Here is a 576716-nt window from a genome sequence, read left to right on the forward strand (position 1 = left end):
AAACTGTGAAGCGCCAGAAGATAATTCCCACTGCTTTATTACATTCCACAACAAGGACCTTAAAAGTTATGAAAGCAGCCCAAGAGCGCGTTAAATTACAAACGAATGACACTCTCAAGGCTATTCTGCAAGTGGTGTCGCGCAGAATACAACACCAGGCAGAGCGCGGTAGTGGAGGAGAAGCAACAGAAGATAAACTTTTCAGTCGCTGTGCCGTCTTTACTCGAGTCTATTGTTCCCGAAGGTGTTTCATTGAGATGTTGACTTCCCACTTCTCCTTCATTTCGGTGTAGTGTAGTGGTAGAGTGAGTATTTGCACTTTGTTTTGTTCGTAAATATTTTTAGAGAGTTTTTGTCTCATTCGCTGCTAATTTGGTGGGCTTTGCTACTGTCAACGCATTAAATTGGCCGTTAAGATGCTAATTCGCCATTTTTTCTTTTGTCTTTTCTAAGGAAGGAAATTTACTTAACAATACTCGGTGCTTGGTATACAGTTGAACAGTTTGTAAGCATAGTTTTGTGAGATTGAGCGCTTGGGTTGAGATAGAAGTGAACTGAGAAGAAACAAACAGAATTCACTTTAAATTAAAAAAAAAATTGAGAAAAAGTTTCATGTGAAAAAATGAAGCAAATTTTGATCTGCATGTATGTAAGTACATAAAGCGTTTTTCAGTAAGAGCGCTTCAACTTTTTTTTAATAAAACACAAACGGTTTAACTTTTTTAACTAATTTTTTTTTCATTATCCAGTTTGAACATATACATTTAAGTATGAAATTCGATTTCTTTTGCATGACCACCGCGTGCACGTTTTACGAAGTCCAATCGTTGAACCCAATTTTCGACCACTCTTTTGCATAAATCGCCCGAAATTCCAGGAATTTCGCGTTCAATATTGCCTCTGAGCTCACAAATCGTCGCCGGCTTGTTACTGTAGACCAATGACTTCACATAACCCCAAAGAAAATAGTCTAGAGGCGTCAAATCACACGAACGCGGCGGCCATTCGACCGGTCCATTTCTGGAAATAATGCGCTCATCGAACTTACTCTTCAACAAATCAATTGTAGCGTGTGCTGTGTGGCTTGTGGCCCCGTCCTGTTGAAACCATATGTCGTCTAAGTACATACCATTCAATTGCGGCCAAAAATAATCGTTTATCATGTCGCGGTATCGATTTCCATTCACAGTAACGTGGCGATCGTTCTCGTCAACGAAAAAATATGGGCCAATTACGCCGCCGGCATGTAAACCGCACCAAACAGTGATTTTTTCGAGATGCAACGGTGCCTCATGAATCACGTGTGGATTGCTTTCTGCCCAGTAACGCATATTTTGCTTGTTGACAAAGCCATTGAGCCAAAAGTGAGCTTCATCACTGAAGATCCGTAAAATGGGTGTAATGCTCTTAAAGTAGCAGCAACAGAACGATTATTTTCATAAAAAATTTGCACGATTTGCAATCGTTGCTCAAGTGTGTAGCGTTCCATGATGAAATGTATACTAATGAAGTTTACAAATGACAAGCGAAAAATAAAAAATATTGCGTCGTTCGCCCTCCCTATCGGAAAAAAGTTGAAGCGCACCTATTGAAAAACGCCTTACAAGGTTAAGACCAAAATAAACAAGACTGGCGTCATAAAAATGGTTTTGATGGCGCCATATTTTTAATTAGGTAGTGGGTTCGAAGTGACATCCCTAGCTGACTTCCGGTAAAAGCTTGGTGACATTCGGTTCAGTGGAAGCGAAGTTATTGCGTCTAAAGTGTCAGTATGTTTGTGTCATGGGTACAAAAATGAGTTTCGAACAAAGAGCTAATATCAAATTTTGTTTTAAAATCGGTCAAACGTTAACTGAAACATTTGAATTGCAGAAAAAAGTTTATGGCGATGATTGTCTATCTCGTGCCAGAGTTCATGAGTGGCTTACGCGTTTCCGAGATGGTTGTGAGGACATAAATGACAATAAACATACCGGCCGCCCAAAATCAGTCATCACCGAAAACTCCATCAAAATTGTTCGTAAATTTACCAAAAATGAACCGAAATCACGGTTGAAATTCATGGAATCGGATCGGAAAACATCGATTTATCGTATTTTAACTGATCATTTGGGCTTACGAAAGGTCTGTGCACGTTTCATTCTCCACAAGTTAACTGAGGATAAAAATCAGAATCAATATTCGAAAGACCTCATTAAAGAGGCGAGAAAAGACGAGAACTTCTTTTACCACATTGTAACTGGTAACGAAGCATGGTGTTTCCAACATGAACCTGAAACTAAGCGTCAAAGTGCCGAATGGAAGGCCCCAAACGAGCTACCACACAAAAAATCGCGTTTGGAGTCAAAAATCAAGTCTATGCTCATTCGTTTTTACGATCCCAAGGGAATTGTCCACAAGGAGTTCGTGCCAACGGGCCAAAACGTCAATGCAATTCTCTATTTTGAAGCGTTTTTGCATCGCATTCGTGCACGATAATGCACAATCTCATCGATCCACTCTTGTGACTAATTTTTTGACTAGAACTCGCATTTCAACCGTATTCGCCTGATATGGCTGCCTGTGACTTCCACACATTCGGAAAATTGCATTTGGTCGTGAAAGGAAAATGTTTTGCTTCCGTAGAGGCCATCCACAAGGCTTGTACCGATATTCTGAAGGAAATTGTAGTCAGTGACCTGAAACACTCTTTCGAAAAGATTTTAGATCGCGCAAAACAGTGTATCGGGGCCAGAGGGGATTATTTTAAATAAATAAACTCGAAGTTATCAGAGCAAAGCTCCTGTCGTTTCTATTTTAGCTCAGTCTCGTTTATTTCGGACTTCACCTTGTATATACATATATTTAATTGACCCTTTTTGGGTATTTGGTCGAGCTCCTCCTCCTATTTGTAGTGTGCATCTTGATGCTGTTCCAAAACGGCAAATAATTTTTTATGAGGATCTTTTTCATGGCAGAAATACACTCAAAGGTTTGCCATTGCCTGCCGAGGGACGACCGCTATTAGAAAAAACTGTTTCTTAATTTTAATGTTTCAGCGAGATTCGAACCTACGTTCTCTCTGAATTCCGAATGGTAGTCACGCCCTAACACATTCGGCTACGGCTACATGTAGGTTGGTAGGTAGGTTGGGGGATTGTCGTAACGACACACTTAGACCTTTCGCAGGTCCATTGTGATGCCACTCTAGCAATAGGTGGGCACACTGCATTATAAATTTACTGCATTACAAATAGCAGTAATCAGTGAAATTTTACTGATAATGAAGTTTAATTTGCATTACCAGTAAACTTTTACTGATTACTGAAAAAAATTTGCGGAAAAAATATTTTTTAACTGATTACTGAAAAAAAATTGCAGTCAAAATATTTGTTTACTGATTACTGAAAAAAATTGCAATAAAAATGTTTTTTTACTGATTACTGAAAAAAAATTGCAGTAAAAATACTGATAATATAATTTGATTTGCATTATCAGTAGAGTAGAATGGGTTAAGATAGGTCATTTTTTTTTGGAGAGCTCTTGCTACGGTGTTTTTGCATTGATTTTGAAAAATAAGCAAGATTTTGAAAGGTTATTTATCTGCTAACATTTTGGTTATAATGACTTATGTTTGGCTAAATATTTTGGAAGCTGCATTCAATAAGACAAAGGTACTTTTTTTCGATATTTTCAAAATCGGGGGGCACGATAGGTCACTATATGTGAGGGGAAAAGAACAATGTACATGGCTTGGAAATTAACGTTTTAACTTTTATTTATAGAGTATGAACACTGCACATGTTATAAAAGTTAGGAATTTTTCTTTAATTCATCACGCGAGCACGCAATGTTTCGAACAGAATTTTAAATTGTTTAGAGGCTGATCGAACACTAGCGCCATCTCGGACTGCCGCGATTGCGTTTTTTACGTCTTCTTCACTTCGTTTCGGCGTTTTTCGCACATAATTACTCACCATTTCACTGCAAAAACAATTAAAATTTATTTTATTCAATTAAAAGTAGTGACCTATAATGCCCCCAGACGGCTGACCTATAGTGCCCCCAAGCACATGTTTTATGTTAGTGTCGATAGTTTTTTTAAAAACAAAAATGTCAAAAAACTAACACATTATTCGTGTTCAGCATTATTTTCTACGTAAAATAAAACTCACCTGACAAATATTTATATTACATACATTAAATGCACTGCACCGTAGAATAAAAAAAATGCTATGTCGGAGAAAACCTCACAAAAAACTACACGACGCCAGAACTAGGATAACTAATCAATGGTGACGGCCGAAATGACAGTCGCGAACGTTGTTCCCCACCACGTATTCAATTCACATAAGACGAGTGACCTCTGGAAAAACAGTGCGACGAAAACCCCACCTACCTATTGTGCCCCCATACCTATCTTACCCCATTCTACTCTATAATATTTACTGTTTATGGGAAGTCAAAATGTAATACACTCTCATCACGAAATTCAATCATTTATGTACTAAATAATTCTTTCTTTTTTTGGTTTCTCTTATTTTCCTAAATAACAAAATAATAACCCCATAACTGTAACTGTCGTACAATCCAAACAAAAGAATTGGATGAAGATGCAAAGAAAAAAACAGGCCAATAAATATTTATTGCACGCTTCACATATCTATACAACATAGAAGGAGTAGAGGTTATAAGATTATTATTTTTACATAAATTATTAGCTGCTTTGTCAGAATCGATTAACCTACGTTCTTTCGTTTGTCAAATCAAGTGTATATATATATATATATAATTGACGCGTACACCCTTTTTGGGTGTTTGGCCGAGCTCCTCCTCCTATTTGTGGTGTGCGTCTTGATGTTGTTCCACAAATGGAGGGACCTACAGTTTCAAGCCGACTCCGAACGGCAGATATTTTTTATGAGGAGGTTTTTCATAGCAGAACTACACTCGGAGGTTTTCCATTGCCTGCCGAGGGGCGACCGCTATTAGAAAAAACTTTTTCTTAATTTTTTGATCTTTCACCGAGATTCGAACCGACGTTCTCTCTCTGAATTCCGAATGGTGGTCACGCACCAACCCATTCGGCCACGGCGGCCAAGTTTACTTCAATATAATAATAAGTACACTTTAAATTAAGAAGAATGAATAATTTGCAAATATTTTGCAGGGTATCAACAAGTCAGGTTCGCTAGACTTAACCCTAGAAAACTAAACCCCGCCTCTGAGGCGCAAAGATTGTCATTTTTACGTATTTCACTATGATTGAATGCAAGTGGCAGCACGAGCTTTCAAACCACCATTATAGTAGTATCTTGTGTGAGTTTGTGGGCGAACGTTCATTGCACAAAGTTTTTTTGTTACGGAGATATATTAATTCGTGTTGCCTGAGAGGCGAGGTTTAGTATTAAAGGTATTTTTCTGACTACATATTATTTTTAAATATTTCCTTGTTTTGCGACAGTAGCTATAATGTTAATGGCTTTTTCGTTTAGAGATGTGTACTTCTGACTCCCAAATAGAAAAATTGCTGGAGGAGCTGTCGCTAAATGGAAGCGAAATAGAGGACAATTTAGAAAAGGATTTCGATTCAGACGATAGTCTAATTGATCCAAACTTTCAAATTGAATCTGAAGATGAAGTTGAAAATATAATTGTAGGCAATCAAGAATTGACTCCTGTTGCAGTTTCCCCTATAGACGTACCACAAAGTAATGACCAACCTAATGACTCTTTAATAATCAAGCCTTCCGAAGCTATTGTAAGAGGTAAGAACAATTTCATTTGGTCGACTGAACCGTCTTCTACAAAACGAAGCTGAAGTAGAACTCCAGCGAGGAATATTGTTCATATTTTACCGGGATCAAAGAGAGAATTTAGGGACGTTACAAAACCTTTAGATTGTTTTGAAAAATTTTTCACACCAAATAATAGGACTATGAATAAGTTCGTGCGGTTTTACAACAGATGGCGTAACTTGATTATTATTCCATCGATCCACATTTCCAAACATTCATTGGAGAGCTACTGTCGTAAGGCACAAACGTCAGTATAAGTTTTTTATTTGAAGCGTAAACAACAATATTTTTACCACACTTGAAAATGTCGAATTTCGTGCCAAATAATGTGTTTTTGCGGGGAATTCTTCTTCATTATTTTAATATGAAGAAAAAAGCAGCCGAAAGTCATCGTATCTTGGTGGAAGTTTATGGTGAGCATGCTCTATCTGAGCGAACGTGCCAGAAGTGGTTTGCACGCTTTAAAAGTGGTGATTTTGGCTTGGAAGACGAAGAACGCGAGGGTGCGCCGCCAAAGTTCATGGATACCGAATTGGAGGAATTGCTCGATCAAGATCCGGCTCAAACGCAAGAAGAGGTTGCAAAAACTTTGGGAGTTGATCAATCAACCATTTCCAAACGTTTAAAAGCCATGGGAATGATCCGAAAGGTAGGCCATTGGGTGCCGTATGAATTGAAGCCAAGAGACGTTGAACGCCGTTTTATGGCATGCGAACAACTGCTTCAACGGCAAAAAAGAAAGGGTTTTTTGCATCGAATTGTGACTGGCGATGAAAAGTGGGTCCATTACGACAATCCAAAACGTCGGGCAACGTATGGATACCCTGGCCATGCTTCAACATCGACGTCGGCGCAGAATATTCATGGCCTGAAGGTTATGCTGTGTATCTGGAGGGACCAGCTGGGTGTTGTGTATTATGAGCTACTGAAACCGAATGAAACGATTACGGGGGATGTCTACCGACGACAATTGATGCGTTTGAGCCGAGCACTGCGAGAAAAACGGCCGCAATACGCCGATAGACACGACAAAGTTATTTTGCAACATGACAATGCTCGGCCACATGTTGCACAAGTGGTCAAAACATACTTAGAAACGCTCAAATGGGATGTCCTACCCCACCCGCCGTATAGTCCAGACCTTGCGCCATCCGATTACTATCTCTTCCGATCGATGCAACATGGCCTGGCTGACCAGCACTTCCGTAATTACGATGAAGTCAAAAAATGGATCGATTCGTGGATTGCGGCAAAACCGACCGAATTTTTCACAAAGGGAATCCGTGAATTGCCAGAAAGATGGGAAAAAGTAGTAGTAAGCGATGGACAATATTTTGAATATTAAATTTGTAACCATTTTACGTCAATAAAGTTTCAAATTTCGAAAAAAAACCGCACGAACTTATTCATAGTCCTATATAATTGAAGAAATTCTTCTTTATACCAACGAAGACATTAAAGTTAAATCCAATAATTACAAAAAACAAACCACAACCACATCATTAACTAGAACAGAAGAACTTCGCGCTCTCCTTGGAATTTTGGTTTTAAGTGGTGCGCTAAAGAACAACCATTTGTCAACTAAAGAGCTTTTTGATCCTTTGCTCTGCGGATCTAAAAATGTTGCTACAATGAGTATGGAACGTTTCACATTTCTTATAAATTGCCTTCATTTTGATGATCGGAACACACGAGAAAATAGAAGAAAGACCGATAAATTTGCTCCCATTAGAAACATATGGGAGATTTTTATTCAGCAATGTAGAGATAACTTTAAACCGGGGTCATATGTGACAATAGACGAACAGCTACTAGCATTTAGAGGTCGATGTCCATTCCGAATGTACATACCAAACAAACCAGCTAAATACGGAATAAAAATTGTGTTAGTCTGCGATGTCAGAACTAAATATATGTTTGATGCTTCACCATACTTGGGAAAAAATTTTAATACAGTAGCTGGCGAACCGTTAGGTTCTTATTATTATAAGCTTCTCACTAGAACTATACATGGAACAAATAGAAACATAACTGTAGACAATTGGTTCACTTCCATACCATTGGCAGAACAGCTATTAGCGGATCCTTATAAGTTAACTTTAATTGGAACAATCAAAACTAACAAAAAAGAAATTCCAGATGAGTTCAAGCATAATACATCCCGTCGTATTGGAACATCCATGTTCGGTTTCCATGATAAGTTAAGTCTTGTTAGCTATAAAGCAAAGCCTCTTAAAACTGTTTTTTTAATATCAACTATGCACGACGAACCCACACTCAACTCACTATCAAAAAAACCTGTTATTATTGAATCCTATAATGCAACAAAAGGTGCTGTTGACACTTTTGATCAGATGTGTTGTCATGCCAGCTGCAGCCGCAAAACCAGGCGTTGGCCATTATGTATGTTTTACGGTATGATAAATATGGCAGTATTGAATAGTTATATTCTCTATGTTTCAAACTGTGACCAAAAACAAATAAAGCCAATGAGCAGAATGGATTTCATGAAGGATCTTAGTAAGGATTTGTGCTGTGACTGGCTCTGAAATGAGACTTCAAGAAAGACCATCTATGCAAAAATGAGTTCGTGAAGCAATAACCGACTCCATTCATAGCTCCGAAGAGCAGCAAGAAAACTCTGAACCACAAATAAAGAAAGGGAAAATATCAATGTGCAATTACTGTCCATCAAGCAAGAAACGTATGAGTGTTTATTATTGTGCAAAATGCAATAGAAAATACTGCCTGGAACATAGATCCCCAAATTGCTATACATGTGATATAAGAAAAAAGGTCTGAATTAATTTTTATGTACAATATAAAACAAAATGTTAATAATATATTTGAAACTCTTTATTTTTATGAAACTTAGTACAAATAGCTATAAGAAAAATATGAATTTTATGTTTTTGTTTTAAAGAAAAAAAAATTATAAATTTTTTTCTAAATGATATCCTTGCAAAAAAAAAAATTTAAGTGTTAATTTAGTAAGTATTGTACATAATTGGCTTATAAAAACAATTTGATGAAATATTTTTTTTATATTATAGTTAAATACTCCAACTCTCAACAAATAAAATGTTTTTCAATACAAAAACTTAACAAAAATTAGAGAAGAATTTTGTTTTTTTAAAAAGTAGCCTGATAGGCGAGCTTTTGTTCTAAGCGTTTAAAAAAAAGGTTTAGTTTTCTAGGGTTAAAGTCTTTTGTAATATTTTCCATGTGCGCAATCAATGAATAAAACAGGTGATTATTCTATTCGGTCATAAGTTTGCGAGCGTAATCGTAATAATTATTTGAATCGTTTAAAGTGCTATATTGGTTCAAACGGTCGGAGCATAGAAACAAGTCACGATATTGGATGTGAAAATTTAAGTGAAACTTCAAGTACACCAGATTCGGTGATAAACAAAGAATTGGTTGGTGTCAGTAAAATTCTCTTTAGTGAAAAATTTTTCAAAATTGTGGAGACGGTAAGTTTAAAAAGATACAAAAGAAGAACACTGTATATGTTATACTCTTACTAAGGCTTAATTAATTCTGCACCTGTAGAACGGTTGTTTTCATTCGCTGGAATTGTAAATCGGTCCAGAAGGCAAAAACTCAGCGATGCAAATTTTGAAATGCTTGTGTTAAGAAAGGCTAATAGCAAATCAAATTATATTAACAGTATTTTTACTGCAATTTTTTTCAGTAATCAGTAAAAAAATATGTTTACTGCAAATTTTTTTCAGTAATCAGTAAAAGTTTACTGGTAATGAAAATTAAATTGCAATATCAGTAAAATATTATATTTACTGCATTTTTACTGTTACTGCAAAGTGCCCACCTGTCTGGAGCTTATGCTTACCCTGCGTGTTCCTTTTCAAACCATCCGGTAGCTTTAATAAACGAGTAGAGCTTCGTTAGTTTTAGATGTACTAAGCGCGCTACATCGATTAAAAATGCTGTATCAAGAGTGCGCTGCCTTCTTATAGCTAAGCTTTCACATTCACATAAAAGGTGTCTGACTGTTTCCTCTTCTTCTGTATTAAGACACCTTCTACAGAAATCGAAGTACGGGAGTTCTAACCTGACGCGTAAAATATGCACTAAATTTTGTTTTTGTCTTACAACTTTTGTTGTTGTAATTTTTTTTTGTTGTTTTCTAGCATTAGTTGATAATCAAATACTAATACAAAAGACATGAAATTAAAATTTATTGTTTTGTTATTAAAGACTGAAATAAAATCCATATTATAACAAAATGCTTTGTACACTTTATTTTGACGCTCACAGTATGTTTTTAGTATAAAAAGGAGGCAACGTTTTACCAAAATGTGATTTCTGTCCGCTTCAAAGCAACGGTCTCTGTCCTTGGTAATAAAGAACATAATTTACGTTGTTGTAACCTTACGTTCTCAGCTTATACGATAATCTCACATTCAGTGCTTACAGCGCCATCTGTACGTCAATTTTTGAAATCAGGTTCTTAACCATACTAAGTAGTAAATTATAACAGCAGTAGGTTGTAACAGAAAATTTTCTTGCAACGCTTCAGTTGATGTAAATGAATAAAATTATATTTAAATTTTTGGCCATTTACATTCTTGGGCCGAACCAATTTGAAGACATTGCGGGGACATCTATGAGCAAAATTGCCTTAAATTTTAGTTGCACTACTGCGCCACCAAACGTTTTCTTAATTCAGTGAAAATTCATAATATGAGTTGTACGGTACCTTGCGAACTCCATAAATATATATATAAATAGATAAGTATAATACATTTTTAGATATCATATCCAAAAAAATTCCTATTTTGCCTACGCTCAAATACTTTTTTCCCTACAACCATTTTTCCCAACAAAAGTCTACCTGTAGAGATTTTTTCCGATGTCTAACTACACTGGTCTGAAGACAGTTAAAGTTAATGGAATTGTTATGGAACTATGAACCACAACTCCATTGCATGCGACCCTTCGTTTTTAACTTGAAATCTGATGAATTGTTTATAATGACTATTGCTAAAATTTTTAAAACTATACTTATCAAGATTAATATTGTAAGCCTAAAAAGATTACGTTTACGAAAAGAAATTACTGTAGCGGACAGAAAAATAATTATAAAATAGTAGAAAGATGGAAATAATATCCGAAATATTAGCAAAGCTATTGGGATAATGTGTTCCTCCCTTGAACACGTAGTAAACAAATGCAAACAAACCGGGATTTTAACATCTAACCTGTGACGGCTTCAGTCAACAAGTCAACTTCATTGTATAGGACGTATGCAGGATTTATTGACGTCTTTTCTTTAAATAGTTTATCTATTTCGCTATAGTTGCTCTTAACAAATGTTTTATATTACTTATTATACTTATGTATTATTACTTATGTATATTTCAAAAAGACAAACCTGTAGCTCTCTTCCTGCTTTGGAGTTGTGAAGCTTCACAATTTTGTATTCTCATTTCAAAGTAAGAAATTTGGTTTCTACTTGCATAGCATAAAAAATAGCGTTTTTGCGGAGTTTGTTGCTGATGCTCTCCCACATTTCATTTACTTTCCTCTTGAGGCTAGCACTCTTCCCAACTTTGCACCGCAAATCCTTAGCCAACGAAATTAAAAATTTAGTTGGCGCTTCAAGTCATGAAATATAATATTATCATTTTTAGTTGCAACGGCGACTATGTCGGGATAATTTTGAGAGAACACAATTTCCATATACATACATAAGCCTCTTTCAGCCCTGCAAAAAGTGCCTGGAAAACACTTTACATCCAGCTTTAAATTTTGCATCTTTCTTTTTCTGCTTTTGAAACATTTTTAAATGTAACCAATGCGAATCGTAACCAAACTTACAGGTGTTCGTGAAACCTGAAACTGTTTACTGATTTTCTATTTGTTACTATTTTCAATATTTTCTCTTTACGCCAGAATTTCGCTGCTGGATAATATTTACTGGAAAACTAGGCGAACAAATCTTATATTATTTGTACAACTTTGCTTCACCTATTTTTCATAAGATAAAAATATTAAAAAATAAGTTTGGACGACTGCGAACATAACTAGAATACTGCACTAGGGAATTTGGTTTTTTTCGTAAATTTATTCTCAGTCAAAGATGTCAGTTTTTGTGTCAAATTCTTGTACTTATAATTTTCGGGAAGTTTTGATTTTCTACAACCATTTGAAAAAATCTGAGGTTGAGGCTCATCGGACTCTTTAACATAGAGTTTAAATCGTATACACTGACAAAGAGGCAGTGATTAGTGAAAGAGGGTTCCGTGAGTGCTATAAGTGCTTCAAGTGAGGCTATTTTGATGTCGCCGAACGGCGACGCTCCATTTGATAATACCAACTCGGTATAAACTAATATAAAAAGGCAATTTCCTGCTCCTTACCACATATCCCACAAGCTGTTATGTATGTATGTATGTAATTACAATGATTTGCATTGGTTTGTAGTCCTGCCTGAAAGTATCATACATACATATACAAGAATGAAACATCAAAACATAATTGATCAATCACAACGACAGGTATCGGTAAACCCATGATTCAATAATAAAAGGTTTGCTCAGTAAGCAGCTTTCTCGTTCCCTCTTGACAAATCAGCTCCCTTAGCAATACACTGGGTTGGTAGCTTTAGAAATGTTTAGTAAAAGTGGAGGAAAAGTAAAATTTGTAGAAAAAACATTTCATTTTCAAAATGGTCTGCTTACGAGCAACAACCCGCTTAAGACTTTTTATCGGTATGTCCAGGACTATGGTAGTATGACATGGAATACATACCGCTTAAGTCAGGACATGATAGAGTAATTGAGGTAATCCGAGATCGATAAAAGGAGAATTTAAAAAGCTTTATTTCTTATGATGTGGTGATTTAGAAGAAATTCATGTTTTGAAAAAAGCATTTCCCAAAGAGTTATGACAGGGAGAATAATTGGATAGTGCCGACGCAATCGATAACATTGCAGACCTCATTATAGGAAAGTTGGTATTAACGGAACTTGTTTCCAATGGATGGATGAAGTGTCCAGAGGAGGCTTAGCGAAGTACAGTACCAGCATGAAAAAGCTCCTCATAAAAACCATTCGCCTTTCGGATTCAGCCTAAAACTGTAGGTCCCTCCATTTGTGGAACAACAAGGCGCATGTCACAAATAGGAGGAGGATCTCGGCTAAGCACCTAACAGAATTGTAGGCGCCAATTATTTATTTATTTTTAACGAAATAGTTTCATATTGGCGAAACTTTGCAACTTCGTGATCGGTTTTAAATTTAAACATTAATTCACAAAATAAAATCTTGGCTTAAGTGAAATGATTTCTTGTTTTAATATCAGACTTGGTAACTTCCGCTAATAACTTGTATTTGTACCACTATTTAAAATCAAATATTAATTAAAATTTGTTTTTTAAACCGTTCGTTGTTTGCTTCCATTTAAGTAAAAAAATACTTTTTTGCTACCATTTTTACCAAAAAGGATTCAATTTGTTCCCCTTTATTCACCTTCTTAAATACAACCTTTTGTAAGGGAGTGTCAAAAATCGAATGTCACTAGTGAGCAAACCTTTAATAATTGAATCATGCGGTAAACCTACAAGTTAATTCTGCCATGAAAAAGTTTTTCATGCCTTCTGCCATTCAGAACCCATGATTCAATTATTAAAGGTTTGCTCAATAGTGACATTCGATTTTTGACACTCCCTTACAAAAGGTTGTATTTAAGAAGGTGCATAAAATGGAAAAATTAAATCCTTTTTGGTAAAAATAGTAGCAAAAAAGTATTTTGTTACTTAAGTGGAAACAAAATGCGAACGGTTTAAAAAATAAATTTTAATTAATATTTGAATGTAAATAATGGTACAAATAGAAGTTATTAGCGGAAATTGCTAAGTCTAATAGTAAAACAAGAAATTATTTCACTTAATCCAAGATTTTATTTTGCGAATTTATTATTAAATTAAAACCGATTGCGAAGTTTCGCCAATATGAAACTATTTTGTTAAAAAAAAATAAATAATTGGCTCGTACAATTCTCTTAGGTGTTTCGCCGAGATTTTTTTATAATGAGCTCTGCAATGTTATCGATCGCGTCGGGACTATCCAATTATTCTCCCTGCTGTAAATCTAGCTCTTTGCAAAACATGAATTCTGTCTAAATCACCACAGAAATGAAGCTTTGTAAATTCTCCACTCATCGATCTTGGATTGCGTCAATTACTCTATTATGTTCTGACTTAAGCGGTATGTGCCTGTATTTCATGTCATACTACCATAGTCCTGAACATACCGATGAAAACTCTTTAGCGAGTTGTTGCTAGTAAGCAGACCATTTTGAAAATGAAATGTTTTTCCAAAATTTTTACTTTTCGTCCACTTTTACTCAAAATTTCTAGAGCTAGCAACCCAGTGTCTTGCTAAGGGAGCTGATTTGTCAAGAGAGAACGAGAAAGCTGCCTACTGAGCAAACCTTTTCTCATTGAATCATGTTCAGAACCTATGTATGTACAAAAAGCTATAGATGTCTCCATTTATAGAACTGCCCATAAGGGAGTACTCTATGAATATATGTACATATGTAGATATATATGCATATGAAAAATTTGACTTCTAGTTATTTCGTTCGCTCCAGAAGTCAAAAATATCCAAAGACTGGTACTCTATTAAAAATCCTACTTCTTGAATCGATATTTTGGATTTTTTGATAGGAGACTCAAACTCGCCTCCCCATCTGCAATGGGGCTCCATTGTAAGAGATTGCAGACAACAACGTAAATATTTCAGACAATCGAAAATAGGACGTAAATAGGATAAAATTGATATATAGTATATATGTATATATATTGGTATATTGAATTATATAAAAGCCATGAAGTCGTAAACTGGGGGACTCAACCGATACTCTCAGTAATGCGAATTCATGGCATTTTCCACTGGCACTAGAATAGTCTCTTTGAGGTTATATAGCAGCCATCTTGGTAAAGCTAGCGACTATCAAATATATTTCTTACGATACAAATATACCTCTTACAATAAAAGCTATTTCTTCTAACATTGTAGAAATCTGTAAAATTTTAATTTTGATAGAAATGAAACAAGAACGAAAGATAAAAATGTAATTACCTTTAATTTGATGTACCTAATACCTGTTTTGATCGGTTAACGGATTCTCCAGATTTATACATTTTTATGTTCTACCGTTATTTGCCGATGCCCTGAAAACTACATGGCAGAAAAAAAAGTTAGGTACATTTTCGGACACAGCGATCGATTTTACATAGGAATTCTGTGGACTATTTCCTGAATAAAAAAAATCATTAATTATAACAATAATTATTACTGATTTCGTTTTTTTTGCTAAGAAGTCGCGCTAATTTATTAGAAAGAAAAAGAACTAAAGCACAGTTCAGCGTTGGATAACATTTACGTATGTATGTATGTATACGATACTCAGCCACACGAAAAATTAATTTGGGGAGTTTTGTCACGTAAATATTTTCGTATTTAAATTCAATGTACGAACGCAAAGATATACACACCCATACATGTGCACATATGTAAGTATATGTATATATGTAGGTAAAGGAATTCAAAGCCAATAAATATGCGTTTGATATCACAAAAAATAGGCTTAAATAGTGCATCAAGCGTCCATTAACTATTCAAATTTAAGAACCCAATTACGAATTCATTAAAGAACTGTTTCGAATGTCATCTAGGCAAGCTTTTATGTTGGTTTAGAGAGAAAGTGAAACTCTCAGGTGCAGTCGGACAATGCATCAGGTGTTCAATTGCATCCCAATGGGACGCCAAAAAAATACAAACAACACCTGTAGATGCCGATGGCGTTGTTGTAAAAGCGTTAAATGTATGTGTATATGTATATTTATTATCACTAATAGAATCGCCATTAAAGCCATGCCGATCGCTCGGCAACAAACGGCCGCTTGATCGATAAATCGTAATGCTAGAACGGTAATGGCGTCGATTTATTGAATTTCATGCTTTGTGAACACCTGAACAGAAATTACGAGTGTAATAGTTATTTGAGTTCTTAGCCACACACGCGCAATTGCAAACACATACACACACATATGCACATATTTATGAGTTTTTGTTGAAGCGTTTGGATGAATGTTGTGATTTTTTAACACACGTTTATATCTGCGAGTACGCAATTGATGAGTTTTATTTACCTTCAGTTGGCCCGTTTCGGCAAATCGTTTTATGAATGAATTTCTTGTTGTTGTACTACTGCTTTATTCACACTTTTAATGCTACTCGTGCTTTTGTTTTATTGCACTGTAGCTGAGATTTTTTATTACCAAACGTAATTTGCTGCGCAATTGTTGGCGAATAGTCGTAAACATTTGCTTAGTGAATAAATGTGCCGTGCAGGTGTATTGTATAATTTTCTGAACAAACAAGATATAATGAATGGAAAAAAATCTGGAAATAATAATATTAAAATCAAAATAAAGTGGAATATTTTTTCTTCTTTGGTGTGTCAAAAATTATTCCTACCATGAATTTAATAAGTATTCGATTGGCAATGAGCCTTAATCTGTAGTGCAATGCTGAAGCTAAGCTAAATTAAATTCCTCCGATTTGCGCAAAATGCATAGCAGTACACTACTCAACAACACCTTTTATTATATATAATTGGAGCATACACTATATTTTGGGTGTTTTCCGTCCTTCTCCCCCGTCTTGATGTTGTTCCACAAATGGAGGGACCTACAGTTTTAAACCGATTCCGAACGGCAGATATTTTTTTAGAAGCTTTTTCATAGCCGAAATACATAGTTTTGCCATCGCCTGCCGAGGGGCGACCGCTAATAGAAAAAACGTTTTCTTTATTTTGGTGTTTCACGGAGATTCGAACCTACGTATTTGGCATTCCGAATGGTAGTCACGCACCAATCCATTCGACTACGGCGGCCGCCAACAAGAATTAACACACATTGATACATATGACTCTATAATACGAGGGTCGTTTGAAAAGTCCGTGCTAAAGTAAAAACTACTTAATTGTTTGGGGTAAACCTTTTTCATTTTCCGACATAGTCTCGTTGAAGCTTATACCCTTCATCAAATGCTCTTCTAATTTGTGGATCCCTTCCGAATGATAGGATTTGTCCAAGTCTCATAAATGTCAATATCGTTTCCGCAATGACCTCCTCGTTTTAATACAATTTTTTTCCCGTCAGCCATTTCTTCAAATTAGAGAACAAATAGTAGTCCGAGGAATCCGAGGGAGCGACCACAACTGCTGAGGTGTGAGCTGTTGCGTTGTCGTGTTGGAAAAGTAAAATCACTCGACTACCTCGATTAGAACGAATGCTAAGGAGATGTTACTAACTATAGGCCCACGCCTCATTTGAAATTGTGTTTTTGGGTGTTTATTTAAAAGCGATCAAAACGGAAATGAAAAAAATATTTTTTATTTTTGTTTCCAGTATTTCATTTTTTGATTCATTGTTAAAAAATAAATTTTTTTTGCCCCTACCGGGGTTCGTTCAAAAGGTTGTCACCCTTCAAAAATGGTTTTCACATGGGCAATGGACACAGATATAGCCGGTTCTACTGAACCAATTTTAATGAAATAAAATTTAAATGACGTAAACTTGATATCATTGGTATCGTGTGAATTATGATCATTCGAAAAAAAATTTTGTAGGATTTAAAATTTAAATACCTGGGGATAGAAATATCCAGTAATCGCGATATTATTAAGGAAGTCAGAGAGAGATGTATGCAGGGCGTACGTATTGCAGGTTGCATTAGGGATGTTGTATGGTGGAACAAATATATGACCACTGAAAGCAAGACGCGTATATACAAGACTGTAATAAGACCAATTCTGACCTATGGAGCCGAAGCACGAGCTGAAAACGCAAAAATAAAACAGCTACCGCGTACAGCTGAAATGCAAATTCTACGATCCATCGTAGGAAAAACACGTCTTGACTGCATTAGAAACGAGGTCATTCATGACGAAACTGGCGTTAATGACGTAGTGAAGTTTATAAGAACAAGAAGACGAGCTTGGAATAATCACGTTTCTAGAGCTAGTGACGACAGAATTATCCGAATAGCGAAGGACTATATACCATATGGAAAGCGCGGACCTGGAAGACCACCAAAGAGATGGCGCGAAAGCTGGATTTGGACATCAGCGGAAGGACAATAATATTTCGTCATTTTGAATTTTAATACTACTTTGTAATTTATAACTATATAATTGTGTGAAGAAAAACAGGTGAAAACCTATAATAAAAGAATAAGAAGAAGAAGATTTTTTTCTGACCTTTAATGTAAAAACAAGGCCAAAAAACGATTTTTCATCGGTTCAACAAAAACTTTTTTATCTGTTCGATTTCAGACACCTGTGAGTCCCGAAATCCGTGTCGCCAGCGACATACCTATAAAATACTGAAAACAAAAATAAAAAATCTTATTTCATTTCCGTTTTAATCGCTTTTAAACAAGCATCGAAAAACACCATTTCAAATGAAGCGAGAGCCTAACATAACCTCGATAGGCGCCAGTAGTGCCATCTCTCTGATTTTGCACGGACTTTTCAAACGACCGTTCATATAGAGATGATATAAAATAAAAAGATTCTTGCGTTTTAATTGTAGTTTAGTTATTTATTAAAAAATACTTATACTAACACATACATTTGTATTTAATTAAAAAAGAGTTATATGAGATATATAAAAATATTTGTGTATGATAAACTGGAGAACATTTTTAGCGTGAAACAATGTTGCATATTTCGTATTTGATGGTAGAGCGGCAGAGTTTATTAATTTATTACTTACGATCAGTATTCCCACTAACTAGATTTCATTTGTAGCCAAAAATGTAGCTAAATTTTGTTGAAACCAAATAGTATTTTCTACCTTTATTTGTTTTGTTTTGGTTTAGTTTGTTTATTAACAAAAAAATTATTTGTTTGAATTTGAATTTGAAAAGGTCGAGCCAAGGAGCTTTGGAGATTTGGTGGCTCCTAAAACACTCAGGCTAAAAAGCCCATTGTATTTAAAGCTCTGGAAAGGGGGTAGATAGTCAAGGAGGGAGGGAGAAAAGTATCAGAGAAAGAGATAGGAAAGAATAGAGACAGAGATAGAGATAGTTAGTCCTGTGAGAATTTTCCAGATTATTTGGCAAATCTGTAAATATCCTCCAGTTTTAGAGAACGAATATTACTCATTCTCATGACATCGGAACCCAATACTCGTAGTCGCGCTCTAGCAAAGGCAGGACACTCACAGAGAAAGTGCTCAGTGCTACCCGCCTTCTCCAAGCATGACAGGCATACCGGGTCCTCGATGATTCCAATGGTGGTCATATGCACACCCATGGGTTGTGTCCGGTAATGATGCCGACCATCAACCGAATGTCTTTCCTTCTAAGTTTTAGTAGAAAGTTGGACAGTTTTCTGTTCGGACTTGTCACAAAGCACTTTGCAGTTCTGCAGCGTTCTAGACCGGACCATCGCTCTTTATGTAGATTGCCTACATAATCGCTGATCCAATTCTAGATTCCTTCGGGACTGATTCCGATTATTGGCTCTGGCCCCTGTGGGGGCGCCGCTGATCCACGGTTGGCCAATTCGTCGGCAATTTCGTTTCCTTGAACACCGGAGTGTCCCGGAACCCATGTAAGTACAAGCCTGTTTTGTCTTGCGACAGAATTAAGCTTCTTCTTACATTCTTGAACAGTATTTGAGGTTTGCTTCGCGTTCTCCAGGGCCTTCAATGCAGCCTGACTGTCACTGAAGGCTCCAATCTGTTTCCCGCTCCATCTCCTCTCGATTATCCATTCGGCTACTTTTAGGATGGCAAAAACTTCTGTTTGGAAAACAGTTGCCATTCCTCCCATAGCATAGTGATACTTATTACTATCGTTTAAGTACCATCCGGCTCCAGACCCTATTTCAGTCTTGGACCCATCGGTAAAGAAAATATCCGTCAAACCTCCCTGCATGCATTCTGGATTGCTCCATTGCTCACGCAATGGAAATCTGACATCAAATTTCCTTCCGAATGAAACTGTGGGTATCAGGTCATCTTTAGGTGCCAAAAACAGTGGATACTGCTCCGACAGCAACTTAAAGATTTCTCTGTGTCCCGAAGTTCCATCTTCGTGCCGGAAACCATATTTATGGAGTCTACATATTGCTTTTATTGCTTCCTGTTGTATCTTAAGATCCAGGAGGAGCAAATCAAGCATAGCATTTAGGGCATCACCAGAGGTTGTACTCATGGCACCCGTGATGCATAAACATACACTTCTTTGCAGCCTATATAGTTCCCGGATTGGGGACTTAACCATGCTCCGTCGCCACCAGACCACAGAAGCGTAAGTGATGATTGGTCTGATAAGTGCTGTGTATATCCATAGGACCACAGCAGGTTTCAGACCCCAAGTTTTGCCAAAGGCTCTACGGCATTGCTGAAAAATCTTCAATGCACGATTCACCTTCAGGGAAACGTGTGTCTCCCAAGTCAGCTTCTTATCCAAGATTACTCCTAGATATTTAACTTCGTTGGAAAGACGTAGTGTCACACCTTTCAGTGTTGGAAGACTGAGTCCATCCAATTTCCGTTTTCTCGTAAACAAGACTATGGTTGTTTTGTTCGGATTAACGGAAAGACCTATTTGGTTACTTATTAAATATATATATTAATATTCAGTAAAATTTTTTAATATATATACATACGAGTTGCGTCCAAACCATAAGGGGACTTTTCATTTTTCTCGAAAAATATTTATTTATTCATCAATCTATTTTTTTCCCTTCAAAGTAACCCCCGCCAATATAATACCCTTAAGCCATCGCTTTTCCAATCCTCAAACCAACCATCCTCTGACCAAGACACGCTTTTGTATGGCACGGGCTCTTCAAACGATGCGAAATTTATCTCCATGAGTGTGGCAAATCTACGTCTATCCACAAGCATTTTCTGTTTTGGGAAAATTCAAAAGTCACCAAAGTCACTACATATGCAGTGCCTCACAAAAGTATACGGAGATCTAATCTTCCTAGTAGAAAGTCCAAGAAAACATTATTTTAACTCGGGTTCACATTCAAGAAACTAATTTTTTAATACATATAAACATTAGGTTTTTTGTAAAAAAAAATAATTCAACATTTCAGTGGTATAAAATTGCCACCAAAGCTTAGTTTTAAAAGACACGTTGATAACAGGAATTGCCTAGCAAAACAACTTGGGGGACTTTTCTAACCAAAAATAAAATAAAGCTAACTGCGAAGGAAAAATTGCTTTTAGCTGAAAAGAAAATTTTGTAATTTACATAGCTTTCGTCAGTTCTGTTCCGTTTGTATTGACACCATAAGCTTTTCCTTGCATTACTAAGTGTTGACTTTACGCATTTTTGTGTGGGTTTGTGGTACCGCAAGGTGAGCAGCTGATCGAATCATCGATTTAATGGCAGGTGCCTCTTATTTGTCATTAGACAGATGCATAAAGAACAGCAGAATTTTGGGGAATTTTATTTTTCTGCTATAAATTTGGAAACAGATTTGACTTAGGTTTGAGGTAGGAAGAAGGGATTGCAAGAGAAGATATGATAGGGCAGTTTAGGGACTATGGATGCTGAAAATAGGATGATATCAGGGTGGGAAGAGATTTCATAGGTGGAAAAACTGGTGGGAGATCAATCATTTAGTAAAAATAGATTTTTTGAGAGGATTAAGTCCTCTATTATGGTTCCACTTTTGTTGGCCGAAGCGGAACCCCGAAGGGAACTCGACGCATTAAAGTCTTCTAATAATATGATTGGAGTTGAAACAGGGCTTAGAATATTTGTTAAATTTCTGTTATTAAAACTTTGATTTGGAGGAATGTAGCACTTAATTATTGTTACTTTAAAACCATTGGACACTTCTAGAGCTAACGATTGGATCTTTGAGGTGATGGGTATTTAGTTATGAGTAACTGCTTTCTTTACAACTACGGCAATGCCCTGAGGAGGTATTTTGAGGACTATTATGGAAATAACTAACATATTTATTAGAGGAACATTACCATTTCATACCATACCATTCAGAATAGGTAAAAAAGATGATATCGAAACTTCCTTCTCTCAAATTACAAAATGCCTAAGTCTTGGCCAGTAGAACTCAACCTCTTTCTGTCATTACCGGCTTCTAAATGCTTGGATACTAATTATCGCTTCATTCAAATAATTTTCAAAGAACACAATCGACTTTAGCCGCTGCAAAGTATATTACGAGGGTGGATTGATAAGTCTTTAGAATTGCGACATCTATCGGTCATTAATTTACTTAATTATTGTGATCGTTAAAAGTGAACTGTCAAAAGCGAGCTGTCAAAGTTTCATAACATATGGTCAAACGGTACTTTTTTGTATTTTTATTAAAAATGGAAAAAAGTGAACTTCGTGCTGTTATAAAGTACTTTCATTTGAAAGGCTTAAACCAGAAACAAATTATTGAGGAGTTGCAGACAGTATTAGGGGAACATGCACCCTCAAATGCAACAGTTTACAATTGGGTAAACGAGTTTAAACGTGGTCGGATAAGCACCAAAGATGAGTCACGCTCTGGGAGGCCAAAAGAGGTAACGACTCCAGAAACGGTGGAAAAAGTGTACAAAATTGTCACACAAGATCGAAGAATTAAATTGAGAGAGATTGCGGACATTGTGAACATTAGTTGTGAATGTGTGCATAACATAATACATGATGAATTGGGTATGAAAATACTTTCAGCAAGATGGGTGCCGCGTTTGCTAACTCCTCAGCAAAAAAAGGACCGAATGTCGACTTCAAAAGTTGGTTTAGACATGTTTAACAGAAATCCACCGAAATTTTTGCGTCGTTTCATAACGATGGATGAAACGTGGATTCACCACTATACACCAGAGTCTAAAGAACAGTCCAAACAATGGGTAGAACGTGGCTCAAGTGCTGTAAAAATGGCAAAGGTCGTTGCATCAGCTGGTAAGGCATCTATTTTTTGGGATGCACAAGGTATAGTTTTCATAGATTATCTTGAAAAGGGTAAAACCATCACAGCTGAATATTATTCATCTTTGTTGGATACATTGGACCGAAATATTAAGCAAAAACGGCCACATTTGAAGAAGAAGAAAATCCTCTTTCATCATGATAACGCTCCTTCACATTCATCTTGGAAAACGCAGGAAAAAATAAATGAGTTAGGCTATGAATTGCTCCCTCATCCACCATATTCGCCAGATTTAGCTCCCAGTGACTTTTTCCTTTTTCCAAATATGAAAAAATGGCTCGGCGGAAAAAGATTTGTGTCAAATAGTGAACTTATTTTAGAGAAGGAATAAATATGTTAGAAAAGCTTTGGAAAAAATGTATTGATTTTAAGGAGATTATGTTGAAAAATAAATCAATTTTTTGTTAAAAAACCAATGTCTAGTTTTTCATTCTAAAGACTTATCAATCCACCCTAGTATTATGACTAAATTTTACAGTTATGGTGGCAAAAAATTGTTTAGTTCTCATTTAACAACAGCCAGTACTGCAATGAAGCGAAATGCGAATGAGTGTTGCAACCACATCCGCTTTTCAAACATTCCATTTCCACCTTCGTCACACTTCCTAACTTCCGCTTATTTACGATCTGATTACCCTAGAAAGGGTAACCCCGCGCACTACTACGGCCATAATTGGTTACTTAAAACCACTCGTGCGAGTTTACAATTAATGAATTTCATATACGAAAATTCAAATACGCAAACTTCCCCTGCACTGCATTACTCATAAATTTCAGGCAAAATATTGTTTCGATGGCCATAAAGCCATTTCCACTTCCGCTCTCTAAAACAAGATCGCAAAAACGATATGTAAACAAAAAATTACTAGCTCAAAAATAAATAACGATCATAAAATAGAAAATAACAACATTCGTTTTAATCACCAGGCATCCAGTGGGCTCCTCTACGAACATACATACATTCATAATACACAAATAAATAAGTAAATACTTATAAAGCGGTCAGAAAAACCGAATACCGTGTGACCTCGAAATATGCCGAAATAAGAGAAATTTTCAAAGTAGAAACGTTCACCCTTATTAAAAAAAAAATATTGAAAACAAAAAAATTCAATGAAAAATTAAAAATTAAAAAACGCTCAAGTCATAAATAAGCGCCTTCAACGTATCGATTTGGTTATGCCTGAATGGTTTGGTGAGGTGAGGTGTAGTGTGGCGAATGAGCCTCATAATATAGGTTCCCATTTTTATACACATTGCGGGTACGTATGCAAGTATGTATGTATATATGTAAATGTGTTATAAATGTGGCCACGATTTCTGCAGTAGTGGATCGCCGCTAGCTCTGACAAGGTGGTAATGAGCAGAAGATTCGAGACGCGTGGGGCTGCGATGGCGGTGACGACAATTTGAATAGCTTCATTCACTGTTTATATAAGTATGCATGTATGTATGTATGTATGTATGTATGTATGTATGTATGTATAAACGATTTGCGATTTGATTTCTAATTCCAAATGGTGCGCGTACATTTCCGTTAAAATCGAAAAAAATAGTAGCGTGTGAGCGTATTAGTGATTATGAAAAATTTGCGCGCCTATAGCAAAACAGGGGAAGTCAAAGAGAAGCGTGCACATGCAGCAAAAAATACGTAAATAATATGGCGAAAACCAAGCAACAGCAATGAATTGCAATGACAGCGAACAAATTGTTGGTAGCTAAGTGAGTGCGCGTCGAGAAAACCGCGCTGTCGTCGCCATCATCATGACTCTCTGACGGAAATTCAAATCCATATTCAAAAAACGTGGCTGGGAGTGGCCTTTCGCATTTGACTTGAAGAGAATTTTGCAAATTATGAATCAACAAAATTTATAGATTACATTTTGGTATTGGAACTAAAATAGCAGCATTTAAATTTAATGAAATTTCAGATCGAAAAGGCCGCGCAAAAATGCCGCCATTTCGGCAAAAATGCCGCGCTACACAAAAATGTATGTGCATATGTATGTATAAATCTAATTTCAAACGCGGCGAAGAGATTTCAAAATAGCTAAAGTATTTAAAATTTTAAAAAATTATATGTAAGAGATGTTACCATATTTCAGTAGCTATTGTGCGTCAATGATCATGAATGAGGCTTACTCCGGAAGTCTCTACTTAATTTTGAAAACTTGGAATGATACATCCTTTATTATTTTTACAATTATGAGGCGATTTAGCACTGTGACCTGAAAGATCTAATATGCCCCCTCATAGGTTCAGAGTATTTCTCTAAGCCCAACTTCCTCAATAAATTTTAGTATTTCTCCTATACTGATGGTACAGCCCAGCCCTTCATAGATGTACGCCAGCTCAACCAATCGCCAAGGATTAGGCACCAAGTGAAGTACCAAGGATATATCAGAAAGTATAAGTAATATAAACTAATAAGTATCCAAAAATGCTGGAAATTCTGGAGTTATTTGTTCCTCGGCGAACAAAAGTTATCAAATAGAAAGTAAGGCTGGTTTATTATGATTATTATCTTACTTCCTATTTAAATCGCTTGCAGTTGACGTAGTAAGGCTTCACGTAATTCGACGAGTTGTAGAAACAGTGTTGTAAGTCTTTTTCTAACAGTTTCTTCATGAAAAAGCAGATTTATCTCGCAGATAGAAGTCACACGGCGTGAGATCCAACGAATAAGGCGAATGGTCAATACTGCAAGCCTGAACTCGCATTCCAGGATAAGACGTGACTTTATGTAGTTTTTCTTATTATTTCTTGAAGTTTGGCAAGAACCTGATACTTGGTTCTTGAACACAATACTTTGATCTTCAGGAGATCAATGAAGGTGCCGAATTGAATCAAATTCTCTAATTTTCGATATTCTCATCTATCCCACATGTGTGGTCCCATGTGCAACATTCATTTCCAAACACTTATTTTAATAAATTTTAAATTTAAATTTTTTGTATTTCACAATAATTCTTTGCTATCTTAATACACTTAATATTTCTGCGGCGAATCAAAACTCAAAAAAGTTCGAGCCGAAGAATATGGGTATACCGATTATATTTGCCGAGGCGAGAGGTAATGCAGAGCGATACCAAGTCGATTTTCTAAAAATATTTTATTTCTATTTACTCAACGTATTGTATAAACTGAAAAAACTTTGGAAAAATTTGAATAATTTCGAGATATATTCAAAAGTAAAAATTTTTCCACATACGTTTTTAAAGTGCAATAAATACCTTTGATTATTTTTAACATTTATAAAACATATTTTTTTTCAATAATGTAATTTTTGAAAAACATTCAAAAATACTATTTATTTACTTAGTAATGTTCGTAGCGGCATTTCGACCGAATTCCAAACGGATGTAATATACGAATACGTATACCAAGCTTCCCTAAAACAGTACTGGATCGCTGCACGTATTTGAATATAACCCAAAACGTTATGAGAATCCCTTTAAAAGAAAAATAGAGGAGTGTTTTCCACAAATAAAAAAACATTTTTAAAATATAATTTTTTCTCCAAGCATTAATTTTCAAAAGAAAATATAAAACTGTTAAAAAGAACTAAATATATTTCCAAAACCATTAATCCTTTTCCAAAATTTGTTCAGTTCGCCTTTTATACTTTTTTATACTCAAACTTACAAACAATCCAATTTTTAGAAAAAGTTACGACAATGTCCCAAATACTCTGATTACTTGGCATAGAACCGCTCTGCATTCAAAAGACCTGGCGGATGTTGGCGTTTCGTGTATCCACACTTTTCTTATTAATCACATCTCTCAATCCATGTGCTATCTATGGTAATAATTTTAAAGATTCATATTTTTTTTAATAAAATAATATGAATTAATCAGTTATTATTAGCCAAAATTTACAGCACATTCATTTAATTTCTTCATCAGTTTTTGAATAAAAGTTACAAAGTGAAAAAACAATAGTTCATAGAACGGATGGTTCATCACGAGGGATGTATAGTATAATTTACTATCTATACCAAAGCTCAATCGTCGAAAAAGATCAAATCATAGAAATCATGGTGTTGGACCAAGACACATTTATTCTTTTGTTCAGGCACTGCAAACTGTTTGATCTCAAAAGAGGATTGTAAAAAGAAACTGGCTGAATTTTCATTGCCAATAGAAACGAGGACTTTTTCAATCGCAGAATTATGAAACTGACTTCAAATATCGAAAAAAGTGGCGCATATTGGATCAAAATCGGATAATCTTAACTACAGGGCGGCGCAAAATTAATTATTCAATTCGCTTTTGAACAAGAAATAAAATAAATAAAAAAATATTTGTGAATATTTGAAATACTACATAAAAAAAATATAGTTATGAAAACTTTTATTTTGACCTTTATGTGCTCTATTTCTAAAACTATAAATATTTTAATAATAATAATAATTCTGCGCCGCCTTGTATGTTAATTTTTCAACGACATAAAACAAGAAAATAAGCAGAATTTTTTACTTTATTTTATACCACCTTTTTCAAAAAGCTCCAGGACACTCTAAGTCACCTGATTTGAGTTCTATCTTTTTTTGTAAGGTTGCCACATCTGTAATTAACATTTCAACCAAAATTGTATCTCCATTGTTCACATTAAGTAATCTCTGCACCTCGGTAAAAATAGATTCAATGGCGGGGAAAACCTTAGAAATATTGGGAAACTTTCTAAAGAAAACAACCCTTTACGAGTGGCTTGAACGATTCAGAAGGGATAGTGAGTCCATCGAGGATGTCGTAGAAAAAACGTAATGGCAGGCCATCGTCATCGAAAACTGATGAAAACATCAATAAAGTTGATCAATAACCGCAAATTAACCATCAAAGAGCTGGCAGAGGACTTGAACATTGCTTATGGGGGCTGCGTTCATATTGCCAAATACACGATATCCAATACTGAATCCGACCCAACATTCATCAAACGCATCATTACTGGAGACGAGACGAGGTTGTATGAGTAGGAAACGCAATCCAGACATCAGGCGAGTGAATAAAGAGCTTTGAAAGACCGAATGAACCAATACCAAAAAAAAAAACTATATCGTTTTAGGTCAAAAAAGAAAGGGATGCTCCCGGTTTTTATGGATTACAACGGTATTGTATACCACGAATTTTGCCAGAAGGTCCGGCAAATAAAAAGGACTATTATTAGGGCGTTATTAGATGTTTACGTGAAACAAGTCGCCAAAAATGAAAGGATTTGTGGGAAAACCACTCGTGGATTATGCAACGTGAAAGCGCACCGCCGCATAGTACCATCATTATCTATGAATTTTTGACCAAGAACGAAACGAATACCTTCGAAAAGCCTTCCAAAAGTATATCACAACATTATTCTATGAATGCGCTTGCAGCTTATTTTTCTGTGGACTGATACTTCAATATTTGTAGTTAGTTAATTTCGATTTGGCCAAAATCAAACGGTAAAAGGACAAAAACCAAATGTGTAAATTCCTCCAAAAAAAATATCTCTTCCACATTTTAATACAAAAATTTTAATAATCTTCCTAATCCACACTTCTTTCTTCAAATGAAGCTCATTTTCATTGGCATAAAACCAAAAAAACTTAATTTCATTTATTTAGGTCAACATTCATTTAGCCCATCTCAGCTCATTATTCACACTATAAATGCCAAGAACAGCATGGACAAGCTGAAGTTGGAATTTCGCAAAAGAAATTCGATTTCAGACAACTTAGATGAATCACAATGCCTCCAAATGTGGTGCCACAAAAGCAAAGCCAAATCTAATCGCATTAGTCGGCAAATTAAAGAATTTTTTAACAAAACGCAACAATTTGCAATAGTGCTATTAAAACTATGTATAAGTTTGTATGTACATACCTAACAATTACCTAAAAACATTTGAACGATTAAAAAGTAATAAAAATTGTGCGTTTTATAATTGAACCATTACGGAACACGAGCTGATCGTTTTTCGATTATAAAGATGGTACATTTGTGCAATGTACACATACAGGAACACACCAACTACATATACCCACCCATACATATGTACAATAGTTACAAGCCTGAAGTATCCATTAGTTTTGGCGCACTACCATTTGAAGCACTTTGAAGTGCTTTGCAACATTTTGATTGGTTGAATAAAAATCAGTTTGCTGGGTTTTTCGTTGACCATCTTTGGTTGCCACAATGGACAGTGTGTCGAAATGTGCTATTGGCGCATGAGCGCACACACACCTGCACCCATGCAAATGGTAGATGAGCAGTTTTTGGGAAGAGGCTCGTATAAGGTGCGCTGCCACATTCCAACAGCAATCAAATAGAAATTTTCAATGAATTTTTCATATGTGGCGAGCGCTGACCAAATTTCACATAAAGCCACTTACGTTTGTGTATATGTACGTAAGTATGTATGCGAGTGCAATACGTGTAATCAGCGAGACACAAAGTATCAGTCAGTAAGCACGTAGCTATAATGCATTTATTATTTTCTATGTGTATTTTAATGTCAAATCAAATTCAAATTCTACAAATTAGCAATTTAGAAAAAATTAAGATATCAACGAAATACGCGTAGTGGTAACCCTATTTGATTGATTTTTATACCCTCACACTTGTGCTCAAGGGTATTCTATTTTTTTTTAACATAACATAACCTACATATATCCCACAACGCTCAGAATGATAAGCGGAGTTGATTTGGCAATGCCCGTCCATCCGCCTGATCATCCGAACGCACGATAACTGGAACCAAAATTTAAATATTTTAATGAAATCCGGTACGCATATTGCTTATTTTCAATGAAAAGTTGATACATAAAAATGGGTGAAATCGGTCAACAATCACGCCTATCTTTATTGAAACGATAATTTAAAAAAACAGAAAAAATATTATTTCCCCTGCGGTTTCTCTAGGAGTTAGAATATACTCGCTTTACTCAAGGAGACTAAGGGTCTGGTCGTAGAATTCTTCTCCAGCCTCTGCCATCCTCTTGAGGAAATCAGTGGAGTTAGTGAAGGCAATACGCATCATATAATACCTAACCCTGGCATTTTGTGGATGCCAAATCTCGCCAAACACTTCCTAAATTTCACAAAAAAAAAACAGAAAAAAACATGATATCTGAAGCGAATATTACTAAAATTTGGCACAAATAATGAATCTCAAAATATTAATATGATGCACGACAGCGTTTGACGGTGTAATGCCCACTACTGGATAAAAGGTGTATCTCGATAACGACTTAATCAAATTCCCTCAAATTTGGACACGTGTTGGGCCCCACCTCTTTTGGATGCGACTTAATTCTTATGTGTGTTGCTGAACTACCTTCAACATCGATATCTCGACGTTCGGAACAATTAGGCAATTGACTGTTTGGCACCTGTAGAGATGCTCATGGTGGACATTTTAAGGGGGGAGCCTGGTTTATAAGGTCAAAAAAATCAATTTTTTTTTTTTTTCGTTTTAAGCGATTCCTAATATATTTCAGAATATTCACACAAAGTTACAGAGCCTAATCCTCAATATTTCCGTAGATACAAAGCCAAAGGTAGGCGAGCGTCAGGTAGTTACGCTGTGACCGGACAGCTATAGTACAAACTTTATCTTCTTTTCTCGACTTTTCATTTTTATGATTTCTTTGAATTGGCGTACATGAATGAAAAAAAAATAATGAGCCTTTTGAAATGAATCATAGCTTGTTCCCTTCAGTATTAAATTCTCTTCTATTTGAACTAACAAAATAGATAAAAAAATGTTTTCAAGATTTTTATACCAAGTTGAAGTGAATTTTTTTTTATAGAAAGGCATTTTTTTCTTTAAAACCTCCAAAAAGTTGAAATTTTGGAATTTTTCTCAGTTTTCTTAGTTCATCTAGAATAAAAAATCACGATAATTAGAAATCCATTTGAATTTTTTGCTTTAGATAATAATTACGAGCTGTATCTTGTACACCAGTTGGAAACTCCAGCGTTGCAGCGCTCTACTAATTTCTATGTTAAACATTTTTTTCAACTTATTTTAACCAGTACAAACATTTTTTATACTTTTTAAATGTTCATTGAAAAATAGAAAAAACTTTGCAGTGCTAAATTAATTTTTTCCTTAAAAAAAATCGCAAAGAGATGCAATTTTTAGACCTCATAAACCAGGCTCCCCCCTTAATGATGGCATTTTTCACATGTAGTTTCATAATTGTTAAGGGCCGTAGTTTGGATGAAAATATTGAAATTTAAAAGAATCTACATTTTTATTTGTTTTATTTTGAAATAATATCTAGCCGCGTATTTTGAAAGACCCTTTACTATATGTGCTACTTAAAAAACCAAACAAATATTCATCATTAATGGTTCATTTTTTATTGTTCACTTTTTATTTCATTTGCGCGATTTGAATTTATTACAGTTGCCAAATGCGACCACCCCGAATGTCGCACACACTCAACCGAATGTCGCACACACTCAAACAATTTTATACTGCGCACACAGAAGCAATTCGATTATTGCACGTTGTCGTACAACTGGGTGAAAATTTTGAGGTTGGCGTCAGTGAAGTTATTATTTTTCATAATTTAATGTAAGACTTTTGTATAATTGTATTTCATGTGAAGATGTGAAAAGATTCACAATTATGCAGATTCCCTTATTCAATATTCCTTTCAACGTCCACTGCTTTAAAGCTTCTGGAGCATACTAGCATCGTCTAAAGTAATATTATTTTGCTTCAACTATTCCAAGTAAATGTTGAATACTTGCATGCTATTAAAATCATCACCTACAGTTTGGTAAATAGTTGTCAGTGCTGCAGTATTATTTATTTGAACAATACTCGAGTTCAGGACTGTAATAGATACATACTTGCTGTAATGGCAATAGAGATAGTTACCGTAGAATGGAACGAATCGAATATTGAATGCTTAAGAACATATGCATACTCGTATACTGTGGGCAAAAAATAAGGTGAATTTATTTGTCAAACTTCGCGGGATTAAAATTTCGCTCTAGTTATTTTTTTCATGAGTTGGCAGCACTGTTGATAACATCTGGGCCAACTTTCATGTGAATGTCATTATCAGTAATATATTTATGCTTGTGTTTAACAAACGACCAAGAGTGCATTTTTCGATTTTTAGAATGTCTGATTTGATTGAGCAGAGAAGTGCCATCAAATTTTGTTTGCGGAATGAAATTTCGGCTGCGGAAACGTTTAGCATGTTGCAGAAGGCATTTGGTGATTCGACCATGTCGCAGAAAAATGTTTAAAAGATGTACAAAGATTTCAAAGAGGGTCGAGAACGTGTTGATGACTTGGAGCGCTCCGGACGACCATCGACGTCAACAGATGACCAACACGTCAATAAAGTGAAGGAGTTAGTGCTCAAAAATCGTCGGTTGACTGTTAAAGACCTTGCTGATATGATCGGAATATCAGAAGGATCTGTGAAAACCATTTTGAAAGACCAAATCTCGTTTGGAACCGAAAACTCTCAATTTCTTGGAAAAAAGTCGTCGCGTTGATGTGTGTGAAACAATGCTTTCAGACTATCAGGACAAGCTCAAATGCATCATTACGGGAGATAAGACTTGGATTTATGCTTACGACCCTGAAACAACCAACCAACGACCAATCAAGCGAATATCGTGCTAAAGGTGAGGCCAGACCGAAAAGAGCACGTCAAAGTCGTTCAAAAATAAAGGTCATGATGACAGTTTTTTTCGATTTTCGTGGTGTGGTGCACTATGAATTCCTTCCACCTGGCCAAACTGTTAATAAGGAATATAATTTGAGCGTCATGCGTCGTTTACGTGAAGCAATTCGTCTAAACGGACCAGAATTATGGGCCAACAACTCTTGGTTTTTGCATCACGATAATGGACCGTCTCACACTGCACTCGTTCTTCGTGACCATTTCGTCAAAAATTCCACGCATATCGTTCCGCAACCACCGTATTCGCCTGATTTGGCTCCGTGTGACTTCTGGCTATGCCCAAAACTCAAGAGACCACTCCGGGGAACGCGTTTCGAGTCGATTGAGGAGATAAAAGCTGAATCGAAGAAGGGGCTGATGGCTATACCGGAAATGGACTACTTGGCATGTTTCAGGGATTGGAAAAATCGTTGGCATCGAGGGGGGATTATTTTGAAGGGGATGAAATTGACTTACAAGAATAAATAAAGATTTTTCATTTTACAACCAAATCCACCTTACTTTTTGCCCACAGTAGTACGTTACTTAGGAAAAAGTTGATATTTTTAATATCCAAAACAGATGCTTTCTCAATCTCAAACCAAATTAATGACAATAAACTTACCGATTACTAAAAACGAGCCCAAAAGCAGAAATATGTAATACCTCGAAAAAATTCAGACGTACTATAAACAGAATGAGAATATACACAAGAATTGTTATAGCTTTGAGCTCAGCCACAGTCGACTAGAAATCTTTCAGCAAATGTTGAAAAATAATTTAGGTCTAGTGGCAAGTCCATGCTGATTTGGCGAAATTAAACTCTTAGTCGCAAAGTACATCTCTTCTTTTACAATTCCTTCGAAAAGTTTGGATCTAGTAAAGGGTCTTTAAAAAGTGACACCTAGATGCCAGTAGTAAATATCTCATTTTTTACAATATGGGCATTTCTCCAATGTCGAATGCGACATTCGTACGCATTCAAAGTGAAAAAAAGATATACCAAAACATATATTTGAAAATAAAATATTTGACAAAAAGCGAAAGCTATAGCACTTGATTAGCACTATGATTGGTGCTAAGGTTGATTTTGGGAAATTGTTCGTTTTCAAGATAATTACAAAAAATCAAGCCATTCGCATGCGAAGTCGCTTTCAAAGCAAAAAAATCAAACACTTTTTTCAGCGAAACCTGAAGAAATATATTAATGCGACTAATTTTTAAATGTTATGCATTGATGTATCTTAATAATGCTTGCGACATTTTGTTCCATCTTACTTTTTATGTTTATTTTTTTACTTTTTATGTAATTAGACATGCAAAAGATGATTATAAATGATTTTTAATATATTCAATATATTTATTTTCACAACCAAAATTATAAACTTAACAAAATATCTTCAATAAAGAAAAACTAAAATAAGTATATTAATCTTATATACTATGCAAAAACAAAGAACGGAAACTAACTTAACTGAGAATAGTATTACTAATGTCAAATAAAGTTCTTTTAATGGAATATGCAGTCCTAGCTGCTTCTAACTGTTGGCCATCGCAACAAAACGAATGCAACTGGGATATACCTGGAATATTTTTCACTTCCTTCCATTTTTCTTCCAACTTATAATGAAGAGACAAATTTTCAATTTGAGCAGATGGCATAAAATACATTTTAATTCCATTTGTGTTGTTTTGTGCACATTGATAAAACGATAGTGCATCTGGGTTAAACAACGTTTTTAGATTTTGTTATTTGCCACACTTTTCTTTTAATGACGGCTCCAACTCCATCAACGGCTCCCTTTCCGTGAGAACAGGCATTACTAGTCATTAACATAAAGCGCTTAGCTAATAATTTGCCTTGAATTATAATGGCGTCTTTCTTTCCGGAAGCTTGCACACTAATATTATCTTTCTGATAAAAAGCATTGATGGCATTAATTAGGCTTTCTGGTACGGTTCTGTTGGATTGGTTAACGTTTTTCTTTTCTTCAAACTGCTTATATTTTTTTACCAGGACTTCAAGAACTTTTAGCCTTCTGTGCATGTCTTTTGGCATCGCTTTCTCCACTTTTTTAACAGCTTTCGCCAATGTTTGTCTACATTCGTAAGATGCGTTTCGGCTTTGACGTGCATATGACATTCCATTTTCTAAGAGTTTTTGGCGCCTCTCTCGTTGTCGTATGCGATTATATTTCCGTTTTTCTTGAATTAGGTATATCTTCTTTGCCTTCAGCCAGTGCTCTTCACGTCTGTCTAGCTTTCCGCATTCTTTCCTTGTTTCTTAATTTATAGTTTTGTAATTTTGTTTCATCATCCTTTAACCTTTCTCTCCACCGTTTACAGTTCGCTTTATTTTTCTCGCCGCTGTTTTTACTCATCTACATTCAAAAATTTTATATTTTGTATTTACATATACTAATAAAGATATTTTCGAACGAAAATTTATTTTGAATCTGTACATTTTACACTTACGATGTCGCACGCTACAAACTTTAAATAAGTAAAAAAAACAAAGCGCTGATTATTGTCCAGCAAAGTTTTGTTTATTTAATTAGCAATAAAAATATCTATTTGCTACTAATATTTGATGCAAATTGTACAAATACCTTCAACTCACTGATAACAAATGTTCTTTTTCAATGTCGCACGCGACATCGAGTTATACGGTAAATCAAAGAAAAAATTTACCGTAATTGGCAATCGCATCGTTGCTTTTACATTTTTCTTACATTCTTTATATATAAACCGAGCTTTAAAAAAGCAAATGTCACGGCATAATATATCTCATCAAGATCATTAATCAAAACAAAACATGCAACAGAAACGTTTAAAATGGAACTTTTGCACTGGTTCGACTTTGCATTCGAATATTTCAAAATGTGGTTTGTACAAATGTAAAATTTGTTTACATTAGTTACATTTGATAGATTCCCTATAAAAATATGTTAAAACAACATAATTTTATAGACTTTGAATTTTTTGGCTTCGGTTGACATTTCTGTGGAAATGCTCATATGTCCTATTTGACATTTGTCAAGTAGACAGATGTACAATTTTATAGAGCGACGCGTTAAAATTATATGAACTTATTATGAAAATGGTCGTTCTTTTTAAGAATAACATATCTGAAAATTAGTAATTTTTTCGGTGGAAATAATCGTCCAAACGAATCGGTATATAATTTTTCACATTCGTTTCTAAACAGTTAAGAGCCGTATTTTGAAAAAAAAAAAAACGTAAACTTGAAAGAATCTAAATGTTTACATGATTTATTTTAAAACAATACCTAAAGCTTCGAGATCGGCCTACAAATCAGGGTAATAGTTGTGATTTTCCAATTATAAATTATCAATCGAAAAAATCAGAATGCAAAGCTTTATTAAAAAAGAGTTTGAGACGTATTAAACTGGCTGGACAATTTTTGAGAAAAATTACTTCAGCAGCACTTTTTTGAGTCGAGGACAAAAAACAAGACTACCCACAACTGCTGTTGTTTTGCACGTACACTTACATGCTTGAATGTGAATAAGATTAGTTTCTGCCCAACCGCTAGTATAGGGTGGGCCATGTAAAATTTGCTTTTTGAATCGACTAATCAATATTTTTTCAAACTTTTTTTTTTTATTTTGAAGACTGAGCATTGTCATTTATGAATGAAAAATGATACTCGTATCGTTCAAATGACTGCCACGACTGGCTTTACAGTAGGCCATTCGATCAGCCCAATTTATAAGCACATTTTCGATTGTTTGGGCTCCAATTTCATGAATGGCAACTTCGATTTCGTGTTTTTAAGCATCAATCGTCTCTGGATGGTTCGCATAGCATTTGTCCTTAACGGTTCCCCACAAAAAATTGTCCAACGGGCTTAAATCACAGCTCCGAGACGGCCAATTGATATCGGAATTCCGGCTGATTATTCGGTTTTCAAAAACGGTAGCCAAAAGTTCGAGTGTAACTTTGGCAATGTGACAAGTTGCACCATCCTGTTGAAACCAAATTTCGTCCATGTCATCCTCTTCAATTTTTGGAAACAACTCGTTGAGCATGTCACGGTAACGCTCGCCATTTACTGTAACCGCGGCTCCTCTCTCATTTTCGAAAAAAAAATGGTCCGATGATGCCGCCAGACCAAAAGCCGCACCAAACAGTGACTCGTTGTGGATGCATTTGCTTCTCTACAGTAACGTGTGGATTTTCTGAGCCCCAATCCGACAATTTTGCTTATTGACGTAGCCACCGATGTGAAAATCAGAAAAGAAGAAGAAGACTCACCGCTTTGGAAATAGGTTTTCAATACTTCCTAATTTTGTTCAGGCGTATAGCGTCCTATTTCGTAAATGTCAAACTTTAAGTAAATTATGAACACATTTGGCATGTCATTTGTGATACCATTCTCAAAAAAATAGGTGGTGCAAAAAGCAAACGCTATATGGCCCACCCTGTACTAACTTCACACCCGTGAAATTTCGCTGGCAACATGCATTTGGCTTCTCGTGAAATGTTGCTAACAACATTGATTTCAAATGAGAAGAAACATAAAAATTATGAGCATCGCCCCAGAAGTAATTGGCCAATTTTGGTAGGAAAAGTGTGTTTAAACAAATTATTACACATGTATTGGCGCAAAAAAATCTTAGGAATATTTACGTACACTCTTTGCGAAGACGTTTCTCTTAAAACTGTCAGTTTTCGCTCAATTTTAAATGAAGTATACATTCTAAATTGATGTGAAAAATGTTGCTGGCATATTGCATGATGTTTTCACGGCGTGAACTGAGCACTGCTTCGCTGTGAGATACATACAAAATTCCACGCATCATTCACGGCAATGCAATATGTATGGATTTTGACAACCTTTCCACGTGAAGCGCGAGCTAAGTACTATGCATAAGCTAAAATATTAATAAAAAAGTGTTAGCTTCCAAACAAATACCAAAAACAAAACAGTGTTTCAGTACTAAGGCTTGGTAGCATGCACAGGGTATTCACCATTTCTAAAAAGAATTTTTATGCATAAAAATATTTGAGTTTAGGAGAGAATGTTCAGTACATTTACATATACATATGTAACTGCCGCAATAGTTGCAGGTTTCGTAAAACAAAAGCCTTTCCACTAAACTCCAGTCACAAATCTATACTTAAAGGAAAACTAAATAACACTTGCACTTCCTTCCGGTTTCGAAAACAAACGTGCAACACATACAACATTTGCGTCCCTCAGCGTATGCATATACGTACAAAAACACCCACACATCTGCCTGACCCTCTTCAAATCTATATTCCAAACACAGCCGCGACAAGCGATCTATGATTTCCTTTGCCACCAGACGGACGTTCATGCGAACGCTTGCTACTGGTGCTGGTGCTCGTGCTGGTGCTGGTGCTGCCCCAAGTGCTATCGTCACTATCAGCAATCTGGAGCAGACGTGAGACGAGTCCACGGCAATGGCAACGAATATGGCTACCACGATGTCGAGATCTTCAGTGTCATCTGCCCCTTTCGATTTCGATTTCGATTTCCCATTGAGCGCGTCTCAAGCGCAGCCGCGGTGAACATGTGCTTCCTGTAAATGGTTGCCCTATTACATTTGTGCTTGTGTGTGTGTATACCATCATGAGTATGTGAGCACGTGTCAATTGCATTTGGAAAATGTGCCATTTACATTGGTGCCACAGCAGTACAGCAATAACAAAATGTGAAAAAATCACTAGAAAAACAGAAGGAAATGGGAAAAATCGAGCGCATCCATTAAAAAAAAGAGTATTGAAAAAAATAGAATAGGAAAAAAGAACGAACTAAAAAAAGCAAGATGTTAAAAATAGTTTAAATGACTTTGGCATGTGGCAGCAACTGCAACGACAGCAGACGCATCAGGAAAAGTCGCCAATGCCACAGCCACGCTGTGCTTACGGCGACTGTGGCTCAGCATCAGGCAGACATGCAATGGTGCCAGTATCAGTGGCTGCAATCGCTATGTGAGCGAAGGCGTCACCGGCGCAGTCGAGAACGGATGGCACTGGAGACGGCAGTGAAATATTTAAAATGCAACTGCATATCATTTGGTAAATATTTTTTTAATTTACTTTTTTCTTTCCTCACTGAACTGAAGCCAAGGCAAGTCAACTACACTCTGCGCCAACGTCAGTAGTCAGCATCTGTTGAATGCAACTCAGCCAAATGCATTTGCAAGCATTTACTCCTTGTTTATTAACGTACACATACACACATACCACTCACGCACATGTGCACACTCTGCTCCAATACATCATTTGCAATGTGACAGCGCACAATTACCATTGGCAGCAACAATATGGAGCAAAATTTAGCGATTTTGCACGCCCATTGCCAATTTCAGGCGGCTGACGAATAAAAATAAGCTATTGCAAATCTTTCCCTAAAGTGTCAGTTGCATCAGTTGTTTAACTGGTAGGTGGTGTAGATGGTAGAATCTCATACTCGAAACTGGTTAAATGTTTACAACAAGGGTCTTGAGCGATTCCATATGTTTTGAACATTGTCGTCATCATCATCAGCATCATCATTAACATTACAATCTTGTGCAGACCATTGCTTCTGCAACTACAGCTCTCCACTTCGATCAATCCTCCACTACGTCTCTCCAGTTTGTGATTCGCAATATACGAAGGTCAGCCGTGACCTTATCAATCCTGCGTTGACTTGGCCTCCCTCGCCCTTTGCGTCCGATCGGTAGTAACGGGTGGGTCATATAGCGTTTGCTCTTTGAACCACCTTTTTTTTGAGAATGGTAACACAAATGACATGTCAAATGTGTTCATAATTTACTTAAAGGTTTGACATTAACGAAATGGGACGCTATACGCTTGAACAAAATTGGGATATATTGAAAACCTATTTCCAAAAGGGTGAGTCTTCTTTTTCTTCCGCGGTTACGGTAAATGGCGAGCGTTACCGTGACATGCTCAACCAGTTTTTGTTTCCAAAAATTGAAGAGGATGGCATGGACGACATTTGGTTTCAACAGGACGGTTGTCCAACTTGTCACACTGCCAAAGTTACACTCGAACTTTTGGCTACCGTTTTTGAATTCCGATATCAATTGGCCGCCTCGGAGCTGTGATTTAATCCCGTTGGACTATTTTTTGTGGGAAGCCGTTAAGGACAAATGCTATGCGAACCATCCAGAGACGATTGATGCTTTAAAGCACGAAATCGAAGTTGCCATTCACGAAATTCGAGCTCAAACAATCGAAAATGTGCTTAAAAATTGGGTTGATCGAATGGCCTACTGTAAAGCCAGTCGTCGCAGTCATTTTTCATTCATAAATGACAATGTTCAATCTTCAAAATAAAAAATAAAATTTGAAAAAATATTGATTGGTGTTTTTTTTTATAGCGGATTCAAAAAGCAAATTTTACATGGCCCACCTTATATATGGACAGCTCTGTTTTTGGGCATACTGACAGCTTTGTTTTTGGGCATTCTGTACATATTGAGTCTGTGTCCGAAAAAAGGAACCGCGATTATTCATGAAGTACAAAAGATATATATTTAAATTTACATGAAAGTATGTACAAAACTACGAGTCGCAATTACTCAATAAGCCGTGTAGTCTCCATCGTTGTCGAGTATAGCCTGGCATCTTCTCGGCATGCTTTGAACCAGCTTTTCTGCGTAGCTCATCGACAAAGAGAACCAGATTTTACGAACTTGACGCATGAGCTGCTTTAAATTGTTGACTGGCTTTCTGGCAAGATGCGTTTTCATAGTTACCCACATATTTTCAATGCGGTTAGCGTCTGCGGACTGGAAAGATCAGTCCAATATTGTGATGCCATTTTCTTGTTTTGTTGTTTCTCAATGTGTTTTTCTAAGAGCAGTGGTTTTGATCAAGGATATGTTCACTTCCTTCAGTCGGCGTTCGATGGTGTTGTTACTCACATCTATTCCCGTTTTAGCAAGAATTGTGCGTGCTTGGCGTAGTCGCAAAGAGAGGCCCGCTTAAAAAGTGGGACAAGAAGTTTATCCGCTTTATATCGCTGATTCCACATCACAAGAAACTGTTTTGATTTTTTAATCACTTTTGCAGCCGCGACGTAAGATAATTTCGGCCCTTTCGAATAAGTGTATAAAAATACCACCTCGAAACGCTTCGCGTACCTCACTCATTTTTGTTTGGTTGCGTTTATGGGAAAGTTTCGAACGACACTGACCTGAGTTAGCACTGGCGTCGTAGACCTTGACTGGGACTATTACGCAGCAAAAAGCAGAACGAAATATATCTTGAAGTTACCAGAAAACCGGTTCTTTTCTTCTGACACAGACTGTACCTTAACCATCTAATTATTTGACTATAATGAAACGTATCGCGTTTTCGTGTTTTATGAATGTGCTTTTCTTTCAAATTTCAGTATTTGGGGGGTGGTCTAGAATTTTCAAAAATAATTTTTTTTGATATTTCGAAAGTATAGGCTTTTAAGAATATACTAATATAGTATTTTCGATTCTACAGGCGTTTTAGCAGATAGAGTCAGATTCGGCACGCGGCGGCATCAATGGTCGCATTGTTCGTCTGTCAAAACTTTAAACTCAATTATCTCAGAACTACTTTTTTCGACCTGGTGTTGTCTCAAAAAAAAAACTATTTAACTATTGAAACATCCCAACATCAATGGCTATCGTCCGTACTTGAATCATATTATTATTTCGTATGTTTTGATTAAAAACCCGATTTTTAGAGTGTCAAATTCAAAACCGCGCCATTTCGAAATTTTTTTTTATTCTAGTACGGGACATAGCTATGGTCATACTGATTAATAATTTTTGTAGTTTTTGTGTTTCAGATAAATAGAAAAGCAAAAATGGACAACGGACCAATTTTTCGGGAGGGTTCACTTCAGCGCTATTTTAAAAATTCAAAAAAAACGTTGTTTTTTCATTTTTGTATGTAACAGAAGTTAAATAAAAGGCCTAAAAAATGTAAATATCGTTTTTCATTTTGTTTTTATTGTGAAAAAGCTGCTGAAAATACCCTAAATTTTCGAACTCTACACCACCGGGATCTCTTAAGTATCTACACCTCGCTGCTGTATGTTGGTATGAGCCCCTCAAGTGCTTTATTTATTTTCACCTTTTGATCTCGTGATAGTACAGGGCCCGCCATCTATCGTTACGGATTTGAACTAGGTATTATTTGAAGAATGGTAACACTTAGCTGTCATCTGATTTGACAGAAAATTTGTTTTATTCTTCCGCTGAACGAAAATGGTTGTGTATACACTCAGAGGACCGACCACCCAATGCGTTTTCGCTTCGCTTCATGGGCTTGGGATCGACTTGAAGAAGATGAAGACTTTTACCGAAAAATCATCTTTTCGGATGAAGCTCATTTCCATCTCGGCGGGTATGTTAACAAGCAAAATTGCCGCATTTGGGGCTCAGAAAACCCGCACGCACTCGAAGAAAAGCCGATGCATTCACAACGAGTCACTGTTTGGTGCGGATTTTGGTCGAGAGGCATCATTGGTCCATTTTTCTTCGAAAATGAGCGAGGAGTGGCCGTAACCGTCAATGGAGAGCGTTACCGGGCCATGTTGAACGAATTTTTGTTCCGAGAAATTGAAGAGGAGGATATTGGTGGCATTTGGTTCCAACAAGATGGCGCTACTTGCCACACAGCCAATGCTACGATCAATCTTTTGCGCACTGTCTTCGAAGATCGCATTATCAGCCGAAATTCTGATATCGTTTGGCCGCCTCGGAGCTGCGATTTGACGCCGTTGAATTATTATCTTTGGGGTGCCGTCAAAGATCAGTGTTATGCCAACAAACCAGCAACAATTTATGCACTGAAGAGCAACATACGCGATGTCATAGCTGAAATACAGCCGCATACAATCGAAAATTTGTTGAAAAATTGGACCGATCGTATGGGATGATGCAGGCAGCCATATGAATGAAGTTGTGTTCCATCATTAACCGGAAGGATTGTACTTCAAAATAAAAAAAAAACAATTTGGAAAAATATTGATTAGTTTCTTTTTTATAGCATTTTTAATTCCGTAAAGTTATATGGCGGACCCTTTACATAATTGAGATTTGAATAGTTTTGATAGCGCGTTTACTCGCACGTTTATTGCTACAGATATGTCAGTATTATTACTGATATATAGGGCTAAGTATTTAAACTTGTCAACAAAAAATTTAGTACTTTTCAGATTTATGCAAAGTTGAAAGTTTTGCTATTGTAGACTTTGAAGTTTTTTTTTCGGTTCTTTTAATTTAATTTTATTGTTTTAATTTTAAGGTTCAAAAAAATTAAAGACATATTCTCGGTAAGAATTGTTGGTCTAGCTGCGATTTTGCTCAGTAATCTCTAAAAGTTTCAACGTCATATTCAAAAATGTACAGCGAACCAGCGACAAACACCATGTGTCTCCTCGTATACTCGTATGCACGTAGCGACTTTTATATACCAGCGCTTCACCAGAGCAGAATTTTGAACCGATTTTCTTCTAGTCCGCTTATCATTAGAATATAACTCGAAAAGTTATGAGTATTCCATTATGAAACTTTCCGTGAGTACTGAGCATAGTCTAATTGATAAAAAATAAGAAAAATATCTAATAGAGGGCTTTTTCGAAAAGGAAAATATTTTCCTAAACATTTTCAACAAACAAATTTTTCCAAACTTTTTGTTAAGTATATTTTTTTAAGCAAATATTTTTTTGTTTAATTATAGTTTTTTCTCCAGATTTTTTTAAGTATATTTTTTCCTAAGAAACTAAAAATAATTATGAAAATGTTCAAATAAACCATAGATATGTATTCACTTTAATGAACTGTATATTAAAATTTTAAAGTTCAATAAATCTAATTAAATTAATTTTTTTTTTTAATTTTTTCTGTTTACTTCTTATTATACTCAAGCCAATCAATAAATCAATTTTTAGAAAAATATACCACAATGTCCAATATTTCTCAGGTCTTTTAAAAGTCACTTCTGAATAATTCTTAGCCGGAAATTTTTTTTATGTCATCTTTGACATTTTTCAAGTAGACAGATATACAATTTTACACGATAGAATAACGTTTGAAATTTTTAAACCTTAAAGTTGGACAAAAAATTGCAATAAACTGGTTCTGTCGAGGATAGAAAAAGGATTGACATATCAGACTGGGTTTTTTGAAAAGCAAAGTCTATGTGAATAAGCTAACAGCAAGCTGAAACACAACATTCGGATCGAGACTACTGAACTCAATGCGGTCATGTGTGAGCGAGTCCTTGAAAATTTTAATTATCGTATGACCGTCAATAGATGAGCTGATGATGAACATTAATATGATGTAATTTTTCACACATAATTGTTAGGACCCGTATTGTGAATAAAAATAGTTAAACCTAAAATAATCTAAATTTTGACGTGTTTGTTTAAAACAACATCTAGGCGCGTCTCTTGAATTACCCTTTAGTTGGATCACTTGACATAGAACCGCTCTCTGCCCTCTTCTCTTTTAATGTGCTATACTTTTTCGATACAACGATAATTTTCAAAGTTATAGCTGTCAACAGTGATGTGTTCGATAACTGGAAATACTTTCATCTTGTACACCAGCAATTCCTTTCTTCTTTGTCAAATATTTGTGCTTTACTTGTAGATACTATGAACGCCAAGCCCACATTAACGATAGACGCTTGATTCTACTAATCCTAGTTTCCCGAAATGATAACTGAGACTGCAAAGTTCCGTATAGTACCCAATATGAGTTTGTACGGCTTGGCCCTTCTCTAGAACGAAGTATAGATTGGTTTTGTCTGCCTCTGTTGCGTACTTTCCATCTGTGTCGTATGAATTCCGTGCTCTCCCTATGTTTGGTCTACACACACTTTGGAGCTAAGATAAAATTGCACGCGGTTGTTTTACAAACATTTTCAAGGGCCAACAAAAAATGTACACTACGAGTACATTAACTCCGGTATAGTCCCCTGATCAGCTAACAAGACGACGATAACTGGCAACTATTTATTAAATGACGCGATTCATGAATGTCTATTTAAGCGAATTTCGAGGTCAAGTGAGAGAATAAAACCAATGCTTTGTTGTTTAATCAGGCAAATGCATTCAAATATTTAAGATGCAAATTTTTTGTATCAAGAATATGAAAAACACTGAAAATTCACCAACCTCAATGAAAAAAATTTCAATGTTAAGTGCAAGCCTGCAATATCCAAACGCCGAGCGGCATGAATGGCAACCAAATGTGTCCTCTAGAAAATCCACCAACACATATGTATGTATGTATATAATATGTGTAACAGCACCAGCCAAAGAGGAGGCGGTGGCGCACCAACAGATGCTGCTCGCTTTCAAGTGCTTTAGCGCTGCTTCGACAGCACCAAGTCTCGCATCGGAGACACTTTGGAGGCAATTCGCGTTTTTGTCATGCAAAATGTGCCATACAAATTAGGTATGCAGCAGACGTTGATGCCAACAGGCGGACAAATGCACAGACGAACATAAGTAAGCACATGCATATGGGTGTATGTATGTGGTTGTGCATGCAGATGTTCGATGCAACCGCATTCAAGATTCGAATTTTTTTTTTCGTTCATTTGCTATTATTTTTTCCTCAAATTCAATTTCCTCACCATTGAAGTGCTTTTAATTTGCGAATACCCGTCAAAGCACACTTTTGAAATTTTAATTTCTTCAACTTTGGTACGCTGCACAACAGTATCAACACAAATAAGCAACAACAATACGCAAAGCCAACTGTTGTTGTTTGTACGTAGTTTGTCGTCATGGCTGTTGGTTTATTATTGCGATCGCTAGTCATTTCTCTGTCATTTTTCTCATTAATGTTGTTTTTGTTGTTAGCATCTTCTCCTGTGGAGACTATCCGGTGCCATTTGTGGCAGCTGTAACGGTGCAGTGATTTGTTACTTCATCGAATTCTATGAGATGCGTATTCGCGATTGCATGTAAATGTGTGTTGGCAATTGAATGCCAATTGACTGCTTGTCTTGTTGCGCCGGTCGGAATGACTGGTGCCTGTCGTTGTCACACAATGCACACGATTGACTAAGTATTGAATAGCAATGGGAAGGGCGATAATAACACGTTTCTTCGATATCAATGGAGTGAAATACATAAATTTGCGATTTCTAGAAAATGTGAGGTAGGTATTTATTCTAACATAAATGTTGTTTTAATGGTGTGACAATAAGTTATTGCATTGTAAATAAGGAAAAGCATGCCACTCGTGTAAAATATACAATTACAAAACTTAGACATGAATACTAGCGCTCCCTTAATACAGATGAATATGAATACGTGTACTCATACATATGCATGTGAGATTATTTTTCTCTGGCTGCACTAAGCTCAATATCGAGCCTTTTGACCATTTGTGGCGTGCGTCTTGCTGTTGATTCACAAATGGAGGGGTATACAGTTTTAATCCGACTCCGAACGGCAGATATTTTGTATGAGGTCATGGCAGAAATGCACTCGGAGGTTTGTCAATGACTGCCGAGGGACGTCCGCTATTAGAAAAAAACTTTTTCTATCATTTTGATGTTTCATGTGCGTAGCTTCGAACCTACGCACTTCCGAATGGTAGTCACGCGCCAACTAAGTCTGCTACGGCGGCCACCTCTTTCAATAGGGTGATTAATTTTGCGCCACTTTGTATTAGCGAAGGTGTTTTTGAAGTAATCCCGAGATGCCGGTTTCATCTTGGGATAAAATATCAATAAATTTAAGAATTTGAAAATGAAGACTGTTTTTAAAAAGATTTCTAATATTATATAGGATTTTTTAATAGGTGCGCTTCAACTTTTTTCCGATAGGGAGGGCGAACGACGCAATATTTTTTATTTTTCGCTTGACGTGCTTGCAAATCGTGCAAATTTTTTATGAAAATAATCGTTCTGTTGCTGCTACTTTAAGAGCATTACGGCCATTTTACGGTCCATTTAACAAGCCGTCCCGTTTTGGAGTTATGTGAAGTCATTGGTCTACAGTAACAAGCCGGCGACGATTTGTGAGCTCAGACCCAATATTGAACTCGAAATTGCTGGAATCTCGACCGATTTATGCAAAAGAGTGGTCGAAAATTGGGTTCAACGATTGGACTTCGTAAAACGTGCACGCGGTGGTCATGCAAAAGAAATCGAATTTCATACTTAAATGTATATGATCAAACTCGATAATAAAAAAAAAATTAGTTAAAAAAGTCAAACCGTTTGTGTTTTATTCAAAAAAGTTCAAAAGTTGAAGCGCTCTTACTGAAAAACCCTATATTAATGAATTGCATTTGAAAAAACGTATGATTTAGGAACTCATGCAACACAAATAAGAATACAAATATAAGGTACTTTTAAAAATATTTTTAATATAAGAAAACATTAAACCAAAAAAAAAACACGATTAAACATTAAATAAAAAGCAAAACCTTTAAAGATATTCACTCTACCCCGATAAAAGTATCATAAATAATCGTATGTATATGCATAGCAAAAGACCTTTTCAAAAAAGGGGGCAAAAACAAAATAAATTATTATTGCATTTAGAGTGTCTAAATAACTGGAAAGCATTTAAAGATTACTACGGCACTAGATGCTCTAATTGGTTTACCACCACTTGATGCTTTCATCCAAGGAGAGGCCTTGAAGGCCATCTGCAGACTGAAACACAATGGGAACTGGTACGGCCCTTGTCCGGCATTGGAACACAGAGAAAGCATGGACATCGATCCAACGATTCTCTCCATGCACCTTGACTCCATGCCATCAAGAGTCGTACTTGGAAAGAGATACAGTGTAGTGCTACCAGAGGCTCAGTTGTGGGAAGACTCAGAAAATGAGCCCGGCAAACACTGTTTTCGCATTTTTACGGATGGCTCCAGGACCGAGCATGGCTCCGGCTCTGGGGTCTAATGCATGCATCTGTGTTTCAAGCGGAGGTGTATGCAGTTCAAGAAGCCATGAACTTTGTTGTGGAAAAACGATGGAGAGGCAGATCCATATGTGTCTGCAGCGACAGCCAAGCTGCGCTTATGGCCTTAGACAGCCCTCCAACCACATCAGGGGTAGTCAAGTCCTGTAAATCCAGGCTGAACTATGTCGGTAGACATAATAGCCTGTTGCTAACATGGGTCCCGGGACACGTGGGTATCGCGGGTAACGAGACCTCTGACTCCTTAGCTAAGATGGGCTCCGAGGCCAACTTCTTTGGCCCAGAGCCCGTTTTGCCACTCCCTTCTGCGGCCATCACAGCCACGGTTAGCAAATGGGTAACTACCACCCACAAGCGAGCTTGGCAGGCTGCAGGGAGGCTGCAGATGGACTAAACTGATGTTACCTGTCATGTCCGATCGACTGTCGCAAACCCTTCTGTCATTAAGCAGAGGGGAGTGCAGACGGCTGGTTGGATTGTTGGCGGGTAACTTTCTGTGAGCAAAGCACATGGAAAGGTTGGGCATCTCAGACAGTGTACTCTGCCCAGCTTGTGAAGAGGAGGATAAGACGGCGGACCACTTCCTGTGTGTCTGCCCCGCCTTCGCTCGAATCAGGTTTGAGGCCTTTGGCACTGATGTGTTAAGAAGCGACCATCTTGGCTCGTTGGCACCACAAGATCTACTCAGATTTCTTAGTAGATCGGGTAGATTTAAAGAAAATTAAAAGGGAATCCAAGTGTAGTATAATGGACTTAATTAATATCTGAGTGCTGCACTTGCTAGTTGTCCCGACAAAAAAAAAAAAAAAAAATTCTATGCTTGACTTAAATCTGTTAGGTACATACAAAGCCTGCCGAACTGTCAAAAGCCAGTCATAAGCCATTTGAAGATAAAAGTCCTTACCTTCGCGTTGAAAATATTTCAACTTCTTTTATCAACGCGTCGAATAATTTATAATATTTTCGCTTTAAGGGAGTTTGCGTAGATTTGTTTAAAAAATTAAGCAAACTTTCCTTAAAAAACTGTCTGTGTCGTTTACATTAGTGGGTCTACGAGTATTATTACATTCATTTAAAGTTCAGAAGAATTGGTAATTTAATATAAAATTGCGCATAACTTATATGAAATGTTATGTGTGGTCCGTATTACTAGACGGAGTAGAAGCATGGGCACTTAACCATCAAATGCCTGATTTTTCTGGTAAAAAAATTATTTTAGACTAATTTTTGCTCAAAATGAGCGAATTTCAAGTCCGTTTTTTTTTTATTAGACTCTTACTTTATCTTGTACCCCGATTTTTTGTGGGATTGGGCATTTGTGCTTAAATTTTTCAAATGAATAATTTTCTTGTATTGGATACTAATTCTTATTTTATTCTTTACTTTTGATTGTGGTACTCAAAAAAGCTTGTACTTGAATTGCATAAATGAAAGTTACATTTTGTTATTAAAAACTGTGTCATTTGCAGCCTCTTCATCGGCATCATCGGAATCGCATTCACTTCACTTGCTGGTGTAAAAAAATACGAAATCTTAAAAACACATAATGACCACAAATTTTGTGCGTAATGCCCAGCTCCACCTTTAGGGAGTTTCACTTTTGGAGCGACTTCAATGCACTTAATTTACTAGATGCGAGTATATTTTTAATTTCCTAATAAATATTTTAAATTTCCTACTCACCAGTACTTTTTGAGCTCTTTACGATGAAAATCACTTTTGCAATAAATTAATTTTTTATGTCCAAGCATTGTCAAATTTGGTTTTCAAATGAATTTTCTGCTTTAAACAAAACCATGGAAAGTAGTTTTGGTAATCCCCTCTTTATAAACTTTTTATTTTTGTAGTTTTTAGAGGATTTTTTTTGGCCGCGCCAAAAGGCGGAACAGAGTATTAAAGGGTTAAAACTGCAATGATGAATAAAATACAGGGTGGCGCACGAATCGTGCTACAAAAACAAAACGTAATAACTTTTTTTCTGTGTGAGTAATCGGCTTTTTTTTTTTTTATTTTGCAGATTAGTATTTAGATTTACAAAAAATGGAGGCTTGGGATACCGAAAAGAGGATTTGGATAGTGCAGCGGTACCATGCTTTGCAGTCCATCATTTCCGTCCAAAGGGAATTTAGGCGGGAGTTTGGCGGCACTCCCCCGAGCAGATGGACCATTATGAGGCTGGTGAACATGTTTGCTGAATCTGGAAGCATCGCACGCAGACCGTACCATCGAGATCCCCATGTTCGGGTCGAAGCCACAATCGCGGCTGTAGCATCGTCAATTCAGGCAAATCCAAGAGTTTCGACTCGTAACTTGTCGGCGCAAATTGGAGTTAGCAGACGGTCATTGCAGCGGATAGTTCATGATGACTTAAACTTGTTTCCGTACAAAGTTCAAATCACAAGCAAATTAAACCCTCTGGATTTGCCTATTCGCCTGGAATTTTGCCAAAAAATTATTGAAATGGCCGAAGAAGACAACAACTTCATAAATTGCTTGTTTATGTCTGATGAGGCCCATTTTGATCTAAACGGCAATGTAAACAAGCAAAATTGCCGTATATGGAGTCAATCAAATCCGCAAATACTCCATGAGATGGAACTGCACCCAGAACGAGTCACAGTGTGGTGCGCAGTTTCATCAAGGTGCATTGTCGGGTCATACTTCTTCGAAGAAAACGGTGTAACAGCGACTGTAAATGGGGACCGTTATTTAAACATGTTGAAGGAGTTTTTTTATCCAGAACTGCGGCGAAGACGTATCCCTTTTAACAGCATTTGGTTCCAGCAAGATGGAGCAACTGCACATATAGCCAGACCGGTTATGGAGGAGCTCCAACGAAAATTTAGAAATAAATTGATATCCAGAAATTCCACTTTCCGCTGGCCCCCAAGGTCACCTGACCTCACTGCACCAGATTTTTTTTTATGGGGTTATCTCAAACAAGAGGTGTATAAAGCAAAACCAAGTAATTTTACTGAATTGAAGCAGTCCATCACAACAATAATTGAGGCGATCCCGACTTCAACCCTTCAGTGCGCAATGAACAATTTTCTCATCAGGTGTCGCATATGCGTGAATGAGCATGGAGGTCATTTACGTTCTATTATTTTCAAAACTAATTAGTTACATAAAATAAAATTGAATTATCTATACAATAAAAAAACAAAAAGTTAAATACATTGATTAGAAAAAAAGTTATTACGTTTTGTTTTTGTAGCACGATTCGTGCGCCACCCTGTAGAAACATTTGGAATGTGTTGCTACTTAACAAAGACTATTGCTTGGGTGTTATGAGACGTTTACGTGAAATCGCCATAAAATAAAGGATTTTTGGGGAAACAACTCGTAGATTCTGCACCATGAAAACGCACAGTCGCACGGTGCCATCATTATCCGTTAATTTTTGACCAAGAACGATACGAATACCATCCAAGAGCTATCGAATTCACCTGATATGGCTCCCTGCGATTGCTTTCTGTTTTATCTAGCCTTAAAGCCACTACAAGGAACCGCTTCGGCAATTTAACAGCCGAAAGGAAGTAATGGAAAAATCGAAGACGGCTCTGCGAATAGAGATATATTGCAGTTGATGGGGAGTACTTTGAAACCGATAATATCATTTTTGAGGAACGAACTTGTGTTTTGAATTTTCTGAATATATTCCGGGAAATTTTTGAACTTTGCGTAAGTAACCTCTTTTGTAAACTTAACTATAAGTTTCGTTTATACAAATTATAAAAGGTGATCAATTTAGAGGCATTTAAATTGAAATAAAACCACAAACTTCTAATTGATAGGGAGAATCATTCATGACATTTATTTTTCGAGGATGTTGACCGCAACTGCGCCACCCGTAAGCACCAATTTTGAATGACTCGCTGGATGACTTCGGTCGATATCTCGTCTTTAGTAATGTTGGCTTCCAATTCCTCAATCGAAGTTGGTTTATCTACAAAGCATTTAGACTTTACATACCCCCACAAATACAAGTCCAAAGGTGTGATATTGCACAATCTTGGTGTCCAATCCACTGATCCGACGCGAAGGATAAATTGCTCACCGAAACGGGTGCAAGTGGCGCTATGTGTTGTTGGAACCAATTGTTATGGAGATCACGTGCTTCAATTTTCGGCATCAAAAAGTCGTTTATCATGGCGCGATAGCGTTCGCCATTGACTATTATTAAGCCCAAAAAGGGCCTCATGGTTGAACACCATAAGTTGGCCTGACGGCGCACTGAACACTTCGTTGAGGCATAAGTACGAGGGGTGCCTTTTATATGTCGGGATTTGGCAACCCTGGTGTTGCAACCTGGCAACTGACAGCTGTATCGCAAAGTTTGACATTTTTTGGCTTTTACGTACTCAGAACGTTTTAAAATACCAGCGCTATTTGTGTTGTTTACAGTAACTTAAAAGTTTCGTCTCGGTCCAAAAATGGAATTAAATCGTGAGCATTTTCGTGCGATTATTTTTTACAACTTTCGACGTGGATTAACTCAGCAACATTGCATGGATGAACTTAATTCATTTCTTGGCGATGAAGCTCCATCAAGGACCAGTGTTTATCGATGGTATGGTGAATTCAATCGTCGTCGTAGTTCACTCCAAGACGAATTTCGTGAAGGTCGTCCAAAATCAGTTGTTGTTCCGAAAACCATTGATGCTGTGCGCGAACTGATATTGCAAGATCGTCATGTGACCTATCGTGAGATTGAGACAATCTTAGGCATTAGTGGGACCAGCATACATTCAATATTGCATAAACATTTGACTGTCAAAAAAATTTGTTCGCGTTGGATCCCACACAATTTGTCAATCGCTCGAAAAAAGGCTCGTATCGATTGGTCGAAGGAAATGCTCAAAAAATACAATCGCGGGGCATCGAAACACGTCTATGACATCGTGACAGGTGATGAATCATGGATTTACGCGTATGAGCCCGAAAGTAAACAGCAGGCGACTGTATGGGTGTTTCAAGATGAGCCAAATCCAACAGTTGTTCGCGCTCGAAGCATTTCCAAGAAAATGGTCGCCTGTTTTTTCGGAAAAACTGGACATGTCGCAACCGTACCACTAGAACAACGCAGAACAGTAAATTCTGAGTGGTACACAACCATTTGTTTGCCAGTTGTCTTCCAAGAAATTAGGAAAACCAATCGCCAAAGACGGGTCACTCTTCACCAGGACAATGCGAGCTCTCACACATCGGCTCAAACAACTGCATTTTTGAGCACCCAAAACGTCGAATTTATGGGTCATCCGCCATATAGTCCTGACTTGGCACCGAATGACTTCTTTTTATTCCCGTACGTAAAAAACAAACTGAGAGGTCAACGTTTTTCGACACCTGAAGAAGCGGTTGCGGCATTCAGAATGCATGTTTTGGAGGTACCTCATTCAGAGTGGCAAAAGTGCTTCGACAATTGGTTCAAACGCATGCAAAAGTGTATAGATCTTCATGGAGAATATTTTGAAAAACAATAAAGTGATTTTCGATGATTAAAATTTGTTTCTGTTCTCTAATCCCGACATATAAAAGACACCCCTCGTATTTCCATTTTGAAATGTCAATGAATACTTAATTTGAAAGTAGTCACGCGTGATCTGACAAAGAAACCCTATTGGAAAAAGTGCCTCCATTCTGATCACTCTTTACCACCGAGTTTCTATGAAAATTTAAGTCTTGCCTAACAGACTCTTAGGTTAGTTCAGAGGTGGCAAAGCAAAAAGTAATTGCTTGATCAGAGGTACATTGTGCCACTACCTGGTGCAAACTTTGTGCGACGGAGCGAAAAAATAATTCAATTTGACTACCAAATAAAACGCGTAGAGTTTTTTTTTTGTTTCGAAATAAATTTTATTACATACTTTATACCTTTGACCATTATACCCACTCTTATCCTACCACTACTCCTTACACATTTACATACCCATACATATACAAATATATTTAGTACTTATACATAAAATTAGCCGAACGAATATGAGTACGAATATACATACATATATAGAGCAACAACAATATCTATGTAAATAAGTGTTTGTAGACACGATTTCAAAAATACACAAAATATGCGATGGAAATGGTTATCCCACAAAATTATTTTTGGCCAAAAATCGTTTAACGATTAATTCAATATAAACTTAAGACTACAATAATTTAAAAGATTTTTAAGAAATTTTCGTTTATTTATGTTGTTGTTATGCAATACAAACAAATGCAGGAGTACGAGCACGAGTATACATACATACACGTATAAGTATGTGGAAAACTAGCTTCTATCTAAAGGAAAGGACAAGTAATTAGAATCAAGCTATGCATTTTTCGCAAATGCTGCTATAAAATTATTGGTACTGGATATGTTTCTGATATACTTAGTTTCATTATGCCACACATTAATCAATACAAACAATTACATATACATAGGTAGTATTTATATTAAGTAAAATTTATGTGATAATAAATTTTCAAATACATAAATGAAGTATGTATGCGTGTACGTAAGTAGTAATTTAAATATTAATAATTGATTAAGGTTAGTGTAACATACATTTATTACTTAATATTAAGCCTATTTACAATATTTAATATTTTGCAAGCTAACTTTTTAACTTTTTTACTATTTTTTTCTTTCAAAGTGAATTTCCACTTCATTAATTGACTCAATTTTTTTATTGGATATAAAGAGTATTATCCTGATTACTTTTGTTTTCGCATAATTTAGAAACAATAAGTGTTTAAGAGTATTCATTACAAAACAAAAATAATTGTACAACAAGTCAACAACAAAGTAAATATACGTAAGTATGTATATGGTAGGCAAATGCTCTATCCATAATTATATTTATATGTATATAGGCATGTATATTACATACATAAATATGTATACCTACAGTACAGTTATGCATAAACGAGTGCATAGTTCCGTTACATAAGCCAAAAAATTCATGCTCACACACATTAATACATAGTAATTTTACAATTTGATTCATGTAACTGCATTCACAGATACTCGTACACCTAAATGCCCTGCAGGAAAATATACCTTCTGCTCAAATATGAACGAGACGTTATCAATAAAACGGTCCGCGGATGACATATGGGAAAAATAAATTTTTTGTTTTTTTTGTAGGACTGTTATAAGCTTACATGGCAAATTTCAGCGTGATATGTCACATAGTTTGTTTTCTGTGCTACTGTAAACAAGTCAAGCTCGAGAGTGTTCTTCGAATTTAACGATGGAAATTCAAGTTGAACAAAGAATTTGTTATTCCAACAAAATTTCGGCTTCAGATGCCTTAAAAATGTTGCAGTCAACCTATGGGGACTCTGCTCTATCGCGTGCACGTGTTTTCCAGTGGTACAAATCGTTCAAAGAGGGCCGTACATCAACCCAAAAAACCACGCCAAAGTTGCTCAAAAATTAAGGTTATGCTTGACTGTTTTTTTCGATTACGAAGGTGTGGTGCACTCGGAGTTCCTTCCGCAAGGCCGATCGGTTAACGCTGAATATTATTTAGACGTTTTAAAGCGTTTGCGCGAGAACATTCGTCTTAAAAGGAAGGAATTGTGGGACAACAAGTCATGGTTCTTGCATCACGATAATGCACCAGCTCACACATCACGTCTTGTTCGCGATTATTTGAACAAAAATAATGTTAATATCGTTCCGCAAGCACCGTATTCGCCTGATATGGCTCCATGTGACTTTTTCCTTTTTCCAAAGGTCAAGTTGCCGCTCCGTGGAAAACATTTTGAGACAATTGAAGTCATAAAAGAGAATTCGAAGAACACACTCGAGCGTGACTTGTTTACAGTAGCACAGAAAACAAACTATGTGACATATCACGCTGAAATTTGCCATGTAAGCTTATAACAGTCCTACCAAAAAAACAAAAAAATTATTTTTCCCATATGTCATCCCCGGACCGTTTTATTGATAACGTCTCGTTCATATTTGAGCAGAAGGTACTATTTCAAAATTGCAAACTGACCACAAATAAACCATGAATATTTACACAATAGCTGAAAGGTGAGTTTAAACACGGAACCATGGGCTGGTTGTTTAGGTTTAGGGCAATTCGGGTATCGGTCGCAAAGTGGTGAAGTAGAGTTATTGCGTTGTGGAGAGTTAATACATAGTTTTTTTAGATAAGAATGCAGAAATAACCACAAGCACTTATTTTATGCTAAGTAAAAAATGCATGGTGATATCTATTGATAGTACCTCATTAATGAAAATAAATATTTGCTTTTACACAGGTATGCATAGTAAATTGGAAACATCGCAGCCGTTTTTTTTTCAACATTTGAATTTTTTGAGTTATGAGACTAATGAAATAAATGAACGATTTAGTAAATTCGTGAGCTTACAAAAGAGAAGGAGGTTAGTGAAAATCGCATTTCAACTTTTTTATTCAGAGAATGGACAAACGTACATTATATAAGATATTAAAAACCGACCCTTCTGCGGTCTTTGTTTTATTTTGGATAATACTGGTCATCCCGTCAAAGATGATAGGCTGGACCAGCTGCACTAGGAGAATTTATGTACTTATAGAAACGTCTGTTGAGCGACTTTCCCCAGGACAGAAATACAAGAGAATATACAAACGTAAACTATATAACTGATTAAAAGGAGGGACCTTCTGTCTATAATTGCAGAGCACAAAATGTTCAAAGATAAGTTAACATAACCGTAACTAGCGATCAAATAACTGCCAACCTAAAATATTTCGAAAATTATACAACAATGGATCTACAACTTCAACTTTTAATTTTTGAGTTATGAGACTATTAAAATAAATGAGTTATTTAGTAAATTCGTGAGCTCACAAAAGTGAATATACATGGTTAATCGTTAATTTTTTACCACTACAATTTTTCCCGCAGGGCTTTTACGTACGGATATGTATGAGTATTTAATATACGAATATTTGTACATTTGCATATAAAAGTTTTGAAAATTATTATGAACGCCCTCATGTGACTACATACATTTTCCTTTTTTCATTTTTTTCCTACTAAGTTTCTTTTACTATTTTTAACGCATGCGATGATACATGACTTCCATTTATAGCAGCTAAAGTCATAATTTTATGGTTTGCTTGTTGCCTTAATAACTTGTCAAACATCGTTTTGTATTATATTACTTCTTATTTAAGTAGTAGTTACTTTCACTCAACATCAAATTTATTTCGGAATTAATTTCGTCGATAATTTTTTTATAGAAATCGTTCCTCTGACTTCATAATTCCAAATATAAGTGTTTTCAAGTTTTGTTTGTTTCTCAGCCCTTTGAACCATTTTCCTCAATGTAAACATTACCGGGTTGTAATGTTTTTAAAATACGCCGTTCATGATGTTTTGCCGGTTTTTCTGCAAAGAGATTTGAAGAGAAAGTTTAGATAGAATTTTTCAAAAACAAGCAAAAGCAAAAAAGTAGAAGGAAATAACTTAGGCTTTTTTTAAATCAGATATTTGTTTCATGAAGCTAGTGTTCTTCGAACCCCCGATTTATATAATATTTTTCGTCAGGAAGTGAACTATCTCTATATTCACCTGAAATATTTATTCAAGTTGCTAACTAATTGTCTTCGCCGATAGTTTATTTTTCCTTCTTCTAACTGTCTTTCAATTGCGGTTTTTCACTCTTCTGCTATGGAGCTAGTGGAGATTTTCGAATGTGTAACCAAACTTTCAGTCTAGAGCCAAGATTTTTGCCCACTATAATTCAAATTTCCATAGCATCTCCACCTCTCTGACAGACGATTCACGGTAAGATTAAACGATTTTATTTCCGATTTCGGCAGGTGTGCCTCAGTATGGCGTTCTTGGCCTAAATTACCTTTTGCTTATATTTGTGTTAGCCTCAACATTCGCGGATGTTACCGCAGTTATGTACCGAAGTAAATGCGAAATAACGGTATGAAAAATCTTACAAAACTACTAAACGGCTGTAGAGGATTTGGTGGAAAACTGACGAATTAAAGTGACATTTACACTCAGGACAAACTTCCAGCTGTTGTTTTGAACAACACAATTATTCCCCAATATAACAAAGTTGTGTACCTTAGTTCCTGGAAAGGGCAAATTCTTGGCAAAAATTGTTGCATTAATTTATGAAGCGAAAATCTACATAAAAAAATCTAATATGGTAGAGATCTTCAAATACCGATGATAGATGACGAAATTAAAAACAGCAGAGAAAAGTATCTCAAAATATCTGGGCCCACCCGAACCTTCTTGCTACTGCTCTCGCACACATAATCAGCATAACACTTCTACAACAAAAACATATTTGGAGAAATGTACATAGGTAAAAATGGGGCCACCCAGTAAGAAACGAGTCCATCGCTAAGTAATACAAGTTTATTTTTATACGAGAAAAAGAGAGATCAAGCCAATGAAATTTTATTTCAAAAAATGTTTAAAAACACTTAACAGTCGGTAAATCAAATGTTTGGTTTCTGGAAGAAATACCGCCGCACCTCAAGTAAAAGTATTTGGACTGTCTCTAGCTTCCGTACGACTTTTTTATATTATACAGGTATTGATTGAAAAGTAATGAGCCTTCCCGCGCGTAATCGGCTGGTGGGGGCAAATGATCGTTGGACCTTCCCCTTCCACTAGAAACCGATCCCAGTTCGCTGGCAACAGCGGTGCAGTCAACATCGCTCCGTGCGTGAAAGCTGTTTTAAAAGTGTGTTAGGATTTTGCAGTGGCGAAAATGCTGCGATCGTTGGAGCAACGTTACTCGATCAAATTTTGCGTAAAGCTAAACAAAACGAGTACCGAAACCATTGGGTTACTCAAGGAGGCTTACGGGGACCAATCTCTGTCCAGTGCCCAGGTAAAACGGTGGCAGCACAAGTCGTTCAAGGAAAACCGCGTCGCCCGGGTTCGGCCCGACCTGGTCAACAATTGGACCCTTTATCACGACAATGCGCCGGCGCACACCGCCTTCCTCTGCATTGGCCAAGATGGGAGTTCAGGTGTTTCCCCACACTCCCTACAGCCCAGACCTGTCCCCTCCGGACTTCTTCTTGTTCCCGCGCCCGAAAAGAAAGCTGAAGGGGAGGCGTTTCGACTCCATCGAGGCGATCCAAAAAACTGTGACAGCCGAATTGAACGCGATTCCGGCGGACGAGTTTAAAAAATGTTTCCTGCAGTGGAAGGATCGCTACCAGCGGTGTATTGACGCTCAAGGGTCCTATTTTGAAGAATATTAGTTGTATTATATAAGCCAAAAGGTTTAATAAAACTGCTTAAAAAAATAAGGCTCATTACTTTTCATTGCAGCTTAATTTTTAGGTTGACGAAAGGTAGACGCACTCGCTCGATCTAGCTCGATGTCTCTTCTAACCCTGGGCTGCTACAAGTGATATATGTATGTATATTGACAATATAATTAGTACGGGCGACTTTCTTACATGTAGTAGGCAAATCGGCTAAGCAAAGTTGCTACTGAACCTGAGAAAGCGTATGTATGTAATCTAAGGTATAAAGTCTAGGTAAGATTCCTAAGCGTACAGAAGTTGGAATACCCCAAATATTTACATATTTTTTGCCCTCGATATTTTCTCTACATCCTGGTAACATGCCTCAAGTGGTATTTAAACTTATGTCTCTGAGTATTTATTAAAGTTGTGGTACAGGGTTTTCACCAGTGTGGAACAATAACAGAGGAACCGTCCTCGTATCTGTAGCTGCAACAGAATTTAAAAATCCATTCTTGAGACTACTAAGCGGCAGGCAATGGCCAACCTCCAATTGCATTTGAAAGTCATTAAGAAGCTTCTCATAAAAACCATCTGCCGTTCGAAGGTGGCATGAAACTTTAGGTCCTTACATTTGTGGAACAATATCAAGATGCACAGGACAAGGACCAGCTCGGTCAAATACCCAATTAGGATGTGCGCGCCAATTATATATTTCTAAAACATATATACATATATAAGCTTATGGAGAAGCGATGAAGGCAGGTAGGCTCCCCAGCCTTTCTGCTAGTTGCCTTTAGATGAAAATCAAAGCTCTTGCACATTTGAAAGCTATCTTCTAAGTAGTACTATTACGATGCTACAGTAGTGTGGTTGTCAGAGTGAAGCGCGAAATATGGATTAGTACAGTAAAAAGTATGAGCCAATTTATTAATGAGAGATCCTATTTATTGCTGTTAATTTAATCTGAACTACAGTGAACGGGAAGCCGAAGGCTTAGGTTTGGTGAGAGAATTTACTACACAGGTCACAGTCAGACCAACGCCATTTCCGTGTAAAAATAGTCACGGATTTTGATTCCACATTTGTGACGTTTCCCTTTTCAATCTTCTTTGCGATTCTTAAAAACGTTTATTGAAAAGAGAAACTGCTTAGTCCAGCAGTCGCCAGTATCCCGCCATGTTATCTGGAATTTTTGCATGCTTAAGGTCTCCTCAAGGCTGTGTTGTGTTCAGGATGGTTGCTTTCCAGCTGCCTAAAGTTTGTCAATCTTCAAAATCAAAAACATTTGTCATTCTGGGCAACAACTGTTATTTTATACAGTTCCAATGCTCAAAATACCGGCACAACTTAACAAATTAACAACTACAAATTTCACTGCCACACAATTGTCAAACACAAGTGACATATGACTGGCATAAATGTTACTGCAAAAAGGACCAACACAGAATTTTAATGCTAAACTGCATGGCGTGCCAGGAAGACCCCGAGCTGCAGAGCAGCTGGGTGCTTAAAAGCATAAAATACATCAAAAAGTAATAAAAAATTTGGTTACAAATAAAAAAATAAAAATAAAACTTCATTACTTTGCGACTGATATTTGTTGCACGTCTGTCACAATGGGTCGAACGTGATTGGGAAACGAAAATTGGCGATTGACCAAAATAAATTTTGAGGGGTACAAAGAACAAAATAAGGAAATGCAAGGCAATGTGCTTACAATTAACAGAGACGAGTATTTACCAGGGAATTTGTGCGCAGCTTGGCTTTGTGCGATGAGAAGAATGCAACGCATGTCTGTATGTACATATAAATATAAGAATACGCGTTATAAAAGTTATTAAATGCCAGCACGAGCACGCAAAAGCTTTTGTTTTTCACTTTAATCTGTGATATTCTTACTTTACCTTTTTCACTTGAGAATCAAAAATATTATTAACATGTTGGCGCGTCAACAGTTCAATAAATCACACGAAAGAGCTATTCAAATTCACACTCGAGTTTTAAAAGGGGTTCGCATTTATTTGCGGGCGTTGAAAATAAATTATGAAACACTTTACAAAGTTGTCAGAAATGAAGTTCACTCATGGCTTTTATACATATATTATATTTAAATACCTCGTTTCAATTACTGTGGCTCCACAGCACTGGGAGTAAGCAAACAAAATGAGATAAAAAATGCATACCTATGAGGCTCCTGCTGATCGCCGAACTAGGCAGTTGAGACATGAGTCTGGCGCGTACAAATGGAAATGTCTGGCGGCGCGTCTCGTATGGCAGCCACACATCATAATTGTCACTTAATACCTCATCGATGCTTATTTATAGAATTCTCAAATAAATTTGTGAAGTAAAGTTTCTTGAGTTTTGAGTGTTCGAATCTTTTTATGCATTTCTTTATTCTGATCATTCGACAAACTCTTGTCTATGCAAATTTTAACACTTTCTATACCCCATTCCTCTCGAGTTGCATGCGTGACTCGTGCAAGGGCTTAACTTAATACGTGCATACATAGAAGACACTCACACTTCAACGCATCAATAACACTTTAAGGCAATAACCAAAAATGGATTTTCGGCGCAGAACAGCGGGAGTTCTGTAACTAATGCCACTCATAAAATAAACACCAAAAACAATTAATCTCGACATTCGATTCTAAATACGAGTATGCGCATCATATGTTCGAGTATGTATGTATGTACGTAAATCTGCACATTTCTATGTAGGAATGTATGGGTGTGCAGTGAGTGTGCACACTCATCTCGCATATGTGTGGCACTTAAAGGGCCCGAGAGCCATACATTTATCGATAGAGTCTTAGCACAATATGAGCCGCATTAGATGAACCAAATACTAGGGGATAGCCGAGAGAGAAGAATCCAACTCTTCAATTGTTTCTCATTGTCAAACTCAAGTGGCGTGTAAATTACTTTCGATACTCACTTTGTAAGGCACTAAAGGATGAAGGGAAAGAAGTTACGCAGTGCACATGAACCGCAAGCTGCCAGTGTTCCAATTGCAACCCCCTGGCACTCTGTTCTCTGTAAAAAACTTTTCACCATAGAACTGGAAAACAACCATTATCTACTAATATCGATAGTAATGAGTATTATCGTTTCGGCCAAATATAGGGTTTTGGAAGTTAAATGTCTTTTATTACATTATCATACATAAAACATAGGCTGAAAAGTTCCCGGTCTAACACATAAATGGGTACTAGTTTTATTGCATTCAACTCTTTTTCAGTTAGTACCAACCTGAAAGCAGATATTCTATTCATTAGTTCGTGAGTTATTGTGCTAAGAGTGGTGCTACTTTTGTTATTTTCAAAACAATGGATCAAAAAGAATTTCGTGTTTTAATTTTACACTGATTCTTGATGGGGAAAAATATCGTTCAAGCGAAGCAATGGCTTGAAAAGTAGAGACCCTGATGATGCACAACGCAGTGGACGTCCAAATGAGGCGGTAACAGCAGAAAACATCAAATAAATCCACAAAATTGTTTTGGATTACAGAAAAGTGAAATTGCGTGAGTTGACTGACATCGCGAAGATATCAGATATCAAAATTGGCTTTGTATCGCATGAGCATTTGACTATGAGAAAGCTCTGTTCAAAGTGGGTGCCGCGTTTGCTTACTGTTGACCAACAATAAGAACATGTTGATGATGGCAAGACAATGGCAAACCTACATGAATGGAGCTTCGAATTGCTCCCACATGCACCGTATTCATCAGATTTGGCTCCAAGCGACTACTGGCTGTTCGCAGACATAGAAGAAATGCTCGCCGGTAAGAAATTTCCCTCGCTGAGACTGAGGCCTATTGTGAGCCAAAAGATAAATCGTTCTACAAAAGTGGTATTGAAATGTTTGAGCGGCGGTGGAATGATTGCGTTGTTCGTGTTTTCCTTGTTAGGCCCGGGACTTTCCAGCCAATGTGTAATGTATTATATATACAGCTCGCTAAAAAATACAGCACCTTAACATTTTTACCACTTTTAACTATTTTTCTTCGTTTTTGAAGGTTCATTGTTTCTTTTATAAAAGTATAACTTATTGCCTAACCAAAACTATATACATTCAAATTCTTCTTCTTCTTTCATAGCGTTACAACGCGGGGTGCGTTAAAGCTTCCTTCAAAATGTTCCTCCAAAGCGGTCTATTTTGAGCTGTTCTTAAGATCGTGTTCCAGTGCGTCTATCCAACAGTTCCTAGGTCTGCCTTTGGCCTTCATGCCCATTAGCTTTCCTGTCAAGGCTTTCTTCACTGTACAGTCAACAGGCATACGGATCACATGACCTAGCCATCTTATGCGCTGCGCTTTAACAAAACGCACAGCTGTCTCGTTCTGAATTAGATCGTTCAGTTCCGAGTTCAATCGGATTCTATAGGTACCATCATCCATTCTTATTGGGCCAAAGATCTTTCTTAAAATTTTTCTTTCCATGCGAGCAATCTGAGCACAATCATCAACTTTAAGAGTCCATCACAACCATATGTTAGGATTGGTCGAATAAGAGTCTTGTACATAGTGAACTTTGTAGCTTTAGACAGAAGTCGGGACTTGAACAAGTTAAGGTGGGCGTAATACGCTTTGTTGGCGGCGTTGATGCGATCCCTGACGGCGGAAGTTGAATCACCACTACATGCGAACATAACTCCTAGGTACTTAAAATGCTGCACTGCTTCAAAAGTATAGGTTCCCACATGGAAATTTGGCATCTGTGCAGGCCGCCTCGATTTCAACAGATATTTGGTTTTGCCCTCGTTTACAAAAAGGCCAATATCGTTCGCAATTTTGTTAATTTTTAAGAAAATTTATTTTAAGTCATTCCTATTTCTTTAGAGAATACCGATGTCATCTGCATAAGCACATATTTGGGTTGTTTTAGTCAGCAAGGTACCACCTTTGTTGACTTCCCTTACGACAAAGTGCAGCATCAAATTGAATATGACTGTTGATAAGGCATCACCTTGTTTTACACCTGTCTCAATAGGGAACGATTCTGTGAGCTTCCCTTGAATGATCACTTTTGCTTGTGTATTTGTGAGCGTTGCGCTAACGAGCCTTATTAGTTTGGCAGGTATTCCAAGAATAAGCAATATGAGCTGGATCCTATCTCTTTTAACAATGTCGAAGGCTTGTTTGAAATCAATGATCAGGCAGTGAACATCTAGCCCGTATTCATAGTGTTTTTCAAACATTTGGCTAAGAACGAAACATTGGTCGATTGTAGACTTGCCTCTACGAAATCCGCATTGGTAGTCTTCAATTATTCTTTCAGCATATTCGTTGATTCGTTCACAGAGAACATTTGTAAAGAGCTTGTAGGCCGTGTTAAGCAGTGAGATACCAGGATGATTATCGCATACTCTCTTATCACCTTTTTTGTGTACTGGGAAGATTATGCATCCTAGCCAATCAGATGGTATGGATTCTTTTTCCCATATGTCTATTATTGAATGGTGGAGGCACTTATGTAACTCCTCACCACCTTCTTTCAGGAGTTCAGCCGCTATAAAGTCTTCGCCGCTTGCCTTTCCATTTCGAAGCTTTTTAAGAGCCACGATACATTCAAATTACAAACTTAAAAAATTTAACAAATTTCACCAAACTTTTACATTTTAGCATAACAGAGTATCAAACTTAATACAAAATTTATAAAAAATCAACAAATTTTAACCCTATTTAATCAGAACTAAAAAAAAAAATTTAGGTACGCAGATTTATAATCTGTTAAATTATAGTATAATAAAGTGCAGGTGGATCAAAATTCAAGCTGGTGTTTGAAGAATTTATCCTTGACGCTGTTGTGCATTTCCTTCATATTAAGAAAGATATCGCATAATAATTACCAAAAATCAACAACAATTTTAAGCCACTTTAAGCTTACACTTCATTAGACTAAAATTTAATGGGTTCTAAATTGCGTACCCAAAAAAATTTGTTTAAATTGTGATTAAAAAGTATGAAAATTTGTTGAAGTTTTATAAATTTCGTACAGAGTTTGAAACTTTGATTTACATGACATTTATTTGCAAATAAACTATACATTTTTTAAAAATCCATGATAATCAAAAACAACAAAAGAAATTACTCAAAACTGGTGCAATAATTTTTCGCAGGCTGTAGATGTACTATCGGCAAGCCGATATGGCAGTGGAGACCTTTGAAATTTAATTAGAAAACTAAAAAGTTTCCACCTGCTATAACGATATAGAGACAGTTTCACCATTCGCGACATGTGCATGTATATACAGGGTCATTATTAATTGTACAGGTCTGCAAAAAAATGGGTTCGGAATGTTCTATAAAAGTGTAGTGTCATTTCCGAAGTAATTTTTTGCGTGGAATCCGAATCCGGGATTTAAATTGCTCTATCACGCAAGGACTTTGAGATATCCTAACCTAAAAGTGCAAAAAAAGCTGTTTTTCCCCATTTTTGAGGTTATGTAGCTACGAAGATTTTGCTCTTCATAAAAAAGTAGACGTGGTATTTTAAATTATAAGTCTTCCTTTTTTAAATGCCGTTGAGTTTGCTCAAATATCTTAATTGTTCACTGAGATATCGCATTTAGAGCAATTTAAGCCCCGGATTCGGATTCTACGCAAAAAATTACTTCGAAAATGACCCTACACTTTCCTAGAACAAAACGTTGTTGACCTGTGTTACTACCTTTTTAGATATCTAAACGCTCAAATGTTATAATCGCTGTCCAATAAGGCTTCATAGGTCAGAAATATGAATTGAATTAGAAGCAAGTCTGCTATCAGATTTTTATGTTCATAATACAAATTTCTATAAACTTTGATATTCCTATCGATTCTATGGTTACTTCTAGGCATCAATCTAAAAAATATCTCCTTAAAGGCTATCGATTTCTATGGTTACTTCGAGGCATCAATCTAAAAAATATCTTCTAAAAAATATCACTAGGCTATACTCTCATACTCTCCCGCTGTTTAACAGCATCTCATAAAGCGCATATGCCACAAGACGGGTAATTGTCAATGGCGATGGATATGGGTAAACCAACTATTTCGAAACCGAGCTGCACTTCGTAAGTATTCGACTATCAAATCATTTTTCAAAAAAGAGGCACCTCATTCAACTTCTGTAACTACTCACCCGGTAATAGCACATGCTGCGGCTGGAAAGTCGTTGGCACTCCTAATGCATCGGCATTGCCAATGAAGAATGTTCCACCTTCCATACTCTGTACTTCGGCTAATTTTGCCATCAATTTCGTTGACAATTCTTCAACATCTAAAAATTAAAAGAAAAGTTCACATTAAAATTAAGAAAACAATTCGCAATTTAATGAAACGGAATTGTGAATGAATAGAAACAAAACCGGACTACATGGTAGTGCCTTTGGAATTTTCTACTACAAATATACCAAATATTCTACTGAATTTGTTTGGGGGGTCGCAACCTTTCTAACCAATGCATCAGCTGTCTATTTTTCTGGTATCCCCATATGCCCTGAGACCCATATGACCTTGATGCGATTATGCAATCCCTGAGTTAAGTTGAGCTCCTCTATGTACTCAAGGACAAGTGAGGACTTAACTTGGAAAGAAGTGGAGTTGTCACTCAATCCGAAGACTCCTTTCTAGATTGATCTCTGCTCATGGACAGATGCATACACTTTCACTTGGCATCGGCACAGCCTTCCGGTGTCTATGAGCCATCTGTATCGAAGTACAGAGATACTAATGGAAACAAAAGCCGCTGAACCGATCATAATTTGTTATTTCAAATGAAATCCGTTCCGATCCTCTACTTGGAGTTGAAGTTGTGGTGTTTCTAAAAGTTCTATTGTCGATCCGGTTTGACTTATATTCAGAATATTTATTATGCAGAATCGGATCTAAGAGCAAAATGGTGATTCTAACGATTACAAACTGGAAGGCCAATATTGATAAAGTCATGGGGGTCGATAGACCACGATTTGAAGGTGAGTCAGAAAACTGTTTGCAATTATTTTGATGAGAATAATTAAGAAATGAAGCAAGCACTTTATATATACAAGAACGTGAGTTAGTACAGACAAGTTTAAGCAAATATAATCTCAGTGGGATGATTTCGCTTAACAGAGTTTCAACAAGCCAGCTTCAACCTTTCTCAAACCTAAAATGTGTCCTATTGAAATACGTAGATAAATGAGGGTTGGAACTTCAATACTTGAATAATTTAGTGATGCTAACAATAATCATAAAACTCTGATCCTTTGGTACGAACCAAATAATGCGTTGCAAGTTTGGAAGCATTTATATAAATAAAAAAATTCCAATTAAAGTTTTATTATGGTTAAAGCTTCGAAAAATATTCGACAAAGCATTGAAAACATTGCGAAAATGAGTGAGCACAAAATAAAAAATTGTTCGCGCTTTACTTAGGGGCGTAAAAATGAAACCAAATAAAAATTAAAGCGAACGAATGCAAAGCAAAGAGAATAGTTATTGTTTTTTTGGTTGACAGAAACTAAAAAACTTTATTCCAAAAAATTAAAACAGATTTTCGGCTTTACGCTGAACTTCATGTTGCCCATTCCTGTACTTAATTTGCAACACGTGGCGGCATAAGGAAAAAACAACAATTTTAATAAGTTTTCCTGCCTTTCAAAACAGATGAAATGTGGGAAGAACATCCATGTGTATGTATCTGATTCTGAAGGCAAGCGAAGCGTTTCTACCAACATGTGTTCCTAAAACTGCGTACTTTTCTAAATGTTTTTGATTTTGTTGCTCTCAGAGCTTTGCGTTAAGTTACTTAATTTTTTTGCTGATGTATATTTCACTTGGTTTTTTTCTGTGGCTAACGCAGTAAAATGTAAACAATTCTCCGAAGTTTAGTACATAAAAACAACACGAAACCAGACGGAACAAATTATTTAAAAGAATTCATTGTTTTTCGGCTTTTTTGTGCTTGTTGTTGAGCAACAATTTGTTTATGCACGCGGCAAATAGCACAGAATTTCTTTGTGAGGTGAAAAGTGAAATGAAACAGCAGCTAAGTGTCTGAGGAAATCGCCAGGTAGGTGGGTAGCCATTGGGTGCAGCGATTGGCGTATTGCTTGAGATAACTAACTACTATGTATGTATGTATGTAAATACTAGCAAACCCGGCCCCCTTCGCTGGGCACACTAAAATAGAATAGATATGGTTTAGAACAGAAAATATATGGTTTTCATATTATTTATTTATTTATTCTTTATTCAAGCGCTTTGGCATAAACAATATTTTTTGTTTTTCTATTTGTTTTTGAGTAAATATAAAATATAAATTGAAAATCAGGAAAAAAGAAGATTGTTTTTAAATTTCAAATCAACGCACATGAATAAACAATCGTTTTTTTTCCTGAACATCCATGAATTTTTCTTTTCAATTTATATGTTTTATTAAGCATTGGAGCTTTTTTAACCATTATCCATTTATATTTTTCAAAAAAAAAAAAACGAAAAAAATTGTTTTTTCCACGAACACATAATTTCATTCGGATTTCACATTAAATTCTCAAATTTCGTAAGAAATTATTCACTGTTCCAAAATCCACTCCAAAAAAATTCACAAACAATTTTTACATGTTGCACTTACGTTTTTTCCTTATGGCATCCAAATCAGAAAGAAATATTGACACATTGTAACTCACACTGTCAATTTGACAGTTCAGTTCCGCCCCAAGCGTTAAAAAAGTAAGCGACATTATGGCTGGCTCAAAAGAACGCTGTACCCGTTGCCACTGCTCCGAATTACATCCAAACTTTACGAAACCCATTTTCAATACTTACTTAACAATGTGCATAAGTTTGGTTTAATTCGGTGCAAAGACACGGCGGGTCCACGTTTTGGCATATATTTCGAGACCCTAGACATCAATAGGTATGAAAATTACCCCGTATTAAAGCACTTATCAACAGCTTTCATTTGATACCCATATTGTACATACACAACCAAAGGTTACCCGGGTCCACGTTTTGACCTATATCTCGAGACCCCAGTCACGGAGAGGCATGAAAAATACTCTGTACTAAAGCATTCACCAACAGCTTCCATTTGATACCCATATTGTACATACACGTCCGAAGGTTACCCGGGGCCACGTTTTGACCTATATCTCGAGACGCTATCTACCAATAGGTATTCACACTATACGGAAACCATCTTCAATACCTTCTTAACAATGTGTGTAAGTTTGGTTTAATTCGGTGCAGACACGGCCGGTTAGCGAACACACACAAAAAGTTGACTTTATTTTATATATAAGATTTTTTTCAGTTTGTGTCCGAAAAATCCGAAAAAATAAAATGTAATCCATGTTACTCGTGGATAATCTAGTTTTCGAATGGTGAAAGAATTTTTAAAATCGGTCCAGTAGTTTTTGAGCCTATTCGTTACAAACAAACAAAGTTTTCCTCTTTATAATATTAGTATAGATAATACATTATCAATTGGAGCGATGTGTGGTAAGAAATAGTGAAAAAAATATTAATTTGCTGGCCATACATATGAAAGCGATTTATGAAATATTCTGTAAAGTACTCACTACTACTGTAAGCTCAAAGAAGTGATTGCTGCTTACTTACTTCCATACAAGTTATAAGTGATTAAGAAGTTTCTCGTCAAATATTTTTATCACAACTTCGAATGTTAGGAAATGTCTGATGTTTATGGCAGAAAAGCTCTCAGAGGCTTAGCATCTCCCGTTTTGATTTTTAGAAAAGAAAAGTAGGGATCGCTCCCACACATTTTGGCCTATTCTATGCACAAGTTTTCTCTGTTACAGTAATCGTGAGAGGCATATGGAACTGTACACAAGTTTTCCTCGAAGATATTACTACTGGGTTCATTCGATTGGAATTACTAATATACTAACATCTCAACAAAACACAAAATTGCGCACAGTTTACGTATAAGTATAAAAACAAATACTATCATATATTTTGGTGTAAACACTGAATGAAAGTTCGTTGTTATTTGTATTGCTGTAGCTGTGGGCCGTCAGTGTAAATTTCAAATTGCTATTTTTCTTAGATTTTGAGCAAATTTTTTTTAATGAACTGCAAAGCGAAACATCTAAATAGCATAAAGCACACACAATTGCGCTGGAAATATATGTAAATAAAATACATACATGCATACAGGCATTGTTTGTTCTTTTCTTCTTGAATATAATGACTCCTATCCAAAAATGTTGCCGCAGTCGAATAAATATGTAGTTGAAGTACAGGGGCTGAGTCTTCCAACAACTTTCTTTTACCACCCATGAATTCAAATTTCGAATTTTCGAACGTAACTATTCTTAATAAAGGCAATAAGAACTATTTTATGCATCTAATTTGATCTGCACAACACTATAATACAAAAAAAAACTTTATTCAAAAGTTTTTCAACGCAAAGTTAAGAATGTGCCACATTTTACATGTATGTGGAAAAAATTTTTATTTTAAAGTGGTAGGGAGGCCCACACCTGTATTTCCTCTTAGCGGATCTGACCATATTCTACGAATAGCCCAACTAGCAACCTTAATAACAATTCCTTAAAATCCCTAAATCTTTCTGATTCAAACTCTTTTTATGCTTAATTAAATTTATGAAAGCACAATTCACACGAAAGGAAAGGTTAACTGGCCGGTTAATAGGTCTACAGTGTCGTCAATCAAGTATATAAATGATTGGAAGCAATTTAATGGAGTTTAATGCAAGTAAGTAATCCCTTGCTGTAATGTCAACACTAGTCAGTGAAGTAATGAGCCGTTTTCTTTGAAAGAGGTGCAAGGCCATTTCCAAAAAAAAAAAAGTTAATGATTAATATTAATACAATTTATTTACATTTATAAACATTTTCCAATAAAAAAAAAAACATTGTATTTATCATTACATTCATAGTTAATAGTTTATGCTGAAATCATCATGGCAAGTTACACGATTGAACAGCACGTTCAAATGATACAACTTTATAACGTTGCGCGCATTGCGCCCATTTTTCGGTAGACGTGGTGGCCCTTCAAAGTCGACTCTTCAACGTTTGGTGGCCAAATTTGAGACGACCGGGTCAGTAAACAATCAGCCAACACCCTTACGTTCAAGGAACGCAAGATCAGCCGAGAACATTGCCGCGGTCCGTGAAAGTGTACAGCAGAACCCGAGGCAGTCTATTCCTCGCCGTGCACAAGAACTTGGCCTTTCGCAGACTTCAACTTGGCGAATTTTGCGTCGGGACTTGGACCTACACCCGTACAAGATCCAACTGACCCAGGAACTCAAAGTTGATGACCATAGACAACGCCGTTTGTTCGCTGACTGGGCTTCGAATCGTTTGGAAGAGAACCCCAGTTTTGGGCGAAAAATCATCTTTAGTGACGAGGCGCATTTTTGGATGAATGGCTGTGTTAACAAACAAAATTAACGTATATGGGACGACACCAATCCACACGAGGTTCACTAGGTGATAATGCATCCTCAAAAAGTTACCGTTTGGTGTGGATTTTTGGTCGGCGGCGTCATTGGTCCGTACTTTTTTGAAAACGACGTTGGTGAGGCGGTCACCGTCAACAGCGAGCGCTACACAACGATGATAACCAATTTCTTATGGCCCATATTGAACCATATGGACCTAGACGACATGTGGTTCCAGCAGGATGGCGCTACGTGCCACATAGCAAACGCCAGGATTGACATTCTGCATGAACGATTTGAGGGTAAGGTTATCTCTTGCAGGGGTGATGTGAATTGGCCACCAAGGTCATGCGATTTGACCCCGCTAGACTTTTTCCTGTGGGGGTTCTTGAAGTCTCAGGTCTATGCAAATAAACCACAATCGACCGATGCTCTAAAGGTGAACATAACACAGGCCATCGCTCAAATTCAGCCGGATCTATGCGGAAGAGTCATTGAAAATTGGACCTCTCGGATCCGTTCCACCGTAAGAAGCTGAGGTGGGCATTTGAATGATGTCATATTCCACACTTAATGGCATATATGCGCCTTTCAAATAAAAAAATTATTTTGTCAATAGTGTGAGTCAGCTGTTTTATTCCATTTCAACATCTATCCGCCCTTATTGAAAAACCCTTTATTTTGTAAATGTAAGGATTTTACTTTTTGCTGACTTTGTGGTGTAAGTCCTTTTGAAGTCATTACAAGCACACCTAACTCCCTTGTTCGTTGACAACAATCCTTAAAAAATCTTTATTTCGTGCTCACACATTTTAATTTATTAAATAATATATATTATAAGTAATAAATTACTAAATGGTGAGTACAAAATTTACCGAGTCTCAGATACTTTTCCTGTGACTAATTTAACCTCTATGAGGTTCAAGAAAAATTCATAAAATATTGAAACTCGTGCTATAACAAAACAATTCGTGTGAAAAGAGAATTAGGTGTATAAATTTTTGTTGATCCACATTAAAAAAATGATTACATTATACACTTAAATAAATGTTATGTCGAAAAAATACAAAACTAATGAAATAACATTTATCCACATTTTTAAAATTATTCTAATGCAAAAATAATATCTCCATATAAAATATAATACACTAACACCTATTTCAAAGAAAGCGGCTCAAATAACCATAAGCAAAATGCAACCCTGACTAATTGCCAGATATTCACTTTCGCTACGAATACATAAATTTACAATTTCTGATTTCTTTTATTTAAAATGCTTTTCAAGAAGAATTAATTAAAACATTTTGTAGAAAAATGTTCATGCGCACTAATTTTTTTAGAATGAAGCAGGTGATAACATTTCACCTGTATGCAATTGTTTACCCAGTTGCTTACTTGCAAGAAAGCGGAAAAACTGATCAATTTAAGCAATTCAGCTCTTTATCTGATTCGTTAAATAGCACTTTTGGCCAAAGAAGACATTTTCCGGCTGGCATCCTCAAGAACCGGCACCCAAAATAATACAAGTGCACATTTTTATATACGGATTTATATGCTTATTTACTTACACACACCCATACATACATATATGTATGCCATAGAAATCGTGCGCGTGCTACAGCTGCTTCCTATTCACAAACACATTAAACCTAGCGCTTCTCTACACCGCTGGGCAATGTTTTCTTTTAAAGTTTAGCCGTAGAGGAAGGCGTTGGTGCAACCTTCAAGAAAAACATCCCGTCTGTGGTTACTTCAAGAACATTTAACTAAAATATTGTAAACAAAGTGCACCTACATACATATGTACAGACATGCGTACATACAAATGTGTTTATTATTTGTAGAGGATTTGTTTAAATGATTTTGAAAATTTCGCAATTTTCCTTTTTTGAAAATAGTGCAATAAAATAATTTTGGCAAAATTCCAAAGTTGTTTGTTGTAAATAAATGAAATGATCTCCAATAACTGGCATCCAACAAATCCCAGTGGTCGGCATGAGACCAGAAAAGAATTTCAAAAAACAAGCTCGTTTTATGTTTGGGCTCTGCTCGCTTAAAGAGAAGTTCGCTTGTGAAAGCAACAGCAAAGGTATCGAGCAAATTCGACACTAGCATACTTCATAAAACTGGTATAACTGACTACATTCAGTGCTGCCAATTCTCCTTTCTGATGTTACGTTGTTTTCATTACAAACTGAACCAAAAAAGATGAATCCCCAAATTATCAAATCTACCCAATATCAATTAACAAAGTTCTAAATTTATGTTTAAAAATAAATCTGTTCTTCACCAATTTCGTCGGACTAACTTCGACAATCCCTTTGGAGTCCCCATTCTCCCATTGGGCGCATCCCCAGGTGATAGATAGTGGAACGCTCGGCAGATATAGGGGGAAATAAAATACATCTCTCGGACCGAAAACTGGGATACCGCAACATGTGACACGCAATAGACGGTTGCAAAAGCATCTGACTCGGGTCGAGGGCTTCAAAATATAGAGCTGTTCCCGCTGACTGTAAGAAAGATGGCAATCTCACCGCGTGGATAGTAATTCTAGGCTAACAACCTATTACTTCCAAATATCATACTGTTACTGAAACCAATAAGGTAGTATGCGACTTCGATAATTCCGTCTTCCAATATTTTAACCACAAAATATTCTTTTCATTGGGTAATTCATCATCAGAAACCAAATCATATAACATTTTCATTGCATTGATGGCATAATTTGATTCACAAGTATTTCGCTGTGAAGAACTAGAATAAGTCAGGCTGACGCAAATTTCTAGCAGGGTTATTGAGAGGCATCCTACTTAGAATGTCAAAGCTCCTAACTAGTTAGTACTTTTAGAATTAATGAACAGAATTTTTCCTTATATTCTGAAGTGATTCTAAACTTATTGTAATCATCGAGAGTTATAAATGGCAAAGGCTGTAAAAAATTCAAAGATCGCAATGTAAAACTTATAAAACTCTTTTGGATGCGCTCTATTATATTTATGTACATACATATAACACCTGGGTAGGTCGTCAGATAATAGAAACATATTCACAAGGAGACCTAACAAAATAATAAAAACAAATAATTTCTTATGTGTGTACGGATCCAAAAAAATAGATATTTTGAAGTCCAGAAATATAATTTCCGTCAAGTGATGCAATTATTTTGCTCATTGGCGTAAATTTTGTAGGTTTTAGTGTAATAAGAGGTAAACTGCAAGAATTTTAAAACACAAAAAAAAACCTTTATAATTTTTAAGTTTATTCAATGTGGAAAATTTTCCGTTCTTTTATCAAGGTCCGGTATTTTTTACTGGTTCACTGTGAAATATAATTCGAATATGTCGAAAAGTTATAAGGACCCCACTATGACACTTTTGGGGGATACTATTAATAAAAAATAAATAAAATAAGGCGGTTTTTCAAGAATGCCAAAAAAACACATTAACAAAATTTTTTTATAATTTAAAAAAAAAAGAAGATATTTTGAAGTCCAGAAATATTATTCCCGTCAAGTGATGCAATTATTTTGCTCATTGGCGTAAATTTTGTAAGTTTTAGTGTAAAAAGAGGTAAACTGGAAGAATTTAAAAAAAAAAAAAAAAAACATTTATAAGTTTGAAGTTTATTCAATGTGGAAAATTTTATGTTCTTTATTATCAAGGTCCGGTATTTTTTACTGGTTCACTGTGAAATACAATTGGAATATATCGAAAAGTTATAAGGATTCCACTATGACACTTTTGGAGGATACTATTAATAAAAAAATAAAATAAGGCTGTTTTTCAAGAATGCCAAAAAATAACTTTAACAAAATTGTTATATAATTAAACAAAAAATAATTTTTAACAAATTTTTCTAAAATGTATATTTTATTCTAAAAACTTAAAACAATATAATTTATAAAAATATTACAATAAAAAGAATGAACTTTAAAGTTATAAATTTCTTTCCTTATCCTATTAGCCTAAAATTAAACCAATTTTTAGAAAAATTGATCGCATCGTCGAAAATACTTGGATCACTTGACACCATGAAAAGCACTTTGGCCAACATACCGCATTTGCCGGATAGTGGTCTCGACGACAGCGATATTGAGGCAGAGGAAAACTTAAATAAAGCACCCAACTTCCCCTACTTTCATGAGCTACGGGCAAGCAATGCTTATCAGTATTGCATATTCTCTCCACAAAGTGGTATGGGTTACATGCATACCCATACATGTACCTATAGCTATTTAGTATTTATACGCAAAATATTATGAATGTATGTGTGTACAAAACTTTGGTATTTAATTGAGGCCTTGCCTTGTGAATTTAAAAATATTTTGCACTTCAATATTCACTTGCTGATATTTTTATACATTTTTCCCATCCAGTGTAGCTGCGAGGAAATGACGATCAAAAATATGCCAAGTGTGAGCATTGGACAGTAAACATTCCGACAAAATACGCATATATGTAAATAGGATAGGATATGCCAAAGTAGCTAGTGCGGTGCATGTATGCTTGTATGGAGGCGCATGTGTGGTTGTGTTGACGGAGTGGTTCAAAAAAGTAGCTCACTTTTTTCAGAGAACAACACAGAAGTTTCGGACTTATCTTTTCATTTGGTGTTTAATTATTTATGTATAACTGGCGCTTACACCTTTTCGGGTGTTTGGCCAAGCTCCTCCTTCTACTTGTGGCCTGCGTCATGATGTTGTTCCACAAATGTTGGGATCTACAGTTTTCATGGCAAAATTACACTCGGAGGTTTGTCATTACTTGCCGAGGGGTGACCGCCATTAGAAAATACTTTTTTCCCGAATGGTAGTCACGCACTAACCCATTCGGCTACGGCGGCCGCCGATTTTTAATTACTAAACCAATATTTTCCATTAAGCAGAGGTCAATAATGCAATGTGATTTTGGTGATATGCGAAATAGAATTTGAATGGTTCAGAAGTATCCACTTTCAAAGTGTACTTCCTACACCCGGCGATGCATGTTTGTCAAAACTTTTAAAGAATCACCTTTACTTATATAGCAACTTTGCATAATAATTCTTCACTGATATATGAAATATTCTGCGTGATATTAAACGAATTTAATGCAGAAGCGCAGCTCATCATCAACGTAAATTCCTAGCATTCCAAGTTGGAGCATAGGGCCGAACGAATTTCTTCCATTTGGGACTGTTTTGCGCCAATTCCTTAACTTCATTCTAAGGCGAAAGTCACGGGCTTCTGCCTCTAGCAATAGTCTCCAGATGTGCGCTAGTCTTCCTCGTTACCGTCAATTGGACGGGGTTGCTGCACTATTTCAGTGATTTGTATTATTGACCCAAATGCAACTTGTGTACAGGGTTGAAAGAGTTTGATAAAAGGGATTCAGAGATTTTTCAAATTCTCCATTTTCCAAAATGCGTTTACCAAATTCGAGCAATTTTGGTTTTGTTGACATTACAGTGAAAGTTGGCAAGATCATTTTTAATGTCGGCCACTTCAAGATCCGTCGAGATATATGTATGTTATTTTCTCACATATGGGTGTGATTTTTGTTTGATAGCGCTGATTCTCGAAATAACGCTTCGTGGAATCAAATGCGATGTGTATATGAAATTCGTTAGTGTTTCGTATAGCAGTTTTAGAGCTATGTCTGTAGGAGTAATCATTTAAAATAATTTGGCAATATTTTGTGATAGTCGTACTATATAAATTTGTTCTAGATATCAGTAAAGCCGAGACTACAACTCTAAGGCTAGTCGATCAACTCGATTCAATTTGTTCATCAGCTTAATTGTCAATGTGTGTCCCCGAGCCTAACAGTGATCTTAGTAATGAAAGAGTTTGAAAGGGAACTTGATGGATCAGTTCCAACCAAAGAAGTGATTCTGCAACGTGTGAACGAAGAACAGGTACCTATCTGAAGATTTTAAAATCGAGCACATGACTTCTTCGGGAACAATTAACCTTCTTGCTATGTTAGATTCAGGGATGGGAGGAAGAGTTTTTTCAAAGAGTTATAGAGACAAACAGGAGGCAAAGTCTTTTAAACTTTATTTAAGTTTTCTACATTGATAAAGCACCCGCCTCATATTTCTGCTAGATTACTATTCTGAGCACCTGAACAATTAAAGTGTCGTCTTGCTAGAGAGAATTACGTTTAGGATAGCTAGACTTCAGCCTAACCTAACTTATTTATATTATGTCCAATCATTAAAGAATTGCACTTCTAATGGAAGTGTATTTTTAGTTACCTCTTTCACCAATAAGCAATTTGGCGTGAAATTCATTTCGCAGAAATATTATACACATACACATATAGCTCCATTCAGTATAGTATAGTATATGCATGTATGTATATTGGTATTTTAAGTGCAGGCAGGCATTACAATGGTATTTTCCAAGTTGAGGGAAACCATTTGTGGCATCATGAAACTGCCGCCAGCAGATTGTTGGCATCCACATTGCGTGCACTTATTAACTATTTGCAATTCCAACAGCAATTTTTGAATGAAAAAAATATACAGTGAAAAATTTCATGATTGCTAAATTGAGAACAGAGAAAAAATGCAAAAAATGTAAGCCATATATTTACTTTCGAAATCGAGATTTCATTCACAAAATTACGCAGCGACAAACAATTCCTTCACAGCAGAATGTTAAGGAGCGCTATTTTTGTTATATCTAAGACACCCACCTTCCGATGCATTCGGGCAAAATGTTGTCATATGATTTCCTCAATGCCCAGATACAAATTTATATATTGTGTGTATACAAGTAAACACTGTCATCTGTTAGGTGCCTTAAAATGCGTGTGTGTTGTTGGATGTAATAAGCATTTCCTTAATTGCTTGCACTCAAGTGGTTTACTTGTGTTGGAACAATCAAGCTGACAATATTTTCATCAGCACCTCATTGGCGCAACGACATCATTAACGTCAACGTCATCGTTCGCGCATCGGCGGCATTACCATGATGATGCTCACTTTATGACAAGCGTAAATTCCATGCCTCCGAATGGGATTACAACTTCCGCAAACGCCTTACAATAGACTACATAAGCGCATATGGGTATGTACAGGTATGTGTGTATGAACAAATATTCCTGAAGTGAGGCTGAGGTGCGTATTTTAGGTTTGAAAATATTTTACTGTTGTTGTTGTGTATGTTTTTCGAAACTGTTTCCAAAGTGGCACATGATGTATGATCATCAGGCGTATCGCTGATGCGCCACTTGATCGAATACCGCAACACTACTATTAACGCCTACGCTTTCACCCATCTGCCCCCGCTACTCTGCAGTGGAAATACTCGTAGTATAGGAAAGTGTTTGAACAATGCATTTGTGGCATTCTTGAAATTTTCTACACATACATATACAATATTTTTTATATTTTTGTGTGTGGTTTCGATGCACACTTCAGCAGTGAGTATTTTTTTAGTGTTCTTTCTTTGTCATTCTTATTGATCCGGCCTTTAACCGGAAGCCGCGTGTTTTTATATTCCCTTGTGGTTTCAGTAGTTCCGTTTGTCGGTTTCCTTTCGAGTTTATAAACACTTAGTTGCATACGTTTGTCCTTGAAACTTATTTTTTTTTTTGTGTTTTTATTTCCACTGCTAATTTTCCTACTTCAGTTTCATTGCAGTTTCTCGGTGACATTTTTTTGAAATGTTTGGAATTTCTTTGATTCTAAAACCACATTGAGGACAGACCACAAACGTCCGTTTGACATTTGTTTAGGAATTCCTTTCTATTTTTTTATGTTTGGCTATGCGACCGCTATTCTTATACTACTCTTGTCCCTCTCTTGCTTTAAGGGGTTATACGCAGTTATGACTTTCAAAAAAATCGATTTTTTATTGCATTTTTGTAATTTACATATATTCAAAAGTATACGCACGAAATTTGAAGTAGATCTAAGCAATACTTTCGGAGTTATACCTAAATATGCAGAGATGCCTCGGCACGTTTTAAGGTAGGTATTGAAACTTTAAACGTGTTTTTTTCAAAACGGCATTTTTCAAGTCGGTGTACACGATATCTCGAAAACGGCTTGTTTGATCGGTCAACCGTTTTAACTCAATCTTTAAAGATACATTTTCTAGTAATTTTCTAGTAATTAAATATGATACTTATTTTCCATTTTATAATCAATTTACGGCCAAATTTTAACGTAAAAATCGAAATCATTTCTTTTAAAAGCTGCCATTTTGTGAAAATTCACTATTTTGATTAGCCGAACGATTAATTACTAGATAATCTAATATATTAACAAAATTTGTTTGGTTTTTTGATTTCAGATAATCCAATCCTGAGTTACGATGTACACCGTAAATCGTCTTTTTTTAAAGGAGGTTCCAGAAATCGCCTGCAGCGCGCTATATAATCAACATTTTCATAAATAAAAAATTTTGTTACGTTCTTGAAGGATGCTTTTATAACCGCCAAAAATTTTCAAATTAAAATATTCTGAAGTTTCTTCAGGATAAATCCTTGACAACCCGTCTTTTATTTGCTTCATAACTGCGTATAACCCCTTAATTGAGCAGTAGGAAATTACTGGTGCGCTCGATTGTTTGGCACTTTCAGTTGTTACTTTTTTCACTTGCATGCACATATAGACTTATATACACACGTATGCACGTAAATCAGCCTTGATTTCCGGTAGTTGCCTCAATAAACATTTTCTGTCTGTAGTTATGTTTTTTATGTAAATATTTACAAATTATACGCATACTTTTTAGTCACGGTCACAAGAGGTCGACGGGGTTAAGATATTTGCCTGTTATGGCTAAGTTGTATAGTGTGCACACATACACATGTACATATTTATTTTGTCAAAATTGTATGATTTCTAATTTTCAAAGTTTATGGTCAAAGAGGAAACTCGAAAATGCTAAGATTTGTAGGAGCATAGGTATTTTTCTTCCAACGTACTTGTGTATGTGTATATGCCCTTCCATTTGCAGTATTTTCTCTTCTCGAAAAAAATTGCATCTTATTATAGTCGACATTACGAAAATATTGTCATACGTGCTGTGAAAATGTGTAGTACTTCATATCAGATGCGATACTTCCACAAATTATATATTTAGCACGGCGTCCGCCGTGGCCGAACGGGTTAGTGCGTGACTACCATTCGGGATTCGGAGAGAGAACGTCGGCTCGAATCTCGGTGAAAGATCAAAATTAAGAAAAAGTTGTTTCTAATAGCGGTCGCCCCTCGGCAAGCAATGGCAAACCTCCGAGTGTATTTCTGCCATAGAAAAGCTCCTCATAAAAAATATCTGCCGTTCGGAGTCGGCTTGAAACTGTAGGTCCCTCCATTTGTGGACAACATCAAGACGCATACCACAAATTAGGAGGAGGAGCTCGGCCAAACACCCAAAGAGGGTGTACGCGCCAATTATGTACATATATGGATTATATATATAACGGGTGATCAATTAAGAGGAGTTTTTTTCATTTGCGTTTTTTTTACAGATCGCGCGCGAGTTGTGGCAAACTGTCATCGTGGATTTGTTGAACAGCGTTTGGCATTTCATCATGGAAAGACTCACACCGCAACAACGTCTACAAATTGTTTAACTGTATTATGAAAATCAGCGTTCTGTGACAAATGTTTTTCGTGCGCTTAGACCGCATTATGGTCAACATAATCGGCCTGCCTTAAACACTATTCGACATACCATCAACAAATTTGAATCCGAATATTCATTGGTGGATAATTCTCGACCGAATAGACCACGTCCAGCAAGAAGCATTGAGAATATAGCGGCAGTAGCAGAGAGTGTACGTGAAAACCGCGATGAATCGATTCGGCACCGTTCTCAGCAACTTGGACTGTCGTATGGAACAACTTGGTCAATTTTACCGAAGGATCTTCATTTAAAAGCATACAAAATACAGCTCGTACAAGAACTAAAGCCAAATGACCTTCCTGCACGTCACCGTTTTGCTGATTGGGCTCTTGAAAAGATTGAAGAAAATCCGCTGTTTTCGAGTAAAATTTTGTTCAGCGATGAGGAGGATGGTTCCATGTGTAGAAGTCCACGCAAGTGGGGAAAGTTACTGATCGCCATTCACTTGGGAATGGCCAGGACGATTCTTCTGCATATGGTTCAAGCAGCTCACAACGGCCGGGATTAGCCCACGTATCCTCTGGGTAGCTTCCGAACACCCGTTCGGGAGTGAGCTAACGTGAGAAGGCGAAACATTCCAGGATAGCTGGTTGTGCGCTGGGTTTGGGACCCACCACTTAAAAATTCCCCCCCAATGAAAAATTTGAAAAAGCCTCGGATGAGACCTCCCTATGCTGATGACGACCCCTGCAAACGAAATAAGGAATATGATTTGAGGGCATGCACCTGGAATGTCCGGTCCCTTAATGGGGAAGGTGCCTCTGCCCGGCTGGTTGATGTCCTCGTGAGAGTAAAGGCTGACATCACTGCCATCCAAGAGATGCGATGGACGGGGCAAGGTAAGAAAACCATAGGACCTTGCGACGTCTACTACAGCTGCCATGTAAAGGAGCGCAAATTCGGTGTCGGATTTGTTGTGGGAGAGAGACTTCGTCGCCAAGTACTGTCGTTCACTCCGGTGGACGAGCGTCTCGCAACAATCCGCATCAAAGCCCGTTTTTTTAACATATCGCTAATTTGCGCCCACGCCCCGCCGGAAGAGAAGGACGATGCGACCAAAGATTCTTTCTATGAGCGCCTGGAACGCTCCTATGAGCGCTGCCCCCGCCACGACATAAAAATCGTGCTTGGCGACTTCAACGCCAGGGTGGGCAAGGAGGGAATTTTTGGTCCCACAGTCGGAAGATTCAGCCTGCACAACGAAACATCCGGTAACGGACAGAGGCTGATCGACTTCGCCGGGGCCCCGAAACATGGTAGTCTGCAGCACCAGATTCCAGCATAAGAAGATTCACCAAGCCACCTGGCTGTCTCCTGATCGAAAAACACGAAACCAGATCGATCATGTTGTGATAGATGGAAGACACGCTTCTAGTGTATTAGATGTACGTACAATCCGAGGACCCAACATCGACTCGGATCACTACCTTGTTGCGGCCAAACTGCGCACACGCCTCTGTGCAGCAAAAAACGTGCATCTACCTACGCAAAGAATGTTCGACATCGAAAAGCTGCAATCACAACAGACAGCCAGAAGATTCGCCACTCGACTCTCACTCCTGCTCTCAGAGAGTACTGCCCAACAAACCGGCATCCACGAACAATGGAGCAACATTTCTCGTTCTCTACGTACCGCCGCCGAAGAAGAAATCGGATTCCGGCGAGCCCGAAAAAACAATTGGTACGACGAGGAATGTCATGCTGCCGCAGAAAGAAAGGATGCCGCCTATAGAGCCACGCTGCGATCGGGCGCAACGCGAGCCATGTGGGATCGCTACAGAGAGCTGAAAAAGGAAGAGAGACGTATTATCCGAAAGAAGAAACGAGAGGCCGAAATACGTGAGTGCGAAGAGCTTGAGATGCTGGCCAACAGGAACAACGCCCGAAAATTCTACCAGAAAGTTCGGCGGCTTACAGAAGGTTTTAAGACCGGGGCGTTTTCCTGTAAGAACAAAAACGGCGAACTGGTGACTGACGTACAGAGCAATCTTAAATTATGGAGGGAACACTTCTCGAACTTATTAAACAGTGACAGCTGCGCATGTCACCGAGAAAGTGAAGATCCCGATACCCCAATCGTTGACGACGGAATTGTCGTTCCGCTGCCCGATCATGACGAGGTGAGAATAGCGATAACGCGGCTAAAGAACAACAAAGCCGCGGGCGCCGACGGACTGCCGGGTGAGCTATTCAAACATGGCGGCGAGGAGCTGGTAAGGTGCATGCATCAGCTTCTATGCAAAATATGGTCAGATGAAAGCATGCCTGCCGATTGGAATTTAAGTGTGCTCTGCCCAATCCATAAGAAGGGCGATCCTGCAATTTGTGCCAATTACCGCGGGATTAGTCTTCTAAATATCGCCTATAAGGTTCTAGCGAGCGTATTGTGTGAAAGGCTGAAGCCCACCGTCAACCAACTGATTGGGCCTTATCAGTGTGGCTTCAGACCTGGAAGGTCTACCATCGACCAAATATTCTCAGTACGCCAAATCTTGTAAAAGACCCATGAAAGGAGAATCGACACACACCATCTTTTCGTCGACTTCAAAGCTGCATTCGACAGTACGGAAAGGAGTTACCTGTATGCCGCGATGTCTGAATTTGGTATCCCCGCAAAACTAATACGGCTATGTAAGATGACGTTGCTCAACACCAGCAGCGCCGTCAGAATTGGGAAGGACCTCTCCGAGCCGTTTGATACCAAACGAGGTTTCAGACAGGGTGACTCGCTGTCGTGTGACTTTTTTAACCTGATGTTGGAGAGCATCGTACGAGCCGCAGAACTTAATCGCTCAGGCACAATTTTTTATAAGAGCGTACAATTGTTGGCGTATGCCGATGATATTGACATCATCGGCCTTAACAACCGCGCTGTTAGTTCTGCCTTCTCCAAACTGGACAAAGAGGCAAAGCGAATGGGTTTGGTGGTGAACGAGGACAAAACGAAGTACCTCCTGTCTTCAAACAAACAGTCGGCGCACTCGCCTATCGGCACCCACGTCACTGTAGACAGTTATAATTTCGAGGTTGTAAAAGACTTCGTTTATTTAGGAACCAGCATTAACACCGATAACAATGTCAGCCTTGAAATCCAACGTAGAATTTCTCTTGCCAACAAGTGCTACTTTGGACTAAGTAGGCAACTGAGCAGTAAAGTCCTCTCTCGACGAACAAAACTAACACTCTACAAGACTCTCATCATGCCCGTTCTAACGTATGGCGCAGAAGCGTGGACGATGACAACATTCGATGAAGCGTCGCTTGGAGTGTTCGAGAGGAAGATTCTGCGTAAGGTTTTTGGTCCTTTGCACGTTGGCAATGGCGAATATCGCAGACGATGGAACGATGAGCTGTATGAGCTTTACGACGACATAGACATAGCGCAGCGAATAAAGATCCAGCGGCTACGTCGGCTGGGTCATGTCATCCGAATGGATACAAACGCTCCGGCTTTGAAAGTATTCGATGCGGTACCAGCTGGTGGTAGCAGAGGAAGGGGGCGGCCTCCTCTGCGTTGGAAAGATCAGGTGGAGAAGGACTTGGCTTCACTTGGTGTGTCCAACTGGCGCCGGTTAGCACGAGAAAGAAACGACTGGCGCGCTTTGCTAAACTCGGCCAAAATCGCGTAAGCGGTTATAGCGCCAATTAAGAAGAAGAGAAGAAGATGAGGCGCATTTCTGGCTCAATGGTTACGTCAATAAGCAAAATTGCCGTATTTGGGATGAAGAGCAACCAGAACAGGTTCAAGAGCTACCTTTACACCCAGAGAAAACAACGGTCTGGTGTGGTTTATGGGCTGGTGGAATCATCGGTCCATATTTTTTCAAAAATGATGATGGCCGCAACGTAACTGTGAATGGTGCTCGCTACCGTACCATGATATCGGACTTTTTGCTACCTGAAATTGAATCTAATGATCTCTACGACATTTGGTTTCAACAAGACGGAGCCACTTGCCATACAGCTCGTGAAACAATGACTTTATTGAGAAGTCATTTCGGAGAGCAGCTGATTTCACGTTTAGGACCTGTGAGTTGGCCACCAAGATCTTGTGATATCACACCTTTGGACTTTTTTCTTTGGGGATTCGTGAAGTCCAAGGTCTATGCTGATAAACCAGCTACGATTGAAGCTCTGGAAGCCAACATTACGCGTGTTAGTCACGACATACCAGTCGAAATGCTCGAACGAGTGATTGAAAATTGGACCTTCAGAATGGACCACCTTAAGCGTAGTTGCGGCCAACATTTGAATGAAGTCATATTCAAAAAGTAAATGTCAAAGAATGTCCTTTCAAATGATAAATAAAGGTTTTGAACATAATTTACATTTTTTTTTTTTTTTTAACTATTGAAAAAAGCACCTCATGATTGATCACCCGTTATATACTCGTACATACATACATTTTTTTCTGTTTGAAGCAATAGTCTGATTTACTATTTGAAACTATTTGGACTAACTTTTGTAGACAGCGAAACAAAAGTCAGTTGAACTACAACGTTTAGGCTCACTTTTTGTCGTGGATGGGAAATGCCACGCCTGGTCATAGCATAACAGTTTGAGAAAAGAAAATAAAAATTTTACAGCTCCGGCATAGGGCCGAGTGAATGTGACATTATTTGGAAAAAAGAAAACACTATAAGTTATTGGTTCAAATTGAAAGTTAAGCTTAACTTTTTCAGCAAGCTCTCAGCCTTCAGTAGGACAAAACCTTTAAGTCACAAAAAAACTTATAACTATCCTTATTCTAACTCATCAACGAAAAAGAGCACTATATAATATGTTCGACAGTTCTCGTTGAAAGAATTTTCTCCATATACATAAAAGTGCATGCATTTTCGTGCATTTCGAGAAAATACGCAACTTCGTGGAGGAAAAAAATTATCAAAAATCAAGGAGAATTTGGAGTCACTTCACCTATGCATTTTATTATACTAAAATTTAATAAGTAACAAAGTCGCGTAGCCATGATTTAAAAATAAGTCGAATTTAAAATTTTGATTAATATGTTCGTTATGGTAGAATGAACTATATTTTTATAAAACAAAATTATTGAAATTAATTTCAAAATTTGGTAACGTAGCTTATAACCACGATGGAGAGAATAATGAGATGGCGCCTATCGTGGTTCCGTTACTTTGCTCTCAACGAATTTGACAACGAGTTACGTGATTTTAGCTCCAGTATGGTCAGATTACCATTTTCGTAACTTGATTTAGCATTTTTTTTTTTGTTATTTAGTCTCGGAGTTTTAGTTCTTTCTTCATGACATTTTTCTAGCTGTTCTAATTAAAATGTAATGTTTATAATTTTGTAAAATATAAATTTTTTAAGAATTAGTTAAATAATTCACTCAGTTTTATTTAGCTTTACTTTTTTTTAACATCTGGTGGCATTGCCCGCGATTGCCGGTGTTGTTGGTGTTCTTCTGCTTTCGGCAGTCAAATCTCTCTCTCGCTACTGCAGAGTTGCCTAGCTTTGGATATAAAAACGCACTAAAATGCCCATTTAAAGAAAATAAAATATAAATTTTTTGTTAAATTACTTCAAGAAATTTGAATGCGTGACAAATTGTCTTTAGAATGTGCGTTCTTTTTAAATAAATGTGTTATGCTATATACAATTTAATTTATGAGTTTTTTTTTTGTTAAGCGAGACTCTTTTGGTAAGGGAACGACTTATTTGCTATATTTGAGGTTATGTAACTAGATAAGTTACTCTTTTTGTAAAAATGTCATTTCTGGTATTTTGTTGCTTATTTTTACAATAAATACACCTCTTGATGCCCTATGCCCCACTAAGGATTGATGGCCGAAAGAAACGATTCGCATTCCGTACTCAGTAAATTCAAACGCCTTTTAAAGTGTGTAAAAAGTTTTTCAATCTTAAGAAGAGTTCAGAGAGGGACATTTAATATTCTTGCATAACCGTAAATGGAGCAAACAATTAAATTCACACTTTCAAAATATCTAATTTAATAAGAACCAACTAATTTTCATTAGCATTAAAGTCTTCTCAGAGTGGCATTTTTTAACCTTCTTTTGTATAATAATACCTTCTTTTGTATAATACAAAAAGAAACAAACACGAAACTTGAAAATTTTCGCATTTTCGGTATGAAAAAGCACTAAATTTATTGCGAAGAGTAAATGGTTGGCAATGCTGCACAACTTGGAAAAACTTGACGTCACGCACTCTTGATGGGCGCAATCTTCTTTCTATCATTCTTGGCTTATAACTGTATTGTAAAATCCATACACAATGCACTCATCGCCTAGACCAACAATAAAATAAAAGAGAAAAAATGTCTGCCATATCTGCAAAATATGCAACAGCGATACTAATATTTTCCACTCACAAATTGCATCATGAAAAATGCAGGTTTAGGGCATATATTTGTTGTTACTCGTTACTCGTACTCTTGCATAACATATTTCAGTTTCGCATTCAATGCTGCCGTAGCCGAATGAGTTGGTGCGTGACTACCATTCGGAAGTGCACAGGTTCGAAACGCCGAGCACGAAACACCTATTGGTGCAAAAAGTTCTTTCTAATACTGGTTGACCCTCGGCATGCATTGGCAAACCTCCGAGAGTAATTCTGCCACGAATAAGCTCCTCAAACACCTGGCAACATTAAGACGCACACCACAAATAAAAGGAGGAGCTGGCCCAAACACCCAACAAAATGGTGTAAGCGCCAGTTATATACGAGTATAAGTATGTATATACATAATTATGCATACGTTTAAGGTGAAATGGCACGGAAAATAGCAATCACTAATGAGGCGGCTCTTTTGGGCTTAGTAAAGAGTAAGGTTCCACATTCCGCTCTCAACATGTAAAATGCTCATTGATCGAGAATTTCACAGCATTGCTGATCGGAGGTGGCGAATGGAAACTACTTGCGTTACGACCAGACAAATCTGGCCATCCTACAATCTGAAACAGACAAAACCCCTTATAAGTCTTTCGAAACACATATAATATCTCTTATCACCGGTCACTGCCTTTTGGGCACTCACGCACGTCGGCTCGGGGTTCCTCAAAACGATCTGTGCAGATACTGCGAGGACGAAGATGAGGAAGTATCGAGCAGACATTTGCTGTGCAGTTGTCCCGGTCTAGCCAGAAGTCGACTCGCTCTTCTAGGCTCTCCAACAATTGACAATCTTTCAGTACTTTCGAACCTGAAAATCGAATCTCTCATCAAATTCTCGAACGAATTAATATCTTTGACCAAAATCTACAATAAAAATCTCGGTTAGGTGGGGAAATCATATAACATAATGAGCTCTAGGGCAACACAACGGACCCAACTAGCGGTCTATGTGGCACTCCGATGCGGAGTCACCCTTAAACCAACCAACCAAGGTTCTTGGAAGGATTTATAGACCATATACGTTAGTATTACTCATAACAGAAAGGTATGGTTGTTCTACAATATGAATCGCAAATGATCGACCAATGACTGCTCTGGTTATGTAATTTCACATGAATAAATTTGAATACTGCAGTTACTAAGAGATTTATTACCATGCGTGGCAATGAAATAAACGAAAGAAAAGGGGGTGGAGAACCATCTGCGTGGAAAGTATTGCCGAGAGCAGCAATTGACGAAAGAGTTTTGTATAACAGAGGAATATATGGTATTTAACCGTTTGAGTGCTAAGCGATTTTCTTTAATACATACGAAAATTGCGAAGATATAGAGTAGTAAATATGTTATTTTCAAGGTCATCCCCCATGTTATTCTCGTCTTCGTCGGAACTATCACTAAAAATGCGCATCCTCCGGGTAGTAAACACTCTAATTTCACTTAAACTCGAATCACTATCATAGTCCATTTCATTGTCGGAATCCGGTATCGTATCTTCCACGTCAGTAAATTCTTCACTACTAGACATGGTCAGGAATTATTTTCAAAATATCGATATTGAACGAAAAATAAAAATTGTTTTTAACGGTCTCAACTAATTTATACTTTTATATGACATAAATTTTTGATAATGCACAGTGATGCAATCGTCGCTATAGCGACGCGCCGCAAATTTGGAGTAATTAGTTATCGTCGCTATATCGACGAATCGCACTCAAACGGTTAAAAAAAAAAAATATAATATATATAAAATGAATTGTTGAAATTTAATATATTTATAAGTTTTATGGGATGATACTTGTAAATTTGAATGCATAGAAGATTTTTGGAACGTGGAATCGTTCATATTAAAATACATACCAATGTTTGTAAGTCAACAACTGTGCCGGTACACATCTTCGACAGCGACTTATTTGGGTTTGTGAATGACTATCATTCAGTTGCCATGTATTCAAAATTCAATATGACCATAAAACATCAAACATCAAATAATAAAAAAGCATTTTCTAATCGCAGTCGCTCTTCAACATGATTCAATTATTAAAGGTTTGCTCACTTGTGACATTAGAATTTTGACACTCCCTTACAAAAGGTCGCATTTAAAAAGGGCGTAGAAAGTGGAAAAGTTAAACACCTTCTTGGTAAAAATGGTAGCAAAAATACTTTTTTTTTTTACTTAAATTATAACAGGTACAAACAGAAATTGCTAGGAATGATATTAAAAAAAATGTTATTAAGTTAAACCCAGATTGATATTTTGTGAATTAATTTTTAAATTGAAAACTGATCACGAAGTTGCGAAATTTTACCAATATGAAGCTATTATATTACCTAAGCAGTATGGCTCTAATGAATTCCTTGCGCCTTGCTTTACTATGCTATGCCCACGCAAGTTTGGAATTTTGACCCCCAAGTCGCGATTATTCATTCCTAACTACTTGACAAACTACCACGGACATGAAACACCAAATGATAGAAAATGTTGTTTGTAATAGCAGAGGCTCCTCGGCAGGCAATGGCACACCTCCAAGTGTATTTCTACCATCAAAAAACTCCTCATAAAAAGCCATCTGCCATCAGGAGGCTATGATTAGTTACATATTGCTAAATGAGCTCTTGTTGGTAACTTATGTATCTTTAAAGTAACGTAGTAAGTACTTTCAACACCTGTATTTGAAAGGCATTGGACTCAAATTGTCAAAACGTCCATCTTTCACGTTCATTGCCCCAAAAAGATGCTTTGTGATATCCTGATTTAAGCTGTATGTCAGTATGTTTTCCATATCGTCTTGGTTATTCACATACCGAGCAAGTGCTTATATACGCTTTTGTTTTTCCTACAAATTTTACATTTCTTCCACTTTTGCTAAAAATTTCTAGAGTTAACAACCCGGTGTCTTGCTAAGGGAGCCGATTTGTCAAGAGGGAATGAGAAAGCTGCTTACTGAGCAAACCTTTCATTATTGAATCATGCTCTTCAAGAAGAAATGGCAAACCTGTAAATATATTTCGGCCTAGAAAAATCTTCCCATAACAATCATCTGCCGTTCGAAGGAAGTGTAAAACATCCAGACGTACACCCCAATTTTGAGTTGTAGCTCGTCCGAACTTCCAATAAAGGATGTACTCATCAATTATATATGGTTTCTCGCTGCAGATATAAATAGCAGACTTCATAAATTTTGAGAGCAATGCATCTGAAAAGTTCCCAAATTAAAACCTCTTCATCATTTTTCCCCACCACCTACATGATGATATCAATCACTATCAATAACTTCCACTTGCTGGGAATGAAAGAGGAAGTGAAAAACAAAATCTAATTTATGCAGTCTTCAACGCCATGCTTTAGCGCCTATGGTGTGAAATATGACCTCCGACTTGCTGAGCACTGGGTGAGATGCCTGACGCACGTACAGTATCATGAAAATGAGGGCACACGTGTTTGTTTTCGAATTTTGGTAATTAATTAAAATTTTTCAAAACTTTAATTCACAATTCTGTACATTGTTGAGTGAACAAATATTAAAATTAAAAAAGGAAATATAGACTAAGTTCTATCCTTGTTTTTGAGAGCAAAAGCACCGGTGCGTACAAATAAACTACAAGCACACACATACACACAAACATAAGCCCGGTGAGCGTTCAGCAGATGATCTTGTTAAATCCAAAATGAACAAACTACAAATCAAAACAGCACATAAATTTAAAAACAGATAAAATGTTCAAAAAATGAGCCATAGAAGCGGCAAAAATGTGCTCCAATGGTAAAATAAAGAAAAATTGCACCACAGAAGCAGCAAATGAGTCTGTATGTACACTCGTATGTGCACTGCCCATAAAAATCCGAAAGTTTGTTTTTCTAAAGTGATGCGTTTTTTCTGGTACACTTTTTTCCCAATTGTTTTTCGTTTTTTTTTTCAGCTTTTTCCACTTGTAAAAATCTTTGCTGAATAAGAATTATTAGTTTTAGTGGGTGGAAATGGTGCGCACCATTCATCTTTTAGCTGCCAACAGCTAACGCATAGGCCGTACGTATTCTCCATGGGCCATGTGATGTGGCCCAGCACAAGAAATTTTGTGGCAAGTGTGTGGGAGCAGTAGAGAGCAAATCAAGTTGTTTTCAAAAACACAAAATACAAAAAACAGAAAACAAATTTTACTGCACAAATACACCCGCGCGCATTCTCTCGTACTTCGTAAATTCAGGCAAATGGATTCACACCATGGCCACAGAGGCGATCAATGATCGCGGCAGTTTAGAAACAGCAGCAAAAGTAGAAGCTACTGTGCGGGAGGAGAAGAGAAAGCAACCTCAACGAGGTTAAGCAAAATCATTTTACAATTTTAATGAACTACCTCAGGCAAACAAAAGGAAAGGCCCACATACGTGCATACATACATATATGATATATGTCCGTATATACACAAAACATGGTGAGGCTTGTGGCCGCTTGATTGCAAGTTTTCAACAAAAAATCAACAACTTTTCTCGCTTTGTAACCGATCATCGCTCGAAAGCATAAGAGTTCATATTTATTTATGAACTGCTAGTGGAAGCTGTGGAAGTGCCAAAGGCTATTTGTTGAAGCTCATAGCGGGGATGTGGCTGCCTAGGAACACACAAGCACATATCCACACAGATTTGTTTATATGTACACGAAGTTCCTTAGTGAAGCTGCTTTCTATCTTTTGCTTATTTTTGCGAGTCATTTAGGTGGGCTGTGGTCGTGCGCAAATACTTATGTTTGTACAAGTATATGCGCCTATGTACATATGTATGTATTTTAGGATGTTTAGAAGCGCAGACAACTTTAGCCAGAAAATATATTATTTGTTTGCAGTTGAAGTTAAGCAGCTGCCGTATCTCGCTGGCAAAAAGTGGTGGTGTTGATTTGCTGCTTCCTCGGTAGTGGATCAGGTAAACACCACATTTGTTAATTGTTGATTGCACGCTGTTGGTTTTTGCGTTTGTTCCATACATATTTACAATTGTATAAAGGAGTGCGCATCAATAAAAAATAATGTGCGCACAATAATAGAATATGAACTGCTACGGAAGGAAAGTCGACGTCTAGCTGACAAATATAGAGAAAGTGGCTATTGCACAGATATAATGGCATTTCAAAGCTAAAGTCTCTAACTCCAAGCTGAGCCAAACTTTTTATAACTTTTATCCCATTCAAATACGAGTAGCCTTTTACAACTTGATGTTCATTTTCGTATTGACTTTTTCTTGCAAAGAAAGGGAACCAAGAAAGGCTTTTCGACATTCAAGAAATGGCCTGATCAATGGAAATAAAAATAAACCTATTTTATGTAAAATGTTCTTCTAAAGCAGATTCCTCGTTCAACGCAATATTGTTTGTTTTTAAGAAAATTTGCGCTCAGAAAAAATAGTTCGATAATTTCATTTTCACATTTTTAATAAACAAGCAATCCAAAATATGTTCCAGCAAGTTTTTGTCACGCTCGCTGTGCTAAAATGTGCACATGTTTAAAAAAAATGTAACATTTGAGCTATTTTTCTTAGCGCATATTCCAGCATATTTTACAATCGAAAACGAAATCAATGGCAAAGCATACGTTCTACGTGAGAAAGAGAATACATGTTTTTTCCGCCAGAAAAAAAAAAGTTGATTCGATTGGAGCTACTTCAAACTTGAACTTTATTATACCAAAATTGAATGAGCTTATAGCATAAGCTGCATAGCCTGCATAATCAAAATTTTTCTAAAACTTCCAATTAAAAAGTTTGTACTCTTAATGAAAATTTTTTAATTTGCAGCAAATTTGAAACTTGAATTTATATGGTTTTAGTAGTTTTTTCATAAAAATAAAATTAAATAAGATACAAATAAATTGTCAAAACTTGTTAATAAGTTCTATAGTTATTATATTAAGCTCATTGTATAGAAAATTGAAAAGCATTTCTTAAGGCTTATAAGGATTTTAGAAAAACTCAGACGTGGGCAAGAAAACTTGACAAGAAATTCTGCAACAGAGATCAGACGAAAATTATTAATATACATTTACGAGTATTACATGTGACCTCTCTTCTTTTTCTTGATTACGAAGCTAATATTTAATTATTAATTAAAAATTATATTAATTAAAAATTAATTTATTACAGTCTTGAAAAATACAAATCACAACCTAACATGCTTTAGAGTTTTTAATTACAACTTTGTTTAAGACGAAGTAAAATTAATCGCATTTTTTCTCTCCCGGGAAAAAGTTAAAACTAAAATCGGCGATATCGCAATACTGTTTTATATGCTGAAGATTTAAAAGTCTGAATAAGAGTGCACGATTCGAAGAATATGCTTCGCTTACAGAGAGATTTCGATAACGTTTAGAGTTGCTGCAACAAAAACCGTTTATTCTGCAATCTTACTAAATACTCGATTTTTTCTTTTTCAAAACTTCGTTCTTATTTTTTTGTCGCATTATCCAGTATTGACGAAATCATAGATTCAAATGCTATTTCCGATTCCATTGGTCCCTTAAACTATATAAAACCTTTTCAGCTTTTTTTCAACGTAGTGGTGCAAAATTAATCACTCCATCGGAAGATTTATCATTTTTGAAAATGGCGTTGTGTGGCAGAAAAATTTATTTTAATGTGGCAACACTGTGTGAAAATGAAATCTCTATGGCCCTGCATTTGTATGTATGCTAGTATGCGTATTTATTTGCTCCAATATATGCCGCATGTACCCCTACATTACATACATTCACATTTTACACATATACGCGTGTACTTAGCACCGAGTTGCTCAGCTTGACTCTCTACTTGGAATGCATCTTCTTCTATTGCGGCACACATTCCTATTCATAGGCAACGCTGCGTTTGTGATTTATGCAAGACGTCCCTTTTCAGTTGCCTTAATTTCGTTGCTCAACTTATGTATTTCTATCCTTTTTTGTAAAAATAATTTTTTACTACTACAATATGTCTCTTATGAAAGCTGCGAACCTGCATGATGCTTTGTTAAACTTTGAAAGATTAGGCGGAGGCGTAGAGTTGCTGCGAGGTGCGTTTCTAATAACACTGAATGATAAAATCAAACATTTTCCAAAGTAACTAGGTTTCACCTATGGATTCTGGTAGAGGAGACAAATAATATACATATGTACGCGTATAGGAGATTTGAAATTTTATATTCTTGCGGAAAATTTTAACCCTCTAGCTGCTCAGTAGATTGATCTTTTTGCTGCTTTCCTGGGAAAAAGCAAAAAAGAATCTTAATAGAGTGATAAAAGGCGTTAAAATGTAGCACATAAATATTTCCCAAAAATTGTATTACATCTCACTTAATACATCCACGCTCAATATTACTTTTAAGAAATAAGTCAATACAGAAAATACGGTAACTCATATACTTATTTTTAATTTTTTTTTTAATTTCGTTAACATGTAGGTATTGGAAAAAGTTGTTTTTTGTGTTATGATATATGGGGTAGTCAAAAAAATCTTTTTGTATTTTGTCAATAGATGTCGTTGGAGTCATCTATCCCCAGTGCTACCGAATCACATTGTGTCATATCATTTGGTGTTAGAAAGGTGACATTTTAAGCTTCATTTAACCAAAAAAAAATTAAATTCGGAGAAGTTGAAGAAAAGTTATAGCTGTTCAAAAATGAGTGAAAATAATGAAGAAATTCGCTATATTTTGAAATTTTTGTATAAAAAAGGGAAGAATGCCACGCAAACCACCAATGAAATTTGTGAAGTTTACGGAGACGATGCTGTATCAGTTCGTGTAGTACAACAATGGTTCGCTCGCTTCCGTTCTGGAAATTTCGATGTGAAAGATGCACCTCGCTTCGGTCGACCTATCGTTGAAAAAGTCGATGAAATTATGGAAAAGATTGACCAGGACCGTCACAAAAGCTGCCATGACATCGCCAAGGCACCAAACATTCATTATCAAACGGTTTTGAACCATTTAAAAAAGGCTAGTTACAAAAAGAAGCTCGATGTTTGGGTACCACATGAATTGTCTGTGAAAAATTTAATAGACCGAATTAACATCTGCGATTCTTTGCTGAAACGAAATGAAATCGAACCATTTCTGAAGCGAATGGTAACAGGAGACAGAAAGTGGATCAAATACGACAATAATTTGCGAAAAAGGTCATAGTGCAAGGGTGGTGAAGCTCAACAAATGGTCGCAAAGCCAGGATTGACGCCTCGAAAGGTTATGCTGTGTGTTTGGTGGGATTGGAAAGGAATCGTCCACTATGAGCTGCTCTAGCCTGCTGGAACGATTGATTCTACACTTTACTGTCAACAACTGATGAAATTGAAGCAAGCAATCGAAAGAAAACGGCCAGAACTGATCAGCAGAAAGGTCGTCGCCTTCCATCAGGGCAACGCTAGGCCACACACAACTTTGATGACTCGGCAAAAACTGAGCTTGGCTGGGAAGTTTTGATGCATCCACCATATAGCCCTGACCTTGCACCATCGGACTACCATTTGTTTCGGTCAATGCAGAACTCCCTTAATGGAGTAAAGTTGGCTTCAAGAGAAGCCTGTGAAAATTACTTGTCGCAGTTTTTCGCCGAGAAACCACAAAAGTTTTACACTGATGGAATAATGTCTCTAGAAGAAAAATGGCAAAAGGTGGTCGACCAAAATGGTACAAATTTGGTTTAATAAAGTTCATTATAAATATAAAAAAATGAGTTGAAGTTTGATTAGAAATACGAAAAGACTTTTTCGACTACCCAATATATGTATATGTACTTTCACCTTTAAAATATTGAAAAGTAATCTATTGTACATAAGTTTTTCGCATAATCATTAAGTTTGAGTTTTTGAAAATTCAGAAAAGCTTAAATTTATAAGCCGAATATCAAGTGGTGGCCATTCAGGTATGAATCTCCATGCATGGAACTCCAAAAGATAGAAACAGATTTTTCTAATAATCTCCCGAAATATCGATTCGTCGTCGTTCTCAACTTGTTGGCCTTTGTCCTTCGACTACGTGGAAAATTGTATGCAAGGAACTTGGCTTACGTGCCTATAAAATAAAACTCGAGCCAGAATTGAAGCCAACGGGTCATCGTTTGCGTCGCACTTTTGCTAATTGGGCTCATTTAGATTTAATATTCAAAATTATTTGAAAAAGTGGTCAAAATTTGTACTGACCGAATGAACCACGTAACTCCTACGGCTGACATATGCCGAATATCATATTAAAAAAATAAATGCCATGAAATTATCTACTAGATTATAATAAGAATATAATTTCAACAATATTTTGGTTTTGTAATATTATTTTAATTTTTAAAGTCTTGAAAAAACACCCGTTATAAAATTTCGAAATACTGTGCGTGTATTAAAAATAATTATGCACGATGCGCGTTTTCATTGGAGGTGCATTTTCACCAGAAAACACACACACCTGATTTTTAATATTGCCAAGCATTCGCCGGTAGCAAAAGCTTAATGCCGCTTTTCGAGAACTAACATCAATTGCCTTTTTCGATTATGAAGGCACACAGACTTTTCCTGGGCTTGTTTACATACAGCTCATCAAGCAATTGCGCCTTTCGTGGAATGGAGCCAGAAGGGGCGAGACAAGTTTTTGAAAACCGGGCTGGCAGAATACGTTACTGCGGAGTCATGCGCGTCATCCACTTAAAAGAGGTTATATTCCACATTTATTCGAAAGGGTTACATACATAAACATATGCAGTGGGCACGTACAACCTAAGCTGGGTGTTTAGCCGAGCACCTCCTCCAAATTGTGAGGTACGTCTTGGTGGATTCTTTTCATGGCAGAAAAACTCACGGAAGTTTGCCATTGAATGACGAGAGGCGATCGCTATTAGAAAAAACGTTTTCTATCATTACCTTATCAGGTAAAACTTAATGAAAAGTGTAACAGTTTTTTTTGTTTGTTTTTTGAAGAAAACGACCGCATTCCTAGGTGCAAGTAACTAGTACTGTGTGAATGCATTTGAAAGAGTTATGAGAAAATGTGTGAAAATGTACTTATATACATATTATGGCACGAGTGTACTAGTTAACTTAAAATATTTGCCTTGAAAATACTTTCAAAATTCTTTTTTTTATGTTAATACAACACAAAATAGCTAAACAGTCGCTCAATGAAAAATGAATCCTATGCCGCTTTACAAAACAGCTGAGAGCAAATATGTTCAACCTCTCAAAAATCTACGAAACATGGCAATCCTTTCACTAAACAAATTTCATATTTTTTATTACTGCAATTGCGCTTGTCTGGTTTATTTTTAAATTTTTTATGACCAAAATTTTTTTCACGGCCCCCTATGTGGGATAAGTGGGATAAGCCTTTTTGCGTTTTCGAGGAAAAGCAAATGTTGAAAACTTGCAGACAACGTCTATGATATATTCGTCCAAGGCGAACAAGATGCTTATTTCAGCCATGCGAACCAGTTCAACTTGGTGCTATGGACGCCGAAGACACTGCCAAGTTGCAAGGCTCATTGAAAGTCACTAAATATTATTTAGTGGCGGCTAGGGTGGCAACAGACCGCGACCACGAAATTTATGTGCACAAATACAACTACAAATGCATAATGACATATAACTACATATTCGTGATGGTTAGCTTGAATTTTCAAGCAGAAATCATTGCCAAGGACAATTGGTGTTGGGGGATCATAAATAAGCGAACACTTTACAGACAGACGAGTTAGCAGCTTTAAATAAATTAATTTGAATTGGAAATTGAAAAAGTTTCGAACTACTCTTATGTGCATATGTATGTATACACGTAGAAAGCTTTGTAGTTTTCCCCAAAATACACATTGCGGTTGTGAATTTGACGCCAGAAAGAGAATAACTGTACATTTTGAGGTTATGTATATTACCCATTTTAGAGCGCAACGCGCTACGATCACGAGCGATATTAACCACAATCGCTTATAAAAAGTCTTGTAAAACATTGTTTGTTGCCCAACTTTTTCACTGCCGCACTGGAGGTGGAAGTTGACCGCAAAAGTTGACGACTCCTTAACCAATTAAGGAGTAATGGACAACTGCTGTAACGAAAAGTAACAAGTGGTAGAGCAACCACGTCGTAGAATGTATAAATCTATAAAAGAGTGTATGAGTGTATACTTGTATTTATAAAAAAAAAGTAATGAGACATTTCCTCGCCCATAAATTTTTTGGCAAAAAGCAATTTCAGTAAAGAACGGTAATGCGTAATTAACGTAACCGAACATTCAATTTCCAGCTAAAAAACACACCCAAAAATTTATTTCCAAACCACAAATACACGCTTGCTCTAACCAATACATTCCTCATTCACAACAGTTCAATTTCTTTTACTACCATTTCGGCAGAAATTTCTGTAGTCTCTTCCAAGTCACGTGCTTTCTTTACAACAACTTTAGCTTGTAAGTCGGCACAATTCGAGTTCGAGCTGATCGTTTTGTTGTCACAAATTGTTTGCGGAATTTCAAAGACGTATTTTGAACAAAACAAAAAAAACTTAAACCGTAGGACCCATTTAGTGGCAGTTATTTACTATCTGTGTATGTGTAAATGTATGCATGTGTGGACTCTTCAGTTCTGCGTAACTAATTTATTATGCTGAGCAAACAATGCGCTGTCAACCAAGGGCGCGTCAATGTGGGGCCAAGGAAGAACGTGAGAAACTGAGCCGAGACGCATGGAGGAGAATATTTGTTATAAATTTTCCTTGCTGATGGATATACATACATATGTATGTATATGTATATGTAAAGTATACTGTTGGCATTGAAGTCGCCGCCCACGTGGAGTTATGCATTTTCGAAGGAATTTTTGGCTTATCCTATAGTTTTTCTCGGAAAAAGCCGTTTGTGGAATTTGAAGAGAACTTGTCGCGGATTTTTGAGGGCAAGTGAAGGAATAAAAAATAAGCATTTGAGAGAACGAAGTTCGAAATAAAATTATTAAATTAAATACATTTTTTTTCCAGAATGTAAGCACTAGTCTATTGATTTGGTTCAATATGAACTGAGCATTTTTTACATCATTTGAAATTTTGCTATATTTTTTTGTTTCATGGTAATTGCGAATATGGATTTTAACCAAGAATGATAGAAAGAAGATTATGCCCATCAGAGCGTACGTGAATACGCAATAAATTTAGTGCTTTTTTATACCCAAAATGCAAAAATTTTTAAGTTTCGTGTTTGTTTCTTTTTTTTAATTTAAAGCTACCGAAACTTTAAGTTAAAAAATAAACTATATTATTAAACAAAAAAAAGGTTAAAAAAGGTCACTCTGAGAAGACTTTAGTGCTAATGAAAATTTTTTTACTCTTATAAAATTTGATAATTTGAAAGTGCAAATTTAATTTTTGGCTCCCTTTAAGGTTATGCAAAAATATTAAATGCCCCTCTCTCAACTCTTCTTAAGATTGAAAACCTTTTTACACATTTTAAAAAGCCTTTGAAGTTATTGAATGCGGATTAAAACCATAGAGGTGTAATCGTTTCTTCCGGTCATCAATCCTTAGTGAGACATAGGACATTAAGAGTTATATTCATTGTAAAAATAAACAACAAAATACCAGAAAATACTAAAGAAACCATACTGACATTTTTACAAAAAGAGTACCTTATCTAGTTACATAACTTCAAATATAGCAAAAAAGTCGTTCTCTTAACAAAAGAGTCTTGCTTAAAAAAAAAAAAACTCATAAATTAAATTATACATAAGCATAACACATTTATTTAAGAAAACGCACATTTTAAAGACAATTTGTCACGCATACAAAGTTCTTTAAGTGATTCAATAAAAATTTGTTGGGTTATTTTCTTTGAATGGGCATTTTAGTGCGTTTTTATATCCAAAGCTAGGCAACACTGCAATAGCGAGAGAGAGATTTGACTGCCGAAATCAGAAGAACACCAACAACACCTGCAATCGCGGGCAATGCCACCAGATGTTAAAAAAAGTTAAGCTAAATAAAACTGAGTGTATTGTTTAAATAATTATTAAAAAATGTGTATTTTACAAAATTATAAACATGACATTTTAATTAGAACAGCTAGAAAAATGTCACGAAGAAAGAACTAAAACTCCGAGACTAAATAACAAAAAAAAAAATTCTAAATCAAGTTACGAAAATGGTAATCTGGCCATACTGGAGCTAAAATCACGTAACTAGTTGTCAAATTAGCTGAGCGCAAAGTAACGGGACAACGATAGGCGCCATCTCATTATTCTTTCCATCATGGATTTTAACTGTATGTTTGTCACTTTCATAATGCATCCATTTCAATTTAAAAAAGCTGCCCCAATTAGTAGAAAAAATGTCGGCATGTTGAAATATAACGATTTTATTATTATACCTAACGATCGTACTTTTGGGGTTAAAACGACCCGCGTTTGCGATTTCGACACCTGGGCACTTTGTTAACACTTAATTTTGAATTAAATTTTCAAAGTTTTCATATTTTTCCTAATGGAAATTCCTTACACACGTTTTCCATTTATAGGGCAACGTTCCAATTTTCATAGCATCACCGTTTCTGGACAATATCATTAGATCGACAATTATATATATATATATATTTGGGTGTTTGGCCGAGCGTCTTGATGTTGTTCCACAAATGGAGGGACCTACAGTTTCAAGCCGACTCCGAATGGCAGATATTTTTATGAGGAGCTTTTTCATAGCAGAAATACACTCGGAGGTTTGCCATTGCCTGTGGAGGGGCGACCGCTATTAGAAAAATGTTTTTAAAAGTTTTGGTTTCACCGAGATTCGAACCAACGTTCGCTCTGTGAATTCCCAGTGGTAATCACGCACCAACCCATTCGGCTACGGCCATCGACAATTACTTTCATTAAAATGTATAAGACTTGCAGTTGGTGATCGCATTCCGGTCTGCAAAACTTTTTCTGACAACTACAATAGACTACATTTTTTTACTGCACCTTTACTACATTTGAACGAGATTTTGGTAAGAAACTTGAATAAATCGAATCAAGGCTTAGTAAACCTTTTGCGGCTTACTAAATCTCTGTTGCTGTGAACTAGGCTAAATTGCTTTATATCTTTCAAAACAATCGCTCCCACTTCCTAATTAGAAAAACTTACGCCGAACGTTCAGTTGAAGAGTTTACGTTGGCTGCTGGCTTGCCTAACTTTTCAAAATGTTTCAATCCTTTTTGAGTACAATGGAAAAATTCACAATAAACATCAATTCTTTAGAACACAGTACAACATGCGAGCCCGACCCGGATTGCGCACAGACTACTGTAGTCCTTATAGATATGAATGATCTCTTTAAAGATTCATAAATATGCCTTAGAGACATTTATAGTAGTGAACCTCGTTTATCGAGATAGATGATATTTGAATGAAGAAGGGTATTCTTTAATTGCGATTAGAATGGATCAAAGAGAAGATCAAACTGCCTCGCACATAAATGTGTAAAGGTGATTCGATTTTTTCGAAATCAAACTCGTATTGCACATTTACTGCGAATAATTATTTACACCAAAAGACTATCTGTGTAAATAATCCCAAACGGTCTGCTGAATAAAATAAGTCATCTTCAGCAAGTCTTTTAATGATATCGTGCCCAGCTTGTTGTCGTTGTAACAGAATTAAAATTCCACATAGGTTAGGTTAGGATATATGGCTGCCCTTGAGAGGGGCCCACTTGGACAAATATTCAAAATTCGTCCGCTGGGAAAAATCCACATAAATGTTTGGCGAATACTGCTGGGGAGCGCTCCGCTAACGTAAAACCAACTGTCGTGTTATCTTTGTGAGATCAGAACCATTGCTTAGTCATGATGTCGCTGAAACTACTGAAAAAGTTGCTCTGTAGTAACTTTTTCACTCATTTCAAGCAAGAATCAAAGCTTCCTCCTCGAAGCAGAGAACATTATTTTGTTGTGTGGCGCCCTACTTTAGTTGATCTCATGTAGTACACTCACGAAATCTTATTATTGACCACATTGAAAACAGAAAATAAAACGTTTTTCAATTGGCGCGGGTCGATTATGGCGCCCCGTGGCAGCCATTTTGTTTTGGTGACATCTGTCAAATCTTTTGTTTATTATTCAGTTGTTTATGCCAAATCATCATGGCAAGATACAGATACAAGATTGAACAGCACGTTCAAATGATAAAACTTTATTATCAAAATGTTAGTGTTCATTAACGCAAACGTTGCGCGCATTGCGCCCATTTTTCGGTAGACGTGGTGGCCCTTCCAATTTCTTATGGCCCATATTGAACCATAGGGACCTAGACGACATGTGGTTCCAGCAGGACGGCGCTACGTGCCACACAGCAAACGCCATTTTATTTCATTTCAACATCTACTCGCCCTTATTGAAAAACCCTTTAGAAAAATGTTGACATTCGTTGATGATTCCGATGAGCTATGGAAATTCAAACCTTTTGAGCTCGTTTAAGCAATGTGCAATACCACTTTTGTAGAACGATTTATGTTTTGCGTCTTCATTCCGTCATTCCATTTATTTCGTGCTCTTCGTTCGAGCGAAATTTCTTACTGGCGAGCATTTTTTCGTCGTTTTTTTGTTGTTTCTGATGGAGCGGAGTACCCTTAACACTTTTCAAGCCATGCTTCGCTTGAACGGTATTTTTCCGCAGTGTACCATTAAAACACGAAATTCTCCTGGATCCATTGTTTCAAAAATAGCAAAAGTAGCGTCACTCTTAACACAATAAGGCACGAACTTATGAATAGAATACCATCAAATTTTAGCAGCTGTCTTTTCAAGGTTAGTACTAACAGAAAAAGAGGTGAATTGAATAAAACTAGTCCATCTATGTGTTAGGCTCAGCCCATGTGTTATATGTGTACACATTTATATAAACCAAAGCGACAAATGCTTGTAGAAAATTGAAAACTTATCGGTTCTGTGTTCTCATTGTTTCTTTCTCGCTTTCGTAGTTTAAAGATTAACGTCGATAAACGTAATAAACTTGTAAGCAATTCTTTAAATTCCCAACAGGCGATAAACTCACCAACTGTATTTCATATTCATGATCGCACCGAAAAGCTCTCCTTAGCTGATATGGATACATACGCACAGGTATCTAAGTACATTTCTTTTCTCGCCTGGCTTAAGTTGGTGTGCGTCCAACCCCTCCTTAGAGATAACATCTTCCACACCTCTGTGTGCAAACGAACGTAAATACGGAAAATATTTTTTATTGTTTACTAGTTTTGCTCGCGTGCAGTAACTTTACGCTAACCTCAAAGGCTTCTTCGAACGATCCACAAAGATCATTTGAACGGACCTTTGAGGGAATAAGTCAAAAAACAAGCAAAATGTTACATAGGTAAACAAACAACTGCAGAAACACCTAAGCAGCAGGATGTGAAAGGAATTTTAAATACTCAGTCCGTATAGGAAAAGAGGAATATACAACTATATGTGTAGGTATATATGTATATGTATCTATGACTGTGCGTACATATGAATGCTAACAAACGAGTTTTTGATATGCTGACATTAGCAGCTACTGTATTATTTATTCCACTATATCGTAAGTAAAATGAGTACGAGTAGTAAGTGGTTCTTTTCCAAAGATCAATGCAAAGATCGTTGTTTGTTTAGAGCTAAGCAGAACAAGATCTTGGACAAATAAAGTAACGTCGCACGTGAGTGGAATAAATGACCACTGAATGCAGAAGGGACAATAGTTAGGAAGTTACAAAGTATAGTTTCACTTATAGTATGGCGGGAAGTTGAAAATGGGCAGACATGAGGAGGAAAGGCAAGAAACTAACAAAGTGCTGCACGCGCGTAGAGGTCATTGTCTAAGGATACTTGCTGTGGGTGTATATACTATGTTGTACGAGTGTGTGTGATAACACAAAGTGACTTTATGCATAATTTTATGATTTTAAATTATTAGCCTCTTCTGTGCAAAGAAGTTTCAAAGCTTGCTTGCCACAAAGCCATAAAAATCTTTCATGCGAAGTTATTATTGTACTTTTTTAATACCAATAAATAATTTTTTAATTTTTACGATAGGCTCCCCAGAGAGCAGGAAATACGCATTAGATGGTGCTAATTTATAGCCAACCTCAAATCAGCCAAACTTTTATGGACGCAGGTGCGTAAGATACAATGATGATGTATTTACACAATGAATGTGTGTGTAAGAATCATGAATTAACAACGGATAGTTGACTAAAATTGAGAGAGTTTTATGCGCTTACTATACAGATCATAAATCGATTTAAAGATATTAATTGCTCGTAATGATATGCACCCCTCCAACACAAAAGAACAAAAATGCATCCATTTTGCAGCACGGAATTGCACTGTTGTTGTTGTAGCAGCATACGCATACATGTACGGGAGTGCTGCTGGAGTGGCCATCCTTAGCCCGCTATAATTCCGGGTCGTTGCGGTAAAGTAGAACCAACCGACTGTCGTGAGAGCGACGGCTTTGCACTCTTTAGCATTAATGAAGACCATAAATACCATATGCTCTCAATAGCCTCATAGTCTTTTAATTACTCGCATTAATATTTTTGTTGTTCACTCTTAACCTGCAAACAATTACTCACCTTGATCAAGTCGACGCTCCATACGCCGCCATTGCCGCATGTGATGCACCAAAATCCCCGCGGCTACAATGAAGAAGAGCAAGCAGGCTAGCACGGCCAAGAAGAGCGCTGTTGTTTGCCAATCCATCGCCAGCGATTCATCTTGCAATTGCTGCAACTCCTCGTGTGACAGCTGTTGCTCGAATTCTATGTTAGCGTCATCCTTTCGGCGCTGCGCGAATAAAAAGAAACAGGATATATAACAGACATTGCAAACAAACAGGATAAATTATAATAAAAGAAAATGAAATGGGATGCTGTTAACTTTTTGAAGTTAATCTAACCTTTAACTATTCTTAAATTTATACCCGTATGCGGCATGAATATACAGATATTAGCCGTTTCCTCGAAAAGGTCATAACCCAAATATCTGCATACTATACCCGTGCACTTGTATGCAAGGGTATTATAATATCGTTCATATAATGATTGATTTTAACAGAGTAAAGGAAGTGATATACAGACGTCAGATCGCTTAATGGCATACCGCGTTGGAAGCGTCAGTCCAAGCAGATTTTTACCATGGAACAGTACACACCACGCGAGCGCTCCCAAATTGTTGAAATTTACATTCAACAAAAGAAGTCAATTGTGAAAACTCAACGTGCGTATAAAAAATTAAGTAATGTGAAAAGTGCGCCTTCTAAGAACACCATTAAACGTTTGTACGAAAGGTTTTCGACTGGTGATGCTCTTTCTAATCCAAAGAGGCCAAATCAAAACCGACCAAGGCGTCACCAAGGACATCCCAAAATCGCCGTTCTCAGCAGTAGCGCATTGCTCGGACCGCTTTACAACGAATTATCTTCATTGATTTGCATTTATTCCCGTATACGATTCAATTGACGCAAAGATTGTTGCCTGCGGACAAGCCTCGTCGATTGGAATGGGCCCAAAGAGTCATCGAATGGCACATGGGTCCGTCAAATATGGGCAACCCTGTAGATAAACACATATATAAGTATATCTTACAAGCTATAACTCCCATTGATTTCAAAAATTATAAGCCAGCCCAAATTAAATTTTACTAAAATATGCGCGAATTTAGACTTCGTTACTTATTTTTACTTGAAGATGGATAGAAAATTGAAAACTTTTAAGACCCATGACGGAGAATAAGCCGCAGGTTGTCCAACAAAATCATGTATCCATTTTTAAGGATGGACAAAAAGTGGGGAATATCAGATCACGGATTTGCACTTTAGCCATAAATTCAATGCCCTCTTTCCCTGGAAGTGAACGAAACGATAATATGCGCTGTATTCATGAAAGAATATTGAAACAACCTAAACTATGCGGTAAATATTGTAGAAGTTTACAAATTCTTCACGGAACTATATTAGGTCAGGGATTATAGTGTCATTCTTGGCCGGACCTAGTCGATAAGAATAACATAGTTGCTTTGGGTTTCGAAAAAGCCAAGAGAAAAAACATTGAACATAAATTTTAAAATCCGCAATTTTTTCGTTAAATTTTATTAAATACTAGTGGGCCCGACAGACTTCGTTCTGTCAAATAGATTTTGAATGTGGCAGTTTATATTTCGACCTTAAGACGTTTTTACTCTGCTGACCCTCACACACCGCCCTATCATCATGGTGACGGTTCTTTTCAGGAGAATTAAAGAAAAGGGTCAGCTCAGTGACCTAAGTATCTTCGCTTCCACGAACTTTGGCCACCCTTTTGGGACCCACTAAAAACCCCGACTGGGGTGACAAATATTTATAAAGTGGGTGCTTCAATGACAAACCATAGAGATAATTAATTATTTATTATTATTATTATTAACTTAGTGCTAGTAACCGTTATAATAAAAAATACTGAAGTAAAACGTATATAATAAAATCTGTTTTATTTTTTTTTTTTTTAGTGCTTTATGATATAAAATGTTTTTTGTTTGATTACCTGGTGAATATACAAACAAATCTGATGGTTTTTCAACACGGGAACAGGCAACATACAATTGACCATGTGAGAAACATGGGTTTTCTAGATTAATTCATAATGTTTGTCTTTTGTTATTCTTAAAATATGTTTGGATTTGTTCAGCCCTGCACGGTTATTCTTAGAATTTACTTAACTATTTTTATTTATTATTTGTGAATGAAATTATTCCTTAACTCTTTCTGAAACTAAAACAAAAGAAAGAATATTGCGAGGCCAATCAAATCTACAGCTCTTACATTTTTTAACTTTTCAATTTGCTCGCGTCCACGATTTTATCACTTTTGTGTGAACGCATTAGATCCTCTAAAGCGAACACGCACACACACGAACGCGCAATATTTGTATGGGAAAAAGAAAAGGGCTGTTTTAAGGTTTTCATGGAAATTATTCGAATTTTACTCGCCGTACAAACCATCCTTAGATTTCGAGGAACATTTTAAAAAAAGAATTGTTAAGATTGGTCCATGCGTTGTTGAGTTATGCGCTTACCAACACATTTTGCGATTCATTTTTATATTATAGACTAGAATACCAGATTCACGATTGTGAGTGAGTCAAATAAGGACTTCGCTACATTAAAATGTTATCCACTCACCTCCTTCCAGTTGGGCTCTGTTTTCGCCAGCACAACCCAATCGATCTTCAAATCATAGATGGAGCCACATATCGTGTCACGATGCAACTGGCATGGGCGCAATGGTATTAAATCACCCTCGCACACAGTACAAGTAATACATTTGTCCTTGAGCGGATCCCACCAGCTATGCAGGTCGCACGGCGAGGCAGCACAGAAGGAACAAAGCGTGGTGAGAACGAGTAGGGCTGCAATGTAGCTAGCCGCTTTCGACGAGCTACTCAAGGCACGGACTGCGGTGTTCAAAAGTTGTATTGCAGGTGAACTTGTTGCTGTTGTAGTTTTACTTAAGTTACTATTGCTGCCCCTCCTGCTGAATATGCTATTATTATTGTTATTGTTACTCGTATAGCTGTTGCTGTTGTTGTTGTGGTCATAGTAGTGCTCAGCTTCAGGCAACGCCGCACACGAGGGCGTGCTGCACGCAAAGCTGTTGTTATTGTTGCTATTGCTCTGGTTGCAGTTACTGCTATTGCAGTTCGTTATATTGTTGTTGTTGTTATTATCATTAATATCATCACGCCTTCTTCTTCTCCGTCTGCTGCTCGCTGCTATGGCTTGTGTGCAATACTGGCGCAGTCGCCAACTGATACTTTGCGCCTGTGTGTGCATTGTGTGGAGGAGGGTGTGTGCGACGGGTGTTGGGCGACTATCATTAGCATTGTCACTTGCGCTCGCATTAGAGAGTGGGTTTGTTGTAGTTGTTGTTGTTGCTAAGTGTGTGTGTAACGTGGTAGGTGCAGGGGTAGGAGTAGTGGGCGTGGTCGTCATTGGAAAGGTGCGTGTCGTCATGGTTCGAGTCGACATTATCTGAAAAATGAGAAGTTTAAAATTATTGGCAACTTATTGAGACAATTAAATACATATATGAATATAAAGGCATGAATGAAATGCTATAACCAATTTAGATAAGTTTGAAAATAAAAAACTTTCAGGGTGAAAATTTCCCATGAGAACTAAACACTTTTTCTGTTTTGCCGCCGCTTCAATGTCAACGGAATTTTCTCCAATTGATGCTACTTCACATACATATGTACGTACACATGCGCGCGTAAATACATGCATACGTTCATGCAAATATAAATATCTAAACAGACATACATCTACGTACGAGCATTTTTTCATGTTTATATCCATTAACCACCAGCAATTTTAACTTCAATTCCTCCATTACTTACAACACAGAGGGTTGTCAATTGCTATGCGTTTAGGATGCGCTGAAAATGGATTTTCCCAGAAGCATTAGGCACATTAATGATGGAATGATAGAGTTGCCAGGCCAAGTAAGTCTTAAATGAAATTTGTAATGTAATGATAATATTTATTTTAAAGTCACTTTTTTTAATGTGTCGCAGCGGTGCATGGCTCTCCATACTCGCTTTAAACAAATGATGATAAATACACCTTTCCTTAACAGTCTGGCATCCATAGATCAAAAGAGAGGAAAGCGAAAGAAAAATATTTCCAGCAGCTTAAAACAGGGTCACAACGAGCTTTGATTGCATTTTCACGGATACATAACTATGTCAACTTTAGCGGCTATAGTAGCGCGTAGGATTGTGCGTGACCATAAGTAATACCGATTTCGGAGCCCAATGTAAGCATGAAACATCAAATGATGGAAAGTTTTTGAAGTGAAAACTTCTTTAGAATCGTTGGGAGTGATTTGAGACTCGATGAAACGAAAAAGCGACACTAAAAAGAGATATACATATAGATCTTATACTATATAGCCTGCGAGAGAATGAGATAGAACACAGTTATACAGCGTTCCCTATTCTCCGTCTCCTCTTTGTGCGGTGCTTCGTAGCCTCCCCACTCTTGGCTACGAAGCGTTATATGTTGATATACGTATATGTGTGTGGCTGCGTACTGCTGAGCCACGCTAGTATAGTGAGTATTGTAGTATGTATACTACACTGCCTATTACTTGCTTTGGTGTTTAGTTCAAGCGTCATACGTATGTATGTTTGTATGTATGCTAGTACGTATGTGTGCGCGCCTGTTTGTTTTACGGAAGGTTTCACTTCTATCGCGTCTAACCGTTAGCCTGGTATTTTTTTCTCATGAAGGTCTCCTCTTTGCAGGCAATGGCAAACACCTAATGTATTTTTGCCATGCATATGAAAAAGTTCTCAAGTAAGAACATCATTAGTCGCCTGGAGTTGGCATTAAACTGTAAGTCACTCCAACAAACAGATCCGGATTTCCTGTTAAAAATTTATTCTGCCATTTGATCTTCAAATTTGCCACACATTTCGAAAGGATGGTTTATTAACAACAAACTGTAAAAATTTTAGACTGAATTATGAAATAACTACAAAATTGTCTGACGTACTTTCTCGAAACAACATTTTTTTTAACTATACCCAACTGATTGCTTTCCCATTTGCACATGTTATTCTGAACGTCATTCTGGTGTCATTCCACCATCCGGTACTGGAATAACCGACTTACAATAATAATTTTTTTTTCCACATACTTTCACCTAAAATTATTTTTCAAATATAATATTTGAAAGTCTATCTAATATTATAATAAATAAAGTTTATATCTAACACGCAATGCAGCTACGAGAATGCAGATCAATAACGATGTTCATCACTTTGTTTCAGATGGCAATAGGAGTAGTAGCTATACGCGCCATCCATTTAACTCCAAAAGAATGAATTTCGAAATAAGAAGAAAGTTGTAAAATTTGTAAAACCTACCTAAAGGCATTGTATATATATATTTTTTTAATTTACATTTAAAAACCTGAAATGATTTTATTTTGTATTGTCACTTAAAAAATTTTGAAATAAATTTTCTGTACGGAAACCATTCATTTAACGCTGAAAACAAGTGCTTGGTGAAAAGAATTCAGAAAGTGTAGTTACCATTAGCCCGTTAACTGACTCTCAGCGAGGAATCAGCTGATTTGCTGACGCAAGCGGGGTTGTGACAGCGGTTAGTTTACGACAGAGGTCAGCAAAAACTGAGATTGTGTTGGTGATATACGAAAAAATAAAAAAGCCCACAACCACCACTCAGGTTACTTCGTTGCCGTTTAAACTGCGCGAGCGTAAGAGTACGTGTAATATTAGCGGCCAGAAGTCCGCTGTCGTTATCCTTGAATAAAATTTGTTAACATGGATAATAATCGAATATTTTTATTATTTTGCTACAACATCTCCTTTTCATGTCCACAAAAGTTAAATCATTTACGATAAATACTGCACACATACACATAACTGTGTGTAAAATAGCAAAGCCTAAAGATAGGCAGTAAAACACTGTAATTAAACCATGACGCTCGACAACTCTATGACACACAGTTAAGCGGCTGCAAAGCGTCGACATTTGAGATCATTCTTTTATTGCTCGCTTAATAAGTTTGCTGTGTTTGGAATGACCGTGGGTCAGCACAGATTTGAACTACAAACTAATAAAATTTTGCTCATGTACATCGGATTCAATGTCCGCGTAAGCACTCATACATATGTATGTATGTACATACATGTAGCTGCACAAACCTTTTCGTATCCCTGCATTGTATGAGTAAGAACACAACATTTACAACAATAAAGAGAAATGTGCCACGTACTTTTTGCTTATTCTAAATTGAGATCATTTTAATTTCTGTGAACTATGTAAAAATTTAATCGTTGCTTGTGTATGACCAATGAAATCTGTCAGTCAAATGACAACTCAAACCGCCAAGGGTACGTACTATACATATATATTAGGCCGGGTCGATTTGTGGGGAGGCAAAAAAATCGTCTATTGCTCTGTGAAAATCATATTCTGGGGATCAAAATAAGAGACTTTGCCGAAGGAACCATACCTCTAAAACGAATTCTGATGTCCCCCAATTTGGGTCGAACTTTTTAGTTTCTTTTCTCATGTAAAGGCCAAATATGGTGATATTTTGAAATGATTGTATGGGGAACCCCCCAGGGGAGTCCCACGGGGGTGTGCCACTGGCATGGGTGGATCGGCCGTCCAAAGTTAGTGGGGTCGGTCATACATTTGGACTCGATTGGAGCACTCTAAATGGGTCAAAGTGAGATTTTTCGTTCGACCCAAATTGGGGGACATCAGAATTCGTTTTAGAGGTATGGTTCCTTCGGCAAAGTTTCTTATTTTGTTCCCTAGAATACGATTTTCACAGAACAATGGGCGATTTTTAAATCGACCAGCCCTAATATATACGTATGTGGATATGTGCCTGCATATGTCTGTATGTATATATAAAATTCAGTGAGCAGAATTTCTCCTAGAAAGTACGCTATCAAATAATATTCGCGTCAGGATAGTCATTTACGAGAAACACTTCACTAACGTGATTTATCTATATGTATGTATACATATATGTACATATGTGCATGTGCGAGTATATACAAATCTACTTATTTTATGGTCGTATGAAAAGAAGCAATTACATTTGTATTTTATGCATCCACAAGCACTTTTATATGGAAATTTTATATTTATATGCATATTTTCACACAAAACCGTGTCTGCCTTTTGAAAACCAAAATAAAATTTAAGATCATACGAGTATGGTGATTCGATAATTATAAATTATAAACAATTTTTTTTTGCGAAGAAATTGAATTGTAAAAAATTATAGCTACGTGATGCATGTAGGTATGCGAGCCCCTTAAAAGATTTTTAAATATTGAGAAACTTATAAAGTTAAAAAATTTTAAATGAAAATCGCTTTCCAGGACTGAATTTTTCACTCTGAATGAAGTTTTCAACATACGAGAGGTATTAGATTCACTTCGACCTCATGGTCTTTGGTACTCGAAAGTAGATATTCACATACTCGATGCCACTTTATCGACAAAAAGAGTGGTCAAATACATATAGTACATAGGAGTACAATTAGACACAAGGCTAACTTACTGGGCGCACATAAATCAAGCTGCCATTAGAGCTGCCAAAGTAAACGGCAAGTTAAGTAAGCTCATGGCAAACCTTGGAGGTCCAACGCAGAACAAGCGAAAACTTCTAGTGGACACGACGAACTCGATTCTTTTATACGGATGCGAAATATGGGCCCATTCACTAAAAGTGCAGTGCCGCCGGCGGAAAACTCTGTAATCTGTGTAACGCACCTGCACTCTCAGAGTGGCTTCTTCACACAGAACAGTATCTGAAGCAGCAGTTGTTAGTTATCAGCGGAACCATCCCTATAGATATTCTACCACAAGAGCGCAAACAGAGATGGGAGGCAAAAATATCAGGAATCCCACTACCACGCTTCTCCCATATTAGAATTCAAACGCAAGTATTTTGTGGCGAATGAGAAAGGTGAGCCTACCAAACTGCATATATGAAGATACTGAGTATGGTGATGCGGAGCACACCTTTTTTGAATGCGAGAGGTAGAACATAGGGAGAACAGCTCCGCAACGAGCTATTGGTGAATTTACACCTGAAGAAATAATCGAGAAAATGATGATAGGCGAAGAAAAATGGAATTCCGTCAAAAATTTCGTGGAAGATATTATGCGAAAAAAGAAGCGTAAAATGGAAACTTATGTTGAAGAGCACTGAGCATGGGTTTCTCAAAGCAAGCAACCATGGACGCAGGCTGAGTAAGTAAGTGTCCTTTTTAGGACACCGTCTTGGCACTCTACCTCGAAGCAATGCGGAAGCAGTCCCGGGGTGGAGGGGAAAATCCAAGAGAAGAGGACGGATATTTTTAGTGGAATCACCACACACGTAGTAGCGACGGTTACTATATGGTGCGAAGGCATTTTTAACACAACCTCACTGCCAAAAAAAAGGTCTTTTGTACCCTTTGAGAGATATAACATTAATGTCACTTTATAAAAATTCACATTCAGTAGCTTGTTTGACTTATATAAGGTAAAGTTAAAGATGTTGAAAGATATTTAATCAAGGATACAATATCTCTTTCAGGTCGTAGTGCTAAATTCACTCATATTAAAAACGGCAAAAATAAATATTCCATTGAAACATATCTAGTGAGGTTTTTAGATAGAATAATCTTTTCCAAAATTTATAAAAAAAACATTTTTTTAATAGCGGTCGCCCCTCGGTAGGCAATGGCAAACCTCCGAGTGTATTTTTGCCATGAAAAAGCTCCTCACAAAATATTTGCCGTTCGGAGTCGGCTTGAAACTGTAGGTCCCTCCATTTGTGGAACAACATCAAGACGCACACCACAAATAGGAGGAGGAGCTCGCCCAAACACCTAACAGAAGTGTACGCGCCAATTATATATTTTTTTTTAATCTTTTCCAAAAGTATGTTGAGTTTCTACACCAAACATAATACCATTTTTTGCTTTTTGGATGCTCATTACTTAACAAAATCAGACCGATAACCGGCTCTCGGCGAATTTTACGGAATCAGCTGATTTGCTGACGTAATAAGGAATGTGACGGCAGCTTGTTTCCGAAAAAACTAAGATTGCATTGGTTAAATAGAAAAAATCAATGCTTCCAATAAATAAAAAATAAGCAATTGGCGTGTATACTTCTGTTAGGTGTTTGGCCGAGCTCCTCCTCCTACTTGTGGCATGCGTCTTGATGTTGTTCCACAAATAAAAAAAAGAAGGACCTACAGTTATAAGTCGACTCCGAGCGGCAAATGGTTTTTAGGAGCTGTTTTTTTCATGGCAGAAATACACTCGGAGGTTTGCCATTTCCTAACGAGGGGGACCAATATACAAAAAAATTAATCCATTTATTCATTAATTCATTGCCATCTGAACCACAAATGACTAGATGAAAAACTCCCTCATTTTATGCGAGGGTGAGGCCAGAAACTCGTTTGAGTACTGCCAATCCATGGGGTGATGAACAGGTAATAGACGAAATGAAGGGCTGCCAGAAGTAAGGCAAAATAACTGACGAAAACATTTCGTTTTTGAGTTAATGCCGCGATAAACATATTTTACAGGAATTTATATTTAAATAGTAGCGAAAAATAAATATAAGGAAGGTAAATGTTGAAGTTAGTGCAAGTTTGATGATCTATGCTTATAAACGAAAATCATTTAATAAATTATGGTGTAATACAAATTTTTCAGCAAAGAAAACGTCCAAGGTAGAGAATAAGGGGGTTCGAGGATGCGTTGTGGGACAATGAGTTTTCAACTGGCCAATTCAGGAGAAGTAGATAATTGAATAATTTCCTAAATTTCCCACACTCAATTGGTGAACATTTTCCTTGGACTGTTAGTGTTTTTTTTTTTGATGGTTTTCGCTTTCAATATTTGATAATTTTATTATAATCTTAATTTTGGAATTTTTGCTCATTTGTGTAATTTATATACATATGAGAAAAAACACAACCCACAAGAACTCACAATAGCTTTTGGTTGGTTGGTTAAAGTGGTGATTCTTCCAGAATCCAACTAGCGCTTCCGCACCATTTTGTTACATCCCCGTTACCAACTTGTTTAGCGGTTATTTACAGCATGACTATATCCAGTTTGTGCAATTTAAGAACCTTATTAGGTTGTTGACGTCTAAGCCAGACAGTTGTTCGATATTGCCGAACAGCGGTTGGCCCAGGGTTAACATTCTGTCCGTCCATAGGGCATGGCATTCACAGAGGAAATAGAACTCAATAAATAAATAGTAATGAAAAATTTAAAACTCAAACTAATAAAATAAATAAATAATAAATAAAAATAAATCATGATTATTGTTTATCAAAAACTAACAACTTTATTTATTTCCGAGCGAAAAATAGCACTCAAAAATGAATTTTATTTTGTATCAAAACAAAAAATCTCCACTTATATTCCGTCAAGGGAAGAGTAGACGGAGGGCTACACTTGGGGGCAGGGCCTGGTGAACTTGTTCACGGATGGATCGAAGTTGGAAGGAAAGGTTAGTGGAGGAGTCTTATGCAAGGAGCTCCCCATCAGACTCAAATTCAGGCTACCGGACCACTGCAGTGTGTTCCAGGCAGAGGTAGCCGCAATCAAGGAGGCACCCGATTGGCTGCTCAAATGTGTATTAACGGTCAAGAAAGTAAATATTTACTCCGACAGCCAAGCGGCAATAAGGGCCCTCGGGTCTATGACGGTGCATTCGGAATTGGTCAAGGAATGCTTGACCTCGCTTTCGACTGCGTCCGAATTCTTTAACATCAGCCTCATCTGGGTTCCTGATCACAGGGACATTGCGGGAAACTGTGAGGCGGATGAGCTGGCTAGACAAGGGACAGGTGAGGTGATTTCCCCGTGAAGGGAGAGAATTGGGATCCCCCTGACTACCTGCGCTCTGCTCCTGGAAAGATGGGCATCGCACCAACTCAGCGAGGCTGGGCAAGTACACAAACGTGTAAGGTCGCGAAATCCTTCTGGTCACGCGTGGACCGAAGGCGCTCGGGCGAGCTTCTGAGGCTGACAAAATATTAGCTCTCTAATCTCGTGGGCTCTCTCACAGGACACAATGCGCGAGGAATGCATGCTATGAGACTTGTAATCGCCTCGAGTCTTTTCTGCGCTGGATGTATAGAGGATGAGGTGGAATCATCTCAGCACCTTCTCCTTAGCTGCCCTGCTCTCGAGGGGCTAAGATCTAGGCATCTTGGCTCCCACTTTTTTGCCACGCCTGCTGATATAGCTGGTGCTGACATCAAAAATCTGATGAATTTCATCAGCAGCATTAAGCGGTCGACGCAAACATAGTCATCGTTCGTAATCCGCACGCTCCTAACCATCCCAGCACCATCTCTCCGCGCCCTTTCCCTGTATCCCATCGGTCTCTCCCGCCTCACCCCTCCATAATGGCATCACAAAGGACGAATCCTTCTTCGTCCAATTGTGGCCATTCCCTGGGCAACCATATCAACCTAACCTAACCTATGAGTGTATTTTCTGAGCGCTTAATTAAAAATCTAAATGTGAATCTTAATGATTTATTTTGCAGATGTGGGATTGGCAGACGAACGAAGAACTACCAGAAGTGGGCATACCTTTTAGATTATAATAAAAAAGGATTTCTGCTCATTTTACGAATTTCATTAACGGTGCATCACCGACCGAACGAAAAGAGCTGTGAACTATAAATAGCATAAAAAATTAAAAGTTGTTTATTGAAAATTTGAAAATAATGTGTCGATTGTGCTGAAATTTTCACACTTTTCTTCGAAAATTGGTTATCTAATCATTTCAGGTTAAAACTTAGAATTTTTACATGGGTATTAGCTACTAAATAAATAATTTCTCCACAAATACCAGGAAAAATATATCAATATAAGTATAAAAAATTATTGATTTTTGCTCAATTGCAGGAACATGCAAACATACGCGTATGTAGATACGCATTTTGTACTATCCCAAATATGCACTTCAAGATAAGCAGACACCCCTGCCACAAAGTATTATATCTTCAGTGATAATTCAACTGCAATCGGCGCACAAATTTACATAAATACCCACTCTATTTGCTAAAACCGCCTAAGACTGATAAATGCGCAAACCCGAGCACTCAAACAATCATGCAAACAAAGGCCAACCGACAAACTGCAAGCACAAATAAACAAGAAAAAAAAAAACAGCGCTACATCCATACATATCAATCATACGCAATCGAAATTACATATTTGCATATTTATTTGTTTAACCTCCTGCATTTTTCCAACATTTTCACTTGTTGTTTTTCTTCTTCCTTTATTGCCATTTCCACTGGTCATTGCCGGTCATACAAGTTGAGCATTACTACGACCGATCGAGCTTTAAATTGTACAATTCATATTTCCATGTGCGCAACGTGCGCGATCAAACGTACACACAACCTCACCCACACATGCATTCATATACACATGTATGATATATGAAAAGGCATTGGTATTGGTAACTTTGTGGCTATGCTTGTGTTTATGCTCACTCTGTCCACTTGCTGTCTGTCGTCAATATGACAGCATATCATACTTCCGTTTTACAAAATGTGCACACAGTGGCGTTGTCGATAAATAAACAAATAGGTACCGCTTACATTAAATTGTAAATATTGCACAATCGGAAAGAAAAGATGTTTGTAAATAAATAAATATTTTGAAACGTATAGTACACATACGCTCTGGCATGCGTTGAGGGCGCTTAGATGGCACCTTAAAACAAATGCCACTTAAGCTGAATTCTTGTGGCTCTAGCGGTGCCGTAGTATTTTTAATTTCTTGAACTTAATTGCTTAGAAAGTCTTTGTGAAGGCGGACAGGAGTTCTTAATTGAATATTTTTTAAACCGTATCAGAGAATATTTACTTAACGTTGTGTATTTAAATTGATTTTGCTTTCTTGTATCAAACGGACACTAATCACTTTATCTGAGCATTGCTTAAGGGGGTAGTATGGTTAATTCGGTGTAAAACAAGCATATTTTTCGAAATTTTTTTTGTCGAGACAGTTGATTTATTCAAAATTTTAAAATTACTTCATTATAAAGTCATATTTAAAGAATATTGTGTGAAATTTTCATTGATTTTTATGAAGAAATGAGTTGGTGGCAGCGAATCTTCGCGGACGTCTCATAAAAAAGTTTGTCCCTCAGAACTCATTACTGGATCAACTAAAATCAAAAAACCAAATTGATTTCATCAGCTAATAAAGTTTCGCAGGTAACAACGTCGAATTTTTTTTTTTTTTTTTAATTTTTTAAAGCGCTTTGAAGTCAAAACACCGATTTTTCATAAAAAAAACTTGAAAACTTTGTTGTTTTAAAATATGACAAAATTTAAAAAAAAAAAAAACTCGACGTCATTACCTCGTGAATAAAGTAAAGAAACAAAAAAACCAAATTTGAAAAGAATCGGTGCAGTAGATATGAATCTACAGTGGACACCGACCGTAAAAAAGGCAAGTGTGAGAAAAACGCGTTTAAAGATTTTCGGCAGCGTGAAATCCGGTTGGAGAGGTAGATACTTAATCTTTTGTGTCTTTGTCAATTTTACTCTAATGCACTTCAAACTTTCACACAATAATCTTAAGATGTTATAGAATAATTAAAAAAAAAAAAAAAAAAATGAAAAAAAAAAAAAATACCATACTACCCCCTTAAAATAGAATAGACTAGAATTATTGGAGGTTTGCACTTCGACCTAAAGGTCTTTTGAGCATATCACAATACTTCATACAAACCCAGCTCCCTAAGTAAACTTAAGATGCAACTGGGTTGGGCTGAGTGTTGGTCCTTTCTTCTAGCCGTACCAAGCCGAGATGTGTATTACTTATTCGCGAAAAACAACAGTAGTCGGCGAACCACATCCCGAGCCTATGTAAATGGCTGCGTAAACTGCGGTGTCCTATGAAAATGATAGTTAGCATTCATAGTTTATCCCTAGGGAGGTTTAATCTCAATAGTTTCAATCTCTTTTGATTGCATATCCCCATTTTTTAGTGCCAACTTATCATTCTTAGCCTTGGCTCTTCGCTTCTAAGCTCCTTGATGGTATGTTACCTCAAGGCAAGGAATGGTTCTGGTCCTATTACTAGCGAAACCATAACCTTTCTAGCCAATCCATCAGCTCAGTCATTTCCAGATATTCCATTATCCGCTTTCTTGAGTGAGCCGATTGAGTTTCTCTTTGAGCTCGAGAACTAGTGTGGACTTAACTTCGAAGGAAGATAAGGCCTTGAGTGCAGCTTGACTGTTTTCTTTATAAATTGATCTCTGCACATAGACAGATGGCATGCACTTCCGTATAGAAAATGGTGAGGAAACTACAAATGTTTCTGATTTCGATTTAGTTGAAACTCGTTCAAATTAAAATTATATGCACGTGTGTACTGAATGTTACCATAAACAAACCGAAAAGATTTTTCCATGCCTTCTGGCAGCATGCCAAAAATTAATCAGACATTTCATAAATTTATTTCGAATTTTACCTCCCTCCCTGTTGTGGACTTGAAGCATTACACTTTCAATTGCTTTATATTCTCATTTTTACATCTGTTTACATTCAATACGTATCGTTTTTAAATTCCTTTCGCATGAAACACTGAATAAATTTACGTATCTTTTAATTTAAAGTGAACGAGAAAAATAGCCGCGAACTTGCTTTCTGAGAGCAAAAAGCTTGACATGGCTTGGCAAGTCAAATATTCTATGCCAATAAATAAACTATTCCATGAAAGAAAATAAAGCGCCCTGACTTGATTGCTAATTGAGCCTGTCCAGAAATCTAAGACCTTGCACGTATTTGATGGCTACAAAGGAAATGGGAGGCAGCCAAAAGTTACTTTTCTAGTGAGACAAATCGCGGAATCGACAAAGTTCTTTGTGAGGCGAGAACCATTCTGCGACCATAGCTGGCCACCTTCCAGATCTACAATTACTGGGCGCGTAAACTAAGAGCGATGAGCGATGGAATGATGGAACGATAAGCTGCAGGAGCTTTACTACGTTGGCTGGGTCATGTCGTCCGAATAGATACAAACGCTCTGGCTCTGAAAGTATTCAATGCGGTACCCGCTGGTGGTGGCAGAGGAAGAGGAAGGCCTATTGTCGGCACTAAATTTTCTTTATTATAATTTGCTCTATGAACATCGTGAACAGATTTTTTTTTTATTTCAAAGTAAATTTCCACAATTTGCAAGCGTTGTTCTGACGTTAAAAGATTCATGATGACTTGCCAAAGCTTACTCCCATACATAGAGCCCCCTTAAGTTGTGTTGACATTATATTGTTCAAAGCTGCCTAACTAGTCACAACCGCGTTTTCACATGCGCCGGTTAGGCCTATTGTTTCAGATATAATGCCGGATTTCACTTGAAGATATCACCCTTGAAGAGAAATTAAAACATTTCAACTCGGGTATGATCGACCAGTTTGGTGTTAGAAATTGAAATTCGAGAGAGAAATTTTTCACCCCAGTAGAATCGAACTGGGTTGTTCGAAATCAGCCTACTAAGGGTCTTGTAGCATTAGAAAAGTTTTTCACTGATCCAATCACGTTTATTATTAAAATGGAATTTGAATAGAATATTTTCTGACATCAATCGACTTTCGGCAGACAATAGCGAGCATTAGAAAAATTGTCTATACCTTTTGTGAAATAATTGAAATAAGATATTCTACATGAAACTACACTTATGTAAGTCTGCTAAGGCAGAACGCATAATTAGCCTTCTTCGGTCTTAACCCTGCGCGCATAATCTTCAGCGATTCGTCGAAAAAATTAACTGTAGCCATTTGCTTTAAAATGTATAGAAAAAGCTTCAGAATAGTTTTTAAGCTTTTCTATTATTAAAAGAAGTATAGCAAATGTGTACGCTACATTTTTCATAGAAAAAATTTAACTGTCATTTTTGTTGTTTGACAGCCATTTTCCCATTCCGTAGCATCTTTTATTGTGCCGGTGTTATTGTGGCGTCACCTCGCACTACAATTACGCGCAGTCCAAGAACCTCCTTGCTAGACGATATGTTGCAAAGCAAAAAGTGTGATTTTAAATGCCCAGTTAACAAAACAAACAAACGAGACTTTGAAGCAGCTGAAGACACCCAGTAAAATAGTTGAAATAATGTTACTCCTTAAGGGTTAATTGCGACGTCTGTCTAGTAATTAGCTGCTACAGAGTCCTCTGTCAACCAACCACTTATGTATCTAGCTAATTCAGGCTCAAAGTATATATGGGACGTTCCACGTCAACCGTAAATAAATAACGTTATAAAATAAAAAAAATAAAAAATAAAATAAAATAATTTTTGGCCGCCATATTGGATCCGCTATTTTAAATTCTTGAAATATGACTCCAGAATCGCAATCAGCGACCATAAAAACCCTTTTAAAAGAGGTTTCAAAAAAATCGAAATAATTTCTTTATTTTTGACCGCCATATTGGATCCGCCATTTTGAATTTAAAAAATCTGACTTCAGATTCGTAATCAGCGACCCCAAAAACCCCTTAGAAATACATTTTAAACAAATCGAAATAAATTAATATTTTCGGCCGCCATATTGGATCCGCCATTTTGAATTTTGGAAATCTGCTTCCGAAATCGTAATCTGCGACCCTAAGAACATAAAGAATCAATATTACTTTTTTTTCATTGCTCCTGGTTTTTTAGGAGCACACAAGATTTTAAATAAACTCTAATTTTTAGTCAGCTTAGACGCCATAATTTGGACGCCATATTGAATTTCTCAATGGGCCAGACGGCTTTCAATAGTGGACATTTAGACGATCATTTTGAGACCTTGGACTTCAAAATCGGTCCCATAGAATTTTGGACCGGCTAGTGTACCGGTTGACGTGGAACGTCCCATATGCACATTCATATTAAGAAATTGCTTTTTAAACATTTAAATATTTTTAGAAAATATCCGGCACTTAGAAGACCCTCTCCATCACAACTACAGACACCGCCACTGCCTTTGCGTTTCCTAAACGAACTTAACTAAATTTTCCCGCAATTTGAAGTTCCCCAATGGCCGGCCAAACGACAGGCCATCAACGTCAACGTCATCCCATCAAAAACATTAGAGCTAAAGCAAAAGCATTAGTTTCAACCTTAGTGACAAAAGGGAAAATATAGAAATAAGTATACATACATATATACGTACGTATATGTATGCAAGCCTGTAAGTGGTCAGTAGCTCATGAATATACATACATACATGCATATGTACAAATAAATGTACTTTCATATGTATGTAAATTGTGTAGAGTTCCTCAAAATTCAAATTCAAACCCAGCACAACACTAAAAATACAAGTAAATATGGCGCGTTTCATTGTTGTTATTACTTTTGTGCTGTTGATGTTATTTGTTAGTGCGAAATGGAAAAATATGATTGAAAACAACAGGAAGAAATATTTAATTAAAATTAGCTGCAATGGCCACCGGCACTGTAAATTGATGCGATCCGACGCAAACGCAAACGTAATCGTGGTTGAGCGATGACAAAGAGAATTGAGTGGTTGCTTTCGTTGCTCTGTAGCAATCGGTATGGTTATCGTTGAATAACCTGCAGTTGAAAACTAAAAGTGAACGTTATTATGAGTAACATAAATTTTGAAGCTTATTATACTTCTCTAACTTACTTCCTTAAGAATTTCTTTATCTAAAAAAAATGTTTGTGTATTTGCGGGATTTAAATTTTCTTCGCCGCAGAAAATATATATTATATTATTAAATACATCTCTTTTTTCACTCCGCCTTCTATTCCGCCAAAGCGCACGTTACGATTATCTGCATGCGCTAAGTTTTGCACACGACTGTAGCTGTAGCTGGCCTCATGCAACTTATCGTCAATTGCAGCCAAAAAGTCGATCGCCAATCAATTGACAGTTTAACAATTCATTTAAATAATCAACCTATGACAATCCACTTGTCGAATAACGGCGAAAAGTGCAGCAATTCCACATTCAGTCGTCTACCCACCCTGCGCTCTCTTTCCCCCTGCCAGTGCACGCACAACTTGTCGGCCAGTGGAAGAGGCAAAGCATAACAATAGAAAACTGAGGCACTTGTTGTCCACCATCGCCACTTGTTTGTCATTGCGCACTTGTTGTTGGTGCTTTAGCTTTCCTTTCTTTCTTACTTTTGAAGTTGTTGTTGTTTTTGTTTCATATTCATTAGTTTAAGTTATTCGTTGTATGTATTATTGCTACATACCAACAGACATATTTACATTCTTGCACTTGTGCGTACCTCGCCAATGCTTTGCGTAATGCATAATTTATTCCAATCGGAAATCGGAATTATGGTTTTACCCGTTCATTGGACACTTTGTTTGTATGCGCGCGCCGTTATTATGCTAACTTCCTTTCCGGGTCAACTACGATGGGCTTGGGCAAGTGAGCAAGTGCACTCGTGCATTATGTGCCTATGCGCATATGTTTTAGTGTTTATGTGAAGTATCGCGTACTTCGGTATCGATTCTTTTAAGAATCGGGTATTTTCAAAAGCAGCGGCTACTTATTTACAAACTGCCAGTTCACTTACATTTCCGCACACAATGTGACTATCTACCTTCGAAATACGAGTTGTTAGTATGTGGAGCGATGAAGAAGAATTTATTTTATATATTATCTTCTTCATCGGAGGAGAAATAAAAGAAAAGGCACTCAGTACATTAGGAATAACTGGAACAGCAGTTTCTACATTGACACGAGGGAGTTACAAGATCAGTATAACAAATTTCAGACATTTTACAGGATGTCCAAAAATGCTTTTAAGGAGCTTGTAGAGATTATGAAGCCGTAAAATAGTAACATGCATAATGTTGACATTAGTAAAGCTCCAAAAATCTCATTCTACTCGGGAATCCGCTCTATTTATCAAATTTTTAATTCGAGTGAATTATGTCAACCTTTTAGACTTTTACTTATAATATTAAATGTATGTATAAGTATATGAAAAATATTTTCATACCATTCTACACATTGCCGTATTAAATAACCTGAAACGATGATCAGAAGAAGAAAGAAGCTTGTGCAATTAATAGTTTTTTTCTTGAAAAGCTTATTTAATGCTGCATTCAAACTCTCCTCCTCGAATATATTTTTTTATAAAATTATCCTTCAAAGTATATAAGAAAATAACAAAGTTTATAGCTTTTGATGTTCCCACCAGACGACTGTTTATTTTCCCACACTATGCTTGAAGGTAAAGCCGCTGGAGCAAGGACAATATTTACATGCCATGTCGGTTCGCTGAACCCCTAGTCCTTGTTCCAAACATACTAATATTTCCTACTAGTATTTTCCTTACTACCTGGCTTTTAATTCTACCCTACCGAAACAATAATTATGAAAATCGGTTGAGTTGTCATAGAAAGTCGTTTGTAGGTACACAAAATTTTTTATTAAAAACCAACTAAATAAATGCCGAATTTGAATGAATAGAACTTGGTGAAATATCATAGACACACGAAGATAATCAATAATTAATTCATGAAGATATTGACTGGTTGACGGACGAAAATCAAAATTTCTTCTAAATGGGTGACATGAGTGATATAGAGAATCATATAAAGATACAACGAAGTGCAATGGATTTATAAAGTTTGTGAATTAAATTAATCTACCTGAAATAGACGGCGTAACACTGTTCTTTCAAAAATTTCCGTTAACGAATTATTGTACCTAAGATCATCCCTTACACGAAATTTACATAAGTTTTCTTTATAAGTTATACTTACTTACTTAATTTTCTATATATTTTAAATTTAATGTTTTCTTGTCCAAACTATATTAAGTTAAAGAAAATTACCAATATTTATTTGTTCGAAATTTAATTAGTAGATATTTTTAAAAATAAACCTTTAAGAGCGGCCGCCGTAGACGAATTGGTTGGTGCGTGACTACCAGTGCACAAGTGCGATACCCTGGGCACGAAACTCGGCTTGATAGAAAAATAGCCATCGCCCCTCGTCAGGCAATGGCAAACCTCCGGTGTATTTCTACCATGAAAAAAGTCTTCATAAAAAATATCTGCCCTTGGAGGTCCCTCCCTTTGTGTAGCAAAACGACGCGCGCCACAAATTGGAGGAGGAGCCAAACACCCAAAACGGGTGTAAGCGCCAATTATATACATATATGTATATATATAACGCAACTTGTTGTTTTGTGTGCGCCAAATGTGTTTTTTTTTTTATTGTTCTAATAATTTCGTCTTAATCATAAAAAGAGTAAATTTAGGTATTAAAGAAGAAAATCTATACATATATTATAAAAAATAGTTTAAAAAACTAAAAAACACGCTTTTATTGCTAATCGAACTAAAAAGTAGAAAATAAATTTTAATGACAAAGAGACCTATAATGAAGTAATAGCAAATCGAACGATCAGTCATAGTCAACTACCTCAGAACAGAATTATAACAAAAATTAAGATACAAATAGAGTAATTCAAATTAGAGTTAAAAGCGTGAGATGCATTTTGCTTCACTTTCATAACCCTCTGTACATAGGTAGTTGCCAATAGAGTGATTGCCAATATAATGATTGTAATATTTACTATATCAAGCATCCCACTCTTTTAACTCTAATTTGAATTACTCTATTTGTATCTTAATTTTTGTTATAATTCTGTTCTGAGGTAGTTGACTATGACTGATCGTTCGATTTGCTATTACTTCATTATAGGTCTCTTTGTCATTAAAATTTATTTTCTACTTTTTAGTTCGATTAGCAATAAAAGCGTGTTTTTTAGTTTTTTTAAACTATTTTTTATTTTCTACTTTTTAGTTCGATTAGCAAAAAAGCGTTTTTTAGTTTCTTTAAACTATTTTTTGTTTATTATGAATGAAAATTATTGTTATCATTGCAGTCAGTGAATAAATGATTCGATATATTCGTGTTATATTTAATTCCTTTCTTATCGACTGTGAGTCTAAAGCTATGCAGTTATCGGCCGTGATAAAGAAGTAATCGGGATGAAGAACTTATTTCGTGGAGGGAGCCTTAGAAACTGATTTACAAGAATAAAAACAGATGTTTCATTTTACAACCAAATTCACCTTACTTTTTGCCCACAGGTAAAAAAAAGAAAATATTAATCCTGGCAATCCTAATAAGGATAATGGAAAACTTTTATCAAATTATTGCATTATCATCGGTCCTTGATAGGTGTGCAAAATTTCAAGTCGATCAGAGTTTTAGAAGCCAGTGAAAATTAAGCTCAAAGATTCCGTTACATGCATACATACATACATACATACATACTACATACATACATACATACATACAACCCGACCTAATAAAAGAGTGTTAATAAAAAAAGAAAGGGGGTTGACGTAGTTTGCCGAGCCAAAAAGGGAAACAAAACCTTTTTTCAACTTATGTTCCTAGTATTCAATATTTAGATTAAGCCTTTAATCAAATTATAGAAAAACGGCACTAAGACTTTTACGGTACTCATAACAGTCTTCCCAGTTGATAGGCTCCGGGTAGAACCTCTTAATGCTATAGAGGGTAAATTCAAGCCGAAATACTAAAAATACCTCTTCTTAGGTTCAAAATGAATCAAATCCGTCGATCTCATGCAGTGAATAAGTGCCAAATGTGGTAAAGAATTTGACCCACACTCTTACAAGATCAAATGAATTCAAGAAATAAAGCCTATTGCTCATTTGAAGCGCAGAAATTTTTCATTTAGCTTTCAAATTCAATATAAACTTTCACATATAATCAGTTATTCTTACGTACATAATTTTGAATGCAAATATTTGAAAACCCCAATAACAAGGAGTCTGTAAGAAAATATCTTAGTATTTTTGTTTTTTTTTTTTGTCTTCAATCATTGCCCCAGAAACTGTTCATTGACACCACAGCCGGTTTTTTCTTAGTCGGTATTCATCCTTGAAATATCACCTAAAATTATTAAAATTGTCCGGTTAAAAATATAAACAGAAGCGCTAAATGCTGGCGCCTACTTTTGTTTTGATGGACATAAATGCCGATTGAACGAATTAATTTATTTAATGAAGCTTCGCATTTTATTGGCAATTGACCAACACTCAAACAATTTACTTTTGTAACAATTAACAAAACACACAGCGTTATTATAAATTCACAAATCATATGTCTTGACAAATTGCCAAGAAAAAATACTGAGTATAAATATTTAGCCAGAAAAGTTAAGAAGCACAAAAAAACCTAAAGGAAAAAAAACAATAAAATTAACTTTTAGAGAGACAACAAATTTAAATTTAAGCCCAAATATTTATTTTCCGAAACAAACAGTCTTCAATTGCGACAGCCAGATATTTAAATGCGTCCGCAGTTGAATACACAGTTGTCTGGCCGTAAATATATCTGCATACAGATGACACGTGTCAGCGAAGAGAACAGAACATATTTAACATGTCTTTAGTGTGAAGAGTAATGCTAAGATTAGCATAACGATGTCTGTCTTATGTTATTTATACTAGAAAAAGTGAAAATGTCAGCTGAGAACTGTTTATTTTAGCATACATTATGCGCATAAGAGCATATGTGTGTGTGTATATGAGGGAGGACAAAAGTGCAGCAAATTTTGCAAAACAGACAGTGATAGCAACGCGCCGGCATAAACATATCGTACATTGAGTCATATGTGCGTATACACATCTATTCATGTGTATATTTGTCAGTAGGTACAATCCCTACAAGACACTGCTATGAACAACTTTTTAGTTGGTAGTAATTATATGCTATAAGGGGAAAGGAGATATAATAACACTCTGTTTTTTCCCGAGACTAGAACACAAATGAGTAGTTCGCTGAGCACTTTTGTAATTATTCCTAATGATAATGTGAGCACTTATTTGATACTTAGCTCTCTTTCAATTTGCCTCTGTTAGTGAGAGAGTGAGACGTGCGCCTAGGTTAATTGCAACGAATGTATGTATGTATAGTATGTATGTAAGTTTGTGCTTGCTGCCTTGGGTGGTCCATTACTTACAGCAATAAAACAGTACTGCCATAGTGGATCGGTAAACGCCCATTCAAACACAATTAATTCCTTAGTTTATGTAGAAAATTCAGTGGAATAATTATGTAAACAAATTGAAATATATTCGAGTATATTTTCAATTAAAAAAAAACTAAAGAAATATTGAAATGTAGAACGCTTTGGTACATACATATGTACATATGTCATTCTCTGACTGGTAAACTTTTGGAGAATTAAAAATCCGTATAGGTGTGTAAGTATTTCAAGCAAACAAATATGAAGAGAAACTACATACATACATACATAAGTACCACAAATTGTATGACGTTGATGATTCGGTAAAGCTGGGATAATCAGATTCATTCTTGTAAGTAAACAACTCAAAGATATAGAAAATTTCTTAAAAAATAGACACCGAAAAATTAGAATGGAGCAAAACTAAGTTCACTTCGGCAAAAATGATAAAAAAAACGTTACATTTTCCTTTGCGGAAAGTCGAAAAAGCTGTACCGACCTCTCCCTTTTGTAGGCAGTGACAATGAGGACTTAATTACAGAAAATCTTTACTTTGCCTAATTTTTTCGGGTAATTTCGGTTTATGAATTCAACGGCCCTTTTTTTGACAATCTAAGGCAAATTGTGCATGGCATGCGGACTATGAGTTCGAGATCATGCAAGAAAACAATTCGTAGGCTTCGACCTATACAGGGGGTCAATAAAAAGCCGTCGAATGCATCCTTAAGATGTTCCCCAAATAATGGAAGAATAACACGGCCTAAACTGGCCCAGGCTGCGTGTTATACAAAATTATTAGGAGTAAACTGTGCAATCCAAAACAACAAAAAATTTTCAGGGTATTACTATTTGGCAACAGCCGACAACACGAAAACTCGCTTGTCAACTCTTTTACTTACATCTACCGATACAGAATTGACTGTAGAATAGAAGCGCGCAGTTTATAAGTCGCTCCTCGATAAACAGAATGCAAATGTGTGGCAACATAATATCAAACCATTAGTCGGCTCTCAGCAGCTTTGAAGGAATCAGCTGATTTGCTGCCGTAACAGGGCATGTGACCTAGGTTTTTTTACAACAGAGGTCGGCAAAAACTGAAATTGTGTTGGCGGTATACGAAAAAATCAATGCAGCTAGTGCTTAGTTCGTTGCTCTCAGAACCACGGCTGATTAGACGAGTGTGTGTCTACAACTGAACTGAGCGGGCAGAATTCTGCTGCTGAGTCTCCGATAACGTGGCAATTGAATTTACTCTCACAATTTTGCTTCGGATGGCCGATCTATAACCCATGATTCTTGTATCATCGTTCAACTGAAACCAAGTACACTAAAGGCTGAGGCAGTTGTCTAAAATATTGATATAAATGGTGGTTAAGTTTTAAGGACCGGTGTTGATTTTGCATAAAATACAATTTTTTTTAAGATATTATTGCCATTTCTCTTTATTATGGTAATATTGGTATGGCTCAATTACGTATAGAACAAAATATTGGCCAAATGGCCGCCGCGACCTCGGCAGCACACCTCCATCCGATGGTCCAAATTTTCGATGACGCTGAGGCATAATTGAGGTTCTATGCTGTAAATGTACCGAGTTTTCTCATCCTTTAGCTATTGAATTGTTGCTGGCTTATCGACGTACACCCTTTCTTTCAAATAACCCCAAAGAAAGAAGCCCAACGGTGTCAAATCACATGATCTTGGCGGCCAATTGACATCGCCGCGACGTGAGTTTATTCGGCAATAATTCGGGTACTTTTTCCCCCGGGCCCGGAGTTTTCAGAGGGGCCCGAACTCGAGATTATACGTATTTATATGAATTAGACATCATTGGAAAGGGCCCGCATTTGCAATTTTCCCCCGGGGCCCGGATCTGCTCTCTACGGCCATGCTCTCTACGGCCCTGCTCTCTACGGCCCGGTAAATTATTTCAATGGAAAAGTTCGCCAGCATACCATAAGTTCAAAGGACGGCATGAAGAGCGCCCTTCAAGACGAATAGTAAACAATTGAGCCCAGCTTTTTTCAAAAGCTTGTTAAAAGTATGCCAAATATAAAGAGTATTTCTAAAAATAAATATTTTTATTCAATCTTCACAATTACATATGTACATATATGTGAAAAATGGCATCATTCGTCGAGATATCGATTATGTGAAGGTTGCGGTACAGCAGCAATATTCTCAACAGAACCTTGAATTTTTGGAATGTCAGTCCTTTTTCTATCCTCGACAGAACTAGTTTCTGGAAATTTTTTCATGAACCTTTGAATTGTCGACTCTTTCGGACGATTATTTCTACCAAAATAATCACTATTTTTGCGATATGTTATCCATAAAGATCGACTATTTTGATAATAAGTTTCAATTGTTCGCGTTGGCTATCGTATAAAATTGTACATCTGTCTACTTGAGAAATGTCAAATATGACATATACTAAAAAGTTACAGTCTAGGAACTTTTCACTACTGACATCACTTTTGAATGAACCTTCATCACAAATGGTTATCAAAAACAAAGGCATGTAAACTATATTAAATACAGTAGGTTCTGTTTTTATGCGGCTTTTTTTTTATGCGGTTTTGAAATAGTGCGGTTTTTTTTTTAATTACAAAATGCATGTCGACCTATCGGGAATTGTACATATAAACAAGATTCTAAACCAGCTAAGCAAAAACTCATCACAGATTACATCAGAAATGCTAACCCTACAAGTATGGAACCGCCTGCATAACTATCTAGATCAGACGTGTACATTTCCTCAAGTGATTTTACGCCAAATCCTAAACGAACGCGCAACATGTGGGTATTGTCTGATTCTATTTCTGACTTACATTTATTTTTCGATTCTGACGTTTCTTAAATAAAGATATAATTTTCAAAAATACAATATTTTGTTTATGCGATTTTATTTAATTATTTCAGACTCATGCGGTCTATGGAACGTATCTATAGTTATAATATGGGACTAGTGCCCTTTTTTATGCGATTTTATTACATTATTTCAGATTTATGCGGTTTTAGCACTTTTGAAACGTATCTATAGTTTTGCTATAGAACTAGTAGCTTTTTTTATGCTGTTTTTTTTATGCTGTTTCTTGCGGAACGTATCTACCGCATAAAAACAGAACCTACTGTATTAATATTAACGTTAATTTAATTTTTATTAAATGTACGAGTTTTTGTTGGCACTGAACTAAATGAAATGTAATGTAATTAAACGTTCTGTTTGATATTAATTTACTAATAAAATATGCACTAACTTTTTTGAACCTTGTTTTATATTTTGAACTGTTATCTGAACTATAGGAGTTTTGCTTGGGGCTACTGTATGCATGCATGTATGTATGTATATGTAAGTGTGTACATATAAACTTTTAGATAGAAATCTGTGGTATAAGTGTTTGCATAAACATTTTATGTTGTAAGTAATAACTACAAATGGGCACTTATAGGCCTACCAAGTTCGCGTAAGGAACTGCAGGAAAATAAAATCACTTACTCAGGCAGTCGCTCAGTCATGCGGCCCCGAAGGCAAAACACACACATACTCGTATCTGTCAGCGAAGACGAGCGGTACAAGCGAGCGAGCAGTTGACAGTGACAGCAATTTACTGCTTGTTGCCAAAGTAAAAATAAGCAAAGACAAAAAAAAAACAACAAATAATAAAAGAGCGAACATAAAATGAGGCAAAAAGTCATGTCAGGCAGCCTCACGCCACTGACGTCTTTGGCAATCAAGCTAAGGCACGATTTGATGAACACTACAATAACATTTGCACTGCAACTGAGCAACAATTGAAAAAAGAACTAGAAAATATATACAAACAAACAAACAGGTATGCGTGTATGTGTACTTAAATACATATACAGCACTCGCGTGGATGCTGCAGCAGGAATATCCAGCTGGCCAGACGAGGCGCTTCCACAAATATATGTTCATGCATACAAATATACCCAACTAGGAACATCCTACTGTATTCTATGTATATAAAATTATTATTTTTGATAAAAGTGATTTTTCCGATCGATGCATGGGATGGAGTTACCGAAGTTAAAACTTGTACTGTCTGCTACACGAGACTTAATATTGGTACCACGGAGAATAAGAGTCCTCGGAGTTCACTCCGACCTATTCTTGTTCTGTGGCTTAATACCCAAATTCGGGTAGAATGCTTTTGGTTCAATGTAGAGTTGTTGTGCAATCGGGTGCCGGGACCCAGAGAACCACAGAGCTTTGGATGGATCTTGAATCCTACCAAGGCGGCTAGTGTGTCATTGCCACACTACCAATGGCTACCACAAATACTTTGGTTCTGATCAATATAATTGATCCATTTTGAGCACCGTGAGGTTAGGCCGTCACCGGCAGGTACGCACGTTAAACACATCGGACGTTGTCCGCTATACGACTGAAACCAAAAGACAGTAATGCCACAAGTTTTCACCAACAGCTAAAATATCCAAAGCTCAAATTTCAAACATGGCAAATTATGGCATCCGTGTTATAGGGCCATAAGACATAATTTAAAATTAATATCTGACTCAAAGGGAGCCCTTTAACGTGGCCAGGCAAAGGAAGTCTTCCTGCTATAAGACATAATTTAAAATTAATATCTGACTCAAAGGGAGCCCTTCAACGTGGCCAGACAAGGGAAGTCTTCCTGCTAAACGTCAGCGCAAGACCTCGCACAGCCGCGAATAGGTCATTGGCATTGATAGGTCATCCTAACCTCCCGCTTTCAGATTACCGTCTGTTCACTTCCCTGAAAAGTAGAGGGTAATAATGATTAATTGACAGTAATGAGGATCCATCATATATTAGATCCATGATACATGTGTTTAATTTCTATGACTCTTACTCTTTGCGTCTTCAAAGAAATGTATATGGAAATCAGAAAAATTTATGCGGAATTTCCCTTCTAATAAAGGTTGAATGAAAGATGGCGTAACAAATTACCTGCAAAATCATTACCATATGCTAAGGCTATGAGCACACTGATTTCCGTTATAATCGGGCAGACACGTACAGAATATGGTCGTGTAAACACATGACTTCTGCAGAAGTTATCTGGATAAGGAAGGGAAAGATACGATCTCGCACCTCCTATTATATTGCCATTATCCTGCTCTATTCAGACACAGACTTACCATTTTATATAATTTAAAAGAACTTTGCAATTCTAAATAAAATATTTGGTAAATATATTTATTATGTTTTGAAATATAAACCAAATATTATTGGATATTTTTATAAAAAAAAAAAAAATTGGGACGCCCATTACTCCATTTTATTTAGCCTTATTCAGTTTGATGTTTATGTGAAGTTTCACTGGTACTTTTCAGGTGCGCATACACAACACTATCTTTTTTTATTTTGAAAGCTATTGATCAGGTTGCATATATATTATTATTTTTATTATTAGAAGGCCATTACGCACCGCGACCAGAGCTGATCTATTGTGAAAGGCCTGTTTTGTAACTCTAGAGTTTTAGGCTTTTTAAAAATTTTAGCACAATTTTGGGTTTATTGTTCCAAAGATTACATGGAGATACTACGATACCACCAAGGTGATGAAGTCTCTGTTTGCCCAACGCAGGACATTCACAAAGCACATGTTGTGAGCTTTCTATGTCCATTTCGCAAAAGCGGCAGACATTGGTCTCAGATAGACCAATATTATTTAGATGATACCTCAGCCTGAAGTGACCTGTAAGGTATCCTGTTAAAAGACGCAGATCTGCTCTGTTTTGTGAGAGAAGTTTGTCAGATATTCCTTTGTTGAGACTTAGGAATAGTTTGGCTTGACGCTGACCGGCACAGTTTAGCCAGTGTGCGGCAAGTTTTCTTTCTTCCCATTTCCTAATGAATTCATTAATGTGGCCTTTTGTGAGTCCACAGAAAGGCTCAGGACCAGTAAGTTGCATATTTGCTACTTGTTTTGCAAGGTCATCAGCCATTTCATTTCCCTCATGTCCTTCATGTCCCGGAATACAGCATAGTGTTACTATGTTGAGGTTCCCTAACATGTTGAGAAGGCTTAGGCAATCATTTACCAATTTGGAGGTGATAGTTGTTGATAGAAGGGCTTTGAGAGCCGCTTGGCTATCTGAAAGTATGTAGGTGTGAGTACCTCTCATTTTCCTGCTCAGGCATTCTCTCACACATATTTCGATGGCATGTATTTCTGCCTGGAATATTGTTCGGTAGAATCCCCTCGGAATCGATTTTTTGAATATAGGCCCATTAATTCCGCCCCTGTTCTACCATTTTCCAATTTGGACCCATCAGTAAAGCATAGCTGAGAGCCAGGTTTGAAAGTGATAGAGTTAGTTCTCCAGTCTGTTCGTTCATTAATTATAACTTGGAAGTTCCTGAAGAGTATTGATTTGGGTGATAGTATATCATCCCTATGAAGAATGGGACTATGTAGGAAGTCTTCTAAGATCTTTAAATGTCCTTTCATATCCACACTTTTAAGTTCAGATATACCTTTTAGTCTTAAGGCACTCGAGCGAGCTTACCTTTCAATTAGAATTGGAAGCGATAGTATGTTCAGGAGCACACCCAATGCATCCGTGGGACATGTTTTCATAGCCCCTGTAATACCAATACATATCAGGCGATGTAGTTTGTTTAATTCGTTTGCTGCCTTTCTTTGCTTGACCATGGGCCACCATACTAAGGATGCATAAGTGACTATGGGTTTCACAACTGTGATGAATGTCCAGAAGGTCATTCTAGGGTTTAGTCCCCATGTCTTACCAAAAAGCCTTGTCCATATACATACATAGTTAATCACTTTCAACTCAAACCGGTTAATTTCCAAAGGGGTATTTGTATACATACTGCATACATAGAAAAAAAGCCAGCGTAGAGGCATTGCGCCTGAATTGAAATTAAAACAAATATGGTAAAACCTCTAGCAAAGAAAACGTGAAATAAAAGTGATTTTCATTAATGTTTACAAAAGTGTTTTATCCAACGTCTTTCCTCCGAGTTTTAGTACTTTTTTTCATATATGCCTTTGTTTGTATGCATGTATGCGTGTGACTATGTATGTTTGCACATTTGTATCTGCATCTGCACATGTTTGCTTAGACGAGCATTTAAGTTTTTGTTTACAAATCTGTTTTACAATGAAAATAATCAACATCTGGGACATGTGCGCTATTTTTGTTTTTGTACATAGATCAGATAGCGCACACATATGTATGCACATGCAGTGGGAAAACAACAAGTCGGAGTAAATAGTGCAACAACAAATGTTCCTGCGTCCTTCGCTGCATGCCACATATGCTTGCCACAAACATACATACATAAATCATACAATCATCCGCATATACAAAAATTACCGCATTTGTGTATCTCTACCTGCCTTGAGAGGAGAGTCAAGTAAATTGCAGGAAAACTGACTGCATTTGCAACTCAAGCGCGTTACTGCGAAATGAGCGCAACAAACTATTTCTATCCATTAAAGGGCTCACACGGTAATGCCATTCAATTTGACTTTTGGCAAAGTGATGTTGGCTGAGGGCCCAATTTACCTATCCATATGTGTTTATAACATTCGTGCATACATACATACATTTGTCCAAAAAATACAAAAATAAATCAGTTGCAGTTTTCTAAATTCGCTTGCCAAATTTCGCTACGCTAGATTAAAATTAGAATTGTGCCGCTGACAACCAAAGCGCATTACTGTTGCAACTGTTGCCTCTACTCTTTCTGTTGCAATGCCAACTCTAAATGTCACTCACTTACTTAGCCGCTAACTCTTGCATAGCTCGCATAAAATTTAGTTCAAGCGTTCGGCCAATTTGATGAAGATCGCTGTTGATGCACTTATACGCGACCTCTTTCCTGTCGCCCCCATTTGTCATGTAATCGTTCACTCGATCGTTCGCTTCCAATTAGCATCAAAGTCACCGCCGAATAAAAGCCAATCAATAGCCATTACAGTTCTTTCCAGACTTCTTGCCTTTGATTAATGATCGGTAGCTAAGCGCACAAATGTATGTGTGTATGTGTGTAGTTCGGTGTATCGATCGCGCTTCTCCAGACCATTTTCTTTCATTATGCACTTTGTGTATTTGCTCTATCGTAGCATTCTAATTACGAAGCGAGAGTTGGTAGCTATGATATCGCCTGACCCAAATTATTGTTGACAGCTGAGACAGTCGACTATGAAAAGCTTTCACGAATTTAGTGGGACACTTGGAACGGTGTTGGAAAGTAGCGAATACGATGGTAATAAATTTCAATCAGCACTCAAATGAGATATAACGGGTATAATATACGAGGTGCGGCTATTAACTAACGAGACTGACGCTGCAGTTCAAAAACTGCGCATGCACTGAATGCCCACGACCGCCGTCTGTTTAATGGCAAGCTTTCCCTTTTGAATGCAATACCTCTCGCCTAAGTAAACAAATCAGTAGAGCTGGAGCCTTTGTTTGTTCGAAGTAAGGCTGTAAAACTTTCTTAAGGATTATTAAGCTATGACTCAACACTAGAAGGAATAAGACAAGCACTTTCCGAATTGTAAAAGGACTATGGTCTATCTACAAAAACAAGTCAAGCACAGCAGCGTTGAACCATCCGTCTTATCGGCCAGAGCTCGCGTCTTACGAGTACTATCCGATTGAAGTAATTGAAAAGAACAATGGCTTGAGTTAGGGTGTTTTTTTCTTAGATGCATGAGAACTATCGATATCGATAACTATGGTTTGACAGCTGAGAATGACAAACTGTGTTGGCATTTCTGTTCAGAACAGTTAGGCAAATTATTTATTATGAATCATTTAACGTCAGAAGAACGCTTCCAAATTGTGGAAATTTACTCTGATGACTGAATTTTTGTTTCCAAAAATTAATCAGCTAAACATTAAGGTAATAGTCTGGTAACTTATTTTGAAAATTTCGAATTTCGGTTTTTTACATATTTTGAAAGTGCGATAATATACTGCGGTAATATACTGTACAAATTTTAGACCGAAATTCGAAATATTGACGAAATTATAGCACATACATGAGAGCGGCTCGTACTTGCGCGCGCTAAGCCGCTAAAACTTTAAACGCGTTTTTCTCAAAACAACGTTTTTCCGGTTGGCCGTCGTGAAAACAAATTTTCTATCTAACGGATTGAGCTGAAATTTAGATATGTTTTTCTACACGTCAATAGTTCTGGCGGGTAGTAGATTTAATTTATTTCGTCCCTAACTTTCCATTTCTTAGTTCGATTTCCACTTTAAAAAAAGGCAATTTTCTTACGAAGTCCGCCATTTTGTTATTTTTTGTCAAAATCATTTGATCTTACTACCCGCCAGAACGACAAGCACACTGATTAATAAGCAGATGACCACAAGTGACGAAATCACGTCGGCCAGCCACTGTACCTCTTTTTTTTTGCAGCTTGCTGCAGTGTACAAAAATAGTATCAAAACATTAAAAAAAAAAATTTTTTTTGTACACCTTCTGATACCTTTAATAACATATCAAAAAATCAAACCGATTGAATTTTATTTTCCCTTCCAAAAAATGTCCCAAATATGGCCTCAAAAAACGTGTAAGTTACCAGACTACTACCTTAATGGCATTTGGTTCCAGTTGGACAAATTCCTTCACTTTGCCAACATTTTCGACAACTCGCATACCAGAACGAAATTTACTATTGCATTCGGTACACAACAGCACAATTTTTTGTTTTGGTCGCATGCTCTAATTTCTCACCTTAGCCGTAATGATATTGAAAAAGGAATTTGATCGAATACGAATGACATCGATTTTTTTTTGCTTTTACTTTTATTTTTGAACGCTGGCATTACTAAACACAAAGCTGTCAAAAAATACTGGTAATGTCACATCTAAATTGCCATAAAGTAGAACCTGAAGCAGAGCACACATCATCAGATATGGCGCTCTAAAAGCAATTTTCCTTCTTCTTAATTGGCGCGATAACCGCTTACGCGATTTTTAACAAAGCGCGCCAGCTGTTTTTTTCTTGTGCTAACCGGTGCCAGTTGGGCACACCAAGTGAAGCCAAGTCCTTCTCCACCTGATCTTTCCAACGCAGAGGAGGTCTTCCTCTTCCTCTGCTACCACCAGCTGGTACCGCATCGAATACTTTCAAAGCCGGAGCGTTTGTATCCATTCGGACGACATGACCCAGCCAACGTAGCCACTGGATCTTTATTCGCTGCGCTATGTCTATGTCGTCGTAAAGCTCATACAGCTCATAGTTCCATCGTCTGCGATATTTGCCGTCTCCAACGTGCTGCCAAACGTGCAACGTCAAAAAATCTTACGCAATATCTTTCTCTCGAACACTCCAAGCGTCGCTTCATGGTCATCGTCCAAGCTTCTGCGCCATACGTTAGGACGGGCATGATGAGAGTCTTGTAGAGTGTTTGTTTTGTTCGTCGAGAGAGGACTTTACTGCTCAGTTGCCTACATAGTCCAAAGTAGCACTTGTTGGCAAGAAAGATTCTACGTTGGATTTCAAGGCTAACATTGTTATCGGTGTTAATGCTGGTTCCTAAATAAACTAAGTCTTTTACAACCTCGAAATTATAACTGTCTACAGTGACGTGGGTGCCGATGCGCGAGTGCGCCGACTGTTTGTTTGAAGACAGGAGGTACTTCGTTTTGTCCTCGTTCACCACCAAACCCATTCGCTTTGCCTCTTTATCCAGTTTAGAGAAGGCAGAACTAACAGCGCGGTTGGCATACGCCAACAATTGTACGCTCTTAAAAAATATTGTTCCTGAGGGATTAAGTTCTGCAGCTCTAAAAGCAATTAGCGTAAAATATTCAGAACTATTGAATTCACCTAGTAACATTTAGCTATATGTATGCATACATATGTACACCTATATTCAACATTTTGCAAAGTTTTCACTATTTTTTTAGTTTTTTATAAAAATATGATACACACTACAACAAAAACCGTACAACTTAAAGTTTCGAGTTTGATAAAAAAATTAATTAAAGTTTTTAGTCGGAATTTTTAGTAAATTGTTGGGTATGCAAGTTTGTAGCCCTTTTAATTTTGGTACAATATTGTGCCAGTTGAAAGTGGCAAAAAATTTACGTTGATTTTGATACTTTTTTTGTTGCGGTGTTATGCATTTTCTTCCATATAACGAAAGCTTGATTTTTATTTTTATGGAAAAAATGTACAAGACCGCTAGCAACAAAAAGCTTGTCAAAAATCGACAGGATTTTTGAGCAACTTCAAGTTTGCATTTACAATGGCTATAAACCGGCATACTCCACATTTTTCTGCAAATTTTGATGACTATTAGTATTATTTTAAATTTTGTGCAAAGTTTGAAACTTTGATTTGCATGGTTTTTGTTGTAGTACGAACTATATTTTTATAAAAATAAAGAAGTTAAAGAAAAATAAATAAATATTCAAAACTTTGCAATATATCGCGATGGAATTATTGTGAACCCAGGTGCATATGTATTTGTTGGTTTTCTCATTTTGCTCAAAACAATATATTATTTTGCAATTATTATTATTTTTAGTCTGTTTAGAGTCGACAAATACTACGAGTTCTTTCATTTGGTCTACAATTTTCAGTTTATACCACGAAATATTACATATAGGTATAATCTATGTTACTTAATTTTCTTGAAAAACCGACATGAAAGCATTTGTCAGTCCTCAAATATATATATATGTGACCTGGTCTATGAAAAGGTACCTTACGTGTCAAAAATTCATTTTTCACTTTTTTGTTGATTCGAATAGTGTGTGAAAGGCTCTTTAAAATGGTGAAAACCAGAAAGTCATAATTTGTTTAAAAGTTTGTTAAAAGTAAAAAAAAAGAAAAGTACAAATACGAAAAAGACTGATTTTTTTAGGAGTTTAAACTTTAACTGCTGTTTTCTCGAAAACTTGTTTTCTCACGTAAGGTACCTTTTCGTAGACCAGGTCACATGTACCCTCGCACCAAGAATAAACTTTGCCTTTGCCAAATTGCAATAAAACTGAAGCTTTAACATGGCGGAGTAAATTTTAAGAAGAAATTTCGAAAAGTGAAAACATAAACTTATATCGTTAACAAAAATTACAAATAGAAATTTGCCGAATATACTACCTTGAGGAACACCAGATGATACCTGGAACGGACGGGAAGTTATGTTTTCCAGCGCAACTGCGCAGGACCTACTCGATAAATATGTTAGGAAGGTGGAACGGAATCCGAAATACACTAATTTACTCAGCAAAACTTTATAAGCCTTCAAAAAGTCAGTATAGACCGCATCTACTTGATAGTTAACCTTAAAGCTATCGGTAAAGTCCTCAGAAAAAATTGCACAGTTTGAAATTATAAACCTTCCACTAATTAAGCCACGTTTATTCGGGCTCATGAGGCTAAACACAGCAAAAACCAGCTTTGTCTTAACGACAGTCTCAAACAATTTCGAAATTTGTTAATAAGTCTATACATTTTGAGAAGCTTTAGCGTATATGACTTTTTTATACTCTTCAGTAAATTTACCTTTTTGAGTAAAAACCTCCAAAGAAAAATACTAAAATATGATTTTTTTTAATATTAATGTTTTACTTTTTTTTAAATACCGGCTTAAGAGCACTTTTTTTCGATTATTAAATACCGCTTTAGAAAGACCTTCTATGCAGTACTCATTTGGCTTTGCATTTATTTGCTTAATATTTAACCAACCGCCAGCCGGCAACTCAAAGAGCAGTAATGGGCACTAACGCATGGCAACATAACAAAGCTATGCATTAACTTCACAGAGTTAAAACTACATACATACATATGTAGAAACTGTATAACTGTATACATAGGTATATGTATGAATGTGGGTGAATATGTTGCAAATAAAATGATGCATTGTTGGTAATAAAAGTGCACTTTTTGCACGCTAAACGACTAAACATAAAAAATAGGCATAAAATTATTACAAAAGCGGCACAGATACGCCACTAAAATCGTTGCCGCTATCGCCTATTTGGCTCGTAAAAATGCGTACAACGTGCTGTGTCTCAACCTCGTCCTCTCTGCCTACATTATAAGTGTATATATGTATGTTCATATGTGTATATACTCCGCTATATGTGCATATGTATGTGCTTATTATTGCCGGCACTATTTATTATAGTCAGTCGTCTGTTGTCATTGCAGCTTTCCTTGTAAGTATTTTTATACAAATTTTTATTATAATTTCAAATGATCACAATAACAACAATTGTTGCGATACGTAAAGAATTTGTAGTATTCGTATTTTTTTTCAATTACTACAACAACAACAACAAGAGTCAAAGCAACCCATAACAATTAGAATGTTGCGTTTTGCAAAAACAGATGAGCTTCATTGCTGCTGTTGCTGCTGCTGCTGCTGCTGCTGCTGCTGCTCATTCATTCATTAAAGCAATGCAATTGCAATAAAATGCGGCAATGCGCCACGATTAGCTATTAGCTCTGTAGGAAGTGGGACTTGGGGGGCACTTGATATTGTGCAGCCAGTAGTGGGTAATCAGACATTCAGTAGATGTGACATTTAATGCTGTCTGTTGTGTTTTCATTTGTATGCGCATATATGTAGTATGTATGTATGCTTGTATGTATGTATTGTGTAGCTGTTATTTGTGGAACTCATGACATAATTGTTGAGCGTCGCTGTGATTCTTCCAAGTGTTCGTTAAGGCGAACCATTCGTTGTTTTTGTGAATATTTTCCTTACGATCATATTTCTACTCGAATTTTAGTAAATCATACGTACATAGGTATGTATGATTTACAGACAGACAATAAATCACACGATCTAAAGAGGGGAATCTGCTGCTTATCAATCATTGCATTCACTATTTCCATAATAACTGAGATCTACAGATATTTAGACTTCATGTATCAAACACCAGTTACCAGGGGCGTTTGACTTTGAGTAGTGATTTCAAATATGTAGAAGTATCTAAAACTTTGACCGCCATAACAATTTTCCTCCATTGCGGAACTTTCCACGCTGATGAGTTCCTTTGAAAGCTTATACATATAAAATGGCAAGGAAACCTCTTCACATACACAGTATGTTCAATAAATAATAGAACTTTTTATTTAAATCATGGAACACGTGGAGCTATCTATTAAACTTTGATCATATTGAAATGGTATAAGCGTCAGCTTTCAACCGCAGCCAACTTCATGTAAATCGTTTGACAGGTTAAAAAGTTACGCGCCTTTTATTTACAGTATGTTTCGTGCTTGCGTCGTAGAAATACAATGGAGCAAAGAGCAAATATCAAATTCTGTGTTAAACTTGGAAAAACAATTAGTGAGACGTGCGAATTGATGCAAAAAGTTTATGGTGATGATTGTTTAGCTCATTCAAATGTATATAATTGGTTTAAACGATTTAAAAATGGTCGTGGAGATTTGAATGATGATGAAAGACCTGGTCGTCCAGAAGCAAGTAATCGTGCTGAATTGGTGGAAAAAGTCCGCGAAATCATTGCTGTTGACAGAAATTTCACTGTAAGAATGTTGGCTGAAGAATTAAATTCATCTACTGGTACTATTTGGAAAATTTTAACTGACGATTTGGGTAAAAGAAAGGTTTGTGCACGTTTTGTTCGCTCGTGTAGAGTATTGTAAAGACATCATTTCAACAGCTGAAAACGATCCAAATTTTCTTGATTCGATCATAAATGGTGACGAAACATGGTGCTTCAAATATGACCCTGAAACTCAGCGTCAATCTGCAAAATGGAACACGAAAGGGGAGCCAAAAGCAAAGAAATTGCGTTTTCAGAAGTCAAGAATCAAAACAATGTTAATCACGTTCTACGATTCCAAGGGTATTGTACAAAAGGAATTTGTTGCAGAAGGTCAAACTATTAATGGAGAATACTATTTACAAGTTTTACATCGTTTGTGGTCAAGAATTGTTCGTGTAAGCCCTGAATATCCAGAGGGGAAACAGCTGTTTTTATTGCATGATAATGCACCACCTCACAAATCCAAAAATGTTCGTGAATTTTTGATGCAAAAACATATTCGTGTCATCGACCACCCTCCGTATTCTCCGGATCTATCACCATGCGACTATTTTCTGTTCCCTAAATTAAAAACTGCCATGAAAGTTGCGTTTTATGATGATATTCCAGCCATTCAAGCAGCCGTGACACAGGTCTTAAAGAACATTCCCTTAGATGACATAAAAAAGTCCATACAGAAATTGGTTGATCGTTCTGAGCGTTGTATCGAGTTAAATGGAGACTATTTTGAATAAAAAATAACTTTCAAACACAGGAGGATACGTGTTTTATTCTACATCTGAAAAGTTATGTTATTTATTCAACATACTGTGTACATTCATATTTTGACAAGGTGTGTTACTAAAATAATACGTTCAAAGTGTATAGTGAACTAGTTTTAGGGTGTAGGAAACCTCTTCCAATAGCATTTATTTGGTACATTTTAACGGAATAGACGTAAGAGCCAATTCTATATTTGTTTGGGAAAAAGAAATCCATTATTTTCTCTGTAGATGGATGTAGTGATCGATATCTCCTAAAGTATCCACACAATAATTTAAAGTTGTCGAGGTGACATTGGCACCGGTTAACACGAGAAAGAAACGGCTGACTCGAAGAAGAAGAAAAGGTAAGTCAATAGGTAGAAGTGACAGTTGGTATCTAAACCAACTCGCTTACACGATTGCTGATCCATTGTGTTACCACAGTAATAGTTAACCTGCTACTCCTCGTTAAACCATTTTGTTTTTAAGTACAAACCATCTGATCTGGCACTGACACTTACTATATAGGTCATCAGTATCATTCAAGAACGATGCGCCGAAATATGTAAACCTAGTGGCATGCCACAACGGTCAGTGACAGAGAAGATGTCTGGCAGCTTTGAGACGTTTTTCCTCATTCACACCTCCGGGCGACCAGACAATTGAAACAAAGATGGTTGCTTCATGCTTTTAGAGTGGAGCGTGTGCTTCTCAACTTAATGATTTGAACGTCTCGTTAAGTAATGATAGTATTTTCGTGAACATCGATTAGCTTTAACGACTTTTCCAAACCGCAAAACAAGAATATATCTATATCATAACATTAAATCAGAATGAGATTTGGCAGTCTACGAGGATGTTTCGTGCTCGATAAACTCCTGAATGAAAGGATAGATTAACGGTCAGACTCCACAAACTGGAGTGAGGAGTTCGGCTGAACTTTGTTGGCCTTATTCGGGCAACAGTTTCGTTAACTCTGCCATGCAATTTTCAATAGTACTCACACAATTTTACCCCATGAATCACTAAAGTAAGTTCCTACTGATTTTCCAATAATTTAAAAACCATTTGTTATGCTCAGAAAAATTGAGGAATATAAAGAAGAACGAGTTCAAGTGCTGCTCATCTCAACTCATTTAATTTTTTAATTTGAACAACATTCTTGTGTGAAGCACAATTTCCATTTAGTTATTAAGTCAGATGCTGTCAGTTGAGCAATCTGAACATACATACCTACATATTTTAACACTCTTGTTTGTTTGAAAGATTATCGTTGGTGATTTTTTAATTTTTCCCATTGAGAAATTTCGTTTGTTTGTCTTGTCATCTATTTATTTACATTACATGCAGATATAACTCGAAAATTTTCCATGCACATTTTCTGCCATAGTGTCGATCAGTTCACACTTGCTCCACTTGTCAATATTAGTGTCACTTTTCAGTTTTGGAATATTATTGGTGAAAAGTGGCAGGCAGAAATGTTTTCCTATGATACATACTTACATATCGTGGGAGATGTACATAAGTACAAATATATTTATAGTATTCCTATATGAAATACCGTGCTTGCTACATATTTATATAGATACATACGTACACACATACATATGTAAATAAGGAAGCATTGCTTCACTGACTGCATATAGAGACGCACAGCAATAATCGGCAACGATCGATGCGATCACTCAACAGTTCACTGGGCAACGACAAGACGCGAGTGATCAGTATCATTTGCTCTGGCTGCTGCGCGCATAAACGTCAATCAAATGCAGGGTGACATAAAAGTCAACCGAAAGGTTTCTTAAAATATTTTTGTTTTAGTGCGGCCACATATCCAGTATTCACAGCTTTACATACTCAGAAACGTTTGATCGTTCATACTTACATATACATATTTACATACTCGTACATACAGACATAGGTATGTATGTATGAAGGAAGGGGTGTAGGATACTGGATTCTTGGGCTGTAAAACACATGCTGTATGTGTGTATGTATGGGCAGCAAAAACACCTTCATACATATCCATATAGAGTACGTACTCGCATGCCCCTGCAACACAGCGCAACTAAAGTCATCTTTCATCTCACCAAACGATTGATGGATGTGTTTCAATCATATTTCTTTAAGGAAGCATTACGTTATGAAGTTTTGTACACATTAACGTTACAGCAACTTCTATAATACATATGCACATATTTTCAAAATCACAAAAACAACAAGTGATATGTTGAAAATGTTGCTATAATATTTGCTTCAACATTTTCCGTGACTACCCCGCAATATTGGAGAGAGGCAATAATATTCAGTTATGTTTTTATACTTGTTGTTTTTATTGTTAATCGTCATTGCCGACGTCGTAGCCGTCGTGGTCGTCATGGCGGCAACAGCAACAGTGGCATTCACTGTTTAAACGCGCTCAGCCGCGAACCCTTATGCACATGTTGCAATACGCCCCTGTTTCCGCCACATACAAAATGCCTATATACCCATTTATTAGCGCGCGCACACACATACCAAAACACAACGCACATGTACGTATTGCTAGGTTTACCCATATTACACTAATAACGAACCTGCGCTCCGCTATGCACTGACTCTGGAACTCACCGCTAGAGCGGCGTGGCGGCGTACACTTTGTACATAAGTTTGTTAATTTAAATCGGCCGCTATGCAGTATGTGCATATATGTGTGTACACTTTGAGGTATATGGTGATATGTTGGTATATGTAGTTGTGTGCGTGCGTTATGAATGTTGAATATTTTCACTTGTTTTTATTAGATTTAATTTAATTCCATTCCATTTCATTTCACTGCCCTCTGGTACTATGAAAGTCACAGGCGGGTCTTCCGCTGACCGCGCAACTGCCAGCCGAAACTCATGCAACGCGTTTAAACCAACAACCCCAAGCCGAAAATTTTTAAATATACAATACGTTGTACTGTTTTACGAGTATTTAATAAATCCATACGTACATATGTATGTTTGTATGTGTGAATGTGTATGCCCAAATTCGTGCAAATCGCCCCTACATTTCACAAAAACAAATTTCACTACACTGTATGTAGATCGAGCTGGAACAATGACAGCGGTGGCCATCGTCATCATATCGCATAATTGGCAGCCATGATGTGGCGCGGCCTGGATGCTGAGTTGGATGGACGGATAGATGGATGAATGACTGGCCGGCTGGTTGACTGACTGATTCTGACTCTGCTTGATAGCTTGTCTGAGCGGTTAAGTGATGAAGTGTATATGGAAATGCCACATAAAGACATACATATACCTATACATATGAACATACGTGTATATGTATATGTGTGTGTGTGCATTTCTGCAAAGTGACAGCGGCGTCAACCGCGACGGCTTCCGAAACAGTTTTAAATCAGAGCGAAAATAAATCACCTTAATTATACAAACTGCAGATAAAGTAAAATAAACACACACATAAATCATTTTTCATGCGTGTTTATCCATTTGTTGCAAAAAATAAAATCCCAACTAACTATTATCGGGCTGTTGACGATAATAAAAAAGCTTTTAATGTCCCGCGTTGTCGCTGAAAGGGCGGCATTTGTATTTGCGACGGCAACGTTTCTTGATTTCGGAGTAGTTATTGGCAAAATAAACGAATATGAAAAAAAAAGTTTTTTAAAGCTGCCGCAATGCTCGTCAAGAAATATTTTTTTGAGAACTATTAAAATTTGGGACGTTTTAAAAAGTTAACATTTTTTTAAACAAATATTTTCGGAAGAATATACGTATACATACGTACATACATATGTGCTTACATATAAAATAGTCCGATGTTTTTATATGTATAAATCGCTATTATTTTTTATGAAAAAAAAAATCTTTCAAGTTAAAATTTCCATGCCGAAATTATGGCAAAAAATTATTCGATTCGATTTGATTTCTCATTGTCAGGTGTAGTTGTAAAAAATAAATATATATAAATATCCGCCTTATTTTGGCATTTACTATTTCTATACAGTGTTAATATTACATTTATTTTACAGTTACTTTTAATTACAATTTACTACAATTTATTTTCTATTTACTTAGGTTAAAATTACGACACCATTACCGTTTATAATAAAAAAACCCAATTTTCTTTTTACATTTTTTAATTTGGGTACTCTCAAGTTGTCGTAAGAGTCATACTTTTCTATGCGCTGAAGTTTTTAAGGGTTAAATAAATATTTAGAAGACTCGAAACCACAACCAACTATTTTGTAACGCTGTAAAAGTTCCTAATATGACTTGAACGGGTATTTTGAAAACTCCCTAAATATAGTTTTAGCCGTTTAAAATTTATGATACAACAACAAATGACACTGACGACACCCTTCTAAATGACCTAAACTAAAATACAAATGTATTTAGTTTTTTCTGCAAGTCCCCGGAAACAAATTATTTATTCGCATTTCTGATGCCATACAAATCCTTTTATTAATGCGATTTTCTAAAATTTTTTTTTGTTAATAAAACAGATTGAGCAGCGCTTTTTGTATACAAATGCGTCTAAATTTTTACAATTGCCACTTAGCTTATACATACCTACGTCCTCAGTTTCTGGAGCGTAATTAACTGTTTTATCATTCCAATAAAATTTTGTTTGCAAGTTCAATAATTTATTTTACAATTTCCATTATTTTTCTTTACACTGCCACCTTTTTTTTTAACAAATAATTCTTAAATCTGCTCAAACGCTACATAAAACCAAACAAATTTGTACAGTAAACTTTAAGTGTGTATGTACATGTGTAGGTACTCATCCCACTCTAATTGCAATAGGATCACAACTAGAAAAATCGATATTTGCTGGACACACTTTTGAAAATTTTGAATGGTGAAACGTTATGCTTGTCCAAAAACGTCCATCGTTTGGTTTTTGTTTATACGAGTACATATAAAGCCCCAGAAAAGGTATGGCCAAAAATATCAAAATTTCGACTTGTGACCCTTTTGCATTGTAGTTGCGATATGTATTAATTTTTTCCCAGAACAATAATTTCCCGCTTTTCTTTATACATAAAAATTTTGAATATTTTTTTTTTTTTTTTTTGGTTTTTTCCACTTTCAAGTTTTTTACTCAAACATTTCACATAGTCGTTTTGTGGTATAAAAGTTTTGACTTTTTACATCAATAATTTTCGTAAGGTGTTTAATATTTTATCATTTCGTCGTACTGCAATTTACATATTTTTTATTTTATTTCTTTTTTTAGCAATGTAGCTTTTTGGAAACTAATCGTTTATATGTACATGTTTATAATATTGTATTATTTACTTGTGTGCATATTTTATAAGGACTTTCCATATATATTTGTTATCTTCAATCGTCAAAAATTTGTTATAATTCTTTTGCATTTTAATAAAATTAAGTTTTAGTCAATTAACAGCCATTTTAGTTATCCAAAACACACACTCTCACACACCAGCGGTTGCCAAAATACTTAAAAAAACACAACAAAATAGTTTTATTTTGTCTTATTATTTATTTTTTATTCACCATCAACTTACTTTATCAAACAACTTAAAAAATATACGTTTTTAAAACATTTTCAAAATTTAACATAAAACGTTTTGTTCGCTTAAGTTCTACTGTATTAACTTAGGGAAAAAGCTTAAAAAAGTTTCTTTCTATTTAAAAATATTTTTTTTCTTGTATTGCCGCTGCCGCCGCGTTAGAAACTAGCGCGCGTTCGATACTTATGTGAATTTTGTCGAGTTTGTGTTAAGACTGAAGCGCTGCGGATCGTGCAATCACTGTTTAAAGTCAAACGAACAAAACGAACGAACTTGTGTGAAGATCGTGGCTTGTCGGCTCACTACGTGCCGATCTTCGAATCTATTCAGCGATGGCACGCTGAAAGAGAGGGTATACAGTAGAGCTTGCAAAAATGGAATCTATTAGAAGTATACAAATTACTTGCCGGTTATCAAGCGAGATTGTTGATATATTTTATTTGTAGACACAGTTTTTGGGTAACTAAATATTTTCTACAGTTTTTAGCTTGTAAATAGTGAATTGATGCCATTTTAAAAAGGAAATGTTAAGACAGCAAAGTGCCCACATGAGAGAACGGGACGGGAAATATTTTTTATACATTTATTTATTAAGCCAAGGAATATAATAAATTCTTACATATATGCGAAGAAGAACCATTTTAAGGATCATAGGCATTAAACAATGAAGAGACAAATAAACTACAGGGTGCGCCATCCTTTGCGTCAGCACGTAAACGCTGAATAACTTTGTCATTTACCAACCGATCGACTTCAACATACATGTTTTCGATACGTCAATTCAGTACAATTTCAACCATGGATCGCTTTACACCGAAACAACCGAAATCGACGCTATAAAACCCGAAATGCTTGACAAGGTGATGACAAACGCAGAAAAAAAAATCGCAGTTTGTAATTGCTAACCTCACTTAAAGAAATCAGTTTTTTTTCAAATTTATTCAATTTATTCAATGATTTCCTACCGACATAAAAAATGGCGCACCCTGTATTTATAAGAAGTATTCAAGGACTTCCATAGCGGACTATTGCACATAAAAAATCTATCTCAATATATTTAAAGATTTTATTAGCGATCCAGTAATGGGAGCATTTCGAGCATAAAGAGATTTTGAGCGAACAATACAGAAAAACTCGAAACTACGAAATACTCTGAACAAGAAGCATGAAACAATCAACAGCACCACGATCAAATCGGAAATGAAAGAAAAAGTTTTTCCAAATAGCTGTCACCCGACAAATAATGATAAACTCTTGATTGTGTTAGGAGGCGGCATAAAACTGTAGGTCCCTCCATTTGTGGAATACCACAAATAGGAAGAGGAGCTCGGCTAAACAGTAGGCTAAACGTAATGTTCTGCTTTTCTTTTAATAACTATCCACTAATAGTCGGTACTATGAAGTCATCTCAAATTCCACGAAAATGATTCTGCTTCTAATTCTGAAAATTTTGCTTCGTTTTGACACTTACATTTGCTTATTGATATATTTGCTGATCACTGCTTTTCCATGTTTTCATGACTATCGTACTAAACTAAACGGTAACAACTTTTTTTAATTTTTTCTTATATCCTTGTTCAATCCGCTCGAGGGCATTGGGCCTCAACAAGACTCTTCCATCGTATACGGTTTTGTTGCGCTGATGTTTTTGCGCCATCCCTTGTGATGTCAGCATCTGCTAGTTCGCGCAACATTGGTCTTCGCCAAATGATCTTTGGCCGACCGCGACCTCTGCTCCCTTTCCAGTCCAGTGCCATTCTCGTGATGATATATGTATGGTGGTATGATACATCCATCGCCTCTTTATGCGTTTGATTTGCCATAGGATAGGCTCCTCATTCGTTGCTCCCCATAGCGGGTCGTTGCTGAGGGTGTTCGACCAGAATATTCTACAAATGATGCGGAAGCATTTGTTGCCAACAAATTGTAGCCTCTGTGTGATGGTGTGGGAGACCAGCCATCCGTACAACAATACAGACTTCACACTTGAGCTGAATATTCGCAGCTTAGTGCGTCTGGAGATTTGCGAACTCGCATATACTACATGCATTCGCCCGAACACCGCCCTTGCTTTGTTTAGCTTGCAATTGACGTCTTCATCTACTCCGCCGTCTGTCGTGATAGTGCAACAGAGGTAGTAGAAGCTTTCGAAAAATTCCATAGCCAACGGTAAAAATTAGCGCTGCTATTAAACCTTAATGTCTCTATTGTCTGTCAACTAGAAGTTAAAGAAGGTGTTTGTCAATCTTTGTTTTAAAAAAGTACGAGCAATGAAAGCGATCGAAATACATGCACTCCTTCCGTTTATAGAGATTTCGGCGTTATTGGAAATATATATAGGGGTTCTGTATGTAAATTAGTAATTTAAAATTACTCACTCGTGGTACTCATTTAAATTATTAGAAACAACTTTAAATGTGTTTCAGTAGAGAATTTAGGTTTACATAAATTTTCTAAATATCCAATGCAAAGTATTAATTTAAAGTCTTTCTTCATTTTTCCGACTCCATTTATCCAAGCTCTACTGTACACATTGCCTTCACGTGAGTATGCAACAAGGGGAACAGCTAATGAACTACTGCTGCTGGCAATGCCGCCATCGACATTACCCGCTCATTATCTCGCTGGCCTGTCGGTTGATTCGTTCTTCATAGAGTAACAAATCGCTGCACAATGAAAAATTCTGTGTGATCAGTCATTGCAGGAGCTGCGATATGCTCTTAAAAAGCAGCAAGATAATAAGAGCGAATCGAATCAATGAAGAGAGCAGAGGTTCAGTGTTGGTAAATATTAAGCGTTAAGAAATTTTAATGGGAACTTAAAATATAAGCAAACAAATATAAGAAGTCCCATCAGACAATTTGGTTGAGAGGAAATTGATGAATTCGGAAGTGATGATGCGATACTGTCTTCCTTCAGTTTTCATATACTTACATAAGTAAAAATAAATTTTGTTTTGTCCGTTTATGCATGGATCTTGGCTTCTTAGCTACTTTGTGCTTCCTTTATATGCAAACTTTAAAAATAATGAATTTAATGCAGGTTTTTCATTTAAATAGGCATAAATAAATTATGTTCAAAAAATCGTCTTAGAGGTGTGTGAAGCTGCTTTTGGAAGCTGATTTTCTCTTGACTACCGAAGAGCCTGACAACAATCAAGACCGTATTAAATGAAAAATGTCTGCTCTGCTTCTTTCTTCAAAAACATGGAAAAAGATACCTTACGTCACCAATTGCTCGCCACTTTTTATACAATATTGTTCATAAGTGTGGTTTTAGCTCCATTGGTGAACTACCGGATGTGAAATATAGATAATATTTTGATACAGAAATGTAGCCCATGTTCAGGCGCAGGATAGTGCAACATATTTCCGGTGCAATTTGTGGCCTAATTTGGTTGGCTGGCAGAATTGCCCAAAGTTGACCTCTGAATTTATTTTTGTTGGCTTCAGAGAAGATTTGTGGATGTAAAATATTATTAATAAACTGGTAAAAATAGTGAGAAAAAGATTTGCTGTCGCTTACAACTGATTTCTGAGAGGGAAAACAAAAAAATAATATTGTAATAATTCAAGGGCATACATATAGGCGTATCCCGATGATTTCGAGCTGAATGTTATCTTCAAATGCTTTGATTAATACTAATTTATTTGCCCGAACTATCTTGGAGAATACCCAAAACATAGTCCAAAAACGTTAGTTCTATTGGCGAAAAATCGAAAATTTGTTCTTGGTAAAAATATTGTTTGCGATAAATTGATTGTTTCGTTGAATGCCACGCAGCCCGTCGTACCGTGCTGTTGACACATTATTAACCCTTTAGGTGCACATTTATTCGAATAATTTTTTGCATTTGGAGCACATTTAATTTTTTGGGGTAAAGAGTAAGAACAGCATATTTTATGCAAGAACTCATTTATTTCATGATGTACTAAAATATGTATGATATTGGGATAACTTTAAATATTTAGTATTGAAAAAAACATACCCATTGTAAGAGGTCACATACAATAGATAAAAGAACATTTCCTCATTACGGGGAAGCACGCTAGTTGTTGATCATGCTTATCAATCCCATTTGTTGTTGTTGTTTTAATAATAATAGAAGCCCCGTCAGTGTAGGGTATATCACCGGTCGTCTTCGTCTAGCTCATCTAAAGGTAGCCCCAGGAAACATGATGTTTCGACGGGTTGGGTCCAGAAGGAAAGGGGTGTTAGATGAGTAGGTTTTAAAGGGAATGTGAAAAGGTGGTTAGTGTCGTGCGGCGTACCTTCACATGTCGGACTTATCAGTCCCTCTCATACTTTTATTATATTCAATAACCCATGATGGTTTTATAATATATCTCACATCACCATCTTTTGTTTTTTGCCTTTTCCCAGTGTCTACTAAATTAGCATTTGAATGTTTCGTGCTAAGTACATATGTATATACACATCTTTTCTATCTCTCCATTCTCCTGCATTAATTTGGCTAAAGTCGCACATGCCGTTCTGATACGTCAAATGCGGTCAAATGGTTAACATATCTCGATATATTGACGCTTAGAAAATTTTTAGCTGCATTTTCGGAGAGAAATGTGCTAATGACACCACCAGACCACAATGAGCATCAAATGGTAAATAGCAAGATATTTTACCAAATTACATAGCCACTCAATTGGAACTTTCCTTCGGCAGAGAACCGCAACCATCCGGTTTGGCTTTTAATTGATCGAATTGCCGCAACTGTCAAGACAAAACATTGTCGAAAAATTAAATCGTCAGTTGCAATTTTTTCAATGAAGGTTATAGGTATGTTTTTATGATGGAACTCACTTCCCACAGCCCCCAGGCCGCGCCACCACTCTCATTCGTCACTAATAATCGAATATTTGCTTAAATTTAATCTAAAAAAACTTAGTTTTTCCTATTTCCCACTATTTATAGCACATTCTAGACTTCATAATCCGCATAAGCTGTTCAACTATGACCCAAATGCAAAGTTCAAAAACGGTTTGAGATAGAAAATTAATAAAAATAATTTTGCTTGATATTTTTCTGATTGGTTGTTTTGATTTTATTCAACGAGGCATAGCAACGGATGCCGGGTATTGTAATATTATGGTTATTAATAAACAATTATTTTCTATGAAATTATTGTTTGTAATTCTTTTATATACATATCCTAAATCCCTCAAAACTACTCCTACGCGAGCGGGGCCGCGGGTCAAAGCTAGTTTATTATATGCACCTATTATCATTATTGTTCGCGTGACGGTCCGGGTTGAACCTTAGCATCCCTCAATAACTTCGATCAAGAATCTCGATCCTTTGTTAAAAATGGGTATAACGAAGTAGTGGAAAAAGTTCTTGGTCCTCAAAGAGTACAAAAAAAATATGCAAAGTCAATGCGATTTTTGAGCCACTTGAAACTTGCACTTTAATATGAAATTAATATGCAAATTCACTGGAAATACATTGGACTATAAAATTCACACTCAAAATTTTTCAAGAAACAGTGTTTAAAAATATTGTTGATTTTTTTTTTTTTATTTACACAGAGTTTAAAACATGGATTATTATGGTCTTTGTTATGGAATGAACTAATATATTTTTATATATTAAAAAAAAACATTTTTTTTTTAATTTGCATAAAGTTTGAGACATGGATGGATTATTATGGTATTTGTTTATTCTATACTAAAACAAAACTGTCAAAATTTGTCAATAAGTAAGTGTGCTATGCTGATGGTGGAGGTGTTTTCTGAGTGACACAGCCCAGGCCCAGTTAGCACAAAAGATGTATTTTTGCTATTTTGATACACCACTTGTAGAACCACTGCTTCTTATTAGTGCAACCATCTTGGTTTGACTGAGAATTTGCCTATGTTGTCTACTTTTTTCCTCAAATTCTTTCAAATTAACCACCGAGATTTCTTCCAGCATTCTATGTCGTAATGTAAGAAGAAGCTTAATTCTGTCGCAAGACAAAACAGATTTGTACTTATATGGGTTCCGGGACACACGAAATTGCCGACGAATTGGCCAACCGTGGATGAGAGGTGCCCCCACAGCGCCCTGAGCCAATAATCGGAATCAGTTCCGCAGGAATCAAGAATTGGATCAGCGATTATGTAGGCAATCTACATAAAGAGCGATGGTCCGGTCTGGAACGCTGCAGAACTGCAAAGTGTTTTGTGACAAGTCCGAACAGAAAGCTGTCAAACTTTCTACTAAAACTTAGAATGTAAGATATTCGGTTGATGGTCGGCATCATTACAGGACACAACCCATGGGATCAGCATATGACCACCATTGGAATCATCGAGAACCCGGTATGCCTGTCATGCCTGGAGGAGGCGGATAGCACTGAGCACTTTCTCTGTGAGTGTCCTGCCTTGCTAGAGCAAGGCTACGAGTATTGGGTTCCGATCTCATGAGAATGAGTAATATTCGTTCTCTAAAACTGGAGAATATTTACAGATTTGCCAAAGAATCTGGAAAATACTCACAGGACTAACTATCTCTATCTCTGTCTCTATTCCTTCCTATCTCTTTCTCTGATACTTTTCTCCTTCCCTCCTTGACTATCTACCCCCTTTCTAGAGTTTTAAATACAATGGGCTCTTTAGCCTGAGTGTTTTAGGAGCCACCAAATCTCCTGGTGCTCCTTGGCTCGACCTTTTCAAATTCAAATTCAAATTCTATGTCGTAGGGCACTCACAAAGATAGTAAAATACTGTTTCCTTATATTTCTCTTAATTGCAGCTTCTGCATCTATCGTTGTACGCCCAAGCCATCTTCCTAGTATGGTCTCCCAAAAGGCCTATGGCCGGTTATTGCTGACGTAATTCCGAATATGTCTGCTCGTGGACTTCTTATTAACTCGTCAGTTCTAGCTTTGTTGACATTGGGCCACGTTTGTTTAGTTATTTTGCAGGTATTCGTGTTAGTTCATTTGTCAACGGCCTACTTCCTCAAGGACATCGAAAATGTTTATCTACAAGAATATTTTTTATTTTTGAAAACGGACAACCGGCTCAATGGTAAGGAACTGTACTCAATCCTACCTCAAGAAAGGGGGAAACAATCCAATTCAAACGTCTCCTACCACACTAGCGAATAACGAGGCTGCTAAAGTATCAACTAGGTCTGCTTGCATAAAAATCTATAAAAAATATAAAAGAACTGTTCATCGTTCCTCAAAATAATTTCGATTAGCGTAGATATTAAGTCCCACATAAGACTATTAATAAGAAATTTTAATTTCATAAAACTTTCAGATCCTTCCATATTGGGTCTCAACATGAGCTGAGATCTCTACTGATGATAGGGTAATTTCAACAATTCTTGTTAGCTTTTTCTTCTTGTTCTGATAATTGCCAAGTATGTAAGAATACTTTCTTTATAATTTTTTCTCATGTAGCTTTGTCAATGACCGGTAGATATTTTCTGAGGATGTTTTATCTTATCTTGAAATCTTAAAGCTCTCATTTAAGAGTGGCAGGGCAGCTCCTCCCGACAACAAGTTTTTCAATCATTTTTAGCGAAAAACTGGAAGTTTTATTTCCTTAAAATAAATAACATATTAATATTAAGCATGAATGTACAAAACTTACCTTACCTATTTTTAACGAAAATAAGAAACATGAAAATTTGAAGTGAAAAAGGAAAAAATACACTTCGTTTTTAAAAAACAAAGTGATTCAAACAATAATTTTAGTGATAATTAATATTATATACAATTTGAAGTGCATGCAAAGGTCAATATGTTAAAGAATATCCCTGTAAAATTTTAAGTTGACATAGTTGAATAGCAACCAAGATCTATTTAAATTATTTTCGACAGCGCGGAAAACACATTTCGAGAAGAACGCGATTACTCATCTTTCGTTCGACGCTCATCACTTCACTGACTTTATAGGGACTTTTTATACCTTCTATTGAACTAAAAACATTGAAAAGATATTCTTTAGATTGTGAATGAATTTTTAAAGCAAAAAAATTGAATATTTGAAAGTGCTGGATGAGCTGCCCCCTTAAATTAAGTCCGGATTGTATTTGCTCGGCCATTAACTTGCCTTTGCAAGGAAGAGAGAGTTAGGACATGTTCGCCGCCCTAAATAGAAATGTTGCGACTCTGCCATTTTTTTGATAAGCTGTTGCTGATCACTTGAATAGCTGCCGCAATATTGCAGAAGTTATTTCGCGCCGAACGTATTGTTTGAAAACATGGAGATTTGGACCAATAACTTCGTGTGGTTTCAGTAAACCAAATTTAACTTCAAAGTGGTATTTATTAAATATTATTATTATTATAATTTATTAGGAAAAATATATAGATATTAAACCTAATTGCATATAAGAGTGCTAGCTACAATAGGCATCGACTCCGAAAATATGAGTAAGTTCTTAGTAATAAAATTATATTAGATTACGCAAGTTACATTCTACTAAAAAATTAAAAATTCTCAAAATATTTACAATACATAGGATGGTGTTCTTAGCAATTTTTAGTAATTAAATGTTTTTGCCTAATACTCTCTAAAACCGGATAAGTGTTGAATATATGATCGACGGACATAATATTGCTGCAAAAAGGGCATGTTGGATTTGGACTTCCGGTGAGAAGATGTTGGTGAGTTATTTGCGTATGCCCGGCCCTTAGACGTGTGAAAATGGTTGCTTGTAGACGAGTGATATTGCTGGGATAGAGAAGTTTATGGCGAGTCGGGTTAAGGTTGGAGTATCGATGTTGGTAATTTTCCTATTCTGTGAGTCGCTTTTGGTGGGAGTGTTGACGTAACATTTTCTTCAGGTCATTATAATCGTTTGTCTCATACTGAAAGGTAGGTGCTAATCCAAAGTATTTCGCTGCACTATCCGCTTGTTCATTCCCAGGAATGCCGACAAGGCCAGGTACCCAGAGCAAAGCAATTTTTTTCCTATATTTAATACAAAGGTCACGTATCTCGACTATTATTGTTGAGCTGTTGCGTACGTTTTGAACTGCATTTAAGCAGAAAAAACTATCGGAACATATAACGAATTTGCCCTTTAGATGAATGACATGTTCTAGAGCTTTGTGGATAGCAAAAGCCTCGGCTGTAAATACAGATGTATGTGGAGGAAGCGTACCACCTCTGATGGTACTGCCAATCGATGAGGTAACTGCAAAGGCAGTGTTTATTGCTTTAGAGCCGTCAGTAAAAATAGTTACAAAGTTTTCTTGTTTGTAGTTATTGACGATTTCCAAAAAAAATTGTAAGAAACTTTCATTACTGGTGTTGGATTTATTTAAAGCATGGAGAGATGCATCAATTTTGAATTCACTTATCAGCCACTCGGGCTCCATATTGATTTTATGACATTTAGGCGGTATATTTATATCAAAAAACTTGCAGTAGCGTACACAGCGTCGAAGTGTAGACTTAAGTTTATAGTTTCTTCTGTGTTTAGAAGCACTAATTACGATTTTATGGAGACTAGAGTTCGGCGAATATAGTAGTTTGGGTATCAGTTGGATCGTTGTGTCGTATATTCTTTCCCTTAATGAAGGTAAACCAGTTTATTAAATAAAAACTTACTTTTCCATACTAATTTCAAATCGTTGTTCTTTCATGTGAAATTGTACACCTGTCTACTTGACAAATGTCAAATATGACATAAAAAAAGGTACCGTCTAGGAATTATTCACACTGACATCTAGACGTCGCATTTAAAGACGCTTTACATACCAATGAAGTTCTGGAGTGTCTTCTGGAACAAATCGCTAACTTTCCCGACTCAAGCATTATGATGAATACTAAACTTAATTTTGATTACGCATAAATACTTGTGTCAATAGAGGGAGAGCCGTATTGGTGTGTATAAGAAATACAGGGTTCACACAGAGTTCAAATTTATTTGTGGTTTCCGTGTTTGCATGATGTTCTGGGTTTTGGTATAGCATAGAACACCTGAAAGTTAATCAAATCAACACATTAACTCAAAATTGAAAAATTAGCCCATTCATGTTTCCGGCATAAGGGGGACGATATGGTGTGGATCGCGTTGTAACATATGGGCATTTTCACAAAAAGGTCAACCACGAGTGCAAAACTCAAACTGTTCCTGAAAACTTTTTGTTGATGAATAATAAATCTCAAATGTGTTTACTTTATAAATATAAAAGAATTTTTCTTTTCTTTTAATTTTGAGCCGAAATATACAACGAATATACAAAATTTACAAAAATCTAACTCTTTTGACCGAATATACTAACTTTTTTCCTTGTAATATTCCCTTATTCAAAGCAATACTATGATGTTTTTATAATTTAAAAATCTTCTACTGATAGTAACGTAATGTTTAACAAGCAGAGAGACTTAGTGGAGATCGATTAACGGTAGTTTTTTTTTGATTACTTCTGCTTATATTCGTATGTCGCGTCCGTTACCGAAAAATAGCATTTATTGTTCTCATTAGTGCAAAAAGTGTTGAAGTATAAAATGCTTTCAGACTTTAAGCAAATAACTTATTTCACTTAAGAAAAGTAGCCATTGACTCTCGATAAAAACGATTAATAAAATTTATTGGTGTTTGAAATTTGTCGCGCCCGTTACCGCGAACCTTAAATTTTAAATAAAGTCGTAGAAATTGCACAAGATTAAAATTTTATAGATGGCAGAAACGGCAAAAGAAACAAGAAAAGCAATAACAACGAAATATAGAGAGAAAATGAAAGAAGACGTCGAGAAATGGCAGGAATACAAGAAGAAAGAAGCTAAACGAAAGCAAGAGTATCGAAAAAGATTATCGCAAAAAATGAAAAGTGATAGCAATTTATTAGAAAAGAAGAAAGAAAAGGACCGTGTTAGGCAGCAAGTTTTGCGTCAAAAAAAGAGCGTAAATAATATTGATAGTTTGAATTGCGATATTTACAGCTGTAAGCAAACGATGGGAAAAGCAATAAAAAAAGTTGAGCGTGCGTTACCTAAAAACCTGAATAGCTATCCTCAAATCTTTATGCAATAAATATCTTAGGCCAACAGAAACGATGGATGAAAATACTACCAAGTCATCAAAAAGAATGATGCGTGAAAAATTAATTGAAAAATTCTTTTTGCAAGATGGAATCAGCGTTCAAGCTCCTGGGAGAAAGGATACAATGCTAATCAAAGGAAAGTAGTCTCAAAACGTTTTATGCTTATGACCTTAGCAGAAGCATATCAACTCTTCAAAGCCGAATATACCGAGAAAAAAGTCTGCAAAACTATTTTTATTCGTTCTAAGCCGACTTACATTCAGTTAATCAATAATTTACGACACAATATGTGTATCTGTAAGTACCATGCAAATTTTATTTTCTTACTAGAAGGCTGTGCAAAGATTATACCGCAGATTCCTGCCAAAGCTGATTTATTTCTTACAAGAGTTTGCTGCGACGTTATGAATGAAAAGTGCATGGCTAATACTTGTGACAGCTGTGTACGCGATATTAAAGACGATCTAGTTCCAATACAGTTTATTAATCAATTTGATACGCAAATCAAATGGAAACAGTGGAGAAAAGTAGACGATCGCATAACTTTAAACTACACTATAGGTCCTTTAAGCGACTTAATTCATGATGTAGAGATTCAGCTACCAGCTTTTAAAATGCATTGTTTTATCAAACGTCACCAACAAAATTACTTTGAAATTAAAAAGAAAAATTTACCAGCTAATGAAATTGTTATTCAAGTTGATTTTGCTGAAAATTATCGCTTGACATGCCAAAACGAAATTCAAGACGCCCACTTTAGTTATAACCAAGTAACAGTGTTTACGTGCGTAGCTTGGGTTCTTGGTGAAACCAAGCCCTATGCTGTTATCAGTGATAGATTGACTCACAGTAAATTCGACATTTACTGCTTTATTTCCAAAATTATCAATATCTTACAAAACCAGTACAAAGGAGTTACCAGCATTTATATTTTCTCTGATGGAAGCACTTCCCAATTCAAAAATAAATTTATTCTTTCTAGTATTCCAAGACTAGCAGCTGAATTTCATTGCGGAATCTTAGAGTGGAATTTTTCCCCCACTTCACATGGCAGAGGTGCTGTAGACGGAATAGGTGCCGTAGTTAAACGAAAAGTCTGGCAAATCGTTAAAAAAGCAAGAAATATCATTCTCGGTGATGCCTTATGCTTCTATGAATGTGCTAAGAACAACATTGATGGAGTTAAAATTTTGTATATCTCTGGAACACAAATTGATAGTTTTTCTAATCAACTGTCAGAGTTATGGCAAAATGTTCCAAATATCAAAGGAGTTAAAAGTATGCATTGGTTTTCATATTTCGACAGTAAATGTATTGAAGTTGCTCGGACGGCCTATTCATTAAAGAAAATAATTAAAATAGACCATCCTAAAAACTAATAACTTTCTTCTTAATTTTTTAAGCCGTTTTTACTGTAATATTACTTAAGTTTTTATTTTCAATAAAATTGAAGTGTTATAAAGAAAAAAATTTTATTTCCTAGCTCATGGAAAATTTTGTCGCGTCCGCTATGTCGCGTCCGTATTTCTTCTATACTCAATTAAAAAAAACGAAGAGAAAATTATCATACTTCATAAACCTACGAATAACAGTCAACTGTTCGCATTTATTAACATATATATTGTATATATATAAAAATCCTTAATTTGCTGAATTTTATATATTTCTGAATGCACCTTAAAAAAACTTCTATTTTTTGTCGCGTCCGTATCCCTTTATAATTGCTTATAACTACGTACTTATTTGTAAAAGATCTTTCCCGTATATACTAAAATCTAGCACTCCGTCAGCCCTTTAAAACAATATCTATATATATAAACTTTTACTTTGCCTTCATTGTTTTGGACGCACTTAAAAGCGTACAAATGTCGCGTCCGTTACCGTGAAAATGCCCATATGTTCGTAAAACTCAAAACCTGTTTTTTCCACTTATGTAGCTATAATAATTGCTATTATAGGGTGGCCGTGTAAAATTTGCTTTTTGATTTGGCTTTAAAAAAAAAACTAATCAATATTTTTTCAAACTTTTCTTTTTATTTTGAAGATTGAACATTGTCATTTATGAATGAAAAATAATATTGTTCAAATGACTGCCACGACTGGCTTTACAGTAGGTCATTCGATCAACCCAATTTTTAAGCACATTTTCGATTGTTTGGGCTCCAATTTCATGAATGACAACTTTGATTTCGTGTTTTAAAGCATCAATCGCCTCTGGATGATGCGCATAGCATTTGTCCTTAACGGCTCCCCACATAAAATAGTCCAACGGGCTTAAATCACAGCTTCGCGGGGGCAATTGATATCGGAATTCAAAAACGGTAGCCAAAAGTTCGAGTGTAACTTTGGTAGTGTGACAAGTTGCACCGTCCTGTTGAAACCAAATGTCGTCCTTGTCACCCTCTTCAATTTTTGGAAAGAAAAACTCGTTGAACATCTCACGGTAACGCTCGCCATTTACTGTAACCGCGGAATAAGAAGAAGACTCACCACTTTGGAAATAGGTTTTCAATATTTCCCGATTTTGTTCAAGCGGATAGCGTCCCATTTCATAAATGTCGAACTTTAAGTAAATTAGGAACACATTTGACATGACATTTGTGTTACCATTCTCAAAAAATATTGTAGGTGGTTCAAAAAGCACAACGCTATATGGCCCACCCTGTATAAATAAATTGGAGAAAATTCTTAAAGTACAATATAATAATGAACAAAAAATATGGAAGATCAACCCATAGGAAGATTTATAAATTTTTGAGAACTAGACAACTGCAGCATACAAACATACAATGGAGCGCGCAAAGGTCAAAGTAAAGATTTCCATCACTTAAAATTAGTTTTTTATTTACTAAAAAAGGTATTCACAAACAAAATTGGATGACTCTTGCGTTGTTTTGTTAAGAAGTTTGGCAAACAAAAACTACAAATATTTTGTTTATCGGTTCCAAGTAAGGCAGCAACAAAAACGTTCTGCTGATAAAAACACGGTATTGCGCAGAATGCGTTTTTGCTCGACATGTGACTGATACAAATAATAAAACCAAATTTTATAGTACAAATAGTTTAATAATATTTATTTAATGATATTTTTAATTAAGCTTAAAGTACAATATCATTTAAATTCAGCTCATACAGATATATAAAGCTCGGAGATAAACATATTCAAGGATGGTGGTAATGTTTTACTCGCAAAAAGCAATTGTCCAAACCTAAGGACTACAATTAAAAAAATATAAAAAATAAAATCATAATTCAACCAAATCATAAATGCGACAACAAACACCTTAATTCCTAGCAATAATCATTGAAAATACATATCTGGTCTCACCAAATTCACTCAATTAAGGTACTTGACCACCTTATAAGTTTAAAAAAATTAAATTTTTTTTTTTACATTTTTTCAATCCTTATACTTTTAAAAATCATCACCTGAAACTGTTTTTTTAAATTCGAATTCTAACAAAGTGAAATCAGTGAAAATGTGCAGGCGCATCCTGCACTCATTACTTGCTGACTCAGCGGAAAGAAAATAGCAAGTTTTAACTTTAAACGCGTTTTTCCAGAAATTACTTTTTTTCGAATGGCGGACACTTTATCTCCGAAACTGCTTAGCCGATTTTAATGATTTTGGTCTTGTTTTATTTGTTAAGATGTTTTGTATGCCAATTTACCACATTTTGCAAAAAAAAAGTTAATAAAGTATTGCTTTTTAAGCATAACATTGTGAAAAACAGGGGTGTTTTCTTAACTTTTTTTCAAACATCCGCCATTTTTTTATTATTATTTTTTTTTGTCAGTTTGTGGTAAATTCTCACGCAAGGAACCTTCCTTTTGAAAATTTTGTTTCTCTCTTTTGTTTTAGAATTATCATTTCTAAGATTAACTGTCCGCCGCAAGACATGATTTTCTTCAGGCCTCGACTTTGGCGCCTCCTGGATATATGTTAAAAAAAGGAATTTTAATAAATCAATTTTTTTTGTATTATATAAGCTCTAAATAAAAATTTAAAAAAAAATTTATTTTAATATATTATACAGAACATGAAACAAAATTATTGAATATGTTGTACTTTTTAGCTTTCCAAGGTGGTCAAGTACCTTAATGGGCAATTTTGTAACGCAGTTTGTTTGTTTGGTCAATTTTTGTAAAAAAATGCAATGGTTCAAAATTTTACAGTTTGTTTTGAATAAACATGATTACTTTTTAGTTCCATTTTACGTAAATAGTTAAATGTTGTAAATAGTTAAGATTAGTTACTTGTTTTTGCATATTTACAGCGGGTGCCGCCGTCATAGAAAGTCTTACATATACATTCACATAAAGGCGTTTGGCGACAATCGCTTGATTTTCATAACATATTTTTCGCTTAAAACTTACTTTTAATTTTTCACTAATAAATTAACTTAATTTAAGTTTCCACCATCGATGTAGAATTCAGAATCATTAACCATGAAGGGGCGTATTATGTTTTTTCTTTGCAAATCGCTGTATTAAATACGTTTTCACAACAATCATATTTTAAAATTATTTCTTACGTTTGTTAATCCATTTTAAAAAATATATTACATTCAATAATTTAACTGTATTAGTAGAAACAAAATCATTTCTAACCAAAAAAAAAAACATACATTGATTAAAAAATTATAATAAACTCGTACTCATAACATATTTTTTTCTACATACACTCATAATTGTTTTATAATTAGTTATTATCATCGTAAAAAAGCACTTTGGATTTTTCACTATAAGGCAACTTGGTGATTTTCCTTCGTTTTATCTACTATTATCATACTTAATTTTGTGGATGTTTGTGTTGTTGTTGGTTGGTTGGAAGGCGCTTCAAATTTCCGCTCACCGTATTGCTTTCATTCAGCGCACGAAATTTACTAATAAATAAAATGTTTTTTACAAACATTTAGCCGCTGAAAAGAGAAACGAAAAATGTTAAAATTTCGCACAATGCAACGCATTTATAAAACAATGACTGGAAAGGGTGATTAAGCTATTTTCAAAGCATAAAATATTTTAGAAATTGAAAAATCATTCAATTATATTAACTATCGCATTCCTTTTATTAAAATAAGCAAAAACTGATGAGCGATGAATTTGCCTCCATTTTTATAACCTTCCAATATAAACTATTGGTAGTAGTGTAATAATAATTTGAAAATAATAATACAAACACCGTATAATGTGTCAATAGGTAAAAAAATTGTTATATTTATTGCTTACTTGTCCTGGCTACGACATGCGAACCGCCAATCGGTTGGAAATTCATCGCGCTGCGCAACTGTTTCTTTACAAAAAGTCATTCATATTGATGTAGTTTTTAAAACTGAAGAAGAGCATAACAAATAACATAACGAGGTTGCATTTAAAAATATTAGTAAACAAGGAAAATGTGTAGGCAATTGCATTCAAACATTTAAACATTTAAGTGGACATGACAATGACACAAAAAAACACACAAAAAGTAGAAAACATATGGGATAGGTGCAAATGAGATACACAAAGGGAGACTTGAAGCTTTGATAATGAGTAACAGTAATGCATAGAAAACAGAAGAAGAAGAAGAAGAAATACGAAGTGCAACGCACAGCGAAAATAAGAAAATGTAAATAGTACGAAAACTCGGATAAATGTTATTAACAACTAATCGTGCAAGGACATACTTGCCACAGTGGAAATAGGAATGATATGTTCAGTTAATGAAATAAATTGATTCAACTATAGCATTTTGCAATAGGGGCGGTCGAAATGGAATAAACCAAGTTGTTTGTGAGGCATTAACTAAATTATTTTTGAAGTGAAAACTTCTTTAGAATCGTTGGGAGTGATTTGAGACTCGATGAAACGAAGAAGCGACACTCTTGGCTACGAAGCGTTATATTATACGTTATATGTGTGCCCGCCTGCGTATTACGGAGCCACGGTGAGCGAGAAGGCATTATGTATACCTATACTACACCACCTAATACTTGCTTAGACCAAGCGTCCTACGAATGTTTGGGTGTATGTTAGTACGTCTGTGTAATATACGCGTTACGGCGCTCATAATAGCAACCGCGTGTGCTGTATTGCGTCCGTATTTTTATATTCGTAAATATTTTCATTTTTAAATATTTACCGCAATTATGCCGAAAAATAATGCAGAAAAGTGTCGTGAATATCGACAGAAAAAAAACAAAAAGAAAATAAAACTAAAACAGTTTTAATTGTGGCAATTTATATTTCACCGAATCAATCAATAAATAGCATCACGGAATTCATTCACGAAAATTTAATAAAGTATACACCAGAAGTATCGCGGATACTTAGAAAAGATTACGATAAAGTTCCAATGATTTTAAGTGGCGATTTGAACGTAAATTTTGCATTGGACACAGCGGTTCCTTTAATTGACTTTCTCAATACAGCATTCAATTTAAAAATGTGTAACAATCGCACTGAATCGACAACATGATCAAAAACAACAACTGACGCGGTATTTCAAAGATATGTTGACAACATCGAAACCAAAGCATTTGTATCACATTTTAGCTATCATAAGCCACTCGTATCATTTGTTGAAATTGAAAACATTGAGGATGAATAATAATAAAATGAAGAAAATAAAATATGAACTTTATTGCAATATTATAATGAACCTATAATTATCCCGCTCCTAATGCTGCTTTCGTCTCATTCTCTCTCAGTTTGTTTTACGGAAGGTTTCACTTCTATCACGTCTAACCGTTAGACTGGTATTTTATTTAAAAGGACCAAGGGAGTCAAGTTTCAGTGATGCTGTTGCACAGTTCCGGGTGCATTTGAACAACGGCCTGGTTTATATGGAATTTGAAGACTTCGGTCAATTGAGGCTTATAGACATAAAATTGCGACATCAGAAAACACTACAAGAAAAAGTATAGCGTGCGATCACACAAATTTACGTCACCTCTGCAAGAGACAGTCATACCCTAAAATCGTTCGCAATAAAGGTTTATCACTTGCAGGTGCTATTAACCATGTAACTTGCCAGGGTTTTTGGAATTAGTGGTAACTGGTAACTGCGTAGCGGCCGCCGTAGTTGATGCGTGACTAACATTCGGAACTCACAGAGAACGTAGGTTCGAATCTCGATGAAAGACCAAAATTAAAAAAAAAATTTTTCTAATATCGGTCGCACCTCAGCAGTTAAAGGCAAACCTCCGAGTGTATTTCTACCATGAAAAAGCTCCTCTTAAAAAAATTATCTGTCGTTCGCAGTCGGCATGAAAATGTAGGTATCTCCATTTGTGGAACAACATCAAGACGCACACCACAAATACGAGGAGTAGCTCGGCCGAGCACCCAAAAAAGTGTGTAACTGCATAAATTTATGAATGAATGAGCACTCAAAAGATCGAATTAATGGATCATCCACCTTATAGCCCTGAATTCTTTTTGCTCGCGAACATGAAAAATAAAATGCAAGCTAAATGGTTTTCATTGCCTGAAGAAGCTGTTGAGTTGAAACCTTTAAAAAAGTAAAAACTAAAAATCAAAGCTGTAGAGTTCTTAACTACACTTTTCTGGGTTTGTAGTTTGAGAATTTTTTTCATTGAGGTGTCCCGTCTTTTCTTCCATACAGAGGACATGCTCGAATTTTTTTATATGGAAGAAGTAATCAAGAAAACTTGCAAAAATCAACGTGTTTTTAGTCCGGGAGCAAGGGGTCGATTTTGGACTGCGTTTTTATACCGTTAAATTCTTGACTATACTTGTGATTTAACTTTCATGAATAACGAAAGTGAACGTCAGCTGGCGCACCCGCGGTGGGTGTGATTGTCGGAGGAAAAAACTTTCTACCATCTCATTCTATACCGGCTGAAATTTTTTTCACGTATTGTTGACATTTAGTAGAATAAAAAAAAATAGTCAGCTGCGGTAGAGGGGGGAAAACACGTCAGCTGAACTTGTAAAATAAAAGTAAAACTACTTTATGCCGATTGAAATTTTTTTACATAATTTTGGACACATATGAAAATATAATAATGATGGTCAGTTGCGTTTATAGCGGTGAGAAGACCATCAGCCGAATAGTCCGGGAGCCAGGGGTCATTTTGACCTCATCATTTCATGCCGACTGATTTTAATACTGAAGGCAGACGCCATCCAATGAATGACGAAACCAACCGTCAGCAGGTCCAGTAGCGGTGGGTATGTGCGTGGGATGCCGCGAAACGTGTCGACAGTCTTCCCACCGCTATAAACGTAGCTGACCATCATTATTATATTTTCATTGGAATGAATCACGGCTCACTCTCTTCTAAATTCTCAAATACTCGAACTTTTAAATTTTTACTACTTTTATATCAAGTCGAAGTACATTTTTTCTGAAAAAGTAAATTCTTTTCCAAATCCCCAAAAAGTTGGAATTTTTGGATTTTTACCGTTTTTTGGTTCAATCGAAAGAAAAAATCATAAAAATTAAGTCTCTATTAAATATTTTGGTTCAGACAAGAATTTGGAGCTGTATTTTTCACACTATTGGGAAACTCCAGTGGTGGCGTTCTACCAATTTAATGCCAAAATAATTTTTTTGTACCTTTCAAATATACATTAAAGCAAAAGAAAATTTTTCAGATATTTAATTTTGTCCTTTCAAATAAATTTAGAGGAAACGCTGCCTTGAAATATCCTAAAACAGGATCGTCCTTTAAGTCATGATATGAAAAAAATTTTTCTTCAATGTATCTCTACATAATTTATATATGCTCTAACCATCAGGCCATTTGTGAAACAACATCAAGACGCACGCCACAAATAGGAGGGGGAGCTCGGCCAAACACCCAAAAAGGGTGTAAGGGCCAATTATATATGTATATATATATAACCATCACGCCTTATGCACTCGTCCTATTAAATGCCCGGCTGCTTAAGTTCTGCTCGTTAAAAATTTTCTCTTAGAAGTTCCAGCCTCTTGGCATGACAAGATTTTGTGGTTGAAGACCAGATCTCGACATGTAAAACCATTGAAATTTGTTTTTGTTGATTTGATTTCTTGTATAGGGGTTTCCAATAACAGGTTGTTGTTGTTGTTGTTGTAGCAGCATAAACATTCCTCATACTTACATACGGGAAATGCTGTCTCCTAACACCACGCGTCAATACATTAGAAGTGAAAAAGTGAAAAGTCATATACGCCTGAAGTGTTTTTCCAACTAAGAAAGACGCAGATAGTGGAAGGACTTGGGCTTTACTTAGCTAAGGGCTTTTGTTTCAGCAGTCTAATTCTAAAAATAGTTTTATAGTCAGTGTAGTATTGAAGAGAAAGGAACTACTAAAGAGAAATCAGAAGATAGAAATGGGGACGTGAAATCGCACGACAATTCATACGGTTTACATGTATTCAATTTTGACAGGCTGTACGGAACAAGCCTTTGTGCAGCTGCAAAATAATTTCTTTGTCATTTTTCTTTTCATAATTAAATTAATTTAATAGCTTTTGAATGTCTATGAATATTTGAACGAATAAAACGATTTGAACAGCTTTAAAGAGCGGGGGAACTTTGAAATCATTCAAGACGATTTCGTCACAACATTTTCGCTTTTTAAAGTCTTATTTCTTTCAAATAATTATACTATAAGTGAACCTAAGTCCGTTTGATTATTATTATCATTATTTACGGCTCTTTCATGTTCGAATGCATTCTTTAGCTGTTTTCTTTTGACAGCTGTCAGAGCTACCAATGGTAGGAGTTGAGTAGAAAATCTACATTTTCCTAAAATAAGATCGATTTTGCACAAGGTCCATATAAAAATTAGTTAAAACCACTGTGTATCTGAGGAAATTGTGGATATTTTCAGTCGTTATAATCGTTCAACGAATAGAAAATGCTGAATTACCTGGCAAAGTACAATACATAAAAACACCAATGCACGTTCAGGAAGATATGTTAGTAAGGTTTTTTGGCCTACTGTTTATACAGGGTGGGCCATATAGCGTTTGCTTTTTGAACCACCTATTTTTTTGAGAATGGTAACACAATTGACATGTCAAATGTGTTCATAATTTACTTAAAGGTTTGACATTTACGAAATGGGACGCTATATGCTTGAACAAAATTGGGAAATATTGGAAACCTATTTCCAAAGTGGTGAGTCTTCTTCTTCTTTTCTGATTTTCACATCGGTGGCTACGTCAATAAGCAAAATTGTCGGATTTGGGGCTCAGAAAATCTACACGTTACTGTAGAGAAGCAAATGCATCCACAACGAGTCACTGTTTGGTGCGGTTTTTGGTCTGGCGGCATCGACGGGCCATTTTTTTCGAAAATGAGCGAGGAGCCGCTGTTACAGTAAATGGCGAGTGTTACCGTGACATGTTCAACGAGTTGTTTCCAAAAATTGAAGAGGATGACATGGACGACATTTGGTTTCAACAGGATGGAGCAACTTGTCACACTGCCAAAGTTACACTCGAACTTTTGGCTACCGTTTTTGAATTCCGATATCAATTGGCCGCCTCGGAGCTGTGATTTAAGCCCGTTGGACTATTTTTTGTGTGGAGCCGTTAAGGACAAATGCTATACGAACCATCCAGAGACGATTGATGCTTTAAAACACGAAATCGAAGTTGCCATTCATGAAATTGGAGCCCAAACAATCGAAAATGTGCTTAAAAATTGGGTTGATCGAATGGCCTACTGTACAGCCAGTCGTGGCAGTCATTTGAACGATATTATTTTTCATTCGTTAATGACAATGTTCAATCTGCAAAATAAAAAAAAAATTTTGAAAAAATATTGATTAGTTTTTTTTTTATAGCCGATTCAAAAAGCGAATTTTACATGGCCCACCCTGTAGTATGAATATGTGGTCTTAACAATTAATTTATTGTATACGAAATTCCTGGGAAGAATAAGAAAATAAGGCACAGTTACCGTTTTGAACTGTTTTCTTCATTTCGCACAATGTTTTTGTTGTGACGGTATACTTATTATCTATAAATGTGTGCAAAAGCTGCTGAAGCCTCTGGTCGGATATAAAAGCGAGTCGATCTGGTATCCTGGAACTGACTATCGTGGGAACGAATGCTGATATATTTGTCGCCGGTCGCAGGTGGCATATAAGCTGCCTTTTTATGAAAAGTTTAAACGTATTTCTATGGTAAGTACCAAATATACAAATTAACTTATCAATTCGAATCTTTTGCAGACGGATTTCATTCATCCATTCAAGGTAATTAGTATGTGCTGGTGCATTGAAATATAGGTTAGGTGTTGAGTGTAATGAAATTGAAATAAGTATTTATGGTTACAGCTAAAGGTGAAAATGCTATAGCAGTGCAAAAATCAATTAAAAATCAAAGTGGCAAGAATTCACAGTGTCATAATACAATACAATAGGATCATACCAAGTTCTTTCTGCAAATTAAACTTGTATTTACCTCTTCGCCGATGTGGTTCTTGAGTAGGGATTCTGTAAAAGTTTTGGATGCGTTTCCATTACACGCAGCAGCAAATTATCCAGATAGTCCTCCAGCTCCTTAACACGTTGACGTTGCAGTAACGCTTCATTTTCCATACCATTTGCTATTAGCATAAGTTCCTGTAAACAAACCAAAAATTAGTAAAAGAAAAACACTTTTTAATAAAAATTTGCATGAACCTCTCGCGATTTGCCATCATATTTCTTGGCTAGCGCTGCTGATATTTCCGAGCGTCGTTCTGCGTGTGATGTGGATTTTTCATGGCCAATTATAATGCGTTCAGTGGCTTTGGGACTTGGTGTGGACCGATTATCTTCACTTTTCTCTACAAGATATTTAAAAAATTAGATTAAACGCTTTTCATAAACAATATTCGCTTCAAATTAAAACCACAAGAAATATGAACAATGAATGTTGTGAAAAATTAATGCAAATGATTGATATATTGTACATATGTATGTATGTAAGTAATAATGATGATTCGCTTGAAAAAAACAATTAAAAAAAAAATAAAACATCATATGCGTATGTAAATGTGTGAGTGATGATGAATATTTGCGTGTATGTGTGGACAGCGCACAAATGAAATCCACTGGCGGATCTGCGTTTGATTGGCCTTATTATAGAAGCGTGCATTAAATTTTCATAATAATTTTCATTTTGTATATACAGTTAATCGAATCAAATCAAATCTAAGTATTTTCATGCAAACATTCCACAACATTTAGTGGTGTAAGTGTGTTTGTGTAACTCTTTCTTTTTGATCATTTAATCATTGTGCAGATTCCAAAAGCCATATTTTTTGGTTAAATAGAAGCAGTTTACATTCTGTTCCATTTTTTACATATATGTGTGTGCATGTTTTCATATCCAATTTCAACAAATCCGCCAGTGTTTGCCGCCACAGCCAACAACAACAACAACAAACGTTCATCAACCACTGCACACCGTCCCTCTCAAACGCTCACCTCGCTTATTGAGATACTTGTATTTGCCCATACGCCGTTCACGTTTCTCAGACGAGGTCTCGCTGGGCGATTGTTCGGGCGTGCCGTAGGCGGTTTTTTCTTCCTCCAGCGATGTAGAGCGTTTGGCAAAGTTCAAAATGCGTTGATCTTCTTCACGTCTTTTCGCTTCTCGCCGTTTCTCCTCTTCACGCTGGCGCAATTCTTCCTGCAATGCTTCCTCTTCTTCTCGTAACTTTTGCTCATTTCTGCGTAGCTCTTCTTCGAGGTGTGCATCTTCGGCAGCTCGTCTTTGTTCTTCTTTTTCAACAGCTTCGCGTCGGTTTCGTTCAATCTCTGCAGCAATAGAAGCCGCCTCTAGTTCAGCTTGGCGCTTACGCGCAGCCTCTGCAGCAGCAACAGCTGCGACCTTGGCTTCGGCATCAGCTGCTGCTTTTGCTGCTGCAGCTTTAGCTTCAGCCTCCGCTTGACGTTCGCGCTCGGCTTCTTGCTCTTCTTCAGCGCGTTTGAGTTCTACTTCCCTTTCACGATTGCGTGGCATAGCCTTTGGCACAGCAGGCGCTCTGGACTCTTCCTGTATAAAAGATTTTGTATGCCATTTTTTATCCATATCCAAATCAAATAAATGCGATTTATTGCGCTGTTCGAATTTTGAAAACGAAGCGTTAAACTCTTTGAAATCTTTTGTTTCATCATCAGGCGAGAGGAGACTTATATTTTGAGTTGCTGCTACGGGCTTAGGGGTGAGAATAAGTTCTTGTGGCTTGTTAGTAACGCCTTTGACTTCAGTTTTGTTTAATTCAGGCATACTTTTCTCCTCGTCTGAGTCTGAAGATGATAAAGAAGAGTCACTCTCGCTGTTTCTTTGCGAAATATTTCTATCAGCGAAACCATTTTCCTGTTTCTGAATACCATTTTCTTGCTTATTTTCGGCCACGTTTTTCTCTTCCACTTTCATTTGCAATTCCTTTTCTGCCTCTTCATTGGGTGTTGGTAACGGCACGCGCGATTGCTCCCAGGAGCGTCGTTTTAACGAATCTGAACTTCCAATCTGCAAATGTTGTTTGTATAGCTTCGATTCCCATTCGTCCAGAGCCGGTTCCTTTTGCTTCGGTGACGCAGCTATCACATCGTTGAGTTGTTGTTGTGTGCGAGGTGGTTTCGAGGGCGGCGGCAGTGTTCGTGCACGGACGCTGAAGTCGTTTTCTAACTCTTCTAACTCGGGATCTACAGCGAGATCCTCCTCCACCAAATCTCTTCTAGACAATGGCTTACCTCCGACTTTGCCCAGCAGCGGTGAAGGATTACGAGGCGCAAAATTTTGTGTAGGCGGCTGTAGGTTCGAACGTATGTTCAACGAACTCGCCGAGCTTTTGTGTGACAAATTGTCAAAAACGAACTCATCTTCATCCTCACTAATCACACCGGGATCGGCCTCACCAGCGCGCTGCCCATAACGATGACTACCACCATTCGAACTATTCGGAGTGCCTATGCTCGCGAATGAGCCACTGAAGTTCGATACATCATCACCATCTTTGTTCTTCTTCTTGCTGCTCAAATGCATTTTCGAGCCAATCGATTTGGCAAACTTCTTAATGCCTTTGCGCTTTTCTATTGTGCCAATTGAGAGAAGACTGCCACCCACGGAAGAAGCCAACTGGCCGATGGAAGACTTGTGCTTTTCTTTCTTGCTCAGATCAGTCAGTGAGCCAGATTTGACAACAAAGGAAATCCGCACCTCCAATTCACCACGCTCTTTATTCTTTTTCTCTTTCCCGGGTTTACTCTCCAGCTTGAACCATTTAGAGCGTGGACGATCGTATACGTCCATTTCATTGAGTGGCAATGTTGCCTGACCGAGAAACTCATCTATACCGAGATTATTGCGATGCAGACAAGTCAAAGCCAGTTCGGCACGATTGCCTTGATCGGGAATTTTGCTGGAGAAGAAAGGTGAGAAAAATTACATGAAATAAGGATACAATTGCAGGAAATTCTATGGGATTACGTTAAAGGTAACTTACAGTTCACATTCCTCATTCCAACTAACATTCGCTTCCGCTTTGTCCTTGACTGATGTCTGGTATTTCTCTTTGCCCAGTGAAATTGTGACGAAGCAATTGTTGGTACCATTTTTACCTTTCGTCAGCAGGCCTTTTGCACGTTGAACTGTGTAATTGAGAAATAGAGAATAAGAAGGATAGGAATATTATTAAAACTCAAACGAAACCTGTAGTAGATATGCATACATATATCTCTTTATAAAAAAGTAGTTATCTATGTGGAAGAAGGTACTTGGATAAACTTTAAATCAGTTCAGTTCAGTTTATTGTTGGTTTGATAAGATACGATAAGATTTTTCTACAGTGGGTTCAAGTTTTCTTCATTTGGTCTAAAGTTGATCAGAAATGTTTGAAAAAAAAAAATTGTATAAAATTGTCTTAAAAGTCTATAATACAATTTAATGGCACATTTCAACCCAATATTTCTTATCCGCATGGGTTATTTTGTTCCTTATTTTTTAAAATCTGAAAAATATTCTGTTTGTAGCGTCGATGGGGAGTTAAAACGCTTCACAAAAATATTGCCCGCAATATCTCAGTAAGAGTGTGCAATAACGAACAGAAGCACATTATAGATTCGTTTTTTGTGGAAGAAATAAATGATATTTTTTAAGCGCTGAGAACTTAAAATGATAAAATGATACCAAGCAGAAATACAATTCAAATATTTTTTTTTTTAATTTCAATATCGTATAATAGATGATTTCATGGCATTTATTTTTTGATATGTTTTCCGGTATATGTCCGCCGCAGTTACGAGTTCCATGTCTATTCGATCAGTTCAATTTTTCACTACTTTTTCCAATAAATCTTAATAATACATATAAATGAGCCCCATCAGCAAACGACTGTCATTTTTTTTTTGTTTTTTTTTTTTATTTATTTATTTCCATTATAAATTACTATCGGTTAATATTAATAATAAGTAATTGGTGTTAGGGTTTGGAATTAAAATGTCCCTTCCCTTTGAAAGAGAACATTATTGTCTTTGGTGGTATTTAGTTACAATTTTACTAATACATAGTTTTCTATAATTTTATATTATTATATATTATATTATTTTATTTTATATTACAGTACGGGCAAGATCTGTGGGTGTTTTGCGCTTTAGTCTTCTTGGTTTAATTTCCATTTCCGGTATCAGTCTCATCTCATGGTGTTTGTGCTCTATTAGTCGCAAGATGTGCTTACTGCTGCTTCTTTTTACTGCTTCAGTGACAGTGTCTATGCCGAGGTCGCGGTGAATATCGTCATTTTTTATATACCAATTTGCGTTTGTGATTGTCCTTAGCATCTTAGATTGACTTCTCTGAATGATTTGTAGGTTTGATTTACTGGCAGTCCCCCAAATTTCTAGTCCGTAGGTCCATGTCGGTCTGATTATTGATTTATATATCATTTGTTTATTAAGTAAGCTTAGGGTTGATTGTTTTCCTAGTAGCCAGTAGAGTTGTCGGAATTTGTTTTTCATCTCGTCATTTGGTTTAAATTTTTGCACGAGCTGTTTTATAGACGCGTAAGCTAACAGTCAAAGGACAAAGACCAACAAGTTGAAAACGATGACGAATAGTTTTTTTTCAAAATGAAATTGGAAGCGTTGTTTAGCGTTAAACGATTCATGATGACTTGCCAAACCCTATTGAACATAAATGATAACAAAGTTTGTCATTCTCAGCTGCCAACCATAGTTATCGATATCGATAGTTCTCATGCAGCTAAAAAAACACCCGATAGTTTTTGTCCAATCTCAATAATATTTAAGTTAGATCTAGTTGAGGTGGGCCACAAAAAACGGGGTGTGGCTTGTGGTATCACCCATCACCAAATTTTTTTATCATATTTCTTGTCAGCGTTTATTACTTTTACCAAATTTTAATAAAGTGGTTCATTTATAACAGAGATACCACTTTTTTTCATTTTTAAAAATTATACTTTTCCTTAAGTGCGAACCTTTCATAGGGTTAGCCAAGTCGCAAAAACTGCATACTCAGAATTTCGAATTGGGTTCAAATTTTGCATGAAGAAGCAAGAAGCTACAACATGAGCAAGATTATTAATTTTTTTATATTTCTTAGTGTTTTAAGCGATTATTTCGTTTACCAGTGCATATTTAAGGCTATTTGAAAATAAATTATCTTCAATTCAGTTCCTAACGACCTATAACGAAGGGAAATCCACTGAGGTTCGGCAAATGCATATAACCCTTGTATTTCATCATACAAAAATTCACAATAAAGATTCGGAAAAAATGTTAAAATGATTGAATAAACATTTTTAATTTATTACGTATTTGTTTACTGCATTTATACAGATATGAAGACGGGGCGATATCCAAAAGTTCTGCGGAAAATGGACCAATTCCAGCACTTCAGTAGAGAAATTGTGATACCACCTCGGCGAAGAGGAAATTATGCATGTATGCATACATTTATTCACACCAGTTAATTGTTTCGATGGCGCATTCTTTGTCCATTTATTTGTATTAACGCACATCTGATTTTGTTTTCTTTGCCTTTCGGAAAAGTGTACACTGATGACATGAAGAGATACACCTACGCGATCGTTGATCTAACGTGTATGATTAATGACACTCAACTTTTAATTTGTTCAGGTAATTTTTGGGGCCCTGCTAGGCAACTTTTTCGCATGAGCTTAAATATCACTACACAACAATAGCAACTTAGGACAGAAATCCGGCGTTTGAGCGCTAAAATAGGTAACATTGTTATTGCCATTACTGTATTCTCTGTCATCGATGCCGCCGATTGCATGTCAGCGAATTACTCATCCGTCTCGTCAAACAAAACGAACGAAGTGAAACCGTTTCAAAATTCGATATCAATAGTCAGCAGCTAAGGCTATTCGAGGTATGCGATAAATGAAAGGAAGCCATGTTACGAAAAAGTGAGTAAGCATAGCACATAAAATAAGAAAAAACAAAAAATGGAGATGAAAGAAAAAAAAAACGAAATAGAGCTGTAGAAATAAAAAATCAAAACACGGAAATTCAAAGTGAGAAAAAAGCAAACTTTGTGGGAGGGCAGTCTTACATCGATACTTGAGAATACTCGTATATGTACGCTTATATACAAAACGACACTTTTAGATATTCGAGACGAACTGACAACATCACAAAGCGCGTCAACCGAGAGTGGCCCGTTTGCTGTGCCCCACTAAATGGAATATGCAATTAACAATTTTCTCTACCACATTCAACAAAACTATGTACACGACCGAATTATCACTTTTATGTATTTAAGTATGTTTTAACGCAAAGTTTCCATCACATAATTTTACCAAGATACAACTGTTTTTCTAGCAGAACTTTACTTTGACAGCTCTAACAGTTCGATGCCTTCTCTTTTAACAGACCTTAAATAGAAAGTGGGTAATTTACTAAAATGAGCTCATTTCGATCCAGATCCGTACACAAATAATTAAAATCCGCACGAAAACGTTAAGTCTGTGAAAGCTACGTTTCACAAAATTGTGGTCATTTTTGGTAGTAATAATCGTCCAACAGAGCGCAAAATAAAAAATGTAATCGACATTTTTTAACCGATTGGTTTGGTGTAAGACATAAAAAAACCAGCGCCAGTCGTTCCATTGCAGATATCGCTGATGCCAATGAAAGCATTAGATATCAAAAATTGATCAATGGAACGGCCTTTTTGTATCTAAGTTGATGGCATATATCTACTATATAATGACGATACGTGTTTCAATAAAATTGCGTGAAATTCCACGCAATCAAAGGGCCAATAAATTTATTGACAAGACCACCCGACTTAGCGTTTTGGACTATTTTCTATTGGGCCATTTTAAAGACAGAGTTAATGTGGATCAACTAGGTTAGAAAGCTAATTTTCGACTTGAATTTGCCGAACTGAGCTGCATTATACCTGCATTTCGTAAATGTCATTTCGTCAGTTGTTGTTAAGAATTGACATGTGTAAGATATTTTGAAAATATCACGTATCATTCGCAAGTTGTGAACTTCTTTTTAAATGTGGTTGGTTGGTCGCGATCCAATTTAACTCAACTAGCCGAGGGTCATCAATTTATCCCATCTTAAACGCCGCGCAGTGAACTCGATGAATTATGTACTTAACATTGTGCTAACTCATCAAGATTTAGTCGTTTCATCTTATCTCAACGCTATCAGACAAACTATACTAACTCCGAAATGCCTATTTACTTTGTTTTAACTCCTGGTGTGCTCTTAAATTGACTCTGTTTTAGAAAGTTTAGAGAAAGAGCCACTGCAATGGTTGACACCAATTTAAAAATAATAGTAAAATTTGCTTTTTGAATCGGCTATAAAAAAAAAAACGAAACAATATTTTTTCAAACTTTTTTTTTTTTTTTTTTGAAAATTGAACATTGTCATTAACGAATGAAAAATAATATCGTTCAAATGACTGCCACGACTGGCTGTACAGTAGGCCATTCGATCAACCCAATTTTTAAGCACATTTTCGATTGTTTGGGCAACTTCGATTTCGTGTTTTAAAGCATCAATCGTCTCTGGATGGTTCGCATAGCATTTATTCTTAACGGCTCCCCACAAAAATAGTCCAACGGGCTTAAATCACAGCTCCGAGGCGGCCGATTGATATCGGAATTTCGGCTGATTATTCGGTTTTAAAAACGGTAGCCAAAAGTTCGGGTGTAACTTTGGCAGTGTGACAAGTTGCACCGTCCTGTTGAAACCAAATGTCGTCCATGTCATCCTCTTCAATTTTTGGAAACAACTCGTTGAGCATGTCACGGTAACGCTCGCCATTTACTGTAACCGCGGCCCCTCGCTCATTTTCGAAAAAAAATGGCCCGTCGATGCCGCCAGACCAAAAACCGCACCAAACAGTGACTCGTTGTGGATGCATTTGCTTCTCTACAGTAACGTGTGAATTTTCTGAGCCCCAAATCCGACAATTTTGCTTATTGACGTAGCCACCGATGTGAAAATCAGAAAAGAAGAAGAAGACTCACCACTTTGGAAAAAGGTTTTCAATATTTCCCAATTTTGCTCAAGCGTATAGCGTCCTATTTCGTAAATGTCGAACCTTTAAGGGGGTTTGAAAATTTTTGGCGGTTATAAAAGCATCCTTCAAGAACGTAACAAAATTTTTTATTTATGAAAATGTTGATTATAGAGCGCGCTGCAGGCGATTTCTGGAACCTCCTTTAAAAAAAGACGATTTACGGTGTACATCGTAACTAAGGATTGGATTATCTGAAATCAAAAAAACAAACAAATTTTGTTAATATATTAGATTATCTAGTAATTAATCGTTCGGCTAATCAAAATAGTGAATTTTCACAAAATGGCAGCTTTTAAAAGAAATGATTTCGATTTTTACGTTAAAATTTGGCCGTAAATTGATTATAAAATGGAAAATAAGTGTCAGATTTACAAAAGGAACGATTAATTACTAGAAAATGTATCTTTAAAGATTGAGTTAAAACGGTTGACCGATCAAACAAGCCGTTTTCGAGATATCGTGTACACCGACTTGAAAAATGCCGTTTTGAAAAAAACACGTTTAAAGTTTCAATACCTACCTTAAAACGTGCCGAGGCATCTCTACATATTTAGGTATAACTCCGAAAGTATTGCTTAGATCTACTTCAAATTTCGTGCGTATACTTTTGAATATATGTACATTACAAAAATGCAATAAGAAAATCGATTTTCTTGAAAGTCATAACTGCCTATAACCCCTTAAGTAAATTACGAACACATTTCACATGTAATTTATGTTACCATTCTCAAAAAAATAGGTGGTTTAAAAAGCAAACTCCATATGGCCCACCCTGTATGTAACTATGTATGTCAAAACATTACAAAAATGCCAAACAAAATGCCACAAATCTTGTGGTGTTAAACTTGAGTTTAAACAAAAAATATAGAATTTGAAGGACCCTGTGATTCTATTATCAGAGAACGTAAATTCATTTGAGAGCTATGGTAAATTGCTTTCCTACTTTAGTCACAGTTGTTATGGCAAGATTACGATGAAGGTCGCTACTCCTCATATATTTATTCCGCACCTCGCAGTATTGTGTTGGCAGCATTTACTTCAGCTTTTGGATGGCGCTTACGACTCTGGCGCTTACGACTCTAAGTATTCAATCGAGCGTTGAATGAATTTTATGGAATCAAATTGGTGATTGGAAGCAGACGTTTATTTTCATTCGGATTTAAAAGGCTTCTTTTTTTTTTGTCCGCTTCACTGACAATAAACCCGCTCTATCCACAATCTCTGCCAAAGGCATTTTAACCGAGTACAACATCTTCATGTTGGACCACCCGAACTTAGCTTCCTAAGTAGAAATCGGCATTAAAAGAAATAAGATTCTGCATCCGAAATAAATGCTTTACAGTGTCAGTCTGATGCTCTACAAATTTGATATTTGTGCTTTTTGATCCAAGTCCTCTAAGGTAAAAGAAAGGTTCCGGTTCCGTACCTTTGCTGAAATAACGTCATTACTTAAAATATCAAACAATGAAGAGAATAGACTTCAAAGTTTTCAATGCCTCTGTGAACGTAGCTTTTAACTGCCACAAAAGCAAGTCGGAGTGGGGAGCTATGTATGTGTGTATGTACATAAATGAATGTGGAACGCTCAGACCAAATGTCACACATATCTAATGCCCAAAAAAGTATCGAGACATAATGAGGCAAGCGAACAAAACTAATGACTAACAAAATCATCGAACGCAAGACCAAGTAAAGCAACCAACCACCCAACCACTAAAGTGCCAGTTAACCGTAATACTTTGTTTGCAATTATGCAAGACTACACAGAGCAAAGTTGAAAAAATGTAAAAAACGAGAAAACCAAAGAAGCTGAACACAGCAGAGTGTTGCGTGTGGGCGTTGCAGGCAGTAACAGCCATAATCACAAGCACAACCACCAAGAGGTTTGGAAGCAGTAAAAGCAACAGGTGATTTGTATAGCAAAAAATTAATAAAAGTAAATTGCAAAGAGAACACAAAAGTTATACTATTTTTTTGTCTGCACCGCTGCAATATGGGTGAATGGGAGGCGCTGATGATGCAGGAGAAGGCGGACGAAATGGCGAATGCTTAGCGTGCATTATTATCGCATTATCGGCATAGTTGAGCAGGCTCCTCTGTATTTGCATCATCGCCAACGCTAAAACATTACATTTTAAATACTTTTGCCTCTCCAATGATTTGCGTATTTTTTGCTTTTCATGCCAGTATTTGCCTTTTTCGTGTTTATTTATCTCATTACTTGCGATTAACTAATAAACTACTCGAACAAATTATCCATAAAGGAATGTGTGTATGCATGAATGTATGTACATACAAACATGTCTCTATAACCAGCACAAGCACATAAAATTATGCAAAAATCGTTGGGCCATAGAATACGGGTATCTGCTGTAAGTTGCGATCGGCCATCAGCCATCACCATCGGCTACGACGCTTACGATGGAAGCTATTTTAGTCAACATTGCGAAAGTTTTACTGTTCTTACATGGCCAGTGACTTAATTGGTATTCGAGTAGAAACGGTTAAATAAGTTTAGTAAGTCCAAAAAATAAAAGAAAATCGTTTAAGTGCGGTTATTCAATGACGATTAGTGTAACCTCTACAAATTAGTTTCGAAAATTATTAAATTTAGAGTAAAAAAAAGTTAAAAAAAAAATGCTTAAATCTGATTACAAAATAGAGTCCCCAGAAACCTAGAAAATTCGAGATTCTTAACCCCACTGGAAATTTAAGATTGTCCAATTTCAAGAAAGTCGAAATATTGTAACAGAGGCGCGGGAGATATGCGCAATCGGTGCATGCGAGAAATAGTTTGGAAAAACAAGTAACAGGTGGCGCTAAAGTAATCCTCCTATCAGAAAATGCTATAAATTTTGCGATTGGCCCCTAATGTCAGTTCTGTTTTGACATTTGTGTAGTAAACACATGCGAAATACACGTTAATAAACAATGTTACGCTACACTGCTCCAGAACGCGGAATATTGCTGACTATTTATTTGACCAATAATCGGTCGGTGACTTTAGCACAACGTGAATTTCGTCGCAGATTTCCTCGCCGTCCAACGCCTACTGGTGAAACACTGGGACTTCAGCCGCTCGACTCGAAGAGACTGGCACAACACGAGGTGAGCCCAGGCCTGGCAGACCCCGGAGTAGCCGTTCTGCAGAGAATATTGCTGCTGTAGCAGAGGATGTCATGGAAGCGCCGTCGACTTCGACCAGACGACGTGCCATGCAAATGGGTATCTGTCGACGGTCTTTACAGCGAATTTTGGTACAAGATTTGAAGATGTTTCTGTACAAAGTCCAGACGGTGCATCAGCTGTTAGCTGCTGACCGCCAATCGCGTCTAACATACGCTCAAGCCATCCTTAATCACCACCAAGAGGAAGATGATTTTTCATCAAAAATAATCATGAGTGATGAGGCCCATTTCCATCTTAGCAGGTACGTAAACAAGCAAAATTTACGCTTCTGGGGCACTGAAAATCCGCGTGTAACCCACGAAGAGCCATTACACCCGCTCAAAGTCACTGTAAGGTGTGCTGTTTTCGCTGGAGGAGTCATCGGACCTTTTTTCTTCGAAGACGTCGCGGGCCAAACGGTTACTGTGAATGGTGAGCGCTACAGAGCAATGATCAACGAGTTCTTTTTGCCCCAACTTGATGAATTGGGATTGGAAAACATGTGGTTCCAACAGGACGGTGCAACGGCACACACTGCACGTGCCACAACCGATATGCTGAAGGATGCATTTCCCGGGCGCCTAATCTCCCGTTTTGGCGATTTGCACTGGCCAGCAAGATCGCCTGATTTGACCGCTCCAGACTTCTTTTTGTGGGGCTCAGACCCTTGCAGCTCTTAAAGACAATATCCGTCAAGAATGTGAGGACCCATCGCCGGAAGTTTTGGCCAAAGTGATGGAAAATGCCATAAAAAGGGCTCAAATGGCAATCAACTGTGACGGCGGCCATTTACATGACATCATATTCTCGACTTGATGTAAAAAAAATTAAAAGGCCAAATAAAAATAATCCACAAGATGAATCAAAGTTTTTCATTTTTTTTTTTAAATTGCAGCCAAAAAACATCGCAAGGTTACTTTTGCGCCACCTTGTATATGTATGAACATATTATAAAAAACGAATCTATAAAACTATTGTAAAGCCGATATTAACTTATGGAGCAGAAGCTCGAGCAGTAAACATGAAAGCGAAACAATTGCTGCAGGCTACCGAAATGCATGCTCTTGGGGCAATAGTTGGGTAAACTAGGGAAAAGGAGATAAGAACCCGGGCAGGTGTGACCGACATTGTAAAAGTTGTAAGCGGCAGAAAACGTGCATGGGACGATTATGTGACACGAGCCCCTGCCAATCGGTAGATAAAAACAGCTCGTGATGGGATACCAAATGCGCAAATGCTTTAAAATTGTTTTATGGCTGATGCTCCTGGGCGATGCTACGACTACTAACATGCTGGTCAATCGCCTTCTGAGCATTCTTCTCTCATTATCAGAACGTTTTTCAAAACTAATTCTAAACCAGATGATGAGTTATATGACAAACAAATTTATCATTTCTGAATACTAATCAGGTTTTTGGCGGGGGCATAGCTGTTATACTATATGCTTCAAGTTTTGGAGAATATAAGGCCTCACATTGGCAAAGTACACCTTACAATTGGAGGACTTATAATTGATATGTCCCGTGCCCCACTATAATATTGAATAGATGTATTTTAAAATACGAGAATTTTGTAAAAATCCTTGGATTTAAGTTTCATAGAAATCTTACAAGTATGGGCCATGTCAATACATCAGTGAGTAAATCATATTTTGTATTAGAGCAACTGCCGCAAAACACCAAACTTGAGTTGGAATAAAAGTGCATTTAAAAAGTCTATCAAAGCTCGAAACGAAAGCTACGCTTTAAATCCCTAAATTTATCAAGAGAGCATATAAATAAATACGAAGCTCTAAATAAAACAAATACTAATGACTCCCGAACACCTCGCAACCGCCACCAAAATAATGATGACATGGTCTATTGTATCACGGAAAATAGACGAAATTACGTGGAGGAACATTGAAGCGACATTGCCAAATTTGTTAGAAACGCACCACCAAAAATAGTCAACAAACATTTGTTATATGAACTAATAGGCACCAACAAATATATAATACACTATTATAATAATAAGCAGTAGAGTGAAAAAAATGTAAACAATGGTATACAAAGGTGCGGTGAGTAGCAATTCACTGAATCAAAAGAAACAGCAGTGAAACACGCGAAGGTAAAAACATTAACAATGAGGTCATCGGCAAAGACTTGAAACTATAATCGCACTCGAGTACATTACTCGTATTATATTAGTAAATAAAGACTCGTATCTTAGGAGAAAAGACGAAAATACAAAACGCAGCGAAATGCGTAGTGGCAACGAAGCGGAAGCCACTTCTATGAAGTGCTAAGACGCAATGTAGCACAGTAAGAAACAACGAAGCTGAAAACACCCACCCAATCTAGCAGATACGGGCACAGACCGACTGGCCTAGTCCGCGCGACTTAGTAGTCATTGTTGCCTTGATTTGATCAAAGCGCGTGTTGAACTTGAAATTTCTTTTATCTTTGTTTGTGCGTGTTATTTACAAGTCAATGTAAAAAGCTATGTGAATGTTGATAATTTTATTATACTCGTATATATACACTTATTTCATATCGGAATAATGGAAAGTGGCAAAAGTAGCGGCATAGTGCGAAAATATCAACTGAAAGCAGTTGCATGTAAACGAGGTATTAAAAATTATGTATGTATGTAACGCGATGGGCAAACTTCACCACTTTGTGATGTGCGCGTTGATGTTGTCCTACAAGGCGACCGTTGTACTACGCCTTCGAACACGGACGAATTTTATGAGATGGCTTTACATGGAGGAAATCCACTTGAACGTTTGGTTGTCACACAAAGATTGACTCGACTAAGGCGGTGATAACTGTCTCTACGTATCAGTAGCTCATATGGAATATTGAGATCCATTGAAAAACGTTTAGGGCTTTCTGTAGAAGTACCCTTATCAGTGAATAAGTATCGATTCCCTAAGCCAATGTTAGACATGTTTTATTTGACCATCTCACAAGACAACAAACAGCCTTAATTTTGGTCAAATAAAACTAATTGAGATAATTAACTCTTGACTTGAATTCACATTTTTTGGCAATGCTCTTAACACTGCCAAACACACACATATGTAAGAGTCCCAAAATGTTAAAAAAGCGAAAAATGGAGAATAATGAAGAATGGTAATTTCTCAAAATTAAAAGATAACTATGCTACATTTAATATATTTTAATTATACATACGCATATACGTATAATTGGCGCGTATATCCTTTTGGGTTTTTGCCGAGCTCCTCCTTCAATTTTCGGTGTGTGTTGCTCCATAAATGGGAGGACCTACAGCTTCATGCCGCCTCCAAACAGCAGATGGTTTTTCTTCTTTTTGTGAGCTTTTTCATGGCAGAAATTCACTGAAAGGTTTTCCATTGCCGACGAAGAAAATCCGCTATAAAAAAACTTATTCCATAATTTCATGTTTCATATCTACCCGAGCCAGGTGGACCCGGGCCCTACCGAATGATAGTTTTACATAAGCCATTCGGCTACAGCAGCCGCCGAATTAGTTTTAGCAAAATAAAGGCATGGAAGAAGAGATGCAATATTTCCCCCATTTTTACTAAATTAGTCATGTTACACGTTTTGTTTTGTTTGTTTTTTTTTCAGCTGTCAAAATGGTGAAATGTAAAACTGTGAATAGAAAGATACTTTTAATTGGTAAAGCGTCCCTCCTATCGGAAGATGCTGTAATTTTTGCAAATTCGACATTTGTGAATTAAACAGATGCATATAGACGACAACCAGACATGAAAGGCAATACGCCTCAGGAACTCGGGATGAATGGTTGAATTTTTTTTGGGAATAATACGTCGGTGGTGTTGGCGCAGCATAAATTTTGGCACCATTTTCCGATCGTCGACACCAACTAGCATTTCGGCGTTTTGTAGAGCAGAAGTATGGAATAACACGAGGTGCTGTCAGGTCTGACCGATCCCAGAACAGTCGTTCTGCGGAGAATGTGACAGCTGTGGCTGAAGATCTTCCAGAGAACCCCTTAATATTGAAGGGACGACATGCCCCGTAACTGGACATCAGTCGGTTAACTTTAACGAATTTCAGTAAAAGACTTAAAGATGTTCCCTTACAAATTGAAGACAGTACATCAGCGCTATTAGCTGTGGACTGTCAAATTCGCGAAACCTACGCTCAGCTCAAACCATCCTCAACCTCAACTACGAAGAAGATCATTTTGAACAGAAGATCATTACGAGCGACTATAGCTATTTCCGTCACTGTGGATATGTGAACAAACAAAACCATCGCTCCTGGAGCGATATGGGGTTGTTTCAAGTCAGCTTTAGAATCGTAAAGAATGGCATCTCTTGAAGCGAATATCCGCCAAGAATGCCAGAACTTATCGCCGGAAGTTCTGGCACGAGTTCTGGAAAATGGCATAAATTGTGGATGTTTCGATGGAGATCTGTAAACATAAATTTATCTTGTATTTATTTTGATTTTTACTTGTATATTTATCGTAGTGCTCGTTCTCATTTTTAGCTTAATTGTTTAATTTCATTCTAATTTCCTCTTCACGTTTTTTTAATACAATCAGTTATATTTATATTTAATATTAGTCTCAATAAATTTGCACAGCGATATCAGCTTATCTCGTTCGCCATACAAATAAACTGTACGCGTTGTCTCAAAATGGCTCAAATGATCAGGAATGGCAGAGATTTTTGTTTAAAGTATACAATCAGCTGATATGCCCAGCGGAATCTGTAAATTAACTGTATCGAACAAACTTTATCTAAACAAAAAAAAAAAAAAAAAAAAAAAAAAAAAAAAAAACTTTATCAATTTTACACAGGGTGTGCCATGCTAATCTGACTAACGGAATTTTGAAAAACTTTGGCAATGCTGATTTATTTATGAAGTTATATGTAGTTGCATATATTAGTTAAGCTCTACATTTTACAAATTATATTATGTCGAATTAGTTCCAGAAATAATGTTGATTGTCGAGTGGCCCTGTTACTGCTAAAACAAAAGAAAGTTCTTTTTATTGACATTTTCTTCTTGGACACATTTGTCTGCAACTCGGGTGATATCACTGCCATTTCGGCGCGAATATTGTCTTTGAGCCTCTCTATGAGTTTTGTTCTGATTATCATAAAATTCAACACATAACGAAGGCCAGTAGAATAAAGTCCGATACCTTTAGCGGCCGGCACAAAAAGTCAGTTTTTGCGTGTGCAATGCGCAATGTGGCATATCGCGATACCCAGTTGGAATCTTAAGTTTTCTCTCTCGCCAGCTCTGAAGAACAAACACCGGCCCTAAACTATCACTTCCTGATTATCAGTAATGTTTCGTGAATATTAGAGAGTATTATCGGTACCTTAGAAGATCGAAACGCTGCCGTTTGTCCAATCCTGGAACCATAGGAAATAATAATAATAAAAGATCGAAACACTTTGAGGCTAAAAGAGGAATTGCGTCGTCTTTGTGTGTAGTACGGCCAGACATTTTCGACGAGATGCACATTGAGTTCGAACAACAGATTGGTTATTTTTCATGTAAAGCGATGGTATTTCGGCGTCTTCTTTCAAAACACATAGTTTGAAATTGTACTAAATAGGCTTTTAAAAAACTTAACCGATTAACCCGATCGGTTTCGAATTGTCAAAGTTATTCAACAATTCCATTGTCTACCCTGTATAAATTCCGTTTTCACCGCAAATGCGTTCACTTTCCTACCTTGCACATATTTACTATACCTGTTCTTGAGTAACTGTGTTCACAATATCATTTAAGTAAAATACGGCTGCACCTCTTTTCATCATTATTATGCACGAATATTTTTGCAAAAGTAACAGCAACGTACGAACTGCTAAACAAACATACAGTATTGCAGACTTGTAGACTCTCAGCCATTTAGACCGGGTGACAATTTGGCCTTTGGCGAGGTCATCAAGTGGGTTAATTAATTTCAATGAAATCATTTTGGGGCGCCGCCGCTACAATGCCAGACAGACACGAAATAAAATGCGACAGAGATGAAAATCAGTGAACCTATTGTCTATTTAACAAATTTTCCATTGCCTTTCCTTTATTTTTCTCTTTCCATTTTTATCATACTCGTGGCAACAAAAAGAAAAATGTTCAATTAAGTTTCCGCTGTGTGCGCTTTCCATGAATACACAATTCAAAATAGATGTCAACATTGTTTATATCTCTGAAACTGTGTTGGCATTACATCATCACAAACTACAATTACATTTATAAATGCAATTAGACAGATATCGTGTGCGAGAAAACGGGCGGATGTTTAATGTGGGTTGCAAAAACAATGCAGCAAAAAAACAAAACAATCGTTGATGAAAACCAACTGAAAATTACATATGTACCTATACTTTGTATGCGAGTATTTGTCAAATGCTTATTTTGAATTTTAAACGCTTTCATTGCAAACCACATGTACGTACATATGTATGTGTGTGTATATTATATATAAAACATAAATACACAAATACATATAAAATACTTTACCGAATTGGAGAAAATAAAACCGAAACGTAAGTCGATAATTGACAGCCAATTCAACCACGCCATTATCCAAATGCAATAGCAGTTATTACCACTAGAAATTTGATAAATACTTTCGTTTTAGCGCAAAAGTTGTGGGGGTTTTCACACGAACACCATCGAGGAAAGTTGATCTAAGTGGGCTATAAAAGCAGCTGATGCTTTTTGAAAGTGAAAATGCGGCGAAGTGTAATATTTCAACACTCTTCAAGATTTTTATTTGCGGACAAAAAGTGAAAGGTATTTAAATAAATGCCAACAGAAATTCACCAAAGTTAAATTCGGTTGTGAAGGGGGTAAATAGTACCTAGTATTTAAGACAATGATTACCTTTAAGGAATTACAATACTGTACAAATTTCCAAAACTTTGTTTTTTGTTTTTTGCTTAAAGCTATGTCCTAATATATTAGAAAATTGCCTACTTAAAGGATTAAGTTAGGAAAAGTGTCTAAATATAGTATCACAAACTTTAAATGGTTGGTTGGTTGGTTTAAGTGGTGATTCTTCCAGAATCCAACTAGCGCTTCCGCACCATTTTGTTGCCACATCCTCATTACCAACTTGTTTGCCAGTTATTTACAGCATGACAGTCTGTGCGGTTCAGGAACCTTATCAGGTTGTTGACATCTAAGCCAGACAGCTGTTCCAGACTCTCGAACAACGGTTTACCCAGGGTTAACATTCTGTCCTTCCATAAGGCAGGGCATTCACAGAAGAAATGGAAGATTGTCTCCTTTTTCTCCGGTTATTTACAACTGTGACAGTAGGTATTGTGAGGGATACCCATTTTGGTTGCTAGTTCTCCGACAGATCAAAAGCCAGTTATGACTGCCGTTAGTCTCCAGGCGTCCCGTCGTTTCATGTTGATCAATGTTGACGATTGCTTAAGGTTGTAGGTGGGCCATAACGTTCTGCTAATTTTGCATTTTGTCTGGTCGCTCCATCTACAATCTGCGATTCGAAGGTATTTTAGGGAAATTGCACTCTTCACTGCACCTAGTGGTGTGAATACCGATTCTGCAAGAGCGTTATTCATGGCAGATCCCCTTCTTGCCAGTTCATCCACTTTTTCATTACCTTCGATGCTCCGATGTCCCGGGACCCAGATTAAGGTAACTTTATGGTTTTCGCTCAAGGTGGTGAGGCTATTCTTGCTTTGCTCCACCACTTTAGAGGTTGTTGTAGCTGAACCCAATGCCTGGATTGCAGCTTGACTATCCGAAAGAATAGCGATACTGCCCTTAAAGAGAGGGATCTGCGATTAGTTTAAATGAGTTCTTTGTTTTTGTTTTTTGAAAATACATCTTTTTAAGACCGCCGGCGGTAAATTCACAATTACGTCCATAAACAATTTTTTTTTTAATTTTTGTTTTTAACTTGTTGATTAACTTTGATATGTTAACTTTGATTGTTAACTTTGATATTTAACTTCTTTTATTTTTAACTTTTTTTAATTTCGTTTTAATTTAAAACTTTTTAATTAAGAACTGACCTTTAACTTACATATTTTTAAGTTATTTTTGATTTAAACGTTTTAATTAGATATTTTTAGTATACAATTTTTTAATATTTAACTTTTTTATAAAACTGTTTTTATTTGTAACTTATTTTTCATTTTTAACTTTTTTTATATTCCCTTTTTAATTTATTTTTTAGTTTTTTTATTTTTAACTTATTTTTAAATTTTTAATTTTTTTTTATATTAATTTTTAACTTTTTCTTGAAGGCGCCAGATTTACAAATATATATATATATATATGGTTTGAGGGCATTTATAATTTTTTAGATAAACAATTATGAATAAGGAAATATACTTGAATATATTGAGACAGAATTTGAAACAGTCAGCTGAGAAAATGGGTGTTAAGCCTAGCTTTAAACTGTACCAAGATAATGACCCTAAGCATAAAGCCAAAAGTTGATGCTACCCCTCCCCAATCACGCGATTTAAGCCCTTGGAGCGGGGTGTGCGACAGAGATCAGTTTCCTCTCCCATGGAACTAAAAGAAAGGTTACAGGAAGAATGGGTGAAAATTGGGCCAGATTACACGCAAAAAAATATTAAAAACATGCCAAAACGTTTATTCATTAGAAACATGCCATTAGAATCAATGGATTTATATTAGTATTAAATATTAATTTTGCAATCTTAAGCATTTTTATATAACTATTTTGTTACCGTATTAAAAAACCTCATTTTAATGTTGACTATTTTGTGTTTTTTTTTGTCCCATTTCGTTCATGGCAATTCGATTTTTTTAACTATTGCCAATATATTTAATTGAAATAAATGTGTCAAACTTCTACCTAATGGAAGAATGATTTTTTTTTTCAACCTTATTTAAAAATAATTCAAATTCAGAAAGTTACCCACTGTACAGTCAAACACAAATGAAATAACGAAAGAATATTGACGTATGGTATATTCTGCGCAGCATGGGGCGAACGATTTCAAAAATATGAATGTTTAAAAAAAATAGTTAGTAAAATGTTTGATGTGGTGGAGCACACAATTAAATTGTTTTAGTTTTTTAGTTCTAAAAGTCAAGCTTTCAGTTTCTTAAAGTCAATCATCCACTCAACAGAAAATTCTGTACGTATTCTTACCCAAGCTGGCGCAAAATGAATCAACCTATAGGAGGATTTATAATTTTTGCAAATGGCGTCAATCATGTTTGATACTGGTGAATTAGACAGCCAGTATATAAACAATTAATGGAGCGCGCGAAGGTCAAAATAAAAACTTCCTTCACTCAAAATAATGTTTGTTGTATTTAGTAAAAAAGTTACTCAAAACCAAAATTGGATGATTAGTTTTGCGCCACCTTCCATCAAAAAAAATCGGACGTACTTCTATAGCTATTCACATACAGGTGCAGTTGGTACGACCCTTAAAAAACCAAAAGCTTTTATGTACCTCTTTCAGAATTTTGATTTATTTTATGCTCCATCTGAAACAAATTCCAAAAATATGAGTACTTTTCTGCAGCTACAGTAGACTAGTCCTTAATAAATTCTAAAAAAAGAGTATGCCTTTTTTAAATTCACTTCAAAGATTGGTTCTGCATTGGGATTCAGACCGCGTAAAACCTCTTTCAACAAAACAACGAGCACCACTTTGTGAACGAAAATAACAGAGGTAAGTGTAATTAAGTATTATTTAAAAATAGGCAAAGCAAGTCTACGATTGGGCGCGAATATGTGAGGGAATGAGGCTTCGTCGACAGATGTCCATCCCGATGAACGAACGTAACTTTCGCTGAATCGAAGAAATGTATTCACTCAAACACATTTGAATACGCGCCATGACACTCTACTGACAAAGAGAGAGTTTAATGGCAGGGTGAGTAAGGAACTGATTTTAAATGCAATGTTTGGTAAATGCAGTTTCTACTACGAAGAATTTGCTAATGGACTGAAGACGATTGCTTTCTTGTGCTTAAGATACGACAATCGCAGAAAGCTGGCAGTTAAAAAGACCTAATTGTAATACCAGCGAAAAAGTTAAATATGCTCTCGAAAAAACAACTTGTACAATGAAGGAATGGAAAATCGACAATAGATTAGTAACTACATAGTTATATTCCAATTGCAAGAAAATCTCGAAAAGAGACACACGTTTTATGCAAAACAAAGGAAGTTTCAGACACATTCATCTCTTTTCTGGAATTTTCTAACTAGTGCTGAAGAAGCCAGTTTGAGCTCTCGAACTGACTCAACCTGGTATACGGTGATCAATTGATATAGTTGCACCGTAATTTCATCATATTACATAGGATGTAAAGAGAATACCAGTTATTCATTGCTGACAGTTTTAAATTTTAAGTGGTAGGACGTTTCAGCACCAATATAAAGAATGAAAATATTTTCAGTCAGTCAGCTTTGCGAATATCTGTGGGGCTGAAACCTCTACTTATCGTATGGCACTCACGCTTGAAATGTCCCCACAGGGTTCAAGAGAAAAGAAGAGAAGTATTTTCAGAGATCTTCGGAAAATTTACTGAGATCTGTGTTCGTAAAAATGTTCTTTACGGCGATTTCAAATCGTACGATTAGCAAAACATGCCTGTATAAAACCATAACCGGGAGTGCAAATTTAACGCTGCATAATGAACCAAAGTTAGCCTTGGCTTAAATATCAGTTGCTAAGGCACCGCAATGAAACTATTGACAATTTCGAGAATAATCACAAGAAATAATAAAAAACGAAGTCGAAGATAAAAACAATAGGAGCAATTAACTAGAGGAACGCCTCTTAACGTTGCAAAAATAACAAGAACATAATGTATGCACGTATGCACCAGAGCAATAAAATGATTCAATCAATAAGTTGATATTCAAATCACGCATAATTCATTTCAAAACAGCGATTGTAAATATATTGAATGGAAGAAAAGTATTCAGTAGAGAATGCGAATGCCACCGAGACATTCCCAATGATACATGCACGCGAATTCGGGCGAATGCAGTCACTTTTGTGATTTAGCACTACTACGAATTCTTTTATATAAAACAGTGTAATAAAGTAATTATAGTAAATGCTATAGTTCAATACAAAATCTTTTGATTAGATCTTTTGAAACATCATAAACCGAAATGCAACTTTGCACATTTTTGTGCAATGAAAAGATGAATTGAAGCTATCTGTACTAAAGGATTAGAACTGCACACCCAGTAAAGATTACATTCACCTGAATGCTCATTCAGTGTTGAAATTTTTTTCTCCAACACTCTATTTTCATTCTTGCATTCATATTCCATTTAAATGAGTGCAGAATAAAAAGAATTATAAGCCCCAATATCAAATGAGGAAAACATAATGAAATCTTTATAGTTGCAAATGACCACCACCATCACGTACCCCACACATAGGAGATTTTTTTTTGGTCGCGGTCTTATACATTTTCTGAAAGAAAAAGCCCAAAACCGTCAGCAGAAAAAATTATCAAAAATCAACGCAATTTTTGAACCATTTGAATTTTGCACTTTATTACTTGCACCTAAATTCAATAGTCTATAAAACTACGTACCCGCAATTTTTTTCAAAAATTCTGAAGAAACCTTTCCTCGAAACCTTACTTTATATGGTTATTATTGTAGTATGAACCATATTTTTATAAAAAAAAATTTTTTAAATTACCAAATAAATAAATAGTCAAAACTTATCAATAAGTGGTACACTTTCTTCGGATGCTAACTGTATACAGTGAAATCTCCCTTGGGCGTAAACTCACCGTCAGTCAGCTTTTTTCGGCCCAGAGAGGTGTCCACTCAAAAGAGCGTAACTTCTTCCGATAGATAAGATTTGGTATAGAAAAACTTTCCGAAATGGGAGGTGTCTGGCTAATAGAAGTGTCCGTTAGGAGAGGTTACACTGTATATAATTAAAAATTGTTTGGAAAATTTAAGTTGTTTTAAATAAAACTGAAAAAGGCTATTTGATCTGCCACAATCTTTGTGGGCACAAAAAAATTTTTTCATTCATTCAACGTCTATATCCAATATTTGATAGAGGTGCTTGCAATGCATAAATTAATCTCAACCCTAAGCGAAGAAGTAGCGACAAAAGAAGTTGTAACCTAAGCGGCCTAAAACATCGGAAACAAAGTAAGGCGCACTTTATACAACCAACTGCAAAGTAGTAACCCAATTTTCTAGAACTTCAAATATTTTAATAAAAAATTAACAAAAATGTTATCCAGCTAAAATTATTGGTTTTTATTATAGCACTTTTGTGGAAGGGAGGTTGAGTATTTGTGGATTATGAACGATGACTGAGTTACGGTTATGTTAACCGCTTTATATTGCTGATAAAGTTGATCAGGTTTTTAATATCAGCGGGCATAGCAACGAAATGAGATCCAAGGTGCCGAAATCCTAGCCCCGCGTGGGCAGGGCAGCTAAAGAGAAGTTGCTGAGATGATTCCACTTCATCCTTTCCAAAGCTGCCGCGAAAAGGACTCGAAGTAATACCGAGCCTAAGAGCATGCATACCTTGCGGAAGGGTCCCACCCACGAAATTCGAGAACTGAGATTTTTTCAATCTCAGAAGAACTATCGAATGCCTCCGATCCACACATGGTAGATTAAAAGGGTAATCTAAAAGTACATTAAAAAAGCTGGAAAAAACCTGTTCCCTGTGAGGTAGGCCCCGATCGCACTGCTGATGTTGCTGTCCAGCCATACTTGGGCCAAAAATTAAACCCTATTTAGGTTTTTCGCATTCTTAAAAACTTTAGAGTTCATCCCTATGGTGCTGGACCACTGTACACCCACGCTAAGTCCGAGCGGACCTTTTTCTACTCACATTCCCTCAAGGGATGAGTGGGCGGGGTGCAACATTTGGCGGCAAGGCATGGCAAACATGTTCACGGATGGCTCGAAGTTGGACGGAAGGGTTGGCGGGGGAGTATTCTGTAAGGAGCCTCCCATCAAACTTAAATTTAGGCTCCCGGACCACTGTAGTGTTTTCCAAGCGGAGGTTGCGTTCGAGATTGGTCGGGGAATGTCTGGCTTCTCTCTCAATTGCATTCGAATACTTCATCATCAGGCTCATTTGGGTTCCCGGGCACAGCGGCATAAAGGGAAACTGCTGGGCTGATGGGGTTCCCCTGAGAACCTGTGGTCTGCTCCTGGAAAGATGGGACTCGAGTCAACTCAGCGAGCGCTGGGCTAGTGCGCAAACGTGCAAGGTCGCGAGATCCTTCTGGCCACGGGTAGATCCGGGACGCTCAAGGGAACTCCTAAGGCTAACAAAGCCCCAGCTCTCAAATTTGGTGGGCATCCTTACCGGACATTGTCCGTTAGGTGTTCACGCCGTGAGACTTGTGATTCCCTCAAGTCCGTTCTGCAGAAACTGTCTGGAGGACGAGGTGGAATCATCTCAACACCTTCTTCTCAGCTGCCCTGCTCTCGTCTGGCAAAGACTTAGACATCTGGGCTCTCAATTTTTCGCTACGCCTGCGGATATAGCCGGTGTAAATATCATAAATTTGGTGAAGTTCATCAGTAGCTTGTTACGGCTAACTACGAACGCAAATCAGCCCCCGTCGGCGTCGTCGTAAAATGTATGGTCATCATCGTCTCTAATCCCAAGGCTCCTTCTTCCTTCCCATCTCCTTTCTCCTCTCCCATGAATGGCACCACAACGGACGAATTTCTTAATATTTGTCCAAGTGAGCCCTTAGCTAGGGCAGCCATTTAACCTAACCTAACCTAACCTAGGTTTTGGGACTATTTGAAAAGTAAAAATTTCACCTAACTTTTCTTTGAAATACTTTATTTCATTTAATTTGCACTGAACGATCATCTTGAAAAATTCACAAATTTGTCAAGCCTAGCAAAGTGTAATTAAAACACTAATCTGATGCAGAGTGGCAGGCAATGAGTAAGCCGATTATATTTTGCATCCATAAGTAGGAAGTTCAAGCGCCTTGCGGTGATATAAAAACAAAGCAAATGAGAAAAATGTTAATTTTCAGCTGCTCAAATATGCATTCATAATCTCATTTTTTTCCATACAAAAATACCAAGTGCGTGTGGAAGTGAAGGAAATTCCAGCAGCAAAATGCATTGACCCCAACATTCATACTTCACCTATACTTGTACAACTCAAGTCTATGCAACTTCATTTGTACGCATTTCAACAATTATTTGTGATTTCAAAAAACTTCCTTTCCAAATAGACGCAGAGCCAAGCAAAGAAAAGCAAAAAACTGGACAGACAACTAATTGTAAATAAAGCCACAACAACAAACAATCAGTGCGTGCTTCATATGTATCACAACCGTAGCAACGGCAGCAGCAATAGCCGCAACAGCAGTACTGCATGTGCGTGAAGGTATTTCTGCATTACACGCATGCACTTCGAGAGCTGCTCGTACCTCAACAGCAGAAACAGTAATAACAGAAACTGTAGCAAGATTTTAGCAAAAGCAGCAGCACTAAAATTAACAAAGAAACAAAATTACCTTTTTGTACATGGATACAACAAGTGTACTCACTATGTGCATAAAGGGTTTATCAATATGGGCACAATTATTTTGAGTTTAAATTAACATAAGAATTCAATACCTCTCTCTTGACTAGGATACGTTTGCGCCGATACATTTTTTGCTGTGCAAGAGAGCTTCGCAGTGCTTGTACCCTTTTTAAGATATACATTCTTGTTTAAAATAATACTTATTGAATTTGTGCATGAGGTCAAAATGTAAAGAAAGAAGACTTGTTAAGCACAAAAATTCAAACTAAAAAAGATATGCGATTTTATTTGTTCAAATTATTTGTATAAATCCATTATTTTTGCGTACCATTTTTGTTTAAAACTGTTTTATGGTCGATCTTTAGATCCTGGACTATGCTACGACTACTAGTATGCCGGACAACTTCGATTGTTTCTGTGATTTGATCGACATTTTTGACGTTATCGACATTTTCTTTAGCATCAAAAACGCCCGAACGGAATCGACGAAACCAAAATCGCACGTAGCTGTTATATCGGCACCATAAACACCATTCACAATTTTAGCGGCCAGGCTAATATTTTCGCCTTTCTCAAAGAAAAACTGTAAAATGTACAGAATTTTCTCTTTGTTGACTTGTGTATACCTAACTGTTAACACCCTGTAACTCACAACTGAATGGAACAAACCAAAAACAACAAAATATTTTTTAGTGTTAAATATCACTTTGACAATAAATTGAGCATAAATTGTTGGAACGATACTTTACGAGATCGATCACTACAACCATCTACCGAGGAAATGATGGATTTCTGATGAAATATTTTCATGATAAATTCTGTTCGTTAATTTTTGTTAAAATATAGACCATTGTATAACCATAACCTGTAAAATTAACGTTCCAAACTTTATACAAAATCCACAAAAATTTAATAAATTTTAGAAAATTTTCAATCAGAATTTTTAAAAAACGTCTGGGGATGCAGTTTCCCAGCCATAATTAAAAGTAAGTTCATTTCGCGTTGATTTTTGACTATTTTTTAGAGTAATGTGTTATGAATTTTCTTCCATATAAAATACTTCCGAGCGTATATAACGTCAACCCAATCTACATACATGCATATTAGGGCGGGTCGATTTAAAAATCGTTCATTGCTCTGTGAAAATCGTATTCTAGGGATCAAAATAAGAAACTTTGCCGAAGGAACCATACCTCAAAAACGAATTCTTATGTACCCCAATTTCAAAATATCACCATTTTTGGCCTTTACATGAAAAAATCATATATAAATCATAATGCATATGTATATGTATCCTATTCTTCACAAGTTTCTGCAACATCACGTTGGAAAATTCTTGTCTTTATATAATACTAAAAGAGAGGTGATGTGGTTACTTGATCAGACTACGTGGTATGTGCCACATATCACTGATTTCAAGTCGATCCAATTCAGGTCAACTCCAAGACCATAATAAAGCGACAATTTTCATGAATGCAAAAATACGGTCCAACTACACCTCCGATGAGTATAATCTATATGGTTTAATGCTATCCAGTTACTCATAAAGCCAAACTTTAAATTTTTTAAAAATTAAGAATTTTGATCAAACAATTAAAGAATTCGATTGTGGGAGCTTCGGCGCCACATATAATCAAGAGTTTTAACTTTTTGAGCTAACTAGATTTTATACGATCTGAACTCAAGGAATAGATTAGCCACAATGTGGACTGAGGGATTCTCCATTTGTGTTAACGGCATGAATTCGCCTGATTGGATCATTTCGAAGTGAAGCTTTTATCGCTGCGATATTCCCTTTATTTCAATCGGTGCTTTATCTCACTGGCGCAAACATCCACTAGTGAATAAGTGTTCTTATAGTGACACACAATGACTCAAAATTCGGTAGCAATTTTTAGTAAATTCTAAATGATGTTTTATGGTCAACTTCACCCTGATAAAAATGTAAACCTTACACGTCATTTTGAATTGCCAGATTAAGAGGAATTCAGTATTTTCTTAATGCAATATTCTGCTAGTTGAGTAGGAATATGTTGCTTTATTCAAGTGCCTAGTAGAAGTGGCAGGATTTATTTTAATTACAGCGTCAGCATTGACTCTACAAAGAAGAAACCCGTTTGTTGAGATACAATTTTACGATAAAAAATAAAATATGCAGAAAGTAATTATGATTACATTATTGCAAGTGCATGGTACATACAATGCTTCTTTTTTGTGCGTTTACAGAAAACAGATGATTCTACTGATATGTTATGTGAAATACCTGTAGGAATAACGAAACGCAATTTGAAGGTATTGTATTTTCTATAAAGATAAACCAACGCGAAAATTAATTATTAAAGCTTAATTTAAACAAACTAGGGGTTATGCCGATTCCTGCTGCGTACAGTAAGTTTGTATAGCAAAGAAAAGTAAACATTAAAATAATACTTATGTATATACTGACTAGCCAACAGCTCGAATTGACTCACCCTGCTTTTGCACAACACACAACTTTTAATAAGAAGTAATGCAACATTCACGAGAAGGCAATGAGTTTCGCTTATTGTAACGTATAGTTATCTGCCTATTTATGACCTATTTTGGAGACACACTACAGATACATGCCTATACAGCTGATGGCATAATAATAGTAATAGGCCACCGTAGTCGAATGGATGAGGCGTGACTACCACTCGGAAGTACGTAGGTTGAAATCTCCGTGCATGAAACATCAAAATGAAAGAAATAGTTTTTTTTTTCTAACAGCGGTTACCCCTCAGTAGCCAGTGCAAACCTCCGAACGTATTTCTGCCATGAAAAACCTCCTTATAAAAAATATCTGCCGTTCGGAGTCGGCTTAAAACTGTAGGTCCATCCATTGGTAGAACAACATCAAGACGCACACCACAAATAGGTGAAGGAGCTTGGCCAAAAACCCAAGAAGTGTCTGTGCTAGTCATTTTATGACCTGAATTCTACGCCACATAAGCCATTTTGTTCCTTTTTCTGATCAATAGAAGAGGCATACCATAATTTCTGGCATAATTTTCTCATAGATTTAATGAAGAGCACGTCCAACTCATTATTAAATATCCTACGAATTTAGTAATTGTAAATATTCTAGATTCAATCTCCAGTGTATCGGATGTCTTATGAATTGGCGGGACCATCTGGCGTAAAAGAGAAAACGATATCTGAATACTTGGATTCTAGGCATTACTATTGTTTTCGCCGCAACTGTATATCAAGCAGAGACAAGCAGGCCGTCTACTATTTACTTACTTGCATCATGTAACAAGTGTGTTTTTATGGCCGATTCCAACTTACTTGTATGTATAAATGCTATGCCCGCTCACTTTTTAGCCTTATTTGGAGCGTAATTGCACAAGAAGAAACTGAGATGCTTACTCAAAGGGGGTGTTCTAAAGGTATATTTATAAATGCGAAACGAAACTGAAAATTACAGACTTAACAAGAGTTAAATATGACTTCTGTACAAACAAAGGTGCCCATCGTTATTTTTTTCTAAAATAACATTAAAAGCATAACATTTTACATAGCATTTAAAATAATGAGAACCTGTCGCAACAGATAATTTGATTTGAGATTTCATTTCTTTTACATTTGCTCCTCTATTATTTCTCAATTCTTTAACTCCATTGATTTTTGTAGAATACGATAAGTTTTTGCGCGGCAGTATTAACTTACCGGTAAATTTCAAATAAAGAATAATTTTACCAGGAGGTGAAACTATAAACAGACTTTTGTCTTGAGGTAAGTGCATCGCAGATGAACGTGTGTTGAACATACAGTGATGGCCAAATCATAAGCAATTAGTGCCTTATTATAGAAAAATGATTTGGTCACCACTATATATGCGAATCACTATCCAGAGTTACGTTAGTCCTCAGATGGACCCCCTCAACATATTAATAAGTGAACATATGTATATACGAAGGCATTTTTTTAGTTTTCCAACGACGTTAGCACTGGGTATAAATAATATGTAAAATAAAGAAAAAAGTGTTAGAAAAAGCTTGATATATTAGAGCTCATGCTCGAAAATTTTCAAGTAATGGGCAATCGAACAGGTATCCACAAGAGTTTATGGGTCTAAGTCCTTTTGATTGCATGCTTTGTATGAAAACAAAGCTTGTCAATGGCAGCAGCTATGAAAATGGCGGATCTTATCCTGGTCATCCATTACTCAAATATTACGCGTTTATTGGACTAATAGGATGCAGAAGCTTTTAAACTGCAGGGCTCGTAGAGTTGCAGACAAAATGCACTACAGAGTTCTGTATGAATTTTATAACACCCAACAACTATACGAATGCATGAAAAAGAAAATATCCCTTAAAATTTGAAAACTTAGATATCAAACGTAGTTAAAGGTGGGGAGATTTTTTTCTGCAACAGTCACCATAATGAAGTAGAAACTAAATTACAATATCCATCAGCAACTACAACGAATTTCATTTCTAAATAAATGAAATCAACCATTCAAATTGAGGTTATTGGTTCCGACCTCTCATAATCTCTCTAAAACACCAGAGAATAACCGTCAGATAAACAGGTATTTACACATATTAGACAGGTATTCACACATATTAGATATGCAATACAATAATAACAAATAAAGAAATCAACAACGACGGAGGGAGCGCGATCTTCACATGCATCCGATTCGTAGAACAACACATCACAAAAAGTAGAGGGGAGAACAGCAATACTATACAATGACGAAACAAATGAAACGTAACTGTTTCGCATAATTGCACTCGCTTTGGATGAGCGACAGCAGAGTAACGTGTAAGCAACACAATGTAAAACAGTGCAGCTTTTTAGAACAACAAATAAGCACCAGTTTATCAGATTCAAGCAGTCAATACCTGAGCATTCAGGCAACATACCAAAACGTGCATTGAAAAGACGAGGGAAAAGGTGGGCATACAAAAGAAGTGTTGATTGCAGGTGAACAGTTTGACTGACTGCTTCGGTGGTAATTTTAAAATTGGAAATTTAGGTTGTCTAAAGTACAGTCGACAGAATGTTGAAGGAATTTCGCACAAAAACAGACTATTAAACCAAGAAATTAGCTTTAAGGAGAGCAAAGTGAGCTGTAATAGCATTAAAAGTAAAGCAATACAGATAAAGCCGACAAATAGATTAAAAACAATTGTAGAAAAACTAATAAAATAAAAATTAGTAATTAAAAAACCCGATTAGCATATTCGAACAACTTATTAGTGCCGGCAGGCAAGAGCGGAGGCGCTAAAAAACTGTTTGCGGGTCCCTCTTCCAGAAACATTCGCCTACTCATTGGCATGCCTGGCGCGTTTGAACACAATTCTTAGAATTTTTACTATAGAAATAGCCGCTACATTTAAGTAAAAAATTGCCTGAAGTCACACACATTTGAACAGGGCGTTTCGAGTTCAATTTTCTTTTGTTACTGTCACATTTCAATGGCGACTATTTTGCGAGACATAAAGAGGTAGACATGCGAGAGCCAAATAAAAATTATTACATTCCCCTATTGGCGAAAACTACATTTTCCAAATTGTGCTTTCGGAAATAATGAGTTCCCATTATAGAAAATGTTTTTTCTAATAGCAGCCGCTCTTCACCAGTCAAGAGCAAACCTCCGAAAAATGTCTGCATGAAAAAAGTTACTCATAAAAATCCGTCTACCGTTCAGATCGGGCAAAAAACTGTAGGTCCCTTCGTTCGTGCAGCAACATGAAGAAGGAACCATACCTCTAAAACGAATTCTGATGTCCCCCAATTTGTGTCGAACTTTTTAGTTTCTTTTCTCATGTAAAGGCCAAAAATGGTGATATTTTGAAATGATTATATGGGGAAACCACCCGGGGAGTTCCAGGGGCTGTGCCACTGCCATGGGTGGATCGGCCGTCCAAAGTTAGTGGGGGTCGGTCATACATTTGGACTCGATTGGAGCACTCTAAATGGGTCAAAGTGGGATTTTTCGTTCAACCCAAATTGGGGGACATCAGAATTCGTTTTAGAGGTATGGTTCCTTCGGCAAAGTTTCTTATTTTGATCCCTAGAATACGATTTTCACAGAGCAATGAGCGATTTTTAAATCGACCCGCCCTAATGCACACATATATGTAAGTATGTAATAATCGTACAACAAATCCCTAAATGAATATGTTGATCGAAAATTTTGAATAGCTTGGCTCGGTATAATATTTAAAAACATAAATGTCACCTGTTCATTTCAAGATGTCGCTGATGTAAAGGAAAGCATTGAAGAAGATCAAAAATAGTAAATGGAACGGCGTTCACAGTAATTGGGCACATTTGTAATCTTTTGTAGTCCATTGTTGATAGTATTGATGATATGATACAAGATGGCACATATGTAGCCTAAGAAACAACAAAAAAGTCAGAATATTCTGCAACGATTTAGCGATTAGCGATTTAGCACGTTTTGATTATTTTCTGTGAAGCCAAGTCAAAGATAACAAAGAGCCAAAAAAATATCGACATCTGTAAGCGCGCACACGGGGCACATTTGTAAAATATCACTTCAAATCCATAAATTCTATATATTGTATTATATGTCAGCAAGCAGATAATGAGTTAATGTAAAGACTTGCACTTGAAAGACCCTGTACATAAATAAATATTAATACATAGCGTACGAGTACTTGTAACAACATTTTTGCATGTGTCGCCATTGCCCAGTAAGTGATGATGCAACTCTATTGATTGAATTCTTTCCAATGGGAAAACGCAAAAACTCATTCAATTAATAATTTCTAATTGAAACTCTTCAGGTTGAGGTGAATGCGCTTACGACATGTCGAGAATTCTCAAAAGTACGCTCCATCCAGCACCTTAGGTTATGGAATTGTTAAGCAAATTGAGAGTCAATAATGTCTCATTCCCATTTAAAAGGCGGTGGAGGCAGAAACATACCTACATATACGAGTACATATACGCAATATTTCTCAGCTCTTTGAGGCCGTTAGTGTTAGTGTTTGCCTGAAAAATTAGCATAAACTCAAGGCATATAAAATATGCGACTGTAAGCCAATAGAAAAACAACGAAAATGGGTGAACATAAACCAAAACAAAAGCTATGAAAGCAAAGAGAAGTACAAAAAAGTGCCTTCACACATACATACGAGTACACCGTACAAATACATACGTTGTAAATACTATGTACAAATTCCTATTAGCATTTGCAATATACGCCGGCGCACTTACTAACTACTCAACTAAACAAATATGGACATTGGAATGTCAGTGCTGTACGTATAAGAGCCGAAGTACATTTTTTTAGGTAGCTAATAATTATACACATATACACAGGTATATACCTATATATTGTTTTAAGCAATAAAAAAATATCAACTCCAAATGTTGCTTCATTTATGATGTGGCAAAAATTTAATTTTTTTTTTTGGTTAGGGATTTTTTGTATTTTATTTATTTTTTATGCCGCTCACGGAATGCATTTCTCGCAAATTCAATTATTCACACCTCACCGCAAAACAAAAAAAAAAATACTGAAAAAGAAAAGAGGAACACTTTGAAAAAGAACTAAAAACCAAAGAGCAATCAATATGTACATAAATATGTGGATATGTATGCATATTTGGGGTATGACTGTTTTTACTTCTTTGAGAATAAATAAAAATGAAAAGCATGAAGCGTTGCAAAATGTTATAATGTCTAATATTCCTGTGAAATGACAGCGCCAATGGAACCTAAATAGATAGAGCTAAAGGAGTAGAAATCAACGAAAATTAGTACCGGTGTTTTTTTGGGTGTTTGAGAACTTAAAATGGAATTTCTACAAAGCAGAAATATTGTTCTAATAATTTTGTTTTATTAAACTCCAGTAGATACTTTCATAGCATTTATGTTTTGAATATTACTATATATCCGTCATATGTCCGCTGCAGCCGTATTGTTGGAACCAGATGTCGATGTTTAGCTGATTAATTTTTGGAAACAAAAATTCAATCACCACGGCTCGATAACGCTCGCAACTCACCCTAACGGCAGCTTCCTCCCTCATTTCGAAATAAGGTCCGATTTTTTTTTTTTTTTTTTTTTGTGTCGGGACAACTAGCAAGTGCTGCACTCAGACATTAATTGAGTCCATTGTACTACACTTGGATTCCCTTTTCATTTTCTTTAAATCTACCCGATCTTCGAAGAAATCTGAGTAGATCTTGTGGTGCCAAGGAGCCAAGATGGTCGCTTCTTAACACATCAGTGCCAAAGACCTCAAACCTGATTCGAGCGAAGGCGGGGCAGACACATAGGAAGTGGTCCGCCGTCTCATCCTCCTCTTCACAAGCTGGGCAGAGTACACTGTCTGAGATGCCCCACCTTTCCATGTGCTTTGCCCACAGAAAGTGGCCCATCATCAGTCCAACCAGCCATCTGCACTCCCCTCTGCTTAATGACAGAAGGGTTTGCGACAGTCGATCGGACATGACAGGTAACATCAGTTTTGTCCATCTGCAGCCTCTCTCAGCCTGCCAAGCTCGCTTGTGGGTAGTAGTTACCCATTTGCTAACCGTGGCCGTGATGGCCGAAGAGGGGAGTGGCAAAGCGGCCAACTTCTTTGGCCGAGAGCCCATCTTAGCTAAGGAGTCAGAGGTATCGTTACCCGCGATACCCACATGTCCCGGGACCCATGTTAGCATCAGGCTATTATGTCTACCGACATAGTTCAGCTTGGATTTACAGGACTTGACTACCCCGGATGTGGTTGGAGGGCTGTCTAAGGCCATAAGCGCAGCTTGGCTGTCGCTGCAGACACATATAGATCTGCCTCTCCATTGTTTTTCCACAACAAAGTTCATCGCTTCTTGAACTGCATACACCTCCGCTTGAAACACAGATGCATGCATTCCAAGAGCAAAGTGCAGTTTTGTCCCGCTAGATTCCACGTAGACCCCAGAGCCGGAGCCATGCTCGGTCCTGGAGCCATCCGTAAAAATGCGAAAACAGTGTTTGCCGGGCTCATTTTCTGAGTCTTCCCACAACTGAGCCTCTGGTAGCACTACACTGTATCTATTTTCAAGTACGACTCTTGATGGCATGGAGTCAAGGGGCATGGAGAGAATCGTTGGATCGATGTCCATGCCTTCTCTGTGCTCTAGTGCCGGACAAGGGCCGTACCAGTTCCCATTGTGTTTCAGTCTGCAGATGGCCTTCAAGGCCTCTCCTTGGATGAAAGCATCAAGTGGTGGTAAACCAATCAGAGCATCTAGTGCCGGGCCTGAAATCGTCGGAAAAGCTCCAGTGCAACAGATGGCCACAGTGCGTTGTAGTCTCGATAAGGTCCTCCTGACTCCCACTAGGGAAAGTCTACTCATCCAGACCACTGATGCATAGGTGATAATGGGTCTTATCATAGCCGTGTAGATCCATAGGACCTTGCTAGGAGAGAGACCGCACGTTTTCCCAAAGACACCTTTGCACTGCCAGAAAGCTGTCAGCGCTTTGGATGCCTTTGTTTCAACGTGTGATTTCCATAGGAGCTTACTATCGAGGATTACTCCAAGATATTTAATTTCCTTGGATAGCTGGATTGTGACTCCTTTTAGCTTTGGCAGAATGAGTCCATCAAGCTTCCTCCTTCTGGTAAAGAGGACAATACAAGTCTTGGCGGGATGGTCCGATGATGCCGCCGGGGGTTTGTGAACTTTGCGAACATATTTATTTTTTTTCGGGGTAAATTTACACGATTTGGAAGCGTTGATCTGGCGTTAAATGATTCATGATGACATGTCAAACCTTACTGAACAGCAGTGTCAACACAGTTTGCCATTCTCAGTTGTGAAATCATAGTTATCGTTACCGATAATTCTCATGCAGCTAAAAAAAAACACCCGACACATATGATAGGCTTGGCTTAAAGTAGGTGGATATAAATGGGCGAACCGGTTTATAACTAATAACTATAACTATAACCTCTAACATAACCCTGATCTTGAAAACTGTAAAAACGATATTTCAGTAGGTAGTAAAGAATAAGCGCTAAAAATTGTTACAAGGGATTTCCTCAAGAAAAGATATATACATTTTTTTAGGTTTTCGAAAATTGGGTTGGTTCGCCTACTTTTTAAGAAAATACAATTGACCTACATGGAAATAACAATGGCAGCAGTAGTAGAAACAGCTTGGCAGTGGAAATAAACTGTTTTAGACAGAGCGACGACAGATACAGATACTTGAATCAACTAAATTTCTCACAAGCTTTGTCTACACCCAGTGGAAGTAACCAAAGTGGTCAGTTGGGAAGGAGCTATCACACTCTTCCTCATTTTCAGCTCCGTTGTTATAGAAAATTCGCAATAAAAAGAAAAAGCCGCGCAAAAGTAAACCGCACTAAAATGAGACAAACTGTAAGTGTGCCCCTAAAATGGCATTCTCAGACTTAAGCAAACTTGGCAAACAGATTGAATTTTGGTCTCGTGTAATCAAAAATGCTGTGCGTTTAAGAGTTATAAAGCATTAGTACCGCAATTTGAAACAATATTTGAAGCAATCTGAGAGTAAAAATATTAGCCCTATAAGACTAGCATTTCATTGAAAACATATGCCGAGGTGAGGTAATAATTGCTTACTATTACATAGTTTTGTGTGTATAATAGACTGCAGAGAGACGTATATACGAAACCTCCAAGTGCTCAATCTTCATTAACCAAAAGAAGCTTTAGTCACACCAAAGCCGAGTTCATGCTGACAATTTCTTTTTTCCCATAACCTAACGATAAACGATGAACAAAGTTATACAAAAATATTTTTTGGAGGATTGAATCAACGGTAGTAGGTGTAGTTTCATAATAAAAAAAAATTTATTTGTATTTTTTTTTCTTTTTTTTCTTTCTTATTTTTCTAGTTTTTTCTTTATTTTTTTTATTTTATTACTTTTTTTTATTTTATTTGTTAATTTTTAATTTTTCCTTCCGCAATAATGCATGAATGGAAAGTCATACCCCTTTTGTTCTTAAATACAAGTACGTGGGTCTTAAAAGATTTCAGTACACTATTGGCTACAATGATATTCAAGTGAATAAGCAAAGTGGTTATAAGAGTTAATATGAACTATTTATTAAATTTCTTTGTTCTTTGGAATTTTCTATTGAAATCATAAGGAGTAGAACGGGGGTGGCGCAAAGAATTATTAAAATCTGCAGCAGATGTGACTCAGTACAAGTAAGTGCATCAAATTATTTGAATAAAAGGTCGAGCCAAGGAGCACCAGGAGATTTGGTGGCTCCTAAAACACTCAGGCTAAAAAGCCCATTGTAATTCATACATCAAATTATTACTATTATTGCTATTTAGAAATTAAACAAAGTATGTATTCACGTTGCTTAATAGCAAAAAATTCTTAATTTTACAACCATATGATGACCATTTATAATACATACATACATATATTCTATAAAACACTTCAACATGGATTTTGATAGCTGTGGACTTCAAAATGAGTGTCGAGCTCAAAGTACTCAACTAGATGAAGAGAAATAAGTTTGTTGAGTGGGACTCACAATCGTTTTGTAATATTATATGTACATATGTTATGCAATATTATAGATTGTAGAGTACTCTTGGCAGAAAATTTCACATGCGACAAAAAGATAAGCCATCGAGAGCATATATTTCAGCGAATTAAGATCCCCGGCCCTCGCTTGGGAGGAGCAGCATAAAAATTGCATAGAAAAATTAAAATTCTGAAAATTGGAAATTGTGGAGCATTTGGTGGATTTGTAAAGTTACAACTCTATGCAGATCAACTAACCACAATTGAAGCATTGAGCCTGATCTGGCATCATGGAGTTTCCAAATTATTGTAACATATACAGTGACTCAAACGCTTAATCGTACATACTCACTGTTTAACATTAAAATTAAATTTCAAAATAGCACATTTGCCATACATTTACAGCCCACTCCAATTATTCACATAACAAATAAATTATATACTAGGGGTGCCTTTTATATTTTGGGATTTGGCAACCCTGGTGTTGCAATCTGGCAACTGACAGCTGTATCGCAAAGTTTGACATTTTTCGGCTTTTACGTACTCAGAACGTTTTGAAATACCAGTGCTATTTGTGTTGTTTACATCTCGGTTCAAAAATGGAATTAAATCGTGAACATTTTCGTGCGATTATTTTTAACAACTTTCGACGTGGATTAACTCAGCAACATTGCATGGATGAACTTAATTCATTTTTTTGGCGATGAAGCTCCATCAAGGACCAGTGTTTATCGATGGTATGGTGAATTCAATCGTGGTCGTAGTTCACTCCAAGACGAATTTCATGAAGGTCGTCCAAAATCAGTTGTTGTTCCGAAAACCATTGATGCTGTGCGCGAACTGATATTGTAAGATCGTCATGTGACCTATCGTGAGATTGAGACAATCTTAGGCATTAGTGGGACCAGCATACATTCAATATTGCATATACATTTGTTCGCGTTGGATCCCACACAATTTGTCAATCGCTCAAAAACAAGCTCGTGTCGATTGGTCGAGGGAAATGCTTAAAAAATACGATCGCTCGAAACACGTCTATGACATCGTGACAGGTGATGAATCATGGATTTACGCGTATGAGCCCGAAAGTAAACAGCATCCGACTGTATGGGTGTTTCAAGATGAGCCAAATCCAACAAAAGTTGTTCGCGCACGAAGCACTTCCAAGCAAATGGTCGCTTGTTTTTTCGGAAAAACTGGACATGTCGCAACCGTACCACTAGAACAACGCAGAATAGTAAATTCTGAGTGGTACACAACCATTTGTTTGCCTGTTGTCTTCCAAGAAATTTGGAAAACCAATCGCCAAAGACGGATCACTCTTCACCAGGGCAATGCGAGCTCTCACACATCGGCTCAAACAACTGCATTTTTGAGCACCCAAAACATCGAATTAACGGGTCATCCGCCGTATAGTCCTGACTTGGCACCGAATGACTTCTTTTTATTCCCGTACGTAAAAACAAACTGAGAGGTCAACGTTTTTCGACACCTGAAGAAGCGGTTGAGGCATTCAGAATGCATGTTTTCGAGGTACTTCATTCAGAGTGGCAAAAGTGCGTCGACAATTGGTTCAAACGCATGCAAAGGTGTATAGATCATCATGGAGAATATTTTGAAAAACAATAAAGTGATTTTCGATGATTAAAATTTGTTTTTGTTCCCTAATCCCGACATATAAAAGGCACCCTTCGTATATAGATATTCAAATTTTTTATGCTGGGAAGCAAAAATCATAGCATGCACGTTCAAACAAATAATCATACAAAATTGGATGTCCTTGAAATATTATAAAAACCCTTATCAGTATTTAGTTTCTAATTATTTGGCTTTTCTTACAGCGTTGAAAAGTCTTGGCATAGTCTGGTGAAATATTGTACCACTCGGTTTTCAGAGCTTTCTGTCTTCTGTTCGTTTGAGTTCCGAAGAACTTATTCTTTAATTTTATAAAAAATTCTTCCTAAACATGCTCGATTATATTGAAATTTGGCGATGGGGCAGGTGTTTGGAGTAGTTTCGGGCAATTGTAGATGAGCCATATCTTCGCAATTAGGGAGGTATTGCTTCGGGTCATTATACTAATAGAAAGCAAAGTTGTGCAATATACCCAATATGCTTTAAGGGTGTTGATATTGAAATTTATCCATGCCTTCTACAAAATGAATATTCCGACATATGCGTTTGAAACACACCCCCACACCATCAGAAAACCACCTACATGCTTCACAGTATACTTGGCATTATTAGACTCAAATTCCGCATGAGTACGAAATAATGCCACAAATTGGCCGAGTGAGATCGGCGGATGAAGGGTTTAACACGTTGAATGCCACGCCGATTTTACATGGTTTGTCCGTGGCACCAACATGAATTTGTTAGTATGCAAAACCTTTTATGTGCACATGAAATTTCCAACAACACATTTCTCATATTAAAATAAAAAAGTTCTTGATATTCTATACTACGAGTACATTATTCAATTACACTACTGCAATAACGTAAATAAAATTGAAAATTTTAAAACAACTTTTAATTTTAGTCAAATTATGTGTTTCTTGTAATCCGGTCACCGGTAATCCCCCACGGCGCTACAAAAAAAACTTAGTGACCTCCATGGCATTCAACGTGTTAAAGCGGGGTCGTACAGCACACATGGAAGAGATCGTATATCATCATCAATGCATCTATGTCATAGAATTCATATGCTATTAATGGTGACACGAATTAAATGTTGAAACTTAATAAAACTTTGCCGTCGATCTTACCTTTCCGTTAGACACGCACCTGATCTAGTTGATACAAGCAACGATTTTTTTTTGCTGTAATGATGTATCAAACCTCGTTTGGCAATTCGGTATTTTGTGAAGACTTTTTTTATTATTTTGTATTTAATGGTATTTTACATTGTTTATAAACAATTACATGATACAAAAACAAAGGTTAGACGTTAGCAGCCATGTTAGCAAATAATAAATAAAAAATAATAATAAAAAGAAAAAAAGCAGTTGCGCATTAGAAGATGCAAAAATGTAAGATACCAGGCAAGAAGTCGATATACAGTTTTTGTTTTTTCCTTAGTTTACAGTAAATCCTCAGGCCACAAGCCACTCGGTTATAAATTTTGTTCAATAATTTTCTTTTTTTTTGTTCAATAATTTTATATTTTTTTTTTTCAATTCAACGAACGAAACTCGAGCAAATCTTAATAGTTGGACGGTTACCAATTTTTTTTTTTCCTAAACACATCAAAAAGACATAAAAAACATACACATTTTTAAGAGCACTTAAGCAAAGAGTAGGGAAATTATTTGGCCAGAGTGCGCGTGTGTACTACAAAAATCGACGAAATTACTTTTGCTAAAAATAACATACAGAGGCCATTAGCCGACCGCCCACACAAAAACGTGCAAAGGTAAACAAATTCTGGGTAAAACACAAAAATCAGCACAATATTTAAGAATTCGATGTGAGCTTCAAAATCTCATCTTTTCTTTCTTTTTGGTACCATATGTACATTAGGCCGGGTCGATTTGTGGGGAGGCAAAAAAATCGCCCATTGCTCTGTGAAAATCATATTCTAGTGATCAAAATAAGAAACTTTGCCGAAGGAACCATACCTCTAAAACGAATTCTGATGTCTCCCAATTTGGGTGGATTTTTAAATCGACCCGCCCTAATATTATATGTACGTATCGAGTGTTTTTAAGAGCTTCAGAACTTAAAATAATACATAACAGAAATATTGTTTTTGTTTTTATTATAATCTGATAGATATCTTCATTCACCGTAACGGCAGCTCCTTCCTCATTTCGAAAGAAATAAGGGCCGATAAAGTTCGCAAACAGATTTCAAAGTAAAACTCTACAAATTGGAACAACGGCGTTAAAAGAGAGAGAGACTTGCCAAACCTTACTGAACAGAAATGTCAACACAGTTTGCCATTCTTAGCTATGAAACCAGAGTTATCGATATCGATAGTTCTCATGCAGCTAAAAACAAGCACCCGATATGTAATATGGAATAAGAGCACAAGTGACTAGCAAGCAACTCGAATTTATAGTGAAAAATGTATGTATGTATGTGAGAAAATTTCTTTAGTTATGCGGAAACTTTCTGCCCACTGAAGTGAGCTTAAAAATTGCATAATTGTAAACAGTAACTGGTCGTCTCGTATGTATATTATGTACATATTATAAGTGCATACATATATAATATAGTATGTCTAACTGTAGCCGTATGCGGGAACATACATACATATGGATTCAATCAGCCGCGTCTTTTTGCGAAAAATCTGAGGCTATGAGTGAGAAGTGACGATAAGTGCGCTACTGTTAATAAACACAAATACTGTAAATTAAATGCGAACTGATTGCAATCTGATCAATGTTTGTTTCTGCTAAGAAATCAAACAAAACTACTGTTTTATTGAACTTTTTTCTGAAGAGTGAATGTAAGCAATCACATCAATGCTATTCATTCAACGCGCGAGTCTCAATAAATTGAGTAGATTTTCATACTGGCAAGTGTTGATTTTTGTTTGTTATTTATCTTCTTGCTGAGTCTCATTCATTTCGCAAGAATAAACGATTCCCATAAGCCAAGAGCCAGCAAGATGAAACAAACACCAGCAAATGAGCTAACAGTTGTTCGACAACTGTTTTTCCACTGTCAACAAACACTTTTCAGTCTGAACGAAATGTTAATTAAGTTAACGATAGAGGAATTTCCAGAGAAACTTCTTGTTAGCCACGACATTTTATTTTTCTATATCACAACAAACGACATTGTCGTTCTTAAAAGTGATCACAATCCGATTGAGATTTTGAAAGAAGTTTTACTGATGCAACGTAACATCTCTCAAATGCACATAACCTCCAATTTGCACTTTTTACTAAATGTGTCCTGGCATCTCTCAAGTTTCGGTTTTGGCTTTGTCCCGTTTTCTGATGTGGGCAACTTGTGTCGTAGCATTTCATTTTCAAAAGCAAATCGTCGTATTCACGCACGCAAATTATACTGTAAAATGAAAACTGAGTTGTTAAGCTACGAAATGAAAGCTGATGTTAAGACAGTGATGACAAGAAATCCGGTAAGGCTGAGACGATACAGTGAAATTCGCGGTTACCACCTGACCTTTCTGTTTCAACAGAGCTTTTTAACATAATCCATAGGTGTAAAATAGCAATCTAAAACAAACACCAACGTCACAATGATGCGTCTACAAATTTCACAATTCAAACACACACTTTCCTCGTTTCGAATATGTCAGAGTTTCACCAAAATAAAACCGCTAAAATACGTTCAAAGAAAGAGTGGTTTAGTGAAAAAAAAAAATTATTTTGTATGTTAACAAACAAAAAAAATAGGTCAACTAAATACATCAGCTACCAATAACGGTGCGCACGAATTGAGGTAAAGTAAAGAAAGGTGTTAAAAAAGAAGAGAAGAAGCAAACTGTCTGTGGCATGCAACGGCAAAACGCGCACATTCAACTTGAAACGTGTGCGCTTAGTTCAACGGTGAACGTGTAAAAGCTGCTAATGATAAATATTTAATGGGCCTATTATTTTAGGGCCAATTTTTTTCTGAATCTTAATTTTACAGTTAATTGTGTTTATCTCAATTTTGGAAACTTAGGTACACTTTTAAAACATTTGTGTAGGATGATAATTAATATTTTAGTATATGTATACTAGGGGAGGCAAAAAAATCGCCCATTGCTCTGTGAAACTCATATTCTAGGGATCAAAATAAGAAACTTTGCCGAGGGAACCATACCTCTAAAACGAATTCTGATGTCCCCCAATTTGGGTCGAACTTTTTAGTTTCTTTTCTCATGTAAAGGCCAAAAATGGTGATATTTTGAAATGATTGTATGTGGAACCTGCCAGGGGAGTTCCAGGGGGTGTGCCACTGGCATGGGTGGATCGGCCGTCCTAAGTTAGTGGGGGTCGGTCATACATTTGGACTCGATTGGAGCACTCTAAATGGGTCAAAGTGGGATTTTTCGTTCGACCCAAATTGGGGGACATCAGAATTCGTTTTAGAGGTATGGTTCCTTCGGCACAGTTTCTTATTTTGATCCCTAGAATACGATTTTCACAGAGCAATGAGCGATTTTTAAATCGACCCGCCCTAATGTATACATATGTAATGCAGTAATCGCAAATTCAATAATTATAATTTAAAAAGTAGCCCGAATTATTCAAATAAACGAACGAATAAAATGAAACATTTCAATTATTCATTGATATTTATTTTGCTGACATTCCAAAGCACTTTCCAATCATTTAAAACACTTTTCAATATAGTCTAGAATGCATTCAAAAACAGTTTTAACTTTTTGCCTTAAGAGACTTTCGATTGGAATCAATAAATAATCTTCTCCCATACAATAGTAGTCTAAAGTTCATCAATCTTCTCAGCCTTGCTAGTAGTACAAAAATTCTAGTAATAGTATTTACTTATACGTAGTAAGCCGCTCACAGAATCGATTTCTAGCCCATTTTTTCAGGCAGAATCCCGAGCATCAATATCAAGGTACTTTAGGCACAATTTCGATCCATATACCAAAGTTTTAACTCTTGTTGCAACACTTTTTATATATCAGACTAGTTTTTCACAGTTAAGAAATAATAATAATCCTATCTCAATAACTGACTGACTTGATTTGATGTTTGAACAAAGTGCTTATACCATTGGCATCCCAACAGAAATTTCAACAGGACGAGTACTCCACCATATTTCACATGAAGAATTACTTTAAAAAAGCTGTTCAGAAAGCTAGAGTCGCATTCGCTAGCAATTCAACAAAAGGGTGGGGAACAATATTTTGAAGATCTATCATAAAATCATTACAGGGATGGTAAAAATTTTTTGGCGGAACATTGAAATGAGCTTATTCAAGTTGGAGGAGGTTATATTGAATAAAAACAACTAAATTCAGTTAAAAATTCACTTTTCAGCCAACCTGTACTTTTAAAGTGTGTCCTGATCGTCGCGAAGGAATTTTACTTTAACTTGGCTGATTGGTATTTATTTCAAATAGAACAGACTGCGAGACTCTAGTTTGTTTCAACGCATAGACTTGACATTTTTCTCGTGATGCACTGCTTTGCTGATCTTCTGACCCGCAATATCCATCATCAATGAGGGGCCTTAATCGCTGCATAGCTAACCATCTTCTTTGTTGCATGACAGTTAAAATGCATAGTTCGGCTACAAACGATGTGATTTTGTTGCAGCAGCTTAGATTTCGGCTAGGAGAATGTTGCAGTAATTCATCCCACTACATTCAACCTGCAAGTCAGCTTATATGTATAATTGGCGCGTACACCCTTTTTGGGTGTTTGACCGACCTCCTCCTTCTATTTGTGGCGTGCGTATTGATGTTGTTCCACAAATGGAGGGACCTACAGTTTCAAGCCGACTCCGAACGGCAGATATTTTTATGAGGAGCTTTTTCATGACAGAAATACACTCGGAGGTTTGCCATTGCCTGCCGAGGGGCGACCGCTATTAGAAAAATGTTTTTCCTAATTTTTTGGCGTTTCACCGAGATTTGAACCCACGTTCTCTCTGTGAATTTCGTATGGTAGTCACGCACCAATCCATTCGGCTACGGCGGTCGCCGCAAGTCAGCTTACTGCCTATAATACGAGTAACTCTAAGTTATTTTGTATACTACAAGTATGATTTAAGGGTGAGTGTGGTTCCTAGTTAGGGGGAGATAGCACTTTGTGGCAACAGCGATTGGATTTCAAGGCTGACAATATTATCGCCACTCTTATTCGTTCAGAAATGATATAATTGCCGTAGCCGTAGCCAAATGGGTTGGTGCATAACTAACTTTTGGTAGTGTCCGCGTTCGAAACCTCGGGCATGAAACATCAAACAAAAAGGTCTCGAAATTATCGAAAATCTGATAGTCAGGGAGATTTCATGCAGAAAGCTCCAATACTCGTACCTTATATACTAGTCAAACGAACGTAGTAGAGGTTTCACAGTTATCGGAAGTTAATCATCTAATTATTGTAGTTGTTAGAGCAACATACTAAGCTCTATTAAAATCCGTTAGATTAACAAACTTGTCGTTGTTGTTGTTGTTGTTGTTGTAGCAGTAACTTTGCCCTGTTATTGTAGTGTAATCACCGGACGTCTTCGTCTAGCTCATCTAACGGTAGGCCCAGGAAACTAGCTGTTTAGACAGGTTGGGTCCAGAGGGAGAGGGGTGTTAGATGAGTGGGTTTGATGGGCTATGTGAAAAGGTGGTTAGTGTCGTGCGGGGTGTCTTCACATGCCGGACATATGTTTAGTATGTCGGGGTCGATTCTGGCTGGATAAGTAGGAGTTTAACCTGCTACAGTATCCAGAACGTAGTTGTGCCAAGGTTACGCGGGACTCTCTGGGAAGTTGGAGCTCTTCGTCTGCGATTGGTGGTGGTTGGACTCCGATAACGGCATTCGGGGGTCGGGAGCTTAAGAAGGTGGTAAGGGTCTCCCGATGAATGCCGCTTATAGCCTGTCTGTACACTGTCCGATCCAGTAGCTGTCTGTCTGTTTTGTCTTGGTCGTCTATTGGTGTGCCGATAGACCAACTTGTTTCGATAGATAGTTGTTAGATGAGTGTAGAAAGTTAATCTGCTAAAATATCCAGCGAGTATCTCCCGCGGCAACTGTGGCTCTTCGTCTACAATGACTGGTGATTAGTAACTATCGGTAACTGTCGTTTAAGGTCAAGCTATGCTCTAGCATATCCAGTTAATCAACGCAACTGTTCTCATTTCCATATTAAATCACTGGCTTACGCCAGCAAACACCTTGAAAATCAGTTATTGACGTTTCAAAAAAAATTCGTGAAAGGATCATGGAAAGTGTTTATGTGGAACACATTTCTATTTATTACTTAGTATGCATTTTTAGTTGAAAAAATAAATAAAACCTCATCAATTTTGGTGCCCTGATAAGCTGGAGATAACTTTATTTCGGGTGTGTTTGCGGAAGCGGTATGTAGATCGGTAAAAATTACAGTTAACTGTAACATTGTTCTGAAAAATTAATAACATCCATAACAAGTCTTGCAGAAATATTTATCAGTATAGTTCTCTATCTCTTCTATTATATTGCGTAGAGCAACGCCGTACGAGTGATGATTTTTGATTTCTGGACGCATATGTAACTATACTGTTTTACAGCAAAGAAAAAAACCGTGATTCGTAGTGTGTAGTTAGTTGTTAATATAATAATTTAACTTAAATAGAAAATTAAAGAAAAAAATAAATAAAAATATAAAGAAAAAATTACAAAATAAATAAAGAATTAAAAAATAAAGAAAAAATAAAAAAATAAAATGATTCATTGAGTTTCCGCAGAGCTGTTTTTCACTTGTGTTTGCTACTTTCGGACAGCTGTTCTGTAGTCATAACTGGTAGAGAAATATTAATAAACAAAGATACACATACACACATATACATATGCGCATGTATGTATGTACTTAAATGGCAAGAATAATACAATGGAATAATAATGAACTTGAATTTCTAGACTTAAACTTGATAAATAGCAAGCGTCTGAGTTGAAGCTGAAACAAAAACAAATTTTACTGATAAAGTATGCATTGTTCAATATGTATGTATGTGTGTATAAGTATAAGCATATTAATGCATAATTTTTTGCTTTTGTTCATGTGTAAGTACATTTCGTACGAAAAATATTTACCAAACAACTACTGCATCCCCCAGCTTCGTACAAAGCTCAGAATAATAAGCTTCAGTGTTTGAAAAAAAAATTACGGACAAATTCTATTTTTAGACAGAATAAAGTAGTTGTTTAAATATTGACTTGAATTTAAACCTTCAAATGAGAAGACAAAAGCAATTTCTGTTGCACTGATGGTGGTGGGATTAATTTTTTTGTATTAGTACAGGGTGGGCCATGTAGCGTTTGCTTTTTGAACCTCCTATTTTTCTGAGAATGGTAACACAAATGACATGTCAAATGTTTTCATAATTTACTTAAAGGTTTGACATTTACGAAATGGGACGCTATACGCTTGAACAAAATTGGGAAATATTGGAAAACTATTTCCAAAGTGGTGAGTCTTCTTCCCCGGTTACAGTAAATGGCGAGCGTTACCGTGACATGCTCAACGAGTTTTTGTTTCCAAAAATTGAAGAGGATGACATGGACGACATTTGGTTTCAACAGCACGGTGGAACTTGTCCCACTGCCAAAGTTACACTCGAACTTTTGGCTACCATTTTTGAAAACCGAATAATCAGCCGAAATTCCGATATCAATTGGCCGTCTCGGAGCTGTGATTTAAGCCCGTTAGACTATTTTTTGTGGGGAGCCGTTAAGGATAAATGCTATGCGAACCATCCAGAGACGATTGATGCTTTAAAACACGAAATCGAAGTTGCCATTCATGAAATTCGAGCCCAAACAATAGAAAATGTGCTTAAAAATTGGGCAGTCATTTGAAAGATATTATTTTTCATTCATAAATGACAATGTTCAATCTTCAAAATAAAAAAAAAAAGTTTGAAAAAATATTGATTAGTTTTTTTTTATAGCCGATTCAAAAAGCAAATTTTACATGGCCCACCCTATATTAAGGCAATGGCAAGCCTCCGAGTGTATTTCTGCCATGAAAAAGCTCCTCATAAAAATATCTGCCGTTCGGAGTCGGCTTGAAACTGTAGGTCCCTCCATTTGCGGAACAACATCAAGACGCACGCCACAAATAGGAGGAGGAGCTCGGTCAAACACCCAAAAAGAGTGTACGCGCCAATTATATTATATATATAGTATATATTAAGGTAATATACCTTAGTTCATTATAATGGTGAGTTGAAAGTATTATTATTATTATTATTAGAAGGCCATTACGCATTGCGACCAGAGCTGATCTATTGTGAAAGGCTTATTTTGTAACCCTAGAGTTTTAGGCTATTTCAAAATTTTAGCACAATTTTGGGTTTGTTGTTCCAAAGATTGCATGGAGGTACTACGATACCACCAAGGTGGTGAAGTCTCTGTCTGCCCAACGCAGGACATTCACAAAGCACATGTTCTGAGCTTTCTATGTCCATTTCGCAAAAGCGGCAGACATTGGTCTCGGATAGACCAATATTATTTAGATGGTACCTCAGGCTGCAGTGACCTGTAAGGTATCCTGTTAAAAGACGCAGATCTGCTCTGTTTAGTGAGAGAAGTTTGTCAGATATTCCTTTGTTGGGACTTAGGAATAGTTTGGCTTGACGCTGGCCGGCACAGTTTAGCCAGTGTGCGGCAAGTTTTCTTTCTTCCCATTTCCTAAGGAATTCATTAATGTGGCCTTTTATCAGTCCACAGAAAGGCTCAGGACCAGTAAGTTGCATATTTGCTCCTTGTTTTGCAAGGTCATCAGCCATTTCATTTCCCTCATGTCCTTCATGTCGCGGAATCCAACCTAGTGTTACTATGTTGAGATTTGCTAACGTGTTGAGAAGGTTTAGTCAATCATTTACCAATTTAGAGGTGATAGTTGTTGATAGAAGGGCTTTTAGAGCCGCTTGGCTATCTGAAAGTATGTAGATGTGAGTACCTCTCATTTTCCTGCTAAGGCATTCTCTCACACATATTTCAATGGCATGTATTTCTGCCTGGAATATTGTTGGGTAGGATCCCATCGGAATCTATTTTTTGAATTTGGGCCCATTGATTCCTGCCCCTGTTCTACCATTTTCCAATTTGGACACCATAGCTGGAAGCCAGGTTTGAAAGTGATAGAGTTAGTTCTCCAGTCTGTTCGTTCATTAATTATAACTTGGAAGTTCCTGAAGAGTATTGGTTTGGGTGATAGTTTTTCACCCCTATGAAGAATGGGACTATGTAGGAAGTCTTCCAAGATCTTTAAGTGTCCTTTCATCTCCCCACTTTTAAGTTCAGATATAGCTTTTAATCTTAAGGTACTCGAACGAGCTTCCCTTTCAATTAGAGTTGAAAGTAAATGAGTAATGAAAGTTTGAGTTATATAGTGGTTATTGCAGAATTCTAAAATTTCTAATTAAAAACGTTGAAATTTTTACTAATATATTTTTTTTAAACTTTACAAAATTTGAAAATTTAATTTATTTGGTTGTTATTGAATCTCTAATTAAAAAGTTTGAAATTTTGACTAAATTTCTTTAAATTTTTTACAAAATTTCAAACTTCGAGATATATCGTTGTTATTGAGTTATATTGAAATAGGTTGAAATTTTGATGAAAAGCTTTTAAATCTTTTGAAGTTTGAGTTACATGTTTGTTATTGAAGAACTCTGAAAATTCTGATAAAAAAAGTTTGAAAGTTTGATGAAAATTTGTTGATTTTTTTTTTAAATAATTCTTACAAAATTTGAATCTTTGAGTCATATGGTTGTTATTATAAAAAAAATTAGTAAAAAATAAATAAATAGTCAAATAAAGCTGCTGCAATTGGGTATATAAAGTCAAGTCAAATAGTTTTCTCGGAGGCAGGGGCAAACTTATATCTGATGTGCCGGAAAGAAAGAAAATATTTATTCAATATTTCCCCAAATTAAATAACCTGGCATTTTACGAAACCAGAAAACTGCTCCATTGAGTTGATATCTACTACGAAATCGATAGGTACTTTACCAGGGTGGTTCTCTCTACATGATTCTGGGTTTTTTAGCACTTATATGACCAACGAAAGGTGCCCCTGTATTATTGTCATGAAAAGTCGAAAATTGTTTTTGAGAAACTCAATTCGTTGATTACACCGAGACAGATTGCCAAGATGCGTAGAAGTTAAAGCATAAGATGGACCAAATTAAATAATAAGTCCCGTTTAAACAAAAAACACAACACAGGATCGGCTAAACGTTGCACGAAAATGCATGTCCAGGACAAATAAATGTCAAAACGGCAACAGTACAACAACAACGGCATATATCGATTTAAAAAAAAAAACTTTAAGAGTTTTTAAGAGAATCACCGTGAAATGGAAATAAGTCTTCAATAGAATAATGGCTTCACTGATGCGTCTGGGGAGACCTATAAAGTGGCGTAAATGGCCTCGGAGCCGCTGTACAACAACTTTAGCTAAAATTTACTAAAAAATCTAATAAATTCTGGCCAAATCATTGGTAATGATTGAGAAACGAAGAGTCCAGACAGAATATTAAAAAAACCAAAACATTTATTGTAATTGGATATATTTTTGGCAAACAATAAGCGAAGTGAGCTTTAAGAAATGTCTCGCAAAAAAATTATTTTCGTAATAATTTCGTAAATGTATTAATAAAAATGTCAAATGAATAAAACTAATACACACATTTTAACCAACAAACACACCTTTCCTTAAAGAAAAAAACCAGTTTGCGCTTACATGAACGTATTACTAAATAATTGAATATCTCGCAATTAATTACTTTACGTACAAATTTACTCTTATTTGATTTTTGCTCACCCTAAAACTGAAATCAACTTTTTATGTGACTGACCCTAAGTGCTCCACATTATATTAGAAATGTCATTGAAACATATAGACACCTTGAGTGCACTTTTATATGTTAATGGAAGTCTGATATTTCGCAATGTGAGGTTTGCCAAATCTTCACTTATGTCACTTTGCCAAAAAAATAAAATTATTAATAACAAAGGCCTCAAGACTTAAACAAAAGTTCACCTTACAGTGCATTATAAGAAAATAGCTGGCATCAACCAAATATGTACTTTTAGTATTGATAGTATGCGAGTATCTATATGTTATATACCTACAAAAGCACAATCAGTAAAATGTTGCCTCTTTTTTAATCTGCGTGTGCATTAGTCATGCCGATGGCTTGCACACAATTTTTACTAGCTTAAAAACATATAGTCGCGAGACCCCCCCGAGTCATTCGGTATGTGAAACTGGCTGCCATGAGGATGATAAACACCTACCTATCCAGAATCAAACCCCGACATACTCAACATATGGCCGGCATGTGAAGGCACCCCGCACGACACTAACCACCTTTTCACATGCCCTATAAAACCCACTCATCTAACACCTCTCTCCCTCTAGACCCAACCCGTCGAAACAGCTAGTTTCCTGGGCCTACCGTTAGATGAGCTAGACGAAGACGACCGGTAACTACACTACACTGACAGGGCGAAGATACTGCTACAACAACAACAACAACACTAACCACCTATTCACGTGCCCACATAAGCCACTAACTCATTTAACACGCCTTTTCCTCTGGAACCACACCATCGAACCAGCCTATCGTTAGAGGAGATTGACGATGACGACCGATGACTTCACCATGCTTAGCAGGGCTGGTAAACTTATACAACAACAACAACTCAATTTCAACAACACCAGAAGCTATGTATATATATGTAAGTATGTCCTTAAGCTTCATAAACAATGCTGAAATTTTCTATGGGCATAAGAATACGTATAAACAGATAATGTTTTGTTGTAATGCACACGTTTTAAAGCATGAAATGCTTATCTTATCTCATGGGAATTTTATTTTGTCGAGTAGACGCGCTATTGTATTGCCGTAACGAGCGTAAATAAGTAAAGGAATCTTTAGTGAGTTATAAGCTCATAGTTGGGTGTAGAATATCGATTTAATTTTGAATGACTCATATCAAGCAGATGAATGTTGTTAGCTTAATCAGCACGTAGAAAATATTATACAAAGATAACTAATAAGTTAAAAACAAAGGAAGAAAATTTCAACAGAAAATCTGCAAAATTCTCATTAGGTCACTTCAAAGATGATATTCGGCTATTGTACGAGGGGTGCCTTTTATATTTCGGAATTTGGCAACCCTGGTGTTGCAATCAGGCAACTGACAGCTGTATCGCAAAGTTTGACATTTTTTGGCTTTTACGTACTCAGAACGTTTTAAAATACCAGCGCTATTTGTGTTGTTTACAGTAACTTAAAAGATTCATCTCGGTCCAAAAATGGAATTAAATCGTGAACATTTTCGTGCGACTATTTTTTAAAACTTTCGACGTGGACTAACTCAGCAACATTGCATGGATGAACTTAATTCATTTTTTGGCGATGAAGCTCCATCAAGGACCAGTGTTTATCGATGGTATGGTGAATTCAATCGTAGTCGTAGTTCACTCCAAGCCGAATTTCGTGAAGGTCGTCCAAAATCAGTTGTTGTTCCGAAAACCATTGATGCTGTGCGCGAACTGATATTGCAAGATCGTCATGTGACCTATCGTGAGATTGAGACAATCTTAGGCATTAGTGGGACCAGCATACATTCAATATTGCATAAACATTTGACTGTCAAAAAAATTTGTTCGCGTTGGATCCCACACAATTTGCCAATCGCTCAAAAAAAGGCTCGAGTCGATTGGTCGAAGGAAATGCTCAAAAAATACAATCGCGGGGCTTCGAAACACGTCTATGACATCGTGACAGGTGATGAATCATGGATTTACGCGTATGAGCCCGAAAGTAAACAGCATCCGACTGTATGGGTGTTTCAAGATGAGCCAAATCCAACAAAAGTTGTTCGCGCACGAAGCACTTCCAAGCAAATGGTCGCCTGTTTTTTTGGAAAAACTGGACATGTCGCAACCGTACTACTAGAACAACGCAGAACAGTAAATTCTGAGTGGTACACAACCATTTGTTTGTCAGTTGTCTTCCAAGAAATTAGGAAAACCAATCGCCACAGACGGATCACTCTTCACCAGGACAATGCGAGCTCTCACACATCGGCTCAAACAACTGCATTTTTGAGCACCCAAAACATCGAATGAATGGGTCATCCGCCGTATAGTCCTGACTTGGCACCGAATGAGTTCTGTTTATTCCCGTACGTAAAAAACAAACTGAGAGGTCAACGTTTTTCGACACCTGAAGAAGCGGTTGAGGCATTCAGAATGCATGTTTTCGAGGTACTTCATTCAGAGTGGCAAAAGTGCGTCGACAATTGGTTCAAACGCAGGCAAAAGTGTATAGATCTTCATGGAGAATATTTTGAAAAATAATAAAGTGATTTTCGGTGATTACAATTTGTTTTTGTTCTCTAATCCCGAAATATAAAAGGCGCCCCCCGTAGAAGACATCGCAACATTTTTCAATATAATCAAATTAAGAAATCAGCGAAATTATAAAAGTATAATTCATTTTAATAGCGACCTCGTCGAGTAAAGAATAATCACATTAAATTATGCTGGTTTTGAATAAATCACATATAATTATAAAACCAACTACAAAAGTTGCCCGGATATAAATCGGGGTCGTTCCGGTAACGCAGAACCGACTATGGTGAATATATGTACAAGGTCATTCTAGTCACAAATTTCTACTTATTACTAGCAATCCTTCTAATTTCAATTCATATGTTATATGTATGTATGGATATTTGTTATGAGTTTGAAATTATCCTTTCTACAACATATTTTAGGTTTCAGAGTGAAATTAAATTGCAAATTATTTCAATTTCAGCCATAGCTAGCAAATTTCGTGCTGACACCACATCACTTGGTTAAGAATTTACGCTCCAATACGATTGCAGTATGTGAACTATTTTTGGATTTGTTGCTAAAAATTATTTTAACGGTTTTTTCTTTGTTTCTTATTCAATGAATTTTCATTTTAAGTTCATTGGAATTCAGCACGTAAACAAAATTTTGAGCCCAATTCAGTCAAAGTCGGCAGTTGCATGTAAAAATAAAGTGAAATCTGCTGAACGCCAGAGAACCAAAGCAACCACCGACACGTGACATTAGTAATCGTATGGGTACAAATATACATACATTACATTTGTATGTACAGGTGGCGAGTGATGAGTGCTTTGGCAAATAGTAATGTTTTAATGCCGATGGCGGAGGCAGCTGGTACTGCTCGGCACCAGCATTGAGGTGCATTGGGGCAAAACAAAGCAATTTGATTGTAAATATGTATGTATGTACATAAGCACATGCATGTATGCATATATGTGGCTGCTGCCATAAATTCATGTAAGCACAACACATTTGTCGAGAACAATGGCACAATGTAGAAAGTGGCACATGAACCACTCTGAAGTGCCTCGCTCAACTTTGCGAGTTCAATCTGAAATGCCTCAATCTCAGTAAAAACGTGCTTAATTAATCTACTTACATGCATATTTACACACAAACGAGCATACTTGTGCACGAAATCGAAAATAATTTTGTTATTTTTTTATTTGCGTTTTATTTTGCACATTGAAAAAATTTATCTAAAAAAAAAGAGTATATAAAAAGTGAAATTAAAACAGAAATTTACCGGGCGTCCAAAGTTGAGCACTAAACGTACCGGTCACTACGAGTTGTCAGCTTTTAAGCCAAGTTTAAGTTTTAGTTTAGCATCGCCGTGTTACATAGTAATATGTAAGAAACTTAATGACATACCAACAGTAATGCCGCACAAACATAAGCACTAGTACACGCAAGTTCCAACATAATAACCATAGCGCTGTGTTCGTACTCTGTCAACGCTGTTGTTTTTCTTTTTGCTATGTGCTTTTAATACGATTTGCAGAGCGCGTTTACGTTTGGTGCAATTCACGATTTTTTTATTAAGTCTGATTTACCTTGTGCGGCGAGGTTTGTTTTTATTAAAATTTGAAACTTATTTTCGTGCCCGTTGCTTCTGTGACTGAGTACTGATGGCTTTCTGAAAACCTGTTCTCCGCTAGCGACGCAGTGTGTTGGTAAGGTGATGTTATGTACAAAGTATATACATACATATGTATGCATAAAGAAAGTGGTTGCTCACAATTCCGTCAGCCAACGGCTTACTTGACAACGACGATAGTGAGTCGACCACTGACGCAGTTAGCTATGTCAATAACGCGCTGCCACACAGCAACGAACAGTAGCTTTAACAATGGGAGCTGTTGTCGTTTGTGAAAAACCAAGATTTCTTTTTATTGGAGGTATGAAAATATGCATAATTTTCATAGGAATTTTTTCATAAGAACTTTGCAAGAACGGAATCGTGGATTGTTGACTGCTATTTTTCGAAAAATGGGGCGTCAATCACCACTTGGTCAAGTTTCGGAGCTAGTAAATGCTCTAAAATCATACACATAAGTATGTGCATATGTAATTAGACAATTTTTATGAAAACGATTATAGTCCTTCAGTGGGAGCACAGTGATTTGGTAAAATTTGTAAGGAGAACAGATTAAAACAAAAATTGTATATTTCCCAGTTCAATGACGAATTTACTCACCAGTGACTTGTATGTGCGTTGGACTCCACATTGTTCAGCTCCCTATTATATCGCTTAATCCAATTATCTACTCTCGCCGTTTTCTACTCAGGTTGAAAACAAAATTAAATGTTCTCCTGTGTCACTTAAAAACTTGTATATTCTATTAATATTTCTCGATTAATATGTTGCTCCTTCTGAATAAATTGGGTGATTTATAATTTTTGCTTTTAATTTTATAGGTATTCTTTTCAATTTGAACCTTTTCCTTTGGTACTTGCTCTGCCAAAAACACCATAACAATTCACTGCACTCGCGTTTTACAATTGCTTTTGTCCCGAAAAAGACCGTCCTGTAATGCTCTAAACTTTTTGTTTTTTTTTTAATCAAAACATATAACATATAAAAACAATTTTGAAAACATTACTCATTCAACGCCAACTATTTCACAAAAAAACAAATTGCAAATATCGCCTCGAAGCGACAACCAAGCGCAATAATATCCAAACGGGTTCAAATGCACAAAACGAGTGACAGCTGTTGGCAGAAAACTTTCAACGATTCAATGTAACGAGTAAGCAGAGTTGCAGTGCGCTAATATAAACTGATTAAGTAATTTATAAAAATGTTTTCAATTACTTGAAATTACTTAAGTACAGTAGATTCTGTTTTTATGCCGCTTTTTTATTATGCGGTTTTGAAATAGTGCGGATTTAAAAAATTAAAAATGCATGTCGACCTATTGGGAATTGTACATACATATAAACAAGATTCTAAGCCAGCTAAGCAAAAACTCATCGCACATTATATCAAAAATGCTAACCTTACAAGTATGGAACCGCCTACATCACCATCCAGATCAGACGTGTACATTTCCTCGGACGGAAGTGATTTTACGCCAAATCCTACACGAATGCGCAACATACGGGTATTGTCTGATTCTATTGTATTTCTGACGAAAAAAATCACCGGAAATGTTTCCATTCATCCGAAATAAACTTTGCAATATTAACATTCCAGAAATTATTTACCAACTTTGACTTTCATCGCGCGTTTAGTGTTATTTTGTTTTTGTTATTGAAATATTAAAATGATTAGGAATATTTAGCAAAATATCGTTTTGAAATAGTCAAGAATGCATGAAATTAGTGTTCATGTTGAGTAATAAAAGTACGATCACATATGCATTAATTACCAATAAATCCGCAAAATCAATCTACCCGTTTACATATGGATTACTTGCAAAATTGGCAATCAACTGTTACGACCGTTTTGAAAGGTTTTTCTTCATAGAAATTGCTATGGTAGAATATTTTCGTTTGTTTAATTATTATTCGCGATATGAAGAAAAGGCAAGGAGAAGCAATAGTTAATTTAATTGCGTAATTTGCTGCCAGTAACAGTCAGTTGTAGGAAATCCGTACACGAGGTCTACTGAGATTTCAAAAAAATATGGCAGCAATACTCATGCGAAATTCGATATTACATTTTATAATAAGAGGATAAAGCGTTTATGGACACACGTGTTTTCTTTAATATGAATGCATAATTAATAATATTTAACAACAATTCTATTAGAATTATGTCTACAAGCCTGTTTTTTTGCCTGCATCCATTTTATATATTTAGTTTTTACTTTGACGTTTTTCTTTACACGCGTAAAAATAATGATCTATTACAAATACGGGTATTAGCTGCCCTGATGCTAAGAAATAATTATTTATTAAAAAAAAGAGGTTGTCTGTAAAGTCGGTTTACTGACGATAGTTTAATGTGACAACGACATAAGAAAATACTGATGGAATGGTTGCATATTTCAAAAGAAAATTTTAATTTTATTTGTCTGATAGATATTTTGTATGGATATAGAGAAGGAGATAAATGGAATCGCAGTGGAATCGCAATGGAATTGATCAAGTTACATTTACACAAACGTGAAAAATGACGAAACATTTATCAAATTCATGAAAGATATCTTCAATTTCGATTGTGCATCAGACGTTAATAAGTCAACAACACTAAGAGGCACCATCATCGATTTACCTTTTTCAAGACACTTTACACTCGAAACACTCATTTTCATTTCCTACTTTTCCTATCATCGTCCTATTCTCAACAGATAAATGGTTCACAGAGAACGTTAATGATACATTGATACATGATACATGATACATGATATATTAACGTTCTCTGTGGTTCATTACCATGCAAACAGTAAGAAGGCATATGCAAATACAAATATGTGAATTTATATACATATGCGCAAGTATGGAGAGAGCCAGCTGTCGAACATTGCCGAACGCGGGGACCGATTGTGCCTCTTTGTCGTTCGTTCCGCGCTCTCGCTTGCAGTTCAAGCAAGGTAACGCCGCATTGCAAGTTCTCACACTGATCCGATATATCAAAGCAATTAATGTAATTTCGAACGAGTTAGTGCAAACTAACATTGTATCCAGTTTGACTTGTTTTTCTTTTTAAAAGTTTCATATTTTTCATTCCTATTATTTATTTATTATTACTGTAATTTTTCGGCAATGTTGCCCTCGATAATTCCCCTATTCTATTTAAATTATGAGAACTAAGCCGAATGGCCAATCCGCATTAGTTGCACTAAATTCCTGTGATTATTCCCAATTAAGTAATTAATCTCGATTAGCATCACCGTCTGTCTAGGACACTACTGAAAAAGTAATTAGTAAAAAAAAAAATCACTCTTTGAATGTTGAGCATCGGTCAACTTTGAGACAACTGAGGGGCAATTCATATCGTTTGTCGCTACCTGAAGTTTGGTAAGTAGGTATAGTAATATTTATTTTTTGTGTATTTACCAAAGAAAATAATGATATATGGAGGTGTTTGGTATCTGCTAGAACACTGTCCGTATAACTCAAATGCTAAATGGAAGATGTTGAGAAAATCCGTATAAAATTGCTTAGCATAAACTGTGGAGGGTCTGTGCCAGTTGATAGAAAAGTACTCTAGTTGATAACTATGGGGCAAATAAAAATTACGACAAGCATCATAAAGTATAATGCCGCAGAACGTATGTGTATGAATAAATTAAGAGACAACCAAAGGGGATAGGAGAAAAGGTCCAACACAGTTGTTACGATTTTTTGTTCTAATATTATCCCGAAGACTTCTAACAAATGTTTAGATTTCAGATGCAAATATTTCAATAACTTAACTCGCTTCTCTTTTTTCCACCAAAGCACCTGTCGAAAATTGCCAGAAGCATACAATTACAACTTTTCGCACCTTAGTGCAGTCATGGGGTAAAACTGTCAACCAGAATGTACTCAGCGCCATCTATCGAGAAACTCGAACAAAGGAAAGGTAAAAAAAGCAAGCTGTCATTTTTTAATTTGTTTTGATTACTTCAAAAGAAATTTACGTCTTTAATACTTTCTGGAGTACAAATATTCTAAAAACCGTCTTGCGTAGTTTTTGACCGTCTCGGCCAAGCAGACTATACAAATTACCGGAAACCAATTGCATTCCTTTAACTACAATTAGGCGAAATGGTGTGTGTGCCTTGCTTCATCATTCCCGTGTTACTCTACATTTGGCACAAGTTTTTCCAGCCTATAGTACTACCAATTATACAACGTTACTGGAATCCTTGGGAGAAAAAGGACGCTCAGGGCAATGTGATAAAGAATGCTCCGGAATTTCCATTTGAGTGCAAAGGAGGCAGCTGCCCATATACTGGACCTAAAAACAAAACTCTAGCCGATGGCGGAAATGAAAAGTCAGCTGTTGCGAATGGCGCTTCCGATGGTACTGAAACAGCAACTATAGCGGAGACAAAGAAAGACAACTGAAGTTACTTCAGATTTAAATAATATAAACATGAAATTTTTACAAAGCTATAACTATGTTTGGGCCTCGTCATTGCAGCAGCTAAAGTACAAACATATATTGTACGGAGTCATATGCAAATAGCCATAAATTTAAGTTTAAGAACAAGAAAGCTGATAATTGTAGCTGTGGTGTGGGGGCAAAGGTGAATTCACAAATTTAATTCAGTTATGGGTTGTTAATAGTTCCCAATTCCGAAACTTCTTTGTATAAGAACACTTTAAACATTTTTGGTAACTAAACAGCAACAAAATTTTTGGCTGTAAATAAACTTATTTCAAATTATAGTATTTCTTTTGACTACTCTTGAAATTCCTGTTGTAAATGACTCACTTAGTACTTGCCATTTCCAAATAAAAGTCTTGACTGTGAGATTATTCAGGAATTTGCTAATTTATATTTATCTTATCTCAAATTACACCTTTGTTTTTTTTTATCATTTCCACTTGCATTGTTTATGTTGTAACAAGATTCACCATAAATTCTACATGATAAAAGTTTATATTATATTACATAGCAAATTCTGTGCAGCTTAAATAAAAAGTTTATTGTTTAAGTTTATATAAATTATTTGAATGGAAGTGGTTATTTGATATTAAGGCAAACATTTAGTCGAATTGCTTTAGAATTTCGAGTATGTGGTTTTATAGCCCATTGGATTTTGGTACAATATTGTGCGAGTCTGAAATGGCTCGAAAATGGCGTTGATAATAGCAAACGCGTAATGTGATGATAACACGTAATAGATAAGAATAGTAGGTATATATGAAGGTCGCTCGAAAAGTACGAACAAAAATAAAAACCTTAATTGCTTGAGGTTGTTGTTGTTGTTGTAGCATCATAAACATTCCCCATACATGTACGGGGAATGCTGCTGGAGTGACAGTCCTTGGCCGGATATAAATCCGGATCGCTCGAATAACGTAGAACCGACTGTCGTGGGAACGAATTGTTTGGAGTAAACCTTTTTTATTTTTCGACATAGTCTCCTTTTAGACTTATACACTTCGTCCAATGCTGTTCTAGTTTGTTGATCCTTTCCGAATAATAGGATTTGTCTAACTCTGTCTGACAAATAACCATTCTTTTCTGCAATGACCTCCTCGTTTGAATAAAATCTTTTTGCCACCAACCATTATTCATGTATTCAAATTGGGGAACAAATAGTAGTCCGTGGTTGCTAGTCTGGAGGACGGTTCCATGTGTAGAAGTCCACGCAAGTGGGGAAAGTTACTGGCCGCCATTCACTTGGGAGGGGCCAGGACGATTCTTCTGTATATTGATCAAGCAGCTCATAACGTCCGGGATTAGCCCACGTATCCTCTGGGTAGCTTCCGTACAACCGTTCGCGTTGCTCTATCGTGTAAAGTTGTACATCTGTCCACTTGACAAATGTCAAAGATGACATGCAAAGGGTATCTTCTAAGAATTGTTAACTACTGACATCTAGGCGTTTTGAAATACCCTTTATTTCATTCTATATTTATTTTTGTGATATGCATTTTTATAACATTTTGCTTAAGTTGATACAGTTTAGTTCCTTTTTAACCTTTTGTAGGTTAGGTTAGGCTTTTGTGGCAGTCGGCTTAAGTAGCCAAACTCACTTAGACCATGTAGGTCCGTTGTGGTACCATTGTGTAACACGGGACCCTTATTGTTAGCTTTAAAGGAACCAGTTCAACTCTCTTATGAAATGTAGGATAGGTTTTATACCAACATGGGATAGTTCGGTAAAAGATAAAAAAAAGTTAAAAAAAAGATAAAAAAATGGTATTTTCCAAACAACCGTGCTCTACTCCCAGCTAAAAAAATCCTTAAGGAGGCTTTGCACGAAAGTGCAGAGGATTCTTGACAAAATCAATGACTGGTGTATAAGACAAGGTCTTTCCGTTAATCCGAACAAAACAACCATAGTCTTGTTTATGAGAAAACGGAAATTGGATGGACTCAGTCTTCCAACACTGAAAGGTGTGACACTTGGTCTTTCCAACGAAGTTAAATGTCTAGGAGTAATCTTGGATAAGAAGCTGACTTGGGAGACACACGTTTCCCTGAAGGTGAATCGTGCATTGAAGATTTTTCAGCAATGCCGTAGAGCCTTTGGCAAAACTTGGGGTCTGAAACCTGCTGTGGTCCTATGGATATACACAGCACTTATCAGACCAATCATAACTTACGCTTCTGTGGTCTGGTGGCGACGGAGCATGGTTAAGTCCACAATCCGGGAACTATACAGGCTGCAAAGAAGTGTATGTTTATGCATCACGGGTGCCATGAGTACAACCTCTGGTGATGCCCTAAATGCTATGCTTGATTTGCTCCCCCTGGATCTTAAGATACAACAGGAAGCAATAAAAGCAATGTGTAGACTCCATAAATATGGTTTCCGGCACGAAGATGGAACTTCGGGACACAGAGAAACCTTTAAGTTGCTGTCGGAGCAGTATCCACTGTTTTTGGCACCTAAAGATGACCTGATACCCACCGTTTCATTTGGAAGGAAATTGGATGTCAGCAATTTGGTGAGCAATGGAGCAATCCAGAATGCATGCAGGGAGGTTTGACGGATATTTTCTTTACCGATGGGTCCAAGACTAAAATAGGGTCTGGAGCCGGATGGTACTTAAACGATAGTAATAAGTATCATTATGCTATGGGGGGAATGGCAACTATTTTCCAAACAGAAGTTTTTGCCATCCTGAAAGTAGCCGAATGGATAATCAAGAGGAGATGGAGCGGGAAACAGATTGGAGTCTTCAGTGACAGTCAGGCTGCATTGAAGGCCCTGGAGAACGCGAAGCAAATCTCAAAGATTGTTCAAGAATGTTAGAAGAAGCTTAATTCTGTCACAAGACAAAACAGGCTTGTACTTATATAGGTTCCGGGACACTCCGGTGTTCAAGGAAACGAAATTGCCGACGAATTGGCCAACCGTGGATCAGCAGTGCCCCCACAGGGCCCAGAGCCAATAATCGAAATCAGTCCCGCAGGAATCAAGAATTGGATCAGCGATTATGTAGGCAATCTACATAAAGAGCGATGGTCCGGTCAAGAACGCTGCAGAACTGCAAAGTGCTTTGTGACAAGTCCGAACAGAAAACTGTCCAACTTTCTACTAAAACTTAGAAGGAAAACATTCGGTTGATGGTCGGCATCATTACAGGTCACAACCCATGGGGCCAGCACATTACCACCATTGGAATTATCGAGAACCCGGTATGCCTGTCATGCTTGGAGGAGGCGGATAGCACTGAACACTTTCTCTGTGAGTGTCCTGCCTTTGCTAGAGCAAGGCTACGAGTATTGGGTTCCGATGTCATGAGAATGAGTAATATTCGTTCTCTAAAACTGGAGGATATTTACAGATTTGCCAAAGAATCTGGAAAATACTCACAGGACTAACTATCTATATCTCTGTCTCTATTCCTTCCTATCTCTTTCTCTGATACTTTTCTCCTTCCCTCCTTGACTATTTACCCCCTTTCCAGAGCTTTAAATACAATGGTCTCTTTAGCCTGAGTGTTTTAGTAGCCACCAAATCTCCTGGTGCTCCTTGGCTCGACCTTTTCAAATTCAAATTCACTCCTAGCTAAATCTGGACAATTACAAAGAAAGTGTTCTACTGATTCTTCCTCTTCCTCGTCTCTACAACTTCTGCAGTATTCATGCGAAAATATTCCTAGTCTAGAAGAGTGCCTACCTAGCAACCTTGACCAGTGACACAAGCAACTACCTTCGAGATGTTCTCTCTTGAGAGATCTTCTCTTATCTATTTGCAGCCAAATTAACCTGGCTGTAACACTCGTATTTTCTTCTGTCCTCCTGGAAAATATTATTATTTATCCTTGGCAAGTTGCCATACAAGTTCCAATGTTGCCTCTATTTTCATGAAGTGAAAGATTTGTACGCTTTCAATTTCCTTTAATATCTCTATGTCCCGGAACCCTTATAAGGCTGAACTTGAAGGCAGTGCTAATATATTTTAAAGCTGCCAGGCATTCCTGAGCAGCCTTTGATCTTATTATAACTGCCTCCATTGATTTGGAGGCCGCCTGGCTGTCCGAGAAGATATTTATCGTAGTTATTGTTACGGCTTGTGTGTTAAGGTACACAGTTACCTCTAACACAGTTATGACTAGGACTTCTGCCTGGTAGACGCTCCAGTAGCCCAGAAGTCGGACAGATAATTCTAATCCTAATTCCTTAGACAAAAATCCACAGCCTACTTTATTTTCTAGCTTGAATCCATCCGTGTAAAAATTTATTTCCCCTCTTCTTCATGGTCTTTGACTTTACCACTCTCTTCTTGACGGGATGTTAGATTTGAAGAGCCTCTCGAAAGTGGGTTTCGGGAAAGAGTAATCCATTTCTGGGTTATAACTACTCATAGTATGTAGTATAGGAGCGTGACCGAACCGCCGTGCCGCCTATAGCTTCATACTGTTAAGTCGAAGCGGTGAAGCGGCGGCCACGTGTTTTCCTACCAGATTTAGAGCAGGTAAGTTGTAACCTAACCTAACCTTTTTTAAATATTCAGTGCAGATGATAATTTTTACGTTCCTTTGTTATGTAAAGGGTGGTTAAATTTCAAAGGCCTATGTTGAATGTGAACCACAATAAACGTCAAGCTTTTTTCTGCATTTCATTTGAAATTTTCCAATTTCAGACCAACTCAAGTTGAACCATGGAAAGATACACAATCGAGCTATCGTGAGATGATAACGAACTTTTTATGGCCCGAATTGGAAGATATGGATGTGGACGATATGTGGTTTCAACAGGACGGTGCCACTTGTCACACAGCTAACGAAACAATGGCTGTTTTGCGCGAAAAATTTCATGGCCGAATAATCTCTCGTCGCGGCGATGTCAATTGGCCGCCAAGATCATGTGATTTGGCACCGTTGGACTTCTTTCTTTGGGGTTATTTGAAAGAAAAGGTGTACGTCGATAAGCCAGCAACAATTCAAGAGCGGAAGAATGAGATAATTCGTCACATTAACGGCATAGAACCTCAATTATGCCTCAGCGTCATCGAAAATTTGGACCATCGGATGGAGGTGTGCCGCCGAGGCCGCGGCGCCATTTGGCCGATATTTTTTTCCATACGTAATTGAGTCATACCAATATTATCATAATAAAGAGAAATGATAATAATTTTCTAAAAAAATTGTATTTTATTCAAAATCAACACCGGCACTTGAAATTTTACCACCCTTTATAAAACACTATTTTATTGTAATTTGCGTTACTTCAATGAGCCAATAGCGGAAATGTGATATTACAGATGCATCTGGTGTGGGCTTACTTAAAGGCTAACTGTATAGGAAAACTGCTATTTTGAGAGGAAACTGCTTATGTAGGAAGAGAATTCATCTTGGCTTAATTATTTTACTCTTTTAATAGACCTTTTGCCAAAAATTAGCAAAGAGTAAGTTTAAATCGGGAAAGTTTTAAATAAAAAGTGATGAAACTTTTAAATAAAAAAATAATTTCAATAATAAAATTGAAAGAAACTTGCTTGAGGCGCTGAAAACAAGCATTTTACTCTTATTTGAGTTTTGGATATTTCCATTACTTATGCATTCCTCTCTTAAACTCAAAAATTGTGTAATAAAATGTTAGCAATTTCAAGCAAGCTTACTTTTAAGATTTTTAAAATTTTTGCTAAATTTCAATTTGAACACAATTTTTAAATTCGATGAGAATCACCCCTTCCATTACAACCAATATCATCTTTAAACATGACATCTACAGTCTCCTAAAACTCCAAAGGCAAAGTGACCTCCTACGCGAGTGGAGTAATTATAACCATCCCTACTCCTTAGTTAATCCTAAGCGTGTAAAAACAGGTTTTAGTGAGTCAATCCCAACGAATATGGTCACACCATACATACGCCTTCGACTAGGCCACACAATACTTACACACGCCCATATACTTCAAGGCATTCCACCCAATCTATGCCCGTTTTGCAACTCCACCCTGAGTATAAATCACATTCTGGCTTCATGCCCAAACCTTGCATCGACTAAACATCATTACTTTCGCAACATTGACCCTCTTGAAATATTAAAAAATCCAACCGAAGTCAACATATCTATATTACATAACTATCTCAAAGATACTGATCTACTTCGTCGGATCTAATCGAGCCATAATCAACCTGCCAGCCGAAAGCCTCCGATGCTAGCGCTGCACTACTTTCAGTTTGTATAATAATTTTATTGTTATGTAAACCTTTATAAAGTAAAATAAAATAAAAAAAAATTCGACGAACTGGCATTTTTCCTGCATTTGTATTTGAGCCGCGATGAAAAAATGTTGCTAGCCTCATGTTGCGAGCCTTTTCACGGCGTGAGCAGAGTACAACTTTGCCGTGATTGTTGTGAAATTTCATGCACATTTCACGGCATAGAATTTTATATGGATTTCGACACCTATTTCACGTGAACTGTGAATAAATAAAATAACAGTATTTATTTTATAAAAATATGTAATGTTTTATTAATGTCTTTTTAGAGATTTTCGCTTAATTACTTAATTCATTATGTCTATTGCTATGAAAAACTTAAAAAAAAAACAGTTTGCAAAGTACTATAATATTTTACATGATTTATATTAAATTCATTCGCCTTTTAAAAATGAAACAAAATAAAAAGGGCGCCGTGAAAGGAAACAAAGTTGAATTCAATTGAAGAGATTTGAAACACTGTACGCGGACATGGAAAAAAAATAAGTTAATCAACAAAAAAGTGTAAAGACAACAAAAAATTATGGCTGCTTTTTTAAGCTTTTGGACAGCCATGTGAGGGACAGATGAGGTGAAATAGTCTGAAAACAGGAAATAATTAAATTAAAGCTTTTTCGCAAAGTTTTGCGCCAACAAGTGACATCAAAGTAAAAATAAAACATTAATTACATATTTAGTTGCATGGCGCGTAGAGATGGAACTCAATTGTTTTGCATTGGAAAATCACCTAACCGTAATTTTGTAAAAAAATAAACTACTATTTTATTACTACACGAGCACATTGATAAACTTTAAATGTATATTATGCTTCTTGTCTTTTGCGGCAATCTTTATGTCAAGCGATCATAATATTTATATTTGTTGTACCGCTTTCGTGTTCAAATCAATTTAGTTACGCAAATTTGAATCGATTGTGAAACATTACATGAAATTTTCTCTTTATCGCGACGTGTTAGGGTTTACAGCTATTTTATAAATATCGGAATAACGCATAAAATACAAAATTTAATTCTTAGAGTATTCATAAAAAACTTTAACTAAAAACTAAGTTTTTTTTTGTCAATTACAAAATGCATTAAATATTTGCTAAAAAATATATAATTGAATTAAATAATTTTGTTTAATGTACATTTAAAATTGTTTAAATATTTATTTAGCACAAAGCAAACTACACAATTATTTAATGATGTGCTGTTTTTAGCTAATACATTTATTAGTTTAGGCAACTTACAACTAAACTTAGCATTTATTCTTAAGTCATACACATGAGATACTTTTTACAGTTACTTGCAAGCGATTCGCATACAACGTCAGCACTTTTCGAATAGCATTCATAATTTTTGCATTCTTTCATTCTTTCATTTTTTAATTGTTTCATATGCTTCATATTTGCTTTTTAACTCAACTTTTTTAGAATTTATTTAGAACATATTGGAATATTTTACTTTGCGCTAGTTGTAAAAAAACTATTACTTAATTTGTTTGCAACAACAAATTTGCAATACCTAACATTACTGGAAGAGTTTTCAGCGCACTTAAGGCTAATATTTCGAATACAGGCTAAGTGTCAATACAAAACTATTCATTACGAGTATAACACAATTAAATCAAAGTGAAGCACACGGCTGAATTTAATCTTATCTGTTGCATATAATATACAATTTGTTACATCACTATAAATAAGCCTAGTATGTCTTCAGTTTGTTGCACGCTTGTCTGCTTGTACACCTTAATTTGTTTTTCTAATTTAATATTCCATAAATTTTCCACATGCAATTTTAAACAAATGAACATTTCAATAAAAAACTCTCTAATATCAATAACAATTAATTAAGCAATCAATAAATGGTGATCGTTGGGCTGCGGTGAATAAATTTTGCTTGACAAGAAAAATTAAGAAAAAATGTAAACACATTTTTTAAGTGATTTGCGAATTTTTCTCGATTGCAAACACTTTTTTGAGTATCTTTTGCAGTTTTTTGTGCGCTTTTTATGCCTTTTGTTGTCATGTTGTTTTTTGTGCGCTGTGTAGGGCATATAAAAAGTTAAAAATATTAAAAAAAAAATAATAATTGGCGCGTACACTTCTGTTAGGTGTTTGGCCGAGCTCCTCTTCCTATTTGTGGTGTGCGTCTTGATATCGTTCCACAAATGGAGGGACCTACAGTTTTAAGCCGACTCCGAATGGCAGATATTTTTATGAGGAGCTTTTTCATGGCACAAATACACTCGGAGGGTTGCCATTGTCTGCCGAGGGGTGACCGCTGTTAGAAACATGCTTTTTATTAATTTTGCTTTCACCGAGATTCGAACCAACGATCTTTCTGTGAATTCCGAATGGCAATCACGCACCAACCCATTCGGCTACGGCGGCCGAATAATAAAGTATTAATTATTTCAATTTATACCCACAAAATTCAGAAAACTTGTATGTAGTTGCTTTAATTAGAATTGCAATCATGTAGAATTATTAACATTCAAATTAATACTACAAGCATTCTTATGAAGTCAGAAAAAACGTATGACGCAAGTAAAGAAAGCTTTTGGGAATTGCACAAATAATTCGTGAATGCAAAATGTTACCAGGTACGTGTTGCTACCCCTCAAGGCAGCAGTTGAGCACCAAAGTGCTTAGCGAACTGCTCATTATTGTTTTAACCTTGGGAAAAAACTGAGCACTTTTCTCTTGCCATTGTGATATTATAGTCCTTTTCCTCTCATGACAATTACATATTACTGCATTCCATTGCACTACAAAGGCAAAGGAGCTAGTAATTTTTATGCTTACAATGCAATTCTTGCTGACTAAAAAACTGCGCATTGTTAATTACAAACACCACAGCATCTAAAGTGCTCAGCAGTGAGTGTCTTGTGGGGCAGATACATTATTGCGCATACTATATACCGCAATGTTGTACTCTTAACGGGCAAAAGTGCAACGTAGAAAAGGTGGTGTTGAGCGATTACTCAGCTCATTCTAATTATCTGTAATGCTACCGTAGAATGATATGACATTTTTTCGAAAATTAAAGAAAAGAAAGAAATCTCTACTTATTCAATTTCATCGAAATGCTCGAGTTTCATATGGTTATTGTATGTAGAAATATATATATATTTTGCGTTAGAAGAGAGTAAAAAACCAAAAATCGGTGCTTTGAAAATAAATCCACAAAACTCATTTAAAGTCTTCTATGGCCCAAGTGTCCCCAACTAGTCTATTTCGAATAAAGTCATGTATCTCCGAAAGTGTTTCTCCGATTTACTTGAAATTTTGGCACAGTACTTAGGAAGTATTTTGCGTTAGAAGAGAGTAAAAAACCAAAAATCGATGCTTTGGAAAATAAATCCACAAAACCCATTTAAAGTCTTCTATGGCCCAAGTGTCCCCAACTAGTCTATTTCGAATAAAGTCATGTATCTCCGAAAGTGTTTCTCCGATTTACTTGAAATTTTGGCACAGTACTTAGGAAGTATTTTGCGTTAGAAGAGAGTAAAAAACCAAAAATCGATGCTTGGAAAATAAATCCACAAAACCCATTTAAAGTCTTCTATGTATGTATGTACTTAAGGCTAGTACTAACTTCGTCGCACTGCAAATTCACCAGCAATACTCACTGGGCTTGCCGTGAAATGTTGCTAAGCGTTCCAGGTGCTGTTGCTGTTGTAGCAGCATAAACATTCCCCATACTTATGTACATACGGGAAATGCTGCTGGGGTGACAGTCCTTGGCTGGATATAAATCCGGGTCGTTTCGGTAACATAGAACCGACTGTCGTAGAAACACCAGGTGTTGTAGCCTTCAGCGCTTCATGCAGCTAACAGTTTTGTCAGCGGATTGAAGTTCTAACTTTGCTTATTTCAGTGCGTTTAGTGGAAGAAGGTGTTGGGTATTGGGCAGAAGACAGTCAACGAGTTAGTTTCATTGGAGGTTTGCACTTCGACCTCATGGTCTTTTGTGCTCAACCACTTCTGCGAAAGCGGCGTGTGGTGCAGAATTAGGTGGCTTGCCTTGGCGTTATCAAACAGGCAAATTTCCGATTGTAACTTTAACTTATTTTTTGCTTTTAATTTCTTATTTACATAATGTAGCTAAATAATAGCACGACTTTAGTAAATAAAATTTTCAAAAAATCTAATATTAACTTCCGAGTACAACAAACCTTTTGGAAGATAAAAAAAAACATATGTGACCTGGTCTATGAAAAGGTACCTTACGTGCCAAAAAATCATTTTTCACTTTTTTGTTAATGGTGAAAACCAGAAAGTCACAATTTGTTTAAAAGTTTGTTAAAAGTAAAAAAAACAGAAAAGTACAAATACGAAAATACAAAAGCTAACTTATTTTTTAAAACGATTTCTGCGATTTGCATTAACTTTTTCTTATTTATTTATATATAAAAAAAAGTTTTTCACTGCCTCTGTGATTTTATTGATACTGTGATCTATGCTGAAGAAAATAAGCCAAACCGGATTGAAAAATATTAATATTTAAAAAAGTTACAAGGGTTTTTAGAAGTTTAAACTTTAACTGCTGTTTTCTCGAAAACTTGTTTTCGCACGTAAGGTACCTTTTCGTAGATCAGGTCACATATATTGAATGGAAGAAAAAATAAACGGAGGTGAGTTCATATAATTTATGCCCAAATTTTTGCTTGCGTCTAGCCGATGACTCTCGAAAAGTATTAAGTAACAGACAAATTTATGCAAATCAGTACTGAGTACTAAGTATTTGTAATCTTCTCTCTTTATATGACAAACAAAATCTATGCTTTACAGCCCAACATGTTATAACATTTAAAAAACAAACACCACAACTTTCTAATTATCTAAATTTTGACGTGATACATTTACATGATTTATCAAACAAATTTCGTTTTTCACTCAGGCGATTTCAAGTGCGCGTAATATTTTAACAATAATTTTTTTTACACGTATGCGTATTAAAAGTAATATATTTTCTTGCTCTACATATACACTAAATACGTATGTATATAACTAATTTCGTTTGCATTAAATTTATGCATAGATGTATGTATGTATTTACTACTCTGGTAGGAGATTCGATTGTGAGTTTCTTTTTTGCAGCTGATTTTCATTTGTTCATTATCGGTATTTATGTAGGTATGTATGTAAATATTTACCTGTATGCTATGTATTTAATAAGTATGTATGTATAATTTATAGTTCTATAACATATTTACGTGCGTTTATGCAGCATTAGCAGAGTTGGTTTTCTAGGTCCTGTTCACATGTTGCTATTTAAGAAATTAATAAAGACAATTTACAATAGGCACCTCAACTGTTCATGCGTACATTATTTACGATATTTATATTTTGTTTATGTATATGTATATGTGTTTGTATATGGGGTGTAAAAATGCATACTTAAAAAATATGGCTGACTTCCTTTTTTGAAAAGGAAGCATCTAAGTCTCCATGCAGCCGGGTGTCAAGCACATGCGTGTCAATCACAACAGTAATAACAATAAATATGTGCACACCCATTCCTACATACATTTGTACATATGCACCTTGCACACATACCTATCGTTAAAAGCGCTTAGCAAGCACCACTTTTACGCTGCATTTCCTTTCAGTTCGTTCGTTCTCTGCTCGTTTAATATTTATTATTAATTTTCTCGCTTTTTAACTTTTTACACGCGCTCTTGTCACTGGAATCTTGAATTTTCCATTTACTGTTTTTTTTTTCTTTTTGTTTTTTGCTTTATTTTTGTACAAACTACATGCTACTAAAAATATTTTAAAGATAGCGTTATATGTATGTAGGATACTTTTAGTGTTTACACGACACACGTTCACGCTACGAAACGTTTGAGCAGAGCAGCGTTGCAACAACGTCTGCTGCTGCCACCTGTGCTTATTGTCAAATGTAAATCGCTTCCGAACCTTTGTTGGCCTGATGTCCCCCGGAAATGTACAGATTGTTACCCGCCGGCGATTGTACGCTTTCGGACCAGTCCGATGTGGAACGTGGCGACGAGCTTGACCAGTGGCCGGGCGATTCGGGTGATGGCGTTGGATAGCTATCAAGTGTTTGCACCAGATGCTGGGGCGTGTGGCCGCCGGAGTGCTGACTGGTCGGTGTCAGATACTGATAGAAGGCCTGATTGTGCTGGGAGGATGGCGACAGCATATTGGTTGCGGGCGAGGAACCTGACATTGTACTTTGTATCGATGGCGGATTCATTTGGCCGGAATGAAATGAATCTGTGTGGCATGAGAGATGGAGAAATATAAGTGTAATTAAAAGTATGTCACATTTATGTTAGTGATTTAAAGCGTACGCGTAGAGAATTAGGCAAATTAAAGTAAGACTTTCTATGTACATCTATTTGAAACGTTAATTAATCTCACAGAAATCAACAAACTTCTGGAAAGGGAAAAAAAACACTGAAAGAGAACTCGACCAAGCGACTTAATGAATGCTAGAAAATAATAAATGTGCAAAGGGGTTAAATTGCTGTTAAATTGTTGTAAAATTGTAATTATGTAGAGTAAAACTTGTTTTGAATATTATTTAATTGTATATAGTAAGGGAGAATGGGGAGTTTTGAGACGGGTTTTGTTTTTGGACCCGTATTACTCAAAATCTTAATATTCTGCATATGTCAAAGATGGAATCTTTAGTCAATGAATACTGGACGCTATTGGTACGGCCTATTTAACAAAACTACAATTTTCTTTAAAATTAAAATTGTATATAATCATATAAAATATAATACAAAATACAAAAATGTGGGGAGTTGTGAGACACCATGGTTTAAGTCAATAAAAATGACTTATTTTAGTTGTTAGTTCTTTATTAAGATGAAAAATAAAAAAGAAAAGACAATTGTTGTAAAAAAGTGTATAAAAAATGCAATGCCATCAATCTGATGATTCGCAGTGAGAACATGTATAATAACCAGTTCGTAAATTGGCGCACTTTAGGTGCACAGCTCGATCGCGTACATTGCAATGAATGGAATTGTTTCTGCTTAACTTAAAACAATAAAAACTCAAATTTAACCAAAAATTTCATGATATATATACAAACAATGCATGAATATTGCGAGGTACTTATGAAAGATGCGTTAAAACGTCGAAAAAAATGGTGTCTCACAACTCCCCAAATCGTTTTTTTTATAAATGGCCGCGTAGTCATAAACACATTGAACGTTCATGCCCAAGTGAATGTGTAAATTCAAAGCTAATAGAACAATTAATAATTTGTATATATTAACATTTGCAATTCGCTTCAACAACTGATCGAATGTATCGCAAAACAAATGATGAAAAAAACTTACAGAGAAGTTCCAAAACACAGTAACTCGAGAGACGCGTCGAATGCGTGTAAATATGACCAATGCTAGCTGAAAAGAGAGATCGCATCGAGAACACTTGTTGACACTTAAAATCGAATGTAAACAAATGAATAATGCCGAAAGGTAACAATGTCTCACAACTCCCCATTTTCCCCTATTATTTCGTTTATTTTAATTTTTATCGCTTTGGCACTGGTCATTAAACGATGTATGTAAATCCTGGCCAAATTGTTAAAAAACGTACTTAATGTCAATGGACAGATGTATAAAATAAAGGGGCCACAAAAAAAAAAAACATTAATCTCACGATTCAACTAATATCAGTTTGAATTAAGTCGAATTAATTTGATTTCTCCTAAGCCTGAACTCTGGTATACGCCATGTTACGTGTACTCGTATTTTGTGCCCACTTACCCGGTGATCCGCAAAAGCCATTCAAGTCCAAGCCGGCTGAACCGAAGTCGAGACTCACAAGCTGCTGTTGGTGTTGTTGCATAGTTTGCATTATTGCACTGCTTTTCGAGTTCTGTTGCTGTTGCTGCTGCTGCTGTTGTTGCTGTTGCTGTTGCTGCAGCTGTTGTTGTTGTTGCTGCTGCTGCTGCGTTTGCTGTGGCGCCATCATCATGCCATCACTACCTGTCGGCGACACAATGCCCACACTCACCGGTGAACTCTGTTGCGACAGGCTTTGACTGCTAGGCGATTGAAAACTCATGCTTTGCGGCGAATTCATCGACGAATTGCTCTGTGGGCCATTTGTAGAGTTGCTGTTATTGTTGTTGGCAGCACCACCTAGCAAAGAATTCACATTGTTGCCGAATTGCTTCTGGTGGGTCGCATGACGCAGGGCCTGCATGTGCGTGGGTGAGGTGGGTAAGCTAGGATGTGATTTGACGGGCGATGGTGAGCCTGTGGTGAAATATTAATGGTCAATATGATTTAGTAAGTTACATTTTGATACAATTTTTTGTACGCCGTTATTTACTCACCCAAGTAAGCATGTGGCGAGAGCGCCATGCTGCTCTGCACGGAATGCGGTGGCGATTGATTGGAATAGGGCGGACTCAGTCCATGCTCATGACCGCCCATATTACCAGACCCGTTGTGGCCCAGATTGCCACCGCCACCACCGCAAAGCGAATTCATGCCTTGCTGATTGTTGCCTTTCTGGCCGATCATTTCCTGATGAAAGGGCGAACCACGAGAGTAGACATAATTCTCCATTTTAATTAAATCCATATTATTTTGCTGCTGTTGCTGCTGCACTAAACTTTGCATTGTCTGTGCGTTCTGAGAATAGATTTTCAATCAGTAGTGAAATATTTCTCTACAATAAATGTTTTAAGCACTCACCTTTATGCAGTCTTCATAGCTGGGTGGTTGTTTCGCGCCGTTGCTGTTGCCCAGTAGATCGTTGTGGTGGTGTGTTGGCGCCGCCATCGCGTTCGAATAGAGTGACGACGTGTCGTACGGGCTCGGTTGACTTGTTAGCCCCGTCAGTGGCGGTGAGTCCACCGCACTGAGACCGGCATCCAACAGTTGCTGTTGATCCACTCCCTCCAGTCCCTGGCCGTGTGCTGTCAGCCCACCACCCAAGCCATTCAGCAGTTGTGCTGCCGTAAGGCCGTTTTGTCCGCCCTTTTTTGACACCGAGCCCCCTGTTCCCTTTTTTGAGCCCGGTTTGCGTCGAAGACTGCCGCCATCGAGCAGATTGTCCGGACTGCCCTCCAATAGCTTTGCCTTTTTCGCCGCCTTTGATTTGGCGGTTTGTGCTGGTTGCTTTGATGATGAAATGACAGTGGGCTGCGAAATAATTTGTGCTTGACTGCCTGGTGGCGGTGAGCCGATCATTGTCTGTGGCGTCATGGCCATCATTTGTGTCGAGCGCGGCACATGTTCGTCTAACAATCGAACGATGTCGTGGTGCAAGCGCTCTGAGGCAACATCGCGTGGTAAGCGATCCATGTGATCAGTAATTTCACGATTGGCGAAGTTGTCTAGCATCGCTTTGCAGGCTTCGTAAGAACCTTCGCGCGCTGCTAAAAAGAGTGGTGTTTCATCCTTGTCATCCTGTGCATCCCGATTGGCATGATGCATGAGCAGTATATTGACGGCCTCGGTATTGTTGACAGCGGCCGCCCAGTGAAGGGCGGTCTTACCAGAGTTGTCGGCAGCATTGATGTCCGCATCAGCAGTGATTAAGTCCTCAACCATGCCCTCGATAGCTAGACGTGCGGCGAGTATGAGTGGAGTGGTGCCATCATGCATGCGGGCGTTTAAATTAGTGGCACGATTGCGTAGCAGTATCTGAAAAACGCCCATTGCATCGGCGGCCACTGCAGCATGAAGTGGTGTACGGCCGGTGTTGTCTTGACAGTTAGCGTCGGCGCCGGCGTCTAGTAAACGTTTTGCAGCATCTGCACGCGCATAACGCGCAGCCAAGTGCAACGATGTTTCACCAGTCTTGTCCATTGTAGCGTTTAGCTCGGCACCTTGCGCCAACAAATCAGAAATCACTTGTGCAGTTTGATCGTCAGAGTTTTCGATGTCCTCGCCTGTATCCATACCGCCACCGCGCACTGCTGCTACCATAAGTGGTGTCATACCGCATGGCCCACGCACATCCACATCGTGTTTGCCATCCTGGTGTGCAGGCGGCGTCATAATTGACGAACGTACATCCGCTACTTCGAGATGTGCTTGAGACCATACACGTGGGTCGGCCTCCTCGTAGTCGGTTACCATTGTGTGGTCACTAGCATATCCCCCATGTTCATTGCGCATGCGCTTCTGTGGTGGCAATTCTGATTCATCATCCGACCATTGCGGCGCGTGTCCCATATGACCGGAATTCATGTTGACGTCATTACTCATGCACGCAATGGAGGGGTTTTTATTTAAGTTTCGCATTTCCTGGCCAGTGTCACGTCGGCGCCGCTGATGATTTACTGCGGTAGAAGTGGTGGTACGGAAATTCTCCGGGAACCAAGTAATGCCATGCGCGCGCTTGCGTTGCGTAGTTACCAGCACTCCAAGAAATGCGAATACCACAATACTTATGCCGATGAGCACATATTTGACGTTGCTGGGACGTTCTTCCACATCTTCGCCTGGATTCTGTACGCCACGCACGCTGTAGATGTTGAACTTTGGCGAGAGCGTGTATTTGGAAGCAGAAGCCGCCAAAAACTCGGCTGCTTCGGCGGCGCGATTGAAGCAATCTATACATTTACGATTATCGATTTCCAGATAAATTTGTATGCCAGTTTGGTCGTTGCGCTCACTTGATAGAATTCTGTGCTTACGACCGAATTCTGAGTTTTGCAGCTCAGTCATCTGCGAAGTGCCTTTCCAGGTGAAAATCATATCATTACCCATGGAGTCCTTCTTGATGCGCACCGTAGTGCGAAGTAAATGACCCATTTCACGTAAAAATTCCACCTGCTTGTCGCGGAACATTTTGATATCCATTAACATCACCACAGAGATAGCACCATCAGCTAAATTCGGTTGCTCGAGATTGTTTTCACAGTCCAAGCCATCCCAGTTGCACTCCGCATTGTTGCAGCCATAATCACAGTGACCGTCCGCGTAGTGTTTTTGGCAATAGGCTTCATACGTCGGATTACATGGTTGCAATTTCTTGGCACAATCGCGACCATCGAACAGACAAGCTGCATTGTTACACTCCTCATTGCACTGGCCATCCATGAAAACTCGCCAACACTCTATATTCGCGGTGCAATTCACCCAGGGATTGATCCCCAGTGAGCAGTCGTTGCCGTCGAAGTTACACGCGTATGTGTTGCACTCCTGATCGCACTTATGATTGCCCTTCTTCTGTTCGCAGCCCCGCTTGACGCACATTTCTCGTTGATATTCAAGATCTTTCGTATATTTGTTCAGCGGTCCACGGCTGTTGTCCGAAGCCCAACCGGGGTAGTTAGAATCGTAAATTTCACAACGTTTTCCAGGCCATTTGCTTGGGCAGAAACAAACAAAATCGCCGAGTAAATTCTCGCATGCAGCACCCTGCAGACATGGATTTGAAGCGCACTCATCCAGCATATCGATTTCACAGTGCACGCCTTCGGTGCCAGGCGGACAGTCGCAGCGGTAACCACGAATCATATCGACCACGCAGTTACCCGCCTGACATGGATTCGAGTCACAATCATTACCAGAAAATTCACAATTTTTGCCATAGAAACCAACCGGGCAGACGCAATGGTGACCAGACTGTTTTGTCGAACAAATACCGCCATTTTGGCAAGGAGAATTTGCGCAAAAGTCCACTTTGTTCTCGCAGTGGCGTCCCATGTAGCCGTTCTTGCAGTTGCAGTGATAGTTATTCACCAGCTGTACGCAGTCCAAAGTACCCGCATTAGAACAGGGATTTGAAAGGCATTCGTTTATGTCACCTTCGCAACGAGAACCCACGAAACCAGCCGGACACGCGCACTCGAAACCACCCACACGATCGATGCAGGTGCCGTTGTTATGGCAAGCGCCTGGCACGCAATCTTCCTGATTTATCTCGCAAATGATGCCCAAAGTGCCAGGCGGACAGGAGCAGCTGAAGGATTGCACCAAATCGTGGCATGTACCGCCATTCTGACACGGATTCGGCGAGCAGTCATCGATGTTTAATTCGCAGTTCTGCCCTTGGAAACCCTTCGGACACATACATTTATACTCGCCCACGCGATCCAGACATGTGCCGCCATTTTGGCATGGCTGCGACTCACACTCATTGATGTCCGTTTGGCAATAGCTGCCCGTATAACCCTGTTTACAGTGACATAAATGCAAATTGCCCATCTCCTTGCAGGTGCCATTGTTGCAAAGTTGTTTGAGACTGACTTGTTTACGTATCGCTGCGACTTCGCAAGAAACCATCTCCACATCGCACAGCTTGCCCGTCCAACCGGCAGCGCATTTACAATTATACTGGTTCTTTATCTGTGAACAAGTGGCGCCATTCTCACAAGGAGATTGAGAACACCAGTCCACATAGTCCGTGCACTGTTTGCCCGTATAGCCGTGTGGACAGTGACATGTATACTCTTCGCCGCTTTCATGGCACGTGGCGCCATTCTGGCAGGGCTGTGAGTCGCACTTGTTGATCTTGTACTGACAATTTGAGCCGGTAAAGGCAGGCAGACACGAACAATTGTAGCCGTTGATACCATCAATGCACGTGCCACCATTCATACAGGAACTTTCAGTGCAGTCTTCGTCGTTGGTCTGACAGTTGATGCCCGAGAAGCCAAGCCGACACGTACATGTATACGAGTTTACATATTGACGGCAGGTCGCACCATTCTGACAAGGCAGGCTGAGGCATTCATTGATATCCGTTTCACAATGTTTGCCATCGAATCCGTCAACGCAAAGGCATGTATAGTCGCCAATGCCATCCAAACATGTGCCACCATTCTGACAAGGGAACGAAGCACAATCATCGGTGTTGATGGCGCAATCACGTCCCTCATAACCTTTTGCACAGAGACATTTATAAGTGCCGGGCACATTGAGGCAGGTCGCACCATTTCGACAGGGGGATGACAACGCACATTCATCGATATCCTCGTCACAATAACGTCCTGTGTAACCAAGTTTGCAGGAGCAGGAGAAGTCCAAGAAGTTGGGGGAAGGCGTACACTTTGCATCATTCCGACAGCGATGCGTTGAACAGGGATCCATCTTCGATTCGCAATCTCTACCCGTAAATGGCACCTTGCAGACACATTTATAACCATTTACCAGGTCAATACAGGAACCGCCATTCACACATGGATTCATGATACAATCGTCAATATTCGTCTCGCAACGGTAGCCTGTATAGCCGGGCATGCACTGACATTGGAAAGAATTCAGCTGATCTATGCATATGCCACCGTGTTGGCAAGGGTTTGAGCTGCACTCGTCGATATCAATCTCGCAGCGTTTGCCACCATAGCCAGGTTGACAATGGCAGATAAACTCATTAATACCATCTTCACAGCGTCCGCCATTTATACAAGGATTCGAAGCACACTCGTCCACATCACTCAGGCATCGCGCATCATAAAAACCCCGCGGACATTCACATTTGTAACCATTTACCATGTCCATGCAGACACCGTTATTGGCACAAGGATTCGAGGCGCATTCATTGATATTAATCTCACAATGTAGTCCCGTGAAGCCGGGCACGCATTCGCAAGTGTACTTGTTGATGCCGTCAATACAAGTGGCGCCATTGTTACAGGGATTGCTATGACACTCATTTACATTAATTTCACAGTTTTTACCCGACGTACCAGGCAGACACTTGCAGAGATAGGATCCGACGCGATCGATACAGTGGCCACCGAATTGACATGGATTGGATTCACATTCATTGATTTGCGTCTGACAAAGGTAACCAGTGAAACCAGGATCGCATACGCATTTGAAAGAGTTATCACCATCAATGCATTTGCCACGACGGCATGGGTTCGAATCACAGTCGTTGATGTTGATCTCACAAGAGGTACCCGTATAACCAGGTGGACATTCACAAGTATAACCGGCGATAGAATCGTGACATATGCCATTGTTCCGACACGGCTGTGACTGGCAATCATCTATATTTATTTGACAACGTGTCCCAGCAAACCCAAGCGCACACGAACATTTAAATCCATTAATCATATCGTGGCAGGTGCCACCATTCAAGCATGGGTTTGATTCGCATTCGTCAATATCAATTTCACACTGTGTGCCAGTAAAGCCGGGCATGCAAACGCAACGGAAAGTACCAGGATCATCCAAGCAACTACCTTCATTCTGACAAGGGTGCGACTCGCACTCGTTAATATTTGTCTCACAGCGTGGACCAGTGAAACCTTGAGAGCAATTGCACTTGAATGAACCAGGAGTATTCACACATATGCCATTGTGTTCGCAAGGAAAACCCTGATCACACTCATCGATATCTTCCGAACAATCCACACCTTTATAGCCAGTGGCACAGGAACAGGTATAGGAACCATTTATGGGACTCGTGTCACAAATTGCATCCGAATGACAAGGATTCGATGTACAAGCGTCTTCCAAATGGCACAGCAGACCTGTTTTGCCGGGCGTGCAGCGACAATAGAACGACCCCACCCCATCTATGCAAGTGGCGCCATTGAAGCATGCTGCAGCTGCACAATCATTGACATTATCGCTGCAGTCTCTACCCTCCCAGCCGTTAACGCAGATGCACGAATAGTTGCCATTAGTATTAGTGCAAGTGGCGCCATTTTGACAAACCGATGGCCTGTGAGAGAAAATAAAAGAAATGGAAAAATTTAGTATATGAAAAAAAGGCAAACATTTCTTAAACAAAATTTTTTTGTTTATTTTTGACATATTCGAATTTTTACATATTCGAATCTTACTCACCTCATCGCGCACTCGTCCACATCTTCCTCACAGAGTTCTCCGGCAAAATTTGGTTTGCATAGACAACGGTATGTGTTGATACCATCTACGCAAGTGCCACCGTTCTGACACAAATTTCCGGGGCAATCATCAATGTTTTCTTCGCAATGTTTGCCTTGAAAGCCTAGAAAGAAATTAGACAGATAAATGGTTATTCCGGAGTGCCAAACTGTTTTCGGTTACAAAGGTTATTTGAAACTGAGTGATTGATAGCGATGAAAACAAAAAGCTATAATATGAGGGGATTGCAGAGGGTTTTATGGATACATAAAAACCATATAAGTCAAAGATCAGGAAGATAAAGTTTTTAAAATTTAACGCAGAAGGTTTATATGGTTATTCTCCTATGGCTGAAAATTATCATAATAAAGTGGTCCTTTTAGTTGGAAGGTTTTAGACTCGTTCCAAGACTAATGGGTTAACGCGAGCATAGGGGTTATCTGAGCTATCATTGGTCTGCTCTTGGACAGATAGTATCGTAGGCAAATGGGACCTTTTATGGCTAACAGATTTGCAATTGGAGCTTAAAAGGGGCTGCCCGATGGCTTTCCGTATCCATTAAGAATGATAGATTACAACATTGAGTTTAACAGAGAGGATTTTTGAGATTAATTCTTGAGTGACGTCACGCTGGTGCATTTGGCAGATTCACTGAGTGCTGCATAGCGGCCCGAGATAAGTACTTCGATTCCCTTTACTGGTAACTTGAGGATGACGAGGGGGAAATGTCTCAGCATCAACACCTCAGTTGCTTTGCATTCGAGAGATTCGGACATCTTGGTTCTCACTTTTTTACTACATCAGAGGAGCTTTTGGGCTTCGGTATCAGCCGATTTACGCACTTTCTCATTAAATTCCAGCGTTTTTAATTTGTTGTTGTTGTTGTAGCAGCATAAATATTCCCCATACTTACATACGGGGAATGGTGCTGAAGTGACAGTCCTTGGCCGGATATAAAGCCGGGTAGTTTCGGTAACGCAGAACCGACTGTTGTAATGGTTATCATTCAAATCACATTTAAGATGTTCTATTCTACATAGGGGCGTCGATATATGAAGAATGGCAAGGCGAAACTATTAAAGCTGGTATCACTAAATCCGCTGATTTTTTTTTTTTCTTTCGCCGCGTCCATGTGGCTGTCAGCCCAGGACGAAACCAGGCGAATTCGTTCTTTGTTTTCTACTTTGCCAATACATTGTTTTGACAATCAAACGTACAAAACATTGTTGTTGGTCTAGTGACACCACATTTAATGTATGCGCCTTGATGAATGGCAACTTTGGCAAATGAAAATTGTTTTTGTTAGTTTGGTTCGAAATTAACATTCTTGAAGACATGAATCGTATCACGTGCTTATGAATTTAGTTCGCCGCTTATGATTCTTAATCGCTTTATGAAATGTTAGATAGGTAACGCATGGCAGTGGGAAGTATTTTCAGGCCAGATTTGGCACATATCGGGCAGCTTTAAGCAATTTAATGACATTTCCTACCAAAAAAACTAGCTATCATCTCTCCCCCTCGCCAAGTTATATTTGCAGTATATTTTCGCTTAAAAGGTGGCTAATGAATTTGATTTTGTGGCATAGGAAAAGAGTTACCACGGCTATTTCGTAAAAATTATATAAATAGTCAAGCCCTTTCAATTTGGTTTTTAAACCAATTTCACCCTCAATCATAAAAATCACTTTCTGTCAATTATAAATCACAGTGCAATCCTAAGGCATTCAACTCAAGAATGCTGCGAATTATAATTATCAAATCCACCCCAGTAGTTCTCACGCCTTCACAACGCCAACGGCAGCTCACTACATTTTTTCGCAAAATTTATTGACCCCAATCGATTTGGACTAAACGCACACAAGACATTACCGTCTCAGTGCATTTGGAACAACACAAAGCAAAAAATAAAAATGTAAAACCGAGTATGTTATAAAAAAGTACAAAGCAGCATTTATAAAGGCAAAATTTGTATAACACAAAAAAAGTTAAGCCATTTCAGTTAGTCAAAGTCAATCATTATTGAAGTTTTGCATACAAAGCGTCATTAAGCATTATTAGCCAGCGGGCAGTGAAGGGGAAAAAATATTTAAAAAATCAAGAAAATATCTTGGACAAAGCAACGGTAATAATAAAGGAATTGGGAATTGGTGCACTCAGAAATAACTGCTGACAAAAACACGAGAAATAAATAATGCACGCAAAAATCCTGTTTTTACTGCCCAAAAGCATTTACTGCACTGGACTGCACGATGCCCCGCGCCTGTCTGCATAGCTTGTTAGCCAAATTTGAGGCATTACTCATGCTTATGCAAATTAATGCCAAAGTCCACTCAGTTGTTGGTTTTTGCATTGCTGCAATAGAGGCTCCAAAATTGCAAAAGTTCGTAAAGCCCAATAGACACCCCACTGCCGCTCCCCATGCTGCTGCCACCTCGCCACCTCGCCAATGCGCTAAACGAATGTTACAACGTGATTTCATTGGATATGGGCCAAAAATGCATACCAAGATGTGACTTGGGAGACAATTGTGGTTAAAATGCAGCGACTCCTTAAGAATGAGTGTCAAGAGCTTAAAAATGCCGGTGCTCTCGAATTGTTTTTGGCCCAAAAGAGTGCCTATGTAGATTGGCATATTATTGAGGCGATATGGTCAGGCAAGTTTCTAAAGTTTCTAAGCTTTATATTGAATCATCGGTAATCTGGCAAGCTAACATATTTATGAATATAGGTACATCTATACACAGGTATTTATGTATGTAAGTGTGTACAAAGATATGTTGCTAGCTATGAACAGAAACGATGGACATGGTGCACGGTGAAAAGCGAAACGAAAACAAGAGACATGTAAGTAAATTAAATCTTCTACTGGCGCATTGCCTCTATCGCCCCTCACATCCTGGTCTGGCAAGATTTAAGATTTCTCATACTGTTGTTGCAGCTTACGCATAAATCTCTGAAAGTGCAGCTGTGTTACACATGTCTGCCGCAAAGATCAGTGGCGGGTAAGACACAAATACACGCAAGAATAGACATACTGATATTTGCTTGGAAGTATACAAAAGCAAGCGAATGAAAACAAATAAAGCAAGCAGCAGATAATAATAAAATTAGTAAAAGACTCGGAGAAGTACATTCAAAAGACGTGACCAAAAACAATAATGACGAAGACAGACCTCAACTAAGGTTAAAGCAAATAAAACAAAAAAAAAAAAAAAAAAAAGTGCTCATGTATAAGAAATTGGCCAGTTGCTTGGACAGCAGTAGAGCACCAAAACTATTTATGAAAGAAGTGCACAGCTCTCGGCAGCACTATTTTAGAGCCAGAGCAAAAGCCAGCGCCAATTGTATAAAGTACCGTGAAGACAGGTATGCAATTGCTGTAAAGACCGGCTTTTGTATTGCTGAGTGTATCGCAGACAAGTGTGAGAGCCACAAATGTTTGCTCAATATCTCTGGTTCGAGACTCGTAGCTCTACGAACGACAACAAGCGCTCTCGAAACACGAAACTCTCCACACGCGAGTGTCCAGCGTTATTTCCAGCAGAAAAAATCAACAAAACTCAACGATAAATAAATAAAAAGGAAAATGTAACGAAGGAGATCACGAAAACGTTGTAAAAAAAAATGCTTGGTTCAAGAAAATGTAAAAAGGAAATCGTGGAGAAGGCAATAAACTAAAAGGGAAAGACACAATCAGTAATAAACCTCTAGGCCTCTATGAAGAGAAACATATTTGCCTGTTCACATGAAAACGAAAACGAGCTGAAAACGCACAGCAAAAACATAAACAATCCGAAAGAAGGCAAAGTATGATATATAAAAAGAAAAAAAGAAAACAATCAAGCATGGAAAAAACAAGTATAAAAAACAGAGTCGGTGGCAGCAACAGCAGCATGTGACGAGACACAACACGATTGTGATACCACCGAAGCTGGACCCGAACGGTAAACGAACGACTTTGGATGTTCTTTCCCACGGTCTCATATCTTGCATGCTTTGTATGCTTGCTTGCTCGATCGGACGGTTCGTTGCTTAGTCTGGCTTGTCTCTGCTTCGCTCGCTTTACCTCACTTCACTATACTTTTTAGCGTAGTATGTACTTAGATATGTATGTATGTGGATATTTGTGGTACGAACAGTATGTACGTATGTATGTAGTATGTACGTACAGTGTATTTGCGAACAAGTATAGTTTAGTACTGAAAGTATAAAGGGTGTCTTATTAGCACCACCTAAGCAGTTTGAATTTAGCATTAATGTTTGACGGCTCTCATAGACGCACAGCTCAATGGGAACTAGTAAAAATTTCTTAAGTAGAAAGACATGTATGTATGTATTATATTTGATGAAAAGCAATCAGCACTGGAACACCACCGGAAGTTTCGTCGAAAGGTTGGTCAAAAGCAGCAACAAATGGTGGGTGGCTCTATGCCAAAATTAAAGGAAGTTTACATTGAAGGAGCAATGTATTGCTTTTTTTGGGGGGGTTGCCTTGCGTGTTTCTTTACATTCTCATTGAAGTTTTGACAATCAAACCATCACATTGCAAAAACAAAGTACCTATAGATGTTGTTGTTGGTTTACCGAAATTACCCTCTATGAATTTCTCTTCGTCCAACTCTTGATCCTATCGGATCTTATAAATAAAATATAAATATAATCGACCGGAAGAAAACCATACTGTCTCTCACTATTACCATATTCGAATTATTTATTTTCTTTAAAAAAAAAAACAAATCACTTTTTTTCTGGTCTGCCAAAATATACTGCTCCATTAACGTCACCTAATCGTTTTTTGCCCCAACCTGCATACTACACTAACATCTCCGACGCTCGGGAATCGCCATCGTGTGGCGGCATTCTTGCTTTATTCGTCGTTATATTTGCTCGTTCGCTTGGCAGCCGACAATTAATGCGTACATACATATGTATACTATATATGTATGTATACAAACACGATCAATAGTTACGTTGCTCGTGCAATGATTTCAGCTTCGCTGAGTCCTCGGCATCAGACGGTGCACAGCCAAACGAATACGCCTTCTCGTCTCAACTAGATATCGCCAACATTTTTACCGAATCACTACCAACATAGGCGCTCACCATCGACCAGCTGCTGTTTTTGTTGCCTCGCTCACCAATATCTGCTGCTGCCTCTGCCAAAACACAAGTTTTAACGGAGAAGGGTCGTCCGCGTTGTCTATAAGACATTATTCAAATGGGTGTGTGTTTGCACTTGAATAAATTTATTGCATGTATGAGTGCAGCATATTTACAACACAAATGTTGTTAACGCTATAGTTCTGTTCATTGTTGCTTTTGTTGTTATCAAAGCATAACACTTGGAGCGCATAAAAGTTATAAACACACACAAGTCGTTTAGTGAAGCAAGAAATAGTACGAGTAATAACGACAACAACTACCACGGCAACAGCAGCAGCAACAGCTATGCATAATAAAAGGTGTATGACACTGAAATGTTGCTGGTTTATTTGATGGCTTGTCCAGTCAGTGTATACAAATTCGAATTAAACTGGACCGGGCCAAAAAGGGTGTGAACCCAGTTCTGCGCTCACACAATTGACTCAAGTTTGTACATAAAGAAATGTGAATATTGAAAAACGAGTATACACATATAGGCACTTATTTTTACTAAGCGAATACGCTTTCAAAAAGGTGAGGCGCCGTACCGAATGCTTGAATCCATGTGATTCATTATGTTTCATAGCTACATACATGCGAATACTTCTCGATTCAAGATGTTGCAGCATCAGCGACTCGGGTTTTACCGTCCAATGGCTGTTGCTTTAGCGTTTCACTGTTAAGTGATGAAAGATCTGCATAAGAACAACCAACTTCCATTTAAATATTCCCTAAACATAACTTCTTCCAAGAAAAAATAAACACCGACTCATCGAAAAAATAAAGCCGTGTTGTAAATAGGCAAACTGGCTAGCAAAATTAGGCTGTACATCAAAATGCTATGGATCAAAACGCTTTTGCAGGCTGACAAAAGCCCTCATGAAGCAATTTATCAACGACTGGGAAGACATGGAATTCATAAGACACAGGATGGAAAGTGCAGGGCAGAGGCAGAAAAATAATTTATGCTTTCTTTAAGAAGAGTATTAAGTAGGCTGCTAAACCTGGATAGAGAAGACTTGCAAAGGGACCGTGTAGTCTTCGTTATCATTTCAGGAAACTAAGACTAGCAGCAACATATGTCGCTGGGCGATGAAACACCAGAGCACATCTTCTGTGAATGTGCAGTCCTCGCAAGACGAAGACTCACTCACCGAGGTAGGGGACTCTAAGTCCATTGGTAATATGGCTCAAAAAGCTCAAATTTATTAGAATTATGCAACTATCAACAACACAATTATATAGGTACGCCGTCAAACACAACTACTGCCCAATAAAACTAGCTAACTGAACACGAATTACTTTTTTGAATGGAATGACAAAGTAAATGTGTTCAGATGGTATATGTCTTTCTTGGTTTACATAGATAAACATTTGTTGGTCCTTGCTGACCTTGTTAGACTTGATAGACCTTGGATTTTAATGCTTTTCCCACCTGCCTCGGCGATTAAAATAAAAACCACTCTTGCCAAAGGTTTGGTTTGGTGGTTTGCCATTGCCTGCTGAGGGGCGACTGCTATTAGAAAAATGTTTCTCTTCATTTTGGTGTTTCACCGAGATTCGAACCTACGTTCTCTCTGAATTCCGAATAGTAGCCACCCACCAACCCATCGGATACGGCGGGAAGAAGTACGCAATAAAAAAGAGTTTGTTCTGCTCAAACTAACGGAGCACTAAATGTATTCTAAAAAGCCCTTTGTGGATTAAAGAAAACTATAACCGTATTTTTGAATTCGACCAACATTGCGAAAATAGAAAAAATAAGATTCAGTTTTGGGACTTCGTCAAAGAAAAACTTTATTGCTTTGGGTGTCAAGGCTGACATAAAATGTATGGTTACTATTTTAAAATTTGAACTATCAACCATAGCGTGGAGTCTTTGGTGTGTATGCGTTCTTTCTTCGTTTACCAACACTAATTTTCCTACTCCGGCAACCGATTAAGTCCACTACAGATAAATAATTAACAAACGTAGTTAATTTAAAAGGCACAAAGATGCTCTTTCAAATTCTGACGAAGACGGTTTTGTGGTTTGGCTAACTGCATTTTACACAGACGAAACCAAGTCTTTCGTTCAATATGTCTCAGTTTCAATAATTTTTTCAGCATTACAGTTATAAGCACAATTAATTAAAGATAAAATTCAAGAAAAATATATCGCTCCTGATTATCTAATTTCGTATCTACTTTAACTGCTTTAATCGTTTTAAAAGTGCATGAACAATAACTTGCAGCATGTCAGCGTCCATTTAAGTAGACCCTAATTGCATTTTATTTGTAATCTACATTAATCTTCTCAAATCTGCATTCTTATCAGCTTAATACATAAAGTAACTTGAAGAAAAACCAATCCGTATCTGCGATAAATTAAGTTAAATACGAGAGAAATCCATTTCAATTTTGATTACGAATTTACGAGCACCATTAAGTGCAACACGAGGTATTAAAGAGGAATGATAACTGTGGCTTTGTGTGGTGCTCATCTCAGAGGTACGAAGAATCTGAGAAAATAACAGAAGCGCTAGAGAATATACAAGCACAGTTTTTAGAAGAGCGCAAAACGTGAGGAATCTCTTTCCAAGTAAAAAAAGAAACAGGTAGTCAAAAATATTAAGCCTCCAAAGCTTGTTGGTCGCGCAAGAAAATTAAGCTAAAGTTTTTGATTCTCTTGCCAAGTTCTCATTATTTCCTTCATTCTTATTAAGCCACACAATTATGTATGTACATAGGTATGTTATGCATGCTTAATTTATTATTTTTATAGCTGGCGGGCAATTCAGCTGACTAAGCGACTAGGCAACTCACTCGCCAGACTGGCTCGCTGGCTGGCGGCGGGCTGTGTTCGTCTAATCTTGTGTATCACGTAAGTATATTGTATTTACACACATACATATATGTGTGTTGCATGGAACTATTTAAAACAAGCGCCTGTCTACGGCGGACCTCGCGGCCTATACTGCCGCATTTCGCCTTGATTGGGTTTGGCTGGGTCAACGCCGTCGAAGTTGTGGACGTTGTCTTGGCTTTAGCTGCTGACTATTTTGGCTAGTTCGTTAGGCATTCATATTTTTACTCATTCGCTAATTTTTTATATTTTGCATTTCAAAATTTATTATTTTATTTTGATCCATTTTTAACTACTTTTTGGTTTGTATTTTCGCCAAGTTCTTTGGTCGCGTTGTCTCTGTTGAATGCCACGTCAAACCGGCTTTGTAGTGTTGACACTATCAGCAGCAGCAGCAACAGTTGGCTCTGAAGTCACAGCGATGGATTGTTCGCCCTCTGCCTTCTTGGCACCCTGCAGGCGCGCTGATATTTTATGCTACAGTCAGCAGTCTTGCTTCCCCTTAGATGCTATGCTTGCACTTATTTCTATTGCACTCATAAGCATTTTCCATTTTTGTGTTTTTCATTCCTTCATTTGCGCTCCTGTGTGCGCTTAATTTTAGCTTGGATTTATTTTACCAAATTCTTTTTTCTAGTATTTTTCGTATTGTTGTTGGTATAATTTTTAATGATTTGATTTGTTTGTTCTTGGATTGTGAGTTCTTACATCTTTAGTCAGCAGTATAATTTTGCAAATAATATTACTGCCGCATGTTGATGAAAAATTTCCTATTTATTTCCTGGAGTAAAATAACATTTTAGATTTTAGATAATCTAATTTGATTGAACACTGATGCCCATATGCACACAATCACAATTTATCGGCGTGTAAATGAGTCACCATCGTTCACATTTCAAGCAGTGGCGAACAACCTTTTGTGTGGGGGAAACGAATCAATTTACGACTGTATATCGCAGTATGCTAAGTTTTGCAAAAGAGCGCGTCGAAAAGATCATTCTTCAGATAGTGTCGATGGAATTTAAATTTTCCAATTATCAATAATCAACTGACGTTGATGAATTTTTCTCTATCACCAACTCAAATACCTTTTATCTTTGCATGAAAGAGAAACAGCAGCCGTTGCTTTTATTTTTCGCAAATTTTCATAAATGTAGATATGTATATGAACATGTAAATATGTGTAAGTACATAGATTGTATGTAATCGTAGTAATCCACACAGTAGTCACTGCTCATAATGAAGGTAGTGGTGACATATGTTCAACAATGTCTGTGAAGTGTAAGACATTGCATTTGCAGCATTCCAAAAGGCAAAGGGAAAACGTTTTAATTTTTCATTAAATCATCAGAGCTTTTACATGATTTGCCTCTGAGTAAATATTTTGAAGCTGCGCTTAGTAGATATGTGTTTACACACAGCACGGTCCCAAAAATACAGTTAAACATGCAAGATGTTAAAATGTGGATACTTTTCAACACAAAACATTTGAAAACATTTTCCCACAGTCTTGACATAATCCCTACAGAAAATGGGCGGGCTCATATGGAGAATAAAAATTTATTCAAATGTGATCTTCAGGCTGTTTTGCTAGAGGAATGTTCTCGGAAATAATGGTTATCATATCAAATAGTTTATATCAATTATAATTTATACCACCACCAGTCAAAAGTGAAATACTTCGTTAAGTTTACAATAGCAATTATTTGTAAGTTTTGCTGAATTATTTATGTAGTATTAACTTTTAGAACTACCAGCTGGCATTAAATTTGAACAAAATGGAGTGTGAAGTAAATGAAATGAGTAGTACAGCAGTGAAAACAAGTGTCAGGCCGATAGAAGTATGCACTTTAACAAATACATTAACAAACGTAAACCCAGCAGGCAATACAAGAAGCGGCAAAAACAAAAAAAATAGTACAAAGCTTCAGTGATGGCTACGCAATAAATATATACGTCGAGATGTATGAGTATGATTTTGCAAAAGTAAGTATAGTACTGCCTGGATAATCTGGGCGCGCATAATAATTTACGGAGCTTCTGGTTAATTAGAACAAAATATGAATGTAGAGTTTTGTTTGGTGGCTTTTGTTTAGAATTCACATACTTAATAAGGATTATAAAAATAGCATGTAGAAATACCTCATATCCTGCCACCTGTTTAAGATGTTCAAACGAACCGCGTTTTAGATGTCAAAATAATTTTGTTAAAGGTTGATCAACACATGGCTTGTCGCATGCTGTGAATCTCTGTTTCTAAAACATATATCTGAAGTGCGTAAGCATTGAAAATTTAAACAGTTATCGTAGATAACTCTATGAATAAGACATCGATAAAATAAGAAATTAACGGAAGCGCGTTTTCGTTGTTCGTTTTCCTGCACTGGTGTGGTTCACTCCGAACTTATTCCGATAGGGAAAATAGTACAGGAAAATATTAAGTAGTGAAACATTTCAGAGAGAACAATCATAGCGCATGAATCCGATAAATCGTATTTCTCTGAAGAAGTTTCCACTTTGCGGATAGTGTTTTAAAACTATAGAGTTTATAAAGGGGAATTCGTAGTAGGTGCTGAAGGCGCTTTCAAAAAAAAAAAAATATATATATATATACGAGGTGTGTTCAAAAAGTATCGCCAATTTTGAATTTTCGCAGGTTACTTATATTAGAATTTCGATTTTTTTGTGGCGATATGTTGGTACTTATGTCTCTCACTCATGCCATTCCATTTCCAAGCCATTTTGAATGTTCAGTTGATTGTTGACAGCTGTTTTGCTTGCACGTGTTTCGGCTCGTCTTCGATTTTTACCTATTCAAAAAGATGGAGCAAAGAATCTGTATCAAATGTTGTGTGAAAAACGAAATTAAGTGCGCGGATGCATTCCGAATGTTGACTGTGTCATACGGAGAAGCTACTTTGGACCAAAGCAAATGTTCTCAGAAGGCCGAGAAGATGTGAGCGACGAAAAGCGTGCCGGACGCCCGAGCACTTCAACAACAGACGAAAAAATTCATGAAGTGAAGAAAATGGTATTGGCCAAACGTCGAATCACCGTTAGAAAAATTGCTGAGGACCTAGACATATCGATTGGCTTGTGCCATTCGATTTTGTTTTTCAAAGATTTGGGCATGAGACGAGTCTCCGCAAAATTCGTACCAAAACTGTTCAATTTCGACCAAAAGCAGCATCGCACATTGAACATGCTAATGAGACGTTTGACTTTGTCCGCGACGACCCAAATCTGCTCCAGAGGGTCATAACTGGTGACGAATCGTGGGTTTATGGTTATGACGTGGAAACCAAAGCTCAATCATCTCAATGGAAGCTGCCGCGCGAACCAAGACCGAAAAAAGCGCGCCAACTTCGGTCGAATGTAAAAGTTTTGCTTACCGTTTTCTTCGATTGCAGAGGCGTTGTACATCATGAGTTCTTGCCACAGGGTAAAACGGTCAATAAGGAATATTACCTGCAAGTTATGCGCAATTTGCACGAAGCAATCCGCCAAAGACGCCCGGATTTGTGGGAGAACAAAAATTGGCTTTTGTATCACGATAACGCCGCTGCTCACACATCGTTGCTTGTGCGTGACTTTTGGCCAAAAACAACACACTAATAATGCCACAGTCACCGTATTCTCCAGATCTGGTCCCCTGTGACTTTTTCTTGTTCCCGAAACTGAAGAGGCCCATGAAAGGACGACGCTACGCTACGATTGACGAGAGAGAAAGGCGGCATCGAGGGAGGAGCTGAACAAGGTAAAAAATGATTTTTTGAAGTGCTTCGAAGATTGGAAAAAACGTTGGCACGTTTGAAAAACATACCAAATTCGCGATACTTTTTGAACACACCTCGTATATATGTATAAAGTAGAATTGTCGTTCGGCTACGGCGAGCAATAAGAAGAGTTCTGAAGGTTGGAAGAAGAGCTGGATACTGCTACTTTCTTATATTATTATTTTTTTTTAACCAAACGAAGTTCCTCCACGAATCAGAACCATTCATTTGCGCTTTTCCAAATTGAAACTTTTTGTTTATATATTTTTATTTCAGAATATAATTTACATATCATTTTATTTAGGGTTTAGATTAAAAAGCAACAAGTTAAAAATTGCCCGGTCATATCAGTATCCGGATTACAGATGTATCCAGACTGCTATGTGTCCGGATTACCCAAATGCTACTGTATTTCCTAGCTATTTTCGTGCAACTTACAACATCTGCTACCAGTATGTGAAAGCGACTGTCGTTTGGGAATCAGTTGGGAGCTGTGTTGTGAGGAGATTTTAAAATAGTCCTACATACAAAATAGCATACATGTGGCAAGCAAAACTTGAGCTACCAAGCGCAAGTGTTTACAAATTAGCAGGCTTGTACTTGTATGTGTGTGCATATCTAGGCGTTTACGCGAGTATGTAAACAAGTTTGTATGCCTATGTCTCATTCTCAAAGAGGCTACCCACCAACAAATAAATGTGCGGCTGTGAGAACGCAAAACCTAGTCACACACTGACCTTCACCTTTGCCAAGATATGCAGTGGTGTCAGCAGCAGGAGTTGGGGCTGCAGCCACAACAACATAGGCACGTATGTAGCAACAACAGAAGCAAACCAATAAAGTGTTGCTCCCAGCAAAATATTTAGAATCAAGTTTGGCATTTAATTAAAAAGCCATTGCATTTAAAAATGTTCAGCTTGTTATTATTGCTATTTTGTTGGTTTTCTGACTACTTAAGAGCAATTGCTGAGTGCAAATCTGAGCGACAAAACACAAATAACAACTAATAAACTGGTACGCTTATAGGCAAATCGGCACTGTTAACAGCTCTTTTAATACATCTGAATAGGTAAATATTGAAATGTTATATTCCTGGACGTATCCATTTGTTCCGAAAAACTAAACCTGCATTTTATTTTGTGTTGAGTGGTTAGAAGCAAATTTTCTAAATATGAAAGAGGAACTGTTCTAACAAATAAATAACCAACGCTACTTAGAAATTGAATTAAGGCAAAAATGGTACTGACTTTAGAAAGGTGACAGTGCTCAGTAGCTTTAGAGTCTAATTTGTGAAGAAGCGAAAACTCGAAAAAATGCCTACTTTTTGACAACAAAGCCTGTTCCTGACAATTCTACTGAATATTAGTACTACCCATGAAGGAAAAAAATAATGAGATGGCGCCTATCGTGGTCCCGTTGCTTTGCTCTCAGTGAATTTGACAACGAGTTACGTGATTTTAGCTCCAGTATGGTCAGATTACCATTTTCGTAACTTGATTTAGCTTTTTTTTTTGTTATTTAGTCTCGGAGTTTTTAGTTCTTTCTTCATGACATTCTACATGCCATTTTCTAGCCTGTTCTAATTAAAATGCAATGTTTATAATTTTGTAAAATATACAGTTTTTAATAATTAGTAAATAATAATATAATAATAAAATAGTAAATAAAAATAATTCATTCAGTTTTATTTAGCTTTGCTTTTTTTAACATCTGGTGGCATTGCCCGCGATTGCAGGTGTTGTTGGTGTTCTTCTGCTTTCGGCAGTCTCTATCTCGCTACTGCAGTGTTGCCCAGCTTTGGATATAAAAACGCACTAAAATGCCCATTTAAATAAAATAAAACACTACATTTTTATTGAATCACTTAAAGAACTTTGTATGCATAACAAATTGTCTTTAGAATGTGCGTTCTTTTTAAATAAATGTGTTATGCTTATGTACAATTCAATTTATGAGTTTTTTTTTGTTAAGCGAGACTCTTTTGGTAAGGGAACGACTTATTTGCTATATTTGAGGTTATGTAACTAGATAAGATACTCTTTTTGTAAAAATGTCAGTATGGTTTCTTTAGTATTTTCTGGTATTTTGTTGTAAATTTTTATAATGAATACACCTCTTGATGCCCTATGTCCCACTAAGGATTGATGGCCGGAAGAAATGATTACATCTCTATGGTTTTAATCCGCATTCAGTAAATTCAAACGCCTTTTAAAATGTGTAAAAAGGTTTTCAATCTTAAGAAGAGTTGAGAGAGGGACATTTAATATTCTGGCATAACCTTCAAAAGAGCAAAAAATTAAATTCACACTTTCAAAATATCAAATTTTACAAGAACCAACTAATTTTCGTTAGCACTAAAATCTTTTCAGAGTGACCGTTTTTTACCTTTTTGTATTATAATACGGTGTTTTTTTTAGCTTAAAGTTTCAGTAGCTTTAAATTAAAAAAAAAACGAACAAACACGAAACTTCAAAATTTTCGCATTTTCGGTATAAAAAAGCACTAAATTTATTGCGAAGAGCAAATGGTTGGCAATACTGCACAACTTGGAAAAACGTGACGTCACGCACTCTCTGATGGGTGCAATCTTCTTTCTATCATTCTTAAGTACTACCAATATTTCATCCATGTGCTTAATGGTAAACAAATGTTGGAAACAAATTTTTTTGATGACACTGAAAATTTTGTAACGAGCTCATTATGTACACTATAAATGTAAACTACTCGTACATTTTACAGGTTCATCTCAACCAAGCAACCATATTGTTCTGAACATCGCGGTTGACTTACAATACTATAGGTATGTTTCAGTGTTCTATGATCGAGATCCGGATAAAAATGTTGCATGCAAGCGCAACAACAGAGATGTGATCCTGATAAAGATCTGATTCAATATGATCCGATCTATTCGTTTTATTTTACATCGTTACTTTGGCATCACAGGCTTTTGTAATTGGTAGTACTGACAATTTAAGTAAAATACATACATAACTCAGGAATCTTAAATCTAACTCTAGAAAGCTGAAGAGCTCTCTATAAGCTCTGAGTTAAGCGGAGTTTAGGCCAACCAGAAACACGTGATGCTGGTATGGTAGGTTGGCCTAAGTTATATGAAGTTATGTCTAATGCCCGAATTCTGTAAACGAATCTCATCTCAAGTCACTAAAATTGAGATTATAAATTAGTGACTATTTTTGTGACTTGAGACGATTTTGCTACTCAGTGAGGGAAAGTCACAAGAATTTCACCAAATATCATGGAAATTCCGCTCAAACTTGTCAAGTGGTTTGAGATCTTGAATAAGTTCCCAGGAAGGATTTCGGGAATCTAAAAACCCTCCTAAAAACGTTTCTTCCAGAAGGAATGGGTCTTCCGTGCTGCGTAAACTTGCCGGAATCCGTCTACGCATATTTCTAAAACGTCAATAAATACACAATTATTCGTGTTTTTAAGAAATTTTTACCCAAAACATATTACTTCGCTTCATTTTCGCGCTCTTTTTGCAATATATATAAAACAATTAATTCCTCTTCCATATTTTTCGTTTTGTGAGCTGCTCAGAAGTAGATCACTAATTAGTGACTTTTTTTGAGACTAATGACGAGAGATTGCTTACTGAATTGCAACTAGTCTCAAAATTAAATTTCACCACGAAAAGTCTCAATTAGTGACTTGAGACTGCTTACAGAATTCGGGCATAAGTCTTCAATAGCAGAGCTCTAAACGCACGCAATAGAAATAACACCTTTAAATTTTCACTCACCCTGGCCGTTAGATCTATATAAGCCGATGGATGTGTGAAATACATTTCTTCTCATTCATTCATTGCTCTTTCATAGTAGCGTGATCTGAGCCTTTTCTACGCAGTTGAAGAAATAAATGTTTTGAAATCAAAAGGAAAAAATGCAGTCTGACTCTTCGCTTTACCAAATGCTAGTTCAGGTTTGATCTATTTCCTAGAAATGGTATGAGCAATTCCAAATACCATACAATAACAAGATGAGATTTCAAATTCACTTCGAACTGCTAAAAATGTATGCGTATGTATTAAGCCAAATGTGCCAAATAGAGGTGAGCTTTCAATGAAAATAAAAAAATAACTCTACATTACTCATGCTATACTTGGTTATGTTGCTAAGATGGTCAGTGGTTAATACCAAACTCCATTTTTGCTACTCTTTTTCTTCGTCTTGCTTTACACTCAATTGGTGTCGTTTTGGGCAAATTGCGATCGTTTTTTATAGGTACTCGCTTACTTCCTACTCGGCTGAAAGTAATTGTTCATATAGCAGTTCCATTGTGAAGCTGTGTATGTATGTGCCATAGGAGTGCTGCATGCAGCCGACGAGACCAACAACCAATTGAGGTAAATCGAATGCAATTATTTGCACTTCGTTATGTGGCCCATTGTTAGTAGGAAGAAATGTGCAAGAAAGCTTAAATTGGCACCTAGAAAGGGGTGAGGGAAGTACGGGGAAGGAAGTTAGGTACATTTTGTATATATTTTCCTATGAGGCTTGTTTATATATTTATGCCGCTGGAAGAAGATGGGAAGGAGGCGGCTGGCTTATTTCTTTATTGAGTGGCAAAGGCGCCAGCAATAAGCGAAAATTTAGCGCATTGTCATGAATGAATTTTGCAATTAATCATCTTAAATAATCTTTACAGAATTTGTCGTTGACAGTAGTCAAAGACTGAAAGAAAATTATTGAAGAATGCTTAAAAAATATATTTATTTATGATGACTCACGGAAAGCGGAAGTAAAGTTATTCATTGATTCAATTAATTGAACAGTTAAGTGGCGTAGCTGTTATAGAACCGGCAAAAGGACTTGACGTTGACTTGAACGGAATAAAAACAAAAAAATGTTTTAGTGTGCATAAAATTAATATCAAAAGCAACAAACACCACAACTTTTGCTGAACAAATTTTTTAATTGCCAGTACAAATGAGCGTCTTCAAAATAAGGAGAAAAAATTGCAAGAGAGAAAACACACAACAAAAAAAAAGTTGAAAAAATAAGTAGCAAAAAATGTACAACCAGTAGCTTGTTGCACTCGTTTGTAATTTTTAATTTATGGCCTGCAAATGACTCAGAGAAATTAAAATCAATTGGACGGGGCAATTTGCATCTGCAACAAAGGTCGACCGGCAACTGCAACAAAAAAAGTAATAAAAAATGTTGACTACAATAAAACGGTTAATAGAGGAAAAGAGAGGGATATACATTTACAGTTATAACTGTATTCCCACATATAACTACATACAGACATATGCAATAACATATCTTAAAAAACAATACTTCGAACATCACGCCAAACGGCAGTCAAATGAAATACCAAACAGTAGCACCACCAATAGCTTACATTCACAACAAAAACATCTGCAACACCAATAACATTTATCAAACGATGGCTGCAGCAGCGGTAGCGGTAGCTGCTGCTAATCTAACACTCACATTTTGTAGGAGTACCAACAACAGTAGTCATGCAATAACAACAAGTTGTTGTAATTGTTGCAACAACACGGTCTCCGCTACTCTTGCCACCGCTGATGGCTACTGTGTTTAATTAGAAAGCCAGAAACAACAAGAACAACAGCAACAGTTACAAGCTCAATGACAAAGATAAACCGACATAGGCAGCCGTGTTGGCTTTGAGTTACCTGCCTCTTTACTCCTCCCGTGGCAGAGCTTGCTTTTTGTCAACGACTCAGCGGGATGCAGCGAGTGACCACATAAACAATATAGTAACAATAAAACGAAAGACGAGTGAAAAAGTGTAGTCAAATGTTTGCAGCAGATATCCAACACATAGTTCGAGTGCTGCCGTATGGATGGAAAAACGTGAAATGGCATACCGCGCCGATAAAATAGTTTATAAAAACATACTAAACCGTACAGTGATGCAAATGAGGTGTGCTGAAACAGGATCAAATTGTTTTGCAATTAACAAAAAATGTAATACTGCTTTTGCAACAAGGTTAGTTTGCCTAGACGGGCTGCTTTTTAAAATAAGTCCCTCAGTGGGTACAGAGGCTCATTGTGTGAGCAGGAAAGATCTCCGTAATCTATCCTATTCAAATTATTTCTACTTTTTGATGTATCTAGTTAGAACTCCAGATTGGGTCAAAGCTGTCATGATTTTAGGGTGAGGATGTAGTGGTGAGCCCGGTGATTTGCCCTTGTTCTTATCGAAAACTAAATAGAAAAGAATACAGTGAAGCATCGATGTAACGAATCTTGATAAAACAAAAGAAATCAATGTGATACAATTTTTTATTGATTCGCTTGATTGCTTTATTGTTTGATCTGAAAATAAAATTTAAAAAAATATGTATAATATAACGGGTGGGCCATATAGCGTTTGCTTTTTGAACCACCAATTTTTTTGTGAATGGTAACACAAATGACATGTCAAATGTATTCATAATTTACTTAAAGGTTTGACATTTACGAAATGGGACGCTATATGCTTGAACAAAATTGGGAAATATTGAAAACCTATTTCCAAAGTGGTGAGTCTGCTTCTTCTTTTCTGATTTTCACATCGGTGGCTACGTCAATAAGCAAAATTGTCGGATTTGGGGCTCAGAAAATCCACACGTTACTGTAGAGAAGCAAATGCATCCACAATGCATCCACAGTCATTGTTTGGTGCGGTTTTTTTTCTGGCGGCATCATCGGGCCATTTTTGTTTTTAAATGAGCGAGGAGCCGCGGTTACAGTAAATGACAAGCGTTACCGTGACATGATCAACGAGTTTTTGTCTCCAAAAATTGAAGAGGTTGACATGGACGACATCTGGTTTCAACAGGACGGTGCAACTTGTCACACTGCCAAAGTTACCCTCGAACTTTTGGCTACCGTTTTTGAAAACCGAATAATCAGCCGAAATTCCGATATCAATTGGCCGCCTCGGAGCTGTGATTTAAGCCCGTTGGACTATTTTTTGTGGGGAGCCGTTAAGGACAAATGCTATGCGAACCATACAGAGACGATTGATGCTTTAAAACACGAAATCGAAGTTGCCATTCATGAAATTGGAGCCCAAACAATTGAAAATGTGTTTAAAAATTGGGTTGATCGAATGACCTACTGTAAAGCCAGTCGTGGCAGTCATTTGAACGATATTATTTTTCATTCATAAATGACAATGTTCAACCTTCAAAATAAAAAAAAAGTTTGAAAAAATATTGATTAATTTTTTTTTTGTAGCCGATTCAAAAAGCAAATTTTACATGACACACCACCCTATATGTGCATTTTGCGAATGCAAATAATGCATTTTTTCGAACTTTTTGCATTTCTTGTTTTGTCGATGTTCTGATGTTCATAAATACAACAAATTATAGATATAACCTCAACTTCGTTATATTGCGGTCTCACTGTATCAAGCTATGCTATGATTACATACGTACAATTCTAGCCTGATTCTTAAATGGCCTAATTCTTTTATGCTTGCCTGAGAAGCGTGAAAAGCAGAAAATTACCAATATCGGTATCTCACATGAGGTGCGTAATTGGTTTTATTGTTTAGTAAAGAAAAAAAAAACTCGTACCAAATCTCCCATAACTGGGTCACTTAGTTAGTTTTATTGGCCCATAGCGCACTTCGACCTCTGATTTTATCCATTGTGCTTGATCGCGAGCCTATATTTGAACGCCTCTAAAGAATTTGAAATGGTTCTTGTTCTATATTACCAATAGTTCCAGAGTTACATCACCTAGATGAGTGAGACTTCATTTTGTTTCGAGTTTTCTGAAATGATAACGAAGACTACAGTGCCCCGTATAGTATCCACTGAGAGTTTCTAAGGCCCCTGTATCCAGATTTAAGAGCGCACTTGACGCTTCGCTAGAAGAAAGGAAAGATAAATTGTTTTGCCGGCCTCGGCCTCTCTCTTGGACTTTTCATCCAGTGTCGTATAAACTTTATGTTCTCTCAGTCGTTGACAATTGCTTTATATGGGTTTTGGTAAGAATGGGCCACTTAATTAAAATATAAAAATTTTCCAATTTGGCACTAATATTCATGTTTTTTTTTTGTACATATACTCAAATTTCGCCAACACAACTTCGAGCAGCTACCCACTGTCTGCCAACTTCAACTCTCCAACGCTTTATGCTGCAGTGATAGCTTGTGACCTATCAAAGCACTTCTACCAATGTCCAGACTATTATTGCCATAGTCTAGCGATCATGCGCCCACTGGACGCTATTTATCCCTAGGGCATTTGTTGCAAGTTGACGCGCTGCATTGGAAAGCAGCAAAAAAGAAAATGAAGTAAGAAACAACTCACGAAAATGGCAAACAAATAAAACTAAAAGCATTGACATGAAAGAAATTTAAAATTGAGGCGATACGTAAGATGTTTTTTGAAAAATTGCTAACAAACATGCGCGACGCAGCAGCGGCAGCAGAAAAAGCAGCACTGAAATAACAAAAATAGCAACAACCACAATAACAACAACCAATTTAGAGACCCACAACTTGGCATGACGATGCGTCGTTTTATTGGTGTTTATTGAAATGACAATTGCATGTGTATGTGTATGTGCGTTGCATTAGCGCATGTGTGGTGTGATGGCTGGTTGCTGCAGCGGCAGCTGCTGCTGTTGCTACATACATTTATTGCTTGCACGGACAATGTATGAATAGTCGCTATTGTTGCTGCTATTGCTATTGTTGTTATTGCTGTTTTATGCAATTTTTATTATTGCCCCAACTATTGTCATACTAAATGACTGCTACAGTTGACTGGTTGTTATTATTGTTGTTTTTGTGGCTGTTTATGGCATCAGCATGCGCGACATGACAACAACAACAGCAGTAATACTCAGCCAAACGCTTGCGGCGAAGGCGTAACTGCGATGGCGATGGCGATGGCGATGATGATGGTGACGGCGGCAACTAGAATCTGGTCCGCAATTGTCGTTTTTCGTTGTGCACGCGTTGCCTTTATTGTTACTGATGCAAGCTAGGTTTTGTTGCTGTTGTTGTTGCTGTCCAGCGCAGTAAAGTGAATGCATTTTTGCAAATTTTATGCAATTTTGTTTAATTAATTGAATTGAAACGAATTGAATGAAATGAACTCAAATGCCAACTGGCAGCTGGAGCAGCAGCAGCCGCAACAGTGGCGACCACGCCAACCCGAACAACAACTTAGACATACCTACATACATACATATATTTGTACGAGTAGCAGTGCCTATAACCCTCATGCGGCGCAGTGTCGCTACTAACGTGACGCTGCGCTTGTAAGTGACTGTCACTGTCGTATGTGCGGAATTAATTAGAAAAGTGTTTGTCGCCGCAGACCAACTGACAAACTAACACACTCGTACATTTGTATGTATGTACCACATGCATGCAAAGTAGAGTGCACTGCTGTTATTGTTGTTGTTCATGGTACTGCAACAACATTGCCTGAGAAACGGGCGCGGCACTTTTACATATTTGTTTTGCGGATTTCGCAGATACTTGCTGCACTTGCAACAAGTACAACAAATACAAGTGCACTCAAATATTCCTTTTTAAATCAATACATTTACATACCCATATCCATATGCACATACATAGGGATGATAATATTAGCGGGAAATTCTCATCCCGGGATTTCGGGATATTTTTAAAACAATCGCGGAATTTATCTTGAATGAATTATTTTGAATGAGTGAAAATTCAATAACTGAAAGCATTTAAACAAATAAAACAATTTAAAATTTAACTAACATAGCATACACGCAGTAGAACTAGGGATCATCGTTTGAGTAATCTCTCAAATGAGTAAAAGGTGAGTTTTGGAGAACCCCTCCGCAAACCTTCCAAATGAGTAATGGGAGAAATAAGAGAGAAAAATTATCCATTTGGAAGAGATAAGACTAAAATCCAATTTTTGAACTTGGAATTGCAACTACTGGCTGTGCGCAGACCTAATAAAAAATGTTCGCCGGTAAGAAATTTCGCTCGAGTGAAGAGGTTATCGCTGAAACTGAGGCTAATTTTGAGGCAAAAGAAATATTAGAGCGAAGCTGGAATGATTGCGTTCTTCTTGATGGAAATTACGCTGAATAAAGCGTACAAATAAAGCTAATTTTGAACAATAAAACGTGTTTTCTTTATCCCGGAACTTTTCCACCCTTGTGTTAGATGTGGGGATAAACTCACAATAGCAGTTTTCTTAAAATTTGTAAACAACAAAAGCTTACTCAGTTTGACTAGAATGTTTTAAACTAATAAATGACGTATCTAAGTGCTACAAGGTGCACCTTATCTGGGTGCCAGGCCACAGGAATATTGCAGGAAATTGCAAGGCGGATGAACTTTCACGAACCGGTACAACGCTCGATCTCGAACCGGATAGGCGCTGATACCCATGCCCATAGCCACTTGTAAATTACTTATAGACAGGGAAACCATCAAAAAGGTAAATACAATCTGGCAAAACCTCACAACATGCGAACTAAGCAGACAGACATAGCCGAACTGGAACAGCGGTCGATCGAAGATCTTGCTAAGATTTAACAGGGAATATTATAAGAAAAATGATAGGTGTATTAACTGGTCATTGTTTAATAGGCAGCCTCGCTAGAAGGTAAGGACTCCCGTACCTCGATTTCTGCAGAAGCTGTCTTAATACAGAAGGAGAGGAAACAGTCAGACACCTTTTATGTGAGTGTGAAAGCCTAGCTATGAGAAGGCTGCGCACTCTTGATACAGCATTTCTAACCGATGTAGCGGACATAGCCCATATAAAACTAACGAAGCTCTGCTCGTTTATTAAAGCAACAGGATGGTTTGAAAAGGAACAGGTAGAGTAAGGATAAGCTCCAGTGGTATCACAATGGACCTGCGAAAGGTCTAAGTGTGTCTTTATGACAACCACCCCACCTACCTACCTACCTAAGTATGCAGTTTTCAATTCAAATCAATTTATACCATATTTTTAAGGAAACTAAAAAAACTTTATTGTAACAAACAAGTGTTATTTTGAAATTTTCGTGATCGCAGAATTAAAACAAGTAAATACCGCAAAACACTCGAGAAACACCGGGATCCCGTAATTCCGGGGCTGACATCCCTAGTATGTGCATATACAATGCGCACTTATAGTACCTAATTATACATTTAGTTTAGAATGTAATGAGTAAATAAACGGGTACTTTAAAGTTGTTTAGCTCATATTTGTTATTGCAAAGATTGCTACTGTTGGTTTTGTGGTTATGCGCAGTTTAATGCAATTGGCCGAAAAACGAGTACTGTGTGAAAGTGAATACGCGACGTCTACATTTATCTATTAATTTAAGTACAACATTTTCCAATACAACGAATAAACTAATGATTTAGAAGCTCGATGTATTTCGCAGTAGATCAACAACGACACTCCTTTATTAAATGTATGCAGAAATACAAGTTTTGTAAAAGTAACACTTTGAAAGAGATCCACACTTTTGAAGAGTTCAGAATCGCTTTTATCATTCTTCGGTTTTGGTTTTTGCTTTCTCAAATTCTTTTTTATTCATTATTTCATAATAAAGGGCTCCAAAAATCGCTAATATTGATACACTACAAAGTCTTTTGTAAATATTAAGCCACAAGCGCCCAAGCGTTCATTATTTAACACATCGTGATTTTCACAGCGGAATGTTTAATACTTGCGATTTTCTGTTGTTTGAGCTCACGATTAATTATTCGATAAAAAATTACTTGCTGGTTTTTTATTGCTCTCGTTACTTAATTTTACTATTCTCGTCAACTTTTATTTAAAATCATTTTCAGCAACATTAATAATTGCGAGCTACTTACGATAAAAACCTGCTATTTTATTGAAACTCTAATCGTAAAGCTCAGAAAAGGCAAGCTCAAAGCCATTTACGTTAAGCGTGGGGTAGGCACCTGCAAAAAGTGGCAATTAAGCAATTATTCTTGGTGGTGGTCGCTAAATCCGATTGCCCCCCATCGTTTCAATTGAGTCACTTGGCACTCTTGACGAACTTTTTTAGCACACAAGGTGTGGTTAATATTACAAAAACTGAGATTATGCTGTGTAGCAAGAAGCGTTCTCTTTCAAATATATTACGACTCCTCTTGTACTGAATTAGTATAGCCAAAGCCCGCATACACAATAGATGTGTTTTTTTTTTTCGCTGACAAAATGTTAATAGGAGCAATAGTACAAAACAATCCGCATTGTCTGTGAAGAAGTTTCTAGATAAGCACAGTCTTTTTCCCACTGCATTCAAAAAAATAAATGAATCTATTCAAGAGATGAAGAAAATGGTACACGTCCTAAAGAAGTAGACAGAAAAAGACTTTTAAACGAACGAAAGATTCTCTTGGAGCACTGTAGGTATAACATGTCGCTTTGTTCCGCCGTGGAACCATAGGGTCTTATAACATAACGTATATAACATATAAATTGTAGGTAAAATGGTGTACTATATATAGGAAGCGTATATATTGAAGATATGTAGTAGGTATGAAGCTAATGAAAACAAAACAGTCTCATTATTCAATAGCCACAGCTCGTACTAATTCCTTTAATAATTACCCTTGTAAAGGAAATATTTTCAAGACATATTTGCCTTCTCTTATACTACACTGGACAGTAGAGGAGCACGTGTTCTGCGCTCTATACTTTTTCTGACGCACCAACGATTCTGCGTATCTTAAAATGCTCGTACGGAAATGTTTATACTACGTTGCTCAAGCCTAAGATAGAACGAATAAATTAAGTATATTTATATATATAATATAATTGTCGCTTACAAACTTTTTGGGTTTTTGATCGAGCTCCTTCTTTTATTTGTGGTGAGTGTCTTGATATTTTCCGTAAATGCAGGAACCTACGGTTTTACGCCACCTCTGAACGGCAGAGGGCTTTTTATGAAGAGCTTTTTCATGGCAGAAATACACTCGGAGGTTTGTCACTGGCTGACGGGGAGCGACCGCCATTAGAAAAAACTTTTTGAATCAATTGGTGTTTCGTGATCGGCGTTTCGAACCTGTGCACTTCCGAACGGTAGTCACGCACACACCCCTTCGGTTTTTTTTTTGTCGGGACAACTAGCAAGAGCAGCACTCAGACATTAATTAAGTCCGTTGTACTACATTTGGATTCCCTTCTAATTTTCTTTAAATCTACCCGATCTCCGAAGAAATCTGAGTAGATCTTGTGGTGGCAAGGAGCCAAGATGATCGCTTCTTAACACATCAGTGCCAAAGACCTCAAACCTGATTCGAGCGAAGGCGGGGCAGACACACAGGAAGTGGTCCACCGTCTCATCCTCCTCTTCACAAGCTGGGCAGAGTACACTGTCTGAGATGCCCAACCTCCATGTGCTTTGCCCACAGAAAGTGGCCCGTCATCAGTCCAACCAGCCGTCTGCACTCCCCTCTGCTTAGTGACAGAAGGGTTTGCGACAGTCGATCGGACATGACAGGTAACATCAGTTTATTTCATCTGCAGCCTCTCTCAGCCTGCCAAGCTCGCTTGTGGGTGGTAGTTACCCATTTGCTAATCGTGGCTGTGATAGCCGCAGAAGGGGGGTGGCAAAACGGGCTCTGGGCCAAAGAAGTTGGCCTCACAGCCCATCTTAGCTAAGGAGTCAGAGGTCTCGTTACCCGCGATACCCACGTGTCCCGGGACCCATGTTAGCATCAGGCTGTCTACCGATATAGTTTAGCCTAGATTTACAGGACTCGACTACCCCTGATGTGGTTGGAGGGCTGTCTAAGGCCATAAGCGCAGCTTGGCTGTCGCTGCAGACACATATAGATCTGCCTCTCCATCGTTTTTCCACAACAAAGTTCTCGCTTCTTGAACTGCATACACCTCCGCTTGAAGCACAGATGCATGCATTCCAAGAGCAAAGTGCAGCTTTGTACCGCTGGATTCCACGTAGACCCCAGAGCAGGAGCCATGCTCGGTCCTGGAAAACAGTGTTTGCCGGGCTCATTTTCTGAGTCACCACTTCGGTTATGTTGGCCCCTATGCAACTAAAGGTTGGTCTGTGTACTATTTCTTATTTAATATAATTAGACCAAACTTGTGATGACAGTTCAATCCGAATTGAAATTGGTCCGAAGAAGTAATCCTTGAGATGATCAGGAACGCAAATTATGACGCACAAGCCTTTTCAGCGACTTTCAAACTACATTTCCACCGAACATGGCGTTGAAGATAAAATTTTCAATATAAAATTTGAAATGTTACCAAAAATGCTCTTAAAAACGCGGCTACGGTTCACAGGATATTAGAAAGAGGGGCGAAAATTGTTGTGTTCAGAATTTCTGATTGATCTGAGCTGAACGACAGCTTCTCAGGTTCGCAGAACCCATAAATCAGTTTGAATATGAATAGGTAACTTGGTACACGTGGTGTCCCAAAGTAGAAGTACCAGCAGCTTCCTCGTCCTAAACTAACCTTACATAGCCTTACAGGGCTGTATAGCTCTCGGAATTTCTACTAACGTTAAGGAGGTTAGCTAAAAAATGTAGCAAAGCAATTAAATGCTAAAAGTCTTTTCATCTTTGCGGGAAATTACTTTCGCATGTTATTTCATATCTCTAAATACTATTTTTTCTGAGTTCTTGTTTTACAAAATTCATTTAAATATAAATGCTAAATTTTTGATTATTTATTTTACTCAACGCTTTCAACAAACATAAATCCAGCAAAATGTGATAGCGAATAAAATTTGTTCAAGTTATGGTGTTGTGGTTTAATAACTTTAGAGTTTGTAAAAAAATACAATTAAATTAACCATTATTTGAATCAACTGAGTGGAAGCATTTCGCTCCCACGTTCTTTATAGAACTTGGCAAATTTTCCAGCTAACGGTCACATTAATAATATCTTCCTATGCCAGATCAAATTACACGTTTTAAAATGGGTCATGGGTAATTATATGTATGTATATATACGATATATGTGTAAGTGAATATACATCTACATACATATCACAATTTTTTAGGATATCTCGAAAACAGCGCCATCTAGTGGGCCGAAACAAACTCACAAGGGTTCTCTGCTCACGCCATTTCATCAAAATTTCATCGCATCGGAATGAATTGTGAAGCTTGCCATCGCTATTATAAACTTTCTTTTTTGTAGGTATCGCGCCCATTAGTATGAAAATTAGTTGGCCAAGAAATAGACTAATACTCGTATACGAGTATCTCTCTTTTAGTACGCCGACTATTTATGATCAGCTCCCTCTTTTCCCTTCATTATGTCTTTTGGCGATACAGCTTTTTCAACAACGGTCGAAAGATTGTCACAATAAATATCGCAATTTTCCATGCAAAATTTCTATTTGAATGCCCCTTCATACCCAATTGTCGACTATTTCTGAATAATTGCAACATGCAGCCGCAAGCTAAGCATTATACATACATATATAGAATTGCAAAAACGACAACAAAAACCATACCATCATTGATGGCAGCCAACCAAGCAACAACTGGCTGCCAAATGATTGTCAAATCGAGTCAATTAACATTTTATGGACTCGCTCTATTAATCTTCTTATTTATTATTGTTTTAAGTGATAAAAATAGAAAAAATGCATGAAGAGAATAAACAAAAAAGATATAAATCAGCAACAGCACGGAAAGTTAGTAAAGATACGATGCGATTTTACAGCGCGATTCTGACTCTGGCGTGTGAGCAAACCAGGTTGGGTGTAGCATATTTGGGGATTTTGCATAGGGCAGTGAGATTTGCGTGCAGCTCTTAACTGCTTTTTTGGTGTGGCTAGACGTCGGCAAACGCAGTGCAGCCGTTGCTATCGAGCCAAGATGGAGCAAAAGTCAATTCATATTCAACTTCAACTACTCTATGCCAGACAAGTCAAGTCAATTTCGTAGCGAAATCACCCTCTGGACATCACGCGCGCCAAGTCAAGCAGAAGTAGAAGGAGTGAAAAAATGCTAAAAATTGGTAGAAGTAGGCACACTGTTCGTTCAACGTTGCCGCGGCTGCTTTGCCCACTATTGTCTCGGAACGGCAGTTGGCCCGTCCACTTGATTGCATATGATTTAAGAAGATTTGCGAATGTGTGTGCATACATACATACTTATATACATATACATATGCATGTAGTTGTATGCGTTTGGTTTGACAGCAAATTGTTGCAGCTGCATTACCAACAATTGAAGTTTGCTGTTCGTTGCCTCGACCGCATGTCCGTTACTCATTTTTGTGCGAAATTGCGAAAAAATTTGAATTTTATGTCGAAAGTATTTTTAGATAATGTACGCCTCAACAACCCAATGACAAAAAAGAATGAGGTAAAGTATATTAACAAGAAAATATGACAACAAGGCGGCATAACTGTTGTAGAGGAAATGCTTTTGAAGTGTTGGTGGAAGCACGTGAAAAGGGCATCACGATTTTGGCTGCAGGCGGTGTGTTGGGTTTGCTGCGAAATTAGGTAACGCAGTTCACAAAGAAGTAAAAAATTAAGTAAGTAAAAAAAGAGAAGAAGAGAAGAAGAAAAGGAAATGGATAGAAAGAAAAATAAGCCTTTTGTTTTTATATAGGTAAAAAGTTGCAATGGAAACAAAGTTTCGTATTGTAGAATTTGTGAAACCATTTAGAAGGCTCATAGTATATGTCTATAGAGACAGTAACTAATGGTACAGTGCGGAAAATTGCGAGTGATACACAGTGGAATCACCCAATTTGGGCCTAAACGCCATATTTTTCCACTCTTTTTTTAAATACGAGTATACTAAAGTGTGAATTTTTAAGAGCTATAGGAAAATTTTTCAAAAAAAAACACACGTAAATTTCAGAAAAATTCATAAAATTTTTATTTAAATCGATAGTACAGCCCATATAATTTAATGTTTGAAGACGATTTCCTGCAAATGTTGACCGCGACTGCGCTTCAAATTGTGCCTCCGCTTAGTGCAATTTTGGCATACTCTTTCCAATGTTTCGGCCGGTATCTCACATATAAATGCTTTAATGCTATCTTCCAATGCGTTAATTGAAGCAGGCTTGTCTGAATAGACATGAGCTTTAACATAGCCCCACAAAAAATAATCTAAAGACGTTATATCGCACGATCTGGGTGGCCAATTGACAGGTCCCGAACGTGAAATAAAATGTTCACCGAACTCGCCTCTCAACAAGTCCATTGTTACGTGTGCTGTGTGACATGTGGCACCGTCTTGCTGAAACCACATGCCATGCAAGTCAAGCTCTTGCATTTTGGGCAAAAAAAAGTTGGATATCATTTCACGGTAGCGCTCACCATTCACAGTTATGTTATGATTCGCAGCATCTTTGAAGAAGTACGGTCCAATGATACCTCCAGCCCATAAGTCGCACCAAACTGTGACCTGTTCTGGATACATTGGTAGCTCTTGCAATTCTTCTGGCTGATCTTCACTCCAAAATAGACAATTCTGCTTATTTAATTAAGTATCCATTGATCCAAAAATGAGCTTCGTCGCTGAACACAATTTTTCGATAAAAAAGTGGATCTTAAACTTTCTTAACAGAACACGCATTTTCATAATAAAATTCAATGTTTTGCAAGCGTTGTTCTTTTGTAAGACGATTCATGGTAAAATTATAGACCAAACTGAAGATGTTTGACAGTGAAACAAAACACGAAACGTGCGGAAGCTGTTGAAACCAACTGTATAAAAAGATATTAGCTAAAAAACCACCCTTTACTTATAAATAGGTATTATTGGGGATGAAATAGTCATATTATTTATATACCAATCAGTCGGGTATACATTTAAATTCTTCAGCCCGAACCGCATAAAATCGTCTGTATTGCGATAACAAAAAAAAAAAAAAACTTACCAATCTTCTGTGAAAGCAAAGCTAAAATAATGGATAATGATTTCCCGTTTTTGAGCAGACACATTTGCAAAGTTTCTAATCGCAAGTAATGATAAAATACAGAATTAAGCAGATTGAGGTGAAATATGGAGAGTAATTTTGCCGTGACATAATTTTAAATGAACAGTGCGAGGGAACTAAGTAGAAGGTGTCTTAATAGCGAACTTTTGCTAACAAAATTGAACAGTTAGATTAATTTCATGGTGTGACCAAATAAGGTGATGTCAATAGAGCGGTGTTTGTTGTTATTTAGACAAATTCGACAAGCTTTAGTCAGAGTTAAGTGAACTTAACTTATTTTTCTATGTTTCTATCTCTTCCTTTTCTCTTATTAAAATCTAGAAAATTCTCACTGACAAAATGAGTTTCGCCAAATTTCAAAACTTTTTATTTCTACTAATAGGACTATGAATAAGTTCGTGCGGTTTTACAACAGATGGCGTAACTTGATTATTATTCCATCGATCCACATTTCCAAACATTCATTGGAGAGCTACTGTCGTAAGGCACAAACGTCAGTATAAGTTTTTTATTTGAAGCGTAAACAACAATATTTTTACCACACTTGAAAATGTCGAATTTCGTTCCAAATAATGTGTTTTTGCGGGGAATTCTTCTTCATTATTTTAATATGAAGAAAAAAGCAGCCGAAAGTCATCGTATCTTGGTGGAAGTTTATGGTGAGCATGCTCTATCTGAGCGAACGTGCCAGAAGTGGTTTGCACGCTTTAAAAGTGGTGATTTTGGCTTGGAAGACGAAGAACGCGAGGGTGCGCCGCCAAAGTTCATGGATACCGAATTGGAGGAATTGCTCGATCAAGATCCGGCTCAAACGCAAGAAGAGGTTGCAAAAACTTTGGGAGTTGATCAATCAACCATTTCCAAACGTTTAAAAGCCATGGGAATGATCCGAAAGGTAGGCTATTGGGTGCCGTATGAATTGAAGCCAAGAGACGTTGAACGCCGTTTTATGGCATGCGAACAACTGCTTCAACGGCACAAAAGAAAGGGTTTTTTGCATCGAATTGTGACTGGCGATGAAAAGTGGGTCCATTACGACAATCCAAAACGTCGGGCAACGTATGGATACCCTGGCCATGCTTCAACATCGACGTCGGCGCAGAATATTCATGGCCTGAAGGTTATGCTGTGTATCTGGTGGGACCAGCTGGGTGTTGTGTATTATGAGCTACTGAAACCGAATGAAACGATTACGGGGGATGTCTACCGACGACAATTGATGCGTTTGAGCCGAGCACTGCGAGAAAAACGGCCGCAATACGCCGATAGACACGACAAAGTTATTTTGCAACATGACAATGCTCGGCCACATGTTGCACAAGTGGTCAAAACATACTTAGAAACGCTCAAATGGGATGTCCTACCCCACCCGCCGTATAGTCCAGACCTTGCGCCATCCGATTACTATCTCTTCCGATCGATGCAACATGGCCTGGCTGACCAGCACTTCCGTAATTACGATGAAGTCAAAAAATGGATCGATTCGTGGATTGCGGTAAAACCGACCGAATTTTTCACAAAGGGAATCCGTGAATTGCCAGAAAGATGGGAAAAAGTAGTAGTAAGCGATGGACAATATTTTGAATATTAAATTTGTAACCATTTTACGTCAGTAAAGTTTCAAATTTCGAAAAAAAACCGCACGAACTTATTCATAGTCCTATTATTATTTTGAATAAAATGTGGAAACGGTTTGAATCGGTTCGTATCGAATCCTTTCGTAAATTTGGCTTTCAAAATCTGATAATAAGTAAAATATCAATATATTCCAGAATGAAGTGGTAGTTTATATGCTTTTATTTAACATAGCTAAGTTAAAAAATACATAAATTAAATTCAAATACTAAAAAAGTAGTATGGAAGATCCCTAAATTTATTGATGACTGGAACAGATCAGTAAAAAAAAGTCAGGTTAAGTTACAGCCATCTCAATATATTAAGCGCCTTTGACTCGCAACTTCTCTGGTCGCTATGTTTGGGCTCTGTTCACTTAATGAAAATTTGCATGTGAAAACCACAACAAAGTTATTGTGCAAGATTCGCCACTAGCGAGTATGGTTATATCTCATAAAACTAGTATAACCTACTACATATTTTAAATCCTGCCAACTCTCTTTTCTGATATTAGGAAAGTTTCATTAGACCGCGCTCATACAAGGAGACTTTTGTTGCTTCAACATTGCGAATTCTCTTTTGGGTGTCGCCCATCATGTTCATATACCTTGGAATTTTTAGTTTTTTGTCTACAGCCAATAACAACATTGAGAAGAACAAAGGGTGTGGACAGGGCACGAGCATCACAACAAATGTTTACCTGTAGTTGAAGCAACAAATGTTTACCTACATGAACGTGGTCTTACTATTACTCATTAATTGCCTCCAAACCAGTGTAATATTTGGCAGCTCTTTTCCAGCGCTACCAACATGCGTCTATTTATACCAGTTGCTACATCTATTCGCCACTTGCTCGGCATATCGAAGGGGCCTATTACTACATTACACTATGGGAAAGGTTAGAGGGAACACGAAAGAAAACAGAGAGAAAAGAATTGTCGGAGTACTTCATGGCTCTTAGTGTACTTGCCAGATTTCGGTGGTGAGCTGGCGTCATTTTAGAGCTTTGTTTGCGTTTTTTTATTATATTTTCTATTACTCTGGTAAACACTTTGGTTTTTGAGTCTAGTTTCAGAATGTGAAATTGCGGTTGCTTTTACGTTACTAATAGAGGAAAACATATTCTTTTGTTCAAGAAAAATAAGAGAAGTTTTCATAGTTTTATTATAAAATACAATCAGGAGAATTTTTGCTGAACATTGGAGTTTTTACAATTCAAGAGTATTGATTAACAATAGCATAAAAATGTAAAATAATAAAAATTAAGTCTAAAAGACATTTTTAGTAATTTGCTTATGCCTCCTTATCGGCGTAAAACATACAAAGGCAAAACTTACAAGCTAAAATAGATAATTTATTGTTTTTCGGGGTCGAGCATCAGAGTTTAGGACCTAATACAGGGGACCAAAAAAAAAAGTTTTTGTCGACCTTGTTTACATAAACTTAGCCTACCTATAAATTTTTATTTATAAAACTTGGCTATTTTGATCATATTTTCTTAGTTATATCACGCATTTCTTCTACAATTACGTCATGACACAGTTTAGTTTTCGACGCAATCTTGTATTCTATTACTTCCTAAGAGTTCCTAAGTTTCAATGCTAAAAGAGCTAACATGGCCCTCACGTTAAACAAAAAAAGCATTCGCACTCTCACAGTCGCCCTCACGGGTCACTTCACCTGCAACAAACACTTACGTACATTAGACATAACTAACACCAGCACCTGCAGATTTTCCTGCGAAGATGAGAAGTCCATAGAACATCTCATCATCGAATGTCCGGGGTTGACGCATCATAGAAGGAAAAGGGTTTTAAACAAGTTCATGCTTACAGATGAAGACCTTCAATCACTCCCTCAGAAGGAGCTGGTACAATTCATAAGCATACTTAACAGTTAATAGACAGCATAGGGTGCACAATAGATCAATATGGTCGCATTGCTAAAGGCTTATTCCTTTACTACCATTAACCCTTAGCCATTATTATTCTTCATAGAAAATGTAAATGTGTGTGAACGAGGATATGGGAATAGCTGCTTATATGCAAACTGGTGATTTTTTTCATTTTGATCTTTAGTAGGCCAGACTTAATAGAAAGAAGCGCTACTAGTTGATGCTACAATCTGTCATTTCTGTTCTTATATACATTTAATTTTCTTTATCATAAAATTTTTACCAGATCACAAGTAGGCCTCACATCAAGACCAGGTTCTAAAGCTGCCATTCATAAAGAAATTGAGCGAAAAAAATACACCTTTTCTTCTAACCTCATAGATTTCTCCGCTCTTACTACTACCTCACTATGGGGATGAACCAGACGAATTTTTGTACTATTTTATTGTTATTTTATAATGAGAAGTAATTTTAATAACAAATCTGCAATAATTTTAAAAATACCTACAAATATATGCACATTAGGGTGGGTCAATTGGTTTGGATCCATTTTTCTCGACACCGTTCCTAGCAGATTCGGATTCTACATAAAATTGTAAAAACAGAAAACAATGTCAATTTCGAACCCTCAATGCGATGGCGAAAAAAAATTTACCCGCCCTAATGTATATATATTCATACTCATTTAAAATCACAGCAATTGTTAGCAAGCAACATAATACATATGCATTCACATATACATTTTTGTTTATATTGCATTCTACGGCTATAACTAATTTCAACTTAAATGAGGCTTGGTGGTCAAAAATCAAATCACAGTAAGAAAATTACTAAGCAAAGTTCTAAGAGACCGACAGTAGTGCAAAAAGCGATAGTAAAAGAGAGAAATCAATAAAAATAACAATACTTCATAAAGCAACCACTTTGATAAATGTAATTCATATACAGAATAAACAAATTGGCAATTTAAAAAGGAAAGAATGCAACGAAAAATCCACAAGAACTATAATTTGATAGCAAAAACTTTTCAACACGTTCTTTCTGGCAAAATCCACATGTCAGGTTTGGTCGCGCTGTGAGTAGGTTAAAATATATCGTGGAAATGTTGATTGCAAAAACACATTAAGACACAAAACACAAACAAAAAAGAAAACAAAAAGAAATTACAATCACCAAAACAATATTCGAGTAAGAGGCGAGTAAGAGTAGCAGCAAATGACCAATAATCATGGGAACCCATCAGACCGATCAGCGTTGCATTTCACTTCCACTGCGGCTGCTGTGAAGCTTCGATAGCTGACTGTTGAAAAGCCATAATCCCGATTGTAAAATTTTTACATCCCTGTTACCTCGGGGACTTCACATTCTCTTTGATAAGTAATAAGCGAAAGAAAACCCAAAAACGAGCAAAAGCAAAACGTGAAATGCAAAGAAGCATTAAAAGTTGCATGTATGGCGCAACACAGCAACAAAGCAGCGGCAACAAATTAGTCTCAAAAGGCGCTCGCGCGCTGCAACAAAAAGTCGTTTCCAAATGCCAACAACAACAATAGCATGAACTCATAATCACCATTACACAAAAAAGTTGAATGCAAAACGAGTAAATTACAAATAAATAAAATCATGTCCACTCATTAAATGCTGTAAGCAAACTGAGTATTTGTATGCAACTATGCGAAATTCATAATGAATGTTTATAGTAGGGGCAAGCGGGTTGGCATGCGGGCAGGCAGTCAGTCAGATAGACAATGCGCAAGGAAGCGACCGACGCTCCCACCACAGTTACGCCCTAAGGAGGTCATGCGGCAAATGCTGCTGATGCTGTTGCTGACAATGCAACATGCCACCATCAGCGTCTTGCCAAGTATCGGCGTTCAAACGCCAACACAATAGGTTAGTCGGCAGCAGCAGCTCGCAGCCATTCCAATCGACAGCAACTAAATCGAACCGAATCATACGGAATGGAGTGTAGTCAAACGGATTGATCACCTTTCTCTACTCATTACTTCCCTCATCTTCCGGGCTGCATGTCTCATCCTCTACGAGTATTTGTCGTTGCTCTGTTGTTCGGCACCTTTGGTTTTGCTTCAATATTTTTGCTTTGGGTTTGTAGATGCTGTTAGTGATGAATGTTGATGAGTCTCTGCCGGAATTCAGCTGCCAACTTGATTATTGCTTTGGCTCAACTTGGATTGGCTCGTGATTGGCAACAAAGGTTGTGAAGCAATTGAAAGTGTGAAGTAAAGTTTTTGATGTGAGGGAATATTGGATGCAGGAAATCAAAGTGAGTGCATTGTTTGAATAAATATTAAATTAGTTAGTACAGATAATTCTTGAAATCAAACATACTGAAACATAAAGACCGAACCAAACGAGACTCAAGAAGGATATAAAACAAATTTGCGCCCTTTGATCTCGCCCAAATTTTCAAAAACAGAGTGTAGCAATTTTGGGAAGGCGACACCTTTAGTATTCTGTACACCGTGAACTAAACTTGCTTGTATATTCTTTACAGGTATTTGGTCCAGATCAGCTGCAGTTAGTGGGGACCTACAAGTGAAATGCTTTTCATGGCAGAAATACACTTGGAGACTTATCCCTATTAATATGGGATTCGAACTTCGCCGTAGCAAAATTACTATTCATAATCGAAAACTAGGCGGAATAAACGAAATGCCTAAGGAATTTCTGCGACATTCTTTTCTCGGAGCCACTCGCCAATAAGAAACTTTTCAGTGGCATGTGTACAGCTTGTTGGTATTGTAATGTTAAACGTTAATTATTACTAGTAAGACTAATCCTTATTGGGAGGCCACCAAATCCAAATGGATTGGTGTGTGACTACCATTCGAGAGTGCACTGGTTCGAATCCTCGTGCATGAAATACCAAATAAAAGAAAATGTTTTTTCAGATAGCGGCCGTCTCTTCGCAGACAATGGCAAATGTGTGAGTGTTTTCTGTCTCATAAGAAAGCTATTTGCCGTTCGGAGTCGGTATAAAACTGTAAGTTTCTCTATTTGTAGAAAAGACGTCCATCACAAATAGGGGAAGAATCTCGACCATATGTACGTACATAATCCTTATTGGAGGAGATTACTTTAGGTTGTCACGCAAAGGATATTCAGGGTTGGAATAATTGTGATTCTTGTTTTCTGGTAATTGATTTTTCTGGCCTAAGATATTCAGCTTATCAAGGCATTCCACCATCAGTTTTGACGTAACCTGGCAAGAGTTGAGAGCCTTGATTGCTGCCTAGGTATCAGTATGGATAGATATGCTTCTGTTATCATAGTTCCGCGCAGTTTTCCATTGAGTAGACTTTCGCTTGAAATATACTTTTATTCGAGTATATTTTCCCCGGTACATAGACATCTGCCTTTGCACCTTCCTCCGTGATGGATCCGCTTATGTTATCGTGTTCTCGTTTATCTTATTTATCCCTCTGAAGTCATTTTATTGCCCAGTACTGAAGCATTTGACAAAACTGAAAATCGGTAGCATCGTGCCCAATTTCATTGAGATATCAGATAGTTCAGAAAGAATATCTAACTTCCTCTGATTTTGCTGAATGCCTGAGCCAATGGTAGCTTTGGCTGTTCTTACGTGCATATACACGCTTCACAGTGTAAATAATGCCGGATATTGTTTCTGAACTGACGATACCAACAGTGTAAGAGCTCAGAAGCACAAATCTGGAAGGTTGTGCGGCGAAGTAATAAGAAACTAACTGTGTGTAAGTTAAATATTTTTTTTTCGATTTTTCATTATCGTTGCACAAAGTAGCGATCCACTCGTTCGTTGATCTCTGGCATCTGCATTCTTGATCCCGATGTTCTGCGGAAATGTATGGAAACCTCAATTTTAGAGCTGGAAAACTTCCTTTAATTTCCGCTAAGTTGTTATCAGCTCACCAGAGGCAAGGCAAGGTTACCTTGCGGCTGCAGAGTTGCAATGAAGAAAAAACAATACCGAAAGCACCACAAATATGCAAATAGGAAAACCTAAATGAGAAACGAAAACAATCAAGGTGAAGTCTAGACTGCGCTGACTGATTTGACTTCACGCCGTCCACGCCCCCGTCGTCTTCTCCCCTCCCTCAAACAACCACAAATAGTCTTCTATACATCAAGAGCATTTGCATAGCTGCGGGAATTGTTGGCATTACAATTACAATTGGAATTGAAAAATAAAATTGGCATACCAAAAGCTCGAAGCGGTAGGGAAGAAAAAGAAGAAAGAAGATGAGCACTTAATAGCTCAAATGCGGTTGCAATGAAGCGCGGTGAGCAGGTTTCTGCCTACGACGGCATTAATTTTCAACTTAGTCACGGTGGAGTGCAAAGAGAACGACAGGGAGTATAGCAGATGGATTGAGAGAGTGGGAGAGTTGGAGAATTAGACAGCCGCAAAATATATTCGCCGCTTGATTGAACGCGGCAATCGAGCGTTAGTTTGTGGCATGCCGACTATGCGGGTTACTGCAAATCAACTGGTGCGGATGTGGTATTTTATGTTTTTGGTGGCAACGGTGAGTTTAAAAGTCTTGAGCTTGGCGCGTGCATCACGATTTCGCGTGGTCGCGCGGTCGAATGCACTGTGGGAGGCGCAGCGCTGCGCACTGCAGCTGTGTGCCGCTAAGTCACCGAATGAGTTCAAACAGATAAATGGGTTATTTTGAAATTGACGCGAAAAATGATGTTATCATTGTACACTGCGCGATTGCGCATAACCCCAACCGGCCGCTGGCTCATTCATGCAACGTCAAAGCAGTCTAATATGAACGTTTATAATAGAGTCAGTACTTGGGTTGGCTTCGTCGTTGCGATTAGAATAGAATTATTATGTGCCGTTATTGCCACCACCACCTTTCTGGGAAATTCAATGCAATTACAATTGCAATTAGAATGTCAACAAGAAAAACAAGCCGAATATTTATTTTTAGGAATGCTTTTTGTGCAAAATTTGAATTGGTAAATTTGGTGCTCATCTCAAATGACAAGGGGGGAAAGGGGGGCAAGAAGAAATAATACTTTTAATTTAAAGGACAAGAGTTAATATTTTCACTTTTATTTATTTTGGGAAACCCTGGCAATAAGGAGTTTATCTACATAGGTTAGATCGCATCGTTAAAGAATTGCGGAATTACGGAATTGTTGCAGGAACGTGCAAAATGCCGTTAAAATAATACTATAGACTGTAAAATGTGGGAGGGAGTTGAACAAAATACGATACACTTATGTTTTAAATAACTTGTGATTTTTTAGCTATTATCTTTTTAAACAGTTGGTTTAGACAGCTGACGCACGTTTCGTGTTTTGTTTCACTGTCAAACATCTTCAGTTTGGTCTATAATTTAACCATGAATCGTCTTACAAACGAACAACGCTTGCAAAACATTGCATTTTATTATAAAAATGCGTGTTCTGTTAAGAAAGTTTAAGATCCACTTTTTTATCGAAAAATTGTGTTCAGTGATGAGGCTCACATTTGGATCAATGGGTACGTAAATAAGCAGAATTGTCGATTTTGGAGTGAGGATCAGCCAGAAGAATTGCAAGATCTACCAAAGTATCCAGAAAAGGTCACAGTTTGGTGCGGTTTATAGGCTGGAGTTATCATTGGACCGTACTTCTTCAAAGATGCTGCGAATCGTAACGTAACTGTGAATGATGAGTGCTAACGTGAAATGATATCCAACTTTTTTTTGCCCAAAATGCATGAGCTTGACTTGCATGGCATGTGGTTTCAGCAAGATGGTGCCACATGCCACACAGCACACGTAACAATGGACTTGGTGAGAGGCGAGTTCGGTGAACATTTCATTTCACGTTCGGGACCTGTCAATTGGCCACACAGATCGTGCGATATAACGCCTTAAGATTATTTTTTGTAGGGCTATGTTAAAGCTCATGTCTATGCAGACAAGCCTGCTTCAATTAACGCATTGGAAGACAAAATTAAAGCATTTATATGTGAGATACCGGCCGAAAAATTAGAAAGAGTATGACAAAATTGGACTAAGCGGATGGATGGACCATTTGAAGCGCAGTCGCGGTCAACATTTGCATTAAATCATCTTCAAACATTAAATTATATGGATTGTACTATCGATTTAAATAAAAATTTCATGCATTTTTCTGAATTTTACGTGTGTTCTTTTGAAAAACCTTCCTATAGCTCTTAAAAAATCACCCTTTATATAGCCAGTCGGCATTTGCGAATGGACTTCTACAACAAAGCCCTCCTGGCTTAACTTCCCACAGAAGGCTGTTGAAAGTTCTTTGTTTAAATGCTTCCCTGTTGAACGTTCAAAATTTGCCATAGTTTACAATTGTTTTCTCATCGTTCGCTTTTATATTACATTATATGTGGAGCTTTCGATCCTAACTAACGGACTGCATTAAAATATTCGATAAGGGCTCCATATTATCTCCGTTTACTCTTTGGTTTTGAACATATTTTAAAGACAGATGTCGCTACTGACGACATGAGTAACAAAGTGGTTCACAATTGACAAATTTGTACTAGTAGTGTTACGTTTTCCTTCTAGGGATTGAAACACTTTCGAACAGCTTAAAGTATATGATTTGATTTCAAGGTGATTCGTATGAGGGTGAGGCACGATCGCGTGTGCATTATTCAAATGGCGTGCAACTGTCCAATTGTAATTCGCACTAAAACAGGATTTACAGTGGCCACACCTTCAACTCAATACCCGTTGAATGCACTCACGCTTTTAGTGAGACAAGCAAACAAAGTTAAAAAATCACACAGAATAAAGTTAATACCATTTGAAGCTGATCGACAAGCGATACATGTAGAACGGATCAGACAGATATTTAGTATGTTAAGCTTATTAGCTTAGAAATTTGCACACAATATACATATACATACATATATGTACATATACGTATACAGTATTGTGGCTAGATTATGCTACACTTTTTTCTAAGCTAAATATTAGCTTGTATCTACTTTTTAAACTAAATATTTATTTATGTGTTGTGGATGCTAAGCAGCGAGACACAAATATATTCCTCTTTTCTTGTTGTGTACTCATATCTTAGTTATTTTTAATGTGAATTTCATTCTGGAAAACCAAAAATAAGTCAAACTGCACAAAGTTCGACGAATAATGGCGTATGACCTAAAACTGGAATATTGTACTTGTTCTATAAGCATATAAGCTACTACTGACAAATAATGCGGAACGAGCTGATGAGCTGAGATCTTGGTGGAGATCTCATAACTTGTTGTTCTACAATTCGGGTGGTTGTTTCTTATTCAGCAAGAATGTGAATGTAGTAATGTTAACTAATAGTTAGACCTTAACTGCCGGTTACATCAAATCAGATTTCCATCTCCTTCGATATTTCCATCCACTTTTGAAGTGAGAAGGCGAACCGGGCGTGCATCATTTTCAAAGGTATTTTCGGCCATTTTGATAATGCTTAAACCACTCAGAAACAATAACTCGCGCTAGATATTTATTGCCTTAAACTTTCAATAAATCATAAGTTTCAGTATCGTTTTTTTTTTCAAAGTTTCATGGATGATGGCCCATTTCAACATACTGGTAGAGGAATTGACAGTCCACGTACCACCTGGCGGTCAATTTGTCAATCGCTCAAAGGCTCGTGTCGATTGGTCGAAGGAAATGCTCAAAAAATACGATCACGGGGCTTCGAAACACGTCTATGACATCGTGACAGGTGACGAATCATGGATTTACGCGTATGAGCCCGAAAGTAAACAGCAGTCGACTGTATGGGTGTTTCAAGATGAGCCAAATCCAACAAAAGTTGTTCGCGCACGAAGCACTTCCAAGCAAATGGTCACCTGTTTTTTCGGAAAAACTGGACATGTCGCAACGGTACCACTAGAACAACGCAGAACAGTAAATTATGAGTGGTACACAACCATTTGTTTGCCAGTTGTCTTCCAAGAAATTATGAAAACCAATCGCCAAAGACGGATCACTCTTCACCAGGACAATGCGAGCTCTCACACATCGGCTCAAACAACTGCATTTTTGAGCACCCAAAACATCGAATTAATGGGTCATCCGCCGTATAGTCCTAACTTGGCACCGAATGACTTATTTTTATTCCCGTACGTGAAAAACAAACTGAGAGGTCAACGTTTTTCGACACCTGAAGAAGCGGTTGCGGCATTCAGAATGCATGTTTTGGAGGTACCTCATTCAGAGTGGCAAAAGTGCTTCGACAATTGGTTCAAACGCATGCAAAAGTGTATAGATCTTCATGGAGAATATTTTGAAAAACAATAAAGTAATTTTCGATGATTAAAATTTGTTTTGTTCTCTAATCCCAAAATATAAAAGGCACCCCTCGTAATAGCTGTCGTTCATCGTTAGACAATCGCAAAGCGCCGGCTTAAATTATAGATTCCTTCACTTGTGGAAAACATCAAGACTCGCCCCATATATAGGAGAATAAGCTCGGCCAAACAACCAATGATGGGTGTTTATTTATATTTTTATAGCAGCGTCAGTTTCGTTCTTCAATTGCCACACCTTCGTATTCCATACATATTTTGAAAAAGTTAATAATAATGATTTAACAGAAAAGATTACTTAACATTTGCACAGTACTGTATGTGAGCGCCTACTTCTGGTTTTAATTACGAAAAATCCATTTCACTATCGAGCACATTTTACTCTCAGTATATTGGTTCTAGTGTCTCGAGATCATGGTCACCACATTCGATCAGAAATGCCAAATGATTACCGCTGGTCGCGCGCGCTTACCGAATACTCGTTTGTATTGTACCGTTGATAGTTACACATTTTTGAAATAACGCTGATCACAGCTGTAAATACCAACGTGAATTCTCAAGTGTACGCAATTATTAATATAAATTCAATTTACAATAATAACTCAATTAGTTGTGTGCCGACGATCTGTTGGAAGCCACAGAAAGTCCGACGTTTGTCTGTCACTATAAAAAACTGTGGCAGCCGCGTTGCACACTTAAGAGTAGGCATGAGGTGTACGTGTACGAGTAGGTATACGCGTGTTTTTTCTTCATTTCTGTTTAGTGAGTTATTTCAAAGCTGTGCTGTCACATTTTCACACTTCCATTACGTAATTATTTAGCAGTTAATTGCTGGCGCTTCTTTCTGCCAGTCAAAAGGATGCTGACAATTAAGTAATTGAAGTGGCGTAATGATAATGGTAATTATAATCGTAATAATGCAAAGATATGCCGTGGAAGTTTTGCCAATATTGTTGGAGAAGGCCAGACGACAGATGTTGTTAAGTTAATTAAGATGTAAGATGTTTTTGTGAATATTTATTTATATTTATATTTCGATATAATAGAAGGATTGAAGGCGCACAAGCGGGAGGACTTGTTAATTTATTTGTTCATGGTTTCATGGTAAATTGACAATTGATCCCAAAGCAGTGATGCGCTATGACTTTGTAAAAACATATACTTAAAAAAGTTAAACACAGATTTTTGCTAGCAAAGCGTGGTTGAAGTATCCTTGATCCTCGCTTCAATTTCATAACCATAACTCTCTAATTTTCCAAAACCTATACTACTTGCACTAACACTCGCGCCAGTGCTTCTCTGTTTCATCACATTCCAGATTGCGCCTATTATTCCAATTCATATACGGCGGTTAAATAACAAGAGAAGAAATAAATTCACAGGCTTTTACTAATAGCTGTGCTACCAATATAGATTAAGGTTAAGAGAAAGTGTTCCCAGAACAGATTAAATTAAGTTATTTTTTGCATCCTTATTTTTGTTGGCGTTTTTAGCTTTTGGAAATAATTTCCGTTATATAATATGTTCGAGCTTTAATTATTTATTACAATGGAGGGATGTGACCAACCTTTTCAACTGAGAGATGAGAGATCGCCAATATATGCTACTAATATGGTTTCTATGTCACTGCTGCGTTCAGAATCTGATGAGTGAGCTTATGATGCAAAATAAATTATAATAAAGTGTACAAAATTATATATCGTTTTCCACTGTAGTTCAGAATAGTCGATTGCTAACTAAATAAAAACTAAAAAAATTGCTTATAATCCAACAGAAAGTCAAAATCTTACTGCATATTTGAACGCTTTGTCAGAGTATAGGCAATATAGGAGAATTTCTTTTTCTTATTCACTTGGGAATAGGAAGCACATTAACCGCTAAAATTGCGTCTGTACAATTACGAGCCCATCCCGTAATAACTGAGTTGTTTGGGATTCGTTGGGAGTAGTAATCACCCTGGCGCACCTAGAATCCTTCCTTTCTACGCTTAAATGCTTCGCCCTATTTGCCCTCCTTATATTTCATCGTCTTTTCTGAAATAGCTCGATATTTTAAAGAGCTCGATATCTGTTGTTTAAATTTTGCACTTAAGATTTGTAAAAATTTTGAATTTTCTGAACTCCCCAGACTCGATACTATGCAATGTAGCTTAAGTTTTAGAATGACTTCAGAAATAAAATAAAAAACACTGAGTGATTTCATGTGAAGTGGCTCAAGTAATATATATTTTATTCTAAGGGAAAATTTAAAATTTCAAAAAATTTATTGTAAAAAGAACTGAGCTTTAAACAACACCACGCCAACATGCCTCAAAAGTATTAATTTTTGTTTTAATTTATTAGGTTTCTTCTAATTACACTCAAACCTACAAATGAACTAATTTTCAGAAAAATTTAAGCCCATGTTCAAAATACAAGTTGGCGCAAAATTAGTCACTCTATCGGAAAATTTATAATAATTTATAATTTATAAATGGCGTCGTACCTCAATCATATTTGAAACTTGCGCACTATACAGCTGAAGTATTCAAACAGACAACAGCAATAGAGTGCGTAAAGGTCAAAATAAACATTTCCATTATTCAAAATCGTTTTTTATTTATATTAAAAAAGTTATTCAAAAACAAAATTGGACGACTAATTTTGTGTCACCTTGCACTTGGATCATTTCATATGGAATCGCTCAACTGTAAGAAATTGTGTTAAATTTTTGTCGAGTAGAATAAAAATAGTATTGAATTTCCTTTTATTCAGAGACTAAATCATAAGAGGGGGGAAAAAAATTATGGTAAAGTCCGAGTACTAAAACGCCGTACTTTAACTAGATATAAAAAATAGTTGCATGGACTAAGTATAGCATTAAAAATAGTTATACAACACTTCGTCTTATACATTCGCTTCCACTATTTGATACGCTTAAGACGTCACACATCGGTTTCAAAATATCCAGCCTTACATAGGTGGAATTATCTAACAACATTTCCACCAATTACTTAAACGATGCCGTCAACTCCTTGACTCGTCACTCATTCGCTAAATATTAGCCAAGAATGTAATTCTATGGAATTTTACTTACAAAAAATAAACAAAAGAAAATATTTAAAAACTGGTTTCCCCGCAGCAAATTCTATTTAGCAAAAGTTGCGATGACTTGACGATTCGCACCGCCAGCAAGTAACTTGGCGGCCAGGTGCATATTGTTTTGATTGCCTAGTACAACTACAACTGCTTGCACTTAAGCGACTGCAGCAAGGCGGTCACTGGGGAGAGTTGAAGTCGTTGCACAAGAAGTACACGGTAACTGAAGCAGTTTGTTGGTGGCGCGCTGATGAACCATTCCGCCTGCTCAGCGTTATCTCAATTAAAACACGCATAAAAAGAGGTGAAGCGGGAAAGGAAAAAAGCAACGTAGTGCGAATAGAACGCACTAAGCGATTCAGCTAATCATTTGTGGATAGTCGGAGAAGGTAGCAAGCAAGCAACCAACACCACCGCTGCTATCGGATGACTTGACTTAAGTCGGTGTCGGCAATTTGCCTGCTACGCGTCAGCTTTGGCTTTTCTGGTTAAACAACCAACTACAAATAAATATTTATTTTTTGTCGTTTTGCTTGGCAGTGATACTTTTAAGGCGGAGATTAGCGGCAATTAGTCGCATGAAATTGCGCAACTCGATGCGCAATGCCACTTAGGTGAGCCGCCGTGCTGCTGAATGCCCCGCGTTCGCTTGTTGCATGGCTCAATTTAATGCAATGACATTAACTTCATTGTGGAAATTATAAAGAAAACAGTTTATGCGTTTGTAATGTGACAAGGGGGCGAAGGGAAACGCGTAATAAACGCATATACATATATATATTTGTTAGTACATTTAAAAGGCACTTACCAAGTGGGCATTTGCACTCGTACATTAGGCCACTCGATATACGACATGTGCCTCCATTCTGACAAGGTGATGGCGAACATGGAATGTATTTCGACTCGCAATTCTTGCCGGTGTAGCCGCCAGGACACATGCATCTGTGGGAGAGAGGAAGAAGAAGAAAAACCATTAGATGAGACCTGATGCTAAAAGTCGGAATTTTTTAGTAGAGCCAAACAAGTAATAAAATTTAATAAGATATAATTAAATAATTCTTAAAAGTAGGAATTATTTTATAGTTATAATGGGCAATAATCTACATACATAAAGACACACACGTGCTGTTGGCCTCAGCTGATTACTTTTCAATAATGCCTTAAATATTTTTCACTAAATTTTACTTTATCGGAAAGAGTAAATATCCGATCACGATTGTCTATCCAGCCTATTGAATTTTCCAAGAGCTTGTGGACGGTTTCTGGTTCTATCTCTCGAATGGCTTGGACAATATTTGCCGCAAGGATATAGTCGTAGATCGTTTCGTTTATGCCGTGCCCGTAAAATCACCAAAGTCGATCGAGCTTATCTAAGAGCAATCTATAAAATGTTAAATTTGTTTACTAGAAAGAATATTTCGCAGGAAAAATACTTTTAATACTTAAATCAAAGTCACTTTTTAAATGAATTCCAATATCCGTAAAAGGTCTTCTGTGAATTATATTTTTATGTAGACAGAATGCAAAAGAAAGTTAAATTAAAAAAAAATCTTGCCATTTAATTTTTGAAATTTTTTAACTTTTTTATAGCTGCGATTACATCAGTTCTTTTTTTGTTTTTTTTTTTTTTGTTTTTAATAATAAACCAAAATATTGTAATAATTTACAAAAAATAACAAACATTGAACACATGCAAAATTTGGACAAGACACTCACGAATTTTACTGACCCTCATTGTGCCATTAAACGTTTTCTATTAGCAGATATGAAGGTATGTAATTTTTTTTTTTTTTTTTTAATTTAAGTGAATTCTGAAAATAAATATATTGCGCTTTATATAATTTTTCCAAACACACACCAAACGCCATCAACTTTTGCTACTTTGAATTCTAAGCTTGCTGAATGTTTTTAGGTCAACAGATTCAATTTCAAGGCAAAAATCTCTGAACGACAATAATGACATAAGGATAGTATAAAATTACAAAAACAAAATAACGCAAAGTAAGTAAAGAAGTGTTTAAGCCTGGACGTAACCGAACTTTATGTACCCAGCGCATGTTTCCAGTTTTATAATTTTGACATTTTTCGAAATATTTTTCAAAGCTGAAAGGCTTTTACTTTATAAGAGCTTTAGAGGCATTGCATTTCCATTAGACGATGTCAAAATGTGATAGGCGCACCAAGCTTCGTAGGCGCAGCCATTTTAAGCGAGTCCTATTCACTAGTTACCGAACATAATTTCTTGGCCTTTTTGGAAAATATCGTTATATGCAAATCATTTTCCAAATTTTACACAAGTTATCTCTTAAACAGATAGAAAAACCGACATATATACATATTACAAAAAATCATCTCATCACTCTTGACATTTTGACGCACAAATTTCGAATCCTATGCCGTTATGATGGATTTATGCTCCAAACAACCGTTATGTGTGTAAAGTCATATACCCTAGTACACTCCTGTGCACTGATGTAAAAACCGCCGAATGGTTAGGGCCATACAATTTTCGGTAAGCATATAAAAATTCATATGTATCTGTGTTTACGTTTTAGACATGCACAAAAACAAAAATGAATGTACAAAATAAGCGACACATGTGACGCCGTTTTTATGTCGTAGCCTGTTCAGTTCACTTTTGTTTTCTTTTTTAGTTCATGATTTTTTTGATTGATACGAAGTTCTTTATGTGAAACATATATACATTATACATATGTAAGTGGTTGAGATTTTGTCATCCAACGCTTGGCTGGGCCATTATGCTGGCCGGATTTTTTATTCGCCTTTCAACAATTATTTCCAATTTGCTTTTCAACTTCCTTTCGATATTTATCTTCAGGGCAGGCTTAAATTCTGGGAGCGATTTTTAATGCACACTATTTTTGGTTGAGCCATACTTATGTTACATAAATATGTACATACTTACATACATGAACGAGCTGACAAAATGTGGAGTTAGGGTATACAGAAGAAATAGTAAATTGTTGCTGCAATGCCACTTGCGTGCCTAAAACTACAGGGTCACTGTTCTCGCATACGTTTTATAGGTCTGGGTTGTTTCGGACGCCCTTTTGGAAAAGTTTTCATGGAAAAATTGTACATACACGCATGAGTATCATGGAATGGATTATCGTTTTCATGAGAGATATACGCGTATAGGCCTCTGACCAATAGCTCACTGGAGTTCGCTTTTTATTTTTAGTATACCAGGTGTATACCTATGAAATGAGAATGTTTTTTTCAATTTCAAACGTTTATTAACAAAAAATGATTACAGATTTAATCTTCAAAATAAAAGCCATCGCTAGCGACACATTTTTCCCATCTCTCAGGCAATTTGTGGATGCCGCGCCAAAAAAATTGGCCGTCTTTGGCCGTAAACCAATCATCGAGCCATTTTTTGGCTACTTCGTGAGAATTGAAGCGCTGCTCGGAAAGTGCGTGGCCCATCGATGCAAACAACTGATAATCGGAAGGCGCCAAGTGTGTTGAGTAAGCCCCATGCACCAGCGGTTCCCAATCGTACGTCTCCACTAATTCCCGGGTCGCTCTTGTTCGATGTGGCGATGCATTGTCATAAAGAAAAATTACTTTGTGATGCCGATCGGCATATTCTGGGCGTTTTCAGTGTATAGCGCTGTTCAAATCGGCCAATTGTCGTTGGTAGCGTGCATCGTCAACTGTTTTACCTGGTTTTAATAGCTCGTACCAAATCATACCACGCTTATTCCAGAAAACACACAGCATTGCCTTGCGGCCGAAGCGATTTGGTTTGGATGTTGTTTTTGCCTTGTGGACGGGCGGACCATACGATCGGGATTGGAGAAATACACCCATTTTTCATCACCCGTAACGATTCGATGCAAAAAAGACTTCCTTTTGAACCGGGAGAGCAGCATTTCACAAGTGGTTTCACGATGTCCGCAAATCGTAGTTTGAAGGCACGAAATTCGACATTTTTAAGAGCGACATTTTTGTATGAAACGTAACAAACAATGAACTGAATATTGTTTACAGATGACAGACGAAAAAAACAAGACATTTAGGAAGGTTTAAAAACACCCCTAGCGACATCTATGGACTAATAGCTGAAAGTCTGACTTCATAGTATGTACCTGGTAAATAGTTGGTTTTAAGGATCACTCTGTTTATTTCTGTTATTGTCCAGCACAGTAATTTTGTTGGTGTTTATTGCGTCATTGGAAATTTAGAGCAAGTAACTTTAAATTTATGCTCTGTATTGTGTTTTGTTGTGATTTTAGGGCTTACTCAGTGTTGAGAATATATTCTACACTAGTGCATATATGTATATGTATGTATGCATGCATGTGCAAATATCTGAAATTCACGAAAAGTTTATATTTTTAGTATTTTTGAATCAGTTATTGTATTGCCCCGAAAGCGTTCGAGGATCTGTAGGCAGAATGACAAACACCAAGTCCATCTAAGGTAAATGCTACCCTTCTACTAACGAACACCACCGTTTCATGTTTGTGCTTAGAAAAATGCTCTAAATTTAAAACTATGAATCCAACCAAAAATGGATGATCTTCGTTCTTGAGTAATTTCTTCGACATACCCACGCTTTAACGCTTCTAGCGCAAATCCCAGGCATCCAAGTATTCTGCTCCAGTTCCGCATTCTAATTGCGTATTTGTCAAATCCACTGACAAGTGCACTGAGACTGGCGGAAATTGTAGCTGCAGCCAGGCTAATTCCGGCGAACACATAAACACCATTCAGTCAGAACAAAACAAAAACAGACGAGCAGGAAAATAGTCTAACAGCATCAGCAACAAAATGTGGCAAATAGTAGGTTTACAAAGCAGTTAAAAGTGGTTGACAGATGGACAGGCAGTCAGCCAGTCAGTCAGCCAGTCAACCAGTCAGGTAGCAAGCATGCAGTGTAGTGTCGGAAGAGAGATTTGCTTCAACTAGTAACAGGTCATTGAGGCCTGATCACGATTGTGGCGGCCACTGTGATACGATACCAGTGTAGCCCCTACTTTTTATATCTATACTAAATGTAGGTATGTATATATGTATGCATGCATGCACATGCATGACATATCCACATTTACCAGTGGTGCTGCTGTAATTTTAATGGGCACTCAGCATCCAATGACTGACTGACTGGCTAAATGACTGCCGTCCGACTGACGCGTTTGAGTAGCAAAGTGCAACATGCAGTGGCAACTGCACACCGTCAGGTAGCTACAAAAGAAGCACAGCTGTTGCAGTAAAATATCACAGCATTTAAGTTTTTTATTTGCTCCTGTTTCAACTTTTTATTTTCGTAAATGACAGTAGCCAGATTAGCTTACCCGCAGCAGCAGCAGCAGCATCATCAGCACATCATTGCCACCGACATTGGCATTGCCAGTTGAGCAGTGGTTGGTCTGCCGCTTCACTTGCTAGCACTGTAATTTGCACGCTCGCCCATTCAGAGGCAATCACATTCTTGTGCACACATATAAACACACACTCTCAACTGAGCGAGAAGTTGTTTAAATATAGTTGATATGTTGTTTTTAAAGATGCTCCTAATGTAATGAGGTGTTTTTGTTTTTGCAGCTCAATTTTAATGGAGTTCAGTAGCTGCTCACATGCATACGTATATAGTAATGGCGATTAGTGATGAAGTTCGGCGTTGCACGCAATAAATCCGTTGCATCTGTTGCGTTTTTAAAAATATACTGATTTTTTAGTTGTATTGTGGTATTTTTATTCTTCTATTTTTACTTATTTAAATTGCAAACGGAAGTGACCCAGTAATTTGCGCGACATTCGAGGAGTATCTGTTGAGAGCGTTTGTGTATTTTATATTTATTTTAGTGTGCGGCGTACGCTCTTTGAATGAAAACTTGTTATATGCACCACCCAAAGGGCGTATTCATTCAGGACTCCGCTTAGCGCATTCGAGTTTATGAACTTTTTTGCAATACTTCGCGTTTTGTGCCTCCGAATCGAAATAACTTTTAAGTTTCAAGTTGTTCAGCCTATTGGGAAACACCGTCTTTTATGATTCCCAACCTCGCAATATACTTCATATTAGTTGACTTTCGAGGTACACATGGAATGATAAGTTGTCATACGCAAGTGGCTGCCTGAGCGGGGCCTTAAAAATTTCGATCTTCATAAGAAGGTCGATTAGTCCCCGTGGGCGATACCGAAATTAAAACTCGTAACTAATTCCATTCAAATACGATAGAATACAGAACTTACGTAGCAGTAAGTAACTGCTTCATTATTATTATATATGATTCCGGGTTTCTCGCCTCCCTCAACCGAAATCTGTAAAAAAATATCTAAAATCGATAACATTTGAAGACAAAAATTGTTAACTAGTTACACTACTAGTTTTTTTTTTAATTCCCCAATTGTTTTTATTTCGTTTTATTTAATTAAATTTAATTTTAATTTATTTTATCTCGTTTTATTTAATTTAATTTAATTTTAATTTATTTTATTTCATTTTCTTTTATTATACTAATAATTTCATTTATTAATATTTTTTTTTTCATTTTATTTTATTTCATTTGATTTTAAACTTATTTGACTTTACATTTTATTTTGTTATATTTTATTTCATCCAATGTTTTATTATAGTAACTTTGTTTTATTACACTTAATTGAATTAAATTTTATTTAATATTATAATATCAGGTCAGTCCATAAGTTCGTGCATTTTCTAAAGGAGGTTTTAAAATTAATAAAAAAGAGGTTTAAAGTATTTATTAATCAATAATATATTTTCCTTCATTATTTACAATGTCTTCCCAACGTTTAGGCAAATTTTTATATTAATTCGCTGCTCAAAAAATTTGTTTGTCTTTGGAGCCAAAATACGCTTCGATATCCCGTTTTATAGCTTCTTTTGAGGAGTAGTTCGTGTTACTCTATGGGATTGAAGTCGACGGAAAAGGTGAAAATCACAAGGTGCAATATCCGGAGAGTATGGTGGGTGCGGCATTAGCTCCCATCCGAGCTCGTTCAGCTTGCCTAATGTTTGCTTTGCGGTATGAGGTCTTGCGCTGTCGTGGTGAAACAAAACTTTGTGTCTATTCACTGGAAACGGTCGATTCTTTTTTAAGTGCCTCATTCAGGTTTGATAGCTGATGGGAATAATAATCAGTAGTTTTCGTCTGGTTTGGTTCCAGAAGTTCAGTACCGGCCATATCCCACCAAATAGACAGAAAAATCTTCTTGGGGTGAAGGCCATCTCTAGGGGTCGGTTCTGGTGTTTCATCTTTATCTAACCATTGGCGTTTGCGAACAGGATCATGGTAAAGGACCTATTTTTTATCACCAGTAACGATACGGTTCAAAAAACTTTCATTTTCAAGCCTTGGCAGCAGCTGCGAACACACATTCACTCTCTGCTGAAGGTTGGCGACGGAAAGTCTATGCGGAACCCATTTTCCAGCTTTGAAACCTTTCCCAACTGAACGAGGTGTCTGTGAACTGTTCCATGCGATGAGTTTAACCTCTGAGCTATCATATCGACTGTCAAATTTGGCTCAGCTTCCACGAGTTCGAGCAAGGCGTCGGAGTTAAATACTTCAGGACGACCAGCGCGCGGGGCATCCTCCACGTCGCAGTTACCACATCGGAATTTTGAAAACCACTTTTGCGCAGTCCTTACACTCACGGTATCCTCTCCGCGAACAGTGTTTATTTCTGCAACAGCAGTTGTTACATTTTTACCACTTTTATAAATTAGAAAATACAAAATATGCCTCTTATACGCGATCGAAGATTCCATTTTTTTTTGGAACAACACGTGCTTCTATCCGCGATTAAAATCACTTGTTGAATGCACAACATATCAAAGAAAATATAAATAGTACCGTTATATTCCGCCAATAATTTTGTGTATGCAAAAATCGTACAAAAGCGAAATTATGGGTAAAATACGCACGAACTTATGGACTGACCTGATATTTAATTAAATTAAATTCCTTCTATTTCACCTATTCTCCTATTTTATTATATTATATTATATTTTTTTATTTTATTAAATGTAATTGTTGTTTTATTATATTTAAGTCAATTTAATTTTTTATTATATTTTATTTTATTTTAAAATAACATTATTTCTATAATATATATAGGTATATATAATATAAATATAATATAAATAATAATTTTCACAATTTATTTTAATTTCATTTCACGTTATTTTTTTTTTTTTTTCATCAAATCTTATTATCTTAAATAAAATATTATATTGTTATTTTATTAATCATCGATTTTTTATTCTGTTATGTTTGATTTAAATTAATTTTTGTATTAACTTTTATTTTATTTTATCTTATTTCATTTAATTTGATTTTATTTTGTTTAATTAAATTTTATTTTATTTCATCACACCTTATGTTACATTACATTACCTTTTTTTTAATCTATATCATATATGTTTATATATTTTCATATATTTTTTAGTTTATTAGATATTAATATCTTCGCAGAATTTCAATTACAGCGACTTGCTTACATTGCATACATACATTCATCAGCTTGGTCCCAACATGTGAGCATACAAAAATCGTTTCCAAAGAAATTCATAACACCAAATACGAGGCAAGACTTAATCAAATTTGAGCGCCTAAGGCTATGTCATACAAAAATACTAACTCATTGTCCCAATCAATCCGTTCGTATTACCTCTACTATGAAACAAATTATAATTGACTGTGGACACTTCGGTTATCTAAGAAAACTAATATTCAAAAATTTTCAAAAGATTTTAAAGTCAAGTCACTTTGAAAAGCAATCAGTTCCATTTCTGTTACAGCAATGTCTTCGACAAAGTTGTTCATAACACAAGTTGCAAACTGTTGTATATCAATGTCCATGAAGGGTGAAACAATAAATTGCGTCACTAAAGCAATTTTGCTGAAAACCTTTGAAACGATTTTTCCGCTAATTCTTTATCCCTGCCTTGAAGCTGTAAGTTAAGCTCATTTAATTTCTCTGTAATGTCCACAAGAAAACCAAAATCTCTGAGCCAAGTCGAATTTTCCAGTTCAGGAATCGGTTCATCGCGTTCTATGAAAAATTGGAGTATAGCAGGCAGAACATCATTGAAACGTTTGAGCACTCGTCCTCTGCTTAACCATCGCACTTCAGAGTGAAGAAGTAGCTCTCCGTATTGACAGTCAATTTCATCAGCCAAGGTTTTAAATGATCTTCTTTGTAACGCTTGAGCTCTAATCTTGTTCACAATTTTCACCACCAGTTTCATAACGTTGTTCAAGTTTAGAAAATTTCCACATAATGCTTGCTGATATATAATACAGTGGTAACTAAGAAATTGTGGAAAACTTTCATCCTTATGACATAGCGCCACGAGCCCCTTACCACAACCCACCATAGCTGGAGCACCGTCAGTTGTCAGGCCTACCATTTTTGATATTGGGATTTTCTCAGAAGAGACGAGATTTTTTAAATGAGAAAACAGCTCTAGCCCAGTAGTATGTCCTTTGAGTGGAATAAACTTCAAAAGATCTTCTTTAATTGTAAAATCACTAAAAGCCATCCTGACAAATATGGCCATCTGTGAGGTGTCAACTACATCTGTTGATTCATCCAGTTGCAGTGAAAAATAAATACAGTTATCTAAGTCACTTCTTAACTGTAAAAAAATATCATTGCTCATTACTTCTACTCGCCTCATCACTGTATTAGGAGAAAGTTGCATAGATTTTATATACACTATTTCGTCTTTATTTCTAAAGTTGGCGAATAAAGAATCTGCAGCTTCCAAAAATGCTTGTTTTATGATTTCCCCCTCTTCATAAGGTTTTTTCTTTTGTGCAATTATCTGGGAAACACGATAAGATGCTTCAGTTGCAGCCTTATTTTTGTCGATTGTTTTCAAAAATATTGACTGTTGTCCAATTAACTGGATTTTGAAATGTTTCAGTTTTTCTTTTCTGGTGGCAGAATTTAACGGGAATGCCTTCTCAAAATTCGAATGTACAGTTTTATGATGCCTCTCAATATTTCCTTTTTTAGGAACTGACACAGATGTATTACATAACAAACAAACACTTTTGCCTTTAACTTCTGTGAAGAAGTATTGTTCTTCCCATTCCGAATAGAAATGGTATGTCTTCGCCTTCTTACTACTGCTTGCCATAATGTTTCGAACTCTAACCCAACCGCTGCACGCAGAACGTTGATAATGCCGTTCAGTACCGCATTCGCATACCGCAGTGTTGCCGCTGTTTATCTATTTATTATGAAAATTTCTGAAATTTGCTAATACTGGTATGATTTTCAGACTTTTGGATTTTTTGCAACGTGAGCAGCGCGAGCTACCAGAATTGCCTTTGCGAGCTACCGGTAGCTCGCGATCGACGGGTTGGCGACCACTGCTCTATGACATAAGAAGAGCGAAGGCCTGCGATGCTATCGCTCTAAATTCCACTACATAGGAAGTTTTAATTATAACCTAAGTTTTTAATAAATAAATCAAATAGTTTTATTAGATATACCTAATTTAATTTATTTTACTTTATTTCATACCATTTAATTTAATTTAATTTAATTTTATCTTAGTTAATTTTTATGTTTTCTTTTAATTCCCTGCCTTTTTCGTACCTACTCGTAATTCATAAAAGGCAACTAGCATTTTACAAAATATTTACAGCACTCCAAAGACAGCAACAGCAACAACAACAACTCAACCTAAAAACTAATAAACAAGCTACGCCAGTAATTAAGACAACTAACTAAATTATCAATTAAACCTTATATTAGAGTTAATTAAATAAATGCTCAAATTTTAAAAGAAAAAAAGAATCGAATAAGCACAAGAAACTAACTGTTAGTCGCACAAGTACAATAAACCGTCTGTCTGTTGCAATCAAAGCTACTTGCGAGCCCATTTGTTGTTTTTGTTATGTTGTTTTTTCTTGTGGCTTGTTTGCTGGTCAATTAAAAAAGCCCTAAAAGACCTGTTCACTGCTCGGTTGGCTAACCAATTGTCCGTCCGATCGACTGTTGCTCTGTCTGCAAGTCAGTCTGTTTGTCGGGTTAACGACGTGCACTGACTACTGACGATTTGCCTCGGCTGCCGCAGTAAAGCCATGTATGTGTGTGTGTATGTAGTTTCTAATAAGCAGTACCAGCAATGACAACAACTACAATTAACTGTTTTTTTTCTACTTTTCCTCGTGGAAGGTTGCCTATAAATGGGTATAGAAAAGCAAAAAGAGAACGACACAACAACAAACTTTGGTAAGTGCAACAAAATAAATGGTCCTGAGAAAAAACGCTTAAATAACAAATTTGTCTTTATTTCACCAAACGATCGAGTGAGCAAAAAGCAGAAGAAAAAGATTCAAAAAAAATCCGCGCAGTGTAAGGAAAAGCAAGCAGAAAAATATATATGGATGTGTGTATGAGAGGGTATGAGTATATGTGTGTATGGTTGTGTGCTGCCGCAACAACAGTAGTAGCAATGTTGCTGCAGTTAGTAAACAACACAGACAGTGGTGCTGAGTGATGTTACACACTTTCGAGAAAAAAAAAACAAAACAAACCTATGCAGTAGTATGGAGGAAAAGTCAAAGAGTTAGAAATTGCAAGGCAAAGGAAACAACAATTCACACAAAGCGACACTTGTAAACAAAAAATATAAAACTATCGGCAACAAACGGCAGTAAGTTGAGAGCAAACTGAGGCAGTGGTAGTAACAGCAAGAGCAACTACATCAATACAACAATCACCTCCGCAGTAACGGCTAAGATTATGCCGAAAATGGCTTAACAATTAATTTGCAATTGTCATCGACGGACAACGACAACATCAAATATAATATAAAAACATACAGAATAATTAATTGATAAACAGCGAAGATTGTAGTGGATCAGAAGAAAAAAGGCAAAAAGAAAAATTTGTTAAAGAAATATGAAAATGCAAAAAAAAAAAAAAAAAAACTAAATGTACAAATTATACATATGTACATACGAGTATATGTCATTGCATATTTTTGGCTATCAAGCAATAGACAAAATTAATTTACGGTATGTAAGTATATGCAGTCTGTGTCGAAAGAAAGTGTCACATATTCGCAAATTTTGAATATTTATTTGAAATAGTTTTTTATACAAATATAATTCATACTATAACAAGAACCATATACGAGTAAATCAAAGCTTCGAGCTTTGTTTAAAATTTGTAAAAATTCGGCAAATTTTCATCAAAATTTCAAACTTTTTACTCAGAATTTTGAGGACATTTTCGGGTACACAGTTTTATAGATCATTAAATTTTTGTTATAATAAAGAGCAAGTTTCAAGTGGTTCAAAAATGGTGTTGATTTAAAAACAAAATGTTTGCTGACGGTGTTGCATGTTTTCTTCCAATTAAAAAAACATATGGAGTTGGCGGAAACTGCACAAGATAACATCCAAAACAAATTGTCAAAAATTAGTGTCATAATAAAGTTCAGGCTTCAAGTAGATCAAAACTTTAAGCCCGAACTTTATTATACCGAAATTCGATTATCTATAAAAGTGCATGCCCAAAATGTTTCTAAAAGTTCTGAGTAAAAGCTTGAAATTTTGATGAAAATTTGCTGAATTTTAAATATTTTGAATATTAATAAAAAAACTCACAACTCACATAACTTCTCTATTTATCGATTCCGCAATTCTCTAACTCAGTAGTATTCTTTTGTCAGGAGCTTGTAAACTATTAAGAATCAAGACACTAGAAGATTACATGCTTTCGACGAGCAGATATTTGATCTACTAGTTCAGATTTTCCCTGCCGGGTAATCTCATTTGCTATGGCATATTTCTTATGCTTTTATTGTGTGTGTGTGTGTTTTAATTTCATAGAAATTAAAAAGAAATTGATTTAATTAATTTCATCGCCCGCAAATATGGCATTTGAGCTCTCAAACCGTTCCCACCATTAAAGTGCATCGATTGAAGGAATTAGATTTAATTGTTTGTGTATGAAGAGTGGTATCTTGGAGCATAAAGTACATACAAATTAGCAGAAATAACGGTCGCCAATTACCTGTGATGTATAAAATTAAGTCTTTGCAAGAAGGTCCATCTACTGATGGTTATGATGGGTTGGGAAGGACAAACATATGGTATTATACATACATACATATTTAAGTACATAAATGCATACACAACACAAGAATCATACGCATAGAAGAGGGATGAATGTATGTATTGTTCTTTTTCTTCTTAATTGGCGCGATAACCGCTTACGCGATTTTGGCCGAGTTTAACAAAGCGCGCCAGTCGTTTCTCTCTCGTGCTAACCGAGGCCAATTGGACACACCAAGTGAAGCCAAGTCCTTCTCCACCTGATCTTTCTAACGCAGAGGAGGCCTTCCTCTTCCTCTGCTACCACCAGCTGGTACCGCATCGAATACTTTCAAAGCCGGAGCGTTTGTATGTATGCATTGTTACTTCTTTTAAATATTACAAATTTTATCTAGCTTTATTTTCTAGCTTTTGTTTTCTGCTTGTGAAGATTTCATATCGACATCTGCCGATTTATAAAAACGGCGAATTGTTTTGATTCTTTATCATATGTAAATATGTTTTTATATAGGGTAGCCAAATAAAATATTTATTTCGTCACATATTTATTTAAATTACTAATAAAAAAGAATATTTTATTATAAATACCCTCATAAGAAGTTTAGAGAACTTTTATGCTGGAACCAACTGCAATACTTCATATTTTCTGCAATCTTTCTAAAGTTTTTTTCGCTTAAATTCTACCAATATATATATACTAGCAAACCCGGCCCCCTTCGCTGGGCACACTAAAATAGAATAGATATGGTTTAGAACAGAAAATATATGATTTTCATATTATTTATTTCTTTATTCTTTATTCAAGCGCTTTGGCATAAAGAATATTTTTTGTTTTCCTATTTGTTTTTGAGTAAATATAAAATATAAATTGAAAATCAGGAAAAAAGAAGATTGTTTTTAAATTTCAAATCAACGCATATGAATAAACAATCGTCTTTTTTCCTGATCATCCATGAATTTTTCGTTTCAATTTATATGTTTTATTAAGCATTGGAGCTTTTTTAACCATTATCCATTTATATTTTTCAAAAAAAAAACGAAAAACATTTTTTTTTCCACCAACACATAATTTCATTCGGATTTCACATTAAATTCTCAAATTTCGTAAGAAATTATTCACTGTTCCAAAATAAACTCCAAAAAAATTCACAATGGCATCCAAATCAGAAAGAAATATTGAAACATTGTAACTCACACTGTCAATTTGACAGTTCAGTTCCGCCCCAAGCGTTAAAAAAGTAAGCGACATTATGGTTGGTTCAAAAGAACGCTGTACCCGTTGCCAGTGCTCCGAATTACAACCAAACTTTACGAAACCCATTTTCAATACTTACTTAACAATGTGCGTAAGTTTGGTTTAATTCGGTGCAAAGACATGGCGGGTCCACGTTTTGGCATATATTTCGAGACCCTAGTCATCAATAGGTATGAAAATTACCCCGTATTAAAGCACTTATCAACAGCTTTCATTTGATACCCATATTGTACATACACAACCAAAGGTTTTCCCGGGTCCACGTTTTGACCTATATCTCGAGACCTCAGTCACGGAGCCGCATGAAAAATACTCTGTACTAAAGCATTCACCAACAGCTTCAATTTGATATCCATTTTGTACAAACACATTCTAGGGTCCACGTTTTGGTCTCTATATCGAGACCCTAGTCACGGAGCGGCATGAAAAATACTCTGAACTAAAGCATTCAGCAACAGCTCCCATTTGATACCCATATTGTACATACACATCCGAAGGTTACCCGGGTCCACGTTTTGACCTATATCTCGAGCCCAATTTCCAAAATAAAATATAATCCATGTTACTCGTGGATGATGTAGCTTTCGAATGGTGAAAGAATTTTTAAAATCGGTCTAGTAGTTTTTGAGCCTATTCATTACAACCAAACAAACAAAGTTTTCCTCTTTATAATATTAGTGTAGATATATAATTGGCGCGTACACCCTTTTTGGGTGTTTGGCCAAGCTCCTCCTCCTATTTGTGGTGTGCGTCTTGATGTTGTTCCACAAATGGAGGGACCTACAGTTTCAAGCCGACTGCGAACGGCAGATATTTTTCATGAGAAGCTTTTTCATGGCAGAAATACACTCGGAGGTTTGCCATTGCCTGCCGAGGGGCGACCGCTATTAGTTGTGATTACTTTCATGCCAGACAAAACAAATCCAGCTAAGTAAACGTTTCATCCTTTCCTTTTTACGTATAGGACTTAGTTAAAATATCTTGCTTTTATATCTGCATCTGTGAGCCGAAGGCCCTGACAGCCAATGCTTCTTATATCGCACGCAAAGTGTGTGTACGCGACGGGCAAGAAAGGAAAATTTGAAGCGACTAATATTTCCTGTAGGAACTCGGCCTAATGAAACTTGTCTAATATCAGAAAATAGAGTTGGCAGCATTGATAATCGTGAGCTATACCAGTTTTAAGAGGCATTCCCATACTCGCTAGTGAGAAATCTTGCTCTATAACTTTGTTATTGCTTTCACTTGCAAATTCTTCGTCAAGCGAGCAGAGCCCAAGCATAGCGAGTAGAGAAGAGGTGAATCGAAAACGCCTAATATAGTTCAAATGCAGACACAAATAATCATAAATCAAATACGCTTACTTCGTAATCATTTACCATTGAAAAACATTGACTTTTATGCCAACAAAAAATTAAAAATAATAAAATACATCCTTAAGCAGAATGGAAACATTTAATTGAAAACATTAATATAGAAACTTTACGCTTTGTCCAAGTATCAAGTAAAATAAAAACTCAAGTAAAAAAAGCATTTATCACAAAAAAACCATGTACGAATATATGAAAAATGCGAAAAGCAAAGAACGTACAATTGTTGTTGCTTTTGATGGTTATGATTGGCCAATGAACTGTGTAAAATGAATACCAAATGCGAATTATGTTACTACTAATGTTGGTGCACACATACATACATACATACATCGAAGTGTATATCGCAATTACCAATAACAATTTTAATATTATGGTTATTTTTTAAACTATTGTTGGTCTCAGTTGCGCTTTGCTTATTTTTTTATATTTATTTTTGTTGTTACTGTTGTTGTTTTAACTGCTTGCCGCCATCACAATTCAACACGCACATTAAAACGATAATTAAGCGCATTGCCTAAGCACCCAGACCCAGCAAAGCGCGTAAATAATGGAAAAATCATATGAAGAAATCTGATGTAGGTATAGCTAAAATAACAACAAATACATACAATATCATTTTCACACACTCACATGTACACACTTATATGTACATATGTATGCATAAGTATATATTGCGCTTTAGCGACTTATGCTGCTATTTGAAGCCGCGGCTCAGTGAACATAATTGTTGAGATATTTGGAAAGCATATTTTTAATGGCTAAAATTACATATTTAAATTGCCAATGATGCGGTGCGTTCTAAAGCTCAGATTTTCACACACACATACCACGACTATGTACATGTAAATTAGTAAAAATTAAATTTTTTCGATACTTTCACGCAAACGTACATATTTGAATGACATGTTAATTGAAAATTGAAAGAGAAAAATGTAACAAAAAAATCCCCAGATGGAAATCTATTTTTAGTGCAATAATTCAGAAAAATTGCTATAATAATTCATCAAATAGCAAAGCGATTATTAAATATTTCTTTCAAATTCATTAATTGCCAAAAAGCCTGTAGCCACGCACTAAAAGGTCAAAGCCAGCAGCTACGGCGGCTGTATGGGGCATTAAGCGAGACTTCCTACCGAGTTAAATGAGTGCATGTGGGCATAAAGCAACCCTGATGTTGGTGTATGCGCGCGTGTATGTGTGAATGAGTGCTTTTGTGTAGTTATAAGCCAACGGAATATCGCACGAAATCTCTGGCAGCCGAAGGCATGCACCTTTAATCGATTCAAAATTAATTTAAAAATATGTGTGTATATGTATGTGTATGGGTGTATATTTTGACTATAATTAAAACATATTATTATAATTATTTCGAGAAAATGTATACGCTGCTTCATACTAATCTGGAATTTCTTCAGCATCTTTTTTAATAGCACCGCACCAGTTTTGCTTTTAGTTATTTCCGGTGGAATCACAATACGAAAATGATTTCTGAAATATTTTCTGGGCCTACACCCATTAGTACACATCCACATGCACATATGCATATCTGTAACGATATTCCTATATGCATTGATTCCAGTCATGTTGCCACTCACCACATATTTTATTCCGCTATAAGTGAATTCCCATGAATATATAAATGTTCTAAGCACCAACCGTTTAATTTGCATAAAATTAATTGGCTTTATTGACTATAATAAATGAAATGTATGTTCTTTCAGCAAATGGCTACACCTTCTATATACATATGTATGAATGTGTCATATATGAAAGTATCGTTTAAGTACTGAGGGGCGAACGAATCCCATACGATGATCGACCCAACAAGGCATGAGTCTACTATTTGGGGAAGACCCAATTTGTTTGTATTACTTTAGATTATTCCAAATATCTGTAGAAAAATACTCTATATGCCACCTGAAAACAAGAAACAAAGGTGCTCTTCATGCCAATCCTTTTCATGTTGAGCAAAAGTTTTAAGCGTTTAACCTCAGCAAGATTGCACTCAGTTAAAGTATTATTTGGGACTGGAACCCTTGAGGGAGAAAGAAATTGAGTGCGCAGTAGAACAAAACATAGCTTATCGTATGCCCACTGGAATCGTGAATTATTAAAACTGTCTGTGATTTAAGGGGGGAGCCTGGTTTATAAGGTCAAAAAAATCAATTTTTTTTTTCGTTTTAAGCGATTCCTAATATATTTCAGAATATTCACACAAAATTACAGAGCCTAATTCTCAATATTTCCGTAGATACAAAGCCAAAGGTAGGCGAGCGTTAGGTAGTTACGGTGTGACCGGACAGCTATAGTACAAACTTTATCTTCTTTTCTCGACTTTTCATTTTTATGATTTCTTTGAAATGGCGTACATGAATGAAAAAAACTAATACTCCTTTTGAAATGAATCATAGCTTGTTCCCTTCAGTATTAAATTCTCTTCTATTTGAACCTAACAAAATAGATAAAAAAATTGTTCAAGATTTTTATACCAAGTTGAAGCATTTTTTTCTTTAAAACCTCCAAAAAGTTGAAATTTTGAAATTTCTCTCAGTTTTCTTAGTTCATCTAGAATAAAATATCATGATAATTAGAAATCCATTTGAATTTTTGGCTTTAGATAATAATTACGAGCTGTATCTTGTTGGAAACTCCAGCGTTGCAGCGCTCTATAATTTCTATGTTAAACATTTTTTTCAACTTATTTTAACCAGTACAAAAAATTTGTATACTTTTTAAATGTTCATTAAAAGATAGAAACAACTTTGCAGTACCAAATTAATTTTTTCCTTAAAAAAAAAATCGCAAAGAGATGCAATTTTTAGACCTCATAAACCATAAGTAGGCCGTAGCTAGCTTGAGAAAAATAATATATTATTTATTAAAAGAGCTGTCTTTTATATTTTGCGCCTTTGCTACAGTACGTCTGATGAGCTGAAATACGATATTTTTATCGGAAAATTTGGTATTTTTTACCATAAACTTAGATATAACGATTTCACTTACGAACTTTATTTGTAGCCCAGAAGATGGAATTAACTCGTGAAAACTTTCGTGCGATGATTTATTACGATGTTCGACGTGGATTATCGAGACAGAAGTGAATTGATCAACTTACATCGACTTTTGCCTTTGAAGAAACAAACTTGCTCACTGTTAAACGCTGATACAACGAGTTTCAACGTGGCCGCCGTTCCTTGCAGGATGAATTTCGTGAAGAGCGATGTTGTGCCATAAAAAATTGATGATGTGCATCAATTAATAACGCATGAACATTTGGTCGCCATTTCACAATTGCCCGAAAACATGACTCGATTGGTGTAAAAAAATAAATGTTGAAGAAATTAAGTCGCAGTGGTCTATGACATCGTGACAGGTGACAATCTTAGACCTAGAGTTGTTCGAGGAAGAAGCACCTCAAAGCAACTGGTCGCCTATATTTTCGGAAAAGCTGTTTATGCCCCAAATCTACCACAAGAGAAAGTTAAAACAGTCAATTCTGACTGGCACACAAACATTTGTTGGTCGGAAGTTTTCGAAGAATTAAGAATTAAGCAGCCAAAGACGAATCATCATTCAGAAAGACGAACCCTCACGTACCGGCTCCCATAAGACAGATTTTGAGCACTGAAAATGACGTATTTATGGGTCACTTGCCTTACAGCCCTAATTTGTCATGTAATTTTTTTTTTTGTACCCAAGGCCAATATTTTTCAACCCCTGAAGAATCGGTTAAAGTCTTCAAACAACTCGTTAGAGACACCCTTTTCTGAATGGCACAAGTGGTTTGGAAATTGGTTTAAGCGAATACAGGTACATGTATTGACTTTCAAAGAGTTCTTTTTGAAAAACAACATTTTCAAACATTCTCCTTATTATTTTACTGTGTTTTCATTATTGGGCGCAACATAAAAGACAACCCTCGTATTATTAATGCTATCTTAGCGAATCCGTCGAGCAGCACAACCTAAATTTGTACTAAGTCTACAGGCCATAGTGATGTTTTGAAAAATGAGGAAACTAATATGTAAGTGCCCGAGAAAAGGCTTCGAGACAGGACAGACGATTCCCGATGGTTTTCGTGCTTTCACTATGTAGATGAGGAAAAGTATAGATCAGCAAATAATAGCAGATGAATTAATCTTCGTAGCTGACATCATTCGATGTGAAAAGAGCAGCGGACTGAGACTTCCTAAAACGAGCATACGCCATATTGCGAGAATACTACCGAGTACTTAAATTATACAGTGCAACAAAATGAAAAAAAAAAAAAATAAAAAATTTAACCTTGGCTTCCCCCTCTTTGGGACTTTTTCTGATAGGTTACGAAAAATAAAAAGGCGCTTGGTTTACTAAATATTTATATCAGTGTTTTTTTGATTTTATGCCAACTCGGGGTTTACGGTTCTCATTTTATGTGGAATTCAATATTATGGCGATACCTGAAATTTTCCAAATATAATTCAAATATTTATGAACGTATAAAGTTTGAAGTCTTGTGTTACACAGTTTTTATTGTAGTATGAACTTTATTAAAAAATTAATTGAAATTAAAAAATAAATAAATTATCAAAACTTGTTACTATGTGGCGTGTACTTTCTTTTGTCGCTGACTGTATATGTAAATATGATATATAAAATTTTCGCCTTTAAACCACATAAATATGTATATTTTTATTAAACATGGATGTATGCATGTAAATATGAAGCTTTTGCAAGTGAAACGAGAAATTCTAGTTGAAAAGGAAGCAATGAGTTGGTAAATCGCTTATGTTAATTTTTTATGGGAAAGATTTTAATATGAACTACTTACTCGAATACATACATACTTAAATATACATGCACGGAATGAGAACTACCAATAAAATAGCCATGGGAATTGAAAGTAAAAAATAGTTTATCGATTTTCTTTTTTTCGTTCAAACCTAATTAGTTAAGCAGGGAGTCAGTGAGGTTCAATAAGTATCCGGTACGTGAACTTTTCATAAATATTTATTAAGAGAACTTGTACTTGTAACATACATATGCCGACATATTCAAATAAAGGGTCTTTCAAAAGCGACATATCGAGAACAATTCCTCGACGGCACCTTTTTTATGCAATCTTAGACATTCGTCAAGTAGACAGATGCATAATTTTGCACGATAGAACAACGCGTTAAAAAATAGTTGAAACTTATTACGAAAATGGTTGATTTTAAGAGCAACACATCGGAAGTTACGATAAAGTCACGATTTTTGGTGGAAATAATCGTTCGAATTCAAATTTTGGTGAAAAAATTTCAAGCAACTGGTTCTGTTGAGGGTAGAAAAAAGAGTGACAGACCAAAAACTGGACATTCTGTTGAGAGTATTGCTGCTGTAGCGCAAAATGTTGCTGAACCATCTTCAACATGGATATCTCGACATTTTCAACAATTCGGCTTGAAAGACTATACATTTTAAAACAATATCTAGACGAGTCTTTTGAACTACCCTTTATTATTAAACATAATTTTGGCATAGGAGGAAATAAAACTGAATAAAATAAGACAGCTACTAATATTTATTGGAGAAGTTGGGATCAGAGAAATACTCTGAATCCCTCAAGGGATTATTAGGTATTAATAATAATAATAATTTTTTAGCGCACTGAAACTGGTTTTTATTTCCTTTTATGTGCGCGTATTTTGTTAAGAACCTAAATATGTATAGCTATTTGGAAAATAGCTGAAAAAGCTCCTCATAAAAACCATTTACTGTTCGGAGTCGACTTAAAATTGTAGATCTCTCCTTTTGTGGAACAACATCAAGACGCACACCACAAGTAGGAGGAGGAGCTCGGCCAAAGACTCAAAAAGGGTGTACACGCCAATTATATACAGGACGGTCGAGGTAAATCCGGAAAACATTTCGAAAGCTCTGGAGCAGTAGCGTTAAGTATAAAACCGCTGATAAAGGGACATATTTTTAGTGTATTGTTTCCTGATTGACATTGGAGTGCCGGAGTAAGTGCTAGTGAAGCGATGAGTCGAGAACAGGACGGAAGAGCTGCGATACTAGAATCATTTCGCGCCGGAAAAAGCCCTAAAGAGATAATTGAGTGGTTTAAAAACAGTTGTTAAACCCTGGATGGACCGCGTGGCTGCTGTAAGAGAATACGTGTTTCAGCAGGACTCCACACCTGCTCACAAGGCAAAGAAGACTCAGGCTTGGCTCCAGAACAACCTACCCTACCACTGGTCATCAGATTTTTGGCCACCTTCAAGCCCAGACTGCAATCCTCTTGATTATTACGTGTGGGGCACAGTTGAAGCAAAAGTTAACGCGAAGCCTCATAACACTAAGGACGCTCTGTAGACAACCATCGAGGAAGTGATGACCACTATGGACAAAGAGGAGGCAGCTCGCGCATGTGGGCGCTTCGCTTCAGGTCCCGGCTGAAGCAGGTAATTGCACGAGATGGAGGTTACATTGAATAATTTTCAACTATGATATGTGTACTCACATTATACAAAGTTAAGTGGAAATAAAATTATTTTTGAGTAAATATCCAATAGTTTTGTTTTTAAGTTCAACATTCCGGATTTACCTCGACGGCCCTGTATATATTTGGAAAATAGGAAACCTACAAACATTTACTTATTTTATTTGCACTTAAAACGTGATTTTATACAAAACCTTCTCCAAAAAAAATTCCTGGTGAAGCGCCTGCTTATGACTTTTCAATTGTGACCCAATATTTTCGCTCAACTTTTATTAAGCTCCCCACTATTTGTACATATCACATCACGCGCTCCTCTTCCTACTCCAATTCACGGCAAAATATCACTCAATCGCAATAAATTTTCAATGATGTCAGCGAAAAGACAAAATATACAAATTTTCGTCGCCGCCAACGACAATCACTAAATGCTGAAAAACACATGTTTCGGTCGCACTTTTGTTGCTACCAAAAATAATGAGAAATGGAAAACAAATAAATAAAAATAAAAGCCAAAAATCTATTAGTTCTAGTTTAATTTATTTGAATTGTTTTTTTTTTTTTTTACTTTTTTTTTGTGCCATTTGCCGTCTAGTTTCACTGACGGTGGCTTCAACGTTTTGTAACTTTTAGATATATGTGTGTAGATTAACAAAGGAAAAAACAATGAAGACAAATAGATAAAATTAAGTATGTTAATGGAACCACACAAAAACAAAGAAAAATCACATTTAATTTGTTTGGCTGTCGATTGGTCTAACGCAAAACCGGAAATTTGAAACTCATGAGGCACCGACCGCCGCTACCACCCGGTGTGTGGAGGCGCTGGAAAGTAAGCAACAACAAAGTTTAGTCGCATACTATATACATCTAGACCAATGTATGTACGAGTATGCATGTATGTGTACATGCTTAAATATGTTGATAAAGCCAATGTGGTATGCTTTAAATTGAAACTCGTACCCAATAGGACGCAAGATCACATTCAGCGGCGCAAACAAGAAAGTGTTTCAATGCGCATGCGCCTTCGACTACACCTTTGCCGTTCAGCCGCTCAAGCGCTCAGCCAATCAGCATCAGCGCAGCGCAGTTTTCGTGCCGCCAACATCTTCGTATGCAAATAAATTTTAGATTTATTTTTACATCTTTAATTTTATTCACATTTTGTCTATTTAATTCAATTTCGAATCGCAAATATATTAAACGCTACTCACTGATTTATCTTAATCGCTTTTATATTTTAATTGTGTAGATCTATCGCATTATTTATGGCGCTCAGTTCGTTAGCGATATTTAGTGGTGGCAGCTAAAATGTTAGCTTGTTTTTGTTTTTAGTGGTGACAACAAATTAAAACAAAAACATGCGCGGGGGCAGCAGTTGATTGAGAAAAAATCTATTCAGCTAATGAAGGCGCAATCTATCTATTCACCCATTGCTTAGATTATACAAATCGTTTCCTAAACTTGGTGCTTTGCTTTTTTATTTTATTTTTTGTTTTATGTGTTTTGCTTTGTCCCATCGACACTTGGGTGACCTGTCTTAGCAAATAATATTTTTTTTATTTTTTCTTCGTTAGCTGAATGAAAATTTATTACATTTAAATGTATGCATTTTTTTCGTTTCGAATGCAAATTTTTTCGACACTCCATTTTTGTTTCATCGCGGTTTAATAAATTACCTCTCTATGTATATTTTGAAATTGCAATTAATACAGCGAACATTTAGACAGTTTTTCGATATCATTGAATTGGTTTTAAAGTGTTAGTCAACATTTTGTTCAACAAGCATTTAATTTGCATGAAACAAATTCGCGCACAATCAATTTTCCCACACGTAGACAGTTGAGGGACGCCAGCATTTCTGCACAGGTGGCTGATATAAGAATTTAAGTTAATTCTAAACTGATTTTCAAGTTTTTTTTTTTAATTCTTAAATCACTTAAAATTTATGCGTGCATTCATTGAAAATGTAAAGAAAAATATACGATTTATTTCTACTTACTGGTAGGAGCCATGTGTGTTTTTACAGGTGCCGCCATGTTTGCATGGGTTCGCTTCACACTCTATCACATCTTCGGCGCAAGTCTGTCCTTTGAATCCTTTCGGGCATAAGCACTTGAAGCTACTGCCGCCAGCGACTGAGGTGCAGGTGCCGCCATTGTGGCATGGTCCTGTGGCACAGAGATTTTGTGTTTCACAATAATCGCCTGGAAAGTGGGTAAGAATTGAAAAATTTGTTAGTTTCGGGAGCTGAACATGGGCTGAACCGCGTTTGATAGGGATACTATTATAAGATTTATGTGGACTCACTAGTAGGAGGGATAAAAAAGAAACTGTCGCGCTCTTCTTGGATGGATATATGAGGAAAGTTATCAGGCTTTAACTTGCAATGAAGCGAGCTAAGGTGTTAACAGACCTACCGGTAAGTTTACAATACGTAAATCGGCTGTCTAGCATGTTTGATTATGACCCACAACTCTACAGTTCTAATTCAGTCGTAAGAAAAATGATTTGAAGATCACTGTCGAACTCGTCAAAAAACGAAGCAAACGAAGCGCATTGGAGCGAGTCACTCGTATGTTGAGAATATTGTGCTTAACTAGATATGCATCAACAAGTATAGGTAGATTAGCCCCCTCTTCCATTGGTAACGTGCCTTTCGACTTGTTTATGCTATTGAAAGTGGAGGACCGGCTACAAAAGAAAACGGAGGGGCCAAAAAGAGAGATTGCCGCTTTGGGTATACCTGTGATTCAGAAGTTAGCGCAGAAATGAGCCTTGAAGGATCCCAATTAACTATTCGTTTCATAAACCTGATTAGAGTTGTGTTAACCACAGCAGACGAATGAAAGCTAAGCGCATCAGGCGGCCTATTAATAGCGGTGAGCGAAATGGCTCGGTGGCTTAAGAGCCTGCTGAGAATTTACAAAAGCAGTTCGGAAAGTGCAGTGAGACGATAGTGATAAAGGGTAGGTGGGCAGGTAGGTAGGTAGATGTGTCCATTGTAAAACTACAGTAGCAATTTACCTGTTACTTCTCATTAAGGGGGCCTGGTGGTCTAGAAATTTCAAAAAATCGACTCTTTTTCTATATTTCGAAAGTACCTATAGTATCTTTAGAACATACTGTGAAATTTTCATGCGGAAGTTCCCAATATTATAGCTTCTACAGCCCATTAACTAGGTAGAGAGCGGTCCGCGCGCTTCTGTACCTCAAACTTTAAACTCATTGATCTCGAAACGACTTTTTTCGGCACGGCGGGGATGAAAACAAAAAAACTATTCAACCGAATCACTTGAAATTTGGATATGTTGTTCACAACATGTAGGTATCGCTATCGTCGGAACTAAAATCATAATTTTATTTAAATAATTTCCTATTTTTTAAACTAAAAAACTAGTGAAAAACCCCGAAGTCTGGAATCATCTACGCCGTCCGGGTTCGATTTTTCGAGAGGGTCATCTTCAGCGGCATTTTTATAATAACAAATATTGTTTCAAACGTAAAAAAAAATTTTTTTTGTATGCTCAATAAACGTACGAATAAGCCCGAAAAGTTGAAACATCGTTTTTTAAATTTTTAATGGCAAAAAAAAATCGTCAAAATAGGTGAAATTTTCGTGCTCTAGACCACCGGGAACCCTTAAACCATTCTGTTTTAAGTGCAAACTCATTGATCTGCCTGCGATTTGTATACGAGTATCCCTAAGGTAATCAGTATCATTCAAGAGCGATGAGCACAAACCTAGTGGCATGCAACGCAGGATAGCGACAGAGAAGATATCTGACAGACACTTCCTTTCCCTCAATGTCGACCTAGGAGATAGTGGCCTGTAATCAAAGCAACTAACATAGAGACGTCTTTCCTTGATCGATTAAGTAGCACCTTTGAGCGCTTGACGTTTCATTCTGGTCAAATTCTTTTTGTAGCGTTACAGGTCATCTTGGCAACACCTTCTCGTGTTGGCTGAAGTGGCAATGCCACTTGTGCTATGCAGTTTGTAGATTGAGAGGAATATATCTGCAGAAGAGCATACCTGCGAAAATATTCTGTCATCTCGTTATGCGATGCTCGATATTTCCGAGCAATGATGGAATTAGCGACAACCTCACCAAGAGATTGGAACGATAGATTGTAAATTAATAATTTATATAATATATAATCTGGTTGAGCATTGCAGAGGTGTATAGATGTATGTGTTGGTGAATGAAAGAATAAGCCCAAAGCATAACTTGCTTGACACGATAGGGCCTAAAATATCTTGAAGTCGAAGAGGAAGTCGCTCTTTCTTGCAACTCGTTTGATTTCTTGATTTATCTATGCCTCCTAATTTGGAATTTATAGTGTAGTGTGCTCGTGGTAGAAATACTACTCACTTTAAATTTGATTAAATACAATAACATACTTTGATATTATCAGCTATTTTAAATATTTAGTTATTTTGTGACATTCCGCTATCGAATAAAATGCATTTGCATGCCTCGGCCACGGTATTCATCGGACTTGTTTCCGACTATTTCCAGTACCATCTTCAGAAATGAAAATACTCATGAAGGTATAGTAATTTGCCACGATCGAGGAGTTAAACATCGCATAGCTGGAAGAGTTCAAGGCCATACCAAAAAGCGCTTACTAGAATTGGTAACACTACTGACACGGTGTATTACACCTTAATGGCGGGACTATTTTGCAGATAACACAGATGTACTACAATATTTTTCGAGAAAACTAACCAGCCACACTAGAACAAACCTCGAGTGTGTGTATTTCGTATAACCTACCTGTATACCCATTCATGCAGGTGCACGTATAGTCATCTAAAGTTTTCAGATTGCATGAGCCGCCATTGCGACACGGTGACGAGTCGCAGGCATTCGGCACTCGTATTTCGCACAAGGATTCGGTGAAGCCGAGCGGACATATACAAGAGATGCCGAGACGATCATTGCGATACGAAGGCTGGCAGGTTCCGCCATTTTGACAGCGCAGGAGACCAGTAAAACAAGGGTTGAGATGTTCACAAAATTCGCCAACGAAGCGCGAACTACAACTGTAATGAGAATAAGAGAGAAAAGATAAAGATAATTAGTAAATTATTAAAATATAGGAGGTAATTTTAATTAAATACGAAATTCTAAGTTATATTACAAAATGTTTATTAAAAAAAAACACACACACAAAAAAAAACAAAAAAACGAGGGCTTGTGTAGAATTTTTTTTCAGTTTAATTTGGATTGTGTTTTGGTCACAATCCTTTATTTAAATAAGTAAACCAAAGTTTGACCTCCTCTTTTAGTTCTCATAGCTTAACAAGACGCCTTTGTCCTTCACGAGAACCTTCACTAAATCACTTTTCGTAAACCTTGAATTTGACCTCTTTTCTCAACCCTTTCTCTTTAGCATAACAAATTAACTTAATCCACAAAACAGCTGCCGCAATATACAACGTAAACTTTTTAAATAATTAATGATGTAAGTTGCTACTTTGTCATTTCCTGTCTTGACACCCAGCGCTAAGAATGAACGAGAAGACTAAGCATGAAAAAAGAAAACACAAATATTCAGCAATCAAAGAAGTAAATGTGAAAAATACAAAAATGTATGCTTTGAATGCCAACGATTTACAACAGATTACCGTTGCGGTTCTTCACAGAAACTTGTTCCATAAACAACTCCAACTGCAACTACAAGGAACCACTAAAATTTAGGAGAAAAACGAAAGAGTGACTAAAAGCATTATATGCATTGGGTCGAAACGACAAAAATAAATAAATAAAAGAATTAAAAAGTACAATGCAATGCCTTCAATATAAAGTAAACAAAAGCAGTTGTATACCGGCGCCCTTTCGTTGTGGCATCGTGGACACCAGATAACCACATTGTCGTCCACTCACTTCTTGGCGACAATTAATAGTTGTGCCACAGCGCAGTTTTCAGATTTCATTTATGTGGCTACTCATGCCACAGCAATGCTTTTGTTTGTTTTTGTCATTGTATTTTTTACGAGCCTATTAAGTGGAGCTCGACGCCTAAAATTAACCCAACACATTAAAGCCAAGTGAAAGACATTTAAGCCAAGAGAAAAAACTAAACAAAAAATATGAAAAGAACGCAAAAACGTCGAACAATGTTTTCCGAAAAGACGTAACAAAATCTGACGATACTAAATGAAAAAAAGAAACAAAAATGCATAAAACAGAAAAAGCCGACAAGTGGTATTGAAAGGATTGGGCAAAATGTATTAGCTTGTGTTTTGAAAATATGTAAATAATTAGATTTTTCTACTAAAAAATAAAGCTCTCTTTTATGGAGTTTGGTGTGCGTGCTTGTACTTTTCAGGGACAGGAAACGAGAAATCAAATTTGCTTACAAGAAACTTACTTCCTTACCACTCTCACCACTTACAAGTTGGTAGAGCTTAGATATGCCGTTCAACTCCTGCAAGTTCAGGACAAAGAAATTTTATTCTCAAAAAGATAGTACGAGTTGGAAACGCGTCAATCGTAATACGAGATGGAAACAGTCAGAATCTGCAACACAGCCAAACTCATGTGGCCAAAGCGGAACATGAGGAAACCGCATAGCTACACTTTCTGAGCAGAAGAAAAATGCCCATAGTCATGGGTATACTTAGTGGCCACATTAAGAACTATAAGGAATCTCAATTACTGACTTTGTAGAAGCTCTCAGGACGATAACGTGTCAGAAACTGGCAAGCCTCCGCTAAATGATTGCACACTCTTTCATAAGGATTTTTTGATGCAAGATTTTTAAGTGAACTCAGCGCAACGGCAGAAGATACGGTGGTCAGGCAAAGTTAGTCATCAATAAATTGTGTTTTTGAATAACTTTTTTACTAAATAAAATAATTTTGAGCGTTGGAAATCTTTATTTTGACCTTTACACGCCATTACTTGTCTGCTTGTATACTGCACCTGTCCAGTTCAGAAGTGTCACATTTGAAAAACTAAAAATCTTCCAATAAGGTTATTAATTTTGCGCCAGCGTGTATATGATACCGTTTAATAATACCAAAGCATTTAATAATTTCCATTTCATTTCTAACCGATTTTTGCACCTTGCCTTGGTTTGCGTAGTTTTTTTGAACAGAAACAGATACTCTGCATGTTTAAAAATTCCGATATTGTATTTGTATTTTAAGGGGCTTTGTTATGAACTAAGCTAATGAAGAAATAACATCGAAACGGCCAAAACATTTATTTTTCTTATTGAAACTATTTTATATTTAATACCAACATTTCATTGTTATATTTTTCTTCCTTCCAGTTTTCTTACCCTTCTCAGTTCCAATGCAGTTTACACTTTAAACTCTACCCTCACTTCAGCAGCTAAGTGACTTAGAATGGTCCAGTGTTTATGCAATTACACACGTTTCGCAATTTGATATTCAATAGGCGTGGGATCGTGTGGGAAGCTTGGTAACTGGACAGCTGAAGTGTAGTGACAACATGAAGCATTTAATTGCAGAGCAAACAAGACAGGAAAGCAAAGGAAAAACGCTAACGCGTTTCATAGAAACAACTGTAAATTAGAGAAATTAGAGACCAATAAGACTAGGATGAACAAATTAACTAATTAATACATAAAATATGAGAATCACGAGAGTGGATATGAACTGTCATTTACACAATATTACAAGTCGATCAGCAAATGCAGAGGGCAACAACTGTTAAATCCCACACACAGTACCGTTGTGTTTTCTTCACCTTTTGTTGCTGTTGTGGATTATTGACGAATGCAATTGCTAAGAAATTGCGACACGTACTCGTGCGCAACAACATAAACGCATTCCTATGCGCTAAATACAGTATGATGGCGAGCAACGAGCGACTTAAGCATTTACGCACATAATGCTGAGATCTGAAATCTCAACAGTAAGTAAATAGGTATAAATGAGAAAAAACAGTGCTTTTGTCTTTACTCTTCAAGCGATGTGAACGAACAACAGCCTAACAACAGCACTTGATTTTAAGCTAGCAATATTGTTGGTGGAAAATTTTTCCCCTGAGAAAAATTGTGCGAGTATGCGCAACAACAATGCGGCGATTTTGTGCGTTTAAGTGCAATGCTAATAATTTGTAACAACAGCTAACGATACAACAGTAATATTGTTGAGCCATACGTACAAACATACGCACATACATACATATATACACCTCAATATGCGACGCCTCGTGCAATGGATAATCATGCACGAGAAGAAATGCCGCTGATTTTTCACGAAATTTGCTTAGATAGTATGAGGCTCTTTAGCTATTAAATTAAATGTAATAAAATTAAATGAAATAAAATAAAATAAAGTAAATAAAATTAAATTAAAATAAAACGGAACAAATAAAAACGGAAATAAAATAAAATAAAATAAAATAAAATAAAATAAATAAAATAAAATAAATTAAATAAATAAAATAAATAAAATAAATAAAATAAATAAAATAAATAAAATAAAATAAATAAAATAAAATAAATAAAATAAAATAAAATAAAATAAAATAAATTAAATTAAATAAAATAAATAAAATAAATAAAATAAATAAAATAAAATAAAATAAAATAAAATAAAATAAAATAAAATAAAATAAAATAAAATAAAATAAAATAAAATAAAATAAATTAAATTAAATAAATAAAATAAAATAAAATAAAATAACTGGACACATGTGCAATAGTTCGTAGATTTTTAAATATTTAGGCAATAGTAATCGCATAGAACTTGGACTACGCTCCACCAGAGCACAATCCCTTGAAAATTTTATCCGGGATGTGTAATCTCCGGCAATAGCCGAGATGGATTAAGCTCAAATAAAATAAAATAAAATAAAATAAAGTAAATTAAATAAAATTAAATTAAATGAAATAAAATAAAGTAAATTAAATTAAGATAAAACGGAGCAAAATAAAATATAATAAAATAATAAATATGTTATAAAATAGAGTTAAATTTAATAAATAAAAATAAAATTTAGAAAAGTAGAAGCTAAAAAGATAGAAATAAAATATAAGAAATGAAATCAAATTTCATAAAATAAAACTAAATTAAACTAGGAAAAGTAAAATAATATAAATTTAAAATAATTGAAATAAATGTATAAAAAACAAAACACAAAATAATGATACGGAATGAACTTTAAAAGTACTGATTATATAAATTGCACGCAATAACATCAATTTTCCAATATAATTCTCATAACTATAAGTGCATGTTAGTTGCTGACCCGAAGCACCGCCGACGCACATAAATGTGCTTCCATTTGAGGCCGCACGCATGTGGCATGCAGTGTAGTGCACATTTGACCTGAATGTTTTTGCCACCAGGTTACAGCCAATAGCCAACACTTTCCACAAAAATAAAAAATTCAATTTGCATGCGGCTGTAGTGGCAGTAGCTTAGCTCATTTGTTGCCAACAAGCAGCTGAGTAAATTTCCGACAAGATAAGCTAGAAGATCGTAAAATTTGTGCCGATCGAGGAGTAGATTTTCAGCACCAACAAAAATATTCACATACATACACAGTGAATACGAAGTGTGGCAAGTTTAACAGGAGCTCATAATCGACAGCTCTAGCAGGAGCTGAGTACATTGGTGGTTCTTGTGTTTGTGGTGGTAGGCCCATTTAACCCAGTTAGTTTGCCAGTGAGATCGTGCTGTCGGTGTCAAGCCGTTGGAGCGTTGAAAATTTTCGGATACAAAACTACCGTATTGTAAGTTGCAAGTATTTGGCTGCCCGTTGGGCAGTAACAAAACATTTTAAGACAGCAGTAACTGCAGCAGGCAAGTACCAGCATACGTACACATACACTCGTATGTAGTACATGCTGCTAAAATAGGCGAGTCTTAATCGACCCACTGATCTCTGCGGCTGGTTGGGGTAATGTGTTTGTTGTAGCACTTTTTTTTTATCTATTTCTTTTCATTTATTTACCCACTGCCCATTTCATATTGCTATTTTTCGCCAATTTTCTCGTGAGCTTTTCTATTTTATTTGCACTTTAAGCACTGTCGGTTGGGTGCTCGCGATCGTCGATACAGTGATGAGTTGCTAGACGGTGCTGCTATTGCTATTGCGAGTTGCTGTTGTTGCTGCTTTTCGAATTGCTGTTCTTTTCGCTTTTGTTGTTGCATGCATGTACTGGCGCTCGATCACATCGCCGATCGTAATCGCGCAGCGGCAACTTGTAAAATTAAATTGCTGGTAAAAATCGAAGACAATGCAGAGCGCCACGAGGCAGCCAATAACAGCAACAGTAATAACGAAAACAACAATAATAATAACAGCAATAGTTACTACAACCAAAGACATGCTACAACACCTAATGAATCGAGTGATCGCCAACATGCAACCATGCAACACATGTGCTACTAAAAGCTCATGCTTGCCACACACCTATACATACGCACATGGTTTTGGTGGGAGCTTGATACGGTGCAGTTATTGGAGAGATTTGTTATTGTTGGTCTCTTTTCTTTATTTGCTACGCTTTTCAACCGCCTCATGTGTGAATTATAGTTAGCAGTCAAAGTTATCGATGATGAAAATTCCAATTTTCACCTGAAGGGGTTGCCTTATAAAATAAATATTGATGTATGTGTGTAAATTTTTCGAAATGAGTTACCAGTGCATTTGTGTGTACGTGGGATTGTGTGACTTGTGACCATTGCCTGTGCTGCATGAAGCTCACTATATTTCCACTGCAATCTTTATGTGGGAAGTGGAAGGAAAATGGATTGTCCTCGCAAGAGAACAATATGACCATCGGAAGCTTTCAATGTATCAAATAAAGAACTAGAATTTTTCCAATAAAACATAATCTAACAACTGCAAAAAGATGTATGGCATATGCAACTTTTGACTTTGATTCTGGCGTTGAATCTGTCACCAATATCACAACTAAAGCCAATAAAAATAGCTACAGGAATTTTGCTTTGAAAAAAAAAAAAAAGAAATATTATTGCACAATACGAGGAGGATTTAAGTTAAAAAGTTAAATGCCTGTCGCAACTGCTGTTAAATTAAAAGTTTTGATTACACGCCGTTGAAATGACCAAACCAAGGCAGAAATACTCAAATAAAGACAAACAAGTAAAAAATATAATAGTTTAACATCAAAGGTGAAAAGCTGTTTAAGAATGGACAAAAAAAAACCCAAGCACACCAAAAGTGCTTGTAGAGTGGAAGTAGGCGAGGGGCGCATGTATAAAACGTGGCGCCTTCCTTTTGCTTTACTTTTTAGTGCATACATACAATACAGCATACAAGTTAGTATATTTTTGACTGGCCACGCATTGCGTTGCCCGTTGCAATGCCTCACGCTACGTGCAATTTGATTGTCACTTGCCACATTTAAATAGACTGCCAGCGCGCGTGAACGGTGTGTTGCAATACGACCATGGGCTAAGTGGCAGAGACGAGCTACTGGTTGCCTTGGTTAGTTGGCTAACATTTTGTAGTTAATTTCAGTCGGTGACAGCATTTTGCGGTGTATTTTTTCGTTAACAATTTTTTTTAGTTATATAAATTTTATTCAGTCAACCCAAGACTTTTTGTTTTTAGGGAATTACCAACTTTGTGGCATGCCAGCGCCTTTTTTGTGCCTAAGTTGATATGCAAAGCAGGGTTCACAACAAACGTGCGACACTGAGCAGGTGAGTGAGTGCGTGAATGAATGAATGATTGAGTGGCATAGCTAATTATGTGAATGGCGGTGGTGACAGGCGTGTAAGAATGTAGAAATTGCAATTTTTATGCATTGCTTTTTGAATTTTTAAGAGTAATTACATTTTTTGTTTTCATGTTATAAAATATGAAAACTATTTTCTATGAAAAATAAAATCCTTTATTCAGTTAAAGCATAATTCGAGCAACTACGAGTATCATATTTATGAGGTAGATGAAAAATATCTAATAATTGTCTATTCAAAGTTTATAAAAAATGCTACCGGGTGTTTGTTTCAGAGATTGAGTACTTACAAGAGCTTGAATAATACGAAACAGAAATATTGTTGGAATGAATTTTTTCCTTACAATCTGGTAGATAATTTCATGACATTAATTTTTTGAATATGATATCCCGCGTATGTTTCCAGCGGCTACGAGTTACATGGTCCATTCGATCAGTTCACTTTTTGACTACTTTTTCCAATAAGCCTGGCCGTATGGCGTCAATGGTGGCTTAGCATATTGCAATAAATCGTTTGTTACGCCGTTTTGTTGGAACCAAATGTCGCCGAAACAATAATTGAAAAATTCAAAGCTCGATAGCGCTTGCCATTTTCGGTAACGGCAGCTCCTCTCTCATTTCGAAAAAAACAAGGACCGAGGACGCCACCAATATGTAAACCACACGTAAAATGGACGAAGTGCTCTCTGAACTTCACGAACATACATAATTGCTTTTTTTGTTTTGCTAAGTAAATTTCCCCAATTTGGAAGTTTTGTTCTGGAGTTACCATAAGCAATTCATCGTGACTTGCCAAGCCTTACAGAACAGAAATGTCAACACAGTTTGTCATTTTCAGCTGTCAAACCATATCGATTGTTCTGGTGCAGCTAAAAAAACACCAGATATATGTAAGATGGTGAATTTCATTTTGAGAAAATTTTAAGCATCCAAACATGTTTTTGAATACCTTTCCTATTAAATAAAAAACTAGGGTCTGTCAGACTCACGCACGGTAGAAGTGAAACTTCTAAGTTGGTTGTTCCATGCATGGGAGCCCCGGTTTAGATCTCTCCCCCCTCTCTCGTGTTAAATTCAGGTTTTCATATTTTTTTTCTATATCACTCCACATAAATTTGTACTATTTATTTTTGTCCTTATTAGCTTCAAATTTGACACTTGGGTGCAGTGTTGCACTTGACGCTGACATTTCTTTGCACTTCCAATGGTATTTTTTGCCTACTTTTGGCGCGTTAATCAATTTGCTTTGATCACCGAAACGGTTGAATTGTCATTTTACAACCTTCTACTTCAACTATCGTCACTCGTTTGGCAAACGCACTCATTGTATCGCTTCGTCTCCTCCATATCTACCATCTATTTACTTCACAGCAGTTTCTTATTGCTTTCCCGCTTACACACATTCAATCGGCGCTTTATCTGATACTCACACACAGCACTCATTTGCACGGGCTATGGCTATCTATAATACTCGTTGTCGGTTGTCGATTGTCGGTTGCCTGCATGTCGCCAGTCTACTTCAATGCTTACTTGTGTGCTATATACATTTCAGAATAGGCGAGAGTGGGAAGGAGCAGCTGCTCCTTGGCCCCGCCCATTTGACGGATTTCGGTAACGCTCCGAACTTACCGTTTCACTCGCCTATTTTCAATCTGCCTTGGGGCCCCCGACGCGCCTAAAGAAGTTTCACTTCAAAAAACGCAATTTGTAAAAGTTATAAAGTATGATGCCATTTGTAAAAATTATAAATCCTTCGATAGGGTGATGAGTTTTGCGCCACCTTGTATATTAGAAGTTTTAATTTTTTAATTAGATTTGTTTTCTTCGGAGGCCGCGTAGATTTAAGAAAATTAAAAAGGGAATCCGAGTGCAGTACAATGGATTTAATTGTGTCTGGGTGCTGTACTTGCTAGTCTGTCCCGACAAAAAAAAAATATTAGATTTGCTACCTATCTCGTACGCGCTCGGATTCTCGTAGTATTCAAAAGCAATTAATAAAATCTTATACTTTTAGGTGTTGATAACAAAAATCTGATTAACTTCATCCGCAGCATAATGAGGTCAACACAACCGCGGACTAGTCACCGTTCGTAGTCCACAAACACTCACCACTCCCCATCCCTTCCCTTCCTCCCCCTTTTTTTGCGGTCCTTCAATGGTATCACAAAGGACGAACCAAACTATTTCGTCCAAGTGGGCCCTACTCTCTGGGCAACCATCACAACCTAACCTAACCTAACCTATACTTTTAGGTATATAATACCGTTTTAATTCAGACTATATTGATCCATATACCTAATCTAAAGCTCTCTTGTGCGTTCGAAGCTAGAATATTATGAATTTCCCATTAATAGGCTGGTGCCCAGAAAGTCTCTCTCCGCTATGCATTGCGTTCTTTGCATTCCACGGCCCCTATAAATCCAATGAAGGTCAGTGCTTCTTACGAAATCATATTTATTCATAATTTTTAGTTGATCAACTTTTTAAAAAAATAAATCGTAATTAATAATTCAAATGAAAGAAAATTCCATTATGAGAGTGAAAAGAGGAAAGAGTCCCAAATCGAACGGAAAGTATAAAGTTAGGACTAATTAAATTGAAGTTACTAAATTGTGTGGAAAAACATATTTTCAACTGACAGATTGAATGTGCCAAAAACTTATAGTGACCGCTATTATTTAGTATGTCACAACTCTTACATTTTCTGTCCGATTTACTCAGAATTAAGTTGTATATCTTCATTGGTAATGAAATAGTCTTTCATTTAAAATTTTTTAATTACTTTTTTACAAAGTTTATCAACTAAAAAGAATGAATAAATATGAATAACACTGCCCTGCATCGGTTTTGCGAATAAGATGGGACCTAGCGATCCCGAAGGGAATTTTCGCGCTAAGCATGAATCCGAGTTCAAAAATTTTCCATCACGTCAGGTTTTCGAGAAAAAGGGGGTTGAAACCCCTAAAAGTAGCGTATTTGGCCATTTTTCAAAAATTGTGGAGCAGAACCTTAACGTGCTACGATCTTCGTTATTGTTAGTAATTGAAGGTTGAACTTTGCTCTTTGAAATAATCTCAAACCCAAATTGTTCGCATGCACCCTTAGAGTAGGGGGTGTACTTATGTCTACGGGGGTAGAGAAAAATATGAACATAGGAACTTATCTACACCCCAGATAAGATATAATGAAAAGTGCAGTGTTCCTAATGTATTTAGTGTCGCTGATTACAAATCTGAAGTCAAACATTCCATTTAAAAAGAAATAAAAAAAATCAAATTCAAATTTTCCTATGCTCATTTTTTCCCCTATTCGCATCAGAAAAATTGAAATTTGCAGGGCAGTGTAATTTCTCGAAAATTGAAAACTGGTTAATTGTATTCGCTTTTCTTCTTGGTAACAACTTCAAAAAGTCTTAGAAATTGTCTATTTATATCTTGAAAACGTTTTATGCGAAAAATAAATGAAACTCATTTTTATGTGCAGTGATCCAATATTAGTCTAAACAACTCTTTATTAACGAAGTACCACTTTTTAGGAAAGAAGATGTCGCAAATATTCTTTTCGATTGGGAATATTCGAAAAAAAATGCTTGACTAGGGAACGAATTTTTCTCTGGCTGCTGGGTAAGAATACCGACAAAAAGATAAGTAGAATAGGAAAGAAATATTTATAGTGAAATACAATTAAAATAAAATAATTTTGCAATTTGATTTGCTGAGCTATAAATATTTATTGCGCATATAAATGTGAAATCAAGCAAGCATTTCGCAAGAGTGTGAAAATGCGTGGAGCTACGGTAAGAAAGTTTTGCGCATGCGCATCATCACCATCACCTATTGACCATATTTGTAGAACGGTAAGTACGATACATATGTATATACATATTTATACCGCATTATTTCACTTACCCCTTCCTAATGCTTCCAATGCTCTCGTGTTATAAATTGCGTATAATTAACTATCTAATAGCACTCGCAGCTGTTTCTCCAAACGAAGAAACGCATAGAGAAACACTCATCAAAGCCATTTGGCGGCACCACTCGACTTGCCTACAGGCTATTAAATAGCCATTGACCACAGGCAGTAGATCACGCTTAAAGCACTTTGGCTCGCTAGCTCACTACTTCAATTATTCTTGACGTGTTCCTTTCTATACTTATTTCTAGCCTAAATACTTATCCCAAGCACTGTCAGCTTTTCGAAGCGTCTCTCACTCGAAGCTGGACGACTATGTCGAAAAAATCAATTTAGTAAAGGTAGAAAAATCACAACCACCACCGCCGCGTGAATCAGATGATTAATTCCTATGTACGCGCTCACAGCTTCTCCCGCTCCTCCCTTCGGTGGTATGTATGTATATATGTAAGTTGTAAGTGGTGCGCGTAAATTTCAAAAAATTATAGTGTAAAATTGTAACTTTGCCCATGCAGGCGAGTAAGCGCAATGTGCGGCGTGAGAAACTCCATTTGTTGCGGTTTCATTTTTCATTCAACTCGTTGGTTAGGTGTTGGTGGTGATGCCGCCGCAATATATACTTATACTTATATATATAAATATATAAATGTATGCACATATACAGTTTTGCTCTCATCTTCCATAAGTAACTATTTAAAAAACTTATTTCTTGTGGTTTTGTTTGTCTAGAAATTAGATGCTCTCCATCAACAAACGACGTAGGACATCATCTGCTTTATTACGTACGATCATACTGTGTACGGTGCTCCAGTTCATTGGTTTTGCATTGCAACAACAGCGCGTTAGTAACAGCAATTGCATGGCTGTTGGAGATTTTCATAAACACCATGTCTACATGTGTGCGTGTATGGAGCGGTCTCCATCATCGTGCAGCATCAAACATCTATGTACATTTTAGTTGCGCTTGTCGTTGGCTGCTGTAATCTGCACATGCGTAAAAATTTGGGGCATTGAAAATTTGAAATTATCTACGCGTGCAGGAGAATTGCCATTGGCTTTATTTCGTTGGTTCAAAAAAAGTTACATTTCCGCTTAGGAATTATATTGATAGAAAGGAAAGAAGAGCGACTTGCACACAAACACATCCGCCGTCACAATTTAGTCACTTCATCTTTTTAAAATATTTGTAATATTTTTCATGCTAAGCCTTTTTTGTTAATTTTTATAAATATAAAAACCATATAAATCAATTTTTCTAACTTTGTACAAGATGTACAAGAATTAAAAAAACTATAATCAAATAAACGTATAATTTTTTTCAGAGTTTTTAGAAAACTTCGGAGTATGCAGTTTTCTAGCCCATTAATTTTTAGAACAAAAAAAAATACTGACGGTTAGACGCGATAGAAGTGAAACCTTCCGTAAAACAAACTGAGAGAGAATGAGACGAAAGCAGCTTTAGGAGCGGGATAATTATAGGTTCATTATAATATTGGTATACAGTTCATATATTTTATTTTCTTCATTTTATTATTATTCATCCTCAATGTTTTCAATTTTTTAGTTTTATTTTCTTTTTGTCTTTTTTTCTCTCGATATTCACGACACTTTTCTGCATTATTTTTCGGCATAATTGCGGTAAATATTTAAAAATGGAAATATTTACGAATATAAAAATACGGACGCAATACAGCACACGCGGTTGCTATTATGAGCGTCGTAAGGCGTATAATATATTACACAGACTTACTAACATACACACAAACATTCGTAGGACGCTTGGTCTAAGCAAGTAAGGGGTAGTGTAGTATAGGTATACATAATCCCTTCTCGCTCACCGTGGCGCGCACACATACGTACTAGCATACATACAAACATACATACGTATGACGCTTGAACTAAACACCAAAGCAAGTAATAGGCAGTGTAGTATACATACTACAATACTCACTATACTAGAGTGGCTCAGCAGGACGCAGCCACACACATATACGTATATCAACATATAACGCTTCGTAGCCAAGAGTGTCGCTTTTTCGTTTCATCGAGTCTCAAATCACTCCCACCGATTCTAAAGAAGTTTTCACTTCACAAAGTGTAAGTTTGGTGTCTCTCGAAACTTGCGTTGAGTTTTGACAATTTTTTTTTTTGCATACGATATTGGTCATTTCCTTCCATATAAAAGGCTTCTGTGTCAGTCAGAATTAATTAATCAATTTGAAAAACAAATACAAAAAAAAAAAGCAAAACATAAAACGCAAAACAAAAAATCCGGACAAAAGGGTCCACCTCGGTTCCATGAACTCTGTTTAAAGGTTATGTTGAATTATTTTTGATTTCTAGCAAGAAAACTTTAATATCTTTATATCAAACGGAAAGTATCTAATAAATAAACTTATTTGCTACTTATTTCTTACTCTTGTATACAAAATTGAGCGAAGTTAAGGTTATGTTTGTTTTCGAAAAAAGTTTTAGAGATTTCAGATGACTTTTCTAAAAGACGAATTTCAGCAATCAACTCAGCTATAGATTCACCGTTGTGCGGGGATTTTTAAGATTATTGTGAATCAAGCCTCTACAGATTGTCTCCTACCTAAGCCGTTCAGGCGGTTAGAGTGTAAAATTTTAAAAAATGTTCGACTCCAAAGAGATTTTTTTATTTGAGTGTTTGAGTGTGTATTAGTCGTTGTTTCTCGTTAAGTAATGCTAAATCTTTGAGGGTATTTCTGCACTAATAAAGGTCCTCATTAACGTAGGCCACTGCATTTGTGGAATAAAATTAAGACCCATACCACAAATTGTAGCTTCTCGGTCAAACACCTAACAAAAGATGCGAAAATGCACTAAAAAAATAGTTCTTCTCAAAATGGTGGCAATTTTTAATGTTTAGAATAGAGGAAATAATTGATATGCGCCACAGTGTGCTACAGCTGAAGAATTAGATCATTTTCGTAAGTAGATAATCTAAAGCCTGAAATCTTTATTTGATATCTTGGAGATCCGCTGTTGGACTTGCAGTATACTTACGGAATCGAACATTAAAAATTCTTAAATAAAGATTTTACACAAAACTAAATTTGCTTAGAAGGTCAAGAGCTGTACTTTGCTGTACTAAAAAGTAACTCATGATGTTACCTAACTCCAAATACAGTTAAAAATCAGAGTGTTTGCACTTTAAGCTAGAACATTTCAAAAACTTGATGAGCTGGGTCTATTCCGGGTTCAGATTCAGATTTAACACTTTAAAAATGCTCGGAAAACTATAGGCTGATCCTTTGTCAAAATCTTTGTCAGCATGTGTAATAGACCCATTCGGCAGAAATAAAAAAAAAACTGCGCTTTTTTTTAGATTTTAATGCACCTTCTTTGCACGGATCGATACCACATTGGGTGTGATTCCGAGCAGCATCATTTCTTGCAGTGGCAAAGCAAAAACTAAAAGACAAAATTGAGGCAACTCTTTCGCTAGAGTAGCTTAGAACATACGAGGATAACATGCTAATATCCAAAGATTCAAATGACAAAAAGAATTCCAAGGGTTGTGGTTTTGCGACTACACTTCGACATTGTGCTGCGGCTGGCTTGGGTTGAAGCCAGTCACATTAAATTACAAATGCGGTGGACAGCAAAAATATACATCTAGCGCTAGACGTATGGTCAGCCGCCACTGCGTAATACCACAATTTGCAACTTTTGCTGCTTCTTTTTCGCTACTGAAATTGCTGCGAATCCAGTAGGCTGGCGGGCCGCCCGACCTGTTGCACTTCACAACGCCAGGAGCATAACTCATCTGCTGCCAGCAGTCGACAGTCAGCAGCCACAACAATCACGTCCCCAGACGCAGGCTCTCTAAATATGTGCATACGTACATATGTATGCATGTGTGTGTTTGCATGGATGTATGTGGATGTCTTGTTGATAGACTAACTGCCTCGTCGATTGGCAAACGCGCGCGTGTTTGGCTCTACGCATGCGCTGAATTAATGCAGCTGGGCTGGCAACATGGCAGACATGGCCAACGAGAGTAGTGAAGTGAAGTTGGTATGCATGTGCGAATGTATGTGGCGCAGCTTGAATCACAAGCAATTGTTGCTGCGCTAGTGCACTGTCGGGCAATTGCTATTGAGCTCGACTACTGTTGCTTTCCTCAAAATGCCCGCAACTGCATTGACAGTAGAGTGATTTGATTTGTAAGCGACCAACGTGAGAACTAATAAATGTATTTTTGATTTGTTGACTTCTCACCGCAAAGGAAGATAGATAGAGTAAAAAAAGAAAAGCTTGCAACAAATAGGCTGAGACTAGTTTCAATACTCCCTCCCGGTGTACGGACAACCGGAGGAGTTGGTGTTGTTGCTTATGTACTGTGCCACATTTACGTATCTACATTCATATTAGGTTTTTGCGGCATATATTTTGTTTGCAACTTGACAGGAGTACTCATGCCAGCCACCAACCAAGAAACGCACGATAACTACAGACAGATGTGGTAACAAAAAAGCAAAATCGCACACGCCAGCTTTCAATGGCGGCAGATCACCACTTTAGCGACCGATCGCACCAAGATTAGTGATTTAGGCAATTGTGCGCTGAAAACTGCATTAGGCGAGCAGATTGGGAAATTAACAATAAATTTTATGTATTGAATATATTTCTGCAAACATACACATGCACATGTATACGTTTCTATCGATCGGCAAGCGATCGTGCTGCCAAAGATCAACTAAACCGGTGGCAGTGGTGTGCGCAGTTGCGCAGATTTAGGCCGCCCGGCCGGCAGGCAGTCAATCAGCGTTTAGTCTGCTAGCGATTGTGGCACAGTTGCATTTTATGTGCAGAGTGCGATTTAAAATACTAGCGCAATGAGCTCAAACGGCTGCATATGCAGATTTATGAGTTCACATATGAGTGGCACAAATGGCCCGAATTAAATTGAAATAAAAACTCACAAATAATAAATTGTGCACAATAAATGACCTGAACGTCTAGATTAGTTGCGATGCATGCCAAGCGAAGATGAATAGCTGCATACTTCTTGAGCAGAGCTTTTGTTTGGCTCACATGCGCTGCAAATTTACTGCACACCAACATTTGGCGAATGATTTGTTTATGGAAATTGAAAGTGTATACGAAATACAATTTATTGATTTTTCGTTGCAATATTTATTATATTGTGCTCAATTCATTGTTTTTTTATCACTTGCCTTATAGGAGTTTGTTGGATTTGCTTAAAGGAAGTGCCGAATTTTCATGAGAATTATGAGCGCTTTTCATTTTACACTCGTACATATGTGTGTGTGCATGTAGCATATATACATTCCTCTACCATTCGAGTTGGTTTCGAAGGCTTGTGAGCCTTTCCTTTCGTTTCACTTTTGAATGCATGTAAGGATGGATGCATGCATACATTGCAAAACCTTAAACGTAGCCTAAATGTATTTTTATTTGGTCATTAAGACATGCATGAGTGGCCTTTACAGTCTTACTCTAGAAAAGTATAAAATTAGGCGAATATTTTTTTATACAATATTATAGTAAAAATCTATAAAATTAAAACAGTAGTAATGCATGTCAAGAGGATAAAATAACAAACTAAAATAACAGAAAATAGAAGCACCTGTGTATGCATTGACAGTCACTTTCAAATCGGCAAAAACTGCAACTTACAATAAACTTCTTAAAGAGCTTGGAAAAGTTTTAGTCAAGCAATGCAAATTTGGGTTGACAATTTGGGGTATCATAAAATATATAAAAATTAATAATAAAATATATTTATGTAATAAATATTTATGAGTATTTTTACAGGCTATTTAAATTAGAGTCGTCAAAAATGTGACTATAGAATATCTGGCCTATATATACAAATGAAAGTGAATATAAAAACATCTCAATCAAATGAATCAAAAAGTATATAAAGTCATATTTATTGCTATCCTTTTCCCGCCTCCTGAGTATCAAAACGAGACAGATTCCAAAAATCTTAGCAACTCTCTTTTTTCAGAATTTGACTTTAAATGTGTTTTATAACTAACTTCAAGTTCTATTTATAAACAATCAGATGATACCTGCCACTCCACGCCCAATGTCGTTTTCTTTCGTTTAGCTCAGAAGATTTTCCTTGCAACAAGAACTCAATCCGTACTTCTTCTCGCACTAATTCAATGTAGTTTTGGAAATCAATGGCAATTTCTTTATAATAATATTCGGCAATTTTATTTGCGTTGCAGCCACATATCCAAGAGCAAGCAGCGGTTTACGACCCGTTCTGAGCAAAACTATTAAAATAAATTATACTTTTCCTTTGGTTCGACAGGGCACACTTTCGTCTAAATCGAGGTAGACCTCGATGCAAGTACATATATTCCCCTTAACTGGGAGGCTGAATGTTTGTAATACTTCTTATACGCCGCAGGCTGTACCAAAACTAATTTTATAAAAATTGTAAGTAAATACATCTGAGTACATACCTACACCTTCTTATTCAAGTGCTTTCGAATATACCCATATCCTCACCCTTGACAAACCAGATATTGTACAATACCTCATTCATAACACTGCGTTACAAAAACCAACTTTTTTTCTGTCCTATGAACCAAATATACTTTTTCGGAAAGGGGAGAAAAAATAAAAATACACAAGCGGTTCTGTATTCACCAGAAGAACTTATAGCGGCTTCAATGGAGATTTTTGATGATGTTCCCGAATTAAGGGATGGGGAACCAACAATAGCACCAACAATGCTATCAACTTTTCTTGCATCGAATGCGAGATGCGGGGAACCAGAAGTAACGGAATTTGTACCAACACCCATTTGCATCGAACAACGTGCATGGAAAGGCACAGTTGCCGTTATTGAGCAGTTTCTTGGCAACAAACGAGCTGACAATTATAAAAATTTTGTTGCACAAATGATTTCGGCATATGGCGAAATGGGCATATTAATGTCGCCAAAGATCCATTTCCTTTACAATCATTTAGATTGTTTCCCTGGTGATTTAGGAGCTTGTAGCGATGAACATGGCGAAAGGTTCCATCAGGACATTGCGGCTATTGAAAAGCGCTTTAAAGGACAAGACATTACGCATATGCTTGGCGAATACTGTTGGTCTATTTGTCGCGATACTGACACAATTGCTTACAAACGCAAAAATAAAAGGCCTAATTTTCTTTAAAAGCATTAAAATGTTTAATGTAACAATTTTTAATTTTAATATAATAAAATTAATAAAAAAATTCGGGGTTTTATATCTCTATTGTAATGCGGAGTGAAATACCTTTCTTTTGATACCCACATCGGCATATCTCATGGAATTTTTTTTTAATTTCGAACAGGTGGTAACCCTGTGAAACATTGTCAGTGGCAACACCTAGGTGAAGAGTCTAGAAATGTGATACACTATCTGTGTGCCCAATTTCATTCAAATCCGTTAAGCTAATCCTGAGATCGTGTGGCTATACAGATATGCATACAAGAATTGCTCGTTTAAAGTTATAAAATACAAAAAAAAAAAATTGTGACGTGTACATGAAAATCGTCGTTACACGTGTATATTTATTTTTTATCCCCTTTCCGAAAAAGTATATTTGGTTCATAGGACAGAATGTGTGTAACGCGGTGTAATGACCACTGCGTTCGACAGTGAGCAAAATCAACAATGTACTTTAGTTTCTTGGAAGAGCCGGAAGATCGAAAGCCCTCTATTTTGACAGCAAATATGAGTTTTCTGAATACAAGGTGAAGTAAAAGTTAGTCCATCGTTTTTCTAATAGACGGCTTTAGTATTCTGTATCTCGCATTTTATACCTACTTATATAAATGCAACTGAGTTACGCTAACTGGCGTTCGAAAGATTAGATTTCGTACTAAAACCAACCTCTGAAACAGTTTTGTGATAGCTTGACTCAGTATTGCTTGTAGTACCCTAAACTTTGAAAAACGGCTGTTATTAGAAGAAACTTGTTCTATCATTCTGTGATTCGTGCCCGAAAGAGGCACTTCCGAATGATTGTCACGCACAGACGCATTCCGCTATGGCGGCCGTCGTAGACATAACAGATATAAATGTCATCTTATTAAGGTTGGATACACTTAAACGATAGTAATAAGTATCACTATGCTATGGGGGAAATGGCAACTGTTTTCCAAACAGAAGTTTTTGCCATCCTAAAAGTAGCTGAATGGATAATCGAGAGGAGATGGAGCGGGAAACAGATTGGAGTCTTCAGTGACAGTCAGGCTGCATTGAAGGCCCTGGAGAACGCGAAGCAAACCTCAAAGATTGTTCAAGAATGTTAGAAGAAGCTCAATTCTGTCACAAGACAAAACAGGCTTGTACTTATATGGGTTCCGCGACACTCCGATGTTCAAGGAAACGAAATTGCCGACGAGGGGCTAGAGTCAATAATCGGAATCAGTCCCGCAGGAATCAAGAATTGGATCAGCGATTATGTAGGCAATCTACAATAAGAGCGATGGTCCGGTCTAGAACGCTGCAGAACTGCAAAGTGTTTTGTGACAAGTCCGAACAGAAAACTGTCAAACTTTCTACTAAAACTTAGAAGGAAAGATGTTCGGTTAATGGTCGGCATCATTATAGGACACAACCCATGGGGTCAGCATATGACCACCATTGGAATCATCGAGGACCCGGTATGCCTGTTATGCTTGGAGGAGGCGGATAGCAGTAAGCACTTTCTCTGTGAGTGTCCTGCCTTTGCTAGAGCAAGGCTACGAGTATTGGGTTTCGATGCCATGAGAATGAGTAATATTCGTTCTCTAAAACTGGAGGATATTTATGTTACAGATTTGCCAAAGAATCTGGAAAATTCTCACAGGACTAACTATCTCTATTTCTGTCTCTATTCTTTCCTATCTCTTTCTCTGATACTTTTCTCCTTCCCTCCTTGACTATCTACCCCCTTTCCAGAGCTTTAAATATAATGGGATCTTTAGCCTGAGTGTTTTAGGAGCCACCAAATCTCCTGGTGCTCCTTGGCTCGACCTTTTCAAATTCAAATCCAAAGGTTGGATACACAATTTATATGCTACAACATTCTGCATTCGAAATTCTGGCTGTTCCAATTCTTTGTTGTAAAATTCTACTTGATAAAATTCTCAAGATTTTTAATAAAAAAAGCTTATATTAAGGCAATATGAATAAAATAAATGGTGCTGATTTCAGAAATGATTCAAATGACTGAAAATTTAATTTTATATTCATTTCTCTCCCATCTTAAACCATATTTCTTAATACATATAAAAAAAAATTGTTTCCCTTGGACTTTATTATTCTAAAATTTAGCCGCGTCAAAAATATCACGTTTCTGTTATTCTGTCCTTCACTTCTTTATGAGTTTCTAATACTAATTTTTCTCGTCTCGCAACAATCCGCATCAAAGCCCGTTTTTTTAACATATCGCTAATTTGCGCCCACGCCCCGACGGAAGAGAAGGACAATGTGACCAAAGATTCCTTCTATGAGCGCCTGGAACGTTCCTATGAGCGCTGCCCCCGCCACGACATAAAAATCGTGCCTGGCGACTTCAACGCCAAGGTAGGCAAGGAGGGAATTTTTGGTCCCACAGTCGGAAAATTCAGCCTGCACAACGAAACATCCGGTAACGGACAGAGGCTGATCGACTTCGCCGGGGCCCGAAACATGGTAGTCTACAGCACCAGATTCCAGCATAAGAAGATTCACCAAGCCACCGGGCTGTCTCCTGATCGAAAAACACGAAACCAGATCGATCATGTTGTGATAGATGGAAGACACACTTCTAGTGCATTAGATGTACGTACGATCCGAGGACCCAACATCGACTCGGATCACTACCTTGTTGCAGCCAAACTGCGCACACGCCTCTGTGCAGCAAAAAACGTGCATCTACCTACGCAAAGAATGTTCGACATCGAAAAGCTGCAATCACAACAGACAGCCAGAAGATTCGCCACTCGACTCTCACTCCTGCTCTCAGAGAGTACTGCCCAACAAACCGGCATCCACGAACAATGGAGCAACATTTCTCGTTTTCTACGTATCGCCGCCAAAGAAGAAATCGGATTCCGGCGAGCCCGAAAAAACAATTGGTACGACGAGGAATGCCATGCTGCTGCAGAAAGAAAGGATGCCGCCTATAGAGCCACGCTGCGATCGGGCGCAACGCGAGCCATGTGGGATCGCTACAGAGAGCTGAAAAAGGAAGAGAGACGTATTATCCGAAAGAAGAAACGAGAGGCCGAAATACGTGAGTGCGAAGAGCTTGAGATGCTGGCCAACAGGAACAACGCCCGAAAATTCTACCAGAAAGTTCGGCGGCTTACAGAAGGTTTTAAGACCGGGGCGTTTTCCTGTAAGAACAAAGACGGCGAACTGGTGACTGACGTACAGAGCAATCTTAAATTATGGAGGGAACACTTCTCGAACTTATTAAACAGTGACAGCTGCGCATGTCACCGAGAAAGTGAAGATCCCGATACCCCAATCGTTGACGACGGAATTGTCGTTCCGCTGCCCGATCATGACGAGGTGAGAATAGCGATAACGCGGCTAAAGAACAACAAAGCCGCGGGCGCCGACGGACTGCCGGCTGAGCTTTTCAAACATGGCGGCGATGTCTGAATTTGGTATCCCCACAAAACTAATACGGCTATGTAAGATGACGTTGCTCAACACCAGCAGCGCCGTCAGAATTAGGAAAGACCTCTCCGAGCCGTTTGATACCAAACGATGTTTCAGACAGGGTGACTCGCTGTCGTGTGACTTCTTTAACCTGATGTTGGAGAGCATCGTACGAGCCGCAGAACTTAATCGATCAGGCACAATTTTTTATAAGGGCGTACAATTGCTGGCGTATGCCGATGATATTGACATCATCGGCCTTAACAACCGCGCTGTTATTTCTGCCTTCTCCAAACTGGATAAAGAGGCAAAGCTAATGGGTCTGGTGGTGAACGAGGACAAATCGAAGTACCTCCTGTCTTCAAACAAACAGTCGGCGCACTCGCGTATGGGGACCCACGTCACTGTAGACAGTTATAATTTCGAGGTTGTAAAATACTTCGTCTATTTAGGAACCAGCATTAACACCGATAACAATGTCAGCCTTGAAATCCAACGTAGAATCTCTCTTGCTAACAAGTGCTTCTTTGGACTAAGTAGGCAACTGAGCAGTAAAGTCCTCTCTCGATGAACAAAACTAACACTCTACAAGACTCTCATCATGCCCGTCCTAACGTATGGCGCAGAAGCTTGGACGATGACAACATCCGATGAAGCGACGCTTGGAGAGTTCGAGAGAAAGATTCTGCGTCAGATTTTTCGACCTTTGCACGTTGGCAACGGCGAATATCGCAGACGATGGAATTATGAGCTGTATGAGCTTTTCGACGACATAGACATAGCGCTGCGAATAAAGATCCAGAGGCTTCTTTGTTTGGGTCATGTCAGCCGAATGAAACAAATGTTCCGGCTCTGAAAGTATTCGGTACGATACCAGCTGGTGGTAGCAGAGGAAGAGGAAGGTCTCTTCTGTGTTGGAAAGATCAGGAAGAAGAAGGACTTGGTTTACTTGGTGTTTGCACCTGCGGACGATTATCACGAGAAAGAAACGACTGGCGCGCTTTGTTAAACTCGGCCAAAATCGCGTAAGCGGTTATCGCGCCAATTAAGAAGAAGAAGAGAATACTAATTTTTTCACTGAAGTCAACATATAGTTTTTTTTCTTTACATTGCTTTAAAAAATAAAGACTACGCTCATATTCACGGGTTTTAGATGGTAGAAAATGGCACGCAACACAAGCATTGCAACAGTTTGAGAAAATAACTCCAAACTCTATGAATATGCTGAGAAAAGAACTCGAAATTTTCGCAGTCAGGCGCAGGGCAGAACAAATGCAACGTTATTCGACAAAGTGAAGCACCATAAGTGAGTTGTTACTGTCAAGAATTATACAAGCAAAAAAGAGATAAACTTATTTTGGAACATTGTTTTAAATTTTCTATAACTCACCTAAGAACCAAAATTAAAACACAAAACACTTTTTAATCTCAGTAGTAATGTTATCAACATACATACACGCACCTACACATACATCACTTTTCTTCATAACTACACTGCCCTCTAGCTTCGAACACTCGCACACTGTAATCGAACACCAGCTACGCTACAGTGAACCCTCTTCCTCTATATGATATTATACCTTGAAAATTTACCCGCAGTCCGTTCTGCTCCCAAAATCTGGTCACGTTTAAAGCTGCCATTATATGCTGGCGAAGGTGGATGTGGGTTAAAAATACAAGCGAGTTCGTATAAACATACCCTGCAGGAAAACTAGTTGCATGAATTTATAGTTCACAACTTCAGTTATTACGGCAAATATGTATGAAAAAATCTAGTTGTGGCTGGATTTTCTGCCACGGAAATAATAGCGTTAAGAGCATAAAAAAAAAAAAAATGTTTTCTATGCATTGTTTTTTTTTGGTTTTTTCCATTAAATTTTTTTTTTTTCTAATACACCTTTTTTAGCCTAGCTCAATTGCCATATTCTTTTCCAATGCCTCTGATTTTCATATTATTTAGTACAAGTGTGAAGCAAGAAATAAGCAATGCAGTTAAACAAATAGATTTTATTGGAGTTATTGGATTAAAGAAGTAGTAAACTTAGACTGGAAAGACAGGCGAGCAAAGGCAACGCGTGACAACGTTAACTGTAATGGACTTAGAAAGTTGCCAAGGAGCTAAGTTTCTGTTATGGCTCTGAATTCACCCACAGGGTAGCAGTTTTAAATGACTACATTTTCCTACAAGGTATATGAGCGTCACAAACCGAAAATTCAGCCAACAACTTACGTTTTTTGTTTTTAATTTATCAACTGTGTGAGTAACCGGTGAACGAAGACAAATTAAAAAAAAAAAAAAAATTAAAAATCATCGGAGGAGTACGAATCGTACAAGGTACGAGAATGTATAGCGAATCGTGAATGCTGGTCCCACAGCGAAGCGACGAATCAGCGAGCTTGATTGGCTGATTGAGACTAGCTGACTACCTGACCGACAGACGTACGGGCAATCCCTGCAGCGCAATAATCACACTTTGTATTTTTGTGTGTAAACTTTTTGGGATTTTGATTTAGTCTTTTGGGAGCCCCAATTACGAATGCATTTTCTTATTTGTTTCTCGATAGTGCTTTGTTTTTGCTTTGTTGAAGCAACTAAATGCCCAAATGCCAGCGGTACGCCAACGCACGCGCAAATAGTCATATGCCAGCAATGGCAACATTTTATATTCGGTGTATGTGTGTATGCATGTACAAAAATGCAAGCGCATGCGTGCCTCCCACTGTTGCAACGGCAACAACAATAACAACAACAACAACAAAAATCACTATTCATGTTTTAGCCACCGCCAGCAGCAGCACTCGCTGAGTGCGCGCAATTAATCTCGCTAGTAATTCACAGCTGGTCTGCTGCGCGGCGACACCACAAGTTGCTGGGCATGCGCATGAGCACTCGTGTGCTTGCTTGCATACTTACAACAATTACAATTATCATAAATAATTTTGGTAAGTTTATTGAAATTACCTGTTTTTTATTTTTAGTTTTTAGAATTTTTTTGTTGTTTTTTTTGTTTTTTTTATTTTTTTTTATTTGCTGCTACGGCTCTTTTCCCGCTTTAAGCGCTTTTAATCAGCATTTGATTTTTATGTTTCTCCATTTTTATTATTTATTTCGAGTTTCATGTGAATTTATGATTTTTCCATAATATCGCTTCATCAGCGTTGGTTGTGGCTGAGTGAGCGAGTCTTTAACTTAGCAACTTTAAATGCATGAACGCGTGTCATATACCTACATACTGCCATTTATTCGAAGCATGCATAAATATCTTTATATCAATCCATGTATGTATGTATGTATGTAAGTAGTTATTCTCAATTTTGTACATAAATAAAAATCAGGTATTTATGACACCAGCCTGAGTGCATTTAAATGATGTCCGCCTCATCGGAGCGCTATTTCATTGGTTGCTGCTGATTGCCTGCGTAATTTTCCGCATATTAAAATGTGTGAACTTATTGTGCTGGCCGACTCAACGTTGCACAAGCAATGACCGGCCGGCCGTACGTTCAGGTAGACTTTAGCGCTTAAATGGCACATGAGAAAGGCAACTGGTCGATCTTGTGCAATCCAGTTAATAAAGTTTAAAACTCACTCCTGGCGGTGCTATCGCTGATAGCGGACAAAATGTATAGGGATACCACTAAGCGATATCAGAAGTTATGAACTACCACTTTCTCCGTGAAAGGCTGATAAAAAATAATCATAAATAACGTTTGCAATCACGATTTTACGCAGGAAGTTTAATGGCAATGAAAATGAAGTCAATCCTAGTTTACATGTGAAAGAAAAAAACTTTGCTGGTACTCAGCTAGAAGACACCGCTTGGTAAAATCGATACAATGGTTTTGTATTCAAACGTAAGCTATCAATATGTATCATGATAGGCCGAATTTGTATAGAGATAAACGTATATAAAAAGAAAATAGCGCAACGCTCATTAAAACAAAGATTTCTAAAAATCAAATTATTCGCTGCCCACTCATACCACAAACAAATTTTGGTTAATATTCCTGCGTGTAAGTACTACTGTGATTCAACTGAAGATTGACCGTCTCATTTGAAACTTCCCGGGTACATCGATACGAAAAATATTTCTGTCTAAGTTGGTAGTCGAGATATGAGCTGTGGTTTGTGGCTGCAAAGTGCAAATGCAGCGACCGTCACCTGTTTAGCGTGAAGTTCTCTCTTACGCGCGCAGTATCTCTCGCTTCTGTAAACGAACAGTATAGCCTTCGTTCTCATTACTTTTTCCGAAATTGTGTTGAGATTTGTGCTCTAATGGACTTTTTTCTTATAATTTTATTCAGAATTTGGATCTGCTAGGAGTGGTGTCGAAAAATAATAGTCAGGAATTTATCAAAGTTTACAGAAATATTTAAAACTATCTACAGGTGTGACGAAAACTTATCAGCCCAATTCATATGCACCACGTTTGTAAACTTCACTCACCCAAAGGTTAGTCCAAAACCAGCAAGCAGAAAAAAACGCAACAACCAAACAGAGGCTATCATTCTGTGGCAACCGCAGAATTTCAATTAGTCAGAGTGCGCGCCAATGGCACTCTGCGAATGGCGTACAACAAAAGCGATTGGTACTTATGCTAGAGCACATACCGACGTATACACAAATAATTTACGAAAAGTTGTGGTTTTTGAAGAAATAAAAAGAAACAAATTTCGTTGCATACCAACTTTTGGTGCTGCTTTTGTGGCAAAAAAGCGTGTAGCGCATGTACTGGTATAGCCAAAAACAAAGTGGCACGAATCACTGCTCATAACCTACGAACCGCGCATGTGTGGCAGAGTAAACACAGGGCCTTGTGGCACAAATAAATTCAGCTAAAAATACTCGAAAACAAAGTAGTTTACAGCAGAAGCTCGTGAAAATTGTTATTGCTGGTGCTGCCAACATAAAAGCGTAAGCAGCAAACACTGGACGACAAAAACCTACGTTAAGTTGCACAAACAAACAACACCCACGTGGGTTGCCACAAAAGATATACGCAGAGATGCATAGGAAAATGTTGCTGCGTATTAGCCACAGTCTGGTTGCAGCCAATTGAAAACTGAGTTGCTACGCTCTCGTGTTGCTAGCTACTGCGTAGCTTGCAGCTTAGCAATATTTGCTTGCCATATGTTTGCAAGTTGATGGTTGTGTAGGCGGAAATTTACAGACTAATTTATTTTCTATATTTTACGAATTATTTAATCTATCTCAAGAAATTATTAAACATACTAAAGAGAATTATTGCAGTTGTATTACAAGAAATGTAGAAATTCCGTTCACTTTATTAGTATTCGTAAAATAGTTTCCCATTTTCGACGCCTTTCATCTTCAACTGACCCGCAGAAGTCATGCGTTGCTTGCAGAACAAAGTTCATGTCGTAGGAAGTGCTAACGCTGGCCTTAACATGCAACGGTATTTACATTCATATAGCAAGTACCGAGAAAATATTTACACTTCCCACATGCCGTCACGTACTCACACACACACACCCACCTACTTCAATTTCCACAATTTGTTATCACTCCACAGGCCCACTTCATTGAGCGAACTCGAGCGTCTATTTCACAGCTAGTCAGCCAGTTTGTCTTCCCATTAAATGCAGCAAACAATTCTGACCTGCCACCAACACATCTCTATCGTCCACAACAATCGAACTATCGATCGATCGCACAGATCACTTGTAGGTTTGTAGGTATGTGTTGCATCATGTGTGCACATTTAATGTTGTGCCATTAGCTCCTCCATATGGAGAAGCCTGTCGACTGCAAGACAATGCCATCAACTGTTTGTTTTTCTTTTTCACATGCACCACTCCTGCTGTTGCTGCAGTAACTTTGTTGGCTATGCTTACAATTATCACATCGTAGTGATCGCAAATGTCTTGCGGCTGCTGAACTGTCTCATGCCTTTGGCTGCAGTGGCTGTGGCTTTTAGTGCTGACAGCGTTGGCGTTTTGGGCGAAATGCATCGTTTAGTACGTCACAGCACTAGCAGCAACACACAGCTACTAGCAGTAAAGAGCAGACAGACAATATAAGTGCTTTGTCTAACTATTGGCGACGTTTATCGCACCCATATGCTGACGTCGTGGCTCCATAATGCTAGCCAGATCAACCAAGCAGTCAGATCAGCAACGGCAATATCTGCAACCGCATCATCATCGACGTCTCGAGCTCTCGCCAGCAGCAGCCGCATTTCTAGTGCTTTCGCCATTGTTGATTGTCGCCACTTAGTGATCACTGATCGCAGTTAATTTCAAACGCTAATAGCGATCTTCGATCTCTATATGCATTTTAACGCAGCAAACTGGGAAGCAAAGCAGCGTGCGATGCAACGATGAAAACAAGGGTTCCACAAAATGGGGTCAACATGCAGAGCAATCCATGAGAAGTCAGGAGTGAAGATATCTTAATAAAATTCGATAATATGGGCCAAAGCTGGAGTAGAATGGAATAAAAACAAAATCAAATAAATTGCCTACCAATAATTTCAAAGTTAGGTTCAGTAAACAGAGATCGCTCTTAATGCATCCATCATAATTGATGGGAAAGTTAACAGTTTGACATATAATTAGGTTCTTCGTTTACTTGCGTGTTTGTGTAGTAAATCTTATGTTAACTTCTTCACATTATGTGTTGAGCTGGCAGGGCTCACATCGACCCGATGCGTTCAAAGTGTTATCAGAAACATTTGCAGGCGTGGAACCTGAGTCTCATGATTTAAGAGAGATACTAAGAACATTTCAGACCTCTGGAGTAACCTTTTTCGTAATTTTCAATAGGCAGTTGGATTTTGAGTCTAAATTGTGCTGGCCACACGCCTAATACAAGGCGGCGCAAAATTAGTCCTCCAAGTTTTTATCTTACGAGCTAAGAACAAGAGATATTTAAAGACAAGGAGGTGCAGCTCCGGAGAGTTATGCTAACAAAACTCGGCTAAGAAATCACCCCACCAAAAACTAATTGCAGAGAACGTCTGAGGTGCCACTCATGTACTAAAACTCGTTAACGAAACACAACATACCGAAAAACAATTGGTTCAACCATAGGATACAAAATAGGGCTATGACCCCTGCCAGAAATTCCGTTGATTATTTCAAATTCGCTGAGAGTTGTTAACGAGAGCTTGTCAGATCTTGGCCACACCCCTGAAATATTTTCACTATGAATGTAAACTCACAAAAGCAGACTGTGCGAAACCGCGAAATGGGGATTTTCCCCGCAAAACTATGTTTATTGATTGCTTCCTTAACATGGCCAGTTTACAATAATTAAAAGCAAATATATGAAATAAATTTAAATTCGTCTATTCACTCTTTGCTTTTCGAAATTAGATCACTAATAAAATTCAAAAAGAAGTGGGCCGGGAATACTACCTTGAATCCTACCAGATAAATTTTATGCTGTTCAGTTTAAGCAGGCGGAGTTTAATTTATTTAGCAATATTTTGTGAGATACCCTATCTATGCCTTCGAAAAGTTAGTTAGTCTTAAAGCTACCGATACAATCCTGAAAAAAAATTGCCAGGTTGGACATCGTAGACCATCCACTGAAAAAAACTATGTTGATTCGAGCTTATAGGGCTACACACAGTAAATATCAGCTTTATCTCAACAAGAGTCTCGAATAGTTTCGACATCGCTCTCAATTTCGTAGCAGGCCTACAGTTTGTGGTGTCATTTTTATTATGAGCTTTTTTCCAATCCTGTAGAAATAGTAAAGCGGAGAGCGACTATTTGAAGTTACTGGTTATGGATTAGGGTTTCAGAGTTGCAAGCGATTTTTTAATGTCATCTTCTGCCACGGATAATGTGCCAAAGGATGAAGAAAAAATTGAATAAACCTGAATAATTATGATCAATATTTGAATCGCCTACAAAATAGGCAAAAAAAAATTCCGGGAAAAGTGTTACCGTTTCTGCTGTGGAATTGACGTATTTGCCTCTATAAAATGTAGAGGATGGTAAAGTTGAAGTGGGAAAAGCCGATTTAGGAAAATCCCATACGGTTTTTAAATTCTTTTTAATATTGCGTTCGAAACTCCGACTGCCCCTATTAGGCAAGCCTTTACCCAGCTTGCATTTACAAAGATCCAAGCTTTTGAAACGTTGTATATTTTGTATGTATAACTTCTTGCAACGATTTTTTAAAGGCTAGAAGGACTGAAAAGTGTAAATTTTATATAAAACCTACTACTTGAAGGAACAAGCGGAGGTTCAAGTATAAAATTATTTTATAATACTCCCTTACTCCCTACTTATATACTCCCACTTCTGTTCGTACTATAAAAATTTCCGTTGGTAAGCAGATTAGTAAATAAATCTTTAGTCAGAAAAATACTACATATATGTAAATGCGTGCAATTCATGGTCAATGTCCGCTGACACGTTGGGATATCCGCACACTGCAGAGTGTGGCAACAAAAGCAAAAGAAACACTAAGCCCAGATTAACTCATATAAAACGTAAATATGTTATTTTATTCGCCCAGCTACTAAAATAGTGAGTTAGCATTCTTTATAGTTGTTGCTGCTGCCATTTTTTTCTCAATATTTTTTTTTATCAAATGGAATAAAAAAATGTACAGGTTCAACCAGTAACCAACGCGACGCGTTAATGCATGTATGAATGTAAATAAAATATGCAAATAAAAGCGGCATCGCCTTTCATCGACAACATGTTGCTGCGTGGAGTGCTGACTTGCCAGTTGACGGGCCGGCCAACTTGTTGCACGCAAATGTTGCGCACTTCACTTTTTTCCTGCATGCGCGATATTTATGGATGAAAAGAAAGCAAAAACCGCACAACAGTTAATAGCGATGCTAATACTAATGCAATCGAACGGTTTTTGCATGCTGTTGTAGCTTCGTTAAATTATGAGAATATCATTTCCTCATTGTAATGACTTTGAGTTTCCAACTCAACTTTTACTTAACTTAACTTAAGGCTTCAAGACTATGGGAGTGAGCTTAAATTGTATAAGAAAAAAAAAATTAAGTATACATAGGATTTCACTCGAAGGGAAGGAAGATAATTAGCGTTTAAAAATGAAAAAATAATAAAACAAAATAAATTGTAACAAAACCTGCATACGAAAGTTTTTGTTTTTTAACAGCAACTTTCAACTGCATGCCCATAAATTGAAAACGGCACTTCTCGCCTGCCACTGTCACCTTTCTAACATGTTTTGCAACATCAACAAGCAATCATACACTACATCCTTACAAGCTGCTACTGCCACACGCCAAGTTATGTTGCACTAAACTATAAGACAGCAGCAAACAATAAAGGCCATTAGCAGCTTGCAGGTTGAAACTTGCAACTTGCAACTGACCAGCTGAAAGTAACCAAAGCAGGAACAGATTTGCAAGAGGCTTAGCGCGAAAACAGAACACTTGAGAAATGCATACATTCTCACATATTTATTATTGGCAACATGCAAAATACTCAGCTGCTAGTCAAGGGAAGAAAATGGGAAAATTTTTTGCCACGATTTGGCAAACTTTTACACTTGAATGGCTAGCGGGCTGCCACTGCCGACTTGGAAGCTGCATTGCTGTTGCTGACGTTGGCACAAAGTGAATGCGCCACAAATTCGCTGGTAGTGTACCACACTTGCTGTTCGCTCATACAACTGCAGCTCATATCTTGCAACATACATACATACATGCACATACATAAATGCATTGTATATACAAACAATAAAGTGCAGCGGAAAGTACGTGCAACAGCCACTGTTGGTTTGAGCAGAAATACCTACAAACGCATGCATGCACAGCAAATAGACAAAGGTGCGGCAATTTTTCAAGGCAGGTGCAACATGCAAACCACCGCCTGCTATCCAGTCAAACAGCCTGTCGCTGTGTATTTGCGCCAATTCTTTTTGCTGATATGAATATTCTACACTCAATGTGCACTCCGTTCGATGTTGCTACGTTTTGCTATTCAAGCCATTGTTCCTTTTGCAACTCTCCTTCTACTTCTTAGGCTAGTTGTATTTTGGTTTTTTTTTGTGTTCTTTTTTGTTTGTCTATTTCAAAGCAAAATTATTAAGCGAAAAAAATGAACTGAACTCCAATAGCCAAATGCGTGACCCTTATCGAGGCGGATAATATGTATTTTTTGGAAAACCAATCCCAAACAGATGTTGGCAGTTGCACATTTCAGGCCACAGGCAATACTTTTTATTGTTTAGTGTTTTTTGTTTTGTACATGAGAAGTATTTTGTTGTTATTGCTATTCTTATGTGCACTTCTGTTGTTGTTGCTATTGCCTATTGCAATTTGGGACTACGTGTTCTCTATTTCTTTGTTTCCTTTCTCCCCTTTCCGGCTTCAGGGACGTACAGGTAGGTAGTTGCATGGACTATTTATTCGTACATACGAGTGTGCACGTTTCTGTGGTTCGTTTTCAATAACCAACCATTCATGTACTCGTAAGTATGTAGTACGCTGTTGTTTGCGTTGGTTTTGGGTTCAATATTCAAATAGTGAAAAGTGTAGTTCTCGTATTTGGCAAACAAAAATATGAAATCCGTTAGACATTTTATATAATTCGTATTTTCATACGCAATTGTACACATGCACATGTAAGAAATGAGAACTATGATACTTATGTATATACTTATACAAGTGTGGGTTTCTAAAGAGCGATTCCATGTAAAGTGATGCAAGCATTTTGGACATGGTCCTATATTTTTTTGAAAATTGGTTTTTTGGTAGGCTTGAGTACAATGAAAAGTAAACTTAAAACATTTGGAAAAAAATCAACTATTTGCGATTAATTAAATGCTGAAAATATCGGCGAAGAGTTTTTAAAGCACAATATCTTCGGTACTTTTTAAGATTTTTGTACCTTATTTATTTTTTTGGGATTAAAATTCGGATAGGCAATTTATTTTTAGTCTTTTTCTTCAAAACTTATTCGAAAACAAAATCATTTATTTTTTCTTGAAAGTTTTTGAGATTGTTTTTTGTTATTTGCAGTGTTATTGGAGTATTTTTTTAATTTATGTCTTAAATTTTTTCTAGATACCTAACATATTTTCATTATCTCATTAGAAATGAGTAAGACTTTTATTTTCAAAAATTGTTTTCTTATATATTTCTTTCAATATATGGCATACTGAAATTATTAAAATTTTTGTGTGTACAAAAAAATATTTTTTCTAACTTTGTAAATAATTTGAAAACGTTTAAGGGGGTATTCTAGTCTAGAAATTTGAAAAAATCGAAATTTTTTTTTCAAAATTTGATAGTTTAACTATTCAAAAATATCTCCCTAAAAGGATTTTTCAAAATTCGAATTATTTTCGAAGCTACAACTATTTTAGTGACGCGACAGCTTGACTGGTTTGAGCGGACGCCGAACTTCAAAAGTGTTTTTCTCGAAACTACTTCGTTCGATACGGTCGGCACGATATCTCAAGTTCTAATCAACCGATTTGCTTGAAATATGTCATGAATATTCCTTAAATATATCTCTATCGTATGAAGCTCGAAAAACTGGAAATTTCAATTTTTTAATATGTGTAAACAATTCGAGAAAGCTTAAAAATAAAAGAAAAAAATCGACCTCAATTTTTTGAGTAGCCGCCATTTTATGGAAAAAAAATTTTTTTCCGTTTTTTCTGGTTCATACGATAATGACATTCATATTAATTCAGAATTTGTATTTTTTTGTTTTTCAGATGACCACAAGGGTAGAAATCGTGACGACGGGGACACTGCCTTTTTTTCCCCCCTTCCACTTCAAGGACGCATAACTCCATGAAAATTCATTTTTTTTTTTTCAAATTTATTTTGTGTGCTCCTAATATATGAATAAATAAATGATAAAAAAATGTATCGTAAAAATATCAATAGCTTTTTTTTTATTCATCGTCAAAAACTGCTCGAAATTCGGGCCTCTAGACTAGAATACCCCCTTAATTTCAACGTAAAGCGATGTAGAAACAAAATCAAACTAATTGCATTATTTTCAATTTTATCTACCTTTAATTTTACTCATATGACCTTCATATGTCGGTACTACTCGTACAATTGAGAGGTTTAGTCCTGACATTTGAGTTACGTTTTATTGGCCTTTCTGACTTTGTGATCGACCCAAAGGTCAAAATGATCTATGCGAATAAAGGAAACCTTTAAGGAACGTATCTGGGAACATAATTAAAAATCACAGCGTCTTTAAACGTGTATTCTGTTTGACCTAAATATAGGAAGAGTCTAAGGCCTTTTAACTAGAGAACGACCGAAATTCGGCCACAAACTTTGAACTTTGATCGAACATTCTTGTAAATATTTTTGTCCAAAGTTGTATAATCTTCTAGTTTTTGCAACACTTTTGGAATACTGAAGTAAACCCAAATTTATTAAAATGGTTTTGAAATTTTATCTGAGATGTCGATGTTATATAAAGGTGAAAACGTTAGTAAGCTAATGTTTTAAATAGTTACTTCATGTACTTAATTTTTTTCTGTTTTGTTATTTTTTGCAAACATAAATGTATGATATGTTATGAGTTGAAATTAATGTTATTGAGGCTTAAGTACATTTTCCCATATTTTATTAATCTATATATATAAAATAAAGTCATGTTAGTTACACTATAACTCGAGAACGGCTGAACCGATTTGGCTGAAAATTGGTGGAGAGGTAGCTTAGAACCAAGAGACGGACATAGGATACCTTTTATCCCATTCGAACGCGTTTCCGTGAAGTCACTATAAAATGTGGTATAACAAAAACGCATCTGATATGGAATAACAAAACGCAAATGACAGCTAAGCGTAATTTTGTCTATGGTTAAGTAGAAAATTTGATAATATAAATTTTGTCAGAAATATATAATCACAGTAATTTGTATTCTCTTTGAACCATCATTATCAATGCCGTGACCAAGACGATCGAATCTTTTCCGACAACCGTAATGCAAGAAGGATACGAAACATTGCGAATGAAACGACTAAAGAAGCACAAGGAATTGCCCGTGAAGAGCGCCGCGTTAGTATGGCGCGACTTCGTGCTTCTCAATGACAAGAGCAAAGCGAGGCAGCCCGTGAAACAGCTCGGTTGGCAATGCGAAATCGGCGAGCGAATAACAGAGATCAACAATTATATCATTTTCGACGCACAAGAAGAGAATTATGAAGTGCTGATTTGAATCGGGCAGCGTTTCGATATAATTGCAACACTGATTACTGCTTGCATCCTAGCGTTTGCATTGAGCCATGAACGTTGTTTGCGAGTATTGTGGCGCATTGAAGTCGGTACGCGTTTTGTGGTAAATAAATTTATGAATAATGTGATTTACGCGACGATACTCAAAAGGAAATTCGAAGGTGAAGAAGTTCTCATTCCGAGGATCCCGATGATCCCAACCGATCTTCCGTTTGAGCTTAAAAGGCTTCAATTTCCGATCCGTCTGACCATTCGTTCGCCATGACCATTAACAAATCACAAGGCCAATCCTTGAAAGTTTGTGGTCTGAATCTAGAAAATCAATGTTTCTCACATGGTCAACTATATGTGGTGTATCACAAGGTGCTTAACTGAAGAGTGCAATCTATTAAAGCTTCATTGAAATACTTGACTAATAAAAAAATTAACTTAATAAAATCAAAAATTTGCTTTTTTATTGCCTCTAGGTCGGAACAAAGTTCACCGGGTCAGCTAGTAAAAAATAAAAGGTTTGGTTTGGTTTCGGTTCGCCTTCGGCAGAAATTAGCCGAAGTTCGGTACGGTTTAGCCTTAAAAATTGATGTTTGGCCGTTGTTTAATTTTAAGACATGGTGTTTGCGTAACAATAGAAAGTGAGTAAGTCCTAACTCCAATTTTCGCGATTCATTACTAATTTTCATTGTTGGCTTTACCATTTTTCGCCTTCGCCTAAATAATGCTCTCATTTATTTGTAGCTATTAATACTACTAAACTGGTTATTAAATAAAAAATAAATTTTTTTCCCAAAAAAAAAAATCGCGTATTTAAGGGTTAAGGATTGCGACCCAGTAAGTTGCATCTGAGCCTAATCTTCTTTTTTTTCTATTCACAAGTAAAACATTATATAGTTGAATCGGCATGTGAACACTAATTCCATTGCCTTAAAATCGTTGGCTGTTTGGTCGAGCCCCTACTCCGATTTGTAGTGAGCGTCATGATGTTTTTTCCTCATATGGAGGGACGTACATTTTTATGCGAATGGCAGATGGTTTCTTATAGAAGAGTTTTCTGTGGCAGAATTATACCCACTTAAAAAAAAAAACGTATTCTGTCATTAGGAGCTTTCGAGCCCGGGCAATACGAATCGGTTAAGCGGCTGCTTTCAATGGAATAGCCTTAAATATATTAATTTCGTCGTCGAAATAAGGTGAAAAAACGTCCAGAACTTTTAACTTTACCCAATATTATACCCATCATATAAAAAAGTTTGCATTGCTTGCTACCCTTTCGGCATAAACACTTAAAACCACTATCTGGTGCCCTCCGAGGACCGCCTTGGCATGTTAAGGGTTAAAATGCAGAAAATATCGTGTGTTCTGCAAAAATGAATGTATGAATGCCAATAGTTCACATGCAACAGAAGTTGACTAAAGTCTGGCGCAGCAAAATATGTAGACGATGATACAGTTGGATGCAGTTGTTGTTGCCGCCCATAATGACACGAGTAGTATGGCTATTGCAATGATGATTATGAAGACATAGACGCTGGGAATGATGAATTCCCATTGAGCACACAAAGATGCAGTAATAAATAAAATATAAGTAAGTATGTAAGGCAATGTTAATGTTGCAAGCCCGCTTGGTTAGCAGTACGAATGCTTGAATTACATAAACCACAATCAGTTGCAATAGGCAGCGACATTTTCAAAATGAACATTGCATACTGAGTGAATTTGACAGGAAAATATTGAAATAGGAGCAGTGGCTCAGTACAATGGGAGATGTTTTTGTTGCTGTTGCAGCGCGTTTTTGTGGCGAAGAAGTATGGTGAGTCTGTGTTTAGTTTAGTTGGTGCTCATGTTGTGGCTTCTCGCTGACAAGCAACTGCCAACTTCTATAATTACCATGTGAAAAAGTTTAATTAGAATCGAAATGGAAGGCACAATAAAAATTGGTATAAAATGTGGGCGTTAGCCAATGCGGCTGCAGCATTGCATCGCCAACAATGAGAGCGACTACAACAACAGTCACAATAACAAAGACCCAACAGCATGCAGCAATTAGCCGCCAGCAGCGGTATTAGCAACATTTTATGATTATTAACATTTTGATTATCATCAGCAGCAGTTCAGCTCTTAAAGCCAAATGTGGCAGGCAACCAGGCTAAGCTTATTTGTAATTGTGGCCAACTCAATTAATTAAGTCATGCAAATAAATTATTATTATTAATGCTGCACAAGTTGCAACAATGTACTTACTTATAGTTGGGGCTTGCTGCTTTGTTGCGCAATTAAAAGGAAAAATTATCGCAACCAAAGAACAAATAAAAACTATTTAGAAGTTTGCAAAAGCAACATTTATATATATAAATAACAATAACAAAAAAAAAAAAATAGAAATTGTTTATGTAAATTAGGTGACTACAAATGGATGATATTCTCAGGCTTGTAACACAAGCCGTAGCTGCGCTTTCAGTGCAACATGTTGCGGCAAAAAAATTAAAATTCAAAATCCATCTAAATATATTACATACACAACAAAGTGCTGTTTTTGTAAGTACATTCATACATTGAGTATGCAAACCCACTTCTAGTTAAATATAAACGCTCGTAGCAAACAAACGATGAGGCTCGAAATCATCAGATCAGCAGGCAAAAACTAAACAACCCACCAACTAACTGCCGACCAACCAACGGTCAACTGAAGACAAACGATCCAAACAAGCCAGGCAACAGCAGGCGAACAGCCAATGGGTCGTTGGAAAACAAAACAACAGCAATAAAGCAGGAACAACGACATGAGCACAGGCCATGACTCGTTCGCCCCAAGCAAAAATGTAAAGCAAAATTTATTGTAGATCCGCAGACAGGAATCGAGTACAGAATGTAGTTTGTTGCATAAAGCAAGAAGGGAGGGCAGAGTTAGCCGGGCAATCGAATCTGAGGATTGCTGTGAATAATGTGAGTTCTAAGACAATTTTTAAAGTGGAGAAGTCTACGGGAGATAACTTTGGTTCTCGCGTCTTTAAAATGTTACCGGTGCGTTAAAGAAACTTTTTATTTCAACAGAAAATTATTGCATTTCATAACTTTCTCTTTAAACATCATTTTTTTTCAATTTGAAAAGGTTTGTGTAAGCTAAGCGATCCTACGCGATCGATTTTCCTTAACTCACCCCAACTTGTCTTAACTGGGCAGGACTTTCTTAAAGCGACTGCAATTTCTTCTTTCGACTGCGATAGCCGCAATGTGACTTTTCTTGGTTGCCAGAGCTTCATATAAGATGGTATGACGTGTAGATCCCTAGAAGCCTAAATATAGAAAAATTGATGTGGGCGCAGTAAAGTTCTAACAAAAATAAGTTCTTTCCACTTCAACACTCTTTCGAAACAGTTTTTGGGGTTCGAAGTAGTTATAAAAACTAGATTCCTAATAGTGCGCGAGTTAAAAAGACTCTCACAAAGAATTTCTAGTTTTATTACACCTTAGAAAGGACTAGAGGAGGAAGTTATTTAATATGTAAGATTATACAGATCTTTTTCAGAAAGGCTGAGGGATGGTGGGAAGTTGCAATTCAAATTTATTTTTCTGAGTTAAGCAGAAGGAAAAAGTAGACTTTGGAATTCTAGTGAAAACGCAGTGATGGCAAGGAGTATTCTAACATTGACAGCAAAATAAACAAACGGATAAAACATAAGAAATTAATTATAAAGCGAAAAACAAAAAATTATAAAAGAATTTAATAAAAATCCGTAGAAAAAATAAACGCCAACCAGCAGAACCAAGCAATAGGCAAAACCATCAGCTCCAGCAAGTGAAATGCGCAAAATAAAGTGCGACAATGGCGAGAAGCTGTCATAGCGACAGTGGCAGAACAAAAGTTTAACCTGTCGCGGCCACGGCGAACGATGACTGGACAGTCGCAAGAAAGCCTTGGGTAGGCTGCGCGAGCAAACAGGCCACAACTCGAGTTGTATGGAGGTCTCCACACTGCTACACTTTTTATGGTGACAGCGATAGTGCCGGGAGCTCGCCAGTCGTTTGCTCATTTAGTACATCAATTGTTGCTGTATTTGTTGGCGCTGATGATAATAATCACCTTGAAGTTGGGACGCGCGCGTCCAAACAAAAAGCCAAATCAAAGCACTCAGCGAATACAAACAACATACTTTTGAGCAACAGCAAAGCAACTGACAAACGAAGCAGCAGTGAAGACGGTCGAGGTGGAAGTGGAAGTCAAGATACGGTGCAAAAGGTCTGTCCACACTGGTGTGAGATCGAGTTTGCAACCTACGAATAAGCATAATAAAATTTGCTGACTGTTGCACAATGGCGAAGATGAGGGAATCACCACCACAGACTCAGAGGCGAATGGGCCAGTGAGCGGAGTTGAGGAGCATAGGCAAACAGGGCGTGCACGTCGACCGAGCGAGCAGCAATTGAATCGCATGGCGGTGAGTTGAAATTTTATTGGTTGCAACAACAAGATACGTAGTCTCGTAGAGAGTGCAGCAAAAGGGTTCAAGACACGGTTAAAGGTATTCGAAATGCATTTTGAATTTGTGGCACAGGTTTTGTGTTGAGCTGGACCGCAGCGAACGCAGCGTTAATCGAGCGCGACGAACAAACGTCGACGACTTTGATGATGTTACCAACTACATATGTATATATATTTATGCGTAGCTATTGCTCCTGCCGTGCTGGCTTCAAGTCTCAAACCTTGATTTGTATGGACAGGCGAGCAACAGGCAAACAATGCCACAAGGGCGAAGTTCCATGGTTGAGTAAGGCGATAAAACGATTGTGCGCACACTTACTCAGTCACTACTTACACACACATATTTCACTGAGCATGTGCATGTGTATGTTTAATGAATATTGTTACAGTGCGTGCTGTAATAACAGCAATATGTATATACATATATAGATATAGATATATATAATACGAAAACAGGAATGCAGCATTAAAATAAGGAAACGAAAAGGAAAAAAGGCTTGACAATTACGAGACAACGGTCGGCATTATGAGATACTGTCTTAATATTTGGATGGGGGATTAAATTGTAAGAAATAATGTTTGCCACAACAGAGAATCAAAACGAAAAGATTCGTACATACGAGTAGTGCCACAAATAGTACTTGGAGACGGGTGAATGACAATTTCGTGCTGAACTCGCATATGCCAGATTTTGTGAAACCAGTGCTGATTAATTACGGTATTCTAGAATACCTGGAGTACTTGCAAATTCAACTTTATATCATTTTCGATGGATTTTTAATTTGGAAATTCTTAAGGACATTAAGCTTGATTTTTGTGCCAGACAGTCTCAACGAAGCTTTATTTGTATTAGCTGCGTCCAATGCTTTTTAGCTTTTGACCTTTTTTGGAAGTTCTTGCATCTACAACATTCCAAAGATTTGCTATTCTTACCCAACTTAGGGGTTAGTTTGCCCTTCGTGATTATAAGACCTTTAGTGTTCGCTATATTTGGTTTATCGGCATCTTAGTACATTCGGGAGGTGTTATTTATACTTTCCGAGAAGCGAAATTCAGATTCCCTTTTAATTTTTCCGTATTTATTGGTACAAAGAGTCTCAAATAGGGTATGGGTCGGTGTAGAAGCCATTCCTTCTTCAAGCGAAATGCATAGTTGCGATCTTTGATTTATCAAATGAGCCGATGACCAAGCAGACTAAAATTTTGCAACGACTGGACATCGGACAATGTCTTTCTCTCTACCCTCTCTCTTTCTTTCTATCTCTCCCTGTCAACAGTGTACAAGTTTACTTACTCCATTCTACATTCATTTTTTTCATATTTTCCTACACTTTTCTGAACACAAAATATTTAAATTACTTTGGTCTCCGAAACGCAATGTTCTTACAAAATTAAAAAAAAAAAAACCTAAAATTTTGGAGGAAAATGGTATTATTTGATTTTGAGATAAGCGGCTTTTTCCATAGAAGTCAGCCATGACTCAAGCGAAATTTTCTTTATCGTACTGGTATTTACGGTTATTTTGGAAACCGTTATGGTAACTTTAGCAATTTGCACTGCACTGGTGGTAAGATTTTTCCGAAGTTAAATACTTCTACTTCTCTTTCACTTAGTCGTTTTGGCAGGTCGGTTCTCATGATATTTTTAATTGCGACAAATTTTGTTTTCTTTAAATGAAGCTTACTTGAATAATTTTGAAATAAAGAAAAAAGTTTTTGATAAAGGACCCTATACATATGTAGATATAGTTTTTTTTAATTCATTAGCGGTTTTCCTTCGATGAGTTACTCGACAATTTAATTGTAAGTTCAAAAATTAATCCGGAATCACTTTTGGGGCATAAAATGTAACTGATTTTTTTTCACTGTACATATAGTTGGAGGTATAATAATTATGAGGTATTTTTCCATGGCAGAAATACGCTCAAAAGTTTGCCATTGCCTGCTGAGGGGTGATCTCGATTAGAAAAAAACTTTTTCTATCATTTCCGTGTTTCATGCACGGAGATTCGAACATACGAGCTTCCGAATGGTGGTCCCGCACCAACCGATTCGTTTACGGTGATAAAGACTTGAGCACATTTTTTTTCTAGAAGTTGTAATGATGTTTTTTCGAGTTTTACAATGTTAGGTTTTATTTGAATTCTTAATTCTTCTACGCAAATGTGCAAATGTTCCAGTAAATAAATTGTGTGCAGATAGTTCGAAAAAAAAAAAAATATTTTCTAAACAATTGCAAAGAGCAAGGACAACATAGCATACTTTCTGGAATTGCTGTTGCCACAAATTGTAGATGCAAGTCCACCTTTTTATGTATGTATGCACATAAATATAAAATATATAAGTATATTATGTACGTAAATACATATGAAATGCAGCAGAGCCATGAGATACGATGAGTTAATTAAGCCACAATAGGCGAGCAAGAAAAGCGTATCAAGCGAAATCAAGTTTTTCACTTTAACACGACATACAACATGATTACAACAACTTACTCTTACAACAAAAAATTAAGTTAAGTAGAAAAAATAAAATATGCATGGCAATTATTATAATGGAAGTGCAGGTATGCAATGTCGTTAACGCAAAGTGTAATGCGTAGAATTAATGCAAAAACAACAATAAATATAACTAAACAAAAAATAAGTAAATATAGTCAACCTTTAGTTCCAGTCTTAGGCTGCAACTCATCAACTGCTGCTGCTGCGTAACAAATTACAAGGGCTAAGGGCTGAAGGCACAGGTAATGACGCAATGGGCGGTCTGCAAATGGGAATGCCTTGCTGCCGAGGGGAATCGCTGAAAAATTAGCCTAGCCCAGAGTTAGATGGAAAAGTATGTGAAGAAAAAGTGAGCAATAGGAATGCAATTTATCTTGCATTAGCACTTCTAAGCGTACACCTTGAGAAGTCACACGAAAGTGAATACTCACAATCGACAAGTGAAATTCGTTATGCGTCTGCGTGTGCGAATAAAGAAAAAGTTTGAAAATAATGATTTTAAAGTGGGAAAAAAGTAAAAGTGAGTGAAAAAATAGAACGCAGGAAAAAAACAAAAAACAGAATGTAGGAAAAACACTGAGTGGGGTCTGAAGAATGTTATGTTTTATGGCATAAGTCACAGTATGCTTTGATAATTCCTAGGCATAACAAATAATTCTTGTGTCGAGGCACTCAAACAAGTTAGGAAATCAGTAGTAAAATACTCAAGTTGCAATAAGTCCTGATTATAAGAGTTTTTTAGTTTTAGAAGGCCACGAACGATGATTTTAAGAGTCTTTAGAAACTTCGAAAAGACCTATGGAATTTTTTTATAAACAACAAAATAGTCTTTCAAAAGTGAGTGGTGGGCCCGATTTTGATGTTACATGCACCTGAATGTGGCTATAAAACTTAAATTATTTAATATTTATCCTGAAATAGCTCATATATTCCAACTAAATGTTTTCAAACACATTTTCCGGAAACGGATTCAGTTCTCGCTGCGAATTCTCTTTTACAGTGGCGAGCATAACTGACTGAAGATATTTTTTACTATCATTATCGTATACATTTTTTTTAATACGAGTAATGTTCATTATTTTACCGAGTCCGTATAAACCAAACTTTCAAACTTTATACAAAATATAGAGTAATTCAACAAATTTTCATCCAAATTTTGAACTTTTTGCACTGAATTTTGAGAAAATTTTCGGGTATGCCGTAATAGGGTTCATAAAATTTTAGCAAAATAAGTAGATTTTTTAAGAAGCTAAAAAATAGCTTGGATTTTTAAAGATTTTTTTCTGATGGCATTTTGCACTTTATTCCATTAAAAATAATTTTTTTGTGGAAGAAAATAACAATTATAAAATATTAAAAAGAATCAGCTGTTATATGAAAAAAAGTAAATGAACAGCATTTTTAGCCGCTTCAAATTTGCACTTTATTACATAAAAATTGAAGGGGCTATAAAATTCCATACTCGAATTTTTTCGAAAAACTTAGATTAAAGAGTTTAAAATTTAGATAAGATTTGGGTGGATTTTTTCTAACTTTTGTTTAAGATTTAAAGGTTTGTTTATATGATTTTGGTAAAAAAGTTAATAGTATTTACAAACATAAAAAAAAATAAAATTCTAGCTCGAAAAACAGTGTAAGTACAATATAAAATAAGGAAAACGTCATCTTCCACTCCGTTCTGTTCACCGCTGCATGCCTTCTATCGACTGAAAACAAGTTCCTTGGAAAGACATAATTTGAGGTTTGGCAACCGGGGTCCTATAAGATGAACACGGAGAATTACATGGATTGAGTTTTTGAAGATGAGCGTTGTGAATGGTTACAAAAGTTCCGGCTCTGAAAGTATTGCGTTACCAGCTGGTGGTAGCAAAGGAAGGTGAACGTCTCCTCTGCATTGCAAAGATTAGATGAATTAGGACTTGGTTTCACTTGGTTTGGTGTGTCTAACTGGCGCCGTTAGCACGAGTAAGAAAGGCCTGGTGCGCTTTGTTAAACTCGGCCAAAATTGCGTAAGCAGTTATCGCGACAACAAGGAGAAGAAAAAGAAGATGGTTGTGGTGAAAAAGCATGAGTGTTTTTGGTACAAATCTTGCCTATTCCGCGTCTGAACAAAATGCTTAGAAAATTTGTTGAAACGAAAGCAAAAGTGTAGAATATTTTAAAAAATCAATAAACTGTTTTCAACCACAAAGAACTTTACAGATTTTTTCGCATAGGACCTTGAATATTCACCGCTACTTCGCTTGCTAACTGATAGTGAATGGGATAGTTAAGGAATGATATAATTATGCCATTCGATAACAATGAAAAACAAGTTAAAAACAATACCAAGATCACAATTCCCAAAAAAAGAAGAAATTTACAACATTTTAAAATAATGTAAAATGAAAAATTGAACTTATTTCGTTTCTGAATCGGTTTTCTCTTAGTCCAGTTGGCGGTGGCATCTGTGATGAGGAAAGTAGGCTCTACGCCTCCCAGACAATTGGTTTTACGCTACCCTTTCTGTGTCTGATGTAAAGCACTTATCTACATATGTATGCATACAGGTATATATTTATATATGTAGATGAGGGGAAATCTTCCATCGAAATACTATTGTTTAGACACAGTTTGGCATCTTTGAGGTTAGCAAATAATACGCACATAACATGCGCCTGTCATAAAATAATAAAAAAAAATGCATTACATGGAATGAAGTTGTGCAAAATGTATAAAGATGTACGTGCAAGCATACATACATACAAACATTTATAAGTGAAAATGGAACTCGTTACTCATCCACTTTGATATGTCACTGCTTGGAGGCTTCCACATGCATACGTATCCATATTTGAGCTGCTTTCTGTTGCATGCGGCAGTGCCAGGCAGGCGCAACAAGTCTTTTATGCCCAACTGCTGCCAAGCGAAGCGCTATTCAAGCTTAAAATTTCAATTTCAGTCCATTGCGTTTGCATGCAGGCAATGTTGAGGGCAACTAAAAGAGCCGCATAACTATATTATATGCGTACGACGTGAAAACAATGTTGGGTGGAGTAGGAAGTAGAGGAGTGAACGCCAAAGCACCAATTCGAAGAAGTTGAGTTGCGCAGGACAACAGTCGAATTGCGAGTAGGCGCAACAGCATGTCAAGCGATGGTACTAAGATTGAAACGACAATGTTGTTGACTGGATTCCCTGGCTGCTGATGCAGTTGCTTTCCAACACACTGTCACATAAAGCTCCATGCCACATATGTGTATGCTAACTAACTGCCTGCATGCCATTTAGTTTTCAAAGTTGCTCTTCAGCGCTTCACAGTGTACTTTATTCCTGTGCTTCTCGCCCACGCGCCTACTATCTCGAACTTGTCGCTGGTTGCTTGTTGCATGTCTCTTGCTGCTGCCGAATATCTCGACTTTGTGCAACAAATTTTTATGCCTGCATATTGCGCATGCGCGACCAATTGAGAGTGCGCATCTTCGCTATACGCATGTGCTTGCGTATGTGTGCTTGAGTTGTTGTTGCTAGAGTCATGTGAGGCAGATTCCAATACTCGTTTTTGATATGCTTATTGTTGGTGGCATGCAGTGAAGGCAGTCAGGCAGTCAAGCAGCTTCAGCGGCGGCATTTTGTTTGCTGTTCATTATTGCCAAGTCGCATTTACGTATGTATCTGGGGCCAAATGTGTGTGTACAAATATAGTGACGGCGAGAATGAAGCCGTGGTAGCGATGAAAGTCTGTGTACGTCGCGAACTTTTAGTCGTTTCGCCCACAAGTTACATTCAACACTGCACTTAAGACACGCACGCGTTTTTTCTGTCGCTCCTCCTACTTCCCCCTGGTCTGTTGCTGCGTTTAAATACAATGTTGCAGCTACTTCCGAGTGCATCTGTGACATATTGCTTATCTATTTATGTAGCACGCTCGGACTGGCTGACTGTCTGTTGCTTAAAGTGCTTGTGGTTTATGCGTCTGTCAATGCTTTACGTCAAAACCCTGACAGCTGTCATTGAGGCTTTTCGTTTTACTCAGTTAAATTATTCGCTAAACAGCTTAAGTAGTCGGTAAAAAATTCAGAAACACGCGCATATGTAATGATGTTGCTGCGACAATTTCTAGAAAACAATATTTTAAGGCCATGCGTACATGATGCAGCAGAAGCAAAGCTTTTAAGACTCGTTGAATTCGTGGAATTGCTCCACTGACTAATTTGCACTTCAGCGACAGCCTCCCTTGGGTTGGCGGCATAGCTCAAAGCAAAGTAGCGCACCAATTAGCACATCATAAAACAGTTTAATGTTTGAAATGAAATTTTGTTGAGACTTTCTTTCTATGTTGCGGTAGCAGAGCTGTAAATTGTTTTCAAAAGATGTTATAAAATAAAATCGAAGTACGCACGAACATGAAGAGCCGAGAATAAAAGAAGTTTTATTAAGCACTTGACAGCAGCACCCGCACTGCCTGACGGTTTTACTATGCTTTATTTTCTACTTGAATATATATTTTTAGAGGCATCTCTTAGTCCCAAAATGGCCAAATCAAATTTCATAATAAATCTCATTGTTCTCTCGGAAAAGGCAACATTAAATGCCTCAATAAGTAGTGGATAAAAAATTTAAAGCCAACTCCACACAATAATGGCATTCGCGTTAAAGAAATTCGTATAAAATAAATCAATAGTTAGCCATAAAGCAAAGCTGGAAAGGCCAAAACCCAAGTCAAAGTAAAAACAAAAAAAATTAAATAAAAAGCTAAGACAGCAGCCGCAGCAGCAATAGCTTGCCAGAGAAATTGCTACGGACTTTTATTATGCTTGTCGTTATTGTTGTTGCTGTCATAGCTTTCGAGGCAGCCAAGAGTATAATTGCAGCAACCAACAATGAACGAAATAACCAAAGGCAGCAACAAAAAACAAAAAAAAAAAAATCACTAAAAGGCTTTATTTTTAACGCTTCATACTCCGTATGCTTTTAGGCAAGTATATAAATATAAAATATTTATGTACCTATGTACTTCTGGGTCGTGAGTGGGTTGCTTTCTGGAAGGCAGAACAAAGGCCACTTTATTATCCATACGAAAATTTTGCCAACAACTGTGATATTGCCGATGACGATAATGTTGCTTGCTGTTGGCGTAATTACATGCAACAGTGTTTTGGACATTGCCACACACACATTTTTACTCGTATGTGCACAACACCTTGTTCAAAGAAATCGGCCAAGTAGGGATACAACAACTGCGCCTATGTTGGCCAAAACACTTACTCCGAGCTATTGTTATCCGCTTGTGGTACGATTTCGAGTATTTGTCCACCTACGCATGCGCAGAGGAAATGTACTCATACCTACATACATATATACATACAAACATATGGAGAAGGCTTGGTGCATATGCTTATGAGATTGTGGCGAATGGCTGGCGTAAAAGAAAATTCTAAGACATGGAAAGCCAATGCAAGTTTGAATAATCGAACCGGGTTTGGAAAAATATATTTCCAATAAACGCCTCAGATTATGAGAAATTTGCTAAATTAATTTTTTTACTTTAAGATGTGTGAGTAATTTTTAAAGGCATGCCCAAAAGTAGTGGCAATTTGACAAAGCAATTGGTTTTGACTTAATACTTTTTTCCTGTCAAGCTGTAATTGGTATGATTCTTTTACAATTAACTATAATTCTCAAGCAATTAGCTATGCAAATGTCACGTTTGAGAAACCGTTTTCTCAAACATCGATTTAAAATATCAATTTGTTAACGAAAGATCAAAAACAGCTTGCTAAAGTCATAAAAGTTGGTTTGCTAAAGGTCCACGGTCAAAAATATTCTGACAGGGCTCCAACGAGGTTGATTATTCAAATAGGAAATTACAGCCATTTATAATTGAACCCATTCGAGGAAATCGAAAACCTCAAATTATGAGAGGAAACCTCGAACAAGCAAAAACCTGATGCATGATAATGGATTATGATCGGGAGAGTCATCAGGGATGCTAGGAGCTCGCGAGTGCGGTCGATTGGTGGATTGGTTTTAAACTTCATAAAATGTACTCATTTTGAGTGTGTGTATTTCCCAGAATGAAAGTATAGAATGTCCAGGCTGTTGCACTAAATCTTGCTGGAAAATACTCCACTTGAAAAACATGCTTTGCGAGTGTTTAAATATTTTAGCTCTTTGTGTCATAGAGGTAGATTATGTCTGGAATATCAATAATTCTTTGGTTAGGCTAATAATTTCGGTTTAAAACTTATAGCGGAAAGCCCCATTTTTTTCAAATATGGCACCGTTAACAATCAGCTGGAAAAACTATCTTTTCTGACGAAGCGCTTTTTCGTCTCGGCGGCAATGTTACGAACAAAATTGCCGCTTCTGGGGATCGGAAAACCTGTGACCGTCAAGAAGCCAATGCATCATCCGAGAGTGACAGTTTAGTGCGGATTTCAGAGCGGTAAAATCACCGACTCATTTTTTTAAATGCATTTGGACAATCTTTGGTTTCAGCAGGATAGTGCGCCATGCCATACATCCCATGTCGCAAGCGATCTTTTGCACGCCAAGTTCGGTAATCGTGATATAAGTCGTTTCATTGATATCAATTGACCATCTCATCTTTGACAATTTGAATTAAATACGATTGGTATATTCGTTGAGTAAAAATTACGTCATGCTAATTTTTATGAATTTTTCTTACCATCGGATCCAGAAAACCGACGTTTCAACGATTGCTATAACTACAACTTTACACCATAGATTCAAATGCATTCACTTCAGAGGCTCTGCTGTATATTCAAAACCAGCCCAAAAGATTATAAGGCTGTTTAAGGCTCAAGCTCTCAATACTTCAGGCAGTAGTGAGTGGAAAAACACATTGCGATGGCGTATGATTGTTCACACAGCACCATTGAGGTTCCGTGCTTTAACAAGAAAATACGAAAGGATCTTGACAAGTTTTCGAGATATAAAACGCCACCTACTCTGGCCTTATAAAGTAACCCCTCAGCAGAAAGTAAAGGTTTTAAAGGCACATTTCCAATCCTTTATAAAATAGCAAAGCGGCTTAACTATGTGAATTCTACAAAGAGTCCGATGTGGGTAAGTATCGAGTTCTACTCTCCGATACTTTTGTTTCATTGATACTTTTCTTCCGTAATTTTAACGTACGCGGTATCAAGTAGATGGCGGTACTTGCCCTATTGCAAGCGCATAAACATCTCCTTAAAATATCTGCATTTTCGCTATGAGACAATTTAATGATTTTACGGTATTATATCGATAAATAGTGCAAAACCACTTACATACATACAAACGTCCCCATCTCTTCTCGATGTGTTCAAGCAATTTATGCAAAATACGTACTACAATATCATTAGCTTAACAAAATGAGCAGTGTAGTACATTTAACATACCATATTCGCCAAAACTCAAATGCAAATTTCAACGCTCCTCAAATCGATCGCCAAATTTGGACTATTTGTAAGCAAATCATGTTACACAGAAAAAACCAGTAGAAATTAAATGTAAACTCGCCAGTGATAATGCCATGATAAATATATAAAACAAAATAAAGCAAAACAAGAGTCAATGCAATAACCATAACAGCCAATCAGGCGATCGCTTTAGAGCTGAAGCTAGAGTTCAAGTGATGTTATCGCACCACACCAAAAATTTCCACAAAAGCAAATGGCTAAGCACAGCGTAAACTTCCTTGCCGATTGCAACAAAATTGACATAGAGGCAAACAACAAGATCATCGAGATCAATGTGCATTTGCAGACAGCGAATGAACAAATCAAGGAATGTGTTTGTGAGAGTGAGTATTTGTGATGGCAGAGCAGTTGATCAGACCACCTACCGTAGCAGAAAAGCTTTATCAGCCGTAAAATCCTAAAATGAACTCATGTGTTCAATTGCAACGGATGCAGCTGATCAACCGAAGCGAGGAAGACGGCGTCGAATTTTCAGCTGTGTCATCAGCATTTACAACTATGAGTTTGTGTGTATATATGTAAATTAAAGCACTATTTGATAATCCAACAAAAGTAATACGCCAGTTATCGACGATTGTGACGATCGAGCAAAGCATTTTGGAATGTTACAAAGAAAATCAGCGGAGAAATTAGGCAAACAAAGATTATTTGAAAATTTCAAATCCTCTGCTTGTATGCCACAATGGAACAAATGTAATAAATAAAGCACGAAATACGGCCGGCCAACCACTGGCGATCCGATGGACGGCTGTCTTGCTCGAAGCGTTCAATCGACGCCATATATTTTCAAGTGTTTGTGTGTGGCAAGCGAGCAAGTGTGGCATATTGGTTTACAAGAGCGAATACGAGCATACCTAAGTACACCTAGCAGACATATCGTTTTTTTTTTTGTCTATTCATGTTAGCTTTATTATTTCGCTCGCTTTTTATTTATTCTCTGCTTTTGTTTTGCTCTTATTATTTACGGGCTTAGCTCATTAAAAGATCGCTGATCCTCAGCTGTCCGCGATCATTGCACGAGTACTTCACAGCTGCCATGAAGCTTTTGGATATGGCGGCAAATGTAAATTTGGGTATGGATTGCTTTGTCTCGCATCTGGCCTGGCCTATTCGGTGGTCGAAGCTCGGTAATCGGCATTCGAGACTTATAGTACGTAAGTGTTGTTGCTGTCAGAGGCGCTTGATGATGCTGCCGAAACTGACTGCCGAAGTGTGGAGAAGCGCTTACACTTAAGCACCACATTTTTTGCAGATCATTTTCAAAATAGTTAATTTTACGTAATAAAAATCTCACCAAAGTTAAGTGAACCAACATAAGAATGAATAAACAAAGGTTGAAAAATTGTGTACGAAAAAAGAAATCTAAAATCAGGTTTCGCCAATATCTTCTAACTACATACGTGTACTCGTATTGGCGTAAAAACATCAGAAAATACAACAAGAAAACATTAAATAAAAAACCAAGTACCTACAGGTAATCATAAAATTCCTGATAAATTATTCACCTTTATTTTCTGATACAATATTTCCTTTTGCGGATTTTATATTTCTTCTTCCTACACCGCCCGGATGCATTCATTTAAATCAGATTGTCTGCGTTGTGTAGTAATGCGAAAGAATACCAAATCATATTTGAGTAAAATATATTTTTGTAATGTGCTTTTGTTTTTATATTTTATATTTTAGAGGAGTTCTACGTGCAAGCGATATGCCGATGTGATATACAAAGCCGGCAAATTATTATTCAACGTGCAAAATTCCGTACGTTTATATGAATGTGTAGATGTGTATGCAGTAGTACAGGTATATTTCTTTCCTTACATACACATAATCTGTTTACCGCTGCTGCCGATTTAATAAAGCGCATTTCGTTGGCATAATTCAAAAATTAAAAAAAAAAAATCAACTCTCTGACGTTTGGGGAATTTTTCATGTCTGCAAAAATTCATGCCAATAAAAATACTTTGAAGATGACAGCGCTCATAAAGCTGTCAATCAAATGCCAAATGGAGCCCAAAGTGAGAAGTCAAGCGATGAAAGTGGGAACCCAAATTAGTTAGTTAGGAAAGCGCATGAAGAATTTGGAAGCGTAAATGTACGCAAAAACAAACAAAAAAGTAGGAAGTGAGCACGAAATGCAAATTTGCATACAGGGATAATTTTTTATCATTTCTAAGGAGAGAATCGATTATTAAAATTGTGTTCGGCATTATTTCTTACTGCTTAATGCTTAACCTTTTCACTGTAGCTTTCGTGCGCGCTATAATTCAACTCTGGCGTTTAAGGGGGGCCTCTACTGTAAAACTTAAAAAAAATCGATTTTTTACTTTTTGTTGAAACATACTCAGAAACAACTCCAGAATGTTCCATGAAAATCTTAAAAAGAAATCTTGAATAGTTTTCAAGTTATAAAAGTTTTAGCAAAGCAGGTATAAACTGAGCGCTCGAGCGGTTTACGGTCATATGCGCTTGATAATGCGCTTGTTTAAGCGTGTTTTTCTCGAAACCACGTTTTCAAAATTGCCCACATCACAGCTCCGTGAAAAATTAACATATCAAGCTCAAACTTTGATAGTATATTTTTAACAATATTTACTAGTTTTTAAAGCTATGGTGGGAAAAAATTTATTATTTATAACCCCTTTTTTAATAACAAAATGACAACAAAAAAATGTCGATTTTTTAAAAAACTTCAAAAATTTTACAAAAAATTTTTTTTTTTGCAAGTAATAGGCTTAACAACTAAAAATAATGATATATAATAAAAAAAAATTGGTTTTTTTCATTTCAGATTTTTTTTAAATGCGCGACAGTGTGGGCAGATTTCAAAAGGCGTTTCGGGGGAGCGGCTGTACAGCTGCCATTTTGAAATGAAAATAAATTTAAAAAATTTTTTTGTACACTCAAGACCTGTGTTTATGTAACCCTAAACTTTTTTTTACTAATTAAATTAATACAAGTATGAAAACAAAATCCATGAAAATTTGATTTTTACAGTAGAATCCCCCCTTAAACAACTTTTGGGCATTTCACTTGTAAGGGCAACTCTTCGATAGGCGATAGTCGATTTGTAAATAGTATATAGTTTCTATTAGAGTCAGAAGAATATTGGTCCGCTGTATGTAATATGGCAAAAATAGTAATCTCCAAACTGCGTCGCGCTGAACAACAGCGCAGATCTTCATGAAGAGGTAATAGGCCGCTCCCCCTCCCGTGAAGTACTACTTAACGGTTGACCCGCGGGAGGGAAACGGAGCTGGGGTGGGTTTTTAGTGGGTGAGCCGAAAGGCAAGTCTCACACTTTTCGGCTTTCAATGCTTTGTGCCACCTCCATAAAAAAAAAAATTATATATATAGTTTATATTATTTATTTAAAATGTTATGAAAATATCTGTATGAAGATTTCACTATTTAAACTCAAACTCTTCATAGCAACGCGATTTTGTATTTCTTTAATAGAGCGAGAGCTTGCTTTTGGATTATTTTTATTATCATTGGGCTACTGCGCACTGCCACTAAAAACAGATCCATTGTGCAAAGTCTACTGAGATATCCTATATTTTAAGGTTTTTTTTTTAATTTTAGCACATTCTGTGGTTTATTGTTCCATAATTTATATTAATACACGGCAATACTCGTACCACCAAGGTGGTGTAGCCTTTTTCTGTCTAATGTAGCAAATTCATAAAGAATTAGTTCTGAGTTTTCTGTGTCCATTTCACAGAATCGACAGATAATGGTCTCAGAGACCAATTTCGTTTAAGTGATATCTCAGGCCACAGTGACCTGTAAAGTAACCATTTAAAAATCTTAAGTCCACTGCTGAGCGAAAGTAACTTTTCAGAAATTCCTCTGTCCTGCGTTAGGAACTGTTTCGCTTGTCGCTGACCGATAGATTTTCGAAGGGTGTTCAACGAATTTTTTATCCTCCCACTTTCTGAGAAATTCGTTAATGTGACCCTTTGTAAGTCCACAGCAAGGTTCAGATCCAATTAGAGGTATATTTACCCCTATTTTAGCTAATCATTATTTCATTTCTCACATGTCCAGGAAACCAAGCTAATAATACTGTGCTGAAGTTCCCAAACATGCTAAGAAGGTCCAGACAGTCATTTACAATTGTTAAGCTGAGATAAGGGATTTAAAAGCAGCCTGAAAGATTTTCGCATTATCAAAGATATTAAAGGTTTCCAAAAACGGGAAAAGATTCAAATGAGCGGTGAGATGAAAACAAAATCGATATTGGGGGAATATGTTCAGAAACATTAAAATTCTGTGAGAGTGAAGTTTGAACGATGCACCCCAAAAATTGTAGAGCAAGCTCGGCCGGATGACAAATAAGACAAAAATAGTTCATCTTTTGGTGTGTTAAATGAATTGGGGAATTGCAAACAATAATTTTTACGCTCACTCACATATTTTTTGCTTGCTGCCAATACAAAATTTTTATTAGTCCAAACGATTTCAATATTTTATTGCTTTTCTAAATTAAGATAAAAATAGATTACAAGCTTTGGCCTTTGAAAGCAAAATTTTGAGAGTAGCCACGTCACAGGGAATTGCAGAGTAGCAGAATTGTGCCTGCTCATTTCACACGCATTCTTACGCTTTTCCAATCCAATCCAAGCACTGGCTGGGTTTATTTTTTCTTATATCACCAACAAAATCTCAGTTTTGTCATAAACAAATCGCCATTTCATCCCCTGTTACGTCAGTAATCAACTGAGTCCTTGAAAATCGCTGAGCGTCGGTTAAAGTTCTTGATTATCATCTCCATGCTTTAAATAATTTTGCTCTAAATCATTTCAAATACTTCGAAATAGAAGAGATTTTAATTAACTCGAGCTTTTATTTTAAATTGAGCTTTCACTTCACACATGGAAAACGAGCTTATATTTCTTCACCTAAGGCAGTTGTGAACAACCTGGTGGCCCACTAAAATAAGTCTCAGAGAATTGAGTAAGCAAAAACACTTGTCTTGAGTGCCTTTTGAAAATAGTAGAAGTAACATAAATGACTGAATATTCAAATTTATTACATATTTAAAAAATCTATATTTTAATCTGCAAAGTTTTTATGTTGTAATGAATGCAAGGAGAATTCATTTTGAAAAGTTATGTTTCTACATACTTTCACTACAATTTTTATATAGTAATGTTCATGGGCCAACCTTTAATGTGCAATATTTACCAAAATGATTGTGTTAAGTTCATAGAGTGTCATCACACGTTACGCTTTTTAATATTATTTATGGGTACAGATTTCAGGGTACAATTTTTAGAAAGCATGGAATTGACGGTAGCCTATTTTAATATAGCAACTACATATGCGAGCTGGTAAAATATCAGATTTACTCGCCTTGAGGTCTTTACTGGTATTTTTGGTGAAAGGATTGGCATATTAAGATATTGGCAACAAAATATAACTTAAAAAATTATTACAACTTTAAAAATAATAGTGAAGGAAAAAGACGAGGATGGCTGTTAAATGAGATGTGGAAACGAAAAGTTTTTATGTCTACATAAACACAAAATTGAGCCTAAAATTTTAATTGAATCATTACTAAAATTACTCATTGCACGAGACTAGTAAAGAGGACAACAATCCAACAAGAAAATATGTATGTATGTATGCGAAAAATATATGCTGGTTTCTTGTAAAACACACATACATACTTACTTGGGTTCATAGAAAGCTGCATTGTGCAACTATGCGGCCTGTATTTCTTTTTTTTTATAATTTTTTGTACGCTTCAGGAGGTTGCCTTATCAGTAATGCATTATTTTTACGTTTCACAAAACATTTTGTGAAATTTCAACATCATTAAAATCAATTTCAATTTTGTAGCATCTGTGACGGCACGTCGATTCGTGCGTGAGTGCATACATCACCTAACACACTCGCGCGCATATCAGCATAATTTGACGCGTGAAAGGTCAGCGATCAAGCGGCAAAACAACTGACAGAAAGCTGGCTGGCTAAGCTGGACTCAATGTGTGCTCAAGTGGGATAAAAAGAAAAGCACTGTGATTACTGGATTCGTGTTTGACATGTGCACACATGGGGAAGAAAAAAAGTTAAGATAAAACCAGGTTACATGCACACACTTAGAAGAATGTGTGCTTGTGTAATTATAATTCCATAATAACTGGATAGATGGAAGGTTGGTTGAATGGCTTGCCGACTAATGGCGCTGACGGCTGACGGTCAGTGAGCGCGGCATTGAAAACGCAGGCTATGACATGATTTAAAATCCACTGAAAGTCTGCAACCATCCGAAGATCTCCTAGCAGCCAACATCATTCCGCCAGTATTCAAGCGGAAGGTGAATCATATTGTACAAAACTTTCATACAAATGCTCGTGCCAATGCAACACAGCTCAACACATGCATATGTTTTAGAAGCGAAGAGTGGTGGTCACAAAAGTTCTTTTCGGTTTCCGCATAAAAAAGTCGGAACTTTAGCCCTACACTTCTTAACTTTTATGTCCTCAGAACAAATTAAAACCAATCTGTGGATTTTGCATGATAACAATATGATTTGCAGTAATATTATGGAAGAAATAATATTTCGTTAAATAACGAATCGGAATATTTGCTGGAATATAAGGAATTGTACCATTTTTGAATGTCGGCATCAAAGTGCATATTGTGCGTTGAAAAAATTGCTTTGAAATATCTTGTATGCTCTTCCATCGATTGTATCTAATTCGAGTGGTCGATTGTTCAGTGGCGCAAGTCGGCTTTATGCCGATAAATGGTGCTGCTTTTCAATGCGATATAATATTATTCATCATGGAAAGACTTTCGCCTCAAAATCGAGGCTCTATGAAAAGTGTCCATCGCGCGTTTAGGCCAACACAAGGTGTTCAGCGATGAGGCCTATTCTTGGCTTTATGGCTACGTCAATAAGCTAAAATGCCGTATTTGAGCTGAGAAGCAGAACAGTCATTACATCCATTGAAAACAACCGTTGGGACGGCCTATGGACCGGAGGAATCATCAGCCCATATTTCTTCAAAGATGAGACAGGCGCCAATGTAATAGTGAATGGCGAACGCTATCGCTCCATGATAAACGACTTTTTGATCCGTGATCCCGTGATCTCAACGACATTTGATTCAAACTAGACGGCGTTACCTGCCGTACAGCCAGTGAAACAATGACTTTGTTTCGGAAGGCAATTTATTACTCGTCTCGGGCCAGTAGATTTGCCATCAAGATCGTGTGATATCACACCTTTGGCCTTTTATTTGTGGGGGTAAGTAAAATTTAAAGGCTTTGTGGATAAACCAGCTTCGATTGTGACATTGGAAGTCAGCATCACCAAAGTTATTCACGAGATACTAACCAAAGTTCTCCAGCGAGTCAATCAAAATTGGTGTTTACGGATGGCCGAAGTATGACGCAGTTGCGGCCAACATTTGAAAGGGATTGTCTTAAAAAAAAAGCTATGAATAGTTCTACACAGAAATAATAAAGATTGCCCAATCAATTTGAACTTTCGTTGTTGATCGGAGCATAGGGCGGAAAAAAAGTTTAGGGTGTTTATAATTTTGCAATGTGGCTTACATGAGAAGAAATTACAATCGGTTAGGGCCAGTATACTAAATCATCAATAATTAATTTATCAAGCGTGGACTCCATACCTGTCTAAAAGTTATTTGACAGTTCTTTTTTATGTTTTACCAAGCTTTAAATTCTCCCACTCGAAGGTTTATAACTAATTGATTTAAAAATTCACCAGCTTCGTCTAAAAACATACATATAAATCCAATTCACTTGACAATACCGTCTGAATACACCCATCGCCAAGCACTTCCTTCGCGTCGCCCAATCTTCACTCTTTCGCAGTAAAACTTCACTTCGGCTGCCCGACAGACAGCCCAGCGACTCAACATCACAGACAATTTTCAAGCTAAAACTCCAATATAAAAGCTTTGTTGTGCCACTAGGCCATTGTTGTGATTGTCTTCTTGCTGATGTGCGCTTTTGAGACTTTCGTTTTTTCTGCTTTTTTCTTCGTTTCTTTCTGTTGCCATTCTTTTTCAGCATTGATGAGTCCCTTTGGGAACCTTTTCTCATAGCACACCGATTTCGATCACAGCCACTTTTGCGCGACCGGCGTACTTTGAAAGGTTTTTTAACTAATCGAGTGAGCGAACAGGCAGCCGGTTTGGAGTGGGAAGAGCAAGTAGCATACGGAGTTAGGAGGGATACATGGATGCGGCAGACTTTTGTGAAGATTTAATGATTGCGCTCGAGCTGGCTTCGCCTTATTTGCCCTTTTGGTTGGCTAGATATCTATAATACTTTTCTTTAGCCTTTTTGCGGCTGAAACTTTTTTGCGTTTTTTTTTTCTTAGTGTTTATTTTCTACCTTTTATTTTCAACTTTTATTCAAGTTCATCAGGCGGTCGTGGCGCTGTTTTATGGAATGCGAGCAGTAAGTAAAATGTATCGCATTTTAATTCGATTTCCAGTAAGTTTCTCAAGGCTTCTGGTGCGGATGAACCGCAACATTTTTAGAGCGATTAGTAAGCGAGGCTGTAATTACTCCAACTGATAATGGGCAACAACCTGTTTAGCCACAATTTACTTTGTTTTTGTCTGTCTTTGTTGTGTTTTTCAGTGGTAAAATCAGCGTACACCCTTCGTTGTAGAAATGCCAATAAACTGAATCCAGATCACAGCCACAACATGCATGCCAATGGAAATTAAAATACTTTAATTCATTTGTTAGCCCATCAACAAAATTAGCAATTAAATTTTGGAAGCCAGTCATAAGGCAATACATCAAGCAAACATGCCCACTTAAATATTCGGTTTTTCTCATAGTTGGTATGTCTTCATCTCTATCAGCCAATGGCAGTTAAAAGCCTAAAATACGCGTAGATATAAATAGTACATGTATACATATGTGTACATACACCGGTGTTCACAATATTAGCAGCGGAACGTATTGCAAAGTTTTGACAATTTATTTATTCTTTCTTTTTACTTTTCTAAAAAAAACTATAGTTCATACTACAACAAAAATCATATAACTCATGGTTTCGGACTTTGTTTAAATTTAAAAAAAAATGTTGGATAATTTCTGGGTATGCAGTTTTATAGCCGATTCAATTTTAGTATATAATCACTATTGTGCCAGTTTAGGAAACAAGCAGAGCAACAACATTTCAACGGAACATCTTTATTGCTGCCATTACGTTCAAGTACAAGGTGCCACAAAATTAATCATCCAATTAAGTTTTTAAAGACCTTCTTTTACTTAATATAAAACAAAATTTCATTGATGGAAATCTTGCTTGGGAAAAAAAACAATAGGAAAAACTTGCACAAAGTCGCGCCGCTAATATTGTGCGCACAGGTGTATTTATTTGTATAAAAGCGCTTGTTCGCATTGATTCCTCGGTAGTCACAATAAAACAAATCATTATTTGTAAAGCACCGAAATTAATGCTTACGTAAATAAGGCTCTAACAATTTGGTAGCAATAAATTCCAAAAACATTATATAAATTGTGTTGAAAGCTCAAGTTAAGCGATCAAGTGGAGAATTATGCAAAAAAATTAAGTAAATAATTTGCATTAAAACTATATATGTATGTACGCGAACTTTTAAGTACATTAAAAATGCTAAAAGGTTTTGGAAATATGATAGAAAAAAATCCTTAACAAGTTTTCACCAAATTTCTCTAAAATAAATCAACTCACAAATATTTACAAAAATGCCTAAGGGAGATTAAATAATGTAGATAAATAGGAAAAAAGAATATACAAATTTGACCAGAATTTTTTATTAAAATATCTTTAGATTACGGTACAAAAACAACAAAAAACTTTTAGACGACTTAAAGCACACAAATTGTAACGCAATTCGATTTTAATAGCTACCATTCGCGTTCCATACTTTATAGAGTCTTCCGTAATAAATATTTGAAAAGGAAAAGAAAAAATATGTTGACTGTTATGAGGTGAAAATATGAGACCTAAAGCTGCGTATTACGAGTATCTATCCATCTCGATTAAAAAAATATTGTTTTATGGTAATGTTTCAGATTGACTGTCAAATTTACGACATGACACCCTCTAAATTATAAAACTGTATAATAGATAAATTTGGAATTCACAAGCACTAATCGGCATTTAAGAGTGGAAATCATTAAATAAAATAACACAAAAGACACAAACAGCAGCTGCCACAAGCGCATAAATGAAGTGTTAGCAGTAAAAATCTGGCCAGTAAAGGATTAACCGAATAAGTGGAAACTCGAGGAAAATTTGTGATATTTTGAAGAAGCACTAGATTATACCCGACGCACAATACTGCGAGTTATACAAGTAATGAAGAAGTAAATGTGCGCATACATACTTATATGACCAGACTATAAATATTAAGCTTACTTTTCCATAATAAAAACCACATAAGCTCCCCTCTAAACACATTTATCTTAAAACTCCCTACCGATTTTGAACAAAAGTGGTGATCCCCCATTCATCTGCATCAGCCTCCTTAGGCAGATAGGCCAATCTTAGGACAGGTTAGGTTGTAGCGGTTGTCCAGTAATGGGACTTGCTTATATTTTTCGTAAAAAAAGGGGTTGTCTGTAAAGACGTTATCACGTCAAAAAATAATAACATTAAAACAACAGGTATTATTAACAAACTTGGTTTTATTTTAAATTCTTCAAGTAAATCAAATTAATAATAATCAATAAGAAGGCATATGCAAATACAAATACGTGAATTTATATATGTACGTATGCGCATATACATACATATATACGCTCACTTAAGTAGGAGAGAGCAAGATGTCGAACGTTGCCGTTCGTTTGCTTTGTTTGCTTTGTCGTTCGTTCCGCGCTTTCGCTTGCAGTTCATTCAATGCAATGAGCAAGGTAACGACAAATGAGCAAGGTAACGGCAAATGAGCAAGGTAACACTAATGAGCAAGGTAACACTAATGAGCAAGGTAACGACACATTTTTTCGTGCGTGCAGCCTGTTAAATCGAATTATAAGACGTTATCACGTCAAAAAAATTTTTAAGATCCGTGATTTTCAAGTACTGAGATCGTCTAACTCGTTAAAAAAATTTCTACCTTAAATAGTAAATAGGCGTGTGGATAGATCGTCTCTTCCTCATCTAAACAACTTTTGCAGAAGTCAAGTGTCTGTCCGCCCATCCTCTGTCTGCCTAGCAAAGATAGTGCCCCGGAATAACAACAATCAGTGTGTCATGATTATGCTTACTTTGACTTAACTGGTATTCTGTGCGTTTAGCATGGAGAGTCGACCACAAGTCGGGCGATTCATCAGGTAGGTTCGTTACACCATCTTTCATTCCCTGGTCTTGCAATTTTCTCAAAACTAAATAGCTTATAAGTCTGTAAGGGTTTGCCTATGACATTTTCAGTGTACTCATCAGTCAGCTTGGTGTCAAATTCCGCTAGTTCATCGACCCTGCAGTTTCCCTCTATTTGATAATGGGGTAAAAAGACTAAGCCATCTCGTTAAGAGACGAGGGACATTTCATGGCTACCTTAGAGGTTTTCGACCGTTTTTGAGCGATTTTATCGCCGCAGGGCTGTCAGAAAATGTAGATATCATCTCCAGGTATTGCATCACATTCTACCAGGCTTTTATTATTGCCATCGGTTCAATCTAAAAAACACTGCAGTGGTTGAGAAGTCGAAAGCTGAAGAGGTTCCCCAGCTGTTCGGAATATACCCCTCCGCCCACTCTACCCTCGAACAAATGAATCCGCATCACGGTACACGGTATACGAACTTGTACCTATTACTTCAATATTTGACTCCATTGGAGTGATGATTTGGAGAGCATTTCACGCCATATATGTATAACAAGCATTCATTTTTGTAAATTAGATATTGAAATGGATGTTGAGAAATCTATAAACTCTAATAAAGAACACAATTTATGAAAAAGCACTAAGTTGTTGTAAAAGCTATAAAAATAAAAAAAGTAATAAAATAAACGACACACAGAAAATAAAACTTCGTTTGTTCAACATAAAAAATGTGTACCTTTAGTAAACACATCCATATGTACACATGTATGCATTTTTTTGTGAATTTCCTCCAATACTTCATTAACTTGTCAACGCCAAGCAAATTAACATATCACGCTTTGTGCATTTTTTTCCACTATTAATATATCTGTAGCCTAATTAAAATGCCAAATATGTCGCGCTTGTGTAAATGCCCAAATAATAAAATTGTATGTAAATCCACAAAAACCGATGCTTTGATGTTGATAATTTCTTAATTGCGCGCACATTGTTTGGGGCTTTTGAATATTTAAACATAAAATGCAATTCTAGTACAAACAAAAGTTAATAAAATATCACTTGAACTTACTTGCAAAAGGAGAGTCCATTGCTTTGTGTGATACACGTTCCGCCATTTTTACAGCCGACAGCCATGCATGTGGAAGCTGGAAATAAAAGAGTGGAGACAAATTTATTAAATTTGCTGAGTAATATAAAATGAAAAAAAATTTAAAATAAAAAATGGTATTATCTAGCAGTAACGCCACTTCAGGATTTTGGAAAAAGATGTTTGATTTTTGCGGAGCAATACAGGGATGCCCATATTCGACGGACCCATCTAGCAACTCTGTATCTTTTGACAGAGACGTCAGATCGCTTAATGACGTACCGCGTTGGAAGCGTCAGTCCAATCAGATTTTTACCATGGAACAGTACCCGCCAAGCGAGCGCTCCCAAATCGTTGAAATTTACATTCAACAAAAGAAGTCAAAAGAAGAAGAAGAAGAATAAAATCATCATATCCGATGAGGCTCATTTCTTATTGAATGGGACGGTAAACAAGCAAAATTGCCGTATTTACGCCACTGAAAATCCTGACGAAATTCAAGAGGTACCTCATTACGACGAAAAAGTCACTGTTGGGTGAAGTGTGAAAACGATTATTGGGCCGTTTTTCTTCGAAAATGAAGATGGTCAAGCTGTTACCGGCAATCAAGAGCGTTATCGCGATAAGATAACCACTTTTGTGATTACAATTATTAGTCGAAAGCGTATGAGGCAGTTCTGGTTTCAACAAGACGGCGCTCTACCAAACACAGCTCTCACCACAATCGATTTTATGAAGAAATTTTTTCCTCGTCGTTTGATGTCGAAAAATGGTGATTTTGACTGGCCACCGAGTTCGCCCGATTAAACGCCACCTGGCGTCTTCTTGTGGGGATATTTAAAATCAAAGGCTTATATTCATAAGCCAAAGACCATAGAAGAGTTTAAGAACAACATCCGTGAGGAAATAGCCGCTATTCCAGCGGACATGTTAGCTAAAACTATGGGAAATGCTGCAAAACGGGCACAATACGCCGTACAGGCTCAAGGCGGCCATTTGAGAGATATCATATTCAAAAAATCATTTTCAAATCTACTTGAACAAAAAAAAAAAATGATTATTATCGTCAACATCAGAAAAATTGTGTTTTTCTTTGATTAAAAAACAAAACCCATGGCTCAAACCCAAACCCAGTAGTTCAGAGCCAGTTCTTCGATAGCAAGAAAGCTTTTATCCTTCTCTGCAATACTGATTTCCCTAAATCGTGCAATGAAACAAGACTAGTAGTAAAAACTATAATTACCTAGGTAATCGTGCCAACAACAATCACTGGATTCAGCAATGGAGAATACGTGTTTCTACCAAGTGCATTATTAATTCGAAACGATCTCTTATTTGAATTAGAAAGCTTTGGTTTAAGTAATTACGAGTACTTTGGAATACAGAGCCAGAGGTTAAAGCATTTCAAAGAGGTTTAATATAGTTTTTTAGTGAACGGTTAGTAGGGTTAATGTGCATGAGAAGAGTTTTAAAATTTGTCTTACCCAATGGAAGAATTGCATATGTATATGGAATTATGCTTAGTATTAGAACAAAATATGACCACAATGTGCGGCTCATTTGAAAAATACAGACTACTGAAATAATAATATAAAATATGGCAAGCAGGCATAAGAAACGAAACGATAGGCCAGGCCGAAGTAGCGAATTGTCTTGCGCCTTCCAGCCAAACCTAATCCAATCCATTTTCCTCACTGATTTGTGGCACACACTCGCCTCTAATGACAACAGCCACTAACTCAATCCGACGCTGACGTTGCATGCAAAGAAAAAACAATTGGGGAGATTTTCATATGGCAACTCATAAATATTGCAACGGTCGACAGTGTCAAAATGAATCGGTGGCAGCGGCGCCGTCGATTAATTTTGCAATTTTTGTAGCCCAATTGCCCAAGCCGTGATGGCGTTGAGGCAGGAGCAATGAGTTGCATTAAGCAAACATAAAATTACATAAAAGCAACAAAAAAGAGCTTCAAAGCGCGAGTGGCCCTTATTGCGCACAAAGTGAAATAAACACGCGTTGCAAATAAAAACGGCAACACTAAAATAAAACGAATGTGGCTAAAAAAAATCGGCCATACAACATGCCACCACATTGGTACGAGGAGTAGGTATCTATCGTGGAGTAGGCATTAAGCCTGCAGCTGTTGGCTAGCTGGATGTTGTGCAGCCATCAAATTTGGGGGGCAAAAAGCGGAAGGTGCGCCGCCGAACAATAAACACTGACGTGACATGGCAAATGTCGTTAAGATTACATTTCAGTTTGGCAGTTGGCGTTGCAAGTCGCCATTGAAGCTTGATTTGCTTGCATGAGTGTACTTGTACACGTATCTAAGTGTGTGTGTACAAGAATATGTGCGCATGCGCAGACGACAAAAGGCCATTGGGTATTGTAATAGCGGTAGAAATGAAGTCAAATCGCGGCAACAACAATGAAATGCAATATTCCTCGGAAATTACGCAAAATAATGTAAAACTTTAAAATGAGTATGAAAATTGAGCCCGAACGAGTGTCATACGCCTGCATACATTTATATGTAGCTTAGAAGTGCTCATATTAAAATCGTCGTCTACATACAATAGTTCGCGTGTGAGGAGAACCAGAAATCATCAAATTTCCATCAAAGCACGTCGAGGAGGCCGCAGATAGGAAATCACGGCTGCCATGTGGCGCGTATTTGGGTTAACAACTTTGCGAAATTTCTAAAGAAAACACAAAAGCCGCCATCATAAAAAAGCAATTGGCGGCAGCAAATAAATAAGCAAATACAAACAATAACACGAAACATGGGAGTGGCAACGCACACACGTGTACGCATTCGAGTGCGGTAAGCCCCAAAAAATTCGCAAATCTCAACTGTCAAGTACAAGTTCGAAAGTGATTTATTTTTTTTTAGTAAAAAATAACGAAATTTCACAATAAATTGAAAACAGGCAAAAATAAATCTCTGCAACGGAGATTAATAAATGTAGTTTCATACGTACATACATATGTATCTATATGGCTGCCTCTGAGCTCACTCAACTACCTGTCATGAAAAGCGCCTTAGTGGCAGTACCACAACCCGTTGATGCTACACCGCAGTCAAGCAAAACACAAAAACGAAAACAAAACTAATCATATTCAGCTCCATCCAACACATAGGCGCATATGTGCGTATATGTGCACACGTAACTACCCTGCAGGCACTTACGGCCTGAATTAATGAAACAAATGTCTGGTTCAGAACTAGTAGCATTTCGCACATTGCGAAATATTTCACCTCAATCATGTGGTGACGAGCGGTATTTGGCCTCCTTTGCAGAACTATGGCATCGAATGAGTATACCAAAACTGTTAACGGGTTCAACCCATGGGGGCACACATTTTTTTGTTGGTCAAACTAAGTTTTCGCATTTGTGATTAAGGTTGTTTCGCAAAATAGAAAATAAGTATCCATCTGAGCCAAATATCGGGCAATTGAAATAAAATTTCAGGAGTAAATTTTTCGCTAAACATATTGACCCATTATTGTCCGTTATAGTGGGTCTTCTTGACGCTTCATTCAGCCTTGACCCTTAAAAAAAAGTTAGAGGGTTAAAAAATATTACATAAAATATTCCTTCAAAAATTTCACATTTTCTCTCACAAAATCTGTAAATAACAATCGCCAAAAAATTAAAAAAAAAGAATACCTTTGTGTGTTATGAAGCGAAAAAAAGTGCACTAGAAGTGGTTATAAAGTTATTAGAAGCACACCAGTCTGTTGGTAGTTAATTTCGCTGTAGCGTAGAAACAATGCTTTATTTACGCAAACACTCGTTTCTACAAGTACTCGTAGATATGTACCTTCACGTGTATAATGCTTTCCGCCCCATCATCATCAACCAGTGGCTTGAACTCAAAACGCATGCGACCCATTTCATTTCACTTGCCAATTTATTTCTTTTCCTTCGTGTGTACAAAAGCAGTTACGCATGGAAGTTCGTCCAATTTTGCTTTTCTCACAGTATTGCGCCTCAGTTTTGCTCAAAAGTGCTCACTTTGTTGTACCTTCTACCTTTGAGACAACAGCAACGAATGCAATAGCAAATGAAATAGCAACATCAATAACAACATGTTGTAATAACTTTTTAATAATAAAGAGTCAACCAAAGCAAAAAGCAACAAATCCAGCCATATAAAAAAGCAACAACAAAAATTCAACTGGCCATCAAATAACGCATGAAAAGACAGAATAAAAACAACAGAAGACAAAGTGAAGTGACAGTGGGATGGAATGCAAAATAAAGGAAAATAAACATTTTTAATTGTAAATGAGTTCAAAAAAGCATGAAACGGCTCGAATATAGGAATACTCACAATCAAAGTTATGTGTATGTTTGGTTAATGTTTATATTACTTTGTTGTATGAATGTTTAAATTAAGAAAGGTAGAATATATGGCGTTTTCAATAGATTTAAAAACATTTTCTATTTACGCAAATAAAATATTTATTTTCTGAAATTCATATTAGCTGAAATTCGATCAACCCTTTTAATCACCGGAAGTGTGCTTGTAACAATAGATTCTGTGAAGCCTATTTTTCACAACGAAGTTTCGGAGCTTATATGTCCTCATTCGAGTATGGGCATTTACGATTAAGACTACGGTCACATTTAAAAAAAAATAATAAATATTTGTGGTGTGCGTCTTGATGTTGTTCCACATTTTTAGTTAGATGGAAAAATTATGATATAAATTGTTATACCTATTCAGCTAGTGATTCTCGCTGGATGTTGCTCTTGCGATTGTTGTTGTTGTAACAGCTTAAATTATTTCTTATATATATATTTTTTTTTTTATGGAGTGAAGATTTTTTACCAGACATGTGACAATATGTCGCTACTTTTCTATGAAAGCCGTTTGCACCAATAGAATTTTCAAACCACTTACTTTCTTTATAAAGGTATGGTCCTAGTTTTTAAGGCTGGAGTTTAAGCCTTTTTAAAGTTTAAAACTGTACAAATAGATCCTTTTCCTTTATATTCATTAAGTTAAAAAATACGCCCGGCCTTACTCTTGTTTCAACTAAAAATATGACCGCAAGAGAAGGTTGTAATATTGATAATACAAAACTTCTGTCCGGTTATTAGCTAGTGACTTTACGTATCTAGCAACTTTTCTTTTCCCACAAACAATATGTTAAGGCTACACGTTCTGTTCATAGAACGCTGGCCGTCGTCACTTATTAATCAAATAAGAGTTTAGTCAAGTTGAGCTCGACGTAGAGTGTATGTGGAATAGAGGAAAAATCTGAAAGCATATGCTTCCTCCACTTATTTATTTAGGTTAAATTCAGGTATTTGGTTATATAAATAGAACTTGCAATGAACGGGAATCGAGCTGCGAGAATTTGTTCAAAAAAGGCGGCAGAATTTCCATGAGACGGGTAGTCACTGGAGAAAAAAAATGGATATTGTAATATAACACAAGACCCGCAAAAACTTAGTAGTGGCAGAAGTTGGAATTGATGGGTAGAGTTAGAGGGAGTCTATTGAGTGCCGATAGTAAAATTTTGTTCGAAATATCATTTGCTTGAGTTTTGTTTATATTTTTCCAAATACCCATTTAAATATTTTATCCACTTTTACTTCAATCTGGCTTCAGTGTACACTGCCAAATGACGAAAGCCCCAGCAGAGTCAAGGGCTACTTAGCAACAACGGCGATCCGCACGCTACAATTCAATCATAATGGAATTGATGGGTAGAGTTAGAGGGAGTCTATTGAGTGCCGATAGTAAAATTTTGTTCGAAATATCATTTGCTTGAGTTTTGTTTATATTTTTCCAAATACCCATTTAAATATTTTATCCACTTTTACTTCAATCTGGCTTCAGTGTACACTGCCAAATGACGAAAGCCCCAGCAGAGTCAAGGGCTACTTAGCAACAACGGCGATCCGCACGCTACAATTCAATCATAATGAAATTTATTGTGGCAACATGTAAGCATAATAACTACAACAAGAATCGAAAGCAAATCGAAAGCACCAAAGGACAACAAAAAATATAAATGAGCACGTATGTGTGGCTGTATGTATGTATGTGTGCACTTTCGACAACGAGAACAAATGAGCGAAAGTTCAGTGCACTACACGCGTAAGCACTTTAATGCCAACAACAAAGAAACAGCAACGGAATTACAACAATAATGAGCTTTTATTTGATGAATTGTGCGCCTGCCTGACTGGTTCGTCATCCACTGCAACGCCTGATTATGTTGCGTTGTCGATTGTTGATGTTTGCATGGTGACGACTTATTTCAGCATTGCTGATAGCTGAGCAGGGCAAGCCAACAACAATTGGCAGCCGCAAAGTGCCACAATGCGTACGACTGCAAGAAAGCAAGAAAGCAAGAAAAAGTGAAGCGAAGTGCAATCTTAACTTCTTGTCGTTGAAGTGAAGGAATTTCTGTTGTTGTCGCCGCCACATTGTTGTTACGCGCGCGCGCCCTGTAGTCGTGTTGCAGAATTCTGTGATTGCTATGTTTGCTTGCTACGCGTTCACCGCTCACCATTGATGCATTGATGTCAAAAAGTGTACGCAAAAATTTAAATGAGCTCGTCTTACGACGCACTACTGAGAAATTGTCAATTTCGCAGAGCTTTCGTGTTTCGTTCGTGGTTGTGAATGCAATTTTTTTGTTGCCACTACTTTATCACAGCAATGTTGTTGCTGTTAAAATTGATGTTCGCTCTTTTAAGTGACATTAAATTAGGCATCTCGTTGTTTGTTGCTTGACAGCCACTGGTTTGGATTGCTGTCGGCCGCCGGCCGTTGGTGTTGATGCTGCTTTGCCTGATTGGCTGCTGTTTGTTAGCATTCGCTACAGTCATCGCTTCACCATTCCGCAATTCCAGTTTGAAACTTCACTGATGTGTTGCTGATGCGTCAGAGCGTGTTATCATTGACAGCTCGTCGTGTTGGGAGCTGAGGTGGTGGCCAACGTGTTTGCAACACTTGGCTGCAACAAGAGCAGTCTCCACCCTTTTGCCTGCAGCGTGAAGTAGCTCTGGTTAATTCTTAATGATTATTGATTTGAGAAAATGTTGTACCATTTTTTTGGGGGAAAACGCCAAAAGAGGTTATACGGCGATTGAAAGGAGGCACCGAACAAATTGGAAGTACTAATTGGAGGAAAAGTTTATTAAGGAGAAATTTGCAAAGAAGGCGGTACCAAATACCACTAATTGTTGATAATTTTTGCTTTTCATTCAGAGAAGTTTATTAAAAATAATGAAAATATGAGTAGCGATCCAATTAATGGTTAAAAAAGAGGTTGTCTGTAAAGTCGGTTTACTGCCGATAGTTTAACGTGACAACGTCATAAGAAAATACTGATGTAATGGTTGCAATTTTCAAAACAAAATTTTAATTTTATTTGTTTGATAGATATTTTGTATGGATATAGAGGAGGAGGTAAATGGAATTGCAATGGAATAGATCAAATTACATTTACACAAACGTGAAAAATGACGAAACATTTATCAAATTCATGAAAGATATCTTCAATTTCGATTGTGCATCAGACGTTAATAAGTCGACAACACTAAGAGGCACCATCATCGATTTGACTTCATTTCCTGCTTTTCCTATCATCGTCCTATTCTCAACAGAGAAATGGTTCATTACCATGCACACAGGAAGAAGGCATAAGCAAATACAAATATACATACATACATATATGTATATGCTCACTCAAGTAGGAGAGCGCCAGATGTCGAACGTTGCCGAACGCGGGGCCGATTGTGCTCTTTGTTGTTCGTTCCGCGCTTTCGCTTGTAGTCCAAGCAAGGTAACGCCGAATGAGCCAGATAACGACGATTGAGCATGGTAACGACCATTGAGCAAGATAACGATACATTTTTTCGTGCGTGCAGCCGGCTAAATCGAATTATAAGATGTTATCACGTCAAAATAATAACCAGTAGGTTCGTGGTAAGTTAGTTTTGGTAAGCTATAATACTCATTTAATTTGCTTAATTTACGAAAATATTAATTATTTTTCAAAAGATGTTAAACTATAAACTGTATGCATGGCCTCGTGTAAATAAATAGCCTATTAGGTGGTCACAATCTCAATTTTTTAAAGAAAGCCAATTTTTAAACTTAATAACTTTATAAACATGTAAGACCATTTCTTTATTTTTATATATGGCATTAAGAAAAATGTTTAGCGAAATTTTTATGATATATTACATTTTTGGCCTTTCTTCTTCTCCTCTCTTCTTTCGTACATATGTTCATATTTATACGAATTTTTTTTGACTGAATGACAACTGAGTCCATTTAGCATTCCATTCACTCGCGCTGGCTTACGAGTAATACTCCTCACTGATTCATATCTGCGCGTACTCACAATGAATGGACGCCTCTTAGTTAATTTTTTTTTCTTTCATTCACTTGATTTTTTAGTAAAAAGCCACAATGTAAAGTGCATGAACCTCATTCGCAGCACAATATGCAACCTTCACTTTCTGACAGGTACTGTTTGTATAGGCATTTTAGAGATATGAATGTCAGAAATTTATATACAACTGTTTGAAAATACATCCAAACTAGAGCTCCAGATACCCAGCTATCGAGCAGTGCGAATAACTCGAAACCCATCCATTGCTTGTTCGAAATTTTCATGCTTTTGAACAATTTGAGCAGCTAATGGATTCCGCTCTTAACTAAATTCAGTTTTTTTTTTAATACAAATTTATTATAACGTTTTTGTTCTTCATGAGATAATAGTTTTAAAAAAAAATCGGAAATTCTTAAAAAAATTCCAACAACTTGCAGAAAATCCAATTTACATTATTTGTGAAATATTCCAGTTCAACTTGTGTCGTTTGATCTTTTGATTTCAGACGTTGTAAAATCTTAACATCGTGACAATAGCAGTTTTTTCTTTGAATGGGCTTACTTTCCAATACTTATAACTTGAGAACTACCGAACATAGATTTTTTAAAGCCGACCCGAACCAATATGACCTAGCAAGCGGCACCGTCTTATCCGTATAGAACTGGTCTGCAGCACTGAAGAATGAGCCATTGCTCACTAAACGCACTCGACGACGAGGCGCAGATAAATATTTTGCAGCAATTTTTTCAAGAGAAAATATGAGCTGTATTCAAAAATTTAACACTTTCTTGCCAGCAGATATTCATTGAGATAAGTGTCCAATTCGTTACTTAATGAAAAATTATTTCTTTCGTAATATGTATTATGGCAAATCCTATAGCTTTAATTCCCAAAGGCTGTTTGAATTTTTTTTTTGAAGGAATACGAATTAAGAAAGAAAAGTTCGGCAAAAGTTCGACTTTTATTGCTGAAGCCGAATCGAAACCGAAAAAAAATTTTGCAGCCGTAGCTGAAGCCGAGACCTTCCTCTCTACAGGTGCAAAAAAAACAACGGGATTACTTTCTTAAGCTGTTCGGATTCCGAAATTGAGGGCATGAGGAAATTCGAGAATTCATACTATTATTACTACTTGATCTTCTGTGCGTTTGCTACTAATTATATGTCATATTTCTTCTTTTTTTTCACCTTGTTTCGTTAACTAGCCTCCATTTGTCAGTATCTTTTGCACCTATACTCATGTTGTTGAGGTGGTTGAACATTTCTGAGCTGAAAATGCTCCTAATTAGTGACCAGCACCGTTTTACTACCACTATACCTATACTCATATACCATATATTTTTTTTTTGCGCAAATTCTAATCAAATTATCTGTTGGGGCCATTTCTCGTGTGTCACTTTGTCGGCGACTTTACTCAGCCATTTCAATGTTGTTGTAGTCAGCAGCTTCCTCTGTGCGAGTACAAATCTATAAAATTCATGAATGAACGAATAACTGGCGGCACGACACACAAGAAGATTAAGAGACTTGAATGGTAACATTAGACTCAGCAATGGGTGAATGAATTAAAACATAATACAACGTTTTTTATTAGTTCGCCGGAATTCAATCGAAAAGCATTCAAACGGAGGTATTGAAGAAGATTTAGCGACTCAGTAAGGGAAACATAATTTCGCTACTTCCGGTCACATGTCAAAGCGCCTCTTGGCCTCTAAAGTTTACAAATTCCACAACAACAAAAATTACAAAAAAAATGTTTGTGGAATTATTTTCAAATTTAATATTGAAATAAATCACAGCAAAAAATAGGTGTTTTTTTTTAGGAGATTACGATGTAACTGTCAAACCCATGCTTTTGCTTAATAGTTCGTGACGCGAAATTTGTGCTCAAAATCAGTGTTTGGTAGAAGTTTTCACAAAGAACTTCACCTAGTTTTTGGCATACTTATTTCCGGTTCAGTGGAAGAAGAGTAATACACTTTTTGAAGCTGTGTGTCTACCAGAGGAATTAGTTTCCAATACTGGTGAGCGGTAAAGGCGAATGATTAGCGCGTTTTGTGTATATTGAATAAATTTCAACGACTGAGGAAGTTACAGCGAAACCCGAGCAGTTTGACGACTTGAAGCCGAAATTCGGCAGTTCGGCCAATATAAATGATCGACCGGATGGCCTGAAATTATTTATAAATACTAAGAGACCTTCAAATTTTCATGCTAATAGAGACAGAATATTTGAAATTTCATTGATTTGTTTGCTTTTTATTTGAAAAGAAATTTAGACCCAGACAAAATCGGTTTAAATAAATTAAAATCAAACAAAAATAAGGCAATTTCCAGCCCCAATACCGTTGATGCTTATGAAAAAAGTAGCAATGAGTCCCTGTCGCACAGCATCACAATTTATTGCGATGTTGATGGATGTCGGAGCGAATGCTTGCATGAATGAATAAGCGCTTGGAAAAGCACAGTCGAGCACACGCTCAAAGCGCGTTTAAATGACGAACAAGTAGTAAAAACATATTGAAATACAAAAAACAAAAATAAAAACAAGCTTCACAAATTTTCAAGAGCCATAAAAAATGAAATAATTTTGATGGCATAAAAACTTTTCAGCCACATGCATACATATCTACATATGCACATATGTATGTATGGTCTTATTATATTGCTATTTTTGAAAAAAAAAAAATGCAATTGTATTTGCCAAACACGAATGGCAGGCAGACAGTTCGCCACGCAGAGGGTCGAACTGAGCTCGGACTGGCAATTGTTATTTTGTGAATTAAGCGAAGCTGAAGCCGTGCGCTGACGCATGCAATAAATTGCAAATAATTGTGGCAACACGCTGTTGAAATTGCAAAGCCGAAAGACACTTTGAACCGAACGAGCAGTATTTAATAAAAACTGACAACAAAAGCTTTTGGAAACGCAAATGTGCCGCGTCCCGCCAGCAGCCACAAATGCAAAAATTCATATCCATACATATACATGCGCGCATTGCATTCTTGTTGACTCACTTACCAGCGATGATGGCGGCGGCAGCGAGAAGTCATCTGACAGACAGCCAACGCGGCCTACATGCCACCATCAAACGATCATTCGTAGCGATCAGCCGGTCAGCGCGGCAGCTCGACAATTGTACGCTACAAAAGCAGCAATTGCCAACGGCCACGGCTGAATTCAATTGATTTGACATCAATTAAAAGAGTGCAACATAGCCTGTTGCCGATTTTTTATTTTTCGTATACATATACATACATATATGCACAATTATTTATTATGAATGTTGTTGGTTGTGCCATTGCCACCGCTGGTGTGTTAGATGTGTGAGTATTGCTGGTGGCAAATTTTCACGTACAAATGTACGCCTCTGGTGGACAATGTTGCTGCAAATGTGCAAAGGAGCAAAATTTCAAGAATCACGACAACAACGGCACACAAACACAATTGTTATTTTATATATACACACACACATCAGACCTGTCAACCACTCCACTATACTCTATGTGCTCCACCACTCCTCTCTGGTTTTACATTAGTCGGTAAATGCCAGAAAAAGCGGCAACTTAACAAATCAACAACATATCAAATGCAACGCAGCAATTAATTTTTGGTTGAGTGTATATGCATACATATGTATGTGAGTGTGGGTATGGTCACAAGTGCCGGGTGTTTGGTGCTTGGTGAAGTGTTAAATTTTTTAGTGGATCGTCTAATAAATATTCAAAGTTGGCTGGAGGTAGCACATGAATGGTTAAAAAAGCGAGATATGCAGAAAGAAGCTCACGAGATAAAATCATTTGGACATTTGTGACTATTCAAGGTGGATATTCTGATTAGAGTCAAAAACTGAATAAGCAAACTGCAAATCCTTCCGGTTTATTTGGGCTACACCACAATTGCAGAAAACACCAATGCCATTTAAGTGCTTAAAATTCTGAGCCTTTCGAGTTTTACAGCTACGATGGGGAAAATCTGCTTTCATCACTGCGGATCCAAATAAATATTTACGCTGTAACACTTGGCTTCGGCCTACTAGATTTTAATATGTAACAACAGAAGTATTTTCTTATCGAAAATCAGAGGAACGCAATATCGAGGAGTTAACACCAACTTGCAACTAAAATTTTTGAAGACCTCTCGACTCCAATCTTTTGACTTTTACACCTGCTCTCCTCAAAAGTCGTTTGTAAGAATGCGCAGGCCACAAAAAACCTTACTCGAAAGATTAGCATCAAAATACAGAAAACCTTATGCAAATAGGAGCATTCTTTTAATAGTTATTAGCCAATACAAAAATGGCGCCATGCGCAAACCACTACTTTGCTGAAGGCTAATTTAACCGCTGTTTTGAGTGACTTTGGCACAAAAAATAAACAAACCTTTGTGTGCAAAGTTACTTGGTTGTGAATTAAACAGTGAATGTTTTAATATTTAGACTTAACAAAACAATTAAAATGAAGGGTCCCGTGTTAAATTGGGACATTTTTTTGAGGAATGACAATAAAGCCTCCAAATGCGATGTTTATATAACCGAGCAGCTTATGCACTTTCTTGAATACACCTACTTTATAGCGCATTTTAGCTTTTCCATTACAATACATAGTTTAACGCACATTCTATGAAATTTCTCAATTTATAGCATCATCCACAAACTTGTCGATGTCTTTTTAATTTGAATTTTCGCTCCACTCCCTTTTTAGACATAAAATCGTCACAAAATGTAAAGTCACCCATAATAAAAACCGTTAAGCGACAAGTAACATGGAAAATGACGATGGGAAAGAGTGTGAAAAAAGGCTTAAGTGGGAACGCCCACATTGTCTAGCTGGCAACAGTAGTGAATAGCTAGGCGCAGGCAAAGTCGCAGGTGTTGCATGTTGCTATAAGTTGTACTCTAAGATGGGCGCAGGATATGATACGAGTATGCACGAATATACAATTCGCATGTTTGGAAGTAATAAAAGCATCAGAATATGATGAGGGAAAGGTGGAATTGGGAAGGAGTATTTTTGCAAAGCTGTCCACTAAGTTGAAGTAAATAAATGTAGCAAATGCTGCTTGCTGTTACTGTGCGCTACTAATAAATGATTGTAAAATAGGAAAAGATGCAGTGCTGCTATTTGCTGGAGTTTTTAATAGTAATAAGCAGCCAAAGTAACTCATATTTGGTCGGACGTTTTTATGATGATGTTACTTTGAGGTCAACTATGTCCCGACTTGAGCTCAAGTTGCAGTCGTTCTTTACAGATTTTTATGCGGTATGCATATTTGTTTTACAAATAGGAAGTAAACTGTCCTACATTAGCAGATGAGCTGGGGTTAGAAAATGTGAAGAGGAAAAGTACAGTCTAAAAAACTCCATTTTTTGAAGTAGTATGGATTTTATCAAATATGTTTGAATGTGGTTATATTCCATTGAGTTTTTAATACAAAAGTATGAAATAAAATCAATAAATTTCATACGTGTTTTTAATATTTTCATACTTTATTTGTTTTAGCATAGTCAATAACGAATGTTTTATTATTAGTTTATCCTTATTATATAATCTTACAGCTAATTAATTCAAAACAAAATTAATTATTTCATTATAAATGTTATAATTTGAAGTTTTAATACTTGGTCGCACCGCCTTTCGCTTTAATTACCGCTTTAATACGTCTCGGCATTGATGTAACCAGGGTTTGCAACAATTCCTCCGAAATATCGTTGTGCCAAGTGTCCATTATAATGTTATCCAGGTCAGTTTTGTTCTTCGGCTTTTTTTCAGCTGCCTGCTTCTTTACAATGGCCCAGAGGTTCTCAATTGGGTTTAGGTCGGGACTGTTACCCGGCCATTCCAATTGGACAATTCTGTTTTTTTCCATAAATTCTTTTACCTGCAACAAATAAGGAATAAATCATTGGTTTTTTGATTCGACATTTAAACAAAACACTCGGGAGATTTAACAAAAATCTTAACTTACTTTGTGAGATCGGTGGCATGGCGCAGAATCATCCTGAAATATAACGTCCGTTCTTAGAGAATACTGCTCCTCAATGACAGGTATTGAATGCCTATTTAAAATTGAAATGTAAGCATCTCCGTTCACCCGACCATCAATAAGAGTCAGTGCTTTCGTTCCGTCATAGCTGAAGCAGCCCCATACCATTCTACCAACTGACTGTCTTACAGTAGGCAGTATGCATCCAGTTTTATATCTTTCGCCAGATCTGCGCCTCACATTGTGGATACCATCCGATCCAAAGAGGTTAAACTTGGATTCATCCGAAAAAATTACATTCTTCCAGTGCTCGACAGTCCAGTTTCCATGAGTTTTGGCCCATCGGTATCGTTTTTGACGCATTTTTTCGTTCAAAAACGGCTTTTTTGCGGGATGTCTTCCTACAAAACCGGCATTTATCAATCTCCTACGCACAGTAGATGAATTTATTTCGACGCCAGTTGCATCCAAGAACTCCTTCCTGATGTCTGCCGAAGATTTGAAACGGTCCTGGATACACATCCGCTTAATCATCCGGTCTTCAGCAGGCGACGTCTTTTTTCGATCCTTTCTTTCGCTCCGTTGAAGCCGTTTCTGCAAATTTCTTTAAAAAATCGGCAACAGATGATTTGCTGAAGCCTACTTTAGCAGCAATTTGACGTACGGACAATTTTTGCTGTGACAGGGCAATAATTTGCCCCTTAACGACAGCTCCCATTTGCTTCGATTTTGGCATATTTTTGATATTAACACTTGCCACGTATCAACTATTTCACTTATTGGTTAAATTATGATACAAATTAATTCAAAACTGTTCTATTTATACACAAAAAATGCTACTTACCGCCAAGAAGCTTTATACTCAAGCTATAGAAATTTAAATAGGGTAAATTAGCTGTCCGGTTTTTTTTGCACAGGACTGTATGTTAATGTTGCTCATACACTGCAAGGCCTCTCATCTATATTTTGTTTGAAAGTTGCATAAAACATTTCACAATTCTTTAGAATTGCTTCTTGTAAAAAATAGCGGAAGTAGGAGGCAAAAGAGTAGCATTAAAACGACGCAAGAAAAAGGCGCAAACAAATTGTACAGCCACCACACAACTGGACAAAGTAAGTCCCTATTCGCAAAGCACAATGTAGTAACCTAATAAGATTTAAGCAGCTAGTCAACCTATGTTAAAAACATAGTAGGGCATAACCATAGGTGATTTAATAAGTTGTGATTGACTTTCATGAAAAATTGGGGAAAAAATTACTAATTTTAAATCGCTTGTTTATATTTCTTGACTTTATAGTCCCTTAAACGAGAGCAGCACAGAGTTGTTGGGTAGAATTGTTCTCACGTTGGCCATGTTTTTTTGTTTTTTGAAATTCGCCATCTTTACGATTATAAGGTCTGTCAACAGAGAGCATGCAAATGTCGTAAAAAAAAACAAAGTACCTAAATATAAATATAAAAAAAGTAAAGTACCTAAATATAAATACAATAATTTTTGTTTAATAAGATTCTCAAAAATTGGAATATTTGCATGCATGTACGCTAGGGCGGGTCGATTTAAAAATCGCTCATTGCTCTGTGAAAATCGTATTCTAGGGATCCAAATAATATTCTGATGTCCCCCAATTTCAAAATATCACCATTTTTGGCCTTTACATGAAAAAATCAGCTAAATGGCTATGTTTTTTCTTTATTTTTATTTATTTATAATAATATTTATTACTTATTAATAATAATATCTATTTTTTCTCTTAAGAAATTTATTTAGTCAGAACATATGTAAATGAAAAAATTAATTTAAGTGAGTTATAGAAAAGAAACTAAAAAGTTCGACCCAAATTGGGGGCATCAGAATTCGTTTTAGAGGTATGGTTCCTTCGGCAAAGTTTCATGTTTTGATCCCTAGAATATGATTTTCACAGAGCAATGGGCGATTTTTTTGCCTCCCCACAAATCGACCCGGCCTAATGTACACCCAATTTTCAGATTTTATACAGGTGTTAGAAAAATTCCACCAACTTTATCTCCCCAATTCTAGGGCTTTTAATTAGAATTTCTTTTTGTTTTTGGTATGCAGTTTTATACGCTATTAGTGATGCGTTTTTTATATAAATATGCACGAAATTATATTTGTAAGCATGCAATTGTCTTTCCTAGCATATTTCCTCGCTGTCCTGTGAGACTTACATAAACTTTGATACAAAGTGGTGCAAAATTAATCACTCATTCATTTTTTTCATCGGTTAAAAGAAGATCTTGTGGTCAACTCTGTATTTACATATATCTAAAAATTGTTTTTGTATTATGACACTATTGAAGGAAATCAGCGATATGTTGAATGATCCGCCAATCTTAAAAGAGGGCTTTACCCGAGCCTAAAAGCCACTCTATTTACTTAAAAACATATGTATGTACTTATGTAGATAGCACACAACTTTTTTTTTATCGCACAATACCTCCAAATTATACGCACCGCTTGAAAAGTATAAGGCATAATTTTGTGGATGGTATGAGGTTTACTATTTTTTAGCTCGCGAACATTTGTCATGCCGCATTTGCATTTTTTTGTTTTCCATTCGTTATCATTTTATTAAAAAAATAGCTGACAATTAAATAATTTTATTCTCCCGCTTTTTTCTACAACATTTTTCACAACACAATCTGGTTTTTTTTTATTTTTTCGTGCTACCGCTTAAGTTTATGAGCAGCTGTAATTAAATCTTTTACACATACGATTTTCCGCAAAATTAACATGCTCGCATTGCGTTAAAATGTTCACAAATTGACTGAGGTGGCGTAAAAATAATTGTAAAAATATATTTTTTTCTAAAGAGACAGGGGAGGGTGTTGTGCAGAGTAGAGGAGAAGAAGGCAGCTGGTAATTCACCTGTCACACATGCCTGCACGCCAGACGCAGCCTATGTGGATGCATGATTCGAATGAAACTGCCTTCTATGTACGAATAAGTGATTAAAAAAATTGTGTTGGGTGAGCGAGTCTGTGCGGCGCGGTAAGGCAAGGTGAGTGCGGTGATGTGCGGCAGTCATCAAATGCTTGGTGTTGAGCGAGCGATATGGCATGGTTGGTTGGTTGGCTGCCTTCGACTGATTTGCGCAGATCACTTACAAGCTTGGATTTTTTTTTGTTTTGTGTAACACTCACGATAATTCCAACGAATTGTGTAAATGTAATGAGAGGCAAAACTGAAAATAAAATACAAAAAAGGTTTGTAAATCATAAAAAACGCTGAAATCCATAAACAGCAAATCCGTTTTCACGCTCTACCAGTGAAGCCCAACGCATTGGCTTGTTTGATGGTTAGTTGGTTGGTTGGACGCGCTGACTGTGCCGCAATGCGCATGCGTGCCGATGAATTATGTGTCTATTTGGAATTTTCACACCCTTTTCCCACGGGCTAGCCAGTGGCAAACAATTAAATGGACCAAATTTAGTGGGACAAATTATGTTGACACTAACTAACTACAACACTTTTGTGACCACATGAAATTGTCTTCCTAATTATATTTACTGCTTTGACAACTTGAATATTTGATTGACAGCTTGCGTACGCTTGTTGTTGACAGCCTTAGTAGTGGCCCGAAAAACGGTTGTGCAACATTCAAATTGGAGCGTAATTGGAGTGCAAGAAGAAAAATCAATCAAATACAATTTGTGGCTCGGACAATTAGATCACTCCAACGACACGGCTGAAAATTTATACAAGTTGAATTAAAAGATTTCACAAAGCCACCAAAGCCGGTGTGCCTCAGGGGCACTCCTTGGGATTTACCTCTGCACGTATTTTCGATTTTTTACAATTTTAAAAACGGATCTGAATTTGCAACAACGAATTTGTATTACATTTTAGGTTAAAAATGGATTCAACGGTAAATGGGGTGAAATGATGTTGTGAAACTGTTTCGGAAAACAGAAAACAGTCGTTTACGAGTGGCATGATCGCTGCAGAAGAGATCGTGAGTCAATCGAATATGACGTAGAGAGAACGTATTGGCAGGCCGTTGGCATCGAAAACTGATGGAAACTTCAATCAATAAATTAAAATGATACAAAATAACAAATTTACTATATGAGAGCTGACAGAGCATTGCAGTTGATGATTTAGGTTTGTGCCGTATTGCTGGAATGTTGGTCACAAAGGAACTGAATTTCATGCAAACAACAAAACCGCGTTTATATCGCCAACGTCCTGATTTCTAAGTCTGTACCCGATCGAACATTCATCAAACGCATAATTACTGGAGACGAGTCGGAGGCTTGTGAGTTTGACACGCAGCGCAGAGATCAGCCTAGTGAGTGGAGAGCTCCGAGTGAGCCCAGGCCAAAGAAAGCGACGTTCAGGGTGGATGGATTACAACGGTATTGTACACCACGAATTTTTGCCAGAAGACGTTAGAGTGAAGCGAATAGCCAAAAATAAGGGTTTGTGGGGAAAAAAACTCATGGATTTATGATAACGCACCGTTGCATAGTACGACGTGAATTATCCGTGAATTTTTTACCAAGAACAACACGAACCTTATCCAACAGCCGTCGAGTTCACCTGATATGGCTCCCCGCGATTTTTTCTGTTTGATCCAGTCAAAAGACCACTACGGGGGATGCGTTTTAACAGCCTACATGAAGTAATGGAAAAATCGATATAATTTTTTTTTCGTTTTGTGTTTATCATTTTTAATTTTTTTTTATTCTTGGGTAACTAATTATTGCAAAAACTTATTTAAAATACTGGAATCAATGTAACTTCTCCTTCTTTCAAACATATGCTTTCATACTGATCGTTGTTTCATCGTTTTCATTTTATTGACACAATTTTGTTAACACAAGTGTAGACACACTTACATATATAGCATATGATATGCATACTAGGCCGGCTGAGTCATTTTTTCCACATCGTTGCTAGGAGTTTCGGATTTTTTATAAGAAAAAAAGTCCATTAGGACATAGTTCTAAAGTCTCTTTCGAGCCCCCCAAATTTTAAAAGAAAAAAATTTAAATTTTGGCCAAGGTATTATGAATGCTTCACTTGCTTGTACTTATTTTGGAATGATACAATTATTTTCGATACCTACTTAACACAAGCTTGTATAGGGTGGGCCATGTAAAATTTGCTTTTTGAATCGGCCACAAAAAAAAAAAACTAATCAATATTTTTTCAAACTTTTTTTTTATTTTGAAGAATGAACATTGTCATTTATGAATGAAAAATAATATCGTTCAAATGACTGCCGCGACTGGCTTTACAGTAGGCCATTCGATCAACCCAATTTTTAAGCACAGTTTCGATTGTTTGGGCTCCAATTTCATGAATGGCAACTTCGATTTCGTGTTTTAAAGCATCAATCGTCTCTGGATGGTTCGCATATAGCATTTGTCCTTAACGGCTCTCCACAAAAAATAGTCCAACGTGCTTAAATCACAGCTCCGAGGCGGCCAATTGATATAGGAATTTCGACTGATTTTTCGGTTTTCAAAAACGGTAGCCAAAAGTTCGAGTGTAACTTTGGCAGTGTGACAGTTGTGGATGCATTTGCTTCCCTGCAGTAACGTGTGGATTTTCTGAGCCCCAAGTCGGACAAATTTGCTTATTGACGTAGCCACCGATGTAAAAATCAGAAAAGAAGAAGAAGACACAGCATTTTGGAAATAGGTTTTCAATATTTCACAATTTTGTTCAAGCGTATAGCGTCCCATTTCGTAAATGTCAAACCTTTGAGTGAGTCAATTACGAACACATTTGACATGTCATTTGTGTTACCATTCTCAAAAAGATAGGTGGTTCAAAAAGCAAACGCTTTATGACCCACCCTGCACTTATTTTTGGAAGGATACAATTATTTATATGTAAATTCAAATAAAACCTTAAAAACATGAATCAGCTAATTTTTTCAATATTTATTTTTAAAATTGTGTTTACAATGAATTTTTTTTACAATTAACACTATTATTTTGTTACTTTGACATAAGAGTCATTTTGTTACTTTCTATCTTCATGACAAAACATCCCTATTTTCTTATTATTAATTTCGAATCCTATTTAGACCCGAATCTGCTAGAATCGATATCTGGAAAAAATCACTTCATAAACATGAATCAGCTAATTTTACAATATTTATTTTTAAAATTGTGTTTACAATGAATTTTTTTACAATTAACACTATTATTTTGTTACTTTGACATAAGAGTCATTTTGTTACTTTCTATCTTCATGACAAAACATCCCTATTTTCTTATTATTAATTTCGAATTCTATTTAGACCCGAATCTGCTAGAATCGATATTTGGAAAAAATCACTTCATAAACATGAATCAGCTAATTTTACAATATTTATTTTTAAAATTGTGTTTACAATGAATTTTTTTACAATTAACACTATTATTTTGTTACTTTGACATAAGAGTCATTTTGTTACTTTCTATCTTCATGACAAAACATCCCTATTTTCTTATTATTAATTTCGAATTCTATTTAGACCCGAATCTGCTAGAATCGATATTTGGAAAAAATCACTTCATAAATTTTTTTTGTTTTTTTGAAAAACAAACATGCATACATTTATAAGTGTAGTAAATATGTTTATTTACCATATGCATAGCTACATATGTATGTTTATTTAATAATGCTTCGTACGGTGACGCGCATGCGCGGTCATTTCTCATTCGTTTAGGCGAAAAAAATTTGACATTTTGATTTGAACACGTTTCCAAAGGTGGCTACGGTTTCTAGACTCTGGGACCGAAGGAATGTGAAGCCATTGTTGCATTTTGTTAAACTTTTCATTTCTCCTTTACACGACATTCAATCACTGCCACAAGGGCTTATACTAATATGTTCCATGGTATTAGATAAACTCTGGGAAAGCACGTTTCTTGTGCTTTTGATAGCGTCGCACAATTCCTCACAGCTGCGCTCCGGTTTATTGAGCACAAATACAAATTGCAAATTTTATTCCAAGTTGGCTTAACGCGCACTTATGTATGAACGAATGCATGTATTGTATATATATTTAAAACCACGACACTGCCACCTAACTTTGAATTGTGATTCTCTTGGATTCCATTGCTAAGGGGTCGGAGTTTGTATATTTATTTTGTATTTTGCGTGGTAATACGGGAATTTACAGTTAACAATGATTTTAAGAACAAAAATTTTGAATATTTACTTATACAATGTGTGTTAAATGTTGCTAAATGCCAAGATTGTGTGAATTCGTTATCGAACCAAGTAGTATGACACTAGTGAAGTAAATGAGCGATATATTAACATTTCCACACAAGAGAACCTTCGAATTGATTACGCAAAAACACAGATACCCCCTGTTTTTTGGAATGTAATCTCCGTTAGAAGTTATGTACTATATTGCAATTCCAATACATAAATGTTATCTAGCTACTTTCTAATTGAAGTCATCTAAAATCTTCCCATATCTCACCAATTTCTGCAAGCCATTTCAGGTGACTCTTGTCACTTAACACTCATCAAAATTCTAAGTGTAAAGCAAAACTAGATACTCTCGTCTTGTACCGTCTTATTCATATACATACATATATATACATACATACATATAATATATACGAGTAACTTTCAAATCATACACATATCGCTTCCAAAGCAGGCTACACTGCAACAAATGAATTAGCAGAATCAACGAGCACGCGCGATAATAACAAAACTATATTAAATCATAAGCGCTAAAACAATAACAACAGCACATATTGTGCATGTATACGTAAGTAATGTATTAAAGACTTTCAATCACGGTCAAAATTTTCTCACGGTCCCAGTTACACACAAAAGTCAAATTAAAAAATAATAAAAACAAAGAAAAAGAAAACTGGATTCCATAAAGTGATAAAAGCAAGACGCACAACAGCACAAACAGTATTGACAAAAAGTGAGAAAATGGAAAAAACGAATATAAAATGTAATAAAAAGCGAAAATAAAAAGGGTGTTGCTTGGGGCACAGCGAGCGGGCGCGGTAACTCGGCAAGCGAAATAATTTGTAAACACGGCACAGCAACACTAGTCCCATTTACGCAAAAACCTCAAAAGCCACAAAAATTAAACAACGAACAAAACAACTGCAGGTAATGAATGGGTGAAAGAAAGTGGGAGAGAAAGAAATTTGGATTTGACTGAACTTGGGCGCACACAGATATTCAAGTGGGTTACGTTGATGAAAAAAGTAATGTAATCCTGATTTTTGCAGCCGGAAAACCCCATTCCTTTTTCATGCGTGATGTATAGTATGTATAAATACATGATTTAATACAACTTAAAAAAATAATTATTATTTGTTGATAATTCTAAGCATGCAAATATGAATGCACTAATTACAACCACAATGGCAATGTATCATATCTTAAGTGTGGTGTGTGGCTTTATCAGTACCGCAGCAAAACCAGCTAGCCAGTCAGGCGCGACTTTTTATCAGAGCTTTGACGACAAGCAATGAGCGGCTTGATTTGCTTCCAAAAGCACAGAATTGTATAAGTAAATTATGTACCCTGCAAACCATACTCCCAAAGTAAGCTGAATGGTAAAAAATATTAAAGAATTCTTAAAGAAATTATTATTTCTCACACCGATTTTTTGCTGAAGTTTCTAATATGTAAAGGGATATGAAAAATAAATTTTGAATCACGAAAAATGTATGTGCTTTTCTGAGTTTGTGTTTCAAATAAATTACAGAGAGCCAGTGTATCATTATAAATAATAATAATAATAAAATACAGAGAACAAATATATTGTCACAGCTATCATTGAGCACAAAGGATGCGGTATTTGACTTAGAGCAGAGTTTGGCGTCAACTGATAAGATGCGGAAAGAGCTAGTAAATTCATAAATAGCTAAATATGAAACTTAAAAGTTAATAATAAATTTTTAGAAGTTCGCCAAATTCCTTTGCCACTCAAGTACAGATATGACAAAGTTCACATCTCGTGGGCAAATTTGAAGAGCAACACGTCCGTGAAGGACTATACGGTTATTCGAGTAATAAACGTTTCATAATTATCAAGTAGGGATTATGGATGGCTATACAAAAGGTGTGAGTTAAATATTCTTAAAGAAACCATTTAGAATTTGCTTTCAGCTAGTGGAAAAAATATGCTTAAAGGAATATTTTAGAATTTTTCTAAAGAAATCGTACAAAAATTGTTCTACGCATTTGTGGCAACAACTTCATACGCTCTGCTTTTAAACTAGTAAAGAATTCCGAATAAATTTCCATTACTCCAATAATAAAGATTTCATAAAGATTTTGGCGTAGTTGGTTTCAGGTTGCACACAAATAAAAACAGTGCACTTGTAAGTCTAATATGTGCGACTATTAATTCCTAGATTTCTTGTTGGCGTTTATATTAATAAAAACAATTTTAAGAAAATTAAAAAAAACAAAAAGTTTATTTTACGGTTACTCATCCGATGCGAATAAATGCCTTAAATTTTAAACCAGCTAAATGAGTGAAAAATTTGAATATTGATAGGTAAAATTTTGCACCAGCGCCAACTTAAGTTAAGCCCCTTAAATTGACCTCTCTCGCTACTTATATCTTTCGATATTTCTGTTTATAGAACACTGGAAGTTAAAGGATATTATATTATATGTAAAAATATATTTCTTGTTATTTGTCTCAGTCAAATGTGCGATTAGCTTACCTCTTTGATCGACAGCAAAATATGAATTTTCTACCCCCTAATTTCTCAAACCAATTTTTATTTAATTTTTTTATGTAAAAGATAAAAAATTAATGCATCAGAAATTTATATTTAAAAAGCCTACAAAGCAAGGAAAAAACAAAAAATTTTAAATAATTTTTTTTTATATTAATAAAAAAAATTTTAAGAAAATTAAAAAAAAACAAAAACAAAATTTTATGGTTACTCATCCGACCCGAATAAATGCCTTAAATTTTAAACCAGCTAAATTAGTGAAAAATTTAAATATTGGTAGGTAAAATTTTGCACCAGCGCCAACTTAAGTAAAGCCCCTTAAATTGACCTCTTCTTATATCTTTTGATATTTCTGTTTATAGAACGCTTAAGTTACCTACGGGCCAACAAAAAAATTTTAAATCACTTCTTAAGCACGCGTTACTTTAAAATCTAGCAGACTTCGCAATGCATTTTTTAATTGACTCAATATTTTAAGCTAAGCATTTGTTCCCTAAACAAGTTAGCTAAAAAGTTAGGCAAAACTGCCGTTTCATTAAAAGTATCATTTTCGACTTAAGCTATTCTTTCATACTATCATGGCTTTAATTTTCGATTTAAAACACTTCTTACCCTCGTTTACCACTCCTGCATTCTTATCAGCTCGACTGCCTGAAAATCAGCCAACCCCTCCCTCCCTCTCCTCTCCTAATACTCACATACATATCATCGGCATGTGCAGTGAATGTGAATGGGAGAATGCCCGAAGTGGGTGAAGTGCATTGTGTGACAAAAAATCCACATCTGCGCTGATTTATCAATTCACCCCCCTCGCTCACGCAGATGCGGTTTCTGCAACGCCAACGCTCCATTCACTCGAATACAATGCACCGAAAGTGTTGAAATGGCACAAACACTCGGCACCACATACATACAAAGGCACATACGTATGTGTGCATGTAAATATAATAATATAGTTTATTTAGAAAAATAGTTTTCCCACCCAACTCAGGCGACACGCGTAAAATTGTTAAGGAAAAAATCAAAACAAACTGATGACTAGGAAGAAGCAGAACCTCAACTACTTGCGACGCTGTGCTCTTTGTTTTCATTCCTTTCATTACTACGCTGGCTGTGGCCGCTATTGTTTGCTGCTTTTTTCTAATCTCTGATGTTGTTGTGGCGGGCAGTATTGTTGCTGGAGTGTGCCTGCCTACTTCACGAGCAACATGTGCATTTTTTGAGCAATAAAAATAAAAATTCTAATAACAACAAAAATGAGACGTAGCCAGTGATGTATATTCTTATTTTCTTCTTTTAAAAAGTGTGGGAACTAAATTTCAATCTGAGCGAGAGGAAGTTCTGAAGTAGTGCAGAATTCGGTGAACGGAACTGCTTGACAAATAACGATTTATGTATTTTAAGGAAATAATAGATTTTGTTTATATAAAGAAATATATTCATGTAGGTCGTAATGACATGATTTGGGAGCTTTTGAAGATGCGGTAAATGGCCAAAATATATTTAATACGTTTTATACAACACGCAACCATTACACAAAATTTATTTTTAGTATTTGTAGATTTATTTGAAGCATATGAAATATATAAATATTTATATTTACGCTTTACAATTTGCAACATAACACGTGCTGCTATCTGCCAGGTCGCTAAAGAAAAGGGAAGATGGTAGATTGTCGACAAGTGGCGTCGATACTGTCAGTTTGACGACTACGGTGTAGTGCCGCCGTTCAGAGGCAGTGAAAATTTGTGTTTACATATTTTTACTTAGGGTGGAAAAGTAAGTTGAAAATTTGTAAGCTGTTTTTTTCACGAATTTTTAATTGTTTGAGTTATAACATTCTTTCAGCAAACGGGCCATATTGTTTCTGAACTATTGTAAATCAGCCGTTTCATGCAAATAATTTCTCGAAGGATGCAACTGCAGTCAAAAACCATTTACTATACATCAAAATATTCCTAACACCCAATAAAGAGTCTAAGCGCCTATTATATGCATATATATACATCTCCTTAAACCAGTATCTATCAGAATTCAAATAAGAGACTCGATTTTAGGTGAAATTTACTAGAAGATGACTAGACTGCGTTCCATTTCATATGTTGAAAAATTGCACCAATATTGTTTGAGGAGCGCCTTACCTTATAGTAAATTATAAAATATTTAAAGTGAAAATTATTTCGTTAGGAATAAGCCCACAGACAATAGTTAAATTAATAATAAATTCAATTATTAATACTTTCTTCTTCTTCTTAATTGGCGCGATAACCGCTTACGCGATTTTGGCCGAGTTTAACAAAGCGTGCCAGTCGTTTCTTTCTCGTACTAACCGGCGCCAATTGGACACACCAAGTGAAGCCAAGTCCTTCTCCACCTGATCTTTCCAACGCAGAGGAGACCTTCCTCTTCCTCTGCTACCACCAGCTGGTACCGCATCGAATACTTTCAGAGCCGGAGCGTTTGTATCCATTCGGACGACATGACCCAGCCAACGTAGCCGCTGGATCTTTATTCGCTGCGCTATGTCTATGTCGCCGTAAAGCTCATACAGCTCATCGTTCCATCGTCTGCGATATTCGCCGTTGCCAACGTGCAAAGGTCCAAAAATCTTACGCAGAATCTTTCTCTCGAACACTCCAAGCGTCACTTCATCGGATGTTGTCATCGTCCAAGCTTCTGCGCCATACGTTAGGACGGGCATGATGATAGTCTTGTAGAGTGTTAGTTTTGTTCGTCGAGAGAGGACTTTACTACTCAGTTGCCTACTTAGTCCAAAGTAGGACTTGTTGGCAAGAGAGATTCTACGTTGGATTTCAAGGCTGACATTGTTATCGGCGTTAATTCTGGTTCCTAAATAAACGATGTCTTTTACAACCTCGAAATTATAACTGTCTACAGTGACCTGGGTGCCGATACACGAGTGCGCCGACTGTTTGTTTGAAGACAGGAGGTACTTCATTTTGTCCTCGTTCACCACCAAACCCATTCGCTTTGCCTCTTTATCCAGTTTGGAGAAGGCAGAACTAACAGCGTGGTTGTTAATATCATCGGCATACGCCAGCAATTTTACTCTCTTATAAAATATTGTGCCTGAGCGATTAAGTTCTGCGGCTCGTATGATCCTTTCCAACATCAGGTTGAAGAAGTCACACGACAGCGAGTCACCTTGTCTGAAGCCTCGTTTGGTATCAAACGGCTCCGAGAGGTCTTTTCCAATTCTGACGGCGCTGCTGGTGTTGAGCAACGTCATCTTGCAAAGCCGTATTAGTTTTGTGGGGATACCAAATTCAGACATCGCGGCATACAGGAAACTCCTTTTCGTACTGTCGAATGCAGCTTTGAAGTCGACGAAAAGATGGTGTGTGTCGATTCTCCTTTCATGGGTCTGGTTGACGGTGGGCTTCATCCTTTCACACAATACGCTCGCTATAACCTTATAGGCGATATTGAGAAGACTAATCCCGCGGTAATGGGCACAGATTGCAGGATCCCCCTTCTTATGGATTGAGCAGAGCACACTTAAATTCCAATCGGAGAGATCCTTTCATCCGACCATATTTTGCATAGAAGCTGATGCATGCACCTTACCAGCTCCTCGCCGCCATGTCTGAATAGTTCAGCCGGCAGTCCGTCGGTGCCCGCGGCTTTGTTGTTCTTTAGACGCGTTATCGCTATTCTCACCTCGTCATGATCGGGCAGCGGAAGGACAATTCCGTCATCAACGATTGGGGTATCGGGATCTTCACATTCTCTGTGGCATGTGCAGCTGTCACTATTTAATAGGTTCGAGAAGTGTTCCCTCCATAACTTAAGAATGCCCTGGATGTCGGCCATCAGATCGCCGTCTTTGTTCTTACAGTAAAAAAATTTGTGTTACTCTTGAATATTTCATGAAACTGAATTAATTTATATGCTTTTCTTTTTTTTGAATGCATAATATTTTATATTTTCCTTTAGTTCAAATATTTCTAGGAAACATTTTGTCGAAGGTGTCCGACATGGGTTTGCAGGCACAATGTATGTACATATTTCGCGGCACATGCCTTCAGTTTAGAGGTTAGGAATTCATATTTTTGTATAAATTTTAGTCAAATCTACTGTGGCTGAAAAATTAAAAACTCATTTCTAGTCTTTTGGCGAAAATGGCATTGTTAAATAAAGAGGAGTATATGCATGATGTACTAAATTCTTATCCCAATGCCTCAGCTTTATTTTTACATGCCACGTAACCCCATAAACTCAAAAAATAACTTCAACTCAGATTAAGCGACATGGAAAATGATAGTTAATTTATTGGAAATATCACTTAAGCGTTTTATCTTACAATTGTTGTAGTTGTAATTAAGGTTTACTAATGGTGGTTAATGTTGCTGCGGCCACCACCCTTCAAAAGACACTCATTTCCATGCCTATGTGTGTATGAATGTATTTCGCAGCTGTATGGGATAAGTAGCTAACCCGCTTGCCTGGGGACATGTAATCTAAACGCACTTGAAAATTACACTAAGCCAATTTGAATATCATTTTTGAAATAAAGGGAAACACAACAACAATGAAGACTTTCAAAAGGCAAGCGGACAAATAAATATGTGTATGTATGTATAAGCTTACAGAAGGGCATATGTATGTGGGTGTTTGCGCGTGTTGTATGAACATAGGATCGTCAAAAAGGAAGAAGATCCGTGGGAACCGGTGGAGTCGAGCCCTTTAGAAATCAGGAAAAATAAAAACAAAACAAAACACCCTCCCCCGAATAAGTATATGGAAATTTTATATTTTAAAACGCTAAATAATGGCATATACTATATCTTGTAAGCCCCTGTATCCCATTAAATACATGGTTGTCGAGAGTAGGCGCGCAAGAATAATATGACTGTAAAAAATCTGCAAAGTAAACAAATTTAATGAATGCCTGTCAAGCGCTTTAGAGGCCAGAGTAAAAACGACGTGCGCACAGGGTGGATTCGCAGACAGAGGGGTTGTTAAACCACTTGGAAAAAGGGTATGCAGAATACAGCAATACAACAGCTAAAACATAGACAACATTCAAGTGCGCACTTCCGCTGGCCTAACGACAGCAACAACAACCACAGAAAAGTTACAATCACTTAAGTAATCAAGGCAAAGTTTTTGATTGTCTTGCATTTGCGCCTGCGCAAAATTAACCGTCACTCAGCATAAAATGCAACACTTTCACTCACCGCGCGTGCGCCCCCTCCACCACGTCCAACGTTAGAAAAGTGGTTGCTTGTGGTCTGCTGTCTGTTGTCTGTGTAATTGCGACAATTGGTATTACATGTTTGCGCCGACGCGGAGTTGAGCGCTATTTGGGGGGTGAACGCGTATAGGACACGGCGGTTATGTCGCAGTGCGACAATGTTGCACATTAACACATGCATACATGCCATATGTATGCCTACTCGCATAAGTGCATGTAGAGGCATAGGAATGCTTATGCGTTTTTAGTGCTGGCATATTAACTTTATGCAATCGCTGCAGCAGCGCTGGCAGTTAAAAAAATTGCAATTGCATGTCAATAAACTTTAATGGGCCGTGCGTCTACTTGGCGTAGCTGCGCCATCAACAGTCAACAGTCAGCAGTCAGCCACCAGCTGGCGACCAGGCGACAAAAAGTGTCGAGTGTTATTTTCGTTTTTTTTTTTCAACTCCGCAATCAAACTTTATAAATAAAACAACTTAAAGGCCGTAAATATCCGTTTAGCAAAAGAGAAAAAACAACAACGACAAAAACTGCTGCAATCAAACAACAAACCAACCATCATGCTCTGGCAAAGTTTTGACATTTGCGTTTGCATTTCAGCTACCGCGCGGACGATAATAAAAGTGTTTGCGTCCATTAAAAACGAATGCAAATATTGCCAGTTTTTCTGCACACTTATTTAATTATCGAACGCCTTTTCTTTTGGCCGTTATTGTTGCTGTGCTCTGATAGACCTGTACAATAAGTTGTAGTAGTTGCTCTATAAAAACTTAGTTGCAATTAGCAATGCAACGGACGACGGCGCCCGCGGTATGGTGCAGACGTTATGTAGATCGACTATGTTTGCAACACAACCGTGCGACGGACAATCGTACAATGCGCGCAATAAACTCGTGATTGCTGTGAATTGGTATCGTTCGATGGAGAATGCCCGGCAGATTTTATTTTTGTTGTTTGTATCACTTTGACACGACCACTTGCCATTTGTCAATCAACGAAAATTATTTTAGAGTAATGATTGCGGTGCAAAAATCAAATGCAATTATCGACGAATGTTTCCTAAGTCCAAGCGAGAAATGTGAGGAAAGCTTTGGGTACTTGAGGAAGACAAAGTGAGTGTAGCGAATAAAATTTAGAATGATGAATACAAAAGAATCGAGGTTGAATGCATATTAAAGTGAAAGGAGTTTTAAATAAAAGGTGAATTTGCTACTAGTTTTTAGAACACGTCGAACGAATGACGTCTTCTCTAGGTAAAATTTCGTCTTGAGAATTTAGTGTTCATAATAACGCTTTTCGTGCCCTGATCCATGCAATTAGCCCGGCCGTAAAGTTAGTGATAATCAAAACACAGCTTTTGCTGTTGTCACCCAAGCGGCTGTTAATTCTACGTGGTGGATTACATACAATATAAATTCGAAGAGATCAAAGAAATAACGTGGCTTCCTGGCAAATATTTTACTCGAAAGAAATTAAATAAAAAAATTATTGCATAAGAAGCGTATTTGTTCGCATGGACCGCAACATCCAATTTTAATTCAAAATTTTTTATTCTCGAGCTGAAGAAGAGACTAGGCTTGATAGCAATAGAAAGTGTAGCCTACCAACAAATTAAACTGACTACTTCGACTAACAAACGAATGACGAGAACGCTAGGTTTTATAGTAGCAGTAAGTGGACTAGTACATACAATTAAATCTATTATTTTCCCATATCAGCATGGATTTGTCGCTGGGAGATCTACAATCTCCAACCTTGCTGTTTTCAGGAATACTGTTTCGAGTACTTTTCATCAGATCTTCAACTTGACTGTATTTATACAATCTGCTCGAAAGTATTTCAATATAACGTAGAATATAGATTCAAAGGCTTGTTTGACTTGGCTTTCATTCTATTTTTCTGCGTTGGTTGGAGTGGAATTTGTGTAATAGACGATGCGACGTTTCAATTGATGGAGTTCCAACCATCTCGGAAACTTGTACACAGTGGGTTTCAAATCCGGGGCCAACCTAATGGTAGTTGCGCACAGTTCCTTTCGGTTACGGCGGACGTTAAGGAAGCCTGGTTTATAAGGTCAAAAAAAATCAATTTTTTTTTTCGTTTTAAGCGATTCCTAATATATTTCAGAATATTTACACAAAGTTACAGAGCCTAATTCTCAATATTTCCGTAGATACAAAACCAAAGCGAGCGTTAGGTAGTTACGCTGTGACCGGACAGCTATAGTACAAACTTTATCTTCTTATCTCGACTTTTCATTTTTATTATTTCTTTGAATGGGCGTACACTAATGAACCTTTTGAAATGAATCATAGCTTGTTCCCTTCAGTATTAAATTCTCTTCTATTTGAACTAACCAAATAGATAAAAAAAAATTTTTCAAGATTTTTATACCAAGTTGAAGTGAATTTTTTTTTTATAATTAGAAAGGCATTTTTTTCTTTAAAACCTCCAATAAGTTGAAATTTTGGAATTTCTCTCAGTTTTCTTAGTTCATCTAGAATAAAAAATCATGATAATGACAAATCCATTCGATGTATCTTGTACGCCAGTTGGAAACTTCAGCGTTGCAGCGCTCTACTAATTTCTATGTTAAACATTTTTTTCATTAAAAGATAGAAAAAACTTTGCAGTGCTAAATTAATTTTTTCCTTAAAAAAAAAATCGTAAAGAGATGCAATTTTTAGACCTCATAAACCAGGCTCCCCCTTAACCTAATGGAATGCAAGTGGTTTTCAAAAATACAAATATTTAAAAGACCCGGATAGGACACCGCCTAGCTTCCAAATATTTTCCTCTCATTAGTAATTATTCCTTTCCTTATACTTCCACTTAATCTACTTAATGTCAATTTTTGCTTACACTTAAACCAATGTGAGAGAAGCACATTTGAAACAGCAATCTTTGTTGCACAGCTGCACGTATCACACTGCCACAACTGGTGTCTGGAATCGCGCGAAAATTCCTCTACTTCATTCCATTTCATTTTTATCTCGAAGTAAAATTTTTGCATTTCTATAAGTAGTTGGTATTTATATCTCTGGATAGAAGGTAGTATCGCTTGCGGCATCTGAAGCCGACTTTAAAGTGATGGCAAGTACAAAAATCACGACATCAACATCTTATATATTAATAAGATTAGTATAAGTAACAGGGGAAAAACGAGAGCGCTGCCAATATAATGAAATGAAGAGAAAATTAGTCATAAGGAATGAAATGAAATCAAATGCATCACTAAAGGTGGGGAAAGATTTTCCGCACAAATAATTCGTGATTCGATGTTTCTTCCCCTATTCAACAAGTAATAATTCAAGTCACTCGTTAGTCTCGCAGTGCGTTGGGCACAAAATTCACTGCTAATAATTCAACTGTGAAAAAAGTATGTGTACTAAAATTTGAAAAGTCTGGCAACGCTGCATATATTACAAAGCAATTTTCTGCCACTCCATATTAGCGGTAAGACAGTGGTAAAAGCGAGACACTCCAACAACAAAACATACCTTGCATAAGCAGAAGCCCCAACAACAAAAGCAAACAATTTTATTCTGCCAGTTATCAGGCACCTTAACGCGGAACGCATCCCATGCCAAGCACTACCACTACACAACGCCAACACCAACTTCAACTTCAATTCCAATTTCAAATCTGATCTTGATACACTCAAATGCCAATCGCTTGCAATGCGTTAACTGACAGTAAGTTAACTTGAAAATGCAACGCCTCGTTGCGGCGCAAAGCTCATCCGACACAAGCAGGCACGCGTACTTTAATAAGTACACATACATATAGACAATGTGGGCATATGTATTGGTTTTTATTGTTATTATCGATCGTTTCATCGATTGAATTTTGCATCTCACCAGCCTCCTTCCTCTCCTGTTGTTCCGCCAACACTGCCACATTTTATCTCCTCCTCTGTGCTTCAAGTTGAATTTTAAATTGAAGCATTCACTCTTTTGCGGCTGCCAGAAGTTGTTAATTTTTTTGCCACTTCTAGTTATGCCTACACAAAACATATAAGTATGCATACAAATAAATGCATTTGCAATACGTTCTTCTTCTTCCCTCTGCTTTGAGGGGTAAAAGCATGGCATCGTATGCCACTGGTGACACTGAATATAGACATCTCGCCGTTGTATTTAATGATTTCTTCTTCCCTATTCTTTGCTTTTGGTGCCGAGAGTGCACGTGTGTCTGTGTATGTGCATGAGAATGTGTATGCGCATCACACCTGCCCTTCACCTCTGCCACATCGCCTTCACCTTTACCTTTGCTACACCGCATCGGCTGATTTTTCTATTTTATTCGCTTCTTCTTCGTCCTCTTTCGATCTCTTTGCCTTCACCTTCGAGTAAACTAATCATTTTTCATTGCTTGTTATGCTTTGCTAATGCCATGTTCTACCATTTACTTTTGTTGTTTTTATAATTTGTGGTGTTGCCTTTGTTGTGTTGCATTTATGTTGGCATATTTTTGTAGTTAAGATGCCATAGCTGTTGCTTGTTGTTTTGTTGCTGGTAGAGTTTCCATTGCACTTATACTTTTTGCATAGAATTTTCTTTTATATACCTCTACCTGGTTACTTCGCGCTGAAGAAAATTCTTAAATTCCAAACTGCCGGGCACTTGGCACTTGGTATGTATGTATGTATGTATTCAGCTAGTTTAAATTTTTATTGAATGCACAATGCAGTGACGTGAATTTACCTTCATATGAGCTGTATATTTATAAAAGCTAAAGAGGCCAACTTAGCGAACCGTACAAATTTCATGAAAGCTTATCGAAACTACAGATCCTTCTTTACAAATAACTACAAGCAGATAAATAGGGGCTTTTTATGTGATGTACCCGAGTAACTGTTAAAAACATCTCTAGAGAACTGTTTTGAACTCTACCATTCAATTAAATTTACGAAATACTTTGCTCCAAAAGATTTTGAAAAGTCAGTAATACTAATTTACAAAAGTTCCTAAATTTTATAAAGCTTTAGGATTGCTAAAATAAGATTTTGTAAAATTCACCTGAAGTTAAGAGTATCTTAGAGATAAGGTCCGACAAAATGAAATAAATCGTAGCAGCTTTAAGAGCATCAAAGAGCAATAAGAGTTTTAGGAGCTTTAAGAGCAGAACGATAAAAGCTTCATTAGATTTACTGACTTTACTCACTTAAAGTATATTACGGGACATATAAGCCTAAAAAAAGCTCAAAAAAGCTTTGTAGTTTTAAACATCTTTCTGAAATTAAAGAATTCTTTTGTTGTGCTATTGTGTTGAATTTCCCTTAAATAATCCCAAAAATTTCACGAATGCTCCAAAAAGCTTTCACAAGCATAATGCATTTTTTTTGTGATTTTGTTTACAAACAGCGTAATTCAATTGAAAAGCATTTTACAAACTTTCCGAGAAGGTTAATTTAAGTTAAAGTCTCGACTTAAACCGTTTTATACATTTTAGTATCCAGTTCGAAGCTCCGGACACGAAACACCAATTGAGAGAAAATTTCTTCTAAAAGCAGTCGCTCCTCGGCGGCAATGGCAAACCTCAGAGGTTATTTTTGCCATGAAAGAGCTACTCATAAAAACCCATTTGCGTCGTGAAACTGTAAGTCCTTCCATTTGTAGAAAACATCAAGACGCACACCACGAATTGAAGGAGAAGCTCATCCAAACATTCAAAAACGGTGTAATTATAACAAAAATTTTAAACTCCAAACAATTTTAAGAAGATAGAATTAGGAAGAGACATTATAACTTAAACACCCTTAAAAGGTCACAAACATAATAAATAGAAAGCAAAGTAAGTATTTTTAAAGACTTTGATTTAGCTTGAACTTTTTCTATATCTACATTGCTTTATCTATTTTTATTCAAATTTAAAACTAAATACGATCCACTGTATTTTAAATACCTAAACAAGCCTCTTTCGATCACCTCTTAAAGCCGACAATCGACATGCTGCGCGGTATTTGTATCGATCGCGTGCAACTAATATGCCATGGTGCATTCAGCTGAGCCGACACAAGCAAGACGCATGCGAATGCGGACACATATGAGGCAAGAACAAAAATCTAAACAAAGTATCTACTCGTACAACTTCAAACGACAATCAACAGCATACACAAATAGAAAAGTTGGTTAAAATACAGAAAAGCTCATTCTGAATAGCATGTGTATGTGTGCGTGTGTGTGTGAACGCTCCCTGTTCAACCATACAATCGATCGGCCGAAGGTTGTCAGCCTTTAGAAAATCTCAAACTTGTGGCTATGAAATTGGTAATGAAAAGGAAAAAAAATACATATTAAAACGCAAATGGATATGTGCGAGTGTGCACTGAAATGACGACGGGACAGCGAACGCTTCAGCAGCATGCCACATAGCAAACAATAACAACACAAATACCAGCAATAGCAACATGCAATCATTAATAACATTACTGCATATGGCGGCCAGGGGAAGGCTTGTAGCTATCAACCACAACTTCAGCTTCAACATCAGCATCAGCATTCAACTCACTGTCAGTCCATTCGTACGCCTGTCTCTCGTACTCATCTCCGTTGCGTATGCGCGAGTGATCTCGACTGATATGGCCAGTTCATAGCTCAAAACATACACGTTTGTATGTGTATATACTTGCAACCAACCACGACAAATCCATATAGGACCGCGAACACGTTCCTCCTACCTCCTCACAAGCCAGTATCTGACCATCTCAGCTCGTCGCTGTGAAATGTTTTTATTTTCTTTTTCATTGCTTCGTTTGTACATTTCGATCATTTTCTTTCAATATCAATTCCACACGCTGTGTTGATCTTCCAGGTTACTTCTTCCTCTTCCGCTGTTGCACGCAGGCTTTCTGTTGATGACGACTATCTTGGAAATCTATGAAATGCTGACTGTTACCTGCTGGCTGTTGGCTGGCTGCCAGTGTCAGAGCAAAGTAAGAACCACAGCGCGCAACAGCCGTTGTGCGTAGATGTGGACGAGGTGGTGTGGTGGGGACGCAACCCACCGCAAGCGGTGCTTGACCGGTTTCTTCTACTAACTACACAGGTTTCTACTTTTATTACTTTTCATGCGCCATTGCCGCCTCCGATCTCCCGATTCACACCTCGTCCCCATTCAGTCCACGACCATGAGCGTCTGTATACGACGCGCCGTTGTCTCAGCAAACAATCTGTCATCTTTAAGTGTGATATTCCATTTGAGTCATCATTATGGACGAGCGAATGCTGAGTTGGCTAGAATGTTGAGATAGAGCTGGCCGCCGATTGGGCCAGTTGTGTAAGTGCTGGAATATCGACAACTTTAATAGCTGACTTTCTTCAGCCACATCCAAAGACGCATACGTTTGTTTGGTTGCTTGTTAGATCGGAGAACACACGCTGCCGCGTTATATAGATGTATGAATGTTTGTGTGTATATGCATGTGTTGTTTAATCGCCACATCAAACATTTGATGATTGTAGCACGAACGAGTGAACAGACGAACGCATAGATAAATGAACTAACTACTCCATGCTGTGGACAACATACCATATCTTTCTAGGTACAACCTGCTTTGTTGTTTGTCATTCGGCCGCGTGTATTTCTTTCAATTCATTTCGTTCCGTAGATCAACTCATTCCTTCAACGCTTCGACTTCATTTCATTTAAAAATCTTGCATGAAGAATCTCTCACATGTCGGATGTGTTTCGTCTTAATTACTAATTCTCATTTTGTTAATTAATTTTATACGCGGCAACAACAAATCACATAACTTTATAGCCAACACTCAAGCGCAGTCAGCTTTCGTGCCACAAATTTCCCATGCGTTCGTAGCCATTATCGGCCAACTACCCAAATACTTCAAGCGCTCTTGGACGCACTTTAATACTATGCATGTGTGTATGTATGGATTTCAATGCTTCATTATTGTTGGAAAACTTCAATCAAATCATGCTTTTGTATTAGTCGCTCGAACTAAGAAGTTAAGCCGCTGTCCATAACAGTAAATTGGAATGTTTCTTGCTGCCGCTGCATTTGCTGTCGATGCGCAATGACATGCAACGCGCGTTGCCACGAAGATTTTGTCGCTTGTAGATAGAACAAACTCTACTCTGTGCGCGCCTATTTTTGTTTATAATTGCCCATTATGGGCCATTGCAGCTGCTGCTGGTGTGGCTTTAGTAGATGCTGATGATGGGAGCAACTTGTTGGTTGTCATGTTTATTTATGATTTATGCGAAATCACTGTGGAATCATAAAGTCCAACCTCGCATTCTCGCGTATTTATTAGTCAGTATTATGCGGTGTGGCACTATGACAGTCAGCAGGTGATCGCCAGTGTTGGTGGTGCTTAACGCCTTTTGTGGGGACTAGAAAGGCGCGCGCGCGTGTGCAGAGTAAGAATTTGATCGATTGACAGCGATTTAAGTTGGTATGCTGACATACTACGTTACGTGGTAGAAGCTGATGAAAAAAGGATCGGGAATACTTAAATAGGTGTGCAATTATTCGCCGATAAATCGCATTTGAAGAATTCGATACATATTTGGACCACTGGTTTGGTTGTCTTCGGCTCTATTTATGTCGAGATTGACTTAGATAAGCCAATAAAGACTAGCTTCGTTTTTATCGGTCTTGCGCTCTCTTAAGAAGTGCTATATATCTCTTTCGAATGAACCAAAGTTGGGTTCGACATTCATCCGAAATGGTACACATTTAATCATTTATTTGTGGATGCTTTGTGATGCCAGTGGTTTATACTTACCAACTGACTCCAAGTTTTTGATAGCCACAAATGGAATTAACCAGATCAATTAAATTACACATAACGAAGTGAGTGATAGTATAAATAGCATCAAATTGCTGAGCGAACCTCAACGGGCGGAGCGATGCCGTCAGATGATATTCGACGCAACTTTGCGCTCAGTAAAACAGAATCAAAACGAAATTCGCATCAAAAGCGAAAATATGAATCCAGAAATTTTTTGATTAATTCAAATTATTCATGATATCTATGTTTGCGAAGATTTGGCCAGACGAACGGCTGTGTACAAACCCATATGTTTCGTTTCATTTATTGAAGTCTATGCTTACAGGAGTCTTACAGACTAGATACAAATATTTACTTAAAAGTAGCTCTTACTTGCTAAAACGGAATAGAGCTATTACGAATAGTCGTAAGCACTACTCGAATGGAAAAGAAGTCTTGAAATAACAAAATCTAGATCCAGTTATCTGTAGATTAGGCCGGGTCGATTTGTAGGGAGGCAAAAAAATCGCCCATTGCTCTGTGAAAATCATATTCTAGGGATCAAAATAAGAAATTTTGCCGAAGGAACTATACCTCTAAAACGAATTCTGATGTCCCCCAATTTGGGTCGAACTTTTTAGTTTCTTTTTTCATGTAAAGGCCAAAAATGGTGATATTTTGAAATGATTGTATGGGTAACCCCGCAGGGGAGTTCCAGGGGGTGTGCCACTGGCATGGGTGGATCGGCCGTCCAAAGTTAGTGGGGGTCCGTCATACATTTGGACTCGATTGGAGCACTATAAATGAGTCAAAGTGGGATTTTTTGGTTCCTTCGGCAAAGATTCTTATTTTGATCCCTAGAATACGATTTTCACAGTGCAATGAGCGATTTTTAAATCGACCCGCCCTACTGTAGATACTATTTAACTCAGTAAGCGCCCTCGTAAAAGGGGGTTAGATAGATTGATTTGACTGCTTTGACGTTAAATGGAGTGTAAAATCGAAACGTTTTGTGAGGAACGTCAAAGCCAATCTGTACAAGAACTTTGGGGCAATCAACAGAACCACATAAAATCAAAAGCAACCATCAACGACTAAAAGGTACGTCTATTGACAAGAGGTTCCAGATTTGTTAGCATGCACTGAGCACTGTAGGGTGGTGGTGGATCAGAGAAATGAAGAGGTTGCCGAGCGAGTCGAATAAAATGTCCTTGTACCCTTTCAATTCTATTTAAATGAGAGACAAAAATTGGATTTCAAACCAAAGATGCATATTCGAGCTTAGAATGAACTAGCAAGTTATATAAAATTTTTCTAGTATAGGGACCTTTAAAATCACTCGTATAGCGTCTCAGATATACTAAATTAGTTTTACGAATATAAAGCTAGAGTCAAACGCCACGCTTAGATCCGAAAACTCTTTAACCTTAGAAAGAACAACATTTGATAAAGGAGGAGATTGGAATAGCATTTATAGATTCATTGCAGAGAGTTTTAATTTTGATAGCGAACTTTCGTCCGACGGGATTCGCTCAACGAATTAATTCTGCTTATGCTTTGAGACCTAAGTCCATTCTACTTAATTCTGGTTAATCTTAAATATTCATTTTTCGCTGCTCTGTTCTGCGTATTTGTGCCAAAAAAAGCTTCATTAGTAAAGCTTTGAACTAATTTCCGCAAACTTCGCTTAATGCAAGGGAGTCTTCAAACCTTCAGACCGCATATATTTTCTCTAAAGAGCTGGGCTTAAAGAACTCTTTCCCAGCTCGTATTTCAACCTTTACCGCTGAATATATACAAACATATTTATTATTTGCTCTTGCGATGTCTATCCTCTGCAAATATCCGCACAACAAAACTAAACAACATATACAACAAGTACGAGTATAAGGTGTGTCCGGCATAAGTGCAATAACGCCGAGATCGATTGGCAACAACAAACAGCGTACAACAACACTTCACTAAAAGGGGTTCAGCGAATATATGCAGCGTGTAAGTGGATGGGCAACGATCGATCGACAAACCGACGCCGACGTCTAGCAAAAAGAGACCAACAAATGGCAAAATAAAAACCGCACGATGCCACAACAGCCAGCAGCCTGAGAAAGATTGCAAGCGACAGAAAGACGTGGGCGCATAACGACAATATAGCAAAGGGTATCGTGAAACGAGTAAAGAAGAAGAAGAGGAAAATTTCATAGCGATTTCCAGCGCTGAAAACAACGAAGGGGAGAAAGTATGAGAGGAAAGCAACGATAGCGCACAGGTAAAGAAGATGCATATGCTGGTTGGATGTACAAATTTGTGGGTAAGGAGTGCGGCTCGAACTGCTAGACGCGCCAAGACAGACGAACTGGCAGGCAGGATGGAGCTGTTGCTGTTGCGGTGCTTTGGCTGAAAAGGCGCCTAAACAAACTGGCTTTAAATAGCGGACGAACGTCCGTTTGATTATACGAACATACAACCGGTCGATTGGTACGTCAGCCGATCGCTCGGTCGAAACGTTTATTCAAGCATACGAACAGCAATACGAGTAGTCAGCAACAGGCAGGCCAACTGTAAGGCGAACAGCCGGACAGATAAATGGACAACATAAGGAGTAGACCGACCGATATCAAGTATCATCATTATGATCAATATTCAAGTGGGCATACAAGTGCTACATATCTCTCTCTCGAAGTCACTTCACTATGCAGCACTTTGCCTGCGGACTTCGGACTGCGGCTGGGCGGACGAAGAAGATTGTTCGATTGTCATTTTTACTTTTGTAGTTAGTGTGTTCTTTTCTCTTTATCGCTTTTTATTTTCCAGTATTTTTTTTGCTGATGCTCATGGGCTTTTGTGCCTTTTGTTTGTGTCCCTTTTTGTGATTTTCGGCTTTGTTTTTTCTTTTTGTTTGTTTGTATGATCTTGCTCTGTTGCATGTGGCGGCTACTGCGTCCAATAAAAGATCGATGAGTCTGTGATGCGTTTAGCATCAGATACGCGTATCTCCAGGGCATGTTAGCAAAAAGAACAATGCGATCGGCCAAGAACAATAATGGCTAGGGAGCCAAGCCCAGTAATTCGCCCTCAAGCGAGGTAACCTAAGCTCATTTGCTGACGAACAGAGTGTGGCTGGCGGAGCAGTGCACTAAAGAGCAAAACATGAAATTTATACTGCTGCTTCAGAGGCCTCTATGCTGTGAGGGCCCTCTTTACAAATTTTATACTCTTCTGCTTTCAAAATTGAAAAATCGTATCGAATGCAACGAAGCAAGTTTAAGATACTGTAGTGCTTTCTACTTATACATACATGCATATGCCTCGATTCCTGTTTCTTCAACAACTCTTTTTCAAAGTCTGATTTTCTTAATTTTTCACTTCACTTTTTTGCCCGGCAACTTGCTACCTTGTGACAAAACAGCAAATTTAACACAGAAAATTAGTAGCATGTAATTAATTTTAAATGAGTGAATTGTCCACTTCGCTTTTGATTTTGTTGCTGTTTTCGAGTGTCTTACGGAGTCAGGGGAATTTCGTGTATAGCATATTTGTGTACCGTGTAGCATGCAACTCTGCGTAGCAGTGTGTGCGGACGTGCAAAACTGCAAGCAATTAGGAGTATGGAGTAAGAGCGGAGCTGAGGTTGGCGTTAATTACGCACACAATCTCGTTTCGTTACTGCTCCTTTTGGATCACTGCGTGGTTTGGATTTGCGCGTAGTAGCTGATGCGCCCATTTAAGGTACTGGTGGTGGTCTCAGCTACTGTGTCAACAATTGTCGAATGTGGTTCGCTGCTTGGCTACTTGCTGCTGACATTTTTATTGTTGTCGCCATGGTATGTGGCGGGCGACAACGATGCGACTGCTTGGCATTTCTTGACATTTCAATAATTAAAAAATATTGTATGAATATGACTTTATGACAGACTGTGTGACACGTTGATGCTGCCGTATATGGGCGTGTTGGCTGACAAAAATGTAGTTAAGTACTTGCAACAACTTGGGGAGACATGTAATTAGTAGCAGACTTTAAATGTAACTTGCTGTCCATTGATTTCGTTTGAATTAAACAAAAAAAACTTATAGAGAGATAAGCAGCAAAAGTTGTGAAGGCAAAACTGGACTCAAGTTGACTTCAGTGACAATTTTGTGGGATTAAATAATAAATGAAAGCAAGAAGAAGAAGAAGAAAAACTAAAAGGATAACCTCCCGCATGGCGGCAATACAATGAAAAATTAGTAGAAATTTAAATTAAACTAAGATAATAAAGATAAAATCAATGCGAAATGGGCGCAGAGGAGCCAATGGGTTTTAAATTAAAAACCGAATAAATAAATAAAAAAAATTATGAAAAAATATTTCGCAGGCACCAGACGGCACATAAAATTCAGTTTAAGTTAAGCTGATATGTGGAAAAATACGTAAGCCTGTGTATGTAATTAACTTAACTTAATTCAGTTACAGCGTTAAGAAAATTAAGGGCGGTGAGATTATCATGGGAAAATAGGTTCGATTTAAGCGAAGTTTAATTAAAGAGAATATATAAAAAACAACGTATCCCCATAAAGTGACCAATTTATTATGTTTATTTAATATTGGAAAAATCCTCTAATTACTTTAATATTTCTATTGGTTTTATTATTGGGAGGTTGAATTAGTTTTAAAGGTTTTTTTTCGAAGATTTGGGGCTTTATTGTGAAAAAACGGTACAAAATATTTTATTTGAAGTATTGGCCATCGCTAGCTACAACTTTCGCCCATCTTTCGGGCAATTTCCGGATGCCGTTTCTCCAAAATTCTGGCCGCTGCTTGGCTATCCATGACTCATCCCATATTTTGGTAACCTCGTACGAGGAGACCCGCTGGTCCGCCAAATCGAGACTCATATGCCGGAACAAATGATAATCGGAGGGAGCTATGTCTGGACTATACGGCGGGTGGGGTAACACTTCCCAGCCAAGCGTTCCAAGGTATTTTTTGACAGGTTGAGAAACATGCGGCCGAGCGTTGTCATGTTGCAAAATAACCTTGTCGTGCCTTTTTACCGTTTCCGGCCGTTTTTCTTTCAATGCCCGGCTTAAACGCATCAATTGCAGTCGGTAACGATCCCCCGTGATTGTTTCGCCCGGTTGGAGCAGCTCAAAATATACCACGCCGACCTGATCCCACCAAATGCAGAGCATGATTTTCTTGCCGTGAATATTCTGCTTGGCCGTCGACGTTGATGCGTGGCCGGGCAAACCCCATGATTTTTTGCGTTTTGGGTTATCGTAGTGGATCCATTTTTCGTCGCCAGTCACCACCCGATGCAAAAAATCCTTCCGATTTTGTCGCTCGATCAGCAATTCGCACGTAAAAAGTCGCCGTTCGACGTCGCGCAGCTTCAACCCGTACGGGACCCAATGTCCTTGCTTTTGGATCATTCCCATCGCTTTTAGACGCTTGCAAACGGTTGATTTATCAACGCCCAATGATTCAGCAAGCTCTTCTTGGGTTTGACACGAGTCCTCGTTTACCAATTCCCCCAATTCCGCGTCCTCGAACTTTTTGGGCTGGCCAACACGCTCCTTGTCTTCGGTGTGAAAATCACCACTTTTGAATCGTCGAAACCAGTACTCATATGTTGAAATCGACGGAGTATGGTCTGGGTAGGCCTCCTGCAGCAATTCACGGGCTTGGGCTGTATTTTTTTTCAAATTGAAGCAGAAAAGCAAAGCTTCCCGCAAATTGCGTTTCGACGGCACGAAAGTTGACATACTCGGAGCACGAAAACACTGCGTTGTTTATACTTCAGCGAAATGACAGATACTGATAAACAAAGCCTAGGGATGAGGCTTTGTCATGAATATATATTCAGTATTGCCAACGCGATAAATAGCGCCATCTGTGTGCCCCCTTTAAAACTAATTCAACCTCCCAATAATATACCACCTTGATTAAAAAGTTCACGGAACAACCGGAGACGCTCCAAGTCAACTGATTTGAATTCGACTTTTTTTTTTTTTTTTTTTTTGTTGTTAGGTTACCCTATCTGCGATTAGCCTTTAAAATAGTATTACCGTTGTTTGATATTTGTAAGAGTTACGCCGTACCTGCATGTGCTTTCGATTTTTTATAAAGCTTTAAAAATGGATTTGAGTTTACAATAACGAGTTTGTTTTAAATTGTGTGTTAAAAATGGATTCAATGGTGCGAAAACCTTACCAATATTGAGAAACTATTTCGGTCATGATACAAACAGATGAAACTTAAGAAACCATCCGTTACTGCGTGGCATGAACGTTTCAGAAGTGATCGTAAGTCCGTCGAGGATGACGAACGTAGTGGCATGCCGTCGGCATAAAAACTGATGAAAACATCAATAAAGAGATAGAAAAGTTGATCAATGAACGCAAACTAACCCCCAGAGAGTTGGCAGATGACATGCACATTGCTCATGGATCCATTTATCCAAAAAATGTACCGCGTTGCTATTGCCGAAGACATGATTGGCAAAGCTGAATCATTCATCATAATTACTGGAGACGGGTTTATGAGTACGACACGCAATCGAGACATCAGGCGAGTGAGTGTAAAGCTCCGAATGAACGAAGACAAAAAAAAAATGTCGTTTTTAGTCAAAAAAGAAAGCGATGATTACGGTTTTTAAGGATCACAACGGTATTGCACGCCACGAATTTGTGGCAAAACAACTCGTAAATTTTGGCATCATTATCCGCGAGTTTTTGATATGACTCCTTGTGATTATTTTCTATTTGGAAAGGAAGGAAGTACAGGAAAAATCGAAGACGGCTCTGACGGCTGTACCGAAAATAGACTTCCAGAAATGTTTCGAGAACTGGATCAAATGCTGGCATAAGTGCGTTGCAGCTGATGAAGAGCACTTTGAAGGCGAAAATATCTCTTAGGAGGAATTAAATATGATATTGAATTTTCTGAATATATGTATGCCGGAAACTTTTTTATCAAGGTAGTATATTTCAAATTCAGCCAGCTGCTTCAATTTTCTTCACTTTTCAGAACCCCTTATATATGTATGCCGCCTCCAAGCAGCAGATGACCATTTTTATATTATACACTATACATATATTTATGTATTTACGCATTCTAACTTTAGACATTCTACTTATAAGCAAAATAAAGATACAAAATATTTGATTGCCATTAATGAATTGGCAAGCAACTGTAACGATTTTATAACTTGATTAATAGCTTTTTAGGAAAATTGCAACAACTTTGGAATAATTGGGTTTTAAAGATAAACATTTTATAAGAAAAATAAAAATTAAAGAAAGAAAGTCAACTAAAACCAAACAAAAAAATGAAATTTATTGCCAAAGAAAGCAGGGCAATCGGCTGGCAGCACGCTAATGTGATTAATTAAAGCGCCAACAACAAGCAGTTCATATATTGTATGCGAGCAAAGTGAATTAAGAATGTCCAGAGATCAGCGGGATACCAAAAGCATAAAGACGACACCCATGCGCCTTAAAAATGAAACGCCTTTAAAGACATTTTTTGTGACGCAAAATTAATGATATTCAAAATGTACGCCAATTTTTTCACAGCTTTAAAATCAGTGCAATTGACAGGTATACATGTATGTATGTATATAGGCATACATATATACATATGTAGGCATATATTTTTATTCTTATTTTATGGTTTCTCTCTTTGTATCAGATATTAATGTGAAATAAATGCAACCAAAAAACTTCATACGCACACTAACTACTAATAAAGGGAAGCTGTGCTGCAAGTGGTTATTTTTATTTTGTGCTGTCCGTTCCATTTACATAACTGATTTCTTCTTCTTTTCATGAAGTAGCCATCCCAAGTAAATATCATTCGATCACCGCCGCCGTTATACGCATTTTAATTAGCTCAAACATAAACACCAGCAATAAGGAAAACAACACAAAACACTTAAATGCATTTGACTACTTGTTTGAGTTTGTTTTCGGTAACAATTTGGCTGCATGGCTGTCCATTTATACATCCATTCGCCCATGCATCCATTCAAAACCCATCTGTCCAAGTAATGCGTTCTCTGTCGCCCCGTCTTTAAATGTCATAACGGAAGTTGGTTAATGGCGCTGCTTTCTCCATATTAATTAGCACGCATGAGCAGCAGCGTCTCAATACACACATACCCAAAGTTATGTAAAAAAAAAAAAAGTAAATAAGACCGCAGTAAATGCATGCACCGAGATGCTGTGACTGCTGCTCAGTTGCACCGCATCGGCAGATACTCGTATACTTGGATTTTCGATTGCCACCGCACGAATTCGTTCGTCGATTGGCACTGAAAGCAAAACAAAGAAGAAAGGGCGCAGTACAGCTGCTGGTGCCTGCTTCGAATTACACACACACATACTCACATTTAGAGCTTCTACCTTTTCGTGTTGGCTTCGCTGCTTCGCTGGGGCTTGTGTGGTGCCAGTGTTTGCCGTGAAGGCGTGAAAACAGAATTTCTGTGAAAGCCGTAAAAATATTGATAAAGTTATCAGCAGTTTGGAAAAAGCGTAGGATTTTAGGTATGTAACTAAAAGCCTTGAAATTTGCCTTTATTTTTTTTTTTTTTTTTTTTAATCTGAAATACATTTTTTATTGTATTCATTTTTATAAGCCTTACTCTGCCTGTCATGCGTGTCTTACAGCTTTTTCAGTCTCGCATGTGCGTCGCTTGTGTGCTTCGGTCTGTCTGCCGCCAGCTGTTGCCTGTCAAATGGAATGTGACAAAGTAGTAGGTAAGTAATAAGTAGTAGTAGGCCTTTTATGAGCGCCACCACTTCATTTGTAATGTAAATTAGTGTTAAGAAATCGTATTTTTTATTTCTCTTCTTATTCGCATTCCTTATAAGCACCTTTTTGCAAATGTACAAAAATGTACAATCATGAATTGCGCAAAGTTTTTATAGGCGTCACCCCAACTACTGCTTATCGAATAAATCTCTTGAGCAAATGTGCACTCAATGAGTACTTGTGTATGTATGTATGTGTACACTGCTTGTATGTATGAAAATAATCGAATTGCCTTGAGGTAAGTAACTATGAACCGTTGGCACACCATGGCGCCTGAATGCTCCCTCTAATAAATACCGAAGTGAGTTGTACGTTTACCAAAATTTCCGTTATATTTCTTTTAAAAAATGATTCCAACTGCGCACACTCACAGCACATTCTACATTAATTACTCTTCAAGTAAAATTATTGTTGCTGCTGGCGTGCATTAACTTATTCGTTTCGCTAGTAACTTATTAGGGTGTGTGCAGAGCCATAGAAAAATTAAAGACGAATCGTTTCAATTGATACATATTTATGTGAGAAGGCACATACAACCATAGCTACACAAACATATGCAATGCTCTAAAAAGTTTGGTAACAAATTAGCACTGCATGATGCACGGCTGTAAACTGGAATATCTCTTGTAACATATTATGCATGTGGTAGTAGTACTAGAGGGTGGTCCATATAGTGGTCTCTTCTACAACAAATTCCACAAAAAAATATAATAAATATATATATTTTATAATATTGGGTAGTCGAAAAAATCTTTTCGTATTTCTAATCAAACTTCAACTCATTTTTTTTTAATATATATTTATAATGAACTTTATTAAACCAAATATGTACCATTTGGTCGACCACCTTTTGCCATTTTTCTTCGAGAGACATTATTCCAACAGTGTAAAACATTTATGGTCGGCGAAAAACTGCGACAAGTAATTTTCACAGGCTTCTCTTGCAGCCAACTTTACTCCATTAAGGGAGTTCTGCATTGACCGAAACAAATGGTAGTCCGATGGTGCAAGGTCAGAGCTATATGGTGGATGCATCAAAACTTCCCAGCCAAGCTCTCCTAGTTTTTGCCGAGCCATCAAAGATGTGTGTGACCTAGCGTTGTCCTGATGGAAGACGACGCCCTTTCTGCTGATCCGTTGTTGACAGTAAAGTGTAGAATCAATCGTTCGAGCAGGCTGGATCAGCTCATAGTGGATGATTCCTTTCCAATCCCACCAAACACACAGCATAACCTTTCGGGGCGTCAATCCTGGCTTTGCGACCATTTGTTGAACTTCACCACCCTTGCACCATTATTGTCGTATTTGATTCACTTTTCGTCTCCTGTTTCCATTCGCTTCAGAAATGATTCGATTCCATTTCGTTTCAGCAAAGAATCGCAGATGTTAATTCGGTCCATTAAATTTTTCACAGACAAATTATGTGGTACCCAAACATCGAGCTTCTTTTTGTAACCAGCCCTTTTTAAATGGTTCAAACCGTTTGATGATGAATGTTTAGTGCCTTGGCGATGTCATGGCAGCTTATGTGACGGTCCTGATCAATCGTTTCCATAATTTCATCGACTTTTTCAACGATAGGCCGACCGGAGCGAGGTTCATCTTTCACATCGAAATTTCCAGAACGGAAGCGAGCGAACCATTGTTGTGCTACAAGAACTGATACAGCATCGTCTCCGTAAACTTCACAAATTCCATTCGTGCCTTGCGTGGCATTCTTACCTTTTTATACAAAAATTTTAAAATATAGCGAATTTCTTCATTATTTTCACTCATTTTTGAACAGCTATAACTTTTTTTCAACGTCTCCGAATTTAATTTTTTTTTCTTTGACAAAATACGAAAAGACTTTTTCGACTACCCAATATATATTTTTTTGCAGTAAGTTATTGGTTTATTTGGAAGAATAAATATTTTCATTTCATTCATGTGACTGCTTCGGCTAGCTTCGCAATAGCTCATCTTTTAACCCAGTTTTCTAAAACCTTGGTGACGGTTTAGGACTCTATCCCAAGAATGGCTTGCTCTATACTCGCTTTGAGGGTCTGAGTCATTAATGGATTTTTCGCATAAGATCGGCCTTTCACGGCACCACACAAAAAAGTCGAAAAGCGTTAAATCGTAGCTCTGAGATGGCCAATGGTATCGCTGAGACGATTCGTAACACGATTACCGGACTAGGCGTGCTAAAGATCGATTGTGGCATGACGCGCCATCCTGCTGGAGCAGGCCAGTGTAGCGTTCAATCACCGAGATAAAAAATAACCTCTGAGAAGCGAAGGCGAAATTGACAGTTTCAACAATTTAGATGCCATTTTGCAGATACAAAATTAGAAAGATAAAATTGATTGAAAATGTTCAAGATTATTCAAAAATAGTTTTTAAACTATATCACTTCTTAATATCACCTGGACCGGATTAACCATTATTAAAAAGAATTTTTTTCAAGTAAAATTTTTACTCGATGAAACATTTCCAAATGTTTCTTTCACGAAGCCACAGAATGGATAAAATATGATATATGCTTGAAACACAAAATACAGCTGCTAGTGCTGCCACAAATATGTAATATATTTATTTATAAGTACATTTCATTATATTAAATAAATAAATAAAATACATTTTAGCTACAATGTTGCGCTTGGAGTTAGCCCTAGGAAAAACAAGTCAATGTACTTTAGAAGCGCATTCAAAAAACTATTAACAAGAAAAACTTGGCCAGGAAATGCTCTACTTAATGATATTGGATAAAGTCCATAAATTTTGTGTTGCCTCGGCGCTGGGGTACTAATGTACATTCATATAACGCTGATGCTTCAAATGTGTTTGCTACTCAGAATATATTTCCTTTTAAATTTCGAAATGAGCAGAAGGTATGCTTGAGTACTGGGGTGGCGGGCATATCCTTACACAAAATAAACACCACAATACATTTTCTAAGCCTGCATGACTTTGTGCAATTAAAAATATATACACAATATTGACAACAAAAATAACAACAGTTACAAAGCAACAACACTTATAGAATTATACGAGCCAGTCATAGGGGAAAAGTAACGTATCTCTGTTGAGTAATCGTATTTTCTCATTCGAATAAGGTAAAAGGACAACGACAGGAAATATGCGACGAGTGAAGCGGAGCACTGGCTAAAATTGCATGTAAAATGGAATTGAAGAAAGCAGGGTATATGGAAAATGAAGTAAATGCATTAAGAGAGTGTAAGCAACACTCGGTGCCCAGGTTTAGGTTCAACAACTGCCTGTCATGTGAGTAAAATGCGGCAAGCAAGTAGAATATGTGAAAGCAACACGAAGCAAGAGAGAGCGAGGCAAAGAGAGCTTGTGCTGCCTAATTGGAGTGCGCATTAGTGCAGGGGGCAGTGGACGTGTGTTTTTCGTTTGCTTCTTTGCGCACATTTTCGTAATTTGATATTTCTAGGCATTGCGAGTGATACGATAGCAAAGGACAAAGAAGGATGGATAAAATAAAACACAAGCCAGTCATGCTGATACTTATGAGGGCCAACAAGGATACTGCTGCGTTGACTGAGGGCTGCGCCTGCGTCTAGGTAATGCACACACACACACATCGCGACATGCACACAGCTGAAGGTAGAAGTAGGAAAATCAACACATGTTGATGGAAGAGCCGCTTTAGTAGGTACTTTATGGCTGAACGGAAATTTTTACACGCTTTGGCGCATTAATTCGATGCATTGTGGCGATGAGCAAGTCATACTTGCATGAGTGCGCATACATACATACATATACATATGTATGTACACACATCTGGACAAGTGAGTGTGTGTGTGTGTTGCAGTCGACACAGCTGTCACACTTTAAGGAATATTCGGAAAGAATTTTTTTCGTTGCCAAAAAAATTGTCGGTTATTTGAAACTCCGAATGCAGGGTGAGTTGAGAGGGAGGAAATGCGAGTGCGAACGAACGAAAAAGAGAGTGTGAATTGCGGAGTGTTATAGGAAATGCCAAGGCGCACTGAGTGCTGAAATGGTAAGAGGGGGAAATATGTACAAGAGCAACAACGTGCACATATGTACATACATACACACATGTGTATGCTTCTACTTTGAATGTTGAGCACATTATTTTACTGTCATTTGTTTGTCTTTCAAACAGGCTCATAAATTTTTTGTCACTACGAATTTAATGGAAAAGTGTTTTTGGTTGGCAGCAATAGGTGCGCATATGCAGAGATTTTTTTCCTTTCAGAAATTTTAACATGTACTCACACCTACATAGATAAGTATATACACATGCCTGTATGTGTTTGTATAGGAGATAGGTTGTTCGTATGAGCAAAGAAATAATAAAAACCAAGAAAATTATGTTCTTATTAAATTCCAGTTCTTCTTTGAGTTTTTTTCGCATGTAGTTTTTTGTTTTCCCGTCGTTTTTCTTAATGCCTATTTTCTTCTAACTTGCTAACTGAAGTTATAACCTGTTGTTGAACGGATGAATGACAGTACTTCAGCTTCAGGCCTATTGGCTTTCATGGTTTATTTCTTTGTTTGTATTTTATGCGATATAATTTTTTTTGGTGTTTTTTGTTGTTGCTTTTTTTTCGGATAGAGTCAAATTAAAAGGAACGTTGAACTGTCAACTCGGCAAGGACAATCAGTAGCCAGGTATCTCGGTGATAAATTGCTTGACGCATATTCATTAGTGTGCCTGAGTTATTATATGTACATATGTATGTATGTATATTTGTACAATATATATATATACATATATGTATATATATAAATTGGTGCCCTTTTTGCATAAAATGCAAATTTTTTGCATACAGCTTAGGGCAACTTACGATTATATTTTTGAGTATGAAAACCAGTTATTTCAGTTGCATTTTTTTGCTTAAAATGTGATAAATGATGACAGTTGAAGTGGGTAGCTTTATAGGTACCCTCAATCATTGGCTATTATTACCTATTACAATTAATCAGAAGCCTGTAATTGATTTATTACACCATGCGACAAAAATTTACTTTTTTGCCATCCAGGAAAAATGTTATATGCACGTGAAACTATGCATACACTGCATACTGAGAATAAATCTCTTAAAGCTCTTAAGGGGACGCGGTGGTCTAGAAATTTCAAAAAATCGATTTTTTGATTTTTCAATATTTCGGAAGTATAGGCTTTTAAGAATATACTGCCAAATTTTCATGCGGAAATTCCCTATATTATAGCTTCTACAGCCCATTATTTAGGTAGAGAGTGGTCCGCGCGCTCCTGTACCTCAAACTTTAAACTGCTAGCAACTCCAATGTGGAGATCTTGCAACGTTACCAATCGAAAACATTACGAAGCCTTGTTAATGCCCCTTGGTTTATTACCAATGAATCTATCCATAACGACTTAGGTATTCCTTTTGTAAAGAATGAAATTCGAAAATATAGTACTAGATATCTGAAACGATTATCTAATCACATAAATCCAGCTGCTATTTGTTTATTAGACACAACCAATGAAACTATACGGTTAAAACGCAATCATATCTTAGACTTGCCATTCCTCTAGTATGAATCTACTCAACCTATAAACTTTAAGGTAAAATTAAGTAAGTTAATCTTAAGTGATAATATTAACAAACAATGAATTTAAGCAATCTTGAAGTACTAATGAATTTTATTAATTTAAGAACGAACTGTACAAGTTAATAAGCTGTTGTAATTTCTATGTAGATTTGCACAAAAGCAAAATTATTGCTGCCATTATCTTATAAGATCTAATTTAAAAAAAAAAATTTATCTTGAAACGACTTTTTTCGGCACGGCGGGGATGAAAACAAAAAAACTATTCAACCGAATCACTTGAAATTTGGATATGTTGTTCACAACATGTATCGCTATCGTCGGAACTAGAATCATAATTTTATTTAAACTAAAAAACTAGTGAAAAAAAACCAGATTTTACGAACTTTTTTCTCAAAAGTGCGCCATTTTGTCAATTTTTCATTTTTTCAATTTATTCTAGTTCCGACTATAACTACACCCTTTCTGATTAAGAATCTTCTCAAATTTTGTGTTTCAGATGAGCAGAAGTCTCGAAATCATCTGGCCGGGTTCGATTTTTCGAGAGGGTCATCTTCAGCGGCATATTTATAATAATAAATATTGTTTCAAAAGTAAAAAAACATTTTTTTTGTATGCTCAATAAACGTACTAATAAGCCAGAAAAGTTGAAATATCGTTTTTTTAATTTTTAATGGCAAAAAAAAAAAAATCTTGGAAATTTAGTGAAATTTTCGTGCTCTAGACCACCGGGTATCCTTAAAACAAGCCAGGACAAACATATACTTTTTTTGGTATCCATTGGTTTGCTTTCTTTCATAGAAGGAAACTCAACTATTTTTTTTACGTTTTCATAAAATAGCTAGAAGAACGAAGTTGAAGGGTAAGCAAAATTGTTTTTAATTTTTAATGCTATTTATTGAAAATTTAGTTCTTTAAGACTTAATAAAACTTATTAAAAATTTAAGAGAAAATGCAAAACTGAAACATCGATATTTCGTCGTTCTCAACAATTGGACATTCACGAATAGACTGTTTGGCAGATTTTACCTGCAGACGTTCTCATGGTGGGCATTTAAATTATGTAGTTTTTCACATACTATATGTATAACTGTTAAGAATCGCTAATAAAAATTGTGTAATTGTAGTCACGAACCCTCCGCAGACATACATCACTAAATTCTGACGGTTCTAAAAATCTTTTGACATTTTGATTCAATTGGTATTAAAGTGTTAAAGTTATGAATGATTAATAGTCTAGAAAACAAAGAGAGAAGTTTTGTCATGGATCCCGAGATATACATACATAAATCATTGCAGAGGATGTCATAGTTGTCATAAAAAATATAACATGTTTGTGCTGCTACATATTTTTTTAATTATTTGGTTTTTACTACATGCATTCGACAATTCCTCATAGGAACGATTTTTGGTAGCAAACGCAGTTAGTACAAGGTGGCGCAAAATTAATCACCCTATCGAAAGATTTATAGATTGGCGTTATGCGTCAATCAAAACTAGAACTCGACAGTCGCGGTACACAAACAGACACACAATAGAGCGCGTTAAATTCGAAATAAAGATTTCAATCACTCGCAATCATTTTTTTTTTAATTATTGGATAAAAAAGATTTCCATCACTCGCAATCATTTTTTTCTATTTATTAAAAAAGTTATTAAAAAACAAAGTTGGATGATTAATTTTGTGCTCATATTAACGAATTGTGTTTTTCACAAAAGCCCAATTTTCATTATCCATCCTCTGCAATTTATTCCATACACCTGAAAATTTATCAGCTTAATATTCAGCAAATAACTTAGTAAGGCACCCATCCCAGGCCCACTTGTATGCCCCATCATCGCTTCTTCTCTTCCCATGCAACAGCTAAATGCTTGTTTAGTACTTGTTGTAGTTGTTTTGTACAATATTATACACTGATAGATTAAAGTAAACTAAAAACACATAAAGCACAAAGATAAATGTAAAACAAAATTGTTAAATTACTAAGAGCCTCCATGACAGCTACTGTTTTAGCACAAGCTGCACAAAAAGCAGAAGTTAACAAAAACAAAAAAAACCTGAAAACTGAAAACGCCAGGAAAAATCAAAAATGTATATTATAAGCAAACAACGCGCTTTCAAGCGAAATATCGAAAAAATGCTGCAGCAATGTTGCGCATGCGCTCTGCAAAATAGCGAAAACCAACCAAAAAACCTTAACTGCTGTCGCCTTAAAAGTCGTGGGGGAAAAGTCGTCCCAACCAAAAAATGCGCGCGCGCAAAGCCAAAGTGGAGTGTGGCAGCCTGAGCAGCCACAACAAAAGCAGTAACAATCGTTACAACAATAAAAATAACAACATATCAACAGCGGCGGCTACAGCAATTGAGCCAATCAGTGGCGACGAGGATGGCGCATACGGATCGCGAAAAATGAAAACGCTGTTGTAGCAATGTACAATGTATTTGTTGCGGCTTTTGTTGTTATTACAGTTGTTGCTGTCGTTACCTTAAAGCGCAGCCACAACCAGAACTATCAGCGCCTGGCGATCAATCTGCTTTGAAGAGTGTTTGTATTGGCGGGTATATTGGCTGGTTGTACGGTTGTGTTGTTGTGCGATCGCGGCCACAAGCTGCGAATAGCCAGAAAATGAGCGCGCAAGTTAGCCAATAAAAAACTAACAACAACAATAACAAGAGCAATGAGAATGATACAATAAATTGCGAAAAACAATAGAGACAAAAGTGAAAAAAAAAAAACAAAAAACGAAGAAAAAAGATCAACTGAAAAAATTGTCAACAGCCAATTATGAGCGTTTTACTTGCATTTAATTTAATGAGAAGTGAGTCGCCAAGTAGTGATGGTCAACAACAAAAATTCGTAACTGAAATTGTGATTTCTGGAAACCTAAATTATTTAATTGAAAAGCAAAAATGCTTTAGCTTTATAAATATCGATTGAAGGTATTGAGTAAAAAACGTTTTTGAAGGGAGTAGGATTCGAAGGGCATACAACAATCACTACTAGATCCCATATCAAATGAAGAAACAACAACAACCACAAGCGCAAGGACCACCACATAGGTAGTTGGGCAGCATGGCTTAAGGCCCAATTATTTTGCCGCTTAATGGCACAGCGGGCCATTGTGTCAAGCCCAGCAAAGAGGCAGCCCAAGAAACAAAACTAAATGGACCGAAATGACAAACTTAACAGCAGGAGCAGCAGCAGCGGCAGGCGCAGATATAAGCCAGATAAAGACCGCTTGACAGTTGCAGTGGCTTATCACATTTTCGGCAAAGTCAACCGACAATTCGTGCTGCCACAATTGCCACAATTGACACAGACAGCCAGCCATAAAGTGTCAGTATGGTATCGTAGGAACGAAAGCCAGATAAAATAGGCGCGATAAATTCACAATCGAAATAAGCGCAGCCAGCAAAGGGTTAGCGTGGCACACAGTCGCTGCTAAAAGTAGTAGTAAATTTACAGGCCGAGATTTTTGCCAGATTGTTGTCTTAGCGTCTGTTGAGCGATCGACGACGAGGCGGCACAGCTGTGCATTCCAACTCGCCACCGAAGCTGCTGATAAGCATCAAAGTAATGTTATCGCCAACGAGGCAGAGATGATTGTCACAAACAGAACTCATTACGCTGTTTTGACAGGTTGGCATAGAGGGCAAGGTGGGTCCTTGACTGTGTACTGTAGCTACTGTTAAAGTTATGAAACAGTGAAAGAGGAAAGATTATGGACGCGAATCGCTAAACCGAAAAGCAAAAGGAAAATAATCTGAGATGCAATTCCTGTGAAGAATGATTGGGCTGAGAGCTTACAGAAAGAAATAACGGATTATATGAGAAGTCGAAGTTTTACTGACTACTGATGAGTGTAACGAATTTTCCGTTGTCAACCGAGCTACACCTACGCCTTTGCGGTGCACATTGTGTATATATGTATGTATGTGTATGGTTCATTGTGCATGTGTGTGTGAGTGTGTGTGTATTTAACTCTATACCAGGGCTACAATAGTAAATAGTACTTAGCCTTAGCTACTTTACCTTAGCTACCTTATGTCGCCTGCCGCGATCGGCAATCTGCGGACATGCCCGCGTCTCAACTCTACTGCCTCTGCAGTTGTGCAACTTTACCGGCGACGCGTCGTGAGTTCACATTTGTGGATAACAACAATGCGATAAAAATTAAAGCCACATAACCACATAACGACATAACGACATAGCAAAGTACGAATATGTCTGTAGTCGTAAGTGGATAATAGTAACTCCTATATTACTCAATACACGTAATGCGGTGGCAAATTTACAAGACGCACACAATCATTCACATACATAGATAAATACATGCACACATATCTACAAGAATATGTATGTACATATTTTTTAATTAATTGAACAATGCAGTGCAGCAGTTCACTAGAAAAATAGTTAGGCAAACGGACAGATATATAGACGGTTAGGCAGACCAGCTCGGAAGCTTTTGGAATTAAATATATACATAAATACCGCCGCATAAAAATGAATAAAGCGTGTGTGGGTTGCAAAACTTGGGCAATTGACAAACTTCAATTAAAAATTAACAAAAAAAATGAAAAAATTAAAATAAATAATTGAAAAAGTTGAAGGGAAGTGGCAGCCGAGTGCAGAATTCTCATTCAAATTTACAACGGAAGGACTAGGAATATTTAATAGCGAGCAGCAAAAATAAAAACAATAAATAAAACAAAGTAAAAATTAAATAAAAATATAAACAAAAACTAAATAAAAAATTAAAAAAAGGAAGAATAAAAAAATTAAAATGAATTAAAAGTAATCAAAACTATTATAAAATATAATAAGCTAAAGAGAAAGTAGAAATAAAAACACTAAGCATAAAAATATAAATATTAGGAATTAAAAAGAATAATAAAAAAATTCAAAATATGGAAATGAAATATATATTAAATTAAAAAATTATAAATAAAAATTTAAAAAAGACAAATTTTTTGTATTGGAAAAAAGAGAAACCAAAATTATTAGAATATATTATAAAATAAAGTGAAACAAGAAATTAAAATTAAAAATTGAGAATAAAAAAAAGAAAAATTATATTAATTAAAAAGAAACCAAAACTATTTGGAAATTTTTGTATACGGTAGTAGACTCCGACCATAACACAATTTCAGCTGGTCATCTACTAAACTTCTGCTCCGTTTTTACTGCGGAAGCAAACGCCGTTCTGCTGGCAACGCAGTATGGTCTTCGAACTGGTGAAAAATACGTTGTATGTACTGACAGCAACTTTATCATCTCAACGATCCGCAACGTTTTAGCTGGTGGAAATAATTTAATCAAAATCATGTGGGTTCCAAGCCACGTAGGAATACCTGGCAATGAATCCGCTGGTGAAAGAGCGAAACTGGCAGCAAGTCAACCACTTATCGCCTTGAACGGGATTCTCAAAGAAGATGTTTTTAGGCTTTCAGAAGCAAAATTTTTCAAAGCCAAAGCCGGCATCACTACTCAGCATTAAACTCGGTAAGACAGTCACCCACCTTCCCGAGGGGAATAAACTGTAACGATCTTAGAAATTTCTCCCGCCTACGAATTGGTCATACGACAGCAACGCACAACCATCTCATTAAGGGTCTTCCACCTCCACAGTGTCGATTTTGCAACAGCGGTTCAATCTCAGTCATCCACTTGCTCGATAATTGTCAGCATTTTTCAACAATAAGATTCAACGTCTTCGGTTACAACACCCCTTCCGATGCCCTGAAAAGCTATGACTCCGAATCCATCAAGAACATCAACAAGTACCTTACGTTAGCTGAGCTTAGGAAGTTAATTTAGAGTTAATTGTCTAATATCGTATAATGTAAGATATTAATACTATTTATTGTTACTCTGGTAAATTTATTAACAAGCGAGCCGAAGGTGTTTACACTACTGCTCCATTCCAATGTAAAGTAGTGGATCTCCTCTACTTTTCTTATATATAATAATAATAATAATATTTAAAAATATAAAAAGCTAAAAAGCTAAAGATAAACTAGAAATAAAAAACTAATTATAAAAATAAAAAATTAAGAATATAAAAAATAATATAAAAAATATAGATATGAAATAAAAATTTAAAAATTAGAAATAAAAATTTAAAAAAAAAAAACATTTATTAAAAAGAATCGAAAATTAATAGAAAATATAATAAAATAAAGTGAAACTAGAAATGAAAAAAATTAAATCAAAATAAAAAAGTAAAATAAAATAAACTAAAATAAAATCAAAGTCTTTGAAATGGTGAGTAGAAACGAATTAAAAAGGCGTCACTTGGACGTCAAATCTTTCCCGTTTATTTCCTTTACAGTGCTTAACTATGTAGGTAAAAAAAGTATTGTATAATAATTAAAAAAATATGTTTTTTTTAATTCAAGTCATTTTTGTAAATGTCTCAAGAGCTTCACTTTAAATCGAGATTCATTGTAAACGTTTTGTAGCAATGACACTCAATTTTGTGAATACAAGATTTTCATTGACGTCACCGAAGCCACAGGGATTTAAATAAGGTAATTTTAACAAGATTATCAAAAACTTATGGAACAAAAATCACATTGAAAAAGCTAAAAGCTATAATTTATTGTTTCTATTGTTGACCTTAAAACGAATAATTTTAGATGAGCACAATTCAGGAAGATGTGAAGTGATGTCGTATAATCCCTTCCTATTTGTTTAGCAAACTAGTAATCAGATATGCAAAGATAGCAAACTAGTAATCAGCATGCTGAATAAAAGTAGATCATTGTCCAACTCTTTTAGACAGCTTACGCTCTTCATTCGTGGTGTATTCAGTTAATAGAGCATCCCGAAGGTTGTAATTTAAGGTCTTCCACGCATTTACTCCTCTTGAAGTGGTTCTTTAGGACTAAATTAGAATAAATTGTTTGCCCAATGTCAATTAATGGAATACATTCAGCCTTATCACTGAGTCTGTCGAGTCTGAGAATAGTTACAAATACAACGATTACGAATTATTTGTTATCATTAAATCCAAGGGAACTCAAAAAAAGTGCTGCCAAACTCAAAAGCCCAATTTTTATGTTGCGATACTAGCTGGCACGAAGTAACAAAATTTAGCTTAAAACTATTTTTTTAGTGTTATTTTGCAATTATTTTCTTTTTCTTGCGAATAAAATGAATTACATTGGCAGTGTCGTAAAAATGTTTGGATGAATAAAAGTATCCAAATTCAAGAGTTCTTAAATGCAGCGGGCACATTGAGAGATGCCTTAAAACTCTGGGAAATGGATGACACTTTGTAAGGAAAACTCGTAGTTGCTAAAATACATAATTTTAAAAATTTTAAATACTGTTTTTTTTTTGTAAAATTTCTATTAAACAAATCAGCTCCCAAAAACTGTCTATCTCCTCTTTTTGCCATTTGACGTAACCTTTTCGAAATTCAGACCTTTTTAGTAACATTGGCAGCGGATTGATGACGCGCTATTAAAATTTTTGTCCTCAAAAATCACACACGAGCAAATTTCTCTAAAACAAATTTTTATGAAATTTAATAGTCAACCAAAACACGCCGTAGCTACTTCTTTGAAAAATTTTCGAAAGGCGCTACGAATCTCTGAGTACCAAACTATGAATTCTGGATGTGCGAAGTGGAGTTTCGAGCTCAGTTACGTCTCTTTCGTAGAATCTATCAAAATCATGCTACGATGTATTCCGCGATAAGGCTGATTACACCACGTGGCTCAAAATGAATCATTCAATTATGCTTTTGAATAACTTTTTTTACTAAATGAAAAAATGCTTTTGAGTGAGGGAAATCTTTATGCGCTCCATTCATTGCTTGTCTGTTTGTATACGGCAGCTGTCTACTTTGCAAGTGCCAATTCTGATTGACGTACGACGCAATTTGCACAAATTATAAATCTTCCGACAAGGTGATTGAGGATTTATGTTTCATGTGCACAGTGGCCATCAAACCCAGAACCAGTTCAATAATGTGAACGCACAAATCACTCCTCTACAGTGGTCACAGTATTGTTGTACCTTATCATAATAGCATAATTTAAAAGGAGGCGTGCCGCATACATACCTACATGCACACATATAGCTATAGAAATTGTGCTTGTGCGATTATGTCTTTGGTCTTCCATGATTTTTGGTGGCACATCTGCAATGCAAGCAGAAGCAAGCCTGACGAAAAGCAAAAATTATTCACGCTCTGTGATAAGGCAACAACAACATCGTCACAGCATTTGACCAGTTGCTACAGACCATTTCAACTGTCTGCTATGCATTTTCGCAGAGATATAGTATTTGTGGAACAAAGAATCTCTTGTGCGATGGTCTGTAAGACGGAAATCAGCAAGTGAAGTGACAGTTGGTAAATGTTAGTTGAATGTTAGAGGCTTAGAGCAGACGTCCACGGTAGGCAAATATTTGAAAAGTGGATTAAGCGGTACGAGGCAAAAACAAAAAAAAACTAGGCATAAGCAAACACTGAAAAAATGAGGCACCAATCAAAGGAATTAAAACGAAAATAGGAAATGTCAGGAAATATGTGTTTGCATAAAAGTATGAGTACAAAAGTGCTTACAAGAGGCATTTACACATAAATAAATACATGTGTGTTGATATGTATCGATACATGCGAGTAAACAAAATATATGTACCATCAAGAAAACAGCATAAGCGTGACTATTTGCACACACTATCGCCGGGTATTCATCATCACTCGCCAAAGCCAAAGAGTGCTGTTCTGGACGAAACAATGACGGCTATTGAATGCTCAGTAGTAGCAACGTTTGGCGATTGAGTGCTGAAGGCTGAAAAACTGATGACTGACGGCTGCCGAACGATGACAAACCGACGGTGGGCTTTGGCGCAGGCGTGATGGCGATCCTGTGCTTGGCGCACGATCCGGCACATGTACACAGAGCCCCACATGCATACATACAACGTACTTTTTGGGGAGCAGTGAATGGCCGATTGTATATGTACTTGAATAAATGAATGGAAAAGTAAATAAACACTAATGAAAGCATTAATGCAATAACAAAAACAGGCAAAAGGCATTTTAAAAATATATGTATATATGTATGTATGTATAAGTATATTCTGCGACTCCTTACTTTTCAAGCGATGTCAGCAAACTTTGGCCAACGATGACTGATAAGTATTTGTTGGAAAAATGCAAATTATTGACATATGATTAGGGGCGGACGGACAGAGCGTGCCGATGCAGTTAAAAGAAATTAGCGACAACAACCAATGCTGAAGCATGAAATGTACATATTTCAATGGAAATTAAATAACCAACATTTTTCGTAAATATCTAAGTGCAAATGAGGAATAAAAAATAAATAAAAAATTAAATGAAAAATATACAAAGAGATCTAACACGAAGCAAGTCGAATTCTTAGGAAATCGACACAAGTTTATATGCCTGCGCGCATTCATTAGAGATGTCAATCCCGTGATTTCGGTATTATTAGCAAACAGTGCCGAAATTTTCATGAAAGTAAAATAAACAACAAACATAGATGCACATGTACATATTTATAAACCGCACCGAAAAAAGGTTCGCCATGTACCACTGCGTCTGAAGTATTTTTACAAGGTAATTTTCAAAAACAATGATTTTTTTGCAGTTTTTACATTTTTCTAAAATTCTCGACATTCTCGGTATATGATTTTGTCACGGGAGGACAATTTCCTTTGTCGCAAAATTCATTGACTTCAAGTACCCGTTCTAGTATTTACCAACCAAATCAGAGTTCTTACCACCCTAACGTACCACCTTAATGCCAGTAAATTATTAAACTTTTGCTAAGGAAGTTTTACGATTCGAAACCAATTAAGATGATTTTAAAACCTTTTTTGTATTTTTCCCGAGACAAAAACATCGATATTGCATATTTTAAGTTGCGACTGTAAACGGTGAAATGTGACAAAATATGAAAAAGGCGATCCCTACATTCGACAAACAAGTTTTTTTTTTAATAATTCCGCTGGAACAACTAAAATACTTTCACAACGAAAGTTTAATGACTTTTTCTGTCATTGGGATCGTAAAAACTGAGAACAGGTGAGTAAGTAGATACTAGTACGGGATACTTGAGGGCAATGAACTTGGGAGCAAACAACAGAAAAGTGGTTTTGTTTCGAGACAAAAACTTCGATCATATTATAAATGCCGAAAATATGACAAAAAATGTAAAAAAACGAGCCCTAAATTTTTTTTTCGAAATTACTTTGGACTCAGGGGTGTACAGCAAACTTTTTTAACCTCGTAAGGTATCCTGGTTGGTCCTACAATCTGAAACAGACAAAAATCCTTATAAGTCTTTCGAAACTCGAACTAAGACACATAATATCTCTTATCACCGGCCACTGCCTTTTGGGCACTCACGCACGTCGGCTTGGGGTTCCTCAAAACGACCTGTGCAGATACTGCGAGGACGAAGATGAGGAAGTATCGAGCAGGCATTTGCTGTGCAGTTGTCCCGGCCTAGCCAGAAGTCGACTCGCTCTTCTAGGCTCTCCAACAATTGACAATCTTTCAGTACTCTCGGACCTGAAAATCGAATCTCTCATTAAATTCTCGAAACGAATTAATATCTTGGACCAAAATCTATAGTAAAAATCTCGGTTAGGTGGGGAAACCATTTAAAATAATGAGCTCTAGGGCAACACAAAGAACCCAAATTGGGTCTATGTGGCATTCCAATGCGAGGTCACCCTTAAACCAACCCACCAAGGTATGTGTGCCTGTGTTATAAATTATAAATTATACTGACTTACTTCATTTTTTGTTTTAACCACTAATACGTGCATTAGTTTACTTTGTTGCAATTTCTTCGAGTTAAGTGGTTGCAAAATAATAAATTTCTAAATCCCGGGATCTCGGGATTACAATTACAATTTTCGATTATAATTTGAGATCCCGAAAATACCGCGATTGTAAAAATCGGAAAAATGTGCATCGCTAATATGCATACATTTTAAAATACAAAAAATGTTGGACGTTGGTACACTACAACATGGCTTACAAAAGCGGGCTGAGCAAATATTTAAGAGCATTTTTTCATATTTATGATATATGTTTGTGTATGTTTTCGTTATTATTATTGCCATTGTTGAGTACTTAGTGAGTTTCTTGTTAAATTTCCTGTCTACGCGCGGCAACCAGGCCTAAGCAAGCTGAGTCAGTCAAGCCAAGTTAAGAATGGCGGCGTCTAAAGCGAATGGCTTGGAGGTAAGATAACAGAGTTTATGGTATAAGTAGAAGGGCAGCAGTGGGGCGCACAACTACATAGGTATTTATTCTAATGCTGTTGTCTCTATTATTTATACGTACGTGGGACAGTGGAATGACAGTTTGAAAATAGTTAATTATAATACATAGAAAACGCCGCAAAGTATTTGCTGTAGACAAAAATGAAAACAAAATCAAACAGGCGCACTTTTACACTACTCCGCATATGCCCTTGTATTTATTGCACTTGCTGGTGTGTTTCACATGTACGCACATACTGTATATTTGCCTACATTAGAGGCGGCCAAGAAACTAGTAAGCCAATTGACAAGCAAGCAAGAGTCTTACAGTCTTTACGCATGCGCATTGGAACGTTAGCGCATATCGATAGATAACGCATACTCTTGTGTGGCTGAGCGATGTCAATTTCCGTGTTACGTTTGCCACACACATTAAATGTATTTTTATAGGGTACTCCAGTATTATTGAAAAAAAAAGCAATAAAATCTAATTAAACTCAACTTCCCAACTGATATATTATGGCTTTATTACAATACAAAGAAATACTTTCCATTATTTATTGCACACAATTTCACTGGCTCAGCAATAACGCCTTCAAGTCATTTTTAATATTGTTTGGCTCTATTTTACGAATGACCCGTAAGATTTTAAATTATTTCTGAACCGTCCGCCTAAATCGTTCCTTGATAATACCTCTCAAAAGAATGCAATGAGGTGAAACCGCAAATACGAGGAGGTCGATTGACACCACAAAGACGTTTAAATAGACAATTACCGAACATAGTTCCAAAGAGATCAATTACCTGATTGTCATCTCTGACAGGTTGCACCACCAAAACCCAAGATCGCCCACTTTTATGTTCTCAATTTTTGTTTACAATAAGTCGGTGGACATGCCTTTGAAACTGAAATGTCACTCCGCACCACTCCAAGATCCGCCCCAATCTTTCACTTTTGGCCTCTCAACTATCTCGTGCTGATTTTTCGATCCCCAGATGCCGAATTCGCGTTTGCTAACGAGCCGCCGAGATGATAAGGCGCTCACTTCAAAACTTATTTTCAATAAATGCAAACTTTGAGCACATCACTCACTCAGCAAATAAGTTTGTAATAATTTTCAATGTCGTACTGCGACTCATTTCACTACGCAAAAGTGTAAACTGCTCAAATACAAGATTTTGGGCAGTAGAAACCTACCACTGTGAAAATAACCATATGACTAAAAAATATATTATAATTTCAACTTAAAATAAATGACGGACAATAATACTCGTACAATACAACTTAATACTCATTCTTGGACTGCCCTGTACTTCGATGTGGCATTCAGAGAGTGCGTCAGTTCGCTGCGGTGCCTAACGCCGATGCAAAACGACCAACTGAGTGACCGATGTGTGTGTGCCCTAAATTGAGATGGTTAGAAGTTGGGCTTAAATTTTTCTCAACTTGTCGCTTTTATTAGCGTTTATTTTGTATGCCAGTGTGTGCGCATGTGTGAGTACGAGCATGACACAGTGCAACTTGAAGCTGGTCGGTGATTTTTAGGCATTAATGCTTATTATTTTGATATTCTCTGGTACTTTCTAAGTCATTATGACGTTGTCAAAAATAGACAGTAATTAATATAAGCTAAAAAATTAAATGAAGTTAAGCAAAACCAACTTTCAAACTCTACTGGCCTCTGCCATTTACGTGGTTCATACTTAAATGTTTATTAGTTGCTTTGTCTTCCTTATTCACATGCCTTATCTTCATTTTCCGCTTTATGCAGGTATTTGTATAGAAACTCTTAACCCTCTACGACCAGTATAAGCAGGCCACAAGGCACTACCTGTGAGTACCCGACGGTAAAATATGTACCCGAAGCCGGAGACGAACAGGTGAGATGAGCAAAATATCTGGATTCTATATTAGGTAATTAAATATTTCGTCCCCTTAGTATAACAATAGCCTATGTGCTCATAGGCTATTATTTTTTTATTGAATATTTGGATCCTCCATCGTCGATTTTTTATGTGGTCAAAATTTGGTTAAATTCTAGTTCCACAAAGTGAGTCAAAACGTCAGTCAAAAAATAATAAATATTTACAGATATAACGAGATTTGAGTGAGAGCTACTTTCGACAAAAAGTTTGAAATTCATTTTCTCAAAACATCAAAAAATTTATAGGCTATTTTAATACTAAGGGGACGATTTGTACAAACCGACGACGCATTCGGGCGAAGATTTGCTCAGACTTGTGCCTACAAGTTTTTAAACCATTCCGATTTTTTGGCGAACCTAATCAGTCACTAAAACGGAACATGTCTAAACTGCCCAGGTTAATGTAAAAGTGACCTTCCCAGAAATGTGGAGCGTATTCTTCAAAGTGCGGAGCATGAATTATCTCTCATTCTACTGCGTTTTAAGAATTCGTTATGCGGTGCAGTGAAGTTGTCGGTTATGTGGCCAGTAGTCCAGTACCCAGTCAGTTTTCCCGTGTGAAGCCGTAGATTCAAGACTTTCGGCGAACTCAGTGTTCTTCGTGCATCGAGCAACGACCAACGTGAACGTTGTAGATTATCTAGATTATTTAGTCCACCTTGTTGTTGTTGTTGTAGCAGCATAAACATTCCCCATATTTACATACGGGGAATACTGCTGGAGTGACAGTCCTTGGCCGGATATAAATCCGCGTCGTTTCGGTAACGTATAACCGACTGTCGTGGAAACGATAAATCCGGGTTGTTTCGGTAACGTAGAACCGACTGTCGTGGAAACGGCCAGTTGCCCTAGCTTTCCCCTCAACATGTGAGAGTGGGAATTTTAAATATACATATATATACTGCACTTCCTATCAATATTTTTGATATTTATTTATTATAGCCCATAATAATGATACTCCTCCAGTTTATATTCTCATTTAATATTTGGAATTTACCTACGGATAAGTAAATAAACAGTGTATGGGTGTTCGAAATTTGGGTAAAGGTTTGGATAAATATTCTCACATAATTGGCGCCTCTAAACTTAATGGCATCCTCGGTTTTGCCGTTAAAAACAACCTTACATCAATTGAGTTCCGATCTTGACGATTTTCAGAAATAGCTAAGGTTATATGAAGAAAGTCTTGCGCAAAATTTTGGCAGAAGAACTTTGAGACTTAGCAAATTTGTTAAGTAAAACATAAAAAATTAAAAAAAAATTGCGGAAAGCATGCATCAAAATGTATTGGAACGTTTTTTTGCACCGTATTTGCATTAAACTTTAAGTAGTTTTCGATTTAAAAATTTATGTGGTAAGTTGGTTCCTAAGTGAGCTTTCAGCGGCCACAAGAGACATTTTCAAATACCGTTATCTCGAAAACTGGCGTCAATTTTACAAAACGTAGAGCACCATTGAATTAAGAAGGCCCCAATTAAGTAGGACCAACTATCAAAACTTTTGTCCAAAAGAATGTTTAAAATCGCAGTACAGTGATATTTGACTCAAATAGCGATAAGAAATATTTAGTTTATCAATTTCACTTGCCAAATTTCGTAGGTGTTTTTTGTTTTAATTTATTTTCTCACTTTCTTCAAGTGCTTGAAATCAAAAATGCACCCTGCTATATACGAAAAATATTTGCACACAGATTACGCTTTGCTCCAAGCCGCTTAAATTATTTAAATCTATAATAAATATTGGAGCATACCTGGGGAAATTTTGTGTGGGAAACTTTTCAAGCAGCTACATAAACATGCGTTTTTATTAATTTATCAATATTTGAAGTGATACAAACTTAAACACTTTTAAAGAAATAAATAAATAAAATAAAAAATTTAATAATACCTCCATTTAAGGAAGAAGGAAGCTAAAATTCATTTGTTGATAATACATGAAATTTTGCTACACCACGAAGAACGCGCACTAAAATACTAAATAGCATAATAATAGTTACTTAATTACTATAAAATTACTAATTACCAATTACTAGTGCCATGAATTTTAAAATAATCGGTTAAAATGTTATTGATTTGATAGAATTCCTGAAATGAGTGTTGGATACTTCAAAATACGAAAAAATATTAAAAAATAAAAGAAAAATAATCTGTAGACTGTAAGAGTCTTTAGTCTCCTAGTGGACCATAGGGCAGCTCTTAGTATTTAGACAGAATAGTCTAAGAAAACTGCTAAATAATACTAAAAAACAGTTTTCCAAATAAAAAAATAAAAAATTAAAAATCAAATATTAAAAAAATTAAAAAATCCTCTCAAACGTTTGATGAAAACGCGACAATGCGCATTCCCGAGGAAGTGAAGTTCGGAAAGCGAGTTCAGCGGCGAAACGAATTTTACGGAAACTTACTTGCAAGACAAAAATAACAAAATAGTGCGTGCATATAGACATGTAACTTTAACAGATTGAATATATTATTTTCTTTTGTCTGCTTTTAATAAGTAGCATGAAAACTGTTTTCTTTTTCATTTTCGAAGGAGAGCTAATAGAATAGATTTGTTATTATCTTAAAAATCTTAAATGCTGAAATTAAATACCGTCAATGTGAAATTCGCTTCGAAACACTGAAAAAGCGCGGTAAATAAATATTTTCAATTATAAGTTTAATATTTTATTTCATTGTATTTCTTTACCCACATAAGACTATAGTTACAAAAGTCAAGTGAAAGTTATGAATAATAGAAATAAATATTAAGGAATATGAAGAACAAAGAGCAATATTCAAATCGATGCTTCTAGAGCAGCTATGCTTAGAGCCAATGTATTGAATTTGCGAATGCGTTGGGCGAGGAGTATAGTGATACTACGGCAAACAGTATATTGCACAAGTAATGTTACATATCTTATGAGGAAAGCATTAAGACTATATCGATCTATCTATCATTTATATCTAATATATTTCATTCGTGTGTAGAAGCTGTTTTCGCTCGCGACCTCAGGGATAGGATGCACCTGCTCTAGAGTCTCCAGTGCAAAAATTAAATAATTAGATCTAACAAGCTTAACAAGAGACAGAAACAATTTAATAAAGTCATAACCTATTAGTAACCTTCTTTGTTTTATATATATTTTTTAAGAAGCTATAAAGAAAAATGTTAGCTGATGTTATACGAAAAAAAAAAACTTGACACGCTATTTTCAGTGAATTTCACTCCAACTATTTACAAAATTAATAAAATTTATTCAAGTGTTCAAAATCGCGTGCGCCTTTTCAATTACATTGAATCATTCACTCCATGCAAACAACCCAAGGTATAACTACAATATAATTTATAAATTACAAAAGAAGTCTGAATATTGGAAACTCGCTCCTTGTCCCAAAACCCTACAGAGTTTAAATAATAATAATAAATAATAATATTAATAATAAATAAATAAACAAAAAATAGTAAAACTCAAAAGCTTTAACATTTGATTATATTATATAAAGGGTTTTTCAATAAGGGCGGGTAGATGTGCAGAATGTCAATCGTGCCGTTTGCTGTGTGGCACGTAGCGCCGTCCTGCTGGAGCCACATGTCGTCTAGGTCCATATGGTTCAATATGGGCCATAAGAAATTGGAAGGGCCACCACGTCTACCGAAAAATGGGCGCAATGCGCGCAACGTTTGCGTTAATGAACACTCATTTTGATAATAAAGTTTTATCATTTGAACGTGCTGCTCAATCGTGTAACTTGCCATGATGATTTGGCATAAACAACTGAATAATAAACAAAAGATTTGACAGATGTCACCAAAACAAAATGGCTGCCACAGGGCGCCAAAATCGAGCCGCCCCAATTGAAAAACTCTTTATTCAAGAATATCAAAATGCAACCAGAGAAACTGCAAGAACATTGATCAATTCGTTAACAATTGGAACTATGAAACAACTACAAAACAACTATTGACAACTCCAAGGCAGAGTTGGTAAGCTGTCCGCTCATGAGAGAACTAAAATATCGTTGGTGAGAGGGAAAAGTGACCGCGTCCTGTTATAGGAGGGTTGCCCGCTCAAAGAGAAAGATTTGAAATATCCTTAAGGATTTTCCCGGTTTCGAAAAAAGTGTGCGCTTATGGGAGGGCTTCACTTAAGATAGGTGTCCTTTGGGAAAGAGTAAACTGTATAGGTATGTTATGGTATGAAAGAAAGAAGTTTGATTACTAAAATGGTATTGACAAGGAGTGTTCTCTCGTTAACGACGTGGTTCGTACAATGATTTAAATTTCGTCTCGTACATAATATATAAAGTTCAGCTCCGCCCGAATTTAGTCACTTCATAAATTGTTACTCTTAAAATTGCGCAGACTAGTTTAGAGTTCTTTTAAAATATATTTCTATCAAGAAAATACCCTTCTAAATTTCATTATTGCCAAGTTTTTAACGCTAGATTTCTTTGTTGCTTTGATTATTTCCTATTTCCTATTTGGGAACTTCGATTTGAGTGTCACAAATTTATTTCCCTTATAAATAAAATAAGTTCTCAATAATAAGATGTACGTTAGTAGCCAGTGTGCTAATTAAGTTAGGGTTATATTGTATATATCTCCTACCAATAATAATAATTATAAAGTGTACATAGATATATTAAATGCATACAATTAACTTCTTAATAGCGTTAGAGAACAAAAATAAAATTAAAACGAGTTTTATACATAAAAAAGAACTAATTTAGAAAATAAGCTCAACCAATTCGCTAATGAACGAATTCCACAGAACTCAATTAGGATTGATTTTTTGGTAGATACTAAAATTCCTCTGAAATCTCTTAGCAGTAGTTACGCACAAATACACAAGCACACACAGATACGAGCATTTACCCTCAGATACAGATTTCGTTGCACGTTGAATACACAACTCGGATCAGTGTACGAATGTGTGTAGGTATGTGGCAAAAGGCAATAGGATCCTGAACGAGTCTCGATCCAGTTTTGCTGCCGTAGACGGAAACAAAATGGCTGGCCGAACGACTGACTAACTAAGTAGCTGGCTGACTGTCTGTCTGGTTGACTGGCTAAATAAATTGTTAAGAGAATAGTGAACTGAGACTGAAGTGAGCGCGAGTGGTTAGTGGTTGAAAAGAAACAAACCGAACGTTGCAGAGCAGCGAGACCAAAACCAGAATAAGCAGGAGCACAAAAAAAACAACAATCAACGAAAACGGTGACCGCAGCAAATGCGAAGAAAATGCAACGCCTGCGACTATAGAGAGGAAGGTTAAAACGAAGAAAGGTGAAGGAAAGTGAGATATAGGGAGTGAAATATGAAACGAGACAAAATGGTGAAAATGATGATATAGAGAATGTTGGATGATTAAACAAGAAAATGCAATTTTGTTGGTTGGCATAAAGGATCATGTATGGAAAAATCTATTATAAAGTATCTAGAATTAAGAGGCCGTAAGGAGGTGGAACCCAATATTTTTATACCTATATGCATATTTCTATATTGCATTGTAGGTATGACATTTAATAGAGAAAATGAAGTCATTTACAATTAGAAAATATATGGTAGTTCAACCATTTGGAGGTATTTGTGATGCTAATTTTTGGCAGTTATGTGAGGTGTTTATGTACTATATAAGAAATATAGACACTTACCCGCCGCTCTTCCGCTGTCAATAAATCCACAAATCAGCAGCATACTAGCCAGAAATATTATCCACAATATATCCGCTTTGGGGAAAGAGTTGTTGATCAACAGCCACATTTTGAAAATCCAGTTAAACGTGGCTTTAAAGTTGAAAATTGTTTATAGGTTTTCCCTTTTTGTTTCAAAGTTTGCTAGCACCTCTAGAAGAGCTTAGTTGCTCTGAAGCGCATGCGCTAGCGCGTTGGCGTCGCGCTTATGAAGAAAGTAGCTATCCGATGTCGGAAAAATACAATTAGCACCCGTTTTCACGCCGATTATTGTTTGTATTATGAGGTCTATAGTATGTAAGCACGTCACACGGGCCACCCTGAAGCGGCTGTTAAAATCTTAAAAATTCCAATTACATACATACACCTACATCAATTTTAAAACAATACACAAATTTGAGAACATAGTTGTTTGTTTGCGATTTTTTTTTTATAGGTGATGTATTTATTTATGTGGTCTGCACTTTGTTTCGGAAATATTTTATATGCACACGCGAGAGTCAAATAAATACGCTTTCGAAGTGTTTACGGTGTAATTTTCGTATAAGCAATTTTGGCCGGCAAATTATTTTTGCCAGCTACTCGGTATTACACATTTCTGTTGATTTTTTTACACTATTTAGAGAGCCGATTTCCTTCGTTTTCATTTTAAAGTTACACACATATATTTTATTGTTGTAATACATAGGTATATTTGCTTTTCAATACTATTCCTTTCTTGGGATTTCAGCTATTTGCTTTGTTTATCAACTTTTTTGTGTTTGATTTTCGGTGCTATAAATTTACATAACCTGGTGCATGTTCGACTTGGTCACAGTAAACACTTCCAATATGAATTAATCCAATTTATTATCCGTCTATTTTCAAAAAGGATATCTCACTGGCCCACTAAGTGTACTGGAAAAATTTTCGCATTCGTTTCCCATGCGATTTTTCACTTTAAATTTGTTGATTTCTCTTAGCTAAGCGATTCTTTTTTACATCAATTCTCGTTTAATGTTCCTTGTTTTCGTGAATTGCTCGTTGTTGTTTTTTATTTATGCGCGAATTTTCTGTATGAATTGTTTAACAGGATGAATTTGGTTCTAATTAAATTCATACGCGACTGAGCTCTTAACGAGCAAAACGCATATCGCTAGCTTTGACGACGGAGCTGATGCTTTGGTCATTGGTTGGCGCGATGTAGCGGAAGGTTTTAAGTTGCAGCTGCATTTCACTCTTTGTAACGAATAAATTGTATTTTATTTAGTGGTTTATTTTAATAAATCTGCTGCTTAACTATATTCTTGCACAGGAAGCATTAAATTCACAGCATAATTGGTTGACACCTTCGAAGAAAAAACTACTTTCTTGAGTTCTTATGCACTTCTTCCGCCGGTAGCAACACCAAGCTTTTTCTCATCAAACACTCTTCTGCACAAAAACAACAAGAATACACAAGCACTATTTATGCACCGGTTTTGCATAGTTCAATTGGTTTTTACATCCGAAATTTGCTCTCACTGTTGTTTTAATTAAAATTTTAATTCAATGAAGTGGTTTTTTGTTTGGAAATTAAATTTTTTTAAACCGTCGCCATCATCAACATCCGTCCATCCGGTAAACGTAAACCATAAATATTACTCACTTCGCGTCACAAACTCATATGAGCGGCGCGGTTAGCAAGCCGAGCTCACAAAGCAATACAAGCTGCGCGCCACCACCAACAAGCAACGCAAGAGCGCACAACACAAATCCAGATGCGGTTGGAGAGAGCGTTGCAGTGAGAGAAATGCTGTAAGAATTGAAAAAGGCATAAAGGGGAGCACTACTGAAATGGACACCTGAATGTGGCTCAGCCAGCACAGAGTTGCTATAGCCAAACGAGACTCGTTTCAAAATGGCTGGCTCTTGAAATCCACATTAAGCTGTGGATTGAGTGTGGAACGATTGGGTGTGCGCGAAAAACACAGGGGGCAGTTAGAAATTTCAACTTTGTTTTTAAAAAAGTTTTAGAAGTTCTGCGAGCAATTATTTACCGTGTAGAAAAGTACATTCTTATATTTAGGGAGAGACGAATAATTTATGTGAATTTTAGCGACATAAAACACACTTTTTTCAATATAAAAGCCTTTTATACACAATCTTTACTTTCTCTTCTATTTCCGTCTGAGAATAATTCTCATATATGCATGTATATATGTAAATATGTCATAACTTCCGTTTTAGATATACATTTTCTACTGCAGGAACTATTTTTTTTTTTCTGATTAAAAATGCTTAGCAAATTATTGATAAAATTCATTAAAACCCACACAAAATGTTGCAAAATAGTTGAAATATTTTTTATCACAAAAGTTGGCACACAAACTGTGGGAATGAGGAATTTTTCACTTTATGCATATGCCATATATAACATATCATAATAACAAAGACTACTTTAACATTTGTGGTCGTGGACTAAGCGATTCCCCTTAAAAAACTTTGAAAATAAATGTATGAATTCAACCGGAAAACGTGAAATCACATTTGCGGTTAGATAAACGGGAAATACCAGAAAAAAATTCTTCAATGATGTTTAGAAAAATTAAAATGCTTTCAATCTACCGAGACAGGAAAAAAATCTATTCTTGAACTACTGAAACATATATAAAAAAGTAAAAAACGTGTTAAACTACTCTCTGCATGTTTAGTCGGATTTACATTGAATATTTTGCTTTTTTTTAATTAATAATAATAGCATCATCAACTCATAATTGTTCACAGTGCAAAAAAGATTATTTAATTCGGCTTCGGTTCAAAATTTCAAATAATATTGATAGCGGCTACTCACATTTGTTATTATATTCGGGTCCCTGTGTTTTGCTTATAGCTTAAAAGATACCTTCAAAATCGACTGAATGCTTATCGTTATTTTTTATTCAAGCTGTGCTCATATATTATATTTATTTTGACACACAATTTCGAATATTCGTATAAGGTATCGAAACGCTTTATGCGTAATATTTGGTTAGCGTTGGCAGCATAGACACAAATTTTATGAAATATTTCAAATATGGCAGCGATAATTTGTGAAGGTATTGTCTCATAGTTGCCAACTGCGCGCTTTACGCATTAGATTTAGTGCTTTTTAAAAATTAAAATCCCAAAAAATGGTTTAGTCGCGTAGACCAGGCTTTTTTTATAAATTCAAACTACATGCAATTCTCATTGATAGTTAAAAGCTTGAAATCAACTGAAAGCAGTGCTAGCACTGAATTTACAAGAATCTACAAATTTAAATACGAGTCTATTAAGATGGGTTCAAGTTAGGCCGAATAAAAACTCAGCGGGTCTACATTCATAGGGAAATCTGGCGAATTTGGAAGTGCAAATGTTTGTGAACAGCTGTTGTTCTTACTCGCTTATTCTTACAACTACAAATTAGTAGTGTTGGATAACACAAAAATGTGTAACATTCATGTCTAACTTCTGCGGGTAGACATTCATTAACGCTAAAAAATAATCCATCACGCATAAATTGAGAGAGGAAAATGACAGTTAAATGCAAGAGCAAGTAAGAATTATCCATAGCGAAGGCATATGACTTTTGACTATGCACTTTTTGTAAACAAGCAACTTCGTTTTTGTGAGCCCGGCCTTTTGTAAACGTCCACGTCTTGCGCCCATTGAAAATTGGCAGTTTACATCCAGGTACGACAAAAAAAAAAACACAATTAAAAAATGAGCATTTATAATGTATTCATAGTAATTTTTTTGAGACAATAAAAACATTTGCAAACAATCCCAGCTGACATGGCTTCTTCTATAGGTTTCTACAATTAAGGGATTGCGTGAATTTGGGAGAGAATTTTCGCTTACGCTCTTGATTTGGACTGATGGCTGCTGATGGCTAATTTTGTTATCGAACACAACTCAACTTAACGGACACAACACAATGCATTTAGTAAAAATTCGTAACTTCCCCTCGAAATGAAATGTTACTTTGCGCTCTCAATTTCCCCTTCCTTGCGAGAAACCACTATAATTTCTTACGTAAATATTTATTTACTTTTATGTAGGAATAATAATTAAAATTAAGTTAAATATCCTACAATACAATATGTAAAAACATTTCAAATTCCTTTGGCAAGCATTTGCACGACGATACTGTACGTAAAATACTTAAGTAAAGATGGGTAGGACGAGTAGCACATAGAAAACCGTGCATATCCGAAATCAACAGAAAAAACACATGGATTTTGCAAACGAATATGTTAACAAGCCTCCAGAATTTTGGAAACGTGTTCTACTTTCGGATGAAAGCAAATATTGCATATTTGGCATTAAAGAAAGAAAACTGGTGTGGCGTAAGAGCGGTACTGCGCTCGAAAAAGAAATCTTTCACCAACTGTGAGGCATGGCGGGGGAGGTGTGATGGTCTGGGGGTGTTCGGCGCATATAACACAGCAAACAGTAGCAGCAGTAGACTTTGGACTCGAAATACCGTTAGGATATTCAAATCGATCAGCGCCTTTGTATGATTCAGCAGTTTTGAGAGCCGGTGAGGGATGTTCGTAATCCGAGTGATATTGCAGCGATCTTGCCAATGTTTAACCCTATTGACAATACTTATTCATCAATGCAATTCATCGAGAGAGTTGAACAGTTGAGAGCAGTGTATCAGTGGGAAGACACACTTCTAATTCTTGGTGTTCTCAGTAGGCTGGGAAGGGTTACTAAGCGATGGGCTGATGCTCAAGCAGCATTTCGGGAGTAGAATGAATTTATGGTAGCATTTTTGACGGACTTTCCGAATGTGAGAAATTCGGCGGACACTCACATACGAATATTGAACACGAAAATAAATAAATGTGAACCATTAGTAGAATTTTATTATAAAATGTTAGCGCTAGGCCGTCTGGATGATATCGATGATATGGCCTCTGGTGACGGTCAAGCATTGTTTGACAAGAACTTTATATGTGTGCGTGTCGGGTGCTTGACGCTAATATCTAAAATTTTTGATTTTTACCGACAACAAGTATGTGTGACACGACGCCACCCGACTGCACTAACACATACAAAGCGCAGTCAAGCATGCTGTATCGTCACCAGAGGCCAATAGTTCGATAGTCAGATATATTGTCAATGGATTACCCGATGATAATTTGCGGAAAACATTAAGTGCAATGAAGTTTGCGAAATGCGCCGACTTGCTGCAATCGCTCATGATAAAAATGAGTGCGTAGAATTGTTTAAAGAAATTACAATCGTAAGTGTACCAGAGTTGAAGTTTAATGCGCTCATTGATTCGGGCAGCAGGAAATCTTTGTTGAAGCGGTCGATTACAGAAAAGTGCGGTTTATGTCTCATTGAGTGTCATGAAAAGTTAATTGGTTTCGCTGGTGTCGAGGTTGCTTGCCACGGGAAATCATCAGTGCGTATTGGATTTGATGATGTTTTACGTATTGTCGAGTTACTAATTATAAATGACTCCATGATGACACATGACGCACTTATTGGAATCGACGTGCTAGCTAAAGGAAAAGTTGTAATTGAGGGTGGTAGATGCAGAGTCATGGTAATTAGAAGACGTGCTTTAGATATTGGTAGTTCACTGAAACCAAATAAGATATTGGCAGCGCTGCAGACGGACGATGTGCAACTACATAGGAACGGGCGACGTAGTGAAGCAATTCGTAACATCGAAACAGCTAGAGTTGCATTCAACGCTAGACATAGATATGACACTGGTATTTGAGGAAGGGTCTTTGGCCCTCACAGAAGCTCCACCACCAAGCACAGGCGAATCGCGAAAACTCCAGTCAAAGTACAAGGGCCCATACATTGTCAAGAAAGCCCTACGATTCCACCGATATGTCATCGAAGATATTGACGGTATGCAACGCTCGCAAAGAAAGTGCAGAACAATTGCAACAGCAGACAAGATGAAGCCATGGTGTGCCTTATTTCCTCAAATTGATGATGGTGGTAACCATGATGATGATGGTCATGACGCTGCTTAAGTCGGAACGAATTTCTGCCAGGAGAGGTCGAGCTGTCATCACTAATTCTATATAAAGGGTGTTTTTTTAGAGGTTAGGTTTTCAAGATGAAATAAAACGTATATAATTTAATGTTATGGCCAAGAATTTAGCTTTATTATAAAGATAAGGGTTTGCCATTATGTTTTAAAAATGATTTCGGGCAAGTGGCCGCCGCGGCTGGCTCGAATAATTTCCAGCCGAGAGGCCCAATTTTCGACCACTTTTTGCAGCAATTGGGGCCGTATGTCAGCAATAACGCGCCGAATATTCTCTTCCAAGACGTCAATCGTCTCGGGCTTATCTGCGTAGACAAGCGACTTCACATAGCCCCACAAGAAATAGTCCAGCGGTGTTATATCGCACGGTGGCCATCTCGTTTTGGGCCCATTCACCGAACGTGCGACGCGCTTGATGGTCGTTCGGCTTCAATTCTTGCACGAGTTGGATTTTGTAAGCCCGCAAACCAAGATCCTTCCGCAAAATCTTCCATAAAGTGAATGGGCACATCTCCAATTGCTGCGCGCGATGGCGGATGGACTCATTCGGGTCTTCTTCGATACTCTGCTCCACAGCAGCAATAGCGTCTTCGGTGCGCACTGTACGACGTCTCTGAGGATGCGTATTATCCACTAGAGCAAACGTGGTGCGAAACCGATCCATGGTTAATCGAATTAGTGACTCTGATGGACGATTATGTCGACCGAATATTGGACGCAGCGCGCGATGCGTCGAGTGAACCGAACCATTATTTTCGTAATAAATTTGCACGATTTGCAAACATTGTTCAGGTGTAAGTCTATTCATTATGAAATGGCAAACCAAACTGAGCATAAATCAAGTGACAGCTGTCAAAAAGACCATCTACGAAAAAAGTAGTGCCAACTTGAAAACCTAACCTCTAAAAAAAACACCCTCTATTTGGTTAGTCGGTCAGTCGTTAGAGTGATCTAAATAAAGTTGATTATCCTGAACTTCCTGAACTGTCAGTGGTGACATTTGCTAAGATGACTCGAGTTGTCCCACTGAGTTGCCACTCCGCCGTTATTCATAAATCAAATAATCATAAAATAAAAGTAATTTGTTGATCAAAATATCAAATCGTACGTAAATTATAAAGAACGCAAAACCACCTGGATCGTTGGATGTGACGGTCTATTATAATTATAAAGGGTGATAAATTTAGAGGTATCAGATTTTAAATTGAAATATAAAAAAAAACGAAAATTCAAATTGATTCGGCAACCTTTATTATTTTTGTGTAGAATCATTAATGACCTTTATTTTTAAAGGTAATCACTCTTAAATATTGGCCGCAACTGCGCCGTGACTCAGCCATCCGTGAACACTAATTTTGAATGACTCGCTAGAGGTCTTCTGTCGGTATATTGCGAATAACTTTAGTAATGTTGGAGTCCAATGCCTCATCGAAGCTGGTCTTGTGGGAACCAAATGTTGTGGAGATCACGAGCTTCAATTTCCGGCATCAAAAAGTCCTTTATCATGGCGCGGCAGCGTTCGCCATTCTCTGTTACATTGGCGATAGCCTCGTCCTTGTAGAAATATGGGTTGATTATTCCTCCAGATCATGTGACGCATCAGACGGTTGTTTTCAATAGATTTAATGGATGTTCTTCAAGGGCTTCGGAAAGCTCTTCAGCCCAAATACGGCAATTTTGCTTATTGACGTAGCTATTAAGCAAAAATGGGCTTCATCGCATGTACTACACCATTAGTTGTCCTGAGCGCGCGATGAACACTTTTCAAAGAGCATTGATTTTCGTAATACAATTGCACAATTTGTAAACGTTGTTGAGGCGTAAGTTCCGCCATGATGAAATGTCAATAATACTGAAAAAAGAAAAAAATGTATTTAGTTTGACAGTAGTCGCACGAGATCTGTCAAAAAACTCTACTGAAAAAAGTACCTCCCCTCTGAGCGCACAAAAAGTGTGCAACAGTTATTAGAAATGTTTTTTTTTTTTAGCCCGGCAAACTATTTATAATATAAAAAAACTAGGGTCTGTCAGACTCACGCACGGTAGAAGGGAAACTTCTAAGTTGGTTGTTCCATGCATGGGAGCCCCGGTTTAGATCTCTCCCCCCTCTCTCGTGTTAAATTCAGGTTTTCATATTTTTTTTCTATATCACTCCACATAAATTTGTACTATTTATTTTTGTTTTAGCTTCAAATTTGACACTTGGGTGCAGTGTTGCACTTGACGCTGACATTTCTTTGCACTTCCAATGGTATTTTTTGCCTACTTTTGGCGCGTTAATCAATTTGCTTTGATCACCGAAACGGTTGAAATGTCATTTTACAACCTTCTACTTCAACTATCGTCACTCGTTTGGCAAACGCACTCATTGTATCGCTTCGTCTCCTCCATACCTACCATCTATTTACTTCACAGCAGTTTCTTATTGCTTTCCCGCTTACACACATTCAATCGGCGCTTTATCTGATACTCACACACAGCACTCATTTGCACGGGCTATGGCTATCTATAATACCCGTTGTCCGTTGTCGATTGTCGGTTGCCTGCATGTCGCCAGTCTACTTCAATGCTTACTTGTGTGCTATATACATTTCAGAATAGGCGAGAGTGGGAAGGAGCAGCTGCTCCTTGGCCCCGCCCATTTGACGGATTTCGGTAACGCTCCGAACTTACCGTTTCACTCGCCTATTTTCAATCTGCCTTGGGGCCCCCGACGCGCCTAAAGAAGTTTCACTTCAATAAATAGTGCAAAAAATGAGAATAGGCTGGATCCAAAATCTGCAAGTCGAACAAATTTTGTTGAAAAAATGTAGTCACAAACCGGCAGATTTCGACAAGAAATCTAGCTAGTGAGCTTACGGATGAGTATGGGGTCGAAGTTTCTCTTGAAACGGTCTGCCAAGTTTTGCAAAAGTGCAATTGTACTTTGCGAGTTGCTCGAAGGAAGCCTTTGCTCTCTGCACAGTATATTGAGAAGCGGCTATCTTTCACTATGTAGAACGATTTGACAAACTTTCAGCCATGGTGTGCGGACGAATATCCAGCAAGGTAATGGGTGATTTGTGGTTTATAGAAGATAAGAGGGATGCAACAAATTTGGCCTCATTGTTGACGATCTAAACCATAAAGCTCATATGGTCAGAATGTGGCTTCTTTTTATTGCAGTAAACTAGAGGAAAGTCAGAGTCCATCGTTTGCTCTCGACGGCCCTTGCACACTAATCAAAAATAGATTAAGTTAAAAATAGTTCAACCCATAACAGAAAATATTCAGTTTCTCATACAGATTTTATGCATTGACGACCTCAGCAAATGGAAAAAGGTTTACGATTTACGGTTATGCTCCCTTAGGAATGTCCTCTATTCAACTCGTGGATATCATCGCGAAATACTCGTATAAGTTTGACATCACCGAAGTAAGTATGAGGAGGCAAATTTGGTGTGGTTTGTGGTTGCGCGGATACTACATCATCTTGTCGCCAAGTTCACTCCTGTCAATGAAATATTTTTTAAAATTCATACCAAATTCAAAAACATACAATAACTTTGATTTGGACACACGTCCCGAAGGAAGAGAATTACAATGAGACCAAATAGTGTTTCTATGAGTTGTTGGAAGAAACATACGAGCGCTGTTCGCGCTATGACACTAAAATTGTGCTTGATGGTTTTCACATTAGGATGGACAAAGAAGGCATATTTGGTCCCATAGTCGGGAATTTCAGGCTTCATAGGAACACCTCCATTGACCAGATTTTCACAGTTCGTCAGATCATGGAGAATGCTCAGGAAAGCAAATTTGTATAAAAACTCGGCCATTGTTGCGCGCAAAGTCTTATAGATGTTGTTCTCACCATGAAAAGATCTTTCATCTCGAAACCCACAAATTCTATGGAAGCACCAGAAGTTCCTGTGTGGACTTGGTACAACGAACTCGGGGAGCATCGTAAAGGACATAGACAATTGGCGAAGAATCGATTGTAAAGCCAAATAAGAAGAGGAAACTAATCTTTTCGCTTTCAATTAATGTTGTACAAGTCAAAATGAAAAGAAACGATTGGGTAAAACCGCGCCGCACTTCATTGAAACCAGGCGAAAAACTTGCGTGCATCACTTTTCGGCAACGGATTTCCCGACCGGGCTAGATAGGAAGAGGGCGTAGTTGCTTAGTGATGCTCTTCCGATGCCTATCGAAATTTTGCATTGCTGGAATGAGCCCGAGCCGGAACATACTCCACTTGACGTTTCTACTTTTTATTTTAAAATTGTAGTTTTATTTAAAGGAAAAAGAAATCGTTCACTTTAAGGAACGACTTGTGAAACTGAATACATTCAAATCCAACGGCAGTAAAATACTTTCTGAGTGGCAGATTAAAAAGTTGGAAGACCCAACCAAAGCAAATTCATTGCGCTTGGGATGATATGGCACAAGCAATATCCAAAATTCATATATGAATTAACGTAGGTCTGCCGTAGCCGAATGGGCTGGTGCGTGAGTACCATTCGGAATTTGGAGAGAACGTAGGTTCGAATCTACGTGCATGAACATCAAATAATAGAAAAAGAACAAATCGCCCCTAGGCAAGAAATGGCAAACCTCCGAGTACGTTTCTGCTATGAAAAATATTTTCCGTTCGGAGTCGGCTCGAAACTGTAGGTCCGTCCCTCCATTTGTGGAACAACATCAAGACGCACACCACAAATAGGAGGAGGAGCTCGACTAAACATCCAAAAGCGGTGTACGCGCCAATTATATTTACATACATATACAATATATATTAACGTAGGTCTTCTGAGAATGGGAAAAATGTCTGAGAATGAGAAACTTAAGTTTTTAAGGCACAGAAAGTTGCAGAAACTTATAAAAGCCATTTTGTTTCAAAGTATTAATTATTAGGTATTATTAAGGTGCATTTTATTTCTGTATGGTTTTGGTTATCGCAATTGTTTGTCAAACTACGAGATTTTGGATTTAGGATATTCATCTAAAACCTGAAAAAAAACAGCCAATTTGTGCCGTATTGTGAATACGTAATTTTTTAATATTTGGTATGATAACCTTTTTAAGGTTAGGTTAGGTTAGCCTGGTTGGCAATAAGCCACGCATAGACCTTTTGGTCCCTAGCGATACCAGACGGAGACCGACCTCTATGAATACCTAAAGTAGACATCATGTAGGATGTCAGCGCTTTTGGCGAATCTAAGTAGGGCTGGGAGCTCCGCTTTTGAGACGTCTTCCAGACCCTCAAACAGTGGGGCTCCCAGGCATCTTAGTCGCATTTTTAATAATGCCGGACAAACGCACAGAAGGTGTTCTAAAGTCTCCTCAACATCCTCTCTGCATTTTCTGCATGTCCGTGTTAGCAATCCCTATCTTATACGCATGTGCAGCCAATAGATTATGACCTGTTAGCATACCTATGATAGTTCTGCATTCTTTTCGCGAGAGCGTAAGTACGAATTGAGTCAGTTTTTTGTCGTTAGTTCTACACATGACTTTTGCTGTTTTGCATGTGGTCAGGTTAGTCCACCTAGCTTCCACTTGCCTTTTCATGTGGTCGTCCATTTCGTTGTATATTGTGTTTAGCGGTTGTGGTATGTCATTCTCTTGCTCAAAAGGTAGTCTAACAGCACTTTTTGCTATCTCATCTACTATTTCGTTCCCAATAATGCCTTTGTGTCCAGGTACCCAGTAGATATGCAGCCTACTGTTTCCGGCTAGCCTTTCTATGGCCTCCCTGCTCCGTCGAACAATTTGGACTTAATACAATATGAGCTTATTGCTCTTATTGCTGCTTGACTATCCACGTATATATTAATTGTTGAGTTCTTTCTTGTTCTAGTGTAGGCTAGCTCCGCGGCTTTCCCCACAACAAAAACTTCCGCTTGGAAAATACTTCTGTGGACTGGCAGCTTAATAGGCTGCCTTATTCCTAGTTTTGAGCAGCAAATACCCGCTCTCATTCCTAGAGTTTTAGAGCCGTCTGTATAGATGTGAAAAGTTCTATGGCCAGGCTTCATGCCTTTGTGCCATCCCTCCTCTTCAATTGTAGTGCGAAATCTTCTCTCCCAATTAAAGTACGGAGTCATGTAGTCCGTGCCACCTGAGCTCCACTTTCCTATTGAGCTGTAACCGAAGGTTCTGCAGGTGAATACCCCCGCAGTCATTAGCCTCCTTGCGGATTTCGCTGCCAGGTTCTCCGCCATGAGGTCAATAGGTGGCATGCTGAGTATCATTTCCAGCGCCGCCGTTGGAGTGGTCTTCATCGCCCCTGTTATGCACAGAGCAGCGAATCGTTGAATCCTTTCCATTGGCATTAAGTATGTCAGTTTTTATGATAAACGTTTACTTCAATAACATTTTGCAGACGCTTTTTTATGGAATGGGCCAATTTGCTTACGTCGTATACGTCGGGTATATTCTGTCATTCCTCCATTATTCCAGTTTTTAATGCTGTTGCATTCTTTGGATGCCTTTTAGTGACTCTTTTCTTCAAAAAGGTACACAAATTTTAAATCACCTTTATGTCGGGACGCAGGGCTGGTGCCGTATCTACACATTATGCACCCTATGCTTTGCATCATTACCTTGGTAAACTTTAAAATTTGGTTTATTTTCAGGGATAGTTCAAATAGTTTAGCACTGCCACTAAGTTTTGGTTTTCCGATAAATTTGAATATTTATGGCGTCCTTTGTGCCATCAATAAACATCAAGCCTCCTACTCCTTTACTTGAAATGCACTCCCATAGCATGGGAATTATATTTCGGTTTTGTAAAGCAGCACGGGCTTGCGCCATACTCTAGTCGGTCCAACGTTGTAATACAGTATTATCTCTGTTTTGTCATAAAATAAAGGGTTTTCAAATAAGAAGTGCTATTGCCGTAAAAGATCAGTGGTTTCGTTGCTTGTGTGGCACGTAGCGCCGTCTTGTTGAAAATAAACGTTGTCCAGATCAATACCATCCAATTTCGGCCATAAAAATTCGTTAATCATCTCTCGATAGCGCAATTCATTCACCGTAACTGTTGCTACAGCTTCATTTTCGAAAAAATAAGGTCCAATGACTCCGCCGAATCATAAACCGCACCAAACAGTCACACGTTAAGGATAGAGAGGCTTTTCAACAACAACTCTTGGATTTTCTGAGCCCCAGACCCGACAAATTTGCTTGACGCAGCCACCGAGGTGGAAATGGGCCTCAGCACCCAAGATGTTTTTTTGATGGAATTCCGGGTCATTTTCATGTATTTCAACGACCCAATCAGCAAAGACACGACATTGTTGGTGTGTTGTTTTTGTGTTAACTGGACTTTATAAGCCTTAAGACCCAAATCTTTATGCAAAATACGGTGTAATGACGTTTGCGGAATGCCTAATCCCAAAGAACGACGAGGAATGGACAAACCTGGGTTTTCGTGAACACTTTCGGCTACAACAGCAATATTTTCGGCTGTTCTTGAGCGATGTTCACGGGTTTTATTCTTCACATCACTAACTTGTCTAATAATTTCTGTATTGCGGTTCGACAAGGTGCTTCACGATGACCCAAAAATGTTCGAGTTTTACGAACCGTCTCTGCCAAATTTTCACCAGTTTTATAGTGAATTTTAATAATTTCAATGCGTTGTTTAAGCGTTATCGTTCCATTTTTATTAATGGCGTAGTTTTTACTTGTCAAATATCAAAAAAGTGGCATCTACCGAAATAGCGGGCTATTCAAAATAACACCTGTTATTGGAAACCCCTTTATAATGCTGTCCCAGTAATTTTAGTTTTAGGCCCACCTCCATGCTTTTACTCTAATCTACCCTCTTTTTCCGCTAGATTTATAACATTGCAAACTGTCAGACGTGGCTGAGCTATTCAAACACGGCGGCGAGGAGCTGGTAAAGTGCATGCAGCAGCTGCTATGCAAAATATGGTCGGATGAAAGCATGCCTGCCGATTGGTATTTAAGTGTACTATGCCCAATCTATAAGAAGGGCCCTCCTGCAATCTGTACCAATTACCGCGGGATTAGTCTTCTAAATATCGCCTATAAGGTTCTAGCGAGCGTATTGTGTGAAAGGCTGAAGCCCACCGTCAACCAACTGATTGGACCTTATCAGTGTGGCTTCAGACCTGGAAAGTCTACCATCGACCAAATATTCACAATACGCCAAATCTTGGGAAATACCCATGAAAGGAGAATCTACACACACCATCTTTTCGTCGATTTCAAAGGTACATTCGACAGTACGGAAAGGAGTTATCGTATGCCGCGATGTCTGAATTTGGTATCCCCACAAAACTAATATGGCTTTGCAAGATGACGTTGCTCAACACCAGCAGCGCCGTCAGAATTGGGAAGGACATCTCCGAGCCGTTTGATACCAAACGAGGTTTCATACAGGGTGTCTCGCTGTCGTGTGACTTCTTTAACCTGATGTTGGAGAGGATCATACGAGCCGCAGAACTTAACCGCTCAGGCACAATTTTTTATAAGAGCGTACAATTGTTGGCGTATGCCGATGATATTGACATCATCGGCCTTAACAACCGCGCTGTTAGTTCTGCCTTCTCCAAACTGGATAAAGAGGCAAAGCGAATGGGTCTGGTGGTGAACGAGGACAAAACGAAGTACCTCCTGTCATCAAACAAACAGTCGGCGCACTCGTGTATCGGCAACCACGTCATTGTTGACAGTTATGATTTCGAGGTTGTAAGTGACTCCGTATATTTAGGAACCAGCATTAATACCGATAACAATGTCAGCCTTGAAATCCAACGTAGAATCTCTCTTGCCAACAAGTGCTACTTTGGACTAAGTAGGCAACTGAGTAGTAAAGTCCTCTCTCGACGAACAAAGCTAACACTCTACAAAGCGCTCATCATGCCCGCCCTACAACGTATGGAGTGTTTGAAAGAAAGATTCTGCAAGATCAGGTGGAGAAGGACTTGGATTCACTTGGTGTGCCCAACTGGCGCTGGTTAGCACGAGAAAGAAACGACTGCCGCGCTTCGCCAATTAAGAAGAAGAAGAAACTGCCAGACGTTTTACCGAAAACATGCCAGACAATTCCTGAGCACTTTTACCCAAGTAGTAATTATAGTATGATACCAGGTTGTTCAATAAGTTTTGCGGTTCGATAAGAGAGGGCATTGAACGCAGAGAATTTTTGAACTAATGTCGAAAGTGTATAAGGACTTTTCGCCATCAGATAGTACAGTAGAAAGATGGGTTGCTGAATTCAAACGTGTTCGTGCAAGCCTTGAAGACGTCAAGGACGTCCAAAAACTGCAACCAGAAATCATATTGGAAAATCGTCTAGTGACTCCTTGTTCTGCGTAAGTAATATTTTGAATGAAGTGTTGGGTTTCAGAAAGCTGTGTGCGCAATGGGTGCCAAATTCGCTAACAATGGGACAAAAACACACTTTCTCATCAACATTTAGATCGTTTTTGAAGGGATAAAGTGGATTTTGTGCGTCTGACTATGGATGATACTTGGGTCTATCACCGTGATCCTAAATCAAAACAAGAGACTAAAGAGTGATGTGAACCTGGCTCTTTGGCTCCGAAAGGAGTTCGTGTTCAGAAATCGGCCAAGCAGGTATTGGCATCAGTTTTTTGGGATGCGGAAGGAATTTTGTTTGTGAATTACTTGCAAACTCGTAAAACAATAAATTATTGGAACCATTTAGGCCAGCTGAAGGAAAAAATTCGTGAAAAAAGACATAGTTTGCAAAAGAAAAAAATTATTTTTCAGCAGGACAATGCACCTTGCCACAAGAGCATTTTGATAATAACTAAAATCCATGAATTAAACTTCCAAACTGTTGAAGCATTCACCGTATTCACCAGATTTGGCCCCAGCGATTTCCATATATTTTGCAGACCTAAAAAATTTCAGCGTGGAAAGCTTTTTCTTTCAAATGATGAGATCATACCAGCTGTGGAAGCGTATTCTGCAACCCTTCCAAATTCTCAATTCCCGCACGGAATTCATAAATTGGATGGTCGTTGGAACGAGTGTATGGATGCTCAAGCAGAACCGCAAATTTGTTGAACAATCTAGTAATTGCGTGATATCGAAGGATAATCTTTTGCCGGGCATTTTAAAAACACAGTATTTAAATTTGAAGTCCGAATAAAGCAACAGTTTTTCACTGAATGATAAAACGAAAGCATCAAGAAGGCCGATTAAAAAAAAATTCGAACTAACATAAAAAAACGGCGCGATACGGGTCTTCTAATTTCGCCTCTATTTTCACCCGCCACTCTCAGAATGGGCCTAATTTTTGCTAACCTGAATTTGTTCCACAGTGTTATTATAGATCGGTCATGTTTATCCATGAATTATGCATAAATTTCACGCCGAAACGGCAGCCCTAATAGGGGATAGAGTGGACTTTTCCTTCAAATATTAGGCAGAATATGACAGGTTTTAAATAAATATCCCTAGGCTGTGTTTCACTTATAAGTGGAGAAAGTCCGAAACCTCTTTCAAACTCTCCCTGTGTTTTTTCCGAATCATCCTGCATCCTTCCACAAGTTTAGATTGGTTTATTTTGTACATAGTTAAATACGTTAACACGACTTTTCAAATATGATGAACATAACATGGCTGCATGCCATCTACGACATATTTTTAACTAGTTGCATTTCTATTACGTCCGCTCTGCTCGGATGTTCGGCGGTTGACAAAATAACTGGCATATCATTTTTATCAGAACTTGTATTCCTTAGTTAGACTGCATTTGCTTTTCTTTCTCGCTGTATCTGTTTTTTTTTATCTTTCTTCGATCGACTGACAGTTTACATAGACATTTAAAAAAAAAATGTTAATTAGTTTAAAAACAATCGAATATAAAGAGTTGCACACAAGAAGCTGCCGAGATAATATAAAGTGAATGGATTTTTCAGCTCTAGGAGGAGAATTCGCACAAGATGGGTTCGCAATATCCACTGTTATTTTTTTGCTTGTTTGTAATTTGCTGGTTGGAATTTCAAATTGTTGCTTTATTTGTTTGTTTACATTCATGTTGAAATTTTGACGTTCGAGCAAGCAATTTGTTGTTATCGAATTCATTTGTTGTTGTTGTTGTAGCAGTTCACAAGGCCCTCATCTAACAAAAGGCCCAGGAAACCTGGTGTTTAGACAGGTTGGGTCTAGAGGGAGTGAGGTGTTCGATGAGTGCGTTTAAGAGAACGTGTTAAACCACGTTGTTTAGGTGGTGCTAAAATATCCAGACCCGGAATGACTCAGATTTTTCCCGACCAATCTCTCCTCGAATCTCGAATTTGCCTTGTTTCAGCTCAAACATGAATGACCGTATGACTGTTATGAACCATCATAATTAGACTCAAAAATCGAGATCATCTATGTACTATATGGTCATTTCCATTTTGACGGGTGTGACCGTGTTACTGACATTTTTCGTTATAATTTTAGAATTTAAAACTGTTACTTAAATTAAAGGACACTAATCCCTGCCATGTGAATATTAAAGTTGTTTGATACCAAGTACATACTCAAAATGCATCATTTCCGACCATAGCTGCCATTTGAAGACTGTGACGGGTGTGACCTTACATATTTAAGCTTTCAACAAACCTCTACTTTCATTGAAGTTTTTGTAAAATTTCCCAAAGAATGTGTATAGAAATGTTGGAGAAGCACAGTGTTTGAAGTCTTTCTGGTTGTATGTCATACTTACTTTTCTAAAAAAATCATATTTTTCGTAAAAAAAAGCTTAAAAAAGGGACGGGTGTGACCACTCTATGCGACGGGTGTGACCTAGTATGAAAATTCAAAAATTTTGCTGAACTAAAACTTTTTATTGAATCCAATTATGAATAAAAACACATAAAACAACATTTCATTTTTTTATTCGCTATCATTGACATCACAATACTCTAGACCTGTATTTTTCAAGGAAATTTGTTTAAATTCAGATAAATATGAATAGGAAGCATATACAGAGACCGCATCTGCTCTTTTAAAGGCATGCATTTTTTGAAGGTTCTTTACCATTTTAACGCTTTCCCATCTTTCGTTTAAGAAAGAACTAGTCTGATCGATGTCGTCTTTTGATGCGTAAAAACATTGATCTTATTCAATTTGTGTTTTGCAACAAGATATTTGAAACAGTCCAGCGGTGTTTTCATAATACATTCTCTAGCTTTAATGGCTGTCCATAATGCTCTTTTTACTGTTGCACCTATACAATCTACTGCGCCTTTACCATGGCCTGTAGGGAAAAAATTCGATGTCACTTCTAACCCAAAATCCTTAGGAGCATGACATATGTTGAAAATGTTGTACCCATTTTTAAATTGAGATGCACAACCATCTGAAAAAATGTGTACAACTTTCAAATCAACCTTTTCCTTAAGGTCACTTGTAATAATTTTTAAGAATGCCCAAACACTGTGTTTGTTATGAGTTAAGGGGTTATATACCTTGTGGTCCGGTGAAATTAGCGAAAGTTGGGTTTTTTTTTAAAGATATGTAGCAATAATTTTATTGTATAAAAGTTTTTATTATTGGATATTACAATGTTTAAAGAAAAAAAAAAGGCTTTGTTTGTGTAAAAATATTTAAAAATGGCGGAGTTATGGCGTTTTCCCCCAAGACCCTTTTTTTGGAAGAGGCTTGCGGTGGACGCGATTCAAGTCCACCAAGTCAACTGAAATCAAAAAATCGAAAAGATTTCATTAGTATAGGGTTATATCTTCTTAGTGAACGATCAATATATTAAATATTTTGATTTTTGTGAAAATAGGAACATGTTTTTAAAAAACTCCACTTCTACAGTCCTAAAATTGGCATTAAAAAATTCATATCTGCAAAATAAAAATTTATACATAAAAAGTTGATCGTTCACTAAGAGGCGACATCAATTACGAACAATTTAAAAAAAAAAGTATAAAAATCGGTTGAATACTTTTTTTGCAATCGCGTCCACCGCAAAAGCATTTTTGGAAAAACACGTTTTTGAGATAATCGCGTTTAAAGTTTCAAGCGCCGCATGAGGCCGTACGCTCAGGACGTGACGACGCACAATTTAAAACGCTGTAACTTTCGATCTATTGCTCAGATCTCTATGAAATTTTTGAAAAATGTTCTCAAGGGATTGTACTTTACGATAAAGAAATAAAATTTATTTTGATTTTTTTGAAAAACACAAGGTATATAACCCCTTAAATCATCACTGATAATAGCGTAGGACTGTGTGGAAATACCATCTTGATATCTAACCCAGGCGCATGCTGTAAAAATAGTCAATTGTGGATGCTTCCAATGTGCACTTTGTAATTCGTCTAGGAAAAATATTGAAAAGTTTTCAGCAAAATCTACTTGCAGCACCACTTCGTTTTGGTTGGGTATCGCTTTCCTGTCTTGGAAACATTGCGCTTGCATATTGTTGAGATACCAATGTGTTTTATATTGATCTAGATTTAATTGAAAAAGCTTGAAGAATTCTCCTACAGCTGCTTCCTTAGCAATTATATGGAAACGCCCTTCCTGACTTGTCCAATACTTCCACGACACTATCATATTTTCAATGTAGTTTAATGGTACCAGATCATATATATTATCACAATAGAGGCATTAGTTTCTCATACATTTCTCACTATGAATATTGCAGCATGTTGACTGCAAAACTTTTGTGCAAAACTCCTGTACAGTGAAAAAAGTTTGTTTTGAGCAACATCTGTCATAAACTTAATGTTTTCATGATAGATGCAAAGGCACATATTGAGGGGAGTTTCCGCCACTGAGCACACATTTAGCGGCCGATAACACAGGCCGACAAAATTTAACCAACATTCAGACCCAGAAACCAGACTATATATTTCCGAAGGTTTATGATGCGCTGAATCCAAATCTGGCCTCAGAATTGCTCTATTAGTTTGAGTTTTCGAGATATCCTAACCTAAAAGTGCAAAAAACCCCATTTTTGCCCATATTTGAGGTTATGTAGCCTTGCAGATGTTTTCTTTCACCAAAATTAAAGGATGGCATCTTTAAATACAATCCTTCTTTTTTCAAATGGCGTTTTGTTTGCTCAAATATCATTTTTTTTCGCAGAGATATCGCATTTTGAAATTTTCATGTTTCGAAATTTTCCTACACCTGAAAATCGATTAAGATAACATAGACATGATATAGTCGCTTACTAATTTTCTTGGGTTTGAGGGCCTGAAATATATGGATTAATAGTATGTAAATTTGGAGTTTGTGGGAAAGCCTGCTTGCGGTTATGTGGGTTAGCCTGCTCGCGGTATGATAGGGGTGGTTTCTAGGGGTTAGGGCTGTGTGTGACTCGGTACCCAAAGGTTAGATAGTGTAGGGATGTGGTGAGTCAGCACACTTATGGTGTGAGACAAAATTTTAAGAAAAATAAGACTCAATTCAAGAAAATTAGTAATCGAATATATCATGTCTATGTTATCTTAATCGATTTTCAGGTGTAGGAAAATTTCGAAACATGAAAATTTCAAAATGCGATATCTCTGCGAAAAAAAATGATATTTGAGCAAACAAAACGCCATTTGAAAAAAGAAGGATTGTATTTAAAGATGCCATCCTTCAATTTTGGTGAAAGAAAACATCTGCAAGGCTACATAACCTCAAATATGGGCAAAAATGGGGTTTTTTGCACTTTTAGGTTAGGATATCTCGAAAACTCAAACTAATAAATTAATTTTAGTTATCAATCCGAATTTTGCATAGACAGAGAAGCAGATATTAGTTTAAATTATTTCGGATACTTTTCCTTGTAGACTAGTGTAATTATAAAATTGAGATTTACCAATTTTAATTGTTGGATTTTCTTCCTTCAATAAACTATAGCACTCGCCCACAGTCATGTTGAGGTATCGTTTTTGAACTTTTTGCTTAGCGCCCGTTGATGGATTTTTCACGATTTTTACGTCCCTTATTCCAGGTGTATGTCGACTGATATCATCCCGTAAATAAGAGCTTTTGATTTTGTCAATATCGTCAATCGGAGTTTTCACTCTTGTACTTACTGAGGGCATTATAGATTTTAAGGGAACGTCTTTACCGAGTTGCTTGATGACAGCAATTCTTTTCGATGGACTACGAGGCAGGATTTTCTCCATTTTGGTGACTGTTTTTTTTTTAATAAACGACGTGATTTGAAGCTACCAATTTCAGATGTATTCAAAACACTTGATACTTTCTGCTCATCCTTTTTGCGTTGTCTACTCTTTCGCTTTCTTTCTTTATCTTTTCTCCTTTTTTCTTCCAACGTCGCTTCATCCATTGTAATTTTTTTGGCATCTCTTCTTTTTTTATCTCTTGTTCTCTCTAAAGCCAAATGCAGTTCATATTTTTCTTTATTGTTTTTAAGTTTTTTCCTTTGTTCTCGCTTTCTGGTTTTCGAATCCATTAAAAAAACAAGCACTTCGCGTTTATGTGACGGGTGTGACCAAGTATTTTATATTACTGAATTGCCAAAACGCGAATAAAATATTCGTAAAATGTCACCAAACTATTTACTACGCATACTTTGTTATCATTGCAAAGTATCAAGTGATTATAATGTACAGTACCAATTTAATTGAACTTTTTCAATTTTTAGTGGGACGGGTGTGACCGAAAATTTTAAAGTTTTAAAAAATCGATAAAAATTTTATTTCACAATGTACCATGTCGAAACTTTGAAAGAATGGAAGCAATAGCATATTATATTCAAATATAACGGGGTTTTGTCAACAGTCATAAAGGAAGAACAAGAAAATGTAAAATAAAGACACATCGTAAAAAGAATGTAAACTCACTTTTCGGTATAGGCGAAGTTCACAGTGTTGCGAAACTTATTAAACTTAAGGGAAAAATATAGTTTTTGATTTTCCCATATATATTATTCTCCGGCAGACATTATTTGACTGAATTTAACTAAAGTAATTTTTTTCTGCATAGGGCCGTTTTAGGTGGAATTTACCTAATGCGCTTTTTAGGCAAATTTAGGACAACTACTTTTTCACCCCCCTTTCTCGCCTATTCAAAGGTGTGCACATTTTTTAGTCCTAATGATAGAACTCTAACTTTTGGTAAATTTTAAGAATTAAAACATTCACGAAATTTTGATTTATTTTATTTTTTTTTAATTCGTATGCATCTTTTGCGCTTAAGTAAATTTTATTCTTGGCTTATTTAATTATTTAATTTAAATTAATTATTTTAATTATTCATTCATTCATCTCACCTACTTATGCATACATATAAAGCAAATACGTTCGTAAGTAATAACAAATATTTCACATTTTCCATTTTTGCTTAGCTTACTCTATTACAGTTATAATTAAAATACTCAATAAAACGTTGATATGCAATAAATAAAATTAATGACACGATTGCAGAAAATTAGAAATACGAACACAGTTCGTATAAATGAGAATAGAAGGAATCATAAGGCAGCATTTTTATTTCTTCACACGAAGGGACGTAGCTTGCAGCGATTAGTTGTTTGTTCAGTGTAGTTGTTTTTTTGTTTTATTTGAGGGACAAATTAAATAAATCGGTATTTAAAGTAAACTCGCCATAAAATTTCGCATTAAAAAAAAAATATATTGCCTTAGAGTTATTTTCGACATGAAAAACAAAAGAAACGAAAAATGTTTCAGCGACCTGAATAAGCCGTTATTTCATTAACTAACCACTGCAAAAAAATCCATATATACTCGCAACTTTTCATATTTACATGCATCATTTTTCTAATTGTATTTAATACTTTTTTATCTTTTTAAGTTCTCTATTTTTTATTGGCTTTACATTCAAATAATTTAAAAGCACACGCAGACATGTCTGTCATCAGTTAGTAGTTTCTCTATTTAAAATTAATATCATTTCGCGCATTTTTGTGCCAGTCATGCCAAGCATAGTTTTTTTTAATAATTTTTTTGCACTCTCATCTTGTAAAAGAAATGAATATTTGTTACATAATTGAACTATTTGCTAATTTAATCGTCATTGAACTATCTGTTAATCGCTTCAATTTTACTTCATCTTAGATAATTTAGAATTATAAAAGTTGTTGCTTGATTTTTACATGGAACTAACTACAAGCATTTTTCGCAATTTGTTTAAATGCTTAGATTAAATTATTTACACCACTGATTCGCTCTATGCCTCCACTACCACACACACAATTCACACTTCTAAGTAGTTATTCTATGTTCATATAACTTTTTAATAAATTGGTACAGTAATTTTTCGTAGCCATTAACACTAGGATTGACGCTCATATTTGTTTCCTTTATTCATTGACATTGATTTGTTTTTTTTATTTCATAGATAATTAATGCTAATAATCACAATACGTTAAGAATTAAATTTTCGTCTGTTTATCTCTCAAAATAAGATCCGGGATCTTTTATCTGGGACGTAAAATTTTATAATTTTCTTCTGATATGAGTATACGATGATAATTTCATTGTTCATTGTTGTGGCTTTTATCAAGGGGATATCATATTTTTCGGTCACTTTATTTATCTCATTTCATATTACTTTATTTTATTCCATTGTTTTATTTAATTTTAATTTTATTTTGTTTTAGCTTTATTTTATTTCATTTTACTTTGTTTTATGGTTTTTACTTTTTATATTATTTTGGTTTATTTTATTTTAGTTTTATTATATATTTTATTTTGATTTATATTTATACTCGTATTTGTATTTAATTTTATCTTTTTTATTTTACTTAACTTATTTTTATTTCATACTTTACTTCATAGCTTTAACACGCGGCCCCGCTCGCGTAGGAGTAGTTTTGAGGGATTTAGGATATGTACATACATATATAAAAGAATTACAAACAATAATTTCATAGAAAATAATTTTTTATTAATAACCATAATATTACAATATCCGGCATCCGTTGCTATGCCTCGTTGAATAAAATCAAAACAACCAATCAGAAAAATATCAAGCAAAATTATTTTTATTAATTTTCTATCTCAAACCGTTTTTGAACTTTGCATTTGGGTCATAGTTGAACAGCTTATGCGGATTATGAAGTCTAGAGTGTGTGGGAAATAGGAAAAACTAAGATTTTTTAGATTAAATTTAAGCAAATATTCGATTATTAGGGACGAATGAAAGTGGTGGCGCGGCCTGTGGGCTGTGGGAAGGGAGTCATAAAAACATGCCTATAACCTTCATTGGGTGAAAATATGAATGTATAAAATTTTTTTCGTCATTTGGTGTTGACGTTTCGTAGTGATGCGCGGACAACGTACAGACATTCACCTTTATAGTATAGATTACCTTATTTTACATTTTTTATTTATTTTATTCTACTTCACTTTATTGAAGTGAAAACTTCTTTAGAATCGTTGGGAGTGATTTGAGAAAAAGTGAAACGAAAAAAGCGACACTCTTGGCTACGAATATTACATATACACGTAGCGACGAACTAAATAACTTTTAGGCCAGCGCCGACAGCATGGCGCGATAGCCGAGCGGCTAGCAATGTGAGCTTCCGATCCAAAATCCTTGGTTCGAATCACAAGAAAACAATTTTTTTTATACAGTTGTTTTATTTTACGATATGTTTATGAGGAGCTTTTTTTCATGGCAGAAATACACTCGGTGTTTTGCCATTGCCTGCTGAGGGGTGAGCGCTATTAGAAAAATAGTTTTCCTTAATTTTGGTGTTTTCACCGAGATTCGAACTGACGTTCTCTCTGTGAATTCTGAATAGTAGTCACGCACCAACCCATTCGGCTACGGCGTTTGTTTAATTTTACTGATGCAAAAATGAGGAAAAATATATGAATAAAGTTTGCTTACTGTTTACACATTTTCCAAAGGTGACGGAGAACCAAAAAAAAAAGTCGATTTTCAAACAAATACGAGTGCATATGTGTAATTGTGTTAGAGTTTCGGTCACGCCCCAGCAAAACCTGCGTGCATATGTGTTTGTAACATTCAAAAAAATGTAATTGTGTTAGAGTTTCGGTGACGCAGGTTTTGCTGGGGACGCTCATAATAGCAACCGCGTGTGTATTTTTATATTCGTAAATATTTTCATTTTTAAATATTTACCGCAATTATGCCGAAAAATAATGCAGAAAAGTGTCGTGAATATCGACAGAAAAAAAAATCAATAAATAGCATCACGGAATTCATTCACGAAAATTTAATAAAGTATACACCAGAAGTATCGCGGATACTTAGAAAAGATTACAATAAAGTTCCAATGATTTTAAGTGGCGATTTTAACGTAAATTTTGCATTGGACACAGCGGTTCCTTTAATTGACGTTCTCAATACAACATTCAATTTAAAAATGTATAACAATCGGACTGAATCGACAACACGATCAAAAACAACCATTGACGCGGTATTTCAAAGACATGTTGACAACATCGAAACCAAAGCATTTGTATCATATTTTAGCTATCATAAGCCACTCGTATCATTTGTTGAAATTGAAAACATTGAGGATGAATAATAATAAAATGAACTTTATAGCAATATTATAATGAACCTATAATTATCTTGCTCCTAATGCTGATTTCGTCTTATTCTCTCTCAGTTTGTTTTACGGAAGGTTTCACTTCTATCGCGTCTAACCGTTAGACTGGTGTTTTTTTTTAATTTTTACTTCATTTTACATTATTTTGGTTTATTTTATTATATTTTGTTTTAATTTTTTTTATTTAATTTTACTTGGTTTATGGTGATTCATTTCTTTTTATTTTATTTTGCTATTATTTTTATAAATTTTATTTTATATTATTTTGTTTTATATTATTTTGATTTATATTTATACTCGTATTTGTATTTGATTTTATCTTTTTTATTTTAATTAACTTATTTTTATTTCATATTAGTGTATTTTACCTTTTTTATTTATTTTATTCTATTTCACTTTATTTTAATTTTTACTTCATTTTATATTATTTTGGTTTGTTTTATTTTATTTTGTTGTAATTTTTTTATTTTGTTTTACTTTATTTTACTTGGTTTATGGTAATTCATTTCTTTTTATTTTATTTTGCTATTATTTTTATAAATTTTATTTTATATTGTTTTGGTTTATTTTATTTTATAGTTTATTTCGTTTCTTTTTATATTTTATTTTGATTTATATTTATACTCGTATTTGTATTTAATTTTATCTTTTTTATTTTACTTAACTTATTTTTATTTCATATTATTGTATTTTACCTTTTTTATTTATTTTATTCTATTTCACTTTATTTTAATTTTTACTTCATTTTATATTATTTTATTTTGTTTTAATTTTTTTAAATTTGATTTTACTTGGTTTAATTCATTTCTTTTTATTTTATTTTGCTATTATTTTTATAAATTGTATTTTATGTTATCTTGGATTATTTTATTTTATAGTTTATTTCATTTACTTTCTATATTTTATTTTGATTTACATTATACTCGTATTTGTATTTCTTTTTACTTAATTTTTATATTTCATATTGTTTCATTTTATTTAGGAATTTAATTTAATTTTTTTATTGTGTTTTATTTTATTTTATTTAGTGTTGGGGTTTTTATTTCAATTTATTTGCACATTTTACAACATTTTACTTTTTTATATTTTTAGTTAATATATTTTATATATATATATATTTATATTTTGTCTCCAATTTTATTTTATTTAATTTGATTTATTTTATTTTATTTTATTATAATTTTTGTTTATTTCATTTTTTTATATTTTTTTAAATCTAATTTTATTTTCATTTCACTTTATTTTCATATATATTTATTTTTTAATTTAATTTATATGCTTTTTAGTTTCAGTTTTTTATTATGTTTTGATATATTTTTTTACTTTATCTCATTTCTTTTTACTTAATTTCTTTTTCTTCTCCTTTTGTTCTTATTTATGTTTAATATGGTTCATATTTTTATATTTCATAGCCACTTTTATTTTATTTCATTTCATTTCATTTAATTTTATTTTATTTTGTTACATTTTTCGTTCCTTTTATAACCCGTTTGCTTTATTTATCGATTAAAACATCCCCTTTCTGTCTGATATTTGTGGTTAAAAATTTACAATTTTCGCTAATTGACTAAAATCTCTGCTAGCTTTATCAGTTGGTAGCGATTTACAATACGTAAGTTTACGATTACTTTTAAAAATTTATTCTACAAATACGCTAATGATATGGGCGGGCCAGTTACTCACAGCTTCCCGACCCGTAAATTGTCTTAAATAATTACTTTTGAGATATATGTATATACTTGCAGATACAACACACACATTCGTACAGATAAGAGTGTTTTGCAACGGTATAAATACCCATACATATAAGTATGCATGTATACTACGTAGGTATATATGTATGTATGTATGTACATAGGCATGAGCGTGTGCGTAGCATTGACGTTTAAGGACGAGTGTTTCTAGCTGCTGCTGCGATTGGATAGCGTGCGCGACTAAAGTACAAGGTGCTTCAAATTGTATACAGGGTGCAGTGTACGTGCGTTAAATGTGCCGTGATTGGCGCAAGCGCCTAAACTTTCTTTTAGACATGTGTGGCCAATGCACCACTCTTCGATTTGCCATTCGTTGGTAGTATGAATTGGCCGGAGGGACTTTGCGCCACCGCCACCGCTACTGTCATCGGCGTCGTAGTCGTCACAGGTGTTGCGGTGGAAATAGGTGCGGCTTGTGTGAGTGGTGTCATCGCCGCAAGTGTGTTGCTGCTGGCCGTCAAATTGGAACTGCTTCCACTAACGCTGCCAGCGCCATTGGTGCTATTGCCTCCGATGCCGATACCACCCGTTACTGCGCTAAAGTTCTTAAACGCATTGATGCCGATACCGCCATTCGTATTCGCATGTTGATGGCTGGGATGGTGATGGTGACGTTGGTAGGGTGGTGGCGCAGGTGTGGCGGCAGGATTTGCCGTGCTTGGCGGTGGCAATGGCGGCAGCAGTGATGAGTTTGAACGCAGGTATGGATTACCGTAGATAGCGCTGAAGCGACTATCTATGCCGTTCTGGAGAAGCGATTGACCAGCTAAACCCAAAAATGAAGTCATCCTGTTAGTGGGTCAATCAAAATACCAATTTATTAGTTCTACTTACCAAGGAATCCATTGCCCATTTGAGCGGTGCTCTGCTGCGGCTGTTGCTGCATATCGTTGCGATTGCGTGGCAAGCTAAGATTACCAGTGGTTGTAACGGGATTTGTGTAGTGCGGCAAGGTGGCCGAGTTGATTGTGCTTGATTGGGACTTGTTGGCGTTGTTGGCAGCAGCACTGCCAGGTTTGCTTCCCTCCGTGGGTGGACTATAGTCGAGCGCATACTCGAAATATGGGGTATAGCCGTTTACAGTCTCTTTGTAGTCTTGATTTTTTAAGTTTTTGATATGACATTGGCGGGTATAGCTGAATTCACCGGAAAATCTGCGAGTGAAGAAAATACACAATATAAAATTTATAGAATGTCATAACACAAATAAAATGTGTTGTGCTCACCTGTCATCCAATTTCACGGGCCCCGCTAGTGGTACACCCAACGTGGCGCCCTTCATCTGCACATCAGGCATTGGAGTATGCGTCAAATTGATCGCCAAGCCATCGGAGCCTGCCTCTGAGTAATCCACATCATACGCCTTACTCCGCAGTTCATGCTTCAAATCGGACAGTTTGTCGCCACCACGCGATGCCTCTGGTATGACATCCGCCGGCATGGGTTTCTTATTATTCCGTTTCATGTAAACTATCACCAGCATCACGATCATAATAATGATAGCTACCGAAGAGAGTGAGCCCATTACGACAAGCAGAATTGGTACAGAACCAGCTAAAACAGGGATGGAAGTATTTGTATATAGAACAGCATATAAAGTCATTTCAATTTGATGAACTTACGTTCTGGTTTCAAATTAATGAGCAAGGAATCGCTGCCATATGAGTTCATAACCGTACAATTGTATCGTCCATAATGACTGGAGCGGCTCTCTTTAATTATAAGCGCTGCACGGACACCTTCCGGCAAATGATGCTCTTCGAATATGTAAATATCCGGATCGGCGGTGCTCATATTAATCACTTTGCCATCGAATGACCAAAGAATCTGTTCCGCTTTGGGTACACTGAATGCTACACAATCGATTTTTGCACGACTCCCCACAGCACCAAATTGCACCTTATGCGAGGTGATAATCGGAGCACGCTTTACGAAAATCGTAGCCTCGGCACCAATCTCTGGGAATCCCGAAACTATTGCTTTGCAGTAGTAGCGCCCTGCTGACTCGGTAGTCACCTTGAGTGTGAGATTCGCTGAGGTGCCAACGACCTGAGGCGACAAATTGTGTTATCATCAGTAAACGAAACCATTAGGAGTTATGGGGGTTTGCATGTAAGTACAATAGCATACCTGATCTGTATTTTCATTAATCCATTCGATTTCAGGCGTTGGATTGCCATCTACGTTGCAACGCAAATTCGCATTGGTGCCTAAGTCCGCTTCAACAGACATGGGCCGGTGTTTGAAAACAGGACCATCTGTAAGAAAAAACGAGTTAGAAAATTAAACGCAAATTTTTTTATTATTACTATTATTTTTAAATTTATATTATTTTTTAGTATTCCCTTTTATATTTTATATTTTATTTTGATTTATGTTTTTATAAATTAATGAATGAATTCTTGCAATTGCCAGAGAATTTCAATGTAATTTTATCGCGCAACTGAATTACAGAACCTGACCGACAAACTTTTCTTTTTTTAAATGTGTGCTAGGTTTTTTTTTTTACCAAAATTACTTAAAATCAGAGTCAATTCAGATACTCACAGCCGATGTCCAATGTTTCAGTCTCTTCACTTTTTCCCACCGCATTGACAACTTCACATTTAACCAAAGCTTCGTGATGCTGACGCGTAACATTGTGTATGATCTGCCAGAGAATAAAGTAAAGAAATAAGTCACAGAAAACAAGGTTTTAACGGATAAAAAATCTCACCATCTTCGTAGTGTAATCTCCAGTCACCAACTCATCGTTTATGAACCACCGATAGCTTTGCGGTGGTGGATTTGCTTCCGCCTGGCAGGATAGTATTACTTCGGAACCTTCAAGTATGCGACCACCAGCCAAGGCGCCGCTGATGACGGAAACCACCACCTTAGGTGCATATTTAACCTGAATTGATGGCAAATATTTAAATTAAAATAGTAAATAACAAAAAAACCAAGTATTGTTGGCTCACCTCTATTAATATTTTAGCAGAGCGATAAGTACGATCCGCTGTATTCTGCGCTTGGCAAGTGAATGTCGTATTGTGATGCTCTTTCTTGGGTGCCAACTTCAATATCGACTTGGCTGTTATACGCCTCGAGTCCGATAATGGTTCTTTCACATATTCGATGCCTTTGGTTAGCACATTGCCAAGACCATCAATCCAAGTGATCTGAGTGTGCAGAAATATTGTTAAGTAATCAAGTTAAGAAAACGGTGCTGGTTTGTGTAGCGCAAACGATAACAAATTTAAAACATAATTGGGAATTATAAAAAAATAAAAAATGAACTAAACAAAACCAGATAAAACCAGAGTTTTTATCAATTAAGTTAATGGCGCTCAAACTGTCAATGCAGTAGTTTTATAACTGTTAGATCGGTTTTTCATTGAAGAACGAAGCGAAGCGAAACTCGCCAGAAACATTAGTGAATGAATACGAGCGACCTCTTGCGCCAAGTACAATTCGCCGGAAAAGTATATACATAAATGTACGCGGGCGCCCTCTATACAGCCGGGTGTCAAAGGAATGAGCAGCTCCGCAACTGTTACTGCAGCGCTATTTCAACTGTAACAGCAGTCAAGCCATAGTTGGCGCGTGATTTTAAATGAAAGTTGCAGGTAAATTTCGGCGGAAATGTTTAATTGTGTAAATCCTCGACTTCTTGCGTTTCTATTTTATTAAAAGTCCAATTAATGGACTAGGTTGTGTGACATTTTAAAGTAATATTATAAAAATTTTACTCACCTCGGCCGCAGGTTTGCCACCCGCCGATACGCACTCCAGCTCAATCTCTCGGTCCTCCGTTGTAAAAATAACTTCACCCTGTGTAATTTTCGGCGCTTCCGGTGGTACCAGTATAGTCAGCTTGGCAAAACGCGAACGGATACCCGCCTCACCCTCCGGCCCGGGCCCAACTTGGCACTGATATTTGGCGTCATCGTCCAGCATCACTGGATAAATATCTAGCGAAAAGTCGCCCTCCTCATCGCTGCCCACCATCGAATACCTTTCAAAGCCGCTCAAATTACGATGCTGGCCCAGGCCAAAATCATCTTTAGTCCATTGCAATGCGCCCACCTTCCCCATCACACGGCAAGGCAACGTAACGCGTGAACCCACAACAGCGGTTTGGTCTTGCGGTTCCATTGCGAAGCGCTGACCCTCCGATGGTGATTTCTCATCGTTGCTGTGATGACTGGTGGAACTTTTACGCGACTTTGGTTTGGCTTCTGTGGAGTGCAGCTGCGCGCTAAGCAACAACGAAACCAGTAGGATTGTGACAAAACTGAGGCGAGTCGAAGTGCAGCACAAGCGTGGAATGTGTTGATGGTGGCGTCGAAATTTGTTCTGATGTGGTGGGTGGTAACTACTTTTACGATTGGAGCTGTTGGGGTTTTCGCATTCGGGAGTGCTGTGCGGCCCTGACATAAAAGCAAGATATGTGTGCTTTGTCGATATGGACATTTTCGTTATGCTTATATTGTTGTTACTGTAGCAGTCGTTGCAGCAAATAGTAACAACCGTGTAGCTGCTTTTGTTCCACTTACGGAAATGCGATTCCGATAAAATTCTTGTGTAGGCTCGTACAAAAAACGTGTCAGGATGTGAAAGCCTGCAATTGAATAATAAAAATGGGGATTTCATGAGAACAACGCTTGTATTTACTTTATTCACATCGTAAATTCTTAAAACCTTGCCCCATTTTTTCACGTAAATTACATTTTCATAAAAATTGGGAAAGTAAAATTAATACGAATTACGAAAAATGCGATTCGCCAAAGGTAAACAGACCACGCAATCTCAGTTAAGCGTTTGTCAAGCTATGTGCCTGAATTTGTGTTGAACAGCATTGGACTGCAAGGTATTGAACGAATATCCGGGAGCAGAAAAAATATTGCATTATTGTGTAGGATCATACAGCGAATTATTTATGAGTTGATTGCACTTCGCCTATACTACAACGGACTTGATTAAGCCATAAAGTGTGAGCGTACTAGCTGTGCTCCAATAGCCAATGATTCGGATAACGGTTTTGCACGCAAATGCAAATATTTGCATGCAAAGCAACAACAAAGTTATCGAGTAAGATTCACCACTAGCGAGTATGGCTATAGCTCATTAGACGCACTGTCTTACCAACACCTGTAATTTAAGGCAGCTCTCTACCCGCATTGCCGACATATGTTCATTTGTAGGTACCAGTTGCTTCATCAGTTCCCCACTTGCTAAGTCTTGGCGAAAAGAAGAGGCCCACGAGGCCCGATAGATATTTAGCTTAATTTGTGATCAGTTCTGTTCACTTCGTTTTTCGTCGTTAGTTTGACCCTCATATGGACTAAATTTCAGAGATAAATTTTATGTTAAATGGAATTTTCTGCAGAAAATGTTAATGTCACGCTATTAGGCATTAGCTATTACGCGAAATCAAAACAACATTCGGCTACAGCGGCCGCCAAATTGAATTGATTAGCTCTTGAAAAACTTTATTACGCCGATTTTCAGTTGAAATATCATTCTCTTGGTCCTTCATCGTCTGTGATTTATGTCACGTTCCAAACAGCATATTTTCTCAGATGAGACGAAAATGATGCTCTACTACCATGATGGACCCCAGAGAGTTTGGCGTAAGCCTCTCACAGCACTACAAAACAAAAATATTATCCCTACCGTAAAGTTTGGAAAACTGTCAGTAATGGTTTAGAGTTGTATATCAACAATGGGAGTGGGTGAAATCAAAATTTTGAACGACCATTATGGCCAAGGAGTATATCTTGATATTTTAAAAAACGAATTGATTTCCAGTATTAGAAAATTCGGCTTTGTTGGCCCGGAAAATTCGAACAAATTTAAATACAAATACTATCAAGGTAATGATCTCAAACATAAATCTTATTTATGCAGGTCCTGCTTACTCTACAACTGCACCAAAGTTATTGATACTCCCGCACAAAATGTCGACATTAACCCAATGGAAAATTTGTGGGTTCATTTAAAAAGAAAAGTAGGAAAAAGATCGCCAACTATTAAAACTGAATTAATAAGATTCATCAGAGTTGACGCCTAATAGTCGTACGCGTTTTTTGTTTGCTTTTTTATTTGTTGTTTGAATTCTCGATCAAAGCTAAAATTTTAAATTTTTCTTCACCATTCAAAGATATTCTTGACAAACTGTATGCATATATATTTATTACATTATATATTATATATTTTGATATCTGCATTATATTATATTTTTTACTCTTCCTCACAACTTTATCTTTATCGATGATCATTTTTTTATATCGAAACATGAAAGCTCCGCGCGTGAAAGCTGTTTTAAAAGTGTGTTAGGATTTTGCAGTGGCGAAAATGCAGCGATCGTTGGAGCAACGTTACTCGATCAAATATTGCGTAAAGCTAAACAAAACCAGTACCGCAACCATTGTGCTACTCTAGGAGGCTTACGGGGACCAATCTCTGTCCAGTGCCTAGGTAAAACGGTGGCACAAGTCGTTCAAGGAAGGCCGGGAGGACGTCGAAGACGAACAGCGCTCTGGAAGCTCTGGACTCTCGAGGCATCGTCCACAAGGAGTTTGTACCTCCAGAAAGCACTGTAAACGCGCCATTTTACAAAGAAGTGCTCCTTCGGCTGAAAAACCGCGTCGCCGCCCGGGTTCGGCCCGACCTCGTCCACAATTGGACGCTTCATCACGACAATGCACCGGCGCACACCGCCTTCCTCTGCACCTCTGCATTGGCCAAGTTGGGGGTTACGGTGCTTCCCCACCCTCCCTACAGCCCAGACATGTCCCCTCCGGACTTCTTCTTGTTCCCGCGCCTGAAAAGAAAGCTGAAGGGGAGGTGTTTCGACTCCATCGAGCCGATGCAAAAAACTGTGACAGCCGAATTGAACGCGATTCCGGCGGATGAGTTTAAAAAATATTTCCTGCAATGGCGTATTGCCGCTCAAGGGTCCTATTTTGAAGAATATTTGTTGTATAACCCAAAAGGTTTAATAAAACTGCTTAAAAAAATAAGGCTCATTGCAATCAAACCCTGTAGTAGTTAACTACATTGCAAGCAACGGAGTTGCCGTGCGTGAACACGACGAGCAACACCAAAAGAGAATCGGCAAAGTTGAAGTAACAAAGGTTTCCCTGTATGAGTTCAATGGAACTTGCCTAATATTAGAAAAGAGAGTTGGCAGCATTGAAAATAATGAGTTGTACGAATCTTGCTCGATAACTGGGTTGTTTCTTTCACACGCAAATTTTTCGTCAGTCGAGCAGAACTCGAGCATAGCGAGCAGAGAAGTGGCGGATCAAAGGCGCCTATAGTAGATAGACTAGAGAAGACCGAGTAAGGATTGAATGTGTGTTTTTTAGAAATATTTAAGAGGAAAATTTTATTAGACATAAAATTTGTCGAGTGCGGTTGCGTTATGCTAACAGGAAGCCTTTTGCGGGAGGAGCCGTGGGGAGCATCAAGTATTAAAATATTGCTCAAAGTGTCTTAAGTTGCAAAATAAGACCAGCTTATTTTTCTACGAGTAAAATATATAATTTTTAAATGCCTTATCTGATAAACCAGTACATGCACACATTTGGTATTTTCTTGAAGCCATTACCGTTATATAATGCTCATAAAATACGATTACATTTGCGATTAAGAGTACCTACTTTTATTTGAATGAAATTTTGTATAAGCAACAACATTAAGCTTTATAGCCCGAATGGCATTGAAACGAACACTGAATGTCCTCTTGCGTGGCTGACTGGCGGCCAGCCTGACTGGTGGTTTTGCGTGGGAGTGCACATAAAACATACATACATACATACATATGCATAACATGTACACGTGAGCCTTAAGACCATCTTCAACGCTGAGTGCACACCAACCAAAAACCATTACCAAGGATAGGAATTACAAACTGACTATTTGTACGAGCCATAATACGCGCATTGCTTCAAAATATTGAATATCTTTTAAAAGGCCAACAGCTACATACATATGTATGTATGTATGCACGTCTGTGTGTACTTTTGCTCACGTAATAGCAACCCACACAGCTGATGATGAGAATACCTGTGGAGGAGTTGAATTAGCCAAATGCAATGAGTTGATGCAGCGCCAACGCTTTCTTTCGCCCCAGCTTAAATGCAATGCAGTTTTACCTGTGCTTTACTGATATTTCGTTTACGTTTTTGTTTGTGTATGTTTTTTTATTTTTTCGTTCAACTATTCAGCGCAATAATGATTTTCCATCAAAAGGAATTAACTGTAAGCATATATGTACATACATATATGCGCGCATTTACGTATTCCTTTCTGGTGAGCTATGGTTTTTTTTTTTTTTTTTTTTTTTTTTTACGAGGAGGAAGCATCGAAAGCCTGTACCCCGTCAGTGTAGGACTTTAACCCAAACTAAACCTCCTACCGTCCATGTACCGATCCCCTCCCGGTACTACCGTTAAGTAAATCGTCGGGAAGGCGGTTGAACTCTAGGCTCTACGTCAGTTACACTTCACATGCAGTCCGTCAAAAGTTGCATGTACTTTAATCCTCCCCCAGTTTTGTTTGTTACCGAAGCAAACCACCCCAGTTGGGCCTGTCCACCCCCTCCCACCATACTTGTCACACGTCGACTTAAGAGTTCGTTTCTTTGTGAAGTATCGTCTGTTTATCTGCCGCTGACCTCGGATATGTCTGCGAGCTTTAATGCATAAATTATTTGGCTAATTGCGGCCGAGATCTTATCCCACGCATACTTTGAAGACATCATGATGTCCACTATGTTTTCTGGTACTATCGGATCATCTGATAGTGAAGCTAAATCCTCTCTGATAGTCACAAATCGCGGGCATACAAAAAATACATGTCTTGCATCTTCCTCTTCATGGCATATTCGACATAAAGGCGAATCACGTATCCTAAGGCGATGTAGATACTTCTGGTAGCAACCATGGCCTGTCAAAAATTGCGTTAGCTGGAAATTAGGCTCACCATAGCTTCTATTTAGCCATTTTTCGATTTTTGGGATTAGTGTATAAGTCCACCTTCCCTTTGTCGCGTTTTCCCAACGCTCCTGCCATTTCAGCATGGATGTAGCCTTCTCTCTTTTTATGATCGCGGATATGTTACTGTGGTCCTGTTCTTTCTGCACGAACACTCTCGCTCTTTCTTCCGCCAATATATCTATCGGAATCATGCCTGCGATCACCATTGCCGCTTCGTCAGAGGTGGTTTTATATGCGCTTATCACCCTCAGTGCGCAAAGTCTGTACATGGCTTCGTACGGTCTTCTATATGCTTTTACCTTCATGGATTTTGCCCATACTGGTGCTGCATATAGCAGGGTGCATGCGATGACGCTAGATAATAGCCTGCGTTTGCTGCTTCTCGGCCCACCCACATTCGGGAGCATTCTAGAGAGCGCACTGAACATTCTTGATGCTTTGTGGGTTATATATTCCGCATGTGGGCCAAAACTGAGCCGGTCGTCAATTATAACACCCAGATATTTGAGCTGACGAGACGATTTAAATTTATGTGTGCCTATGCTGAAAGAGGCTATCTCTGGTTTCTTGCGGGTACTGATGAGGACCGCTTCCGTTTTCTCCGCTGCAATGGATAAACCTACGCTATCCAGCCAGTTTGTTACGGTAGCAATTGCAGTGTTTGCTTTGACTTCGATATCGCTCACCAGTTTAGCTACAATTACGAGAGCTATGTCATCCGCAAAGCCAACGATGTGTACATCTGTTGGAAATGGGAGTCGGAACACTTCATCATACATAATATTCCAAAGCGTGGGGCCTAGCACTGAGCCCTGTGGCACACCTGCTGTAATCTTATACTTTTTTATTCCACCTTCTGTGTCGTATTCTAAAACTCGATCGCTCAGATAGTTTCTGACAATATTATATATGTATGCCGGAACAGATAGCTTTTTAAGTGCCTTCAGAAGGTGCCCCCAGTCTGCTGAGTTGAAGGCGTTTTTCACATCTAAAGTCACTACTGCGCAGTATTGCTTATCACCGCCTCTCCATCGTTTGCCTGCGATCGCGTCTGTAGCAATCGTGACCACCTTTTGTATTGCCGCTGTAGTAGACCTTCGCTTTCGGAAACCATACTGGTACGGGGATAGTCCCGCCTCGCATTCAGTGTACGGCTGTATTCTGTTGTTAATAAGCCGCTCTAAAAGCTTGCCCATCGTGTCAAGGAGGCATAGGGGACGGTAGGATCCTGGTATACCTGGTGGCTTCCCTGGCTTCGGGAGCAGCACTAGTCTTTGCCTCTTCCAGAAATTCGGGAACACGCCTTGCTCGAGACACAATTGCATCACCCTAGCAAATGTCTGGGGATTTTCCAGGATGGCTGTTTTTAATGCTATGTTCGGAATCCCATCCGGGCCGGGAGCTTTGCGATCTCCAATCATTTTTGCTGCTTGTACCACTTCTTCAGGTGTTATATCATCAATGTCATTTATAGATGCTGAAATGTATGACATTGGATCTGTTTTGCGGTGAGGAAACAGGGTCCGAACTATATTATTTAGCAAGTTAGGGCATTTTACTTGCGGCGCTTTAACAATTTTAGACATTACTACTCTGTATGCATTACCCCATATGTTTTTGTCTGCCTCGTTGCATAGCTGATTAAATGAGGCTGCTTTACTTCGCCGGATCTCATTTTTTAGCTGCTTTCGAAAATTTTTAAAATTTGCCAGCCTAATTTGATGCTCCGCAGTATTCCGTAGTCTTTGGCAGATCCTTCTCTCTCTGAAGCATTTCGCCCTTAGTTCTTTGATTGTGTCATTCCACCAGTATACTTGCTTCCGATGACAGCCTTTTACTTTACGGGCCATCGATGCTTCGCAGGCTACTATAATGTCTTGCACAAGCCTATTTGCTGCCCTTGCTGCTGATTTCTCTTCTTGTACGCGCTCTATGACCTCGTTTAATACAAAGTTGAATAGAGGTTTGTCCAGTGTTGTCAGTCTCCATGCCTGGTGCAGAGAATTACTAGCAGAGATATAATTGTTGTCTTCTTTTCCTTCCGGGATGTCTATAATTAGGGCTTGATGATCGCTGTGGGTATAATGCTCGCTGACCTTCCATTTGACGCATCTAGCCAAGGAGCCAGGTGAGCTATGGTTGTGTAGATACATATGTACATATGTACACACATATTATGTTCACGTATTTATTCATGCTAGTTTGCACGCGTGGCTGAGTATAAAATGGATTTCCGTTATGTACAGCGTAAGCTCGTACAAATAAAGTGTTCTAAAAAGAAAAACAGGAAGAAAAAACAAGAACAACGCTGCTTGCCTGGCTTTTCATCAACTGTTCAAATACGAGTTCATTTTTTATTCTGATGTATTTTTCGCATTTTTTCTTTTGTTTTTTTGTTTTTTTTTTTTATAATATTTTGGTTTGCAGTATTTCAGTAATTTTCAAAAGCTGATGTAATTTTAGTAAACGCTTGGCATTGACGTTGGCTGTCAACAGTGAGTCAGCTGCCAGCGAGTTTGTTACTCTAACCAATACAAATACCTGCTTTCAGGGTCGCAGCCTATTGCACTGTCTTATTTCACGAAATATAGCCTGGTTTATGTACACATACTCACCACCCCACACTTGCACTTTTGCTTTTGGTTTTTGGCCTGACGTTCGGTCGCACGGTCGCTCTGCCGCAGCATGTTGCATGTTATGTGGTGACTGAGTTAGCGAAGTTTTGTAGGTCAAGTTTGTGCGCACACATGGGCATTTCAAATTTCCATGTAAATACATACGTCATTTTTCGTATGTGTGGGAGGATGTATGCGTGTGTGTGCTTGCTTTTTGCGGGCTCAGTCGAAAGTAGTTAATGAAAGTACGCCAGCAAACAGCCACCCAACCACAATCACTTTATTTGCTTGCTTTCATCTATATATGTGTGTATGTATGTGTATGTGGGTGCCTAAAGATATCCCTTTAACTGTGGTTTAATGCCAATTTAAATTCAAAACAAATAGACGCTGTAAAAATTCGGCCGGTCAGCTAAGGCGATTACTCTACAAATCGTTCCTTTTTGTGGTACAATTCACGCATTTGCTTGAAAGGGCTGAAAATTTATTAACGCCAGTTTTATTTTTATACGCTTAAAATATTAACGGAGCTTAATGGGGCTCCAAATGCCTTTGAGTGTTAATAGTTTTGTTTTTGTATTTAATTTTAACAAACGCAGTCGGAAATGCCAATTGTGAATCAGCTTGCCCATGAACTTTTTGCTTTACTTTTATTGGGATAAGGACTTTCATTCAATAAACAACATTTTAGAGACGAGGAGCTTTTATTTGTCCTCTATAGTTTGTCAAGGAGTCTTGTGGTACAGTCTAGAATCTATGGAAGATCCTACTGATTCTAGCCAGCCAAAGAGCTCGTCTTGTTGACAAGTCGTACTCCTTCTTTTAAAATAAATCATATACAAATTTAGATTTTTTTACTATTTTTATTCAAAATACTGCTCTTAACAAATATATGTGAAAAATGAAATCATTTAAATGCCCACCTTGAGCGCGTCTATAAGCAAAATCGCCAAACAATCGATTGATGAATGCCTAAAAGATTTACTAAAAAAAAAAAAAAATTTATGATTAATTTTGCGCCACTTTGTGTGAGAAATTTAGCCCAATTAAGGAATAAGTAGTGTGGCAGGATTAAGTTAAGGATATCTTCCTTATTTAATCTAACTCGAAGAAAGTCTGTTCGCTGACCTTTTTTTGTTTGTTTTAGGAAGCCAGTCTTGTGTTATATCCTTCCAAAATGTAGACAATAAGACAATAAAAGAAAATACTAATATCCTCTATACGTCCTCTATACTCCTACCGACGATGTGAAACAAATAAGTGCTGCCTATATACCCAGTACGGTATCAAATGCAATAGCAAAGCGGTGATTTTAACTATTCCCTTCACGATTAAGCAAGCTCTGGTAAGCCAGTTGCCAAAAATGTTGGTTTTAATATTGGAAATCGGCGAGTCGAACTGACAAGCGAGAACCTACTTCATTGCCCAGGAACTGAATATTAGTTAGAAATCATTTAGACCTCTTTACCAGGTTTGGTTTTAGGTTTGGCAGCCGCATCGCACATAGAGACAACGATGCCACTTAGACCACGACAGAAATCATGCGTGTATACGCCTAATCTCCTTGCATGATTTCCTATGAGACAATGCCCTGTGAGGGCCCCTACTAAGGTCCTGATTTGAAGTCTACTCAGTTTTATAATACTCTTGGACAGACGTAAATTTAGCCTTGGCCATGTTTGCCTAGCAATTTCGCAGGTGTTAGCGCTAATCCATCTCTGATTTGCAGAATTGATTAGTGCGTCCTTAATGAGAAGCTTACAAGTTGCAAGAGGTATCTCCATAAAGTTACTTATGTCTGACATACAGGTACCTTCTCTTGCAAGTTGGTCTGCCCTACAGTTCCCTGGTATATCTCTGTGGCCTGGGACCTAGCATAAGATTATACGATATTGCTTGGCCATCTCATTTAGAGATTGGCGACAACGTAAGACACTCCTTGATGTTGTTTGGAATGCATACAGGGCTCGTAGGGCAGCTTGGCTGTCTGATGGAATGCAGATATCCGTTGATGATATTCTGTTTATCTTTAACCATTTTAAGGCTTCATGAATAGCGTTTATTTTCGCTTGAAAAACGCTACAGTAATCCGGTAATTTAAAGGATTCACTAATAGAAAGCTCTTCGCAAAATAACCCTGATCCTACACCGGTGTCCATTTTGGATCCGTCCGTGTAGATCTTAACGGGTGTGTTGGGTGTTGGATCTTCTTCAAGCCATTCCAGTCTAGAAGGGATTTTCATTAGGAAATTCCTTTCGAAGCAAAAAATGGGAGGGTGTTAATCACAGTCACTGGGTATATCCGTGTAGGAGTCTAAGATGATTGAATGTCCATGTGTGACAGTTCTCCATTGTGATCTCGCTTTGAGCCCTAAAGCGGAGTAGGCCTCTGAGTATTTGCAGAAGAGATTTAGGGGTGGCAGATGTAGCATGATGTCCAAAGCCATGGCTGACGTGGTTTTCATGGCGTCACATATTGCTAATTCCGCTGATCTCTGCACCTTATTCAATAAATTAGAATAGGTTTTTTTCTGCATAGCACACCACCAGACAACATTTCCATATAGAAGAATGGGTCTGACGACAGCAGTGTAGAGCCAATGAGCAACCTTAGGTTTAATTCCCCAGGTCCTACCTAAAGCTCTCTTACAGGCATAAAAAGCTAGGTTCGCTTTCCTGACTTTTTCTAAGGTGTTTGACTTCCAAGTCAGTTTCCTATCTATGTTTAGTCCCAAGTACTTGGTTTCTTCCGAAATCACAAGAGCTTCCCCTTTGAGCATAATTGGACTTAGCTGAGGGATTCTGTGTTTCCTAGTGAACAATATGAGTTGTGTTTTGTCTGGGTTGACTCCTAGACCACACTTTCCTGCCCAGCTAGAAAGTATATCTAGAACATTTTGTATTAGGTCTCTTAATGTAGATACAAATTTACCAGAGACAGCAATAACAACATCATCGGCGTAAGCTATCACCTTACAGCCCACCTATTCCAGTATTAACAGAAGTTTATTTACAACTGCGTTCCAAAAAACGGTGAGAGGACTCCACCTTGCGGTGTACCTCTACTTACCAATCTCCTAAGCACCGATTCTCCAAGTACCGCTTCAATGATTCTGCTATTTAGCATTTTGCCAATGAAGCCTACCAAGCCCGGTTCTACCCTAAGATCAGTGAGTGCTGCAGTAATTGATTGAGTAATTTTGACTTGTCTCCACTTAAGAGGTATATGACTGTAGAGAAAGCAACCTTTGAAGATTGCTCGTAGCCCGTGTGCTAGATATCCGGCGGTCTTTTGCAGTTCCACCGGGTAAAAACCATCTGGGCCCGGTGATTTAAAAGGTTTGAACTCTTTAACACAACCTAACCTATTCTTTTACGGCGGCCTACTATTATTTGGCAGGAATCAAATTCATCGAGCGATTTAGTTTCGAGTGAATTTCTATTCGTACACAGATGTCCTGCTGGGCTCACACAAACCTTACTCGTAGCTTTTATGTGCTACATTACTTTGTCAGTAGGTACATAACTTCTGTTTATACCTCTATATGTCATCATAATTATGTCAGGTGATATCATAAATCATAAAAATACATAAAGTGATGAGTAAAAAAATATAATAAAAATAAAAAATAAATAAATGGTTTACATCTTCTGCGTCACGCAACTTTTGTGTGGCATATTTTATTTTCATTTCTAACCTACTTTAAGAGGAGGTTAACAACTCGGCTTCAATTTTTTATTCTACGTTCTTACTTTCGCTATGATATGAGTACTGTGATAAATCACAAGGTGACACATGGCAACTTGATGTTTGACAGAATTCGATAGAATCAGCCATCGCCGTGTCGGTTCATCGACTTCCATCATTTTGATGTTCCAAATGCATGGGTATGAGAAGTGCTGTACCCAGCCTGCTTATACAGCACAAATAACTTTTTTTATTTTTTGACATATTTATTTTTCTCTTTTTGTAGGTTATAATTGAATTGATGGAAATTTATTATGGAACCCTAGAGTACAACACAACGCGTTAAAATAATCGAGTTTTTCCATTCTTGTTAACGGTCAATTGTTTTAAGGCAGCGTAAATATCGGCAACATTTTTTGATGTAGGATGAAGCGCATTTCCCTTTAAATGGTTATGTCAACAAACAAAACTGTAGATTATGGAGCTCTGAAAATCCAAGGGCAACACACCAACATCAGTTGCACCCATCTAAATGTACTGTGCGGTGTTATGGCCAACTCTAGTGGTCCATATTTCTTCGAAAATGAGGATGAAACGCCGACATCGATTTCAGGAGCTTCTTACAGAATATTGATTGAAAACTTTTTGCGGCCAATGGCGGAGCAGTATCCTAATTTGTGGTTTCAACAAGATCGAGCAACTGCGCATACTGCTAGGCAAACTATGGACCTGCTGCGTAGTAGTAGTAGGTCTTATTTGGCCCACCCTGTAGTTAAGAGAAGTGAAAAATTTACTTGGAACATAAACATATAGACTTACTCATACTTTTTTATCTCACACAAGCTTTTGTGTCGTAATTTTTATAATGAACTTTTGTAACTTTTGTGCCCATCAGCAATAGTTAAGTTTCCCCCTGTGCATTGAATGATTACATAATGTGACTTGTCGAGCCCATGCCCACCTACAATTATGTTGGGTGTGTGGAGGTAGGTAGGCTTGCCCGTGATATAGTGCCTTTCAATATGTGGTTTTATTTACTGAGAAAAATAAGCAATAAGAAACGACTACTAATTTTTGCGCCTAAATTTCAGAAAAAACATTCTGTGAATTATCGCCATAAACACAAAAAAACGGCACATCAATATTTTTATCAGTATTCTTTTGTTTTGTTTTTTGAATGTTGATAATTTTTTGTTTATAAAAACAAAGCCCATATAAATCCAAGTTTCAAACTTTATATGAAAATTAGAGAAATTCGACACATTTTCAATTACAATCTACGCATTTTAATTGGAATTTTTGGTATGCAGTTTTGCAGCTTATTAAATTATAGCACAATAAAGGGCAAATTTGAAAAATACCTTTGATTTTTATATTTTTTTCCTTGGTGTTGCGAATTTTCTCCATATAGCAAATGCATACCAAAATTTTGTTTAGAAATTCTAAATAAAACCATTGAATTGAGATGGAAATTTTGTGGAAATTTTCTAACTTTTGTATAAAATTCTATACTTGGATTCATATATTTTAAAAAATAAAAATAAACTACTCAAAACTGGTTAAAATAAGACGTGCTATCGTTTTGTTGCGTGCTGTACATATATAAAAACTACATGACTTAGAGAGGCTATTGAAATCTTCCTCTCGGAAATCACTTTATATGCATTCATGTTGTTTTTTTTTATTCTCATATTTCTTATCTTAAATTAAAATTTTCCTGCAAGAGAACGACGGTATGCAGTTCTAATACTTTTTTCACACCTTATTTCCTCCTCCCGATATCGCCAGGTTCACTCAGCTTTGTTTACTGGAAAATACGCTAGGCGACTGGGCCAAACCTTTTTGCAATTTCTCTTTGCTATTTTAAATTTTACATCATTTTCTCACTTTTTTACATTTTTCATTTCACTCCAACGCTGTTCTAACAAAGTATTCTGATGAACGGCACCGGCGTCCACTGGCTGCCCCTTGTTGCCGCATGAGGTTGCTGTCGTTGTTAATATTATTTGTTTGTTTGTAAGCATCCAGTATAGCTTTCGAACTTGATCGATCTATATGGTCGGCGGAGGATTATTCGTTCGCTCAATGATGCGAAGCATTCCAACTGTGTAGCTTACTAAGCTCCAAACAAGTTTTTCCGCCTTTCTATTCTTTTGGCTGTTGGTCTCACCCACTGACTTTTAACCTGACTTTGATTTGCGATGGCGGGTGTTAGTTTTTCTATTGTTACAGTTACACAAGGTGAGACAATTGGGTTCCGAGAATTTAGTTCTAAATCAATTGTAAAATACAGGGGACCTTCCTTTAGTTTCAGTTGAGGTTGATTTGCGTTTTATATGTGTTTTTCTACAGTTTAGCGATTTTATGTCAAATGGTCCAAGTATTTTGGATGTGGTCGTCAATTAATGAATGACTTTTTTCTGTTCACTCGATCGAGGAATATTAATAAATTTTAAACATTTTTTCAGTTTACTTCTTAAAAGACTAAAATCTACAACCTTTTAGTAAAAAAAAATCAATTATTTACGCGTACACTTCTGTTAGGTGTTTGGCCGAGCTCCTCCTCCTATTGATGTTGTTCCACAAATGGAGGGACCTACAGTTTCAAGCCGACTCCGAACGGCAGATATTTTATGAGGAGCTTTTTCATGGCAGAAATACACTCGGAGGTTTGCCATTGCCTGCCGAGGGGCGACCGCTATTAGAAAAATGTTTTTATTAATTTTGCTTTCACCGAGACTCGAACCAACGACCTCTCTGTGAATTCCGAATGGTAATCACGCACCAACCCATTCGGCTACGGCGGCCGCCTACAACCTTTTCGTGGCTACGTGAAAATGAGTGCAATTACAAGCAACGTATTAAGGAACTCTTTTCCTACGTTTAGAGCTACGGCAGAGACTGGTTAAATTGGGTAGTCACTTCAGATGAAACTTTGATATTTTTTCGGCTTAAAGGAGGGAGCGGCCAACGTAACCGATAATTCCATCGAGAATATATTCGCATTATAAGTGCCTCCACCATTTAATAATAGACGTATGGGAAAAAGAATCCATACCTTCCAATAGGCTAGGATGAATAATCTTCCCAGTACACGAAAAAGGTGATAATTATCGTGGTATCTCACTGCTTAACACGGCCTACAAGCTGTTTACAAATGTTCTCTATGAACGAATCAACGAATATGCTGAAAGAATAATTGAAGACTACCAATGCGGATTTCGTAGAGGCAAGTCTACAATCGACCAATGTTTCGTTCTTAGCCAAATGTTTGAAAAACACTATGAATACGGGCTAGATGCTCACTGCCTGTTCATTGATTTCAAACAAGCCTTCGACAGTGTTAAAAGAGATAGGATCCAACACATATTGCTTATTCTTGGAATAGCTGCCAAACTAATAAGGCTCGTTAGCGCAACGCTCAAAAAAAACACAAGCAAAAGTGATCATTCAAGGGAAGCTCACAGAGTCGTCCCCTATTGAAACAGGTGTAAAACAAGGTGATGCCTTATCAACAGTCATATTCAACTTGGTGCTGCACTTTGTCGTAAGGGAAGTCTACAAAAGTGGTATCTTGCTGACTAAAACAACCCAAATATGTGCTTATGCAGATGACATCGCTATTCTCTCAAGAAATAGGAATGACTTAAAAGAAATTTTCTTGAAAATTAACAAAATTGCTAACGATATTGGCCTTTTTGTAAACGAGGGCAAAACCAAATATCTGTTGAAATCCAGGCGGCCTGCACAGATGCCAAATTTCCATGTGGGAACCTATACTTTTGAAGCAGTGCAGCATTTTAAGTACCTAGGAGTTATGTTCGCATGTAGCGGTGATTCAACTTCCGCCGTCAGGGATCGCATCAACGCCGCCAACAAAGCGTATTACGCCCACCTTAACTTGTTCAAGTCCCGACTTTTGTTTAAAGCTACAAAGTTCACTATGTACAAGACTCCAATCCTAACATATGGTTGTGAGGTATGGACTCTTAAGGTTGATGATTGTGCTCAGATTGCTCGAAGGGAAAGAAAAATTTTAAAAAAGATCTTTGGCCCAATAAGAATGGATGATGGTACCTATAGAATCCGATTGAACTCGAAACTGAACGATCTAACTCAGAACGAGACAGCTGTGCGTTTTGTTAAAGCGCAGCGCATAAGATGGCTAGGCCATGTGATCCGTATGCCTGTTGACTGTGCCGTGAAGAAAGCCTTGAAAGCTAATGGACGTGAAGGCCAAAGGCAGACCGAGGAACCGTTGGATAGACGCAGTGGAACACGATCTTAAGAAGCTGGGAATATGTAACTACGAAGCAACAGCTCAAGATAGACCGCTTTGGAGGAGCATTTTGAAGGAAGCTTTGACGCACCCCGCGTTGTAACGCTATGAAAGAAAGAAGAAGATATATTCGCATCGAACTAATAGTGATTGGACAGCTTTATGCTGGCCTCCTAGAGCGGCTGCAGTAATGCATTTTCCGTCTAGAGCCCGAACCCGCCGAAAACAATGGCATCTTGAGACAAAACAGCACATTAAAGATGTTAACGCCAGCCTAGGGAACTGATTGGTTACAGGTACTGACGAAAATATCTAAAAATTTAAGAAAATTGTACTAAAGGATTAGGAAGAAACTAGCAGATATTGGTATCTCATTCGGATCAGTGAAGATTATTATATAGTATATGATGTCCTGTTGTGGTTTGTGACGTGTTGATTTTTATTTTTGCAAATAGCTAAAGAAATGCTTTCTTTTGTTCAAAATCGTATCGAAGCAATAATTACCAGGAGCATCTGAATGTAATATCGAAACGAAGAAACAATCATCGGAACGGTATTTCGAAGACGAGCCAAAACAAATAACCTACGGCCGATTAGATTGGCAATCAATGTTTTGTTAATCGTTAATTGCTTTAGGTGGACCGCTTCGAAATAGTTCCAAATAGTAACAGGGAGTATCGCATGGGTCATTTAAAGAAAAATCTTCTTCGCAATAGGTAGGAATTGTGAAGAAATAACTCAGGATTTCGTCACCCCGCTCAGATATGGGCTCACACTTTTTATTTTCATGTTCCTAATTGACCAAAACCAAAGTTACTATACGTAAGACCAGTATTCTTACCTGACATGGTTTTGTGTGGCGGTAAGAGTTGTAGGGCGGTAAACGATAGTTCGTAGGAGTAGAAGGCGATTCCAATAGCAGTCTATGAAAAGTGCTTTGAAGGCTGGAAGACGTATTGAAGTTAGTTAAAATTTAGCTACTAAATTTTTTACAAAAATATAGTAACAGCTAAACAACTAAACAAACTAAACTAAATGTTAAACAGACTCTTTGTTCTTGGAAAGCATGTCAGAATCAAGCATTTGTTCGATAGCCAAACAAATCTCTGTTCAATTGAAAGTCAAAAAGGCCCTCGCAGTTCTGCTCATTAATCGGGCGGTTAAGAACTGTGAATTTTTATTGATGTGCGGTGTCGTATTTATCATATTTTGTTTATTTAATGTTATTTGACGTTGTGCAAAATGTCCTGCTGCGTATTATACGCATGCATCTATATATTTATATGTATGTATATTAGGCTGGGTCGACTTGTGAGGAGGCAAAAAAATCGTCCATTGCTCATGGGCAAAAACAAGCAAAGAAAAAGCCGACTCCCTAGCCAAACACTTCTTAGAGACATTTACAAGCGAAATGGATAATCAAAACATTAACATTAAATCTGATAACATAATAAACGTTCCGCAAATCAAAACAAGAAAGACCACCATAAGCGAAATTAAAAATCAAATAAGACAGCTAAGCGATAAAAAAGCTCCAGGATATGATTTAATAAATGGACAAATTTTAAAAGAGTTACCTGAAATAGCATTGCAGTGCATAAGAAATATATTCAATTGCATGTTAGAGACTAAATACTTCTCACGACTATGGAAAATTGCTCAAATTACCGCCATACCCAAACCAGGAAAAGATGCAACCAAAACTGCCTCATATCGACCCATCAGCCTCTTACCAATTCTTTCAAAAGTGTTTCAAAAAATATTGTTCGACCGACTAGAACCAATTTTGACAGCAAAAAAAGTGATACCAAGCCATCAATTCGGATTTAGACGGCAACACTCAACAGTCCAACAAATCCACAGGGTTGCTAACAAAATACTTAACGATATGAATGACAAAAAATATTGTGTAGCTGTATACCTAGACATCGTAAAAGCCTTTGATAAAGTTTGGCATAAAGGACTTTTGCATAAGCTCAAACGAATCTTTCCACAAAACTACTTTGAACTTTTGAAGAGCTACATAACTCATCGAAAATTTTATATAAGATATGAAGAAGAATATTCCGATATTCTACCAATGACAGCTGGAGTACCGCAAGGTAGTGTATTAGGTCCTCTCTTATATCTAACATACACCGCAGATGTGCCAACTCCGACAACAGATAATACAATGATAGCAACGTTCGCGGATGATACTGTATTAATGGCATCAAACAATGACGAAAAACTGGCGACCTTTACACTTCAAAAATTAATAAACAATACAGTAAATTGGTTTGACGAATGGGGTATAGAAGTTAATAAAGACAAAACTAAACAAGTTATATATAAAAACAAAAAGACATCAAAATATAATCTAACCTTAAAAAACAACAAAATAAAAATCTGCCCAGCAGCAAAATATCTTGGATTAACTATTAGCGAAAAACTGACATGGAAGCAGCATATCAGTAACAAAAGAAATCAAATCAAGAATAAGTACCGGCAATTAAGTTGGCTAATCGGACGAGCATCAAAACTATCACAGTATAATAAGGTGACTATATACAAAACAGTTATTACTCCTATCTGGAATAAAATCACAAATATTCAGCTCATACAGCGAACACAATCCAAAATATTACGAAATATAACAAATGCTGGTTGGTTTATTTCCAATGAAGCCATACATCGTGACTTAAACGTAGACACTATCCAAGAAACAATCACAAAATGTAGCACTAAGCATATACAGCGACTGTCAGTCCACCAAAACGAAGAAATGCGTAAAATAGCACCGGCAGAAAATATCAAACGAAGATTAAAGCGACTCACACCGACTGATCTAACTATAAGATTTACAGTGTAATCACAAAAAACAATAATAATAATAACCGATTCTTCTTACATTGGTAAAAGAACATAATAGACCCTAATTGTAAAAAAATTATATATTGTTAATATATAACAGACTGTAATAAATAAAGGGGAGATATAAAAAAAAAAAAAATGCTCTGTGAAAATCATATTCTAGGGATCAAAATAAGAAACTTTGCCGAAGGAACCATACCTCTAAAACGAATTCTGATGCCTCCCAATTTGGGTCGAACTTTTTAGTTTCTTTTCTCATGTAAAGGCCAAAAATGGTGATATTTTGAAATGATTGTATTGGGAAGCCCCCAGTGGAGTTCCAGGGGGTGTGCCACTGGCATGGGTGGATCGGCCGTCCAAAGTTAGTGGGGGTCGGCCATACATTTGGACTCGATTGGAGCACTCTAAATGAGTCAAAGTGGGATTTTTCGTACGACCCAAATTGGGGACATCAGAATTCGTTTTAGAGGTATGGTTCCTTCAGCAAAGTTTCTTATTTTGATCCATAGAATACGATTTTCACAGAGCAATGAGCGATTTTTAAATCGACCCGCCCTAATGTATATGTATGTACATATTCATTATCCTTTAAATACGCATTAACAAATTTTCGCCAGTTTAGTAAAATATTCCAACAAGGAGTGCTGGCTTTTGCATGTTTAAGTGTGTTCATTGCTTCATACATTCACATGTTCGTAGTACATAGGAAACCGTAAAGACATCCTTAAACATTTATATTCATATTTGCATGTATGTGTGTAAGGAGGAGTGTTTTAGTGGTTTAGTTGTTTGCTAATTGTAAAGCTATTAACACATTGGCATACCCGTTGCCGTACGAAATTCCATTCCCTCTCCTTTACATACATATATGCTTGTGGACATAAGACTATCCTCAAACAAATATGTGTTTGGTGTAAGTGATTAATTAATTTGCATATGTTTATGGGTGCTTCGTACGAGGAGTAGGCGTCGTAAGCATGCCCTCTGCCTGTGTCAGACTTTAACCCAAATCTGTCAAGGGCCATGTGCCGATCTCATTCGTTGCTGTTCTGAGGCAATTAGCGGAATTCATGTAATTTACCATCAAGTATGATTTTACTATATTTCTTCGCCACTTTTTTATTGCTTTAAAAAGTTGAGAATCGATATGAATAGTGACAAGACGTTCCACGTTACCTATTGCAATAAAAAAATCTATAACGCCGCCCTTAGAATATGTAAAACCTGCGCCAATATTGACACTAAGGCCAATATAAACAAGTAAGGTGTGTCCGTAGAGGGGAGTCTTACCACCTCTCCTGTGGAGCCTTGTGGTAGATGACCTGCTTCACTTGCTGACAAACAACGGAATCCGCTATCAGGGATGTGCGGATGACGTTGTAATAATAGCGAGAGGAAGGTTCGAAAACACTCTTTCCGATATACTGCAAAGAGCTTTAAACCTGACAAAAAGATGGTGTGCTGCAATGGGTCTGGAATTAACCTGTCTAAAACAGCCATCATTCCTTTCAACAAGAAAAGAGCCTCACCAGGAATGAAAGAGATCAGCATATACGGGGTTGCTATTGATTTGTTCAGCGAAGTTAAGTATCTTGGCCTTGCCCTGGATGCTAAGCTTAACTGAAAGATGCATGCTGACGTAACCTTGCCCAAAGCAACAAAGGTTCTCATGATCCGTTTGCAGAAAATAGCCCAAGAATCCTGATATGGTTGTACATCATGATAATAAGACCAATGGTGACATATGGGGCGCTCGCTTGGGTATCGAGAGTCACTCCCTGACAGTGTAAGCTTCAGCGATTAGCAGGAGTGATGCGGACCTGCCCTACAGCTGCGATGGAGGTGATGCTCGTGCTGGCACCGCTCCATATAGTCATTCAGCAATCAGCTACGCGTACCCTGTTGAATATTACCAGGGAAAGCTTCGGGAGAGGAAAAATGATGTCATCTAAAAACATGGAAGTGGCTGAAGACTGAAGCTCCCACTCACCCCGCTACCCAGAGGTGATATCACTGAAGTGATTAGATGCGAAAAGAAGTTCAGAATGAACTGAACAATACCTTAAACTGGAATATACCTGCATTTGAAAAGAAACTCTAGGAGTGTACCCCGCACTGGTACACAGATGGCTCAAAGACCCCTGAAGGCATGGACGCTGGAATTTATGGCCCCAGAACCAAACGGTCTGTACCAATGGGCAGTTTTCCCAGTACGTTCTAATTGGAGATGTACCTATGCCTTTTGTCTATGTTCAGAGATAAACTTAAATAGGAATGTCCGGAATGAGCGAATTGCCATTCCGAGTGACAGTCAGGCGGCACTCAGGGCCCTCTCGTCCTAATCAAATCCTCACTGGTACTTGAGTGCATCAAGAAACTTAATGCATCCGGCAATGGGTCCCAGGATACAGAGGTATAACTGAGAAAGTAGTAGCGGACGCATTGGCGGAAAAGGCTGCGGCCTCGTCTTTAATAGGACCCGAGCCCTTGCTTGCTATGGGACAATACACCAGCAAGGAGAAGCTCAGGAGTGAAGAGCTTAGCCTTAGCTAATAGGTTTGCTGGCATCAAACTATGGGGCTGCGCCAGGCCAAATCCTTACCGAGAGGGTACAAACAAAGGAGGTTGAAAAAACTCATAACTCTCCTGAGGATAATCTGAGAAAGCTCACGGGTATCTTGCAGACTGCGAAGTCATCTTCACACGATAGGGATTTGGTCTACGGACTCTTGCCGTTTCTCAGGAGACTCCAATGCACCTTCTCCTGGAATGCATCGCTATCGCGTGGAGAAGGTTGAGACATCTTGGCCAATTGCATCCAGAAGAAAGGCACATACGCTCAATCCGACCCAGCTCTATCCGTAGGGAACTGGGCTTGGATGAGGTACTGTGATGAGTAAAGGTGAGGTTGAAGTGCAAACTCCATTTTCATTCTTCCATTATTAAGTTTTTATGAAAAATAACAATTTTTTTTAAGTCTTGTTAAATTATTTATGCAGTATTAACTTTTAATTTTAATAACTTGTGAAATAAAATAAATTTTAAATAAACTAAGAAAAATCAAAAAAAAAAAAAATTAAGTTTTTCTTAATCGTCTTCATATGTAAAATACTTAAGTGAGCCACTTTATTTATGTACATATGCAATAATAATCGAAACAGAGCTATCGATTTCCCAATTTTTATAACTCTATCAGAGGCATTTGTAAATTGGCTTGCCAACACATGTTGCCAAAGCTATTGATCTCAACACTACTGAATTTATTGTTTTCATCAACTTAGTTGGGGTTCCAACAACAATTTACAATTCGCACGCCGTTTTCATCAATTCCGACCGTTATAACTAAAATTTATTATACGAAATTGCCGTCGTTTTGTCAAGAATTGTTTGCACTTTGTTATGTTCGGTATGACCGAAATTGGAATTTAGGAAATTCACACTTGTCGCGGTGTGTAAACAAACACACAATCAAAAATGCAGATGTACATCCATACATAGTAGGAACAAATGCACAACGAGCCATCGACGAGAGATTTCGCTGTTGGTGCCACTTCATGCCTTTGCACTCAGCTGTGCTGAGCTCAGCTTAGCTCACAATACGACCTGAGTACTTCCACCTCCCCAGCAGCACAATTTGTGCGTAAAATTTGTTTTGTTTAAAAAAGTTGTCGCTTTCAGTGGAAGAGCGCCTAAAAGTAGACGTGTATACGGCACCCGTGAGCTTACAGCTTAGCAGTAAATCCTCACTGTTTATAAAAGCAACACGCACAATATCCGCCTGCCTGATTGCCTGATTGCCCAACTGCCATCATCAGCACCAACGAAATCGTAGTAGTTAGTTTGCCTGTCAATTGCATGAACATGTGGTTTGCCTTTTTAATTTATGACATTTCGAAGGCGCATAACTGACAAATCGCATACACGCGCGAATGCATACATGAATGTAAACAATGCCGATAACCATTGCTCGACAATAGTTCGTTGATGTGGCGGCAGTTGGGGCAGTATCAGCAGCCTATGTTGATGCTGGTACCAATAGTGTAGAAGAAGCCAAAGGAAAACAAACATGTAAATCCATATACACATATAACTATAGGTATTTACGTGCATACGTAAACAGAGCTCAGCGCACAACAGCGCACACAATCAGAGATGGGAATGCGAGTAGTTTATGCCAAACGCCGAATGCAGGGAATTTCTTTACAAATTTATGCCATAAAAAAGCGGAACTATATACATACATACATACATGCATATGTACTCATACACCTACATGGGTACCCAAGCGTCTGGCTGGAAATGCGGCTGACGATATTGATGAGGTTGATGTTACCCCCAGCGATGCCGACCGGTAATAGGGATAATAAAAACAAACTGAACAAACCACAACAACATTATCTTACACAGTGTTTAAGAGTTGGGAGTAAATAACTAAAAATATAATATTAAAATGCGCTGAAAATGTGTATTTCAAAGGAGTTAAAACGATCCAAGCGAAATATGGATGCACAGCTCAGAACAACGTACAATTTATTCGCACAAATACTTATGCATGTACGTATGTATGTATGTACCCTACAAGGCAGCTGACTATCGTATAAGCACTCATATTATCATCATCACTATCCTCATCCAACTACACATTTTTGTTCTAGCCATGGGAAAGTTCTGATAGTTTCCCCTTGTCGTTGTGATATTCTATCTCCCTTTTACCAATAGCAATTTCTTATAACTGAAAAATATATCTACTATGCTCTAAACTACTCATTTTCGTCATCAAAAAGTAATCAGCACAAACTCCTCAATAACTCCTCATTTTCGTTAAAAAGTAATCAGACTGAGGAGTTTAGTTAAAATGTTTTATTTAGAAATTATAAAATTTATATTTTTGTGTTTTCATTGAGATTCGAACTTACGAATTTTCAATATTTTTTTGTTTTCACTAAAAAAAAAATTTTACACCAACTCGGTGTTTCATCCACAGAGATTCGAACTCACAAATTTTCAAGCCTTAGCCAAACATCTACTCGCTCGGCTATAACAAGTATGGACAAAGACAACTAAATTTCACACTAGAACTGTTTTCAGAGCAGCCACATTATAAGCATACAAATGAGTTAGTTGCCTTGGCGTTTAAAGTACAGTAGATATATTTTTCACTTATATAAAATCGCTATTGGTAAAAGAGAGATAGAAGTCACACCGAACAGGGGAAAAGAATATCAAACGAAATATTTGATTTCCCCATTAAAAAATGTTGCATATGGTATTCTGATAATGAGCATGTATTAGAGACTAATAAAATACTTTTAAATGTAATTTTTGTCACAAGTGCTCAGCACTGTCTTGTAGGGTATATGTTTGGTTAAGTTGGGTTGGTGAAAGCATCGCACACATTTTAAAAAGCCATGAGAAAAGATTTCAGAGGTCCCCCCAATATCAGAACGTTAGCCTGCACTCATCGAATTAGAAAGAATCAGATGATTGGTTGTCATGTGTCATGAAGCCGAAATGACTCGCACAATTTTGTTTTTCGCTATAGCGGATGACCAAACCTGGTAATCTAAATATCAGCTTTGTTAAAAAGCTGCTATCGAGCGGTTTCAAGTTAAGTGATCCAAATATTTTGAAAATTGAGGTACATTTCTTTTATATAATCGTATATTGGTATAATAAGAAGTGAACTGGAACAAAAAACCAAAAAAAAAATTATAATTTCAACACTTATTTAATGTTTTGGCTTAGAGTTTTTTAAAGTGAAATATTTTCGGTCGCTTTTAAGGTAATTTTACTTTTTTTTGGATAAACTAATTTTCTTAAAAATATTTTTTTTTTTGAAAAATTTAATGTTTGTTCAAAAGTTCTGGGAAAATTGTTTTTTGTCAGTTTTAAGACACACCGCATCCAGATTTTTTTTATATTTTTTCGGTAATAGCTGGCACTATGCTCTTGAAAGTCTCATAGTGGAATCCCCATAACTTTTCCAGTTATATTCAAATACGTACATCCAACAAGTGCAGTCTTATTAGCCAATTTTCAGAAAAATGTACGACAATGGCCAAAATACATGGACCACTTGACATGGATAAAAACCTGAGGATGGTATTCTCTAGATGTGGACATACATACCTGTACGTTGTTTTTGCTTAAACATTTAATTGTAGACCTTTTCCTTTTGTATTGACCTTCTTACAAGTATATTCTGTAATCAGCGGAATAGGAATATAATAATAAAAGAGCACCGAAGAGCAATGATGGAACCAATGATTTATTTAAAACACTAGTTCAAGGTGCATGCCTCAACTATCCTCGAATAAGCTCAGCTTCCTTTATGAACATAAGGAGGATATCTAACATTAATAGTACTCGAATATTCGCAAACTTCTGGAAGTAATGTTTGTTACAATGCGGGCATACCTTTAATTATGTTATCCAGTGAGTGGTAGAGCTGTCAAATATACTTCGTTGGAGTCTATTATCCCGATTTAATTATTATTTTTGATACTTGAATCTGCACTAATATTGAAATTATGGTATGACATTAAATTCTTTTATTCGATCTGATAATATAAACATTTTAATTTTCTTATCAAAGTTTTCCGCTCATGCTGTTTCGAAAATAACAGTCTAATAATAAAATTCGTTCCAGTTGACTTCAGATATTACCAGCTCCAGATATGTATTTTCATTTTGCCGTAGCCGAATGGGTTGGTGCGTGAATACTATTTGGAAGTGCGTATGCCCGAATCTCCGTGCATAAAACATGAAAATGATAGAAAAATGGTTGTCTAATAGCGGTCGCCCTCGGCAGGCAATGGCAAACCTCCGAGTGTATGTTTCCCACTGAAAAGCTCCTCATAAAAACCATTTGCCGCTCGGAGTCGGCCTAAAACTGTAGGTCCCTCCATTTGGGAAATCAAATTAAGACGCACATCAAAAATAGGAAAAGGAGCTCCGCCAAAGGTCCAATAGTGTAAGCGCATATTATTGATTTGGTGTTTAATAAGGAAGTAAGCAACCAGAAATTTTTCGGCGCAAATTATGCTTTTGGTGTCATATTGGTTTTCTGAATAAGTAGCAATAAAAAAATAATTTCGCCTACCCAACTATTGGAGAATATTCCAAGCCGAAAGCTGCTGAATGACCTCGATCAAGAAATTAATAATTAGTACAGCACTCAGACAACATTAAGTTCATTGTACTGGACTCGGGTTCCCTTTTAAAGTTTCTTTAAATCCACCCGACCTCCAGCCGTGGTCGCTTCTTAACACAGCAGCGTCAAAGACCTCATTCCCGATTTGAGCGAAGGCGGGGCAGACGCACAGAAAGTGGTCCTCCGTCTCATCCTCCTTTCAATATGCTAGTCAGAGTGCACTCTCTGAGATGCCTATCATTTCCACGTGCGACGCCCATAGAAAGTGGCCCGTCATCAGTCCAATCAGTCGTCTGCACTCCCTTCTGCTTAATGGCAGGAGGACGCGGCAGGTTAAATCAGTTTTGTCCAGTTTTTGCGTCAATTAGGCGTACCGCTCACCACCTGTAAGCTCATTAGAAGGGAATATTTTCTCAAAAATGCAGAATCAAGACCGAAACAGGGAGACATGCGGAGAGTCTGAGAATACCCAGCTGAAATTATAGGAACGAATAAAAGCAGGACACCGTGAAACCCCAGATTAGTTGATTCCACATGTATGTATGTAAATATGTAGGTGGCATGACGATAACCCTCTCGACGGCCACTTTAACATAACCTAATTTAAATATTGATACTTATTCTAAAAATTCGTTGGATCAGTGTTTAAGTGGGAGTACCCGTACTTCCAGCACCATCAACTCTGCGGAGAGCAAAAATTTATAATCAAAAAACTCAACATATCTATTGTTATATTGCACTTATGAGAATGAATTCAAATATTGTCCCATTTCTTGTGCCATTATAGCTGCTACAATGGTTCCCACTGTCGATTGCCGTTGTGGCATTGTCCTTGCTATTGTTTCTATTGCTGCTGCTATTATTTAGCTTTGGCTTAACGGCAGCGAGCGATATACATACATACTTAGTGCTGCAGTCATCAAATCGCGAAAAATGTTTATTTACATCTTTACCGTTAGGAAATGGAAGCATCCTAAGCTGGCTGGATGGGAATATGTACGCTATGGCATGGATGCACGTGTGATTGGAACGTGCTGCCAGCGCATGTGCTTCTAGGTATCTAAATATATACGTACATATTTACATGTGTACAAAATATAAACATACATGCATGTGAATGCATGCGCTGAGGCTCCATGTATACGCGTACACTTCCGGTGTGGAAGGATAATAAACACATGACACCCCCAGCAACGAACATTTAATGCCAAGACAAGCGAATAGACAAACAACAGATATTGACAATGTGACGGGTGAACAGGGTGCACAACGGTGTATGACGAGTTGAAGAGAAGAGAAAAGCCGAGGTGATGTATCGCGTTTGTATATATGTAGGTGCGAGCGATGCTTGGGAAGAAATGAATAAAAAGTAAATAAAAAGGCGCATAAAGGCAGCCATTCGTGGAAAGGGCAAAAATTGCCGCTACCGACGCTGCTATTGAACGGATCGAATCAAGCGCATTGATACTTTTTCCGGTGTAAGCATGAGCCACAGGAACATTGGATGCAACAACAACAACATTAGTGTAATAAATAAAGGAAAACAAAGGAATTGCTGGTGAATAATAACAAAGAACTCAACGTTTAAAAATGAAAAGAAAAATCAAATGAGGATAGGCGTCAGCTTGAGGAAAAAGTATAAAACAAGTAAAAACTAAAGAAGTAAGTCCGAAAGTACTAAAAAGAAGTAAAAAGTAAGTTCGGGCGAAACTCAATATTTTAAACCCGGCACATGTTTTTAGTCATATGTAAAATATTAGAGAATAGGTTTAAAAAAATTTTCTGAGTATAATATACAGGTGGCGCAAAATTGATCACCCTATCGGAAGCCGTGTAATATTTGGAAATGCGGTCGTACGTCAATCATGATTGACCTAGAGATTTCCATCGCTCAATATCATTTTTTATTCAGTAAAAGAGTTATTGAAAAACAGATTTGGATGACTAATTTCGCGCCACTTTTCAAAACTATATATTGGGTAGTCGAAAAAGTCTTTTCGTATTTTGTCAATAGATGTCGTTGGAGTCATCTATCTGCAGTGCTACCAATCACATTGTGTCATATCATATGGTGTTAGAAAGTTGACATTTTAAGCTTCATTTAACCAAAAAAAATTAAATTCGGAGAAGTTGAAAAAAAGTTATAGCTGTTCAGAACTGAGTGAAAATAATGAAGAAATTCGCTATATTTTGAAATTTTTGTATAAAAAAGGGAAGAATGCCACGCAAGCCACCAATGAAATTTGCGAAGTTTACGGAGACGATGCTGTTTCAGTTCGTGTAGTACAACAATGGTTCGCTCGCTTCCGTTCTGGAAATTTCGATGTGAAAAATGCACCTCGCTCCGGTCGACCTATCGTTGAAAAAGTGGCTGAAATTATGGAAAAGATTGACCAGGACCGCCACATAAGCTGCCATGACATCGCCAAGGCACTAAACATTCATTATCAAACGGTTTTGAACCATTTAAAAAAGGCTGGTTACGAAAAGAAGCTCGATGTTTGGGTACCACTTGAATTGTCTGTGAAAAATTTAATGGACCGAATTGACATTTGCGATTCTTTGCTGAAACGAAATGAAATCGAACCATTTCTGAAGCGAATGGTAACAGGAGACGAAAAGTGGATCAAATACGACAATAATGTGCGAAAAAGATCATAGTGAAAGGGTGGTGAAGCTCAACAAATGGTCGCAAATCCCGGATTGACGCCTCGAAAGGTTAAGCTGTGTGTTTGGTGGGATTGGAAAGGAAGCATCCACTATGAGCTGCTCCAGCCTGCTCGAACGATTGATTCTACTCTTTACTGTCAACAACTGATGAGATTGAAGGAAGCAATCGAAAAAAACGGCCAGAACTGATCAGCAGAAAGTGCGTCGTCTTCCATCAGGACAACGCTAGGCCACACACATCTTTGATGACTTGGCAAAAACTAGGAGAGCTTGGCTGGGAAGTTTTGATGCATCCACCATATAGCCCTGACCTTGCACCATCGGACTACCATTTGTTTCGGTCAATGCAGAACTCCCTTAATGGAGTAAAGTTAGCTGTGAAAATTACTTGTCGCAGTCTTTCGCCGAGAAACCACAAAAGTTTTACACTGATGGAATAATGTCTCTAGAAGAAAAATGGCAAAAGGTGGTCGACCAAAATGGTCCATATTTGGTTTAATAAAGTTCATTATAAATATAAAAAAAAATGAGTTGAAGTTTGATTAGAAATACGAAAAGAATTTTTCGACTACCCAATATGTTTAACCTTGCCATGAGTTACAGAATTTTTGCGAATATTTATAATAGGTCGAAACTAGGGAGAAAATTTACCTTTCAAACACGTTCCGTAAAACAATTCAACGTGGTTATAGTCTTGCAAACACTTCGATGATCTCCTCGAGTTAAATTTCAGAGCAGTATTGGCTGCCGTAGCCGAATGAGTTGGTGTGTGATTACCATTCGGAAGTACATGGGTTTGCCAGGCTGGCCATGAAACACCAAATAGTAGAAGAAGTATTTTCTAATATCGATCGGTCCTCGGCAGGCAATTGCAAACCTCTCTCCATGTGTGGAAAAATGTTAAGACGCACAACACAAATAGGAGTAGGAGCTCGGCCAAGCACCCAATAAAAAAAATATTTAAGTATGTATTGGACGTATCAAGTAAGTTGATTGTAGGTATATTTAAGTAATGTATAAGTAAGTTGATCCATATTATTTAGAGCGGGGCATGGAATTCACACTCGGCATCTGCATTTATAGCACACATAGTACAGCAGAATTCCCTTGAGTGGTGTTCCCATTTGTAAAAAAAATGTGTAATTTCCGATTTTCTCGTTGTATCCTCTTGAGCACACACGATAGTATAGTGGAGTGATATGTATGGAATCTATATATATCGAGTGGATACAATTCCGTAAATCTGCTAGCAAAAACCATTATTTGGCCAAAGTTATTATTCCTTAGTACACTAGACTCGGGTATAAAAATAATACTCGTAAATAAAACACAGGCCAAATGATTTGCAGTCACATTTGAACGGAATACAAAAAATGTAAGATATTGAAACAAATAAATGTACAGTGATGGTCACGAATTTAGAATTTTATGCCAAGGCAGCACACTCTCTTTGGCTTTTCTTCCTAGTATACTACTTAGTAATAGCATTTTTGAGAACTTGCTCACTAGTTCACTTGCTCAGAACTTAAAATCACCTGGAAGCACAATTCTGGAAATATCGAAGCATTTGAAGCAGGGATGTTTTAAGAATATGATTTGTAACGCACTTAAACATATTCAAAAATTCGAGCCACAACACGAAAAGCCACTTCTAGAAAAGATACGATGATATGCATAGTCTCATTGGCAGAACCATTTATAAGGTCCCGTGCTATCCAGAGTAAGATGTGATCAAAATACTTATGTATGTCATCAATATATGAATATATGTTAAAAAATAAGTAAACGAGTGAATGGTGCATAGCCCTACGCAAGCCACTTATTACGAGAAATAAACAAAAATCCAGACTTTTGGTCACCATAAGGCATTATAAAAGATTTTTGAAAACAATTTCGTAATGAATCGGAGTTCTGTCGTTTCGGTACTGATGGAAGAAGCTATGTTTGGCGTTTATTGAAAAAGTGTCGAAATTCGCGCACAAGATTCTATAAACCACGGGGGTGGTAATGTAATGGCGTAGGTCCAATTCATTAAACAAACGCCTCGATGGACCAACACTTTTATAAATCCATCATAACAAACGAAATGATGTCATATGCAGAAGAAAATTTGGTCTTACGACGACGTTTCATGCATGAAAATAATCCAAAACACATTTCACACCTGTTGAAATGTTGCTTAGAAGAACATAATACTGATGTTTTAAAGGGACTTCTCAATCAGCGGATCTCAATCCTATTGAGCATTTTTGGTGTGGATTTGAGCTGCACATGAAAGCAATACAATTTACCACTTTAAATGACTTTCGGACACAAATAGAAAATATTTTGAGTGCAATACCCCAGGCAATGTTATTTTGTCATTGAAAACAAGGAATTTCCAACTAAGCATTAAGTTTTTTCCAAGCTACTCTGAAGAGTGCTAAATTCGTGCTCCTCTGCTACTACTTGCATGTACGTGAGTTTGATATGAAAAGGAGTTATCTATTCCATACTGGTTATAAGGGTACATAATGCCTACTTAGTAAATAACTTTCCAAGAGTAATGTTATTAGTCATCTAGTTTGGTAAGAAGAAAAACTATAGAGTGCTAAATTCCTGGCCATCACTGTACGTATGTCTGAGCAGCCGGATAGAATACCTATACGAGTACACAAACAAATTGCGCTCAAGCATACAAATTTTTATAAGAGTTGATAGTAGGACTAAAGTAGAGCGAAATTACGAATTGATGAAGCAGAAAGAAATGGGGAAAATCATATTTGAAATAACAAAGCACAATCAACTATTAATAATAGCAGCAAACTTCTATAGCACCGTCGTTGCTCTAAAAGTAACTTAATATTTGCCGTCGTCTTGGCAAGCTAGACAGCTAGGCCCACAACAATCGCACTGATGCGTTATGCAACACGAAGTGGCAGCCAAATGATGGACACAAGTGATGATTATTGCATGAAGCAGGTGGAAAATTGAAATTTTTCTGTATGATTGCGCAAAGCAGAGAATAAAGCAAACGAAGGCGACAGCATAAGCTTGGAAAAAGTTCAAGGAAAACAGTAATTCAAAACTACTCATTCTGCACATATACTCGTAATACTTTTACTCTGTCAAGGAAACACAATGAAGTCCACAAATTGCTAGGCATTGTAAGCGACTCGCTAAGCTGAGTTACATCTGCCAGTTCAAATTAGACAGGTTGATTGGGTAGTTGGTGGTGCCAAGATGGCTCAACCCACTTCTTAATTACGCACACATACATACGTATATACATATGTGTGTTTGTGTGATTTGAGTTCTTTTAAAAAATAAAAATAAATAATTGGCGCGTACACTTCTGTTAGGTGTTTGGCCGAGCTCCTCCTCCTATTTGTGGTGTGCGTGTGTAGATGTTGTTCCACAAATGGAGGGACCTACAGTTTCAAGCCGACTCCGAACGGCAGATATTTTTATGAGGAGCTTTTTCATGGCAGAAATACACTCGGAGGTTTGCCATTGCCTGCCGAGGGGCGACCGCTATTAGAAAAATGTTTTTATTAATTTTGCCTTCACCGAGATTCGAACTAACGACCTCTCGGTGAATTCCGAATGGTAATCACGCATCAACCCATTCGGCTACGGCGGCCGTTCTTTGAGTTCTTTTATTGTATTGTAATTTGCTTGAAAGCGTTTGATTAAACCTACTGAAAACATACTTGGAGATGGTCATAAATTACTTCAAAAGTGTTTTTCATGATTTAAAATGTCGGTTGGTTCGTTGTTTGGTGTTACTGCGGAAATGCTTTTGCTATAGATTAATTGATGTGTTGTGAGTTCTTGGAATAAAGTTTTTATTTCTACTTTTACGAGGAGTTAACGGAAATAATAATTGAAGAAAATCAATGCAAAATTGATGTACGCGCGCAAATAGTTACGCTCATTAGGTGTGATGGAATAAACACTGCTTATATTGCAACTACTCCTTGTATGTGACTTGTTGTTGATCTCGCCTCTGTGACTGCCTCCTAGTCAACACTAAACTTGCTGCCTACAAATAATTTAAATAGCTTTGCCGGCTTCTCATGTCAACTAACACCTTATAAATGTCCTTGATACTTGAATAACTTGCGGCAGGTATCATTTGCGTGCAATCCTTTCCCACTCTTCCCTATTCACTGATTTATGATGTAATTGAATTAGTTTTTCCATACTTTGAATCTCTTGAATTGACGATATTCTTTCCGTAGATGGCAAGTCTTTTAAATATAGGAAGAATCGATTTAATATTTGGTGGCTCCTTTTTAGCTGAGTTGAACCAATTTTTGGCTATTTTGTAGTAGGAGCCAAGTTTGTTCGTGCGATATTATCATTCGGTTGGTCCAAATATGTTAGACTGTCAATTGTTTTCTAATATCGGTCGCCCCTTTGGGAAACAATGGGAATTCTTCGAATGCATTCCTTTCAGGAAAAGCTTCTCACAAAAAATTATCTGCCGTTTTGTGACAGTTTGAACCCTGGTCACATAAGAAAGGTGTGACAAACTAATTATATATTTATACAAATACATATTTATTTATGGATGCGTAAAAGAAAACGCAGCTTACTTCAGATCTGCTCTCTGATATTAGAATTATTTCGAAAGCTCTGACTTGCACCATACAGTTTCTGGGCTTAAAAGCAGATAATTTGCATTCTAGTAAGGGGGAATGGAGCAGTCTTATCTACACTTGCATCGAGGTCACAATTATTCAACCAAGTTCCTAGTGAGTGGTAGAAGAGTGGTCTCCATGATAAGACTTATTGCACTGGTTAGGAAAATTCTCATGGTGCGTTTCAGGTATAGAGGAGGCATTTAGAAGTGATAATTAGAAACTTTCATAAGCAATAATCTCATTTTGCTAATAACAAAATACGTAAGGGTAGAACTGATTCTTACAGCTCTACGTTCAATATATTAATGTGCTTTTATATTTACATATAAATTTGAAGTATATTCTTCGCTCTTCCTTTTTTTGAAAAGCAGGTTTATTTTTCAACGGACATTTCAATTAAAATAAATTTTGACTTACAAGGGATTTAAGAGCTGTTAATGATAACACTAGCGAAATCCATATTATTTTAAGACCCTTTCAAGACACACACATACAGGGTGGGCCATATAGCGTTTGCTTTTTGAACCACTTATTTTTGTGAGAATGGTAACACAAATGTCATGTCAAATGTGTTCATAATTTACTTAAAGGTTTGACATTTACGAAATGGGACGCTATACGCTTGAACAAAATTGGGAAATATTGAAAACCTATTTCCAAAGTGGTGAGTCTTCTACTCAAACTGTGAAAAATTTGAAAAAAAAAATCATCTTTTCTGATAAAGCTCATTTTCACATCGGTGGCTACGTCAATAAGCAACATTGTCAGATTTGGGGCTCAGAAAATCCACACGTTACTGTAGAGAAGCAAATGCATCCACAACGAGTCACTGTTTGGTGCGGTTTTTGGTCTGGCGGCATCATCGGGCCATTTGGTTTCGAAAATGAGCGAGGAGCCGCGGTTACATTAAATGGCGAGCGTTACCGTGAGATGTTCAACGAGTTTTTGTTTCCAAAAATTGAAGAGGATTACATGGACGACATTTGGTTTCAACAGGACGGTTTAACTTGTCACACTGCCAAAGTTACACTCGAACTTTTGGCTACCGTTTTCGAAAACCGAATAATCAGCCGAAATTCCGATATCAATTGGCCGCCTCGGAGCAGTGATTTAAGCCCGTTGGACTATTTTTTGTAGGGAGCCGTTAAGGACAAATACTATGCGAACCATTCAGAGATGATTGATGCTTTAAAACACGAAATCGAAGTTGCCATTCCACTATGGTCTGAAACTCAAATTTTTTGTCATAAATTAGAAGGAGTGGAACTAGGCCATTGAAATTTCGCATACAGGTTATATATGACTTAGTTAAGAAAAATTCCAAGAATGGATAAAATCGGTCATTCCCCAGGGGTACCTCCCTTGGACCTATAGTAAAAATGTTTGAAATTCAGCTCCAAAAATTGCGATATCGTAACGAAAATTGGTAAATATGTTATTCCCGTAATACGCATCGACGATACCAAAAATAGCTGAAATCGGCCAGTCCCTAGGAGTACCTCCCTTGGACCTATAGTAAAAATTTGGTTTCATAAAAAGAAAAATTTGCATAAGTAGCTTGCATTTAATTACTTCCTCATAGCTTGGATATATGTTGCTATTCCTTTCTTTATTTAACAACCTCATGTTGATATATTGTCTTTTGCTTAAATCATTTTCAAGTAAAAATGCGAGAGCATCTTCCGGAGTTAGTGGAACTGCTTCGGGTTTTTTGGAGGTAACAGCTTTTCTTATTTCGCTTTGTTCTGCTTGATGCGCAGTTTTCTTTAAAATAAATGCTAAATCACTTTGTTTTGATTTTTTTGCCGCAACAGTAGCTGCATGAATCAAAAAATCAACATCGTCATTGTTTTCACAAGAAAGATCACTTGCCAGCTTCCTCTTAAGCCGATCTTTTGCATCTGTGTAGCTAACCTTTAGTCGTGCTGCTTACATGAACAGGGTTTTTCAAAATCATTCTCAGAAAATTTAATAATAGTTGTTGCGGAAACCCACTGGGGGTATTTCTCTTTAAATCTATTAACCATACGATTAAATTTTGATAATTTTTCGCTAGCATATGCTAATAAATTTTGTATTTTTTTTTCTATTTCATCTTTTTTCTTTAAACTTAACTCATTAGTATTAATTTTTGTAAAACCCAATCCAAAACAACATTAGTTTTGCGATCGCCCTCTATCCAAACTCCAAGCATTTCTTCGTGGTGGAATTTAAAGGTTGCTGAAAATTACAAATATACTTAAATGGGGCAAAAACGGGCAAATGTGACATACATGATTTTAAAGAACATACCCCAAACTTCCACCGAACATAAAAATCTGGAACAATACGGGACAATACACACAACTTTCACTCCACAGAACACACGTTAATACGAAATTTTCGATTAAAAAAGCTATTAAACAAAACTCCACACTATACAGATATGACACAATAAACCACATTTTTTTCATTAAGTTAAAAAATAGATACCTTTCTTATATTCTTCCATTATAAATTTATTTCTTTTTTTTTTCCTTTTTAACTATTATCGAAAAGCTGTTTTCTTACAATATTTTACTGAACTGTTTACAAGTTTGTTGTTGCTTCAGAAGCATCATGTTTTTCAGCTCATATTTAGAACAGAGTTGCCATATCCAAATCATTTTTTGTATATTTTAGACCACTGAAATGTCTCAATTAATACTGCGTACCTATTTTTTTGAAATAAGAAAAAAAAATTTGGATTTATGCCAAAATATTTGAATTTCAGACCATTGTGCATTCATGAAATTGGAGCCCAAACAATCGAAAATGTGCTTAAAAATTGGGTTGATTGGATGGCCTACTGTAAAGCCAGTCGTGGCAGTCATTTGAACGATATTATTTTTCACTCATAAATCGCAATGTTCAATCTTCAAAATAGAAAAAAAGGTTTGAAAAAATATTGATTACTTTTTTTTTTTTTAGCCGATTCAAAAAGCAAATTTTACATAGCCCACCCTATATAATATATAAGCAGAGATTATATTAATATTCTAGATTATATTATTTACATGTCAAATTTCGAAAAAATTGGCAATACGATATGTCAAACAATTTTTAAAACGTAAATTTAAGTAATATATTTCTTATATTATAGATCGTCAACCGTGACGACTCTATTATTTGCGTTCGAGCGCCTGGAGAGGTATAGTTACATTGCCGATAATTGCCAATAAATAAACTGTATGCCAATTTTGAAAAAAAATGTATTGACTTCCTCACTTTAAATAATTTTAATGAAAATCAGGGAAAATATGCCCGTTTACAGGTATCTGTCCCCTTAAACTACCACACAGACCAGGTGTAATTATGCGACTGAAGAAGGTCTGGTGATCATTGCGGATCATTGAGTCACCGCTCATAGTTTTTTAATAATTTGTTATTTCTTTAGTCTGCTTATGGGATTCGTTCGTGCTGGATGTGCTACACCGCACCTGTTTCTTCGTCTGACTGTGTGATTTGGTTTGACAACTGGATTTTGAAGGAAGTCATGAATGAATGCTACCGTGTTTTACTCGCCGAGCACTTAATGTTAGCGTTTTTAATGGTGCTTACCGCCGGATTCTACAAGAAACTGGTTCTGTAATGAGAACGCGCACTGAAAAGGGGCGACTGTTTGACGAGGAACAATAAAACGAGATACAACGTTTTCTTGGGGTAGAGCCAACTACATCTACGAATGTTGTTGTAGAGCACCTAAGCTTGTCACAGTAGAAGTTATCATTTGCAATAACTGTGCAAGTGATAGGAGAAGGGAATTCATTGCGGCAACTAAACTTTTGAAGATTTCGAAAAAATGATTTCACTAACTACCATAATGCCCACTATTGGGCAGGGAACCCTCATTCAATGCCTTTGGATTTGCTGGTGTGTGAAAAAATTAAACGCCTCGTATACAATGATAAAGTGGATGTCCTGAAACAAAAGATCATGGAACAAGCGTCGTGAAAAGTAATTAAGGAAAACCATGAGAATTTGCATCACGAACAGGGGCGGCCATGTCGAGAACGAATTACACGGAATACAAAAGTTAAAATTGATAAATATTTTTATAATTTTTTCCTTTCTATGAAATTTTACTGCTTAGTAGTTAAATCCGTAATTCGCCTGGGATACATATTTCATTTATACTTTCTTAGCTAGACGAAAGAAATACAAGTTTTTCAAATAATTTGCAGAATAGTTTCCATAAAAATATTTGTTTTCAATGATATGAAGTAGGATAGACTTAGTGCAAAATCGTAAAATTAGGACTTGGTTCATATCTTAATGATTTTTATTACTTGACATATCCTTTTAATAAAAATAAAAAAGAATGTCGAATACTTGAAGTAACATTAAAAAAGGGGCACCTATAAGTAATCTCGAAATTGGTTGAGTTTTTGACATTCTGTCCCACAATCAAGAATTTCCTAAATAATGCCCTTTATTATCAAGGACGGCTTGTCCAGTGACCCTGTATATGCCAGTTGTCACACATATTTGAGTTGTAGAAAGTTCATTCATATCTACTTGAATAACTCATGAGGTGGACAATCAGATTGCTGAGCCTTAATTATAATGTAATAAACACTTTGCAAAAAGGAATACTAATGTAAAATTAAAATATTTCGAAAGCATAAGAAAAATGGCAATTTGAAAGTTTGATTCAAGTAAAAGTAAGGCGAGGTCATAGACAACAAAAAAAAAAAACCTTAGCTAAGTAAGCTATGTTAGTGTGTGAATGAGTGTCAATATAAGAGTGAAGTATGAAGTTGTGCGCCCAAACGCAGCTTATAAATAATTTATAAACTTGGTATGTATGTATGTAGATAAAGATATGGGTAGTGCACGCTTAGTTGCCTTCAAAGCTTAGGTGGACAGGTGTTGAGTATAAGGGGAGGCTTACAATGACCTTAATAAAGTCCCGATGGTGTGGGCAGAGGAGAAGAATTTTATGCGGCAGCGCATGTTTGACTGGGTGGTAGTCAGAGTTGTACTTACGGGTACTTACGGAGGCTGAATGGGTTCATAGACGTTCTGACCAATAGCTTTCTAAATGTAGTGCCTCCTACCGACTCAAACCTTATTTTTATGCTACAAAAATAGCTGTTGTGCTTCGAAATGCGCTGGGCGTACCATTTATGAAACAATAGAATTAAAACACACAAGGAAGGCTAAATTCAGTTTGGACCGAACTTTATACGCCTGCGCATTCAATTTAATTAGGGATGCCTGTTTCGAATTAAAAAAACTTAAGGTGATGATCGTTATAGCTTGCAACATCAGAGGGAAGCACAGAAATTCAGCATTAACATATAAAAAGTGTGCGTAGTTTTTATCCCTCAGAGGAAAGGACGAAGATTCAGTCTTAACAACAAGGGTCTTGAAATAGGAAGTGTTATTTTGATATTCAAAGAAGAATGCTATTTTTTAATATAAATGATCGGTTGTTTATTTCCTTTTAAAGAGGAAGGTATGCTGTTAATAGTGGAAAATAACAACAGGCAAATGACCACCACGACCACGCTTACAGGACAATATCCTTTTCATGAAATTTTCCATAACCGAATTGCAAAGTGGCTGCTCTATGTCCTCGATAGCCTCACGAATTCCATCTGTGCGGTCTTGAATCGAGCCTGGGCTGTTGGCGTAGACCTTCTCTTTCACGTGGCTCGAAAGAAAAAAGTCACAAGGTGTTAAATCACAAGATCTTGGTGGCCAATTGTGATCACCTCTTCGAGAGATAACACGGTCCGGAAACTTTTCCCGTAAAAGATCAATGGTTTCGTTGCTTGTATGGCACACAGCGCCGTCTTGTTGAAAATAAATCTTGTACAGATCAATACCATCCAACTCCGGCCATAAAAAATCGTTAATCATCTCTCGATAGCCTTTTATATATTTTAATAACACCTGTTATTCGAAAAGCCTTTATAAAAAGAATGAGAAGAATGAATTTATCCCAACTCAATCATGTTTACGTCGGACCTAAATGAAGTGAAGTCGGCCGCCGTAGCCGACTGGGTTACTGCGTGACTACCATTCGGAATTCGGAGAGAACGTAGGTTCGAATCTCGGTGAAACACCAAAATTAAGAAAAAGTTTTTTCTAATAGCGGTCGCCCCTCGGCAGGCAATAGCAAACCTCTGAGTGAATTTCTGCCATGAAAAAGCTCCTCATAAAAAATATTTGCCGTTCGGAGTCGACTTGAAACTGTAGGTCCCTCGATTTGTGGAACAACATCAAGACGCACGCCACAAATAGGAGAAGGAGCTCAGCCAAACATCCAGAAAGGGTGTAAGCATAAATTATATGTGTATATATATATATATATTATTCTCTTGTAAGTACTGAATCTCTTAAGAAATACCCGATAGCTTGGCTGACTTTTACTAAGCCGTTATGGGCGTCCTACTGCCTATTTTTCAAAATTTTGCTTGCCCGTATTTATTGCTTTAATTTTTTTGTTTTGCTTTCATTGCTTGTACTAAATTTGAGTTATATCATTTCACGTTTATTGGTTTTTTAAAAGATACCGTTATGGCGCTCAGCATGTGGATTTTCTGGCCCTTCTGTTATTTACCTGCTCCATTTAAGCCAACATAATCCGGGCGGCCGCCGTAGCCGAATGGGTTGGTGCGCGACTACCATTCGGAATTCACAGAGAGAACGTCGGTTCGAATCTTGGTGAAAACACCAAAATTAAGAAAAACATTTTTCTAATAGCGGTCGCCCCTCGGTCTGCCATGAAAAAGCTCCTCAGAAAAAAAAAAATGTCTGCTTTTCGGAGTCGGCTTGAAACTGTAGGTCCCTCCATCAAGGCGCACACCACAAATACGAGGAGGAGCTCGGCCAAACACCCAAAAAGGGTGTACACGCCAATTATATATATATAATCCGGAGCTTTTGCGTTATGGGCGATCCTTTGCGGTCATTAGAAACCTTTCTGAGAACAAGGCGGAAGAAGCAAGACTGAATGAGTTAGGCTCTACAGAGTCGATTTCATCTGGAATAACATCTATGGCCATAACATCTAAGCACCTTAATATTAAATACACATACCAAGTTTTCGTGTTAGAAACCCCAACACCCACGATAAAAAAATTCTGGCACCAGCGCTGATGGCGACATGTTATTAAAGCAGCTGCAATATGCGTGGCCTGATAGTAATACCCCCACAGTAACCTCTCTGCGAGTGCGAATGTATGTGTGTGCGTACAACACTTTTCGCCCTCTTTCCTCTAAAAAAGCTTTTATTTGGCCCTAATAGCCATGCCTGGCAGTTCTAACAACACATAGGCGCCGTAAGAGTTGTGAAAGTTGTCAAGTATTGAAACATAGCAATACAGTTGGTTTGTGATTGCCAGAATGTGATTATTGCAATTAAACTCATTAAAGTGGCACAAACAAAGCGTAATTGATATTGGTGTTTCTTTTTTGTTGCCTAGCGCATATTTGTACCCACGTACATATTTGAAATATAAGAGGGCCGTCGCCGGTTGCGGAATAGCGGGCAGAGGTCGATGCCTTGGGAAAAGCTCGTTTAGAAAACAGTTCAAATTGAAATAACACATTGTGTATGGATACAATGTTTTTTTGTAAACACGTGTACAAGTTTCCATCTTTACTCACGCCCCCAACCATACTTGCATACATCGGTATGAAATATTTAATAGTTTTTTATTTTGTATGGATTCAGAGAGGGCGAGTCATGCGCGAAACAAGCCATAGTTTTTCAATATATGTACATACGTACATACATATATATTCATATATACTTAGATTTTTATACTATAGACTGATATAATGTATATATATGTATATAAAGGTATGTATGTATTTATGTCTACTATGACCTGCCTACCCTGTGTAACTCCTGCTAATATTTGAACAGCGGCAACGGCCTTGCCCCTCAGTTGTGCGCATATCATTTTAAGTTTAATTTGCGACTGACAGACAGTTTTTGTATGTATATATATTACATATACGAGGTGTAGCTACTAAATAATGAGGCTGATAATGTAAGATATTTTATTTATATTTCATACACATTACTCTCAATATGCAGCCAAGAACTAAACTCAACATACAGCACTCGTATAGTATAGGATTTTGAAATATGAAAATTCAATCTAGAAGAAAGCCCAGACCAAAGTTTTTATTCCCAAAGAACGGGCAACTGGAGTATTACAGGCATAATTTGGTCTGATCCTAAAGACATGGAAGGGACCGTTAATAATTTCTAGAAGAGAGGAACAGTCAATTTCTCCCCTGATAATATTAAACAAAAAGGATAGCGACAAGCCCGATCTTCTACTTTCTAGCTGTTTGAGATTCATTAGAAGTAAGCTGGATTTTTCATATGATGGGACAGGATCAGAGAAATTCAGGGAAGAGAGAGCATACTTAAGAAAACAATAGAGACATATGCTAATGTAGATCGAACAAATGTAGTAAATAGCAGTTGGAGAGTATAAGGGTCTGCAAAGTTCAAGCTATTCCTTCTTATAAAGCCAAGAATAGAGTACGTATTAGATATAATAAAGTCTATGTAATTAAGAAATGTAAAACGTTCTTCAACAGATTGAAGTATATCATCACCGTTGTCAGAAAAGGTAGGATTGATGTTTGCTATTCTTAAATGCCTGAGTTTTTAATACTAAGCGATAATCGAGAGACACTATACACCAATTAACTAAACTTTTAACATTAGCTAGAAGTCTAAGTAAATCCACCGAGTTTGAAATAATATAATACATTTTTAAATCATCTGCATTCAGAAGGAAGTTGTCGAAATAAAAACAACTACGTACATCATTGATAAATAAAAACAAAAAGTAAGGATCCCAAAATATTTCTGGTGTGCAACAGAGGATGCAGAAACAGGTGCAAATGAGGCGCTATCAACAGACATTACACAATGTCTATTAATTGTATAAGATCGAAGCCAATCTAGAAAAACTGAATGAAAACTCAGATATAAAGTTTACCTAATAAAATCGTACTCAATTGTCAGTATAGATACAGTGACTTGTTCTCCTGCTGAGAAAGCTGGAATACAGTACTCAGTGAAATCAGCTAAATTGGAGACTGTGGGAATTGGTGCTGCATGACCAGACCACTTGTTAACAAGAAAAAAAGGTAGAACACGAACTGGTTGAGCTGGAAAGTGAACTGTTGGCGTTTAACTTCACAACTAGTAATTTTCACTGCAGGGTAACATACCCACTTCGCATGTGATTTAGTATAGAGTTTATCGGTTTTTAGATATACAAGTTTCTGTTAGGTAAATATTTAATCGGGAGGTGTTTATTTCCTTTGATCAAAAAGGCAAACGATTTTTTTTATTGTTGAGTAACAAAAAGGTCAACGAAACGAAAGTTTTTACACGTGAATTCAAAGTAGGATTGCTATCGATTAACACTTACAACTCATATTCAAATAGATTAATGATACACGAGTCCTTTTTGATATGCACGTGGGGCTTTATTGTGTAACCATTTTGTCATTATTTAATTTATTTTGTTGTAGTGCCTAATTATTATAACCTTTTGACATATAAATTATAGTAGCTGATAGACATCGTAAGTGTTTAAGTTGCCAAAATCGAATAATATTATATTTAGGGATGCATCTTGATCGACGCCTCACGTGGAAAAGTCACATTCAGGCTAAGCAACAACAACTAAAAATTAAAACAACACGTATGCACTGGCTGCTTGGCCGTAACTCTCAACTTAGCCTAGAAAACAAAATACGGATCTACAAAGCTATTCTGAAGCCCATTTGGACCTACGGAATACAGCTATGGGGAACTGCTAGCAACTCCAATGTGGAGATCTTGCAACGTTACCAATCGAAAACATTGCGAAGCCTTGTTAATGCCCCTTGGTTTATTACCAATGAATCTATCCATAAGGACTTAGGTATTCCTTTTGTAAAGAATGAAATTCGAAAATATAGTACTAGATATCTGAAACGATTATCTAATCACATAAATCCAGCTGCTATTTGTTTATTAGACACAACCAATGAAACTATACGGTTAAAACGCAATCATATCTTAGACTTGCCATTCCTCTAGTATGAATCTACTCAACCTATAAACTTTAAGGTAAAATTAAGTAAGTTAATCTTAAGTGATAATATTAACAAACAATGAATTTAAGCAATCTTGAAGTACTAATGAATTTTAATAATTTAAGAACGAACTGTACAAGTTAATAAGCTGTTGTAATTTCTATGTAGATTTGCACAAAAGCAAAACTACCGCTGCCATTATCTTAGAAGATCTAATTTGCTGAATGTCTTATAGTAGATAGATTGCAAATAAAGTAAGTTATATTATAAAAAAAAAAAAAAAAAAAAAAAAAATTAATGAGAATAATTTTTTCGTTACTTTGGTAATTATAACAGTTTTCGAGAACTTTAAAATTTTTTCGAGCGGAAGTTGCTCGACCCTCTTACTATTAGTTTTTTTTTTATTTGAAATGACCGTTGTAATAGTAAAAACTTGATTTAAAGCTGATTATTTAATTAAAATAAGATATTAGTATTAGTTATAAGTCAATTGCAAACGTTAAAAGTTCAAAACTCGAATTACGCTGTTGTTTAGTTTATTAATTCTCGAAGGTACTCGCCAAAAAGGAAGTGTGTCAAGGTTAACGAGTTGAGAATGCTGAGCTGTTGCAGGATTGCAAATTATCGTCTTACAATAGTGACACATTTTTTTTAGATTAGCAAAGACCGCATTTTCCTTTTTTTCTTATATTTTCAGAAAACACTTTACTCGCCCTTTGCTTATTATATTTTTGAGCTAATATATATAAATATATATAATTGTAGCGTACACCCTTTTTGGGTGTTTGGCCGAGCTCCTCTTCCTATTTGTGGTGTGCCTCTTGATGTTGTTCCACAAATTGACAGACCTACAGTTTCAAGCCGACTCCGTACGGCAGATATTTTTTATGAGGAGCTTTTTCATGGCAGAAACACACTCGGAGGTTTGCCATTGCCTGCCGAGGGGCGACCGCTGTTAGAAAAATGTTTTTCTTAATTTTGGTGTTTCACCGAGACTCGAACCAACGTTCGCTCTGTGAATTTCGAATGGTAGTCACGCACCAAGCCATTTGGCTACGGCGGCCGCCATTAGCTTGGTCTAAAAATTAGAAAAAAAAGTTTTTTGTTTTTTACGATATTTCGATAGTATAGTATCTTAAGAATATACTATTAAATTTCGGGCGGAAGTTCCCAATATTATAGCTTCTACAGCTCATTAACTAGGAAGAGAGCAGTCCGCGCGCTCCTCTACCTCAAACTTCAAACTAAAAAAAAGAAAACTATTCAACCGAATCGCCTGAAGTTTTAATATGTTGTTCACAACATCAATGCTATATTATTATTTAAATCATTTCGTATTTTTTCGATAAAAAAACTGCAAAAAAAAAACCGATTTTTAGAGTGTCAAATTCAAAACCGCGCCATTTTGTAATTTTTTTTATTCTAATAGCTACAGTCATAGTGATTAATAATTTTTTTGGTTTTTGTGTTTCACATAAATAGAAGAGCCAAAATGGACAACACCTTCCAGATCCAATTTTTCGGGAGGGTCAACTTCAGCGCCATTTTGTAAATTATTAAAATTAAATTTAATTTTTTCATTTTTGTATGTAAAAGAAGTTAAGTGAAAAGCTTAAAAAATTTAAATATCGTTTTTCATTTGTTTATTGTAAAAAAATTCCTGAAAGTACCCTAAACTTTCGAGCTCTAGACTACCATCACCCCTTAAATCGTCAATAGGTTTTTTACACTTTTGCTTACCTGCATGAAAAAATATATTCCCTTCGCTATCTGTTTATTCGCAACTCGTCAAAATATTTATACTATTTGTAGTTGTGCTTACCTGCAAAAGAAATGAAATAAAATTATTATTATTGAGTTATGGGTAGCATTATAAGATTATTAATTTCGTACTACAACTACAACAGTGTAATAAAAATTCAAAATGTAAGGCACATTCCACAAAGCTGAAGTTATTTCGACATGTCTGAACAGCGGCTGAAATGCCAATTCTTAACTCTTTGCAAATCTTAATTTTAATTTTTTCATTTCAATTTTAAATTATCGGCTGTGGGACGGATTTTGAATAATAAAATGAAAAGGAATGGCAAACGATGTGCTGTGTGTGGCAAGAGACAGATCAATAAGTGTGTGTCCCCTAATTATCAAGTCAAGTGATAACGACGGACAAATAGCTACGGTTTTCCATTAGAAGATTCTTGGCGTGTCTACGAAAATCATGATTTTATTTGTTGCCAATCGCAGCCGAGCAGTTTTAAGAGACCGTGAGGTGCAGTACTTTTACCATGTATTTGATGTACCTGCGGCGGATGTGGTCACGAAGTTAGTTGTTGATGCGCAGACCCAAACTGAGTAAGTCTACCATAAACAAGCTCGACCAGGTCCACGTTTATACTAAAATATATATAGAGGCAAATGCTCCCCGAACACCGTGATAAAACTCATCACTTTTGATGCTTAGTAAGAGCAAAAATTTAGCAAAAAGGGTTTTATATTGCAAATGAATGTGCCCCATTTAAGAAGTATGCATTTTCAAATATACATACTTAGTCTTGCCATAATTTCTGTGACAAATTTTACAATGCACACGGCGAGAACAAATTCACAGAAAAAAGTTCCGTTATTTTTGCTTTTGTTCGTATGCATTGTCTACTCGTGAATTATACTCAGTTACGTGGCAAATTTCGCTTGTTAACAATGGGGTGGGGAGGTAAGGAAAGTCGCATTGCAGTGATTGCATTACTAAGTGGGGAAAAAGTGCAAGTGGGATTTACAAACTGTAGGAAAAATTTAATATTTCGAGAAAGTTTCCTTGCAATCGTTTTCCCCAAACGTCTGAAGTGACAGATAGGAAATGAAGTGGTCGTCCTCGCGTGGTTCGAACCAGGGCAGCCATAAAATCTGTTTGAAAAATAGTTCACAGAGATCCCCTTAGAAAACAGAAAATCATGCCCAGGGAAATTAATGTATCGACATAAAAGCCTTCCGTCGCTCAACTGATCATCTATTTTCAATGCGCTTGAAGAAAATTAGATTCAACAGATGAAAGCAGCTTCTTCGGTGGTACGCGGTGAACAGCATGAAAATATTATTTATTTCCACTGTTGAAGAAGTGCTTTAATAAAAATCTATAGTAAGACTTCTAAAGACGCAAAATTTTTGTTCGAAAGGTTCAACGTGGGCACCATCTAGCCTCCGTAATGGTTTGGTGGGGAGTATCTTATTAAGACGTTAGAAGAGATATCTTCATTTCTGCGAAAAAGGGGTTAGGACTGGGGCAAAATTATACCATGAAGATGTCTTAGAAGGCGTGGGTAAGCAGTTGATCCAGCAATATTCCGCTCCAGCCCATAAGGCGAAAACCCCCCCGCAGAGGTTAAAAAACAGTACTCCTGGGTTCATAGCCGCAGAAGATTGGTCGTCTGGATATCGGCATCTAAATTCATTGAACTTCAGCTCGTGGTCAGAATTGGAGAACATGACCTGTCAAAGACCTCACCGAAATTTGGAGAGGCTCAAACAATCATTGGTTCGAGCAGCGTCGTCAATATCCATTGAAACCGTGCGTGCTGCAATAGCTAAATGGCATAATCGTTTCAAGGCTTGTGGTAAAGTAAATGGTCACAATTTCGAATAGAAATTAAATTTTATTTTACTATTTACATGATTAAATAAAACTAAAAACTAAAAAAAATAACTTCAATAAAAAAAGTATTATAATTTCATATCTATAACGGGCTCAACTGGTAACAGAACTTATGGCAGGGCTAAGTATATAAGTAAATACATAGCACATTGGAATTTCTGCGGACAATAATGTCTTGGCAAACTCATTCTCCTCGGACAGGTTCCGACTCTGCAACTACACCGTGTAATAGACTCTTTGTCTGTTTTCAAGATAAAAACTGAAATGAACAACATTTGTCTGGCGGCTGTGAATTAAAAATCTTTAAATTCGCCAAACGAACTCATTATTGCTTATACTCGTATATCCGTCTGTTTGAAATTGACTCACGGCATCGTTGCGTTCATCAGTCTACTGCCACTTCATTGCTTTTGTTGACGTATTTGACGTGCATACTTGTTGGTTCTGACAAAAAGACAATATTCGACGTTGATAAGTGCTTTCAAGGTTTTCCATAACAAAGCCATAATCTCGGCTCAATCCATCTGCTCCTTATTTCAACGTCAATATTTCTTATTCTGATTGTTGTTTTATGACTTCCATTTTCTCGCTTTTGGCATCTGCATTGCGGATATCCATCATCTGCAGTGCATGCCTCTTGAACGAAATTTTTGGGATACTTTTTCGTGCATTTATTGATTACTATGTAATGATTTTTGTTACAATAACAAACCGCATTGGATTCGCTTCGGAATTAGGAATTTTTGCACAAATGACATTATCTTACCTTTCGGGACTGAATTAAAAAGTTTTTTGCGCAGACCATTCCAGGTTGGGAATGTGAATCGTTTTGGCCTAGATATATAGAAGTTGGCAATAACTCCTAAACTGTGCCACCTATGGGATCAACCATTTTTTGTCTTCTTTGGAACCAATAAGAATTGGCTACGAATGTAAATTTGTTTGGTTCATAAATATCGAAATTCCCAATAATTCGACTACGGCACTACCTATCGGAGTTTTGCTATGATCTGCCATCAAGTGAAAATAATAAGTTGACCAAATTTCATCTGGATCGGGTGAACAGTACGGCAACACATAAAGAACGCGCAAACAAACAAACATAATTTTTTCGATAAGAAGACCTAAGATTTGATTCAGGCACATCAGTTCTTATGCGCCATAGTTTTTGCTTTCTATCAGAACCGATTAAATTAATCTTATAAAAAGTTTTGCCTCCCTCTTCAAACTGAACTGTGAAGTCTTTACGATTTCTTTTTGTTTATATCAATTATGCGTGGCTTGTTTCTGGGCAAACGCCTATGAAATCCAGTACTCTTCAGCATACTTCGCACTATTACTAGATGGATTAAGTTGCACTTTATCGTTGGCATTAAAGATTCTAACTATTCTCCTAAGAAGCTTCACTTATTAAGTTATTTTTACTTTTTAATATCTTCGTTTGCCAATAGTTCTTCATTCAAGCCTGGATACGCGCTTTTGAGCGTTCAGTCAATTCTTCAAAAGCGAATTCGCTAATTCAGAAATATAGTGATAAGCTGATTTCTTACAAATCTAATAATGAGCTGATTGTTAAATTTGTGAGAAATAAATATCGAATATGCGCATTTTAGGCAAATCAAACGCAGAAAGTGGCGATGGATAGGTCACACATTGAGAAAACCATCAGACAGCATCACGAGAATGGCACTGGACTGGAACCCGAAAGGGAGCAGAGGTCGCGGTCGACCAAAAAACACTTCGAGAAGGTCGATGCCGCAGATGCCGACATCTCATGGGACGGAGAAAAAACTACACCACAGAACAGAGTACGATGGAAAAGTATTGTCGAGACCCTATGCTCCCGAAAGGAGTGAACAAGGAAAAAGCAAAAAAAATGCACAATGAACGATTACCTTTACCTACGGAACAGCTGCTCGCAAACGCTAGTGGTGCTTCTCAAAGAAGATATACATTTTCATTTAAGTAAAAAATTCAGTAACAATCAATACAGAATGACTTAATCTTGTGTAAATAGACCAGTGATCACTGAGGTCTTTAATATACTCGAAGGTTAATATTTGTACGCAATCGTGCCTAATTTCGATTCTAGGTTATTTTCCAAACACAGTTTTGCATTCAGAAAATACAAAAAATATTCAGAAATATTCATAAAAAAAAAGCAAATGCTATGTTATACCAGTGGTCGGACCCAAATCATACCCAAATCAACCAGGCCGAAGCGATTTGCAACCAAGCGGTCGAAATCACAAAAGATTGGCTGCGCAATAGTGGTTTAAGCCTTGCAAACCATAAAACAGAGGCAGTTCTCATCAGTAGCAGGAAAATAGTTGAAACAGCAAATCTCAGAGTAGCTGACCACGCCCTAGAGTCTAAGTTGTACATCAAATATCTTGGGGTAATGATTGACCACAGGTTGAGCTTTAAACAGCACCTAACATACGCCAGCGATAAAGCAGCGAAGGCTGCATCGATTTAAGAACGAAGATGACCCGTACTGCACCTTTTGCGACAGTCTAGTTGCAGATGCAGAACATGTTTTCTTTATCTGCCCTCGTTTCGAGCTGGAAAGAGTAGAATTGAGTGATAGGGTGGGGAAGCCAATAATGGTTAGCAATCTAGTAGATATTATGCTTGACTCAGAAGAACATTGGTTCGCTGTCAGTAACATGGCAAGGATAGTAATTACCCAGCTGCGTCGCAATGAACAACAGCGCAGATTGTTACGTAGAGGCAATAGGCCACACCCCCTCCCGTGAAGAAGTACCTAGTAATACTTAACCGTATTAAGAATCACCAAATTGCGTCACGCTGAACAGCAGCGCAGATTTTTAAGTAGAGGCAATAGGCCGCTCCCCTCCCAGAATTAATACTTAATGATAAGTAAATACCAAACTGCGACGTGCTGAACATCAGCGCAGATTTTCATGAAGAGGCAATAGGCCGCTCCCCCTCCCGTAAAGTATTACCTAACGGTCGTCCCGCGAGAGGGAAACGGAGCTGGGGTGGGGTTTTTAGTGGGTGAGTCGAAAGACAAGTCTCACACTTTTCGGCTTTCAATGCTTTTTGCCACCTCCGTAAAAAAAAAAAAATCCAGTGGTCGGACAAGGGCAGGTTCACATAATTTTTTGCCAATTTCCAAATTTTCTTTTTAATGTTCCCTTTATTTTTGGCTGTTTCCCAAAGATTTTTTAATTTTTTGTGTAAGGTTTTGTAATCAAGCATTTTATTATAGCATCGTGATAAGAAGTTGAGCGGAATAAAAAGGCTATAAATCCTTATAAAAGTATACGAGTATATGGATGTATGTATGTAGGTAGTGTAATTGTCTCCATCTTGCTGCCAGTCCAGCCGTGTGGATCGCTCAGTGAAAGTAAAAATGCGGGCAAGAGAAATGGATGAACAAAAGCATATATTTATCACTTTAATTAGCTAATTTAGCTACTAATGAGGAGTATTCCAATTCATTTATCATATTTTTTGCAGAAATTTGTAATTTTGTAATAAGTAATATAGTTATATGAGTTCCTAAGTGTTAACAAGAATAAAAAATTGATGGTAATTCGTAATTTCATGAGACTTTAGTAAAAAGCGCTAATAGCCGCTAAACGCACTAAAATGTTTCATTTAGATGTGTATGTGTGCACTACTGTGTGTGTGAGTATTCTCGTATTTATGCGTGCTCGATGGAGTGAAAACAATCTTCTGAAATGATATTGTTGCCGTCGTCGTTGGCGTGACCATGTGACATTGCTGATGGCCATGACAGAAGCGGCTCTGTTAGTTAGTTGTTTGATTGCTGGCTCTTTCCTGCAATTAAATCGATATTAGTAGGTTGAAGAGGTCAACAAATGGATGGATGGTCTCACAAGTACAACGACTAATTTTAAATGACACGGAAATGTTTGGCCACTAGGTGACTAATTGCAAGCGGAAGCAGGAGAGAAGTAGTCGAGGTTGTCAGTCGGGCAGCTATGCAGAGGCATGCAAGTTTGTACTTTAGAAAAGAAAATACTCATATACAAGTAAATGGAAATGCTGGTACAGAGAAAATCATTTGCATACAAATATCTAATCTATGTATGTGTGTGCCTGTGTGAAGACAAGTATACATATATGTCCTTGCCGGAATTGTGTCTGTGAAATAGCTAACTTTCAGTGCTGAATTGGTTATATGCAGAACTCATAAGGCGCACACAGTTAAATTCAGTAACAATATTTGTTTTTTTAAATATATGAAAAAACATGCTCACTTCCTCTTTGTTTCAACTTTGTGCTCTTTTTGATCTATTTATACGAAATGTTTGTAAATCAATTTATTTATTTTGGATTATTTTTTTCGAATCAATTTAATGGTTTGCTTTGGCTGAACTGTGAAATATTTACATTTATCATCGCGATTACGGCCGTTGTAGCTGAGTGGGTTGGTGCGTGATTACCATTCGGAATACACTGAGAGAACGTTGGTTCGAATCTCGGTGAAACACCCAAATTAAGAAAAACATTTTTCTTCTAGCAGTCGCCCCTCGGCAGGCAATGGCAAACCTCCGAGTGTATTTCTGCCATGAAAAAGCTCCTCTGCCGTTCGGAGTCGGCTTGTGGAACAACATCAAGACGCACACCACAAATAGGAGGAGGAGCTCGGCCAAACATCCAAAAAAGGGTGTACGCGCCAATTATATATATACATCGCAACTAGTCGTTAATAGGTGTCGCTTGCAATATATTTCAATCAACTTGAAAACTTAAAATTATAATAAAAAACAGAAATATTGTTGGAATGCATTTTTTCCTTATAATCTGTTAAATAATTTCATGTAATTTTTTTTTTAAATATGATATCCAGCATATATATTATATGTCCGCCGCGGCTACGAGTTGCATGGTACATTCGAACACTCCAATTTTTGACAACTTTTTCCAATACATCTGGCCGTATGACGTCAATGGTGACTTGTATATTGGAATAAGTCGACTGTGAAGCGCGCTGTATGGCGAGTTGCGCCATCTTGTTGGAATCAAACCGTCGGTGTTAAGAAAAATCCAGTCAGTCTGGCTCGATACGGCTCGCCATTTATCGAAATGGCAGCTCCTTCCTCATTTCGAAAGAAACAAGAGCCGATGATGCCGCCAGTTGTTTATGAACTTGACGAAGAGATGTATTTTTGTTTTTTTTTGTTTCAAAGTAAATTTCCACAATTTGGAGTTTGCCAACGTTGTTCTGGCGTTCAACGATTTATGATAACTTACCAAACCTTACTGAACAGAAATGTCAGCACAGTTTGCCATTTTCCGCTGTCAAAACATAGTTATCGATATCGCAAGTTCTCATGCAGCTAAAAAAACTCCCAATACTACGAGTAATAGGAAAAAATTTTAAATTTCCTGACAGAAATCAAACTAGTCCGAGAAGGACCAGACTTATACCAATTGCAAAACGATTTATTCCTACCTATTTTGCAACACTGAACAACAACATTTTAATTAACTTTTATTTGAGTATATTGGAAACCATTACTACGAGTACATATACAGGGTGGGCCATATAGCTTTTGCTTTTTGAACCACCTATTTTTTTGATAATGGTAACATAAATGACATGTCAAATGTGTTCATAATTTACTTCAAGATTTGACATTTTCGAAATGGGACGCTATATCTACGCTTGAACAAAATTGGGAAATATTGAAAACCTATTTCCAAAGTGGGGAGTCTTCTACTCAAACTGTGAGAAATTTGAAAAAAAATCCAAAAAAAGATTTGCCAACAAGACAGTTTGTGGATGAATTTGTTAATCGTGTTCGTGAAAGTGGATCGTTAATGGATAAAACAACACGTAAACGTGCTCCTACAGTGCGTACACCCGAAAACGCTGCTGCTGTAGCCGAAAATGTGCGTGAACATCCACCAACCTCAACTCGTCATCGTTCTCAAGAATTGAATATTTCACGCACTTCTTTGAGGAGAATTTTGCATAAAGACCTCGGTATGAAGGCTTACAAAGTTCAATTGGTGCAAGAACTGAAGCCTAATGACCATCCAATGCGTTTCCGGTTCGCTCAATGGGCAGAAAATCTTTTGACCGAAGATGAGCATTTTTACCGAAAAATCATATTTTCTGATGAAGCTTATTTTCACATCGGTGGCTACATCAATAAGCAAAATTGTCGGATTTGGGGCTCAGAAAATCCACACCTTACTGTAGAGAAGCAAATGCATTCACAACGAGTCACTGTTTGGTGCGGTTTTAGGTCTGGCGGCATCATCGGGCCATTTTCTTTCGAAAATGAGCGAGGAGCCGCGGTTACAGTAAATGGCGAGCGTTACCGTGACATGCTCAACGAGTTGTTTCCAAAAATTGAAGAGGATGACATGGACGATATTTGGTTTCAACAGGACGGTGCAACTTGTCACACTGCCAAAGTTATACTCGAATTTTTGGCTACGGTTTTTGAATTCCGATATCAATTGGCCGCCTCGGATCTGTGATTTAAGCCCGTTGGACTATTTTTTGTGGGGGGCCGTTAAGGACAAATGCTATGCGAAACATCTAGAGACGATTGATGCTTTAAAACACGAAATCGAAGTTGCCATTCATGAAATTGGAGCCCAAACAATCGAAAAGGTGCTTAAAAATTGGGTTGATCGAATGGCCAACTGTAAACCAGTCGTGGCAGTCATTTGAACGACAAAAAACATATTTAATATTACTGGGAAAGATAAACAAAATATTATTTATTATGCTTGAAATCTGTAACTTTTGCAAACAGGTAAAGAAACATGCTTTTATTGAATCTTTGGAGTGATACCAATTCTGACATTTTTATGCATTTATTTTTCCTTTCTATCAACATTTGGAAAATGTAAGACTAATATTTTTAGCAAATTTAAAGTTTTAATTTAATTTGTACTTAATAAAAAGGTTTTTATTGGGTATTCATGAATATATTTTATTTTTTAATTCCCTATTTAAACTCAAGTGGTTTTGGCTAGTATTTGCTTGGACTGGTATATTTCAGATCAAAATCTGACAACTGACAACTCGTAGGATATCCCCTTTTAAAAATACCAGTTGCTTATATGAAAAAAAGACAGTTGGCTGATTAGTTGAGTTTGAGATTCTTACTATTAAAATACATAATTGTGAGGTAGTTCACTGCTGGTACATTTAACTACAGCGTAGTTGCCAATCGGAGTGCAAATATTTTAGGTTTCAACCCATTAAAAGCCAACCTAAAAATACGTATAATAATAAGTAGATAAGTGAGAAGTAGATGAGAAATAGCACAGATGAAATGGACTTAAAGTTAGTTGAGTTTCTTACTGGGCTACTTGTATGTACATATGTATATGTATTCGTATGTATAAATACATACTTATGCGTAATTGCAAGCCACACTCAGAATTATCGGTAGCCGCAGAGTGGACACTCAACGCGGCACTTGAGCGCATGTTTCCTATGTTGTTGACATGTGCTTGAACAACACAATAACGCATCGGCAGAGCACAAATACGGCACGCGGATATACGAAATGTACGAGTAAGTAGCGCACTTGCATACAAATACCGTAACAAGTTATTGTCCTGCAAAGTGACAGCAATTGGAACGTTCAGATGGGCTTCCATTGGAATTACTCTGTTTGTTGCTGTACGAACAACGATAAGTGGTATTCATTGCTGTGTTTACAACTGTAATGAGCTTTCACTATCAGCCCAAAAACAATGAACTACAATCGTTTGTAGTCCGCCTATTCATAGTACCCCTCAATCGGAGCGGTCGCTCTACTCTAAACCGTTAGGAGCATTTACTATTAATTAATATTCCTGAGGCGCCGAAGAAAACCGCTAGCAGCAGCCAATGCTTTGGCGAAAACTTATGACTGACTTTATGACAAATCAGTGGAGGCGTAGAGGGAATGCCACTAGTCTTCGTCCGTAATTGTTCGAGCGAAACGCCAAATGAAGCTTAAGTAAAACGCTCGCAGGACAATGGCAAACATTGACCGTCAAGGCACTTCATGCGAATGGACACGAATAATTTAGTTGATGTAGCAAGCAGCTGTTTGATATCAACAATAAATGTCAGTAGCTTATCGAAGGAGGATGTTGGATGCATACAATGGAAAGCGAATGAGGGAAAATGTGGATTGTGATAAATGGGGATGGATGGTTTTCAATATATGTCTGTGTGTATCGTCATATATTTTCATTTTAAATGGGCTGTCAAAATGCAAATCCTATTCATACCTACTAAGTAAAGGCCAAATGTTCGATATCATTACGGGTGCTAGCCAGGCGCGCAACCAGGATTTTTTTCGGAGAGGCGATTGTATATGAAATCGTCTCATAAATATTCATAGATAAAATAAGTAAATATTTGTAGGCTTTCTGACAAAACTCGTTCCGAATGACGACGAATCGATATTTTGGCGTTTTTTAAACACTTCGCTCTATGAGCTTCGGGACCAGATTTATTTTATTTTGGTTTTTTTGGTAAATTTCCACAATTCTTAAACGTTCCAAATTTTACTGAACAAAAATTTCAACAAAGTTTGCCATTTTCAGCTGTCAAACTATAGTTATCGATATCAATAGTTTTCATAAAGCTAAAAAATCACCTTATAGTTAATAAATTGCATATATTCGGCAGTGTATCTTTCCGGCACAGTTCTGTGGCTTTAACATTTTTTTTGCTTCTCCTTGGGCGTCATATTGCAAACTGTTCTGTGCCAAAGATTTAATTCTATTTAAACTTTCTCAAAACGTCCTTCTAATCTATCACTATAACAGTGTGATTTTGTTTTTAATATAAAATTATCGTCAAGACTCGAGGTATTATCAGGAAAATGTGTTTGAATGTCAAGGACTCAAATTTAAATAAATAATTGGCGCTTACACTTCTGTTATGTGTTTGGATGAGCTCCTTCTCCTATTTGTGGCGTGCGTCTTGATGTTATTCCACAAATGGAGGGACCCACAGTTTTAAGCCGCCTCCGAGCGGTAAATGGTTTTATGAGGAGCTTTTTCATGGCAGAAAGACACTTGGAGGTTTGCCATTGCCTGCCGATGGGCGACCGCTATTAGAAGAAACTTTTTTTATCGCTTTGCTGTTTCATGCACGGATATTCGAACCTACGCACTCCCGAATGGTAGTCATTCACCAACTCATTCGGCTACGGTCGTCTATGTATCTAGATTGGAAAATGAATCAAAGAATGGGGTATACAGTGCTATATGACTGTGAGATTCAACGCTTATTGCTTCAGAAACTGTTATCGTGGGTTTTGTTTTAATTAAACCATTGATTTCAGCTTTCTCCCAGCATTATTTTGCAATTTTCGGGCAATTTTGGTATGCGTTTCTATATTTTTTTGATCGTGTTAGGTTTGAACCACAAAACCTTCTCTGGAGTGCGCATGGTGCACTTCATGAAAACTTGTATATATTTAAGCTAGACACTGAACTACAATTAGCTTGTTTTAGAGTGGCCAGATTGAGTGTTTTCACACAATCGACATTTTGTCCGACATTTGCTCCGTAAAGATATTTATTAATTGTTTATCACTTGTTGCTGCTTTTGTAGCAGGTTACAAAGCGCCGTGACGTGCAGGGAAGTCATCAGACGTCGTCAGTAATCTCTTTTAACGGTAGGTCCAGTAAGCATTATATTTCGGGTTTGTCCAGAGGAAGATGAATGTTAGATGTATGGGTTTGAAGTATGAGTTTGCGAGGGTCGATGCTGGATTTTAACCTGCAAAATTATTCGGGATGTAATTGTGTAATCCTAGCTGAAGCTCTTCGTCTGCAATGAGTAGTGATTGGAGTTGGTTGGAGCGGACCGTTGAATGCTGTTAATTACCTGTCTGTGTATTTGGAGGTCCGGTGGTTGTCGCGTATAGGATTAGATCTCATCACTCATTTGATGTAGATGCCTCATTAGATGCCTAGGAGGTGGTTCCTATGGTAACACACCAGCACGAATATCTTGGATTGGAAGTATCCTGGCGTTATTCTGAGTACAGAACCAATCTTCTGTGTTGGCAGGTATGTAGCTTCATCCACTGCGTATCACTAGTCCCAGGTAACCAGATGGGCGCTGCATAATTTAGAACTAGCCGGGCGTTTGCTTAAATGTCGTTATCAATGCTTCTTTGTCTTCGTCTCAAGTGGAGTAAACATTGAAATTGACGCCCAATAACTTCCAGTTTTTTACTGTCGGAAATGATGTATTATCGGGATTGTTTTCCAGTGATAGTTGGATCTCATTCATTCATGTTGTAAGTAGCGCGGCCGTGGATTTAGTGAGTGAAAGTTGGAGATTCTTTGCAGTGAAAAAACGAGATGCCAATATCGAATAATCGTCAGCGTATGAGGTCAAAAACACTCCCTCTGGTTGTTGAGAAAGTTTCGAAACATGGAAGTTGAAAAATAAGAGGGAAGAAAATCACATTGCCCTCCTCTGTTTTGAGAATTTATCTCGAAATATTGACGGGTGTCGATCACACAGGTAATTTGCAGACCACTTCTTCAATCCTTGGGAGGAAGTAGATTTTCCAATATTAAATAGTTGTTGTTGTTATTGCATAAACATTTCTCATACATATACGGGAAATGCTGCTGAGGAGACAATCTTTGGCTGGATATAAATCCGGGTTGTTTCGGTTACGTAGAACCGACTGTCTTGGGAACGTCAACATTAAACAGTAACGTGGCGTAGTTGGCGGGCTTACCAGGTTTTCCCAGGTTTGTTTTGTGTCACCGAACTTTAAAATTACTAATTTAAAATAAATACCAGAATATATGAGGAGCGTTCGTAGACATTTAGACTGCATTCAATGAGTTCCAAGTTCATTAAAAAAAACAAAATCGAGTCATGGCATGGCTAAATACGGGAAAAGTGCACTTTTAATCGTAATGGAGGAATGAAGCGAAAATTAGTATGTTTGCATTTGGACAGAGTTGCATTGAAAAATCTTTGAACAAAAGCTTCATTGTGGCAAAGAACTTTAAAAGCCGCAAAATTCTCTGAGTTATAAACTACAACAAATTTTAAAAAATTCTTGATATCCTATTCAAAGCAAAATTCTCTGAGTTATAAACTAAAACAAATTTAAAAAAATTCTTGATATCATATTCAAGGCATCACACGTCCCACAAGAAGTCTTTGCGTAACAAGGCAAGCTTCACAAAAAGTTATCCCCTTTTTCATCAACAATTCAAGAGTGGTGCGACACAACAAATTTTGTGTATGAATCGTTTGTGTTATTTAATATATGTAGTAACAGTACTTTCTTAGAATTTCTCAGAAAACCCTTTTCTGGCAATTCACCAATCTGGCAACCCTGTAAAATGAGCTTTTTGAATGTACCACTTCAATGAATGCCGTTCACAGAAAGTTTTCCTAAAAGGATTCGCATCATAGCACAAACGATCAATGCCCAAGTGCTCCTTAAAAATAAAAATGCAGAAGTTTTGCGCATCAACAACCCTACAAAAGCAATAATAGATTCTACAGTGAACAGACAAGTACACACACACATACACATATACATACAAAAGTAATTTAAGTGAAGTGAACGCAACGAAAACTGCTGGCTCAGTTACATTTCGAAGCAAGCTGAGCAAGTTGCAAGTGAAAAGTCGATAAATTATTGATTAACTCAACTCGACGTCTACTCGTTGAGTGTCCAATGGAGAAGGAGTTCGAGTAGAAGTTGGGAGGCGCATAACCGCTACACCCACTGCAGTCATCGCTCATTACAAACGTGCCACCAGTAAGCAAACGACAGCAATAAAAATGGTAATAGCAATTGCAAATAATAATGAAAAGCGCAAAAAAGAGAAAACAAAAAGTAAGTGAAATTTATGCATGAGAAAATGTGCCACCGATGCTTTTGCGGCAAGCATTTGCAAGGTAGCAAGTATCAACGTTCTTGAGCTGAAAACATATTCCTTTTTGCTGGAGTTATAGTAGTTGTGTAGGATATTATTCGTCCACGTCCTCTTGAGAGTGTAGTCCCCTATAGCACCTTTGTGCCATTTATTGTGTCGTGTGGCCGCTTCTCCCGGGCAACCACAAACTCAATAATACTCACAGTTATACTCGAACACTACTCACACCCTCGTAGCACTGCGGCAACAATTCATCTGCATAAAAGAATTCATGACAATTGTAATGAAATACAAAATTTATATAAATGCTGCGCTGATTTCCGACGCAACGTAAAATATGTCGAAAAGCCGCAATCGACGGAAGAGCAAAAAGCAAAGTCGGCTGGCATTGAGCGCAGTAGAGTCGGGAGGGCATTTTATTTAAATTCAGTGCGTGCAACGGCGGTGGAGTTAATAAATGGCTTTGCGCTTTGTGGGAGTAGGCCGCATGGACCGCAAGCAAGTGAATAGTGTGACCATTTAAAGTGCCCACTTGGGACAAGCTCTGGACTCGCAAAGTATTGAAAATGGATGGCGCATTTGCGGTTGTGAGTCGGCGAGTGCTTGCGAAACAAAGGAAGCAGGTGTTACTTAGAGCGGCCAAGAAGGAAGAGGAAGTGGAAAATGTGGGGAAGTCAGAGGAAGTTGCAAAGAAAAGAAATAAACGAGCAAAACAAAGACAAACACTACTAAAGCATAATACGAGTATGTAAACAATGTAATAAAATGAAATAAGAAAAAGAGGAGTAGCAGAGAACATAAAGAATTAGTGCGTATAAGCTGGAAAATGCAGAAGTTGGTGGTATTGATTTATTGCAGCAGCGCAGGATCTGAGTTAACCAATGCAGAGTGAGTTGAGAGCACCAAGAACGGGTGGACCTGAAAGGAAGTGCCATAAGAAGAGAGAATCTAGAATTTGAAAAAAAGGACATGAATGAGAGTGAAAGGATGATAAACGAAATGAAAAGATAACCCAAATAAATATATAACATAAAATTGTAAAAAAATGAAAGGAATAACCACAAAAATACACAAATAGAAATTCACTAAGCCAAGCGGGTTGTGGGAAGGGGCAGATGCTGCTTAAACATTCTGGAAATGTGAAAGCGAAGGTGATAAGTCAGCTAGATTTTATCGTTTCCTCCATCGCTCAGGCATTTGTCATTGGAATGGAAGGAAGTGCAGAGGAAGTTAGCTATTCCCAGCGATTTATAGGTTGAGCGTCATTTTCTTTTACAATTTACAGTTTGTAATACTGTGGCAGGAAACGATTCTGCAACTCTATAGTACGCGTTTTCACATAAAAATACTATTTACTGCATTGAGTTAATTTACCGAAATTGGCTTCAAGCCATAATTGAAAGGAGAAGAAAGAGTTTTTTAAATCACGATCGTCTTTCAAATACACAATAACTCACTAAAGGGCGTATGCACACCTTTTTTCACAATTGCCTGACAGTGGAACTACATACATGCATGCATACTTATGGAATAACTCTAAGCAAAATATTTCAAAGGCCGTTGTGCTTTTGGCTAAAGGCAATGCTAATATTTTCACGCGTTATAAAGACTTTTTGGCAGCGTTTTTTGGCGCCATTCTCTACTGGCTATGAAGTGATTCTAATGACCTGCACCGTCTACGCTCTGGGCTAGAAGCGGCGCTGGCACTAGTCTACACATTAAAATAAACTCAACGACATTTCGTATGCACAAGTGCTCTTCTCGAATAAACGCAAATGTATTTCAAGAATTCACAAGAGATGATGTTCGCGCGCAGGCATATAAAATGCAAAAGCTATAAAGACAAAAAATAAATAAATGAAAATAAAAGAAAATAGAATAAACTGTCGAAGAAAGTGTAACAGTCCAGCGCATAACGACGTTGCAAAGTTTTTTGGGAAAGTTGGCGTTCACGACGAAGTGCCTACTTACTGAAGCAGGAAGAGCGCGGCATGAGTAAAGACAAGTCAAGTGCGACGTAGTCAAGAAATTGGCAAAAATTCGTTATACGCGTGATGCCATGCGCCAAATGGAAGAAAGTCGCTTCAAAAACACTACTCAAATGTATACATATTCGTATACCCGTGAATTATATATTTAAAGTTGATTTTGTTTTTGCTTTCACGTTCCACTCTAAAGTATTCGACATGGCAACAACGGCTGGTTGTGCGTTGGGAACAGTGCCAAACGATTCCCAGCAAGAGCACCACATCAGCCCCAGTCCCAATGCATAAGCAAAAGCAAGAGGTTAAGTGACAATGGCAATGGCAGTGGCAGTGCCAACCAGCCAGCAGTTCGAGTCGCCAAGCACTTTAGCCAGCCACTTCACTTGGGCATCGTTACGTCCGCTGCCAATCGCATTTGAAGTCGTTGCAAATCGCATCGGGAGTTACTGATGCAGTGCGTCTGCCTATTCGACGTAACCGTTGTCGTTGACGCCACACTCTTGCCGTCGAAGGCAATCTTTCGAGCAGCCAAGTCAGCGTACATCGAATGAAATTTACTGAAGAAGTGAAGATGTGACTATGGCACACACACACACACACATACAATCACCCAATAAGTAAGTTTATGGGTCTGTGTGTCTCATCAGTATATGAATCTATTGGCATCGTGCGCTCGTACCTACGATGTACTTCGTATCCGCTTGCGTGGCTTTCGCACCGCCTGTCAAAGCCATTAATCAATGGCAGCGGAATTTCAAGAATGACACAGCACGTTGCGCTCGCTTTGTCGAATATCGAAATATGTATGTGAATTCGCATGTGAAATGAAGTTGGAAATGGGAAGTCGCGTGCATTCCTTAGCCAGCTCGCGCTGCTGCTTGGCAACAGTAAAGTGTATGTCAGCCCATGTGTAGGTGCACTGTAGGTGACTTGCTAGAACACACACATTCCTACATGATTCCTTCCAAATTGTATTTTTCAAATAGCACCTAGTCGGCACGCGTGCACAAGATGTGGATGCGATTTTTGGAGGCACTGCCAAGTTGCTAGCAGAGTTGTCGCTCCGCTATATGTATAAATATATTGGAATTATTGATATTTCTGCATAATTCAGGAGCTAAGAGCGCGCATTATCGCATTCGTTGGCTGCATTCCATGCGTACCCGCATCAGCTTTGAAGAATTGCCAATTGCACTCCATACTCAGCGTCATTTCCCTTTTGAGAAATCATTGCACTATGAAAATAATGAGCGGAATTAATAAAAGTGAAGTGAGTGCAGGAATTGTAAAACTTGAACGTGCATACGTAATTTGGCAACCAAAATAAAAAGAGGCGCACATTTCGAAATGCAATAAGATCTTAATGACACTGCTGGATGGAATGGAAGGAATTTATATACAAACAAATTTATGAATTATATATATACAGGCATGTTCTGAAAATCGCGCGATTTCAATTCGGATCCGAGATGGCAATTCGTACGATTTTGTTTTGGGTGTTTTGTAATTCGTTCGATTTCATTTAAAATCGAATTTAAGTTCGAAACAGCTGATTTCTCTTTGACAACTAAACAAACCAAATGACAAAAAAATTCGTTGGCATAAAATACGAAATAATTTCAAAATAAACAGATTTAATTAAAAATTATCATGTTTTTTATGGCAGCTTATGTGTTAAACGAACAGGAGCAAGATTACCAAAGTAGAATAGATAGGCGGCGTTTAAGAGACCATTCGAATCCTCTCAGTGCAGCGGATTCTACGTAAGATTAGAAATGGTTATACTTTGTTGCATTCATTAAGTTTTTCTACTTTAGATTTGTTTCCAACTATCGCCTAAACAAGTACGCTTTTTTAGAAGTGCTCAATGAAGTAAAACCTTTCGTCAAAGAAACGTCCATACCTATTTTACTAAAGCTGGCAGCAAGTCTTAGGTTTTTCGCAGAAGGTTCCTATCAACGTTCCGTCGGAAAGGATACAGATATTGCTATGGGTAGAAGCACAGTTTCAAAAATACAATATTATCCGAAATGATCAATGCTTTGGAAAATGTTCTGTGCCTTAAGTGGATTAAGCTGAAAATGTCTGAAGAGGATTCTAGAAAATCAAAACTTCATTTCGTAGAAAAATTCGGTATTCCAGGAGTAACAGGGTGTATTGTTGAAACACATGTGGCTCTGATTAAACCTTTTGAGAACGAGCATCTATTTTTTAACCGAAAAGGTTTTTTTAGCATAAACGCAATTATTGTAAGAATGAATTTAAATTGTGTTTCTAAAATTTAAAATTTACTGCCTTTATTTTACAGATTTGTGATTTTGAACATGCCTGATACCTCCGTTATTATAATGAGAGTGATCACAGCTAAATAGTATTTGCTCTCGTAGTTGTGAAAGTGCTCAAAACGCTGTTTGAATTGCTTACAAATATTGTATGCGATAGGCATCACGGGCTAAGCGGTGCTCCAAAAATGTTGCCTGGATCCCTGCAACATAGACAATCCTGTCAATTGCATGGCAGGTGAGCTGGCTAGGAGAGAACAGATTCTAAATCAGTCAACTCTGCCCAGTATGTGGGCAATCTTTTAACCTCAAGCAAGCTCTGGTTCAAATCGGTTTACATCACGCGAACCAACAGTAGATGAACCACGGAGGCTACTTGTGAGGAAACTAGACACTCCTGACCTAGAAGGGGGAAAAACAGAACTAGGTCTTTCATCAACATAGACTGACCTCCCATTAGTACAGTTGTTGCCGTCAATATCGTGCTTTGCCTAATGGGAACACATGGGAAACGTATTTTCCTCTAATAATTTCTACCACATCTGCAGGAACGAGGAGAAGGTGGATAACGCTGAACATTTTCCCTGCCACTGTCCGTCCTTTTTAGAACGTGACATAACTGTACTGTCTAAAACTTTATTTCTTTGGATGTCTGGCAGGCTTCGAATCTGTAGCCATTCACAGTATATTTATTGGAGAGACGAAGTGGTTTTTTGGTGGACATTGCGAATTAGAAGGGAAACTTGAGCCCAAAGTAGTGGTATTAGAGTGGGCTTTCAAGCCTTTTTTAGGTCCTTCTACACCCCCATGAAGGGTGGCAGCAATCATCGGAACTTAACTTAGTATAATTCATAAATTCGTATTCTGTTTTTAATTCAATTATAGGCTCGTCGTGAAGCACAATAAACCACATCACAAGTCGCAGTATTCTACGGAACCCCTCAGGGAGGAGTCTTATCCCCTCTGCTGTGGCTACTAGTCGCCAACAACATCCTTACCAAATTCAACCGAAAGGGAATTAAAGTGGTGGCGTACGCGGACGACATGCTGCTTATGGTTTCAGGAATGTTTCCAACCGCAATCAGTGAGATTATAGAAGGAGCTCTGGTATTACTCAGCAATTGGGCCACGGACTGTGGTTTAAGTGTTAACCCGAGAAAAACTGAACTGATGCTATTCACCAAAAAAACCAAGGTGCCAAACTTTAATTTCCGAAAACTAAACGGCGTCAGCCTCACGCTAACCAAACAGGCAAAATACCTAGATGTTATCCTGGACCCCAAACTCAGCAGGAAGTCCAACGTAGAGTACAGGGTAAAGAAAGCGAATATAGCACTTTATACGTGTAAGAGAATGTTGGGGAAAAAATAGGGTCTCCAACCACAACTATCCAATTGTTCCTATACAGCCAGTGTAAGGCCAATACTAACATATGCGGCACTAGTTTGGTGGCCTGCAACAGAAAGGAAAAGCTGAACAAGATAATATACAAAGAACAGCATGTATCTTAACTACAGGAGCGCTTAGCACCAGTCCTACTGAAGCGCTCAATGTACTAACACATCTATTGCCAAAAGATTTACACATTAAAACAATAGCTACTTGTAGCGCGGTAAGACTCAGAGACATAGGAAGCTGGACAACAAGGTCGTACGGTCACAGTAACATCCTCCTACAGGGACCCTCGCTGCTCAAAAACGGATCGGACTACACAGTCCCTGACCTCAACTTCAAGAAAGGCTTTACGGTACGTTTTTCACCGAGAACCGATTGGAGCAAAGGAGAGGTGATTGGAAGACACGATATCGAAATTTATACCGATGGTTTTAAGATGAACTGTGGGGTGGGAGCAGGCTTCCATTCGGAGCCACTCAACCTATCTCAATCAATTCGTCTTCCTGATTATGCCACCGTGTTCCAGGCAGAACTTCTAGCGATCAGAGAAGCATGCAAATCCCTAGAGCTCTACAAGGAAGTTGGTGCAAGAGTAGCTATCTTCCCAGACAGTCAAGCAGCTATTAAGTCCTTAGACTCCAACTACATTTCATCCAAACTGGTCTTACAGTGTAGAGAGGAGCTGGAACTGCTCAGCCATTGGCTTGAAATTACTCTGATATGGGTTCCCGGTCATAGGAACATACAGGGTAATGAGATAGCGGATGAGTTAGCAAGAAAAGGTTCGACAGTAGACATAGCAGAGGCGGTGGCAGTTTCCACTCCACTGAACACATTAAAAGCATCCATCGCTTCACACTATCATGCTTTAGCCGAAAGAAGATGGAAGCAAATACCTACATGTATTACAACAAAAAACACATGGCCGTCATACAAAATCCAAAGGACGAAGAAAGTAGGGGATCATGCAGCTAGACTCAATCTACCATTCAATTCTATCTGCAGAAGCCGTCAAGCGGAAGGGGCGAAGGAAAGTCTTTTCCACTATTTATGTGAATGTCCGGGACTAGCCAGGCACAACTCCGATCCTTCGGTAAGCCTTTCCTACAGCAAATTAAGGGGATCTCAGACATCGAGATAAAGGATTTGCTGCTATACTTGAACCTCAGTAAATGGATCTGACTTGGAAAAAAAAAAAAAAAAAAACATCATCATCACACGAGATAGTGGTAGTAAAACGGTGCTGGTCACTAATTTGGAGCATATTCAGCTCAGAAATGCTCAACCACCTCAACAACAACAACAGATCCTTGTGAGTCCGAGGAAAGCTTCACTAAGGTTTGTCCAAAGCTATTCGACTGCCGGCCCTGTTGCTTGCTTGTTTGCTTCTTTCATCATTATTTTAACCTCTTTTACATTCAGACATTTTTGTGTAGTATCGGGCGGTGTTTTAGCTGCATGAGAACTATCGATGTCGATAACTATAACTTGATAGCTGAGAATGGCAAACTGTGTCAACATTTGGCAAGTCATAAATCATTTAACGTCAGAACAACGCTTCCAAATGGTAGAAATTTACTTTGAAAAAACTAAATCTGTTCGCGAAGTTCACAGAGCACTGGCGGCACCATCGGCCCTTATTTCTTTCCAAATAAGGAAGGAGCTGCACTTACGGTGAATGCCAGAAGCACTTTTTGCGAATTACATCAGGAGCGATGAGATACATTTTCACCTAAATGGATACGTTAACAAGCAAAACTACGGAATTTGGGGTACTGAAAATGTACATGCCATTCATGAATCATCTATTCACCCACCACGAGTCACTCTTTGCTGTGATTTTTGAGTCGATGGAATAATCGGACTCTACTTCTTCTTAGTGCATTTACGGTGAACGCAGAACATTATCGATTTTTATTACACTTGCCACACAACGCAACAAAGTACCCAGGATCGAAACGACGATGTGAAATGGCTGCCAAGTCCTAGCGATTTTACACTTTTGACTTTTTCTCCTGGAGCTACATGAAACTGATGGTATATGCCACTAAGCTCGAGATAATTTCAGAGCTGAAGAATGACATCATTCTACGCCAAAAAATCATGGATATTGTTGATCTGCGCATCCTGTGTTGCCAGAGGATTCGTAGTGTGCCTTTAACGGATATTTTATTTCGGAATGGATTCACTTCGGTAATTTTTTTGCTAATTTATTTACAAAAGGGATAGGTTAACAAGCCCCACTTCATGTGCTAAAAATCCACATGCCAATCGAAGAATCACTATGCATTCACAACGAAATTCGCAGTAAACATTAGCTTGCAGAACAGCGACGCCGCCAAGATCTTGCGATTTAAAACTGCTGGATTTTCTTTCTTTTTCTTTCTTCTTCTCGAGCTACGTGATAGACCATAGGCTAATAGGCCCGAGACGATTCTAGAGCCAGAACTGTCCCAAAAACTCAAGGAAAATTTTCATGTGCGAATCTTGTGTCGCATTTAACGGTTATTGTGTTTAATAGAGCAACGTATAGGCTAAAAATTATGATGAAATAAAGGAAAACTCATTTGGATAAATTTTATTTTTCTTAATTTATAAATGAAAATCTGTGGTGTTATTGAATCGTCCTGTATTTCAATTGATGCTTCACGTTCATATTGGTTAGCTAACCCATAACGATCAAGCAACTACTTTAGTATTAATTATAAAACCAATAGTTCTTCTCTTCACAAACTTCCACCTATCGATTCCCGTAATTATTGCATAGCGAATTACTACGTGAAAAGATTTTGAGCTTCATTTATCAATTCCTCTCACTGCCTCTTCCTTACTTTTAACATCCTACGGCACATTTGCGCCGAGTAATTTGAGCAAATTTTACATTATGGCCAAAAGTGCACCAAATAAATGTTCATTTTCCTGCCGCTCAACACGCGTAATGCGCCACCTTTTTGTAGGTAAGTACCGTTGTAACCGAAGCTTGAAAGTTTTACTCACTCATCACCTCACTAACTTTTTACAGTGCTTCACGGCTTCACGGCTTCTCGCCTTCACCGGTGTCCATCGATCTACCGAGCGCACGGAATTACATTCCCATTTATTTGTTGTTCAACAAACTTAGCTACCGTTGTTGCCAACAAATTAATTGCATTTGAAATTTACGAGCAGCTGAGTCTATTTTGTTGCTACTATATTTGCGTCTTTCTTCATGCGCTAGCTACATCTATACATATTCATTTGCTGTCACATTTTTTTCGCTCAATATTAACCACTTCTTCGTTTTTTTTTTTTGTCTAATTTTTGCTGCTATTTAGTGCAACGTTGATGAAAATTAACCTTAATTTAGAATGAAAGTGACAGAGGGTGAAAGTATGGACAAAAAAAGTGACCGCCTAAACAACACAAAATAAAAAACTTTTTGCTTTCATGATGATCGCCATTGTGGCCGGCATGAGCGATGATAAGGCGGAAAGAGGAATTGTGTAGGCGGTGAGTAACTGAAAAATAGTTTCTAAGTGTTTTCTGAAGTTGTAGATGGATTTGCTTTTCTTTTTGGCAAAATGTAGCTTGGAAATGGGGTAATAACCAAACAGAGAAGAAGATAATCAAATCAGAACAAGCTCATTTATTTTTAGTAAAATGAAAAATATCAAAATGGAGAATAAAGTTCAACGAAGTGATCACCTCTGGAAGAAGAGCTGTCAGCCTGCAGTTACTAGTAGTTACTCACCGTGCCTTGGAAACCTTTTAAATAATAGTGAGATGAGAAAATCTTGAAGAAATCACCCTTATAACAAGAGAGTTGTGATCAGTAAAAAAACCGTAATCAATATAATCGGGCACCAGCTGCAATTTAGGTTCGCGTGAATTTCAATGCAATTGCGAGCAAATTTCAATGAAAGTGAATTAGGAACCTACCCCAAGTGAATTAAGGTACCTACCCCAATATGCGGAAATTTTTGCACCAATGTTGATGGTTTCATGTCTTTTATAAGACAATTCAGCTTCTATATTTCATGTACGAGATACTTGGGATCGGGATACGGGACTGGTCTACATGGTTTTTTTGGTATTTGGTACTGTCTTCAGATGTATTTTTGAATGCTGAACACGACTCGGGGCCAAAGGCGTTATGCCATGTTTTTGAGTAAAACTATGTAAAACCCATACAAATGTGTTTTTGGGTGCTTTCACCTCTCCTTTTCTCGAAAACCTGAAGTCCATGAGACTTCAACCTATACACAAATTAAAGCTTGAGTAGAGTAATTATTCTGTTTATGAAAACCAAAAAAAAAAAAAAAAAATTGAGAAACTTTTAATAAAAGAGGATTAAAGGCCAGCGATTATGATCGAAATGCAAATTATTATGAGCTGAGATCATAAAAGTAAATGGTCAGGTGTTTTTGGGGGTAGTTTTTCAAAATTTCAAAAAACTTAAAGTGTTCAGTTTAATGACCTTAGCTCATCTTCTTAATTTTGTGGCTGTTTATTTAGGCTGAATAGGCTTATTAGTATTACTACAGTGAATTTAAGTTTACCCCTTTGTATTTTTCAGATAGCTTTTACTAAGGAAATGTGGAAAATGTTTGAATATTTCTACTTCCTCTTTATCCCGGAACTATGATAAAAGATGGAGCTACACTTTTATGCCGTCCCCGAATGACAGATAGTTTCCGCAGTTTATTAGGAACATTTTTTATTAAGAAAAACTTTTGTGTTTGTCATCGAAATGGGGCCATCGGAATATTAGCTCACATTCAAACTAACTGGTCGACGGCGGCCTCTCAATCTTAAAGTAAAATATATAAAATATGTGTATGTATGTCTGACATTTATGATTTTTGTGAAATTCAATACCACTAACCGCTGCTAAAGCTCTCAGCGTTCCCACAAAGTCTCATATGCCCACTCTAGTTATTTGCAGTACCTCGACTTACGTGAATTGTTGAGTAAGTGGCCGTTTGCTCAAATATTGGCTTGTAGCTTCACGGCTTTGAACGTGCCAGTGAACTATAAAATTGGCTTAACCAGCGGCTAGGAAACGGCGGTACTCCGGAACAAATTTGTATGAGAACAATTGCCGATTTAGAGCGAAGTGGGGTGTTGGAGAATAAATAAAAGAGCAACGAATGAAAGAAAGAAAGAAAAACGGAAGCAAACACAAAAAGGGCACTACATTGGAAATATGAACATTGGGTGAACCGTGTGAATGATGCTGGGAAATTCATTTCAGTGCTTAACGGCGTATACGACATTTTGCAAGCAATTCGAAATCGAATTTTCCACATAGATTTGCGCCTTGCGCTTTTTTCAGGTATTGGCGAATACTTTTAATTTCTCTGTTTATTCGTTAGTTATAGCAGATTTGCGATCTGCTCTTTTATCTGTTCGCTTTGTTAAAATTATTTTTAAATACCTCACCAGATGTCGCTTTTTTGTGCAAAAATATAATACAACTTCTATGACAGTATGCTTTATCGGTATACTCGTTTAGATCATACAAACGCGTCATTGAGACCGGAAATAGAGAGGCCGGAAGCGGATGGAAGGAAACCGCTCTTACAAGTTTAGAATATTTCACTACTAGTCTTAGGCTGAGACTGAGTGGCAAATAAAATTAAGGTACAGGGTTGCCAATATTCGACGGATCCATCTGGCAACTCGGTATCTTTTGACAGAGACGTCAGATCGCTTAATGACCTACCGCGTTGGAAGCGTCAGTCCAAGCAGATTTTTACCATGGAACAGTACACGCCACGCGAGCGCCCCCAAATAGTTGAAATTTACATTCAACAAAAGAAGTCAATTGTGAAAACTCAACGTGCGTATAAAAAATTAAGTAATGTGAAAAGTGCGCCTTCTAAGAACACCATTAAACGTTTGTACGAAAGGTTTTCGACTGGTGATGCTCTTTCTAATCCAAAGAGGCCAAATCAAAACCGACCAAGGCGTCGCTAAGGACATCTCAAAATCGCCATTCTCAGCAGTTGGGCATTGCTCGGACCACTTTACAACGAATTATCCGCATTGATTTGCATTTATTCCTGTATAAGATTCAATTGACGCAAAGATTGTTGCCTGCGGACAAGCCTCGTCGATTGGAATGGGCCCAAAGAGTCATCGAATGGCACATGCGTCCGTCGAATATGGGCAACCCGTATATCTTTTCTCTATGAACCGGTTTTCATGAAACAAAGTCCACGTATAGCCTTAACTTACATTCAAGTAACCTGTGAGAACCTTGCGTAACGTGCCTCGTATTTTATGAGTTTAAGTTTACGCCTGTTATGTTAATAAATTGTTTCTATTTTTTTTTTAAGTTTTGCTGGGTAAACTTTCGTAAAAAATGGAGGCGTACCGAGTTTATCGCCGCATAGGTAAAACCATATATATAAAGTGGCAAGTTACCAAATTAGGGTATTCACTTTTGTAATATAGACTAATATTCTTAGACTTTTGAACTTTCATGTTTGGTATATTTGTCATTGATCGCTACCGGCGAAACGCCTCTACAGTTTTATTCCAGTAAAGATTTATTCCAACCGACTCATTGCGATTAATTTGCTTGTGCTTGGGCTTGCAGCTAAGGCAACTATGATACATTAATATTTTTTACCTTTGTTCCCATGATTTTGTCCTTCGTGTAAGATTATTGCATACCTAGTAATAAAGGGTGTTTTTAAGAGCTTGAGGACTTAAAGTGATAGTACAAAACGGAAATATTGTTGGAATGAATTTTTGTTAATTATAATCTGGTAATATGCCCTCCTACGTGTTACTTTGTCCATTCGGTCAGTACAATTTTCGACTTACATTTCCATTAAATATGAATAATAAATCTAAATTCGACAATCAGGAAAAATGCGGGGCAAACAATGGTCATTTTGTTTCAGTTTCCTGTAACCTAAATTTGGCTAAAATATTCCAGATAGTCGAAGAACAAAACCCAAGAAGTTAAGAAGGACGACCAATCGAGATTTCGACGTATTCTACAACACTTCGCTCTATGAAATTCGTGAACAGATTTAGTTTTTTCGGTGTAAATTTCCACAATTTAGAAGCGTTGTTCTGGTGTTAAACATTTCATGATGACGTGTCAAATGTTGCTGAAGAGAAATGTCAACACAGTTGCTTTTCGCAGCTGTCAAATCATAATTATCGATATCCATGGTTCGTACGTAGCTAAAAAACACCCGATAGTAGATGACGCTTCTAAATGTTCAGTCATGCACAGTGGGTTGATTGTATTGAATTTGTTATAGTAATAAGAGTGAGAGAGAGAGAGGGAGAGAATGAGTGAGTGTGTTGGCAACGATGTGAGTATGAATAAAATGCGAAGGTTGCTCTATGAAGGATGAACAAATACGCCCACATATACCTTTATAGGCTCACTAATCTTTACGTCCTTTACGACTAATGAAATGCAATGATGTTCAAATATCAGCTGTTTTTGAACTCATACACTTGTAAATGTATAGAAAAATATGATTGAAGGACATAGTAAAATGCTGAACAAAGATGAATCAGTGGGGAAAGCAGGCGGCAATATGATATGGCTATAAGGTAATGTTAACAAAGTGTATTATTTTTTGTTTGTATTGTTGCTTCGTGTAGCTTTCTGTGCTTCAAGGCGAAGTGCAATCCAAGTACATAAGTATATGGTTATCATTTAATTAAATGAGTGGATTAAGGGTCACTCGTGTAACATACATACATACATACATACGCATATGTGTATTAATGTATTATTGCAGCAACACGTTTTGATTATTATGAAGTGTTCGTATATACAAGAATATGTGTGCAATGGGTGACTTTTTAGTTGTACAGAACTTTCGAACATGTGATTTTAGGCTACTTTGGCAAATTATAATACCATGAGGACAAAATGTACAATAGTAATTTCTTTCTGAAATTTACGATCCCATAGTGTGCTTATTAGGCCTGGTCGATTTCTGGGGAGGCAAAAAAATCGCCCATTGCTCTGTGAAAATCATATTCTACGGATCAAAATAAGAAACTTTGCCGAAGGAACCATACCTCTAAAACGACTTCTGATGTCCCCCAATTTGGGTCGGACTTTTTAGTTTCTTTTCTCATGTAGAGGCCAAAAAAGTTGATATTTTGAAATTATTGTATGGGGAGCCCCCCAGGGGAGTTCCAGGGGGTGTACCATTGGCATGGGTGGATCGGCCGTCCAAAGTTAGTGGGGGTCGGTCATACATTTGGACTCGATTGGAGCACTCTAAATGGCTCAAAGTGGGATTTTTCGTTCGACCCAAATTGGGGGACATCAGAATTCGTTTTAGAGGTATGGTTCCTTCGGCAAAGTTTCTTATTTTGATCCCTAGAATACGATTTTCACAGAGCAATGAGCGATTTTTAAATCGACCCGGCCTTTGTTAAGCTTATTCCTGCATAGTCATCGCTGTTGAAGGACCTACATTTTTCAATTCAGAGCCCGCCCGCTACGGTGCAAGTTTTTATTTACTTATTTATATGTTTGAGTCTATGGTTGTAAAACCTAAGAGAGGTACAATCTTGAACTCATACTAACTAGACAGGTTGCACCAGGTTGTGTGACTCTAAATGCGAAATGGCTGAAAGTTTGTCAGACATCGTATATTTTTTGCTGATTTTTTAAATCTAATTTGATCACAGATATCGAAAATACATATATGTAATAAGAGTAGTAATGGCTTGTCACAAGTCGTAGACTTTGGGACGCTGTCTGTTTCTAAGATGGATGCCATCCGTGACACCTTTTACGAAATGTAAAAGCAATGTGCTTTCTCCATATTTGATTAGGAAATCTTCTTCGTTTTATGATCTATTAAAATACATCCTCAATCTCTCTTTGCCCACAGTTGTTTTCTTCGATCGTTTGAAGACTGCTTTCATTACTTCAATTTGCAGATCTGGTAATAAGATTGGTGGGGAAAAACTACAGACAGGACTTACCTCCTCCTCAAGACTTTTTGAAAAAGTGGGTAACGAAATATTGGTTTTTGCTATAAAGGGCTGTCTGTAGTAATGAATCTAAATTTTGAAGAGAGACAGGACCCAACTGACGCAAGAATTGGATCTTCAGAATCCTCTCTAAGGTCGTAAGCTTGGAGAAGGCTCTGAAAATCAATTGAGTTTTGAAACATATTTCGCCCTTGAAATCATCATTAGTAATGAGGTTATCTGGCCTAATGGGAATGAGTAATGGTATGGTTACACACATTTTTAATGAGAATTCCATCTCGCCTAAGCAGCGTGCCCTACCTCATGTAAATTATTAACGTTATTGCGACTTTTTTTAGTGGCTGTCAATTGACCGCATTTCGAAAAATTCTTGTGAGAGCGCATTAGGAAAATATTTTATGGCTGCAAAGTAATTGCGATATATGGCTTGATTTGCCGTCTTATCAGCAAAGTGATTCGCGTATTACTTTAAAAGGTGGTACAAAATTGGACACTTATCATAAACATCACGTGCCAAAAAATACTAAAGCTAATTAAGTTCTATAACTCTATGAAAACACCCGTTTAATGCAATGGTGTGTGCAAATAACAGGTTACGACGTGAGCGTCAAATATCCATTTGCATTAAATTGAAATCCATTGGTTTCAATGAATCTGCAAAATTTTCTACAAATATAAATATAATTTTCTGTAATAAATATATGAAATGTGTGATTGTTATGGATACCCTAGAAACTGCTCATTTCAAACATATGCTACCTATTTCGATCTTGGGCGTTTGTATTGTGTAATCTTCTACTTAGTGTACTGCTGTTCTATTGCCCTTGTACTTTGAGGGACGCGCACCACGTGCCTGTTCATGTGTAGTCAGTATGCTGAATTTTGTTGCTGTATATCATATCATTCATCTCTTGTGTCGACAGCATTGAAACATTGAGTGTCGATTGTAAGGTGAGTAAAATATCGAATATTCACTTTTGATGTCTGTGTTAAGTGAAATTTCAGGTTTAACAAAAACTATTGATTTCTGCATAAAATGGAAATAAAGCGTGCATTAAAATGCCTTCGTAGTAACTTGCAACTTGGGTGTGTTAATAGATTTATTGCGAACATTTTTGATTTAATTTATTTAAACTTAACCTTTGCTATGAAAAATCTTCCCGTAAAAAGCAGTTGTCGTTCTGAGTTGGCACAAAACTTACAATCTCTTCATTTGTAGGACAACATCCATATGCATTTCACAAATTAGAGGATAAACTCGGCCAAATACCCCAACAGGTCGTACCCACGACAGACTGTCCTACGGTGGCGGAACGACCTGGATTTATATTCGTCTAAGGACTGTGACTTAAACCTCATTCCTGGTATATGTATGGGGAATGCTTGTGCTGCTACAACAATAACAAAAATCGAATATAGGACGTTCGCGCCATTTATAAATGTACCTACAGAAGAACAAGGGAACTGACACAAGTGCGGTGAATTAACGATATTTTATATCTTTTTGATATTTTATATATTTAGTCTACCAAGGAACTATCAGATATAAATAAGTCAATCTGCTGATGCATTGTGCGCTCTGAGACTATAGATAGATATGGTTCAATCGCAGTAGGCTTGTTGATTTCCATAAGAGTACAATTTTTGCTTTTATCCAGCAGTAGACAAAGGCGTGAGTAATATAGGGAAGAAATTTCGGAAAAAAAAACATTTGGAATACTTCGGTTGAGTATCATCCAAGTCAAGCGATCAACCGAATCGGCTGGTGGGAGAAAATGATCGTTGGACCTTCCCCTTCCACTAGAAACCGGTCCCAGTTCGCTGGCAACAGCGGTGCAGTCAACATCGCTCCGCGCGTGAAAGCTGTTTTAAAAGTGTAAAGCTAAACAAAAGGAATACCGAAACCATTGGGCTACTCAAGGAGGCTTACGGGGATCAATCTCTGTTCAGTGCTCAGGTAAAACGGTGGCACAAGTCGTTCAAGGAAGGCCGGGCGCGCTTGTCGAAATCGAAGGTCAAAACCATGCTGATCATCTTTTTCGACTCTCGACGCATCGTCCACAAGGAGTTTGAACCTCCAGGAAGCACTGTAAACGCGGCATTTTACAAAGAAGTGTTCCTTCAGCTGAAAAACCGCGTCACCCGGGTTCGGCCAGACCTCGTCAACAATTGGACCCTTCATCACGACAATGTGCCGGCGCACACCGCCTTCCTCTGCACCTTTGCATTGGCCAAGATGGGGGTTCCGGTGCTTCCCCACCCTCCCTACAGCCCAGACCTGTCCCCTCCGGACTTCTTCTTGTTCCCGCGCTTGAAAAGAAAGCTGAAGGGGAGGCGTTTCGACTCCATAGAGGCGATGCAAAAAACTGTGACAGCCCAATTGAACGCGATTCCGGCGGATGAGTTTAAAAAATGTTTCCTGCAAGGGAAGGACCGCTACCAGAGGTGTATTGACGCTCAAGGGTCCTATTTTGAAGAATATTAGTTGTATAAGCCAAAAGGTTTAATCAAACTGCTTAAAAAAAAAAAGGCTCATTACTTTTCAATCAAACCCTGTATGTATTACGTTGCTCATCAAAGGTTTGATTTTTCTAATAAAGAAAATAATTATTGCCAAACATCGAAGGTCAGTTTTCAAAGTATGTCTGTCGATATCCTACCAACCTACTAAACCACCCTTTATCACTCTGCATTCAATTAGGGACAGCTATCATAAAAGGACAGCAATTCACAAAAAAAAAGTACATTTTCACAGATTTCACTGTACATAAATTTGAAATTTCTTATAATAAATTGAATTGATTGCCTGATTTGATTTAAACCCTGCCAATTTCTTCAACTCACTTACACTTCTCCACAATTTACGTCAGCCATGAGTCTCCAAAGTGCTATTTCTAGGACGATTAAGAATCTCATTTGGCTTTTAATAACTTTTCAAGAAGCAACAAACCAAATGACTGATTACAGTGATTATCGCTGATTTATTGACGCTGACTACTGAAAATACCACAGCGGCTATTCTACATATTTTCTTCGAAATATTATTTTCCTTTGTTTCCTACGCGCCAAATGTACTTAAATGTTAATTAGAACACAAAAGGAATTATACAAGTATTTATGGATACGTTCTTGGGTTTTGAGTAGCGAAAACTTGGCTAATTAACGCAATACCCAGCAGAGACATGCAAAAATATGTATGAGAAAAATATATACCTATAAATATAAATGGACTCGTACATATCCGTATTTGTGGAGAACTGAATAAATTAAACGCGCGCTAAAGTCATGGCCTCCATTAGCCATATTTCTGATGCTGGTTGGCTGGTTTGCTGGTGTTTGAGTGCAAACAGCCGCCAAGAGAAATGGCAGCCAACAGCCGCCAGCAACAGTCAACTGTCATTTCGAGGGCTGTCAACACATTGTCGAGTTTTCTTTATACCAACCATTTGCCTTGGCGGCCCTTGTTGCTGCTGCTGCTGCTGCTGTTGATGATGATGCTCTTGTACAAGAATATTTTCTGTTTTCACAGATTGCTGTTGTCTGTCACTTTGACAATTTGGCTCTGTGTTAGCAAAGAGCTGCCAGCAGCAGACGCCAAATGAGCGCATTTACAACAACGTTTTGTGGTGAAATTGACAAGAGTGGGCGACAGTAATGAGGTTTGGCGAACGAGAGAGCACGAGCTGAAGGGAGGGCGAAAGCGTTGTTAGTAGAAAGCGAAATGAAAGCAATAAATGCAGAGGAAATCAGCATTCAGTTGCAGGATAGGAAAGGGAAATGGGAGGAATAGGTCAGCCGCCCATGCTGGCAATGGAATTAACAGATTTCATGCCACTTTAGCCATAATTTTCCACCAAAGTACAATAACAAATATACATACTATATTAATATGGCTTGCATTAAGAGTAAAAAGAAAAAAAAACATGAAAGCCATATTACAGCGAGTGTTAAAAAATATGTGCCTTGCTGCTTGGCTGACTGCTGGACATGCTGGCTGGAGGACTCTCTCCCGTCCGGATTGGCCTGAAATATGAAACGTCACAAATTGGCTGCGACACGCAAATTATGATAATTCGCCATCGTCCTCGCCGTTATTGCTGCTGGCACTTCAGCCCCCTTCACTTGTATAAGTATAAAACTTGATGCTCTTGATAATTTTGCTTCCACATTGTTTTTGTAATTATTATTACGTTGCTTTTTCAATTTTTCCCCTAATTTCTCGCCCTCCTTGTTGGTTTACTGCGGACCTAATTTAAGATTGAGGCTTTTGTGGCCAACAAGCGACATTAACACCAACATTTATGGCCTTAAGCAACCATGTAAATGGTGTTTATAAAATTTATGTGCGTATGCTTGCAATGTATATTTAGGCGTTTTTGCCCTTATTTTCAAATAAATCTTTAACTAATTAAATATTAAAGTCCTTAAATTATACTAATTTTGTGCGCGTGCATTGAATATAAGTTGCATATTAAGCAACTTAGGCCGCAACTCTCATGTATTGCGCGCCTAAAATCATGCACTAAAACATGCAATCAACACTTGATTTGTAGCTACTCAGCGGCAAATTTAATGCCTCGCTGAATTTCGTTGGACAGCGTCAATTTATTGACAATGAAAATTTACACTGTGCAAAGAAGAGGATTCTTTAACAGCTTGAAAGCAACTTGAAAGGATAATTTTTGTTGCCATGGCCCAAATAATTTGGGTAAGGAAAAGAGGATTATTTTTTGTGCAAGAAGCCAATTTAGAAGGACATATATTTTTTGGCTGACAAGCGCTACTCCTCTCACAAGCTGCATACCTTCTCTTGGTTATTCTCTTCGACATCTAATTGAATTCCTTCCACGTTTCGTTGGCGAAGTTAATTATGTATTAGGCAAGCATTTGCTTAATGGGCGTAAAATATGTTATCCACATGCTGTGTGGCTGTTGCTCGCAGCCTACTAGTTATTATGCCTTTGCATATATTTACTAAGCGTTCATGTACTTATAGATAACTAAGCCTAAGCGGTAGCACTGTGATTCGAAAATTCGAAACTGCGAAATAAATTACCTAATTGTGCGACGGATATAATAATTTTCTGACGCACACATGCAAACTTGCACAGTTAAAATATTTCCATGGCTGGCATAAACTGCAAAGGTTTTTGAGCGTCATTTTAAGCGGGCACAATCTGCATATTAGCCAAAATATGCTTTAAAAATTCATTAAATGTCAATTTAGAATATGAGCGAGGAATTTGTTATGCCTAGAATAAAATTAAAATGTTAAGCATAAATAAAAAATAAAAAAGAAAAACTAACACACAGGCTCAGGAAGCGAAAGTTCGTGAGTTATGTTGAGGTTTTGTAAAACCTACAAGAGTTTTGATAAAGATAAAGATAAATATAAAAATAAAGATAAAGATAGAGATAGAGATAAAGATAAAGATAAAGATAAAGATAAAGATAAAGATAAAGATAAAGATAAAGATAAAGATAAAGATAAAGATAAAGATAAAGATAAAGATAAAGATAAAGATAAAGATAAAGATAAAGATAATGATGAAGATAAAGATAAAGATAAAGATAAAGATAAGGATAAAGATAAAGATAAAGATAAAGATAAAGATAAAGATAAAGATAAAGATAAAGATAAAGATAAAGATAAAGATAAAGATAAAGATAAAAATAAAGATAAAGATAGAGATAAAGATAAAGATAAAGATAAAGATACAGATACAGATAAAGATAAAGATAAAGATAAAGATAAAGATAAAGATAAAGATACAGATACAGATACAGATACAGATAAAGATAAAGATAAAGATAAAGATAAAGACAAAGATAAAGATAAAGATAAAGATAAAGATAAAGATAAAGATAAAAATAAAGATAAAGATAAAGATAAAGATAAAGATAAAGATAAAGATAAAGATAAAGATAAAGATAAAAATAAAGATAAAGGTAAAGATAAAGATAAAGATAAAGATAAAGATAAAGATAAAGATAAAGATAAAAATAAAGATAAAGATAAAGATAAATATAAAGATAAAGATAAAAATAAAGATAAGGATAAGGATAAAGTTAAAAATAAAATTGAATGCGAACATGGAGAGGAAGACGAGGATGGCAATGAAGTTAAAAAAAATTATGGGAATGAGGACAGAAACAAAGATGAAAATTAAGATATATATGAAAATATAAATTGAGGATAAATGTATTATGTCTTATTATTCCTGATCGTTCTATACACGAATTGACCTTGAAATTGAAATTTGAAAAGGTCGAGCCAAGGGGCACCAGGAGATTTGGTGACTCCTAAAACACTCAGGCTAAAAAACCCATTGTATTTAAAGCTTTGGAAAGGGGGTAGATAGTCAAAGAGGGAAGGAGAAAGAGGTAGGAAAGAATAGAGACAGAGATAGAGATAGTTAGTCTTGCGAGAATTTGGCAAATCTCTAAATATCCTCCAGTTTTAGAGAACGAATATTACTCATTATCATGACATCGGAACCCAATACTCGTAGCCGTGCTCTAGCAAAGGTAGGACACACACAGGGAAAGTGCTTAGTGCTATCCGCCTCCTCCAAGCACAGCAGCCACATCGGGTCCTCAATGATTCCAAGGATGGTCATATGCTGACCCCTGTAATGATACCAACCATCAACCGAACGTCTTTCCTTCTAAGTTTTAGTAGAAATTTTGACAGTTTTCTGCTCGGATTTGTCACAAAACACTTTGCAGTTCTGCAGAGTTCTAGACCGGACCATCGCTCTTTATGTAGATTGCCTACATAATCGCTGATTCAATTCATGGTTCCTGCGGAACTGATTCCGATTATTGGCTCTGGCCTCTGTGGGGGAGCCGCTGATTCACGGTTGGCCAATTCGTCGGCAATTTTATTTACTTGAACACCGGAGTGTCCCGGAACCCATATAAGTACAAGCCTGTTTTGTCTTGCGACAGAATTGAGCTTCTTCATACATTCTTGATCAATCTTTGGGGTTTGCTTCGCGTACTCCAGGGCCTTCAGTGCAGCCTGACTGTCACTGATAACGAATTAACCTTAATAAGAAACAATTTTCTTCTTCGCTTAAATAAAACCAGTGAAAAGAAAATCTAATATTTTTTCCATACTCCTAAAATAAATTGTCTAATTTAAGCTTTCTGGGCGCTAGAATAGCTTCACCCATTGGCAGCTTTTTTTTATCAAATTGATCTCTTAGACATACTTAAGCGATGTCTGCATAACTTCCTTCCCGCCTATAATTTTCCAGTAAGCTGGTTATGTTTTGATCATTTCGTTTGCGAACTGATCGATGCATCTCTCGAAAAATTTGTGAAATGGTAAATTTAAAGCCTACTCTTCTTACGTACAACGGTAATGAATTGCATCAACAAGCCCTTTTCGATACTCTCTCTGTTCCAAGAGTCCGCGAGCCTCAAGACTCAATACATTTATCAGAAGATGCGGTAAACAATCACACTAGTGTGATCTACCAAACTTAGAAGCGCAGGAACACTCTCTCAATTTTCGGGTTTCCCTTTTACCCTAAGCTAAATAATTACAACCGTACAAATACGAGTATTCTCGAATTCACGTACCTCACTTGCAGCTCATTTATCGACGACCCCTTTCTAGTTCTCTGTACAAATTTGTGTGATGGAGTAGTGTAAAAAATATAGCCATATGAAAGTAAAGGCAAAATAGTTAAAGCAAATGAGTGTAGTAGTTATTAGTATACAGGCTAAATATGTAATACTAATTATGCACAATTCGCTGTCAGAAACATGCATATGCACTTCTACAAATGTTTGTGTGCATTTTAGTTTGAACGTAAATCATTAAAGCTTCAGCTAGGAATTTGTTCCGCCAGATTGTGCAAATAATGATGGCATAACGTACGGCTGGTTAGAAAATTGATTGGTGCGGCCTGCAGGTGAGTAAAATTATGCAGTTATGCAATCGGTCGTAAAATGGCAATTGTTGATGAAATGCGCAAAAGCCTAAAGCGTGCTTTCATGAAAGCTGATAAATATAATTCCATAAGCTTATATGCACCGAGTATGGCTATTTGCTATGCTCAAAATGATGCGCACGCGTGCTAAAGCGCCTAAAAGCCTACCATCTAACACCTGCACATGCTGCAATTTTTAAGGTGAATAAAAGTGGAGTGTGAAAAAGTGAAGCGTAAGCGCAGTATACTAAATTGAAAATCTAATATAGAGGAAATTTCTTTTTGAATTATCGAGCAGCAGTAATAGCGTAATTTAAATTCAGCTGCTAGTGACTGTTATGAGGTGAATATGAAAGGTAGACGAGCGAAGCACTGGCGAGAATACCGAGTGCACGGAAGTCGCAAACAACAATAAACAATTATCCTATATAGCAAGTGATAAATTTCTCAACAGAATAGTCAAGTTTCGCATCATCAAAAATGGCGCCGAAGAGGAGTGGATGGGAAAGAGTACTTACTAAGTAAATTACTTACATCTCAGCGAAAACAAACAGTTTTGTCGAATTTTTATGTAGCGAATTAAATTATTACTTACTGTCAATCCAGGCAAAACCATAAAAAAATCACTAAAGGTGAAAGGTGATTATGAAAAAGTAAAACAAATTCGAAGAGGTAAGCTAATGGTATTAGTGTTGATTCCGATTCTGATACTGGTACTGGTTTTGATGCTGATACTGATACTGATACTGAGACGGAGAATGAGAATGACTCTGATACTGATACTGATACTGATACTGATACTGATACTGATACTGATACTGATACTGATACTGATACTGATACTGATACTGATACTGAGACGGAGAATGAGAATGAGAATGACTCTGATACTGATACTGATACTGATACTGATACTGATACTGATACTGATACTGATACTGATACTGATACTGATACTGATACTGATACTAATACCGATACTGAAACTTATGTGGAAGTTATCAAATTTTATTTGCAGGTAGTGAATATTATCGAAAATCTCTAGGATGTCTTCGACAGCGATGCGTTTATCTATGCTGTGTCACGGGACATATAAAGAAGTATTGCAAGAAATTAGCAAGAAAGAGATGAGTGCACGACGAAAGGCTTTGGAGCAGAATTTTTGGAGCCGATTTCAATCGTTGGGCTTGACTCTTTTCTAAAGTTGAGAGGATGGCTAGAACAGCTACTGACAGTAGTACTAGCAATTCCACCTGCAAAATATCATATGTACTTTGCCCAATTCTATATATCGTGATCAGATTCAATGCCATCATAACGACTTGTACAACAGATGGTAGAGATGAAGAAGACGTAAAAGCTATTCAGCATTTCCTGTGCGAGTCACCGCAGTTCGTAGAATGTGATTTTTTAAGATATATTGTTTGGCAAATCGGGACAGTTTTGGCCTTGCTTGAGGGCTGATTACGTTCGCTAAAAGCTTGACATAGTTCAAGGTCATTTAGAGACAGAAAAACCTTTCTTGGTTAGCACTAGAACCTTCCACAATATCACTTTTCTTAGTTAATCTAACATTTACTTTTCTTACGTGATGTACATATTTTGGGGTAGATAACTCTATAGGTATTAAATATACCGCATATATAATTTCTGAAGCGTTGGGGCCATACATACAGTTACGTTAATCTTTGCTAAAAAATTGCCACACAGCTTATACCAATTAAAATCCTTTTGCCGTTGATTGCTATGCGTGTTTACTTATATAACAAAAGGTGAAGGAAAGTTTAGTTGTCAATTTTATAAACTTTATCGAACAGAAAAGTTCTTCGAGCTTGGATAGGTAATTCGGATGAATTGGAGTAGGGAGCGCTGCGAATAACTTTAACCACCTTCACAATGGGACGCGATACTGCATGCGTATATTATATTTACAATTGCGCACCCGAAAATATGTCAGTCACTTATACGCCCTGGAGTGCCGAAACGTGCACTAGATGTATAGGCGAATACATAACAGCAACGCAGTACAATCACTTGATAAGTCGCGCTTCTAAAATATATTTAATATGTGCGTGCTTTGCATTGGCAATAAAAAGCAACAACACTAATGAAAACAACAAAATCAACAACAGGGCGGGATAGCCGAGTTCGGCTATAACAGTTGAATATCCAAGCTATACACACATCAGCACGTGAAAAATAGATATAAATACGTATAAGTGAAGTGAAGTTTGTGTAAAATGAAACATTTTTTGTATATGCAAAGAGACACACGTGTCATCTTGAAAATCATGGGGAAGTGAAGCTTTTGCAATGGTTGATTTCTAATACTCGATTTTGGCATGAAAACTCAAAACAAAAGCGCCAGTAAGCACCATTGAAATGAGATAGGCGTTATAAGGAAGAAGAATAATCAGCCAACGTGAAGACAAGCAACGAAGCGCTACTTAGAATTCAAAGTGAAGGCTTACAGCGCGGAATTTTTCATTTTTATTGGCCTGTCGTGCCTTCTCGCTTGTTTCATGCAACATACATTCGTAATACATTGTACAGTAAAATACGAGCATGATGTAAACTTTAAAATTCGAAGGTCTTCGATAGCCAAAAAGAGAGTATAAGGAGGCACATTTTACTATTGTCCATTCGTGTTAGTGCTTAATTGTAATTTTTGTTTATTGTAGCATTTTTTAGGCTATTTAAAATAATTTTAAATTTGCGCGAACTCATTTGGCCAGTTTCCTTATTTTGCCCTCAAGTTTTATCCAAACACGCACTGCCGCGTGTAAGCATTCCATTCTAACAAAAATAGCCAAAATAATTGGAAAAATATGCACTTGACTAGAGAGAGAGAAGGGGCAACCAAGAAGTTTACCATCTTGCGCCCTTTTTTCGTGGCAGCAACATTTCATTTTTGTTGTCAGGTCACGAAATTCGCCTCAAAAATTTATTGCGTGCTTCTCATTTTTATTGGTCCCTGTTAGCAGCCTAACTAAATCTGCTAGTATTTCTTGGCAAGAGGGTAAGAGTAGTGTGCAAAGGAGGTTGGCAAGTATATTATAACCCACACCCGTTACTCAGTCGCTAGTACATGCAAGAATTTACAGTTGGTGCTGTTCCTTGATTTAGTGTGAGTAGGAGGATTTGCTACTGTCAATACTTCAAATTCATTAGCAGGACATGTCTGAAATAACCATTGAATGTGAAAGTTCAACTGTCGTGCAATATCTCCTCTATGCCCATTTGTTCTAAAATTCATTCGAGTTGCGCACAGTTGGCTTAATTGAGCAATCACATGTGCAGTACGGCTATAGTCCTTTAAAAGTCGTCAAGTCTAAGTCTACTTGGTTTTTGCAAGCAGGTCTCTTTGAAACTTAATGCGATTTCAGATTCAAGGACTGCTGCAATTGAAATTTTGCTATGAGCAGTTCTGGGTCCATTGGATATAAATTATGAATAAAAGTTACGTGTATAACTTTGCTTATTTTCTCGGTAGATGGCTGTAGCGATCGCTATCTCGTAAAGTATCGATCAAACAATTTAAAGCTTGTGTTCGTTGTCAAGGTGACATTTAACACTGAAAAATTCTTTTACTGCTTTTTGTTTGTTCCGCTTAGTTGGTAGCCACTTTCTTTCAGTAAATGCGCGCGATTTTCTTTTTCTTCTTTATTGGTGCGATAACCGCTTTCGCGATTTCGGCCGACTGGGGGAAAGCCACGGGAATGGGAGTGGCCAGGACGATTCTTCTACATATGATCCAAGCAGCTCACAACTTCCGGGCTTAGCCCAAGTATCCTCGATGTAACTCTTCAAGAGCGAGCTAATGGGAGAAGGCGAAGCATCCCAAGATAGCTGGTTGTGTGCTAGGTTTTGGATCCGTCACGTAAAAACACCTCCCCCAAAAAATAATTATCTCTTTTGAGTGCCACATGATTATTTTTGGACAAGTTTATACCCAAAGTAAAAATATTGAACGCATTTACATTTGTATAGGGTGGGCCATGTAAAATTTGCTTTTTGAATCGGCTATAAAAAAAAAATAATCAATATTTTTTCAAACTTTTTTTTTATTTTGAAGATTGAACTTTGTCATTTATGAATGAAAAATAATATCGTTCAAATGACTGCCAGGACTGGCTTTACAGTAGGCCATTCGATCAACCCAATTTTTAAGCATATTTTCGATTGTTTGGGCTCCAATTTCATGAATGGCAACTTCGATTTCGTGTTTTAAAGCATCAATCGTCGCTGGATAGTTTGAGTAGCATTTGTCCTTAACGGCTCCCCACAAAAAATAGTCCAATAGGCTTAAATCACAGCCCCGAGGCGGTCAATTGATATCGGAATTTCGCCTGATTATTCGGTTCTCAAAAACGGTAGCCAAAAGTTCGAGTGTAACTTTGGCAGTGTGACAAGTTGCACCGTCCTGTTGAAACCAAATGTCGTCCATGTCAACCTCTTCAATTTTTGGAAACAAAAACTCGTTGATCATGTCACGGTAACGCTCGCCATTTACTGTAACCGCGGCTCCTCCCTCATTTTCGAAAAAAAATGGCGCGATGATGTCGCCAGACCTAAAACCGCACCAAACAGTGACTCGTTGTGGATGCATTTGCTTCTCTACAGTAACGTGTGGATTTTCTGAGCCCCGAATCTGACAATTTTGCTTATTGACTTAGTCACCGATGTTAAAATGAGCTTCATCAGAAAAGAAGAGTATTAGTTAAAACATTTTTGTGTATTAGTTTCCATTATCTCATTCTTAGAGGGACAGGGCCTTATTTACAATTTATTTGTTTCTCATTTCATTTTAATAATTTTTTATTCGTTTATATAACACTGTGCTACAAAAAAAAAAACGAAATACTCCTGACAAATTACACACTGTAGGTTGTTTATATGGTCGAATAATGCATAAAAATATTTTTGTTATATTTTTTGTACCCTCCAATTTTTATTTATTTATAAAAAAACCGTTTTTTCAGAGTTTGCGCGGTAATCTACGGATATTTCAGTCATTTTTTCACCGATTTTCAATATTTTATATGTTTTGAAAAGTATGTAGTCAGACCTTTCAAATGATGTACAACAAGTAATTATTCAAACTAGTTAGTTGTAATTTTTATTTGATTAAACCTGGAGAAAGTGCTTTTTTTATCATTTTTTTAACTTTAACAATTTTTTATTGCATAATTTTACAACAAAATTAAAGATGTTTGATAATATTCTTTGAGTGCATTTATTAGCGAAGAAATTAATGTATTACTTTCAATAATCGGACAAAAATTGCGCAAAGTCTGGAAAAACGGGTTTTTATAAATAAATAAAAATTGGAGGGTACAAAAAATATAACAAAAATATTTTTATGCATTATTCGACCATATAACCAACCTACAGTGTGTAATTGTCAGGTGTATTTTCAGTGTTGCACCGTGTAATTTTTGAAGATATAAATTTAAGTTTTCAACTTTGTGCAAAAGTTTAAAAAAAAAAAATGCCTAGAATTTTAATCAAAATTTCATTCGAATTCTTAAAGTTATAGCCCATTGAGTTTTATTGTAGTAAAGTGCAACTTCAACTTGTTTGAAGGGCTAAATTCTTGCCGTTTCACATCAGAGAAGTAGACTGAATAAACATCCAAAATCGATTCATTACTTTTACTTATAGCAATTCACAATCAAATTATAACACATTCAAAACACAAATGTGCTAAATTAAAATTCCAACCAAATGCCGAAATAATACTAAATATTAGAAGTGTTTGACAAAATTCTTTAAATAGTTATGGAAGTTAGAAATAACATCAACAAAATATGTTTTTATTGTAAGACTACACTCATACGCACACATATGAAGATGACCTAGCTCAGTATCTATGCGCTTATCTCAATTGAATGCCTGATGCAACTAAATACGCCCATTAATGAGAAAACACAAAAATACAAGAACAAATTTCTGATAGTCGGGACAAACGAAAGTGAAAGCGTACTTGTATAGACAAAACGCCCTCTACGAAACAAAAGCGATATTCGAATGAACATATTTCCATCTTGAATAGCAAACAATCATTGAAACGAACACGTGATTTAATTGCATTTCGTTATTAAAATAAAATTTGAGTTTCAATTCGGCCACTACCTATGCATATAAATTAGCAAAAATATATTTTTCGTGGTTGAATGTTTCCATATTTCCGGTCAAAGTTTTTAAATCCGTTGAATATTTTAGATGCAGCACTTGCAAACTATTCAACTTTTCAGCAGCTGAGGTTCAACATACGAGCATATGCAAATGGAAAAAGTGCAATCAAATCAATTTATTTGGATATGTAATAAATATGCATTAATAAAAAATGCAAAGAAAGAAATTAATGATTTGCATGCCGTGATCTGTTATTAAAGCGACGTGCTTTGTTTTTTGTAATTAAATTATCCAGGTAATGGAAATATCGCAAAAAACTATTCAACGAAGAAAAAATACAAATCGTGTATTTACCGAAAAAATATGTAAATAATACAAAAATAGTCCACCCAACACGAATTTTCTAGTATTTCGCTATTGCGTGCAACCGATTTGCCTGCAGCTTCATTTATCAAGTTAAAAAAATATGTAATACGTTTCATTTAATTTGGCAGCCGTGAATTATTGCTAAAAAATCCCGTAATCATACTATGCGCTTTTGTTCAGACACGCATAAAACCAGTTTTTTTTATCAAAATGTTTACTTAAATATTACAAAAAAAGAAGAAAAAAAAACCTATGAATATCCAATATAAATGAATTTGCCCTGCTAACCACGCATTTACATCTGCAATAATTGCACTTACATGTTGGAACACATGTTCACTTTGTCCACTTTGTCCACTTATTTGTCTCCCTTGCACTCTCTCTGTAGCTACGCCACAAAGTATGCCTTGCATATTATTATAAATTATATTTCCAACTGTAGATCATTAATTATTGACCACAAAACAAAAGTGTGCTTGTGAGCATAATCATTTAAGACACACATTTATACATACCTATGTATGTACTGAAAAAAGAAAAAAATATACAGGGGTTTCCAGTAAGAGCTAATCGATGTTGAAAGAAAATAAAACAAGCCGATTGTGGGGCATTGAATGAAATTTGTTTGTTTGGATTTGCGAGGTATTGACAGATTGGAAGGTTTCGGTGCTATGTACGTGATGAGTCTAATTGTCAATGACTGCTGCATAGGCACGGCTCAGTTTTAGCGGTAGTCTGGATTAGGTCGAATCTGAGATTTTTGACTTGTGATTTAAAAGAAGTTCGGCAAGAAAAATTCTAGCATGGTCATATTGCACGAACTGGTTGTCCAATTCAGGTCACTTCGATTAGAGATATACAGACCTTCAAACCGTTCATAATACATAAATAAAGTTTTATCAATTGCTGCTCAATACCATAAGTTGCCAGAGTTACGTGTATGTAAAAGGCAATAGATAAGACAGATGGCACGAAAATAACATGAACGCTCTAGGAGAGAACCCTATATGCAAATAAATCCCTTAACTGCAAGTGTTATTTTCATTTAATTCATTTCATTAATTTAACTTGAGTTGAATTTGCCATCAATATTAAAAATGAAGTTGTATCACATTCATTTTTTTTCGCAGGATTCCATTTGCGATATGGTATTTAAGCGAAAAAATAATGTTATGCAGGGTCACCCAAGTTCCACTTCCGTTCGTAGCGGTATTTCTTCCGACAACTGCCGCGTCTCTTTGGCAGGTGTTAGTTCGCATAGTAAAGGCGATTTAGATGAAATGGAAGTTTGGAAATTAGTTAAAACTAAAAATATTGCACTCAAAGGTTCTTTATCATTTCTTGAATTTGCGCAAAGCAAAATCTTTCGAGCCAATGTTATTTATGTCTCAGTAGGAAGAATTGAGAGTTTTAGTCCCATATGGTCTAAGATATGACAAATTGTTCCAGTTATTTTAGGGATTAAAATTTTGCATTGGTTTTCACATATCGTTTTCATGTTTTCGTTGTTTTATTGAGAATGCACACACATTTACTTGTTAAAAGAACAATTGAAATACCACATTCCCGAAGTATATAACTCATTTCTCTCTTTCTCGGGATTACCATGTTTTATTATGTTACCAATTAAAGACGTTATGTGATCGCTAACTTACTTATATCAGAATCCAATGGGCATGATCGAGACTTTTAAAAAGTTCCGTTTAAAAGGTTTGAAGTTTGTTAAATTATTTTTCTTTTTTAATTTGGGCAAAGTTCGAAAATTTTATTTACCACAGTGGGCAAAAAGTAGGGTGAATTTGGTTCTAAAATGAAAAATCTTTATTTATTTTTGTAAATCAATTTCATCCCCTTCAAAATAATCCCCTTCCGATGAAATACACTTATGCCAACAATTTTTCCAATCCCCGAAACATGCCAAATAGTCCATCCCCGGAGTGGTCTCTTGAGTTTTGGGAATAACCAGAAGTCACACGGAGCCAAATCAAGTGAATTAGGTGGTTGCGGAACGATATGCGTGGAATTTTTGGCGAAATGGCCACGAAGAACGAGTGCAGTGTGAGACGGTGCATTATCGTGATGCAAAAACCAAGAGTTGTTGGCCCATAATTCTGGTCTTTTTAGACGAATTGCTTCACGTAAACGTCGCATAACGCTCAAATAATATTCCTTATTAACAGTTTGGCCAGATGGAAGGAGTTCATAGTGCACCACACCACGAAAATCGAAAAAAACTGTCACCATGACCTTTATTTTTGAACGACTTTGACGTGCTCTTTTCGGTCTGGCCTCGCCTTTAGCACGATATTCGCTTGATTGGTCGGTTGTTTCAGGGTCGTAAGCATAAATCCAAGTCTCATCTCCCGTAATGATGCATTTGAGCTTGTCCTGATAGTCTGAAAGCATTGTTTCACACACATCAACGCGACGACTATTTTCCAAGAAATTGAGAGTTTTGGGTACCAAAC

General features: G+C 37.0%; 5 protein-coding genes across 13 annotated transcripts; 1 reads left to right on the plus strand and 4 right to left on the minus strand.

The window, feature by feature from the left end:
- Positions 1–53254: 53254 nt before the first annotated feature.
- LOC128858467 (tumor necrosis factor receptor superfamily member wengen) lies at positions 53255–148859 on the minus strand. Of its 5 annotated transcripts, none has more exons than XR_008454010.1 (7): positions 147441–148399; positions 108343–108448; positions 107193–108041; positions 104612–104822; positions 65767–65904; positions 55387–56792; positions 53255–54459 (listed from the first exon to the last, which is right to left on the minus strand). XR_008454010.1 is itself a non-coding variant. In XM_054094765.1 (7 exons), exons 3-7 carry the CDS (start codon positions 108400–108402, stop codon positions 56704–56706), a joined length of 1347 nt encoding a protein of 448 aa, XP_053950740.1. In that variant the 5' UTR covers positions 108403–108448; positions 147441–147592; positions 148406–148859; the 3' UTR covers positions 53255–56703. The 5 variants fall into 5 exon arrangements, 4 of the variants coding, with proteins under 4 accessions (XP_053950740.1, XP_053950739.1, XP_053950742.1 ...); XM_054094765.1 differs by adding an exon at positions 148406–148859 and having other exon boundaries at positions 53255–56792; positions 147441–147592; XM_054094764.1 differs by adding an exon at positions 148406–148859 and having other exon boundaries at positions 53255–56792; positions 147441–148337.
- A 13605-nt stretch (positions 148860–162464) lies between these two features.
- LOC128858468 (rab11 family-interacting protein 5) lies at positions 162465–226881 on the minus strand. Of its 5 annotated transcripts, none has more exons than XR_008454011.1 (7): positions 226366–226880; positions 173867–174011; positions 171843–173782; positions 171054–171199; positions 170833–170993; positions 164652–164754; positions 162465–164341 (listed from the first exon to the last, which is right to left on the minus strand). XR_008454011.1 is itself a non-coding variant. In XM_054094770.1 (7 exons), exons 2-7 carry the CDS (start codon positions 226394–226396, stop codon positions 170612–170614), a joined length of 2532 nt encoding a protein of 843 aa, XP_053950745.1. In that variant the 5' UTR covers positions 226397–226541; positions 226607–226880; the 3' UTR covers positions 170319–170611. The 5 variants fall into 5 exon arrangements, 4 of the variants coding, with proteins under 4 accessions (XP_053950746.1, XP_053950747.1, XP_053950745.1 ...); XM_054094770.1 differs by lacking the exons at positions 162465–164341; positions 164652–164754 and adding an exon at positions 170319–170720 and having other exon boundaries at positions 226366–226541; positions 226607–226880; XM_054094769.1 differs by lacking the exons at positions 162465–164341; positions 164652–164754 and adding an exon at positions 170319–170720 and having other exon boundaries at positions 226366–226711; positions 226772–226865.
- A 2828-nt stretch (positions 226882–229709) lies between these two features.
- Positions 229710–230775, plus strand: LOC128856625 (UPF0729 protein GD16342). Its single transcript, XM_054091934.1, has one exon. It carries the CDS (start codon positions 229866–229868, stop codon positions 230166–230168), a length of 303 nt encoding a protein of 100 aa, XP_053947909.1. The 5' UTR covers positions 229710–229865; the 3' UTR covers positions 230169–230775.
- An 11346-nt stretch (positions 230776–242121) lies between these two features.
- LOC128858469 (neurogenic locus Notch protein) lies at positions 242122–457077 on the minus strand. Its single transcript, XM_054094773.1, has 10 exons — positions 455378–457077; positions 384185–384260; positions 322725–322993; positions 319946–320150; positions 296585–296718; positions 251199–251361; positions 245136–251073; positions 244772–245072; positions 244197–244691; positions 242122–242685 (listed from the first exon to the last, which is right to left on the minus strand). The coding sequence occupies exons 1-10, from the start codon at positions 455484–455486 to the stop codon at positions 242342–242344; spliced, it is 8034 nt and encodes a 2677-aa protein (XP_053950748.1). The 5' UTR covers positions 455487–457077; the 3' UTR covers positions 242122–242341.
- A 25100-nt stretch (positions 457078–482177) lies between these two features.
- Positions 482178–487261, minus strand: LOC128858470 (irregular chiasm C-roughest protein). Its single transcript, XM_054094774.1, has 9 exons — positions 486408–487261; positions 485633–485833; positions 485389–485565; positions 485220–485322; positions 484803–484930; positions 484295–484721; positions 483899–484226; positions 483507–483826; positions 482178–483438 (listed from the first exon to the last, which is right to left on the minus strand). The coding sequence occupies exons 1-9, from the start codon at positions 487125–487127 to the stop codon at positions 482942–482944; spliced, it is 2901 nt and encodes a 966-aa protein (XP_053950749.1). The 5' UTR covers positions 487128–487261; the 3' UTR covers positions 482178–482941.
- Positions 487262–576716: the final 89455 nt, after the last annotated feature.

Source organism: Anastrepha ludens, chromosome 3, assembly GCF_028408465.1.
Source record: "Anastrepha ludens isolate Willacy chromosome 3, idAnaLude1.1, whole genome shotgun sequence".
Lineage (NCBI taxonomy): Eukaryota > Metazoa > Arthropoda > Insecta > Diptera > Tephritidae > Anastrepha > Anastrepha ludens.

Excerpts from the sequence above, each read along its gene's own strand:
- LOC128858468 (XM_054094770.1), bottom strand. The coding sequence starts at position 226,396 with ATGTGGAGTCCAACGCACATACAAGTCACTG. Across the intron at positions 171,200-171,842 it reads CAAGTATCTCAATAAGCGAG|AGAAAAGTGAAGATAATCGG; the intron begins GTGAGCGTTTGA and ends AATATCTTGTAG. Across the intron at positions 170,994-171,053 it reads ATGATGGCAAATCGCGAGAG|GAACTTATGCTAATAGCAAA; the intron begins GTTCATGCAAAT and ends GTTTGTTTACAG.
- LOC128856625 (XM_054091934.1), top strand. The coding sequence starts at position 229,866 with ATGGTGTGTGTGCCTTGCTTCATCATTCCCGTGTTACTCTACATTTGG.
- LOC128858467 (XM_054094765.1), bottom strand. The coding sequence starts at position 108,402 with ATGGAGGAATTGAAGTTAAAATTGCTGGTGGTTAATGGATATAAACAT. Across the intron at positions 108,042-108,342 it reads ATAAACATGAAAAAATGCTC|ATAATGTCGACTCGAACCAT; the intron begins GTACGTAGATGT and ends CTCATTTTTCAG. Across the intron at positions 56,793-65,766 it reads GCAGCATGTGCTATTACCGG|AAAAACCGGCAAAACATCAT; the intron begins GTGAGTAGTTAC and ends ATCTCTTTGCAG.
- LOC128858470 (XM_054094774.1), bottom strand. The coding sequence starts at position 487,127 with ATGTCCATATCGACAAAGCACACATATCTTGCTTTTATGTCAGGGCCG. Across the intron at positions 484,722-484,802 it reads TTAATGAAAATACAGATCAG|GTCGTTGGCACCTCAGCGAA; the intron begins GTATGCTATTGT and ends TTGTCGCCTCAG. Across the intron at positions 483,827-483,898 it reads CCCGTGAAATTGGATGACAG|ATTTTCCGGTGAATTCAGCT; the intron begins GTGAGCACAACA and ends CTTCACTCGCAG.
- LOC128858469 (XM_054094773.1), bottom strand. The coding sequence starts at position 455,486 with ATGTGGCTGTTGATCAACAACTCTTTCCCCAAAGCGGATATATTGTGG. Across the intron at positions 251,074-251,198 it reads GTGGACGAGTGCGCGATGAG|GCCATCGGTTTGTCAAAATG; the intron begins GTGAGTAAGATT and ends TTTCTCTCACAG. Across the intron at positions 245,073-245,135 it reads GCTATGAAGACTGCATAAAG|AACGCACAGACAATGCAAAG; the intron begins GTGAGTGCTTAA and ends ATCTATTCTCAG.